General features: G+C 37.7%; 2 protein-coding genes across 5 annotated transcripts; both read right to left on the bottom strand.

Annotated features, from left to right (window-relative positions):
* Window positions 1-22,431: 22,431 nt before the first annotated feature.
* Window positions 22,432-461,496, bottom strand: atp8a2 (ATPase phospholipid transporting 8A2). 4 transcript variants are annotated; one of them, XM_039745476.1, is made up of 38 exons: window positions 461,215-461,496; window positions 363,572-363,700; window positions 303,061-303,205; window positions 279,423-279,522; window positions 279,083-279,181; window positions 278,730-278,775; window positions 278,605-278,645; window positions 261,527-261,600; window positions 254,825-254,894; window positions 253,111-253,238; window positions 248,534-248,645; window positions 247,797-247,962; window positions 242,769-242,896; window positions 240,409-240,486; window positions 238,399-238,487; window positions 238,264-238,308; window positions 235,425-235,500; window positions 233,374-233,479; window positions 232,565-232,647; window positions 231,315-231,364; window positions 228,785-228,854; window positions 216,846-216,930; window positions 212,784-212,923; window positions 206,716-206,854; window positions 194,242-194,306; window positions 149,776-149,948; window positions 129,710-129,893; window positions 128,268-128,378; window positions 95,925-95,999; window positions 95,001-95,123; window positions 91,798-91,876; window positions 86,874-86,935; window positions 85,999-86,055; window positions 82,248-82,355; window positions 52,320-52,408; window positions 50,400-50,504; window positions 27,318-27,409; window positions 22,432-22,742 (listed from the first exon to the last, which is right to left on the bottom strand). In XM_039745476.1, exons 1-38 carry the CDS (start codon window positions 461,255-461,257, stop codon window positions 22,645-22,647), a joined length of 3,663 nt encoding a protein of 1,220 aa, XP_039601410.1. In that variant the 5' UTR covers window positions 461,258-461,496; the 3' UTR covers window positions 22,432-22,644. The 4 variants fall into 4 exon arrangements, with proteins under 4 accessions (XP_039601410.1, XP_039601412.1, XP_039601413.1 ...); XM_039745478.1 differs by lacking the exon at window positions 363,572-363,700; XM_039745479.1 differs by lacking the exons at window positions 363,572-363,700; window positions 461,215-461,496 and adding an exon at window positions 303,694-303,730.
* Window positions 461,497-511,292: 49,796 nt separating this feature from the next.
* rnf6 (ring finger protein (C3H2C3 type) 6) lies at window positions 511,293-543,562 on the bottom strand. The gene is made up of 4 exons (XM_039745481.1): window positions 543,490-543,562; window positions 525,045-525,258; window positions 521,290-521,400; window positions 511,293-520,314 (listed from the first exon to the last, which is right to left on the bottom strand). The coding sequence occupies exons 2-4, from the start codon at window positions 525,238-525,240 to the stop codon at window positions 518,531-518,533; spliced, it is 2,091 nt and encodes a 696-aa protein (XP_039601415.1). The 5' UTR covers window positions 525,241-525,258; window positions 543,490-543,562; the 3' UTR covers window positions 511,293-518,530.
* Window positions 543,563-576,716: the final 33,154 nt, after the last annotated feature.

A 576,716-nucleotide genomic window follows, 5' to 3' on the forward strand; every position in this document is an offset into this window, starting at 1 on the left:
GCTCTGCATGAATTTAAGTTGACTTTTTATACACATTTATTAATTCCAATCACAGAGGTTACTGGTGTGGACACTCACCCTTAATTTGAACCTGTGTGTCAGCTTGTGTGTGTCCTATCGGCCCCAGCATTCAAGGGTATGTAAACATTTGATTAGGTCCGTTTTAGGGATTTCAGTTATCGTTATGATTTAAAAAGGGCAAACACAATTATGTGATAATGAATTGCTTTCACTGAGCACACTCCATAATTAAAAGGAAAGATTTTTGCATTATTACGTACTGTATATTTTTCAAACAATGGCCAATATTTCACCAATTCTGCCAGGGTATATAAACATATGAGCACCAACTGTATTTAGGTTTTAAGAGAACATTCTGACATTTACAGAGTGTTTTCACAATCAAAATCCTCTTCATGATCATAAATTAACAGCATTGTTTTCTTTGAAAAATTAAAGCTATGCCTCTGTACACAGTCAAATGTCAAGTGAGAAAAGGCTCTGTTGTATAGCTGCTCCTGACCACAGGCCATGTGTGAGCATTTTTTGCAGTTTGTGCTGCTGGTAGCAGTCAATGCAAGATAAAAACTTGGATCTGTAATGAGGAAGTATATGCGTGGCAATAAAGAAGCTGGTAGAAGTAGTTATTTTATATGGTGTAATACTGTGCTGAGGACAAAAAAAGTCTAACAGGCAGGACCTTTCTTATACTTAAGTACTCAAATATTCATTACTTACATTTGATGTAAAGCCTCCAGCATCTTTGCTTTTAATGGAAAGCCACTGGCCCTATGCTGTTGGCTTTATTTCAGTACATGAGTGCAACATGGGTGAGCTTTAGTTCCTTTGAAAATTTCTTCCCCTTCCTCCATTTATCTGTAGGTGTCCAAGCAAGACTTCTTCATCGAGAAAATGTGGACTTTTAATTCAGATATCCTATAAAAGTATTTTTTTCATTTTCCTTGTAGAATGCAGAAATGGGAACATTGCATTTTTTAATGACATTTATCTAAAAAATAAATATTTGCCTGAACAGTGTATCCAGGAGGAAGACCAAAACCACAGTGAGATCAGTCTGTATTCGCAATGAGCAATAAAAATATCTAAATAAGTAAAACTACATCTGTTGGGAGTCAGTGAACCCCAAAAGTATTGGAGGGTACATGTCTCTCTGCATATTCACTTAGAAATCTCCCGTCTAATGTGATAATCCAGTGAGGCAATCATGGCGACCGTGGCACTGAGATGGCAGTATAAGTCATTAGGCAGGGCCACTGGAGAATCTTTGCCTGAATTCCAGTCAAAACTGGCCCTCAGGATAAAAAGTTGTTCATCCGAGCCCACTGGGTTTGCACTTGCAGGACTTGAACAGCCAGCCTCAACGTTCCCATCATGCCATAGACAGATTGGTCTCTGTTCAGGTGTGTTGCCTTAAACTTCCTCTGAGCGGCAGGTTAAGCATCGCCTGGGAATGAGGCTAGACACTTAAAAACTCAAACTGGCCTTTCACTGAACTCTTGATCCCTTCAAGCAAGTGAAACCTAACATGAGCCAAAGACGGGAGCCAAGAACTGTAGGTCTGCTGTGTAAAGCTGAGTCTGTTTTCTCCAAGGCTACTCTAAATATTCATTTTTACAGAACCCCAGCTTCCTGGCTAAAAGGCACTGTGACATTAATGTTGGAAAAATAAATGTAGTACAAGATGCTATAAAGAAGCGCTGAAAATCAGTTAAGTTTCTCCTGTCCTTTTTATTCATTTATTTTCTGAAAGCAGCCATTACTGCTCTGAAAGCTGTCTGGTATATCTTATCAGAGAGACCTAAGCAGGGTACATGGGCTTCTAAACTTGAAAGCACGAGAAGTCCTTGAAACGTGCCAATTGTGCAGGCGATTTTATGGGGTAAACCATCACCTACGCACAATCTACATTCCATTATGCGTCACCTGATAGTGGGATTTAGTACAAATGATTTATACTACACAGACAAAGCATCGGTTAATGTTCAGTTGAGTGTTTCAATGGGCCAGAAAGTGATCTTAATGACTTTGAACATGAAGTATTTGGTGCTAGGCGTGCCAGTTGTAGTTTTGCCTAGACAATTGGCATCATGAGTTTTCATGTACAGTAGTTCAAGAGTTTACTAAGAATGTTGCAGAAACCAATTATATTGTGGGCTCAAAAGATAATTGTGTGAATATATGTAATGCAAACAGACCGGCCAAACCGGGCAGTCCGCATCCAATTTCAAAGCTAGTATGTAGAGTGTCATCTCAGAATGTGCCCCTTGTTGGACTTTGCCACAGATGGCTACTGGTAGGTACAGAAGCGTTAAAACTGCTTCACAGATTGGGGGGATTGATTGAATGGGGGGATTTTTGCTTGGTCTGATTAATCCAGCTTCCCTTTGCATTATGCCAATTGAAAGATCAGAATTTAGTTCAAGCAACATGAATCGTTTGAGTTTTCCTCTTTGGTGTCAACAATACATGTTTGTGATGATGTGGATAATGTTTTCCTAGCGTAAATTAGGGCCCTGAAACTAATTTACTAACATCAATGGCAAAGTGTGTTTATTCCTTCATGGCTACAGTTCACGTTTGGATAGACACTTCTAGCGCACTAATGCACCATGTCACATGGCACATATTTTCTACTGAATGGTTCTGGCAACATAAAAGGGAGTTTTTATTGTTCCAATGGCTTGCACAGTCCCCACTGTTAAGTGTCTTAAGATTCAAGGGCTGTTTACAAGACTGCGCCAGTTCAATTTGCAGGATCTGTGCAACAAAATCATTTCTGCATGGGGTAACATTTCTGAACAGCGCATCCAGCATCTTGCAGCAATAGAAGAACACAGCATCAAGAGCAAAAAAAGTATTCAAATATAAAGGTGCCTCTTGTTTTGCTCAAACCAAACATACTTTTTGTATCATTTGGATGGATTAGTTTTACTCTGAGTGGCATAGTGAATGCTGGAACCTCACTGCTCCAGAGTCGTGGGTTCACATTCTGCCCTGTGTCTGTATGGAGTGTACAGACAGACAGACAGACAGACAGATAGATAGATACTTTATTAATCCCAAGGTCAAATTCACATACTCCAGCAGCAGCATACTGATAAAAAACAATATTAAATTAAAGAGTGATAAAAATGCAGGTAAAACAGACAATAACTGTGTATAATGTTAACGTTTACCCCGCTGGGTGGAATTAAAGAGTCGCATAGTGTGGGGTCTCCTCAGTCTGTCAGTGGAGCAGCACAGTTACAGCAGTCTGACGCTGAAGCTGCTGCTCTGTCTGGAGATGATGCTGTTCAGTGGATGCAGTGGATTCTCCATGATTGACAGGAGCCTGCTCAGCGCCCATCGCTCTGCCACGGATGTCAAACTGTCCTACAGTACATGTGTTCTTCCCATAATCATATGGGTTTCTTCTAGAGTCTACAAAAAGTATGTACGTTAAGAGTTTTTGGCAACTCTTTATTTTCCCTGAGTGAATGAGTGTTGGTGAGTTTGAAGTTATGCCTGTCACTACACCAGTAGTAATGGCACTGAAAACTCTGCAGTTCATTTTTTATCCTGCTGTGTGAGCCAATGCAAGTTGCTTAACTAGCCTGTGTTCAGTCATAAAAATATATTTGTAAAAAGATCCAAGAGATATTTGTGAGTTTTGGGTCATCTTGGATAGAAATAGGCTATGTACTAAATGCATGAGTTGATTATTTTGAAGCATGAAACCAAGTTTCAGAAAAGCCCCCGTCACACACCTTAATAAGGACACTGAATTTGAAATCTCATGTATGATTTGCCCCGGGCTACCTGTGGGTGATGTCTGCAGTGTGCCCATGTGTCACAGCAGCATTTGTAATTTCCGTTGGCTACATTGGTAATGCATAAAAAGGATAATAGTTTCCATTGTATGAAGGACATGTGTAGCTGCGTTTTTCTATAATTACCAAAGTTCAGCAGCTCTAACTCAAAAAATGGGATTCAACAAAAGCCTGATGCACAGAAATTATTCCACAAACAAAATATCTTCGTTTTTAAAAGTTTAGTGAAATTTCAAAGTAAAAAAAAAAAAATTCTTATTAAGAAAAGTTCTGTTCAAAGTTCACAGTGGGTTCGCTTCCCGTGTCCTCCCTGCGTGGAGTTTGCCTGTTCGCCCCGTGTCTGCGTGGGTTTCCTCCCACAGTCCAAAGACATACGGTTAGGTGGATTGGCGATTCTAAATTTTCCCTAGTGTGTGCTTGGTGTGTGAGTGTGTGTGTGTGTGTGTGTGTGTGTGTGCCCTGTGGTGGGCTCGCACCCTGCCCGGGGTTTGTTTCCTGCCTTGTGCCCTGTGTTGGCTAGGATTGGCTCCAGCAGACCCACATGACCCTGTAGTTAGGATATAGTGGGTTGGATAATGGATGGATGGATTCTTCATTTATGATGGTGTGCGTTAAGTTGTCCGTTTGTGACTAAGTATGGGCATGTGTGCCCTATGTTGGATCGTTATTTCACCTAAGGTTAGTACCTTCCTTCAGGGACTTGTAGTATGGTGTGTCAGAGGTCCACGGCAGGGAGTGATTGTTCTTACAAAAACAGTGCAGCTGAAGATTTGTGGGTGTAGGTGTGTTCCGGTGGAAGCTATGTGGCCACAGGTGCTCAGTAGGGAAATTGGTTGATTGTTTATGGAAAGTACCTGCACCCACAAAGCATAAAGGAAATTGGAGTAGGACAGACAGTAGAAGAAAAGCAAAGGAGAGATAAAACAAGAAGCACAGATGTGGAGAGTACAAAGAGTAGGATCGGGAGATTGCGCTGGAATGGTAGACAGGAGGTGAGGAGGTTGGGTGGCCCCACAGGGAGTGAGGGGAATGGCACTTCAGAGGAAGAGATGCTCTTGTTGAGCTTAATAGGAGCAGGAGTGACTAATGGCTCCAAGGCTTATTTCACATATGCTGAGAATTGGTGGTGGGATGATGGAGCCGAGCGGGTATCGCTGAGGTGGTAGAGACGAAAGCCATTAAGAGATGATGGCACTCACCTGTGTCTCAGTACTACTGAGGAGACCCAGAGGATGTGTAGGGATGATGAGAGAAAGAGACGCACTGGGGCTCAGAAAACAAAAGGAAAAATGGAACCCGATTCTGTCTCTCTGTTTTTAGACTTGATTTTAGCATTCTTCGTATTTATTTATTTGTTTTAATCTCCTGCAAAGACACTTGCTTTTATGAATTATTTCATTATTAAGAATAAATGCATTAAGGCACTTGGACTGCTTCTTGTTGTATATGTCCACGTTGTCCTAGTCCATCCTTGGTTCATGACTAGCAATGTCCTAGGAAACGGAAGATACCAAGGTTGCAGGCACCTAAGGACATCACAGGACTGCTGGGATTGTGCGCTGACTGCACACAGGACACAATGTCAATAGGAAGTAGATATGGACCAAGATAAATATTTATTGTTGAACAAATGCTCTGATGTGAACTATCAGTATTTTCAGTATTTATATTGTCAGTCATTACTGTTTATGAGAGCTGAGAGTCAAACTTTATGACAGTTAAAAGCATGAAATTGTGACAATGAAGATGGCTGCAAAATGCTCCACCAATCACCTAACACCATTACGTTGGAAATTAGAAGATAAGTATAGTTGTAAAAGACACACAAACCACAAAGTCTCAGTTTCAGGTCTGTGTTCTGATTTTGCAGTTTTTCCAAGTTGAATTTTTGATAGCAGTATTTCACACTGGCTTGTTCCCTGCTTTTCCCTGTTTGCTTTTGTCATTTCTGATTAACATCAGGTCAGCATTATGTCCGTATTTTCCCTCAGGATGGAAGGCCTGTTTTATTCACAGATGTCACGGCTATGCTTGTTAGGACTTTTAAGTGCCTAAAGGTGAGTAGGCCTTTGAATTGCCTTATGCTGACATCCAGAATAATAGAGATGTCTGGATGGCCTTAGATACCCATCATGGTGCCACGTTGGATAACACTGCTGCCTTACTGACCCTGAGTGTGAATGCCAGCCCTGTGTGCAGGTCAGCGTAATTGGTGACTTTCAACTGGACCCCTATGATTCAGTCTGGGTATGTGTACGACTGAATCTGGAGGAGGACCCCGACTTCTTAGTTCTCAGCTTGTCCTGGTAGCATTGATAGCACAGCAAAAGCCAACTGCATTATTTCTGTTGGTGTTAATTAGTTGCATTATTCTATGTGTCTTATCAGTTTTGTGTAGTATTTAATTTGTATGTGTCAATGCTTGCGCTGTTATCTTCCATGTATATTGTGGGTAGGGGTGTGTGACATTGGCAAAAAAATGATCTCCTCTCTATATATAAATTCCTAAGCCTAAAAGTGCAACGATTTTATGTGATGTTTTTATGTCGCTTTTTTGTCACGCTTTAAATCAGGCTTATTTTAAAACCTACAAATATATGTGTTTGGTATCATTCTTTTCAGAATTTATCAAACTTTAATGTGATGTTGTTAGATTTTTAGATTCTTATTCCGTTTTTAAATTATAAACTAAAATATCAAGAACTCGCGTCCCGCGAGACAAGAGTTTGTGCCAAGAGATTTAACCACACCTGGGGCCGGAAATAAAAGACAAAGAGTAGACGCCAAAGACAGCTGCTGTACAAGTTTTTAAATGTTCGAAGCGCCGTACGAGATTCAGATCACGTGGCACGGCCTTGGCAGCAAGGCAGCAGCTGAATGAGCAAAGAGGAGGTTAAAAAAAACTATTTGTTTCCCATTGTATCACCGTTTAAGAGGGGGTTTTGGAGGAGAGACCGCATCTCCTTGGAGTGCGTTCAGCCCCCCTCTTCACAACGCGAGCGGCAGAGACGCGAAGTGGCTGGAGCATAGTGCCGGCCGGAGGGGTTGGCGAGTGAAGCGAGCAGGGGGTAAGCCCCTAGTATCTCTATATTTTCTGGGACTTTGAGGATAACGATAATTAGATGATATTTTACATCCTTTAAAAATGTGCTTGTAAAAGTTTTATTGATCTAGCTTGGTCTTGTTAATAGGATATAATTGTAGCTTACTAATGAGAGTAATGGAAACAACGGTTAAAGAAAACGGATCTTATGCACTTACTTAAAACTGAGGTAAAATAAAACAAACACATTAAAATCACCAGTCAAAACATTACTGAGATCAAACAGTGCAAGTTTGAGTAAACCATTTCAAAGTGGCATAAAGGATTTACACAAAAATCCAACCAAACTATTATAATGAGAGCTTTTTAGACAGACACCCTTAATGTAAACAAGATATGAATCCAAAGGGAATAAAATAATAATCATAATTTAACTAGAATGCATGAACATTACAGTCTGGATAAAAAACCAAGTGCTCTGCCTTAAGGTGAATTGTGGAGCATACAAGCAAAAACAAAAATCTGCCCTCCTGTACTACTGACTAAAAATCCAAAGTTCCGTCAGATAGTGCACAGGAAAAACACTATAGCATTTGTAAACAAGTCCTGACATATATTGCCCAAAGATACATAAAAACCAAACCTATAGCATTTGTAAATAAATTACTAACTTCATGTTCTGTCCAATATGGCATAAAGTTATCAGAAAAAAATAAAACAATTCTAAAATTCTACTGAGGAATCTTGAAGTTGTGTGACAGAAACCCCAGTGTGTCCACAGGCTCTGGCCCCAGTGAGAACGACTGCGTGAGGCAGGGATGCACAGGTACTTTTGTTTGCAAGTTTCCCCAATCGGTGGAAATGTACTTGTTGTGTTTTCCGCCACTCATCACTGTCCACCTCAGGTACTTCTTGACCTCTTTTTCAGTGGCAGTGTGCAGAGACTTACTTTCTCTGTGTGTGTTTTTTTATATCTGGTTAAAGACTTTTCTTTCTTTTTTTGCTTCCTCCCTTGTGTCATCACCTTCTCCAAGTTCTGTAGCCATAGGGTGAGCTGAAGCAGTTGAGGGGCCTCAGGAAGGGCTGTCTTCATCTGTCGCCATAGCCATGAGTCCTGTCGTAGCTGCTGTTGTAATCTCTTCGATCCTGTCATCATTATTGTATTGGTTTTTGTTTAAATGAACTGTTAACATGTTGCTACATTATTATAGTTTGTTGGCTTTGAACCAGGTTAACACCTACATGTTAAACAGAAGACAGCAGAATATATAATAACTTAATATTTTGGAGCTTATTTAGCATTTTATGAAGCAATCTGAAGAAGTGCTTTGGCAGCTCGAGTAAATCTCCCCACAGTGGCAAACAGGATGGGATGTGGTAACTAACTCTGAGTCGCCCACGTCTAACAATACAAACACAGCTAACATTACATGGGTGGGTCTGAAATCCTAACCCCGGACCTCTGAGCTCTGCACCCTGCTCCCCGGAGCTCCATCTCCTCCCCACCCTACGACCCGCAGCTGCAGCCAGGAACCTCTCTGCCTGTGTGCTCGCTTTGCTCAAGCGCGGTGGTCTATCCTCTTAGGTTACATGAGACTGTGAATGCGTGGACTCTCAAGGCGTGTTTTTGATTGAGTGAGTGACATACTCAATAATTTCATGTCCAACATTGTTAAAACAACAAGTGATTGTTGTAGATGATACATATTGAACACTCCTGATTGTGGGTGGTTCCCCAAAAAAGCAAGGCCACCTGCCTACTATCCGCTGTATAAAGGCTGAAGAAAGTTCATAGTCCCTTACGGTTCATTGAATGCGCCGCTTTATTTTCGTTGTGATTCTTTTTGTGCTTGTAAGCACTACTGGATTTTTTGACCTCTGTGCTGTTTTTGACTCTTCTTTGGGTTTGAGGATTGGAACTTCAGTTTGCCTTCAGATTGTCTTTGCCTTTTAAGGCAACCCATTTCCTTTGTGCTCCTCAGAGATGATTTGCACTAAGGAGCATTTTTGCAAAAATAAATCTTTATATTTATAAAGATTCTAGAATTGCTTTTTGGTGACTAAGTGACAGATTTCCCACCTCTAGTTGTTGTTTTGAGACATTATTGGGACTGTGGTCTGGAACCCCCCGTTCACTGCACTAACCCTATCTGAGACTCCAGTTTATATCAAGGCACACATGCACATACTTTTCCACTCGGTTGCACTGGGCCACTATATAATAATCAGTAAACTTGGTGTATGGGAGGAGAGTACAGGGTACAAAGAAAAAGCCACTTGGACGTGGAGGAAACCAGCAAATCCTACATAGCAAGTGACCACTGCCAAGGTTGATGTGTTTGGACAACTGAGCCATTTACTCCAAAAAACCAATCCATCCATTATCCAACCCGCTACATCCTAACTACAGGGTCACAGGGGTCAGCTGGAGCCAATCCCAGCCAACACAGGGCGCAAGGCAGGAAATAAACCCCGGGCAGGGTGCCAGCCCACCGCAGGGTGCACACACACACACCAAGCACACACTAGGGACAATTTACAATCACCAATGCACCTAACCTGCATGTCTTTGGACTGTGGGAGGAAACCCATGCAGACACGGGGAGAACATGCAAACTCCACGCAGGGAGGACCCGGGAAGTGAACCTGGGTCTCCTAACTGCGAGGTAGCAGTGCTACCCACTGCGCCACCGTGCCGCCCCAACAACCAATCCATTTATTTTATTTTTATACTCTTTGAATCCAGTTTTGGGTCATGGAGTCCCAGAGGTGCTTATTCCAGTTTTGCTTTATTGCCAAAAACAATTACATAGCTGATCAAACTCCAGCATGACCTTTTTAATTAATGTATTTATTTATAAACATTAATCCTTTCTGACTTTTATGGTGAAAACATGCTATAAATATTGTTGATTTTAAATACCAACCAGGTTTTTCAAAGAAATATCAGGCGTTCTAATTGACAATATTCTGGACATAGTAAATTCGTCATTAGATATGGGGGTCTTTCCAGACTGTCTTAAGACTGCTGTAGTTAAACCCCTTCTTAAGAAACATAATCTTGACCCCTCTGCCTTTGAAAATTTTAGACCCATTTCTAACCTGCCCTTCTTAAGTAAAATTTTAGAGAAGGCAGTCATTATGCAGTTAAATGACCACCTAAATAAACATGCTATTCTTGATACTTTTCAGTCAGGCTTCAGAACAAATCACAGTACAGAAACTGCACTCGTTAAAGTAGTAAATGACTTGCGGGTAAATGCAGACAGAGGCCATTTATCTGTTCTCATCCTCTTAGATCTGAGTGCTGCATTTGACACCATTGATCATAATATTCTTAGAAAGCGCCTTAGTCAATGGGTGGGCCTCTCTGGCAGTGTCTTAAAATGGTTTAATCCTACCTGGCAGGTAGAAAATTCTTTGTGAGTTGTGGTAATCAAATCTCAAAGACACATGATATCCGATATGGTGTTCCACAAGGCTCTATCCTGGGTCCGCTGTTATTCTCAATCTATATGCTTCCGTTAGGTCAGATTATCTCAGGTTACAATGTGAGCTACCACAGCTATGCTGATGACACACAGCTGTACTTATCTATAGCACCTGATGACTCCGACTCTTTCGATACACTAACACAATGTCTTACTGGTATTTCTGAATGGATGAATAGTAATTTTCTCAAACTAAATAAAGAGAAAACTGAAATTTTGGTAATTGGCAATAATGGATTCAGCGAGGTTATCAGAAATAAACTTAATGCACTAGGATTAAAAGTTAAGACGGAAGTAAAAAATTTAGGGGTAACCGTTGACTGTAATCTGAATTTTAAATCGCATATTCATCAGACCACTAGGACAGCATTTTTCATTTAAGAAACATAGCTAAAGTTAGACCTCTTATATCATTGAAAGATGCTGAGAAATTAATTCACGCTTTTGTTTTCAGTAGACTAGATTACTGTAACGCACTCCTCTCAGGACTACCCAAAAAGACATAAATCATTTGCAACGAGTGCAGAATGCAGCTGCTAGAATCCTAACTGGGAAAAGAAAATCCGAACACATTTCTCCAGTTTTGATGTCACTACACTGGTTGCCTGTGTCATTCAGGATTGACTTTAAAATACTGCTTATGGTTTATAAAGCCTTAAATAATCTCGCTCCATCTTATATATCGGAATGCCTGACACGTTATATTCCAAATCGTAACCTTAGATCTTCAAATGAGTGTCTCCTTAGAATTCCAAAAGCTAAACTTAAAAGAAGTGGTGAGGCGGCCTTCTGCTGCTATGCACCTAAAATCTGGAATAGCCTGCCGATAGGAATTCGCCAGGCAAATACAGTGGAGCAATTTAAAACACTGCTGAAAACACATTACTTTAACATGGCCTTTTTATAACTTCACTTTAACATAATCCTGATACTCTGTATGTTCAATTCTTCATAATAACTATTCATGGTGGCTCTAAAATCCGTACTGACCCCTACTCTCTCTTCTGTTTCTTTTCCGGTTTTTTGTGGTGGCGGCCTGCGCCACCACCACCTACTCAAAGCATCATGATGCTCCAACAATGATGGACTGAAAGCCAGAAGTCTACGTGACCATCATCATCAGGTCCTTCCATGAAAATATGATGATTTATGTTAGGTAGAATGCCCAGAGGGGACTGGGCGGTCTCTTGGTCTGGAACCCCTACAGATTTTATTTTTTCTCCAGCTTTTGGAGTTTTTTTTTGTTTTTTCTGTCCACCCTGGCCATCGGACCTTACTCTTATTCTATGTTAATTAATGTTGACTTATGTTTATTTTTTATTGTGTCTTCTATTTTTCTATTCATTTTGTAAAGCACTTTGAGCTACATTTTTTTGTATGAATATGTGCTATATAAATAAATGTTGATTGATTGATTGATTGATATGTTGTGCTTGGGTCGATAATGGAATTTCTGCTTGATAAATGGAAATCTCTTCAGCACCTTCATGTGTACAATGGCAGTGTCATGGAGCTCACATTTTCTTGACGTTCTGCCCTCACTCTTTTGTTCACTTTGTGTAAATTAAACGCAGTAGTAATTGTTTTTTGTCTTTACTTTTTTGATGTACAGTACAGTACCAGACTATAAAGTAAACTGCTTTATATTTAACACACACTCCTTAACAGTGAAGCCAAGACAAGCAGGGAGGACGACTTAAAACCAGAGACCATAACCACAGGTTGATTTGCTTCTTGTAAGTTATCCAAGATTCCTAAACAGGGACTTTAACCAGAGTTGAAAAATATTAGCGGTGTCTCTGGAGAGAAGTGTGGAGATGATCAATGTCTACTGGCAGCCAAGCACCACGTCCTTGACTTTGAAAGCTCAGATGAACCTTTCCTTTAGTGTGAAGAGGCAGTCTGGCATATTTGTTGTGTTCAATGGAGCACTAAGTAAAGGACATTAGGTGGTGAAGGCTGCAGGTTTTAATAATAGAGTAAACACATGAAAGAAACGGCTGCTTTTACGGAATAGCAGGGAAAAAAATGAGATCAGGATGGAATTTCTACCATTATCTGGAATGTTGGCTTCAGGCCTTCCTGAACATTTTGGATTTTGCAGTCAAATTAGGGAGGTCAATAATACTTGGTGAACTGCAGTGACTATTATCTGCCAGCACCATCTTCTTCCCATTAGACCCCAGGCACTCTTGTCATACATGTAACAAGGAAGCATGAAGCAAATGGCTCCAGAATACTGGCACACAAGTCATAAGATTATGAGAGAAAGCAAGAAAAAACACAAAGGCGTATGGAGAACTTTCAGACTACAGGCAATAACCAAGATGAGGTTTGAATCTGTCTAGGTCCCCATTGTTGTGAGACAGCACCATCAGTCACTGAGCCACCCTACAAGTAGCATAGCACTAATTACACTCTACGTTTGGAAAGAAATTGCTGAAAGGCTTCTGAATTCTCTTTTCACTATGCTGATTGTTTGAATCCAATGTGTGTGTATATAAATATTGTCACACACGAGCGCATGAGAGGCAGCTAAAGGGCTTGAGTGACGGCAGTTCTGAGGCATGCCGGGATGTGGCAGAGTGCACCGACTCTTTTTCTCCCTTTCCTGTAGACCATTCCCGGGAGATTCCACCTGGCTCTCTTGACATCACTTCTGGGACCAAGCCAATGGAAGTAGACCTTACCAGCTCCGGCCCCTCTGATGTCACGTCCGGGTGTGATCCAATGATTGAAGAACACGTGCCCGATCTTTATGACCTCACTTCCTGTCTTCCCCTTTAAAAGCCTGCCCCTTTTCCCTTTTCCCTCAGTCTTGTTTTGGACTCGTTTGTATGCGCATCAGTGCTGTGTATTTCTATAAAAGAACGACTTTGCAGCCAGGATACCAGATTATACGGGTGGCTGCCCCAAATCTTTATCTGAGTATGCCTCATTCTTGTGACAATATACAGTATGTATGTATGTGTGTGTGTGTGTATATATATATATATATATAGATAAAAAAATGAAATAATTACATATATATATATATATACATATATATATATACTGTATATATGTATGTATGTATATATATATATATATATATATATATATGTATGTATATATATATATATATATATATATATATATATATATATATATGTATATGTAATACATAATTAATTCACTGAAGAATCCTCAAATGCTCCATGATATTCTAGAAAGTATTGCTGCAGGTAAAATGTCTTCAATGACACTGTCCCTCTCTTCTGCAGCAATTTGCATTTAAAATAATGTAAGACCTCAGACTGAATTATAATCTGTTGCAGTACAGACACATTTCACTGCCCATCAACCTGTTTTCAGTGTCTGCTTTTCCCCACTTCTGTAATATTTTTACTAGTTGTACCTATAATAAACCAGAGCCTGATAATTTCATTCAAAAGAATAGTAAAACAAAAACAATGGTGTGTTTCATTTTGTTCAGTAAAACAGTGTTGGTGCCACATCACGTTGACTGTTACAAAATGGAAATTTTGAACTTACTGATGTGAGTGGAATAATCCTTTGTGGACTTGTGTTTATTTAATTTATAAGGGGCAAGTTGAAAAGATTCCCAGCAAAGCACAGAATGACTATGTGAAGGAAAGGAAACCCTCATGCTGAGAACAAACATAATGATTCTGTATACCTTATTTTTGCAACAGTTTCAAAGCAAGGGAGGAGACATGGGGACCAAACAGTACTGTATATCATTATAGGGTGGTGATGGAAAACGTCAGGAATCCTCCCATATTAAGGACCTTACCTGGTGTTCTTCTAAATCAGTACTAATCAGTTTTGATTTCATATGCTTACAAACATTTGTTTTACTCACAAAAAATAAAAAAGAATAAATCAAAATGACAGTCAATACAGAGCCTTATTTTGACCTGCCTGTTTGTCCATCTTGTCTGTTGATAATTACAATTCTGTAGCAAATCCTCTGGCATGTGGCCACAGCAGTCAATCCGCATTACTATCATTATTTAAATATGTGTATATTAAACAGTCATATAAGCATCACTAAAGCAGATATTTTGCCGTGTGTCTCAGTTGTGCCTGATTTGGTGAAGTTTCTTAACTTTTACTGGCTTGGGTAATGACGGATCCTAAGCCACTTTATCGTATTTTTACTTACATAACACTGTAGCAGAAGACCGTATTCCACTAATGGTGCTTTTCTGAATTGGTCATCAGCCTTTGGTGTGTTGAATTCTCTACACATCGTTTGGTACTGTAGGTCTTCGGAGACAGACGCCAGTTTGCTGCACTGCTGCCTCTGTCTTTACTCAGCACCTGCTGCTGAATTTCCTCTGTTTCATGCCTGGACTTTTTGCACAGCTATTTCCTCCTCCTCCTGCTTCTTTGATCATTCAAATTCCCACAGCCTTTACGAACTATCCCATTCATCTGTGTAAATCGGAGGTCTCAAAGGTTGCAGGTTTCACTAATAAAAGATGATCTTACCAAATGATTACATTTAATGTTTATACGGTGTGTCAGTGCTCCCATTTTGGCACCACACACTTTTCTGATATTGTAGATTTTCCTTTCTTGAGGATATCATCAAATATTTTGATGAATGGAACAAATTGGTACTTCTCAGATATTTTGTGCTGAGCACATTCAGGTGCAAATAGGCTGTAAGGTTCTTTTGATCTCATTGCTAATTGGCAGCTGGTTAAGTGGAAAAATAAGCAATTAAAGACTGAATGCAGTTATTTAAGAGTAAAAGAAGGAATGGAGGGTTCTGACTCACAACAAAACATCCAGAATTACAGTGGAGTTCACTCCTACCCAAGGAGGGCTACTCCGAAACCAACCCTGGACAGGGCGGACTGCTGTTAGCATCACACAGGGACAACTTCAAATCACCATTTCACCTAACAAAAAACCTCTTTGAGATGGAGTAGGAAAACCTATGAAGTCTTCACACAGACCGTGACTGGCATAGGATTTCAATGCAGGACCCTGGACCCATTAGGCAGTAACACCACCAATGAATAAAGCTTAACTACAGTGTAGTCAAAAGGTACGATGATCCATTTGCAGCAGTAATTAAGAAACTAGTTGAAATGAAAGCCAGCAGCCACTGTGGCTCTCCAGGAAGTCAACCTCACACTCTTGGTATAAACTCTTGAAATATCCGATGCCCTTAGGGTGTGCCCACTTGATTTAAAGCAGATTTGATTTATGATTGACAGGGAGTGGCCAGTTCTGCTTCTGTGGGGTAACTTCTTATTTAGTCGTTGAATTCCCTTCTTGGCATATTTAAAAAGCATATAATTTAACTACATATTTTGCTTTCCATAAACTATGGGCAAAATGAGCCAAATTTTGGGCTGTATGTGATTTGAACTTAAATGACTCTCATTTTATTATAATGATTAGTTTAAAGTAAACTAATTTCTCTGACATGCCATAGGTATAATACTTCTGAGGATCTAGAATCACAATTAGTCATAGATATACTTGGTCCTTGTAAAATGCTTTTTTAACAGGTAACTTATAAATCTGTGTTGAACAAGTAGGCTAAATTAGAAATCTCCATGTTTGTACCAAAACACAACACAATAAAATAATGCATATTGTCCATTTTGATTACCACATTGTCTGGATAAGCAAAGAGTTTAGTTCAATACTGTAATAAGTTGCTCATTTTAAAAAAAAAAATGGTTGTGATGAAAACATTTAATCATTTCAGGACTAAGGTCGAATAAGAACTAATAGTTGGTTAATAAAAGATAAGATAATATAACACTCTAAAACCTGCCTAATCCATTTCAGGGTTGAGAGGGGGCTGGAGCTTACTGAGGCCACATTAAAAGGCTGATAAAATACAGAGTTCAAATTAAAAAATAAAAACGCACCTTCTGCCACTACACCTCCCCAGGACCAGAATTGAGCTTCTCAGATTCAAACAAAATAAAATGAAATCAATGGGTTGATATAGCAGACAGGTTGAGCTTTTGAAGTAAAAACATTACTGAGATTACCTTCCTTCACTGTGTTTTGGCTTTTTAGAAGTAGCCTTGAGTTTTGCCTCCTATTCTATGCAAAGGAGAGGTGGCCGAGGCGCCACATGAGATAATGAAGTCTTCCTTAAGTGCAATGGCTTGTCAGAATGACAAGAGCCATGCTTCAGATGGGCTTGTTCAAGCGGCTCACATGTGGCTTCTGATTTGAGGATGGTCTAGATTGTGTCTTGGGGGTAAAAGATTAATGTTATCAGCACCAGACACAAACAGATAATCATCCAGTGTGATATCATGAAAGCCCTGCCCTTCTCAGCCCAAACTATTTGCTTTGGAAAAGTCAGCCTTTTAAAAAAATAACACAAGCAACAGATATAAAACTAAATTATAAGTTATAAAACTAGAATTAAAAGTTTAATATTAGCACTTTTTTTCCAAAGCAAGATTTTTTTTTTTACTGGATAGCAATATAAACATTTTGCAGGTCATTGTAGAATGATATTTATATTTTTGAATTATTGGAAGCCACTGACTTAATATGAGGGGTGACCATCATGAAAAGGGCTGCGCAGCTACTGATCGTACCTTCTGCTATAGCCCTTTACCTGCAGGGCTCGATTCTTTTCACCTCATCGTCCAACCAACAACAGCACTGATCTGTCTCTGTGTTGTTCCTGGGGAGGTGGCCAGTCTATCAAGTTTCATTAATAAAGAATTCTACGGCCTCCTTAATCTCTTTTACAGGTTAACTAAAATTCCTTGAATTTTACAATCTCATATCATGCAAAAAATGTAATATGAACTTCATTATGAACACAGCAGTTACTGTATCACTACTTACTGGTGTCTAAAGTTTGCGCTTGGCTAAAGTTACTCTGCAATTCTTAGTAGAACAAGCTATTCTGAAAGACAGAAATAAAAGGAACCTCATGACTGACACTGAGAAGACTATACATTTTAAAAACTTTGCAAATGACTGCAAGTTAAATTAGGTTACATTTTTGTGAAACAGTTCACCAGTGCCACTTTTGTTATTGCATTGGACTGGCATCCTGTCTACAGTTGGTTCTTCCTTTACAATCCATGCTGCTACGATGTACTCTGGACTTGTGACCCACAATTGGATAAATGAGTTAGAATATGTATGGATGCATTCTATTAATTGATTTATTCAGTAGTTTCAGCATGCAGGTAGCCAACTTGGCAACAAACAAGTTCAAGGAAAGAACTGAACCTGCAGGGAATGCACGACATCACATACTGCACACAAACCAAGACTATCGCCCTTGTCTAAAGACACTTGATACTACATTAGTTGTGTAATGGAGTCAACCTGCACAATCACAGACAGAGCACTCAGCCTACACAACCAGAGTACTGAAGGGATCCTAGGCCAAAGATATTAAACATTTTGGATAGCACAGAATTAAATGTGATCACTTTTAATAATATAGTGATGGTTACGTTAAATATACATCACATCAAATCAAACAGGATAGAAAGTAGATTTACAAAAATGCAGAGACTAGCTGGAAGTTCAGCGATTTCTTCATGACTGTAATAAGCCTGGTAAAAGACAGTATCTTAAGCGTACATTGGCAGTTTTAAAGTGATTGACCTCTACCCTTTGACCCTCTCCAGCTGTTGACTGGTATCCCATCAGAGCACACACCTGTTAAGTTTCATACTTGATTTATTGCCCACAGTAAAGTAACCTTTCATTTGTGTATATTTCATAACTATTTTTTTCTGGCCCTTTCATTTGAGAACGTGACCTTTAATGTGATTGTGTATGGAAGTTCACAGAACTAGATTAAGTACATTTTGGTTTGTTGTTTTTCTTTTTAAACATCATTTAAAGAATAGTTGACATAGATTTTTACAATTAACAAAATACTTTTTATCACCAAAATTGCAAGAGCTATCTACATTAAACAACTACCCTTCCAGTCTTTGTACTACATAATCCAATTACAAGGAGCTTATCTCAGCAGCAGAGGACACAAAGCAGATATCACTCCTGAACGAGACACCAGGCCGTGGCAGGGCACTCACACCACTGATGGGTTCATTTTGGAGTTTAGAATTAACCTAAGAAACTCATTCTTGTAGTGAGTGAGGCCACCCGAGTATTCAGTGAAATTAACAAATGAACAATGGGAAGAACGTGCATACTGTTCAGAGACAGGGACTGGGTTGTAACTGAAATCATGTTTCTGGAGTTGTGAGGCAGCAGCACTGATAACTGCACTCACAATAAAGCGGCGGTCTTCTGGAGAGTGCTGCATGGTCAACATGCATAGAATTCAAAGTTCAGATTTGTTTGTTGTGGAATTGTTCTCATTTAAAGTATAGTTATAATTTTATTTCTGAATTTTACTGTTCGTAATAAAAAAATCATAGGTCTGTGACACTATTATCTAGTGAAAAGTAGATGCCGCACAGGGCAAAGTAAAATTGGCTCTTTTTTGGCAATTTGGGTGGTTTGCCCCCATAATTATCATAATGCTTAACAACGTACAGTACCTATTGTTCTTTTCCTTTTCTAAAAGCTTACTGTATAAGCTTCTCTCTCCTTGTTCACCGGCACCAATTCTCAGCTTATACTGCTGTTGCAGGTGGGTCTCTAAAAAAGGTTGCCACCTAGGGAAACGTGGACACACAAACTGTAGAAGATGTCACAGATGTCAGTATCCTCCCATGAGCCTACTTCCTGCTCTGCAGACTTTAATAAAGGGATGTTATATCTTGTAATGTAATATAGGAATGTATAAACTAGAACCATTGTGTAATAGTTTATGGTGTTTTTTGACTATTTTATTCAGTGGTAAGCTCATTCTCTCCATATTTCCTTTGTACATTTACAGTTGTAATGCTAAAACCGTATTTTGATATTTTTACTTTTGTTTAATGAGACTCGCAGAAACAAATGAATTTTTCTGGGTCTAATTGCTAAGGTTTTTTTAACACTAGGTTATTAAAGCAGCTGCTTGATGTGAATTGGCAACATCCATTTACGTTACATCGCCATTTGTCCAGGTTCTACTGTTAGCTAATTGTGATCAAAAAAGGAAAGTGTTTGGAAGCACTTAAGAGAAGAAATCTTAAAATGAAATGAAAATATGTACAAAGCATAAAAAGAATCCTGACTACTAAAAACAATAATAATAAGGCATTGTTCAATTTATTTTTCATTGTATCTTTTATAAGGAATTCTTTAAGAAGAAGAAGAATCAGAAGTGGTCTCATGCAAGGGAATTTGGGAACTGTTTGTTTGTGTTTTTGTTTGCTTTCTCCCTTTCTTTATGTTATGCATGACACTTCAATACGCCCAGTTTTGTGTTGTGCGTAACTGTGCTGTGTCATTTAAACCAAATATTGTTGACGGTTCAATACAACAGTAACCTAAACCTTTAGATGTGTAACATATAGGTAAGTCATATTACAGTCGTAGCATGTTGCTTCCAAAGGAATGCCGCAGGCTCTTGTAAGTCTAACTACATAATATTTGCAAGAAAATTCAAAAGATTAGGGTAATGGCTGCGTGAGCAAACTGAAGACTGATTTATATCTCTGATTTGCTGGTATTATAAGAAGTCACAAGTGATTGTTCACTCAATTTAAGTAAAGCTTGTGTTAGTTTATTAATGTTTAAAGTTGGAGGGTGGGTAATGTGAAGCATGGCTCCTTGTAATCAAGTAGTTAACTACTTCATTACAACAAAGTAAATATTACAAAGTGTTCATTTTAGCCCTTAAAGCCTGCTGGGTTTTCTTGCTTGCATCTGGAGCCAAACTGTCACGTTAATGAAATAACTTTGTGTTTTGTAGAAATGTAACGTAAAACATGTAAATAAGAAAAGAAGCCGTATAAAATAACATGTTTTGCAGACCTCCAGATGTCTTACATTTTCCAGTTCATCAAATAATTAAAGTACTTTAGTAACAGAGAGATTAGCTTGAATGAAAACCAGAAGACATGTAAACTCTCCTGCACTGACATCGGCCTGTCCTATTAAATGCAGTCATTTCTTTTGAAATTAAAGAGACAAAAATACATCTCTAAGGAACTCTGGTTGTCAGCATGAAGGACATTGTAGAAGCAGTTCAAATGTGAAGGTCCTGTAAGTACATTACTGTAAGTATACAAATTCAGCAGTGGTAATTGGAAAAAGGGTGAATCCATTTGGAATCAAAAGAACTAACTTGACTTGTTTGAGCTGCTGTACATTTGGAAGTGAAAATCTTCCATTAAAAAGAAATTGAATTCTACAATTTATAAAAAGCAAAAATACTTTGAACACTGCTGATAAAAATGAAATAAGTACTCGTATGAAAAATGTATTTAACACAACAGAGCCCATTTTCAATACATGAAAAGTGCTTAAAAATTCTGAAGTGCTATTTCTTTGGTCTAACACGTGATGTAATTAGAACTTTCAATAACAATAATACTACAGCATTACAAGGAAAGAATCCAATAAAGTTTAAAAGAAAGCAAAATATAGTACAAAACCAAACGCTGTAATCCCATACATAAATAATACATGCAAAAGTCCCCACACAATTTGGTAAGTCCTTCATGCCTCGTAGTCCGTACTTGCAATTTTACTGTTCCCCTGACTTGTTAACAATTTTAATTCAAATACTACTTTTAAAAACATTTTTGCAGGAACATAAGAGACAGTGATAATATGGCTAATATGTAAGTAGCTTTACACAGAGAAACACAGTTTTGCCCAGTTAAATGGAAACTGGATATTTAAATCTGTTGAGCGTGTTAAATGTTTACAACCAGTATGTTCAGTTCAGAGGTTCCCTACTATACAGTACATAACCTTCCTTTGACTGATCCTCTTTCAGAAATTCTTGGCACACTGCAGAAGAGTTTAATGATTCGAACTGTGAGCTTAGGTGCCTGTGCTAGAAATTGATGTCCATAGGAGGCTGGTGAGTACAACTACAGAGCGTCACGCTGTATTAAAGCCAAAGTAAATTGGACGAACATTATTCTTTGTTTACTGTCAATCTGAAAGTCCTTTACAGTTTGGGTCGACTTATATGATTATTACTCTCACATTTCTCTTTCTGCAATACTTTAGTAGCTTTGCTTTTTTTTTTTTTTTTTGCAATCATTAAAGGCCTTCTTATACTTCTTTTTGGTTAGACCTCTAGTAAACAAGAACACATTGAGGAAAAACATCATTTTGAATTTTAGTGGCACTTCATTTATATAAAATTCCAGTCTTTTTCGAGGGTTTATACGACGTGTAATTTCTTTGGTGTTGTTGAAAAACTGAATAAAGCTGGATTTTAAAAACAATCAATGTGACAGCGCTACACAGAAACATGGGGACCACTTTAAAGGTGTTAGGATTATAAGATATGCAATTTGAGCTCGCCCTCTACATTATTCCTATGAATCTTTATGCACCCCACCATTATACTGTGACCTCAATTATACACCAGTCAGCTGGCAGAAACACCAGAAACTGACTCCATACGTCAGTTACTGTCATTTCTAAGGTTACATCATGCCACATAGCAATCAGCGTATCCAAATGTTGACATTCAAAAGCAACCGTTCAAATTACAGGCTGGTAAAAAGACTCTAACATGCTACATTTTAGGGTTTGACTAATTAGTGAGATATCTTCATTATCACTGTTGAATGGCTAACTTTCATCTACTGTGTCTCTACATGGTGTCCCAAGAAACAGGAGACACATCCTCTTTAAGTTGTTGCATGCATACCCAGTGTTTTCATTCTTCTGTGCTGTTAGCATTTTTCTGACCATAAAAATGAAAATTATTTTTAGGTGGTGAGTGTAAATACACAGTTAACCATTGATAACAACAAATAAAAGCAGCACCAGTCAATAAGATTGAATAACATCTTATATGCAGGAATTCATTCATTTCAATAATTTTCACTTTAGCATATTCACTCAAAATAATTAAAGAAATCATTCCTACCAAAAGAATGAACAAATCTTTCTGAAGTAATCACAAGATTAAGCAGGAAACTAAATGTCAATCAATCCAATCACATCAGTAACCAGCTCAGGTTTGAGTCACAAGTTTAATAAAGATTCCATATTTTGGCTAAGGCCACAGAAGTAGGCAATCTAGTCTTTGTTTGGCGTTTATAAGTTTCTAAAATAATAAAAGCCATCATTTATTTCTGTATGCTTTTCTTCTTTCTTGAACATATTTTATTCTAACCATTCAAAATGAACTTGCTGCAGTTCATGCTCGGGTAAGCTTATTGGTTTGTTATTCCATTTCAGATCTCTGTCTGGTTGTGTCATATGATCGGACAACTTGAGACTGCGAAACTACACCGTGCTCCTCTTGGGAAAAGGCATATCCATCTGGAAGGAAACAGACAAAACTATTAGGCCATTGTTAGTGTTAATGAGAGAATAAAACAGCAAGGTATCGTTACTAGCTCTGTCAAACTTTCACATCATCATAGCCAAGCAGGGTTAGACTAATACATTTCATTTGTAAAGTTCTGTGTTCACTAAAGAGGATTATTCAGAGTTCTACACATAAATAATGTGGGTGCATATTACTGACCCAAGTATGTTTATACTTTTCTAAATTATAGTTGTAAACTATTCAAACTGGCATAGTGATATTTGCTTACAGCAGTGATGCAGGAGAAACTGGCCAAGTTATAGTCCAGTGCCAGGGTAAACAGGTAAGAAATATTTACACATGTTGTAGGGCTTGTACCAAGCCTCATAAGCAATTTGTATATTGTATGGATATCAAAAATACAGTATGTTATTTTTCTTTTTATGTTATATTTATTTTGTTGTTTTCTGTACTCTTCAATGTAAGAAATCCTTTCAGTCAGTATTACTGTGCCATACCACGGTATTATGGATTGTTTATTTTTTTAATATTTCATTTTATTAGATTAAGTAAAAGCCCATACCACCAACTCAGACAGCTGCCATTTTATGCCAAATAAAGCATGTTTCCATCTGCCGCAAGCCAACCCAGCTTCCAATAATCATTTAATTTAAGACCAAGCAGTGCAATTGCCAGTTGCCTGGCAGAAGTTGAATTTTATTATGTTCTAAATCCTAAAAAAAGGGTCATAAGAAAAATAAAATAAAACCATGTTGTGGTTTCGCAGTGTTAGTTTAGGTGACCTTTGTGCATATAAGAACTAAAGTTAGAACAAGGGATTGTTCTGCCCTTAAAAAACGACTTATTTAATAGGCCACAACAGTGTCCTATTTATGTGATTACAAAAAATGCTGTCTTACTTAAAATGTATCTCTCCTCAGTTTATTCAATTAACTGCACTCAAACAAATAATAATTAAAAGATTCAAAAATGATAATTAACTAGAAGGGGAAGACGTTTTAGTGTTACTTTACCAAGCAATTATGTAACATAAAATGTAATGCTATGAAAGCATTAAAATAGCTTGTGGGGAAAGATAAGCGGTTTTACATAAAAACATATTTATTGTCTTGTAACTAATGGTGTAGAGAGAGGCTTTGGCCACCCTGACCCAAACAGATGGAAACTTGGGATTGGGAGGACAGAAGGCTCCCTGGGCATCTGTATAGTTTTCTATGGTTTTTTTTTAAATTTTGTTTTGGTTTTCATCAGTTAACTTCCATTATAATTCATAAAGAGATGGGGTACAGGACAGTGCAGGGGGGTACAGTTTCAGTGGAATCCATTGAAAAAAAACTACAGAGCAAAAGAAAACGTTTTGATGAGAACACACTACGTAGTGCAGAATGGCCCGTCGGTGCTGATGTGCATAAAACATCTAAATGAATCCTGATTTAAAGATACCCAAGGTGCTATTTTCAGCTGCACTGCTAGGGAGCTTGATCCACTTATCTAGAGTTATCATTGTGAAAAAATGCTAGTTTGTTATGTGTTTGAAATTATTAGTTGTATAATTTCTGCACATTTTACTTACTTGATTATATACTATGTTACTTTACTGAAATAAAACATGTGGTTTGCAGTAAAAAGTGCTCTTATTAATTTCTGAAAAATAATTACTTTTGTGTTTCCTGTTGACTGGCCTTGAATCCCAGCATTAATCTCTGTTGGAAGGCACATTTGTCATGGCCTAATTTGGAAAAAGACCCCTTCCCCCCCAAACCTATTTATTTTCTGTATTTGTCAACCTAGCATTGAAGTCCGCTCACATCTCTTGTATGTATTAGTCTTTCAAAGGGTACAGCATCTAAAGCTTCTTGAAAGCCAAGCCGTGCAATATCACACATAACATTGCGTCATATTAGAAAAAACAGGATGTAAAACAGACTGGTCATTCTTTCATGCATTTGTGCTACTGGATGACGATCTTTCTATCATTGTCATTTTTTTTTTAATTTTTCATATGCAATTTACATGATAGCACAGCAAATCCATGCTTGTTGAGAAGTTCAAGGGTATTTTTTTGTACATAGACAAAATATTTCTGATATATTATATATATATTATTCATTTCTGGTTCAACAATTTCTGCACTCTAAATTCTAGCTTGACTATCATATAATATCAAGTTGGCCTTTTATTTCTTTGATTTGCACTAAAATGGTAAATAGTTATATCTATTAATCCCAGTTCTTGCTTTCCATTATTTGATTAGATTCAGCCATTAAAAAGAATATTAAAAATACATTGTGGATGAGAAATGTCAGGGAGACCATGCTATGATATTTTCCCAATATTTGGGCTCATAGCAATTGTGTCTCTGCATTTTGGGCAAGTGGGGTAATGCCCCCCTCATTTTCCAATAGATGACGCTAATGTGCACAAATGAAAGAAATAGTAAAATCACCTCAATAATTTAATGTATTGTTTATAAAACACCCAAGTTTTCATCACAATTTATTTTTTTCAAATTTTCCACATAATAGTCAATGCAGTTTTTTCTTAAATAAAATACATTATTTTATAGTGTGTGATATTCTTGTCATGCTTGCACCCGCTTGTTGGTTTCTGCGTTGTTTGAACAAGCCACTGGGACCGGACCGGGCAACAATTCTGGCAAACCTTTGCTCAGGTGGGTGACTGCAGCCAGAACTTTTTAGTCTCCCCTTGGGACTTCAAGCATAAAGCTTCATTGGCTGTTTTTTTTAGTGAGTTTAAAACATGCATGAACATCTTGCTGTTTTGGAGTGTTTAATCATTATCATGAATCACGTTTATTACTTGTGCGGAGTATGATTTAACACTTTAACACTGAACAAAACTGGAAATTTTGGAATTTGTGCTGCAGCTGCTATGGCCCCTCGCTGTTTAAAAGAAGCACGAGTCGGTTGGGCGACAAAGAACAAGAAAAAAGATCGATAAAAAATGAAACGAAAAGGACAGAGGTTACAGGGAGCGAGAGAGGAAGCAGGTCGGTGCGAGAGAGAGAGACACGGAGTGTGTGTTGAGCGAGCGAACGAGCGCTTGTGGGCAGCTGCAAGGAAGCTGGTTGTTAGGCTGACACCCAGGCGTTTGAGTTGACGTCGCTCCCGCTGAGCAACCAGGTAGCGGGAGTGACCAGGGGAAGGCGACTGGCCACAGAAAGCCGGAAAGGCAGCGGGAGTCGCGAGGCTTGGTGGTGGAGTCCCCAACGTGAGCGACCTGGCCGTTGGTGGAAACCAAGTCTTGGGACTGGGATGAGTGCCAGACCGAAGCCAGAGATCGGGAGGTCTCCACTCTCGTGTGTGTGTGTGTGTGTGAGTTGAAGTGGGCAGCTGCAGAGAGTGTCTCGCCTGCTGCTAAGCCCAAGTGGGATAAGCAGGTGAGACGCTAACACAGAAGAAGCACCGGGCTTATTGTTGCTTTTAGAAGACTGCTTCCTGTAAGAAACGTTTTAACCTCTGGTTTTTAAAGGACTGTTTGTATTTTAACCTCCAATTTCTTTATTATTTATTGAACTATTTATTTAATGAAGAATTTGAAGCACTGCACTTTATGAACACTTTGTTTTTGATGGACTGTTTTTAATAAAAGCACTATGCACCTTTTTTGAACCATCCCCTTGCTCAAATGTTGTCTCACTGTTTAGCTCACTTGGTGACATTATCGACGGTGTTGGGTTCAAGGGCTTCCAAATATCAAATGGGAACGTGGAGCTGAACCCACATCGTCACACCCCCCAGTTGCAGTGGGTTGGTCTCGATGGTAATATCTTGCTGTTCTCTTCTCCTCTTGTTGATGGGTCCGTTGTTGTTCAAAGTGATGGACTCCTTCAATTATTGTCTGTCTCCAAAGCACGCGGTCTCCAGCAAGTGTCTCAAGCTGCAAATGTGGAATGGAGCAGGTGTTTAGATCGCGCTTCAGATAATTCTTCCAGCATTTCTTTGGTCCACCTTGAGGTTGGTATCCTTCAGCAAGTTCACCATACAGGACCATCAAGACTTATTCATGTGGTTAACGTGTACAGTCCAGCGGAAGACATGGCTGAGCAGCATTGCCTCAATGCTAGTCGTTGAGAAACATTCTAGAATTTTACTGTGTGGAAACCCTGTCCTCCCAAGTGATGCCCAAGATCTTCTGGAGGCATCAGAAGTGGAATTCTTCTAGTGTACGGATTTGCTTATTCCCATGTTTCATACATATGATTAGACCAATAATCTGCTGTATTCACAATAAATTGTTTGTAGAAGTTATATTTAAGTGTCAGTGACATAAATTGCTTCTCCTTTTCAATCACTCTGCAAACAATTATCAATTACATATCGAAAAAAGTAATAATATATTGTTTTACTGTTTCTTCAACCTATTTATATTATACACTATATACAGTATACATGTTCATGGGTCATTTTAATATGAGAATATATACACTATATACGCAGTAGACAATGTTTTATCAACATTCAAAAATGTCTTTGTTATTTCTGGACAAACACATGCCAACACAGCTATTAATTCCTAGGAAGAAAATGATTTGGTGCACTTACGTGATACCGTCTGCTGGACAGAGTTGGCGCGTGCCAGGTTTGAAGATGTTTTTTTAAACACACGGGTCAGCAGGTGAGCTCGTTCATTGAGGCTAGAAACAAAAAGAATATATAATGTATTGAATTTAACTTTTTTTACTCTTTTTTTAAAGTTTAGGCTGTAGTATATCTTTATATAATTGACCTACACTTTATCTTATGTTTTTCCACAACTTTGAACATATCAACATTTAAACAAATAAAAATGTTTAAAAATGATCCTTTAGTATTTAGAAACTGAATAGCTCACGGCCACTGAACCCATCATACCAGTAAAAGAATGTTATTATGACAACAATTATTGTAATTGAATGTTTGTCAAAACTGAACTATCATTTTTCTAAAAGGCACAGTGAATGTGAAGACATCATGCTAATAAAAGATTCCAAATGTACTAAACACAAGCACTCTTGTGAAAATGTCAGACAAGCAGACAAACTGCTAAGGTTAAATTAGGTTTGGCAACCACATATTCTGACAGATGGCTTTACTTAGTAGCTACTTGGATGTTTCTGACTGTTTGGACCTACCTTGTTTCTGTTGTTCTACATGACTCAGAAAATTAGCTAGAAAGCAGATAGAGCAGATGCTGAATGGCAGGGATTACATAAAGAAATAAAAAAGTAACATCAAGTGTTCTTGTTCTTTGGTTCCTGTATGCCTTTTTTTGCAACTCATTTCAGTCCCCCACAACTTAAATTTATTATGCTTCATTTGGAATATTTTTCTATATTTAGTTTTCTAGAACATTTTTTTATCGTTTAGGTTATTTGTTGTCACTTTCTTTACCATTTTCTTAGATTGTATTACATTTTTGCTTTCTTGATTCTTTCTAATCTTGCCCAATAAGAAAATTGTCCCAATTGATGATTGAAATTAGTATTGATTCCAAAGCCAATCAGAAGTTGGTGTCCACATTAGGAACACAAAGGTTGACAATCAAGGGGTGGCATTCAATCCATTATGCATGTTTGTTTAGATAATGGTTAAACTATCCCACTATCTTATCCAGAATCTTCTTAAAGATTGTCAAGGTTTCTGCTCCAACTACATGTCTCAGTACTGTAGTTTGTTCCACCCTCCTACATGTGATTTGGATTATACATATAGGTAGAACTTTATTTGTCTACTATTATTAGAACGTTAGGACATTAGAACAATCTAGACGAGAACAGGCCATTCAGCCCAACAAAGCTTGCTAGTCCTACCCACTTAATTCTTCTAAAAAAACATCAAGTCGAGTTTTGAAAGTCTCTAAAGTCTTACTGTCTACCCCACTACTTCGTAGCTTATTCCAAGTGTCTATCAATCTCTGTATAAAGAAAACCTTCTAAATGTTTCTATGAAATTTACCCTTAGGTTTCCTGTGTTCCCTATGATCTTGATGAACTCATTTTAAAATTACATTCTCGATCCACTGTACTAATTCCCTTCATAGTTTTCAACACTTCAATCATGTCACCTCTTAATTCTTCTTTTGCTTAAACTGGAAAGGCAAATTATTTTTTAAATATGCACTCTTTTAATCTTTCTTCATAATTCATCCCCTGTAGCCCTGGAATCTGCCTACTTGCTCTTCTCTGGACTTTTTCTAATGCTGTTATGTCCTTTTTGTAGCCCTAAAGACCAAAACTGCATACAGTAGTCCAGATAAGGCCTCCCTAGTACATTATAAAGCTTGAGCAGAACCTCCTTGGTCTTGTACTCCACACATCAAGGCGCTATATAACCTGACATTCTGTTAGCCTTCTTAATGGCTTCTGGAATTTGATATTGTGGAGTCCACTTCAACTCCTAAATCCTTCTCATAAGGTGTACTCTCGATTTTCCGACCTCCCATTTTGTATTCAAACCTAACATTTTTACTTCCTATGTGTAATACTTTACATTTACTGACATTAAATTTCATCTGCCACAAATCTGCCCAAGCCTGTATGCTATTCAAGTCCTTCTGTAATGATATAACGGATTCCAAATTATCTGCTAATCCACCTATCTTGGTATCATCTGCAAACTTAACCAGCTTGTTACTTATATTCCTATCTAAATCATTTATAAATTTTAAAAATAGCAGCGGCCCTAGCACTGACCCCTGTGGAACACCACTCTTAACATCGGCCAGTTCTGATGAGGTTCCTCGCACCATCACCCTCTGCTTCCTGTGTCTGAGCCAATTCTGCACCCATCTAAAACATCACCCTGAACTCCCACTTCCTTTAGTTTGATGCACAACCTCTCATGTGGCACCTTATCAAATGCTTTCTGAAAGTCCAGATAACTAATATCATAAGCTCCACTTTGATCATATCATTTTGTTGCGTCCTCATAGAATTCCAGCATGTTGGTAAAACATGACCTCCCTCTTCTGATCCCATGCTGACTGTTCAGAATAACTCCTCTACTTGCCATGTGCTCCTCAATCTTATCCTTAATAATTCATTTCTTTAATTTTCCTGTGATGCCCATTAAGCTTACTGGCATTTAGCTGCTTGGATCTGCCCTGTCACCCTTTTTATTTTTAACGGGATACTATTTGTAATTTTCCAGTCTTTCGGAATCTCCACATTGCGCAGTGACTTCCTAAAAATATGGATGGATGGATTTATATATGTACTTGCTCCTTAAAATCTCGAGGGTAAATATTATCTGGTAATGGTGATTTGTTTGATTTCAGCCTATTTAATCTGAGCAGCACTTCTCCCTCTACTTTTCCTAAATCATTCAGAACCTCCTTAGCAGTCCCGTTTACCGTTGGAAGGTTATCCACTTCCTCACTTGTGAAGACCTCAGAAAAAGTTGAGAGTCCACTATTTCACTTTGATTTCGCTATTATAATATCCACTCTTACAGAGAAACACAATTTTGTCATTTTCTTGTTTAGTTTTGTAGTATTTCATAAATCTCTAAAGTGCAGCTTTGTTTCATATGCCACTGAATGTTATTTGCTGTAGTGTCAGTAAGTGTGCCTTAAGGAAAAGGTTTGGCTTTCAAAGACTTATATAGGTAGATGCATTTCCCATTTGTCCCATAGCATATGAATGCTAAATTGTTATAGAAGGAATCAAAATATGGACCTTTGATTTCCTGTTCCCCTCTCTGCTACCTCTGAACTGAATGGTGTTTGTTGTCACTCTTCCCAGAGCACATGCTGTGTTGAAAATATGTGTGCAGTAATACCAATGAAAGGCTCATGCCTTTCCTGTAAAAATTTGAGCACTATATTTTGAGGGTCAGTGAGTCCCCAAGTGCAGCAGCACTCTTGACCAACAGTGTTTGAGTATTCACAGATGCCAGAGAGACAAACAACTGCTCTCCTACGTTTAACGGCTGTGATGAAAGAAGTGAGTGCTTATGTCCTTGCTTTTAAAAAAATAAAAAGTTAATATTTCACAACTGAAACTGGCAGTAATGAATAAGAAAAATTATATATATATATATATATATACTGTATATATATTAGAAAGTAGGCATTTGCAAACAGGGTTGCTTGCTATGGGATATTTTTCAGATTAAATGTAGCTACCTGACTGACATATTTATAAGGAAAACCCTTTAATATACAGTACATATAGAAGAATACAAGAATTCTAATGGTTTAAAATACGCATGCTATAGTAACAGTGATAAATAAAGACTAATAATCCTGTAAAGTCAATGAAAAAACTAACAAAAATAGTGAAATAAGTCCATTACTGGGCTGTTTAAATATCATCTTTAAAGACTTTACTAATTGACCTGTAGTCCATCAAAGACCTAAACCTCATGTCAGGGATTAGCTAATTTCTTACTGAACTCAAGCAACATGACATCATGACGTCTTGGTTTGGCAGCAGTTTTACAGCAGTGTGTAATGACAAGCTAAACTGAATGCAATGGTTATAGTCTCAGACAACTGTAATTAATGATCATAAATTCAACTGACTGTGTTTAATGCCTAGACAGCAGTTACTTCAGACATTTTCTGCACTCTTACAGCATACAATAAAGCCTAGTGCTTCTTCATAAATCACAGAGAAACCACGAAGAGCTGACAAATTGCCTCTTAAAATTTAAAGGGCAAAATCCAAAATGTATTATGTGCTAAACACAAGCCGTTTCCAGTAAATACAAGTGCCATATAAATAAATAGCTATAATGACTAGAAACTTAAATGAAGGGGAAAAGGAGATTTTGTACCAAAGTAAACAGTGCTGCCCTAAACTTTAATTAGAGTCTAGTACAATTTTTCTGTAGGCCATATGTATTAAGGTAACCAGATTACTTTATGACTTATGTAGTACAGCAAAATGTCACTGCAGTATTATATGCTGTATTTAATTTCATAAATACAAATATTAGATGAATGACCCTAGACCCACTAGTGGCCACCATAGCTAATACTGCTAATCCTCATCATGGCATATTATCCCGAGCCCTTTTAGCCACTGACTTATTCCAACAAAATGTGCTCAGAAGTACTGCAATGGTTATTTTTTTGCATACAGCGATCAGACTATCCAATGACTCCTATCACTGTTCCCATCTTTAGTTTTCCCAAATATAACAAAACACATTGGCATTGGGGGAGTCTATCCATTTATCTGTTATAAGGGTTATTATGCACACACTTCCAACATCCATCACAGCTATGCAATAGCAAGAGATTTTGTAGTCCTTGGCAGGAAGTTTGCTTCAACTGAAAATACGCCTACATTTGGTATTTTTATTTTTTAAATGGATGACAAACCGCTAAAGCAGATTAAAATAAACCATAATATTCAGTCTCTAGTGTCATAAAATGGTCTAAATGGGTACAAGAAAAAGGGGGAGCAACACCTGTAGATCTTAAAATTCTGAAAGATCCCTCTGGCAATCAAACTATACAGTTGAGTAGTAATGGTCCCAAAGTGTAAACACATATATTCAGGAGAGCAAATAAAAAGCTTTTATGCTAAAATAATTAGTGGTAGTGGCTAATGGTTTGTGCATCTTTTCACTAATATTCAACTCTGACTTTGGTTACATGGAAGGCACACTCAAATATAGCCTGTACTCTTCCAAGATGGAATTCTAGTAATAAATAATAATAGAAACCAACATTAAAAAACAGAATTTCTTTAACACAGAAAAGGAAATCCCCTTTATTACCATTATTTGGACAGCAATCACTTTTTGGGGGAAAACTATCTTTTGAAAGATACTCATTCATTTTAATTTATAGACTTGCATATGTTTTGGCAAATTTAATTATTCTTTGTATACTGAAAGAATTGCTCTTATCCATACTGTATGTATTTTGAGGCACCAAATATAAATCTCCTCATCTCTACATGTACATAGTACACAACAGATGTCATAGTTGGATGATTATAACAGTGTCTACAAAGATTGACTGAATAGGATCTCCAGTCAGATTAGCAATATAAAGGCAGGTTCAAGATATGAATTTGTTTTAGTTTTTCTATCGAAACAACCTTTGTTGTCTGTTATGTCTCTTTCATTTTAACTCATACTCAAATGCTTTTCTAACCAGCTTATCTCTGTTTTTTTCTTCTGGCTCAGAATAGTTTTCAAAGTTTTATTTTTTAATGGAGTACAAGTTTCAAGGTGACTGGTCATATTTTGCTTTACCAATTGATTATTTTCATTTCAAAAAACGTCTTCCTTTCTTTCTTTCTTAAAGTGTTTCTAAATCATATCATGATAAACCCAGCATTTCTGTCTTAAATGACACTCTTCTTAACTTCTGTGTTCATACACTTAGTCGATTGTTGTTCATTTCTATGGAATACAGTCTTGATCATTATGCTTTTAGTCCATTACCTTTTTGGGTAAAATGGAAAAAAGGAAACAATAGCCAACACTGCTTCACCCTATTCCTGTCAAAAATGATATTTAGTTTGTATCCTGGTTTTACATTTCTATATAAATTCTTGCTCACCTTGACCTTTATTTGTCTACAGAGCACAATGCATTTATCAGTCTTTTTAGTACTTGTGTAGGTTTTGCCTGTGTTATATCGTTGTCTATTTCCAACTCTCATTTGTTATATAAAATAAATAATATACCCAGATTCAGTTTTTTGTTTTGTCCTAATCATTGCTGTTTGCTAGCAGTGAGCGTTCTCTCTCCATTAGCACCTGCTTTCCTTCAGATTTAACCACTATACTTTGATAATAAATTCATTTCTTGGTACTTCTTTTCTACCTTCTCATCCATATGTGCTGACGTTAGCCATGAGAGTTTCTATACATACTTTTCTGTATTTGTTAAATATGCAAATCACAAGCTCTTCATTTCTGACTCACCCTTCTGCTTTATATCTATTCATATATCTATATTTTAATTTGCTCTTTTTATTTATTTCATGTACTATCCATCGCTTTTTTCTTTCTTCAGTCAGGTTCCAAAACTAACACATAATTTCTTGCAAGGATTCAGGAAGATGCCTGCTTTGGATGACTTTTTTTCACTTGTATTTTCCCCAAACATTCATTCTTGAGAGGTAGCCAAGGTAGATTACCGGTACCCCTGCTTGCTATTTACCAGTTTCAGTCTTTTGCTGGTTACGCCTGTTGGCTAATTTCCATCTCTTCACAGTATTTCTAGCTTTGACACTAGAAGATAACAGACATCTGTATAGATGGATGTCAACAATGTTTACTGTAGTGACACTAAGGCTGACATAGACATGGAACAAACTACAAAGGAACTTTATATAGACTCTTACGTACAGGTTTTAGAAAAATTAACAATATGCCCATTGAATGTTCAGATTGTATAATTTGTTAGTGGGACTGCATCTAAAATACTGTTTGTATGTTCTGATCATCTTGCTAATAAAAAGTAGCACTAGAAACTATGCAGAGGAGGCCAAGCAAGTGTTTCTGTGGACTAATGAGTGTGTCCTGCCCAGTCTTGAGCAAAAGGACCTGCATTGAGACGTGATCCACGTATTCCAAATCCTAAAAAGCATTCATACAGTTAATCCAGCATAGTTCTTTCAATTAAATAGTGAATCACAAACTTGAGGATGCCGGTCGAAATTAATGGGAAAGTGCACTGAAGATGCATCTCTTCAAGTTAAGGTAATGGGAATGTTGAGCAAACTAGCCTCGACAATTTTTATAATTATCTGGATGAGATGCTGGAACAAATTAGCTAACCAAATACACTTGATGGTTTGAGTACCCCCTTCTTGTTTGTCAAAGTCCTTAAGATCATACGTTCTTATTACTGCATGTACAATAAAAACTGTGTTGTATTTTGTGTCAAATGTGTTTGAGTCAATGTCATTTGCATTAACATACTAATAGAAGGTGCATGAGTGATTCTTCATAACCGTGTTTGCTTAAGCATTGTTCGAATTTCTCTCCCAGTTTTTAATTTATGTCTGAAACAGTTAGGCTAAATAGCCAAAAATCTGAATAAGTACTAAATAGGTTTTAAGTAACACTAAAGGTTGTGGCCTTAATTTGCTGTTAGCTGTCTTTTTAAATTGCCATATGTTATTGCTGTACCTTTTGTATCTCAGATTGGCATGCTAGTGTGACTTGGTTGTTGTTACTTCAGTCCTTACTATTCACTTTGAGAATCTGAGTAAGTCATCTCATCTGCCAGCTTTCCATCTGTAGTATTATGTGAACATCTGTAATAAGCACTTGCTACATTTGAAAAGCATATCTTATAAGCATTAGTGTTGAAGTAGTAGACTTATGAAATTTTCTACCTGCACTGGTAGAGATTAAGGCTTTGGACTTCAAATCCTGAGGTTGGTTGTTCAAATATCACTACTGACATTTTTTGATTAAGAGCGAGTTGCGTGACCTGTCTGTGCCCCAATTGGAAAAAACAAAAGAAATGTAACCAGTTGTACCTCAAATGTTGTAAGCTGCCTTAGATAAAGGCGTCCGCCAAATAAGTACTGTAAACAGAAATAATTGCACACTTAAAAGATCAGTCATAAGCAATACGTTTAACCTGTTGTGATGATGCTTGATTAAACGTTATGCTGAATCTGTACTTCTCTGAAATAATTTCAGTAGGTTTAGTCCATCATTTTTATATTACTAAGCTAATAGCAAAATGTTTTTATCATGTTAAATTCTGTAAACTTAGTGGAGTTTTCTTTTCCTAAACTGAATAAAGTTACTGAATATTATAGATTGCTCTAAGAATATGGGCTTAATAGTGAAAAATGTATACATTCTAAACATTTAATTTTTCAGTACTGTGCTTTGAAATAAAAATGACCAGTAGAAAGAAATATTTATTGATAATATAAATTCATATACTGTATGTAAGAATTTAGGAGTAGTTTCAAGACTAACATTCCTACTCCTTAAGTTGTGATGTCCATTGTAATCCAGGGATCACAATGCTGCTGGAAATGATAAATGTATAAATGAACAATTTATCTTCCACACATGTCTGCCACTACTATGTACAAAAAGTTAAATGAATTAAAAGCTGTTTTGTATTATAAACCCATTAAATAGTACAACATGAACACATGGTGATACCGCAGACTTACAGCTCCAAAGTCCTGGGTTTGAATGGTGATACGACCTCTTTGGAATATGCATGTTTGCCCCATGTCTGTGTGGGGTTTTTCATCAAGATGCCAGCTTCTGACATCCCAAACACAGTTCTGTTAGATTGACTGGCAACTCTAGGGTGACCACAGCATGAGCGTTTGTGAGTGTGTGCATTCCCCAACTTAAGCCCTTTGCTATTTGCTACTTCCTACAATCCTGAAATGGATAAACAGGTTGGAACATAAACGGGTGGATGAATGGATGTGTTGGCTGTAGTGTAATGGATGTGTGCATATTGATTAGAGTGGTAGCAGAAAAATGTTCCTCTGAGCAAAGGCAAATGTTTTCTGTGGGTCACATGCTTCCTTGATACATAGTTATATTTATAGTAGACTAATGACTGAATAAAAAAATACATAGAAAACTTTGTCATTTGTTAGGAAACACAACTTAGAATGTACTTAGAATGTAATCTAAACAGGAAATATTCCTGCAATTCAGTAAACATAAAATTAGTTTAGTACTGAGAAATAATATTAAAGTAGCAATCTTAAACTTGCAACAAGGGTCTCAGTGGATTCAATGTCATGCCTAAAATGATGACAATATTGGGCTTTGTACAAGAAAGAAGTGAAGAATGTGATGCAAGAAGGTACAACTGTAAACAGTCCTTAATGTGACAGTAGAAGAATGTTAAAACCATACATTTAATACTATACAGAAAAGAATAAGAAAGTGAAAAGACTTTAAACTTTCAACCCTAACATAGAAATTTACAGAATGATCACAAAGTTTTGCACTGAAGAAGATATATGGAAATGTTAGTTAAAGCATAATATGGAGAATGTGCTTACATATTTTCTTACGGAGGCTGGCTGTGTAGGAAAGTTAGCTTTCAAAGAATTATAGTCCAGCAATGAGTGGCTGGTTCAGTGGTAGTCCCCCACCACAGTGTGTGCCATCCCCTTTAATATTATTGTGTCTGCCTATAGTTTAAGTACATCCTATGCCATGCACAATATCTGAATGATATACAGTCTTAGACTGTGTGTGCATAACATAATATGAAAAGCATAGAGTATATGGCACGGCAACTGGGGAATCATATCACAGTAACACAAAAATGATGGAACCAATCCTTCTGGTTTCAAGGTCTTAGTGTGGTTAAATGAGTGATGAATGTGTGATTGATTCACTCTGGTCTCTTTATTGATTAAAAAAAAGGTCACTTGGGATGCAAAAAAATGTCTTCTACTGCTTCTGTCGCCTGCAACAATAAAAGCATTCAAGTGGGGTAAGTGCACCATTTCGTAAAATAATCACTGCTTACAGAATATTTATATTTTCCTTTGTGGGAAAAGAACTATCACGTCAACCCTGTCTGCTCCATAAATATTCGCCAAACATCATGCATGGCATTATAATTAAGGTCATCATCTGTATGTGACACCACTCCCAAGTATCTCCACACAGCACACTGAATGCTGAACATGGGTTATGTTGATAATTCAGTCCATCCTAGTGCAGTACCAGATCAACTTTACGTTTTCATTCTGTTAACAGGTCCATTCTTAATTCACCTCCGTGCTAAAGAATGAGACCACCTTCTTCCCTGCATGTATGACCAAAACATTTTCCTATTCAGTCCTATTAATCTTGCACTCTGAAAGGTCCTCACTCTTGCAAACTGTCTATGTAATCTGTGAACATTTAACAGCTGCATTTAGTGGCAAATGATACTGGTGTGGTCTATGGCCGGCTTGTCATCCTGGCCAATACCCCCAGGCCGCCAGATGGAGCCCTCCCTGCAGCATGGAGGTCCCCCGAAGACCAGCAGGGAATCCTGGACAATGGAGTTTTCATCCACAGCCATGCTGGATACCACAGGGGCCACTCGAGGGAGCTGCAAGGGAGGAGCAAAGAGTCATATGTGCCCTATAACCCGGCAGAGCGACAGCAGAAGTGATGAAGAAAAGGACTTTTTATCTGACCCGGAAGTGATAAGGATCACATGAACTGGGGATTGGAATGCTTCCGGGTCAGGGACTATAAAAGGACTGTGACAGCTCCCAGACGGCGAACTGAGCTGGGTGGAAGGGTGGCAACACGTCTGGGAGTGGAGGATTGTTTATTGTATTTCTGATTAGTGAATTTAATGAGTATTGTGGAGAGGAGGGTGCTTTGTGCACTGTGCAGAATTCATAGAGTCTACTTTTGGACTTTTATCTGGTGTCTGGCATATTGGACAAAGGTTCAAGGGAGCGATAGCGCCCCCTATCTGTCACACAGGTTAGTAGTGCTGCTGAAAGATAGAAAAAGTTACAACCAAAAATATATTTTATTGTCAGGTGATAACTCAATACTTCTTTAATGAATGCCTGGATATAAAAGACAACAACCTTTCCTTACTTAATCTGATCCCTCTTGAGTTACACCAATAAAATGAACTGCTTTTCATGCTCTCGCCAGCATTCAAGATTCACTTTTGAACATGTTAGATTGCTGCAATAAATGAAATGTCACCCTGTGGCTGCAGGTAGCGAAATCTAAAATGTTGTGGTGTTCAACTAAGATCGAAGCATGTATTAAATTACTTAGGCATTGTAAATATCAGCTACAAAATATTAACAGTTTAAAATAAAAAATATAATGACATGTTAAAAAGTTAAGATCCTATAAACTACAGTATATGTTCTTTTCCAGCTCTGTTCAAACGACAATATAAAATGGCAACTCAAAATGAATTTCCTGGAAGTATATGTGGAAACACACTTCTAATGTATATTAGAAAGTGCATTGTAAATGACCCATCCCATATTAAAAAAAGAAAACTGAAACCAATAATGTGAAGCTGTGCTCCCTAATGTTTTAGTGACATTGGTGATAAATTACCCTCAATTAAGCAATCCATCAAGAGCTATGATCTAAGTTTCTGGGCATTTAAAAACAACAGCTTATTTTATTACTTGGGACTTCTTAAAACATGCAGTCTGGCAATCAACAGGTTTTTTTTTTCCTGCCATCAAGCAGTCATCAAAGAAAGGAATTAGACTGGTAAGCAGTGTTTTAGATGTTGAGTACTACAACAGACATAACAAAAGGGATTAACGCTGTTCAAAGACACAGCTGCAATTAGGCAGTCATTAGTACAAACTACTTGAAAGTGCAGGGCTGAAAATATGCTAGGGGTATCTTGGCAGAATAAGGACAATACAAAATGTCAGGGTCCTCTCTGGAGGAGGAGGAGGAGATTAAAAAGCCTGTGGAAGCCAATTTGTACAACACCCTAACTTCATGGTAAAAAGAATGCATTTATGAAGCTGAGCCATAAATAAGACCATCATTTTCTGCTCGGATGCTTGCTGGTTTTTGGGAGTCTAGCTGATCTAAAAACATAATTTGCATAAACCATTGTGTTCCAGATGAAAAACAATTCAAATTGGTAGTGTTGAAATAGTGGATCAACAGCACCATAACAGTCCTGATAGTATTTAAAAATGCTTTACTCCTTGTAAAGACAGCATTTTGCCAATTCCATTTTCATTTTGTGACAATTGGTAAATATCTCCAAATATATGATGGTTTACTCTGTTTCTGCTTTAACTTTATTAGAAATTGGCTTGGTACTGCACATGAAGATCTTCCAAAAAAATGTTTAAGTGTATTACTTGTATCTGTGCATTTTACATTTCATTCCACAATCAGTTTATTCCAGCTGAGCTCATGAGGGGGCTGTGTACAATGCAGGAAACACCCCTTGATGAGGAGCCCATCCATCACAGATCCTAGGCATGTGTACATCCACACTCATGGGCAAATTTAGAATCACCAGTTCATCTAACATGCTCATCTTTTTGGGCATGAAGGAGTGAAACTGGAGTACCTGGGGAAAACACCCATTCAGCCATGGGAAGAACTGGCAAGCTATGCACGGACAAAGACAGGGTGACGGATTCAAACTGCGGACGCAATTTTTCATTTGGGCATCAATGCTAACCACTGTGCTTCTTTGTTCCAATTATTATTATTTGAACACACAGTGTATAGTGTAAATAAAAAACTTTGGAAAACAAAAAAGCTCATAAATGTGTGGTTGAACAATAAAAACAACGTGACACGAGTAATATCCCACTGCCATAAACAAATCTCTTATCCATCCAAATTTACCCTAGCTTTATAGTTCAAGCCATTCAGTGTCAGAGTACAGTATACTTAAATCATGTGCTTAGGAAAAAAGTAACACAGACAAGTATAAAAATGCAGATAAAGCCTCTAGTATTGGTAGTTCAAAGTGGGGGAGGGAGGCTCAAATGCTACTACATCCCATTGACTGCCATGTTAAGCTTTTTCACAGGAGCAATAAATGTTTTTAAAGTGATGTCTAAATAAATATTTTAATTTTTCATAGGAGAAAACACATTTTTGAACTATTTTTAGGCACCAGTGATTCCAATTACTATGTACTTTATGTATTCTCATTACAATTTTAATATTTGTTTAGCAATTCTTTAAATTCTGAAAATGTGATGCCTGTATCTTATCTCAGGGAGATTATGTTGTTCTTAAAATTAATCTATGCAAAAACACTCATTATATCAATGCTTGGTCCAAACGTGCAAATCTAAAGCAGATAAAATGAGCATGTTAAAGATACACATGTTTCACTCATCCTTATCTAACTATCAGTGCTGTCACTCTGCTATTGTGATTTGAATGAAAGCAGTGAGGGATGTGTTTCTGAGCATGAAGCCACAACAGCAGTCAGGTCATAGGGGAGGTCATTCCTCTGGATTCCTTATCTGCTTGACTATTTCTAACGGCAGACTATTTAGCTTACATGATTTTTATTATTCTTACAAAAAAATTGTACATGTTAAGTTAACATGATTAATGTAAAAGTAATTTGGTTTATGCATATATACAGTATTGGTAAATGTATGTGTGTGTAACATATACACGCGTGCATAAAACCTCTCAGTTTCTTTTTGACACAGCTAAACATGAAGCAGATGTCACTAATATTGAGAAATAGTACTGTACCTCAAGGACTTTTCTGTCACCGTTTTCGATCATTTTGTGTTTTTTTTGTGCACATGTCACAGAATGTACCCGGTAGCGTGTGCAGTAAGTTCATCATAGGTAGGCAGCTTGATCGGCAATTGGGAGCTTACCTGAAGCAATAGAACCCACCTTTTGTAATACCCTAAATCCTAGGTATGCATCCTAGCTGCAGGAATGGGGCATGACACTCTATGATGTCTCAGCAAAATCAGCACACACACTGTGCAATAAGCTGCTTCACAGGTAAGCAGCTGTCCATTTAGCTGAGTTGTAGATCCTGCAGTTTGCAATTCCAAGTGGCCTAAGTATAAATCCAGCTGCACCTTCTCGGGGAGTACAGCTGCTATGAGGGTTAAGTGACAGTCCTAGTAATGCCTCAGGAAAGACTGCACATCTCTGCTAAGGTATCAAAAGTCAGTTAGGGGCAGTTTTTCATGCCAACATTATGCCCTTTCCAACTCCATGAAGTTGATATTCATTATCAAAAACTGTAGGATGTTTTATCATAAGGTCAGTATATCATTCATAGCTGTTAAGTATAGAATTACTGCTGCACTGAGATTTTACTAAGTTTGCAAAGTTTTTCTGTAAAATAAATAATAAAGCATTAGGCATCTTTGCCACAATTTCCATTTCATTCATAGAAATTTTCAGTTTAAGTTTTTGTTACATAGATTGTGTATATATATATATATATATATATATATATATATATATATACAGTATATATATATATATATATACTGTATATATAATTATGTGTGTATTTATTCAAGATGAACTGTACTTGAATCTAGTTCTTAATCAAACTAATAGATGCATATCAAGTAAATAATTGGATGCCTTTGTAGTGGTAGGACCGGGGAAGAGAGTATGTACAGGGGTACTATCTCCCTTGGATCACTATATTGCAGCCCCTCCGGGTGGCAGCGGTACCTTGTATTCCCACAAGGCATCATGTGACTTGGAGTTTGCCAAATCAGCTTTGTTGGGTCCTGTGGGTGACACTGAGGGATTCTGCAGATACTGCAGAGCCCTACTTTGTTGGCCTTCCATCTCACACGCAAGTGCTAACAGGTACCACAGGTACTCTCGGGTGCAGCATAAAAGAAACCTGCTGTCTTCATTCCAGGAGCCAAAGTCGGGAGAAAGGAGAAAAAGCTTGCTGGGAGGAGTGGAGGCAGAGAGGTAGAAAGAAAAAAGTAGAAGAAAATGGAAAGGGTATTGCTGTGCTTTTATCACTGTACTTTTTGATTTGTGTTTTAGTAGTGGAAAAAAATTGGGAAGAGTTTTCCACAACAAAATAAAAGCCGTGTGTTGTGCTGGACTTGTGCCTGTGTCTGTCTGTGTTGGGGTTGGGGAGCTGGAGTGCTCCTTTCAGGCCATAAGTGGCATAGTCAGCAGGATTCTTGTCTGTTTGCGTGGCAGGGACCTGCATCTTTTAATTTGTTGTTGCAAACTTCAAGTCCCATGATGCCCTATGGGAATCCATGGCACCACTGCCCCTTGTACATACTCTCCCCTGGTCCTTGGCATGTGTGTATGTATATATATATATATATACAGTGGTGTGAAAAACTATTTGCCCCCTTCCTGATTTCTTATTCTTTTGCATGTTTGTCACACAAAATGTTTCTGATCATCAAACACACTGCCCCTTGTTCAAAAATAACCTAACTGTGGTGTATCACACCTGAGTTCAATTTCCGTAGCCACCCCAGGCCTGATTACTGCCACACCTGTTTCAATCAAGACATCCCTTAAATTGTAGACCAACAGCACCTCAAAAGCTAGACATCATGCCAAGATCCAAAGAAATTCAGGAACAAATGAGAACAGAAGTAATTGAGATCTATCAGTCTGGTAAAGGTTATAAAGCTGTTTCTAAAGCTTTGGGACTCCAGTGGCCATTATCCACAAATGGCAAAAACATGGAACAGTGGTGAACCTTCCCAGGAGTGGCCGGCCGACCAAAATTACCCCAAGAGCGAGAAGACTCATCCGAGAGGTCACAAAAGACCCCAGGACAACGTCTAAAGAACTGCAGGCCTCACTTGCCTCAATTAAGGTCAGTGGACTCCACCATAAGAAAGAGCTGGCCATCCACCACAAATATATATGATTGCCAAGACTTTTGGGAAAATACCTTGTGGACTGATGAGACAAAAGTTGAACTTTTGGAAGGCAAATACATAAAAGGAACACAGCATTTCAGAAAAAGAACATCATATATATGGTGGTGGTATGATGGTCTGGGGTTGTTTTGCTGCTTCAGGACCTGGAAGGCTTGCTGTGATAGATGGAACCATGAATTCTACTGTCTACCAAAAATCCTGGAGGGGAATCATCTGGTCAACTCAAGCTGAAGCGATCTTGGGTGCTGCAACAGGACAATGACCCAAAACACACCAGCAAATCCACCTCTGAATGGCTGAAGAAAAACAAAATGAAGACTTTGGAGTGGCCTAGTCAAAGTCCTGACCTGAATCCAATTGAGATGTGTCCCGCATGACCTTAAAAGGCGGTTCATGCTAGAAAACCCTCAAATAAAGCTGAATTACAACAATTCTGCAAAGATGATGGGCCAAAAATGGGTAAAAGATTGGAATGATTGCAGTTATTGCTAAGGGTGGCCCAACCAGTTATTAGGTTCAGGGGCAATTACTTTTTCACACAGGGCCATGTAGGTTTGGATTTTTTCTCCCTAAATAATAAAACCATCACATTTTGTGTTTACTTGTGATTTGACTAATGGTTAAATGTGTTTGATGATCAAAACATTTTGTGTGACAAACATGGGCAAAAGAATAAGAAATCAGGAACAAATAGTTTTTCACACCACTGTATATAAATATTGGCAGTGGCCGACACATCCAGGCTGCTAGATTGCAGCATAGAGGTGTCCCGGATTCCCACAGGGCATAAGGGAGATGGAATTTGGATTCACAACCCTGCTGGGTAGGTGCCACTGTGTGATGCTGCAGGGAGAAGTGGGGAATAAACACATTACAAAATATTGTAATATTGTATTGTACAGGATATGAAATTAATGATGGCAATCAATATTCATTCAATACTCCTTTTATGTTTTGAAGAAAACATCATGAAGGTGATGTCCATTTCTTTGTACACATTCTGACAGCCTGTTGTGGAAATTCTGCATTGCTCGACATAACATGTTAAAAGGAATGCCAGCGATTTCCTCTTCAATCCTCCTTTTTACTTCAGCAATGGTTGCAGGATGTGTGTGGTACACTTGGCTTTTAAGATGTCCCCATAGAAAAAAAAATCAAAAATGGTGGGATCTGGGGATCTCAGAGGCCATGGAATGTCACCATTGCGTGAAATGACGTGCCTTCCAAACAATCGCCATATAGCTGCCATCGATTGTCGGGCAGTATACGAAGTGGCTCCACCTGGGGACTTCTTTTTTAAGGCTGTGAACCCGTTTCTTTGAAATTACGTACCCATGTTGAAATCACATGAGCATACAGGACGTGATCATGATGTCCTAACTAGTAATGATGCAGAAATTCCCTTTACACAGCAGTCACACTATTATCATTCTTATAGAAAGCTTTCACAGTTAACACTCGTTACGCATATATATATGTATATGTATATATTCTACTAAATACTGAGCAAAGGGTCTGAATACTTAGGACCATGTGATATTTCAGTTTTTCTTTTTTAATAAATCTGCAACAATTTCAAAAATTCTTTTTTTTGTCTCTCAATATGGGGTGCTGTGTGTACATTAATGAGGGAATAAATAAATTTAAATGATTTTAGCAAATGGCTGCAATATAACAAAGAGTGAAAAACTGTTCTCGCCGTGTCTGTGTGGGTTTCCTCCGGACGCTCCGGTTTCCTCCCACAATCCAAAGACATGCAAATTAGGTGGATTGGCGATTCTAAATTGGCCCTAGTGTGTGCTTGATGTGTGGGTGTGTTTGTGTGTGTCCTGCGGTGGGTTGGCACCCTGCCCAGGATTGGTTCCTGCCTTGTGCCCTGTGTTGGCTGGGATTGGCTCCAGCAGACCCCCGTGACCCTGTGTTCGGATTCAGCGGGTTAGAAAATGGTTGGTTGGTTGTGTATATATATATATATATATATATATATATATATATATATATATATATATATATATATATATATATATATATATATATATATGTATATGTATATAGTAATATGGAATTCAAGACATATTATATATGATACTTCATTTAATCATTTTGCAAATCACAATTATCGTAAAATACTCCACTAAACAATGTAGAATGATTATAAGCTATTTAGTCTTAGATAACAGTCAAGTTTAACAATAGTTTAGTGAGAATAAAATGAAGCTAAATTTAAACACCACTCTTTCAATAGTTTATACATTAATGGTCTCCAGGTTGATCTTTGCTATCAGTGAAGCATGTCAGTCAATTATACGGATTGTTAGTGTTCCCATTCAGGCACAGCAGTCCTATTTGATGCTCTGGGTTTGCAGCCACAGAGGCGATCATGAGACTGCTTTATCAGTAGGAGCTGACATCTGCTTCTCGGTGCTGCAGTGGTTCTCTCCTATTTCTTTCCATATATTTTATTTCAACAGATGAACACACACAGTGTTTGGTTTCCTTGTCATTTGCATCTCAGGAAAAAGGAAATGCTGGACAGATGTTGAGATTAAAAAAGCAATATGGCATTATACTATCTAGCAAGTAAATAAAGCAAAAGTAATTACAATCCACTAGAAGCAATAATTGGCTTCAAATTAAGAAAACTGACTGAAAAGAAAACCTTCAGTGACTTTGGCCTCCACAACCTCAGTTTGAAATCCCCGTCATATACAGTATGAGTGTATGTCTGCCCTTTGGATATTAGTTATAAAGAAGATCAATTAATGATTGGTGACCTCTTGTTTGCCTGACAAAGAAACTTTATATACTTGACTAATTCCTTAGAGCTCACATACATGTAAAGAAAACATTAAAATGTTAACTAATGGCAGACTTAATAAATACCATATTGTGACCCAAAGAAAAAGTGCCATTGAGCATGTACATTTTTTGTGATTTAGTTTCTAGAGAATTCTAGGAAACTTTGTCAGTGGTGTAATAGATTCTATAAAGCAAATTATATTTACTCTAGAACAACATGTGTAAAAAAACAGGGATTTTATTAGCAGGAATTTGTGTTATATAAGAATCAACTCTGTGACAACACATTAAAAATGTCGCAGACACAGTTTTTAAACAGAGTAATCATCAGAGGTAATAGTTTACAGTTTACTATTATTGACTCAAAAATAAAAACTGTGGTCAGTTTTGTTACAATATAAACATTCATAGCATTTCTTGAATAAATTTAAAAATCATCAAGAAACATTATGTGTCTATGTGTAATGAACTGTTTGGTGCAGACTAATCTGGGATTGTATTCAAGGTTTTAAAATTCTGAAGAGCAGTAGTTAAAAAATAGGAATTTATTTTTATTAATTGCAGCAAAACATGAATTAATGATGACTGGGTGGATTCTAACTAAAGTTTTTCTGCATAGTGGGCTGTAAATGTATGCAGCAGGATTTGCCTTTTACAGTAGGAATCAAGTTGTTGACTTTCAAGGAAAGCATAGCGAGACACCTACATCACTCTGCCATTCACATATGCACATGCTTGAAGAGCCGTACAGCCTTCCCTTTTTGTTTTCATTCTTTTGCTTTTATTGCCAAACGTCATACCTGTACAGATAACACTAGGAGAGAATGTCGGGTCTACTTAAAACTAATGATAACATCAATGTTTTAAGTAAAGAAATGTGTAAGCTGGTACAGATAATGTATTGCAGGTATATTTAAATCCTTAGTTTAAAATTGTTAAATCCATCATTTCTTGGATTAATCTAAGTAATTATCATCTAAATGTAAAAAAAATACATGTTTAAGGAGGAAGACACACACAGATTTTTCAAGAGCCCATGTCTCCAGAGCCAGTGTATAACCTTAGGAGTCACTTTTTTCTTAATTGAAGAATGAAATATATAAAAAAATATTGCACAAACTTCCATATGATAGTGACTGAAAGTAAACTACAGCCGTAAATAAAGCAAAAATACTCCCATTTTTAATTCATACATTTCACTAGCTCTATAAATTAATTGCATTGCAACTAAAAAGTGTTAAAACGCAATGCAAAGAGCAACGCAAGAACATTGTAAGTGATCAGAAACTTAGTCGAAAACTATACCATAGTCCAGTGTTGTAGTGTTCTGCAAATGCTCATTCAACTTAGTGGCTCATGATCTCTTTAACTTGTGGCCTAAGTATACCCGTGATTTTTCATTTTCACAAAGTTCAAATAAAGGTTGAAGACCAACCTTTCAGCTGTTGCTGTACAGAAGTGCCATTTCCACATGCCAGTCTTCTGAAATGGACTTTTCTGTAATTTACTGCTTTAATGCTGTCACTCTAATGTTAATCTAGTGAATGCCAGAGCCAATGAAAGCTCTACTGAGTTGTGTAACTTATCATAATGCATCTTGTATTGTATTTGAACTGATCTGAATTCATTCTGAGCCACATAATGACACTGCGTTTAATAGTCTCCTCACAACTCCAGGAGACTTCACAAACAGGTTGCTGTCTGCATCAAGTCTGCATGTTCTCACCATGTCTGCACTGGTTTTACTCTGGTCACTATTGGTTTTCCTTCTCTACCTCAATTGGTATTTCTAATTAATCTAAATAGGTATGTGTGATAGTGTACTGCAATGGGTTGGTAATCTACCTTTGGCATTCTTAAACCTGGATTAGGCTGCTTTTGATTAAACAATAGTTGGATTTTGTTATTTTATACTTTAACTGCTTCTATCAGTCTATACTGTAATGCTCTCTTTTTAAAAAAAAAGAAAACTTTGTTTTTTTTATTGTTTATACTAATTTCCTTACTGTATTGGGTCTGTACTGTAAATTATGCCTTTTATTTTTATAAAATGTCATCTGTATTATTTTAGAAATGTAGGTACTACAGATGAGAGCTTTCATGTAGCTTTCATATACAATTCAAAATGTCCATTGAACTGAAAAGTCTAGTTTAGTACTTTCACTATTCTAGGTGACCATATTTGTCATGACTGGAGAAAGGGTTCATGTTTTTCAGTTCTACAGCTGTCTGTCCACTTGGCATTGTTTTGACTTGAGTTGCTTGGACATCTTTAAAGAGTAGTCAGAAAAGCACTTAAATTAGATGTTCTTGTTGTGACACAAATAACATCATATTTGTGAGGCCTGACTAAATACTCCCAACCGTGTTACATGGCTATTTAATGACATGGGCTCCCAAAGGAAAGCCTTAGTAAAATCTGTGGATACTCACAGCATACACACACCAAAAAAAATAAATGTACTAGAATATGTTAGAAAACATCACACACCTAGCTAATCTAATCTTAAGTAAAAACACAACCATCTCTAGTGGATGCTAAAGGTACTGGTATACAGTTCACAGATGGACCACCCAGAGAAGCAGGGAATTATAACAAACAAGGACAGGCAGAGAAATGGAGGGTTTGAAAGACAAAATCTGTAATAGCGTTGGTAGGTAGTGAGTAGTCCTTTTTGCAGACATGGGAAGTAATGGGTGTGTTTGAATTACAGAATTCTTACATGATTTCCCAGTCAGTCTGCTTAAAGTTTGTCAGTGAAAAAAAGGGAAAATTTAAAAAGTGCATTAATGTTTTATACTAAAAACACACAAAAATGAAAAGAAAGAAAAGCTAAGTAAACACAGATGGAAGGTTTCACTTCAAATGCCCAGGGCATTTAAAAAACCAAACAGGCATTTTAAAAGCAGTTGATACCTTTACAGTTCTTTCCATGTTGTGCATTTACTTAATTGTTTTATGAAATAGTAGCCACATTGCTGAAAGTATCAAAACAGCAAGAAAAAACAGTTAGTAGATCACTCTAATTTGAAAATGGGCTATTACTTACAGTAAAAGCAAAAACTGTATTACAACATACATCTTACTATAAAAAAACAGGATTCTGGATGTACTGTATTTAGAGCATGCTTTGACTCAAATTCATATTTAAAAACAAATGACTGTACACTAATATAAAGGTAGCTTTAAAAATAACATTTATTTTCTCAGTATCACTATTCACAATTCTTCTACAAGTGACTGACGCTTTTGAATATCGTTATTTCAAAGAAATAAAGCAATGAACATTACCATATGAAACACAAACTGAAATCAGAATATTGAAATGGGACGTCATCAGGGAACAACTAATAAGTTACACCCTACAGATGTTCTGTGGCAACTAAAGTACATGAAGTCTTGCAAGTTGAACAAACAATTTGCACAGGTGTCCCAACTTCTGTTGATTACGTAAAAGCCCTCTGTCTTGTTGTATTCTAAAACTTTTGAACACTACTTTGTGTGTGTATGTGTATATATATATATATATATATATATATACAGTATATATAGTTTATATATATATATATATATATATATATGTTACACAGTGTCTGGCAAATAATAGAAAGAGTACACAACATGTGTTTTGTCCTTATTGGGGCTCATTAGGTGTATACACTTTTGCATCCCATATTACTTAGTATTGCCTAATCTTATTTTTATATTTTTCTTTTTTCTTTCTTCATCTTGTAAATCACTTTGAGCTACATCATCATTTGTATGATAAGTGCTATATAAATGTAGAGTGCATATACCTGACACATATCTAAGATCTGCTTCTCGCAACTGACAGAATGTGGTGACTGTTTGCCAACTACCACTCTAATGGTTTTAAGATTGCCATTATTTGAAAGTGTTACAAAAGACAAAAAAAAAGTAGCTGGATGAAGTTTTAAAAGTAAATTTCTTGTGACAAAAGCTCTCAGGATGAGTGCTCCAGGATACAGTGTTTTACTGAACAAAAAATTAAGACAGGTGCTTACTAACACAGCAATAGTTTTACAAAAGGATGCTCAAAATTCATATACTTCTATCAATGTGAACCTAGTTTTCTCTACAGTTTTAAAGGATGTTATTCTTTTTTAAAAAATATTTCTCCTCTGATTAGTATAAAATTATTAGTGCAAGTTATGGGTATAAATTGTATTATTTATTACATACCATCAAATTACCTAATGAAACTGACTTTGGAAACTATACACACTTTCTGAGTGAGAATAAAAATAATTTGAAAACAATGACAGCAAGATAGTTTGCATTTATGTGTGAATACTGATGTTATCATTAGGGGGATGCAAAAAACAACTCTAGCAGATGGGCACCTGCTGTATTTGCAGGTCATTCAAACAACAAAGGCAACTGTGCATGTCATCTATAAATTCTGAATAAAAATGCACTAGTCGTTTTGCTGTCTGCATTCTTAACACTACTTAATGACCTGATAAAACAATTATATTGGTTACGCTAAGATCACAAGCAAATTCTGTACCTTCTTCCATTGGCATCTCTGAGGACAGCTGCACCTGGATCCACAGCTCTAGCCTCAAGCTCTTGCACTTCTTCAAGCAGAGTTTTCCGGCAGGTATGTCTCCCACTGAAAATGATAAAAATAAAATGACCTGGGAGCACAATTTTGCAGTGAAACAATTTAATCAGGTCTGTAACGCACACCAAATTAACATTTAATTTCCTACAATTGTTTTAGTGTGTCAAACATCACAGTTTTATTCATGGGGATATAATACAAAAATAGTGACAGACTGTCTGGTTGGCACATGGTTTGCAGGAAATGAGGGACAGTGGCAGAGACATGACAGGAAGTGCATCTAGAAGACTGAAGTTTCAAAAGAGGTGCTCACACTGGAAACTGAAGAGAAACTCTACAAGGTACTAGTCAGGGGTTGTAGTTGCTAATTCTTATGCACTATTAAAGCAAAGAGCAACTCCAAGAGCAGTGATAGACTGCCATAACACCCACAATTTCCAGCAATGGGTTTCTTCTAGGAGAATACAAGCCCTAGTGCATATTATGTGTGCCTGGCACTTTAATTAGAAATGAGAGACAAAACAATGCAGGGACATCTGGGGAGAGCGCTGGGAGACACCACTAGTGTTTAATCCTGAGCCTGGAAGTAACTCTAGAGAATGTCCCACAAGTAAGGCTCTTCTCTGACTGTAATTTGTAGCAAATGCTCATAATGAAGGGAGACATGGGTAGTGTGGACAGAGTGAATGTATGAAGAGTTCTTGATGCTTGTGGCACTGTGTTTTGGTTGGTGCCACCACATCTGATAGATTAGGACCTGAACTTGCAGAGCCAGGCTAAATGAGAAAGCTAGGGCTTGATTTGTTTTCTGTTAATTTGAGGTGTTTTTTGTATCTTCCCTGTAATCATCCCCTCTAGTGTGTTGTGTAATAAACAGAATCTTTTGATAAATAGGTTGACCTTGGTTAAGGTAATCCACATCTGTTACAGAATATATGAATCCAATTTTATATATAATATACAGTATATATATATGTATAATATACAGTATATATATATATATATATATATATATATATATATATATATATATATATATTTAGTTTACTGACAAAAAATGGAAAGTATTTAACAGACAAATATGTAAAAGCATCGGTCTAATTGTATTTGGCATTTTGTACTCTGATTTTTCAACCTTATTTTCTTGATTTAGATTTGACACACAATCTTAAGTTTGTGTATTATTAAGATGACTAAATCACTGAAATCCTTATTAAGTAACATTTTGTAAACATGAAATATATTCTATTAGGCAATGTTTGGTAACCTATAAATTTTAATAACTTTTTCAAAGTGTTTGTTTTGGAAAAGAAAAAAAAAACAAAAACTACAGCAACATGTGGTTTTATTTCCTGGGTGGCCAAAATAAACCTGTTGTCATTTTCCGTAGGACTACCCCAGTTATGGTCGACTGAGTGATTTTTTTCTAGCCTGAGAATTACTCAGACAATTAAGTAGCTGCCATACAGATGCATAGTCTCAAAAGGTAGTGAGCTGGAACTGTGAAATTTAAAACCATGACTGTGTGACTTACCCTGACTGAGACTTTAAATAGTTTTGATTAACCATTACAGTGCTTAGAATAGTTCATATGAATAATAAAGTGCAATGTGTTATTAGTTTCAGAAAGTTCACAAATACTCGTATACTGCATTTATGGCCCCGCTGTCTTGTTTCAGTTAGTAAACAATACTTACAGTCAAATACTTACAGACAAAATCAGAATGAATGATAAAGTAAAAGTTAAGGTCACAAACATATATATTATGCAGTACACATACAGTTTTTCTGTTTTTTGGAATGAAACCCAAATGATTAGAAATGTAAAGTCCACAAGTAAGTCAGAATTCTATGCGTACTTACGCGGCCCATGCCAAATCTTTGATTAAGCATGCAGCTGGCACCAGTAATAAGCCGAGCCAGAAGCTCCAGCATCTCATTACCATCCCTGCCTGCAACAGAAGGAACAAATACTTTTTACAGATAAATTCAAAGAGAAGAAATTATGAAGAAATAAATTAAGTCTGTTAAACCATAGAAAGCATAGAGTCCATGGGTTTATACTAGCAATAATGCCTCCCAGTGTCCATTTGGAGTTCTCTTTTGATTAGTAACTTACATTAATGCTATTGTACTGTATATAGTGACAGTGGCAAAGTAAGAGACCACAAAACATTTCTCTTGTGCATCATCTTAATGGGCTAACATGCGGATGTGGTGGAGAATTCATAATCGGCACCAGTGAACTGAGCCTGAGAACAGACACAGCATGCTTTTTCATAGGTTGCAATGAAGATTGTGCTTCTTGTCAGAAGACAAAGTGACATTCAGATTTGATACAGTTTTAGACAGCTTATAGAAAAAGCCACGTACATAACATTTTATTGAAATTATTTTTAAATTAAACAAAAGTTTAGCACAACCCATCTGTGGTGTCTCTGGACTAAAGTCCTTTAAATTAACTGGAACATTTATTATCTACTGTATAATATCTATATACCATTAAAGTCATTAAAAACTACTAACTGCAAATATGAAGGAACATAAAATCCCCCACACTGCTGTACAAATATATATACCATTATGCAAATTTTCAATTTCAATTTTTTGGTTTGTGCTCACTTAAAGTATGTAACTTTTAAGAAAATATTTGGTCACAAGTAGATTAATGGGCACCTTGTCAAATTCATGTTAAGTGCTTTAAGCAGATAAAAAGTTAGTGGAGCTAAAATAAATTTCATAGATTAAAATTAACTAAATTGGGATGTCTCATATACGAAGATGGTTTATAGGATATTGGCAACAACAACATGTGCATAGTCAAGTTCAAAAAATGTTTTTTGCTAGGCTAATTGACTTTAGACATTTAAGCATGAAATGACTGCTTTTATTATTTGCATTTTCACTTAAAGCTATTTCTTTCAGAAGATAGTTTTGCATTGTTTCTAATTCACCTTGTCAATAGCACAGCACATGATAACAAGGGTGCTGAGAGAGGTAGCATTCGTACTGTACTTTGCTAGACATCCTTACCTCAGGGGCTTCTACAAGGCTTCCTTGTGCTTTTAATAAGATGGTCCAAGTGTGACCAAAAAAGTTGAAGATTCATATTCAGAGATAAATATATAGTTAGTAAGTAAGTTCTCAGATATGGGGGCCCAATCAGCACATCTACTAAAATGAATTAAGCCTAGAGATGGATTCTATGTTTTACTGAAAATGTCTGTTTTCTTTTTTGAACTCCTCTATTCTTCCCACCAGTGCTGTGTGTGAGCCACACTCTACAGATACATAAAACCTGGAGTTTAATGCAGCTGTCTGACTTGTTTGGAGGGTGTGCCATAGCTGCTGGAGGGCACCCTATGATGATATGCTTTGTGACAGTTGTCAGTTCCGCCAAGACCATATTTATGCTTGGTTCCATGCTGGAGCCTTTTTTTGTGAAGTCAAGCTGTCTCCTCTTCAGACATTCCTGCTGTGAGGCAGGTGTCCTGGGAAATATAAATCAGTTGTGTTGCATTAAATTACTAAAATTCCTGGCAAAGTGTCAGCCCCATGGTAAACAGTTTATGAACACCCAGAGTGGTGGACAAACATATATTCATTGAGTTCAAATGACTTTGAGATATGGCATTGGCCTTCAAATACAGGGTGGTCCAGATCTAATTATGCTGATTAAGACCGTCTCGATGACTTTGATTTATGCAGGGACGATTCCAGTTCGGCCCGAAGACGATTCTTCATATTGTCAATTTGCACACTTCTTGATGGTCTGGGATTTTTTGGGTGACTTTCTATGTAATAAACTATATCATAATGAAAATTGCATAATTAGATCTGGACCACCCTATAGACAAAGGGCTACATACAATTTGCTTCTGCTAGAAAACACTTATGAAAGTACGTTCTGCAGAGCAAGTTCACTTAGAGCTGCTACAGGATAAGGACACTGACCAGTCCTGCAAACCTCTGTATAGTATATTCATTTATTTAGGGATCACTTCAGAATGGAATACTGTAGAAGAATTGAGTACTTTAATTAGTCATTTTGTTGGGGAAAAAAAAATCTTCGAAGCCAATTGGACAGAAGATCATTCACTTATTCTTCTATAAGAGAAATGCAGTGTATCCATGCTCCAAACTGTCTTTAGATTTTTTTGACACATTTCCATTTTTTTAAGGGCAAACAAAACAAAATGTAATATAAATAAAACATAATAATTCTCTGTAACTTCTGCCATTTATTTAGTAATTTTGTTGTGCTTGTTTGTTACTTCTGATAAAATATAGTATAAGCCATTTCTAAGAGAGGGACTACTAAAAGAATTGAAATGATTTTAGTTTGTTTATCTATGAGAAAGAAAGAAATGCTTTTAGTACATTTATCATTATATAGTTAAGTCATTCTTGAACCTGAATATTTCTAGAGAGTAATTATTTTTTCTATGTTATTAAAACATTATTATTATGTTGATTAAGAGAAATTATGATCAGATAAGATGGCAACATATAGTTTTTAAAAGGCACAGAACTTTCTCATAAATCAACATTGTATATAGACAAACGTCCATGCAACCACAAAACAACCACCATTTTTATTATTACGCTCTTTTATTCAACTTGCCCTCTCTGTTTGTCTGGGTCAAATTTTGCGATCAATTGTTTTTTTTACCCACTTTTATCAAACCAGTTTCCTTCAAACTTTGCATGCATGCTGATCTCTGGTGACAATGCAGTATTTCATCAGTTTTGACCTGGGATCTGTACATTCATTATGTCAAATTTAAATTTCTCATTCCCTTAATACTTTTAGCAAATACAAATATACTGTATACAGTGCTTTTAGCCAACACATTATATATGAATTAGCGGTGTTGCTCAAGTGGTTAGCATGTTTGACTTTTGATCAAATGGTCGAATTTTCAAGACCAATGTAGACAAATTCATTTAAAAAAATTTATATTGATTAATTGATATTGAAGTTTTGTCAAATTACTGTTTGAGTCTTTAGCGTGTTGGACATTCAATCAAGTGGTTGAAAGTTCAAGAGCAATTTACACAAACTAGTTTTTTTTTTAATTTTACCAATTTTTTTATAATTTATATAAAACTTCAGTGAAATACTCTTTTCAGTGATTTGCCGATAGTGGCTGAGTGGATAAGCTGTTGGGCTTTTCTAAGAATGATTGAAAATTCAATCCTCCAATAGATAAAAGCCAAGCAAAATGACACCCCTTCTTCAGGCGAGATGTAATCTTGGGATCTGAGTTGCCTCGAAAGCTTGCATATTGTAATCTTTTTAGTTAGCCAATAAAAGGTGTCATTTAGCTTGGTTTTTCTCTGCATTCATAATGGCTAACACGGTACAACACCCTAGTACTATCCTCCAATAGACAAATGCACATTTCCAGCACTTCACATGTGTAAGGTTTCACTGTGGTTAGGATTTTCTAAAATGGGAAATGAAGATGAATGAATGTTACGATTCACTAAAAGATCGTAGATTTGATTCCACTCTGTCACTAATGTCATTTCTGTCAAATCACCTTTCCACCCATATCAAGGTATTTGGTACGTGCCAAGGACTGTGTGGCATTAGGTTGGCTAAAAATATATAAAAAAAGATTTTTAAGTGACACGATTTTATTCAAAAATACACTAAAAAGTAAAAAAAATATTTTGTTTTTGTGCTAAGATTTTGTTGGTCATATGTGACTAAAAGTAAAATCGTGGGGTACCCATAAAAGAATTTCAATTAAAATGCATAGATTTGTTAAAGTGAAATTTGTAACCAGCTTAACTATGAAAAGAAAATTAAACATCATATAAATTTGATTAAAGTATGCAGGATAATGATTATAATTGGAGAAACGGCTCTGTCGCTAATGTCATTTCTGTCAAATCATCTTCCCACCCAAGTTAAGGTTTTTATAACGTGCCAAGGACTGTATGGCATTAGGCTGGCTAAAAATATACTGTATTAAAAGAGATCTTTAAGTGATATGATTTTATTCAAAAATGCACTAAAAAGTAAAAAAAAATGTTTTTCTTGTAATTTGGTCATATGTGACTAAAAATAAAATTGTGTGGCCCCCATAAAAGAGTTAATTATAGCATTATACCATCATACTACAGTATAAATATACAGTAAAACTTACATCAAAACAAATACACCATTAATACTCAAGTTGTGTGAAACAAAGTAAAAATACAAAAGACTTTATAACAGAATGCATAGAATACTGCTTATATAATGAATTCTTTGGATATAAAAATGCAAGCCTTCCCAAGTCTGTAAAACCTTTTGAAAAAAAATTCAATAAAGTATAGTCACTCTCTTTCAATGTGGCACACTGCTACTGATTACTGAGGCAGTCAATTTTACAAAGCAAAATGTAGCTAAGAATTTTAAGGTGTACAAATGAATAATTGGGAATATCAAAGTAGGTATCCAGAGCAAAAATAGCTATTTTAATATTGTTGTCTAAGAAGGCATTATTCCAGTTATGGTAATCTGTTTAATTGATTCAGACAGCTACATTATACTGAAAGAATTTGTGTTCTTCCAAGTTCAGAACTTTTGGCTTAGTATGCTTTGGCAAAATAGTGGCAGCCTGGCAGTTGTACAGTCCTCCAAATTTACCATGCATAATTTTAAAAGAACATATGAAAATTTGGAGCGGAGGCTGGATATGTGATGTGAGCATGATAAATACTGGGAAATAAATACTTCCTTTATAAGTAAACACTTTCTAGGTGACTGTAAGGCTTCATTCACACTTGATTGATTGTTTCTTAGAATATAAGAAATTTGATAAACAAGAGGAGACTATTCAGTTCATCAAGCCCGTTTGTTTAGTTGATAGTTAAGCTGTCCCAATATCTCATCCAGATTCTCCTTAAAGGTTGTCTGCTTCAACTACATGTCTCGGTAGTTTGTTTCAGTTCCACAACTCTTGGTGTAAAGAAGTGCTTCTTGGCTTCAGTTTTAATTTCCACTGGTGTCCACAAGTACATGATTCTCCCTTAACTCTTTGAGGCCTGAATATTTTTACAAAAAACAGTTTCTGAAAAGCAATGGTTTCACACAGAAATCAAGATTAAACATCTGTTGCTGCATGCTGTGGCTGCCAGTTTGACAAGAATGTGTGGCAGGCTTGCTGCCAAGCTGTCTTCATGTGGCTGAGGCATTGCAATCTAGGTTCTACCTCTTATCATTGTTAAGTGGCACTCCTCCCTGGCAAACATTGCCATAGGCGTATCGGCTACATGAACCATTTTAGCACCATGATTGGCTGGAACCTCACATTCGTTTTTGATCACTTGTATCAAAATCAGAGTCCGACAAGTCATAGTCCAGTTCAGAGATAATAGGCAAAACGTCGTCCACGCAGTAGTTTGCTTTATGCAATCACTTTGATCTCTCGTCAGCTGTCAGTGCCATTTTTGCTGTTGTTTGTACCTTGCTACTCACACGAGCACAAGAAATCTCAGTCAAACCAATGAAGCTCACTTTCCTTCAAGCAACGAGAGACCAACTAAAACATAACAGTTGGTTTTGTCACAATTTTACAGTCGATTACCATCGTCAGCTCCTCCTTTTGACAAAAGTCGACATTAGCCTCGAAAGAGTTAATGTGAAAGAATGTTGCTGGATCTACTTTATTAATGCCTTTGCTCATTTTGAAGACCTCGAGTAGGTCCCCACGCTATCTCCTCTGCTTAATAATTAACAGGTTTAAATCTCAAAGTCAGTCAGAGTAGGACATGTCCTTAAGTCTTGAGATGTGCTTGGTAGCTCCCCACTGCACAGTTACAAGTGCTGCTATGTCTTTCTTGTAAAGTGGAGCTCAGAACTGTAGTAGCATTATGCATTATGTAGTCTGAGCAGAACGTCCCTTGGCTGGAATTCAACAGTTTCTATAATATAACCTAACCATTTATTTGCCTTTTTAATCGCTTCTGTGCATTGCTTACTCAATGAAAATGTTGCATCATATGCCCATAAATCCTTTTCTGTGGTTGCTTCTTGCATTACAGTGTCTTCCATCTTCTTTTTTTTCATTTTATTGAATTTATTAAAATCAAATAACATTCCATACAAGCAAGTTAAGTTTTACAAAACTGGGTTTGAAACAAATCAACCCCCACCTGTGAGAAAGAGAGCTAGGTCAACAGAGTAAAACTTTAATAGCAATAAATAGATAGATAGATAAATAAATAAATAGAATAAAAAAGAGAATCCACTTACTCAATTTAAAAGCTTATTCTAAAATGTCATTGATTAGATCCTGCCAGGTTTTGAAAAAGTTTTGTACAGATCCTCTAAGTGAGAATTACATTTTTTTCCAATTTCAAATAGTATATAACACTAGTTACCCACTGATTTAGAATAAGAGAGTTAGGATTCCTACAGTTGAGCAAGATAAGTCTATGTGCTAATAGTGAAGTAAAGGCAATTACAGTGTCTCCCATCTTGTACTTAGAATTGATGTTCTTTTTGCCCATGTGTAGGACTTTGAATGTTGCTACATTAAACTGCATTTTCCAAGTGTTTGCCCAGTTCTGAAGATTGCCAAGGTTATTTTGAATTCTATTTGTTGCTTCCTCAGTGTCTGCTATCTTTGCAAATTTAGTGTCATCTGCGAATTTAACAAGCTTACTAACTATACCGGAATCATGTCATTAATATAAATCAGAAAAAGCAATGGTCCAAGGATGGACCCCTGAGAGAAGACACTGATGACCTCACTCCACGTGCAGCATTCTCCTCTTATATGTACTCTTTGTTTCCTGACAGTTAAACCAACTAGAGGCCCAGTTTTGTAGGTTACCTCTGATGCCTACAGCTTCTAATTTCAGAATTAATCTTTGGTGTGGGACTGTATCAAATGCTTTTTGAAAGTTTAGGTAAATTAGGTTATATTCTTTGTTTTTATCAACTAGCCCGGTTGCTTCTTCAAGAAAAATGTATAACATTCATTTGACAGAACCTTCCTCTGATAATATGTAATTTATTTCTTATTATAGTTTCCATAATTTTGCATGGCACAGAAGTAAAAACTAATTGGTCTATAATTTCTAGCATCCATGTTGTCTCCCTTCTTGAAGTTAGTGTCACATTTGCAACTTTCCAGTCCTCTTGTGCTTCTCCTTTTGCTAAAATATGCCTGATAAGGGTTTATAGATGACATCTTTTGTTTCTTTCAGTACAATTGATAAAATCCCATCATGTCCAGGGTTTTATTTGTCTTCAGTATATTGAGGTCTTGAAGCACATCTGACTCTTCTATTTTAAAATCTATGAACGCACAGTTTGTTACTACTTCTGCCTGAGACATTCACTTGTTTCTTCCTTTATAAGTACTTGGGTAAAATGCTTGTTCAGTTCATTTGTTAAGATCAAAGGTATAAAACTATGATAAGCATTGCTTGTATTATTTATTAATTATTTAAATAAAAGGGGAAATGAAGCACAACTAGTAAAACATTAAATAATCTAGTGGGTTGAACATTAGTACCAGTCATTTTGAGTTAAGTTGCCATTAAAGTTGTTATTTGCAGGTATATACAGATGAAGTGCTTTTATTATACTGTACAGTCTTGGGGAAGGCAGAGCATTAACTGTAAAGAATTTCAGAATATTAATTTTTTTTAAACAGGGTATAAAGGTGCACCTCTTATTACCCTCTGCATTCCTTCTCTTTCTGTCACAAATAAGTAGCAAACAAATTTAAAAAATAATTAAAACAATATTTACATAATATTAGTAATATTACACACCATTTCATAGGCCACATACAATCCTAAGCGACTGATTAGTTCTGTAATGCTCTCCCTATGAGTACAAGGTCCAGACTCTCCAGAGAGTTGCAGTGTTTGAATACAAGTAGAATGTGGATATAACTGTCAAAATATGAGTAGCAATCAATGCAGGAAAAGCCCACTGACTTTTTAACAATTTCCTGCATGATTGAAAAGAACTTTAAAAAACAGAGCTTTGAGGGATATGACAAGGTAAAGGCATGGAATAGGGGACTCCTGACCTTCCTGTTTATTTTGTGATGTAGTTAGCCTCTAGTGGCTGGGCTTACGCAGAGATCAGAATTCTGTGTTTAACATCTGAAAAGCTTAGAATTTTGCACAAATTTGCAGCTTTTTAACCCCACTGATTTTGTTTTTGAGGCAGACATGCAGTGTTGAAAAAAGAAGAGAATGATCGAGAGAAAGAAAAGCAAATGCTTTACAGTGCTGCTATACTGTAGGTTAAAAAAATTAAAAGCCAAGATTATTCTTGTCTTTTTTTAGGGTAAGTAATATACAATACACTCCAGCAGACCCCCGTGACCCTGTATTCGGATTCAGCGGGTTAGAAAATGGATGTTATAATTGTACAGATTTTTTAAATATTTAAGATGAAAACAAGGAACATTCTGTAATGCTAATCTCTCAAACAAATCCATATTTTGAAATAAATATTTTATAAGCCGGTAGATTTCCCCTGAAAATGCAGAAAGGAATTCCTACCAGTATACCATATTAACTGTGACTTAACCACAGCAGCCATGGCAGAGCTCACCTTTCCAAATGGGCACTGTTTAAAATTTCATTGTATCATAATAAAAAAAATAACTAATTGGAGCAGTTGGGTGCCCTTGTTAATCTCTAAGAGCAGTGAAAGTGTAAATAATACATACTGTACTGAGGAATTGTTTCTGATAGCCAGACCAACAGTGATGAAGAATGGCAGCAATACTATCTGCACATACAGTTCTCTATGCAAAAATGCAAATGGAGTAAGCCATACTTGACCTCTAAACCATTGATTTGTTTGGTGAAAAGGACTTAAGATTTTATCAGTAATTACAAACTAGTACCTGATTTGTATATACAGTACAGTACTGTCGCACTCAACTACAGAAGGTCTTTTCCTTTTAATTAGTTGGCACTATACACAGGCTCTGTCTCTTCAGATTTCTCTGCTCAGCAAAATGTAAGTTAGGAAGAGTTTGCATTGGGGCTTTATGTTCAGATATGAAACAGGTGAGCCCTGTTCACCGGCAATATGTGTTGCTTCCAATTAACACAATAGGGAATAAGTTGAATCTATTTAAAGACAATAAAATTCACTGATATATTGATGGCTAATTTAATTGTTTTTTCTTGTGTTGCCTCATAGGACAGTGCACTACTTAACTAGTGGATGTCCTATCAATTCTATCCAAGTTGGCTTTTGTAATTTTAAACTTGACATAACAACTACAGCTTAAGTGTTCAGATCATCTCAATATATGGTATCTCTATGAATTTATACCGTATGTAGAAAATATGCTGATAAATTAAAATGACCTAGAACTGTGTTTAGAGAAAAACCTTTTGATATACAACCGCACTTTGATAACATGATATTAGAATAGAAAGACTGAAAATGTTCATTTAGAGATAATGAATCTATTTTATCAGAACCATTAGATAGATAGATAGATAGATAGATACTTTATTAATCCCAAGGGGAAATTCACATAATCCAGCAAAATTCACATAATCCAGCAGCAGTATACTGGTAAAAAAACAATATTAAATTAAATAGTAATAAAAATGAAAAATGAAAAAAAATAAATAAATAAAAAAAGCAGACAATAACTTTGATTAATAATTATTACCTATGGTTGAGTTCAGAAACAGAATACATACTGTCTGCAGGCTTCTCTGGGTATATTATTGATTTATATACAATACATTATGTTTTTTTTTTTTTTACTGGTGTTATGTCAAGAATGGTTTTATTTATTACACAGATTCTTTTCTATTGGGGTGCTCAACTCATGTCCTTGAGGCCACTGGGTGTTTAGGTGAATCTAATGTTAGCCCTGTTTTTAATCAAACCTCTTATTTAATTACACCATTTGGTTTGAAACTCGGCTTTCCCAGAATTAATGATGAAATATAGAAAATAAGAAGACCATAAGAACAAAACTTTGATAAACAAGAGGAGACCATTCAGTTTGTCAAGGCCATTTGGTCAGCTGACAGCTAATTTGTCCAAGCATCTTATCCAGATAACTTTTAAAATAAAGTTATCAAAGTGTCCAGCATATCTTGGTAGTCTGTTCCAGATTCCCATGGTTGTTTTGTAAGGAAGTGCTTCCTGCCTTTAGTCTTGAATATGCTTCCTCTTAATTTCTGCCATGTGGTTCACTATTTAATTGAAAAAATTCTACTCATTCAACATTATCACTGCCACTGGGGATTCAGAAAATCTGGATTAGGTCCTTAGCCAGCCTTCCCTGCTCATGACTAAAGGGGATTAATTCCCTTGACCTGTCAAAATCTGACATTTCCTTTAGTCCCAGGATACACTTGATTGCTTGGTTTCTGTTTTTAGTGCTGCCATTTCTCAGCATAATGACTCTTGATTTAAATGCTACAGTATTTAAAATTTAACCTAGCATTCTGTTTAGAAAGAAACTTAACTGCAGCTTTAATTTGACTGTATTTCTTAATTTTTTTTTTGTTTTATTTTATTTCACTTCTTCCCAAGAAGTTTAAGTTATTTATGATACCTTTTTATTAATCTCAAAGTGACTAACCATACATGACAGATAACAAGGAGAGTAGTGCTTCCATCTTCACCTGTATATGTGTTCATTAGTAGCTGGTTTTAATAAAATTCTTCGGAAAAATTAGAAAGAAAAAAGTTGAAAGACCGAGGGGCTCTAATCCTCCACAGTTCACTTCCTTATTTTGATAAAATAGTCTGGAAGTAAATTATAACACAGCAGTGTAATATGAAGTATCTAATCAAATGACCTTCCATGAACAAAATAAATTGTTTTTTAATTCCGAATTTGGTTGTAAGCCTTGTAGAAAAGGAGTTGCACACCTCCGTTTTTTCATTCTGTTACCATAAACTAATAAAATAGATCAAGTTTATTTATAAAGAGATTACTGGACATGTATTTTCATCTCTCTAAATTCTTTCTTTTTGAAACTGAAGTGCTCTAAATAACATCTAGTCTAGTAGCGTCAGGTTACATAATACCTATTCTGTATTTCAGTTTTATGTCATGGGTCATTGAAAATTCCATTTAAAGTTTCATTCCATTTGTTTTAGATGGGGAAATTAAATTGTGAACATTTACTGTAAAAGTTACTAGGTTAAACCGTGTGGCTAGGGTCCAATTTTGGTCTTTGTTTCTGTGAAAGTACAGACTTCTTGTTTTTTCCCTTGTTACATTCGTAACTAAATTATTAACCTGCCACTACTTTTTCCAGGTTACTCTTGAAAATGAGATTCTCACTGTCCATGTTACTTTACCTTGTAGTTTAATAATGAAAGGAATATGATACATGTGAATAAAAGCAGACAGAATGGTACTTGGTTGGGAACAGACCTTGGGATGCCATATGTTTTAAAAACAAGGCGTGGGGGAAGTTTTATATATTGTTCAGTGCTGACATTACATTTAATTAAAAAAACAAGGTAGAGCTAATCTCGAGCAACAAAGAGTGAACAGCATTCATTTTTTGTATTTATATTTCATCATACTACTTTGTGCCATTACAAAAATAAATATTTGCCTCCTGTGTTTGAGATTTCTTTACTCCTAGACAATGTTTATAATGTCATACAGTATATTCACAGATTTTAGTTTTTGGGACCACAAAGGTAAAGGCATATTCAAACTGCAAATTACTGATTCTGAAATTAAAATATATTAGCAAGAACCCCAGCAAACTCCATTAGTATGTGCTCCCATGCATTTCATCAGCTGGCATTATATTACAGGAATAAAGGCTGCATTCTCTTCACAAATGCTATAAGTGATGTGTACATCCCATAATGAATAAAGAATTGAATGCTTCTCCATGATCAATTATTTCAACTTTGTTAAAATCAAAAAGAGACTACACAAAATGAATGGCTGTGCAGTTGCATCACTACATTTAAGATACTAGAGTGTACTGCGTGTACAGTGGAATCTCCTTTGCCTGTGCAGAAACAAGAAAGTGCAGGGTGAGTCTCATGGCAAGGTCAACATCTGGTTACACTGTCACGGACTGCACTGCTAATAAAGCAGAAGAAGGCGTAAAACACTACTTTTTATACACTGCACAGCACAAAGATGATATTACTTCAAGCAGCTAGAGGCAGAGTTTGATCCAGGAAGTGAAAAGTGATGAGCAGTTCTTAAGTATAAAAAATGACTGTTAAATTGAGGATGCTTTAAAAAAATCCATGTATAAACTATGAACTGATAAAACAAATAGTACTAAAGAAATTGTATTTTTAAGCCCTGTTTCTTTAAAATATTGAATTATTTGAAGCAATACAATCCTAAAATTGTTATTTATTTATTTTTGGTAAACAAAGTTCTGCAAGGAAATCCTTACCGAACTTACAGCAAACCAGGCTGAGAACATTAACTTGATAAATGAATTTGTTTTAAGGATATGTCTAAATACTGTAATGATTATATGGCTAATATCACATTGTTTCAGGTAGCTGCTGGTCTTTTTTGAACTGCCTCTGAGGATTACTTCCATTGAATAATGCCTGTAGACAGAAAGCCAGAAGCCTCTCTTGTTCCCTTGGTAATCCCCCACATCTGTTATGTGTCCGGTGCAGGCCAACTGAGGGAATTAGCAAATGCTATGCTGTCAACATTCACACAGATGAGCAGAGAGAAGGAAAGGCTCTCTCTAGGCTCTCTGTGATTTCAGTTGAATGTTATGGACGTGAGGTGAGCTTCAAGCTGTAGCTATTTCTGGTTTGCAGGAAGCACCTGTTTCTCAACTGTCTTCCATTAACGAAAACAACAGTGGCTTTTCTTTTTATTATTATTATTTTTGCTTTGGCTGTTGATTGACAGTGCCAGTCTGGGGAGTCTACTCCTGTGGCAAATGTATTTAAATTAATTCATGGGGCATAACAACTGTACTTTGTTTCTCCATAATTAATAGATACTAACCCTTGGTATGTTTTACATATACAGTATGTAAAGTACCACTATTGTTATTACAGCGTGAAATTAAATCTTTTTCAGTTAATACACACACATTATTCTTGTTCAAACTTTTATTCTTATAATTTATAACTTTTATTCTTAACTTATTTTTTCATAACAAAATAGGGTGACTGAAAATAACATTTAAAAATGGTGTAAGAAATAAGTGCTAGGTATTTATGTACGAATATGTTGAAAACTACAACTAGACAACATGTGAAATGGGTTTAATTGAAAGAAATTCTTTAAATTCACTCTTCCTAACAAAAATGTAAATAGATAAAACTATATGCAAATTGTTTGATTATCCATCCATCCATTATCCAACCCGTTATATCCTAACTACAGGGTCACAGGGGTCTGCTGGAGCCAATCCCAGCCAGCACAGGGCGCAAGGCAGGGTGCCAGCCCACCGCAGCTTGTTTGATTATTCAAAGGTGTAATATTTCTAACTGTTCACAGCTTCATTACTAGACCTTCTAAATTAAAAATTCTACTTTAGTCTGTGATTATTATTACAGAAGCATATCTACTGTATAAAGTATTTGGAACTTTGCATTTGGTTACATGAAGTAAAATATACTTCATACCTTCTTATATTGAACTATTCATTTACGGCTTCGGTAAAAAGTTTAAAGGATGAAAAATAAAGATATTCTACAATTGTGCAATCTCTGTTAAAGCCAATAAGGCCTCCACAGTATTTTGTCCGTTTTTCTCATTCTTCATTGTTAAACTGGAAGACTGCAAACAGTCTCACTGAAAGATTTAATCACTTTTCATTGTGGATTGCCTTCTTCCTTAAACTATTGGGTTTGCTTTAGGTGGTTCTCTTGGACAAAACTGTAGTTCATGTACGGTGCCTCTGCAGATTTCTCCTAAGAAGAACCAGGAAGGATGTAAATAGCTGAATGATTGGAATATCCAGAAATGAACAAATGAAAACTTGAAGTAAAATTAACAAAAGCAAGACATCCAGAATATGAGAAATTTGAAACAATAATAAAGAACTTGGCAAAAAGAAGCCCATTAAATAACATTTTTATTCATTATATTCATTCAGCTAGCAGTGTTGTCAGAGTGCACATCAATTGACTATGAAAATGTGGCTTGCAATACATTGGCAATTTAGAACAATGGTGAAAAGTCGTGAGGCAGTCATGTAATGTATCATCCTTTGCATTGCCCTAGTTGTGTAACTTGACATCCTCAAGGCAACAAGAACCAGCAATTGCAGTTGCTAAAGTTGACATTATCTTGGACTGAAAGTCACATAATGAGCTGCCTTCCTTAAGCATCTTCCTAACAAGGAGCAAGACCAAAGAAACTTACAATATATTAAAAAAGTTATTTTATTTCAACAGAGAGGGATACCCCTGAGGAATGTACAGTATAAACATATTTACTCGGTGTACATATATACATACATAGAGAACATGAAACCTATACAGAATTTTCTCCTGTTTGCTAGGTGGGGTCGCTCATCTACTTGCTCACCTAATAAGCACTGCAAAAAGCTTTCATCTTTTTGTCTGCCTGTCTCTGTTTGGTCTTTTATCCTCAATGCCAGTTAGCCTTCTTTCCAAATCACCATTACAATTTAAGGTTAACTTAGAAAGTGAGTGACCTTTAAACCCCACATTGAGTGCAGACCAATCTTAAGAATCAGTTTCGGCAGTTAAAACAGGAGGTCAGAAGGTTGTAGCTATTTCCATTGGTTCCCAATGTCACTGCACCTCTTGGCCTTGATTTTCCTTAAAGCTCCCCAACATTCTAAATGCCATCTCTCCAGGATAACAATCAAAATCAGCAGCTCTTCATCTGCCAGAATAAATTTCACTGTCATTCTCAGGATCTTATCCCTATCTTGTGTCACCCAGATGCTACAGTATAATAATATGCAGTACTCTATCATAATCATCTTTATTTTCAAATCATTTTTCTGATGAGGATCATGATGGCAATATGCTGAGTTTGACTGAATGCATAATGCAAAACATAACACATTCCAAATGAAGCAAACAAAACTACAATTTATTTTTAAAATAATAAGTGCAATTTACTTCTTAGTTTGCATATGAATTTTAAAACATATTAATGTTTAATGTAAAATATATGCATTTAACATAAAATGCTGTTAAATTTATGGCAAAATCGACATTATTTTGAACCTGACATTTTAACAGATATCAGTCTACTGCTTAGGACCCATACTGTATAAACTGTGATTGCCGCCAGTGCTCAATGATTATTCCATACAGTTATCATCTGCGACTTGACCGATGGTTGGCGGCTGTTTTAGGCAGAAGGCCAGGTATGTAGAGGTGAGCAGCGTTTCATCTGACTGCCATTGTTAATCATAACATACTGATATACAGCATTATGATATAATGTCATATGTAGCATAGTGTCTGAAATCCATCAGATCTAAACAGAAACATGTCAGTATAACATCTCTCCTCAAAGTAAAAGCTATAATACGTATTTTATATTTAAAGTTTGTGGCATTCTATGAAATGGCAATGTTAAACTTTGATCAAATACAGTGCAAGTCTCTCTTTTAAGCAAAAGTGTAATCTGCATGTACGAGCTGAGCAACATTAAAGACTCCACATGCCCATGGTGTCAACATGACTTGATGTTATTTTTGAGAAAATAATTGGATAAGATTGATGAGCTTTGCTGGGCTGAATGTCGTACTCCATACAACTTGAAGTAGTGTTTGTTCTTGGGAACAAATGGCTATTAGGAATCAAAGTATGTATCAATCATTTGAATTTTAAAAAAATAATCTGTTGGAAATTAGATTATATTTGCATATAAGAAATTAACTAAATACTGTAGTAGCAAAGGAGTAAAATAGTGCATGAATGTCTGCACTTGAATGAAGTAATTAATGGAACTTTTAAAATGATCACATTAGAAAAATACTGAATAGTGAGTATCTGACTTATTTTTTTTGTTTCTGCTCTGAAATTTTTAAGCAGTTTGAAATCTGTAGTTAGATCTGTGGAAATTAAAATTTACCATGGAGCAATCATAACATTTTTCCTTTGCTCATCTTTCAACGCAACAGTGCAGCTGCCTGTCTTAATGACTCAAATGACTAGGCAAGCAGTGCTAAAAGCCAGGGATTTCAGAAGACAAATATTAATCTATGTGAAATACTGAAAGATTGACATCACATGTTATAACAAAAACGGAGGTTAAGATATGTAATTCTTTTAGGGTAATGACAAAAAAATGTGTTCTTCATAGTATGCCAATAATTATGCTTGTTCATAACCATGAGAGAACTGGAAATAAATGCTGTATACTGGTTTAAGAAAAAAAGCCATTAAATAAGCAACTAGGCTGAAGATGTTTTTCAATTGTTCATTTTATTTGTATTGTCTTACTATGTTGGTGTGCTTCCAAAAATATTCCATGCATAAAAAGCCATTTATGTGTGATTTGAAATTAATAATTATTCATTATTTTTACTAAATGTAATGAGGTTATGAAGAATAGGCAGCTTAGATGACTTCTTGAAGTGATATTTTTTTAAATTTAAAATAGAAGCTTCATTGAGGTTCTTATGATGCAAGATTTAAACAATTAAAAGAAAATACAAAAAAGAAGTGCTTTAACATAATATTCACCAACCAATTTAATTGAGAATTGCTGGGAGCTAAAGTCTGTTTTGGCCCGAGTCCACCACAGAGTGCACTCGCACACACACACAGAGTCATGGAGACAATTTAGAAATGTCAGTTCACCTAACATACACACAGCTGTATGGAGCTGTAAAAGAGGGTAGAATGTGAAAGCTCAATAAGGACAGAGACTGGGCACAAAACTTAAAATCAGAATATCTGATCTGTAAGGCAGAGATGCTTAAACTGCGGCACCTCTGTTTCCACACATGACTGTAATGCTCCCTAAGTAAGGCAGGCATCCTGCATGCTTGCCAGTTTGCAGTTTTCGTGGTTATCCCAGCCATTTTGTAATAAATGCCAGTTCTTTATAACTTTGCTGTCACATTCAGCATCAATAATACATTTTCTGAACAAGTTGTCCACATTCATTTATAGATTCCTAAATATTCTTATTTAAATTGAATGAAGCATTTGACCTTTTTCTTAAGTTCTAAATAGAAGTGTGATGTGACTAACAAGAAAAAAGCTCACATATGTTTGCTGCAGTGATCTACATTATACCCAAGCTAAAATTAAACTGCTATATGGTGATTAAAACAGTGCTTAAACAGCAACACACTACAGATTCCATAGTCTCAACATTCCCTACATTTCACTTATTTGACAATCCCTGTTCACATGTATTATAAAGGTTATACTGTATGTGAAGTACACAAGTAACTGTTTTCATTTCTGTTTTACTAGGCTGGTCTAATTTCTCCTGATGATGACGTATGCATGGCTGCATGTCTTTTAAGGACTGGTGTACTGAACAGGTCAGGTTTCTGTTTTGCATTTGTTCCTGTAAGCTTTGCAAACTTCTCGAGCAGCTCATAGACGGATGGACACTGTTCAAAGCAATATATGAGGCAGGCTATTCAATCAAATGTCATGTGCACTATTATTACTCAAAAATAAAAAGTGATGATGCACTGAGATGTAAATGAGTCAGAATAAGAATTACAACAACCCAAGTTTTTAAATCTGAATTACTGAGATCAGTTTAAAAAAGGCATTTTTCTTGCTGCTGCACAAAGTAATTTTATAATCCTTAATAAATGTATTCTAATAGTGCAGATTATAATCATTTTACAACATGCATTTTTCAACTTGCATCAAGACAATCTGTATTGAATGTAAAAAACATAAAAATGTAGGCAGGTGGAACAATATTTAAAAGTACGTAGTTAGTTTCTTGGATATAAAGTATAGTTTAATCGCTTTACTCGCAAATATGACAAATCAACATTGTGGTGAATGCCAGACATTTCCATGATGAAAACACATGTGCTTACTGTGCAGTAAAGTGCCTGCTTCTCTGGCGTGCCTTATTCATGTGACTGTTTAAACGCATATACTGGATTGAAATACAGACTTACCGACTGGGCTGCTGAAAATACTTTTAACAATACCTGTAACCTCTAAACTTAGAATCATTACTTATTTAACAGCAGGCTTCTATTGCTGAGGGTCAATTATTCTATTGTCTTGCCTTGCATGATAATTTGTGGTAATAAAAGGAGAGGCCCTTTGCAAGTCCGTCTGCTTTCTGAATGAAACATTAGCGCCTTTGTCGCTTTGGAAAAGCATATTGTTCATGACCAGGCATTGCAATTAGCATCTTTTTTTTTTAATACATTTTTTGCCAGGCTCTTGTCTGCTGGGGCTTGAGACAAGATTGAAAAGGGGTCAGTGAGATGCTAATTTAGATACGATTGTGAGGGGAGTCTTTTTTTTTCTTCCTGAGTGTGCAGCTTCATGGTGCCGAGAGGGTTTAATGAAGCCAACTGCTTGGGTCCCAGCGACCCTGCAGCGATAATTAAAGAAACTGTTCTATTCTGCTATGCTAATGAAGTGAACATAGTTGTGAGGCTCTCCTGAAGAAAAGAAAAAAAAATCTATTTCTAGTGTAAGTGGAAAGAACTGAAACTGGTTTTACTCATATGATAAAGTTGTAATGCACATTTACAGAGAAATACTTTTAAAACTTTTTCTTTCTTTGTTTAGGGAAAACTTAATATTTAGGAAGTCACCGTAATTTTAAGATTTTTTTTTTTCACCCAATATAGACAGATTTAATTATGTAATTCTAGAATTCCGTTAATATCAAAAATCTACACTCACCTGACAAAATTTAAGCTCTTCTTTTCAATAAGATCTTACAACCAACTATATTTAGGTGTAAAACAAAAATAATAATTTTGAGAAAAAAAGAATCAAAAAGTGTGCAACATGGTGATTAGTGTTGTTTCTTCACAGATCCAATGTTCTAGGTTAGAGTCTTGTACTTGGTTGCTGTCTTGGTGGAGTTCTTTCTATGTCTACTTTACTTTTGTGCACTCCCATGTATTTTGGGAGACTGTAAGTTAAATGTATTTTTTGGTGTTGAGTTTATTTTGTGCTAATATAATGATAGAGAGTAAATGGTGCTGAAACCTATTATTCTCTTATTAGAATAATCAATATATTCATCCATCCATCCATCCATTATGCAACCCACTATATCCTAACTACAGGGTCACAGGGGTCTGCAGAAGTCAGTCCTAGCCAACACAGCGCACAAGGCAGGAAACAAACCCCGGGAAGGGTGCCAGCCCACCGTATCAATATATTCAATGCTTTTCAATTCTTTGCTTTCAAAATTAGTTTTTTTTTTATTGGTGACTTGTAAAAATAAGAGTAGATCTGTGTTGCACTGCAATTGACAGTGACCTGAATAACTCGAAACAAGAATGTGCAAAGCTAGAAGGTAAAACAAAGGCAGAATTATTATAGTACAATTGTTTAAAACTTTTTGTCAACGATGTGTTCCCAGATTGTAGACATTATATCCAGAACACTGATTGTTTTAAGCATAGTCTGGAACATGAATAGAATTCTAGGCCTACAGTATATTATGATATGAATGTTGGCAGAATGTGCCTTCCCTTTTGAGTACAGTATTAAATTAGAACAATGGGTACAAATATAATCTCTAACACTGTACTAACACTAGTAAATGGACTCTCTTTTTGGGCAGTATGTTACTTATGCTGAAAAAGATACTGAAGGTCCACCAGGCAGCACCAAATTCTTAGTAAAATAGATCTACAAAAATCTTGAGCTATCTGTGTGTGCCTTTAGATACGCAAACATATGACAAAGCCATTTTTCATACTGTGAATCAAAAATCCCTACATTAAGTCTAGGCCTGTAATAGATGGGCTAATGTTAATCCCCAGGGTTATAATTCATCAATATATACATAAGGATAAATGGCACAGTTGTTCCTTCTTTCAATTCAAATGTGTCCTTGGTCATACAAACTGCTCACCTTTCACTCAAGCTATTTTTCCATTTACTCAATTCCCAAACTCAAAGTCAGAGAGAAATAGCATTGAGTGGCCCAGTTTACGATAGTGCTGTAAAGTTGAAGAGTAATATCAGAAGAGCTGAAGTAGCAATGCCACTTAAGTCCACTTTGTTACCCCTAAATCAAGTGGACACCTACCCTGGGTCCCCTTTTCAGATTAGAATACACCATCGTTCATTTTGAATGGAAGGAATTTCCATTTCGAATGCTTTAGGGAGCTCAGCTGCTTACCAGTCCTTGAAACTTTCTGCTGACTTCTGATTCCTCATATCTTAACCATGTTAACAGCCAAACTTCCATATATTTTTCAAAGTGCATTTTTGCATCCCAGATTCAAAGTGAACCAGAAGCAGGTTTCTGCAGCATCTGGCTGGTCTGAAACATATTCATTGAATTAAATGTACCAGTAAATTAAATAGCAGCGACTAATGCCATTCTATCAGTAAACAATCAATACTCGTTACAGGGAGGTAGAATTTTATGTGAAAACACTTAAGTTAATTTGAGAGGGTAGAAGAGATTGGCTATAATTATTCAAGCTAACAGAAAGGCTATAGATACTTAAATAGCAACTCTTTACTACAGTGGTGTGTAGAAGGCCATATTTGAATGCACAAGGCATCCAACATTAAAACAGATAGGTTACAGCAACAGAAGACAATGCCTGGAAGATGAGGTTAAAGTGGGCACATTATCATCCAAAGTTGATGATTAAAATTTGGAAAAATTCTGATAAATCACAATTTCTGCTTGAACATACAGAGAGTGAGGTCTGAAGTTGGTTTAAGCACCATCAATTCTCAAAGATCCACCCTGCCCTGCATTAAAGGTACAGGTTGGTGATGGTAGTGTAAAGGCACACAATAAAGGCACACAATAGGTGCCTTAATAACAACTGAGTGTCATCTGAATGCTACAATGTTCCTAAGCTTTCTTTCTGACTACATGCACCCCTTTAAGTTCACAGTCCACCCTTTCTTCAGTGAATATTGCACAGTGTCAAAAAGCACACATCATTTCAGATTCATTCCACAAAATCACACTGTCTTCAGTTTACTCCAGTGGCCCACACATCATCCAGAAATAAATCCAATAGAGCAGCTTTGGAATTACATAAAAATTCACAGCATAAGTATGTGGCTGAAATAGCTGCTGCAATTATGAGTCGCCTTTGAGTCACAATCAACCAAAATTCCTAAGGAATGTTTCCAGTACCTTGCTGAATCCATGACTCAAAGAATTCAAGCTGTTCTGGAGGCCAAAGTAGGCGCAACCCCATACTAGACAGATGTACCTAATTAGAATCCAGAGTGAATATGGTGAGTACATTTGCGGTTATTTGCTGTGTCAGTAGTTATTGGCCATAAAGTGAAATCAATTTTGTTACTGAATGCTCGAAAGAAGTTTATCTGAACAAGGAAATTAAATCCAGGCAGCTCTAACTGTTCTCCTTCTTCAGGTGCAATGCACAGGTTGCATTAGTTATGGTTCTTATTCACCAAACCCTCCCCCACCCATTATGGTTCTTATTCACCCCCCACCCCGTTAAACTGAACAGTGATGAAATCTCTGCAGACACTCTCTAGCAGTGGCTTTTGTGGTGGAAGGATGGGGTAGTGGATCTGGGGTTTTAGCCCCAGATCTTCAAGAGCTCTTCTTCCTCCAATTCTGTGTTCTAAGATGCATGGACAACTGTGCAAAAACTCCATAAAAAAAAAAAGATTTGTCCAAGGAACATGTTTGTTGAAGTAAATACTTTAGAGGATGCTAAGCCCATAATATGTGCTGTGATACTAGTGATGCTTCTATAGACCCTTAGCCCTGGTTCCCTGGAATCAATGCAAGGAGTGTGTGTGTGTGTGTATACTGAGGGTGAGAGCAACATTCATGAACTTGCATTTCTTCAGACACATGAATAATATATATATAATATTAATTAATAATTAATATATAAAAGCGGAGTCGTTGTGTGTATGTATGTATGTTTGTTTTTTGTCCGCCATACAAATCTGCACCGGGCGTCCGGTCGGCACCAAACTGGGGATGGAGCTCCTTTGTGACCAGGAGAAGGTCATGGGGTATGTTTGGTTGGGAAAAATGTTCATGGTGAAATGCAGGGCACCTTTTCACCTTCGGCACACATCCCCATACTTATCATTGACAAGATGGCTGCACGTTGCAAAAAACCTTCATGGCGGCGCCATCTAGCGGCACGTTTGCTCCCTGTGCGTCGCTCTTTACCCATGTTTCGTGAATTGCCAAGCGATGGCGCAAGTGTCCAAGTATGAGAAGGCCGACTGCTTTGATCAGGTGAAGCGGGACTTCCGTATAGATATAAAACATGAATGACCCAGTGCGCGTGACCGGCTCACACACCCGCGATTCCGTGGGTCACACTCCCACACGCACTGATAGTGCTGTATTTCATTCAAAAATGTCCTTTATATGGCAGCACGTTTGAACAGAGACTCGCCTTAAAAAGACAGCATCCTTCCCCCGCCATTTTCCCCACACGCAGCACCGGTTGTATGTCACTTCTCTCTGTAGTTACCATCACCAACATCCATTAGATACCAGCGCACTTCAACACAAATGTTCCTTAGAAACAGACCACCCCTCCTCGCCATTTTTCCCAGTACAGTTTCAGTGCTACTCTTTCTCACTGGCTTTCCGTATTGGTGCTATTTGCTCGCTTTCCGACTCACAGTACGATTTCAGTGTTGCTCTTTCTTACTGACTGGAGCTATTTGTTTGCTTCCTGATGTATTGTAAATAAGGTAAATTCATCTCACTGTGGTGCGTATTCCGTATGTAATACCATGTAACACATTATAATTGTCCTGCTTCTCGCGAATATACCCATACCACTAAAAAAAAGATGTACAATTCGATGGTCCACTTCAGATGCCAGAAAAAAGTCTATTTCAAGGGTGTCTCAAATGCCACAGCAGACACAATCCAAAGTGGATGAACTTACAATAAAATGTGAATCAGAAAACTGTTTGTTCTATTTCTATGTTCTGTTTCTTTCATTTGGGAAATTCACCGGTTATAGATTCCCGGGCAATGTCAGGTACTCCTGCTAGTTATAGTATAGTAGTGCTAGTATATAAAATTGAAATGTAACATTAAAAAGCATGGATTTATAAAATTAAGTATTATTGGAATGTCTTTGTTTAAAATTAAACTAGTAACTGGCATAACTCAGCCTTGCAGCACTTACACATTTAGGCACAGGTTTATAGAAAAATTCTTTAGAAACCTGATATTACATTTTTTAGCAGATCACCTTACTGTCTATGACATTTTTAAGACCATTCCTTATCTCTCTTTTGTCATTTTCTGTACAGTGGTAAGCTGTTTCTTGTTTCCAGGAAAAAGTAAGTGCATTTGATGCAATACTAACATTTAATAACTTCAGAAAACTTTGGTTTGTAATCAATTTGGAGAGATAATATTTATTTTCACTCTTGGTTGAAGTATATTTAGACACTTTTTGTCTGTTATAACTGATCATAGACCACCCAGAGGTTTATTTTCTCAAAAGATGTTGCAGACTGAAGTTTTTGTTTTCCTCTCCTCTGTTGTCCACTGCCCATATCTCCGTTATAATATAACTATAACATAAATGGTCTTATATTGTCACGACTCATTTATGTTAATCAAAGCGAAATTGTTCCATTCTTCTGAGAGTTCAACTTAACTTGTTTGTTCATGTATGTACTGTAACTGATGTACGTATTAATTATTTCTGTTTTGGCTTTTCAACTCATTACTTGCGCAAGTGCTCGGAACCTATACCCACTAAAGATTTCTAAACAAAAATAAGATGTAATTTTACCTTTCTCTCCTAGATTAAAGATGCACATGAAGTGAGATTTAACAATCAAGATGGAATGGGGCATTACAAACACGCATTATACTCAAAGTGCTCTTGTCACAGAGAGACTACTTAGGATTGACTCCCATTAATCAAGCCTAAAAGTTTTCTTGCAAAAATGTATACCCTTTGCATTTGCAAGCGTAAACAGAACGGCTTTTTAGTCCATCTGTTTTATCTCATATGTTTTTTTTTTCTTTAAACCTATTCCTAAACAGAAGGTTAACTCACACCAAGGCCTACAGTACATCTGCCAGGAGTTAAGGTTAATCGATGGGTCACAAACAATATCTATAACTTTTCAGAAATTTCTTCAAAAAAAAAGTCCTAAATGCCATTTTAAGCTTGAAATAGTATTTATATCATATAACCTAAAATACGGCCAGGCTTAATGTTTTTGGCGTGAATGTAGATTTCAGACTTGTCAGGGGGTACATGCCTCCGTCCTTCCATCCATTTTCTTAACTTATCCATCCAGGGCAGCTGCAGTCTTTATCAGTAATTATTGAGAGCAAGGCAGGAGCAATGCCTGGACAGAATTAACACACACAGACTTACAAACTAGACCCAGTTTAGCAATGCCAATTCACATAACCTGCATGTCTTTGTACGTACTATGGGAAACCACAGCATCTGGAGAAAGCCCATACAGACACAGGGAGAACACTTTAAACTCCATGCATGCAAACCCCAGTCTTCTTATTGCCTGTCTTTTGAAATGAAGCCCTGTTTTTTGAGATTTGAGGAGCTTACACCAAGCTTACACCAGTTACTGATTGACCATCCCCTGCTACTTATATTATCCAGTAGCAGTTAGATGCACCTTTTTATAAGCTGCCAGTGCTACATCAGGTATGAAGTATGGTGAATGATTAATGCAGCTATGATGAATCCAGTAAATCATATGACTTCTCTGTAGATCACCAAGAAACTTTTCCTCAGTAAAGAGATCTACAGAATGGTGTCTTGTATTCAACATAAGAATCACCAGGGTTTCTAACTATTCTTTCTGGAGTTACTATGCCTGAATTTAACACTGACATTTTGAAATTTCTGTCCAAACCAACGCTGAACCTGTTTACATATTTCAGGGTATTATAACATACTGCAAATGTTTTAACATTTATTTTAATCTTTAAGTATGTATTACACCTTAAGTCAGAATGTGGCCAAATTTCTAACCCCAAACTGTATATACACCAACACATAAACACAAACATAATATCTTCAGTTTACAGTATATAGCCATCTGTTGTACCTTTTACAATCTGTAAGATTTAGAAAAATGAGAAGGTTTTCTGCCGGCTGGCCCCTTCATTCCTTTCAAAGCCCCATAGAAATGAGAGCCACAGCAGCTGCCAGCGTTTGTTTACACACATTCCTGACACAAATTGAATTAATGAGAGTAATTGATTCGGCCCTTGCTGTCCACTAGTCCAGTGAAGTGAAGGTGGCAGCTTCTCACTTCCGCCAGTCTTTCTGACCAGACACCAAGTCGGCCATCTGCCCAAATGACTTGAAGAGCAATTACAAGCTTACTGCCAGGAGCTTTGGTGGCCATCAAATCGGGAAACAAAATAAATCAAACTAGACAAGGTTGCATTCACAGGAGGAAAAATATGTGTGATTGCCAAGCATGTATAGCTTTTTGAAAATCTCACATTAAGCTAAACGTATACATTTGGGTAAAGAAAAACAACAAAAAAGAACTCCAAAAAAAAAAAAACAATTGTATTTCCTTGCACAAGAAAATTATTATACAGAAATGAATGCAACAGTCTCTCAGAAAAGTTACATGCTTTTAAAAACTCATCTCTTACTTAAAATTGTTGTTATGTTGTTTAATGCTTGTTTTGGAATTACAGATTTATTTTGTAGATGCATTTATGTGTAAAAAGAGAAAAAATGTTTTATGTAGGATTAAACAAATGGCAAAGGCTAACAGGGTCTCCATTCTCCTTTATCACACGGCATAAATATGGTCAGTTTTAATAAGCAGAACAAACAAGTGTCAGGAAAGACTAATGGCCATGCTACAGTGGTTAGATCCACTTCCATGGGTTGCTCAAGGGACACAGTTGTTTTCTCTGCCAGTTTGTCGACTAGCACTAGGGCTCCTTATTCTGAATGTAGCTTGTCAGCACCTGCTCTAAGGCCCACCCCATGTGGTTCATCTCAAGTTACGCCCACCCATCCCTGAGGCACCACCAAGGAATAAACTCACAAGAACACTTCACCTTCTGCTGCTTCTTAATTGCCTTCTGCATGCATATGCATGGGGGAGGACAGGCTGCTTCTTACTGTACATTTCTACTCATATAGCCTCAACTTCACACTGCAAAAATTTAATTGCTGAATGCTTTGCAATTCATTGAAGCTTAGGCTTGAGGATACAGGTCTGTTGGGGAATAGTACCATCTTGAACTGGCTAAGTAAAAATAGAGAAAATTAGCAATGCCTTTAGCTGTGGCTTAAATAACTTGAAAATGTATTTTACCTTAACAAGCTTAATTAATTAATATTTGCCTCCCGTACCAGTGTGTGATATTTAAATTAAATCATTTTCAATGTACAGGAATCTAAGATCTCTATATAAAGTTTCCATAATAGTTTTTTTTATGTCTGCTTTTTCTTTTATTTAAGACTGTTAAGAAGTTGATATTTTCTAACATAGAAGAACAGACTTTGTACTGGAATAAAAAAGTAACATATTCTTCTCAAACCCACCAAATCTGATCCAGGCTTGAGGTTTATCCTGGTAGCACCTAGTGCAAGGCTGAAACAAGTTCTGGAGAGACCGAGAGTTCATCACAGGGAATGCTCATGCATATATACACACTAACGCGAGTCCAGTTTTTAATCACTGATTAACAGAACATGCACATCTTTGGGAATGTAGAAGGAAAAGTCTCACAGACATGGAGAGAAGGAGCACACTATGCCCAGATTGCAGCCAGATTTAGCCCAATATTTAGTCTAATCCACTAGCACAGTGATCTGTCCATTAAAATGTCTGATTAGCTAATACCTGACTTGAACTGCACAGCCATGTAAGAATTTGTTTTTATTTCATTCAAGCAGCAAGGCATGTGTTGCTGACAACCACAAAAACTTTGTATTACTGTCTCTCATCTCTCGTGGTATAAACCAAACTCTGTCAAATTCCACATAGCAAAGCAGTCACACCCACATCCCCTCTAAAGCTCACCATATTGATTTTGTGCAGTTTGTTTGAATCTTTTCTCATCTTCACCCAGCTAGCATGCTCTAGGTTATGTATAAAATCTTGTCAGCTGACCTCACACCACTGCGCAAAGCAGTCATTTAAAGTTCCAGCCTCTCAATATACTACATTTATTTACAAATTTTGCATTAATTTTTGAACCATAGCTATAGTTACTGTAACTAGATTAATGCTAACTACACTGGGAATATTCTAGATGCACAAAGGATTACTCAGTCTAAGATTACCTGGTAGGGACCAAACTGGGGCAAGTGCATTGATGGCCTTCAATCAGTAGTGAACAATTACTAAAATACAAGAGATTAAGACTGTACCACTTGTTTGTGAAAAAATGGCATCTTTCAACTAAGCTAACAACTTGAATAGTCTCCCAATCGATTGATTATCCTAGTGGAGGAACATCATCAGTGTTCATTAGTCCAGTATAAAAAGACCATTGGGTTTTTACTGAGCCTTCTGGAAGTTATCTGTTGTTGTTATCTGCAGTTTAATGAGTGGTAACAGGTTTTGTGCACTTTTAACATCTAGAGTTTCTAAATGCTGCATTGTTCATAGGCTGCAGTCAAACAGATAGTTTTACCTTTCATCATATAAAACATAGCCTTATATTTTAATAGTTAAGTGAAAGGTGGTAACACTTTCAGTATTTAAAATAATGAACAGTAGCCCATGAAGATGTTTAGCATAGGAGAACTCCGTGCATCAGGCCCAGCAACTTCAATATAGCACCATGCTATCCATCCATTTACACATTTTTTAACTTGCTTATGTAGTTTAGGGCTTTTTCTTTCCTTAACTTATATATTTTTAAAATGGATTGAATAAATAAACTGAGAGGACAGTCATCCCACATTCTACTGGTGTTTGTTTTTCCTAAAAACCTACACAAATATTAGCAAACTAAAATTTTGAAAACATATTTGTTCCCATCAGTTTCTTTTCAGATATTTTTTGGGTTAAATGGCAGCCCAGCTCAACCACCATAAAGGCACACACTAAGACACTTAATAACGTGCTAATGATTCTATGTGTCTTCCAGCAGAAACCTGCGAAACTGGGGACAGAAACATTCTTTACACAAATCAACTAGCACAATAGAAACCTACACATTTTTGCAATTGTCTTTTCCCATAATCGAGACACATTCACACTCACGCTCACTCGCACAGGGTCAACACAGAGATATGAGAGGATGTAAGAAGAAGCCCGAGTGTCTGAATAAAGCCACATAGGGACAGGAGTTGAACTCAGGTTAATACAGCAGAGATGCTGCAGTACTAAATTTTACTTAACAGTGACAATAACTGCAGGATTACTTATTTTCTTGTAAAATATAATAAAAGAATGTTGTATCTCTTTAATATACTTTTATATGTTTCTAGGTTTTGATGCAATAAGAAGGGTCTCATTGACAAATAACTACAGAAGTACATAAATATTCTTCCTTCATTAGCTCTATATTAATTTATAATGAGGATAGGAGATGCAATTAATTGTAAAGTCGCCTGGTGGCTTGCTTTCCTTGAGTCTTTTAACAGGTGATTGCCTCCTTACAGCTGGTGTTCTCTTTTATTTTCTGTTAAAACAAATCATGAGGGAAAGCCAATGCACAGCTAATACCTTACAGCAAAGACAGCTTTCTGCTTGGACAAAAAAACAGATGGGTAAATAAGTAGGCTGCAGCTGTAAAGTAACAGACGTCCATTTGGCTAAAGCAAGTCTGACATATTTTCTTCCCAGACACTAACCTATACATAGCATCACTGTGGAAGAACAACACTCTGTGATATTTTGTGATCAGGGGGAAAACAGTAACTATGATGTTAAGCTGTACTTAAACAATGATTTGTTCTCATCATGCAATTGTAAATGTCAGCACGTCTAAGGTGATTAACTAACAAAGGCAATGAAATGTTAACTGATCTTTCGTAGGCTGACTGATATGTACTGTATGTTACTGTAGTCTGGAATTGCACTCAAACATTTTAGGCAGTTAATTACTTGTTCCTGGTCAACGGACAATAACATTTGCAAATATATGTAATTTAGTCTTTTTAACCATGCTCTAGTAACAAAAACAGCTTCCACTGGATTTACTCCATATTCAAAGCCTACCGTTGTTGCTTTGATCTCTTTCATTTTTCTGGTCTCTTAATCACTGTGTAACGCTCAACTCAAGATGTTCAGTAGGATAAAGATTACATTTTTCTCAGTAGGCAAAGCTGACCCCAAGCGATTAAATGTATATAAAACACATAATAAAAATGTAAATAATCAAAATATATTATTTTAGCTAAACTGTGAAATAAGCTAAGCTGTATAAAATAAATATCAATTAATGGAAAGTTACTCCCTATAAAAATATAAACATGTTAAATTCTTGGTATATAGCTACTTTCTCATTTGTCTCGCTCAATGTGTTGTGCACATTTGCAGATAATGAATACAATAAAGTACAAACCTCCATGTAGACATTAGCATTTATTGTACTGCACTTCCTATGTGAAAAGTGTGAAATTTCACATTAATTTCCACCAGTATATACATGATCAATAATTGCTCTTTTCACTTCACATACTTTTGGTCTTTCCAAATAATTTTGATTATTATTTTTTAAATTTAGTACAAACCTGTCCAAGCATATCTGGTGCAATTGGAATTGTGGGCCAAATGGCAGAATAGACTCCAAAGAATACGATCCACAGAGTCATGCTTCCCCATACTGCCAAGTGGCTATACTGCAAATAAATGAAAACAAAACATAAGCTAATACATTGACATTTACAGTACAAGATAAATATACTATATGTACTTTATAAAAATGTTAATCTCACGAGGCCAAGACGTTACTATACTGGGAAAGCCTGCAAAAGCTAAAAGGTAAGTCTTTATTTTCAGAAGTGGTGCTGCACAAAGAACCTCGGCCATTAAGATGACAGTAGGTGATCCATCTAAACATTTAGTTAAGGGATTGTAATAGTGAAAGCATAAAGTGCCTAATTGGATGGTGTGCAGGATACCAGTGCTACACGGCAATCTGTACGGAGAAGACTAAACACAGTGAATGCATTGAAGCAGTTTAGATTAAATATTGCCACCATATTTCTTTAGAATAAATATATTTGTTGATCCTAATACATGGCCTTAACGAAACTGTACTGAATGCTACACTGAAGGAGTTCATCTTTGTAATATTTAAGTGAACAAAAAGATTGTTTAAATCAGTTCATGTATGCAAAGTAAACTTGGCATAATGTCAAGTGAAAGGGAGTGGAGTATAATCCATTTTTGTTATTAGGGAGCTATTTTGATGTCATAAGCTTGTTGAATGGAAAGTGAACTATAAAAGTAAGAACTGAATTGAAATAAATTATAGAGGAGATCTTAACAAGATTCCTTACCTACATGCAGAACTCAGGTATTAAATGGCATGTTTCACACTAGTAGTGAACCATGCTCAAGAGATGAAGTGCCTGTTCTGTGCCTGGCACTGCCTACATTTTGGTCTGCTTACTGAACTGCAGACTACATATTTTAATGTGTGTAGTTGGCTCAATTAATTTTCCCTCAAGGGGGAAGACACACATCATTGAGATTCATCATTCTTGGCTCATACTGCAACCTGCCTGTCAGGTCCAGAAATGCTTTAAACCACTGGAATGTTGCATTAATTCTGGGGAGGATTTTAAATCAACTTTTAGGTACCATTCTGAGTAATTTTTTAATATTATTTGTGACAACAAATTAAAAGAAGAATAGCTGGCAAAACTAGTTTTACTTTATACAGCCACTGACCCACAACGAAAGGCTACCTGTTTTTTTTTTTTTAAATGTTCATACTATTTTCTTTAATGACAAAAAAGATACACCATATTATGTTACAATAGGTGGTTTTGCTAATTTCCAGCAGCTAGGACCACTTTCTTTTTAGGCTGAGTCTTCAATGAGTTTGCTCAGGATCAGCTTACCTTATAATGAGAGACAATCGTGGGTTATATAAGAGATGGAGAGGTGTAGAAATACAGAGATCAGGTGAGACCTGTTGTACGCTCATGTTAAGGAAGCATACAGTTCTAATGTAAACTCATAATGCAATACTACTAGGTCTCATACATGAAAAATATTTTAAACCTGTCATGCACTGGTGAGAAAATAAATTGGTGTATTACTCTTTACTATTTTATGCACCTAGTGAGCCCATTTTTCCCAGTTCATTAGAGGTTCTTAACTCTTTTAATCTGAGGGCCCAAATAAGAAAATCCTCGTATCCAAGGAAAGGATTATTACCATAAGGACTGCTAGGTCATATTTAAAAATATATTTAAAGTCATATAATTAAAAAAAAAAACAGTAGTCTTTGTTTTTACTCAAGTATATTTTTCTAGTAAATACAACTAAAATAGAACAGTGAGAAGCAAATGTATTGCAGTAAAACAAACATTATTTAAAATAGGGTAGCGATTCCTGAGGTATATCACTGCCTACGTAAATGTTTAGTATAGGTTTAGCCTTATGTTAGAGAAATAAATTGTGTGCTCTTCCTTGATGAGATGTTTGCTGAAACGATGGTATGAATAGTCACTTAACTTAGTCACTTGATTCATTGTGCTGGAGAATGGCAACATTTTACATGTTTTAACTTGCTGATATTTTCGTTGTGTTAAGTAAGGAAAGAAACAGTCAAAAATTAATTAATCAATGGAGTTTATCACCTTGTCTTAAACATCAATTACTTTTTAAAGTAATATTTTTCAAATAAGATCCAACATTAACAACATATTTTTCTAACACTGTTTGAAAATTGTTCAGCAGAAACAAAATGTCATAAGTTTGATTCCAGCTGTTATTTTGGTTTTGACATTTTCATTTACCACTGTGGTCCCTTCTCCTCACAAGCTTGTTTGTGTCATTCTCTCCTCTCTTTGCCATTCTTATTGCTGTCAGTCGTCTCAGTTTGATTGTTTTACAGGTTGTTAGAAGGGGGTTGCGGTGTTGTGGGGAATGATTATTAAGTTTTCATGCCATAGAAATGGAAGCTCTGTGCTTCTTGTTTATAGGCTACAGATTGCATACTAAATAGACAGAGGTATATCACTTACCACAGAATTTGCACTTGGATGGTTAACTTTACTACACAATCATGTAGCAACCCATCCCAGACATATCTCCGACCTAGTTTGGGTTGTAACCCCTAGTTTAAGAAATACCGCAATTCATGATTTTGAGAAACCACAGCTAATGCTAGCTGTTCTGGAAACAAGGTATGGACATAGCCCTGGGCAGGACACTAGTCGGTCACAAGCGATCCAAAGGTACATAGCCACAGTGAACTGAACCTGCTTACTCTTGGGATGTGGGAAGAAACCTGAGTTCCTTGAAAAAAACCTACATGAACGTATGCAGACCCCAGAAAGTGCATCTGACCTAATCACTGCACCACTATGCCTTTCCATATGAGTTTCCAAAAGTGACTTAATCCAATTCTTATCGTTTTTTAAAAGATACCATATATTTGTTCTGAAAATATAATTTCTATACAGTAGTATGAAATTTCAAATGGGACCAAAAGACCAGCGAGTTTGTATTTTACCAGTGTTCTTCATTTATAACTTCTGTCTGGCAGATTATTTTACTGATTTGCAGTAAGGCTTATTTGGGGTAAAGTTTGAGTTTACTGAAGAACCTTGTGAGAAGGCTAATTAAGGCTGAATAATTAGTTATTTGTTTTTCATTTGTTGTTTAAACACAAAATATCTTACAACAGTTTGAGCTATCACAAACTTCCATAACATGAAGTAAGATGATAAATATTCCTATAAACACTAAATCTAAACTTTTTTGATCTTTTCTTAAACTGAGTTTGGAAAACAATGTGATTTTTGGAAATGTGTTCTTCAGCTATGGATAGCCTTGCAGCATTGCCAGAAGATGACATACTGTTTGGGGTCAAAGTGATGAAAGAAGGCATACAGTGCGGTTCAGGAAGTTTTAGGGGAAAAAAATGGCATACTTTAGAACTAACATTTAAGCATTGCATTCTGGAACACATATTAGGTGGATTAAAACTTAAAAGAAAAAAAAAAATCCGGTTATATACTTGACCAAAACGTTCGCTCAATAAACCAAATATTCCAAAGCCTTTTATGTAGTTTAAACATAAATCCTTGCACAATTACAACAGTAGAGTTCTGCTACTTGAATTCCTATTAAAGAAAAAAAAGTAAAAAAAAAAAAGTTTGAATGGAAGCTTCAAAACATTCCATTTAACTCTGGAATGCATTTTAGCATTTGTAAGTTGCTGGGAAATGGATAGCTTAAAATGTGGGATCCTCTTGTTCAGCAGGCTCAGCGTTTAGTCAGACATATTGACTGAATGCTCACCCTTGTCCACGCTGTTGTTTCTAAGCCAGCTTTCAAGCAGACCGTCACTACAACGTACTGTGAATAGAAGGACAAATAATGGGTTACTGTTTTCATCACGTTGAGAAAGTGCAGCCTCTTTTAAATTCAGATTTCAATTCAGACAGCCCTCTTGCCTTTTAATTACGAGTCATGTTTTTATCTTAGCTCTTCCAATTCTTATGTCAGCAAGTTAATTTTCCTAATGAAAGGCTAATGGATTTTAGCATAAGTAAGCACTGCAATTCAAAACAGTCAATGAGTAAAAGAAAAAGTGTTAGAAAAGTGAAGAGATTATATGAGGTCAGAATATTTATAATGTATAATAATTAAAAATAGCATTTGTGCAGCTCATATGCATATTTTCTTGTCATTAAAGATGAGAATCTAAGGGATGACCATTGCTTTGTTTAAATGGTGATATTTATTTGTAACCAATTAGACTTTAATGCCTGAAAACTTCATTTTTTGCACATCTTGCTTATTATGAAATTGTGGCCCACAAAAACCTGACACATACCTATAGTACTTACAGCTTTCATCTAACGGTAGGCATGGGTGATATAAATAATTCATTGTATGAAATCATACCTAAAAAGTCTAGCTGTAATGTTCAGTCTAAAGAGTGTATAACAATTGCAGGCCATCTGTGGCTGAGACAAAGTTTCCATTGTATTTTTCAGTTAGTGACTTGTAATTTTAAATAGCTCATTATACAGACTTTTGTAAGCACTTGGTACTCTGGAATGCTCATTACATTTCTTATCCTGATGATAATTATCCCTAAATGCAAATATGTGGTAAAGGTGTTACATACAAAACGGAAAAGTTTAAAAAAATGAATCACTGAAACTTACTGTATAGACTATATTTCCAACAAATAAATAATCTGTTGCATGGCCATTATCAAACACTGCATCTAAAAGAAAAGTAAAAAAAAAAAACAGAATTTGATTATTGCTATGGTATATACACTCAAGCTTTTTAAAGAATGTCTTTAGAAGGAAATCCTGATTGTTTTGTGTGCTGAAATAATCCTTTGGAAAACACAAATATATTAAAACCTTGTCCTCTGTGCTAGTAATAGTGAGGGATACTTGTAATTACTTTACTACCAGTCAGCATGCATTTTTATTGAGTCTGTCACAGGTTACATGATGTTATACAGTGTAATACCATATTTTAGAAAACTGAAAAGAAGTTAATTCAAAATAAAAAAAGACAAAATAATACTGCATTTGGTCAACTCTCTTAATGGCGTCAGTGAATGAAGACACCATGATATAGTGCCTTTCTCTGTTTGTGTAGTGTGTAAAGTTATCCAGCTTGCTGTGGAACATATAAATAATGCTCCCATTGTTGACTCAATCCAGTTACAGTGCTATCCCAAACATGATAATTAGCTACAATGTAACTTCATACTCTGTCGGTCTACTACAGTACCCACCTACGGTCCTTTTGGCTGACTAAATTAGTATTTTTGCTAATAAAGTCTGATGGGCTACAATTCTGGTTCTAGGTATTCTGTGATATCATGCACCTCATTTTTAAGTTCATGATAAAATTGATAATGTAATAAACTTTCCAACATGGCCTCAAAAAGCAGGTGCCCCTGTGCAAATCAGCAAACTTAAACCAATCTGCCAAGTATGCACAAACCTGTGCTTATTTACTGGCATCATCACTTGAGCCTAAGAAAAGACTAGACCACTAGATAGAGGGACTGTTTGTATCCTCAGATCATAAGGCTGACTAACAGCTACTCATTATGTCTGTAACTGTATCGGCAACTGCATAAACGTAACTGCTGCATGTTTGTGTGGTTTTTTTTTTAATAAATGCAGCATTCTCATACCTGCTTTATCCAATTCATACAGTGCGATACCTTACATGTGATTTTGTATTGAAAATGAGATGATGTTTTAATTGTCTGCTGTTGGTATTACACTACTGCAAGTGAGAAGGTCATTCTACAGTGTAGTTTATATTGGCAATGTGTTGCATTGTTGGACATGCAAATAAGTAATTTCCTGTACTGTACTTTGTAGCACTACTACTTGATAATGATCTTGACCAGCGGGCAAGCAGGACACCACCTGTCAGAATGAAGACTGGTCAGTCTTGGTAAATGGAGCAATCATATGGAAAAAAAAAAGTCACAGTTCAATGGTGACTTCCAGTGCAAGGGCAGCTGCCTTGTTTTCATGAATAGCCAGAGCACCAAACCTCTCCTGCTGCCTACTCAAACTGTCTTCTCCATTAAGCTGTAAAAGGAATGCTATTTACTCTCCTGTCCGTTCACTGCCAATTAGTTTTTGTGAGTCTTCCTAAAAATAAATAAAACCATAAAATGAAGTAAATAAGCCACAACCATGGCTCCCTCCAGCACAGAGCAGATAAAGGACTTCAGATCACTTTCTCCTTTCATTCGAGAGCAAACAAGACTACAATACAGTTTTAGATGGACCTCAAAAAAGGACTGAGTTCTATTGTAACTTTTGTACAAGTGTCAAAAATAATGCAGTATTAACTAACACTTCAAACAGCTTGGAAAGGATTTGGCATAAGGAATAATGAACAATGCCATACCAAAAAAATGTCAGTTATCTATTATCTGCAAAGTAGGAGTCCTTTCGATTTAAACATAACATTTCTATAGAAATTTAAAAATACCTCATTTACAAAACTGTTAACACAGATCATTGCTTTTGGGAAAATGGTATTAGCTTGACAGTCTCACAGGCTGGATCAAATCTGGAAACAGTTTATACCTAATTTGTGGGAGGTCTTTGTGGTGCAATGTCCTCTCTGGAGACCAAGTGTCAAGAAGGTCTTCCTGTATGTGTCAAAGTAAGCTGGGTGTCCATGATTTTTCATTGCAATGTTTTAAAATCATTAAAGGCCAGAATAAAAAACAATGACTGAAAGATGCTAGATTTGGCCATACTCTTAGGAAGATTGTTCTGATAAAGCAGGGACATTATACAAGGATGCTTAGTAGTGTCTACCAACTGTTATTTCAGTTAAGCCATAAAGCTGCAGTTGGCCTCCTTATTTACATAAAATGTACTGCCTCATTTCTCTTAGTCGGACTTTATGTGTCCAAATCAACGTGTGACCTACGCTAGCCTTCCTGGATATGATAAGGCCATATAGCCAAAACATTAAAGGTTTAGCCATTTTTTATATTTTCAGTGTGGAAATCATCTTTACATAGTTTATTAGTACATTTCTTCTGTTTGGTTGATTAGATTTGTGCTAACAGGGAGCTTTATATTATCTGCCCCTATTTTCATTTTGTAACATCTGTGATTTTTAATAATAATAATTCATTACATTTATATAGCGCTTTTCTCAGTACTCAAAGCGCTATCCACACAGGGAGGAACTGGGAAGCGAACCCACACTCTTCCACAGCCTCCTTACTGCAAAGCAGCAGCACTACCACTGCGCCACCTGTTGAAGAACAGAAGAACAGAATAAAAAAGGAACAGTGTCTTAAAAATCAAAATAATTCAAATGATCTTATATGGGTAAGAAAAACTGCTGAAAGCCATTCCTAAATTTATATAATAAAAAGCAAAAATATAAAATCTAGCAAGAGATTCCATCGTGCAAGGTGTTCATCTAAAAGCAGAGGTCAAATTTCTTCGGCTTTTCAGTAATGGAATTTCCTACCATTGCAACAAAAACCATTCATCCATATGTCATGGTCGTTTCACAGAAGATAACTCTGCTTTTCAGGGCTGGTTCTGTGCTAGTTTTTCTTTGCATGGAATTCGAGTGGACTTCCTGTGTTTAAAGTGTTTTCTCTGTTGAATCCTACGTTTGCTGCTATTTTGAAAACATTCTGTTTGGATATTTGACAACTCTAAACTGCCCTGCTGTGTTTGCACCTCCTGTTCAATGCACCCTGTAATTGAGTGGCATCTCCGTCAATGCTGCATCATTTACTTTCCTAATAGGCTCATGCATCCCAAAAGTTGAAAGAAAGAATAGATCAGCAGGCACAGACAGAAATATGGTGAAAGGTACTTTGTAAGTCACGTGCCATGTAGAAGATAACAGTGTGTTAAGTCACTAAACAGTCCAAAACAAATGTTAAAAATGGCTCCTCAAAATTACCACCTTTTAATGAACAAACAGCACACTAATGCTGAAAAACCTTCACGCTAAATATGTACTGTACCTTCATCCTTTTCTGCTACTGTAAAAATGGAACTAACTGTACCTTCAGTCAAAACCTGTCCAAATGAAGATGAACAAGAGAAAAGTGGAAGAGCCAGAGCCAGAATTGAAGTAGCATATAACTGGCAAGTGCTGTAAATGCATCAATAGTTTGGACCACAGCAACTTGACTTTTAATGAATGAAGTGAAATCGTGCTAAATCTAACGATCCAATCCTCCTGTCTTTTTCTCGTCTGTTGAGTAATGGGCACAGGATGCAGGGTCTAAGCCGGCACCACTTCAAAGTCAAGGGCTATAAGTAAAAGCAGGTGATCATGAGAACCCACCGACACACCTGCTAGTCTCAGAGTGGCCAGCGCACAATAAAGAGAAGGCAGCTGACACATTATCCAAAATATTCAGTGCAAATAAAAGCTTTTGTTCAACGGTTGTTCATCACTTACTTTGTTTTACTATAATAAGAAACAGTGTGCTATTTACAAAGGAGAGAAAAGGTGGCTTGTTAGATCTGTTAATATACATCCAATATCATCAATACACTGAAACAATCTCCTTTAAATCATGATAAGCACATGTGACTATACTTCACAAGATCAGACTTTTTAACATCCAAAACAAGTCAGATATTTTACTAAAACTGTATGCATTTATAACATATTAAGAAAGCATAAAAATGTGGAAGGTATACTGTACTTTGAAGCCTCAGTGAGATTATTTATACAGTATGTGCGACACTTACCATTTATTTACATTAAATTTCATCGGCTACATTATCTGTCAAAGGCTAAATTCTGTTTAAGTCTATATGTAACATTTTATCTGACTCAAAGTTCATTCTATTTTATTTGAAGAGTGACCTTCCTATGTTGCCACCAAAATATCTGACATCCACAGATAAATTGCTGATGTTGTTTTTCTCTGATTCTTTTTATTTTTCACTTTAGCAAGTAACATATCAAGGTAGGAATACATCCACTGATCTACTTAGTCATTTCTGCACTCCTAATCAATTACTCCATGAAAAGAGATTCCCTGTGAATGCACTTTTTGACTATCAGGGTGATCAGAACTCTTCAGAGGGTTACAGTTTTGTTTTCTGTTATTCTTCCATTTCCTAAACCTTCATCCTAAAACCCTATCAGCTGAACATGATTTCTCCTCAGGGTTTCACACTTCCAGCAAGGCAACCAACATTACCACATTACCTCACATAAAAATGTAATTAGAATATAATTTGCAAAATTAAGTTTGCCCGTTCCTCAGTTGACTTATAGATCTATTGATCCCTTATTTTAAGCTTTTTTTTAAACACAAGAAGACTTTCACATTGTGTGCAGTATATGAGTGACATATTTAGTAACACCATGCAAGCAAACAGACTTTCTACCAATTGTCTAATGCAAAGTACAAATAATTCAAAACCTTTTTTTAATATGCATTTAGTCGGCAGTTCACACTGTAAGAAGAAATACAAAAGGCTAGATGACTGCTTATTGACAAAGATGTCCATTATTTTCCAGCTTCATGTCACAGATTTGAATATAACTTTGTGTTGACTTATTGATTTCACAAAAATTTTTTGGAGCAATTACCGTGTTCCAGGGCTTTTAGTGGAAACCAGAAGAGAATGATGGAGTGGATCAAGGCATTGATGCAATGACCCCAGAAAACCTGAGGGAAAACAAATTGGGAGAGTCAGGAAGCCGCCAACATATACAAGGCAAATCCTCTCTTATAACAAGTCCTGCACTGTTTCCCTGCCACAGCTGAACTCCCTTTGCAAAATCTTGAGCGTACAGGCGTCTCTTAAATGAATGATTTCCTTATTCTCTCTCACTGAATCTCATTATTATCATCATCGTTGCCCAGAGGTTGGATTTCACAGTGAATATTATTTGCTAAGGTGGATTGTTTGAAGGCTGGAGGTTTTATGTATAAAACAGATACATACATTGCATTGGGCTTTTTAGCTAAAGTGCATTTTATTAAACTAATCTGTAAGCACTGGGCATCTGTTGAAATGTTGGTTTTTTTTTTCTAATGCGGTTCAAACAAAAACAGTTCCTACACATGAATTTCATTAATTAAAATATAATTCAAAATACAAGTTGCAGTTAATAGGTACACAGTTAATATGTAACTGTGCTCAATACTGTGTAATGAAGTGTCCGGCCCTTGATGGACTGATAATCCATTCAGAGGTTCTCGTTCCCTGTGACATGTTTGTTGAGAAATGGATGAGTAAAATAACAGCCATTCTGATCAGCATTACTGTAGTTTAGCACAGAGAAATACTTGCATTTCCTACTGTATACTAGAAATCTTTCTAAATAGTTAAAATAAAGTGTAATTATACTAATTATTAAGTAAGTATAATTGTAAGTAATAATTTGTATTATTTATTTCACAGACTCTGCACTTCTATAAAACAGTGTTTAAAAATGTAATTAAAATATAACAAATTAGAGAATGCCATTGAACATGGACTATACAAACAGAAAAGCACTCGAGTGCAGTTGTTACAGAATGGTGCTCCAATAAGGCCTGAGATGCTTTTTGCTTTGCGTCTACCTCATCCCATTTACGCTTTTGTAACACTGAGTTGCATTAGGGAGAGTGCGTTCTAATCATTGTGTGTTTGCAGAAAGCTTATAGAATGCCTGAACAGTATTGTGACACATTTTCAAGTGAGCTGAAGTTCATATTTATTTATTTATTAAACTTTACTGTATATTTCTAATATTTCCATCATGGTATGGTAGCATGCACAGTGGTCACAGATCTAGCATCCTAGGCCTGAATTCCACTCTAGGCCGCCTTTGTGGAGTTCACACATTCTCCCTGTCTGTGTGTAAGGGTCCCTTTGGGCCCTGTAGTTTTCTTCCTGCATCACCATCAACATGCAAGTCAGGTAAACTGTTGACTCAGAATTTGTGTCTGTTTGTGTGCAGATGTGTCTGGGAGTGAGGGGTCCTGGGATGGACTACTGCTCTTGTCCAGGGCTATCTGGATAGGCCCAGGCCCCCCATGATCCTAAACTGGATTAAAGTTTGAGAATGTAGAATAACTTACTGTATGTTATGGTAACATTTTCTTCATACAGCCAAAGTGAAAAAAGATTATTTCTAATTTTTTACTCTTGGAAAGTATAGCTGAAACTGAGAAAATAAGATAAATGTGCTAGTTGTAATTTGCACTGTGAATTTATGTAATATGTAAAATCATGTACAAAAACTACTTTTATAATGATCTTAACTAAACTTCCCTTTCTTAATATCCTAGCAGTATGGCTAGAATGTGTATCACTAATAAATAAGGAGGCTGCACCAGTTCATTCTCCATTTGTTAACAGTCTGAGATGACAGGCACAGGTCCCTAAATGAGCAGTTGCAGGCTAATTTAGTGCCACTAATGAATTTTCTATTAACATTTTGACAGGATCACCATGTTAACTTGGGGAGAACATGGAAACTCCACACTGTAATCAGACAGACAGGGATTTGAACCCAGGTTGCTTGAGCTGTAAGGCAGAAACATTACCTACTGTATCACAGTGCCACCGCTGTGCCACCCCTTCAATTTATAATGGTATTATATAGCAGGTGAGTGTTTTTAATATGTCAGCATCTTGAAGTTGATGCATTTTCAAACCTGCCTATACTGTGTAATTTTCAATATCCAGAGACAGTCATATTTTGTAGAAAAACTAAATATCATTATACTGACACCTTTATCCAAGGTGACTTACAAACGTTTAGTTACAACTGCTTACATTTGTTTTGCTTTTCCAACTGGAGCACAGGCAGGTGAAGTGACTTGCTCAGGGTCACAGTGTCAGTAGCAGGATTTGAACTCACTACCTCAGGGTCTGACGTTCAAAGCCTTAACCACTATGCCACATTTTCTTAAAAAGAGATTAACAGTTCTGTCAGAGGTCAGAGATGACTTATCTTTTAACTAATCTTATACTGTAGCTCACTTCATCCAGATTGGGCTGTAGCAATGAACTATTTTATCATGTAAACTTGGTAGGAACCCATGCTGAAAACAGTAAATTAATATTCTGTTGTTACAGTAGGTACACACAAAACAAATTGGATCTTTAGCAAAACAAAGTACAAATTTGAGCAACATTAAGTAGTAACTGCATGGTTATGTACCATTATAGAAACTACACCTGTTTATTAAAGGCCTCTGAATAGAGTTTTGTAGGTCACACTGAACGTTGTTTCATACAATAAATGAAAGTGTCCCAGTAAATTCACAGTCCAAGTCCAACATTTTGTTTGTTTTATTAAATCAACATTCCCTGTCTTTGGGTTTCTTTTCATTATTGTCTTTGTCATTTGAAAGATGAACATCCATCCATTATCCAACCTGCTATATTCTAACTACAGGGTCACTCAGGTCTGCTGGAGCCAATCCCAGCCAACACAGGGCGCAAGGCAAGAAACAAACCCCGGGCAGGGCGCCAGCCCACCGCAGGACACATACACACACACACACCAAGCACACACTTGGGACAATTCAGAATCGCCAATGCACCTAACCTGCATGTCTTTGGACTGTGGGAAGAAACCGGAGTAAATCCACGCAGACACGGGGAGAACATGCAAACTCCATGCAGGGAGGACCCGGGAAGCGAACGCAGGTCTCCTAACTGCGAGGCAGCAGCGCTACCACTGCACCGCCGTGCCGCCAAAAGATGAACATGCAATAGCTAAATATGCACATTTACTTTAAAGCAAATTCTCTTATCATCATCAACTCTGCTTTAAAGGGTAGGATCACTCACCTTTGTGTTGAATCCATCGGCATTCTGGGTAATTTTGTACAGTTGTGGAAACCTGAGCATACTCTTCTGACTACATGGTCGATCAAAAATACCCAAAGTGAATGGTGGCAAGGCAGTGAAAATCTGATGAAATGAAAATTAATATTTAATAACTTTGGTCACCCACTTGTAACTGTTTTATTTTCTTCCCTCTAAAAATAGATATGATGTGAAATAGTGAAGTTCATTTTACAAATTCAAATGTGTCTACAGTAGTATTGCTTAGATCTGTAATAAAACATTTACCAAAGTTTCTGCCAATGTTACTTAAAATACTTACAAAAAAATTTTTACTTTTTGGAAAAATCTTTCCAATCAAGTGCATTGTGACAGATGTGAGATGTCTATTAAATATCACACATCAGTGACGGGGTCAAGCAACACTAATGACTTTTTTATATCTGTACTGATACTGATTTTATAATACTTCTGTTCAGTTTAATATTGTTTTTGACAACACCTATAATACATTTATAAATATTTGAATATTACTATTAATGTTTTCTAGTCATGTACCTAGTGAAGGTGACCTTTTATCTATAAGGAAACAATGAGCATATCTAGACATAAAACACACACTGTAAATGTGAGGCATTAGAATGTTTAACAGCACCCTGAAATATTCATAAGATTGTGATGGGAAGAACATATTTACTATACAATGATTCATTTCCTTTCTACAGTCATATTTATATTTGATATATACAATGCTGAATCTGTATCTGTTAGCCAAAGCAGTCTGAATATATGTGCATCTCTCACAAATAATTTAAAGGATTATTGCTGTCACATGTATTTATTCAGATTGTAAATGTGATAAAATGTACAGCATAAACAGCAAATGAACTCCTTAACAGTTCTGTATGCTACTACAAAGTTGCTTACCACGTTGTACAGCCCTATGCACCATCTTTCAAACAGAATCTGGCCAGAAAATCCATTAACAAATGCAAACCAAAGCTGTATAAGAATTAAAGAGATATAAATAAATTAGAGATGAATAATGATAAAAGAATATTCATACTTGTACAATACTGATGTTAAACAGAACATACACATCCTATTTAATCTAAAAGCAATTATTTACTGTTGAGCTGGACCTATTTGTGAGCCCTTTATATTATTAACAGCAAATGAATTGTCCCTGTTTACTGGATGAGAGTTTATTAAAGAAATATTTCAAGATAAACAAAATGTAACTATAAACATATCTGAGACTCAAAGCATAGAGCCTCAAGTAGCAACCTACAGATGCACAGACACTTTTAAATGTCAAAAACAGCAAATATTTTAACACTGAGTACATTTTTGTTTACTTGACAACACTGACAATCTTTAGGAAACACATCAGCACAAAACAAATTTGTTATTTTTAAATCAGAATATGACCAGTGTTTTTGAAACATGGGATGAATTGGCACATAAAGACATTGCTTTGTTAACTTTTAACAAAATTAGCATACTACAATACAAATGAGTGTAATGTTGTAAGATTTTATATAGCAAATAAACTCGTGCAATCCACTGTCTTTTGTCTTTTTTTTTGCTAATGTAATTCAAACAAAATATTTCTACACGTTAATTCTTGAATCAAAATATAATTCAAAATATACGTTGCAGTTAATATGTACACAGCATGATAGCTGTGCTCAATACTGTGTAATGAAGTCTCCGGCCCTTGATGGACTGATAATCCATTCAGAGGTTCTCGTTCCCTGTGAGATGTTTGTTGAGAAAATGGATGAGTAAAATAACAGCCATTCTGATCAGCATTACTGCAATTTAGCACAGAAGAGGACTTACAATACCTCCTCTATACTAGATATTTTTCTAAATAGATAAAATAAAGTATCATTAAAGTAGACTCTCAGCAATACAACTGACTAAAAATAAGTAATAATTCAGCTTATTCCACATTATTTAGTAGATGGACTGTGCGCTTCTTATAACACACCATTTAAAAATATAATTAAAATATAACAGAGTAGGGAACGCCATTAAACTTGGACTGTACAAACAAAAAAGCACTTGAGTGCAGTTGTTACAGAATGGTGCTTCAATCAGGCCTGAGATGCTTTTTGCTTTGCGTCTACCGCGTCCCATTTAGGCTTTTGTAACACTGAGCTGCATTAGGGAGAGTGCGTTCTAACCATTGTGTGTTGGCAGAAAGCTTATAGAATGCCTGAACAGTATTGTGACACATTTTCAAGTGAGCTGAAGTATTTATTTATGAAATTTTATATTTCCAACATTTTCATCATGGCATTGAAATGTTTAAATAACAGTTTTAAAACCTAAAAAACAGCAAACATTTTAGCACTGAGTACACTCTTTATTGAATTGACAACGCTGACAGTCTTTAGCCAACACATCAACACAAAACAAATTAGTTATTTTTAAATCAGGATATGACCAGTTTTTTTGAAACATGGGAAGAATTGGCACATAAAGACATTGCTTTGTTAACTTTTAACAAAATTAGCATGCTACACAATACAAATGAGTGTATTGTTGTAAGATACAAATGAATGTAATGTTGTAAGATCCTATATAGTCAATAAACTCGTACAATCCAGTGTTTTTTTTTTTTTTGCTAATGTAATTCAAACAAAAAGTTTCTACATGTTAATTCCTGAATTAGAATATAATTCAAAATACAAATTGCAATTAAATTGTACACAGCATGATAACTGCGCTATTTTTAAATCAGAATATGATGAGATTTTTGAGACATGTTAAGAATTGGCACATAAAGACATTACTGAGTTAAATATACATTTAGTACACTACAATACATTTAATGTAATGTTGTAAGATCCTATATAGTAAGTAAACTCTTAAAATCCAAGAACGACCCTAACATGAGGCAATAGAACTATTCATTTGTCTAGTGCTGTAGATGCCAATTGTCTATCACAGCAATGCAATGCACAAAGCACAATCGAGTCATAGATGGGACACGTTGCAGGGCACACTCATACATATTACCACACTGACATTTATAATGATATTCATTAAATATTGTAATGTATTATATTATATTATGCATTCTTACTTTGAAGTGCTCACTTGAATTCAGCTGTTATTTTGAAATGTACTGTGTGTGAGGCACATAATGCGTACTCCCAGGTTGCTGTATAAAGATATTTGTGTGCTGCGTAAGTTGGCTTTCAGTATTGTGAGGTAATCCAGTAAAGGAGAAGGACCCGTTTTGTGGGTTCTACTCCTGCTTTTGGCTGTATTATTGAATACAGATACCACAGAAGTATAATTTTTTTTAAAGATGTTATACAGTACACCCAGAACATAATTCTTGAAAGATATAACTCATGGAACACATTTTTCAATGTTTCATTTAAGGTCAACATCAAGATGAAGTTCAGCCTTATTATCTTTGACTGGATAATTATTTATCTTATCTTTTATTATTCTTTCTTAGTTCACGTATATCACAATAAAGTATCTTTGAACGAAAGAAAGCCTACACTAGAATAGGAAAAAAACCAATGTGTACTGTACATAACCAAAGCATACTTTAAATCCTTATTTTTTTCAATATTAAATGGACTAAATGCTGAGGATATAATTGATCTCTTTTATTGAGCTATTTTTAATCTGCCTTGTGAGATTCTGACACTCTGACTGTTAAAATGGAATTTTGAGTGTGGAGGAGCAGCACATTTTTTTAAGGATGAAGTTCTTTTAGGGTAAGGTAATTGCACACATGTTTCGGCAACCCTAATGACCCGTTTTACTGCTTTAATCATGAATTGTTATTTTAACTTTACCTTTTCCAAAACATTCATCACATGAAAGGACAGAACACTTTTCACGCAACATTTCTAATACATATTCCAAATCTTTTGCCATTTTTAGCAATTAAAGGGCATTCTGTGGTGAACCAAATACAAGCATGCCAAAAGAAAAGATGTGTCTCTTATTAACAATTCCCATTTTGACACAAAGTCAATTATTTATTAACTGAAGACAGCCTGCTTTCTGGTGTTGTCTGGCAGAAAGCAGCCTCTCCATCACGGTGCACATGTGCTTGGGTACTGACATTCAGTTCCTCACAGATGCTGATGAGCTCTGCTGCCTGCATGTCTTTGGGATTTGAGATACTTGGAGCAATCCTAGAAAAAAAACGAGTTGCCTGACACAGGAAGATAAGCAGACCTCAAGTAGATTTCAGTTATTCCACAGTGGCTGACCAAGGTGTTACAAAATACAAGCTGATAATTTTTTGAATTTGGCTTGAAATATAAAAAAATACCTACTGGTAATGTTCGGCATTTGGATTTAAATGTTATGTGATATGTGTTGACGGTATTTTTCATTTGGTTTATTATTATAAAATACACATTGATAATGATCTGTTAGTAACAGTGTTGTTGAATGGCTAAGGGGCTCATTATTGCAACTCGGGCCCTGACATGTGAAATGGTGCCACTGCTCAGGGCCCACTGAACTGAACATATCTGTTGGGCCCATTTAGTATTGGGTGCTTCCCCCCCACCAGTGTACCACTATAGCACAGGTTGTACACAGGATTACTTTTAAAGTATAAATAAAGAGAGAGATGATGTGTAACCTTTAAATGCAGGAATAAATATGTCATGATCTGGGAATTTCCAGGTTCCATAATGTGAGTTATGCCCTCAGAAAGGCACCTCTTTGTGCTCACTTGTTTTATGAATTGAGATTCAGGGAGTGGAATTCTGGGGCTTGACAGCAAATGAGGCCCTTGGTTGCTCAATGGCAGTCACTTTTCTTTTGGGCCTCATCCCTCTAAACTCACACACAAGTTTGCCCATTTTCTGCTACTTTGATTTAATGATCTATAATTTTATCGTACTTTACTCGATATTTATTTTCCAGACATTTCTCTTCCAGAATTTTTACATCTGGATAAATAATTATGTTATGAAAATACATTACAGGACAAAACGTTAACAAAATTCAACTTCAGTTTTACCAAAAAGTGTAACATCTTATTGTCATAGATTTTGGAATAAACCCTCAGACATCAGAAAAGTAATATAGAATACGTTATGAACACCTAAAAACACATTTTATCAAATGCCAGAACTGTTTTGAAGTAATAAAAGTAAAAGAGGATTCATTTCTCTGATTTAAAAGTTGTCAGATAAGTAACCACAATATATAGCATTGTCCTGTATGTCATGTTTCAGTCAGGGTTTAGATAGATTTCCATTTTTATTATTTCTGTTATTTGTGAACTATTATTTGTTTGCTTTTACAATTGAAAGTCTGTTTGAAGAGTTTAGGGCCTGGCTGCCTGGGACGAAGCCTATATTGGGGTCAGACTATGTGCAATCCTGGCCTGACTATAAAGGTATTTGGAGGCCTGCTCACCCTCACTACCATTTAATGTGCTGCAGATCACAAAACTGTATAAGTAAAAGCCAGACATTGCTCTTTCAGAAAATATACATTGATTTAGTGAATTCATTAGTGCATAGATATACAGTTCAGTAAGTTGCAATGTCTGAACCAAACAAAATATATTTGTAAAATAACAACATAAAATTAAAATGATTTACAATTTCTCTTAACGTAGAATAATCCAAAGAACAGTAGAAATGACAAATACGTTCAAAGAAAAGGAAAAATAACATCAGACTTTACTTAAAGGTAAATAGGCCAAAGCAGCTCTGTAAATGTACAGTATAACACAGTTGTGGAAAACAGAATTATTTATAATTTTTTCTTACGAAATAGAAACAAACAAAAACCCAACTGTACAGCTCTTTTAAAAGTTTGTAATTAATAAAGTACAAAGGATATTTTTTGTTACATCTATATGTAAAAATAAAGTATCTCTGATTTATATTGATGTAAAAATTGTCAAAATTACTTGACGTATACCAAGTAATATTCCATTGTTTTAAAAACAACACCTGAAGTCCCACAGAGCCAGAAACGCTGTGATAGCTTTTATATTTGTGTAGCTTGTTGTTTATTTGTTTGTTGTTTACTTTCTCCAGTGTAACCTAAACATTTCTTTAGAAAACTGGGAGATTTCAGTTATTTTACTAAATAATTATCTGTTAGTGACGTTAAAACATGGGGTCAGATCAGCGAGAAGCACAGGCTGACGTGCATTTATTGACAAAGAAAGTATTCTATCATACAAACCCCAGGATTTATGGAGCTAAGAATACAAAGTTCTGTTGGCTTTCAATAGTCAAGTTTACATGCAATCAAAAGCTAAACCACCTCTGTTTTATAAATGTTAATCTTAGTTATCGCGTGACAGCCTAACACCCAAGTCTGCTGTTAACAGCAACCATTGTGGCAGTCAGTGAAGACAATGGAGAGCCCTACAAAAGGATGGAATATGGCATTTAATGGGAAAAGATTGAAGTTAACGTGTAACAGTAAGTAAACAAATTAATTTTTGCATTTTCTTATGTATTCCCCATATTGTTAATGGTTGTCCATGGGACCAAATGAATGGGAGCAAGGCAGAAAAGGCATCAGCCCACTCCTACAGACTGACTGGCACTGCCACCTCATCACACTCATTTTAGCTGTGAATATGTTAAAAGAGCTCATTTTCTCCAGACTGCTGCTGTTGTCTGCTACACCCTTGTTCACCATGAAATGAGAACTGGATGCTCTGAATACACTTGGTCTCACAATAAACACCGGATACACTTTTAATGGACTATCTGCTGTAAGGTATTCACCTTATTTGGCATTTTAATAATACTTTAAATTAAAGAATCACATAACACTGAAGCAGGTTATCATTATGTGTCTAATAAGTAAAACAGTGGAAACATATAGAAATATGTGAATTGTTCTTTTAAAACTCATAATCTGGCTGTCATGCAGTGAAAACAACATCAGAGAGTACCTTTGACCTGTGCAAGTAAATGGCATGTCACGCTGGCTGTGCGTACTGCTACTTCACCTTCACCTTCATTTCGTACTGCAAGCTAATGGCTTACAGTGTTAACCTTCCTGAATTTTGCAAGTAATGAAAGAAGGCTGAGCACTTTGTGTTTACAGGAAAAAATAGGTAAATAAACAAAAAAGGCAAAAGGAAACCTTAGTGTTTTAAAAAAGAAGAACAATATCTGAAGCAGAATAAAAATTCTAAGAAAACTTTTCGTTCTCCCAATTTTGTTAACAAAATGCTGCCACTTTCTTCTCCCCTTCAAGTACTGGTCTGATGTTAGTCCATTTCCATCCGATTTCTTATGGAACAAAAAGACCTGCTATTAAACACGCCATGCTGATTCACAGCAAAGTTGAAGGTGATGGCGGGCTAAAGTATACCACCGGGCCAAACGCTGCCTTTGGTCTAGCAATGGATGTCACCTGTCACAGACTCCAGTTGCTGCTGATGGAATTAAATAGTGTAACCCCAGGATCACCTCCCACTCTCCCCTTTAAGCTTTTAAACTCCGGTCCTGATCCTCAAACTTTGGTCCTCTAAATTCTTATTCTTTAGGCATACGGTGTAAGGTGAAGAGGCACTTTGGTCCTGGCCCACTGTGGCATACTTTTACCCTTGTTTTCCACAACCTGGCCCTATACATTTCAGATAATCTCATACCTTTCCACCCTTGGCTTATATTCATATATTGAGTGATATATTAGATGGTTCTAGACTTCATACATTCCGCTCACTACAGTTTTGCTTTGCTGTCTCGTCTTCCTTTAACTCTAACTGTTTTTAAAGCAAGCAGAGTTCCTGTTTCATCCACTTTTACTTACTCTATCCCCTTTACCGTATATACGTTGTCATGAAAGGTAAATTAACACCAGTTACTGATTACGGAAATGTAGCAAGATTTCTCATTGTATTTGATAGTATTTATTTTTAAAAAGTATGTATTTGGTGTCCAAAAACCCAAATTATCCAAAAATTCAATTCAAGTTTGTTTGTAGTTTTTATGTCATTGCATGTATGCAATTTTCCCTGAGGTTTGATCTCTTACCCTGGCTATCATTTCAGGCCCAGTTTTAAAATGTGTTTTGGAATTGCTCTTCGGTTTGTAGTTTTTTGCCTGGTGTGTCTAATTTTCTGCCTTCAATTGTGTGTATTAATATTCCTCTTCTTCATATTTTACTTCTAGACTTTGCTTGCCTCAGCAATTTTTGTTCATTATTGGGTAATTAGTCTTATGTTGCTCTTCACTTGCAATGATTCATTTTGTTCTATAACTGTTGTTTTCATATAACTGTTGTTTTCAAAGCGGATGTTACTCGATTATATTTGACTTTTTTTGTAAGTAATTTTGGATGAAAGCATCTGCTAAGTCAGTAAATGTAAATATAAATGTCATCAGAAGCTATTTTCTACACGGACGACGACTATTGCTGTTGAAAAATCTCAGATTTTTACTTTGTACGTTGCTATATAAAGTTAGTCAAGAATGATTGATATGTAAAGTACTATTTTTTTTCCCACTGTGTCAGAGGCTGTTTTTCAAAAATAACATAACTCACACAAATGTGTATTGTTGGTGTTTTGTTTTTTGTTTTAACTTTTGCTGGTTAACATTCTGTCTTAAAATCCTTCACATAGTCTCAAACTATATTTGTACTGCATAGAAAATAAACATGAGCTTTTTACATATTAGTCTGGATCTCACCTCTTTACTCCCCTTTTCTCATGCATTTCATTTGAGGCTGTTTTCAAAAAGGGGTCATGTGAAAAGACAAGTTCTCCTCTGGGATCAACAATATCAAATTTAAAGAAAAAAAATGAAGTATACTAACATTGTATTGTCTTACACTTTTACTGTAGAGTTGGTTATAAAGGACCTTAAAGGTAAGTCTGTACAGATACGGTCAAAGTCCAATTTATCTGGTCACAGGTGTTAGAGAACCAGTACAAGAAGGAACACTGGCATATTAATCTGTACATCCATACACTCACCCATTCTGGACTAATTTAAAGTTAACACTATGACATCCACATTTTAGGGACATGGCTTTGAGATAATAGTACCTAGAAACAATCCATTCAAACAAACTAAGAACATGAAAACTTTAGAGTGACAGTGACTTGGTATGAAACAAATATCATTCTCTGTAACTAATGGTAGCAGTGTTAACTATCATTCAACATTCCCCAATCAATAAACTATTATTTGATTTTGCCTTGCATCATGCACTAGACACATTTCAAAGTTAGAATGACATGATACTAAGCAGCAAGACAGACTGCAAGATAACTCAAATACAAGATTAATGAGAAAGAAATGCTAAGACATTGGTGCCTGACCCTTTAAATGTACATGGCAGTTAGAAATGCAGTGATGACAGGGACAATATGCAGTCTTTAGCAATCTGAAACCTATGTGACTAATCCCTTACTACTGAAGTAAGGCTGTGGATTGGTTAAAATTTGCTACCCTTTCACGTGTTACAGAAATCTGCATCTGGAGCTGGAAAAATGTATGGCTTGCTGACTACTAGAAGGAGGAGATTTGGCAAGCATCTAGTAGGGCTGCCCACTCTAGAAATAGCCTCTGCAATATTATGCCCCAAATTTGCATCCAGACTTGACTGTACTGTACATTGTAATGCTGTTAATTAATTTACACTCCCCCTGTCACATGCCCTCCTGTAAATAAAGCTAAAGCTGTCTTCTATCATTAATGTCTTTGCCAGTTGTTCTACTGTAGGTTCAGTGTAGTAAGAAGATCTGTCCCCATCAGATATTCTTTTGGGTCTTCTTCACTGAGTCATCGGTAGACAAATCAAAGATAACCAGAAGCATCAGTTTCTCATAAAAAGCACATTCGTTTAATGTGTGGAAATCCTGTCATTTTGCCAGGTCAAGGATCACATACTTGGCTATGGAACTGAACTTACAGTAAAGATAGACTGGCATTCTCACATTTCATTTGCTTCCATATAATCTTACTGAATATATTGCTTACTTTAACCTGACTACGCCAAACAAACTAAATATAACTGTGTGACATTCCCTGTCCTTATGACATACAGTATGGCTGTCAGAAAATACCTCTCGCAGTCAGCTGTCATCGTGTGTGAAAATTCTAATGAAATAATAACAAAGTCATTATCCAAACTGACACAGATAAACTGAAGAAAAAAAACCTCACTATATATATATATATATATATATATATATATATATATATATATATATATTGTCGAGGATGCCAGGGGCCACGACCGGCCGGACGCTTGGAGGACCAGAAGTGGGCGTGTGCCCATCTGGGATCACGTGGGGGCCGCCTTCCTGGTTGCTTTGGGGGCCATGGATTCAGGGCATGTAAGCCCCACCCTGTAGGGGCCCGTGGTCACCGCCAGGAGGCGCCCCAATGCCTTAGGGACCCTGGACCTCAGCACTTCCGCCACACCAGAAAGTGCAGAGGGGAAGAGAAGCAGGGACACCCGGAGAGCTTCCGGGAGAACAACCGCCACTTTCGCCACACTGGGGCGTGTCAGCGGGAGATTGCCGGGGAGCACCTGGAGCTCATCCGGGTGCGGATAAAAGGGGCCGCCTCACTTCATTCAGGGTGAGAGTCGGGAGCGGAGAGGACTGAGCTGGAGAAGGCAAGGAGGCGCCCTGAAGAAAGGAAGGCATTGTGTGGCCAGGACTTTGGGGACTTTGGGGTTTTGTGGTGCACTTATTAGTGTAAATATTGTAAATGAACGTGTTTGTGGGTGCCTGTCTGTGTCCGGGTCAACTTCCACAATTTATATATATATATACAGACACACATATATATATAATATTATTTTTATGTTTTACAAGGTAAACTGAACTAATATACATCAGGAATCCTTTTTTTAACACTTGCAAAAATTATGCTTTTAAAGTATTTACATCTTCATTATATTAGTTTATAGCAAACACACCACTCAGAAATCTCAGATACTTGAAAAGATGTAGAAAAGAATGTTTTCGCTAGAGCAGATCAAATTAAATTATAGAAAGTATGAAAGGCTTATAATATACAGTACACAGAAATCTAAGGCCATTAGCATACATGGAGATATTTTTGATAATTCAGAGCATAGAATGTTCCAGTCACTGCAATCAAGGCTCTCTATTGCTCACTTTTTTCTTTTACCTCCAGCTGAAGTTAGAGGAGGAGGAGGCCCTCCCATCTACAAATATTCTGGAATATACCACACAACTACATGATAGATTTGCAAAGATTTAGCCCATTTTAAAAGAGAATATGGAAAAGGCCCAATCAGCGCAGGCCAGGTGCTGTAACCACAGAATTTCATTAACAACAACATTTATTTATATAGCACATTTTCATACAAAAAGTAGCTCAAAGTGCTTTACATACTGAAGAAAAGAAAAATAAAAGACAAAATAAGAAACTAAAATAAGACAACATTAGTTAACATAGAAAAGGAGTAAGGTCCAATGGCCAGGGTGGACAGAAAAAACAGAAAAAAAACTCCAGGCGGCTGGAGAAAAAAAAAAAAATCTGCAGGGGTTCCAGGCCACGGGACCGTCCAGTCCCCTCTGGGCATTCTACCGAACATAAATGAAATAGTCCTCCTTGTAGTTAGGGTTCTTGAGTCACTTGATGTTGATAGTCATACAGACTTCTGGCTTTTAATCCATCCATCATTGTTGGAACATCGCGGTGCTTTGAGTAGATGGTGGTGGCGCAAGCTTAATTAAGGAATTAAGACCCGGCGACTGCGTCATGGTGCTTCGTTCCTACCTCTCTTTCTAAACTGTTGGCACATTGGCAGGGCCCGTACAAGGTTAAGGAGCAAAAATTTCTTGTTGACTATTTAGTTAAATGTCCTAATCATCAACTGACCAAGCGGGTATATCATGTCAACCTCCTGAAACCAAGGAAGGAAAGGGAGGTCGACCCTGTTCCTACTCAGCCCCGCTCTCTATATTCGCACATAAACTATCACTTAACTTCAGTCTCAATTTGCCCCCGTGCAGAAGCAAGAGCTGGAATCAGTCATCCTGTCAGTTCCGGAGGTAGGTAGTGAAGCACCAGGCTGGACCTCGCTGATTAGGCCGGGGTGATAGTCAGGGAATGCCCCTATCGACTTATGGAAGCGAAAAAAGCTGGAGTGGAACTTGAAATCAAGAGGATGTTGGAACTAGGTGTAATAGAGGTGAGCCATAGTCCCTGGTCCAGCCAAATAGTCTTGGTCCCTAAGGCTGACAGGAGATGGAAGTTCTGCAATGACTTCCTTCGGCTCACTCAAATGTCCCAATACGACGCCTATCCCATGCCTTATGTGGATGACCTCCTTGAGAGTCTGGGAGGGGCGAAATACTTGACCACCCTTGACATGACGAAAGGGTACTGAGAAATTCTTTAACAGAATCCGCAAAGGCTAAAACCGTGTTTAGTATCCCTATTGGAGACTGACAATATTGTGTTCTTCCATTTGGTTTATATGGGGCCTTGCCACCGCTGTCCACCAGCATCTGGTGGAAAAAGTTCTATGGCCCCACAATTTCAACAGTGCTGCCTACCTGGATGATGTTATCATCTATTCCGGCACATGGAAGAAACACCTAGAGCAGGTTCAAACTGTGCTGGCCTTCAGGTTAATCCTAAGAAATGCTTCTTTGGATTCATCAAGGCCAAGTATTTAGGTTACCTGATGGGCAGAGGTACCGTGCAACCACAGTGTTCCAAAGTGGAAGCAATCTTAAGTTGGCTCCTTCTCGGGTTAGCACAGTACTACCACCGGTTTATGCCCCACTTCTCAGAGAGAGCGATGTCCTTGACCAATATGACAAAGAAAAGGGCTCCTTATACAGTGGTATGGGATGAGAACGCAGACTGCATTTCGTGACCTAAAGCAGGCCCTAACGTTGGCACCTGTATTAATTACTTCTAATTTTTCTCTACCTATTATTCTCCAGACCGACGCTTCAGACACAGGTCTTGGTGCCGCATTGAGCCAAAGTGTCTCTGGCCCTAAGAGAACATATATTGAAACACACTCCTCAAGTGTTCGACACCTGTCTGAGAAGGATGGGACTACCTGGAGAAGCCAAAATAAAAGCAGCTTTTTGCAGTCACAGCATTTAAAGTGCACTGTATCAGCCAGAAGACGTGTTGGGGGTCCAGCTGCCAGGGTGTGAGTTTGCCAGCAATCCTCGCAGAGCTGAGGGACAGTGGGCATACGAGTTGGTCACTAAGTGATGTGCCTATGAGCACCAATTTCCATGGTGTGCCTTGGGATTTTTTGAGTTACAAAAAGTGTGCCACCATAGAAAGAAAGATTAGGAAACACTGCTCTACCTATACCTTTGCTTCTGGCACACAAAAAGTTCTCTGTAGCAGCGATCTTGCCTACAAACTGACACTGTGCATTACATGGATGGTTATGTTTCATTCTTTGCATAAATTTGTGAAGATACTGCAAACTAGCATAATGGGTAGGGGTAATCATTATACTTCTATTATGTAGAATTTGTAGAATTTTGTCATTATATTAAGGCAGTCAGGCACTGCAAGCTAACTCACAGACTGGCAAGTGAAATACAGAGGTACTAGACTGGTTTTAGTGCCATTCAAAGATAATTTATTTTGCACTTAAGTGATATGCCATTGAATCAATCTTCTTTCAGAAACGTGAAAAAAGCACAATTTTTATCGTAACTTTTTTCTTCCATAACCCTTGTCTCCCCCCTTTCCTCCCACTCCCCTGCATCTACAGTATGTTGGTATGTATCAAGAAAATGAACACCAGTATGAGGCACTCACTTCACTGCCTGCCCTAGATGTTGCAGTATTTTTAAATTGGCCACATTAATCATAAAACTTAATGGGTTAACCTTCCCAGGCCTAATATATAAATTCAGCAGCCATTTTATTAGGTATACCTTACTAGTAAAGGTGGACTCCCTTTATCCTTTAGAACTTCCTTCATGGCACAGATTCAACAGGGTGCTGAAAACATTCCTCAGGGATTTTGGTCCATAGTGACATGATAGTATCACACAGCTGCTGCAGATCTGTCTGCTGCACATCCATGATGCTAATTTCCTCTTCCACCACATTCTAAAGGTGCTTTATTGAATTGAGATCTGGTGACTTTGGAGGCCATTTGAGAACAGTGAACTAGTTTGTCATGTTCAAGAAACCAGTCTGAGATGATTTGAGCTCTGTGACATGGCACAGTATCCTGATGGAAGTAGCTATCACAAGATGGGTACACTGCGGTCATAAAAGGATGGACATAGTCACAACAATACTCAGGTAGGGTGTGGCATTTAAATGATGCTCAGTTGGTACTAAGGGGCCCAAAATATGCCAAGAAAACCCCCCACACCATTATACCACCACCAGCAGCGTGAACTGTTGATACAAGTCAGGATGGATCCATGCTTTCATGTTGTTGATGCCACATTCTGACCCTGCCATCCAAATGTCAGAGCAGAAATCAAGACTCATCAAACCAGGCAACATTTTTACAATCTTCTATTGTCCAGCTTAGTTAAGCCTGTACGAACTGTAGCCTCAGATGACTGTTCATAGCTGATAAGAGTGGCACCCGGTGTGGTCTCCTGCTGCTGCAGCCCATCTGCTACAAGGTTTGACATGTTGTGCATTCAGAGATGTTCTTCTGTATACCTCAGTTGTAATGAGTGGCTATTTGAGTTACTGTTGCCGCTCTATCAGCTTGTACCAGTCTGGCCATTCTCCTCTGACCTCTGACATCAACAAGGCATCTTCGCCCAGAGAACTGCAGCTCACTGGATATTTTCCCTTTTTCAGACCATTCTCAGTAAACGCTAGAGATGGTAAAAATCCCACTAGATCAGTGGTTTTTGAAATACTCAGGCCAGCCCATCTGGCACTAACAATCATGCCACGTTCAAAGTCACTTAAATCACCTTTCTTCCCCATTCTGATGATCGGTTTGAACTTAAGCAGGTCGTCTTCACAATGTCTACATGCCTTAATGCATTGAGTTCTTGCCCCGTGGTTGGCTGATTAGATATCTGTGTTAACAAGCAGTTGAGCAGGTGTACCTAATAAAGTGGCCGGTGTGTGTGTTTGTATGTATGTGTGTGTATGTATGTATGTATGTATGTATTGTGGAGCTGGACCCGGACACAGACAGACGGACATCGTTGTTCACCCAACACACGTTTATTTACAATGATAATATTTACAAGAAAGTTCAGTGCATGTCCCAGTGCCTCCAGCACCGATCCCCCAAAGTCCAGGCCTCACAGTCCAAATGCCTTTCCTTCTGGCCACCTCCACTCCTCTCTCGAGCTCCGTCCTCTTCCACCCGACTCTAGCTACTTAATGAAGGGAGGCGGCCCCTTATATAGGAACTCGGATGGGCTCCAGCTGCTTCCCGGCAATATTCTGCAGACACACCCCCGTGTGGCGGAAGTGCCGGCTGCTCACCCGGAAGCCCTCCGGGTGTCCCTGCTCCTCTTCCCCCCAGCACTTCCTGGTGAGGCGGAAGTGCTGAGGTCCAGGGTTGTTCAGGCACAGGGGCGCCGCCTGGCGGTGGCCACAAGCCCCTACAGGGTTGGGCTTCCAAGCCCTCTACCCGTGGCACCCAACACAACCAGGGTGGTCGCCCCCTCGTGGTCTGGAGGAGGCACAAGCCCTCCTCCGGTCCTCCTGAGTGTCCCGGCTGGGCTCCACCCCCAGCCGCATGCGACAGTGCCCCACTGCCAGCAAAGACACATCGTTCTAAGCGACACATCCCGAGAGGGCAGTTCATCCCCGGAGTGGGTCCTACTACATATCCAGGGTCCACCACAGCACCCTGGAACGCACCACATCGGCAACCCTTCCGAGGGCGTCACGCCCCTCCGGTCTGTACCACTCTCGCCTCCATAGTCCTCGCCAGCCAGGGCACCATCTGATCACCGGTGGAGAGTCCTCCTGTGGAGCAGCCCGTTCCAGGAGGGCAGGTTCCCAGTGGGGCAGGTCCTACTGCTCGTCGGGGCTTCGGTCCTATAAAGAGACAAAAGGGAGGGCCAGAAGCACTGCGTGGACACCCGCACCGGGCGTCCCTCAGATCCCTGTACCGGCAGTGCTCTCCCCCCCTACTGGCAGCCCGCGACTTGCCTGTTCGGCACCTCCGCCGCATGCGACAGTATGTATGTATGCATGTATGTATGTGTGTGTGTATGTGTGTGTGTATGTATATTACCTAAGCAGTTACGACGCATGCATATACTGTCTCATGCAGCGTTCTCAAGAATGCAAAGCCTGGAGACAGCATTATATCCACAGCCATGGAAACAGCTTTAAAAAAGGAAGAGTACAATACTACAAAATGCACTGAAGGGAAGTCTGACATTTGGCAGTCATTTTCAATCATTCCCGATGGCGATGGCAACTAAGCGCTGTTTGCTTACTGCAGTAAATGTGCTAACTAACAGTGGATACAAGTCATGCACCTCAGGTTTAAAGCGCCACGCGTGTGCAGTAGCGAAGGGTCAAACTAAATGACATTCTTGCCAAGCCTGTCAATGGTAACAACTAATGCTAAAAGCGAAGCACTGGATAAATGTACAGATTTTGCTTGCAAGGACATACGATATTATATGGCTTTACGACACATTGTCTGGCGAGGGCTATATTCAACTTGAGCTGTACCTTTTTTTAAGATTTTATTAAATAAAGAAAAAATGACAGGATATGATCAATAAACAGACATAACATACAAAGGAATCCAAACCACCCTCTCCCACCCAGTCTAGGCCGAGGGGTGAAAAAACAATTCAAGGAGTTACAAGCCAAAAATTACTCAGTTAAACTGCAGGAGACCAGGTTTTGAGTCCATTACTGGAAGCACCTTTAATCTGAGTGTGGACAACTCCAAATAAATAAGTAATAGGAGGAGGACTGCCAGTTGTCAACAGTAACGCATTCAGGTGTCTCCCAGCGTGAGGCATGGCAGCCAAAATTGTACCATGGCACATGGTAGAAAAATCCCAAAAAACCAAGAAAGGCCGTTGTGTGTGACATGCTTGAGACCATTAATAACTGTGGGTGTGCTGTCACTGATATTTGGATTGAACGCTTTGACAAAACTTCTTTTATATCTTCTGCCATTCATCATATTAACAAGAAACACGATCTCTTGTTAAAGGTGCTCTTGGTGACCATGTTTAAAGCAAGCACAACTAAAACGGGTGAAAACATTTGCGCTTCACTGTTTGAAGAGTTCTCTGAATTGACTGTTACTGACAGAGAAGCAAACACGATTGCTGCCTTGCGTCGCTACACCACATTAATCTGTAGAGGCCCCATTCTTATCACGATACTATCAAGTGCTTTTACACCAGCAGTAATGGAGAAAAACACCCGAGGTTGCAGAAATGCTGGCTAATATAAAAAAGTTAGTCAGGTATTTGAAACATACTGGACAACAAGGCATGCATACGAGGTCACTCAGACAGTGTGGAGACAAGGTGGGACTTTAATTTCGATACGCTGGACTCAGTGCTGCAGCAATCTGACAATTGGCCGTAGCAACAAAAAGATATGCACAGCTGAGGTCTCGTTTCTGAAACCGTTCAAAGATGCAACGACTGATTTAGAATCAGATATTACTATGTGTGACAGAACCTGCCAACAAACTGTTTACCACCAATTCCTACGCACATGCTGTACAATGTAGCAACATTTCTCAGCCCAAAGCTTCTGTTTCTATATCGTTTATTTAAAGGCACAGAAACGAGAACAGATTTGTAATAATTTGTGATAACTGCATTTTAATGAAGTTGCACTAAATCAAGTTCACTGGTGAAGTTCACTGGACAGCTGCTAGTAATGCCCCTCTTTTTTCACTGAGCGAGGTGACGACAGTGCTGTGCTTCGTTACAGTGTGCAAAAAGTACTCTGAGCTGTAAAAAAAAAAACAAAAAAACAAAAAACTCTTTATTTTATAAAGCTCCAAAACTTTTTGAAACTGGGAAATGTTTGTCAACAGTAATATGGCGACTACAAAAGTTTAAGCAAAACGTATGTCCGACTTGCCGTTCCACATTTTTGCGGAATGAATAACAATTATTAACACATCATACTTTATTTCAATATAGAATAGTAAACTATTTACAAAGCTTTAACAAGGCACGTTGCTTACACTGCTGTTTTTTGCTCCTTTTTGTTTCTTTCTATGAAAAAGATGTGCAAGCTTATGCTTAGAAATTATTTAAATCTCATCGCAAGATCTGTATTAAATATTGATGAAGCAGAATCATCACAAAAAAAGTGAAAACGCCATCTGGGCCAAAAAGGGGAAAGCTTCAGCCCTCTCCTTGTGTGTTAAACAGGCTTATCAACTATACAGTACATGCCCTTTTTCCTTATTGGAAGCAATGTGTTTTCTGCGGGCGGGCGCAGGTTTAAAAAAATCAGTCCTGCGCAGACCTCTGACTTACGCCATTTTAAATTTTCAGCATATCAACTTTTTATTCACATAAAATCCTCATTTACAAACCTATGTCACAGCATGAAGTTTGTAGATCCTTCATATTTGTAATTCTTCAAATGTTTTACTTCCTATATGTTTTACTTTTATACAGTATACTAGCAAAATACCTGTGCTTTGCAGTGGAGAAGTAGTGTGTTAAAGAAGTAATGAAAAAGAAAAGGAAACATTTTAAAAATAACGTAACAAGATTGTCAATGTAATTGTTTTGTCACTGTTATGAGTGTTGCTGTCACACACACACATATATATATATATATATATATATATATATATATATATATATATATATATATATATATATATATATACTAATAAAAGGCAAAGCCCTCACTCACTCACTCACTCACTGACTAACTGACTCATCACTAATTCTCCAACTTCCCGTGTAGGTAGAAGGCTGAAATTTGGCAGGCTCATTCCTTACAGCTTACTTACAAAAGTTGGGCAGGTTTCATTTCGAAATTCTACGCCTAATGGTCATAACTGGAAGGTATTTTTCTCCATTAACTGTAATGGAGTTGAGCTGGAAAGACGTGGGGGGGCGGAGTTTCGTGTGACATCATCACGCCTCCCACGTAATCACGTGAACTGACTGTCAACGCAGTGCATAGAAAACCAGGAAGACCTCCAAAAGCACTTAAGAAAACATGCATTATATAATTGAGAAGGCAGCGAAACAATAAGAAGCGAAAGTGACATATACTACCATATTCATGAGTGCTGCTACCTCGGAAAGAAAGCAAGGTGTAAACCTAAACTTTAAATTAAGTTCATAGACAGGCTACGCTGGCGTTTCACATGCCCACAGGTAATGCGGGATACAAGTTTAATGAGAGGACGAGGATATAAACGAGTTTTGATCACTTTGTAACTAAGTTAAAATTGTAGGTGAAGGGTGTGCTTATGCAAATTCGAGAGACTGTGTTTGTGGGGATTGACAGTTAAGGCGGGTGGGGAGTCACGCCATCATCTCCCTCCCATTCATCTCATTTCGCTCTGAGCTGAGCTCATGCTAACGCCGTCTTCGAAGCAACCGTCACACTGCCACCAAATACTCACAGAAAAATCCACAAGTTAATACACACGCTGTCTCTAGAGTTTCTCCACACTGAATCCTCCAGGCACTACTTACAAAAGGTCACATTGACAATCGTGTTACGTTATTTTTAAAATCTTTCCTTTTCTTAGCACAAGCACAGCTGAGAAGCTTGATGCATGTGCTCCATAAACGTTAAAAATAATGCATTTAATCACACTTTGCATTACAAGCAAAGGGAGCTTTTGTCAATGCATGATTTCCTGGTACACGATTACATTGATCAGCGCATCCCGATTCATTTTACCCTCGCACCACCTTAGTTTGAGAAGAAGTATGAAAAAATATGAGGTTAACACAGAAAAACAGATCACCAATTCAAGCTTTATGAATAATCGATTCGCCATCAATAATTGTTTTGGTAAAGCCATCCTCCTTCCATTTTATAATTTTTTCACCACTAGCCATGATTAAATGAACGGTAAAAAGTAAGAGCAAAGCGAGGGTGACTTATTTAGGCAGGCATATATATGGCAGCAACACTCATGACAATGTCAATCATGTTACGTTATTATTAAAATGTTTCCTTTTCTTTTTCATTACTTCTTTAACACACTACTTCTCCGCTGTGAGGCGCAGGTATTTTGCTATATATATATATGAATGACCTCCAAAGAGCGCTGAGACTTTTGATATCATGAACGTGTCTGCAAAAACTGTGGTCTCCTGCCCAGCAAAAGTCGAGCAGCCAGCGCGCGCGCATAGCTGTGCCGCCCTTTGAGACGCTGACTGTGCTTCTGCCTTAAGTCAAAGTGAGCACTTTTAATTTTTTTCATCCTCCCCCTGCGCTATAGCCCAGACAAGTGCAAACATGGGACCCCTTTTCTACACCACGGCAAAATAATATTAAGGCGATTCACACTTTCTTTTGCACGTATACGATTATGAGGTCCTCAGCTCGGATTATGAAGACACGCACAGGAGTGGAGGACTGACAGTGCCAATCACAGCCGATTAATGGCAGGGACGTCTCACCAGTCTACACAAGACCCACCGCGACTGTCCCCAAAAGGCGATCATAACGCCAGCGAACACATCTCTCTATACTATATAAAAGAAAAAGGCAACTTTCCTTTCTTTACACCTTTTTCCTTTTATCCCAAACCAAAGCCTTTCTCTCTTAACACTGCAGAGGACACAAAAATAATTTTCTTTAATTGCCGGTAAGGCACAAATTTGAACGTTCACTTAGAAAATGTAATTTCTATACCACAGCCGTCGTGTAGCACCTTTCATAAGGGATCTACTACCGAGAGATGATCCATATACATTTTAGCTACTATTAGTTACTTACCTGTTGTGTTACACAGTCTTTAAAATGTAGTTTACCCAACCACTCCAGTAGTGCTCAATGTACCTGTACTTCTTAAAAAGTTAATGTTTTACTGTTTAATAACTTATAGACTATATTTTATTATTTTTCCCTTGCACTCAGTGACCAAAGATATACACACACATAGACACATACAAACAAACACACAAGTAAATGTATGTGTATATATATGTATGTATGTGTATATATATATATATATATATACACACACACACACATATATAATTTGTGTGTGTGTATGTATGTATGTGTGTGTATATATATGATGTAGATAGGTATGTATATATATATATATATATATATATATATATATATATATATATATATATATGTGTGTATATGTAGATATCTATTCTCCGCTGCGAAGCGCGGGTATTCTGCTAGTATATATATATAAACACACACACACATAAACAGATATATATATACATATACACATATATAAATATATATATACATATACATACATATCTACATATATACATATACACACACATATATATATATATATACACACATACATCCACATATATATACATACTAGCAAAATACCCGCGCTTCGCAGCAGAGAAATAGTGTGTTAAAGAAGTTATGAAAAAGAAAAGGGAACATTTTAAAAATAATGTAACATGATTGTCAATGTAATTGTTTTGTGACTGTTATGAGTGTTGCTGTCATCAAGGATTTGATTATCATTATTTCTTTCAATCAGATTCGTATTTGTAGGATGTGTTGTGTTCAAGTTACATTCCGTGTTTGTCAACTGTTGTAAAGATAAGAGGTTTCATTCATCGATTCCTTTCTTACTGCCTCAATAAACAGCTCGTCTTCCTCTTTATCTGAGACATCACACACTGCATGCACTGTTTTTTTTTACACTGTCTTCTTTTAGCTGGACACTGACTTTTTCTACCGTGTGCTTTGTTTCCGCAGTAGCTGCACTTATGAATATGCTTGTATGCGTCACTCGCTTCATATTCTTTTGCTGCCTTCTCAATTGTGTAATGCATTTTTTCTTCAGCGCTCTTTCGAGCTCTTCCTTGTTCTCTGCGTACTGCGTTCACAGTCAGTTCACGTGAGCCGCTCTCTTGTGTGATCTTGCGAATGTTTACCTTATATGGGCAGGCACTCGATTACGTGGGAGGCGTAATGATGCGGAATGCAACTCCGCCTCACACGGCGACCGAGCTGCAGGCTATGGCTGTATATATGGTTGAAAGTAGGTTCCAGTTATGACCGTCACGCGTAGAATTTCGAAATGAAACCTGCCTAACTTTTGTAAGTAAGCTGTAAGGAATGAGCCTGCCAAATTTCAGCCTTCCACCTGCACAGAAAGTTGGAGAATTAGTGATAAGTGAGTCAGTGAGTGAGTGAGGGCTTTGCCTTTTATTAGCATAGATGATATTTTTGTTAAACTCTACTTATGCTGCTGTAAAATGTGGCACAAATTACAAAGATGGAAAAACATGGGACAGTCCAGAGAAGTAGCAGTAGCCAATAGCCCTTTGTTATTTGTATATATCTATTGTTTTCATTAAAGTGAGACTGCTCCACATCATATAAACTCTTTTTTGAAGTTCCCAAAGGTTACGGCCAAGGAGAACAACTGTAAAACAAAAACTATGAGCTTTGTATCTAATGCTAGGTGCTGCTTCTGTAGCATCTCCAGAGATATAAAATAATTTAGTATGAATTAATTATGTTATTATATTATTTATATAATTACTGAAATACTCACAATGTTATCAATGATCTGATAAATAAGTGAAGATTTTATTTCAATAATATCTGACACTGCTAATACAAGTGCCTCTGTGAAGTAAGTGTCTGGTGGTATCACTCACAGTTAGGGTTCTAAGCCATATGTATTCTGGGTAATCTGAGAAGACAAAGATGTCTGTCACATACAGTTCTGAGCTGAGTGGGATCATATTTTACACAAAATGAGGAAATGTGTAATTTGACAAGGTTTGTCTTCCATTATTATCTGAAAATCTAACTCAGAGGTCCCATTCCCAACACTGTCAAAAATTATTAGACAGGGAGCTACCAGATGGCCAGAGTTTCTTTTTATTTATTCCATTTAAAACATGTTGAAATTGTTCATTTCCTACATTTATTCGAAAACAAAAAATCAATGCAAGGATTTATCTACTTAAAGTAGTTAGGCAAATGCTGAATTTTTTTTTGTTTTTCTCCAATCTTTGTATATCTTATAATGCTACAACACTAATTTTTAATTGATAACGTATTCATACTTTAAGTTAGCATAAATTATTTTCGTTAATATATTTGATTCACTACTGAGAGGCTACCAAAACTGAAAATAGTTCAAAAACACAATAAAAACACTTTATTTGTTTTCAAACTGTGCACCTATCATGGCTTTTTAGAAGATCACTAAAAAATTACCCTTTAGAAAAGACAACCTTTTATTTCCTTTCTGTAATGGTTTAATGTATAAATATTCATCATTAACTCTGTTCATTGGCTGCATGTGTATTAACATCCATATTTGTTGTTTTAGCTGAAATACGCATACAATTATACATTTGTAAGACTACAAACAGTTACAGATCTTTTCTTTTTCTATATAAGTATGAAGGATTTCAAAATAGAAAAATATCTGAAAAGTGACTCTTTGTATCAGTGTAGCCAAATATAAGGTGGCACAGTCAGGAACTGCCATGCATGTTAAAGGTTGAAAATATCAAATACCTTTTTAACTAATCTGGATTACTGTCTTGCATTTCACAGACCATAATATAATAAACTAAAATCTCATTAGGCATTTAATTTAGAGATAACAATGGTCTCTCTGTTTATGGTGGCACAGTTTTCCCACAGAGCAAGACTTTGCAGTATTCCATACTTGATTAAAGGATTATATGGACTTTAGTTTAAACAGGAAAGGAAAAAAAGGAATTAGAACTTCAATTCTTATTTATAAATTTAGCAAGGGTTTACTCAAAGGCCGGATGTTACTATTTCACAGTGGGAAGGTTACACCAAAACATAAGGGTCAATATATCAGCAGAATCAGTAATTCTAGAAATGCCTTTTCTAATGTCGTAACGTAAGTAAAAAGAAGATGCTGTATGTTTTAAAATTTTTCATACTCTTTTGACAGTTTTTTCCTGAAATCAATGTGTTCCATAAGCAATATACAGCTAATGGCAAGAAACAATAATACAGATAATGAAGTTTCTTTTTTTTCTGTTTTGGAGACTGGGTTGGTACTCAAAGCAAAATAAAGCCAAATGGAAAGAAAATAAAACAGATCAGTCACTACAGTTGGTTTAGAAAAGCTTGACACTTTTCTTTAATAGCACGTTATAGCATAACAGAAACAAAGAATGACCTGGTGAATATAATCCTGTTGAGTATGCTGCTTGTATCGTGTGTTGTGACAGATACACAGTACTAAGGCGAAACATGTGCTCTTTATAGGCGGCAAGTTTAATGTCACTAACATAACATAGCATTCGCAAGCATAGTGACTTTCAATTCAATGTAGTCCTAGCAGCATCATATACAAGGGAGGAACTAATGGACCAGTCGCGGATGAACTCGTGCCTATGCTCTGCCTAGAATCACCACTCATGTCTTCGAAATGTGAGACAGAAACCGGTGTACCCTGAAGAGGTTCTCATAAACACAGGGAGAACACCCAAAATCCACACAGAAATCGGCCAATTTGATTATTTCGTACATCATTTTCACAACATGGTGGGCAAGAATTAAAATGAAATAGAGGCTAAGGGAAGGTTTGTTTATTGGATGGTATATCCATTCATCCATCCATCCTCTTCCGCTTATCTGGGGTTGGGTCGCGGGGGCAGCAGCTTAAGCAGAGAGGCCCAGACATCCCTCTCCTCGGCCACTTCTTCCAGCTCTCCCGGGAGAATCCCAAGGTGTTCCCAGGCTAGCCGGGAGACATAGTCCCTCCAGCGTGTCCTGGGTCTTCCCCGGGGCCTCCTCCCGGTTGGACGTGCCTGGAACACCTCACCAGGGAGGCGTCCAGGAGGCATCCTGATCAGATGCCCGAGCCACCTCATTTGACTCCTCTCGATGCGGAGGAGTAGCGGCTCTACTCTGAGCCCCTCCCGGATGACTGAGCTTCTCAACCTATCTTTAAGGGAAAGCCCAGACACCCTGCGGAGGAAACTCATTTCAGCCGCTTGTATTCGCGATCTCGTTCTTTCGGTCACTACCCATAGCTCATTACCATAGGTGAGGGTATTGAGGTTTGCCTTACAGCTCAGCTCTTTTTCCACCATGACAGACCGATGCAGAGCCCACATCACTGCGGATGTCGCACCGATCCGCTTGTCGATCTCACGCTCCATTCTTCCCTCACTCGTGAACAAGACCCCGAGATACTTGAACTCCTCCACTTGGGGCAGGATCTCTCTCCCAAACCTGAGAGGGCACTCCACCCTTTTCCGGCTGAGGACCATGGTCTCGGATTTGGAGGTGCTGATTCTCATCCCAGCCGCTTCACACTCAGATGCGAACTGTTCCAGATAGAGCTGAAGATTACAGCCTGATGAAGCAAACAAAACAACATCATCTGCAAAAAGCAGTGACCCAATCCTGAGTCCACCAAACCGGACCCCTTCAACACCCTGGCTGCTCCTAGAAATTCTGTCCATAAAAGTTATGAACAGAATTGGTGACAAAGGGCAGCCCTGGCGGAGTCCAACTCTTACTGGAAACGGGCTCGACTTACTGCCGGCAATGCGGACCAAGCTCTGACGCCGGTTGTACAGGGACCGAACAGCTCTTATCAGGGGGTCCGGTACCCCATACTCCTGGAGCACCCCTCACAGGATTCCCAGAGGGACATGGTCGAACGCCTTTTCCAAGTCCACAAAACACATGTAGACTGGTTGGGCAATCTCCCATGCACCCTCCAGGATTCTGCTAAGGGTGTAGAGCTGGTCCACTATTCCGCGACCAGGACGAAAACCACACTGTTCCTACTGAATCCGAGGTTCGACTATCCGACGGACCCTCCTCTCCAGAACCCCCGAATAGACTTTTCCAGGGAGGTTGAGGAGTGTGATCCCTCTGTAGTTGGAACACACCCTCCGGTCCCCCTTTTTAAAGAGGGGGACCACCACCCTGGTCTGCCAATCCAGAGGCACTGTCCCCGATGTCCATGCGATGTTGCAGAGACGTGTCAACCAAGACAGTCCTTCAATATCCAGAGCCTTGAGGAACTCCAGGCGTATCTCATCCACCCCCGGGGCCCTGCCATCAAGGAGTGGATAGTATATCATATCTTGATAAAAAAAATAATTATCAAGTATTTGTTGAAAATAGAGAGTTGGTCAACATGAAGGGAACTCCATTAAGCAGAACAAACTCTGGATAAATCTTGGATGCAAATCTTTCAGAGGAGAATAGCACATGGCCTACCTAAAAGAATATTATATCACAGAACTTCGAACAAAAGGAGAATTCTAGCATCTCAGGAAGCAGCCAAAATATCACTGGGGTTAGAAGTGCATGCTGTATGCTGAGTTCGCCATCCCATTGGTAGTTACCTGGCTGTTTATGGTCAATTAACTAACAATCCCATATCAGAAGAAGTTGGGATAGTATGGAAAATGCAAATAAAAAAAAAACTGGAATAGGTGTCCCTAGACTTTCTCGTGTATTCAGATATGGGGATGGATATCTGAGGAGTAAATCGCAAGACAGTGATTATATTTTTATATTATGTACTTTAAAGAACCATCAACAACAAATCAATTCAAATGTAATAATATATTGAACAATTATTATAAAAGTAAAGTTGAATAAATTGGACTCTGCAGCTGCATGAATAAAAAAAAAAATCAAGTATGTGTTCAGGTAAAGTACCACTTCCGGTTAGCGGAAATAGCCCAAAAGTTGATGGAAATCAATATTTTTTACCTAATACTTATATGCAAAAATTGGTTGACTGAAGTGAAAGTGTATTCAAGTTATTGTGTTTATACACACACACACACACAGACATAATTCCAAAAATGGTATTTGTGATCTAAAACACAGAGATTCGGCAAAATCTCGACATTTAATTTTTGGATTTTATCTCATTGCAGACAGTATGAGCCCAAGATATTTCATGTTTTGTCTGATCAACTTCATTTCTTTTGTTAATATTGAGGTTGGAACTTCCTACAGCCGTGGCCAAAAGTTTTTAGAATGACACAAATGTTGATTTTCACAAAGACTGCTGCTTCAGTGTTTTTAGATCTTTTTGTCAGACATTTTTATGGTATACTGACGTATAATTACAAGTATTTCATAAGTTTCAAAGGCTTTTATTGACAATTACATTAAGTTTATGCAAAGAGTCAATATTTGCAGTGTTGGCCCATCATTTTCAAGACCTCTGCAATTTCCCCTGGGCATGCTATCAGTCAACCTTTGGGCCAAATCCTAACTGATGGGAGCCCCTTTCTCGCATAATCAATGCTTGGAGTTTGTCAGAATTTGTGGAGTTTTGTTTGTCCACTCACCTCTTGAGGATTGACCACAAGTTCTCAGTGGAATTAAGGTCTGGGGAGTTTCCTGGCAATGGACCCAAAACTTCAATGATTTGTTCCCCAAGCCAATTAGTTATCAGTTTTGCCTTATGGCACGGTGCTCCATGATGCTGGAAAAGGTATTGCTGGTCACCAAAGTGTTCTTGGATGGTTGGGAGAAGTTTTGGTACCATTCTTTATTCATGGCTGTGTTCTTAGGCAAAATTGTGAGTGAGCCCACTCCCTTGGCTGAGAAGCAACCCCACACATGAATGGTTTCAGGATACTTTACTGTTGGCATGACGCAGGACTGATGGTAGCGCTCAGCTTTTCTTCTCTGGACAATCTTTTTTCTGGATGCCCCAAACAATTGGAAAGGGGATTCATCAGAGAAAATTATTTAACCTAAGCCCCCAGCAGTCCAATCCCTGTACCTTTTGCAGAATATCAGTCTGTCCCTGATGTTTTTCTTGGAGAGAAATGGCTTCTTTGCTGCCCTTCTTGACACCAGGCTATCCTCCAAACTTCACTTCACTGTGCGCGCCGATGCACTCACACTTGCCTGCTGCCATTTCCGAGGAAGCTCTGCACTGGTGGTGCCTAAGAACACAGCCATGAATAAAGAATGGTACCAAAACATCCTCTGAGAGCAAGTTCTCCCAGCCATTCAAGAACAGTTTGGTGACCAGCAATGCCTTTTCCAGCATGATGAAGCACCGTGCTATAAGGCAAAAGTGATAATTAAGTGGCTCGGTGAACAAAACATCTAAATTTTGGATACATGGCCAGAAAACTCCCCAGACCTTAATCCCATTGAGAACTTGTGGTCAGTCCTCAAGAGGTGGGTGGACAAACAAAAAACCCACAAATTCTTACAAACTGATTATGCGAGAATGGACTGCCATGAGTCAGGATTTGGCCCAGAAGTTGACTGACAGCATGCCAGGGCGAATTGCAGAGGTCTTGAAAAAGAAGGGCCAACACTGCAAATATTGACTCTTTGCTTAAACTTAATGTAATTGTCAATAAAAGCCTTTGAAACTTATGAAATACTTGTAATTATACGTCAGTATACCATAGAAACATCTGACAAAAAGATCTAAAAACACTGAAGCAGCAAACTTTGTGAAAATTAATATTTGTATCATTCTCAAAACTTTTTGCCATGGCTGTACATTTACTCTGTACCATGAAGCACTCCAAAAAGCAGTAAATGCAAAAATAGCAGCTGCTTTCTTTATAGTCTACAATACTACATAAGGCAAGTTTGTAACAAACAACACTCCTTCAGAACACATCATACTATCCCTGGTTTTCCTTTCCTTCTTGATTAGGTAAAGTTGCCACTGCTAAGCTTTTTTTTTTTGCATGTAACCAATTTTCCAGTGTGCTTTTAAGTGGAATGTGCCAATTTAGCTAATCATGCAAGTAAATAATAATTATATGTCTGAGATTTCTAGTTCACATTCTGACTCCACTATAGTGCTGAAGGAGCTCCCTCGTGAAATATGAGAAAGCACATGACTGTGCTTGTATTTCTCAATCTGCCAGCTTTTTTCAAAGCACTGAGTATAACATAAGAAAATAATAATGTTTACAAATGAGAGAAAGCCATTTAGTCTGCTTAGTTGCTAGCATGTAATTGATCTAATTATTTAATTTAGTCTTTTGTCAGACGACAGCAGCAGAACAGCTTTAATATGACTAGGTATTTCCTTCCAAGCTCTTACCACCCACTGTGCTTTTAGTATTTCTTCTTCTTAAAAGCCCTTCCCCTATACAGGTGTCATTCAGTCACTTTTCTCTGCCATAAGTAAGGTTCTTAAACCTGCTAATATTTTTTCTCTGACTGCCTCTTCTGAGCTCTGTCAAGAATTCCTGTCCTTTTTCAACAACAAGATACATTTGATCTATTCAGAAGTTCGTCCAGCTGTTCAGTTAGAACCCATTTCCTCCCTTACCTTAACTGCTAGTTGCTTATCTAGTTGTACATTTTTGGATAATCCCATAGTCAATAAACTTAACATGACCACTGGACCTCATGCCCTCCTTTCTGGTTGAAGCTACTCTGTTATCATTAACACATCCCTTCATACTGGATTAGTTCAGCTTTAAGATGGCTACTATTACAACCATCCTCAAAAATACAGGCCTTAACCCAGAGGACTTCAAAACCTATCATCCTATTTCTAACCTCCTGTTTTTCAACAAAATCTCGGAACATGCTGTTGCTGGTCATTTGAAAGACCATCTTGCTTCTAATGATCTGTTGGAGAAAATCACATTTGGGTTCAAGGCCAATCACAGTACAGAGACTGCACTTGTCAGGGTGATTAATGATCTGATGGCAGCCGATCATAGTCTGTTAATACTTATGATCTTTCTAGACATTAGTGCTGCCTTTGATACTGTGCATCATGATATTCTTCTGCCTAGACTTGAGCATGAATTAAACATCACTGGTAGTGCTCTTGCATGGTTTAAATCTTACTTACAGACAGAGAGCAATTTGTTACTGTCAGTATGTTTAGGCCTGAGCCGTCCTATTTGTCTCATGGTACTCCTCAGGGATCAGTTCTTGACACTTTACTCCTTGTTATTTATATGCTTCTACATGGTGCCATCATCAGATGGTACAGTTCGCAGTTTCATTGCTGTGCTGATGATATTCAGGTCTGTCAACATACTGGATGCATGCAAACCTTACCAAACTCTGCACTGGTTACCTGTCTGGCTGATGTAAAATAATGGTTGACTGACAATTTTCTTAGATTCAATACTAAAAAACCAGAAGCCAATGTGTTTTAAGGAAAAATGGGCAATCTTTCTTTGACAGTCTCAGGTTTTATTACATCTTTGTCTACACAAGTCAAAAATCTTGGTGTCATTCTTGACCTTGCATTCTCTTTTGAACCACATATCAATAACATCACTAATGTACCTTTTTTCCATCTTAAGCAAATTGCAAGGTTGCACGCTTCCCTCTCGCCAATATCACAACCAAGACCCTTATTCATGCTTTTGTCACCTTGTGACTTGATTACTGCAATGTGGTCTTATTTGGCATTTCTGCTCAGAGCTTAAACAGATTATAATATGTGCAAAATTCAGCAGCAAAGGTCCTTAAACTTTAAAAATCCTGGGAACATTTTAGTGCAACCCTGCAACAATTACACTGGCCCATTTTTACATACACTATGAACCCCTCCTTTTAGTTTATAAGGCCCTTCATGGTCTGCACCCATCTTTTTCTGTTTTCCGTAGTAAAATTATACACCCCATTCACTTCACTCCTCTGACACCATATTGTTAAATGTCCCAATGTACAGGCTTCACACCATGTGCGACAGAGCCTTAGTGTAGCGAAGGCCTACTTTTATGAAATGCCGTGCCTCAGCTGCTCGATGTGTGCACAACACTCTGTTTGTAAATTGTAACTTAAAGCCCATTTTCTTAATGTAGCACTTTGTTAGCTTCTGCTAACAAAGTTCTGTTTTATTCTTTGCTGTCTTTTTTGAAAGGCACTTTAAAATAAAATGTATTAGAATTATTGTTATTATTATTATTATTAAAAGTTTGACTTTTGATTCAAAAGAAATCTGCAGGGTCCACTTTGGAGTGATCTTACATAAATTCTCTTTTGTGACATTCTTACATTTTTTTTAATCCTGTAGTTTTGCCTTTCAGAATATAACTAACAATCATCTATTCCATAATGAGTCCTAAGATCTGACAGGCTGACAAACAGTAGACAACAGTTTTACTTCTAACTCAGCCCATCTGAGTGTGAGTGGGTAACTGTATTGACACACAGTCTGCCCAGATTTGATTTCTGCTTGGTGCTCGAGGCTGCCAAAGTGGGATCCTGCCCCATATAACTGTGAATTAGAAAAGATGAATTTGAGAATGTAAGTTGCCTAACCAAAATAAACCAATATGGAGAAACTACATGTCAAAAAAGATCCGCATCCCATTATTCAGCTAGCAGAACCAACTTTAACAGTAATACTTGAGGTAATCATTTTCTGCATGAGCTCATAAGTAACTTATTTTATCATCTGCTGTATTGTATATGACAAAAATCCAAACGTAACTCAGAAAGCATTAACTCCTATCAGATATTGTTTAGGATATGCTCACTGGCCTTCCCTCCAAACAAGGTGTGTCTCTGACCATGACAACTTTGTTGCATTCCTAAGCAACACTTACCACAGCCACTTATGTGATAGAGCAGGAAGGGAGTAAAAAGGGAGTACCGCTTATAAAAGGAGTACAGCAGAAGGTTAAGCATGCTACCCTGTGGGGTGTCTGAGTTGAAGGTCAGTGTAGAGGATGTTATTCTGCCTGTCCACACATGCTGGACACTGTCCGTTTGGAAGTCCAAAATGTAACTGCACAATGTGGCATGAAGTCCCAAGTCTATGAGTTTGGTAATCAGTTTGATGATACAATATCAGTATTATATGCTAGTCTAGAAATTGTACTCTGGCACAGCAGATTTTATTATTTAGCTGTCAGTCAGAATGTCATGGAAAGGATATGGCATTCTCTGTGGACTGACTTTGGTGATATGCAAACTGGAGGTCATCTTCCTGGAATATTCCATTTAATTTGTCACATCAAAGTATTCTGTGACAAAGGAAAATATTTACTAGGGATTCTTAGGTATAGTTCAGAGTTTTTTCCTCAAGGCATGATCTAGAAATGAAAGTTCTAGGGAATGTTCCTGAGTTGCATGCTCAAGGGAAATTCCTGGGAGTATTTTCGAGTTGATGCTTCAATTTTATTGTTGCTGCTAGTTTTAGTACCTAAGGAATTTAGCTTGGTTTCTAGGTGTGCAGAGCAATCTAAAGTTGCTGGTAGGTTGTGGAGTCGTACTTCTTTTGGAGACTGTTTTTAATGGTGGGAAGACTTGGATTTGGTTACAATACTGATATTGCTGATGTCATGGTTTGACTGAACCAAGATGGACTCCACATTTTTTCATGTTATGCTTTGTTAAAGTTTGTAATAGGGCCAATTTAGAATGGTTAGTTCATCTAAGGTGCAAGCCATTAAGGATGTGGGAGGAAAACCATAATACTCAGAGTAAAGCTCACATAGAAATGGAGAAAATGTGCAAATTCCACATAAACAACAGCCAGCTGAGGGATTTGAACCCAACACACAGGATCTGTGACTTGGAAGCAGTACCCAATGCACCACCATAACAATTCCAGAAAACAATTTAGTTTTTAAAATAATGCTGTAAAGACCACAGAAATAGCAAACACAACCAAACAATTGTTTAGTCGACATTACATCTTTGTGGAATTCCCTGCTCTAGAATCTTTTAAAGACTGAACCGCTTAGACAGAAAGCTCTGAAGCTAACATTTTAACTATAACTTATGTCCCTTAGTCTCTAGCTAGTGGTTTCGCTGTTGACGTCTTCTTAAGTACATAGCATATAGCAGTGTTCTGCTTGCTTTACAGTGCTGTAGGAGCTAACAGTTTTTGATATGCGATAAACATATGAAGGATCAGTTAATTTTTGATTACTTTCAGCTTTGAGTGAAATCCAATCACTTTTTGATAGTGCTCAGTATGCTCAGCCCCATCATGCTAATACCAATATAATCACGACACTGTATCAGAATAGAGAGTTAAAGTCTGATATTATCTTATTCTAAATAACTGAATAACTATAATCATAATGCCTCAAAACATGTCCTATGTTTCAGTTGTTTATGGTTTCTGAATCGTCTTTTACCCTGTATAATGATTCTGAAAAAAAAAACAACTAAAAACTGCGTTAAAGACAGTGAAGAAATCTGCAAAAATACATATAATTCTTACCTCAATAATGTAGAGAACCACATTTTTGTAGAAACAGTATAGAATGCACTTGGTGACACGGTTGTAGCTCCACGCCCCATGAACTAATAATAGTTTTTCTAGATAGGAAAACTAAAAGAAAAATCCTTTAGATGTACACATAGGCTTGGCACACAGTTATTACAAACAGCATTGTGGTTGTTGCCTTCAGAATGAAACAGCACTGAATGGAAAATAACAATAGAGACATGAAAATAAAGGCTCATATGCTATAGATACCTTTTACATATCATACTCAACTGGTAAAATGTAAAGCAATGAATGCTAATTGAATATTTAATGTTTTGGTCTAATTATCCCAGTTATTCACTCACAGCTACTAAGCAATAGGAACACAAACGTATGAAACACTATGAAACTTTTTCGGCTTAAGTCTGCATAGGATTTTGTCAGTTAATTTTTTTGAAAGGAAAAGAGCTGCCTTAGCCTTATAATATTAAAGTGGTATCTCGTCCTGTTGTCAGTACAGTTTTGTTGTGATGGCATTCTTCATGTAATTAGTTCATTCAGAGGTACCGTGTGAGTTTTAGTATGTGACAGCGTTCACCTTCATACATGGAGGAAGTAAACTAGTCTCTTTCTAAAGCTGCTTCACGAAGAGCCATTCATCCACCTATCCATTATCTAAACCTGCTTATCCAGATCAGGGTTGTGAGGAAACTGGAGCCTGTCCCAGTAAGCACTGGCCACAAGGCTGGAACAACACTTGGACAAGACACCAGCCCGACCTTTATAACAGCATTTATCATAATTTGTGTTCTTCATTTAATTCATTTTTTGTGTGATTATATAGGAAAAACATATCACTGGATCACAGCACAAGCACATTTCTTAATATTCAGTTAAAATGAGAAGTTCTCTATGCTGAAAACATGGATTGCTTTAAGTAAATAATATGCAAACATTTTAATTATACCCATTATAACAATTGCATTGTTTCACTTCATTATACTAGAATTTTAAACTTTTAAAGTTTATTTTTATGCCTACCATAACATCCATATCTATGTTCAAATAGAATTAATTATTTGTCCTAGGTACATTGGCATTCATACTCATTTTCGAGCTGTTTTATTAAGTATATGTTTTTGGTTCTATTAACTAACTTTGAGGGCATAGAGGTTTCATGTGCCACTTTGGGTTGGGTCATACAATTTGTTAAAAAGAGAATTCTTATAATATTAAAACCTCACCAAAATATGGCAAAACTCTTAAACATACTGTATGCAAGTGTGATTTGTTTGTAGATTGTCAAAATAATTTTATGAATGTAAGCATTTCATAATACAGTAATTATAGCAAAGCAAGCAAACATGTTTTAAACAGTATTACGGACATAGACACACTTTATGATTTTTCACTGAAAGTACTGTACATATTGCAGACATCTGTAGGTTTCTAACCTGTGCTATGGAGTAGTCTGAGGAATTTGTTGCCTGCATGCCTTCATTTCCACTGATTCCCACACCCACATGAGCAGTCTGGATCATGCCCACATCATTGGCACCATCTCCAATTGCCAGTGTGATGGCATTAACATGCTTCTTCACCATTTCCACAATCTCAGACTTCTGCAGAGGTGACACCCTGCAAATGGAAGAGATAACATACTTGCTGACATACCTCACATACACAAGGCAGCTGAATTCTACATTTAGCTCACATGGAGTCTACTGTGCAGGGACCAAAGGCAGGAGTATGTGTTGCTAACATTTGGGAGCAACTCTAAACTCTGTACTCTGTTTTAGGAAAACAAGTCATGACAGAGTAACAAGAAAGTCTGAAAATGTCTGACACTGTCTAAGGTATTTTTAATACATTAAATTTCTCTTTATTCTCCTGAGTTGAAAAAGCTTGTCATTAAATGAAAAATAAATTGCAAACGTATTTAGTGGTATGAATTAACTCGGGCTAAAGTAAACAGACTATAATCCATGACCCAAAACATTATTTAGTAAGCATAAAGGTGTTAGATTAATCGGCCATTTCAGATTGGTCTCCGTGTGAGTATACTGGTAAACCCTGCGATAGACTGGTGTCTAGTCCATGGCCGGTTCATTTCTTGTGCTCAAAAGTGCTGCCAGAATAATCTCTGGTCCCTTGCAACCCTCAATTGAAGTAAGCCATTATGAAAATATTAACTTATGTGAAAAATCACCATAACACACAGGATCCGTGTGTCATTTTAACACCGTATTTTGCCCTACCTTCAAAAAGGATATTAATATTTTAAATGTAATTAATACTTGCATATCATGTAATCAAATCATTTCAGTATGCTCATATTCTTCTGTCTTGTTTACATTGGTGACGTGTTTTTCAATTTGTAATACAAAGGACTCCTGAACCTGCGTACAGGCGCACAGTGCACATAGTGGAGTTAGTGAATGATGAATACTTCGCAGCAGAAAGTTGTGTCTCTAACATCTTTTCTCTTTTATTTCAGCATAGGAGTAACTGATAACATTTTTTTCCTATATACTTTATACACACTAAATATACTATTATCAATATATATATATATTTTGCCCACTGACTATGCACATCTATGTAAAGCCACATATGAAGGAAAAATGCATCAAAGAAAATGTTTGAGTTCAGACCGCATAGTGTTTTAGTCAAACTACTGTTACTGCTGTTAATAACACCACACCATCCATATCAAAACTTTATTATCAGGGAAATGAAGCTTTTGATGGTAGGATATTTAAAGAATCCCAAAAAATAAGAACAATGTGCAGTAATCTGTTTAAAATATGTATAAATCTAAAATTCTAATGGTCAGTGAGCTAATCTTATTTTTCAGGACCACTTAGGCTAGTAAAATAGCTTATGTTGTAAGTTACAATTACACTGATATTTTTAGTCTTATGCAATGGTGATCACATAATGTCTACTTGCACTATTTTAGTAAATATTTTTGGACTGTATTCATTTATTTCATTATTGGATGAAGCATAAAGAAGTAGATGAAGGTTTTACCAAATTTAGAGTGTTATTACTAAGGAAGTAGACTTAAAGTTCTGTTGGAATTGTATTCAAGCATTCATACAGGTAGTAAACATTCAATGACTGCACACTTCTCTAAAATCCATTCTGTGGCCACTGCCCATTATCAGCAACAATAATATCAAAATGTTTGTGTAACAAATTGTTTCGAAGTGAGCATTGAGATGACATTAAAATTACACTTTAATTTCTAAATAATATATATTTATTATATATAAATATTGTCACTATGTCAGTACTGAAATATAAATTTGTTAGTTAGTTGAGGACTTTTGTGTTTACTTGCACCCGGGTCCATGTATGGGTTGCGCCAGCACAGATAGTAGCTCACACTGTCTGAGACAATGCCAGCCACATTAATAACATGCTTTTCAAGTGCACTTAAATGTTTCACATGCTCTCTACTACAGATTAGTAATTCATGAAAATAAATATTTTTTTAATATATTTTGTTTACTAAAATGGTTTTCACATCCTCTTAATTATTTATGTTTGCAAAACAAAAAATGTATTCATCTACCCATCTATTTTCTGAACGGGGGGATACTCTGACATCATAAAGGCACAAGACAGAAACTAGCTGTGGATGTGATGCCAGTCTAATGAAGGGTACACTCATGTAAACATTGCCACCTGTTCACACCATAAATTTAGCTTTTCCAATTAACTATGAATGTGCCAGGATGGACTATAGCCCACCATAACACAGAAAGGGTTTAGAGAGTGTTAAAATATGTTAGGTTATTTACAGACTAGTCAGCAGACTGAAGTAACAACACATTATTAATTATTGCAACATGCATTATACACTTGCTGAGGGAAAATATTTATGCTATTTAACATCTAAATTACATTTTAAGAATGTTATATAATTCTATTTCTCCCACTATTTTCTTTATTTTGATATTGCCTTTCATTATAGAAGCATACTAACGGAGACCCTTACCTTGCCAAAAGGGTTAGGTTTTGCCATACTCCTATTGATATAAACTCAATTCAAAATTATGATTTCTCCTAATCTATAAATAACCTCAAAATTACACATACAAAAAGCAAAATATTAGTTGGATTAATGAATTTAGGTCAACTGTTATTTTTCAAATGTTATGGACAACTAAGAGAATTCTCAAAATATGTATAGGAATTTCCTGTATTAATGGTGCTGCTCTTTCTCATTGTTAAGTCTCACAATTACTGCACTTATTTTTAATAACTCCAAAACATTTTTAAATGTGAACTGGACGGCCAAGCTTTTTTATGTACAGTATGTCACATTTTCAACTGACAAAACTACCTGCCACAATCAGTCACGAAAAACCGGAATGAAACAGCCGTCTTTGTTAAGTAGCCAGTTCACTGTGTGCTTAACTCTGCTGGTGCGTCAATCAGGTTTGTATCCAGTCAGCCAATGAAGCAAGAAGTCATATGGATTAGGAAGTTATTCGGAGTTGCTTTTAACACAAATACTTATTACAAAGTCAACCTCAGATTTTTATGTACTTATATTATTAACGGGGCGGCACGGTGGCGCAGTGGTAGCGCTGCTGCCTCACAGTTAGGAGACCCGGGTTCGCATGTTTGCATGTTCTCCTCGTGTCTGCGTGGGTTTCCTCCCACAATCCAAAGACATGCAGGTTAGGTGGATTGGCGATTCTAAATTGGCCCTAGTGTGTGCTTGGTGTGTGGGTGTGTTTGTGTGTGTCCTGCGGTGGGTTGGCACCCTGCCCGGGATTGGTTCCTGCCTTGTGCCCTGTGTTGGCTGGGATTGGCTCCAGCAGACCCCCGTGACCCTGTGTTCGGATTCAGCAGGTTAGAAAATGGATGGATGGATGGATATATTATTAACAGGTTTAATTATCTTCCACTTAATTGTAATAAATGTGGAACTAAAATTATTTAGTGTAAAAAAATCTTGAAAATAATTAATTCACATAATGCAGAATGTTAATAAAGAATTAGTTTTGTCACTAAGAGGCTCTCGATACTCTGTGCTAATCTGCTCATGAACAGACTCAGAGCCTTGCAAGATCTTGAGTTATTTTGGGAAAAAAAGGCAGTGGGAAGTCTTCTGACTTGGGACTCCTTTACTTTGTGTATAGGTTTGCCGTTCTGCAGATCACCTGTCTCTGTTTATGGTAGTCATGAAGCGCCTGGGGCCACCAGGGCAAGCTACGGGTACATAAGTCCATGGCTCCATTGTGGCATTTGGGAAGTGATTTCTAGATTTCCAGGTTACAGAAAAGTAGTTGATCTTTTCTGGACAAAATGTAGTTCAGTTTGGAATTGTCAGATGAAATGTGTGGCAGGGGCTCAGAAACCAGAGGGTGGATGAATGCTAGTGACAGGACATTATGCAGAGAGTTTTTAATATGTGTGCGAGAGAATGAGTCATGTCCCCATGTAGTACGCAGGGGCCACCATATGTAGAGCCAGATCCATTGGTTCAATAGGCTTTGTTATTTTCCTGTTTCCTTTGTAATTTGGTTTTCTCCCAGTGATACCTTTCTTTCTTTCTAATAAAACCTTTTCTGCTTTTATATTTTTGGATATACAATAATTGTAATATTTTGGGTTTTGGGATTACTCAGAAGTGTCCCTTTATTTTGAATAAAATATCAGGACTAACTCTAAAGTCTTAAACAGCTAAAATGAGTTTGTTTATGAAAGTGAATCAAATGCTGCCTTTGTGATTATATATATTTGAATATACTAAATGGTAACAAAACTTTATAGCTTAAAATTGGCAGCAAACTTACAGTTCCTATACTCAAGGGATAGATGTCAATCTTCCCTGTCATTGCCTTACTACTTTATTATTTTTTTCATCCAGTACAACCGAGATCCATGAAAACTAACTGGCAATAGGGAGGAAAACAAAGTAGTTCCCATATAGAAACTTGAGATGAACAGGAATTTCCATGAAAGAATGCATTAAGCCCTTCGTGGCCATGAAGAAAATGAAGTCATATATCACTGTCATTAAAGTCTGGGGGAAAAACTGTCAACTAATCCCTCCACAGAGAAGAAACCAGATCATGTACTTCACCTGAACTGTTTAAGTTCCTGCAATATTCAGCACAATGGACACAAGAAAACAGCACAGGGTAGCAGTGTTTAATTTAAAGCTGAAACATTTTAACACTTTTTTAACATTTAACTGATAAACAATATGCATCTTTTGTATAGTACAGTTTTTATCTCCTTGACAAAACAGAAAATGACAAAATGTGTACTTGAGTGTCATTCAATATAAATTGTAAATGAGTCCAGTAAAAAATATAATTTACATCTGTTAAGACACAGTTACTGTGACATCCTTAAAGAATGCTTCATACAAGATTTTTATGGTCTAGTTTGTACAACAGCTGCAGCATATGCACATTACCACTACAAACGTCTGTTGCACATTATTCATGTTTAAATTTGCTGAAGTTTCATAATGATTTATCATTAATTCTTTTATCAAAGCACATAATAATGCAATAAAAACATAAAAATGAATATTACAAACTTTCATGAAAAGTAATTTGGTCTCATCTCTTCAGGTTAATTTATTTTCACAGTTAAAAGAAACAATTTAAGCATTTAACAGTGAATTGGACAGTTGTAATTTATTTAGTAAGTAAAAAATGATAAAACATAGGAAATGGTATAAACTGAAAAACTGGCACACCCCTCAAGAACTTCCAGTTGTCTGAGACACAACCCACACTGTTTTGTCAGGCAGTGAAATTACTTGGAGAATCTCAAACTGTTACTATGCAATAAATGTTTATTTTCATACAAAACACTAAAACTTGTCTCTGACATAAAAGTTCTGATTAAATGTTTTCTCAGAAAACAAAGGTAAGAAAACTGGAAAGGTATTCATTCTAAACGCCCATCAATTTCTCACCTCTAAAACTTTCATCCTTGCTGTTTCCAGTCTTCTCAAATGGACTTCACATCTGAGATCTCATAATCTCTGCATTTTCAGTAAACCCAAAAATGAGTTAACTGGCTACTTTTGCTGTTGGGAGACATCTATCATTTATGAATACGAGATCTGATGCTTCTACGTTGTGTTTTTCCACTTTACAGTGTCAGTGCTGTTTTTTGGTCATTTTTTCAATGTTTTTGTTTTGTACACTTTCTTTGGCTTTGTTTAGATTTTGATGCTCACTGCGTTTTGAACTGATAACAATATTAGGTTCATGTAATGAGCTATTCACTTTAAAAATTCATTCCTAGTAAAATGCATGTTTCTAATCAAAAGTATTCATGGGAATATGGGTTTCTATTACTCTAGAACATTTCTGTGTAGTTATCTTGCATTATAATATTTTTAGAACACAGTGATTATTTATTTTGTGGTACCACAGCATTATTTTAACTATGGGAGCTATCATGTTGCGATTCCCGTTACCAGGATGTTGCTCCTTGTTGCCATGGAACAAGGTTTTGGACATTGCCGCATAGTCTACTGGCACGATAGTTTGTTCATTATCTGTGATTTGGATGTAAACAAAAACAAACCGAGTGTGCATTTCTCTCCTGAATTTCTGGCTTCCGATCTTTATGTTTTCCTTTTGACTTTGATTACTGGTTAGCAGTTAGGCTTTGGTGCAAACATTTCTTTTTCTACGTTTTGACTTTTTTCTCGTTTTGACTGTGCTTCATCTCATGGTCCTTTTCCAGCCTTTGGGCAGAATAATGCAGACAGCGTATTGGTAATGTATGTCGCAGGTATCATTCTACTAGAGTACATACACATACTTTCCATCCGGGGTGCTGTTTTATATAAACTACAGTGCATCCGGAAAGTATTCACAGCGCATCATTTTTTCCACATTTTGTTATGTTACAGCCTTATTCCAAAATGGATTAAATTAATTTTTTCCTCAGAATTCTACACACAACACCCCATAATGACAACGTGAAAAAAGTAATAAAAAAATAAAAAAATTGAGAAAGCACATGTACATAAGTATTCACAGCCTTTGCCATGAAGCTCAAAATTGAGCTCAGGTGCATCCTGTTTCCCCTGATCATCCTTGAGATGTTTCTGCAGCTTAATTGGAGTCCACCTGTGGTAAATTCAGTTGATTGGACATGATTTGGAAAGGCACACACCTGTCTATATAAGGTCCCACAGTTGACAGTTCATGTCAGAGCACAAACCAAGCATGAAGTCAAAGGAATTGTCTGTAGACCTCCGAGACAGGATTGTCTCGAGGCACAAATCTGGGGAAGTTTACAGAAAAATTTCAGCTGCTTTGAAGGTCCCAATGAGCACAGTGGCCTCCGTCATCCGTAAGTGGAAGAAGTTCGAAACCACCAGGACTCTTCCTAGAGCTGGCCAGTCATCTAAACTAAGCGATCAGGGGAGAAGGGCCTTAGTCAGGGAGGTGACCAAGAACCCGATGGTCACTCTGTCAGAGCTCCAGAGGTCCTCTGTGGAGAGAGGAGAACCTTCCAGAAGGACAACCATCTCTGCAGCAATCCACCAATCAGGCCTGTATGGTAGAGTGGCCAGACGGAAGCCACTCCTTAGTAAAAGGCACACGGCAGCCTGCCTGGAGTTTGCCAAAAGGCACCTGAAGGACTCTCAGACCATGAGAAACAAAATTCTCAAGTCTGATGAGACACAGATTGAACTCTTTGGTGTGAATGCCAGGCGTCACGTTTGGAGGAAACCAGGCACCGCTCATCACCAGGCCAATACTATCCCTACAGTGAAGCATGGTGGTGGCAGCATCGTGCTGTGGGGATGTTTTTCAGCGGCAGGAACTGGGAGACTAGTCAGGATAAAGGGAAAGATGACTGCAGCAATGAGACATCCTGGATGAAAACCTGCTCCAGAGCGCTCTTGACCTCAGACTGGGGCGACGGTTCATCTTTCAGCAGGACAACGACCCTAAGCACACAGCCAAGATATCAAAGGAGTGGCTTCAGGACAACTCTGTGAATGTCTTTGAGTGGCCCAGCCAGAGCCCAGACTTGAATCCGATTGAACATCCCTGGAGAGATCTTAAAATGGCTGTGCACCGACGCTTCCCATCCAACCCGATGGAGCTTGAGAGGTGCTGCAAAGAGGAATTGGTGAAACTGGCCAAGGATAGGTGTGCCAAGCTTGTGGCATCATATTCAAAAAGACTTGAGGCTGTAATTGCTGCCAAAGGTGCATCGACAAAGTATTGAGCAAAGGCTGTGAATACTTATGTACATGTGATTTCTCAGTTTTTTTATTTTTAATAAATTTGCAAAAATCTCAAGTAAACCTTTTCATGTTGTCATTATGGGGTGTTGTGTGTAGAATTCTGAGGAAAAAAATGAATTTAATCCATTTTGGAATAAGGCTGTAACATAACAGGAAAAAGTGATGCGCTGTGAATACTTTCCGGATGCACTGTATATAGCAAAATGAGGTCTCTCATCTTAACATTCCCAAAATAAACAAGTCATTTTGTCCATGGGACAATCTTTAGCATATGCAAGATATTTTAAATCTAGCAACTCATAAGAAAAAAACCTGTTTTTGGTGGGTACATTTACTATGGGCATTTACATTGCCCATACCTCTATTCTAGGTTTCCAGCTTTAACCCATAATTGTGTCAGAATTCTTTTTCCCTCCAAACAAATATTTATGTGTATGTTTTTCTAGCTATGACCTCTGTTTTGTTTTCAGCTCTGATTTTTTCCCCCATTTCTAGGTAGTTGACCCTTGCCACTCATATATAACTCCAATCATTCACTGGGCTTCTGTTGTTTATGTTTCTTTTTTGTCTGCACAACTGGTTCATGACATTTGCCTCAAGAATGCTGTAAGCATAAAGGCATTCTTCTGTCTGACATGCAAAGAGCTGCATTAAGCATGTTCAGGCACTTAGAATGGTGTGGGGGAACCTTAACAAGTAGATCAGTTACAGGAGTTGGGATGTAGGCCTTTGCATAAAATATCTGAATACAGCAGAACCTGCAAATAAGATTGTAGCAATAGTAAAAATGAATTAAATTGTTCCACATATCAAATTTTTTTAATATGCACTTTTTTCCTGTTAAGGTCAGCATGGTATTGATCAAACCACAGACAAAATGCAATGCTGTTATAGTGCACAGATAAAGAAATGATATTTAACAAACCTACCATCTTATTTTTTAATTCCACAAATACAGTATACCATGAGAAGACAGCAGAGTCACACACAAGCATATTGAGGCAAATTAACCTGCATTTTTTCAAACACCACAGCAGTAATACCATGAGGAAACATAACTATTATGTTATAGTGTTCTAAAGATTAACCAACTTCATTACATCTCCAAAACTATATCCTCATTCCTTTTGAATAAAACTAGTACTGAACAGTGCTGACTTACCTCCATTTTCCAATAAATATTGAAAAAATGACTCTTGTCAAATTCAGAGCTCTCTACATTAAACATACATTATATCCATCCTTTATCAGCCACACTGTATAAAATTCAGGGCCGCAGAGCCTATTGCCACAGCAGTTGGTGAATGGCAGGAACCATCGATGGACAGTTCAACAGAGCGCCAAGGAGCGCACTCGTGCACACACCCTCCCACTGGGCCAAATTAGTTACCAATGAATCTTACCTGCATTTCTTTGGGGTGTTTGTCAGAAACTGTGCTTTCAGTGTCATTCCTTTTAAAAAAGATGAAGTTCTTTTATAGAGAATTTCACACTTTCAGGTTGTAGTTTGCAAAAACATCAGTAAACATTATTTCTCTGAGGAGCCAGGGGCAGTTTCACAGTGCACAATGAGTTTTAGTGATAGTTTAAGCATGTAAATATTACTGTGCCTTATTTAAATTAACAATTTAAACTTAAACAAATTTAGTTTGTATTCTAAAACTAACTTGTATAAATGTCTTGAAACTGAAGTACAGCATATCTTGCAGAGGACATATTGGAAATAGTTACAACCTGAGCTAGTAAAAAGTCACTGAAGTATATACAGTATTACTTTCAGGTATAATTAGCATAAAGGCTTGAAAAAATATGAGAACAGTTTAGTTTCTTTGTTTCTTTTAGTGAACTTTCTTTCAGAGTTATCACTGGCATAAACAAATTATCAGAATTGATCAGTAATTGTTATTAATACATTTCTTAGTAAAAGTCAATCATTCCTAATACTAAAGCTATTGAAATCAAATCAAACATGTGCTTTGACAAAACATGAGCAAAGAGAAAAGAAAATTAAACTGCACTCAAGGGAGAAGCAAATAAAGTAAAGTGCTGTGTACATTTTTCATCAAGAAAATACTGTTTTTACCTTATGACACAAATTAGTAACATTTCGATACATTATACCTGTATATGTCCAAGACATTTTAGCAATTCTGTTTATTCTGCTGGTTTCTAGAATGTGTTTTATATAATATACCATTGTTTCATAGGCACTTGCTTTAATGGCATAACCCTCTAATTCTACTGTTTATTGCTAATACTGGTCGTTTGTTGCATGGGTATGGATCATAACCTCTATAAAGGCCAACACCACATAATATTCGCTTTGAGACTGACATTGTTAAGACAGCTGCATTGGCTTGTCAGGCTTCTAAAGAGGCCAAAAGACAGGTGCATCTGTGTCTAAGACTGCAGAAATCACTCAGGTTACATAATACGTAGCCTCAGGTGACAAGAGAAGCAACATAAAACATTAAACTGTTGTTAAAGCAAGTCAATCATAAGCGACTAAAAACTAAAAAAAAAAAATCCTTCAAAAACTTAAAAATGCTCACATATTTAAATTATATCAGCGGACTATTTGAGGATAGTAGGTAAACTTGTCTGATTAACTATATTCTGCAGAAAGCTGCACAAAAATAGTTCTACTGAAACAATCCAATGGTTTAAATATTCCAAAGTACATCAAAATCAAAGGTTCACATAACCATCTTTCTAAAAGCATGGAAGACATAGCAAGTTTTATTGAATAATCTGAAAAATGCCTTAAATCTTCTGAACCAAAATCTGCAAGAGTCAAATCAACTATACTATGTTGAAAATACTGTGTAATAGGATACATAATTTCTAATAAAAACTGTCACATACATGTACATGAAAAGGAATACAATATACTGTATGTCTGACAACAAAAGAAAATATATAATCAAGTACATTGCAACAATACAAGATCAACTGTATTGGCATCAGAAAATACAACAACAAATCTAATAGTTGTATCTAAAAAGGATTTACTTATAATGCAAGAATACAATAGCAGTAACTGATCAAGATAACAAATACACACAGTAACATACTAACAAACAATATAGAATAAATAATACATTATTATAGCAGAGAAGGCAAATGCCATGAAAAAGATTAAAGACAATACATGTGAATGTACAGCTGTAAGCACTACTGTATATATACGTACCACAAAATTAATAACACTGACAGGTGAAGTGAGTAACACTGATTATCTCATTACAGTGGCACTTGTCAAGGGATGGGATAAATTAGGTAGCAAGTAAACAGTCAGTTCTAGAAGATGATTTGTTATAAACAGGAAAAATGGGCAAGTGTAAGGATCTGAGCGACTCTGACAAGGGCCAACTTGTGATGGCTAGACAACTGGGTTAGATCATCTCCAAAATGGCATGTCTTGTGGGTTATTCCCAGTATGTAGTGGTTAGTACCTATCAAAAGTGGTCCTGAGAAGGACAACAGGCAAACTGAAAACAGGGTCACGGGTGTCCAAGGCTTACTGATGCACACAGAAAGTGAAGGTTAGCACGTCTGGACTGATTCCATAAAAGTGCTACTGTAGAAGAATGCTGATGAGAAACTTAATGCTGGCTATGAGAAAAAGATGTCAGGTCACACAGTGCATCGCAGCTTGCTGTGTATGGGGCTGCATAGTTGCAGACCTGTCAGAGGGCCTATGCTGACCCCTATCCACCACCAAAAGCTCCTACAGTGGGCATGTGAGTGTCAGAAATGGACCATCAAGCAGTGGAAGAAGGTGGCCTGTTCTGATTAATCACTTTTTGTTTTAGATAATGTGAATAGTCAGATGTATGAGCATCATTTACCAGAGGAAGAGATGGCAGCAGGATGCACTATGAGAAAAAGGCAAGCTGGTGGTGACAGTGTGATGCTCTGGGCAAAGTTCTTCTGGGAAACCTTGGGTCCTGGCATTCATTTGGATGTTACTTTGATGTGTACCACCTACCTAAAGATTCTTACACCCCTTCATATTAATAATGTTCCCTGATGGCAGTGACGTCCTTTAGCAGGATAACATGCCGTACCACACTGCAAAAAGTGTTCAGGAATGGTTTGACGAACATGACAAAGAGTTCAAGGTTTTGACTTGGCCTGCAAATTCCCTAGAAAAATGTTAAAGGATCTGCTCCTAACCTTTTGATGTCAGATGGCACAAGGACTCTTTCAGAGGTCTCATGTTATACACATACATGATAACAAGACACATAGAAATGTACAAAAGACACAAACATGAGAAAATACTCCTTGCGTTAAAAAAATGCTTTTTATATTTTTTGAATTTTATGTTATTAATATTATCAATAATCTTCATTATAATACAGTTAACCATGCATTTCACTACTTCTTTGTTAGAATAGATTTGATTACATATTTTCTTTTATTGTCAGATACAGAACATATTGTTTTCCTTCTGATGTACTTTCCCACAGTTATAACTGAATAGATTTCTTTTGTGACTTTAAATTTTAAGCAACCTGCCATAGTTTCTTTAATAAAAGCACATTTCTATTGTAAAATCAAACTTTTTAAAGGATTACTGGAAGGGTACTTAGAATAACTGGGGGAGTCATTGTTACTATAGTTTCAACAATTTTCTAGTCTAAAACTTTTGTTTGTTTGCCTCTACCATTACTGTATCAAAAACCCATATTTTGCACTTTCAAATGTTTGGAGGCACATTTTTGTTTTATGTATTTAAATAATTAGATAGCTTTATGAATTTCACTTTTTAAAATATTAAACCCATTGGGTTTTTTGGACAATATTTTTACAACAGACACTTGGCGATATGCACACCAACAAACTTATTGTTATCTGCACCAGTGTATTCTTTCTGTTAACATTTGCCTTAATTGTACAGTACATATATGCACACACCCACATTCATACACTGTATACTTAACACCTAAACACATATATTTACATATTTAGTTATGTATAGAACTATAGAACTCCTCACTAGGGAGGAGAGGAATGAAGGTGAGTAGGAATAAGACAGAATACATGTGTGTAAATGAGAGTGAGGTCAATGGAATGGTGAGGATGCAGGGAGTAGAGCTGGCGAAGGTGGATGAGTTTCAATGCTTGGGATCAACAGTACAGAGTAACAGGGATTGTGGAAGAGAGGTGAAGAAGAGAGTGCAGGCAGGGTGGATTGGGTGAAGAGTGTACCAGGAGTAATTTGTGACAGACGGTTATCAGCAAAAGTAAAAGGGAAGGTCTACAGGATGGTAGTGAGACCAGCTATGTTTATATGGGTTGGAGACGGTGGCACTGATCAAAAAACAGGAGACAGAGCTGGAGTAAGATTTGCATTGGGTGTGACTAGGATGGGCATGATTAGAAATGAGTACATTAGAGGGTCAGCTCAGATTGGAAGGTTAGGAGACAAAGTCAGAGAGGCGAGATTGCGTTGGTTTGGACATGTGCAGAGGAGAGAAGCTGGGTATATTGGGAAAAGGATGTTAAGGATGGAGCTGCCAGGTAAGAGGAAAGGAAAAAGGCCTAATTGTAGCTTTATGGATGTGGTGAGAGAGGATATGCAGGTGATAGATGTAACAAGCAAGATGCAGATATAGAAAAAAATGATCCGCTGTGGCGACCCCTAATGGGAACAGCCGAAATTAGAAGAAAATTTAAATATGGTAAAGCAAGGCAGGTGTCTTATAGTCTGTTTCTTCCAGCCTATTTTAAAATTCATTACACTTTTCATTTTTTGAGATTAAAACCTATTTATTATAGCCCCTATTTTGTTCCTGCTTGTTCTTCTCCAGTTAATGTGGATGTCTCTAAAAATCATGAAATTGAGTTTATTCTAGACTAGCAAAATACCCGCGCTTCGCAGCGGAGAAGTAGTGTGTTGAAGTAAAGAAAAAGAAAAGGAAACATTTTGAAAATAACGTAACATGATTGTCAATGTAATTGTTTTGTCACTGTTATGAGTGTTCCTGTCATCTATACTAATAAAAGGCAAAGCCCTCACTCACTCACTCACTCACTCACTCACTCACTCACTCATCACTAATTCTCCAACTTCCCGTGTGGGTGGAAGGCTGAAATTTGGCAGGTTCATTCCTTACAGCTTCCTTACAAAAGTTGGGCAGGTTTTATATCGAAATTCTACGCGTAATGGTCATAACTGGAAGCTGTTTTTCTCCATTTACTGTAATGGAGATGAGCTTGAACGCCGTGGGGGCGGAGTTTCGTGTGACATCATCACGCCTCCCACGTAATCACGCAGTACATAGAAAACCAGGAAGACCTCCAAAAAGCGCTGAAGAAAACATGCATTTTATAATTGAGAAGGCAGTGAAACAATAAGAAGCGAGCGAGTGACATATACAACCATGTTCATGAGTTCTGCTACTTCGGAAACAAAGCATGATGTAAACCTACACTTTAAATTAAGTTCATAGACAGGCTGCCGCTGGCGTTTGTAATTTAGTGCCTGCCCATATAAGGCCGTCCGTCAGCGGCAATCCAATACCAAACTCCCACTAAATATTCACGGGTGAAGGACTGTGTTTATGGAGAGGAAGATGAGATGGTCATTACCAGCAATTAAAGAAAATAATTTTTGTGTCCTCTGCAGTGTTAAGAGAGAAAGGTTTTGGTTTGGGATAATAGGAAAAAAGGTGTAAAGAAAGGAAACTTGCCTTTTTCTTTAATATAGTGCAGAGAGAGGGCGCACGGTGGCGCAGTGGTAGCGCTGCTGCCTCGCAGTTAGGAGACCGGGTTCGCTTCCGGTCCTCCCTGCGTGGAGTTTGCATGTTCTCCCGTGTCTGCGTGGGTTTCCTCCGGCGCTCGGTTTCCTCCCACAGTCCAAAGACATGCCGGTTAGGTGGATTGGCGATTCTAAATTGGCCCTAGTGTGTGCTTGATGTGTGGGTGTGTTTGTGTGTGTCCTGCGGTGGGTTGGCACCCTGCCCGGGATTGGTTCCTGCCTTGTGCCCTGTGTTGGCTGGGATTGGCTCCAGCAGACCCCGTGACCCTATTCGATTCAGCGGGTTAGAAAATGGATGGATGGATAGTGCAGAGAGAGGTCTTCGCTGACAATATGAGCGTCACGGTGGGTCTTGTGTAGACTGGTGAGACGTCCCTGCCATTAACTGTCCGGGATGGCACTGTCGGTCCTCCACTCCTGTGTGTGTCTTCATAATCTGACCTGACGACCTCATAATCGTATACGTGTAAAAGAAAGTGCGAAGCGCCTTAATATTAGTTTGCCGTGGTCTAGAAATGGGATCCCCTGTTTACAGTTGTCTGGACTATAGCTCATGGGAAGGGGGAAAAAAATTAAAAGTGTTTACTTTCACTTAAGGCAGAAGTGCAGTCAGCGTCTCAAAGGCCGGCACAGCTATGCACGTGCGCCCGGCTACCCGACTTTTGTAGTATTTTTGCAGTGCAGGAAACGCCACTTTTTGCAGACACGTTTACTTTCACTTAAGGCAGAAGTGCAGTCAGCGTCTCAAAGGCCGGCACAGCTACGCACGTGCACACCAGTTGCCCGACTTTTGTAGTATTTTTGCAGTGCAGGAAACGCCACTTTTTGCAGACACGTTCACGTGAGCAAAACTCTCCACGCTCTTTAGAGGTCTTGCTTTCTCTGCGTTCATAGTCAGTTCACGTGAGCCACTTGGAGTACATGCATCGAAGCTTCTGAGCTGTGCCTGTGCTATCTCGTGCGATCTTGCGATGTCCACGGCGTTATTTAATGTTAGCTAAGACCCGGCACTTAAAAGTTTGTCACTACAGCAATTTTAACTCCGTTACAAAGTGATCCAAAGTCTCGTTTATACCTCGTGTCTTCTCATTAAACTTGTATCTCGCGAATAAAGTATTCAGCGTTTTTCTTCAGCGCTCTTTGGGGGCTCTTCCTTCTTTTCTACATACTGCGGTCACAGTCAGTTCACGTGATTATGTGGGAGGCGTGATGATGTCACACGTAGCTCAGCCCCCCACGGCCATCGGGCTAACGTCCATTACAGTATATGGAGCAAAATAGGTTCCAGTTATGACCATTACACGTAGAATTTCGAAATGAAACCTGCCCAACTTTTGTAAGTAAGCTGTAAGGAATGAGCCTGCCAAATTTCAGCCTTCTACCTACACGGGAAGTTGGAGAATTAGTGATGAGTCAGTCAGTCAGTCAGTGAGTGAGTGAGTCAGTCAGTGAGGGCTTTGCCTTTTATTAGTATAGATTCTCACTGTTATGGGTCTATCTAGTAAAATATTTAATAACTTGGAAAGGTTGTGGACACTAGAATCGCTCATGAGTTCACTATACAAATGTTCATGCCCCTCATTTGTTGGAACATGTTTTAACCAAATTTCCTGGCAGACCAGATGGGCATAGAAGGGGTCATGTTATAATTTGCTTTGTTTTTAATATTTTTCTTATTATTTTATTTTGGGGCTTAGTATGTTACTTCATGCATTTCGGTTGCTCTGCACATCATTGTTTATTATTTCTTTTTTTTTGCATCTATTTGATGCTATTCTGTTTTATTATGTTTTTCACACTGAGTACTGAAGTGTTGTTTATCAGTTGTTGTGGTAACAAATGCACCATGCATGGTGCTGATTTTTTGACTGCAATTCTAGATTCTGGTATTTTGCCATTTTTAGAAACATATGACAGACTCCAACTTACAGAATAGGCTTGGCAAAAGACTTATATTGCATCTGCTGGTTGCTATTTAAAATTTTCGCATTGTCTCCTGCCAGACATCACAACAGTGGTGAACAGTTGTTCAGTGTTGCTGGACTCATTTCTCTAGTCATTATTTAAAAGAAGCTTACCAGCACTAAAGAAAGTTTACAGTGATGCCTGACCTAAATATACTACTATAATTATACTATTACTACTATATTTACAGTGGTGTGAAAAACTATTTGCCCCCTTCCTGATTTCTTATTCTTTTGCATGTTTGTCACACAAAATGTTTCTGATCATCAAACACATTTAATCATTAGTCAAATATAACACAAGTAAACACAAAATACAGTTTTTAAATGATGGTTTTTATTATTTAGGGAGAAAAAAAATCCAATCCTACATGGCCCTGTGTGAAAAAGCAATTGCCCCCTGAACCTAATAACTGGTTGGGCCACCCTTAGCAGCAATAACTGCAATCAAGCGTTTGCGATAACTTGCAGTGAGTCTTTTACAGCGCTCTGGAGGAATTTTGGCCAACTCATCTTTGCAGAATTGTTATAATTCAGCTTTATTTGAGGGTTTTCTAGCATGAACCGCCTTTTTAAGGTCATGCCATAGCATCTCAATCGGATTCGGGTCAGGACTTTGACTAGGCCACTCCAAAGTCTTCATTTTGTTTTTCTTCAGCCATTCAGAGGTGGATTTGCTGGTGTGTTTTGGGTCATTGTCCTGTTGCAGCACCCAAGATCGCTTCAGCTTGAGTTGACGAACAGATGGCCGGACATTCTTCTTCAGGATTTTTTGGTAGACAGTAGAATTCATGGTTCCATCTATCACAGCAAGCCTTTCAGGTCCTGAAGCAGCAAAACAACCCCAGACCATCACACTACCACCACCATATTTTACTGTTGGTATGATGTTCTGAAATGCTGTGTTCATTTTACGCCAGATGTAACGGGACATTTGCCTTCCAAAAAGCTTTTGTCTCATCAGTCCACAAGGTATTTTCCCAAAAGTCTTGGCAATCATTGAGATGTTTCTTAGCAAAATTGAGACGAGCCCTAATGTTCTTTTGCTTAACAGTGGTTTGCGCCTTGGAAATCTGCCATGCAGGCCGTTTTGCCCAGTCTCTTTCTTATGGTGGAGTCATGAACACTGACCTTAATTGAGGCAAGTGAGGCCTGCAGTTCTTTAGACGTTGTCCTGGGGTCTTTTGTGACCTCTCGAATGAGTCGCCTCAGCTCTTGGGGTAATTTTGGTCGGCCGGCCACTCCTGGGAAGGTTCACCACTGTTCCATGTTTTTGCCATTTGTGGATAATGGCTCTCACTGTGGTTTGCTGGAGTCCCAACGCTTTAGAAATGGCTTTATAACCTTTACCAGACTGATAGATCTCAATGACTTCTGTTCTCATTTGTTCCTGAATTTCTTTGGATCTTGGCATGATGTCTAGCTTTTGAGGTGCTTTTGGTCTACTTCTTTGTGTCAGGCAGCTCCTATTTAAGTGATTTCTTGATTGAAACAGGTGTGGCAGTAATCAGGCCTGGGGGTGGCTACGGAAATTGAACTCAGGTGTGATACACCACAGTTAGGTTATTTTTTAACAAGGGGGCAATTACTTTTTCACACAGGGCCATGTAGGTTTGGATTTGTTTTCTCCCTAAATAATAAAAACCATCATTTAAAAGCTGCATTTTGTGTTTACTTGTGTTATATTTGACTAATGGTTACATGTGTTTGATGATCAGAAACATTTTGTGTGACAAACATGCAAAAGAATAAGAAATCAGGAAGGGGGCAAATAGTTTTTCACACCACTGTATATAGTTAATATATATAACTATATATTCCCCATTTCATTTGATTCAGTTTTTCAATAAGCATCCTGGTAGCTCATATTCATTAAAAAAGCTATAACTTTAGCTATCATTAAATTATTGCAACACATCCTGATTACTTGAATAATTATCTTGCACTATCCTGATCATCAGAAATGTGAATAAAAAAATTCAATGATATATGAGTGGTAAGAAGAGATTAGAAACAATATTTCCTGACAGCTGAAATATTATCTGCATCAGTGGGATAGGTACAAGCCACAGCAAACACAGACGCTCTCCTCACCCACCTGTCGTCATATAAAACTGCTAGAAATACAAATGAACTCTGTCTTAATGAGCCTCCAGCAGAAGAGAAGAAGATAATTACTTAGTACTTGCTCTTTGAATTCTGCCAGGTACTATACATTCATTGACTCTTCTGATAAGCCTTGGAGTTATCCTTGACAGTAGCCATTTATTTAAAGAAATCATTAGGAAACATTTAAGATTCAGATATAATCAGCCACTGTAAAACAGAAACACTGTGTTATGCATTCATTTTGTCCTTTTCATGCTATTGTTTGTGATGCTATTCATTCATATCATGCTAATATTTGGCCATGTATAAACTTTAATACTTGCTACCCAAATAGTTCTACTTAAAATATTGTTCATCTTTATAGCCTTCATCAAAGTACCAAAATGAGTTAATTGAACCTGTACTTTAAACTCCAAAAAAAAAACAAAAAACTTTTTTTCTGATTGTTCTGAATTGAATCATCCAGTTCATTCATCTTATTTTAAAGTCATATAATATTTAAGAATATAGAATTTTGCAGACAAATTACAGTGTACAGCTGTTTGCAATGCAGGAGAAAGGCACTGAAAGCAATAAAAATAGCAGAAATAATCATGGATATATATGTTAAAAATGGTCATTCAAAACTGGCCAACAAGGAATGCATTGCTTTTTAAGTTTCTTATATTTCTGTGCTTGTCAAGAAGTGGAAGTAATTTACAAGCTATCCACAGGGGATGTGTTCAGAAGCATCAGAAACTCGTGAGTAGTTTATGTGGCTGAGGACAATGCATTTCTCGACAAGTTAACAGCTTCAGGGTTTGGGTCATAGATTATATATTGTTAGGTTGTCTTGATTACATAACTTGTTTCAAGATGAATAGAAGAAAGTGTCAATGCCACCCTCAACTGTTCTCTCTGTGCTCAATGAGCAGTGGCTAGAGTTGAGATATAAAGAAATCTTGTGAGAATTCCCTCTAGTTGTGTCCATGGGAGGTGTACTGTTCATGGTCCATTGACATAGTTTAAATATAATGATTGTCACAAAAACATTGTTTTTCTATTGCTGAAAGCAACTTACCAGTTTTAGTGAATGTGTAGTCTGCAAAAGCAGTCTTTTCAATAGTAACACCTAATATTTTTTAATTGTCATAGGAGTCACTTAAAACCAATATTTGCTTATTACAAATACATACCCTACAGATCCACTCTTTGAATAAAGCTTAAAAAAAATCACATGTTGGCGTTACCCAAAGTACTTTACACTTTCCAATTATAAACTGGAATAAATAAATCATTATTTATTATTTAAAAGCATTATGTATCAAGTTTTAAATTAGACGGCGTATGTAAACTATGATTTAATTTTGACACTATAAAATAATGTATGCTTGATAGTTTGAATAACCGTAAAAGAAGTTTTAATAGTGTTCATCTTACCTGCAACAGATCACCGCTTTACAAGACAGTGCTAAGTCAAGGAAAGACTGGCGGACTTCAAAAGAAAGGGCATATTTCAGGGTCTGTCCATCTATGATGAGTGCCAGCTCATTCTCTTTACCCAGGGAATCCCCCAGAGAAGCACAGTGGTGTGTTAAAGTTGCTCTTGTAGCCTTTAATAAAATATAAAAAGATTTGTTAGGTTTCATTTTAGTATTCACTTCATTCACTCATTAGTTTCCATTTACATATTGTCACACACATCTGCTTGGGAGAGAACTTGAGAGCTCATCTAACGGTAATTCTACCCCAAGCAAAGGAGTGGCACTGTTGCCTAATGCTTCTCCTCCTTTCTCTTCTACAGATCGGACAACTGCTAGTCCCAGTGGCATCACTTCCAGGTCACCGTTTCCTGGCCCATACCCTTAAGGTCCAGCTTTCTCTTAGGGGGCAGCATTGCCATCTTTGTGTTATTTGATAACTTGACTCCTGTCTGAAAAGGCCTCTTAACATATTTTTTTGCATTTTTCCCATCAATTATACATCATCTGCCTTCGAGTTGCCTCAACTCTTTATCTTCATCTTTATCTTTTGTATTTCTTACAATACATACATAGTGGAAATACTGATTGTAAACAGGTGCATTTAAAGGAAGTTATTTTCCAAAATGAATAATATTACATCGCCATATACAGATACTGTTGTTGAATTATTCATAAACAGTCTGAAACAAAAACAGTAAGTTAAGATAAGAAAATGAGTAAAGCTTACGCTATTTTGGTGCATTTTACAAATGCAAGACCAAGCACAATGTACAGTATATGTGAATCACTGCACACAAGGAGTGCTTTTTAGAAACATCATGCTTCAGTGCTGTGGTCCAGCATGAAGGACAGATTTCTGACCAATACAAATGACATTATAGTACAACGTTCTTTAGGGAAAAATACAGTACATGAATTGTTCAGAAATTATTATGTTTTTTATTCTGTGACAGCTCCATGATTCACTTCATTGCTCATAAGGCACAAGTCCCAAACAGTAGAAACTAACATATGACATGTACTTTCAGTTGTTACATTTTGATAGCAAGCTGTAATCATGTCAACCCCATGTAGCACCTTGTGATGATGCTCTGCCTTCCATACTTCCTGGGACCCAATAAATCTGATATGACACGTGAGCAGAGTAATGTGATTATGAAGTGGGCAGACCAGTAAGGTGCTGATTGTCATATGCTACTGTGAAACTCTAGTAGCCACATTTACATGGTCTTAAATTGAAAACTGTGCTTTACGTCACTAAAATGATTGACCAAACAATACGTATAACCCTTGTGTGGAAGTACAGTATCTGAGAAAGCAGTTAACAAAATCAATTCCAATAACAATTATAGCCAATACATTTGAAGTAAGATTACTGTAGCCCTAGAAATAACATCAGATCCTGTCAGCCACTAATAAATGTACCATATAATGTAAATATCTGAAATATTGAAGGAGCATTGGAGTACACCATGTACAGTGAAAATGTCCAAACTCCACAGTCCACTTTAGAACTCAGTCTCGTGGATGCATAATGCAGCAAGGGTAACCTTTCTGAGAAGTTGCTCACTAAATATTTATTAATTAAAAACAAAGTAACTTTGGCAAACAACATTACAATATGTGCAATGACTGATCTTGTTTACTTACTGCAGAATGATTCGATACATTATCTAATTTTCCTTCATTCAATTCCACTCAGGATATTTTCTCTTTCTTTCATGAAACACAAAATAATCTATCAAGATGATGGCCGAGACTGATATTTGATGATGAACTGCATATTATTTAAAAAATGCTAGGTTGTTTTATAACCTTTAAGGTGCTATATTATATATTAAGATAGAACTATCTCAAATTCTATTAATTTACAAACTGCTGTGGTCTCCTTATTTCAAATTCAGTAACCTTTAATTTAATCTAGCTAAAAATTATAATTAACATCAACCAAATGACTTTAATGTTCACAAAAATATGGAATTGGACATGCTTAACAAGTATTTTTTTTTAAAAATACCACGGCATAGTGGGTAGTATCACTGCCTCACATGTTCTAGATTCAATTCCTCTGCCTGGACCTTGTCCACGTGGAGTTCTCAATGTGTCTCAAGTGTGTTTTCCTCCAGGTACCATTTTTTTTTTCATCCCACATACACAAAGATTGCATGGGTTAAGTTAATTGGCGATTGGCTGTATAAATGGTAGAACCTTTCCTGGCAATCCTGAGCACAAGGCTGGAAACAACCATGGACATGGAGCTTGTCCATCTCAGGGCAATTACCCACCCACTGCTGCACTCATTCACACTGGGGCCAATTATAGACTCCACAATTAAACTAAACTACACCTTTGGCGATGTGGGAGGAAAAACAGATTACACAGGGATACCCCATGTAGACATGACTATTGGATAGCAATATATCACCTGATACAGGCTTTCAATATGATACCTGCAGATTAGGTGGTGGTCCAGCACTTGAGAAGGACAGTGTGCCATGCATGTCTATTTACAGTAAAAGTGAGGTTTTGTTTAACTTTTGTTGACAGCAAAAATGCTTGTAGTTGCAACACTTGTGGTCTCATATTGGCTCTGCTGTTTTGACGTTTCTGATGCATAGTGTCACTTTATTTTAAAATTGTATTTGAGACTTGAATTACACCATGCAAAGAAAAGGAAAATAGTTGTAACAGAAGAAACACTACTCTTCACTTAGACAAAAAACTGGGATAATGGTGGTTGATGACATTTTACACATCTTGCCACCCATTTACTTGGGGCTATGATACATGAATTCTATTTACCTGAGAATTTACTGGGTCAGCCTAGTATCTGTGATAGAGAAATATAAGTTTACAAGATGCCTAAGTATAGGAATATCTGTTTCTACAAATAAAAAGACTATAGAGTGAGAGAATTAACATGTACAAGAAAGGTTTTTGTAAGACTAACTGTAAAAAAAAAAGAATTAAAAGAGAAAAAACTGTCATGTATTATTTAAAATAATGGCCAATTTGACACATGACAAATTCTAAATACCTTGTGAAATATCTTCCAACATTAAACACCTGGATTTTATTAATTTTGTAAATGTAAATGGCTTGATGAATCAAACTGAAAAAAAATCTAAGTATTGTTCAGTCAAGCTGTGTCACTCTTTATATGCAATGCCTGGCCCAGGAATAAAACAACAGAGCGTTTCAAATTCTTTGACATCCAGTGTGACAGAAACAGCACCAGGTCATTGTACAATTATGCTAGTAAGTAGCATACCATACAATATGATGCCTAGGAGGTGAGTAGTTGAACAACAGCAAACAGAACAAAACAACTTATTTTTATTGCTCTATTGATACAGTATTCACTTGCTGCCCTTAAAAAGACTACATTGTTGCATACTTTTTTTTTATATATGCATATTTAGTGCTCACCTTTATCTAGAGAAGAGCAACGTATGCAGCAAGTATAAATTAAACTGAATACTTTGTGAATATATAACTAATACAAAATCATAATTAAATCACCATAGTCTAATCCACTTTCCACAATTATCAAAGAAGGTCATTTAGAAGTTTATTTTTGAGGAACTGTATCTAATTTGCTCCAGCAGGAACCTAAAAAAAAACATGATTCGCGGTGCCACCCCCTACTGTTCAGAATAGCTTGCCATATGCTCTCTGCCTGTAGTCCATTTGTTATCCAATCTAAACCCCAATAACTTTTACAAAGCGTACTTAACCTCAACCTCCCTGCCGTCAAAGATTATCTTTCATGCCTCAGCAGGCTTAAGACATGCCAAATGAACCTGAGACAAATTACTGTCACCATTTGCAGGTTTAACCATTGGCACAGGAAATCCTGTTACAATTTGGATCAGTCAACCAGTAGGATCATTGAATGGAATGATTAGTACAAATTAAAATTGTTTACTGCAAATTAACCTGAAATGTTCAAACTTGTACATGAATGCTAAAAAAAAACGCTTCTTGGCATAATAAGTTACTTTTAGATGTATCCACCTTACAATGAATTTAGGATGATTTTGTAAAATGAATGCAGAGCTGAGGAGGGACATCTGAGTGGCTCTGAATTAGACTGAAGATATATAAAAATTAATAAATGTCTAAACAAGCAGTGTTTGTCTGCACTGTAAATTTACATTTGAATCCACTATAGATGCAGCAAGAGATTTCAGAAGTAAGCTATAATGACAGAAGTATTTTTATAGTAAAATACCAAGAGTCAAAATAAATCATATTTACTAACTGGCTTATAGTATATTGGGTTGGTCGTATTGTTGTTTAATCTGTAATATCTAGAGATTTTTAGTCTTTAAGTTGATCCTGCAATAAGAATGGTATTGGTAGGTCATTTGTATCTTTAGGACCAGGACTGAGCCCACTCCCAGTCTACACATTACATGGACACTCTGCTGTACCCTCTAACTTTTAACTGAGAAAATGGGGGTGGGTTACGGAGTCTTTAGGTTATCATGACAGGTTTATTTTTCATTGTTCCAATATATTAGCAGTGAGTATCACAAAATAACCTCTACTAAATCAAGTTGCTTTCAGTATTTGAAGCAATGCTAAATATCATAATTGTTTATTTATTACTGATAAGTGTTACGTCCGGGGAAGCATAACTTTTAAAAGAGCATGATACTATTGCAGTATTGATGTTCAATAACATAGCTGAGCTACGTCTCATAAAATATTCATAGATAGGATATTAGGTTGACTGACTAGTAATAACATTTAAGCCTTTTCTTAGTCTCTCCAGGACACCCTAGCTCCAACTGTACCTTCAGACAAGTGACTTATTAAGGTCTTGGGGTGTTAACAGATGGCTGTCATCATATAGTGACATAGTATCAAAATAACTTTCATACGGCAACCCTGAAAGCATATACCCTCAGGTAGTGAATTAAAAAACTGCAAATAGATCAAGTTAGAAAGTCAAGCTGGCATTATATTCCCAGAAGGCTTTCCTTTTATTAGGGATAGGCACCCTCAAAACATATTTTCCCAAAAAATATCATTACACTGAAGACCTTATTTCTGGTCTTCCATTACTACTTCACATTGAAAAGCTGGAAGCTAAGCTACATCAGAATTCCTTTTAGATAGATAGATAGATAGATAGATAGATAGATAGATAGATAGATAGATAGATAGATAGATAGATAGATACTTTATTAATCCCAAGGGGAGAGTAATTAATGAAGTAGGACAGTAAACAATGTCCTTACTGTACATTTTAAATTGTGTGAAAAAAAAAGATCAGCTTTAATTATTTACATTTGTTAGAAAATGTTCTATTGAGAACATTATGTACAGTATATCTAACCAGAACATTTTCCTTTGTATATACAGCTGTTTTCGAGCATATCTTTATTGGTTGAAGAATACAATGGGGTAAGCTATTTTATTTGAAAAAATGAAAACTTATTCAGTACTCCTTTTGCCCCAATATCATTCATCTGAATAAATGCTTTCAAGGCAAATCATGTATTAATTTAAATGATACAGCTTTTTAGCATTATTTCTATGTCCCTTGGTAAAAATAATCTTAGAGTTGATTAAGGATAGCTCTAGATAGCATAACAGTGTTTTAATAAAGCACAGTACCCTATTTTCTCCTGTAGTTATTGCTAGTAAAATACAAGCATCAGTCCCTTTTTAATGTCCTGCATTTCTAAGGTCAGTACAGCGGGGCGCCATGCTGAGAGTAGCAGACTCATAGCTGTAACAGATTTAGTTTGCGTCTCGGCACAGTCAAATGCTTGCAATTCTCCCTGTGTTAGCAGGGATTTCCTTCCACATTCCAGTGTCTAACTACCCAGAATTCATTCTTGCTCAGTGCAAAGATGCTTATGAGTCCTACTATAAGACAGTCATGTTGTAGAAATGATCATTATTGGGCTAATCACTGAAGAGGCAATACAATTACAAATTCTGTGCGTTCCAGTCCTAGTACTTGTCACATATAGAGTTCAACTGCTAAATAACTGTAAATATTTTAGGTTTTCTAAATTTCTTTCACAGTGGGGTTAAATAGTAGGCATCAATGCTTTCCTTCAGCAGATTTGAGCCAAAAAAACCTGTCGCTAGTTTGTGGAATCTTAAAATGAAGATCTGTCAATGCAATAATCTCCAACATTAATCAGGATATCAGGCCTTTCATTCTGTGTTCATTTATTTTATTAACTGATCACATATAAACATTTTCATTAAATTTGACAAGCAAAACAAACCACCCATTGCATGTTTATTAATACTTTATAAATTGTATACATTGAAAAAAACATGTACTACTTTTTACTATAAATTTAAAGTCCTGCTGAAATTGTAAAATGCTGCATATTTAACCTCTTATTAGTAACATTTGAGGCATAATGTACTAAAGTTACTCAGCCATTTTACTAATTAAGGTTTATTTTTGCATGACTGCATTTCAGTTCATTAAAATCCTTTAAGATGAAAAATTTACAGTACATGCCTATAGTAAAATTCTATATATTGCACATAAGAGTTTAACTATCTCACTAACACACCAAATTATAGAAGTTGGGAGTAAAGCATGTTTGACAAAAACATGTTAAATTTGCAGCAACTGAGACTGCAGTTGTCAATGTCAGTCTCCAAATAATAAACATGGATATGCCTTGGCTGTTATCCTCACCCTCATTCTTTATACATTCTTGCTCTCATTTCCAGGCACACAAATTACGCTTTGCCTAACATGGATTCTGCAACTTACAATCAACCCTCCTATCCTATTTTCGCACACATTTTTTGTGTACATGACAGACTGCTGGATTTCAGTAACCCACAACCTACAGTACTACGTTAAGCTACATTCACCTCTATTTCAGCATTTTTAAGGTCAGTTATGTGAAGAAAAAGGTTAAAGAGTTTAAATCCTTTTAGTACTGAGCAAATTAAATTGCCCCAAAACAGCAGTGTGGCATTAAAGAGGGTGGCATTAAACTTGCCATTGACATTCGCAGTACAGTTCATTGCTACACGGCTAATATTTCCTTACCTCAAATAGCAGTACTCTAAAGTTAATTTAATATAAGATCTTAATAAAAATACATAAATACAATCAAATAAATATGTATTGTAAAGAATAAGGTACTAGAAATTCCATACAAATAGAACACTGCCCCTCAGTTGTACCCTGTCTTAAGTGAATTATTAGGAAAGTTGTTTTCCAAGGAAAACTGAACTGAAATTTATAATGCTGATTTGATAAGGATTTGTGATTTGACAGCTTATATCCTTGCAGATGACCAGTATATATGAGTATTAATATAAAACACAGTATACAAACGTCAAATAATGTATTAAATGTATTTCTTTTAAACATTATACTTTAAAGAATAGGCCCTAACATGTGAACCACTGCATGCACAGGACAAATACAATTTTTTAGTATCAGTTTGAGATGGACAGCTACATACAGCCTGTTTAAAAGATTTAAATTGATAATATCACTGTTTTATACAGCATACCGGCTTTCCTTGATTTTCCCTTATAATTTTATTTTTTTTAGTTCATTACACCATTTAGTTCAAACAACGGAAAAAAACTGTAAATATAAACTACAGTGCATTCTAGAAATAATTTGTAATTGAGTCTATAATTGTGTTGCTTTACAATTTACTGCATAATAGTGTCAGCACTGATTACATTTTTTGCACTGATACTAATATAGATTTGTCTAGCTAATTTTCAGCTTTTCTCTTTTTCTGTCTGTAAAAAATAAATTACATGTTCTTTATTTCATATTTTTAACATTATTAGAATAAACTGTAGCCTCGTTTAGAAGCCCTCACAACTATCATTGGGTATCGCCCTGTTTGCCATTCTCACATTACTCTCTTTTATTTATGCCATGTGCCATGCTCCTGAAAATCTCAAACTTTACTTCAGTTATATAAACTCTTAAAAATGACATGTTAAAAAGATTAACGTGTTCATTATGAAAAAAGCAGAATAAAATTTTAATTCAACTGTTTATTCCTATTTCAGTATTAAAATTCATTTTTAATGACAATTTAATTGATGCCTAATTAGACCAACCATTTATATGAAAGCAGATGATTAATTATTTCATTTTAATACACTACTGTTTACTGCCTTGGAGACTTTTCAATTATCTGGTGACATTCTTATCATGAGCAGCATGACTAAGCCCTGAGACACCAGAAAACCCAGAGTAATCCCTAGAAGGCACACATATGGGTGAGATTAGGTAAATCACGTGTTATGGACGTCAAGGTTAGGGAGTAACTCGCCCCTTGCTGAGGAGCACTGTGTCAAAGCTTCCACTCCTGTCCACAGTAAATGTCTCTAAGGTGCTCCACACTTTATAACTTTGTCACCATGTTCTTGATACTTCCTTAATGAATTTAAGAATGTTCAGTACTTAATTTTAAGTGCATTGTATAGCTTCCTTAACTTAAAACTGCACATGCTATATAAAGTAAAATCATATTGGCCTTTGTAATTACTTGTGTACACCGTGTGGTTTAGAACAATGATGGCTTCACAGGGAACCCTTATTTGTTTTTATCTCCAAACCTACATTGTGTAGTCAAATAAAATAATGTTACTTTGTATGTGCAAGATTTTACATTCATTTACATTAATCTGTATCTGCTGCATATCTCTCAATATCTGAACTTTATACAGGTCCTTCACTAGAGATTTAACTGATTCTAGAATATTTGCCACTTAACTTAATTTAGTATGAAAAGCAAATTTAAATAACTTGTAGTTATATTCTTTTATCAATATCATTTATATAAGTTAGAAATAAGTGGCTCCAGCACTGAAGCCTTTAAAATCTAATATGTTCCTTCTAGCACAATAAAGTTCCTGTGCTTAAGCCGTCTGCACACTACGCCACCCCCGTTCTACTTTCATGGATAGGTTTTCAAGGAAAAACGTATCCAGAGTGTTTTTGAATGATTTTCTAATTTCCACTATAATCAGATGCTTTTGTTGCTTCCTCCTGAGACCCCACTATTATAGAGTAATACAATCTGCTCCATCTATCTGAAGCACAGACCTTCCACCTGGGCTAATATTATCCAAGTCCTGCAGAATGATTTATTTTTAGCTTTATTAACTCTAGTGGCTTTTATCTTTTTACAGCCTCCAAATTATTTAGTATTTCTTTAATATTTTGTATATCCAGATGGCAGGTTACTAACCTGCATACTGTAAAAACATGCCACTACTGAAAGAAAGATTTCAGGTGTTGCATATTATGATCCAGTAGTATAGACTTATGACAATATTTTCTCGACAATGTCTATACCATCAAATCTTACATCAACCTCACCTGTTCCTTGTGAAACACTCTTAGTGTGAGCTTTCTTTGTCTCTGAAGTACACTGAAAAAAAGTATAACATGGATGTTGTTCATTCAACGTAAATTTTCTCTTTCAAGCAACTTAAGATTAGTCATTTAGTGTTGCACCTTGAAATATTTGGTTTCAGATCTCAATTAAAGTAAAACAATTTGTTTGCACCAAATTAAGTTATGGCGGAGGTAATAAATGTAAAAATCCTATTTCATTTAACTTAATATTTTAGGTTGTTCATGTGCTGTGTTTGAGGGGCCGTTTGTATATTCTTTCGGTCGAACTTTCCAGTGTGATGGCTTTCCAACTGCCAAAAAAGAAGAACAACTTAAAAAACAGATTTGCTTCAGTAAAAAAAAACAATTGAATTGCACCCAATCACTGTAAATGATTTGTCTCAACTTAAAAATTGTGGGATCAATAAGCTAAAAAGAATTATATTGGTTCAGATTGAAAATATTAAGTGTGAATCATCACATTTTATTTTCAGTGTACATGGCAAATGTGCTAAAACACACACCTCTTGTCTAAAGGTAATGAAATGTTATTTTTAATATATGCCAGGAAAAATCAGGGGCAAAAAAGTCTTGAAATTTTAAAATAATCACCCTAAGTATCTTAGAGACTATTTTAAAATATTTACTGATTAACTAATTTAGGGCTTATGCCTGTATTTGGATGCTCTTGTTTTTAATGTACTTTGCATTGCCCATTTACTCAAGTGTAGTTACATTTTTTGGTTAACCAATGCATACATATATATGTAGATAAGTAAACAACAATCTAGCAACACATTTAATTTACTTTCATATTTTAATTTACACCCTAGCATACTTGATTAAAGTGTAGAGTGTATTACAGTATGCATTTAATAGCTGGGTGAATTAGAATAATTTAGCAACTGGCTGATTCTGTATGATTCCACCTACACACTTTCAATACCAAACAGTATGTGTATAGTCAACAAAATCTCTTTCTTTAGAAGAATTTGTTTTGGCACTGAAATTCTCTCCTTGAAAGTTAATACAGCAAAAGTGCAATAGCATTTCCACACTTCAATCATCATTTCTTGAAGTCCTTTCTCTAGTTCTCAAAACGTTACAGCTCAACTGTAAAAAGTGCCCAAGGGGAAAAGAAACTGCATGGTTTATATTTCAAGACATTTATACTACATTTTATTTAATCGCCTCTTTCCTATGGGAAAGTACTCTAATGTTCTTTGTTCTCTTTAAAACATGTTTTAACAATCTAATTCTGTTCAAAAGTAAAATAGCTAATAAGAAAAGCAACTACACTGACTAAAAATAACCGATTTTCAAAATACTATAGCATGATATTCTTATAGTCAGAATTCAACTGAATAAATATTGTAGTTCATATTAATGAGATATATTATGATGAATCCAGATTGACTGTTAAAACCAATAACTGGAGATCTTGATACAGATCCACAGTTTGTCATTGATTAACTAACTGATCCACACCAACTTACTTCACCTACATGATATGCATTGCACTATCAACGCCGAACAGTGTGGAACATTAACAAAGATAAAACTGTGCAGTAGTGGCATTTGTCAGAGGCGAAAATGAAGGCTGGTCTTGATTAATGAACAAACAAGCAAAGAGATGAAGATTTATTGGCATTGTACCATAAAATATAAAGCACATTTGCATTCTACTGTAAAGTCAAAGTATTATATCTACAGAAGAGCCAAAGCATTTTTTTTCAGCCAGAAAACAATTTTTAATACTGTCAGTATTGTTAGCTATAAGGTTTTAATAAAGGTGAAAAAAGTCTGATGTGATCTGTCCTAATTTCACCTTAAACATCACAAAAAGGTAAAACTAACTTCAATAAGGGAGTCTAGTGTTTTGTGAGGTGCTGTGTATAATCAGTTACAAGACTGGTCTTTAATATGATGTTAACTGAAGTGAAGACACTAATGTGGCATCATGGTTAAGTTGTCACCTTACACCTTTAAAGAAAAAAAGGTATTGAGTTACTAAAGCTGACTATGCAGTAGCTGCCTATGGCTAAGACAGAACCTATGACAGCAGTAGCAAGTTTTAGAAAGACCTATACAGTTTTTAAAATGTCATTGCACTTTCTTATACACTAAATGTATATATTAATTTTTTTTTTTCAAACTCAATTTCCAATCCAAGAGTCAGAACCAGAAGGACTAATAGTTAAGCAAGCAGTGCTCAGGACGTGCTTTATCAATTGTACTCAGGAAATAGTGCTGGACAATTTGGTAACCAAAAAAATGAGCACATACTAGGGTCAAAATCGTAAACTGTAGTCAAAAAGCAGGTAAAAAACACTTACAACCAGGAAATCAAAAACAACAATGGATATATACAAAGGTCTTTAAAGAGAATCCAATTAAGGACAAACAAGAAGTGTGCAATGCAGTCTTTATACTCCTGACCCAGAAATGTTATGCATCACACATGTCCAGTTAACCCTGACTAGCAATGGCCTGGTAACTGTTCACAAATACTTCTCAAAATGGTGGTGCCCATAAGGAAAATGAAAGTTATTTTCACTATTGCTAAAAATACATCAAGCACCAAAATAGATTTTACCATGTGATTCCTTGGCCTCTAAAAACCTTAAACAAGATCAAAATAATTTTTAGAGGTCAAATAGAACTTATAAAAAATGAACAACAAAAAAACTGATCATGGTAGGGTGGTTTCTGAGTTAACTGTCTGTACTAAGGGGAGCGCTTCCTTGGTATCCCTCTTCAAAATATAAGCTAGCCCTGGCCTAGCAGCATATACAAGCTGGCAAATAAAAGACTCTCTCATCCGGAAGGCCACTGAACTTGGAGCCAGGAAGAAAGTTGGAAAAATGTTAAACCTATTGAATGAAGAGAGGACACCATTTTGGAAGGACACAGATACAGAAAGTGGATAATGAAATGTTTTCTGACTGTACAGTGTGGGTAACTGCAAAAGCCATCACACTTGGAAGACAGAGGACCAAAGCTTGTTATCCAGGGCCATAAAAGGGCAGCAAGGTTACAATGTATTTTTTTTTATTTGCTTTGTACTTTGCGTTCTTCACTTCCTATTACTGTTTTTTGATTGTAAATAACCTTTTCATATATTCCTTTGCAATAGTTTCCATTATTTGGGGATCTACTCAGGCAGTAGGCAGAAATCCTCCTGTCATAACTGGTGGTGGCATAAAAAACAAAAATGCTTTATAGATAGCATTACCAAAAAACAACCTTACAAATGACAGCAGAATAACAGAAATCACATTAGATTGATTATTCAGTAGGAAAACACACATCAATCATTTGCTTGACTGAGGAACACAACTAAAGCAGTGAGTTACAGTATAACAAAAAGGGTAGAATGCAACCCAGATATGCTCAAATACTTAAATAAATAAATGATGAAAGACTGGAATCCATGAAAAAGGACACAATGCAGAGTTCAGGCTGAACAAATCATGTGTCTTCTGTTTGTTTGTTTGTTTTTTTAATGTGGAAGATAAGAGAGATATATGTATTTTAATTTATTGCTGCAACTGTTACATTTATAGTAATTGTGAGTTGAGCCAAATTTCTTGGCATACTAAATATATGAAACCACTGACATAAACCTGCCATTCTTAGATTTCTGTAATTGTAAGATACTTTAAGTAAGGCTTCATCCAAAAGAGACTGATGGATTGTTTTGAATTGTCAGTAGGCGTAGATGTTGATTCAAGTTTTGATTCTACATTGTAATGTCATATATTAATGTCCTGAAGATGATGATTACACGAATGTGGGATGGCATATTTTGAAACAGTAAGGGAGAGAGAGAGAGAGAGAGATGAGCTTCAAGTGAATTGCCACACTACGCTTTTTGTTTAATTTGGATAATAACTATTTAATAATAATAATTTAGTAAAAAAAAAGTTTCTGTTCCTCTGTTACTTCAGTAATACATATGAGACTCCATCATGTGACACCATTTTTAGAAAAGGTTTCTATAATACTTCTCATTGGCAACCCTACATACACATTCAGATCCTATTGAATGTTTAAGAGATTGTTACTTTTAGTAGTCTTAACCAGACTATCCTCTGCTTATCTCATTTATAATCACAGCCTGTTTAATCCTACTTTAACGGAAAAATTGCAACAGTTGCCATATACCACTGTATTACTTGGTTACATATTTTTGCCATTCATACTTTATCTATTATTTTTAAACTATTTAAAAATTATTTTTTCTCACTACAGGTGAGGTTGGTAAAAGAGCAGGGTTAAAACAATCAGACCAATACAAGCGCCACTCATCTGGTCGAATTAATCTTGCATTTGTATCTTTGAATGTAGAAAATAAAAGAAAATTTGATTGCATTCATGAGGTTTTTGCAGTTTTCATCAGATACCTGCAGTTTTGTAAGAGCCTCCAACATCTGCCCACAAGGATGTGATCGATCTTCTTCACCACACCAAAAGTATTGGACTACCAAGTCCAACAATGCAACTCAGGGCGCTGGAACCAGTATCCAGCAATCCACAGTCCCTGACCCTTTCCAATAAATGGTGTATCCACCTACAGAGATCTGCCCAGTCACAGGTCTGCACACTTCAGAGAGCGCCTCCACTGAAATTCAGAGGTTGCAAAGCTTCTCCGAGAGCAGACAAAGATGATCATCATGCCCTAGAGACAAGACGGGTGTGTTCTTGCTCCTACTCTTTTCAGTGCTTCCATGGATTGGATGCTGTGCAGGTTAGTGGGGTCCAGTGGCTGTGTTGGCATTTGTTGGTAAAAAAAGATTCACTGATCTTGACTTTGCTGTGATGTTCGCGGAGACAATGAAGGTTCTAATTGGGATTCTCAACAGACTGTACAAAGAATCTCAGTGTCTGGGCTTGTGAATGTCCTGGATAAAAACCAAGATCCATGCCTTTAATGACCTCTTGGGCACACCCATCAGCAGTGTGTCTGTCTGTGGAGAGAGTGTTGACCTTGTCAAGAGCTTTACTTACCTCAGCAGTGACATTCATGTCTCTGGTGACTCTTCCTATGAAGCCAGTAGACGGCCAGTAGAGGCCATGAGGTCACAGGAAAGTAGTGAGTAGTGCTTCCGATAATCTTTGCAAAAGGACAAAGGTCCAAGTCTTTAGATTCCTGGTGCTTCCTGTTTTGGTATTATGGTTGCGAGACATGGATGCTATCCAGTGACATGAGATGAAGACTGGACTCCTTTGTCATTGTGTCTCTTTGGAGAACCCTTGGGTACCACTGGTTTGACTTTGTGTCAAATCAGCGGTTGTTCATGGAGTCCCGAATGAGGCATATTTACCTGCATTGTGAGATAGTGTCAATTACAGAACTATAGCCATGTGGCGTGATTCCCCAAGGGTGATCCAGCTTGCAGGATTCTCATTGTTGAGGACCCAAGCAGCTGGACCAGTCCAAGGGAATGCCCATATAACATCTGCCTGCGGCATATAGTCGTTTTCGGAAGGTGGGACCGGACGTGTGTCATCCTGAAGGGTTGCCAACCAGGATCCTGAGCTGTTTTTATTGTGTGCGCCAACGTGCTGTACCATTAAACAGTCCCCAGCCAGACCTAACCTAAATCAGTTACTTGTCTAAAATTTCACCTAGAGTAATGCACCAATAATTTACAATGTCAACAGTAGAAACGACGAGTGTGAGGTGTTTAAGAGTGATCCTTTAATAAAATGGCACCCCCTCCAATCCAGGGTTGGTTCCAACCTTGCCTGCAGTGCTACTGGGATGTGACATTATGTAGTAGAAGGGAATTCCACATTTTTCCTGTGTGGGCTGTAAAGTCATTATATAATGGAAATGGTGTCTCACATTTATCTACCAGTGTCAGTCTTAGGAAGATTGAATCAGGGATGAAAGGGAAGCTAACTTAAGTCTGAAATTGCTCTGGTGCCTAGGTTCAAAAGTTAGCATAGTAATTGTCTTTATGCATGTTTCAAATCCTCTCTGTGTCTCTGCCTATTTTTCCTGGCTATTCTGGTTTCCTTTTCATAATCTAAAAATGAGCATGTTAACCAACAACTCTAACTCTGCCCACCCTGAATTAGTTTCAGCATGCATTGCAATGGGCTGGTGCATGCTTCTGCCAGGATAGGTAGGCTCTGTGACTGTGAACTGGATAAACAGAATTAAAAAAAAATATGGAGAGTTTAAAATGTTATTCTTCTGGACAAATTTGTCATGGACCACTTTCATTAGCATGATTGATAAAGCGATACAAATGATATTTTTAACACATTGCATCTTTTCCCTAATAATTAGCACTTTCTACACATAAAATCCTTCATAAATTCTCCAATCTTTAACGTGTATTATTTTAGTATTTTAAAATATTATCTGTAATAGGTACATGCATATTTATTGAAATATATCTGAACGGTTATGTTTTTAATGTACTTGTTAAATTTTCTTGCCGCTGTTATGAACTTCGTCTCTTTTTGTCTGCAGTTAGAAGCTCACTGACCAGTTCCTGCTTCTTTCGTGAGGCTCCACCCATTCTGTGGTGCCAATATAAAAATGGAAAGGAAACCAGAAGAGGCCATTCAATAGGAAACCTGATATACTGTATATATATTGTACACTGGATTCAGAAAATATTCACACAAATTCAGTTTCTGCACACTTTACAATGTTGTAGATTTAATTTTATATGGATAAATTTGTCATTTTTGCCCATCAGTCTACTCTCAAACGTTCCATAATGACAAAAGCGAAAACATGCTTTCAGAAAGGATTGTAAATTTATTAAAAATCATAAACTGAACATCCTCATTTATATAAGTGCAGCTGATCCTCAACTTTTGCAGCTTCAAGGATTTGCGTAATTTTATTAGTAACCACATTTTTACTTTTGAGATGCCAACCACGCACATTTATGGACCTCACAGCTTTATACAGTAGAGAAAAGAATGAGAGGTGTGATGCATGCAATTTGGGGAACAGCTAGTATCCTACTAGGCACTTCACCCATGTTCACCCCACTGTTTTAGAGTAAAGAGCTCCATGTGCATTTGTTGCATATTTTAATTGTTTTGCTTAAAAAAAGTTTTATGTTGCAATTATGCCCTCAAAGTGTACACCTTTGGGATGTAAGTGTATAAAGTTAGTGATGAGAAGAAGGGGGCTTCTACAAAGTACTGAATTAAGGGTCAAAATATTTATATGAATGAGAGGTTACAGTTTTTTATATTTAATAAATTTGCAGATCCATATAAAATAAATACCTAAACACTATAAAGATAATGTTTTAATTTCTGTGACCATTGAAGGTAAAATTATTAGCTTTTTAGTTATACTATATATATAACTGTTATACTTATTATTGTGATTACAATAACTAAACTGTCAATTTTCAGGTGTCATCAAAAATGACTTTCGGTAAGAGAAAAGATGAAATATGTGTAACAAAATAAACAACTTTTAAACACCTTATATTTCATTATCTTGGGTATTTTGTCTCATTTAATTTTTCCAACTTTCATTGTCTCTTTTTATATGAATTTACATTTGATTTTTCAGCTTCTGTTTTCAGGGGTATGTCCTCTAAGGCTGTGAACCATCAACCACAATGTGCTGGGATAAGAGTTGGCTGCAAGGACATATCCACATCTAAGTTCATGGATTTAAACAACACGCCCTTGTTATTATATGCAGTAACAATCTGATGGCTAAATACCTTTGTTTTTTTATTTTTTCTACTCTGATTCTTGTTTCATGCTCTGGTTTTGATTACTGTAATTCTTGATCTTTCAGTATTTGAACCATTTCTGTATTTTAACCACATCTTTTCTCCTGGTTGCCTTTTAAATTCCTTTGTGCTTTCTCGCAAAGCACAACCCACCGACTGTGGCTAAGCCTCTGATAGGAATTATTTTGGAGCGGATTCTGAAACTGAGAGTGGAAATCATTGAGGTCAAGACAACAATTTGTGCCTTGCTTATTCTAATGATACTTGCCTCAATGGAATTTCAAAATGGACCTTGACCATAGACAAGATCAGCCCTACCTTGGTGATATCAAAGGATTTTTACAACTTTGTGTAACTAAATACTGTAAAAATGAAAGGTGGTGACTAGTACAAGTATGTGAAAACACAATATATATTTTCAAACCTACTTAATCCAATTAAGCATCATGGAAACAAAGCAAGAAACAGCCCTTTAAAAGTTGGCAGGCCCACACAGAAATAAAAATACACAAACCCTTTCAAAGTTCGTTATAATTTATACCTTACCCAACTTACTATTCATTTATTTACTTTGTTTAAGATACCTGTGACAGTAGTTTTGTCTTTCAAATTTTTTCTTTCTTTAGCATGTAAGACAGACTGGAACCATATGTTTATGTATCATCTAATCCAGCAAGGCTTTCAAATTTCGAAAGGTTCTGAATACTTTTGCAGTGCACTGCATTTCTTTTGGAAACTCAAGTAATTGGTGGGAGCTGGTCTTTGTAAATATTTTTACAAGCTGAGTAATCCACACATAAAGATGAATTAAGCAGTGTATAAAAACAGGGTGGAAAGAAGAACTTGACAGAGAATCATTAACATTAAACAATTATTTTCTTACCTAACTAGGCAAACCAAGAGGTATTCCAGATACCTGAGAACAAGAAGCTTTAATTATAGTACATATGTCCAAATAGCCTATTTATTACAGCAGAAAAACTGTAATCTAATTTGGGCAGTTCAATTTCAGAGTATGAAAAACATACCATTTTGTTAACCGAACAGTGTTCAAGTAAAAGTTTCAGTTTAATTCTAGTTTGTGTCTGAAGAACTTTGTTCCTACTTTGTTTAATTACTTACAGTAAATCCTGCCACTGAAGATGTTTACAGTAACACTAAATAAATATTTTTCATTCATCTTGAAATGTTAACATAATGGATGTCTGTGGCCTCTTGTGATGCATAGTGGTTGCTACAAATATTGAATCACATCACATCTATGCAATATGTGTAAATCTCTGGTACGCGGATTATACTAATCCAACTACTGCTTATTCTAACTCAGACTCAGACTTACCGTGTTGTACATAGCTGTAGGTTGTGCTAGTGGCACTAGGTGAAAAACAGCCTTTGTATGGGATAAAAACTTAGTACAGAGCACACTTACACTGACACTCACTATAGCTGTAGCTATACAACTGTACGTTTACGACATTTGAGAGTTTATTGTTCAAACCAGCAAGGAATATTCTATATGTCCTTGGTGACAAACTTTGTATAATATGGCACAATCATATTACAAGGCTGAAAAATAACTTCTAGAATTTTGTTTTTGTGTTCCTATAATCTTATGAAATATACTGTATTGAATTTCTAATACATTGTTGATAACTACTCAGTTTTACTAGAAATGCATTTTGGATATCTCAATTTGAAATGCACTACTAATGCCTTTCAACATATAGCTTCTTGTCCATTTTGAGATACCGGTATGTGTTATTGATCACGATACCTCAAAATAACGTATTTTTTATTAAAGGATATCTCATTTGGGGTGGCACGGTGGCGCAGTGGGTAGCGCTGCTGCCTCGCAGTTAGGAGACCTGAGTTTGCTTCCCAGGTCCTCCCTGCTTGGAGTTTGCATGTTCTCCCCGTGCCTGTGTGGGTTTCCTCCGGGTACTCCCGTTTCCTCCTGCAGTCCAAAGACATGCAGGTTAAGTGTATTGACGATCCTAAATTGTCATGTGTGCACCCTACAGTGGGCTGGCACCCATTCCCAGGGTTTGTTTTCCTGCCTTGCACCCTGTGTTGGCTGGGATTGGCTCCAGTAGACCCTCGTGACCCTGTAGTTAGGATATAGCGGGCTGGATAATGGATGGATATCGCATTTTGAAATATCTTAAAATAAGCTGGAAGTCCTGCTGATTAAAACAGGACATTTTACAGGAGGTGATTTGCAGGGATCTCAAAATAAATTTCTGATGTCTTAAAAAGAATTCAAGATACCTCAAAATGTATTGCAGATATGATAAGATATAGGAAAACTTATTTAATGCTAACTTGAAATAAGCCTTAGATATCTGAAAAGCAGAACTGAATTTTTGGTGTCTGAAAGTAATTTTGAGATAGCTCAAATATCTCTGAATGTTAATTTGGCCTGATGTATATATGTATATTTATATATTCAGCCAAAATGGATGATCACTCAGAGGCACACGATGGCACAGTGGTATCACAGTAAGGAGACCAGGGTTCATGTGCCAGGTCCTCCCTGTGTGGAGTTTGCATGTTCTCCCCATGTCTGTGTGGGTTTTCTCCAGGTGTTCAGGATTTGTTCTTTGCCTTGTGACCTATGCTTGCTGGGATAGGCTTCAGCAGACACCTGCGACTCTGTTCAGAACTAAGAAAATCACTGACTGCCTGGACAACTACTCCTCATTTGAAAAATCTTATAAAATGTGTGCAAAATTGAATGCACTATGGAAACAGTCTCTGATCTCAGATAATATTTTAAACATTATTATTAGTAAAAATACTCTTAGATTAAAGTAGTTAACATCAGTCTATCCCTACATGGTCAAAATGCTTAATTCAAATCAGTGTCAATGGGAGGTGAAGATAGTTCTGGGGGCATTAGGGAGAAGATTGGAACCACGTCTAGATGGGAGTGTCTTTGCATTCTAGAGAACATTCGATCCCACACCCACAGTCACTCATAATGGGCCACTTTTTATGTTTCAAGTTAATGTAGGATTCACATCTTTGTGATGACAAAAGGCTAACATATTTTGAAAAATCAGAAGAAACTAAAATATGATTCAAAATATTAATTCATGAGAATTTTAATAACTTACACTGTAGATTAAGTCTCATATTTTGCACTCTAATTTTAGATGATAAATCGAAAATGCAGCTCTTCATATAAGCATGTATTTTATTATTATTTAATGCTATCATTCTTTTTCATTGTTATTTTCTTAAATTTCACTTGCACACTGTACTTCTTTCAGTAGTTAACAAACCCTTGAAAATGTTCATTATACTGAGACACAAAATCTCTCAGATTATGCCTAATGGTGCCCCCTCCATTTATCTTCTGGCTTATCTCTTCAACCATCACAAGCTGCAAATGGAAACCTCATTATCAATCTTTCAACTGTTGTGTTAGCCAAGACAGATTACAGCAGGTCGCATACATTCACAGGCAGTTCGGTTTATTTGTGCTTTGGTTAGAAGCTAAGATAAGTCTTTTATCTTTGCTGTAAGACACAATTAGAAGTGCATTACAAGGAGTCAATTGCATTCACTTGTGTGCAATATTTTATCACATTGTGTGGACAAAAGACAATATATTAACATTATTAATAATGTAAAGGAAAATTCTCAATATTCAGTACTGTACATTTCTAAGTAATTACTACATTTTACCAGTTAAAAAAAAGAATATAAACCTTAGGAATTTCAAGAAAGTATTTTAAAATACATTTTTAAAGGTTTCATTAGTGGGTGACATGGTGGTTAGCACTGCTGTCTTGCATATCTGTAAACCTTGGTTAAATATCCAGTACAGTGTTTGAATTGTCTTTAAGTGTAGTAATTTATGTACTTTGACAGCTTTAAAGAAATAAACAGTAAATGAATCTGACACAAATATTACCTGGGTTGTATATGTTGCTACAGTTTTGCTCTGTTTCATCACGGGAAAACAAGGTGGGAACACAGAAGAAGTCATTTTGAAGGAGTCTGAGCACTCCAGGTCCATTTGAGCCTGTTCTGTGTTTTAAAGAAGGGTCCAGAAGTGCATACAAAGAGGGCAGGCAGAATACACCAGGGAGCAAGAGTGGTCCAGAAAGGTCAAAAGTGGGGTGAGACATCAACTACCTGTATTTGACATGACTGCTAAGCCATCTCATTTTTAAATTCTTGCAGTTGGGAACTTCTTTGAGCAGTTAATATTTTTGTAAAAATAAAAGGAACCAGCGTGGTTAGGTTTAGTATACTATTCAGTGGTCTTACCTTCTGGTGCACTGTGCACCAGTATTGGTCACAATGGGTTTGTGAGTAAGCAATTGGTAGTTTTAGTTTAGTCCAGGACTGCTTGCTGCCTTGTGCCCAGTGTGCCCGGGTAGGCAGCACTGAACTAGATTAATCGGGTTTCAGAATGTTAAGTTATTTTACATGTGACCGTTTCACGGGTATATCCACTTGGTGTTTCTTTGCTAGTTCTACCTAATTTGGATCTCTGGGGACAACACATGTAAAATGTTGGTGGAGGAGCAATGATCTCATCTACACGGAATGGGTCACCTATTGAAACGTAGATTTTCAGATGTTTGTTATAACTGAGATCAGCTGGGAGAGATAAACCAAAGCACACAGGAGGCTTTGTTCTAGTATTAAAATGGATCCTACACATTTGTTATGAATAAAAGCCAGAAATAGGCGACTGTAAAAGCAGTTAGAGTGACCACATATTGCTTAAACTGCACATCATTAATATTGCTTTTCCATTTCTGGCTAAGCTTTCTGCATCTGTAGACTCAAAAGACTAATTCTGCATTAATGGTCAACTTTTCCTGGCATATGAAAAATTGTTAAATTATTTGTAACCCATATTATTTGTATATAACAAATATATTGCTTTACCCTACGGATACAAACATTGGGAGATTATAGTGAAATTTTATCCCAAAACCTTCAGAAGCTATAAAGTCTTGCACAATACATCAAATATTCAATATTTTTTTTAGAAATCGCAATGACCTCTAACTCAAGATGCTTCTGCCTAACATTAATGTCGTATTCCAAACGTGGCTGTTAAATATCACAGGAAATACAGGTCCTTTCATGTATGTCTAAACATTTTACAGATTCCTTTTAATAGTCTCTATCTGCACTTGTCATCAAGCACAGCCTGTACACCAGAGCTTAGTCTCTGCACTCTGTTATTCAGTTCCCTCCTACTCACTCACATCTTAGCTAAGACACATTCCAGATTTTTTGCTTGCTATCAAGATCACCTCTTACCCTGACTGGCACTCCAGGAGACCATTCCTCCGTGTGATGCTCTTCTCATTAACACGGGCAGAAAAATAACTTGTCAGCTGTTGCTATATGTATACTATTAATGGTTCATGGCCTTACATGCAATAGGTTACTGAGCACATCTTTTAAAAACACAGGTTTAAGACAAAACCCAGGTAATGAAATAAAATGCTACAGTTCTACATATTTGGATGGCACAATCTTTAACTCTAGCAAGGAAAAGTAAACAATAATGTTTTTACAAATGACAAATGTGTTACTTTGACTAACACGTTTGCAAAATTCACCAGGGTAAACTCTTCTAAAAAGTCATTTTGCTTATCTTCACTATCCCACATTCTTTCTCAAATGCATCATGAAAAGTAGCATCATTTTTAGAGTTTGTTTCAAAATCTGTAGGAACAGAATGTTAACGAGATGTGTCATCCTAAAAAATTCTCATAAAAAGCAGATTACAGTGAGAATTGTGCCTTCTGAGCAGTGCACTGGAGGAGTGTGTGCTAAAAGGGTGAAAGTACAACACAACATCATCAATGAACAGCTTAATGGCTAGTATCCGTGCTTACCTGGTTTGGATAAAAAAGTGAAGTAATAGCGGACATATATTAATAGTAAGAAACTGTTTTATCAGTGGATCAAGACTTTTTCATTTTAGCCATTTTAAAATGTACAGTGGATTTGGAAAATATTCAGACCTCTTCACTTTCTGCAAACTTTGTGTGTTGTAGATTTATTTTTAAACTGATAAATGTTCTACTTTTTTCCATCAATCTACACTCAATTACCTATAATGACAAAGTGAAAACATGTTTTCACAAATGTTTGCAAATTTATTAAATATCAAAAAGTGATATTACTAATTTATATAAATACCCGGGCTCTTTGCTATGGTACTCCAAAGTCTGGTTTGGTACTTTTTTTTTGGCTTTAATTTTGGCAAATGATAAATTCATCCCTTTAAAATTAAATGTACAACACAATAAAGTGTATAGAAAGTGAAGAGGTTTAAATAATTTCTGGATCCAGTGAATATTTTTGTACCCTTTTCCTTCAGGCGAAAAAAAGACAAGATTTTCTTCTTCATTGCGCATTACTCCCAGACACCTTTGAACAGGATTGAGACAATAAAAAAAAAAAAGCTGGATAATTGTCCTTTACATGAATGAAGAATCATAACAGGCTCAGAAAATGAATGAAGTGAGGATATGAGAGCACAGTTACTTCTACTAATCCCTGTGCATAATGCCCCATGCTTTTTTTTTAATTGAAGGTAGTGGTGACTAGTAGTACAGTATGAGCTGTAAATGCAATAAGAAACACTTGGTTCTCAAAAAAAATCACTCCTGTGAAAGCAGAAATAGGTTGTTTTCTCCATTTTCAGAATGGGAGTCTGAAGAAGATTAAAGTTTTGGGCTATTTTGGGGTTGAGTGAGGTCCAACATAATGAAGAACACGATTCTACTAAAATGCTGAAGCATTGTGCCAAACTCATCTGGCTGTCTGGGTTACTGATAACTGCCTTCTCTCGAGTGGCATCACAGAACACATCATTTGGGGATGTGCATCCATCCATCCAGTATAGACAACCAACCAAGGGATCAAAGCAGGAGGCATTAGAGTTCATTGACATGCTGTTTTCTAATTTTCTCCCACTATGTCCTTATATTACAGAAGAGTTTATTCTGTAAACTGACACCTCACAGTATGGTCTATGAGAAATGCTCTCACATGTTTTTGATGGTGAGATACTTCTGAATTGAATGTTATTACCTATGGGTATGCTTCCTGATTAGGTGGAAGACTGATGCCCTGTGGCACTATCACGGGGGCTATGGTCATGCTTACAGTGGCTGATCACAACACAGATGCAGTAACTGAACAGACATGTGAATAAACTATGTCTGCTACAAGAAACTGCTAATACTGGGAATAAGAAATTCTCAAGTGTTTGTTTTGTAGTTAAATTACTAGTTATTTGTAAACAATATCCAGTCTTTAAGAATAATTTGTGACTCTTATGGAAGTAAAATATAGTAATTGTCTCTGCTCCTGCATAAACAATTAGGGGCCGTAAATGTAAGAGACAAAAGTTATAGTTAATGTTAAATTCACATAAGTGCTTGCTAATTTCAATAGAAAATCATTTTCTCATAGTTACTTAGATTATGGTATAATCTTTTACCCCATATGAGTTAGCATGAAACAGACTTTTCTTAACTATTCCTGTAAAAACAAAGTGTTAGTTAAGCTAGTTAGGAAATAGTCTCACTGCCAGAAGCACGGACTGTTGGATTAGTTTACAGATATAAGACTGGCATACAGTTTTCTGAACATTCTGATTACATGTTGAAAATGCTGACCATTCTGATCATCTCCTAATTTTTTTACAACCTTTAAAGAACATATAAACATTTGAAAGTATTTCTGTATGACCAAACATGGAGAGAAATGAAACAAGATAAGTAAGCCTTAAAAAGAACCTTCTTTTAACAAGAACTTTGCTTTTCCTCCTTTTTCCTCTATTTTTGTGTGAACTTTTTGCTTTTGAATTGTACTAAAATTTTTTAAAGCGAAGATATTTGGATTGTGGAATTATTTGAACACACGTCACACAAAGATAGAATTGGTTTTCTATAAAAGGCAATCATACAAACAGATTTTCATCTGTCTTTCAGTTGCCTCTAGACCCTAAATGGTGCATTTGTTAGCTGTAGGTGATGAAGCAAACTCAAAAAATGATTCCTTATTTCAGGTGTACTGATCTGAGTGCAACTGAAAAACTGAGGTGAAATAAAACAGAGACAAGTGATTCTGTCTGTGAGTGAACAGCCATTTATTTTACTCTGACTGTCTGACTGCTCTGAATTGCAGGATTACTAAGGCCTAAAATGACACGATTCTTCTTTTTTAAATATTATTTAAATTATTTTTATGAAGTGCCACTCTGACAATTTAATTTTCCTTTAGGTTATAGGTGTAATTCAATTAAGTTCACTTGATCTGCAGTTTTTTGTTTCCTTTATTAAACACCAAAAAGCCATATCCATGACAATCAAATAACTGCAGGAGGGCAGAGCTACAATATACAGTATGTTATTTTTACTAATTAGACTGCATCTCTTATTGCATTAAGTATTACATTTCGGCCTGGTACAAAATGGTATTGGAGTCTTGCCATGTATCAAATACCGTGACCTCATCTATATTCCCAAGTTTCCTGCCTTTTCAGAAATATCTTCAGGACATCAGTATACAATTAGGCAACTGAGAATTAGACTTTAAACATCTTCTCCTATATTTTTATTGTCCAATTTAATTCTGGCTCTTTATATTGTCTCATTTTGGACCTATGTGTTATCATTTTCTACTTAATAAGAAATTGTTATTATTTTTTAATTTGTTTGGCATACCAGTAGTCTCAAGGCATTAAATAAATTCTGCGTAACAATATATAATGCCTTTGTTCAATTTCTAAAGATTTCATTAACTTGGTAAATACATTTAAAAATAATTCTTAAATGTGCAAAACATAATAAGCAATTCACACACCTGTTAGGATCATTCAAAAGTACTTGCATTCTTTACCAAGCATGAAGGTAATATTATAAATGGTAAGATTTATAATCTCAGTTTTATATATGGTTTAATGTAAAAATTGAACTATAGCAATCTGTTCATTGATTCGTTTTTGCTCTCTATTACAAAGATAATTTTCAGTACTTTAAAATTCAAAGGACAGAAGTTAGTTAAAAGTAGAAATGTACTTTATCATAAAACGTTAAGCTTCATTACCTCATCGAGATCTTAAAAAAGTTTAAGAGTTCTTTGTTTGGTAAACATGTGTGGTGATCGAAATTACTCAGAACCTTAGAAACTTACAAGCAAATATAAGCACAGACTAAAGTGTGGGCCTGCTGCCATTAGTAATTTTAGACAGAAATCTAACTCTCTGCCAGAACAAAAAAGCTTTGCTTTAAAAACAAGTGCATTTTATTTCTAATTTCATTTGGACAAATTTCTTTAATTGCTGATGTATATCTAATTAACGCTGTGAATGGGTGCATTTATTCATGGGGGTGGGGTTGACAAAAGAAAGGATTTCCCTTCAATTTACAGCTCCTCTCATGTTTCACCTGCCTAATGAAAGTGTCTCCTTGACTGAAAGAGAAGTAGACAGGTGTCCAGGATTTTCATCTAGATCATGGTACAGAGTTGCCCTCCTGGGTTATCTGCAAATATTTGTTCTTTTTACATAAACCAGAATTACTAAAACTTGGCATTAAGTATGTTAAAAGGTAAAACAAATATTCCATTTAAAAACATTAACAGTCTTGAAAAATGAATCACAGCTAAGCAGTTGCATTTTTGTCAGACTTGCTCAGTCCAGTTCAGGTTCAGCGGGCACAGGAGCTTATCCTGGCAGCATCTGACACAAGAGAGGAACTAGCCAATTGCAACGTGCCAGTTCAGTGCAGAACATACACATGTGCACTCCCACGTTTACTAAATGCATGATGACCACAAGAAACATACTAGAACATGATGATGCAGTGGGTATAAGTTACAGCCTCATACCTCCAGAATTATATGTTGAAATCTCACATTATGTAGAGTTTGCATGTTTTCTCTGTGAGGGCGAGGCTTTCTTTAGACTACTCCTGTTTTTTTCCCACATCTCAAATGTTTGTGCTAGTTACTCAAAACTCACCCGGTATGAGTGTGTTGGGTTAATAAATGAGAGTGTCCTAATTAAGCAGGTTAAAAAATGGATTTATTTAGTTTATTATTCAAATGACTCTAATGACATTCACATATCCTCCTCTAAAACATTACATTTATGAAGCAGTAAATATAATAGTTAATTAAATATGTAAATATTTGCTTTGGTAAATGTATTATTTTCTCATTATATTGATATTTAATTTGGATATTTTATTTTAAAAAAATAAACAAAAATGAACAGGTAATTGCCTTCTGGATTATTAAAAAGCAGTATGAATGCATATGTGAACTTTCACCAAATTAGATAGATAGATACTTTATTAATCCCAAGGGGAAATCCAGTACTGTTTTCATTTTAATTTAATATTCTCATCTAATCTCTTGAAAATTCATAATAAAAAAATGGCATATTTTTATATATCAAAGTATTTAAAATAGTTCCTGAATTTCCCTGCATTCATTAAATTTTATAAAAGTTTTGTTTTTCTACTATCCAAAACAGTTTTGTTCTGCTTTAGCAAGTACATTATTGAAAAATAGTGTCTACAGACATCAGACAGAAAAATAAATCAATAACATAACCCTATTTCTGGTTTAAAAGACATGCTAAAGAGAGGATTTAGTAAGCAATATGCTGAATGTACTGTGGACAAAGCTCTTTTATAAATAATTAACAATAATTAACAAGCAAGTTTAGTTAACATTTGGATTATCAATAATTAAGATTTTGGCTACAACAACAACAACAACATTTATTTATATAGCACATTTTCATACAAACAGTAGCTCAAAGTGCTTTACATATTAAAGAATAGAAAAATGAAAGACACAATTTATAAAATAAAATAAATCAACATTAATTAACATCGAATAAGAGTAAGGTTCAATGGCCAGGGGGGACAGAAAAAACAAAAAAACTCCAGACGGCTGGAGAAAAAATAAAATCTGTAGGGATTCCAGACCATGAGACCGCCCAGTCCCCTCTATATAATAACAGAATTTAACAGAATTAATATTAACTATTACTAATAACAGAAACCGCAGGCACAGTAACCCTGCAAGATCATAATGATTAGCTGTAATTGTGCTCATAAAATGATGCCACCATATTCTAATGATTTATTTTACATTTACAAAGAAGATTTAAAAATATGCCAACGGTCATTTAAATGATTTCTGCCATCCTGTACTTAATTGAATAAGGAGCGAAAGAGGTCACGATAAAGGCAATAATTTCATAGCCGATCTTATGGATGTTGACTAAGTAACCTCGTCTGCATTCTAATTTTACATTTGCATTATATTTTTACTACGGTGGGCTTGCCTGCCCTGGGGTTTGTTTCCTGCCTTGCGCCCTGTGTTGGCTGGGACTGGCTCCAGCAGACCCCCCCGTGACCCTGTAGTTAGAATATAGTGGGTAGGATAATGGATGGATTATACTTTTAGACAATTCTGCAGGCTCAAAACACAAGAAATCCAATGAATAAATCAGCAAACAGTGAGAGAATAGAGCTATTTTAACAGCATTATTCTGAGCTTTGAATATTTATTTCACAAAAGTGTGGTAATTATTGTGTTATTCAGTGTAAGGGAATTGTTACGCAACAGATCAACCTGTAAAGAAAGGTATTTTGCACTTGGATGACCTTGTTATCTGAAAATAAATTTCAAAGAAAATTGTGTTTACATTCTTACAAAACATATTGTCCACTATTATTTACCAGAACATCTAAGCTTTCACTAAACACAGTACACGTGTGGTCCTATCCTCTATGAAGCTCTGATCCTTATCAGAAGATGCCATGCTTTACCCGAGATACAGTAAATAGAAAATTAAAAGTTTTGCACCTACACTGTATGTATTTGATATAGTTAAAATTCTATTATGAACTATTTTTAGAGGTCATATTGTAAAAAATATCTTTATATTGTTATGAAAAAAAAACTCTTTAAAAGCAAAATTATTTTGAAATTATTCCAAAAATGCCAGCTATTTCACCTGCTTGTTCATTATCCAGCTTTGCATTTTATTAATTATCTAAAACATTGTCTAATGTTACTTATACATCTCAAGTGCACTGTACACTTATGTAGTATGTTTAAAAACCTGGAGTACCAGTTGATTAAGTTATTCGATCACTGTGGCACTGTGCATACGTGGTTGATCATGAACTACCAGACTTGTGTTTAAATTCCAAGGCTGAATTGCTTGCCAACACTACATTGTAAATTAAAAGCAAAGCAAAAGTGAGAAAAGAAACAACTAGCAGCAAACACTGCATACATTCCAAAGACACTAGCTTGGAAGCAACTTTAGATATAAATATTGTGCTGTGCAGCAAAAACTGTGCTTTGTTTGAAAAACTTAGAATTAAAACTAATTCTGTTAACTTGATATATCAAGTTAAAAAGATTTTTAAAAAAAAAGATGACAATTGTATAGCAAAATTAATTGCATTTATATGGCAATTATGTTTGTTACGCCAAAAAATATATTAAAAAGATGTATAACACTTTGTAATTAACAGCACGTTCATTGATAAATCTACAACAGAATTTCTTTGCAAATCATATTAATTGTATCAATACTGAATGTTTAAATTATATTTATTTCCTTATTCATTTTACTTGTAACATTTCATCTTTTCTGGTTGCTGCCATATAAATACTAGTAGCCTTTGAGCTGAAGGCATACAGTCAGTATTAGTAATATTAATAATGCTCACGATGCATTACATTTATACATTTACAATCTCCATGAAGGACTGACGCCCCGTCTAGGATTGGTTTCTACTTTGTGCCCAAAGCTGACAGATTAGTGTCCAGCCATTGTGAATTTAATTAGGACAAAGTATGTATAAAATGATACTTATGTTATATTAGGTAAATATTTATTTTAGTGTATTTTCAATTTTGCCAATATTCTAATGATTTCTGCTTTGCCATGTTTACTAAAAGTATTTCATTGTACTGCCCTCTGTTTTCTTGAAAATTGTTATAAAATTTTAAGTTAGCATTTTCAGTGGTTTCTGAGTTATTGATGCCACAAAAACTCAAATCATCTACAGTACTTTATTTATAAGACAATATACTGGCCAGTCATAACATTCTCAATTCAAGATGCAGCAGGTGGACACTGGTGTGACATTTAAACCACATAAAATATTCAGGCATATGAACAGTACAGCAGGAACATTGCAGTATACTGCGCTGATACTAAACAATGTTTCCTGACAATAAAAATCACCTTTAAATGTAAGAGCTAACATTGCTGGAACCACCCCGGATATATAATACTGATCATTTTTTATTATAGACTCTGTGGGAAAAGTTACCTGTGCATGTAGCCAAATGTGCACATCCATATAAGAGAAGGAGGCACACGCCTTATGCATGCATAATAATTAGCCATGTGCGTCACACGACAAGAGTGAAAACAAACCCTGAAGGAGCCGGACAAGTAAAAATAACAATAAAGATGTATTACTATTTACATGACGTTTCAATCTCTTTGATAGAAGAAAAAGTGCAAAGCATCAACACAGACAGTTTGGAGAGCCTTCAGCGTGACTTCAAAAAACAGAACAAACCAGCGGCTTCAATCACGACACGCCACTTTGAATTTTCTGCCTTTAAAAGACCGACATATTATTTCTGATTTCTGACTATAATTTTACCATTTCCACTTTGTTTTGAAGAAATATATGTTTGCACATCTCTGACTGCGTTCTTTCTTTTTTGATCTCACAGAGCCATGGTGGTGCAGTGGTTAGCACTGCTACCGCACAGCTCAGGTCACCTTTTTCACCACAATAATCGGTCCAGTATATTTGGCAGACGTTTCCCTAGCCCTCAGGGACATCTTATAGATGATTGCACCATTATAATCCTGTCAAATCTAGTTCAGTTAGTCCTTCCCCACTGACTTCAGTGCGTTTCACAGAGTTTGACAATATTCACGTTTGATTTCTTCAAACTTGATGTGAAGCAAACACCATGGAGTCTGCTCAGCACTAACTATGACAATGACAGTGACAGTGACAGAGCTCCTTGGTTTAATAATTGTAGGCTGCAAGTAATGAGCATGCAGGCTGCAATAGGAAGTCAGCAGTTTCAAAGGAATAGGTATGACATTTTTATGCATTATCTCTGTGGATATATTTGGTTTGTGTACAAAAAAGACAAACTATTAACAATAATATAATAATCTGACTGATCTTGGCAAACCTATGTAGGGTATTACCTGAGCATTACACGTGGCATTACATGACAAATTCAAATGTACTCTGTACTCAGTTTAAATCACTCGTGTGACTAGATCTGTACCTTCAACAATGAGTACGGTACATCACTTGTTTTCCCCTAGTTAAATTGCAGGCCTATAGTGCCCAGTTGTATATGGACCCAAGCCCTATAGGGAATCCACAGAGATGAACATTTGACAGTTTGACTTATTTTAAAGACATGCAGTATGAGAAAAAAAAACAATTTCTTGGTACAACACGGGTAGTGGCAATTCTGATAAAAAAAATGCAAAAACATTACATACTACAAGAACACACCAAAATAACAAAAGTGGCTAGTGAGAAATCACACCGGCAAAAGTATACTGTTCTATATAATAACATCAGAAGTCATGACCTCTCAAAACCCCAAGAAACTTCTCATTGTGTCCCGACAACAATCGCTCAAAAACTGAAGTATGGATCCAAAAAAAAAAAACCCAAAATGAATACATCAGTTGAAAGTAAAGGAATAATCTCCACAATCTAGGGATTAAGGAGGAAATGACCTTCTTTATAATAAAAAAGCACTAACCAAGAAAAGAATTTATAATTGAGTCTCAGCTTCATGACAGAACCCCCTTTCTATGACAAGGGGTGGCATGAATGAAATTGGTTTAGTAATAAATAAGCATCGCCAATGTCATATTATATCCAAGATCATTCTACCGGACCATAAACCTCCTCTGACAAAACCACCTGCACTCGTAGAGCTGCTTCTAATTAACAGTAAAACTGTTCAAAGGTTTTGAGCTAAAAAGTATTCTGTCTGCATTTGAGTACATTTTTAGTCAGTCTGGGCAGTTCCCACTGAGTTGTCTGATGCAAAGTTAAAAGTTTATGTGCACTTATTTGTATTATTCATTATTTTTGGACTGTATTTGCAGAAAGTATAACACTGGTCTGAAAAAACAGCTGATTTGATGAAAGGCAAGCAAAGAACTATAACTAGCAAAAACATAATTCTGCATGAGAAAATGTAAGTGATACAACATTCTCACTTCACAAATGAATTATGCCTGGATGAAGCTGACAGTGAAGATGCAGAGCAGCTGCTAAACTGTCACAGACAGAATTTTAGAAAATGGAACTTTGAAGTGACGTTCAGCCACCATGTTCTGGAGGACCATGACAATGCAAGTCTAGAAAACTGACCTTCTAGTAAACAGGACAAGAATCCAATGTGTGTAGCATTATGGTTCCAACATGGTGTTTGGGAGATATTAGCTCAGATAATTCTATGGATTGCTATCCCTTCCCAGACTTGTGTATCTGTGACTATGGATTTGCACCATGTCTATACTTTTGTGAAAGTGTTTATTTCATATTTGTATTTCAGGCTTTGCACGTTATGCATTTCATGTCTGCATTGGTTACTAGAACATGGAAAACGTTTCTGTGTTGGCGACGTTTTTACATGGATTGTTGATGACACCGAACACGCATGGAATGTATGCATTCCAAGTGATGATGTATTATTTTACTCTTAAAGGCTCCAACACTTCACTCGAAGATAGACACTAAGCATTGAGAAACTTCTTTGCGAAATGAACTGCAATGGGGGGATGGGATACCGGGCTGCTTTCATTTACGGGATGGGGGACTCTGACGGAGAGGTGGGGATGGATTTGGGGTGGGCCGGATTTATGAGCTTTCTCTTGGGCTCTGGTAATTCTAGTGTTAATAGGTTGGAAGTATGAAAATAAGACATCTGCCTATTGCAAAAGATAACTTGACGATGTTTTGATATTTTCTTGTGGAAGGGGTTTAAAGGTGCAGCAGCTTCCTTGTTCTTTGTGTGTTGAAGATTTTTTGACCCACTCAACAGGGCATTAAACTTTCTCAAATCTAATCTAATTTTTGTTGTTACTTATTCTTTAATATTATTGCTTAATCTTAATTGTTTTTCTTTTCTTGTAACTTTCTCTTTGTCATCTTGTAAAGCACTTTGAGCTACATTGTTGTATGAAAATGTGCTATATAAATAAATGTTGTTGTTGTTGTTGTATACTGCTCAGAAGCACGTTTTAGAACATTCTGCATTAGAAACAAACAGAATGTGGTAAACCCTTGCTTACTTCAGACTGTTTCAAGAAACTTTCAGTTAAGAATCACCTACGGTGCAGTGCATAGATAGATAGATAGATAGATAGATAGATAGATAGATAGATAGATAGATAGATACTTTATTAATGCTAATTAATTTTAAAAGATCTAAGCTGAATGACTAACACAAAAAGGACTTGATTCCTTGGTTATAAAAGTCTTTGCAAAAGGAAACTGTAGTCTTGTACTTTTCTGAGCATTATTAGCAAAGCTGCACAATATGTGATAATCAATTACTCTTATTTTTAAGTGCATGTGTATAAATGTCCACAGTTCTTTTTTGCACTAGGCAAACACAGACAATTTTGAAATAAAAGGGTGCCATCCACTCTTCTATTCTAGTAAGAAGGCCTCATAAACCAGAACTATTGGTAACTTACTCTTGCTGAAACGTATGGCATTCAGAATGCCATCTTCTACGAAACATAAAATATATCACTGTCTTGGTGGTCTTTCAGATAATTATACCCTGCAATAAAACACTTTGTCAGGAAATTTAACTCCCTGCTGCTCACTGTTTTGATAGACACAGGAGGATGCCATTGATGCTAAATGCTACGGCAATTCAGCCATTGTTTACAGCAGTTGTCAGCGTACTGCAGTCATGTCCCAATAAATTCAGTCAGCTATTTCCTTTACCTGATCTGGAAGTTTTAAACGCATCTAGACAATGTGTTGCTAAAATGAGTGTGTAAACAAACAAAGTAGCTACTACCAAGTAATTTGACAACACCAGACTGTGAGAATAGCAGTGAAAAGCAGAAGCATTTGGTTCCCACAGTAAATGAGCACTAGACAGAAATGAAGACTCATTTTAAATTCCACATCAATAAACATGGCTACTTCAGAACAAGTAAACATTCAGTTATTAAAATAAAGGCCAAAGTTACATACAAATAAGTCAACACCAAAACCTCACATGCAATTTTAGTCATATTTACAAAACAAGAGTAAATCATCAAATTTAAGCATACAGACTAGCCTTGATATTATAAATCACACTTGAGGAAGAGTGATATGTATGCACAGTTTTCAGTTTAATTCACATAAAAATATGCCCTAGATATGTAATTTACGTTCAGGTGACACCATCAGAATGACCAAACTGCACAATATCTTTCCCAAGAAAAACAGTTAAGGACAAATAAAAATATGATGCACAGGCAAAATTAGCAATATATTTAGGTACAATGAAAAACAGCAATTTGGTGATAAGAACCGCTTTGTGTCCACAAAGTTTTGATATTTTAAACGAGCTCTTGCTATACATAAGAGACAATATTTTGTATACAGTAGTATTTAAATTCCATCATGACAGCAATAAATAAAATTAAAGTACATTAGTTTAATATACCACTCAACCATTGTTTATTTATTTACAGTATATTTCATATATTATACTAAAATGTTAAGAGGTGCAAATTTAAATTCTGAGTTTGTCTACTTAAACTCAATTAGAGTCCAAAATACTATTATAAAATATAATATACAATATACTAAAAACTGATGATCTGAACCCATGCAGAAGATTATCAGAATTTGAGTTGCATTAATATTAACTTAATTAATAAAGTAACAATAAACTGCACCTGCGGTGGGTTGGCACCCTGCCCAGGATTGGTTCCTGCCTTGTGCCCTGTGTTGGCTGGGATTGGCTCCGGCAGACCCCCGTGACCCTGTATTCGGATTCAGCGGGTTTGAAAATGGATGGATGGATAAACTGCACACAGGGCATTTTTGTAACATTAGCCCTCCACTAATCAGTGGCTGTGAAAATGATATTACATAAAAAAAGCTTGACTGTGAGGCAATGTCAGAACCAGGAAACATTTAGCAGGAGACACTAAATTTTCAAGGGGTTCTGATGTGTGATTTAATACAAATAAAGTCAACATTATTTTTGATTCACAACAAATATACCTGAGAGTGCATAAGGAATGAATTACAGTAAACAGAATTTCATTCTTCACAATGAAATGCCACAGGATTTGGAAAACAAGTGAAACACATTTTTGATTTGACTCCCTCTATTGAAGGAGTCTTTAAGTGGTACAATCAGCACCAAATAGTCTCATGCCTTGCATTTTGAGTTGCCTTGACTTGCCTTATCTGTGATGATTTTGGACAAAACTCAACTTGTGATACTGAAGAGACTGTAGATTATATTTTCATTATCAACATGGTCAGCAAGCATGTGTAAGAGACCAACAGAGATTAAAGTTATGTTGAAAAATAAAGCTAAAATAAAAGTAAATGTAAGGCTTTGAGAGTTAGGTGTGTGAAAAAGCAAATACAATATAAATTCAATATTATTTTTTATTCAACAGTGTGGAGCTAACTTCCACTTATTATTAACTCATATAATGTAAACATTTACTTTCTTAAGCTAAAACAGGCAGATAAATGATGCCTACACAACGCTCTTGTTTTTCTTGGTTCTAATAAATTATGTATAAATCTATTATAGTCGGACATCCCAACTAAAACTGCACACTAAGAGCAATTTTGTTAGCATATAAAATTTATTGAAGAGTCTGATTTTGCTGTTTTTTCCAGTCACCTTCAAAAGATTAATCTTTCCAATCAGTACTAGACTACATTTTTAAAGACAATTATTCAAAGCATTCTTTTCAATATTTTGGTTTAGAAATGTGTCTTTACTACTTTAAAATTACAAAGTGCAGCAAGCTGTTTGGACATCAGATAAGACTGAAAGTCAGATAAGACCTGAAACTGAACTACATTTGGAATCTACTCTGCACTTATCTTGGGTCAGGAAACAGGCAAACAGTACTTATAGTTAAAGATAATGCTCATCTGCGCACCCACCTGTTTCAGTTACAATGTAAAGGGGTCATTGAAAACAACAATCACTCATCATGTTGGAATTTTCATCTGTACAGCAGTCACACTTGTCAATCTCAAGGGTTCATATACCCTTGCATGCTCTACTGTTCCAACACCCACCACCACCACCACACCTACTTAATTTTATAAGGACCGACATAGGCATAAGATTTAATAAAACAAGTTTACCCAGGTTTTATACAGATTACAGAATTTATTTATTTTGTAATTTGCAGTAAAACAACAGTACTTCATAGTGTTTCTTGTTGTTGTTCCATGTGTTAGTGATGACAAGTATTGTAGACTGCTCAGAAAAGTTAAGGGAATACTTAAATCACACATCGGATCCTGATAAACGAAACATTCAAGTAAGAAAATCTTTACTGAGTAATATTGTATAATTCATTGACAACAAAATGATGTAACAACAATCAATGGAAACCAAAATCACCAACTGATTGAAAAGTCAAAGTCAAAATTTGAAATCACAGGCTGATCCAACTTGTGACTTAGTAGTGTGTATGGCTCCCACGTGCCTGTATGTACTCTCAACAACATCTAGGCATGCTCCTGATGAGGCGCTGGATGGTGTTCTAGGCAAATTCCTCCCAGACCTGGATCAGGCCATCATTGAGCTCCTGGACAGTCTGTGGCGCTACTTGTCGGCATAGGGTGCACAGATACATAATGTCCCAGAGGGTCTGAATTGGATTCAGGTCTGGGGAACATCTGGGCCAGTCAATGGTATGAATGCCTTCATCGTCCAGGAACTGCCAACACACTCTGGCCACATGAGACCAGGCATTGTTCTGCACCAGTAGGAACCCAGGGTTCACTGCAATTGCATAAGGTCTGACAATGGCTCTGAGTATTTCATCCTGGAACCTAACAGCAGTCAGGGTGCCATAGCCTAATATGTGAAGGACAGTGTGACCTTCCAAGGATATGCCTCCCCATGCCATCACTGACCCTCCACCAAACTGGTCATACTGGATGATGTTGCAGGCTGCATAATGCTCACCACAGCATCACCAGACTCTTTCACATGTTTCACATGTTCTCAGTGAATCTGCTATCTTCTGTGAAGATAATGGGGCAACAATGGCGGAGATGCCAATTAAAGATATTTTCTGGCAAATGCCAATCAAGCTGCACGGTGATGGGCTGTAAGGTCCCACTAGATGAGGGGTCCCCAACTCCGGTCCTGGAGGGCCCCTGTGGCCTCAGGTTTTCATTCTAACCCTCTTCTTAATTAGTGACCTTTTTATGCTACTAATTACCTTCTTTTGAATTAATTTTAATTGATTTGTTTTTTAAGGTTTGTTCTCCTGAATTTCTTCTTCGTTCCTCTGAATCCCTTCATTTCTTTCCTTAAGTGGCACCCAAACAGAAATGAAATGTGAAGAAGTGAGTGAGCCAACAGAAGACCAACTAATTCAGAGCCTCAAACTCCAACCAATTTCACTTCAACTAGTTGCTTAATTATGTGCTGATTCTTATTGTTCATTAAACCCATTCTTTAATTCCATGGCTTGTTGCTGCTCTCATCGTGCAATAGCATACATCTCTGAAATTGTTTATTTTCTCTTTTCTAAGAGTTCTGTTAAAATATTTTGGAGACCTGAGCAGATCAACATCCCTGAGACTTTCTTTATTTTCAGACGTGGTATGATGGACACAGTTTGCTGGTCATGTTTTGGTTCATTTTGTAACTCATTATTGTTTGGCTGATAATTAAGGAAAAAGGAACAAATAAGAGGTCTGAGTGTGCAAGAGCAAGTTAAATAAAATGAATTCAAAAGAAGTTAATTAAGAGCAGAAACAGGTCACTAATTAAGAAAAGCGATAGAATGAAAACCTGCAACCACTGGGGCCCTCCAAGACCGGGGTTGGAGACCCCTGCACTAGAGGACATCAGGCCCTCATGCCACCCTCATGGAGTCTGTTCAGAAACATGCACACCAGGAGCCAGCTGGAGGTCATATGCAGGGCTCTGGCGGTTCTCCTCCTGTTCCTCCTCTCACAAAGAACCAAATACCAGTCCTGCTGCTGGGCTGATGCCATTTTACGGCCTGGAGGAGCTGGACTACCTGTGCAACCTGAGACAGCTGCAGGTACCCCAGTAATGACAAGGACACCAGTAAAATGCAAAACTAGAGAAGAATCGGCCAGGAAGGATAAGGAGAGAGCAATTGTCTGTAGCCACCATCTGCAGAACCATTACTTTTTTGGGGGTTGTCTTGCTGTTGCCTCTCCTGTTAACACTTTCATTTGCATCAAAGCAGGTGAAGTTGATTCACAACCATCTATGATCTTTAAGTGGACAGACTGATATATCTGAAGCTTAACTGACTTGGCTTCAAGACTGTGATGGTTAAGACTGTGATGATTAGGCATTCCCTTAATTTTTGAGCAGTGTATATTGTGCTCACTGTTTTATAGTATTATTATTACATTTATTGCTGTAAAACTAAGACACTTGGTAAGTTACATTTTACCATTTTAACACTTTTAATTATATTTTTTCAGTTTTGCTGAAAACAAATGAAATATTCTGTAACATGCAGTGATGTTCTTTGACTTTTTTGGAGAATTTGGAAGTTGATATTTATTTGACGGAGATAAGTGAAGGTGAGATTTTATTTATTTTCCTCTGTCTTGCAAATTTTTATTTTCACCACTCCATTACTTGAGTTTATATTTGCAAGTGCAAAGAAACTAGGAAGAAACCAGTGCTTCATATAATTAAAACAAAATATACAGAGATAATTTTATGAAAAAGGCATTATATTGATCATGTACAACAAAGTAATTTAAAGTCCAGCAACTAGTTTTGTCGTGCAGAGCTGTTTGAAAAAGGCATGCACAGTTGTGTTTTGGTCCTCCATACCGACATAAGGAGGTGACAATATGCTGAGAAATGACTATACAGTATTTAAAAGGGAAAGCTATCAGAAACATGTATCAGTTAGTTTAATGACTTTCAGCCATTGCTATATTTGACAATATTAAAATTAAAATGAAATTAAGCTCATACAAGAGCAATTATGCAATATGTTGCCTGTAATCTTTACATAAATATGAAACATTTATTGTATACAAATGAGGTACTCTATAATCTATTTCTTTGCTTAATACCTTACAAACAGGAATTATTCCCACAATAGCAGCACTTTTCTGACTGACTCCAAAAATACTATTAGGATTGGTTAAATTATTGGATATGTTATCATGCATTTCTGTTCCAGTGATCTCATCATTCCTTCATGTTATGATAAACTGGCAAGAATAACTGATTATATACTTAGGCAAAAAATATGTAATTTCTATAAAGTGTACATACACCAATGATTTTACCATACTATTTTAACTATACTTTTCCACTATAAAAAAGTGGTAAAAGGCTTGGTAGTGTGCCTATAAACAACAAAACAACTGGATTATCTCAAATTCTAGGACAGGATGAACTACACGAGTACTATACAGTACCTGGAATGGTCATGCTTTTTTAGTTTTCTTTAAGTTTTGATTTTTATTGTTATGCAGTATGTCACAAAACAACAGAATTCTTATTTACACTTGCCTTCTGTGATATTAAAATGAAAAACAATACAAGTTCTGAGTCTCATTTATTATTTCTGTTAAGACTAAAAACTCCATGTTATGATTGCTGACACTCAAAAATAACATAAAGAGGAATGCAGACCTCAGAAAATCACAAGCCAGACCAGGACTTCGCCCAGTACTGGTTCAACATAGTAGGACAAACCCCTGGCTGCCTAGCCCTAAACTCAAACATTAGGCTTTTATCCTGCACAGGTCCAAAAATATGTCGACAAAAGGAGGACAGAAAAAATGTATAATTTAAGGTCAAACAAAACCAAACTTCCTTTATATTTAAAGTATATTTATTTAAAGATCCAAAAAAAGAATCAAAAAGGCAAGGCAATTCAAAAAAGCAAAAACTAGGCAAATAAAACCAAAGAATCACAAAACCAAAGGATATTACCTTAATATAAGAGCCTGGGGTCAAAACCAGTGGATCCAAATATTGCCAAAAAATACAAAATAAAATAGAAATGGAAAGTGAGATCTAAAACACAATGCTGAAGATGCAGTTTCAAAAGTACTGCTGGAAGTGGTCTTAGAGCTGCAACATTAGGAGACCCCACTCCTTGAAGCCCCACATAAAGAGGGCAGAAAGAGCAAACAAAAACTAACATATCTTAACAGAATCTTAACATACAACAAAACTGATAAGTTATTAATAAATAACCAAATATTAAATACACAAAATACAGCAAGAACAAAACTGAGGACAGAATTAATTACACAATATATACAATTATATTAAATACCAGAAACATTAAATAAAAAAATAAACTTGAACCAGGGGAACTCTCCTGGCTGAAACATGACACACTGTGGTCAGAAAAACCCGGACTTGTGAGGTAGAGGTAATAAATAGTATTTTACCTGACACACAAATTAGCGAGCCTGCTGAGAAGGCATGTCAAAGTCTTCCAATGCCATGTCTGGGATAAGTGGTTGGTAATGTTTCACAGCTGGAAAGGAGAAACAGCTGCTAACAGCCATTAATATCAAGGCCAACTGTAACTGTCTCCTCTGGTTTCATTGAATGAACACTGTATAAGTATAAAGGTGTAGCATCACAGTTACATCCAAGTAATTATGCATCTTCTCAGATGGTTAATGAATACAGTAAATGTAATAAATGTGTACTGAGACTTATGGGGAAAAAAGTATTTATCCTTCTATTGCCAACACAAATAGGAACACGGAATGAAAAAAAGACTCAGATATTTTGTTCTGCTGCAATCTAAATGGAGTTTTATTGAGTGTTTATTTGCCATGTGTAAGACCTGAGCATGCATGCATAAAAGTGCTCACAAACTCCCAAATAAATCACAATAAAATGAGCTTTAAAGTTAATAAGACCACATTATGACTAGAATCAACTCTTATAAGAAGTTGCAAGAGTACTTTAAAATACTGTATATCCTTAAACATGCAGGGAGATTTCACAATCACATTCGATTGAAACATTCTTATGGCAACAAAAGAATTACATTCTGATGTTCCAGGAAATATGAATCTTTCCAGCTGTAGACATGTACATTTACTAGCTCTAAAAACATCAGAAATATATTTGGCATTGACTGCTGTGTTCTGCCTCAAAATTATACCAATGCTTTTATTAGAATGATCTGGTGGCAGGGGTGAGTTTCTTTATAGCTATCCAAGTTAAACATCTTGGCACCTAGAGAAACTGATTAGTTCAGATTTTGAAATCTTTGAGAACTTGTTACATTCTTTGTTTATTTTGTAGTTATCGTGGTGAAAACATTAAGTTAAAATCTTAGATGGGTTTTCACCATGATCACCATAGTAATGTGGTGTTTTCTTATGGACACAGCCATGTAGTTTATAGCAAAAATGCCTGTTGGTAACTACATATTTGAACTTGTCACAGCAAGTGACATCATTATGTCTACTAAAAATGATGCAGAGAAGTACTGTATTATATGAGGATTGGGTAAATTCTAAAAAAAAAACATAGAAAATGTTAAAAAGGATTTGGGGTAGAATAGAATACAAATTAGGATCTTTTGCTTGTTTATTTGACTTTGACTTTTGTTTTGCATTGTCAGCTTGGACCATTGATTTTGGTTTCCTTCTTACACTTTCCTGAGCTTGATCTGTTAAAAGAGCACATATTGTATGTCCATGTCCTGGTCATCATTTTGGTGATTGGGTCACTAAAAACTATTTTGAACACCTTACTCTGCCTGCTGTTTACAACTAAGGGCAGAGTGGTGGCTCTGAGGCTAAGGATCTGTGCTGGTATTCCAAAGGTTGCTGGTTCGAATCCCTGTCACTATCCTACTCTGCTGGGCCCTTGAGTAAGGCCCTAAACCTGCAATTGCTCCAGGGTTGCTCTACAATGGGTGACCCTGCACCCTGACCCCAAGGGGTATGCGAAAACTAACAAATTCCTAATACAAGAAATTGTATAATGCAAAATAAAGAACAAACAAAACTATGTCATTTATATGGCTTTTGAGACAGAATGTAACCCAAGAATGGGGCATAAAGCTCTTTGCTATTATAACACTAGAGCTGGGAAATTAACGTGTTAAGAGCTCAATACTCATTAAGTAAGAAGGAGGCAAACTGTTGATAATGTGGGCAAGCCATCTCTCCAGAAAATGCAGGAAGAGCATAGGGAGGGCTAGGTCACCTAGAGCAGAAGGTCTTACCTGCAACAATTTTGACTTTCTCCATGTGCTCATCCTTTTATTGTTATTTTATTTAATAAATCCACCAATTTTGCTATTATATGCCCTTGAGAACTTTTTTTGCCTAGTGGGATAACTATCTAGGTGGTATTTCTCTTATCTCAAATGGTTTGCCTAAGGGCACAGAAGATTGATTTTAATGAGCTTAATGACAGTGGGTTGATTACACACATCTCTTGCCTCAGCCAGAGGACTACAGTTTTTCCTGAGATACTTTAATGATCTGACTGCATCTTACTGTGCAAATAACCTTTCAGGCCAAGTTGTACCGAGTTTCTTACGAGCCAAACTCCCCAGCTTTTTGTGACCATAGCTAACATCTTCCAACGCAAATATATGTACATTTTCCACGTAAACACACATAAGAAAAAAGCAAAATAAATACAACACAAATGCACAGTTGTGTCTAGACCCTTCTTTGGCTATTGATGTGGCTTCCCCAATTTTACATTTCTTGATACCATAACCATCTCCTTCTCTTTCTTTCTCTCACTCTCACTCTCTCCCCCCACCATCATCTGACATCTATTCCTCCCTGTTCATGAGCTGCTGGTCAGACCTGCACCCTAACTCCAGATTCAATGAAGCAAAAGCTGACGTTTAAGAACAATACTGGGATTATATTTGGATACTTTTTTCAATTATTTCTGGGGGTCAGAAGTTGGTTTATACATTTTCCGGACCCTCTGGTGACTCCCAATTCTGCTGTACATTAAAAGAGCTAGGGCTATAATACAGTAGGTCCTTAGCTTTCTGTCCTTTTAAAAGTACAAAAGAACCTTCACTGTATTGTTAACACATAAACACACATCCTAAAATCTGGCTGTGCTGCCTTTTGCCAACTAGCCAAGACCAACATAGGTCTGACTGCTCCCTGGGGCTGAGGTTTCCCTGTACAGTACACAGAGATGAGCTCTAATAACCAATGAAAGCCTTTCATTCTCTGCATGAGCCTGTCAGCCACTTCTTCTGCCCTACATGATATCTGTGCCATCTGTGCACCTCATAATTCCTTGGCAACTGGGTGACTTTCCATACGTTAATACTGAGAAGGAATATAAAATACTGAAGAAGACCACTTTATGAATATACTCAAAATGTATGTAAAATTGTCAGGCATTAATCAGTAGAACTATAGTAGGAATAAATAAACAAAACATAATAATATACAATGTAAAAAAAAATCTAACAATCATAACCAAATGAACATGCATCATAACACCTTATAAACGCAATCACATCTACACATAAAATAATTAGTGGATTTACAGAAAGTTTGAATTTTCATGACAAGGAACACTAAAATGCAAACCGCATTACCTTACTACAGGGCAATTGCCCCTATAGTTTGAAAAGATGGGAGAAATTGACGCTGGTGGATGGACTGTATATCTAATGACAAGAAGTGCTGAGGTCATATATGGTGTTCTTTAGTCATGTAAAGAATCAATGCAATACAAAGGGAATGTATGTATATTTTGTAGTACTAAAAAATACATATTTTATTCACACATGGATTTCAGTCCTCAATGTAAACTACTGTATTTCCTGCAGAATAACCTGGCTGCTTCCAACTGGTATCTGACATAAGAGTTTTATTGTTCTAAATAATTCTAAATTTCACAGGAACGGCTGCCAGATTTTTTAATTGTCCAAAAAGGCCCGGAAATAAGAAAGGGTTAACCAATAAATTAATAAATCAAATCAGCTCATATGAAATTTTTCAAACAGACTTACGTCTAAGGAATCCTCATTGATGATTACCAGAGACATACCATGAGATACCAGTCTGCAGGAATACCCTGTACAGGAGGAAAAATAACATACTTAAATTAATCCAATATATGTTATCTCATATAATGCATTTATGAATGTGTAGCAACATGAATGTTATGTTGTGTAGGACTTACAGTAATACAATGATTTTATATATGTAGGATGAAGTTTACAATAAGAACAGACATTCATTAATTTAAAAAACTCTGATGCCACCATAATGGAGCACTTATCATTACTACGTGTATCGTTTACATTATTAATAAGATATATATCAAGAAATGATTGGATAAAATCATTTTATATATGAGGTAGTTAAAACTCTACATGGCCTGAATGCCTTCCTCTTGAGGGTAAAGTTAAACTTATAAACAACCTCTCAAATGTCCTCATGATGTCTCATATAAGGGCCAATTGTCTATAGTCATTAGGTGAAGAGTTGCCTGCCTTGTTGTAACTGGAACAATACAACAGCAGTGCCTTTAAGGCCATCAGAGACAGATAGCAAAGGATACCACAGTGTTCGTCAGCATAAGCCTTAAATACTCAAAGTCTAACTATATCTGGTCACATTGCTTCTCCACTGTGCAGCCTCCTCACTTGTCTCTTTATTTTGTCATCTGTTATGGATAGCTGATACTGATGGTCTGTGGTGGACTCATCATTGTCTATACCAGTTTAAGTATTAGGAGTAATACAAATACAAGGTGTTGTTCATGTGGTAGGGATGGTGTGTGTGGACTGGACAAAGAAAGAAGATAGAGGTGGGAGGGAAGCCTATTAAAAAACTTGGTTCAGGATGTAAGTTTTGTCCATGTTCCTTTACTGAGGCCTCATGCATAATGCCATGCGTAGAATTTGCACTATAACATGACGTAAGCACAAAAGCGAAAATGTGCTTATGCACAAAAAAATCCAGATGCATAAATCTGTGCGAACGGCAGTTTCCACATTCTTCCGCTACATAAATCTTGGTCAGCGTGAAAATTAACGCAAGTGCACGCACCTGCTTCCCCACCCCAACTCCTCCCAGAATTACGCTTCTTTGAATATGCAAATCAATATCAATAGCCCTTAAGCTCAGTGTCCTGTGAAAAGGCAATGGCAAAAGCACGAGGGAAAATAGAATTTCAGCGAATACCAAGTGGAGGCAAAGAAAAACGTACTATTTGTTGGTTTAAACAGTGGTATAAACAACAAAAGGGAGCTGATCAAGTGACATAGCATGTCAGAGAAACTCGAAAGCTCATGTTCACAAAGTCGCACAGTGCCTGAAATAAAAAAGAAGTTGTCAGATATCAAAGTCGCCGTAAAAAGGCGAGTCGTAGCCCACCATCTGAGTTTAATATGAAAGCTTAGTAGGGTACAGAGAAAAAAAAGGCACACAGTAGGAAAAAAGCATGAAATGTCAACTTTAATCACATAGTTTATTTTGTCATTAAAGTAGAACATCATAAACTTCATCTTAAAATTGTTTCATTTACTAGTTACTCAAATCCCATCGTAAATAAAGTAGCACGATAAATGCTTTATTTTGTATTTGATCTTCTATGTACTCTATGTGTGTGAATCACTATGGGCTTCTGGGCTTTCTCTTCCTCCAACAGGACACAGAATCTATTACATTCATGATATTAAAGCTCTCTGAATAATTAAAATACTGAGATGTATATTTGATATCATTTTCATGATGATAGGAGTTAAAGCTTGTTATTAAACATGGGAACACGGTGGTGCAGTGATTGTTCATGTCTCTCACAAGATGCTTGCTTCGATGAAATAATTTATTGTAGCAGTCTCTTTCAAACGTACTAACCTCCAATTCCTGTCCTTACTTTTCTTTCTCCAAATACCCAATCACCATACAATCAGCTCTGTAATAGATGTTAAGCCATCTGTAAGCTTAAAATGCTGATTCTTCAAAACTTTTAAGGAACATTGAAATATCTTCGTAGTATGTGTTTAATTATTCTATCCATCTATCCTTCCAGTGTTGTGCCAGTCCCAGCAAACATACAGAGCAAGGCAGGAAAAATCCGTGAATAGAGCACCAGTGCCTCACTAGCGCTGCAGCACAGTGTCCTCACATGTTTAATTATTAACAATATAGATTATTTAAATGAAGTTAAAGTTTTATCTGTATAACATAAACATATTTTGCTGCATTTCATCTTAAAAATGATATTGTCATCATATGTAAATAGTGCATTATAAGGTGGCTCAGGTTGTGCAATATTATAACTGTATCACAAGTTTACAGTGAGGTAATTGTACTAACAAGTACAAACAGTTCTACAAAGAGCACTTGATGGACTGATTGAGTACTTTTATAGTTCTTGGGATGAAACTATTTCTGAACCGCGAGGAAAGGCTCTTAAGCGTTTGCCGTGTGAGAGCATTTCAATAGACAGTATGGCTGAGGCAGCATGTGCTTGATGCTGTATACCGATAATTCTCTTTCCGATCAGCTGCTGTATAGCTGTGATTCACACTTAGATACAGTGATATAAATACTTTGAGTGGTGCAGTGAGAGTAATATGGAAAAAGATGATCCGATGTGGCTACCCCTAACGGGAGCAGCTGAAAGAAGAAGGTGGTGCAGTGAGAGTAACAATGATAAAGCAGTTATGGTATTTGGAATAGTTTGACCATTCTGTGGACCATTATATTGTTACAGGTTAATTACAATCAGATGCATTAAACTAATAGACAATATGACAGTTAATTTCAGTGTATTTATAAAGCCGCGTCAGGGATCTAGATCTAAAAAAGAAAGGGTAACCACACAGAATCAGTAGCACTGCTTTGATGCTGGGTGCCACCAGTCTGCAAAACTGAGCTCAGAACTTGCGTACAAAAGGGTATGAGCTACCGTGGAAATGTGCGTGGCTTTACGCCAAGTTTAGGTTTTATACATCGCGGTTTGAACATGGAAACGTTCTTATGAAACATTTTTGTGCGTACGCACTGTTTATACATGAGACCCCAGAAGTTGACACCTGGATTATCTCATTTCTCTGCGGCATGGGCTCCAATAGATTTTAACCAAATCAGATGTGCTGTCCACATACATATGACATGTTGAGGACAAACTCGATACTCATCACGAGTGTTGATTTCTGAAACCTGCGAAAGCGTTTTTTGCAGTGAATATGCTATATTCTCTGGAGATCTTGTTTACTGAATATTTTCATGGAAATCTGAAGTACAGATGGCATAGACCAACATTACCAAGTGCCTCATGAGGCTTTGCAAGGGCAGTGTGATCTCAGAGAGCTGTACCAGCTATGCATAGAAATTTAACATGTACTTGACGCAAGGCCGCTGTCTGAACTGCTTCAGGCATGCCCCCCTATACTAACACAGGTAAGATTCCCTACATCTAGCTATCCAGGTTATTTGCACGTGCAAGTGTTTAAAAAAAACACTTGAGGGGTACATAATGACTATATTGTTGGCCCAGAACTGCACCCAAAGCTCCAACTTCAAATAATGGAACAAGACAGTCCCACCACGCCACCATTTCATGGCATGGTCAATGTATGCTCCAAGACTAGAACTCTTATGAGTGCAATGATATATATAATTTTTTACTTATTGCTAGTTTTTGGCCATTTGTTGTACTTTGTTGTTATCCTTTTGTCTGCGTCTATTGTTGTTTGAGGCATGGTGGTGCAGTGATCAGCACTGCTGGCTTACAGTTCAGATAATATTTTTGGCTGCAATAATCATTCTAGCTTAGTTGGCAGACACATCCCTAGCCCTCAGTCACATTTAAAACACCATTTCACCATAATAATCCACTCAAAACTAGACTCTACGGAGACATATGAAAATACTAGGGCAATAGCTAGACACAACCCTGTTTCAGTTGAAGTACAAGGAAAATGTGCCTTTCAACATCAATTAAACACATTCACACTAAGGATCCTTGTGACCAGAATCAGGCTTGCACTTTAACGCACATCATGGCTCACCCCTAGCTCTTTTGCCATGGCATAGACACACAAAACGATCTATCCAACAACAAGTATAATAATTTCAATTTTATTATTAAAGCACTGTTTTCTTATAAATGTAAGGTTTCTGGAGTTATCAAAACAAAATCCAAGTGCTTAAGTACAATGATTTCAGTCTTTTCACAACCTTTAACTTAATTATGTAACAAATTATGAGTATATAAAATTATAATATAAAATAGCCTCTCAATTATTGATATACAGTGAAACCTCGTTTATCACGGTTAATCCGTTCCAGACTCTACTGTGATAAATGAATTTTTGCAAAGTAGGATTCTTTATTTATAAATCGAATATTTTCAAAGTTAGAGTATAGAAAACCTGTTTACGACCTTCTAAATACGTTTTTTAACATTATTAGAGCCCTCTACACATGAAATAACACCCTTTAGTCACCATTACACTCGTATTACCCAATATATTAGACAAAATAAGAGAAAATAAGACATATTAGACGTTACAAATATCATATTACTAGGCGCACTCACCTTTTAAGGCGACCGACTTTTATCCTCAATGTGTACATCAGGCATGTAAGTGTAAGGAATGAGAACATCAAAGTGACCATTCATAACATCTCCCGAAAACCTAAGTTTATTTTTATCCCCTCAAGTGCCTGTCCAAAGTCGTACAATGTCAGCCTGAATCTGTACCGCTAAAGACGGAGTTTCATGCACTAAAGAAGCTATAGATGAGGATAAGCAAGCACCATCTCCCTTGATATTTACTACGCGGTGAGGCATTTGTACTCCATCAACATTAATTATTTCCAGAGACATAATTTTGTCTATTTTTCCAGCGCATCGCACAAAAGCAAGGGAACGATGAGAGCACCAGAACTCTGCTCACATCACGTCGCTCATACCTCAAGCCGCAAGTAGTAAGTCTGTAATAAGCGGAATACCGCTACGCTTTGCACTCACGGGACGGAAGGACAATCCCGAACGCATTTATATAGTAGATTATTGTACTGTACATTTAATTGCACACAACCACTAACCTATGAAGGCACGCCCTCAGTAGGAGAGTCTTCAGTGGTGGTGCAGTATCTTCAGCAGGTGCGTTGTTGTCTTCAGTGAAGAAGTACTAGGAGTAGGTGTCTGGGTGCGTGGCTGAAGAACATCTTGATAGGCAGTTGCTGGCGCTGTCTTTTCATATGCATGAGGAGGCTTTTGTAGGGTATTGCCATCTTTAATCATATCCAAGAGTTTCACCTTCTCCTGGATAGTAAGCATCTTCCTCCGGCGCTTAGTTTTATTGTCAGAAGGCTTAGAAAAAGCAGCACGTTTAGGAGCCATCGTAGGGTTTAGATAAAAGTTCTCAGAAAGCGCATGTGTAGTGACGTAAGCGTGTATGAGAAAAAAATCATGATAGAGTGAAGCCGCGAAAGTCGAAGCGTGATATAGCGAGGGATCACTATACTCATGTACCGGGACACCAACTACATTAAATTCTCATTTCAGTAATTAATATATCTGATCACTCTTAAGCAAAATAAAGTAAATAAGGTAGTGTAGTTAAAATTTATTATGCAAAAATACCCCTCAGACAGCTTAGTTCAGTCTAGCTGAAACCAGGTAGTTGACTGTTACACTATAGCTAAATACATAGGCCAAGAATCAAAATACCAGCCAAATGCATACCCCCTTATAGTGATTTCTTACTACCTAGTGCACGCAAATAATTTAGAATATTCATCCACAAATTCGACACCAGGGACACCGGCATTGGCTGGCTAAGTGATGATGTCACACAATGTAACTTCTTGTTGTTAAATGGTAGCTACAACAATATGGTCACCATCAGGAAAAAAATACCCAAAATAGCAGTGCCAATTAAAAAAGGCAGTGTTAAAATAGTTAAAATGACAAAGAAAATGTATCAAATGTACAAAATTAAATTGTAAAACAAAAACCAAGTTCAAAACATTTCAAAACCTTGAGATCCTAGTGGGCTTTCTGTACTTTTTCTAATGCATGACAATGGAATTTTGAGGGAAAAAATTAAATATCAATCACCCAAACATACTAAAGATGTGCACATTGCATATCAGATGAGTTGTGGACTCCAAATTGGCCCCATGTAATTGTGTGAGTAACTGTATTTTTATGAATGATTAGGCAGAGGAATCAAATGAAAATAATCACAATAAGCAGCAGAGAGTCAAACAAAAAATGAATGCATCAAAAGAAACCATCCAGATTAATCCAAAAATAACAAGAACTACAGGACGAACAATTGAAACACACAAGTTAAGGACAAAATGTCTCCTATTTCGAGCTACTGGAATGTTTTTTTTTTAATGAAACTGCTGGAATTTTGGAATCACTCTTTTTTTTGTTCTATATTTAACCTTATTCAATGTCTTGTATTAGGAATTTGTTTGTTTTCACATACCCCTTGGGGTCAGAGCGCAGGGTCAGCCATTGTACAGCGCCCCTGGAGCAATTAAAGGTTAAGGGCCTTGCTCAAGGGCCCAGCAGAGTAGGACCTCTTTTGGCAGTGATGGGGATTTGAACTGGCAGCCTTCAGGATACCAGTGCAGATCCTTAGCCTCAGAGCCACCACTCTGCCCTAACTCTTACTGTCATATGAAGTAATACTCAGACTTCTTTTCTCATCAGCCTTTTCTTTATATTAAATCACATGTATACTTCTATTGCAAAAATAAAAAAGACACAATGAAAAACATTTTAAATGTATTTAGATCAAAGTTTTGTGTTAATTCCAATTTAAGCAAAGATGTCATCAGGAAAGAGTATTCTGCCTCCCTTCTAAATCTTATACTCTTTCTCAGCGACGTAGCTGCATACAAGCAGAAGCAATATACCTTTTGAAGCAGAGAAGGCGAAATTTTCATATATTCTATTAAGTGACACACATCTCTCTTTTATTGATGGCCAAGCAAGAAAATAATCACCGATACGCTCCCTTCTTGCTTGTATAAAATGCTGCATCCAGGATCACAATACCACAGTAAGGAGGTTTGCATCTTAAAAGTAATGATCTACACTTTCTCTTGGACACAAAATTCCATATACAGGGATTGGTAAAAGTATGCACAAAAAGTGTTTGTGATACTGGTATTTGTCCACATTTGATTTAATAATGAGTCCTAAAAATGTGTGCCTAACATTATGTGAATGGCATGGATCTGATGCTACTGTATATGCACTTACGTGTTAAGTATTATTTTTTGCAATTTGTTATATATTCATATTGTGTACTCTCCCATTTTTAGGACATTTACAGTGAGGCAGAGTGCAAAGGGCTAAACTGGTTTGAAAAATGCATCACTTTCATAATAAAGTTTTTCCCTCAACACCAGAAGAGAAACTTCCAGCAAATATTGTTATATAATCTATGTACAGTATCTTACCTGAAATTAGAACAGTGTCCAGGGTTCAAGGTTCTTTCATTTTTAACTCACATATCAACTGTTCATAAGGAGATTTATTACCACATCTCTTTAATTTTACATTCAGTAAAATATCTAGAATCTGATTGGTGACATGCAATATGGTGACCAAACATCATGCAGGTATGGTTCTGCTCTCAGTAGAGTTTGTAAGAAACTCATACATTTCACTTCATGCCCTTTGTACAAATGCATTTCATTTTGGTGTTCTAGTAATATCTATTGTATCTATGGATTTCAAAACTAGGGTGCGAAGAGGTTATCAGTAGTGTAAGAAAAGAAAAAGACAAAGAGATATCCATGTGGACAGGGAGATCATTGATTTAAAAGTTGATTTTTCAGGCCACACATTTTAAAATAAAATTATGGACACATAAATTTTGTTTTTACTGTCAGTCTCCGTGGCATACTGTTATGAGTATTTCTCACAATAAATATAAAAGGGATACAATGTCCCAGTTTTTAAATTACTTCAGACTCCAGGCATCTTTATTTGTAGCCCAGCCCATCACAATATATTGCTTTCTACATCTATATATTTTCTGCATGCCCTGAAGTATATGCTCTAGAAGATTATATTTCCATTTCAGTCTATGGAAAACAAAGGAAACATTTGAGAAGATTTTCTTAGAAGAGTACAGAGATCATAAAAGACACCACAAAAATTACACCTCGAAGGCTGCAAAGAAATCATACCATACTGACATAAATTTATCAACAATAGATTTTGTGTTTAACCCATTCCTGTGTCAAAGGTAAACTTTCCTGTAATCGTGACAGCCAGTGTGTCTTCATATTTGGACAGAAAAGCAAAATGTTGCAAATTTAAACTCCATTACTGCTTATGATCACACTCTAAACAAGTATGTAGTCTTATTGCATTAAAACATGCTCTATTGCTTAAATGTTTTGGGGTTATGGTCAGTGTAAAAGTGGTGTATTAAGTTTCTTTACAATATATTATTTCATTCACTAAATCAGAAGCTAAATTAATTTTTGCACAAACAGCAAAAGGAAAAGGACTATACTATATTGTTTTGCAATGGAAAGCATGGTTGGCCCTTTATATAAATGTTCTAAAGGTAATCAGGACCTACCATTTGAGAGTTTACTAACCCAAATGAATGTTCAAACATACTGTATTACTGGGTACTGTCTTTGGGATATGGTAGGAAAACTAGAACAGCCAGAGAAAACCCCATGTGGTTATGGGGAGTACATGCCGACTTGACCCACAATATGCTCAGGCCAGGATTCAAGCAGAGTGTCTTAAAGTTGTGAGGCTAAAGCACTAATCACTGCTCCATTATGCTACCATATAATAATTATGTATAAAATAAATGTATTACAAACAATGCACATACTCCTTTTGTGTGCCTTTTGCTTCTGCAAAGGCACTGAAGATTCAGATTCTGGATTAACAAGACAACTACTAAAATATACAGTAAGCCTGTTGAAGGTACAGTTGTAATTTTATCGGAACACAATAAGTTACTTATAGTATTTATATAAGAATTCTTCAATTTACTTTTAAACAAAGAGTAGGCAAGAACCAACACAATGACATTTTAGAGGAATTGTTATGTTTTTATTGTGGTTTAAATTTCCAAGTATTTTTCATGATTATTTGGATTCTGTATATTTTACTAATTGTTTTCCTTTATGAGAGTATTGTTATCATAATGCTATTCTGAGACTCTTAATGTCTAAGTTGCCATTTTATGATGTTTCCTAATGGCATCAAGAATATTATGACTGATGACATATAATCTCTTCACTGATTGACTATTTCAGGCAGCTGTCCAGCATACATGTTATACTAGTCTTGTGATACAAATTTACAAACTAACTGTATGGCTTCATTTTTTTCTTTCATCAGTTTTGCTCCAGAATTTATATTATTCGATTACAATTCACTCTTACTTCTAAAAAGTTTGTTTGGTGTGTGAGATATGGCCGGCCGTTCATCCCGGCCAATACCCCCACACCGCTAGATGGAGCCCTTCCGGCAGCATGAAGGTGCCCCAAATTCCAGCAGGGCATCATGGATATTGGAGTTTTCCTTCACAGCCCTGCTGGATACCATGAGGGCCGTAAGGGGACGCTGCAGGGAGGCTCAGAGACTTTTATGTGACCAATAACCCGAAAGTACATCCTGGTCATAGGGACAGAGGAAATGACGTACTTCCGGGTTGAGAAAAGAAGAGTTTTGATCTGACCCATAAGTGTTAAAAATCACATGGACTGAGGGATCAGAAGCACTTCCAGGTCTAGGACTTTAAAAGGACGATGGGAAACCCCAGCAGATTGAGCTGAGCTGGGAGGAAGAGTGGCAACGTGTCTGGGAGAGTGGAGGATTTATTGATTATTGTGGATTATTGTATGAGTATTGTGGAGTGGAGGGTGCTTTGTGCACATTATTGTCCTAATAAAGAAAATATTTGGACTTTTATCTGGTGTCTGGTGTCTGATCCGAGGGGTCAAGGGCACGACAGCGCCCCCTGTCTGTCACAGGTGTTTAAATCGTCTTTCTTGTTCTGAACTTCTGGTTGTGCCAGCTCTGAGCCTTTATTCAACGTATAGTCATTTCATCTCAAAAATAATTTTTGGTTTATTCCCTCACAGTCTGTTCCTAAAAACATGCTAAACTGAAATCAATAAAAAAAGTAAGATTTAAATTTATTCATATTAGCAATTGAACACAAATTCCAACAGCTGCACTATCAGTAGGTTATTATAGTAATTGACTGGCTGGCTGCATGGTTGTCCAAAAATTACAACTTAAAAAAAATAAAAGAATCAAACTATTACATAATACAAAAAGCTACTATCAATAAGTTTACATCGACCTTATGGTTCTATGAGAAACAATCAGATTCAATCAAAATACAAGATAATGCTTATGCAGATTTGAACATATATTTTACACCTAAAAAAAGCCTTCAGGCCAGCTATATAATGTGGAATGTGTCCGTCTGGAGTCAAACCAGATGCCTAAAGGCCATTTATAGATTCATAATTTCAAATGAAAACAATGAGTTGCTTAAGAATTGTGCCAAATTCTTTAAACCAGCATCTCGTTTTCTACTAAAAGTCCAGTAAACTACATGACTAAAACAGATGTGGTTTACACTGTGAACTGCAAAGCACACACATTATAAAGCAGGTCAGACAGAAGTGTCCTAAATGACAACTACAGTATATGCCAGCTGAGTGAGATAAATATGGTTTATCCTAGTACTTCAATCCTAAGCCAAATAATTATTATAAATAATTATTTTACAGTTGCCTTATTCTCATATTAAACAAACTGTTGGTTGGTCTATAGTATTTAGAAGCTTCTCTCATAAAATAATATATTTTAAATATTAGTCTGAATGTCCGATTATTAGTCTTGTTATAAAACAATGCATTTTCATTAATCTTCAGCTTTGAGTGAAATAAAGAAATTAAGCAAGAATATATAGCCAACCTCTAAGAGGCTACAGGCACGACTTTTCTGAGAGAATACCGTACTATATATAAGCATTTGTTCATACTTTAGCATTATTTGAGAAGATCTGACATAGCAAAATTGAGTAAATATATTAAACCTGCTAATTCCATAACCAGTTTCAACAAATGCCTTATTGTACAGAAGCTACATCTTTTATGTAAGAGCTATCAAGGCAGCATCCAAATGTGAAATGGAAATAAAGTGAACCAAAAAAAGATACCATATAAACATGAAATTGCCTCACAGACATATTCATTAAATTCGTAAATACATCGAAATAGGATGTTATTAATCAGTATACAAAACCATTCATTATTGCTTGCTGCCTTATGTTAACTGTATAATGATTTTTATACTACATATGCTAAAACACAGGGGAACCTTTTCCGATTTCCACTTCACTGACCATCAGTAAATTGAATATGCTTTTTCACAGTTGCACAGAGTTGCATGCCAGTCAATATCAGCTGATGAAAACTACTGGCTGTTTCATGTTCCCACAGTTAAATATCACCAGCAACTTGTGCAAATAACTGAGACATTACTAGCTGTGTTTTATTTGGTGAGCTGTATTTTGCATTATTAATCAACATGTAGGGCGGCACGGTGGCGCAGTGGTAGCGCTGCTGCCTCGCAGTTAGGAGACCCGGGTTCGCTTCCCAGGTCCTCCCTGCGTGGAGTTTGCATGTTCTCCCCGTGTCTGCGTGGGTTTCCTCCGGGCACTCCGGTTTCCTCCCACGATCCAAAGACGTGCGGGTTAGGTGGATTGGCGATTCTAAATTGGCCCTGGTGTGTTTCTGTGTGTCCTGTGGTGGGTTGGCACCCTGCCCGGGATTGGTTCCTGCCTTGTGCCCTGTGTTGGCTGGGATTGGCTCCAGCAGACCCCCGTGACCCTGTATTCAGATTCAGCGGGTTAGAGAATGGGTGGATGGAATCAACATGTATATGTGAGAATGCCCTTTTTTCAATGCTTCATACTGTATATTCAGTGATTTTTTTTCAAAGAACATTTATCCCAACTCACCGTGTGACTCCGCTCTAAATGAGCTAATGGCTAAGGGACACATTTTAACCCCACACAGGGGTTATGTCCTGGAAAATTACTGGAAATTACTTCTGGGGCTGAAGGACCACTCTGACAGTTCTGGATCCAGTATCCTAGGCATCAGTTCCTATTTAAAGAGTTCCAGTGTCAGGGCTATTTTGCTAAAACCTACTTGCCAAGGTTACTTTGCCTCAATCTATTGTCTGCCCCACTTTCCAGTTTTTATTTCAGTGTCCAATGAGTAAATAGTTCCAGGGTGCTTTCTTCATAAACAGCAAGTACAACTTCAGATGCTGGAGACCAGTGTCTGCTCTCCTGACAGTTTTTTTCCCCCACCCTTTTGCTATTGGATATTATCTTTTGGATTTCTCTTTATTCTCTCACTGTCTGGTGCCCTCAGGTAAATTATGCCAACTGGAACCACTAAACAATACTAATATCCAATCTTATTCTTACCTATATTAATGGCAGTTTCTTGTTTGTCACCAGTCAAAATCCAGATCTTTATGTCAGCCCTCATTAGTGTTGCTACAGTTTCTGGAACACCAGACTGAAGACGATCCTCAATAGCCGTAGCTCCAAGAAGGAAAAGATTCTGTACAAAAATAAATACATAAATGAATGAATACATTTAGAAAATGTATGCACAGTATATTCTATAACCCAAGAATGACAAAAAGAACCAGGCATGCTGTATTACAGCATTATAACAAGGGACCAAATTCTGTCTTTAACTAGGCATGTAGTTTTCTTGTATATAGTTATATGTCCAGAAAATAAAATCACAATGTTGATTGTTTGTCTATGGAATTGTTTTCAAAATATATTTATACTTTATTCATAGGAATTTATAAGTTTCGACTCACTTGTTATTACATTGCTTTACAGTTGCAAGAGAACTTTTAACAGCATGTCTTTAAATGCAGCTTTAAATTCACATAACTACTGGTTAAATTCCCACCTTTTACTTATTGCATGACCATGAACAAGTCACTTCACTTGCTTATAGTGTGAATGAAAACAATTGGGCAATAGCATAGCTCTAAATATGCTAAAGAGGAACACTGTAATTGTGAATAATTGAATTAAGGGTACCAGCAAAAAATACATGGAGAAGTTGTTGAGTGAGGAGAACAAATGGGATAATGACATTTGTGTTAAGAAAAATTAAACATTAAAACAATTTTCATGAGAACAGGCAATTTAGTTCAACAAGCATTCCAACAGTATTCACCTAGATTTCCCATAATAATATTGAGTCGACAACCTTAAAATCCCACTCTCTGACACACTTAGTAATTTATTATATATGTCTTTGGTTGTTTGTATAAAGAAAAGATTTTTATGAAATGTTCCCATTAACAAGTTTCACACTGGAACACCGGCGCATAGTTTGAGTATTTATTAAAACTACAACAGGGATACACTACACCCATTTCCTTTAGAATTTTAAACAATTTAATAATGTCATCTTTTAATGTTTGTTTGTTTGTTTAAACTGGAAAGGTTCAGCTCCTTCAGTCTTTCTTCATAACTCACACCTCTAAATCTCGGAATCAGCCTAGCCATTTTTCTCTGGACTTTCCCCAGCTCTGCTATGTCTTTTTTGTAATATGAAGACCAAAAGTGTGTACGGTATTCCAGATAAGGCTTCACTAATACATTATATAAGTTAAGCATGATGTCCCTTGATGCTGTCTGGATGTACAGTAGATAGCGATGAGTCCACTATGACTCTCATGTCCTTCTCATAAGGTGTGCTTTCATGTTTCAAACCTCCCATAGTGTAATAAAACCTAACATTGTAATATCTTATACTTACACACATTAAATTTCACCCAATACAAATCTGCCCACACCTATATATTTGTATGCTGCCCAGGTCCCTCTGTCAAATTCAGTTAATTCTACATTATTTGCCCTTCAACCTACTTAAGTATTGTCTGCAGAGTTGACCAGCTTGTTGTTTATATTCTTATCAGGATCACTTATGTATATTAAAAAGAGCAGCAGCCCATGCATTGATTTCTGAAAGTCACCACTTTCACACCACCTAATTCTAAGAAAGTTTCTTGACCTACGTACCTCACCCTGAATATCCACTTCTTTTAGTTTGATTACTAGCCCTTCATTTGGTACCTTATCAAAAGCCTTTTGAAAATCAAAGTAGATAATATGCACCTCTCTGATCATCAGCTTTTCATGATATCCATGATATATCATGATATTTTCCTTAACAATTGCTTCAACCTTTAATTTACCAATCATCCTTTTTGTAAAATGAGATATTATTTGCAAGCTTCCAGTCCATAGGAATTTCCCAGAATGCGGAGATTTTCAGAAAAAAACACGTTAAAGGTTTATACACTGTACATATTCACTAACATCCTTATGTTCCCCTGCATAAATGTTTTTGATCCTAGTGATTTGTTAGATTTCTGCCAATTTAATTTAGGCAGGACTCTAAAATTTCCAAATCACTAAGTACCTCCTGTCTGAATATAAATAGTGATGAGTCCATTATGACTCCTTAGTACTCGTTTTTAGTTTGGGAGGTTATTGACCTTTTCACAAGTGCAAACCTCAGAAAAATGCAAGTTCAGAGCATTCACTATTTTACTGTTGGCATATTTAGTTTGCACTTACAATTCCTAACACGCTTCCTCCCTGACCATTCTTTTACTTGTAAAATACTGATAGAATATCTTTGGGTCGTCTTTTACCTTTTCTACTATGTTTCTCTCCTTATGCCTTTTACTGTAGTTTTCCTAATATCTTTTATAACCGTTACTGCCATGCTCTCATAAGCACAACTCTTAGGGCTGGATTTGGAGGTCTCAATTGCCTACAGCTGTTTTTTTTCCTAAGCAACATCTTAGCTCTTTATTAATCAACTGCTTTTTCTGAGTTTTCTTCAATTCCCAATTGCTTCTAAATTTTTGAATAATTTTCCTCTGTTTTCATATACAACGTTTTTAAACATGTCCATCATCTCGTCAGCTGTCTTGACTTGTAAAAGCCTATCTCAATTCATATTTTTAGGAATTACCTCATCTCCTCCAAATTTAACCAGCTAAAAAATGTAAGTTTTATTGTTTGAATATGCACCCTGCCACCATACTGTGAAATGTAGTACATTATAGTGATTAGATCATAATGTTTCAAACATGTCTTTTCGTTGAATCCTATCTTGATTATTACACAACACTAAATCTAAATAGTCTTCTCCAGCTGTTGGTTCTATAACAAGGTGTAGCAAAAAGCAATCAATGATTATGTCCATAAACTCTTTTCTTTTTCTCAACTATTTATAAGGTTACCCTACTTGATATTTGGGAAATTAAAGTCAACCATGATTATAATATCCCCCTCTAAACCTGCCCTTTTAATATTATTAAAAAAGATGTATACATAAACTACTATCTGCTTTAGTAAGTCCACACTTCTAATATATGGCTGCTATCCCTAATGCTTCCTAGTTAAATCCAGATATACTCATTAAGACATAGCTACACATCTATTTAAAGAAGATTTGAAGGACCAAGCTGTAAGTTTTTGAAAGAGGAACTCACAAAAGTGCTGAAGAAGGCAAAGTTAGGTAAAGCAGCAGGCTCAACTGGAGTGGTGTTGGAAATGTTGAAGGCAGTGGAAGGTGACTGGAGCTGAATGATTGACAGACCTTTGCAACATGATGCTGTGTTAAGGAAGGATTCCTGAAGACTGGAAAAGAAGGGTGCTCATTCAAATCTACAAATCCAAGGTTCATCCATGTTCTTGCATATATACTGCAGATTGCATATAATTACATTTTGTGTTGCCCGCAGTTTGCATAACCTCCTTGCTAACAGTTAATCAGCTCGCTTCCACACTGAATGCCCAGCAGCCACGCATAACTCCACAGGTATGCACACCCAATTTTAGGGTTGCTAATTAATATTTTTTTTACAATGTAACCGAAAAAAACAACAAAAAAAAAAAAATTCAGACATGGAGACAGCCCCCACAGCCACTGATTGAACGAGATCTGATTCCAGTTTCCACAGTTGTGATGTGGCACCACTAACCACTGTACCATTGTGTAAATTCCCTAAATATTCCCAAAATATCCAATTATGGTAGATATTTTCCATACTGGAAGCAGTGTATGGTAAGTTAAAATAGTGAAGTAATCATAGGTGTCACTTGTTCTGAAAGCACCTTTTTGTGCACATAGTGGTATATGATCAATTCTGATAAAGCGAACCAGATGACAGTAACTGGCACACTTGTGTTATACTGGGCAGCTTTACTCGAATTTTATTTGTGGGCAATTGTCACATGAGTGCTGGAGATTAGCATTGACACTAATTACTTACTCAAATTTACTCAATGTTGGTTTTGGTTTAAACTGTCAATAACAAGGAGAAAATAATGTGAGTGTTAATAGCTATCACTGGCTTAAATATTGACTTAGTAAATAAGTGTAAAAAACAAAAGAATGAAAACAAACTTCTAACAGCTAACTTAAGAATATAATAAGGCTTTCTAGGTAAAAAGGGAAACTCAGAAACCAATAAATTAGTTTCTCGAGCCAACAACACAACAGGAATTCAGTAGTAATGCCACAGAAAAAAATATATCAAATTAAACTGTTCATAATGGATACAAATTCTTATCTTAAAAATGAAACATGCTTAAGTATTGATGCTCTCATAAATAGTATATTTAGAACAGAGGTGAAAAAATGTAATCTCAAAAAACCTGATATATTTTTGCACTTTAGTTATTTTGAACAATTTAATATTATTTGTCAATTTTTATCGAAACTACAGGCAGTTAGGATTCTTAGAGCAAGAGAAACATATCCACATATTGATATACAATATACAAGTTCATATTAACGCCAACAACAGGGTTTTAATAAGCATAAAAAAGGTGAGTATGAAATTATTATTTCAGGAAAACATAATGTAAAGCATTTATCTCAGCAAATATCCCACATAAGTAAATTTCTACAAATAAATGTATTATTATAAATTGTATAATCTACTGTATCTATAAAAGTTTTCTACTTTCTAGTAATGACTTATGTTAACAATCATTCTGTAAATTACCAAATGAAAATTTTGCAGTAAACAAATCTTCAGGTAGAATCCCACCAAGGAGAAACCAGTCCAATTGATCTGTCAGCTGGTTGCATGAAATTAAAAAGTACATTCTACACTGCCCTCTTCTGGTAGATTGCTGTGCAAAACATCAGTAACAAACATTGATGTGCTATTGACTCCACAGAAATAATCACACTTTTCTCGGCATAGTAGAAGGCAGAATAAGACTTATTCTTTACTAAATTTACATTGTATAGTACATGATTATAACTCAGGTGTTTAGTCTTCAAAGTTTTCCAATGGCCTTACAGAAGGCCAACCGTGGGAGTACATGAAAACACAGACAGGCATAGGGAAATGAGCGGAATCTGTACAGACAACAGTTAGACATGGGATTCAAACCCTGGATGATGGATCAGTGAGGCAGCACCCACCATTGTGCTACCCTTGATAGGAATCATTCTGTAAGTTATAAAACTACAAATTTCCCTAGAAAAACCCCAAATTAGTATGCCTTGTAAGAATCCAGACTCAGTCAGTTGATTCTTTCATTAGCATTAGGAATATGAGTAGTAGTACACTGACACATGTCTGGGTGGCTAAGGTAGTCTGCAGTTGAACCAGTAAGATTCTTTGTATAATTTGTATGCATACTGAATATACAGTATAATATAGTCAGAGCTCAGTCAGAGATCGGGATCACGTAGTAAGTCAATGGTAGAAATTAAAATTTCATCCTCATGGTTTGAATTCTTGAGCTGCTACAACATAATTTTTTACATTCAGGACAAATGTAAGCCCACTGACAAAACAAATTACTGTACACTGACATAGGGAGCACACAAAAACTATTCAACAGTTTCCAGGCAGGAGTTAAACTGAGCACCAACCACTATTTGATCATGCTACCATGAATATAATACATGATTTATAAACACTGATTTGTTTCTTTTAAGGAATTTAAACATTCAGAATTATTTACCATTTAAAGTTCAAGAAAAAGGACATCAACAAAGTGCAGCTTTACGTCAATTTGGAAAAACAACCCCAAAATATAGCTTTTAAATACATATTCGGTAATTTCTGTAACTCTATGTTGAAGAACTGTGACCACACCTTAAGTGCATATCATGGGGCCTCTTTAGGATGCATGAATGCTTCGAAGATTTTCAACAACATTTTTAGAACACATACAGCCTTTGGGATACATTAGGACTTAATTCAAAGGAGTTTCAAGTATATCTTACAAAAAAACTTAATTAATTAGATTGTGCTTTCAAAGTGATTCAAAAATGTAACATTAACAATAAGACAGTGGGATAATCAGAATCTTGCCATACCAATTTACAGTACAATATTTTACAATATTTTAAAGTTTGGAATAAGAATGTCTACAACAGCAAATACATTTCAATATTGTGATACTAGTGCACATACCTTTTCAATGAGCTCATAGCATTCTTCCAGTTTCTGAGCTCTCTCTTTTAAAACAGTGCTTGCTGTATTGTATTCATCTAACCAGTTTTGATAGTCAGTCTCATTAAGATCGACATATGCAAAACACAATGTTCTTAGACCTGAAATACAAATAAAGTATACAACTGTACTTAAGGACTGCAAATAATAAATGAGAATAATTTATGAACATTTCTATCACAGTCTTTTCAAAATGTCCATCTATCAGTATTCTTACCTCTGCCTATTCAACTTATGGTCCAAGGTAACTATCCTGGCAGTAATGAAGACATACTGCAACTCAATGTAACTCTGAACTAATGTAGGTATTATTTAACCTATCAACGCACTTTTGTGTTGCAGGAAGAGGCTATGAACAAAATCCACATGGAGTCGATGCATACATTTAATGCAGGGAGCGACAACCCAGAAGTCAAAGAGAATCTCAGTACTGTGGGGCAGCAAAAATACCTTTTGCAACATTTATGTGTATATTTTTTGCTAGCTAAAGAGCAGTATTTTTGTATTTAATGTATTTTAGTAATGTTCATTGGTGCTTTTAAAAATTAATTCTTAAAATGATTATGGTGATATCTTCCTAGCATGCAAGTGGTGCAATGTGTATTCAGATTTCAAAAAAAAGTCAAAGATTACACTAACGCTATGGATATGTTATTTGTCCGTGACTATGACCTTCTGCACTTGTGGTTGAAGTCAACCAGTTTTAGAGCTTTTGGGTCTCTTTTCTCCGGGCTGCTCCTTCTTCTTTGATTAGTCATTGGCGTTTCATCTAGAACATACGGTCCTTATACGCTTTATATGTGCTGAGAGCACAGGATCTGTGCGTGCTGCATGCCTTTACACGACTGAGTGCTCTTATTTGATATTGTTTGCATCTCGTGGGTCTTTTAAGTGTCTTCCGAGAACTACCGAGAAAATCACGTCTCATCACCCTGCTTTTCCTTTCCAGGATTTTTTTTTATAATAGAAAGATATTTTTTATTACTATAACCTGGTCAAATAAAATTTTCCTCTCATTACAAAGATATACAATGCAAAATTTAATGTATAAAAGCGTTAACAATTGTACTATAATATGCAAGTAATGGCAGTTCGTGGTCTACAGAATGACAATAAAGTGGCTCAATTTATATAAGTCCAGCTCATAAACTGGAGATTTATAAATGACAAATGTAAAAATATTATTTCATGAATAGGAGTATATGACATAAATTTCACATTATTGGGAATCTTGCTTTCAAAGAATCACATAAAAATAGTGATAACAACAATAACAATAATCATAATAATAGGAATTTATTACCAGGCAAAAAGTAACAGTTCAACACAGACCTTTAAAACAGAAATAAATTAATAAACATGTTAGGATCATTGCCTGTTTAAAATACATAATGTTTAAGGGTAGAGACAGTCTCTGTTCATAGATAATTTTTTTACTGTATTCTAATAAACAAAAATCAACAACAACAGGCATGACCACCTAATAATACATCTCCATACACAACTGGAATAGGACCAGTAATCACTGGTATGAGTTACGAGTTTTTAAAGTCATCTGATTTAGAGATGATCTTTCAGAGGCCAAGGTAAAGAGGTGTTAAAGACTGGAGGATCCCTGCATACAAGGCCAGCCTTACTCTTCTTTTCATACACAAGACAGTGTGGGCTAATGTTGAAGAAGCATGAAGTGTTCTCCAAAGGAAATTCTAGATGCAGACAGACTAAGATGACTGATCCATTTAATAGAGTATTCTAGGGAAGTACATATGCTTCTGGAGTATCATTACTGATATGAATACAGTGTATGAAAAGGAACAAAGTATAAGTGTCTGCCTATTATTATGATCCAAAAGTCAAAAGAGTTTAGAAATATTAATAAACTTATTTACATAAAATTAACAACTTTTGTAAATTCTTCTGAAATCTAAAACACACCATGTTAAGATTAAAATGGGAAAAATGAGAATATGAGAAGCTATCTAAATAAATAAATACTGGAGATAAAAAAAAATTGATTTGAAACATTTTATCTACAATATGTTTTCTAAAGGATCTGGTATACTCTTGTGAATTTCATGGTTCAGTTGGTCCCTGTGCATATTTAGAAGGGAATACTTCCAGTAGTGCAATGATGATATAGTGGTGGCTGATTGACATGAGCAATTATCAAATAGATGGAAAAATTGTGATTGAAAAATTGTTGCTTATTCTGACTTTTTAAAACATTTGCTTTAGGTGTTTAAATTGATTAGGATTTGAGCAATACCACTTTTTTGGAAAATGGTGACATAAGTGCATGGGACCACAGACCAAATTAAACTATTTAGTGGGGTTTGGGATGATGACAGTGTTCAATTTGCCTTGAAAACTTTGATATGTACCAAGAAAGTATTTTGGTGAATATCAAGTAAGCTGGGCGGCACAGTGACGCAGTGGTTGCACTGCTGCCTTGCAGTTAGGAGACCCGGGTTCACTTCCCGGGTCCTCCCTGCATGGAGTTTGCATGTTCTCCAGGTACTCCGGTTTCCTCCCACAGTCCAAAGACATGCAGGTTAGGTGCATTGGCGATTCTAAATTGTCCTTGGTGTGTGTGTGTGTGCCCTGCGGTGGGCTGGCGCCCTGTTCGGGGTTTGTTTCCTGCCTTGCGCCCTGTATTGGCTGGGATTGGCTCCAGCAGACCCCCATGACCCTGTAGTTAGGATATAGTGGGTTGGATAATGGATGGATGGATCAAGTAAGTCTCAAAGACACATGATATCCGATATGGTGTTCCACAAGGCTCTATCCTGGGTCCGCTGCTTTTCTCGGAATCTATATGCTTCCGTTAGGTCAGATTATCTCAGGTTACAACGCGAGTTACCACAGCTATGCTGATGACACACAGCTGTACTTATCTATAGCACCTGATGACTCCGACTCTTTCGATACACTAACACAATGTCTTACTGGTATTTCTGAATGGATGAATAGTAATTTTCTCAAACTAAATAAAGAGAAAACTGAAATTTTAGTAATTGACAATAATGGATTCAGTGAGGTTATCAGAAATAAACTTGATGCACTAGGATTAAAAGTTAAGACGGAAGTAAAAAATTTAGGGGTAACCGTTGACTGTAATCTGAATTTTAAATCGCATATTCATCAGACCACTAGAACAGCATTTTTTCACTTAAGAAACATAGCAAAAGTTAGACCTCTTATATCATTGAAAGATGCGGAGAAATTAATTCACGCTTTTGTTTTCAGTAGACTAGATTACTGTAACGCACTCCTCTCAGGACTACCCAAAAAAGACATAAATCACTTGCAACGAGTGCAGAATGCAGCTGCTAGAATCCTAACTGGGAAAAGAAAATCCGAACACATTTCTCCAGTTTTGATGTCACTACACTGGTTGCCTGTGTCATTCAGGATTGACTTTAAAATACTGCTTATGGTTTATAAAGCCTTAAATAATTTCGCTCCATCTTATATATCGGAATGCCTGACACGTTATATTCCAAATCGTAACCTTAGATCTTCAAATGAGTGTCTCCTTAGAATTCCAAAAGCTAAACTTAAAAGAAGTGGTGAGGCGGCCTTCTGCTGTTATGCACCTAAAATCTGGAATTTTTCTATTCATTTTGTAAAGCACTTTGAGCTACATTTTTTTGTATGAATATGTGCTATATAAATAAATGTTGATTGATTGATTGAAGTAAGCTAAAAAATGGGTGACATTAACGATAAAACAGTGTTGGAGAAAAAAATAGTTTAAAAAAACCTGCAATGCAAATTTATAGTACTACAATGGGTGTGAAATATTTCTGGCTTATGTTTGGTGCAATTCAGGTATAAGTAATGCATAATTTAGATTTCTTTTCTTAGGCTGCTCCCTTGAGTTAGAGAAAAAACAAACTTGTCATAATGCCTTTTCTATAATTAGATAAAGCCACCGTTTTGCTGTCTATATTATCTGAAAATAAAGTCTTGCAAAGCAGATTTTTGAAAGAAGATGGCAAAAAAGTTATAACATTTTCCTACCTTCTGTAGCAAATTGCTCAAGGTGGTTTATAGTTTCATCTTTAAACTGGCAATTTTCAGCAAGCCGTTCCATTATAACATTATCCTATAAACAAATAAAAAACATTCTGAATAAGCAAATGCTAAATAAATGAATAGTTATGTTTATATTAATAATAGCTCATCCCTTAAAGGTCTAAGTTCTGAATTCAGAAAGGTAAAATGCTACTGTACAGTAATACTGAGAAACTGTTTACTGGTACATTACAAACCCTAATGAAATTAAGTGCATAAAATTAATACCCAAGTTAAATAATAAATGAAAATTTGCTTTAGTTCTTCTATGCTTTAGTCAGCTTGTGGTTCAGCACAATACACATATGATAACCAGTTGATTTGGTTGTAGACTTACTTTTAGGTTACATCTCAAAATGCTAGACAATTTATTACATGAAACTGTGCTCTCCTGGCATATATGTTTACTTGGGAGGATGGTGGCCAAAAATATACCTACATTACCCATCTATACTAAAAAAATACAGGAATTTAAGAGAAAAAGCAAAGTGCAAATTAAAGGGGATGATAAAAACAAACCTTGCTGCCTCTCTCTCACTCTCTTTCAGATATGACTGGTGGGTTCTAACCCCAACATGCCAGCTAATTCTAACATCAGTCTTCCTCTGGCTCATATCCTCTCTATGCACCTTCTTCTGGCAGCACTCCTTAACACCAGGCTCAGTTCTACATTTGTAACTTTGCCAGACGCTTTCCTTAACAAAGTTGAATTCCTTGCCTGGTGGTCTTACAAAGGCTCAGTTCCACTCTCTTTCACTAATTTTCTCTTTCTTTCTCTGTAGAGGGTCAGGCAATCTCTGGCACCTGCTGGGTTCCTTCCCATCTTATATTTAGGAAAACATTACATCCACATTTACTTATTTGGCTGATGCCTTTATCCAAGGTTATAGACAACATGTCAGATACAATTCATTACATTTCTTTAGTTTGTGAGAAACAAAGCAATTCAGTAATCCAAACAGGTGAAAACATCCTTTCTAAAATAAAGGATGAGGCAGCTTCCATGTGGCAGATAACAGAAAGAGATGTGAAATGGTTGAAAAGTATCTTCTTCAATTTACTGGCCAGATCAATGTAACCCTGCACATTGTTTTAGAATATTATAGCATACGTTTATTGCTGCCTGCATACATAATATTTTCCCAGTGTATTACTGATTTAAACATTTATACTGCTATTGTAATATAATACATTTTAACACAAAGGTTAAGAAAGAGTTCTTGGACTCATGAAACCTCACAGGTTCATAACCTGAGAAGGGGCCACCTCTATGCATTAGGCTTAAAGTGTGAAAACGGGTCAAGATATTCTTTGTCTGTGTTTGGCAGACGCCTGCCATTAGCCTTTGAAGTCAGCTACCAGACAAAAGTCATGAATGAGCTAAATAGTAGATTGCAAATTCTCAGGCGTTCCTACAGGTGCTGCACTTCTGCATTGAGCCATTGATACAGTAAAGTATTTTTGCACTTGAGTATTTAGAGGATTTCTTTAAACCTTAAATATTGCAGGTCTACATGGACACTAATTTTGTCCATTTGAAAATGCTCTTCTTAGAAGATGTTTGAGTTTTTTCTAAGGTTATGTATTTTAAGTGTTAATCTGATTTTTTTTATTAATTTAAATTAAAAGCAAATAAGAAATCATACAAACAAATCAGACTTAACAAAAGCGAAATTCAACCCCCACTCAAAAGAGAGGAAAGCCAGCCAACAAAGCAAATCTTTGAAGCAACAAGGAAGTCAGAGTATCCTTTTCCACGATATACAAGATTATTCTAAAATGTTATTGACTAGATCCTGTCATATTTTTAAAAAGTTTTGAAGAGACCCTATGAGCGAGATTTCGATTTTTTTTCCAATTTCAGATAGTATAGGACATCAATTACCCACTGACTTAAAGGTGCTGGGCGGGGATTCTTCCAGTTGAGCAAGATAAGTCTATGTGTTAGTAGTGAGGTAAAGGCAGTTACAGTTTGTTTGTCTTTCTCCACTTTAAGCTCATCTGGGAGTACACCAAACAAAGCTGTTAATTGTTTAGGAAAGATTGTGACACCAAGGCTATTTGATAGGCATTCAAAGGTTTTTGTCCAAAACGATGTTAATTTGTTGCACACCCAAAACATGTGGCCCAGTGAGGCTGGAGCTAGACTGAAACATTTACAAGTTGAATCTTACCCTGGTAACATTTTGGAGAGTTTTATTCAAGATAAATGTGCTTGACAGAAAATGTTAAGTTGAATAATTGAGTGCTTTGCACATATGGAGGTAGAGTGTATTATGTGAATGGCTGCCTTCCACTCCTTTTCTAAAATGTTAAGTGAAAGATCATTTCTCTATTGTGTCCTGGGATCTTTGAAAGGAAGGGACCTTTAAAACATTTTTATAAATTGTGAATATGCTATTTTTTGTGAGTTTTCAAGACTGATCAATATTTCCTCTGGAACAGAAATAGGCAAAATGTGAGGAAAATTGTGCAGGTTCAGTTTAGGAAAGGTTATAGCTTGAAAATAGTGAAAAAATGTGTTGATGAGAAGTTAAATTTTAAGCTTAATTGCTCATAGGATGCAAAAACATAATCGATGTACAAGTCTCTAAATGTTTTAATCACAGACATTTTCCAAGCATTAAATACTGTATATATTTGAGAGGGTGGAAAAGAGTGGTTATCATGTAGAAGTGCAGCATATAAGCGCTTCTCTGTCTTAAAGTGCTTCCTACATTGGTTCCATATTTTGAGCGAATGAAGGGAAATAGGATTATTAGTGAATTGACGATAATTTGTGTTTGCTGGAGCACAGAGGGAATATAAAGAAGTACTGAAAGGTTTTAACTCTATTGTAAACCAGGCTTGTGTATATTCATTGATTTCTGTTGATGTCCAGATCTTTATGGCCTGTATATTTGCCACCCAGTAATAAAACTGAAAGGTAGTGCCATGCTCCCTTCCACTTCTGGTTGCTGCAGAGTCACCCTCTGGATGCGTGGATGTTTAAAATTCTAAATAAATGAGGTTACTATTCAATCTAATTTCTTAAAAAATGATTTGTTAATGTATATGAGGATTGATTGAAATAGGAAAAGAAGCTTGGGAAGAATGTTCGTCTTAACTGTCTTGATTCTCCCTGGTAATGTGAGATGGACGGTAGGCTATTCACAACTTGTTTAATTTTTTCCATGCAGACAGCAATATTTTGTTGAAAAAGAGCTTTATATTTACTTGTGATGTTTATCCCTAGATATTTAAACTGATTTGCAAAGATAAAAAGGAAGGTGTCCAGTCTAGTTTTTTGTGTTAGAGTTCACTGGAAAAAGCACACTTTCAAATTAACTTTGAGTCCAGATATTTTTTGAAAATCTGCTAGTGCTTTTAGGACTGCTGGCAAGGAATTTTGTTGGTCAGATATATGCAGTACAATATCCTCTGCATATAATGATATTTTCTGGTGAAGTCCTTCTCTGAAAATCCCCTTTATCTCTGATGCATTTCGAAAGTAAACAGCCAATGGCTCAAGAGTGACTACAAAAAGCAATGGTGATAAGGGCTATCCTTGTCAAGTACTGCGCTCTAGTTTGAAGTAGTCCGAAATAATGCTGTCAATATGAACTATGGACTAGTATAGAGTATCCATGCATATATGTTTGGGCTGAACTCAAATTTCTGCAATGTGGTGAATGGGTAGTCTCGTTCATCCATATCAAATGCTTTTTCTGCATCCAAAGATAGTAATATCTCTGAGGTGTTAGATTTAATGGGTGAATATATTATGTTAAACAAATGTCAAAGATTAGAAGCTAAGTGTCGGTTTGGTTTTGATATTATAGAAGGAAGCACTTTCTCAATCCTTCTAGCTAGAACTTTGAAGAAAACTTCATGTCATTATTCAGGGTAGGAAATTGGTCTGTATGATGCACATTGTAGTAAGGCCCCATGTTTCTTACAAAATATGGAAATGAATGCTTGGTGAAAAGTTTGAGGTAGAATTTTGTTGTCTTTAGCTACTGTAAACATTGCTAATAATAGTGGAGCTAACTTGTTTAATTTTTTTTATAAAGTTCCACTGGGTAGCCATCAGGGCCGGCTACTTTCCCAATTGAAGTGAGCTTATAACATCTAGTAATTCTGAGAGTGCCATGGGTTTACCAGTTCCACAGCACTAAGAGTCAAATAACTCATTAGATTGTGTCTTATCTAATTTAGACTGAGTGGAATATAAGGACCTATAGTACTCTCTAAATGTGTGGGTTATATTTTTATGGTCTATAACTTTATCTCTGTCTATGCTGGTAATTGCTGTTATTACATTGCAGACTTCCTGTTTGTTGATTTGTTCAGCTAAAATCTTATTGGCCTTCTCTCCATGTTCATAATAATTTAAAGATGAGCTGTTCCATTTCTTTAGTAGTCAAGAGGTTAAATTCTGATTGAAAAAACTCTCTTTTCCTATGAAGTGCCTCATTTGGAGACTTGCCGTATTCTGGATCTATTCTGGTAATTTTGCTGATTAACTCAGATGCCTTCTTGGTTTCAAATTTATTTTTGTGAGAAACATAAGAAATAATCTGTCGTCTTAAAAATGCTTTCAGAGTTTCCCAGAGTAGAGACCTCTGGGGAGGCATATGTCTCCAGAAAATAGTCAATTTGTTTGGATATGAATACTGTACAGTGCTCATCGGCTAATAACAGGGGGTTAAGACACCAGCTCTGAGACGAGTCTGTAAGACATAGTAATTTAAGCTCCATGATCAGGGGGGTGTAGTTAAAAATAACAATAGCTTTGTATTGAAACTATTTGATAATGGTCAACAAATTATTGTCTATGAAGAAATAATCAATTCTTGAGTAACAATGATGAACTTGTGAGAGGAAGGAATATGCTCTAAGGTTAGGATTTAAAAACATCCATGTGTCTGATAAGTTCTGATCCATTACAAACTGTAATTATTTTTGCAGTATTAGATGTTATTGCAGGTGTAGCTGAAGTCCTATCCAGGGGCCTCATGCATAATGCCATGCGTAGAATTCCCATTATAACATGACGTAAGCAGAGAAGCCGAAATGTGCTTACGCACAGAAAAACCCAAATGCAGAAATCTGTGTTCGCCAACTTCCGTGTTCTTCCGCTACATAAATCCCAGTCAGCGTGAAAAGTAACGCCCGTGCATGTGCGTGCTGTCCCGCCCCAACTCCTCCCAGAATTACACCTCTTTGAATATGCAAATCAATATAAATAGCCCTTAAGCTCAGCATTCTGTAAAAAGACAATGGGAAAAGCATGGGGGAAAATACAGTATAAGAATTTCAGCAAATACCAAGAAGAGGCAAAGGAAAAACATACTATTTGTTGATTTAAACAGTGGTATAATCAACAAAAGGAAGTTGATCGAGAGACATAATGTGTCGGAGAAACTCGAAAGCTCAAGTTCACAAAGTCGCACAGTGCCAAAATAAAAAAGAAGTCACATATCAAAGTCACTGTGAAAAGGCGAGTCGTAGCCCACCATCTGAGTGTCATATGAAAGCTTATTAGGGTACAGACAAAAAAATAGGCACACCGTGGGAAAAAAGCACGAAATGTCAACTTTAATCTCGAAATTTCCACTTTAATCACGTAGTTTATTTGTTATTAAAGTAGAACATCATAAATTTCATCTTAAAATCATTCAATTTACTAGTTTCTCAAATCCCATCGTAACTAAAGTAGCATGTTAAATGCTTTGTTTTGTATTTGATCTTTAATGTGCCCTATGTGTGTGAATCACTACGTGCTTCCGTTCTTTCTCTTTCTCCGACAGGACACAGAATCCATTACGTTCGTGATATTACAGCTCTCTGAATAATTAAAATACTGAGATGTATACTTGATATCATTTTCATGATGATTGGAATGAAAGCATGTTATTAAACATGTGAACACAAAGGCGCAATGATTGTTCATGTCTCACACAAGATGCTGCTGTGCCATGTGCGACCTTCGATGAAATAATTTATTGTAGCAGTACTGTCTCTTTCAAACGTACTAACCTCCAATTTCTGTCATTACTTTTCTTTCCCCAAATACCCGATTGCCACACAATCAGCTCTGTAATAGACGTTAAGCCATCTGTAAGCTTACAACGACGATTCTTCAAAACTTTTAAGGAACATTGAAATATCTTCATAGTACTTCCTTCTATACTTCCAGTGTTGGGCCAGCCTCAGTAAATATACAGGCAGGAACAATACGTAAACTTGCTAGCTCTGCGGCACTGTGTCCTGACATGTTTAATTATTAACAATACAGATTATTTAAATAAAGTTAAAGTTTTTTCTGTATAATATAATCAACATATTTTGCTGCATTTCACCTTAAAAATGATATTGTCATCATATGTAAATATGCATTTTATAAAGTGGCGCAGGTTATGCAATATTATATAGTGCAAGTTTACAGTGGGGTAATTGTACTTGTAAGTACAAACAGTTCTACAAGGAGAAATTGATTGAGTGCATTTATAGTTCTTGGGATGAAACTGTTTCTGAACCGCGAGGTCCGTACAGGAAAGGCTTTGAAACGTTTTGCCGTGGCTGAGGCAGCGTGTGCTTGATACTGTATACCGATAATTCTCTTTCCGATCAGCTGCTGCTGTGATTTCCCACTCAGATACAGTGATAAAAATACTCTGAGTGGTGCAGTGAGAGTAATATGGAAAAAGATGATCCGCTGTGGCAACCCCTAATGGGAGCAGCTGAAAGAAGAAGAAGAAGAAGGTTTAGTGAGAGTAACAATGCTAAAGCAGTTATGGTATTTGGAATACTATGGCTATTCCCTGGACCATTATATTGGTACAAGTTAATTGCAATCAGAAGCATTACACTAATAAACAATATGCGGTTAATTTCAGTGTATTTATAAAGCCGCTTTAGGAAAAGAAAGAATAACCACACAGGAACAGTAGCACTGCTTTGACGCTGGGTACTGCCAGTCTGCAAAACCGAGCAGTGAACTTGCTTACGATAGGGTATGAGGTACAATGGAAATGTGCGTGGCTTTATGCCAAGTGTAGGTTTTATACATCGCGATTTGAACATGAAAACGTTCTTACGCAACATTTCTGTGTGTACGCACCATTTATACATGAGGCCCCAGGTCGGGATTTAAAATACAATTAAAGTCTCCGGCCATTATAATTTTATGAATGTTCACATTAGGAATGGACGCAAATACATTTTGGATGAAATCTCTATCATCCATGTTAGGTGCATAAATATTTATCACAATCACTTTAGTATTAAATAAATTGCCCATCACCATGATATATCACCCTTCAGGATCACATTACGTCTGACACTACAAATGGGATAGTTCTGTGTATTAAGATTTCCACACCCCTCATTTTCTTTGTAAAGCCGGAGTGAAAAATTTGGCCAATCCAACCCTTTTACAACCAAAACTGGTCCTTACTTATAATATGACTCCTGTAAGAATACTATTTTGGTATTTAAACCTATTAAGTAAGTGAATATTTAATTCATGACTGAGACCTTTAACATTCTAGCTCCCAAAGTCCCTTTTGGTCATAAAAATATTACTTCTGAACTTTTTTGGTGGCCACTGAAGAAAATAATGTGATGCAAAATATACTTAACTAGCAAAATACCCGCGCTTCGCAGTGGAGAAGTAGTGTGTTAAAGAAGTTATGAAAAAGAAAAGGACACATTTTAAAAATAACATAACCTGATTGTCAATGTAATTGTTTTGTGACTGTTATGAGTGTTGCTGTCATCAAGGCTTTGATTATCATTATTTCTTTCAATCAAGTTCGTATTTGGAGGACGTGTTGTGTTCAAGTTACATTCCATGTTTGTCAACCGTTGTAAAGATAACAGGTTTCATTATATATACATATATATGTGTGTGTATATATACATATATATGTGTGTGTATATAGAGTGAGCCTGATATGGCCGTGCAATATGTAACACAGAGAATGGAAAAGGCAGGTGCCATCTCTGGGCATGGAAACCACTCGGTAAGTAATAGTTCTTTGATCGATGGTGATCATCTCGATAGACATGTTAATGGGGGTAAACGCTAAAGGAAATGGGTACCTGAACAATGTAAAGTAAGTCTAAACTAATCTACACAATAACTACAATCATAATAAACGAACAATAAAACAGCAAAGAAGCCGTGGATTAAATAAAAAGACTGTAGTTATCAGCAGGGAGACGTGAATCCCGTGGCGAAGCAAGGAAGGGAATGTAGAGACCGGAGCGACGGATGGCCTTATATAGGCAGGCAGCCAACAACGTGGGAGGCGTTGGGATGGGGGACCCAACACCGCCTCACACGGTGACCGAGCTGCAGGCTATGGACGTATATATGTACGTAAGTAGGATTCAGTTAGCGTTGGGAACCCGCATACCAAATTTCTTGAAGATGGGCCCATAAGTAACAAAGATCATTGGAAAGTTCAATATGGCGGCTGACAGTGGCGTCATACCACCGAAATAAGTACGTGCATTGGTTTCGGTTAGCGCAGGGAAACCGCCTACCAAATTTTGTGAAGATGGGGCTATAAGTAAGAAAGTTCAACATGGTGGACGTTGTCAACCGTTATGGCCGTTACGCGTAGAATTTCGAAATTAAACCTGCTTAACTTTTGTAAGTAAGCTGAAAGGAATGAGCCTGCCAAATTTCAGCCTTCTACCTACACGGGAAGTTGGAGAATTAGTGATAAGTGAGTGAGTGAGTGAGTGAGTGAGTCAGTCAGTCAGTCAGTCAGTCTGTCAGTCTGTCAGTGAGGGCTTTGCCTTTTACTAGTATAGATTTTCGAACCAAGTTACAGGGACCCTGCAGCAGGCTGTCTCAAAGAAACAGTCTGTTTTGAAATTTCCATACTCGGGCAGTCTCAGCGAGAATGTAGGCACGACTTTATACAAATAGTGAAATGCTAGTAGTGTAGTGTGTAATGGTTGCTGTACTTTTCTAGTTTCATGGTGGTTCTCAAAGTTTTCTTTCAGATGAACAAAAAAAAGTGAGAAACTCTGAAAGAAAAATCAACAATACCGGAAAAAGTTGATTCTGTAGTAAAGAAAAATGACATGGTGAAAGCATTCAAAATTGTGCCTTCAATGCTGTCAACAATTTTGAAGGGTTGAAAAAAAACAGAAGACAAAGTTAAAGATTGGGCGTTGGGAACTGAATGAAAAAAAATTAGGTGCATTTGTATTTCTATAAAAAAAAAGTTGCATCTAAGGTCTCATCTTATATATAAAATATTTTTTGCCATTTAAGAAAAACTCTGGTTTTTTTTATACAGATATTTTCAGACTTGGGTCACAGAGTTGCACGAGAAACACAAAGGCAAGTCCAGGTTTCCAAGGAAAATACAGGTACTTTATTACTGTGTAGAGAAGGCAGGTACAGTCTCAAGACTTCATTGAAAATCATCCTGCTTTAGCTCCCACTTTCAAGTGAGAAGAATACCAGCGGCTCGGGATCCCCCTGTGGCAGATGTAGTCTGGAGAAGACAGATTAGGAGAGTGGGAGGAAGAGCAGATCAAAGCCTGGTGTTAAATGTTCTAAACATCGTGTGACAAGCACATTATGTAGTAAGCCGGATTCTGCAAAGGAGAACAAATTATTTTCCCTTTGGTTTACTGTTTACCAAACGCAGCAGTGCAGCTACGGAACTGTTCTTGCTTTGCTGCCGTTAGGGATGGCACATCACTTGTGACCCAGTCACAATTGTATACATTGTATACGTATTCCACCTGTATATATTTGTAATTGTATGCATAAAGGATTTCTCACAAAAGAGTCACAGTTTGAGTTTTATTTAAGTATTACTGATTTTCTGTGCAAGTGTGTGTTTGGGTGTGTCTGTGTGTGTGTGATATGTGGTCTGTGCCATCAGGTAAATTTTAAATAAATAATCGTGCCCCAAGAAGGTGCAGGCACCAAATGGGTGCGGGTGTGCACAAGTGAATTTCGCTCCATGGTTAATTGAGGAGCTGACTGGCCATGCCGCATATACGTCCAGAGCCGGCCAGATCAGTCAGGTACATCTGTGATGCTGTGGAGGGTGCAGTTTATTGCATGTGTGCTCATTTAGGCAGCAGAGTACAAAAGGAGCCAGCACGGAAAAGGGGGATGAATGATTGGAAAAGAGACACAGAAAAAAAGGAGGTTAATGGAAGGAGAGAGAAGAGAGAAGCATGCAGAAACTGAGATTTTTACAGAAGATCGCGGCCATGTTTAACCTTATTTTTATGGATTTGTTAATTGGATTATAACCTTCATATTCACTGTAATTTTATCTAATTACTAGGTAAAGTAGGATTTCACCACACTGTTGGACACTGTTTGTTATTGTTTGTTTTAAATAAAAGTGTCAATTTTGCACCTACCCCTTGTCTGGCTGCATGTGTCCACATCTGCCTGGCTCAGCTCGGTAATGTTATCGATAGTGGTGGGTTCAAGAGGCTCCCATTAGGACTTTATGCTAATGAACAAAATTATCAAACACCAGCTCACTCTGTCAGTAATTGTCCTATAGTTAAATCAACCTATCTAAAAGAACAGCTTAAGAACAATTAGAGTAAGCTGAATGAATAGTGCTAATTTTATTACAACTAGCTGTGTTAACCACACCTAGTTTGATGCCTACCGTCAAAAACAAAGTACTACTGCAAATATTCAACAAGCACATAAAGCCACAATCAAATTAAATTCTTGAAGAGATCAGAAAGAAGACGTTGAGCTTTATTGTAATGTATTATATGAGGCACCTATTGTTTTGAAATGTACTGTGTGAAACACAATGTTTTCTATTATGCTGCTATACAAAGATATGTGAGTGCTGGTTAGCTTAGTAGCATGTTTTTGGAGATAATCCAATAAAAAAGAAGAACTTTCTTTGCATTCTCTGTTGTTGGCAGTGTTATGAAACATGGATACTGTAATAGTATCATACTGTTTTTACTTAATGGCAACCAGGGCAAACTATAATATTTATCTGCATAAAAATATTTACAATGCCATTTTTAAGCCTCTGTTTCTCTATAAAATCACAGTGAAATCTCCAACTCAACAAGAGCATCACACCAACAGTCAGACATGGTTGTGATAGTGTAAAAATGTGAGGATGCTTTGCTGGCTCAGGACCTGGACAACTTGTCAGAATCAAGAAAATCATGAATTCTGCTTCATATCAGAAACTTCTTCATGGTAAGATCTGGTCATCCATTTACAAGATAAAGGTGAAGTGTGGTTTGGTCATTGAGCAAGACAACGTTCCAAAACAGAAAGGCAAGTCCATATCAGAATGACTAAAAACAGGAAAATTAAAGCTTTAGACTGGCCTAGCTGATGTCCAGATGTAAGCCTAATCAAGACACTTTACCAGGTCCTGACAATGGTATGAAAGCATACCAGTGTTTCTGAATGGAAGCAGTTCTGCAAGGAACAGTGGAACTATATCCCTCCACAGCACTGAGAAAGACTGATATTGACTTAAAGATAGCAGTTAGTTGCAATTTTGTACCTAAAGGAGGCGTAAGGTGTTACTGAGTTTAAGGAAGCTATTAGTTTTTTACACAGTGAAATTTAGCATAAGATAAGTTTGTTTATTCAATTAATGACATAATTTAAAGAAAGTATTTTTTATTTACTTGGGTGTTTTTTATCCAAAAAATGAGAGTCAGGAAAGGGAAAATACACTGTACATGAAATACTTGATTCAATTAGTGAACAATATTTCCACAGTCTACATTTTGACCTGATGTTAATGAACAGTAGACTTCTGTCCAAGCATTAGATGTAGTCTGTTAAATAAGTAATTCTGGATAAATCTTGTTTTTTATTTACTAAAAAATACATTAAAAATGACAAATGTACTTACAGCTCCCTTACAATAAAGGCGCAGCTTTCCCGTTGGTGTTCTGACAATAACAGACATTCTTTTGCGGTTGCTGTTTAAAATAAAAAAGTGACAGGGTGCAACACTTAAAAACTAGTGTAAACAAATTATGTTTGGGTGCTCTTGTAGCATCCCTAACCCAAAATAACACCAAGAGACCCAAAACACAGAAACTCCTTTACTATAGAAATCAAAAAGGAGAACTTAAACTACAAAGTAATCAGAAAACAATAAATTCTGTAGTATCTGTGGACCATTTCTAAAAATTCTTACTCTGTATTTACCATACAGTTTGGCACCCAAAAGTACAACAAAGCACTCTGATGATTCACCACCCACCTCTCTCTCTCTCTCTCTTTCTCTCTGTAATGTAAAAATGTAAAAATTGGCTTTTTTAAATTATAACTATCAATTCCAAGATATAAAGATTAAATGTTTTGGGAGAGAGAAAACATAATAAAAGGTTTAGCAGAATCCACAAATGTCTTTTACAACCAAGCAACAAAACTAAAAATGATATTCAAAATTTGAAGTCAAAATAATGAAATCAAATGATCATAACTGCAACTATAGATTCCTTTCCCCATCTACACTAAATTTCACAAGAACTTTGATTTTGCTTCATCCAAAAATTTGTACACCTGACAATGTGTGCTGCTATCTTAAATATGCTTTGCATGATGACATCACATGTAATTTCAGCATCAGATCAGTTGCTTAACAATAGTCACCACTACCCTAAACAAAGGATCACAGCCAGGAAACACACAAAATGGTGGCAATCATACTAAAACAAGATAGCACTGTGTAAGAAACAAAACATAGCAGTAAAAATGAATAATAATGATAACATAATGAATACTGTAACACGGCCTTCTCATAACCTCACTGTAATTTAATCCTGATACTCTGCATATGCAATTCATTATAATAACTATTCATGGTGGCTCTAAAATCTGTACTAACCCCTACTCTCTGTTTCTTTTTTCCGGTGTCTTTTTGGTGGTGGCTTTGCCCGCACCATCTATTCAAAGCACCATGATGTTCTAACAGTGATGGATTAAAAGCCAGAAGTCTGCATGACCATCATCATCAAGAGCGTCCGTGAGAACCCTAAATACAAAGAGAACTATTTCATTTATGTTAGGTAGAATGCCCAGAGGGGACTGGGTGGTCTCGTGGCCTGGAACCTCTGCAGATTTAATTTTTTTTCTCCAGCTGTCTGGAGTTTTTTTTTGTTTTTTCTGTCCTCCCTGGACATCGGACCTTACTCTTATTCTATGTTAATTAATGTTGTCTTATTTTAATTTCTTATTTTGTCTTTTATTTTTCTTTTCTTCATTATGTAAAGCACTTCTTTTTTGTATAAAAATGTGCTATATAAATAATTGTTGTTATACAGTATATCGAAAGACACCATTCATGACACTCTCTCTCTATGTACTTTACTTTGTTGTTTACAAGGTGTTTTACTCTCTTTCCAACATTTCAACTTTTTCGCTGTCTCATTCCAAGCACAGTGCTAGAGAATTGTTGAGTTATCTGCCCTCTACCATCCTAGGAGAATATAGTCTGCTTCGGCCAAGGCAACATCTCCTTCTCTTTTTCTCTCGGTGCTCATACCTATTGCCCTTCCAGGGTAAACAGCACCCATATGAGATGTGCCACTCCTGAACGTACCCTCTTTCCTATTCGACCAATGCATAGTTCATGCTTTCCTCACTCTCTTTCTCTCTCTCTAAGGGAAGAAAATGTTTATTGGCATAAAAATTGAAATAAAAAAAAAATATTTACAGAAATCTCATCATAATGCAAAAGGCAGCTATTGTAAGTGAGAAGTCATTGATGTACAAATAATCTTTTTAATCAATATAGAAAATCCTTATACTGTATTGGTGGCATATGGAGTAGTGGGGCCATCTCACAATTCTTACATTATGTTGACTAACATCTTTAAATTAGCACAGTATACAGGAATGTTTAGGGATATGCATGCACATCCATGAATAATTCTTGCCTTGTAAGTGTTGCTGCAAGTATAGATTGTATCTCCCTGTGTCTCTCTGTATTGGGAAATGGATTTTAAAATTGGATAAATTAACAGATGTATGATGATCTATGAAAAAATATGACGCTACAATTTTCAGCTAACTGACTTAACTTGCTATTAGTTTCAGTTGTTCTAAGTTATGCTTCCTGATTCAAAATGTAGTGAAAAGAACATTGATTGAAAAAGCAAATGCCCATGAGAATATTAGATCAACAATTCTCTATGTCAATGGATTCTAATTTCAAATTTGGTTAAGCTAAAAAATACCCTTAAAAGACAAAACATTTAATTTTTATTGTGTATTCCATAAATCTTTACTGCTAGCTCCTCATTGTGGCTCTTGGCATGATGCAATCATATCTGTAAAATAGTGTATATTACTGATGTTTATTTTAAATGATTGAAGAATTATACTCTGGAACAGACAGAAACAGATCATGTAAGGGTATGCAGACTCAGTACCTTGAAAATTCCAGCACATTAAGTAGTTCAAAGCTCTTTTCTCCTCCTCTCTGAAAAACAAAGAAATACATTTTTGAAAAATATGATAACATGTACACATAGATATATTATATACACACAATATTAATATTTTCCTATTAGTCAACATGTCTCATATTCTTTTAGATATTCCTTTTGACAAGAAATCATTCTTTTCAACCACTCCCCCAATATGTGAGAAGTTTAGAAGCAAACAGAACAACAAAATGTGTAAAATCTCAGAGGGTACTCTGTGGATTAAAAATGATGTATTGACTTGATCCAAGAATGATTATCAAGTTTTGTAGGTAGATCCACATAGAGCAAATCTGACTTGTGCCAATTTAAAATACTACAACACATCAATAAGCTGGTGTGAAATGTAATGTAATGGAAAATTCTTGCCTGCGGAGCAAAGTTAGGCAGTGAGGTAGCAAAGTAACAAATATAGCCAAATTAAACTGATCATTGAGGATCTGTGTGCTCCACCACAGAATAGTCCATAGAGGAAAGCAAGTTTCTTTGTGTTATTACAAATGTCACAAATTCCTTACAAAAAGGTATAAATAAATATCCCAAAAAGTCTAATAACAAAGTCAAAAGATGTGGTCAAAGAATGCCAGCGCCTGGCTATATCTTGTCTAAATTATAATTAATCCTGTGAACATTTTAACCAGAACTTGGAGGAATGCATGTGGTGTATAATTTTAGACTCTGACCAGGATGACAGGTTTATGAAATGTATATAGTGTAGGATATTATTTCAAAACAATATCATCAGCAAATAATGATGCTGCAGAAACATAAACCCACAAAGATGAACATTACACTAACAATATTCAGATTTTTAAAGTTTTTGGCAGTTATATGTTGGATATTAATACAATACACCCAACCTATTTTACAAATGAAATAATTATAAGTAAAAAAAAATAACTGATATATTTTGTAAATTAAAATATTCTTCCATCATGCTACTGTAGTCCTCATTCTTGGCCCTTGGAGAACACTGCAACAGCTGGTTTCCATTTCGGGCAATTTCCTTATTTGAGGCCAGTTTCTTAGATCAAAATATCCTTTGTGGCCATCCGAGTGCAACACCTGGTAAAATCACTAAGCAGCTAGATGGAAATATAATCCTTTTAAAAAATACACTGTTAGATTTTTTATGCACTGTCATATTTTTCATAAAAACTACACAAATATTATGCTCTCAACCATTTCTAACTTACCGCATCAATAATAACAGAATGAGGAGTTCGTCCAGTGAATACAAAACCAAGCCCCTTTGCTCCTTTAACTAAAGCACCTTCATCTGAAAAAAAATCCACATGTATGAAAATAATGTTTTATTAACCAAAAACATACAAAATAAGCACAAATATGCTAAAAAAAACCAAAGTATCATGTCAGTAAGGTAAGGGAAAAGCAAACCTCAGCTGTAGGCCCTACACAACATGCTACCATTTTTTAATCTAATAGAGTAAATCTGGTTTACTACCATTCCTTCATGATTTCTTTTTCACCTTTAGCCGCAGTTACTTCTGGGGTACCGATTACACAAATAAGACATGCCATTCCCAGCAGCTCCTCTTTTCTCAAACCTGCACATGTAGACACTCTCTGGTTACCAATTTAAAAATGCAAAACCTTAATACACTTTATGTCAAGTGTCATATTCAGTTCGTTCATGGAAAGTCCTTTGCCTATTGGAAAGCCTTTTACATGTGATTCTGAATTTTCTTCTCTTAATTGTTTATGAATAGCTGAACAGCTAATTATAATTTGGAATTTATAGAAAGTGTAGTGACGATCGACATCATACACATCCAATTGCATAAAAAATACTCACTAGACATTGACTTTTATTTTCACTATAAAAAAAATGCACCTCAAAAAACAAGAAAATAACCAGACAGAGAATGTATAAGCAAGCATTAGTCCAGGCTCAATGTTACAGTAGATTAAAAAAAAACAGATGTCTAATAACAAAACAAAGACATTAACCACCCTATAGGGTTAGAAATAAATTGTATCACACCTGGAGAAGAAGCTTGATAGATGATTTGATCCCCGTCTTTCTCAGGTACTACTGTGTGACACACAGCCATCATTGTGAGAAATTCCCATATCTGAGGTGCTGTAGGCTAAGGAATAGGGTCACAGTGACTCAGGTATATTTCATGATTATGCTGTCAACGAATTAGATACTGTGGCAATATTTTTAAATAAAGATCAAAAAATTATGTGCCATTTTTCTGGCATCCTATCTCTTGTTAATCTCTTTTCAGGCAGGCAACCTCATTTTGGGATAAACCCAACAGAAATGGGGCATGGAATGAGCAACTAATCTTAGAAATCCTTTACATGTTTTTAGTGTCATGCTTTACGATATTTTGGCATCCTACCCACGGTTAGTTTGTGTGTTGCACAAGATGCTGTCAGGATAGCTTCTGGCACCCTGCATCTCTAACATATTGTAAAGAGTTTCAAAATTGATGGTTTGCCAATTTGAAACATACTATCAGGAAAAATACAAAATGTTTTTACCATTAGTTTCTACTTTTGTAGCTAAAGGATAGTGAAAATATGTTTTTTTCACCTGTGGACACTAAATCATTTAGGCTTATGAAATGAATGAAATATGCATTTAAGCATTGATTCAGGTTCTTATAATAATTTATAAGGGCTTAATTGAATATCTAATACAATTCAATGTCCATAATATATAGGGTGGCCCACAAAAAAGTGGCCTGCCTCCAATCAATCCCATGACGTTGCAAAGATTGTACATGAACATGCTGAAATGGGCACAGAGATGTATTGACGCACAAGGAGATCACTTTCCGCATCTTCTGTAAATGTGAGTACCAAATTTGATCATTTGTCTCTTCACCACGTAATGCAGTCGTCTTGGTGGAGGTGGGCCACTTTTCGTGGGCCATGCTGTACAACAGTTCATAAAAAATGTGACAGTATATGGATACTGTCACACCGAATAAACTGGATATATAAAAAATAAACACAAGCAGGAATGGAAACAAACAAAGCTCTAATCAAGGCAGAGAGTGAGAGATAGGGTTAGGAGCACGCACTGATACAGTGCATTGCCGCACCCACCACACAACAAACCAACTCAGGATCCAGATTAGGACCTGAGTGCAGCCATGCAACGGGTGATACCTCAGCACCACACTAGTTCAGATGGAGTGGAAAAGTGTGAGGTTTTTTTATGGTGGCTGGAGTGCCAATTCTGCCACCAACCCCCAAGTTTTTTCCCTGCAGGTTGGAGGGCCTACATGCAGGAATGGATGCAGATTAACGTCATACCCAGGACGGAGCAATTGTAGGTTAAGGGTCTTGCCTAAGGGCCCAACAGAGCAGAGACCCTTTTGGCATTTTACGGAATTCGAACTGGCAACCTTCCGATTGCCATCCGATTGCTAATCAAATTAGGAGAACCTGTATATTGGTAAAAACATTTAAAATGCTACTAACAATGGTCTAATAAGTCTCCCAATAGACACATTTACCCAAAGTGGAAGTAATACTAAATTATCTAGTATATGTATATACCAATTAACAATACTTTATAATCAAAAGACAATCAAAACCTGTAACTTTAATAATAAATCAACAGTACAGTAAATAATAAGTGGTATGCTATCATGAAATATCATATGAAACTCCATCTTTTACCTGCTTTCCTGATTAAAATGATAAAAAGCCATCTATCCATCCATTATCCAACCCACTATATCCTAACTACAAGGTCATGGGGGTCTGCTGGAGCCAATCCCAGCCAACACAGGGCACAAGGCAGGGTGCCAGCCCACCACAGGGTGCACACACACACACACACAGCCATACACCAAGCACACACTAGGGACAATTTAGGATTGCCAATGCACCCAACCTGCATGTCTTTGGACTGTGGGAGGAAACCGGAACACCCGGAGGAAACCCACGCAGACACAGGGAGAACATACAAACTCCACGCAGGGAGGACCTGGGAAGCGAACCCGAGTCTCCTAACTGCGTGGCATGATAAACAGCCAGAATATTTAAATGTTACAGAAGAAAACCACTTACATGATTTGACTCAATATTTTCAATTAGTGATGAATCTTCAAATTCAGAAGAAATGTGACTGCTGGATGGAAGATTGCTGCAAGGAAATATATATACATTTTAGTATGGTTTGTGTAATTCTTCTGATTAATATTATTTAACGCAACTAAAGCAATGCTTTAAGAAAAGGAAGAATTTTTGTTGTGAAACTAGCAAAGGAAACAGTAGTGCTCACTAGCTTAAATACTGACAGTCATATAATGTAATTTTTTAAGTGGTAGTCATAAAAATGCAGAACTTTGTTTTCATGATATGACTACAGTTCCTTAAGAAATTAATCTAGACCTAAAGAAATCAATCTGGATATTCCTTAAGATTACAAAAAAATTACAATCATGAACTTTTCAACTAAAAATATCATGAAGGTTTATTTTTACAGATTTTATGTAAAGATCTGTGTGGCAATCTGTAAACATTTACATATTTACCTTACAATAAAGTTAATTTCATCAACTTTTCTAGCACCCTAGAACTTGTCATTGTGTTAGATGGGGAGAGTGTATAAGGTTCCCTATAATGTACTGCTAGGTCAACCAAGGCTTGCTTTTGATTTGCACCATACAGTGGGATGCAAAAGTTTGGGCAACCTTGTTAATAGTCATTATTTTCCTGTATAAATCGTTGGTTGTTACAATAAAAAATGTCAGTTAAATATATCATATAGGAGACACACACAGTGATATTTGAGAAGTGAAATGAAGTTTATTGGATTTACAGAAAGTGTGCAATAATTGTTCAAGCAAAATCAGGCAGGTGCATAAATTTGGGCACCACAAAAAAGAAATGAAATCAATATTTAGTAGATCCGCCTTTTGCAGAAATTACAGCCTCTAAACGCTTCCTGTAGGTTCCAATGAGAGTCTGGATTGTGGTTGAAGGTATTTTGGACCATTCCTCTTTACAAAACATCTCTAGTTCATTCAGGTTTCATGGCTTCCGAGCATGGACAGCTCTCTTTAGCTCACACCACAGATTTTCAATTATATTCAGATCTGGGGACTGAGATGGCCATTCCAGAAAGTTGTACTTGTTCCTCTGCATGAATGCTTTAGTGGATTTTGAGCAGTGTTTCGGGTCGTTGTCTTGTTGAAAGATCCAGCCCCGGCGCAGCTTCAGCTTTGTCACTGATTCCTGGACATTGGTCTCCAGAATATGCTGATACTGAGTGGAATCCATGCGTCCCTAAACTTTGACAAGATTCCCAGTCTCAGCACTGGCCACACAGCCCCACAGCATGATGGAACCACCACCATATTTTACTGTAGGTAGCAGGTATTTTTCTTGGAATGCTGTGTTCTTTTTCCTCCATGCATAACACCCCTTGTCATGCCCAAATAACTCAATTTTAGTTTCATCAGTCCACAGCACCTTATTCCAAAATGAAGCTGGCTTGTTCAAATGTGCTTGAGCATACCTCAAGCGGCTCTGTTTGTGCTGTGGGCGGAGAAAAGGCTTCCTCTGCATCACTCTCGCATACAGCATCTCCTTGTGTAAAGTGCGAATGGTTGAACGATGCACAGTGACTCCATCTGCTGCAAGATGATGTTGTAGGTCTTTGGTGCTGGTCTGTGGGTTGACTCTGACTGTTCTCACCATTCGTCGCTTCTGTCTATCCGAAATCTTTCTTGGTCTGCCACTTTGAGCCTTAACTTGAACTGAGCCTGTGGTCTTCCATTTCCTCAATATGTTCCTAACTGTGGAAACAGACAGCTTAAATCTCTGGGACAGCTTTCTGTATCCTTCCCCTAAACCATGATGGTGAACAATCTTTGTCTTCCGGTCATTTGAGAGTTGCTTTGTGACCCTCATGTTGCTACTCTTCAGAGAAAATTAAAGGAGGAGGGAAACTTACAATTGACCCCCTTAAATACTCTTTCTCATTATAGGATTCACCTGTGTATGTAGGTCAGGCATCACTGAGCTTACCAAGCCAATTTGAGTTCCAATAATTAGTTCTAAAAGTTTTGGAATCAATAAAATGACAACGGTGCCCAAATTTATGCACCTGCCTGATTTTGTTTGAACAATTATTGGACACTTTCTGTAAATCCAATAAACTTCCTTTCACTTCTCAAATATCACTGTGTGTGTCTCCTATATAATATATTTAACTGACATTTTTTATCGTAACAACCAACAATTTATACAGGAAAATAATGACTATTAACAAGGTTGCCCAAACTTTTGCATCCCACTGTATGCTGCCAGGGTACGCTTTAACTTTACATCCCTACGAACACAATCAAAAAGGAGTAAGGAAACTAATAAATGCGTGGAAATGTTTAAGGTAACCTGCTCTGCCTTTGCTCAGCAGTAAAGGACATATTGTGCATAACAGCCTTCTCAGTTCTATAACATTTTTACTATACAGCAAGTCTAATGTAACAGGATCACCACTGAAAACAATCTTTGGGGGCCCAATTCTTCTAGTTTTAATTCAGATTAAGTTATCAAATGGTCAATTACATCTGAAGGATTGTAGAATGAAACTATTAACAGTTTTAATTATAATAATAACGCACTCCTGTATTCATGACCTACCTGTATATGCTGTATTTGTTCAGAACAATCAATTGAAGTGTATTTTAAGAAGACAATTTTACCAAATTTAGCATAGATTATATCTACAAATAAACCCACAGGAAAGTCAAACACTATTTGTAGTTATTTTTGAACAGCCATTAAACGGCCATTTATTTTAATTAACTTACAAAACTGACTTAAAATGTGGTTTCACTTTAATTAAAAAGAGATATGGGATTTCTTTTCTCAACTGAATTGTAGAATTATTGAGGTTTACCTGAAATCATCCATTGAGCGCTCAGATTCTAGATCTGGGAAATGGCTAAACAAAAAATTATAGAGTTAAGTTTTAGTAAAAATTCAAATGCATTGGTACAGTTTCATTATCAATAATATTTTCAATAACCCTTACCCATAAGCAATTCCTGAGATGGTGCATTTCTTAAAATGCATAACATTACATGTAAGGGTACCAGTTTTATCAGAAAACAGATACTTCACCTAAAACATAAAACATTGTCTTGTTAAAAAAAGAATCAACAGAAAATGGCAAATATTCTATACATGAAAACAGACCATGTCTTGATTATAATGATAATAGTATAAAAAGATAAAACACAGAAGTATATTTAATATTAAAGAGCCAATCACAAAAAAAAGTGTAAGTTGTTACTTTGAAATTGATCATACAAGTTAAATTCAAGAGCTACAGCTGAGTAAAGCATTAAGACTTCAAAACATTATCAATGCAAACTATTGCTGCCAGTGTCACATCCTTATTTGGCATTTGACATATTCAGCTTTCTAAGTGTAGAACGTAATAAATTTAGAATGCATTAGTCCATTTATGTTTGCACTTGGCACAAACTGAACAGATTAAAATGGAAAAAGATGGCACAAAAATGGCATTGAGCAGGGGACACTCCCAAAAGAACATTCCTGAGGGGAATCTAGCTTATACATAAGTTGTCACAGCTTATATATATATATATATAAATAAATGAATGTATCAAACAGTTATATGGGAATAATGTATTTTTTTTCTTTTTAACAATATTTTCATCTCAATTTTCATTGTACTTTTCTAGGCGTTCTGATTGTTTAATTAATCCATTATTTACTAATTAGTGGGTCTGATGCTACAGTACTTGCAGCTCTTGATTATTCAGTGTTGTTTGCCAGCGTGTCTGCTCTGCTCGTTTTAAGTTGTCATTAATAAGATACAACGAAGGGGAAAAACTGCACAGAGAAAGGGCAAAATATAATGAAATCAACAAAAGAGTTAAGCATTTAAATCTATAGAAAAAGCAGAAATATTTCTAAATGTCTTATAAATGTAAAAATCATGCTGCAGTGCTTTGAATGTATAATAAAAGAAAAATAATACCAGCTAATTAAATGAGATCAGTGCTGTCAGGTGTTGTTACTGATTAGGAATCTGGTTGGAACAAAAACCTGCAGTCACAGGGGGTCCCCAGGACCGAGGTTGGGAAACACTGCTGTAGACAAAGAATGAAGTCAAGAAGGTTCAGCAAGAGAGCAGCACAGGTCTTTCAAGCTGAGAGGTGACAGCATACATCTCTAGAATGCAACACATGATCCCACTCCGCCAATTAGAAAGAGCAGGAATTCCAGAATGTACCTTAGAAGCTTGGCCATTTTAATGTTGTTTAAAAGAGGAGAGACATTTTGGTAGGCTGCGACTAAAGGGATACCTCTGACTACTTTCTGGTGCTCAGTCTGGGACTAGTGCCCAAGTCAGTCCAGACACAAGATTTAAGTTCAGCAACTGCTCAGGTTTTTAAGAAAAAGATGTTACAACCCAGTGGGATGGGAAGTTCAGGGTGTGGTGGGAATGAGGCATAATTAGACTTCTGCTTTATGGTGCTTTATAGCATTTCTGAAGTGTGTGAGTGTATATGCCACCAAAGAGTCAGCACTCAAGAAGCCATTTCAGAAAGAACCAGTAAGGCAACAAGTTTTCCTTTACTTTATCATTTGTTCTTATACTTAGTATTCTCCCAATAATTATTCATCCTTGTTCATCTTGGATTGAATACAACAATTATTTAGGTAAATGAGACCATCTTAACATTATTTGGTTTTAGAGAAACACCAGGGGACACCATCTGATTACACTGTGAAAAGTAAACTTTAAATGGTGTGTCTCAATACATTAAATATGATGTTCTCTTTTCAGTCTTCATCACTACGGTAAAAGTGAAGTAGGTGATTTTCTTTAGTTATGATCTATTGTATTTATAGGGATTATATCTATTAAAATGGTGTCTTATTTTCATCCTTTAATCATCTTATTAGACATTAGAATTACATTTACAACTATTACACTTAAATGCACAATTTTAGGTCTTAGCTATTTTTATTTCTACAGATTTCCATGCCACAGTTGATTTTGTCCCACCTGCCCAAGTTCTTCATTTAGATTTGATGTCCGGGCCATAGCTGGAGTGTCTGTTTCGGAAAAGTACATTTCTGTATCCTAAAAGAGAGTCAAGGGGAAAAAAAAAAAAACATTTTTTTTAAACTTTATTTTGATATTCCAGGATGCTATTATTCTATATTATTTTCAGGTATTGTTGTACAGTAAATGCACATATGGCAGTAACAACTCAAAAATGAAGATAAAATGTCAAAAAGGTGCTACCTAATATTACTTTATACTAATAATTAGATATCTGTACTATGACCAAAATAGTAAGTCCATCCACCAATTCATTTTTTGTCAGTTTATCTAAGTAAAGAGAAGTTTAGAGATTTCCCAGAAAATGCATGTATCTGACAGTAGGAGGAATACCTCTGCAATTAATAAACCTGGGTCGGCTTCACTTAGGTTCTGCAGTGTCTTAAACAAACCACTGAGGCAAAATGCCACAGGAAAATAACAGTACATAAAGTGAAATACATACAGTACAACAATATAAATGTAATATAAATTATCATGTACTGGCATACTGATGTTATAAGAACCTTACAAACTGTATTATTCTTCTTGTTAATATGACTAGATACATCATATTTTTGGCTACAATGAATTTACTCTAGTCCTTGTGACACAAAATAAACAATAATTCATTGCATGGAAAAAGCATCTTAAAATTTTGTTAAGTACTTAACAAGATAAACTTCAGTTCAGTTTTCTGTTGTATTTAAAGTAGTCTAATTAATTTCAAAAAGTGACCTATAGCACAACATGGAATCTTATCATTTTAGTACATGAATCAGATTGATATTTTCCATCCTTTTTTAAGTATATATTGTGAGGGGGTAGCTGGCAGGCAACAGGTTGCCAGGAGCAAGGACCTCACAAAAAATGCAAAGGGCAAGTCCCACAGACAACCTATGGGTACAAAATAGAGTCACCCTGGCAGTAGTAGAGGTTCTGCAAATACCACTGTAGAAACAAAGAGGTTAGAGGTGGTGGTATGTCCTGTATGTGTACTGCATGCCTGGGAAGTGTAGAAAGAGAGAGAGAGAGAGAGACAGAGGCATCCAGGAGGGTCAGCTTGTAATGTCCTCGTAGGAAGCTTAATCCTCTTATTGTAGATAGAGTGAAGCCAAAGATCAGCTGCAACATAGTTGATTTATTTTCTGTAGAATAAAATTACTCAGAAAACTTTTTAAGAGGTTGTTTTAAGAAGAGAGATTATCATGGGTGAAGATGCCACATACATTCAGATTTCACAGGACAGGTGACAGTCCCAAAAGAGACATCCTTGAAAGCCACATTGATTGTGGCTAAGTTAAAAAATAAAGTTTTCAAGGACTGGCAATAGGCCAGTGCAATTCTTCCATATGGGCAAATAACTGATACCCACTAGTGCCTTTGCAGATGATAACCTTTTGGAAACTAGGCATTCTCTCAAAATATTGCGTGTGGAAACTTACAAACATCACTTCAAACATCACTCTTAAAAGTTCTACCTACAAATCATTTACTTCCATGCTGGTAGAATGTTTGTAAAGCAATCCGAATGTTAAAAACATTTGCGCCAAAGATGGCTGGAGCATAGCTCCAGGACCCCATGACTCTGGGACCTCCAAAATCATTCTGGAATCTCCAAAAGCACTCCAGTACCCCAAAGCCTATATGAAATAATTTGGTTTTATTTTTTTGCAAGGTTTGAATTATCTCGGTTTATTACTAATACTTTATTTAAATTTTACAAATATAACCTACTTAATGTTACATCCATCTGTGTTTTGATTGGTTGATATCAAAAAGGACAAAAAGTGTGCCACAGTGGATAGAGATGCTGGTATAGAGGTTAAGAGATAAAAGGAACAAGAGTGAGACAACTGAGACAAAAATGCATTAGATGAAGTCGAGGAAAGAGAAAAACGCCAATATGAATGTACTGTAAAGTGTTTGGACAGCAGAACAGTTTATGATTGCAAAGTGAAATTTTAATTAATGCATGCAAGCATAAACATAAACAGGACTGACTTCATGTATTTATTAGGCCGATGATGTAATTCAGCGTTAGCAGCGTTGAGCTCTGGTACCCAAATTGCAATTGTAGGCACACCCTCCTTCCATCCTTGGCCAGTTCAAAAAGCTCCAGCCTCACATATTTATAAATTAGGTACTGATCAAAGGTGTTTTTGTCTAAATTCTGCGTATAACATTGTTATTATTTTAAATATTGTGTTAGCATTTTACATTTCATATTTAAGTATTTATTTATTTAAATATTTACTTTAAAAAGTTTATAATATGAAATAACATCTTGAAAAATACAACTTCCAAAGGAATCTACATACCCAATTAATGAAAAGAGCCTGAGTAAACCGCACAACTTCCAAAGTCACTAATAAGCTGATGGGAATCAAGTTGTTGTACAGAATAATGAATGTCAATAGGTTGTACCAAAAGTTGTTGGAGATATCAGCTAAAGAAGAAAATATAACATTAAAGTTAAATATCATGCAAATATATCATGATAACATCTATCATCTCAAAGCAAACCCTTAAAAAAACATACCAGTCAATTGTGAACGGCATAGGCAAGCATTTCCTGAACTTCATAGGCAAAGAATGCATTTTACCAAGCACTCTGAGAGTACAATTGTCTCAATAAAGAATAAAAATGCTTACTGTTATAAATTTTTGCTCCTTTCCTCATTAATACATGAACATTATTTTCTTCACTTGGGCTTTATAAGTGAGTAGCAGAATATTTATTTTCTTAACAATACATTGTAAATGATATTCTGAGAGGAGTGTATCAGCCTCTACAAAAGGACCCAGATGATCAAAGCATAGCTAAGAATCTTAAAATCAACATAGCAAGCACATCTGGATTTTAACCTAATCCCTGTTGTCTATTGGTTTAATTAGCTTCTCACAGTAGTTATCACCACATAATACTGAATCTAAAAACAGGACAAAGATGGTATAGATCACACCTTAGATGTTTATATTATAGTTTATATTATTTTTAATTAGTTGAGCAAAAGTGAAACAATTATATTGGTATTATAACAAAACAATGGAATATTTAGCACAAGGGTAAAACTTTAACATACTGTATACTGTATACACAAACCTAAACCTGAACATATGAGTCAGATATGGAAGAAAATTAACTTGCTTTCAAACCCACTGAAATTATCACAGAGAATCATTGAATACATTTAACATCTACCTTCATTGTTTAAATATTCTGTTCATTATACAAATTTCATTACAACTTATTAAGCACATATCAGTAACAAAAACTATATTACACCTTAGTCAAATGAGAGCAGGAATCCTCTTCCCATATATAAAGATTGTGTTTATTTAAGTCTGAGCAGGGAACATTCCCAAAACTTGTGACCAACTAAAGCAGGTGAGTGACAACATCATTCATAATTACGGTCTTGTTCAGGATACATTTTAGATAGTATGAGTCAAGAAAGATGTGTACAGTTATGAACTAAGATCATGTTTCACACAGACAGAAAAACTGTATTTTATATAGGTGTATTTTAGCTAGTGGTATCTTCAAAATGTTATCTGAAAATTTACTGTACAGGTCCAACTCCTAGATGTGTCTGATTAGGTACAAGGTGACTGCTTTTAAGGACATTGGTATAGTTTGGAGACTCTACCAATATCTTTATTGCAACTAGGTAGTGTAATTTCTACAGTAGATAGTAAGACAATGTCAGGAGTGTTTATAAGGATTTTTCTGTTTTGCGTGTCATAAACAAATTTTTTTTTTTAAAGTGGGATAAGTAAGGCACATTAGTAGTAGTAATAGTAGTAGTAGTAGTAATTAACAACAATATTTCCCTCTTTTACATGAGATCTTTGTATTCCAATGAACAAAGTCTGCATTTTTTAAACAAGAATTCTTAGTATATTGTATATGAGAATGCACTGCAATAGTGAAAAACTTTGGAAGATACCCATTTTAAAGCTATAAATTATCCCACTTAATGTGAGATAAAAAACATAACCAGTTGACAAGGTCTTGGTTAACATATTCCATCAAGTTACATTTAAATTTGAAATCTTTGCGTAGCTAAGGTCCAAGGTATGTAAACTGCTGTGATACAGTTAAAGAGAATAGATAAATTTTAAATGACATGTAATAGTACTTCCAGGAGATGAAAGATTATGAAAATCAGTCTTTACCCTGAAAATTGTGCAGGATACATCTGGTATATATGGAAGTGATTCTGTAAGAATCTCTCAGTAATATAAAGCAGCATGCTATCTGCATCTGCATATTTTTGTTTAGAGTCCACTCGTAGTAGTTATTAGAACGTTTAATTGTTTATGTATGTAGATTAAAAATCATCACAAAGGATAACACATCTAGTTTCATGCTCCAAGATGAAATAATTAATATTACTTAAAGAAGCTGAAGTTTGTCAGTTAGAATCTAATAGCTTAATCTATGCACAAATATTGTGTCCAAATTTAATTTTTAGAATTAAGTGATTAAGAATGTTTTTGCAATAAACAATTTATCTGTGTTTATTAGGTCTGTTTAAATAAAATGCAGCAAGCACTTATTATTGGTGTCACGTTTCCTTGGCTGTCTGTCTTGGAAATTTTAAATATTTGATATTGAACATGCTGTACATATTTTTTTATTTGAAAACACTCCCATTTAAAAGGCATTGGCAAACCTACAAAATTGTCTCTTTTAAAACAGACGAGCATTTTCAGTAACTTCAGTAAGTCATCCATTTACTGCTTCATGTTTACCTTGAGCCAGGGTATTTCACTCACCTGACAGCAAAAAGATCCACAATACAAAATAGTGAAACACCAGCAGAGTTGTGCATATGTGGGCAGAAACTTGCTGTCACGTCAGTAGCTTATGTGAACTACTACAATACTAATAATAAGTCACTTCTACTGCTGTCTGAGGTTGTGTGAGGTAAATTAAATCATTTTAGTAACAATAAAATTGAAACATGCAAGCAAAGATATCAACCTTCAGTGGTTTTACGTTTATTTTCCTCAGTCATTTCAGTATATTTACATTCTCCAGTAAATCAGGGTCTAAAAAGCATAAAAAATTTTATAATTTCCCTTATTCAAGTTGTATTTCTAATTTAACCTGAAAAATTTCTTACATGGAATAATAATCTTAGTATGTATTTTTTTGGCCGTTTCCATAAGTTTATTTTCAATCTTTGCAGGTCAGAGTGAAGCATACGTCTGACTAGGTATTGTGGTCCTTAAACATTTTCTCAAAATGAAATAAGATAAAACGTTTTGTGCTCTTGATGTTTCACATTATTATGTAGAATTAGCATTTGTTCCATTTGACCGGTGAGCATGTTCGATCAGGTGGTCTACAGACCACCATACAGTATATAATAGTATATAACAGTATATTAATTGACATATACCCTCTGCATGTTCACTGAATTTCAATGCAAAGAATTATATGGTAAATGCAAACATCCTCTTGGTTGCTTCTAATTCACCAGTGGAAATTTTCAAACAATTTATCAATCTCTAATTTGGAAAGGAATGTTTATTTTCATGAAGTTCGGAATTGTGAACAAGGCAAGAGACAGAGTGTATTAAGTGCGACCTTATGATCTTCGTTAAATTGTTGTCAGTGGGCATGTAATTGGTGGCTGCTTTTACTGCTCCAAAATGTGTACCTACAGTAAATTTTACAAACACATGGGTTAATTGCAAGGGATTGTTAAATGATATGATTTGACTTCTTATTAATAAAGAAAATGATCTGCATAAATTTATTTTGTGCCTCTCGAACACTTTTTGTCCCAGGTATTTTTGACTTATTAATGATGGTCAGAACTAGGAATCACATATTTATTGCTCAGTCAGGATTCATTTAAAGATGCTTGTTGTTTCTTTAACTTATAAAGAAAAATCGGGTTTCTAAAGAAAAACTTGCATACATAAGGAAGGTTAAGAATTAAGCCTTTTGACTAGTTTTTTCCATTTATTTATGTTTCTGTTTATTAATAATAAAACCTTACCAAATATCATTTTTTTCATTGAACGTCAGTTTTATTTCTTACTTTTGTGTTTAAGATTTTAATAAATCATCTACTTTGGTTTATTGTAATGTTCGACTTCAATCTTTGAGCGTTCAACAAAACAAGTAACTTCAATGTCACCAATTGACTCCAAGTTTATAGATGGAATGAACAGAAAAAGCTTTTAAGCTATACCAGTGAACTACTCCAAAGGACATTCCTCAAAAACCTCCAGGACCAGAAATCCCTTGTGGAACTTCTGAGACCGTCCACCTAAGAGTTTGCCTAGTGATCCCATGTGTCCCTGCAGTCCTAAGCTCCAGCTCTGGTTATAAGGATAAGGCAATCTAGGGTATGATGACTAGAAAAATATCAATCAACTGGACAAGTATTGAGTAATGGGCCTCCCAGCTGCCAGTCATCAGACTGGGAGCTTATGAATTTAATGTTCCCAATTGCACTGTTACTATTTTTGATTTTATTCCCTTAGAGGATTTAATTTCAAGGAATCCCTTAAACTAGTTTAGTGCTGTTTACTCTTTGACACAGGGTCATCCCTGCACTAGAAACCTGAGGGAACATATTATATCAGTTACTTCCCTTCACCATCAACTGTGCACCTTCCTGTAGCCTTTCCAATGCAACCAATTTGGTTCTGTGAATACTTGCTTTACAACCCTATGATGGCAACTCATATTGTATATGACTCGTCTACAACTCACTTATAAGAGACTTGAAGGGCTCTGTCCATGCCATGCGGTGAGCCCAGTTGCCTGCTCTGTTGTTTTCCACATGACATTCATTTATAACAAACTACAATAAATTGTTATCTTACAAAAATGTGTAAAATTCAATCTCAGGATAAATGTCAAAACAATTTTTAAATTATAATGAGAAAAAACTTCAGGTCTACATTTGATCACTTGGCTTTTGGAGAAGTATTTATCATACACCAGCAGGTTCTAAAAATAAATCAAAGAATAACATATTGCCATCATTATCACATTAAATACCATGTTGCAAACTTAATTTATTTTGTACTGTATGCAAAATACTTCTAAGCTTATGTACATATTAATGCATTTATTATTAATTTGATCATCTTCAGAAATCAATGCTAGTTATAAAAGAAAACTAAAGGAAATACTGTATTCTGAACTGAAATGGACAAAATTTAGTATGGATGTAAACAATATATTTTTTAAGATTATTGTAAAACAGATATTTGAAAAGGCAACAGTATTTCTGCATTTATTCCTAAAATGCATGGTAGTTTTGCATAATCAACTAGAGATTTTATAGCTAATTGTAAGAAATATACAACATTACCAGCTCTGGAAAGGTACCAGTCCACTTCTGTGTGCTCTCTGTTCCAGATGGCTGCTCCCACAGAGCTGACAAGTGCCATGACAAGAAGAATACAGAATAAGACCAGGATCTGCATGTTAGTTACTCTCTCGACATTTGACCGCTTTAATGGTGCTTTAGTTGAGTTCTGTTTAAAATGAAAATAAAAAAATTACTAAGATTTCAAATTTTTATTTTACTTTATTTCAGAAAATCATCAGGTAAAACAAAAGTGGTAAAATGATGCCATACAGCAAGCAGATTACTGTAAAAAAGCCTTCAAGCCAAAAAAACACATGCTACATATACTCTATCCTGTGTTGGTCAGAATAACTTGTACAAAAGCTGAAAAAATAGTTTGAAAGAAATTTTTAAACAATTTGCTTCTAAGTCAACCACTAACATAGCCACATTCATTTTTAAATTTAATTCCTTCAAATTGTAAGCTTCTTTTTAACTAGAATTAAAACAATTCAATCTTAAGAATATCTTTGACAGTACAGGAATTTGTCAGCTTCCAGGAAACTGAATTCATGTTTCTGAATTAATGCACTTCTGAAACATTATGTAAGCATTTCCAAAATTAGGGCACACCATCCAAAACATCCCCAATATATAATTCAGCAAATTAGATAACTCAATTAAACTGTCATAGACTGCTTTTCCTAAATTATCTAAATGTTATTGACTTGAGAACACTGCATCATAATGCAAGTTACCTGCATGAGTTTAGTGTCATGTCCTGTGTAAACAACAGCTCCAAGTACCCACTGAGTATTCCTTAGTTGAGCACCTCGAAGTAACACTTGGTCAGGCCCAAGTGCGACAGGACTAAAAAATAAAAGGAATAAATATCTTTTAAAATCAATACATTGTATACTTCTTAAGAACTATGGTTATTAAAAATGTACATACTGTTTATATGGGCGTGTGTGTGAATGGCCCCTTTAACAATTGCACTGGCCCTTACCAAAAACTGACTCTTAAATCCGATACCATCAGGCAATTCTTCTATAAGTCAATAAGTAGTTTCCAGCATAACACATGTATGTCCAGTTTAGTTCAAGTACCTGAGTAAAATTTTAATTGCTTTAAATGTAGCATGGTAGCGATATGAATGCAATGGGAAAGCATTCACTATCAAAGAAAAAATAAACAAACATTCAGCCAATTGTGGTCCTGTAATTGAAAAAATCCCCATTGATAAAAGTAGCTGACAGCAAATGACGCAGCTTATACTGGGTAACCAACAGCTCAGCACAACAGCAGTAGTACAGATATACTCCATCCAAACAGTAGCCATTCTCTCAATTTAAATGTTAATTGATTATAATTTGAGTTAAGTCTTGATTCTAAAGGTTTAATAGAAATTATTAGAAAGCCTTTTATTACCAATTGTATTACATTTTTATTCTTAATCACAAAATCAATGTGTGTGGAGCTGGTTGATCTATACTTACAATGAACTGATATAATTCAATATTATAATTCCATACTTTATAGTACAATGAAAAGCATTTGTTGCTAGTCCCCATATTTATTCATTCTTGGATGATGCCATATCTGTGTGATGTTTATATTATGTGTACTTTCTTTAAACAAATTCATTCATGCGATAATAAAAATACATCTACTGTACGTACATACTTATGTATCTAGTTAATTAAACTTTTCATACAGTATCTTGTCACTGATGAAGTATGGTAGTATCCCATTTTAGTGGGCTAATAAATAAAACAATAGTTACAAGATAACAGGCTGATCTTGGTCTCGAATGCTTATTTCTAAAAGTTCATGACTGCACTCGTCTATTGTGCTGACCAAAAAACAATGAAGATGAATGGTGGCCTGCATGTCTTTGGACTGTGGGAGGAAACCAGAGTGCCCGGAGGAAACCCACGCAGACACGGGGAGAACATGCAAACTCCACGCAGGGAGGACCTGGGAAGCGCACCCGGGTCTCCTAACTGCGAGGCAGCAGCGCTACCACTGCGCCACCGTGCCGCCCTTACAAGATATATAAAGGCATTAAATAGAATAAATGACAAGAAACCGGAGTAAAATACTAGATTCAATACTAAATGAAAGCCTAACAAATAACATCATTTGTGATATAACACACACACAAATTATACTGAGCATCTGGACAGAGAGGAAGACTAAAAGAGGAGGAAGAATGACAAGTTAAAAGCCTTCCTGAACAGATGAGTTTTAAGTTGTTTTTCAAAAGAATGAATGGAGTCAGCTGATCTAATTAATTTAGAGAGGTCATTCCAAAGTGGAGGCAAAGCAGGATGGGTGTTATGTGCTTGCCGTTACTGGTTTGTGTAAGGACTCTAGCAGCAGAGTTTTGAATCAGCTGAAGCTATGGTACAAGATTAAAAGCAGCTCCTGCCAGTAGAAAGTTACAATAATCAATGCGGGATGTGATAAAAGTATGGGCAAATTTCTCAGCATTACAGAAGGAGAGAAATGAGCGAACACAGAATATGTTATGGAGGTGAAAGTTGGAAAGCTTCTTAATATTGTTTATGTTGGTGGAATAAGACAGGGAGGAATCAAAAATGACACCAAGACTCTTGCATTGGAAGAGTCACAAGAGTGACTGAAAAAGAGCTAATTTTCTTAAGTTGAACTTTAGTGCTAATTTGTAGCAGTTCAGTTTTGTTGTGATTTAATTTTAAAAAGTTCTGCTCCATCCAGGTTTTAACTTCACTGAAGCAAGTTGTGAGCTGAGAAAGACCTGATGAAGTTTCACTTTTAACATTGAAATAGAGTTGATTATCATTTGCATAAAAATAACAACCCGGTCCATAGCTACAAATGATATGGCCATGGGGAAGTACATAGATCCAATAGAGCAGAGGGCCAAGGACAGAACCCTGAGGAACCACTTCAAGGAAAACTCAAAATCAGAATACAGGTTAAAAATCCAGGATATCACAGTAAGCACAAAACACAGCAAAACACAAGTAAAACGTCCCTACCTAGCGCATTCGAAATGAACATCCAGGAACTATGGGAACTCTCTAGCTTTATTGAGAGATGATTGGCAGGTGGTCCTAACACTTGGTGGACCACCCACAAAACATGTGGGACATAACCAAGACAACAGACAAGAAACACTATTTTGAGCCCCAGCCTGGGGAGAAATGCTAGCTGAAAAATGACACAATATAATTAATTTGGATTTTTGAAGAGCTTTTGGGGTAGGTACCATGCAGAATGGTGCAAAACTGATGAAGAAAGCAATGGTTACAAAAATAGGTAATCTCCAAATAATGTGACATCAAAAAAGGTGCCAGACTACTGCTGGGGCTGCTTCTCTTTTTCATTCATATAAATGATCTAGATTAAAAAGCAACTAATAAGATGGCTATATTAGCTGATTAAAGTACACATAGATTGTCAGTATAATCATTACAGATGCACCTGGCCAGAAGTTAAGCTTGGGCAGATACAGTATGAGGAAGATAACATTTAATATTAATAAATGTAAAGTTTTATACATATAATCAGTTTTTAGGCTTTTACAGGTTAGCTAGTTGCCCCCATAACATTTTTCTCCACCTTCTACAGTCCTATGCATTTTTTTCAAATCATCTAACACTTACCTTAAACAAATCTTCTTTAGCCTCACTATCTTGTCCTCATTCCCTGCACCTCCACCTTGTTGTACTTCTTTACTCAGTCATTCTATGCATTTCATTCCACATGCCCAAATCAACTTATTCTCCTTTTTTCACTGCATAACACCTACTGTTTACACACCAGGTCTTCTTAAGTCAGCATTTGTAGTGAACTTACACCATGACACTCCAGTCAAACCAATCACTCTCATCACTATTATTTTCAGCTTTGCTTCAGGTTTCACTTTCATCTGCAATGTCTTACTCTGGTAGAGAATCCCGCTCCTCATACAGAATAAACATTACCCTTCAATGCCAGAACACAGAATGGAGGATAATTTCCAGAATTTCTTCTATGTACCTCTCCAACTTTCCTATTACTGCTGTGTCCGCACATCCGTCTGTGTTAAAAAAATGTTAAATGACTATTAAAACTTCCCTACTTTTTCTAAAATAACTTCACTGCTGATATCTAAATTTACACTTACATATGAGCATTCTGCAACACTCGTATACATTTTCTACAAATAACAGTCACAGTTGCCACCTGATGACCACCTTTCACAATACTGCATCTTTTAAGCACCCACTTCATACAAAGCATCCATTCGAATTGAGTTTCTCACAACATTACGCACACCGCATGGCTATGCAAAAACCTTTTCTAACAATTCCACTCCTTCACCTCCAACAAGTAAAGTCATTTTAATGCAATGATTTCCCTATTCATTGGGTATTGATCTGGTCAAGAATGTCCCACTTGAGATGGAACAACTTACTGAAAATACATATCGAACAACAACTAATTTGCAAAACCTAAGAGACACAATGGGATAAGAATGGGCAAGCATTACTGTGCTATATTTTCTCACACCTTCCTGAGCCCATGCCCTCATAAAACAGCAATATATTTCAGATCAAACATAGATGATGAGCATTATCTTAGCATATGTACTGTATGCTGTATTTTATAAATGCTACCTTTATCCATAAAAGCAGAACATTATATTTACAGTTCACTTTATTCACAAAGTATGGTGTTTAATAAAAACCACATTATGAATTTTTATAGCTACTTTAAAAAAATAGTTCTAAGAAACAACATGCATCAAAAATGTCCTGCTACATGATAGACTTACTAATTTACTAATATTTTTATTTAGAATAATTGCTAAGTCAAAACCCTTAATGTATATTTACAGTACATTTTTGAACAATTAGCTTTTTACAAGCTGTACAAGCTTCATGAATGACATTTTTATGGTCTTATAATTAGATAGTAAGCATTAACAGCTAACAATATAATGAAAGATGTTTACCCATTTTGAAATTTTGATAAATGCTGTTGATTAATTTACAGTATTTCAACTATTGCAATGCATTTGAATTCTTAGTTTTAACCTTATATTAGTAAAGAGTGTTAGTATAGGTACCAGATGAAGTACTGGATCTATCTTGAGATAAATAAAGTGACAGTAACATCAGTACAATGCAGTATTTTCCTCCTGATTAAAATTCAGCATTGAAGAGTCTGAAATCAACTAATTAACTATGGCATACATCTCTAGGAAGATACTAAATCACAGTTATTATAAAAAAATATACCAAAAAGAAGATAATAAGAATTCAAATAATAATAATTGTCTTTACTATGAAAATCAAAGTACCTATGATTATCTAAGTGCAGTGTCCCAGTAAAATCATACAGATGCCGATTGGGGCCTTCACATTCAAGTTTCCCAGTGAGAGTCATTAGGTCTTCAGCTGACAGAAAATTTGCAGTTAAAGATAAACCCTTTAAAAGAAATAAACAAAAGACTAACTTACTATACATGAATCTCAGAAAGAATTAGCATTCTTTAGAGCAAAACCTATTCTACCACCATGTTGAGGGGTTAGTCTTAAATGAAGTACATTTCAACAGCTCAACATTCATTCATTCTATGAACAAGGCTACAGGGAAGATAAACATTTTGTTTAATTTCATACTCAGAATTATTGAACATGTTTTAACATTTTTCAACAACCACACATTACAAAAGCACAGAAGCAAAATCTTAAAATAATCTTACAATATTAATTTGTAGAATGTTTTGGCATGTAATGTTATTATAACTCTTACACATTGTGATGGATGTCCAGCAAGAGTTGCCGGCCCTCAACCCCAGGCCGCCAGGAGGAGCTCTCCAGACAGCATGGACGTGCCCCGAGTTCCAGCAGGGCCTCATGGACTTTGTAGTTTTTACACACAGCCCTGCTGGATACCTTGGGGACCACAAGGAGTCGCTATAGGAGTCTACGAGCCTCGCTATGTGCCTTATAACCTGGAAGTGCGTCCTGGTCACGTGAATGGGAGGAATGACGTACTTCCAGGTTGAAGAAAAGAGAAGTTTTAACTGACCCGGAAGTGATAGAAAGTCACGTGGACTGAGGGACAAACACTTCTGGGTCAAGGAGTATAAAGGACTATGGGAAATCCCAGACGGACGAGCTGAGTTGGGAGGCAGGGTGGCTAAGCGTCTGGGAGAGTCGAGGATTATTATTATTATTATTATTATTGTTGTTATTGTTATTGGAGTATTTGGGAGTGGAGGGTGCTTAGTGCACATTATTGATATAATAAATATCATTAGTGGACTTTTACCTAGTGTCTGACGTGGTGTCTGAGGGTGCAAGGGTGCGAGCAAGCATTTATTCTATTACAACATGAATCAATTTTCTGCAGGATTGTAAGAAATATGTTGCACAAAACAAGGGAAAATTTTAAAAATCTTACCACATCTTTTTTAACAAACATTTTTGAGCAATTAGAAATATTTTATATCTGATATACTTGTTTATGGGATAATAGTGTCCTTGTTAATACTACATAGCTTAGTACAGTATATATATATCATGAGATAGTGACCAATTCGCTAAGTAGTGCCTGGCATAAAAAAACCCTTTTAAAGGGAAGAAGAAGTTGGACTGGTGGTACAGAATAAAACAGTAATTAAATGAGAAACATTTTCTCATGGTCATTACAGACAGTAAGAAACTAGTGGAAATTAGAATTCATGGGGAGTCAGAATATGATGATTTTCAGTTTTTTATGCCTTAAACAATGTTTATGTTTATTCCTCAAGTATAATAGTGTGACTTGAGAGAATTAAGAAAAAACAAAGAAACATCAGAGTCTTGATTCAAGAATTAAGGGGTTATTGCTCCTAATCCTTCAGTAAGGTAATATACATTAGTTAGGCTATATTTCTGATTCTCTGTATTTATATTTTTGGATGTCAATCCTCAAATTGGGTGACTCATGTTGTATCTTATTAAGATTGATATATAACAGAAAATGTCAGCAATGTTTAGTAATGTGATTTAACTGTAAGATTTTACCTGACGTATTTTTAGATTTGTTTCCCCATCTAGATTTGATGTCTCTATATAGCACATTGCTTGTGGCTCACTGTTAAAAGAAATATAAAATAAATTAGGACATTTCAATTTGCATGCGTGTTTCCAGGTCTAGCTATTGTTTATTATGAATTTCTATTACAGAAAATGCCAGTTGCAATGGCTGAATTCTGAGTTAAAAAGAGTGTGATTATTAATACTGAAAAAATGTTAAAAGTCACCATTTATTCAGATATTTTTTTATTTTATATTGTATTTCACAAAGAAAACAAGAGTATGAATCATATTAACAAGATATAAAAAAAATCATTCAATGCAAAATAAAATACAAGCAAACAAACTTCTATGTACAGTATCTGCATAAGTGAAGAATCAGAATCAGTACATTTGATACAGAAGACTTATATCAAAGAACATAGTGACATATGCAAGAGAGAAAATATGACTTGTCTATTATAAAGTCATATTCTTTTAACCACACTGCAACCTGATTTAATCAGTAACTTAAAGCAGTGACTTGTGGGATATATTACTAGTGTAAGAATTATTGAACGAGAAATGATTAGAAATGAAACATAAGTGAATCTTTATAATGACAAGATGGCAGTGTCCTAAAGACCATGTACTGTAATAATATAATATAATATTATTTGATTACCAAGTGAAGTTTAAAGTCGTTTTTATTCAGGTTATACAAAATAAAACATCTTGAGGCAACGCTAAACAAAATGATGCAACAGAGAAAAAAATAAAACTTTGTGCCTAAATGTTTAAGACAACGCATATGATAAACCATGGACATTTTTTTAATTATGATTACTGTTTTCAGATAGTGTGAACTATACACAGTGTCATGTGGTACAGATACTATTTTCAAAATATTATGGAAGTTTTTTAAGAAGTAGTAGTAGTAACTCAAGTCCCATCTTTTGACACTGCTCCGGATTTCAAAAATTTGCAGTGCATAAAATATAGGGTGTTTATTATAAGCACAGAAAAGTCTCATAAAGGAGGAAACTATTATACAAAATAATATTAGCTACTGTACCTATACCAGAAACAATATATCATGGCAGCCCTTGAAGGTCTGTGAATTCTTTCATAAAAACTGATGCAAAGTCCTTTGCTGGTGATAATTTTGACACAAAAATGTACTAAGACTAGGACAGTGATGGGATAATGTAAAGAGATCAAATCTGTTGTTTTAACAAGCATCAACATATTTCTGATTTTAATTTATGACTGGCCAACAGAAATTACATTTCAGTGTGACTAACCAGCAGGTAGCCATTTTGAATCGAATTGTATCCCCACTCTAATACTTTATTAAAAAGTGAATCTGCAACAATCATTAACACTAGAATCCCTGAAGCCTACGAAAAATATTTCTTCGCACCTCTCCTCATAAGTGCCTTTTGTTTTGCAAATGTGTCATTCAGCACAAGCAGCAAGCAGCCTGCTATCCCATTCCCCCCAAGCGGAGCTTAAGTCAGTCACAAATTTTTCCCAGCTCAAGTCTCCTTATCGTGGGGTGAGGTGCCTGAAGTTCACCCATCCATCCATCCATCCATCCATCCATCCATCCATTATCCAACCTGCTATATCCTAACTACAGGGTCAAAGGGGGTCTGTTGGAGCCAACCCCAGCCAACACAGGGCACAAGGCAGAAAACAAACCCTGGGCAGGGCACCAGAGCACCGCAGGTGCCTGAAGTTGTATAGGGTAAATAATATATCATTATTTGGAATACATACATTTCATGTGTGTTCCGTGTCTACAACTATCTGTAGGTTGAAAGGAAATGCAAGGCCAGAAATGCTGAACACATACAGTACCTAAAACATAAACTTTTTCCATGTTATACTAATAATGACATGAAGTGTATAATGTGTGAAGACTTTAGTCCAAGTTCCAGGTTCGAGTCTGTGTTTTGAGCAGTGAGCTGCTATTATTATTACTATAATATAATAAAAACATACATTTTATTGGAGTCCGTAACACCCGGTGTAAATTTCATGGTACAACAAACTTGCCTCCCCCTCTCTGAGTTGATGATATTTATCTTGATTCTTTTCACAAGAGCAGCAATGACCACAGTTGGTGATGTGGTTGATGCCTGCTCAGAACTTGTACCGGCAATCAAAGATATGAGGTCCCGTGACCGCTATCAGACTGGACAAAGGTAGAACCGTAACAACACACAACTTCTTCACAGAGCTTTCGCTGGCTAATAGAGTCCTGCACTGCAACACAACTTTGCTTGGCACCATAAAGTAAATTGAGACTTCAACCTGCAGTTAAAGTCACTTTAGTACAAAAGCAACTTTCCATGCTAGTGTTTAGATCTGGCAGTGCCACGCTAAAGCTTTGAGAGCAACATGTAAGTTGAATGATTTTTTTTTTTACTTTGGTTATATTCGTGAACTAGCAAAATACCCACGCTTCGCAGCGGCGAAGTACTGCCTTAAAATTTTATTAAGAAGAAAATTAAACCTTTTAAACTGAGGCAAAATATACCAATAATTATTTGTTAAGGATCTCTTTGTATACCACATTGTGAGTTCGGCCCTCCGGTTGTAATATGACCAAGCTGTGTGCCGAGCTTACTCTTGAGCATGCAACGTATAGTTGGCCATGTGAAAAATAATCTTGTTTCAAATCTCACAGCTTGGATTGCTGCTGTCATAATCGGTTTGAGTTTCATGGTTTGTTTCAATTACGACAGTTTTTGTAGTACTTGTGTTGAAGAGACATTCGGCATCTGTCAAGCGTTGTAAGTATACAACCGATTTCATCGATAACTTCACATCCAGCTTTTGAGAGTTTAAACATTCATAAACATCAAAGTGTCCACTACTGAAATCATCACCTGTGAATTTAAGATGTTTAAGAGGCATTGGCGGTTGTCGAAAGGTGTAAAATACTTGGCCATTTCGGTACACTTGAAAGCGACAACCGAACAATTCAGCAGCAGCCATCAGCTCACATGCAGATGCATAGGTGAAGGGCTTAAGCATTTCACTCTTATAGTGCTCCTGTGTAGTATAATTATCTCCTGTACCGTTATCAGTCCACACCTTGAACCTGTCCCAGTTATTCAATACATAAGACACAATGTTCCTCCGGATATCAAGAGTGAGCCTGATATGGCCGTGCTATATGTAACAAAGAGAATGGAAAAGGCAGGTGCCATCTCCGGGCATGGAAACAACTCGGTAAGTGACAGTTCTTTAATCGATGGTGATCACCTCTATATACATGTTAATGCGGGTACAATTGGAATGATAAAGTAAATGGGTACCTGAACAATGTAAAGTAAGTCTAAAATACCTACACAATAACTATAATCGTAATAAATGAACAATAAAACAGCAGCAAAGCCGTGGATTCAATTAAAAGGCTGTAGTTATCAGCAGGGAGACGTGAATCCCGTGGCGTAGCAAGGAAGGGAATGTAGAGACTGGAGCGACAGACGGCCTTATATAGGCAGGCAGCCAACAACATGGGAGGTGTTGGGATGGGGGACCCAACGCCGCCTCACGCGGTGACCGAGCTGCAGTCTATGGACGTATATATGTACGCAAGTAGGATTCAGTTAGCGTTGGGAACCCGCGTACCAAATTTCTTGAAGATGGGCCTATAAGTAACAAAGACCGTTGAAAAGTTCAATATGGTGGCCGACAGTGGCATCATACCACCGAAATAAGTACGTACATTGGTTTCGGTTAGCGCAGGGAAGCTGCCTACCAAATTTCGTGAAGATGGGGCCATAAATAAGAAAGTTCAACATGGCGGACTTTGTCGACCGTTATGACCGTTACGTGTAGAATTTCGAAATGAAACCTGCTTAACTTTTGTAAGTAAGCTGTAAGGAATGAGCCTGCCAAATTTCAGCCTTCTACCTACACGGGAAGTTGGAGAATTAGTGATGAGTGAGTCAGTGAGTGAGTGAGTGAGGGCTTTGCCTTTTATTATTATAGATAAAAGAGCATGTGTTTATTTGATATTTGGACTACAGTCTTCACACATTATACATTTCGCGTCATTATTAGTATGACATGGAAAAAGGTTCTGCTTTAGGTATGTGTTCAGCATTTCTTGCCTCGCTTTTCCTTTCATCCTACACTTATGTTTTGTTACACAAATCACTGTCCAGCTGCATGCCTACAATAGAGCCTTCCATCCTCACCAGTTTGTCCAGGTGTGAGGTGTCCTCCTTCTTTATGCTGCCTCCCCAGCACACCACCACGTAGAAATGGGTGCTTGCCACAACCGTATGATAGAACATCTGCAGCATCTTATTGCAGATGTTGAAAGACGCCAGCCTTCTAAGGACGTATAGTCGGCTCTGTCCTCTCTTGCACAGAGCATCAGCATTGGCAGTCCAGTTCAATTTATCATCCAGCTGCATTCCCAGGTATTTATAGGTCTGCACCCTCTGCACACAATCACCTCTGATGATCACTGGGTCCGTGAGGGGCCTGGTCCTCCTAAAATCTACCACCAGCTCATTGGTTTTGCTGGTGTTCAGTTGTAGGTGGTTTGAGTCGCACCATTTAACTTAGTCCTTGATTAGGTTCCCTATACTCCTCCTCCTGCCCACTCCTGATGCAGCCCACAATAGCAGTGTCATGCATGTGTTCCAAATAACAATATATTATTTACCCTATACAACACCAGGCACCTCACACACAGATAAACAGCCTTGAGCTGGAAGAACTTTTTGCCCAATTTAAGCTCCGTCAGTTGGGATGGAGGGAATGGTGTCAACACATTTACAAAACAGAAAACGCTGATCGAGCGTTTCGAAGGAAATTAAAGTGGCCTGGGATTACGAGTTTTTTCGTAAGCGTCAGGGATTCTAGTGTTAAAACATTATAACTATTCTGGGTTGAAATTGTTATTTCTATAATATCTGGGCAAAAAATGTACTGACAGTATTTTTTTTTTGTAACACATAATTCAGGTTCTGGACTATAATCATCCTTTTCAAACTAAAACCAAATATCATCTGAATTTTGAAGCAGTGGTCAAAATAACATTGCCAAGGTACCTAACTAATGAAGAGGTTCTTAAAAAAAGTAAATATCCCAAAACATAAGTTGTTGTGATGTCATTTTAAGAAGGAACACCAATTAGTGATGTCAAGCAAAGCAAATTTAAAACTACGTAAAAAATAAAATCACATAAATACTCATCACACACAATTTCATAGTTTCATAATGGCATAATCCCTTTGGTAAAACACCCTTCCCTCTAGCAAGTTACTAGGATCATCTTTTCTTGGTCAGACACAAGTTTCTTGTTCTGTGGAATCTCTTCTTGTCAAAATTGGAAACTTGTCCCCTTGGTTTCAGTTACGCTATTTGGTTATATTACCCAAAAAACAATTTCATATATCAAAAATAAAAAAAATTGTAAGGAATAAATTAAGTCTCATGGTGTAACTATGTCTAATTTACAGAGCTCATTAGCCCCACCAATTATGACTGCAGAGTAAACACTTAATTAGGAAAGACATTTTCCTTCACATAGTTATAATACATACTGTACAAGTGGTATTTATCAGGAATACTAAAAAGCTGTGCTCCCAAGGCTATTGTTTAATTTTCTCTTTTGAAGGAACACTGTGATACGAAAAGGACCCTCTGTTAATAATGCAACTACATAACCAGATAGGTTGGCAATATATACTGTATTTAGATAAGAAAAATGGGATGCTTTCTGGGAAGACATTATTGTTTGATTAATATCAAAGGACATTTACTGTGTTTGCATTATCAGACATAGTGGCATTTGAGTGTATGTTGATCTCACCATTTCAATGTATGCTCTTTGTCATTAATTTACATTCCAACTATCCCATATTACTGTGAATAACAGAATAATGACTTTTAATTCATGTCTATACAATGTACTAAAAGCATCATTTCCTAAAATAATTTTACATAACAAAGAAATATTATCATTCATACAGCAGCATTACCGACAGATGTTTAAATGATTTGTTTACAAGATGTACTAAAATGTCAGTGTGTTAAGGCTGCTTGGTGTTTGCTAAATGTAATTATTTCCTGTATAATTCCTTATAATTAATGTTTTCTACTGCCATTGAGAAAATATAACTCAAATTTTAAAATATTAAAACCATTACAGTATTATTATACAAGCATTCATTCTCTAAAACTGCTTACTCCAAGTGAGTGTTATGGGGACCAAGAGTCTGTCTAAGCAATGCAAAAAAGGAACCAACCCTGGATAAATTATCAGTCCATCACTGTCCAAATACAAACCTAAACACACTCACACTGGAGCAATATAGAGTCACCAATCAAACTAACAGTCATGTCTTTTTTAAGATGGATGGAAACTGGAGTACTCAATAACAGAGAGAACATGCAAACAACACAGAAAATGACCAGGTCAGGATTCAAACCACTACAATATACTAATATCAATGGTTATAAGATTTTAGGTTTTACTGAAGTAACATTTCTATGGAGATTATTTCTGATCATGCAAAACAAAAAGGCAATCATGCTCAATAGCAGAATATTCTATAAACGTTTGGAAAAAAAAAAATAAAAGAACAAATGCATTTAATTAATAAATAAAAAAAAACACTGAGAATACTTTTTAATTTATGAGAAAGATGCACACAATCACAGATAACAGTATCTGACCTGGAGGATATAATGACCATGTCAGCTGGAAGATGCTGCCCATTGGTGACCTTCACAATGTCTCCAACCGCAACCTATGTTATTAGGGGCGGCAATGTGACAGCATGGAAGACGAGAAAAGAAAGAACAGAGTACAAGCAGATTCAAAGTTAGGAAATATACTTGTTAATAGTACAGCAGATTATGACCAATGGATGATTCAATGTATTACCAAGTAACTAAAATAACTGAGATGTAATTAATGTACTCATGGTGTCTTTCATTTCCCCACACAATTTGCAACACAACACTGACTTGTGAATAATGCAGTGAAAAGCCATTGGGACAGGATCAACGACAGCTAGCCTTCTTACCAGACTGATGTTGTCCACTGATGGAGCTCTGTCAGTGATAACATGCAAAATTTTGCCCATGTCCAAGCTTTTTTTTCAAAGAACTGAATCAGTTAAAAAATGATTTTGACAGTTGTGCACCCAATGTATTAAGAGGAAACAAAATAGTTCTTCCTGAAAAGCCTTCACATTATAAATCTTACAGACACAGCCAACTATACTTTGTCACTCTTGCCATAAGACAACTCAATGGGAGTATGCCGCTCTCTGCCAAAACCGCTGCAATTCTCATTTCATGATGGTCTCACAATGGTACTTGCCTCAATAGCTCCATGACTGTTTTCTTTGTTTTTTTATCATTACTTAAAGCTACATCTGTCATGATAGGTGTGCACATTTGGACCTATTCATCATCTGTGTGATTTTTTTTTAGCTTTTGCTAAGTTCCAGAAAACAGGTAGAGATACCAAGGTTGCCTTCTCTTATGCAGAAATAGCTTTACCAATGGTGGTAACAGAATAAATGTATGCCATTATCAAATATACAATATAATGTTTGCAAATGTCCAATAATGCTTGTGTGGCATGCTTGTAAGTGTTGCTTTATATTAGCCACCTTGCTGTCAGTCACAGTCTGAGAACATGACACAAAAGTAATCTCAGCATTTATATCGTACAAAAAAATAAGTCAAAATAAGTTTGTCCAGTCAGAATGGCACTTTTTAGCTCCAGCCATGGTTTTTATGCAAGCAAAAGTTATATGTACTGTGCTTGTTTATTTGCAATAGCCCAGCTGCAGTAGTGAAATAAAAGTAGGCAACCTACGCTTTTTCACATTTGGTGGCATATAGGATTAGCTAATGTGAGCACATACTTATCTAGTTCTTTATGTTGGAAGTGAGCAAATGGTTTAATAGAGCCCATGGGCCACCCGTGGGGAGAATACTATTCTGCGTCTGCATTTGATTAAAGTTTTCTATGGGACTGTCTCTCACATGAAATCATGTGACTGATATAGCTAAATATTCGATTTTACGGTGTTTTACTTCAGTGTTTATGAAATAATATCTGTGGCCAGATGTTTATGAAAGGGCTTCTGTTGCAGTAAGATCATTGAATAACTGCCTGCTACTGAACAATCAGAAGACTTTTACTGAACTGCATTATACTTGTGCTGTTCATATGAAAAACATTAACACAACTTTGATGAGAACATGTCATTTACATCTATATAGATATAGATTGTCAATTTCTAATCATCTACCCTCATCCAGTTGAGTTTTGAAAGTTCCCAAAATGCTGTTGTTCAACTCACTATTGGGTAATTTATTCCACATATCTATGCTCTTTATTTTCTAGTATATATGAAAATGTTACCCTTAACCAATTTTCATCTGTGCTTGTTGTAGTTCTAATTGCTAAACTAATTATAAAGTAAAACCTGGAATCCACTGTAATAATTCCCATCATACACAGAACACTTCTGTTCTGTCTCATTTTAGACTCTGCTTAAACTGAAATGATTAATCCATCCATCCATCCATTTTCTAGCCCGCTGAATCCGAATACAGGGTCACGGGGGTCTGCTGGAGCCAATCCCAGCCAACACAGGAACCAATCCTGGGCAGGGTGCCAACCCACCGCAGGACACACACAAACACACCCACACACCAAGCACACACTAGGGCCAATTTAGAATCGCCAATCCACCTAACCTGCATGTCTTTGGATTGTGGGAGGAAACCGGAGCGCCCAGAGGAAACCCACGCAGACACGGGGAGAACATGCAAACTTCATGCGGGGAGGACCCGGGAAGCGAACCCAGGTCTCCTAACTGCGAGGCAGCAGCGCTACCACTGCGCCACCGTGGAAATGATTAATCTCTCTACATTTTTCCCCATAGCTTATGTAGCTGCTATTCTCTGGGCCATCATTAGTGTTGCTATAACAAAACAAGAAGGCTTCAGCTGGGTGTTGTATTTTAAGAATAGTTTCCTGATTTGCACTTGACATATTGTGCTATGGTAACCTAATAACCTAATAGCCTTACTAATTGTTTTGTACGCTGCTTGTATTTGGACAGAGTGGAGTCCATCCCATAAAGTGTATTTTCAAGTTTCATAATTATTTTATATTCAACTGATTATTTTAAAAGCTACATGCAAAACATTACATTTGTTTACACTTGATTTAATCCTTTACATTTCTGCTTAAGTCTGAATTCTACCCAATCTGTCTGTAATGATTTTGATGACTCTAGATTATCTGCTACTCCATCTTGTTTCATGTCATCTGCAGACTTAACCAGGTTTTAATTTATATTTTACAAAGATCATTCACTGTATACAAATAAGCTTTGGCCACAGCACTTAGGCACAGCATTTTTAACACTGATTAGTTAAGTTCCTTTGAACATAATTCTTTGCTTCCATGTTTGCACGAATTTTCCAGCAATTTACACACTGTGTCTTGAAATCCCACTTTTTAGTTTAACCTCTAACCTCTCATGCAGTACTTTATCAAAAACGTTTTGAAAGATAAAATAAATAAATAATACATGTTTTAATCAAGTGCCTGTATTTTATTTCTGCACTTTTTACATGCTTATTTAGTGTTGATGCATCTGTCAAAATCTTTTATTATATTTATTAGGATGGTTTACTTTTTCTGTGGGTACTGCCATCTTGTGCTTGTTTTGGCGCGGCCATGGCCATGGTGTTGGTATCTATGACAGCCATTGTTTTTCACATGATCAGACATCACTGTAGTGTGTGACATTTTTTTTTGTATTCCCTATTTAAAATGGTGGCATGGAAAAAAAATAATAATTTGTGTATTGCATTCTCTCCAAAAAACCTTATTCATAATAATGCTGGTTAGGGCTAGTTAGGGTTAGTAAGGATTTCAGTCGCTGTTAGCACGTGCTGTCTGTTTCTTTGGTTTTGACACCAAATCGCTTTCTTTTTTTTGGTATTCTGACCTTTTGTGTTATGCCAGAATTGATCAGTTAGACTGCAGCAGGGACCTCAACCACCAACTGTTTTAAGTCCCATAAATCCTTCTGAATAGTCTGCTGGTGAGGTGGAAAGTGATAAGCCACCAGTGCTCTTTTGCTCTAGAAACTATAGCAACTGTCAGAGAAAGCAGTAAAAACTATTGTCAAAGCCAAAATACTAAGTTGTGAATGAAATCAAAAGACGGATAGCCATAACTCAACAACCAAAAGATGTACTGTAATTAAAAACAAGATGCAGAACTATTAACACAGTCAAAAGGGGAACTGCTATAAGTCAGTAAGATGTTCACCACTGAAAGCACATAATGAAATTGTTTAAGATTTTGATCCATAATTTTAGACCCTCCAATAAATGCAGCTTGGGACTATAAAGGACAGGATGAGTAACATACTGCATCATGCTTTCTGAGAGTAAAGCCCTAACAAACGTGCATCACTCCCTCAAAACACAGCCACAAAATGTTGAAGCTTACAAAAAACAAAACTTGATGCTGCAAACTCAAAAAAGATAATACACTTCTATTGAGTTATAGTTAAATAATTTATACATATTACCTATGTACTAAAATTCCCTGATGTTTAAAGCCTTCAAGAACAACAGAGCTGCAAAAAAAACTGTACTCATGTCCTCACACTTCTACTTTTCCTTCTGTAATTTTTCCAAAGTCCTTATTCTTCCATTGAGGACTCTTTTCAAATTTTCTAATATATCTACATTTTGGAGTGTGCTTGTTTTGAACTACTGTATGTGTAAAATGCCCTTATATCTACTGTACTTTGCTGGGTTTAACTGCACTCCTTATGTTAAGGTTTGTCCTGGTAAGACACTTTCAGGCTTAACCACATTTGCTCAGGATCTGCCCTACAAAAATTTAATACATTTTTTTCAGGTTTTATATACATACTCTGTCAAAACACTTTCAAAACTATGCTCAATAAACCTTAATGGCTGGATTAACTTACTGAATGCTATCCTGATTATTATAGAATAAAATATCAAGACAGGTTTCTCTTCTTGCTGTTTTAACACAGTGAGTTGAAAACATGTACAAATATGTGGAAATGTAATCCTGCAATTGTTGTTTATGTATTATTTGTTTAATGTGGTATTGTTTATAAATTATTGTCTTGATTTTGGTAATGAATGTATATTTGCTAATTATTTTTATGAATGTAATTGTTTTTCATTAAGTTATATAATTTTTGTTTATTATTTAGTAATCTCCTTTGCTTGTTTTTATTTATTTTAAATATGTTGAGAACCAGTAGATGGGGTTCCTGACATTGCAGCTTGGATTTAAAGAGTTTGGATGAATCAGACCAGAGAAAAAATGTAAATGTTTAAAGGACCGGGAGGTGAAAAACATAGTCAGAAGACAGTAAACTGTGAGATCAAAGGAGTCTTTCACCAAAACCAAGATGCTAACCAAGATCATAGTCTAACGTTATTACAAGAAGATTTTATTCTAAACTTTGTTTAACTAGATGACCAGGGAGTATATGACATTGATAATTACAATGTTGTGACAATGACATCATGTGTTGTACACTTCATTTGGTCACAGTATAGCAATCTTGTTAACAACCAGAAGCAGATAGTCAAACAATGGCAGCACCCACAGAAAACAAAATGGTGCTACATAAAAACAAAAAATAAATGAACAAAACAATAACTTTGTTAAAACTAAACCAAAAATAAAAGATCATAGACTATAACACTTGGGTTGTGTTCAGTTTTACTATAGACTGGTTATGCCCATCAGAGTCAAACCTGAATCCACTTTGCTTTGCATAGCTGATTGTTTCTTAAAACTCAGAAGTGAAGACATCTGTGGCTCAGGTGATACTGTCATGAGCCAACACTCTTGAAATAGTATTTTACAAAGGAAGAGTGTTCAGATCATATAATAACAGATGAGATGTGATGCACTGGGAGTTTTGTAAGTCTTACACATTCATAAAAAATACAGCATTCTAAAACAGAGGTTATTGTCAAGCTTAAAAGAACTTACATACATTTATACAACCAGATCTACAAAGACTGAAAATGGCTACCTGGCTATTATAAATTGGCTATGTGAGCAAAACAAAAAAGGCAAGTCAAAACCATAAAAAGCATACTAAAACAATATGCACATGCACCATAATAGGGAGTGGCAAGTTAAAAGCATACTACTTATAAAAAGCAATAGAAACTAAAGTGAAGAAAAAAAAATTATTATTCAATAAAATGACATACATAAGTCTTTAAACAAAAGCCGAACCATTAGCAATTTGCTCTGGTATTAATGTTCTTATTTATTCTATCCACACAAGATACAAAACTAATTCTGAAATAAGCATTTTCCCAAGAGTATATATAAACAGGCAACACCATGATGTTTTCTGAAGTGAACCTAAAGAAGACAAAGAAGCAAAAAAAAGTATGGTGCTGTGAGAGTTAAACTCATAAGGTACTTGCAATGGCAGAATCTTTTATCTGTCAAAAGAATTTAACTCTTGTAAGTGTTTTAATTCTACCATAATTAAAAGCTATAAATAATAATGTAAAAAAAAATTCCTGAGGATGTACGTAAATGAATATCAAGACATCCTTGTAATTTATTTATTGGACTTTAACCCTGCTAATCTGAGGTACAAGGTACAGAAATAGGGCCTGACTGATAATATCAGGGCAGTGATATATATCAGCCGATATTTAAGCCCAAGCCCCACCAAACATCTCCCCCCACCCCGTATCAGGATTGGTATAATCTTCCACCAATACTACTTCTACTGTGATGTTGAAACTCTTCAAAGCAAAGTATAATTATTAGGTTACTTTCTTAGAACAGACTGCCACAGTTTGAAACCCCACTTCTTGACTGATATGCACAATGACAGTAATGTAAATTGTGAATAATAGCCAAGTTAGGTAGGTTGTTGAGAAATTATATTTACTGAAAATCACCATTTCTAACACTCTGTTATGGAAGGTCAACACTTTCATCAAGGTTAAGACACTTCACCAGATGTTGTTTTTTCAGAGAAAATATAAAATTTCACAAAATCACAGGAAACAATGATTTTCCTAGACGTCTGCTACTGAAAGTATTTTTGATTCCATTTTCGCATGAGACATGGCAATATTTCTGCAATATCTTCATATCTCTCCTAAGAACAAGGCACAGCCACAGAAATTGCAAGCATAGGTTTTACAGTCATAGGATGCTTATAACTAAGATGATTCACTGTATTTTTCCAAACCAAAATGTAAACCTATCATGCCAAGCTGACAAGTGACAAGTCAAAAGGAATATTTTTACTAAATGCATTTCAGACAGAGAATGAAAGCTTGCTTAAGTATACTAAAAGAGCTGTCAATATACAGAGTTGGCAGCCACAAAATTACATAGTATTTTCAAAATTCCAAGCAGAAACTCATTAGTTGAATGAGCAAAGCCTAAAATCCTAAACTGTCTAAACAGCCTTTACCTCACTATTTACAAAAATTATGTTTTCTAACCTTATACAAAGCTTTGACAACTACCTCTGTATGCTTACATGTTTTATAATGACAGTGTGATGACATCACATGCTGTTATACCAGTAATATGTGTAGCTGCTTACAACAATATGATGACACCCACCAAAATAATAATTTAAAATTTACCCATAAAAAAGGAAGAAAATAACTGTGAAACCATGCATGAGTAAATGAACTGGAAAATAATTATCATTTATTATTACCTATTATTGAGGAGGTGCCTAAATCCAAGGCAACTAGCAAAACTTGAGATACCATTAGTTACATTTCTTTTGTTTTTTCAAGTGAAGCACAGTCAGCTGAAATGACTTGATCATAGTTACACAGTCTGAAATGAAGGATTTGAATCCACAACCTCAGAGTTTGAACTCCAAAGTCCTAACCACTATGACACACTACCTGCCGAGCAGTAATTGATTTCACAATGGTGGTCATAACTTCTCATATCATTATTAATTATAATTTGGCTGACATCTCTATCTAAGGCAACTTGAAAAATTCAAGACATGCGATTTGTTACAATTCTTTTTTTGTTTTTCCAACTGGAGCACAGTTAGGCAAAGTGCTCACAAACTGTCATTGTCAATAAAACCAACAGTTCAGAAAATAACACAGGATTAACGAGGATTTAAAACATGATTGTGATAAAACTCTTAAAGAGCTTGTCTGACCCATTACACTTTTTTCCATCCTCTGGTTGTATTCATTCCATCTACAATGCAAGTTGAGAATATCATGAATAGGACTAATACTGTTAGTTTTATAGTAATAGTTAATTGTGAGGTACATAGGCTCATTATATTAATCATAGAGCTTTTTCACTAATTTGATTACTGTATGTAATTGTGTTGTTAAATCTGATCGTTGAAGCTGTTAGGAGAATAGTTATTATAGCTTTTTTATTTTGAACAATTGAAACGAAAATATTGATGTTTTTATGGTTCAAAACATTTCTGCCTAGGGTTTGAGATTGGACACATGCATGTAATATAAAAATACATTAATGTCTGTTTATCGCCATTTTTAAGTCACACTAAGGTTATTAAGCTTCTGCTAAAGCAGGGATCTCAGACTCTGGCGGGCCACAGTGGCTGAAGTTTTTCATTCTAACTCCTTTCTTAATTAGTGATCTGTTTTTGCTGCTAATTAACTTCTTTGGGATTAATTTTAATTGACTTGCTCTTGAAGACTAAGACCCAATAATTGTTTCTTTTTCCTTAATTAGCAGCCAAACAACAATAAGATACAAAATGACCCAAAACATGACCAGCAAACTGTGACCATCATACAATATCTGAAAATATAAAGGGTGGAAGTCTCAGGAATGTTGATTTGCTGAGGTCCTCAAAACATTTTAACAGTGCTCTTAGAGAAGTAAAGAAAAAATATCAACAATTTTGAAAATATATACTATTGCACAATGAGAGCAACAACAAGCCATGGAATTAAAGTACGGTTTTAATTAACAACAAGACGCTGCGCCTAATTACGCAATTGGTTGGAGTGAAATTCGTTGGAGTTTGAGGACCTGACTTAGTTGGTCTTCTGGTGGCTCATTCACTTCACATTTTATTTCTGTTTATGGAAATAAATGAAGCAATTCACAGGAACGATGAAGAAATTCCAGAGAACAAATATTAAAAAATAAGTCAATTAAAATGAATTCAAAAGAAGTTAATTGGCAGCAAAAACAGGTCACTAATTAAGAAAAGGGTTAGAATGACAACCTGCAGCCACTGCGGCCCTCCAGGACTGGAATTTGAGATCCCTGAGCTAAAGACAGCAATTTAGTATTTTGCATTTATGTGGCATTTGAAATTTCGGATGCTCATGGTCATTACAGTATCTGTAGTTTTAAAAAAACAAAGAAGCACTACAAGGTTCGGTGATCATCCAAAATATAAATATAAAGTAAAATCATGCCATATCACTAAAAACTCTATTAAACAGAAGCAAACAATGTACAGTATTGTTCAATGGGTACTATAATCAAAACATACTTAAAAGTATACATAAATAAGGTTAGTATTTTATATATATATATATATATATATATATATATATATATATATATATATATATATATATATATACACAGTATATATATATATATATATATATATAGTCTATATATATAAAATCTTAAGCCTAAAAGTGCAACGATTTTGTGCAACGATTTTATGTGACTTTTTTGTCACACTTTAAATCGGGCTTATTTTAAAACCTACATATACATGTTTGGTATCATTCTTTTCAGAATTTATCAAACTTTAATGTGATGTTGTTAGATTTTCAGATTCTTACTCTGTTTTTAAATTATAAACTAAAAAATATCAAAAACTCACATCCAAAAGATTTAACCACTCCCAAGGCTAGAAATAAAAGACAAAGCGTAGGACAGCTGATGTACAGGCTTTTAAATGTTCGAAGTGCCAAGCAAGATGCAGATCACATGGCACAGCAGCAGCCACAAGCCAGCAGCTGATCGAGTAAAGAGGAGGTTAAAAAAAAAACTATTTGTTTCCCATTGTATCACCGTTTAAGAGGGGGTTTCAGAGAAGCGACCACATCTCCTTGGGGTGCATTCAGCCCCCCTCTTCACACCGCGAGTGGCAGAGATGAGAAGTGGCTGGCACATAGCGCAGGCCGGGGGGCTTGACAAGCAAAGTTAGCAAGGGGGAAGCCCCTAGTATATACACATATATATATATATATATATATATATATATATATATATATATATATATATATATATAATATATATATATATAGTATATATATATATATATAAAAATGACAATAAATTGAGATAACAAGGCAAAATTGTAGGCAAGGAAAGTAATATAATAACACATAATTATAAAGTAGAATTAGATAAATGAATACATGAATGTATATCTGAATGAGATAAAAAATGCAGGTACAGTTAAATGTTACTGAGAAATCAAAACCACAATCACATAAAGAACAATATACTGTATAATTATTACTTGAATGCAGTGATGGTGGCCATCATTGAAGTAAATGCTGGGGAAATGATAATGAATGACTAGGGTAACATAGTGATACATTGTATTGATCGAGGTAAAAAATACTGGCCTACATTATTTAAACTTCAGTAAAAGCATAAATATATTGCATGTTTCATGTAGGAGAAAAGATCAGCTTTCTTTAATTGCAAGGTTTTATAGACTGTATTTAGTTTAAGGCTGACTAAAGCCATGTCAAGACAGTTAAATAAAAGTAAGAAATGCATTTTGGGACTGATATTGCTAAAGTGCTTACACAGTAGTCTGCTAAGAAAAGAACATTGCTGATAGCCTGGGTAACTCTAAGCAAGTTACTTCCTCATTTTTACTAGAACATTTATCAGTAATTTCTAGGCTGCAGAGATTGATTTAGAGAAGTTACTTTTCATTAATCTCCATGAACCCTCATAAAAGAAACTGCCCTTTATTAATTGATGAGGACTGCTTGTCAGCTTGACATGGCTCCTTGATGCTTTTTGCCAATAAAGCTGCTGTTATATAAAGCTCTATATTCTGATACTGACTTTGTTTCGTTAAGAAAAGTGAATTGCCTCTACATTCAGCATAATTATAAAAGGTACACTCTTATACTAGCCTAAGCATTTCAAACACTAGTTCTAGATCAGGGCCTTGAACACTGTAGAACAAAAAACTCAAATAACTATTTATTTAACTATTTATAATTAAAACACATAAACTTCATTGGCTCACTAAAATAGTGTCTAAATTGATTTGATTCTAATTGTACAATTCTATAAATAATTGAAGCCAAAATAATTAAATATTCAAATGGTAAAAAGTTGAAGTGGTAAATATGCATAAATGTAAACTATATTTTTATATAAAACATGTTTATGATTTGGGATGGTGAATACACATACTTTTTCAGATTTGACATTTTGATATTATTTCAATCCAAACTTGTCGCCTACTCTTAATCATGGTAAGAATGCCATTCCCTTTTACATATTTTTGAATACATATTAAATAAACTTTATTTTGAAAATTTCACAGACAGAAATACTGTACTTTATTGCAAGCCTATAGCTTTCACCCTAGAATTCTTACTAATAATTTATCAGTGTCACACTTTTTCAGGCTACTGCATATTTGTTCCAATGAAAACAATTTGTCTGACAAAATAAAATAAAATAAATAAAAAAAAAAAAATAATAAAATAAAATGATAAAATGCCTTATTTTTGCACTTACTTTTGTGTCATTGTCCATTGCTGTATTTTCTTGATGTTTTAATACTGTTTGAAACTATTAAGTTAAAAAGATAGACATTCAACACCTCAACATTCTACCTGTTAGCTTTTTATGGAATAAACATTCCATTGGGGACACATGGACCTGGGCCAGAGAGATGCCATCAGAAGGGATGGAGTCACCCCGAGAGCCCTGCAGAAGATATGTGTCTGCTTGTACGAGTGCGCACTTAAAGGGCAGTACTAGCAGGAGGTCCTCCCCTGTTTGAATCCATTGGCCTGTGTAAGTGAATGCTGGTGACTTCGATTGGCTGATGGAGTTGGGGGAGGTGACAGCAGATGGTGTTGCCTCTAACTCCAAATGAGTGCTGTGAGGCAGAGTAGGCAGCATGAATGGCTAGGCAATGGATTGGGCAAAGAAAAAATGATCTGAGATGCATGGATGGAGTTAGAAGGTCAGAAAGGAGGCAGTGGCACTGGATATCAAATATTCAACACTAAAAGCAGAAACACAAATAGTCACATATTTCCAATGTTACGTTCACTGGGCAAAGTGCTAAATTACACTTCAATAATCCACTTGATGCATATTAATGATGACAACTACATCAAAATAGTGAGAGGTGCAAATTCATGCACATTTTTAGATGAGTCATGAAAAAAAATCCATCAATATTTTGCTTAAAATGCTTTTAGCTTTCAAGCTCCAAGGTGATACTGAAAATTCCAGGCTGTACAAATGAATAAAGTTATGCCTTAAACGCTGCAGGGTCAAAGGGCCTGTCCAGACAACCTGGAAACAGGCCAGCAGTGCCAGACAGAATAACATTTTCACATGCTCCAAAAGGTAAGATTTCTCTAGATAAAAAATTACATTAAACATATCATAGAAAATTGGAAAAATTGGCTATGAAGAATAAGTTGGGCTTGTTATAAACATTTAAACAATATGTTAAACCACTGAGTTTATCCATCCATTCATCCATTAAACAACCTGCTAAATTTATATCCTAACTACAGGGTCACAGGGGGTCTGCTAGAGCCAATCCCAGCCAACACAGGGTGCAAGGCAGGAAACAAACCCTGGGCAGGGCGCCAGCCCAGCGCAGGTGCCTGAAGTTGTATAGGGTAAATAATATATCATTATTTGGAATACATACATTTCATGTGTGTTCCGTGTCTACAACTATCTGTAGGATGAAAGGAAATGTAAGGCAAGAAATGCTGAACACATACAGTACCTAAAACATTAATGTTTTCCATGTTATACTAATAATGACGTGAAGTGTATAATGTTTATTGATTATTAAATTTTTGCACAAGAGCACCATCTGTTAATGCAAAGACGCCACTAAAACCAACTTTTCCTATTGTAATTGTCACCCACACCGAGGTTACTTATGCAGATTATTGCTTTTGAATCTTTTGAGGTAAATAACATTGTCTTGTTTTTCTAAAACAGTTTACTTTAATGTTACTTTAATCTTTCTCTACTCTCTGGTCTAATGCTACTTCTGCTTTACACTCATTCATGTCATAATAAACTGCTGTTTCATTTTTTAGTTTGTTCTTCATTAATTCATACTTTCTAAATAGTGTGGTACTAATGTTTCTGCACTATTCTTATAGATTATTTACACAACAAAACTGTGATATTATAAATGTGGCTTGTTGACCAAGTAATTAAACTTATTAGAGGGATGATATATATTTACCCTAATAGATTTACACTTATGCTTGTCTGCTGTTTTCATTTTTTAATCAATTTAATATTTAACTGCAGGTAGTTCTCTTCCTTTAGTTATAGGATGTGAGAAATAAAACCAAATCAATCTAGATGATTTTTATTCAATTACACACTGAATATATTGCTTATGCATTATTACAGTTTTCTTGCCTAAACTCTGCTGTTGTTTCACTTTATTATTTCGCCACTTTTCTGCCTTTTTCATTAATGTTATTACTATTAGTTTTCTTTTGTTTCCGTACATTTTATATGTAGTTATTGTACTAACTCCTAGCTTTCCAGACAGCAGGATGCAACTCAGCTTGAGGAGTGTCGTGAAAGTAATGCTCCAGTTTGTTTTAAATTTTCAGTTCTTAGTTCAGCTTTCAATATCGAACAACCAAACCTGCAGTATGCCTGTAAAATTAGCCAAACATTAAGATTTGAATACTCATATTAAAAATAAGTCAGTCAGTCAGCTTCCAACCCACTATATCCTAACAGAGGGTCACGGGAGTCTCCTGTAGACAATCCCAGCCAGCACAGGATGCAAGGCAGGAATAAATCCTAGGCCGGGTGCCAGCCCACCGCAGGACACACACACACACACACACAAACACACACCAAGCACACACTAGGGACAATTTACAGTGCATCCAGAAAGTATTCACAGCGCAACACTTTTTCCACATTTTCTTATGTTACAGCCTTATTCCAAAATGGATTAAATTCATTTTTTTGCTCAGAATTCTACACACAACACCCCATAATGACAACGTGAAAAAAGTTTACTTGAGGTTTTTGCAAATTTATTAAAAATAAAAAAACTGAGAAATCACATGTACATAAGTATTCACAGCCTTTGCTCAATACTTTGTCGATGCACCTTTGGCAGCAATTACAGTCTCAAGTCTTTTTGAATATGATGCCACAAGCTTGGCACACCTATCCTTGGCCAGTTTCACCCATTCCTCTTTGCAGCACCTCTCAAGCTCCATCAGTTTGGATGGGAAGCATTGGTGCACAACCATTTTAAGATCTCTCCAGAGATGTTCAATCGGATTTAAGTCTTGGCTCTGGCTGGGCCACTCAAGGACATTCACAGAGTTGTCCTGAAGCCACTCCTTTGATATCTTGGCTGTGTGCTTAGGGTCGTTGTCCTGCAGAAAGATGAACCATCACCCCAGTCTGAGGTCAAGAGTACTCTGGAGTAGGTTTTCATCCAGGATGTCTCTGTACATTGCTGCAGTCATCTTTCTCTTTATCCTGACTAGTCTCCCAGTTCCTGACGCTGAAAAACATCTCCACAGCATGATGAGGCCACCACCATGCTTCATTGTAGGGATGGTATTGGCCTGGTGATGAGCGGTGCCTGGTTTCCTCCAAATGTGACGCCTGGCATTCACACCAAAGAGTTCAATCTTTGTCTCATCAGACCACAGAATTTTGTTTCTCATGGTTTGAGAGTCCTTCAGGTGCCTTTTGGCAAACTCCAGCCGGGCCGCCATGTGCCGTTTACTAAGGAGTGGCTTCCGTCTGGCCACTCTACCATACAGGCCTGATTGGTGAATTGCTGCAGAGATGGTTGTCCTTCTAGAAGGTTCTACTCTCTCCACAGAGGACCTCTGGAGCTCTGACAGAGTGACCATCGGGTTCTTGGTCACCTCCCTGACTAAGGCCCTTCTCCCCCGAACGCTCAGTTTAGATGGGAGCCCAGCTCTAGGAAGAGTCCTGGTGGTTTCAAACTTCTTCCACTTATGGATGATGGAGGCCACTGTGCTCATTGGGACCTTCAAAGCAGCAAAAATTTTTCCTGTACCCTTTCCCAGATTTGTGCCTCGAGACAATCCTGTTTTGGAGGTCTACAGACAATTCCTTTGACTTCATGCTTGGTTTGTGCTCTGACATGAACTGTTAACTGTGGGACCTTATATAGACAGGTGTGTGCCTTTCCAAATCATGTCCAATCAACTGAATTTACCACAGGTGGACTCCAATTAAGCTGCAGAAACATCTCAAGGATGATCAGGGGAAACCAGATGCACCTGAGCTCAATTCTGAGCTTCATGGCAAAGGCTGTGAATACTTATGTACATGTGCTTTCTCAGTTTTTTTATTTTAAAAAAATTTGCAAAAACCTCAAGTAAACTTTTTTCACGTTGTCATTATGGGGTGTTGTGTGTAGAATTCTGAGGAAAAAAATTAATTTAATCAATTTTGTAATAAGGCTGTAACATAACAAATGTGGAAAAAGTGATGTGCTGTGAATACTTTCCGGATGCACTGTAGGTTCGCCAATGCATCTAACCTGCATGTCTTTGGACTGTGGGAGGAAACTGGAGCTAAAAAAAAACAAGTATATATTAGAAAATAGTTTAAATATTCTGGGTGTTGCTTTGAACTGTGTGTGCTTTTTTACATTTCTTATTAATATTTTTACGTTTTGCCCGTAAATGCATCTGCCCTGTTGTTTCAAATTAAAAGGTGAACAACTACAGCTGTTAAACAGATTTGACTGTTGAAAACTCAGCCAGTCAAAACATAAGTAACATGATCAAAGAGGGAATGAAATAGAGCACCGTTCATACACAAATAAAACTGACAAATTTGCTTGTGATTTTTGTACAATAAAAAATGCAGCTGTTAGACAACAGAATAGGTTTGTGAGACCCAACCCAATTTCTATTCAATAATTCTCAGAATGGAGTACCAGTTCAGGACTGCAGGCAGGATGCAGGGGCCAGTGAATAAAATATGGAACTAAACTAAACTCAATTTTTCTTTCTTCTCTTTAATGGTTCATATGGTTCTGCATACAAACGATAAAAGGAAGAATATTTACAAATGCTTGAAGAAGAAATACAAGTTAGCATGTCTCACATTTGACCTAACATCAAAGAAATTTATAAAGCTAACCAGTCATATGTGAATCAATAACTGTAAAAAATGATTCAGATTTTCTGCAAATATAAATATGACTTTTTTTTCTCTACTCACATTCTAAAATCTAACTATGCTTGTAAATACCCAGGCCAATGCAGGGTGTTGAGCAGAAATCGGGAAGAGCTTGAGGTGTCATCAGGGACAAAATTGGAAAGCACTATAGTAACCTGTTATATACTGTATATTTTAGAAAATGCTTTTTTTGCATTAGGATTTATTGAAATTTTATTGAAAGGTAAACAGATGTAAAGGTTCTTTACCTTATTTTTATTTGTTCGCAGTGAAATTAATTTTAACCTACTTTGTCTTTTTGCATATACAGTACTGTACATGCTTTTGCAGCCCTTCTCCAACTTTGCCAAACTTATACACTACTGTATAAGTGATATATAATTATATGTTGCCATTATGAATTAAACAGCAAAAATGACATAAATTTCACACCCAATAAATTTGAAGACTGTATAGTTTAATTTTAATTTTTTCAAAAAATACTTTTATCTGCATAATTTTATTTTATTTCCTCAAAAATGCATTTGAAATTGAATTCCATGAGTATAATACTTAGAATTGGCTTACCACTACCATACCTTGCACATATCACTTTGCATACTCAAATACATTTAAACTTTCGCCGTACAGAATTTTATTCCAAACACCATAACATATCAGACCAAAACCCTGTACTCAAACTTATATAAATGTGTATTTTAAGTATTGTTTCTTGTTCTTTCTATAAATTGCAGATTTTCTCCTTAATGACTTAAAAGTAGAACTAAAAAATAATTTGATTGTTAAAGTCTTTAATCAACTTGAAGGTGTTTATTTCCAATGTCTAAGCCAAGGAACAAGAAAATTAAGATGATTTTAGATGTAATGTATTATGATGGAAAATAGTAGAATTATTCAGACTTTGATATCTTTTTAAGTGAATACTTAGTCATGTCATATTTTATCAATACAAATACATACAAGTAAGATGGAAAACTAAGACATTTAATAAATGCTCCGATTTTATATTCAATAATAATAATAACTTGTTAATTTGTTATCATTTGCATTGTGCTATTTATATTTCAAACTTGATCATTTACTTACAGATTGCTTTTTACAAACAATTTTGCCCACATCATACACACAATCAAGATTTAATGTGTTATTCTTTCGTTAGTATTACTTAATTTCTTACTCTTCACTGTCAGCATTATTACTTTATTTATGTGTCATTTCAAACAGTATTTTAGAGAATGGTTATTGGCTAATCAAATTTCTAAAAAATGCAAATGAAAATATTTACCTGCTTCCATATAATGTTTTGCCAAACACCATTTCTTAAAACTGAAAAAAATAAATAAGTGTTACCACCACTGCAATTAACACCAAATACTTTTAAAAATTCTACTTTTCTGCCATAGCACATACCTGTTGTTTTCTTTTTATTGACTGTATTATCTGCTTTGTGTCTTTTCTAAAGCAAAAAAAAAAAACATAGCATCAAACACTTGTTTAATTAAATGAATTTTAGTTTAAAGCATCCTTCTTTATATTTATTCAGCATTAAAAATCTTCAACATTAAAATCATCATTTGTAATTAAATATTTATATGTGCCATGTATTCCCATTTCCCATTACTTTTAATATTTACAAAGACATTTTAATCTGTGCCCTTGGCAGCATAAAATAATCATTAAAACAGGGTCTTTGGCAAAATAATCTCATAATAAGTGAAACTTTCAAAATTATCATTTAATCAATTTTCTTGGAAAAAACTTACATAGTCTTCAATTATTTCTTTGATCCCTGCTATTGTAAGGATAAAGAGCAATGGCACCAAGGTTGTATACCTTCCTGTAGGAGACACATCTGGAATTTGCTGATAATTAAGAAACAAATGTGTTAAATCTTGTTAAACATAGTTATAAATAACAATTTAATCACTGATTCAATGATCAGACCATCAATTATAAGAAATTACCGTAATCAGACCTCTTTACACTATATGTGAATAACTTTCTCAGTTTAACCAGTTCAATTGTAATTTTTAATTTTTCTATTCAAAAAATGTTGGTGTGATAGGCATGTTTTTATATTATCCAAAAGCAAAAGAAGCATACCTGTAATAAGGCAATAAAGAGGAAAAAAGCATTGGCAGCCCTTCTGATCTGTTCGTATAGAAAGCGTGGGAAGAAAGTGAGGACTCCATACTTGGCAGTACTGTGAAGGAGAAACAGATATCCTGATCAATAAATATTTGCAGACCATTAACTGACATCAAGCTTTAATAGAACCCTGACAATAATTTAATCAAAACTGATTAACAATAAATGGATGCACTATTTCAAGAATGAAGGATTAGTGGAAAACAATTAACTATAGAGGTTACAGATGATAATAACCTGCTATTTTCAACAAATGATTATTATGTGACCATGTTAACTCGCTGGGACATTTTTTTATAATCTATAGTGTAATGTTTAGTACTTTACAGAAAAATAACATTCAGTTTACAGTATAAGGCAAAATTGACTTAAACAGCAACTAAAATATTATTCTTTGTTTTGTTTTGTAATTTTCTACTGAATGTTTGATGTGTAATTATTATTTTCCCCATTAGTAGACTATAGTCTTCCATTCTGTCACATTAAAGTAAACATGACACATTGGCCAGACAAGCATCCCTTGGTGGCCTTTGTAATGTTCTTTGTGGTTCTTAAACTATGGAATTCATACTCAAATACTATAGTCCTTTCTTTTTATCAATGTAATACCATCACTATCGACAATTAACATACTAACTGCTAGCCTTGAAAGAGCTACCCATAATTCATTATTTTTAACTATTCTGTTGCTTTGTACACTGCTTTATGGTAAAATAGTGCACTTTGTTGTCGCCTAGTGCTCTTCAAAACATTGGCTGAGTGACAACTACTTGTCTTTTATAAAATAAAAATAGAAATTTTATAAACTTGTAGGAATCCACACCCAGTAACAACTCATATTATCCATCCATTTTCTAACCCGCTGAATCCAAATACAGGGTCACGGGGGTCTGCTGGAGCCAATCCCAGCCAACACAGGGCACAAGGCAGGAACCAATCCTGGGCAGGGTGCCAACCCACCGAAGGACACACACAAACACATCCACACACTAGGGCCAATTTAGAATCGCCAATCCACCTAACCTGCATGTCTTTGGATTGTGGGAGGAAACCGGAGCGCCCGGAGGAAACCCACGCAGACAACATGCAAACTCCACGCAGGGAGGACCCGGGAAGCGAACCCAGGTCTCCTAACTACGAGGCAGCAGCGCTACCACTGCGCCACCGTGCCGCCCACAACTCATATTATGCATATACAAATTTACTTTACATTAGGTGTATTGCTATGTACTAATTAAAGTTAATTTCAGATTTACTGTTTATGTTAGCTTGTATGTTTATGTATATAAACACTGCCTGGTTTTGTACTTTACTGCTGCTGTGTAATCTCTGTAGTTAGGATTTAGTGGGTTGGATGATGGATGGATGAAGTACCCAGCGTTGTCTGGGTATATTTGTATATTGGGTTAAGGTAAGAAAGCAAATTTATCTGTCCTTTAAATGTTAACCTATTTATCATTGCTGCCTAAAATCCCAGTGTCATATTCATTATCTACACTTTGTCCCTATCAGTTTCTCTGGTCATTTGAGTCAACAATGTACATGATTGGATTCTGTAATTGCCAAAAATACTTGCTGGGTTGGAACCATGAATGCTACTTCTTTGTATTTCCAGGTTTACTATGATTTGCCATATAGATGTTTAATTATACATTAATAAACTGAATGGCTTGTTGAATGATTAAATAGTATAAACTGGGTTAGACTACTGGTTTTTGTGGTACTGTATTCCCTCTTTGGAACTCCTATTCACAGTGATACTTTTGAATCTCTATACACTCTATTTTAAGTTGGGTTAACTGTAACATGCATGCAATATTTCATGAACACTTACTTAGCTGTTTTGGAGTAATGCGTGTTTTATGAGGTACTAGCTCTTCCATTGCAAATTCCAAATGAAATTCTTGAAACACAATGAAGACTGTATTTTAAATTGCATTAATAACAATTTAAACACAAAAATTAGGTGAAAAAAACCATAGCCATTTTTGAGTTGAGTGATGCATGATTTTTGTGTAGCTCCATCACACCACAAACCAACCCCATGAAATAATAGGCTAATTTCATTACCATTGGCTAGACTGTTATGACGTAATAACACAGTTTTGAATCCTGTCCCCATTTCAGCAGTGTTTCTTTATAGAACTTACAGTTTAGATTTTCAGTTGTATCAAAAGTATACAGTATATGTATTACAAATTTCACTAACTTTGACTCGTATTGAAGCAACGTATTTTTGTCCTCAAATTACAAACACCCATCTCAAAGAAAGTTTTAAAACGCCAGCCTGGATTTTAATCTGGTTCATCTTCCGTTAAACTCAAATTAGACATTTTGGAATAATGTAGCTTTTTGGTTGCCCTCTGCATTACAACTCCTCTCCCAGATTAAACATTCAGAACGCCATATAGCTTATATTTCAAGTTATATCAATGGCATCCTAGACGCAACACTGAATTAAAATCATTTTAGCCATTTTTATGAGAATGGTTAACAAACAAACAGACATATACACAAACAAGAAGTAGTCTGAGGCTTGAAATGAGGTCCTAGTGTGCAAAATCAGTAAATTACATCAAACAAAGCCAAAAAAACTCAAAAAACAGGAAGAAAATATTTATATACAATAGATATTTTACAACTCCTTTTGATTCTTATCTTTAAAATCTGCTAACTATAATTCCAGGATGATTCTTATATTGTATCTGTCAACGTGCTTTTGTTTTACATTTGCTGTGCTACTTAGCTATTATATTTGAATCTATATTACACTGTAAAGAATCATGTGATGGTACATATAGTCAATGGCAGGAGATATCTTCATGAGGTCATTATTATGGCACAAAAGCTGTTATTGGAAGTTATGCCCCGCATATGTGCTCTGAGCCATGAACAGGAATTGGGCAGGGGACCGGCAAGAGTGTAAAAGGATTGGTTGGATGGAGGTATGAATGGATCCCTCAGGATGGCCATTTTACTAGATCAACAGTGAGATGAGGAACAAGACATCAGTTGTGGTAATATGTCCTTGCTAGTACAAGCAAAACGATGCCAGAAGGAAATGTATAAGACCTTTCTATTTTTCTAACAAAGCAAGCAGAATAGAGGTTTCCTGGAAAACCTTACTGTTTAAGGTATATGGATGGTTCAGGGTACAGTGAAATGATGGGCCACTACAGAGTTCTAGCCTAGACATAGGTTGGAGAGTGTAACAGTGTGACAAATAGGAAGTGACAATGGAGGTGTTTTAATGCAATACTGTGGCAGGCAAGTCATTGAGCTATCTGACAGTTGGGAACAGAGGGTCGGCAGGTTTGTTATTTTATTTCTCTTTATTTGTGCTTAACTGTTTTCTTAGCAGCACTAGGCTCAAAGCAGGAACCAGCCCACTACAACACACACTCACATGCCGGGCAGGGAGTAATAAATTCAACTAATACTAACATCTCTGGGATATGGAAGGAAAAACGGAGCATGCAGATAAAACTCCACACAGACAGTGCATAGGCCATAATTCAAACCCAAGTGTTTTAGAGATGTGAGACAGCAGCACTAAACATATAGTCCTATATTATTATTACAGCAAAACAGTGAAGCACTGCCCGAAGGATTGGATTCTATTTTGTTTCTGGCCTCTGTCACCACATGATTATCCAACGGCTAGTTCTGTCTAGCAATAAAGTTCGAAGGCTAGTTTCAGTGGCATATGAAAGCAGTGGTGAGGGTTAAGTGCCCACAGACGTGTATAAAACCTTATGACACAAAGCACAGACACTTGTATCACCATCCATAATAAGATGCACCCAATGAAAAATCAATCCTAGATGTAGCCCAAGTTAAGTTCAATATTCTGTTACTTGCATTATTTTTGGAATAATTTCCCACACTAATTTTACTTGATGTACTGTACACTGGTTTTAATGCAAATATAACCATAGCTACTGGATATATAATATATAGTATAGTAATTTACATATATTAAATTTTTAACACACTGTTCTATTGAATTACTCTAGAAGAAACTAACAAATTTAAATAATCTTACAAGGGGTTTGCCTGATTATTACTCCTACAACAACAACAACAACATTTATTTATATAGCACATTTTCATACAAACAGTAGCTCAAAGTGCTTTACATATTAAAGAATAGAAAAATGAAAGACACAATTATAAAACAAAATAAATCAACATTAACATCGAATAAGAGTAAGGTTCAATGGCCAGGGGGGACAGAAAAAACAAAAAAAAAACTCCAGACGGCTGGAGAAAAAATAACATCTGTAGGGATTCCAGACCATGAGACCGCCCAGTCCCCTCTCCTATCAAGCAGCAGAAAATTACTGCACAAACTTTCATTATGCACGTACATGTATTTAATTTATTTCCATCCTTTTGGTTGGTCGATTATCAATGTTATCTGTATATATAAAAGTCAATGTGTGTATGTATGTATGTTCCAGCATCACGTCCGAATGGCTGGAGCGATTTTCATGAAACTTGGTACACATGTTTCTCATTGTTTGACTAAAAATACTGTAGGGTGAAATCAGCCCTAAACCAGCCCCCTTCTGGGTAGGGTAGTGGGGTGATCTTGCATTCTTGTATGCATGTTATCATCCAGTTGACACTCAGAACAACCACCAGAGGGCGAACTGGAGGTGACTGCCAGCATTCTTTATGTTTGAGCACCACTGCGCCCTTGTTGCTTTTGAAATTAAATAGAGTTGGCCGGTTCCGAGCATCAACTGGATGAAAACATACATACAAGACCACAAGACAAACACATTAGTAAGTCTTCATTGTTTGTTAATTTATTTTTATTTTTAAAGTTGTGTTTTTTTTAATTATATTTTTCTCCAACAATAAAAAAAAAACAAAACAAAAACTTTATTTTCCTCCCAGGCAACGCTGGGTATTCCAGCTAGTTTTTAATAAATCTAGCAATACTCATACAAAAGTCAATATACATTATTTTATATAGCAAGACAGTAAGTTTGAAAATTTCATTGATCTTTAAATAGCATATTTGGCTTTTAGTAAGGAACATCAGTACTTTGCATTATAAGCACCTGCTTGAAGATTTTTTTCTATAGAATTATTCAATAGATGTGACTAAACATGGCACTGATTACCTAGCTAATGTACCCAAGGGATCTAGGTCAACAGACTATTGATAGCTTCAGTTAACTAAATGTACACATAATCAATTTCTATGTACTATGCTAATAACTAAATAAGCAAAATTTGGCAAAAGCAGACTGATACATATATCATTTTTAATTTATTGATGCTTCCCAAGTTAAAATATGCATGTTGTTTTTGCTTTCAGAGGTTTCTACAAATATATTTAATAATGGATAGCATTTTGAGCAGTTTTCAATTATGGTATCAGCTAAAATTTTATATATTTATTGTTAATTTATATAAAAGCAGGTACGATTTTTTTTAATTTTCAGCTGAAAATACAATGTAAAACAGTGTTTATATAACTTTTTAATTTCCAAAATTTCTCAGGCAATGTGCTTTTAAAAACAAAGTAAAAAAGACGAGAAAATAAGTGAAAGTTTTAAAAAGATAATATATTGTGTTTTCCATTGTGAACAGGTTAATATTATTGATTGAAATTTAAGTGGAGTTACATGCTTATGTTTGCTTCAAACTCAATAATAACAAAACTTGCCTTTATAAATCATAAAATTATGTACAGATGCACAGAGGAAACTTTATATGTTGGTAGAATATACTGTATATGCCTGTTGACCAAAATATTATTTATAGTGGAACAGTATTTTACAAATATGGTTTAATGGTTATTAAATCAGGTACACATCTGAAATATCCATTCATCCACTGAGTAAGTCAAGGCTGTGGAGATAAAGCCTACCCCAGTAGTATCAGATACAAAGCAGACTCCATCTTGGACACAGTGCTCATGCATCACAGAGTACACTCACATACATAACCCTATTCACTCACAACAGAATTATTTAGAGTTACATCTAATATGCATATGTTTGCCACATGGGAGAAACAGTCAAATAAACCAACAAAAAGAAGGGTAGAACATGCAAACTCCCCACACTTGGTAATTAGGCAGGGACTCAAACTGAGCACTACATTTTGTGCTACCATGACACCCACAAAGAAATATGACGTATCTGAATCATAAAATGATAATTTGATATTTAACTTTAATAAAGTTATTTTTTTGTATGTATTAATCTCATTGCTTAACTGTGGAGTGATGATGTGAATATATTTACTGTTAAAAGATAGTTTAATGCATAATTTGCAAATAATAATGTAATAAGGAAAACATTACTGTCTATATACATACAGGACATACTTAAAGCAGCATCACAATATAAGCTGATAAATAATACAATGCCCTTCAGCATCCCATCCCACCCACAGTTGTGTCTGTTAATTCTGTCCAAATAAGCCGGCAGATATTTTTGTGTGAAGAATAAAAAGCAATGTAAAAGAAAATCCAGGGACAATGCTATTAGTGTGGTTATTTTTTTATTAATTGTAATTTGCAAATGCAGCTAATACTGGAAATAGTAATATCAGCAAAAATATAAATAGACAACCTCACAATCAAAACTACTCACATCCAGCCAATTAGCTAGTTAACAAATCACCTCCCACCCATTCTAACATCCATACCCACCAATGACCAGACTTTGGAGCAACCGCTGCATGACTCAGGATTATGAGAAGAAACTGTAAAGGTAAACAATGTCAAAAGACAAAAATAAATATAAGTAACCCCACCTCCATCATAAGGTACAACAGTAATCAAAAATATGGAAGATCCTGACGCCTTGGCTAGCTTCAGCCATGGTTTGATAAATGTAATGGATGTGCTATTGATTCTGGCTTTGGAGAGCTCCAAGCAAACTAAATTATACAAAGATAGCTGCCAAGGCTGTATAATCATTGATTTTGGTGATTTTCATCTTAATGCAAGTGTAAGTGTGGCTGCCAAGTATCCCAACAGGAAAAACTATTTTTGGAAAAATAAGTAAATAAATAAAACAAATGAAATTGATAAGCATGTGCAGAATAAAATGAATATTGGGCATGCACAGAGTGGAGTGAAAATGACAGAATAGGAAACTTATAAAGTTGAAACCAAAACACACCAAACAGAGCAGCAGTCTCTAAGTGATGCTATCTTCAGGCCAATATCAAGGTGAGTATCAGATATGACCCTTAATAACTATTTCAGGATTGTGGCAGTATGTCACATTTTGCCTCAATCCTGGCACATGTCTTATGGTGCTGTTAAGTATCTCTATGATATGTAGTTACAAGAATAATTTCAGCAATAAAACATATGAACAGATCATATTCCTTGAGGACCAAATAATAGAAATTAGGATCTATTTTCTTCTAAATCATAGATTGTTTTTAGATTTTGAAATCCAAACAAGCACAAAAATGGATTTTTATGACTAGTAAACTAGTAAAAAGCACACAACATTCAGCACAACTACCACAGTATTTCCTCATGTATTTTATACAACTGGAGCTCAGGCAGATTAAGTGCCTTACTCAGTGTTACAAAATACAGTTGGTATGGGGATTAAACTCACATCCTAGTGATTTAGATCTCATTGCCTTAGCCACTAGGTCACCTTCTCAGTTATTTTAGGCAGTTATTTTATGGATGAACCATTTATATTCTTAATTAAATCTATTTTGAAACGTATACCACAGACAAATCTAGGCATTATACTCAAGTCTAATAATGTCTTGAATTATCTATTACTTTGAGGAAAATGACTTGGAGAAACAATTGCACACTAAATCCAAGTCTACTTCAGTTGTGTGATGCTGACTTATAAGTTCCAACCTAGACACCCACAAGCCGAAGGAAATTAATAATGCACTTCTTAGCTTACTTCATTGTGAGCCCTCTGTTATGATCAACTGCTCATTTTGGCTGAATCTTGGTAACTGCAATTGACCTGTAGCTGAACGTGAAACTAAGTTATGTATATATGCTAGATACTCATATTGAGCTGAAACATTTAGCACCAGCCCACCCTAAATCAATGTGCCTTATGACATCCAATGGATGAGAAACAGAAAAGAAAATGATGAATATATTGGTGAGCCCTGTTATGAGCTGCTGCAGCAGCTTAGCATTTGTACCGTGCCTGCACAGTAAGCAGCTTGCTCTCAGACAAGATCACGTAAAGACTCATAGAACACGAGCAACACTGTATGTACTATTTCCACTACTTGAAAAGAAGTGAGGACCAAAACCAAAAAATATTTGGTCGACTGAAAAGACCTCAAACCAAACTACTCAGTTTTATCTTTCCTGCCAGCTGTCACAAAGAGTCAAAATATAGGATACTACAGGGACTATCTAGGCTTGGATGTAAAGTATCTTTCATTATGGATAAGTTTAATAGAGGTCAAGCAGCCTTCCATTTATAGCCATCCAGTATTATTTTTTTGGTCATTTTAATTAGATTGTAAGGCCTAAAAAGCCCAGGAGTATTTTGTTAAGTTTTATTTAAGTAGGAAACAGAGCCATTGAACAACTGAGAAGTAGTTAACAATAACACCCCTGCCATGTAAATGTACCTTCCTAAGAGATAATGGGTGCACTCTCAGTAAGGGTTATTATTTTGTTTTCTTATAGAATTTCATTTTTGATTTAATAATAATTATTGTTTAAATAATGCAAGTGAGACCCTGTACATATTTTCTATTGGAGGCAGTAATGTGCCAATCGATTGACCACCAATCTAAATTGTTTGATTTTCACTGCAAAATATTCACTCAGTGACTGGTAAATTGGCTGATTACAAAAAACAATTATTTAGCATCCGCTTTTCTGGAATTTACAGTAATATAGTTGTAGTGCCCTTTTACACAAGGTATTTCAGTAGCTGAGCTAGCGCACATCTTTTTTTTCTGTGGATTAGAAATAAATAGATTTTACCAGAGAGTGAGAAGACTAGAATGTTAGTCTTTACATTAATGAAAGTGGAATAATAAAATGAATCACAGGATTCTCCCTGAACAGTTACATAAATGGCAAGAAAAGCTACTTTAATGAATTCTTTTAATTTTGTCCTTTAATTAAAATGAGCAATTCTCAACGGTAAGTGAGTACAGCAGCTCACATTTTCAATTAGAAACAGAACATATGAAGAATTTGAAATTGTTGCTTAGTAAATAATAGGCTTGTTAACTTAACAGCAAAATTTGTCTGCTTCACTTGTAAACTTGTTAAGCATGTTAGGCTTACATCTTCTTGATAAACATCTTATGAGCATTTGATAGATTTGCAGCTTTTCTTAAAGGTTTGAACTATGTTTATTATTTGTTTGTGTGTGTCATACAGTATATGCTTTGGTAAGAAACAAATACTGCATAATTACAATGGTAATGCATATCCATAATTACACTTCAAAAATTACGAATGTCCAGCTGGTACACTAGACAAAAAAAACAAACAAACAAATATAGTAAATGTATACTACTACAGTGAAAAACTGTGATTAAAAACTATAAGTGCAAGTATATTTACATTTCAGCAGTGTTTAACTGCTGATATCAACTAATTGAATCAATGTTTGAGAATATATGTGTATTTAATAGACAAATAAGTACATTGCAGAATAAATTAAATAATATGACAACTGGTAATTATAAAGTATCATTATAATGTATTTAATGCCTTATGTATTATGGATAAATGCTTTCTCTACATATTCTTTTAGCTAAAAAAGTATGTATTTTAAATATATATTTGCACTGCATTTTTTAGCTTACAGTAGAGAGTTTGAAACAAGAGTGTTTAAACAAGCAGGCAGGAATATGTTTCACTTTAAACATCTGAATTGTTTTTAATGTCTATTATAAAGCTAATCTTTTATTATTTTTTTTGTACATTGTTCAGTGAATACACTGTATTGTAAAGCCTGTATACCAATACATAATACATGTGAATTAATAGTACCGTCTTATGCCTAGTCAGGATAAATCTCAGGTTATGTTTGTGTGTGGGTTGGGCAGGGATTCGGGGTTGGCAGATAACAGACATTTACAGTCAAGATAACATGCTGTAGCTTCTTACTGTATGTTTTCTGTCAATGATATTAGAAAACATGCAGATTTTGGCAGATATTAAGCACTTACTGGTAAAAATTGCTGTCAATGATTAAGAACAGACAACACAGAGACTAAAATGATTGGTACAAATGGCTTAGTGTAGCATTGTGTTCCCACAAAATCCAAAAATGAAAAGAAAAAGAAACCTTGTTGCAACTAAGGTACTAAAGTTGTTCTTACACTACCATCCCTTCGTTTATAATGACTTTATAAACTTGAATCTATTCCAGGTATTAACTATAGCACAAAACAAATTTTCAAATCTCACTTTGGGTAAATGCCAAAAGAAGAGTGACAGCAAATGAGGAGAAGGCAAAAGGTGTACCATACTGTATATGCTAGTAACAAGCCACACATTGTTTCAGATATTATAAATGTCAGACAATTATTGTGAAAGATGTTTTATGAGACAAGCCAAAGTTCTGCACCAGAAACACATTCAGAACTAAACATCAGAAACACCAGGGCAAAGATAATAATAAAGATTATCACAAAGTCAAAGGCAGAACTGAGGAAAAAATCAAAAGAAGAAACCTAATGCTGCCATCAAGGGGTTGTCACACATGTGTGCATGGGAGGCAGTTAAAGGGCTCAAATGCGGGGAATTCCATGCCGGACCAGCGAAGGGTGGAGTGCATTAACCCTTTTTCTCTTTCTCTTGCAAACCAGTCACGGGAAGTCCCACCTGGCCCTGATTATGTCACTTTTGATTCCGGCTCTAACAACGTCACTTTCCACTTCCAGCCCTGATGACCTCACTTCCTCTGTTCAGCTTTATAACTGCCATTTTGTCACCTCTGCCACAGTCCCATTTTGAACTCAAAAACACTTGTTTCTTTGCCTTGTCAGAACAACCTAAAATATATGAGGTGGCTACCCCATACCTTTTATGACTCTTTTCCTTTGTTGGTGTGAGATTGGTGTAGTCGGCAGGATGTTTGGTTCCCAGAAGTCCCAGAAGCAGAACTAGGAATTCTACATCGAAGGACCAACATCCATAAACAATCAGGTGAGAAAGTATCATACCCGAGTTGCCAAGGGTAAGAAGTGTGCTACAGTTCAGAAAGACAAGGTGCAAGCCCTGTCCCCAAGGGTTTTAACTTCACAATTAGATCCCAAGGGAAGAATGCGGAAAGGGCCCAAGGAATTGGGCTGGTCCATACAGAGAAGACCCAGGGGACTCATTATGGCGTCTCAGAGGAGAGTGCCGCCCTCCACACCAAGACAGAGCCCCTGCCTAAATGTGGGGGTGCCTCAGACCAGCAGGTGAGATAAATAAAATGGTGGAGATTTGACCTAAAGTGCCCAACCTACCCACAGGTATTTTCCTTATGGGCCAAGATGGGAGACTGGCTAAGGCCAGAAGAAAACAACTCCCAGCAAATAGTGGAACGGGTCTCCTACTATATGTTCCTGAATGGCCTGCCTGGGCATTTCACCCAGCCAGTCTGGTGACAATGCTATACAAACATGATCGAGCTAATGAAGCTCATCAAAATTCTTCACAATCTGAAAGGATAGAACCATCCCTTAGTCAAACCTGGATGAACAAATTATTGGCCTGACCGTCTCCACCTCGAGCAAGCACCTAAGTCTCCAGATTTTCAGGCGCATTTGCTTCTTGGTAACGAAGGGGAATGCAGGGAGATCGGGGAGGAAAGGTGTTGTGCATTTATGAATCCCCTGGCCTCTCCAGATGAAGGAGTGGTAATAATCAGTGGCCACAAAACCACCGCCTTGTTTGATTCCGGCAGCAACATTTCCATTGTTGCGCATTGATTCGTGTTACCAAGACAGTGGATTGAAGGCAAGACCAGTTTGACCTGTGTTCATGGGGAAACCAGCTGGTACAGGTCTGCCTCATTTTTCAACAGCTATGAAGGATCGCTAAAAACTATGACGGTAGCAGTCCTTCCAAATCCTCCATACCCAGTGATCCTGGGGTGGGACTGGTCTAAAAGTAAAAGTGGTGTAACACCTTCCACTCCGAAACCTATTTTGGGCCTAGTAATAGACGGAGAAAGCATGTCCCCAGCTGCCTCCAAGCCATGTAAGCAGCTGGTGGAGAAAGAAGATGCAGCCACTCAGTATGACGTGGAGAACACCGCACTGTTGCGTGATGAAACGTCATTATCAGCCACAGCGGTGGTGTGGGATGAAACCACGTCCCTTGAGGTCGGCCTAGATCCTCTTGTCCAGTTACATTTTTAGATTTGAGAAACCATGCACTCCCCTCCATAAATATATTAGAATATATAACACAATTACGTGATAGAATCAGAAAAATCCGTCCCATTTTAAAAAGTCACATGGAAGAGGCACAATCAGCACAGGCCCAGTATTATGATTGGAGTACGTCTCTGTGGGAGTTCCACCTGGGGGATTATGTCATGGTCCTTGTCCATACCTCACACTCCAAATTGCTGGCCCATTGGCAAGGCCCTTGTGAAGTTAAGGAGAGAAAAGCGGTCATTAATTATTTGGTGAAACAACCCAATCGTTGACTGAGCGAGTGGGTGTATCATATGAATCTGGTGAAACTGTGGAAGGACAGGGAACCCAATCCCTCCTCCGGTCAGCCCCGCTCATTCTTTGCTCACAAAAGTAATCTTAATTTTGGACCAGATTTGATCCCCAAACAGCGACAGGAGCTGGAATCAGTTATCCTGTCTGTCCCAGAGGTACTGAGTGAAAAACATGGAAAGACCTTTTTGATTGCACACGATATTGTGACAGGACCATCGCAGGGTTATAGTTCGAGAACGCCCATATCGTCTTCCCAAGGCAAAAAGAGTCAAAGTGGAACTTTAGTTTAAACGCATGCTGGAACTAGGAGTAACAGAGGAAAGTCATAGTCCCTGGTCCAGCCCTATCATCTTGGTCGCTAAGCCTGATGTGAGTGGGAGGTTTTGCAATGACTTCCGTCAACTTAATGAAGTCTCACAATTTCATGCCTAGCCAATGCCACGAGTGGATGTCCTCCTCAATAGGCTAAGATAGGCTGAATATTTGACCACACTTGACACAACAAAAGGGTACTGGCAGGTTCCTTTAACGGACTCTGCAAAGGTTAAGACTGCATTTAGCACCCCTAACATTCACTAACAGTACCGTTTCCTTCCATTTAGGTTACATGGGGCACCAGCAACCTTCCAGCGTCTGGTGGATAAAGTGCTCCGTCCTTATTACTCATATAGTGCAGCCTACTTGGATGACATGGTTATCTATTCCAGCACATGGGAGGAACACCTACAGCAGATCCAAGCAGTATTACGGGCACTTGGTAAGGCCAGACTTAGGACTGAATGAAGCCAAATATTTCGGGTACTTTGTGGCCCGTGGTACTATAAGGCCACAGTGTTCCAAAGTTGATGCCAGATTGAAATAGCCCCGTCCGAAGCCTTTCTCGACTTAGCAAACTACTACCGCTGCTTCGTACCCAGTTTTCTGAGAAAGCGACACCCTTGACTAATTTTACAAAGAAGAGGGCCCCAAACAATGTGTTATGGAATGATAAGGCAGAAGCTGCATTTAGTAACTTAAAACAGGCCTTTACATCAGCACCTGTCTTGAAAGCTCCTACCTTTTCTTTAACTTTCATACTCAGGACGGATGCTTCAGACACAGGTCTTGGTGCTGTGCTGAGCCATAGCAACAATCGGTTTGAACATCCTGTCATGTTCCTGAGCTGGAAACTGCTGGAACAGGAAAACAGGCATGCGGCGGTGGAACGGGAAGCCTTGGCAATCAAATTTGAAATTACACAGCTGAGGTACTACCTCTTGGGCCGTGAGTTCACCCTTGTTACAGATCATGCACCTTTACAGTGGATGGCCTTATACAAGAAATCAAAGCCAAGGCGGTTTCTTGACCTACAGTCTTATAAATTACTGCTTATTCATCAACAAGGCTCTTTCCACGGCAACTCCGATGCTCTTTCTCAGGCTCATGACCTCTCAGTCAGCAATGCCCGACTCAACGGGTCTGGACTAAGGAGGGGTGTGGGAGAGGTTTGGGGGCTGTGTCACACATGTGCACATGGGAGAAAGCTAAAGAGCTCAAATGTGGGTAATTCCATGTTGAACCAGGGGAGAGCGGAGTGCATTAATCATTTTTCTCTTCTTCCTACAGACTAGTCAAGGGAAATCCCACCTGGCCCCAATGACATCACTTCCAGTTCCAGGCCCTGATGATAACACTTCCGGTTCCAGACCGGATGATATCACTTCCGGTTCTGACCCTGATGACCTCATTTGCTCTGCTTAGCTTTATACCACTATTTTGTTACCTTTACAACAGTTCTGTTTTGAAGTCAAAAAGACTCGTTTTTTTGTCTTGCCAGAACAACCTGCAATATATGGGGTGGCTTTTCCTTTGTTGGTGTGACAGGCTATATTCATGAATATCTGCTCTGCAGGTAAAAAAGACTCTCTCCACTCTACAAACAAACCTTTGTTCTTTTCAAAACCCAAATCCATGCAGTTATCAACAGAAAATGTGTATGCTATCAAAATGAATGGGACTTAAGTGTCACTTCAAGAGAGCAGCAGAGATGTATGCTAATGCCTGTCTGCAATACCAGGAGCACTTCAATTTAGGACCAACTTTTCCATTAATGATGTGGAGAAAAACAGCAATGGAAGGAGTGGGGAAAAATGTCAATTTTGTGAAACTACTCCCAAATGGTATCTCCCGACTCAATGTCCCAAAAGCAGTGGCTCAAGAATTGGACTCATTGCTCATCTAACTACATGCAGATAATCTTGATTGGTATCATACTCATCTCATGTAATGCTCTATCAGGTCTATTTACTTATGTCACTCAAGGGTGTCATAATTGTAAAAATAACAAGATCTGTAAACTATTTTTGAGCAGTCCATTTCACATACTTCATCTTAAACTGTACCCAAAAGTGCGCCAATTAGCTGTAAGTTTTAGATGCCAAAATAAAACCATACTCAACTCCTGTTGTAAGCCTTTTCTGATATTAAAAATGGGTTATACAGTATTTACTTTCATTGCAACAAAAATACAAAACAATTTTATACACACAGCCTTTTACAAGCAAAAGTATAATTAATTAAATTCTTAATACAAATTAGAAAACTATAGGTAATGCTTTAGATCCCCAAAAAAATAGAGATGTAACCTAATACTTGAAATACAAGATGTACAGTATGCTAGTACTTGAAAAGCAAAAAATCATCTTGTCAATGATATCAACTTTAGGTATATATTAGACTTTCAACCAGTATTATTATTCAACTAGTTTATTACAAACAGGTTTAAAGTATCATCATTGTCAGGAGTGCAGAATACAGTGAAATTCTTATTGCATGTACTGATCAACATGCAACATGTCTCCACTCTCCTGCCCCAAAAATATGAGTACTTCCTTTCTTACAATCACTAGCAATAAACTAACTTAAAATACAGTAAATAAATGAAAATAAAATTTACAGTATTATAAAAATGAATATGCTTTTGTGAAAAAATCATTAATGGTGAGAAACCATGAAAACCATTCTTCTTGAAAAAATACATAAGCTTTAAACTACTTTACATGCCAAATACTGAAAAATGTTTAACTGGCCCAAAAGCAATGCCTCTAATTGTTCTTACATACATTTTGGAATAGCATATGTTAATGACATTTTCCATGTCTAAGCAGCTCTTAACCCTGAGGACAGGTTTACACGCAAAGCTAAGATCCTTCTCATTCCCGTGTCAAAATAAATCAGATGTATTACTAATATTCTTTAGACAATCATTCAACATTTTTTACGATATCTGAACTTTAAAATGCTTTTTAGTAATCTGAGACATCACAGGATTCAGTCAGCATTATTAAGCATTCATCACTACAGCTTACTGTGTCAGTGTGGCTTAGTGTAACAAGTTTAAATATGTGTTAAATACTTAATGTAATTAATGTCAGTGGAGCTGTAACAATAAGAAAATCACAAATAGGATAAGAAGAATAACTCTTTACTATAATTGCAAAGTGATCATGTTAACATTAGAACAATCTAGACGAGAACAGGCCATTTAGCCCAACAAAGCTCGCCAGTCCTATCCACTTATTTCTTCCAAAAAAACATCAAGTTGAGTTTTGAAAGTCCCTAAAGTCTTACTGCCTACCACACTACATGGTAGCTTATTCCAAGTGTCTATCATTCTTTGTGTAAAGAAAAACTTCCTAATGTTTGTGTGAAATTTACCCTTAACAAGTTTCCAACTGTGTCCCCGTGTTCTTGATGAACTCATTTTAAAATAACAGTCTTGATCCACTGTACTGATTCCCTTCATAATTTTCATGTCACCTCTTAATCTTCTTTTGCTAAAACTGTAAAGGCTCAGCTCTTTTAATCTTTCCTCGTAATTTAACCCCTGTAGCCCTGGAATCAGCCTAGTCGCTCTTCTCTGGACCTTTTCTAGTGCTGCTATGTCCTTTTTGTAGCCTGGAGACCAAAACTGCACACAGTACTCAAGATGAGGCCTCATCAGTACATTATAATGGTTCAGCATAACCTCCTTGGACTTGTACTCCACACATCAAGGCGCTATATAACCTGAAATTCTGTTAGCCTTCTTAATGGCTTCTGAACACTGTCGAGAAATCAATAGCTTAGAGTCCACTATGACTCCTAAATCCTCCACATAAGGTGTACTCTCGATTTTACGATCGCCCATTGTGTATTCAAACCTAACATTTTTACTTCGCTTTGTGTAATACTTTACAAATACTGACATTAAATTTCATCTGCCACACATCTGCCCAAGCCTGTATGCTATCCAAGTCCTTCTGTAATGATATAACAGATTCCAAATTGTCTGCTAATCCACCTATCTTGGTATTTTCTGCAAACTTAACCAGCTTGTTACTTATACAGTATTCCTATCTAAATCATTTATATATATATATTAAAAATAGCAGCGGCCCTAGCACTGACCCCTGTGGAACACCACTCTTAACATCGGCCAATCCTGAAGAGGTTCCTCGCACCATCACCATTGTCTGAGCCAATTCTGCACCCATCTAAAAACATCACCCTGAACTCCCACTTCTTTTAATTTGATGCCCAACCTCTCATGTGGCACCTTATCCAATGCTTTCTGAAAGTCCAGATAACTAATATCATTTTCTCCACTTTAATTGTATCCTTTTGTTGGCTCCTCATAGAATTCCAGCATGTTAGTAAAACACGACCTCCCTCTTCTGAATCCATGCTGACTGTTCAGAATAACTCCTGTCCTTGCCAGGTGTTGCTTAATCTTATCCTTAATAGTTCCTTCTATTAATTTTCCTGTGATGCCTATAGTTGCTTGGATCTGCCCTGTCACCCTTATTATATAATGGGATGATATTTGCCATTTTCCAGTCCTTCAGAATCTCTCCAGTGCACAGTGACTTCCTAAAAATGTGTGTCAAGGGTTTATATATGTACTCACTAGCCTCCTTAAGAACACGAGGATAAATATTATCTGGTCCTATTGATTTGTTTGATTTCAGCTTATTTAAGCTGAGTAGCACTTCTCCCTCTACAATTTCCAAATCCCTCAGTACCTCCTTAGTAGTCACGTTTACCTCTGGGAGGTTATCCACTTGCTCACTTGTGAACACCTCAGAAAAATGTAAGTTTAGGGCATCCGCTATTTCATTGTCTGTATCTTTTAATTCCCCTTTACTATTTCTGATGCATTTCACTTCCATCCATCCATCCATTATCCAACCCGCTATATCCTAACTACAGGGTCACGGGGGTCTGCTGGAGCCAACCCCAGCCAACAAAGGGTGCAAGGTAGGAAACAAACCCCAGGCAGAGTGCCAGCCCACCGTAGCATTTCACCTCCTCCTTGACTGTTCTTTTACTACTTAAATACTGAAAGAATCTCTTAGGGTCTTCTTTTGCCTTATCTGCTATATTCCTCTCCAACTGCCTTTTAGCCTCCCTGATATCCTTCTTAATGGTTGCCCTCATGTTCTCATACGCTCTACGATTCACTTTGCAGTCATTAGTCTTATATGCCTTATAAAGCAGTTTTTTCCTTTGCAACTTCTTTTTTAAATTTTTATTAATCCACTGTGGAGTTTTTTTTTAATTTCTTATTAATTCCAAATTTAGGTATGTATCTGTCCTACATTACATGTAAAACATTTTTAAACCTGCTCCACTGCTCCTCAACTGTCCCCACACTTTAAAGCTTATCTCAGTCTATCCTACTTAGACATTGTCGCACCTGGTTAAAATTAGTCCTACCAAAGTTCAACTTAACAATTTTAGTCTTTGCATCTGTACTCTTACAAAATACTGAGAATTTTATTACCTTATGGTCACTTGAACCTAGTGGTTCAATCACCTCTACACCCTCAATTCTATCCTGATTATTACAAAATACTACATCCAGACAGGCTTCACCCCGTGTTGGTGCTTTAATATGCTGTGTTTGCTGTGTTAAAAAACAGTCGCTGATTACTTCTAAAAACTCCTCCATCTGCAAGGTTATCCCAGTTATTATTTGGACAATTAAAGTCCCCCATGACTATAATATCCCCCTGTAAACTTGCCTTTTTGATATTACTAAAAAGATGTGTGTTGAAATTACTTTCTGAATTGGGTGGTCTATAACACACTCCTAAAATAAGACCTCTTTCCCTAATATTTTCCAGGTGAAGCCACATGTCCTCACTAAGATGGGGCTCATCATCCAACTGAAGTGGACTTACATTTAAATTCTGTTTGGCATAAAAAAGCAACCTCACCTGCCCCACATCTGGACATTGTTTCTGTTCTGCTACTGATGTTTTTTTAATAAGAGCATTTATTCATAAATGATGTCATAGTGTGTTTTAAAAAAAAACCCACTTAAGTATTGGTAAAGACTGCATACTAATTCTGTTAATGTAAGGGTATCTAAGTATATGCCCACCAATTTTATTCAATACTATAAAAGACATTTTAATAAAATTATGTGAGAATAAAAGGGAATTTTGAGTTTTCCATTTTCTTCTATATGGATGGATGATAGTTGAAATAAGCCTTGTCACTGTAGTAAAGTTCTACAAAATGAACACATTTCTTACAAGCTCACGTTGTTCTTTTTGATGAAATGATAAAAAAAAACTGTAGAGATACATTGGTGGAAAGTCAAAAATCAGTAATATTTACAGTAGCTCACATACGTCAAGCAATAATCTTCTGGGGAAATAACAGCTGAAAAAGTAACAGTATCTAATTAGTTCTTTTGTATTCCATAATATTAAAAACTGAAATACATTTTACTTACTACGGTAAGCACTGATATATGTGCTAACAGAATACTTAACCAAATGCATAATATAAATATTTAAAATGAGAATATTGACTTTATGATACACCTACAAGAAAAAAATGAATTGTGTAAATTGCAGATTTACACTTAAAGTGCATAAAATTCAAATGTAATTCAGTTGGTTTCATTTTGATAGAACTTAAGGACTTCTATAAATAATGAGAAATTTTAATATTCTTTTACAAACTTTGACAGGTGCCAGGGTCCAAAACAGTTTTTAAAATGACTTGTTCCTATGCAAAAGTATCTTTTCCTCAAACAAATATTTTTAATTATGAATTGTAATATATTGCACATTTACCGTATATAACAAAGGATGAAACATTTGCTAAGCATTATAAAAAAGGTGTAAACAAGCTACATTCAAAAACAATGAATACCAATTTTCCCTTTTTTCTCTACTGAGAAATTCACTGAGGGTGTTGTTGCTCCTCCCAGCCTACATGCTCCTTGAGACAGTAACAGAGGGAATAAAATATAAATTACAGGAATTTCCTGCAGAAAATTCTGTTGATCTCTGTTTAGACCAGTATTAGAACTTAACTGCTTGTAATTCCACCAATCCATGTTTATATCTCAGTGCTAATATCTCAGAGAGGAACGAAAGACAGAGTGAGTTCCTCAGCAGAGACAGTGCTGTGACCCAGTTTTACTCAGGTGACTTATGAGTGTTAACCAGAGGAATGTGCACCACGAAGCTGAGACAGCCACAGCGGCACAAGAATCTCCTCTGCAGCTGGAAGTCAGTTCGACCACAGGACTTTGGAAAATGCAAACTCTAATCGCACTCTGATTTGTTTGTGCTTATTATGTGGCTCTCCCTTGATTGGCTTATTACACATCTCATTCTCTGAATGGTCAGCCTTCACTAAAAAGGCTACATTCAACATAGTGGACACTGAAGGGCTGTTTTAAATGGCACTTGTGTTGCTTACCTGTATAAATCTAAATTGCATTTCATACAGCCTGAGTGCTTCATACAGTATGTGCACAAAAGGCAAATCATTTAGCAACCCAAGGTTGCTTCTGTTAGGTTAGATAATTTTGGGGCATAACATGAGCTACTATAGCTATGCTGATGACACACAACTGTACTTATCAATAGTGCCTGACGACCCCAACTCTCTTGATTCACTGACACAATGTCTTATTTGTGTTTCTGAATGGATGAGTAGTATTTTTCCCAAACTAAATAAAGAGAAAAACAGAAATTTTCGTGATTGGAAATAATGGATATAATGAGATTATTACAAATAAACTTGATGCATTAGGATTAAAAGTCAAGACGGAGGTAAAGAATTTAGGGGTAACTATTGACTCTGACCTGAATTTTAAATCACGTATTAATCAGATCACTAGGACAGCATTTTTCCACTTAAGAAATATAGCAAAAGTTAGACATATTATAACATTGCAAGATGCTGAGAAATTAGTTCACGCTTTTGTTTTCAGTCGGCTAGATTACTGTAACGCACTCCTCTCAAGACTACCCAGAAAAGACATAAATCAATTGCAACTAGTGCAGAATGCAGCTGCTAGAATCTTAACTAGGAAAAGAAAATCTGAGCACATTTCTCCAGTTTTGATGTCACTACACTGGTTACCTGTGTCATTCAGAATTGACTTTAAAATCCTGCTTATAGTTTACAAAGCCTTAAATAATCTCGCCCCATCTTATATTTCGGAGTGTCTGACATCTTATATTCCAAATCGTAACCTCAGATCCTCAAATGAGTGTCTGCTTAGAATTCCAAGAGCTAAACTTAAAAGAAGTGGTGAGGCGGCCTTCTGCTGTTATGCACCTAAAATCTGGAATAGCCTGCCAGTAGGAATTCACCAGGCTGATACAGTGGAGCAATTTAAAAAACTGCTGAAAACACATTACTTTAACATGGGGTTCTCATAACTTCATCTTAGTTAAATCCTGATGCTCTGCATATTCAATTAATTATCATTATTATTCATGGCATTCATATTCAAAATCCATACTAACCCCTACTTTCTCTTCTGTTCTTTTTTGGGTTTTCTGGGGAGGTAACCTGCGGCACCACCACCTGATCAAAGCACTGTGATGTCCCTACATTGATGGATTAAAGGCCGGAAGTCCACATGATCGTCATCCTCAAGTTCTTCCATGAGAACCCTGAATACCATGAGGACTGATTGAGGTCATTGATGTTAGGTAAAATGCCTAGAGGGGGCTGGGCAGTCTCGTGGCCTGGAACCCCTGCAGATTTTATTTTTTTCTCCAGCCGTCTGGAGTTTTTTTTTTTGTTTCTTCTGTCCTCCCCGGCCATCGGACCTTACTTTTATTCTATGTTAATTAGTGTTCCCTTATTTTAATTCTTCTTCATTTTGTTTTTTTTTTCTTTTTCTTCATCATGTAAAGCTCTTTGAGCTGCATTATTTGTATGAAAATGTGCTATATAAATAAATGTTGTTGTTGTTGTTGTCTTCTGAAGTATGCAGGCCCAATGTAAGCAAAAGCCTAAGTGATATGTGTTTTCAGTCCTTTTAGTGTGGTTGGAGATGCCTTTGGAAATGTGAAAACACTTGTGTGTTTAAAAACTCAGTTTTTAAATGAAAATCTTTTGTTGACATAGCCTACGTCTAAAGCAAGATGGTTCTAGAAGAGGTCTATAAAGAGCCAGAGGCAATCCTCACAGTAACAGTCACAACATTCTGCATCCACGGCAGAAGGAATGTCAGGCCCTCATAGACTGCCAGGTCAGTTTGCAGTTGACAAGACATCTCTACATAACATGCAGGGACTTGACCCCTTGGAAGGAAACCTATTCAAACATGCAACGACATTCAGACTCCAAACAGAAAGTACTCCAACCAGGATCTAAACCAGGTTTATGCCCTGTAAGCAGGGAGTGATACTGCTATAGTACATCACTTTTCAGTCCACAAGAATAAACTGGTAAATTATTCATACAATGGTTACTCTGTAATCTGTAATTACACATTTTGTTTTGTTACCAAAGTACAAGAAGAGTAACAATCAAAATAACAGAAGGTGAAAGCTTTAAACATGCTAATTTTCAGATTCTCAACAGCCAAAATATTCAGAGTGAGAATGGTCGGACACAGTCAAGACAAATGCTACAATCAAAAAATTCACATACACAATCCAGTCCCAAACACTTGCAGCACATGTGAAGCTGTGTTGGGATACTAAATCTGAACTATGCATAATGATGACATTATTCAAACTACAACCACCATGTACAGGAGTATTATATATTATTTTACACTTTGCATTTAACTACAATTTTTAACATGTGAAATACAGACAATTATGCTGTATCTTTTAGTAACTTGGCACCAGTTTGGATATGTAAATATAAATAGTCAAACCCAATTAATCCAATGAATAGACATTAGGGGCTGAAGCACATCCTGGTAGTAGTGGATGCATGGCACCAGTCCACTGCCAAACATCCACTCTCTAATTGTAAATCTAACCAACATACAGTATATTTGGGGATGTGGAGGAATACTTATACAAACATGGGGAGAACATGCAAACTCCACACAGACATCTCTGGATTATATTTGAACCCAGGATGTTGGATTCATGACACGTCAGCGCTAACTGTGCAGCCCATATTTTTAAGTATTGGACTATAATTCTCTATGTTGCTAAATTCAATTTTGTGTTGTTGTTGTTAAGGGGCTGATCTGGTTCAGTCTCAACCACTGACTGATTCTGGACAGTGCATTGTATCAGCCTGCTATCCCTCCAAATGTAAAAATATTTAAATCACTTTAATTTGTAAATTGCTTTGAAAACAAAACGCCAGCTGTTGAACAAATATACATTAAGAAATATTACACACTAACAAATACCACACTGGCTTCTTTAAAGTGAAATACTGCATGCAATTCAAGTGTCTCTGTCCAGTGCTGAAATATCCCTATTGCATAAATGAAAACAAATTGTCATAAAGTTATATTGAAAAATACACTTAATTTGTTACAGTAATAAATACACATATTTTAGCAGCAGTTTTTTAAAAGAACAATTCACCGACAATTACGTTTAATTCAAAGGACCCTCGGTAGCAAAAAGTTGTTCAAAGAAAATGACAGCAGCTCAGTTTGGCTTACCTGACGTGGTTATCGCAGAACTTTGTCTGCTGGGCATGATTCAGGTAAATAGTTCGTGCAGCTGCGTCGGTCAGGTCTGCTTGGGACGTGGTACCGGACATCTCATCCTCCGCCTTCTCGTAGCCCGTGGACGAACAAGTTGGCCCTACGAAGAGGACAGAGTGCGAGAGAGTGTGAGAGAAGGCCGGCGCGGGAGTCCCGCCCACTGCCAGGTGCGCGGCGTACATGTGCGCGCACACAAGTGGAGCGCGCTTCGCTCTTTGCACGCTTCTGAACAAACACACCCGCGCTTACAGAACAAGAGAGAGGAATAACGGAAGCTGCTGAAAGAAACACACCAAAGTGGGCGAAAGATTAACGAAAGCGACTTTCCCACGAGTTGCCTATGTGATGCTGCTCAGGGATCCCGTTGCGTTGCTGCTTTTTAAAATGCATACAATTAAAAAAAAATGATGTTTGCTTTACAAAAAAGACGTTTTTTCCTATTTAGGGGTGGAATAATTAATTGAAGCTCAACAATAAGCAATGAAGAGAAAAAGAGCGCGACAGAAGCCTGGATTTTCTAAACATTGTGCTGAGAGGATGCTGACAGAAAGAAAGCAACACAAAAAAAATACAAACGGGACTACATACGGTGTGTGTAAACAGACGAATGGACGCCCGGCGAGTGCTTGCTTTACAATTATTGACTTGCCTTTGAAATCGAGAAAGCGCCTAGCAGCACATCATTTGCCGGTTGATTCCCAGCGGGATGCCACGGCCGGCACCCTTTTAAAGGGACAGTAACGTTTTAATAAGAGTAAGGCAGAGTTGTCAGGTTTTCAAAAAATTGAAAACACGATGAAAGTCAATCGCACTATGCCCTGATGTTTCTTCAGAATTTGCTACATATAATATTTTGCTGCTACAAGTAGCGACCTTTTCTTCCCACAATGTATTATTGCCTAAAGTCCCCAATAAGGTGAAGCTAAACAAAATCAGTAGCTAGCCAAAGGTGGATGTGGATCGGCGATCACCCACCCACTCAGAGCCTTCGCCCACATAATCAGTTTTCAAATTTAATATATATATATATATATATATATATATATATATATATATATATATATATATATATATATATATATATATATATATATATATATATATTTTGTAAGACATTAATATTTATTTTGGTGGTATTAGATTTTTATTTTAACGGCTGGATGTTTGAATTTGTGTGCGGCCGTCTTCAAACGTTGTGTGCATTACTGAGCAGGGTTTTATGTGTGGATCCCCCTCGTTCGGCTGCTGATGGTCAAATTATCTGGGTGAAAATTTATATGCCACCCTAGTTTCATATATGACCACCCACCAAGAAATTTCTGGCTACACTACTTATTTGCATTGAAAATATATTTATTTTTCTGTCTCAATGGCATGACAAGCCTATTCCTGCCCATTTTATGCTGTAACATAGTACAGGGTTACTAGTCGAAAAAGGTACATTCTCTGTTCTAGCCAACAAAGTGAGGGAAAACAGACTGTGAAAATTAATTCTAATCAAAACTGTCTGAGATTAGTAGTAGATGTGGAGCTTACCAAGATAAACTAAAGTTAATTCAGCAGAGACAATGTAAGCAATATTTTGGACAGACTTTGACTGTTTTTTTTTGGCAGTGCTAATTCCATTAAGGTGGCTCCAATGCTTGATGACACCTTGCATCCGAAATGTTGTAATGTTTAACCGTGAAGAAGAAGTGACATATTCAGTATCTGCAGATGTAAAATGATGACATTCCATGTCTGGAATTCTTCATTTTGTGCACAGTTCTGTTGAAATGAGTAGTAATACCTCTCTTTGGGGATTTTGGCAATTTTCCTGCTTCTTTATTAATTCTCTCTATGGTTGGCTAATTTACTGAAAACCGCCAAATTACTGAATGTTGTCGTTCAAAGATTAGTTCCTAAATGACTAAATTAGTCTGAAACACATGGAGTGTTAGATAGCAACCATTTTAAAAAGTAACAGAATTTTATTTAAAAGTTGTTTTTTTATATACAAGGACAACATCGAGAAAAGTACACAAAAATGACATTTAAAACTGCACACGAGGACACAAAGGGTGTAAAATGGACTGGTGGTAACCTTAATATAGGGAATAACTAATACAGATTGAATTTTGAGTTGCTTTCAGTCGTGGAGTCCATAAGTTGCCACCCAGGTGCAGGACACAACGCCACCCAGTATGTGGTACCCATCAATCACAGGGAACACGAATCCAGACTTTAAAAAGTTTAAAAATTGTCATTTAACCTTTGGGAATTGGGAAGAAAAACAGGAGTGCCAGAACAAAAAACCTCCCCAGACACAGGGAGAACATATAAACTACAATCCGATAGTATGTATGTCTTTAATTCAAACCCATGTTTCTGAAGCTTTAAGTTAACATTCTCAAAATTAAAAACAGGTTATTGAAGATATTCACTGACATTACAAAAGAATATGCAATGCACAATATACATTCAAATGGCATATGCTGTACACATTTATTTGTACAGAGATATATTGATAAATGTCAAATTTTGATGCCAGTTAAGGTACCTGGGAAACCCAAATTTTTAGTTGATTGAAACTTTTATAAAAGTTAGGGATGAGTTAATGAGAGCTAGAGCAAAAACAAACTAAATAACTAAGACTAGGCAAAAGAGGCTGTAGGGAAAAAATTAAGAAAGAAAAATACACAGAGTGAAGATAAAATATCCAGAAAAACAACATATGTGTATTCTTGTCAATCAGTGGAGAGGTCTAGTAGTAAAATAAACTGAGTCAAGAATAGATTATTTAAAAAAATATATTTGGATTAAAGAATAAGTTTGGTATTTTTCAAGGTGAAGTTATTTATTCACAAAAATATACTGTATATGCATTTGCCTCACAAAATTTGTTCTAAAATTAAGTCTTTTCTGTAAATTTAAAGAAATACTTACAATAGGGGCTACGGGGCATGGGAGAAAAGCTTAAAAACTTTCAAATATGTCAGTTGTTCAAGCCAAGACAGTTGGTGAGTATTGATCCATGTTTTGTGGCTCCACAAACATTTTAAAATACTTCATACATGTTATTTTTAACAAAAAATACCAATATTATGAGATTCAGCAATTTTAACAGTACTGTAATGTGGTTTCCTCTCGATAGACCAAATCAAAGTAAACCTTTCATGCTACATGACTGGTTTTGTTTTCTTTTATCTCCATATTTATGTGAGAATTCACAGAAGTGAATAGCAAATATTCTAGAATACCAGGAATATGCAATAAAGCAATTTTGTTGTCACAAAGATGCATCAGAAACATGTTAGGCATAAAGTAAGTTTTTAAGCCTTTTTCTTTCTGGTGGTGTTCCGTGCCCCACAGCCTCCACTGTAAGCACCACTGCAGCCATCATCATTTTTTTAATGCTCAAGTTTAAACCACAGTTTTGTATGCCAAATGCATATATACAGTGTAAGTGAAGAAATAACTTGGACTTGAAAAATCCTGAATTTATCCTTTAGGATTTCAGTCCCAAAAATGATTTGTTGGTGCTGTACACTGACAAAGATTCAAAGAGAAGGAGATAAGGCAGGCAGTGGGCTCCATGATGCATTTATATCCCAAAACTATATCTGAGGTATCCAGCTACCCTCCAGGGCAAGACAGTAGAAATGCTGGCCTGTGCTTTGATATAGCAGGGTCTGTTCAATACAGAACATTTAAAGATAATGCGCAAAAAACAAAATAGCACACTAGCCAAACAGACAAATCACAGCTGCATTGTAAAAAAGTAAATAAAAAATCTGAAAAGAATTCAAATGAATGGAAAGATAAACAGGTTCTATAAACACTAAAATAGACATTTAAATAAAAGGGTGAGAAATGACACAGACAGGTCAAATTGGAGGAGCAGGTTGCATACGGTTGTTTATCAATAGGACTGGTAATTTCACATTTTCAGTTATTAAAAGAAGAAGGCATCAGAGGTCTAGAAATCTTCTTTGCATAATGGAAGAGGCTAACATTTCCACATAAAAGGTTGATGTGACTTTTCTGAGTGCTGAAGTAATAAATCTCAGACTGACAATGATAAAGTTAGAAAATGCTGCAACAGACACTTAAATGAAAAGGTCCAATATTATATTTATCATCCAAAATCCTTCCCAGAGACCAAGACCTTTTCCCAGTATAAAGATATTATGGTATTACAGACTCTGATGAACTGGCCATTAAGTGAACTTTGGCCAGGCTATCATAAAACAGAATTGAATAAAATGTATTCTAGTAACCATTATTGTACTAGCAACCTAGATAGCCGGCATTAGGGAGTCTCCACTAGGAATCTTCCACACAACCACATTTTTCCAATTTGTACTAAGGTGTCATTAGAAACTTTACTGTTGCCATCTTTTTTTAAAAACTACAGCATCTTTCAATAGCATTTGCTTGTTCAAAGCTTGCTTCCTTTTACTGGACAAAACAAGCATATTGTAAATTCAAATTAGCTGCTATATGGTTTTTGTGACATTAGGTATTACAGGGCCATTATTGTTACATGTACAGAGTACAGTAAAATTCATACTTGCATGTAAGCCACATGCCACTTTTGGTTTTATTGGCATCTCTTACCAAAATCAGCCTTTGGTGTTTGCTGAGCATGATGTTCTTTTAATTAAAATAAGTTTAAAGTCAACTTTCATTTCCATGTAGAAGGTAGCATCACAATCTTATAGCACTAGGTTCTTTGTCCACTTGTTGGTTGAAGATTATTCTATGCGTATTTTACAGTAGATAATTTGCTCTTTTGGGTGTGCTGGATAATTTCTATCTCCAATTGTTAACTGCTTTATTGAACATACAGTAGATATTGAGAAAGTATCACCCATCCATCCATTATCCAACCCATTATATCCTAACTACAGGGTCACAGGGGTCTGCTGGAGCCAATCCCAGCTAGCACAGGGCGCAAGACAGGAAACAAACCCTGAGCAGGGTGCCAGCCCACCGCAGGGCACACACACACCCACACACCAAGCACACACTAGGGACAGTATCATTCTCTTTTTTAAATGTTATTGCATCTAGGACATGGCAGTATCCAAAGTACCAATATACTAGTACATGATTTTCCATTAATATTCAACTTTATGACATGACATAGTGTGCCAGGTCTCATTGTCCCATTATGGACTACTACAGGGGTCCTCAATCACAGTCCTGGAGGGCAGCAGTGGCTGCAGGTTTTTGTTCTAACTCGGTTACTTAATTAGAAAGCAATTCTTGCCAATAATTTGATTTCATGGCTTGTAAGTGCTTTAACTCTGTTATGTCAGGTCATTCTCATATCCTAGATTTTCTTCCCCTTTCTAAGGATATCATCCAAATGATTTGAAGGCTAAAATGGAGGAGTACTTCTCAGTCCTTCACTTTTTTCTCTTCACTTTCCTTCCAAGTATTTAATTAAACCCAATAGTGCATGATAAATACACACAGAGGTGTAAATGGTAACCAGCTGAAAGGAGAAATTACTGGTGTCTCTTGTCATTTGCATGTTATTGCTAATTAGGAACAATTAAAAACCAAGAATACAGCTGTTTAAGGCTAAAATAAGCAATAAGGGTTAAAATTGTAATGAGCGAGACACCTAAAGTGAAGTAGAAGTGTTACTTGAGCAATAAGTGCTTCTAAAGGCGCTTTTCCACTGCATAGTACGGCACAGCACGGTTCAGTACAGCTCACCTTGGTTCGGTTCGGTTTGCGTTTCGACTGCAGTTTAGTACCGCTTTAGAGTGGGCGGGATCATTCACGTGTAGTTATAGTTGCGCCGCCTCTACTGCTCGCTCTTCATTTTTTTTAACTTGTCCCTACACTGTTTGTAAGTCCGATGGTAGCCATGTGCGCCCAAGAGCTTAGCGACCTCCTGAAAAACTTTTTCATTCCGCGTCGCCCCATCCAGCTCTCACTGGATCCGCTCCTCGGCTACCAACAAGAGGAACGTCTGTACTTCCTCAATAGACCACGAAACAGCCATTTTTGGTTAAAACAAAATGGTGCGTCCGAACCTTCGCTGGCTGTGCTAAAAATCTAGCGGGTCTCTTGTGTCTCGTGTCGCAAGTTCAGTGACGCAGTAATGACGATTTTCTCCGGCCAATCAGTGACCAGCAGAGTTTACACGCCACGCTTTGGTAACGGTTCGGCACGCTTGGAACCTCGGCTGAGGTGGTACTAAAAAAAGGACCAGGTACCAGGTACTGTTCCCAGTGGAAAACCCCGCAAAAGTGAGCTGAACTGAACTGTGTCGTGCCGTACTATGCAGTGGAAAAGCGCCTTTATTAAGCAACTGGGTTGAAGCAAAAATCTGAAGCCACTAAGGCCCTCCAGGACCGTGATTGAGGACCCCTGGTCTACTAGTAAATGCAATTTGGGTGAAATACAATAATTAAGTGTTTCCTTGTGAATACATTAGACAGTACCATACCATGCCATTTCTAAGCCCTTTTAATCCTAGGCAGGGTGGCATGGGGCTCGAGCCAAGCCTAGGCCGAAAAGCAAGAACAATCCCCAGGCAGGATGCCAGTCCATTGCAGCTCACACACATGCACACACAGACTAGGGCCTGCCATGAAACGCAAAGAATCTGACAAATAACACCACTGATCACTAGGAATTTCACATTCAAGTTCAGATTCATTGCAGTGTGCCTCAAGTGCCCAGAAAATCCTGCTCACAAGATTTATCATTTAAAGAAAAAAATTAAACTGTAAATAGCTTAACCATTTCTGTTGCTGTAAACATGTGCAGGCTATGCAAACATTTAAATACATTAAATAATAGCAATAATAATGTATTGTCGGGCATGAAATACTAGGATAACACACAAGATTTAATATAACAAATCTTAGTCTAAACAGAAAATGTAAATTTCAATAGTGCAGTTGTGTCTAAATCAATTTGTATCTTAATGCTAAAAGACTGAAGGGTTATGAATAGTGAATGACAGCATATAGTATAATATTGACATTGCCTTTTCCATCCCATGAAATAAATGGAGGTGAGAGAACGCTAGATGTGGCTTAGGCTTAACCATTTTCTCATACAACTCATTTAGAGACTCGCCTTCTCATTAATTACAGCAATTAAATAATTATTGATCCTTCTCTTGGTAATTGTTGATTTTAAGATTACACTTGAAACTACAGTAGTTTCTTGCCTGCTAGTTTTCTGTACCATGGCTCGTTTTAGTATAGCTTTATCATTAACAATTTTCTGAGCCTCAGCCAGTAGTTCTGCCCAGCATAATTAAGTCCAGAGACCTGAAAGCCAAGTGCAGATCACAGTCACTTAATTAACCCTCTTTGCTCCATTTGTGAAAGATGTATAGAAATAACTGTAATGCATACTGGTCTTGTAAGTTGGTATATGCCAAATATGCAACAATAATAGTAATCCATAGAGTCAGCAGAATGATATCACAACAGAACAGTGACACCTAATTGCTTTAGTAAATTAATTAAAAAAGTATATTCACTCAAGTATAAGGGAAGGCAATTTTCATTTGGTTTCAGAAATTGCTGAAAAACAGCTAGCAATTACAAATTCATATTCTAGAAATACCTGAGTCAAAACGCACTTTAAAAAAATGCTTGCTTATTTTTGAGTTCTAGATGCCTTTAATTTACAATAAGAGAATAAATTAGGTCTACAGTATTTTGTCCAGTTAAATACAGACACCAGCAAATGCAATTTGGTCATTCAATTACTAGCTCTTTTTAAAACAGTTTAATGAAGATGAATCTGAGGAAAACATATTAAATTTCACACAAGAATATTCGATGTATGTACAACCTCTGACTTTCTTGGAAAAGCCTTCACGACTAGTTGGTTTGACATGAAAATTTTACATATTTATTGAGATCTGATGGTTTAATAATTATAAATCTAACTCACCATCTGGCAGCATATTACATACTGAGGTATTTTTAATTACTTTGTCCTCTCCCTTGGAGTTGGCCTGAGCAACACTGAGAAACTGAACAAACTGAGAAGCATATCAGCATCTTCACGGTGGTAAATTAAGTTGAGACTTCTCCATAAACTGAATGAAATGGATATTATGTTTGTGACCCTTGACTTTTGTGGAAATGGTAAGCTGTTCCTGTATTACTGACCATGGAAATTTATGTAACCATGTAGAATATAATGCCATTTATTTGCAATTGTGATTTCAAAATGCACACAGACTTTAATTACATGTGTATGTGATGGTAGTTAACAGCATATGGATTATAACCATCCAGCTATATTCATAATTGGTAGGTATGGAATGTGTAATACCAACAATATCTGCTAAAGTTGAGAAAAGTACATCTTTATAACATAACATTGATGTGAGAATAATATCTAAAAAGCCAAACATCATGTGCGACATAATAAAACATTCTCAATATCAGAAGAAAAAAACATTTAAAACCTGATTCTCTTTAAACTGTATCTTTTCTGCTATGCCATTACAAATTTCCATTTTTTCTACTGGAAAAAATTGTGAGTGGTTGCTGGGGATCACTGGAGAGTAATGAAGTCTTGTGAGTAGTGGTGGCTGCACTAGTAGGATGCTGCATTCTAAAATGACTGTTGCATGTTTTCTTGTATTGATGTGTTCCTAAAGACAAGAAGAGACTATTGCATTCACACCAGCGGCACCACTGTTTTTAGGGCAAGTGAGGTACTGCCCTCCCATCTCCTAGCAGATTGTGGTGTTGTTTCAAAAATTTTAAAACTGGTAAATTCACCTAAATAATTTCACATATTGCTAAAATATTTATTGCAAAATCAGATTAGCCATTAGTAGTTGCGATTTCTTAATTAATAATAAATAATTCTTTATTTTATTTGTCACATACATAGTTATATAGGACAACACACAGTGAAATGCATCTTTTCGTATACCCCTTGGGGTCATGGAGCAGGGTCAGCCATTGTACTCCTCCCCTGGAGCAATTGAAGGTTAAGGGCCCAGCAGAGTAGCATTTCTTTTGGTTGTGACGGGGATTTGAACCAGCAACCTTTGGGATGCCAGCGCAGCCTCAGAGCCACCACTCCGCCCCAAATGGTAAATTTGGGAAGCAGCTGACTTGTCTAGAAGAATATTCCATTTTGGAGTGTATGAAAGTTTCTTTGTGCCTGACACAACTAACCTGTTTTTGGGTTGCCTGGGTATGCCCTTCCACCTTGCAATGTTCTTGGTGTACCTTTGCTAAGGTGTGCGCAGGTATAGCCTAAACATTTCAGTCCTCCTTGTGGGGTATGAATGAGTCCTTTTAAGTGAGCCACTGGTTGATTTTTTTTGTCACGCAATTTATATGACGTCTACTACTTCCACTTCTACCCCATAAATTGCCTTAGAAAGGTGCCTGGCTTAACTGTGTGGATCTGCTTAACTACTTAACTTAAAGCCAATAAGAATCCCTGTTTTTTCTAAAATACAGAATGCGCTACAATTTTTACATTTAAACAAATAAATACATCTTAAATTATAAATACATTTAAGTCTCACAAAGTAAAAAACGCAACAAAATACAAAAAATGAAAGACTGCATGCCAATCTTCCAAAATAATTATGGTTAACCCCTCTTTTTGTGACAGCCAATGATGTGCTGCCTGATGGAGCCCATGCTGTATAAAGGGTTAACATCAACATCGAGTAAAGCCATAGACTCTTCCCATTTTTCTTTTTTCCATTCTGTCGTAGTACGTAAAACATGAGCTATTCAGAAAAACGAGGCTCTCTTGTGTTTGCAAAGTCCAAAATCCCCTTTGGTTCCTTGTTGCTGCATTATATGCATTGTACTTCCAGATGACCATTCATTGTTTGTCAGCTCTCATGCACACAGAGCCAGCCCCTATGATTAAAGACAAATGGGTTTGCTTTTGTCAGAGTGAGTCGTGGACTAGTTGGAGTGAATTGCTGGGCATGTCACATTATGCAACTGCTTCATGGGAGTGCACTGCCAACTGCCTCTGAATCACTAAGATTATGTACATAAAGACAATGACTGGAGATCACTAGAAAAGCTGCATCATGTGACATGGCCTTAAGCAAACTCGTTTCCTTCAACTCTGACAGCATTTCAGTCATGATGTACAGCATTACTCTAATAATATAACATCTGTGCATGTGACAGTGCAACAAATGCTTTTGTAATCAGTTACAGTTAAAAGCACTACATTGCACAAACAGAATTACCTCTATAAAAGTTAATGGACTTGTACAAAGTAAGATATAGAGTATAAAATAAAATGACTCCAGAGGAAAAAAAACAATCTCCTTATGTTTTCTCCTTTTGTCTTCCCTTATCTGTTCTCCATTCCTGCAGATTGTTTCTGTAAATTAATACCTCCATCCATCCATTTGCTGTAGCTGTTTTTTTAGGATTGCAGGGAGTCTGTCTGAAAGGAGCCAAGTGCAGGTGCCAACCTTAGATGAGACACCAGTTTTCACACATAGACACACATCCATGTTTATGCACATCAAACAATTTGTTTGGACTGTGGAAGAGAACTATAAACTCACAGAGAACATGAAGACTCTATACAGATGGCAACCAAGTGTTCTGAGCTGACGTATTATAAATACAGTAAGCACTGTCTATTAAAATAATAACACAAATTCAGCGGAAATGTCATGTATTGTTAATTCAGACATACTGTATACACTTAATCAAATAATGCTAAAAGACCAGAAAAAAAGAAGTTGCACTACAGCATTAAAACAGATGTTTTATATTTAGCAGTTAATGTGTAACACAAAAACAGAAGGCAATAACTTCTATAGTGAGAAAGCCTCATGGTTTAATACAGGTGTGTGACTTAACAGCAGTGTCTGAAGACAATAAGGTCATCTTATTCTAAGTCTGACCTTGAATCTTGGATCATTCTCGGAGTGGATCATGTTGAGTATTGAGTTACAGTACATTTAATTAAATCAACCAAGAATTCTTGAAAGGACCTATAATTTATTCATTACTTGGTACTGCTTGTTTTGTTTCGTTTTTGTATGTTAATTCAGAAGGACCCTGTATAACATGTCCTGCCAGATATTGTAAATTGATTCCTAATACGTACAACATGCTTACATGAAACTGATGATGGTACAAGTTGAAAGAATCGGGTGATAATATCTGTAGTGTGCAGTAAGTATTGTGGTCATTGGTAACAGCTTTAGTCTGGCAAACCTCGACACCCTCAGCCATTTCACTGCAGTCATAAAGTCATTTGGATAACTGATGCTTTATGTACTGTATGACAAGAGAGGGGCATGTGTGAGAGAGATAACTGGAAGTATTCTAAACTCTCCCTACTGCAGGTGAAATCACTCATATTTGAATTAAAACAACAATTGTTTGGCATGATGATGCCATTTATTTATGCATTAGGGACAAAACTGAGAAGAATAATAGATAAACAGAAAATACATGATTGATTTCAGGAGTGCTTAGAATGCAGTGTAAAGAGAATAGTATGTTAGTTGCTTAACAATTTTTCTGTAAGATTTTGATACTCTGGAATCAGACAGTTTGCCTGGGTTTATATCTATCATTACATTACTGCATGCTGAATGAATCCATAACTGTTTTCCGAAAGATTTTTAGTGCATGTGTTTCTTTTTCTATCAGATTTGAGATTTAGACTATGAAAACCACAAAACAAATCTCCTTACTTAAGCCTTTACTTACATGAAGTGTTTACGAAACTTGTATAAAGTTTCACAAATCCACTTCCTTCTTCTGTCCCCCTGATGAATAATGTATAGTACACAAAGACACATTTCTATTTTAATTCAGGTACACCGTTCATCGAATGAGAATTCTTCCTGGTGATTATACAGGGTGCAGCAGAAATAACTCCCACATTTCGAAAAATCACTGTGGGGTCCCCAAAGCAGGTAGAGGGGTGTGGTCCGTTCCGTTAGGTATGGTACATAATAGTTTAGTCGTCACCATGCCGTGGTCGGGTGAGCATCGAGGCTTTGTAGTGGAGGGTTTTTTCAAAAATGGCGAATCTGTATCTGCGACGCAGAGGGTGTTTCGCATGTGGTTCGGTTTACGTGCTAATGAAAATGTTCCAGACCGGAAAACGATTTTGCTCTGGGTTCAAAGAGTAAGGGCAACAGGAGGTTTTCAAACATCGTCCTCATTCCTTGGACCAACTAAAGGAGGCTATTCAAGAAGAAACTGAAGGAATTTCGCCCGACATGCTAGTGAAAGTGATGGAAAACTTCCAAGAACGGCTCCAAATGTGTATCAGCTGTCAAGGCCACCATTTGGACAATATAATTTTTAAAACTTAAAGTAAAAAAACTTTTTTATATCTACATTTGGGAAATAAAAAGTTTTTTCGTAGCATTTTTTTTCAATCCCTCTTTGAAATGTGGGAGTTATTTCTGCCGCACCCTGCAGAGTATGAGGGTGAAGTGCATTGAATGAGATGCAGTGATGTCCTATGTCTGCTATGCAACTATTCTTTTCATTTTTTATGCTTGTAGAGGAAAACTATACATTCTTTGCAGTCACATGTTATAAGCTAATATTGGAAAATTTGATTGCCTCGTGTGTGATTGTTGGGATGGCAATCATTATCGTATCCAATGGGAACATGAAAGACCACTGAATAAGGAAACTACTGTATTTTGGAGACACAACTTTTTTCTAGAAATTTTAGAGTAACATATGACATATTCTGTAGTATTTTATGAAGCTATTTGGTCATTTTGATCAAATGGAAAAATACGAGGCCACATTCTACTGCATGACACATGGCCAGCTAGTAAAGAATTTGTAGCAGTCATGTGATAATAAATGTGGGGGACTTGAAGGGAGAGCACATGGCATGCTTTAGACTGTGTAAAACCAGACTCTTGCTATAATAGCTTGCACACTGCTGCTTGGGTTTGAGGATCATACTGTAAACCAGCATTAAAGTATCAAGCTGTGTCAGGACTGGAAAATGTCTATTTGCTGAATGCATGGGGCAGCGGCAGAATTTAGTTAAACGCAGAGAGACATAATCAGTAAATCATAAAACAAATAACCAAAACTCAATAAATATAAAAAATATTGTAGTGAAGTACAGAGAGCAAAAATTCAAAAACCAATAAACACACATGTAACCAGGACAAAAACACTAATCTTACATGGTAGTCAAAAAGCACAGCCAAAATTCATTAACAAAACGTTTTTCAAAACAACAATGGAATAATAATTTTAAGGTTTGAGTTGAATTTAATCCAAGACCACTAGGAAGTTAATGGGTGGGAAGATATGATATGATATGTAGCATACATTTCTGCCTGTCCTTCCCTAACAAAGTCATAGCAATCATCAACAAAAACTCCTCAAAATGGTGGAGCTCATAAGAAATGCAAAATAGAGTTGGAGAAGATTGTTAGATTCCTTGATCTCTAAATAAAACAAAGTCTAAATAATGTTTTGAGGTCGAGAACTATTTCTACAAAATTGAAAACAAACGCCTGATCATGAAGGTCTGTTACTATGCAACATTCTTCATACTACAGGCACATGAAGGGAGATGCAAGAGGGGGCTAATAGGAGTCTGACTTTCTGAAATCAACTAGTAGTTCTCCCACCGATTTGGGATTTTTACTTTATAGTGTTTGTCATATTTTTATAGATTAAAAGTCTATTGACTGACTCGTGCCTGTTTTTTCAATTTTCTTTCAGTCTCTCATCTCTTCCATTCATGACACCTTTTACCAAATTGATGTTATTTAAACTATGTAACATACCGTATTTGCTGGTCACCCTAGGTGAATTTCCCTTTTCCTTTCCTTTTAACATCTTCAGGGTGTATGAGAGAGGTTGGCTTTCTCAGCAATCACGATTAAATTTACACATTTCTAAGTAGTATGACTAAACGTATTTCATTTCAAGATTTTTAGGGAATGTTTTCATATTTAGTGGTATCATTAGTAAAATTTGCACAATATGTCTCCGCACAATATTAGGAAATCCTGACAATGTGAAATGCTTTTCTGTGAAGATTAAGAGCAGGGAACTCGAGACTACAAGGCCAACTATCACACCATCCCAAGTAAATATTTGACCACATGACAAGTTAATCACATCTCTAATCAGCAGCAGCACAATCAGTCTGTTTAAAGTCAAGATTTACAAGACTGAACAAACAAGGAGTGAACAAAAACTGGCCATACTCTCAGGAACCTTGCACAAAAACATCAACAAGGATGCCATTCATGTACTTACCATATGCTAAATATAAAAAATGCTCTCATGAATGAATTATGAATTATAAGTTTATGTTTTTTTTACAACTAAAATAAACTCCTTTTCTTTTTTTGCATTATAGACACAATATAATCATTCTTTTTGCTGCCAACATTAGGTATATTCTGAACAGGTTTCCTCTATGTAACACTGATTTTGTTTGTTTCTTTTGCATCATTCAGGTCAGGTCAGGTCTGGTCAGGCTGGGGAGCATGCACTGGTACAGCATGTTGCCGCACCAACCACATGACAAAACAGCTTGGGATCCTAGTTGGCAACACCCCAGGCAGATACATGGTCCAGTCCCACCCTCCGGAAATGACCCTCTATCTGTCACAGTCAGGTGTTATGTGGGTGTCCCCTTGGCCTGGTCCAGCCACTGCGGTCCTCAAAAATGATGATCCTACAACCCGGATCACTCTCAAGGAATTGCGCCACATGGCCATAGTATCATTTCGGGCCTCCTTGTGATATAGGAGGTCCGTGGCTCGAAATGGATGGTTTGATATGATGATAGATTTTAAATAAATAATCACCTCACTTGCAGCTGAATGACGGGGCATGGCAGTGTGGCTGGAAAGGTTCCCGGGTGTGATACGGGCATGGGAATTTTCGCCCTGAAGTACACATGATGTGAGACCGCCCATGTCCGTAATTGATGCAAGGGGCTGCTAATCGCTGCACATGTGCCATGTCCACAGTATAAATAGGAGGATCATGAGTGCGAAGGGGAGAGAGAAAGAAAGAAGAAAAGAGAGGGCGGAGGTTAAGAGTGAGAGAAGAAGGCAGGAGTTGAAGGAGCCGGTGTGCGAGTGAGCAAGTGAGAGAGAGCATGCTCACTGTAGCAATGGCAGCCGGGAAGTGAGACATGGCGGGGTGTTTGGCCGGCACTCAGGGGCGGATGGATTGGGTCACTCCTGCTGAGTTTTTCAGAGGAGCAGGAGTGACCAGGATTGAAGACGGCTCACAGCAAAAGGGAGCAGGTATAGTGGAGGCTTGGGAGGGAGAGTCCCAACGTGAGCGCCCTGGTCTTTGGGGAACTCAAGCCTTGGTCTGGCATGACAGCTTTACGTAGCCAGGGGAGGAAGGCTAATGGACCAGTTTTTAAGGCAGCTGTATCTGCTGAGAGGAGTGACTCTCCTGCTGCCAGGCCTGAGAGGGATAAGCAGAGGAGCCTTCACAGGAAAGGAGAAGGCACTGGGATTTTAAAAGGGGACTACTTCCAGCCATTGTTTTTAACCTCATTTTAATTAACCTCCACTTTTGTTCACCTTGTTTTTATGGATTATTTAGTTATTGATGTTTTGAGTATAGCACTGTTTTGAACACATTTTGGTTTTGACTGTTTTCAATAAAAGCACTTGCACCTTTTTCCACCACCCCCTTGCTCATTTTGATTTGTACCCATCTACCACTTCATCTGGTTACATTACCACTGGTGTTGGGTTCAAGAGGCTCCCTAAAGGGAAGAGGGAGCATGAAGCAGGACCTGCATCGTCACAGTGGTACTCAAGGATTTTCTGAAGAGACACAGTACCGAAGGATTCCAGTCTTCATCTCAGGTCACAGGATAGCGTCCATATCTCGCAACCATATAGCAAGACAGGAAGCACCAGGACTCTAAAGACTTGTACCTTCGTCCATGTGCATAGATATCGGGAGTGCCACACATCCCTTTCCAGTGACCTCATGACCCCCCATGCTCTCCCAATTTGTCTACTGACTTCATAGGAAGGGTCATCAGAGACATGAATGTCACTGCCAAGGTAAGTAAACCTCTCAACAAGGTGAACACTCTCTCTGCAAACAGACACACTGCTGATGGCTGTGAACAAGAGGTCATTAAAGGCCTGGATCTTGGTTTTTATCCAGGACACTCGCAAGCCCACACACTCAGACTCCTCGCTCATTGTCTCGAGCGCAGCAATCACAGCCTCCATTTACTCAGTGAAGATCACAGCATTGTCAGAATAGTCAAGATCAGTGAATCATTCTTCACCAACAGATGCCACACATCTGCTGGAACCCACAACCTTGCCCAACACCCAGTCCATATAAGCATTGAACACAGTAGGAGCAAGAACACACCCCTGACAATCCCCAGAATAAACTGGGGAAAACGCAGAGATTCTGCCTCCACTCAGCACAGCACTCACAATGCCAGTGTACAGGCCAGCCATGATATCCAGCAACCGTAAGGGGATTCTGCAAAGTCTCAGGATGTTGCAAAGGGCAGCTTGATCAACTGAGCTGAATGCTTTTCAAAAATCAACAAAGGCTGCAAAGAAACTCTGCTAATATTCGTGTTTGCACTTCATGAGAACCCTCAGTGCCAGGATGCAGTCGATGGTAGACGTCTTACACATAAAACATCATTCCTCACATTTAATGCGGAACCTTTCCACAAATCAATAGGGTTTTGCCTTTTCTTCTGAGAGCACATTTCTGGTGGGAAAAGTATGTAAGTCTACAGTACATACTGTATATAAGGGCTTTTGTGGTAGCAAAACAATTACAATCAAATAAAATTTTATTTGTTAGTACAAATTATACATACCGTACAATATGTAGTGAAATGCTTAACTTGTAATGAAATATAATACGAGTAATTACTGTGCAGTGTGTAGAGACAGCGAAAGTGTTACAACACTGCCAAGACAAAACCAGACAGAGACAGCAAGAGCATAGAAATAGAAACATACAAAAAGAAACAATAATAGGCATTTAAAGCAGCCAAAATAAACAAAAACAGACAGCAAATACTGTACTCTGAAGTGCCCCTAAATCCACAAAGGTATGTTAAGACTATGATAATCACCTAAGATGACATAGTGCAATGTGATGGCATAGTTTTGTAATGTAGAACCTAAAACAGTTCATATTCTTATGTACTATAACTTTAAGATGCAACATCTTAACTGGCTTTTGTGTAGTCAGCTGGGTTTTTCATTATTTTTTCTTAGAGAGATGGCAAAAATAAAAGTACACTAGAAAAGTAAATGTGTGTTTTACAGAAATAGGACACTAAAAATGTGTGTTTTTCACTAATATAGTGAATTTTATACTGACTTAATTTTAAGGATGTCACAATGGCATCCATAAAACCCAAATCCATCCAGTAGTTTATCAAGTGTATATCTATGTAATAGTTTATACCTACTGTATATACACTCACCTAAAGGATTATTAGGAACACCATACTAATACGGTGTTTGACCCCCTTTCGCCTTCAGAACTGCCTTAATTCTACGTGGCATTGATTCAACAAGGTGCTGAAAGCATTCTTTAGAAATGTTGGCCCATATTGATAGGATAGCATCTTGCAGTTGATGGAGATTTGTGGGATGCACATCCAGGGCACGGCTCCGTTCCACCACATCCCAAAGATGCTCTATTGGGTTGAGATCTGGTGACTGTGGGGGCCATTTTAGTACAGTGAACTCATTGTCATGTTCAAGAAACCAATTTGAAATGATTCGAACTTTGTGACATGGTGCATTATCCTGCTGGAAGTAGCCATCAGAGGATGGGTACATGGTGGTCATGAAGGGATGGACATGGTCAGAAACAATGCTCAGGTAGCCCGTGGCATTTAAACGATGCCCAATTGGCACTAAGGGGCCTAAAGTGTGCCAAGAAAACATCCCCCAAACCATTACACCACCACCACCAGCCTGCACAGTGGTAACAAGGCATGATGGATCCATGTTCTCATTCTGTTTACGCCAAATTCTGACTCTACCATTTGAAGGTCTCAACAGAAATTGAGACTCATCAGACCAGGCAACATTTTTCCAGTCTTCAACTGTCCAATTTTGGTGAGCTTGTGCAAATTGTAGCCTCTTTTTCCTATTTGTAGTGGAGATGAGTGGTACCCGGTGGGGTCTTCTGCTGTTGTAGCCCATCCGCCTCAAGGTTGTGCGTGTTGTGGCTTCACAAATGCTTTGCTGCATACCTCGGTTGTAACGAGTGGTTATTTAGTTCAAAGTTGCTCTTCTATCAGCTTGAATCAGTCGGCCCATTCTCCTCTGACCTCTAGCATCAACAAGGCATTTTCGCCCACAGGACTGCCGCATACTGGATGTTTTTCCATTTTCAGACCATTCTTTGTAAACCCTAGAAATGGTTGTGCGTGAAAATCCCAGTAACTGAGCAGATTGTGAAATACTCAGACCGGCCCGTCTGGCACCAACAACCATGCCACCCTCAAAATTGCTTAAATCACCTTTCTTTCCCATTCTGACATTCAGTTTGGAGTTCAGGAGATTGTCTTGACCAGGACCACACCCCTAAATGCATTGAAGCAACTGCCATGTGATTAGTTGATTAGATAATTGCATTAATGAGAGACTTAACAGGTGTTCCTAATAATCCTTTAGGTGAGTGTATACCTATGTTTGTTATAAAAGGAATTATTAAAGGCTTATATCTCTCTATTATAAAAAAAAAATCTTGGAAGGAGACGAGACGTGATTTTCTCTGAGATTCATTTACAGTGCATCCGGAAAGTATTCACAGCGCATTACTTTTTACACATTTTATTATATTACAGCCTTATTCCAAAATGGATTAAATTAATTTTTTTCCTCAGAATTCTACACACAACACCCCATAATGACAATGTGAAAATGTTTACTTGAGATTTTTGCAAATTTATTAAAAATAAAAAACTGAGAAAGCACATGTACATAAGTATTCACAGCCTTTGTCAGGAAGCTCAGAATTGAGCTCAGGTGCATCCGGTTTCCCCTGATCATCCTTGAGATCTTTCTGCAGCTTAAATGGAGCCCACCTGTGGTAAATTCAGTTGATTGGACATGATTTGGAAAGGCACACACCTGTCTATCTAAGGTCCCACAGTTGACAGTTCATGTCAGAGCACAAACCAAGCATGAAGTCAAAGGAATTGTCTGTAGACCTCCGAGACAGGATTGTCTCGAGGTACAAATCTGGGGAAGGTTACAGAAAAATTTCTGCTGCTTTGAAGGTCCCAATGAGCACAGTGGCCTCCATCATCCGTAAGTGGAAGAAGTTCGAAACCACCAGGACTCTTCCTAGAGATGGCTGGCCATCTAAACTGAGCGATTGGGGGAGAAGGGCCTTAGTCAAGGAGGTGATCAAGAACCCGATGGTCACTCTGTCAGAGCTCCAGAGGTCCTCTGTGGAGAGAGGAGAACCTTCCAGAAGGACAACCATCTCTGCAGCAATTCACCAATCAGGCCTGTATGGTAGAATGGCCAGACGGAAGCCATTACTTAGTAAAAGGCACATGGCAGCCCGCCTGGAGTTTGCCAAAAGGCATCTGAAGAACTCTCAGACCATGAGAAACAAAATTCTCTGGTCTGATGAGACAAAGATTGAATTCTTTGGTGTGAATGCCAGGAGTCACGTTTGGAGGAAACAAGGCACCGCTCATCACCAGGCCAATACCATCCCTACAGTGAAGCATGGTGGTGAGCGGAGAGAGAGCGGATCAGCGAGCGGAAGCAGAGAGCGGATCAGCGAGCGGAAGCAGAGAGCGGATCAGCGAGCGGAAGCAGAGAGCGGCGGCGTCTCCCACAGGCACGTAGCCCCTTGAAAGCACACGAGCAAGTTCACCTGAGATAAAGCCGGCAGCTGACCAGTAGAAATAACCGGCAGTGAGAAATTAAAGTCGATCGCTTAGCGGGTGGTGGAAACTTAAAGCGGCGGTGATTCAGCTCAACACGGAAAGCGAGAAGCACCTAAAAAACGGCAAAGATGACTTCAACATTTAATGTAAGTTCTATCTGCTCTCTGCCCATCGAGGGCACGTTTATATGTTGTGTGTCCTGCAGTATGTACAGCTCAGGTTTTCCGGCCGACAGTGCAGATAGCTTCACCTGCCAAAAATGTTTAGTTAATTTAGAGTTGGTCGGGAAAATACGCGAATTGGAGGACCGCGTTAGGAATCTGATAGCGATTAGGCAAACCGAAAATTGGATCGACTCGGTTTGTTTAGACAATTCGGCTACATCTGATTCGCTTCAGTCTCTCCAGGTCCCACTGTAGTCAGTGCGAGGCCGAAATCAGCAGCACCAATTCAGCCACAGGGCGAGTGGGTAACAGTAAGACGGGGTCTAAGAATCCAAAATTTAGTCCCCCAGCACCCAGGTCACCAATTCGGACCCAGAACAGGTTCTCAGCTCTCTGCAGCGCCTGTGGAAACTGAGAATAATAAAGTGCTCATAATTGGCGATTCCATAGTGCGGAATGTTAGAATTCCAAACTATGTTAAACCAGCAGTTAATGTTAAGTGCCTCGCAGGGGCCAAGATTTCTGGCATAAAGGCGCGATTGGACCGTGTTGCCGACGATGAAGTATCTACCTTATTGCTGCATGTCGGCACTAATGATATTTATTTACAGCAATCTGAGGTATTAAAGCGAACTTCATCTCTATGCACCAAAGCTAAAACAAAATGTCGGAATTTAATTGTATCTGGTCCCTTACCAAGATTGTATAGAGGGGATGTGATTTATAGCAGATTGCATTCCTTTCACTGCTGGCTAGAAACCTGGTGTGCAAATAAAAGCATAGCATTTGTGAACAATTGGGATGATTTTTGGGAAAGGCCTGGATTTTTCAGAAGAGATGGTCTTCATCCTAACTGGAGGGATCTTATGTATTATCCCAAAATATGGCAGCAAAACTGCCTGGTTGACTGATTAGAGCACCATCCAGGCCGCAGTCATGTGATCTTAAATCACAGGCTGTTCTTTATCCCACCTGTTATTTTCCTGAAGCTGTTACCCATAATCCCTGTTGTGGGGCATCCAGTAAATTTAGTCTTGAAACAAACCATAAATTAATTGATAACCAAAAATAAGGTGTATAATTAGACCAAGGGATAAAACCAGACACTCCACCAGGGGCATCTGTAATAGAAATTTAATTCAAATTAAAACAAAAATATATCAGCAGTTCAGAAAGAACCATGCAGTTTTAAATGCTGTTTATTGAACATTCGCTCTCTTGGCACTAAAGCTGTTTTGGTAAATGATATAATATTAAGTACAAAATCTGATCTGTGTCTTCTTACTGAAACCTGGCTTAGTAAATGTGACACTGTTCCCTAGCTGAGGCGTCACCAGATGGATACTCGTTCCTTCATAAGTCTAGAGATTCTGGTCGAGGAGGAGGCCTTGGAATAATTCATTGTAACAAAATGCAAATCACTCCTAAAAATTTAGGCAACTTTACATCCTTTGAGGCATTCATTTTAAATATTAAAACAGATTCCAACACAATTATAGTGCTAGTCTACAGACCACCAGGGCCATATTCATTGTTCATGACTGAATTTAGCAACCTTCTGTCTGATTTGGCTATAAATTATGATCACGTAGTTCTGATGGGGGATTTTAATGTACACATCGATGTGGAAACTGACACTTTTAGCAAATGTTTTACTTATTTGTTAAATTCAGTAGGATTTTGTCAGATTGTCAAAGGTCCAACTCATAATCATAACCATACATTAGATTTAATTATAACTTACAAAGTTGAAATTCAAAATTTAAATATTACTCCATTAAATGTAGTTATTTCCGATCACTTCTTAATTACGTTTGATTTAGTTCTGCCCATGCCAGCACTCGCAGATTAAAACAAAGACAGTGCGACATCTAGATTGTAATTCTGCTTCAAAATTTATAGATACCTTGAGTAAGTCGAGTGTAATTGTGGAAAACCATTTAGATCAGTTAACATCAAATGTAAACGTGGAAAACAATTTAGATCAGCTAACATCACATTATAATGTGACCTTGAGAGATGCTCTGGACACAGTGGCTCCCCTAAAACAAAAGTGATCAAAGCACATAGAAACTCTCCCTGGTTTAATGAAAACACTCGAGCTCTTAAATTAGAGTGTCGAAAACTGGAGCGCAGATGGAGAACAACAAAGCTACATGTCTTTCAAATTGCATGGACAGAGAGTGTTAATAAATATAAAAGGCCCTCTTTAAAGCTCGCTCAGAATACTATTCTACATTAATAGATAGCAATAATAAAAATCCTAGGGTACTTTTTAGAGCAGTGGCTAAATTAACAAATGGGAATTCAGATCAACAGTGCAAAATACCAACAGATATTAGCAGTACAGACTTTATGAACTTCTTCAATGAGAAAATTAAAAATATAAGATCCCAGATCTCAGCATCACAGTACAAACCAAATACTAGCTTAGCAGACCCTGCTCACATTGCATTCAGCACTTTAATAATTTTAATCCTGTAACTGAGCAGGAAGTCTTAACTTTAATTACTAAAATGAAGCCCACTACTTGTTCCCTAGATCCAGTGCCAACAAAACTAGTAAAAGTGCAATGGATGTTCTTGTAGCACCAATTCTAAACATTATCAATAGTTCATTATTGCATGGCACAGTACCTGATGCACTAAAAGTGTCAGTCATTAAACCTTTACTTAAAAAGTCAGACCTAGACCCACACATACTAAATAACTATAGGCCTATTTCAAATTTACCATTTCTCTCTAAAATACTAGAGAAAGTAGTCGCCAGTAAGCTTCAGTCACACCATACGCATTACAATTTATTTGAGAAATTCCAGTCTGGCTTTCGACTGGTCATAGTACAGAAACGGCACTAACACGGGTTGTAAATGACATTCTGATATCCTCTGATGAAGGAAATTCCACTGTAATTATGTTGTTGGACTTAAGTGCAGCATTTGACACCATTGACCATTCTATTTTACTGCACAGGCTAGAAAACGATGTTGGGCTTACAGGCCCGTGCTCGCTTGGTTCAGTTCTTATTTATCAAATCAATTCCAGTATGTACAGAAATGTGCTGACAGGACTCCATCATTATACACAGAAGTTCAATATGGTGTCCGCAGGGCTCAGTACTGGGACCTTTACTGTTTTCACTTTACATGCTTCCACTGGGATCTCTCATTAGGAAACATAATGTTAATTTTCACTCGTATGCAGATGACACCCAGTTATACCTTTCATTTAAATCAAATGAAGTTTCTCCGATGTTGTCTTTAATTAGTTGTGTTAGTGAATTAAAGGAATGGATGAATGAGAACTACTTGTCTTTAAATACAGATAAAACAGAGATGTTAATTGTTGGAGGGAATGACGCTGATCACAGCAATATTTTGTCGTCATTTAACTCAGTTGGAATCCCAATTAATTTTACTGAATCAGCCCGCAATCTAGAGTTATCTTTGACTCTAGCATGTCATTTAAAGCGCATATTACAAAGTCGTCCAAAACATGTGTTTTCCATCTTAAAAATATTAGGAAATTAAGGCGCTTTCTAAATAAACAGGATTGTGAGAAATTAATTCATGCATTTATCTCTAGTAGGATTGACTACTGCAATGCGGTGTTCACTGGCTGTTCAAACTGTTCTCTATACAGCCTCCAGTTAATCCAAAATGCGCTGCAAGAATTATTACAAGAACAAGAAAATATGAACACATAACCCCAGTTCTTAAATCTTTACACTGGCTCCCAGTTAAATTTAGGGCAGATTTCAAAATCCTCCTTTTAACATATAAAGCATTAAATGGCCAAGGTCCGCTTACTTGTCTGAACTTATCATGACTTACAAACCTGAGCGCACATTAAGATCTCAAGATGCCGGTCTGCTTAGGATTCCAAGGATTAATAAAATAACAGTGGGAGGTCGAGCTTTTAGTTACAGGGCCCCTAAACTGTGGAATGGTCTTCCTGCTTCCATAAGAGATGCCCCCTCGGTCTCAGCCTTTAAATCCCGGCTGAAGACTCACTACTTCAGTTTAGCATATCCTGACTAGAGCTGCTGATTAACTGTACATACTGCATCTCTGTTGTTAGTCATTAGCACTATAACATAAGTAACATGATAATTATATTTGAATACTAACCCTCACCTATTCTGTTTCTTTTCTCGGTACCCAAATGTGGCCATTGGTGCCACGGCCCACCTGCCAAGTTGTTTGCCTGCCTATGGTAAAGTCATCCCTGATGGAGGATCACAGGAATCATGGGAAAGAGAGGTCCTTTCATCGGAGCAATGTTTCAGCCGTGGCATGGCCAAATGGAGATGCAGCTAGATGGATGAGGTCTCCAGGACTCTAAAAATATCCAAACCTAATTATGTCATATCATCTACTGTTAAACCGTAATTCTAAAATTTTTATTATGCTGTCTTAAGGAATTGTTCTGTTGTGTATATTGTATTGTATTGACCCCCTACTTTTGACACCTACTGCACGCCCAACCTACCTGGAAAGGGGTCTCTCTTTGAACTGCCTTTCCCGAGGTTTCTTCCATTTTTCCCTACAAGGTTTTATTGGGAGTTTTTCCTTGTCTTCTCAGAGAGTCAAGGCTGGGGGGCTGTCAAAAGGCAGGGCCTGTTAAAGCCCATTGCGGCACTTCCTGTGTGATTTTGGGCTATACAAAAATAAACTGTATTATTGTATTATTGTATTGGTGGCAGGATTGTGCTGTGGGGATGTTTTTCAGTGGCAGGAACTGGGAGACTAGTCAGGATAAAGGGAAAGATGACTGCAGCAATGTACAGAGACATCCTGGATGAAAACCTGCTCCAAAGCACTCTTGACCTCAGACTGGGGCGACGGTTCATTTTTCAGCAGGACAACGACCCTAATCACACAGCCAAGATATCAAAGGAGTGGCTTCAGAACAACTCTGTGAATGTCCGTGAGTGGCCCAGCCAGAGCCCAGACTTGAATCCGATTGAACATCTCTGGAGATATCTTAAAAAGGCTGTGAACCGACGCTTCCCATCCAACCTGATAGAGCTTGAGAGGGGCTGCAAAGAGGAATGGACAAAACTAGCCAAGGATAGGTGTGCCAAGCTTGTGGCATCAAAGACTTGAGGCTGTAATTGCTGCCAAAGGTGCATCGACAAAGTATTGAGCAAAGGCTGTGAATACTTATGTACATGGGATTTCTCAGTGTTTTTATTTTTAATAAATTTGCAAAAACCTCAAGTAAACTTTTTTCATGTTGTCATTATCGGGTATTGTGTGTAGATTTCTGAGGAAAAAAATTAATTTAATCCATTTTGAAATAAGGCTGTGACATAACAAAATGTGGAAAAAGTGATGCGTTGTGAATACTTTCCGGATGCACTGTATACAGTACGTCCAGCGAGAAAGAGATTTAACCACGCCTGGGACTGGAAATAAAGGACAAAGAGTAGATGACAAAGTAGAACGTTGTAAAGAATTCAAAACGTTGGTGCGGTACACATACAGAGTAGGTTAGAGATAATGGAAGTACGAAAATTCGAAAGTCTCAAAAAAAAAGGATTGCATTAGCACAAACAAACAGAAATTATTACTCGGTGAAATAATGGAACAGTGAAAAGAGATCAAATATATTGGTTAGATTTAAACAGAGACTTGTAGATCCTCTAATTCGTGGTGCCAGCGAGAATTAAAAGGTTCTAAAAACGTTGGCGCAGTATGAAGTCCCGTGAGACGGAGACTTTTGACATGAGATTCTTTTAAGTCACCCCCTACTTACAACTATTTTTCAAAAAAGACCACAGTCAATTAACCTTCATTCGTGTGAATGCTTTTGTCAGATACACTTCCTGCGCTCTCTCTATAAATTTTATCAGGACAAAAATTTTATACGTTCTAGATGACACGTCAAAGACAAAGCGCAGAAGAAAGAACATGGACAAACATTCGATAAAGTCGTTTATTTATTAGAGAGAAAGAAGTGATATTCACTCACAGGCAGTTATACGCTGTGTTGTCACGATGTAAGTCCAAGCACGGAATCAAAATTCAATGCGATCTTGAAGAAAAGTTCATTCCAAATACTGTTTTTACTAAAGTTTGAAAGAAATAAGACATATGTTACAATTCCCATGAAAGTAACAATCTCTTTAAATTGTATATCCGGTAAACCAAAGCCGGGGGGTGTGTGAGTGAAGTGAGCAGGGGGCAGAGCCCCCTAGTGTATATATATATATACATACATATGTATATAGATATATATGGTTAATATATATATATATATATATATATATATCTATGTGTGTGTGTGTTTGGATAACATTGCAATGGAGTGATCAGTGCTGTCTCAGCATCCTCTCTTTGAATACCATCCCAAGTCATTATCGATGTGGAGTTTTCACGTTCTCCCTGTGTCTGGACGAGTTTTGCTCCAGGTATTCCAGTATTGGTTACATTAGTTTGCTATTCCAAATTGGCCCCTATGGTGTGTGTGTGTGTGTGTGTAAGAAAGAGTGAGTGAGTCCTGTGATAGACTGGCACCCTGCTCAGGGGCTGTTTCCTACCATGCAACATGTTTCCAGGATATTATCTACATACCCATAGCACTAAATTGGATGAAATGGGGCTGAGAATGCTATGATATATCAGTTGTTATTGCTATGCATCTAACCCTGCCAAGATAACTTCTATTTGTCTGCAGCTGTAAAGTGCAAATAGCAAGTTCAAGAAATTTAATTAGTTGTTTGATTTTGCCTAGGACTCTACCTGAGAAAATACAGTACTGAGATTAGTATGAAAGTTTAAATTTTTTTTTCAGCAAACCACCATTAAATATTCATCACCCTTTATACTGGAAAGATTCTGTTGTCATAACATATCCTTCCATGTGGAATAATGGAAGCATTTTGTTTAGGAAAAGAAATATATTCTATATAGCATCATTAAACAATGAAAATTTGTTAATTAATGTACTTGTTAAATAACACTGGTGAGGTTTATAAATAAAATAATGTGGCTTGATAAAATGCGATTTGGACCTTAACATTGAGAAAACTCAGGAGATGATCATAGATTTCAGGAGACAGTCACCTGCTCACCTAACACTTGCCATAAATGGCTCAGTCGTTGGGATGACAGAATCATTTAAGCTTCTGGGCACTGTGCTGTCACAACACTTTAAGTGAGACAATAACATCACATGCATTATTAAGAAAGACCATCAGAGAATGTTCTTTTTGTTTCAGCTGAAGAAATTTAATCTCCCACAAGCAACATTGGTCCAATTCTACACAGCTATCATTGAGTCCATTCTGACCTCATCTATAACTGTCTTCTGGTTTGGTGCCTCTCTGTTCAGGCTAAGGCCAATCTGCAGCACACCATCAGACACTGTGAAGAGATCACAGGCTGTATCTTATCGCACATTGAATTCTATATTAGTTCAGGGTAAGGAAGCCGGTCACAAAGATCATTGGCATCACCAGTGGGCATAAACTGTTCCAAACGTCTTTGTGCAGTGAAACAACATGTCACCTAAACAGCTTTTTTCCTTGTGCAGTTATTCTTATTAATCAGGTCTGAGCTCCTACTCAGCATCTGTGGATACCTGCACACTGGACTGCCAGGTCATTTTTATCCGACTATTTCATTATTTTTTTATTTGCCCTTGTATGTTGCATCATATTTGACCATTTTACATTTTATCTTCTTACATTTATCTTTTGTATTCTGTGTTGTCCTCGGTGCACCAATACTATCAAGACAAACTCCTAGTACACATTAGTGTACCTGGCCAATAAAGTGAATTCCAATTCTGATTCTGATTATATATATACAATAAACAGGTTAAAACTAATCTTGCTTTGCTTTTTTCCCTACTTTGTGTTTCTATTTTTTCTTTGTTTTCTCTGTATTGACTTTGAAGTAAATAGTTGTATCTGTTTTATTGTTATTTGTGGCATGTCACTGTAATGTCCTGCTTTTTGAAAACAATATTAAAAGAACAAATAAAAACAAACGTATTATAATAAATCTAAATTAATGATGGTTAACTTTGGTATCATTATTTGAGGAAGCAAGCCTCAAATGAAGCATATTTAATAAAGGCCTGTTAAATTGAGAGGAAATTAACTCTAACTTTTGTGAAAATTGTATATAATAATGTATTAAATACAATGGGAAATACAGAAGGCATAGTTTAGCAGTATATTCTCAGTTACTGAGAGTTTTCACTTGACTCTTAAAGTGAAAAATTAATAAGTTGTATTTAACTTCATATACAGTATTAGGGTTTTACACATTAAATTTAGATGAACTATTTCCAGATTTCAGGATGCAAGGTAGTGTTCTAATTGCAGATAAATCAGAAATGCTAAATTAAACTGACTCGTTTCAGAACACTACCCAACCTACACAAACATTTTGTTGATTTAGTATTTTAAAAAACACTTATTGTACAGCTTTTGCTTAAGTAGTCCAAATGTCAACAATGGTTGTATACATAGCTGTAAATTAAATTTAAATTTTGATAAAAACAATGACACAAAATGAATCACGGAAGTGAATACATTGCAGATTACTTAAAAAATAAAAGTAATTTCAATGTAAAGAAAGCACTTGTGCCGTAAACCACTCACTCCATTTCCATCTGTGTCTTCTTCTGCTTGTCCTGGTAAAAGTCACAGTGACAACACTCACACTTTCCTTCGCTGCAGTGTATCAGCACTTCTGGGATATTTCTAGGCACTACCAGACAGGCTGGGAGATAAAATCTATTCAGTCTATCACGGGTCTGCCTGGTACACCTCCATTTGGACACAGCCAGGAGGAACTTGAAAGTTTGCCAGATGTGAAAGGCTAAACACATCTGAAAACTTGGGTAAAGTGCGGAAGCAATTAAACAGCAAATAAAATGTTAGGTTATATGTTAAAAACTGTTGAATATAAATTGAGGGACGTTATGCTTAGTCTATATGATGCACCAGTGATACCACATGTGGATTTCTGTGTGCAGTTCTGCTCACCATACTAAAAGAAAGACATAGCAGCACTTGAAGCTGTGCAGTAGAGAGCAACCAATTGCATCCCAGGACATAAGGACAAGTCGTACTCTGACAGAATCAGAGAATTAAACCCATTTAGTCTAACAAGGAGGCTGTGTGGGAATCTAATTCAGGTGTTTTAACTTCTCAAAGGCATTAATGAAGTAAATCCAAAAGTAAATTAATAGTGAATCGCATACTCAAGAACGCCGGTGGAGATTAAGGGGAAGTGCATTTAAGGCCAGTAAGCCCTTCTTTATGCAAGGAGTTGAGGGAATCTGAAACAAAGTGTCGAGACATGTAGTTGAAGTAGAAACCTTAACAAGTTTAAAGAAATATGTGCATGAGATTTTGGAACAGCTTAGCTATTAGCTAAACAACCAAGGTTGATGGACTGAATGATCTCCTCTTGTTTGTCAACTTTATTGTGTTCCTATGTTCTAATCCCCACTCTCTGCCTAAACCACCTCAGGTGCCTCTTCTCAGTCCAGAGAATTAGTGCTTCCCTGCAAATCTTTCTCGGCGCTGTCAGTCATTCAAAAAATCTTCAGTTACGTCATCCTTTCAATAGCTTTGTGCACTCCTGCTATAAAAAGAAGGAGACAGATGAAGAACAATCTAAAAGTTGACTCCTCACAATGATTCTAACAAAAACAAAGACCTGGAATAAGAATAATGAGACCCACTCCCTCAACCAGATGTGTTTGCTGGCAAACCAGGTAGTCCATGTGGCCCCAGTCATGCTGGGTCTGAAAAAACTTGATGGAGTCATCATTTTGGCTTATTTCAACCCACAGGGCACAGTGTCGAGGTCAATTGAGGTGGTTTGAAGATAATATAATCCATCTAAACATTAACATTCAATCCTATTGAACGTTATAAGGGGCCAGTGGCTATTTCAGCAACAAAGCGCACAAAGCAGGAAAAAATTGGATGAGGTATCAATTCTGAACTTATCATGACTTACAAACCTGAGCGCACATTAAGATCTCAAGATGCCGGTCTGCTTAGATCTCCAAGGGTTAATAAAATAACAGTGGGAGGTCGAGCTTTTAGTTACAGGGCCCCTAAACTGTGTAATGGTCTTCCTGCTTCCATAAGAGATGCCCCTTCAGTCTCAGCCTTTAAATCCCGGCTGAAGACTCACTACTTCAGTTTAGCATATCCTGACTAGAGCTCTTGATTAACTGTACAGACTGCATCTCTGTTGTTAGTCATTAGCACTATAACATAAGTAACATGATAATTATATTTGAATACTAACCCTCACCTATTCTGTTTCTTTTCTCGGTACCCAAATGTGGCCATTGGTGCCACGGTCCACCTGCCAAGCTGTTTGCCTGCCTATGGTAAAGTCATCCCTGATGGAGGATCACAGGAATCATGGGAAAGAGGGGTCCTTTCATCGGAGCAACGTTTCAGCCGTGGCATGGCCAAATGGGGAGGCAGCTAGATGGATGAGGTCTCCAGGATTCTAAAAATATCCAAACCTGATTATGTCATATCATCTACTGTTAAACCGTACTTCTAAAATTTGTATTATTATGCTGTCTTAAGGAATTGTTCTGTTCTGTGTATTGTATTGTATTGACCCCCTACTTTTGACACCCACTGCACGCCCAACCTACCTGAAAAGGGGTCTCTCTTTGAACTGCCTTTCCCGAGGTTTCTTCCATTTTCCCTACAAGGTTTTATTGGGAGTTTTTCCTTGTCTTCTCAGAGAGTCAAGGCTGGGGGGCTGTCAAAAGGCAGGGCCTGTTAAAGCCCATTGCGGCACTTCCTGTGTGATTTTGGGCTATACAAAAATAAACTGTATTGTATTGTAAACTGTATCAATCTATAGCAGGGCAGACTCGCAGACAGACAAACTCATTCAACTGGACCCATTCAGGGGAATTATTATAAAATGTATGATGAAGGAAATAAGGAGAACCTGAAAAAAGCCGAATTAGGAATAGTGAGAATGTACAGATTACACATGGAAGAGTGGCCTGGCCACCAATATGTGGTGCACAACACCTTCACCAGAGTACAACCAATCTGTCTCTAATTCCCTGTGTGGCCTTGAGCAAGTTCAACTGCCAGTGCTGCTGTTGTCACAAATACACAGTACAGTATATCCTGTACTTGTGCAAGTGCCCAGTAGAAAGAAATTATGTAATGTTTGCTAGTAAAAGTTCAGTGTGCACAATCCTGCATTCTGGCTACATGTTTAGTAATAACTTGATGTCCCATGCATTACTCAGTTGATAAAACTTGAAAGACACTTTTAAAACAACTTAAAAGTTTCTTTTAGCTTGTATATATACTGTATATTGAGGTGGGCTAGCGCCCTGCCCGGGGTTTGTTTCCTGGCTTGCGCCCTGTGTTGGCTGGGATTGGCTCCAGCAGACCCCCGTGACCCTGTAGTTAGGATATAGCGGGTTGGATAATGGATGGATATACTGTATAACTGCATGAAATTCATTGCCTTTAATTACCAACATATGTATTTCTGCATACATACTGTAAATGTTTCACATTCTCATTGGTTGAATGGATGGATGGCCAACTAGTAACTGATGCTTATGATAATCCTGTGACTCAGTTTTATCCATTGCTTCTAACATATTGTTAGATTAGTTTATAAGCCATGACCAAGTAGCTTGACATATAGATACTGTATTTGGTTGGACCACCAAACGGTGTGCTTGTTTTATATACATAGGACAATAAAGTGTTTAATCATTATTGAACGATTTTACAAGAGTAAGTTCAGCTACAGGAAAAAGCCACTTTAGAAAATAAATTTCCTATAATATTCATCTGAGGCCATGGCATGGATATAGTGCAAGTGATTATTTTATTAATAACCTTCTACTGTGCTGTAAATAGGATTAAAGATGAAGAGTTCCTGTTGTATATACTGCAGTGCTTAAAGTAAGAAATACTATACTGTACTGTACTTAAACAATTACATCCTGCAATGTAATTTTTTAAGTTTAAACTATTCTCCCCATTTCAGAATCCATGCCTTTCTCAGTTAAAGAATTTGATTATTTTTTCTGTGCCTGGAAAAGTTAACATGTTCATTTTTGCGATTAATGTGGCCAGTTTAACATGTTAAAAATATTGTCGCATCCAGGACAGGCAACAAGGCAATTGCCTCATAGTGGTGTTCATTTTCTTGATTTATACATACCGACATAGATGCAGGGGAGTGTAACGAAAAAGGGAACGCAGGAGGCATTTATGGCAGTCCTGGTTAAGTGCTAAAGAAAAGACACGAAATATAAAAACTGCTCTATGTTTTGTGCTAAATAAGTTATCTTTGGCACTAAAACCAAATCAACTCTCTAGTACCTCTGTATTTAACTCGCCAGTCTGTCAGGTAGCTTGCAGTGTTGATTGCCCTAATATAATGACAAAATTCTAAAAAATAGAAGTGTAATGATTATCCCGACCCATTATTCCTGTTTGCAGTATCTTCACTAATTTATACAATGAACGCAACATAACCAGCCAAGTAATGCCTGGTGTCAGTTTTAGGTGAAAGAGCTGCTACAGAGATTTTTTTTGCGTACAAGAAGTAATGGTATACAACACTGTTTTCCACCCTTTTCTGTAGTGATTTTTTGTAACCTAAAAAATCCCAAGGCACAACATTATTCTATCAACTACAAAAGCATTAAATGTCATACACGTCCTAAACAGTCCAAAGGGTCTTGATTACCAGAGACACCTTTAAAAAAAAATTCAGTTTGGAGACTGGCGCGCACAGACACAGCACTTAGTGAGCACTCATATGCCCACTGTCCCTCAGCTCTGCAAGAGTCGCTGGCGGACACACACCCTGGCAGCTGGACCCGTCTCTAAGTGCCGTGACTACAAAATGACTGATTTTATGTTGGCTTCTCCAGTTAGTCCTGTCCACCTGAGGAGTGGGTTTCTTTTGGGTCAGCACTCAGGGACACTACACTATTATTTCCACAGCGCACAGGTTGAAAAACACATGTATAGAGTATAATTATCAAGTTGTTGATGATGGTATTTGTGGAGTTTTAACACAATTTAAATGTATGCCCATTTAAGAGATGCACATACTTCAATTAAATCAGTCTTTAGCAGTTTGCGTTCAAAATCAACTGTCATTTCGATCGTTTAGTTTTACTTTGACACGTCTGTGTTTTATATACTATGCCAAATTGAGAATTAACACAATATTTTTTGTTGTTATTTTTGTAGGTGTTTATAATATATAGGCTTCATTTTCTTATTGCCTTCTTTTCATCTTGCCTTTTGGGAAGGTGTTCAAATTCAGGTTGTACTTGCTCAAGTAGTATTAGTATTAGAGTTTAAGCTATGCCATTAATTTTTTTTAATTCCTTTGTGTTGATTCTATATTATATTTGTGATTCAGTGTGTAATTACTTCATGATTTAAGTACTTATTTTATGATTACATGTTTTAATGATGGATGCGATTAATTACATACAATGATGCAATTAATTAGTTCATATTTTTTAATTGATTACCTGCCCTAATTTTTTAAGTAACATTGAATGGAAAATATCAGTGGATCAAACGGAGAAATGAAGATTTTTTTTAGCTAGCCAATAGAAATTTTACTACATAAAAATGACAACCGTATATACTCACGTAGATGTCGGGTCTTGAAACCCATAAAATCAGACCCCAACTTATACGCCCGTTCAAAAATGTGACACTTAATTTTTTAAATTATTTTTACATTTTCTTGCCTCCTCCAATCTCGCATCAGTTTCTTAGACACATCGAATTTTGTTGCAGCAGCGCAGTTACCAATTTCTTTCTCTACTTCAACAACGTTTAATTTAAAACCAGCTTCATATTTTTTTCTGAATGAACGCTCCATCGTAGATAAGGGATGCTCTTACAATAAAGGTGTATGAGGGTTTGAGATACAAAAAACACAAATCAGTGCAAACGTCACTTCAGAATAGTTTGGGTATTGCCGTGTGGTCACGTTGGCACAATAGAGAGAGAGAGAGAGAGAGGGGTTAGAAGCACCCGCTGATACCGCGCATTGTCGCACCCACATAGAAAAAAAGGCAGTGTGCTCCGTGGTTACTCTCTCAAGTGGGTGTTAGCATATCATAATCCCTTGTACCAATAGTGTGAGTTTTCCGCATTCGACTTATACGACCAACATTATAAAATACCAGAAATTATACTGTAAAATCAAGTCCCGACTTATCCGTGGGAGAACTTATCCGCAAGTATATACGGTAAATTAATTTAAAAACAAAAGAACATCACCATCTTCTTCCCTATTTATGATGAAGTGCTACTTCTTTTGTTCTTAAGAATTTACTTCACTTTTCCTTAAGAAAGCCTGTGGAGACAGTGGTGATAACATCAGATAATCTGGTGGATAGGGAAATGCCAGCAACTCACTTTTTGCCGAGCTAAAAGAGTAAACACAGAACAGGTTAAAACATAGGTTCAAACAGAAATAGGCAAAAACCATAAAAAACAGCTAAGCAAAATTGTAGCCAACAGCAACAGGCCTTAAACAAAAAGGAGAGAAATACTGTCACTTTTGAGTACTAAGGAATGAGAGATGACCTAATCAGTGCCCAGGAATCTACTTAAATACTTAAACAGACCTCAGATGAGAGCACAGTATTATAATTTCCAATTTGTATTACTTTTTTGTGTAAATTCCTGTGCAGTTCCTGTCAATCTCTGTATGGATTACAAGGTTTTGAGAGTTTAATTTTGGCTAGATTACAGCAGATTAGATTAGATAAACTTTGTCACTCACAGGATAGATAATACAGTACTGTATATTTAATCACCCAAAATAAACTTAACGAGTGCATCTCATGAAAGCATTGAATTGCCTGATAGCAGTGAGCAGAAAAGACCCCTAGAGTTGCTTCTTAGAACACCATGGTGGCATGAAGCTGTGGCTAAAAGTGCTAAAAGAGCACCTCCTGGATGGTATGGAGGGGATTTTTCATGATGGCATCCAATTTTGTTAGAATCTATCTAGAATCCATTCTGAAAAGGTCATTGACTAATCACAATATATCACAGAACCAACTTCGACATCATTGTGTTGGGTTTCTGCTTCTGCCATCTCCATGGAGATCTTTCCCATAATTCCCTGGGGTGTGCTCATTTTTGACATCAACTTTACAAGGATACAAAGAACACCCACAGCGCATCCGTGCTTGACAGATAAACCTTGTCTTACTGCATTATTAGATCTTTATTTAATCTCTCCTGTTTTTTTGAATCCCTGTTATTGTTTTTGACTGGCTTTGACAAAAGATTTCTTTGTCTCCTGGTTTTGGCCTGTGGCCTGTTTTTCAATTCTCCTGGTCATTTTCATTTCCTTTTTCCTGTCTCTTGTGACTCAATATAGCATGAAGCAGACATTGAAAGGTAAAGACGAGACTGGGAATTGGATGAAAAAAGAAATGAAAACAAGGATGGCAAAAACTAAGTGCACAAAGCCAAAATGTCATTCAGGAATCAATGTCAACCTTGCATAACTTGCATAACATTCATTGTTGAAAAACCAATACTACTGGCTACTATTTAGCAAAGATTCCTTCCAAAAACTTGGACTGTAACAATACTGATTTGCCAGTTTAAAAAGCGTCGCATTCAATGATCTCAAACTGACCAATTTTCTGTATCTGCTCCTAGTACCATGTTGCCGCATCTCTACAACCAAAACATTAAATGGTAGCGCGCATCTAAAAACCAAGATGACATGAGGGGCAGAATGATAAATAATAAATCTTTAAATATTACATGCTTGATACATAAAGCATAAATTAAACAAATGTAAAATAGTAATCTACATAATAGAACATTTAATCAGTCACTGGAATAATTTATTGAGGGAAGACAAAAATTTAAAGTAACTTGCAGAAAAAACCCAGAGGAGGAATTACAAAACACTAGGACTCAAAAGCTGTAAGTTGGCAACCTAGCTCAAAAAAACATTTCATCAAATGATTTTGAACTGACTACTCCAGCTACAGGTCATGCTAGAACAATTCATTCTAAGGTAGGATTAATAGCCATTGCTCACGGGACATCTCAAAAAGGAAAGGATTTTCCATTCGTCAATTTTCAGAACCGTTTACTTCTATATAAAACATATTTCATGGTCATGGCTTGGGGAAGTGGAGCTATTTTTGGGTAGCATGAGGTGCAAGGCTGGTACCAATCCCGTCCCACAAAATTTGCATTATCTATCCATTATCCAACCCACTATATCCTAACTACAGGGTCACGGGGAGCCAATCCTAGGGCACAAGGCAGGAAACAAACCCACCGCAGGGCACACACTAGGGACAATTTAGAATCACCAATGCACCTAACCTGCATGTCTTTGGACAGTGGGAGGAAACCGGAGTACCCGAGGAAACCCACACAGACATGAGGAGAACATGCAAACTCCACGCAGGGAGTACCCGGGAAGCGAACCCTTGCCTCCTAACTGCGAGGCGGCATCGCTACCCACTGTGCCACCGTGCCGCCCTGCATTATCTATATATTAGAAAATTAAATTGTTCTTGAAATGTGGAATTTGTGACCACTGCTTTCCCTTTTTGTTAAGGGCAGGTTCTTTTCCAGTAACCACAAAAATCCTGCAAAGTCTTTTTATCAATTTCAGTAAAAAACTTTTAGTTGGAATGCTAATAAATCCCATTTATTATTGAATCTGGCAGTCTACTTCAGGATCGAGGGATACTAATTATTTTATTTTATTTTTTATAGTCATACAATATGCACAAGTGATATTTTGTAGTTGTCACACAGTATCTGTGCTTTAGGATCATAAAAATAATCACACTATATTTTACAGAGACCAAACACACCCTTCCATTCTTACTCACAATAACCAAAGTCCTCCACTTCATCAGAGATGCAGCTTCGCTTTTATCTCTGTGACAGCCAAACAGACAGCATTGTAAGTGCAATGGTGCGTCAACAATTTCAAAACTTTGATGTGTGATCAAAGCTCGCCAATGTAATACCAGAGGGACCAGGTTGCTGTAAGGTAGCTTTTAAAAACTTTGTCATGACATTTGCTTAAAGCGTTTAAAATGTACAAAGTCAAATATTTCAAACATTAAAGTTCCCACCGAGTGCATGAGAAATTAAATTGCAAGGGAAATAAAAACGCAGCTGATATTAAACTAAAAGTCTACCACTGTATTGGAATGGATACGACTTTTGAAGAATATAACTTTATGAACTATTCATTTTTCATAGTGTCAAGTGACATCTTCAATTTTGTAGACATTATTAACCTTTCAGCCACGCATGCTGAGGTAGAACGGTGGGTTCAAATCCTGACTTGGTTGCAGTCTGTGTGGAGTCTGCACATTCTCCATGTGTGTGGTGGGATAGTGCTCTGGTTATCTTTCCACACCCCAAAGATGTCCTTGTTAGGTTAACCGATGCCTGAAATTTAAGGCATGAAAAGGTGTCCCTGAGAGTTAGATCCATATAGGATAAGCTCTGGAAATGGAGCAATGAATGGAACCTATCAGTCATAAAATAAATTCTAATACTGCAACACTGCAACATTATCACTATGGGTCCTGACTGTAGCCACTTTTAATTCTGCAACCACAAGGGTTAGCACGTATACACATGTATTTGCCGCTCCACCATACCAGATATAATACAGTGACATCTAAACAAACATTTAATTTTATATAGCACCTTTCTATAGAGGACAGTCGCTCAAAACACTTTATAAACAGAATGATATCAGAACTATTTGTATTTATTTTGAAGAATCATAGTGCATGCAGGGTCACACATTGCTTCATGGGTAAGGATTCAGTTAGCAACCATACAACCTACAGTCCAGCTCTTTAAACTTTAGGCTACACCTTTCCATAGTGTACACCCATCCAAGGTGATTTACAGGCACAGAACAATATCAAAATAGTTTAAATATAATTTGTATTATCAGAGTACAGGAAGGTTAACTAATTAGCTGATTAAACGTTGAGTTGGACACAAGCAGCCTTGCTGATTAAAGGCCTTTGCCTTATTTCTTAAGCCACACTGTCTTTCTTATGGAAGGCAAAAACATAAGAAACAAATCACTTTTACCTTAACATAGAACCTTTTCTACAGTGTTCAAACAGTGTTCAACACAGAAAGGTTAAGTGGCTCACACAAGGATTTCCAATGATTCATATGCATGGACTGAACTGGCAGCCCTGTTATTTAAAGTCCAGGGCCTTGGCCACCAGGTCATACGGTCTGCTGAGGCAGATGGCAACCTTGGTGTACTTTTGCCAGTATCTGATACTCCGTCGTCATTACTTCAGTCAACAGAACTACTCCCAAGTGAGCCACTGCTCTCTGTGACGTTACTGCATGCCTCCAGTTTCTAATGCCAATGTAACATTTAAAAAATGAAATGGAGCAATGCCAGAAGAGCCATAAAGATGGTCTACTCTCAAACTCAGAGACTTCACACTTCCAGGAAACAAGTTCATGAGTTCACCAAGGTAATGGAAGATTATTCTAGATCAAGAAAACAACACGTGATATTGTTTATTCAGCAGATTACTTAGCCTACACAATATTATTCACTGCATATTCAGCTAATGGACAGTGCTAACCAAAGGTAAGTTTCCAACTATGTTTTTAAAGATCACTAAGGTCTCATTAAAGTAGTGAGACATTAAAAAAATTATAGATTTGTATTGCTACTGCTTTATGTACTCAGGCTCACACAACCTGACTTTGCCATGAAGCTATTAGACTTGAAACAATGCTTAAAATATTTGTAAATTAAATATAAAAATTGAAAACAAAGAGACTCCATCCTTCATCCACAGTTAAGCTGACCTCACTCAGCTCTTTATGAATTTCTACGTCTGTTAAACATCTGCATCTACATGCAGTCTGCAGAGCTACCATATGTACAGCCCAGCCAAGCCAAGCTTCGTGACACACATTCAGCCAAGCTGGAGGGCGGTTAGTCCTGTGAAGAAGAAAAACAACAAAACAAAGCAAGCACACTAAAGTGTTCTTGTAAATGGATGGCAGCAAAGAAGGCTGACACCACTGGATGTTACCAGGCCAGGATGGCCACCAAGGCTGATTGCACAATTAACAATCAGCTTTACTGGTCTCCTCCAATTGTTAATGTATATATGAGAGGATTTATACTGCTATATTTATATATAGTTTTTTTTTTGTGTTGTTGCCCAGTTTCTACAAATGGGCTTTATCACAAACACACTTCCGTTTTCATATTGTATATTCTGTTAATGTTTTGTGGAAAGTCAGTTGTGTCATGTTGCTTACTTTACAAGAGTAAAATACTATGTAGCATATTATAATAACAGGCAAATATTTATTTTTAATGTACTACAGTTATACTAAGAATTTCCAACTCCAATCCAATTCAAACCAATATTTTTTGTCCTAAATGTGGTTCATAATCTTTCCTAAACATGCACACATTTCAATTGTTCTGGTGTACAGTACAATTCCTCTTACCTCTCAAGTACTCGTAAACACAAAATGAAGCAGCTGCTATTCACATTTATTCAGTATCAGACGTATCATACCGTACTGCACAGGCAGTAGCTGTCTATTTCCCTGTGAGAAAACCTAACTACTTAAGCAGCACTGCAGGATTTAGACCGGCTGTGCCAGGGAGTCTCTGATTGTCTCTTTTCCATGCAAACTTTTAAAATACCTGCATCTTTTATAACCCTTTCCCCACATTAAGTCAGCAATGTAATTACCTATGGAGACGCATCGTTTCCAGCGGTTGCACAGCAGAGGCATGTTGCTATTTTAAGAGTCCGTCAAAGAGAGGAAGAAACGCAGCTCTTGTCCTTTGTTTTAGCCAGTCCTCAAGTACAAATCTGATTACCGCCTCTCACAGTCCTAATCCATCAAATGTATGTTAGGTACTTCTCTAGTTAATCCGGTAAAAACAGGTAGGATAAGAGAAAAAAAAAAACTATCCATGACTAAAGGTTCAGTGTGAAAATGTGCTAAGCTTTTCATCTGGAAAATGAGCCAGTTGTCCAACAGTTGATAGTACCAAGCACCAAGCACCTCAAGGTTTAAGAATTAGGATTATATACTGGTTATTCCAAAGGAAGAAATCGCTGTTAGGTATGATCTCTGTTAATGAGAAACATTTGAGAACGGTGGAACCACCTTTTATAGTAGGCAACTTTATTTACTGCAACGACTGTAATTTATGAAATGTAGATTTACTTTTATTAGGAATCATCAGCCTAACAGAAATAATAATAATAATAGGATGCACAATGGTGAACACCACTGCCTCCCATATCTAGAGATCAGGTCCTGGCCTGGTCACTGCCTCTGTGTTCCCTGCAATTTTTCCCATGACTACATACTTCTGCACCCCGAAGAAGGGCATGTTTGGTTGAAAGGTGTCTCTAAATCGCCTGGGTGTGAGAATGTCTGGATTTCTGCACAACTGTGAATGATGTATTATTTGTCACCAAATCAAATTCCATGCAACTGACCTAGTTACTTGCAATAAAATATTTACTTTATGATGGACTGGCACTCCATCTGGGGTTGGTTCCTGCCTTGCTCCATTGACCTCTAGTTGGACAAAGCAGGTATAGAAAATGCATGGATATTATTACAGGTAAAATTCCGATACAACGAGCTCCCAGGGACCTAAAAAATAATTTGTTGTAATGAGATTCTGTATCTGTTACTATAGTGCTTTCTTTAACTTGCGCTTGCAATCATTTCAATGGCTTCTTTTGCGTTAATTTTAATCTCCTCCAGCCTACAAGTTATGCTGATGAGAATTTTTCTCAGCATTTCCTTGCAATAATACACTTTCAGGGTGCGAATGATGCCCAAATCCAATGGCTAAAGCACTGCCGTGCAATTGGGTGGGAGGAATTCAACGCAAACATATTCTTCTTCATATTGTGAGTTTTCTGAACTCTTTTGAGACACCCCTGCAGTGAAGCGAGACAGAAGCAAATCATAAAAGATCAGGGTTGCGCTATAAGTCCCTGTCTTGCACCCCAAAACACGAGGCTGAGTCTCAGTACTTTAGCAAAACCAGCTTTATTCAGCTTGAAACAGGAACGGCACACTTATTTATTGTAGTGGGATCTGCCGCTCAGACACAGCAAACAGGCAGGGTCGCGGCCAGGTCAGTGATCAAGTAATCCTGTTACCTACATTTAACAATGTACCTTGCACCACCCATCAACATCTTTTCTGTTTGCTTTGCTGGAGAGACGCAGCATAGCTGTGAGCCAGCTACTGCCCCAGCAACAGATAAACAGTCTTCCATAGACGCGGAGATCGGACTTCAGGACGCTCTTCGGTGTGCTGTCTAGTTATGAGAGGTCCCAAGAGAGTTTACAAACCTCACATTTTCTTGAATGAGTGCCGCATTAATAGAAATGTTTCTTGAATGAGCATCACTGAACCACATAAAAACTGCTTTTTCAACGTCTTCAAATGCAGCAGTTCACATACGTTTGCAACCCAAGATTTTTCTTCTTTTTTTGCTCGGTCTTTCAAGAAAGTTGACAGCGTTGATGGCAAAATTTCCGAATTCACTGGCAGTATCTTTTTTCTTTTTGCTGCAATCAAGAGCTGCAAAAATGTAAAGTTTTTTTTTTTTATGAACTGTTATCGTTTTTTCGTGTTTGCCATTTGTATAGGAGGGTGACAATGAGTTACATTTCAATAGATATTTTTCAAATTTTGACGAGCAATAAGCAAAAGGTATCACTGAAAACCACAAAAAACAATAGCACAAAAACAATATGAGGAAAGTTCGAAGAAAGAAAAAAAAATTTGCAATGTTTCTCTTTGGGGATCGTTGTGCACAACTGAGCTGCAGCCACAGAACTAGCTGCTCTATGGATGATTCATTCAGGCATTTCAAGGTCTTTTGGGCACTTCATTGTAATGAAAATATCTGCTGAATGTGCTTCGTAGTAACAAGATTTCTATAGACTCGTGTCATATGGGGAAGCTGTCTGGACCATAAAAATACTTTGTTGTAATGAAAATTTCATTGTAAAGATATTCGTTGTAATGGAATTTAATTCTTTCTTGCATTACTAATTTTAAGAACTAAAAGAAATACACTTGATTATGGTGTGAAAGCAAAATTTTTGGCTCATAAAAATGTGTTTAGACTTTGAGGATCAAAGTCCAACCTGTCCTATTAACAACATGTTGACTGCAATTTAGTGGTTAACATTTAATGCAGGTTATAATTCAGCTATCCAATATCGACTTGTCAGTTGCCTCTTCACTAATGTAATTCCGACTGTGCTCCTCAAAGATATAATGAGCTTGTATTTTGCCCTGCAGACAGCAGATTTAAGCAATAGTCGAAATATTCATATCAGAAAAGAGAACAGACACTTATGTTAACCTCTTTACTTCCTCCAGAGCTGTATGCTCAAATAATGTAAACTTTTTTCATTGTTCATATATTAAATGCAGACAAGATGAAACTATTTGCCTTGTCATTATCTGCTGGGTCTACCAGAAGTTTTGTACCTTACCCAGTACCACTTGATGACAGCAGCACAGGAGTGGTGATCAGTCACTGCTTTCACGTAGCGACCACACTTGCAAAACTCATCTGTATCAGAGACAGCATGATGTTCTTTCTATGGCCTATATTTTTCTTGGACCACAGATTTTTTTTCTTTGCCACAGATCCCCAGCTTTCCTAATATTCTCCAAAGAGAGGGAAAGCAGGCTGCTGCATAATAGGGACCCTTCTAGTTAGCAGCCGACTGGCTATTGGCTGACAGCGTTCTCTTTTGTAAAGCAGCAGAAAAAAAAACAGCTATGTAATGCCGCTGCTGCCATCTCGAGAGGATGTGAGGCCTGAGGGTGGTGTCTCCATGGGCAAATTCCTGACCTAAATGTCAACTTAACTTACTTTGTTTTCTTTTTATCCTGGGATTATAATAGGATAAATGCAAGTTTAACACAGTATTAATATATTTGTTCAAATGAGAACAGTGGTTGATTTGGCTGTATGTGCTCATATCTCACATTTAATAAATATGCTTTCATCAAGTTAAGTTTATTTTAATCTTGTCTAATCATCATGGATATGTTTTTTGACAGATTACACCTCATTCTTGCATTGAATGGTACAGTTAAGACAGGACAAGATGAGTGTCTTCTGAAATCCGTGAACAGTTAAATAGAAATACACATTAAGATTTAAGTCCATAGGACAGAACTGCAATTAATCAAGTCCACCATGAGTGACTGGGATCACCGAATGGCATGATTTCCATAATTAATAACAGCCCACCGGTTCTGCAGGAGACCATAGCTCGTAGGGTCTGGCTGTAGATGACACAAATTTAAGGCAGCAGAAGAAGGAATAAAAAGAATAAAGTAGCAGGCGCCTTTGACAAGTGACTAGCGCTGATGCAACTGATGAGGAAACCTGAACAATTTGACCACAAAAAATATGCCCTCAGTTCCAAAATAATTGAATGGGGGCAACATTTACAAACAGAGCAAAATAAAGAAAATTATCTTTTTGTGATAGAAATTAACTGCAGAAGTGTGCCATTGTATAAATGCATTTGTTCATAGAAATCAGGCAACTATAGAGGTAATATCATGACTTGAATGAAATTCAATAAAAACAAATTAAAGTTAGAGAACAGGACATGAATTAACAGAAGCTGTGGAAAAAACAAAGTCTTTTAACAGACAGGGATCAAACACTGATGGAAAGAAACAAAGACAACCAGCACAATTCATGAGTTATAGAAGGAAGCCACGATCTGTTAAGATCAGAGCTACGACATGTAAGAACATCTAAGCCAAGACTTGCTATAAGTAATCAGATATTATAAATCTACTTATTATAAAATTATTTAACAGAGATGGTGTCCCTAACTCAGTCTGAGGGCGAGTGCTTTTCCCTGTTTTGTTGTTAAGAACATTTAGCAATTACACATCTTGAACTTACAATTTAATAAAATATAAATCAGATGTCAATGGAAATTAGATGTCAATAAACTACTATTTATATATAAAACATGCTTTAGGCAAAGCTGTCCTTTAGGTCCAATTCCATGTAGTTTTAAAAAAACTCAATTGCAATTGTTGATATGGTATGCAATTAATAAATCATCATAAAATGGAATCGTCTCTGATTCCTTCAAAGCAGCTCTTCTTAGACATTTATTACTTAAATTTGAATATTCTTAAGAAATATGGAGCATTTTTGAGTTTTAAAAAATCTTAAAATCTGAAAGCTATCTTAAAAAATACCTCTTTTCAGTTTCTAGGGAGAGAAAGTTTTATCTATTGTGAACGAGCCCCGGACACAGACAGGCAGACATGTTGCAATTCCACCACCACACGTTTATTTACAATATTTACAGTTATTAAAGTGCACACAAACCCCCACAAGCCCCCAAAGTCCAGCCCTCTCACACTCTCGGCCTTTCTTCGGGCCGCCTCCACTCTCGCTTCTCCTGCTTTGTCCTCTCCTCACCCGATTCCAGCCTTGAATGAAGGGAGGTGGCCCCTTTTATCCACACCCAGATGTTCTCCAGGTGCTCCCCGGCAACCACCCGCTGACACGCCCCAGTGTGGCGGAAGTGCCGGCTGTACTCCCGGAACCACTCCGGGTGTCCCTGCTTCTCTTCCCCCCAACACTTCCTGGTGTGGCGGAAGTGCTGAGGTCCAGGGCTCCCAAGGCATTGGGACGCCCCCTGGCGGTGACCACGGGCCCCTACAGGTTTGGGCTTCCAAGCTCTCTACCCATGGCCCCCATCACAACCAGGGCGGTCGCCCCCTCATGGTCTGGAGGAGGCGCGAGCCACACTATCCTGCTCTATCGTCCTCCTCGCCAAAAAGCAGTTTACATGAACAGATGAATATCCGTCACGCTTGGGTACCACCCCCAGCTGTCTGCCACACTATCTACTGTATCTATCTATCTATTATATTTTTGATGATCTCAGATTTATTCTATCGCCAAAAAAAGCAGTTTACATGAACAGATGAATATCCATATCCATTTAGGAGTATCTACAATTAGTCAGTTATTAAATCTAAGATATTATATTCTGCCATTCATCCTGGTCATTGTAAAGAAACTGGCCTAAATTGTGGTACTGTATATTTCAATATCCACCAATTCAGGATGTATCACCATTGTTATACTTGTAGATTCAATACTTCTTTTGATATTGTTAGCACAAACCACTCAACTACACAGGCTTGACAATTTAGAGGGCCCATCAGTCCCTGGTATTATTCAGTTTTCATCGTATTTATTAAACCATTGTTAGTATGTGCAGAAGACTGAAGACAGTGAACTGTATTTCCTGCCCACAGTTACAAATGGTGCCCTTTGGGTTTGGTGCTGGACCCAATTTTTTTTCCCTTGTACATGTACAAAACCATTAGTAGATGTAACTCAAAAACCTATTTTTCCCTTTCATTTCCATTCTGGGTACACACCAGCTGTATTCATTATTTAAAGCTTCAATTAACATCAATAATTAACTGTAAAACAATAGGTGAATGATAACCAATTGTATTTAAATGAATCATCCATCCATCTATCCAATTTTCTGCCACTTTTTAAGTCCAGGTCAGGGTGGGGGTAGAAGTCTGAGCAACGATGCCCTTTTTTAAACCACCTCCTCCAATTCCTCTGCAGGGATACCAAGGCATTCCTAGGCCAGCTGAGACATATGGTCTCTCCAGCATGTCCTGGGTCTGCCTTGAGGCCTCCTCCCTGTTGGACATGCAAGGTGTTCAGGAGGTATTCTAATCAGATGCCCAAACCATCTTAACTGGCTCCTTTCGATGAGAAGCAGTGGCGCTCCTCTTCCTATTTCCCAGATAGCAAAGGAAGCTCATTTCTGTATCTTGTATCCGCAATGTAGTTCTTTCGGTCACTACCCAAAGCTCATGACTGCTGAGGCTGCTCTGATCTGCCACTCGATCTCCTGCTCTCTTCTTTTATCACTTCTGTGAACACCAAAATAATTAAACACCTCAGCTTGGATTTCACCCTAGTTGCAGAACTCTGGGCCAGCTTTTCATACTCACAAGGATTCTAGGTTCTTGGGAGTATGACCAACGAGTCTGCATGTATTTTGTGGACTTAGAAAAGGAATATGACCACCTTGGGGTGTTTTGTGGGGGATGCTTTAGGAGTATGGGTACTGGGCATGCTGTTGAATGCTATTCAGTACTTGTACAACCAGAGCAAAAGCTTGGGTTGCACTGCTGGCAGTAAATGAGGGGAAGTGTGAGACTTCAACAGGGCTGCCCTGTGTCACAGATTCCGCTCAGGATTTTTATGGACAGAATTTCTATGTGCAGCCAACGCGTGAAGGATGTCCAGTTCAGTCACATCAGCATTGCATTTCTGCTTTTTGTGGATGATTTGGTACTGCTGGCTTCATTGGGCTGTGACCCTAGACATGCACTGAGGTGGTTTCCTTCCGAGTGTGAAGCGGCCAGGATCGGGATCAGAACCTCCAAGTCTGAGGTCATGGTTCTCATCCGAAAAAGGACAGAGTGCTCTCTCCAGGTTAGGCATGAGGTGCTGCCTCAAGCAGATTAGCGTAATTTTAAAAAAGTGGGTGTAAATCTATGTTCACATTACGAGCTTCATTGTTCAATTCCAACTTTTTGCGCAGATTGGATTTGCCTGTCTTGACAGTTTACATTCACAAGTATAGGTGACCTGTATCTAACTGTAATGTGAACATGTCTGCCCTATGAAGCAGCACGCATGTGCAAATTGAGACATTTGTGCACAAGTCATCTGTTTCACCAGCAACAAAAACATCAGAATTAAGAGAAGACTCCTGATATTATAGCCAACAAAATGGACACGCTAGTAGCTAGTGTATGCATCGCATTTTGCTCTGGAGAACAGCAAACGGTTCGTCAGCTGTACATAATTAGGTTGAGAAGGTGAAAAAACAGTCAGGCGGCTAGCTTTTGCAGTTTTCATGGCTACTGCTGGGACTGCTGCACCAAGAGATGTGTGGGTAAAAGAAAGATGCCAGCAATGGTGGAACCATGACTGTTGTCAAAGCTGTAGCTCTCCTCCATTGTTGTTTATCACACTGCCGGTGCTGGCTGATGATGACAACAGAGCTCAACCCAGGCGTACAGGCAAAAGAAACACATGAATTCCAACCTGACTGTTCTCATTCAAATCTCATGGTTATGAATCCTATACATATGTGATCTAGCACCACATACAGTGCACCCATTTTGTTATATTACAGCCTTATTCCAGAATGGATTAAATTCATTTTTTCCTCAGAATTCTACACACAACACTGACAACGTGAAAAAGGTTTACTTGAAGTTTTTGCAAATTTATTAAAAATAAAAAAATTCAGAAATCACATGTACATAAGTATTCAAAGCCTTTGCCATGAAACTCAAAATTGAGCTCAGGTGCATCCTGTTTCCCCTGATCATCCTTGAGATGTTTCTGCAGTTTAATTGGAGTCCACCTGTGGTAAATTAAGTTGATTGGACATGATTTGGAAAGGCACACACCTGTCTATATAAGGTCCAACAGTTGACAGTTCATGTCAGAGCACAAACCAAGCATGAAGTCAAAGGGATTGTCTGTACACCTTCGAGACAGGATTGCACAGGAGGCACAAATCTGGGGAAGGTTACAGAAAAATTTCTGATGCTTTGAAGGTCCCAATGAGCACAGTGGCCTCCATCATCCGTAAGTGGAAGAAGTTTGAAACCACCAGGACTCTTCCTAGAGCTGGGCTCCCATCTAAACTGAGGGATCGGGGGAGAAGGGCCTTAGTCAGGAAGGTGACCAAGAACCCGATGGTCACTCTGTCAGAGCTCCAGAGGTCCTCTGTGGAGAGAGGAGAACCTTCCAGAAGGACAACCATCTCTGCAGCAATCCACCAATCAGGCCTGTATGGTAGAGTGGCCAGACGGAAGCCACTCCTTAGTAAAAGGCACATGGCAGCCCGCCTGGACTTTACCAAAAGGCACCTGAAGGACTCTCAGACCATGAGAAACATACTTCTCTGTCTGATGAGACAAATATTGAACACTCTGGTGTGAATGCCAGGCGTCACGTTTGGAGGAAACCAGGCACCGCTCATCACCAGGCCAATACCATCCCTACAGTGAAGCATGGTGGTGGCAGCATCGTGCTGTGGGGATGTTTTTCAGCGGCAGGAACTGGGAGACTAGTCAGGATAAAGGGAAAGATGACTGCAGCAATGTACAGAGACATCCTGGATGAAAACCTGCTCCAAAGCACTCTTGACCTCAGACTGGGGCGACGGTTCATCTTTCAGCAGGACAGTGACCCTAAGCACACCGCCAAGATATTAAAGTAGTGGCTTCAGGACAACTCTGTGAATGTCCTTGAGTGGCCCAGCCAGAGCCCAGACTTGAATCCGATTGAACATCTCTGGAGAGATCTTAAAATGGCTGTGCACCGACGCTTCCCATCCAACCTGATGGAGCTCGAGAGGTGCTGCAAAGAGGAATGGGTGAAACTGGCCAAGGATAGGTGTGCCAAGCTTGTGGCATCATATTCAAAAAGACTTGAGGCTGTAATTGCTGCCAAAGGTGCATCGACAAAGTATTGAGCAAAGGCTGTGAATACTTATGTACATGTGATTTCTCAGTTTTTTTATTTTTAATAAATTTGCAAAAACCTCAAGTAAACTTTTTTCACATCATTATGGGGTGTTGTGTGTAGAATTATGAGGAAAAAAATGAATTTAATCCATTTTGGAATAAGGCTGTAACATAACAGGAAAAAGTGATGCGCTGTGAATACTTTCCGGATGCACTGTATGAAAGTGGTACAAACCCAATTTGAAAAGATTGGATTTCTGTATCAATACAGCCCTGAAAACATCAGACTAGAGACACATTAAGGAAAACAATCAGATTTGATTCACTTCAGGCTGGTAATGTGAATGTAGCCTAACTGTCTCAACTGAAAATGCTTGAATCCACCAGAAATTTAGATGTTATCATTAGCACAGACTTAATTTGTTAGATTTCTACTCTTTCTAAAAGCCTGCTTTCTCCAACTTAGAAATAATGCAAAATTAAAATGCTCTCCTAAGCTGCAGGACTTTTAAAAGCTTCTTCATTCACATGACCCATGCTGAATTGACAATTGTAATGTTTTAGGTTAGGCTGTTGAAAGTACATTCAATTTAAAACACAACATCAGAGACTGGTAATAGAATTAAGTAGTTTGACCTTATACAGTAAGTCCAAATAAGTTGAGAGCTGATTTTAAAATTCTCTTCCTCACATATAAAAATCGAAATGCTTTAGATCTTTCTTACCCTAGACAAATATTCAGTGCCTTTACTCCAGGGTCTTGAGCTGTATAGCATCCAAAATCTGTAATGTTTTATCCCTAAATATTAGAGAGGCACCAGTTGTCCTAGCGTTTTCAGCAGAGCCCACTCTTGCTAGAGCTACTGCTGAGGCTGTCCAAATTGCTTACTCATATTTTTAAAATGAAGTACCTTTTTGCTTCTACTTCAATTAAGTCTTTCACATTTTCTTTCTCTTTTCAGCGACTGTGGTGGGACCTGATCTGCTTTTGATTGAGTATATAGCCAAAAGAAGTGGATGTTGTTTCAAATATCTTGTATTCCACTGAAATTTGTGTAACTTGAAAAGAGTGCACTTGGAGTAAGGAAGAGGGAAAAACAGGCTTGTCTGTCTTAATTTTTAGATAAATACAGGAAAGAATCAGATTCAGTACAGAGTGGATTAGCTAAACTAAAGGGCTACATAAGCCATTATTCAAAAAGTTAAATGAAAAGTCAAGGCACCAATAAAGAAATCACAAATCTGAATAGAGAAAAAGGCAAAATAAATTTCAGCGCAATGTTCGCGATTCGCAGAAAAGGATTCACAAAATGGCATGGAAGATGACTTACTGACAAGAAGGTAAATAAGCAAATAAATAAAAATGAGACAAATCTACATGAATATGAACATAAAACAAACAAGATAAAGTTACTTAATGACAAAGCCATTGTCATTTGCATGTAAAGTGAGCCACTTCAGAATGCAGCTAATGCAGGACAGTTGAAAACTGTATTTAAAAAAATGCTTTAATAATAATAATAATAATACGGCACTTCACAGAAATTTCAAATGAACCACAAGGAAAAGGCAGAAAAATGATTAAATACATAACATTGGATACTCTGTGGTGTACTGACTCCCTGCCTGGGGTTTGTTTCCTGCCTTGCGCCCTGTGTTGGCTGAGATTGGCTCCAGCAGACCCCCGCGACCCTGTGTTAGGATACAGCGAGTTGGACAATGACTGACTGACTGACTATCATTGGATACAAAATAGTATGACCATAAACACAAATAAAACATAACATAAAATTTTGAATTAAAATAAGAAACAATAAACTAGAACAAAAATATATAATACTACAATGAAACCCTGAATAAACAACATAATTTTTGATACCAACACATATCATCTTGAGCACCTGGACACAGAGGTTAAACTGAAAGAAGGCACAGAATGTCAGGGTAAGTTAATTGCCTTCCTGAACTAATGAGTTTTAAGTTGTTGTTTTTTTTAAGAATGAATTGAGTTTGCTGATCTTATTAATTTAGGGGGGTTGTTCCAAAGTCTGGGTGCAACTGAGTCACAGGTTAGTTTGGGGCACAACATGACTACCAGAATCAGTGGGTGTTTATGGGCGAGCAAAATGATGGAGGACGTTACTGATGTAGTCCGATGCAAAGCCATTTAAACATTTATAGGTTAGTAATAGAATTTTATATTCAGTCCTGTTAAGACACAAGGAGCCAGTGAAGGAGAAGCAGGATGGGTGTTATGTGCCTGTTGTTTTGGGCCTGTGTGAGTCTTGCAGCAGAGTTTTGAGCCAACTAGAGGTGTGAGAAAAATTAGAAAGGGCAACTGCCAGTTGGGAGTTACGATAATCGATTTGGGATGTGATAAATGCATGATCACGTTTCTCAGCAACAGAAAAGAAGAGAAATAAGGGAACATGGGACATGTATTGTGGTTTACCTGGGTTTTTGACTTCCTGAAAATGCAGATGCCAGTCATCGAGGATTGGCAAAAATAACTCCTCCATGCTGTTCCCCAACCCTGGCATTCTGCAAAATGCTGCCTCAGCCCACTGTTATATAGCCTGTTCACCTATGACTGCATTGCAAAACATGAAGGCAACTAGCATCATTAAGTTCGCGGAACAACACCATGTGATTGGCCTCATCAGTGACCATGATGAAGTTCCCTACAGGAGGGAGGTAAAAGACCTAACTGTATGGTGCCATAACAACAACCTCTCTGTAAATGTTAACAAAACAAAGAAGATCAAAGTTGACTTCAGAAAGGACAAAGGCAGTCACCCTTCACTCCACATCAATGGCTTCCATGTGCAGACAGCTAGCAGCTTTAGGTTCTTGGGTGTCCACATCATTGATTGCTGTTCGTGGTCTGTTAACACCACCTGAATACTCAAAAGAGCTCAGCAAAAGTTATTTTCCTGGAGAGGTTAAAGAGCTTCAGGGTGAGAGCCAAAACATTAGTGAACCCTGACTGCTGCACTATTTAAAGTACCCTGGCTGGGTGCATCACAATATGGTATAGTAACCCCATTTGCCAGAATTGCAAACTCTTCCAGACAGCTTCTAAAATAAATGGGGTTGACCTTCCACAGCTTCATACCATCTACTCAACCAGATGTCCGAGGAGATCTGAAATCATCATTTCTGAAAACAGCCACCCAGTGTTCCTCCCATGTTTTCACTTCCACCTTCAGGGAATCACTACCAGAGCCTCCCCACTCACTCTACCTACTACAGGGACAGGTGTGTCCCCCAGGCCAAAAGGCCACTGAACTTCAAGTAACCTGCTCCTACCTGCCCTGCACTGTGTACTGTACCTACCTACTCGTTTATACTGTATGTAATTGTACCGTACACTATATTGTTTTCATATTTATTTACAGTATTTATTTAACAATTCAGGATGGCATGGTGGTGCATTGGTAGTGCCGCTGTCTCACAGTAAGGAGACCAGGGTTTGTGTCCAAGGTCCTCCGTGTGGAGTTTTTATATTCTCCCTGTGTCTGAGTAGGTTTTCTCCGTGTGCTTCATTTCAATATCCAAACTGGCAACGCTAACTTGGCCAGGTGCCGGTCTGTGTGTGTGGCCTCCCTGCGATGGCCTGGCACCTTGTCCAGGGTTTGTTCCTGGATAAAAATTTGGAAAAGAAGCAGTTCCAAAATATTTAATGAAAATATAGGTAGTTATCAACTTACAACCTATGCATCTTAACGATCATTCGACTTATGAACACTGCCATATCTCATGGGCAAACAATAGTTTTCTCCACGCCAGTTCTGTATGCTGTGACTCATTCATCTCGATCTTAGTTTATCAGTCTTACAGTTACAAGAAAAAAAGACAATTAATCTCGACACAAAAATGAAGGGTGGTCAGATCAGGCAATATGAGGGAGGAAAGAAAACAAATGCGATCTCATGTGACTTTAAGTTGTCCCATTGTAATGGGTGTTCGCTGCAGCGCTGCACACGCTGCACTGCTGCGCTCTGGCTTTGAATTCAGTTAACCTCTGAAATTTCTGGGTTGTGACTCATGATGTGCAGCTTTGTGCGACCTACCATAAAGGGGTAATGAAACCACACTGAACTCCTTTATCTGTTAAGGTTTATTATTAACAGGCTGAAATGTTAAAACAGAAAACACATGCATGCTCAAACTCTGCCGGTACTGGGAGAGGCTCACACTGATGACATAACATAACACAGACAAAGAAAGAATTTGTAAAGCTTTTAAAGGTTCGGCACCCATGCAAGCTACAGTAATAATCAAGCAAAATATTAAAATAAAAAATAATTTACAAAAAAAAGATAGAAAATCTACACAATGTGCAACGAATGATGATAAAAAAGGATATACTGTAAAGCAAACAATATGACTTGAATACCGGTGCGTCCGTCTTACGTCCAGATTGACTTATGACCAGTCTGTTGGAACAGAACATGGTCAAAAGTCAATGACTTTTCTGGTTTCAAAAAATGCCTAAACACAAGTAAATTGGATGCCGTTTGAACAGATAAAGGGAGATCATCCCACAGCTTTGGAGCGAGAACACAGTGGCATTGTCCAGAGTAGCACTGGTACGTCTGGTAAGAGGAGAGACATTCAGCAGACAGGCAGAGGCAGATCAGAATTTTCTTCAGGGGACACAAGGAGAGACCAAGTACTGGAGATTCTAAGGAGCAGAACCGTTCAGATAACTGCAGGTCAAGACAAGAGTTTTGAACTGGATTGTGTGAATAATATTATCGGCAGTATTATTGTAAAGAAACAACATTATCAATCTGCAGTTAGATGGTGTCTAAATGAATTAACACTATTTTAACAGATATAAACACAGGACAGGTTTAAAAGTAGACAGTGATGTCAGGAGGTGGGAGGCTTCAGTGGCTTAAGCCCCTGATCTCTGGTGCCCAGATACTGATTTTTCAGTCTCAGATATACACAAACAACACTCCAAGGCCCTGATCTTCTTGCCCACAATTTGAATTCACATTATACAATAAATCAATTTCCAAGTTCTTACTTATTTATATAATTTTAATGAATTACTGTATTTTAGCTAATATTAATAGCTAGATGGGGAACTTATTTCAGTTCCTTTTCTCTTTTCTTTGGGTAATATTGATGCTGATTTTATGCAAGTATTGGTCATTTGGTATTAAATATTTTTCAAATACTAATTACTGGATGCTACACAATTGGGTACACTTTCAAAAATATTTTGCATAAGAAAATTGAACAACAGTTAATCACAGACCCTCCACCACTAACACACATCAATCGCTGCCATTTATAAATCAGCTGAATTGCATTCTGCTGTGTATGAAGACTATTGAGCCACCATAAACCTCTTTGTGCTCCATTTTAAACTCCATTGTAAAGTTCAGTTAAAAAAAACTTATTTAATGTAGTCTACAATCACATATAACTGCATTCTATTATCATTGTTAATTTTGAATATTGTTACAAAATGATTTCATGACTAAAATGTAATAATTGACTCTTTAATAAGTAAATACAAATGTACTTAGTCTAAGTTGTTCAGTAATGGCTTACTCCCATCAGAGCTGTTAAAAGCTACATTTAAGGAATGAGACTACACTTCCAAATAGTCAGTCTGGATTTTATGAAAGTAATAAAAGCAATTCTTTACAAATTGTTATATCTAATGTAAAAGTAAACGTATTTTTATTTAAAAACACTTTGGCATAAGACCTTGAATGAAAGAAAAACTTTTACTGAAAATGTGTCCTCCGCATTGTGTCTCTTAAACAAAAGGGAAGCTTTAACTGCACTAGATAAATTTTCTCCTCCTTCATCTGCCCTTTACTTCTCTCAGTTTTCCCCCAACATCTCATCCACACAACACCCTTGAAGCCATAAGGAAGGGGTCTGACAGCCTTGATCCACACCTGGGTCATCAGTCCCTGCCAAGTGGGTTTTTGTCATTAAAAATAACTCCTGGTAGGACTGGCCAAATGGATGAATTAAGTAGCAGGCACATGTCAATAAATGTTGTCCACAGGAGCTCATTATGTCATACATAAACAATTGCTTGTCAAAATGCTGTCTGTCTAACTACAACAGCACACCATGCCATATTGCAACACACATTCCAGGCATGCACTCCCATAGTCATGCATTAGTCAGGATCCCATGGCGCTTGTCAGGCTCCCCAGAGCAAGAGCAGCATGCTGTGCTCTCTAATCCGCAAACCCACTTCAGTTTAAGACAGAGGTATGGTTTTCTTTTGGTGGGATCTGAGGTCAATCAATTGTAGTAAGACATACTGTATGGAACAGTGAATACTGAAGATTAGATGTGCTAACACAAGAATGGCAGAATTCTTACCAATATTTGGGTTGAATGAACCTGCTTCAAAACCACGACTGCTGAGGCTGCTGGAACTTGGCCTTCTAGTATGGGGAATACTGCTGTAAGTTTTTTACTATGTAAATTAGCTCATAATAAATTTTGATAAAGCATAATCCCATCCGTGTACTCAGTTGGCACTTTGGGTTCATGCCATGACACAAGTGAAGGGTGGGTAAGAGTATACTCATGTCCAAATTGGGTAAGGGTGTTATTGAGTAGTATAAAAGGGATTCACGAAAGGCAAAAACATGTACATTTTAATGTGTAAAATTTAAATTATACAGTACCTTTAATGAGGAATGCTTTTATACAGTAACTAATATTATAAGTAAAGGTGAACAAAAATACAGTAGAACCTCTGGTCATGAATGTTTCTGAACACGTACAAATCGGGTTACAATCAAAACGTTCGCCACACTTTTGCATCTGCTCACGACCACACGATCTGGTGGTGAACAAAAACACTGGCAGCCAGTTTCCCTTGCGGTTCGTACGCACCAATGATTTCCGCACGTGTTCAGTCTCTCCCCGTACATCGTTCTCGGTCAGACGTGCGTGCATTCGCTGTGAACTCTTTGTGCTCTATTTCGTGTGCTTTTGCATTAATTTTGCAATTAACCATGGCTTCTAAGCAAGTGAAGAATGGTAGTATTGGTGAGAAGATAGGTTCAAGTAAAACTGAAATCCAATTAAAGAAAGAAATAACTGAAAAGTATGAGCGTGGTGTTCATGTTACCGATCTTGCCGCCGATTACAAGAAGTCGAAATTTACTAGAAATCTATTGATTTCTAAATCGAAATCTTCCTTCACGGAGCTGGACTCTCCCTCAAAACTTTAACCTCCTCTCCACCCAGCTTCCTCCTCACTTCCTTCACGCCAGAACTCAACTCATGCAAGGTTAGTTTTCTCGGTTGTTTATGGTTAGTTTTTGTATAAATTAAGGATTTTTCAAACTTTCATTTTTTTCCCTGCACTTAAAACTCAGAAAAAAAAGTGTTTACAGCGAGTGGTTCGCAAGAGTGTAGCACGAACTCTTGCAGTGTTAGTTTTCTCTGTTGTTCAAGGTTTTCTCAGTGTTATTCAATGTGTTTTACATTTAGTTTACTATTACAATGTTGATTCTATGGTATAATTAACTATAAAAAAATATTTATATACAGTTTGTATAGGCTGGAACGGATTAATTGTACAGTATTTACATACAATCTTATGGGGAAATTATGTTCGGGTCAGAGGTACCACTGTAATCTATTTAGTAAACTTTACTATAGAAATTTATTATTAATAGTAGTATGAAAAAACAATAAATGAATGCGGTAAAGATTGCTTTTTAAATAAAGTGGGGAAGACCAATCAAAGAAGATGATAACCTTGAACTAATATCAGTTTTGGAATGTAATAATGAAGAGAACTCATCTACAGGTTGAATCGGAATGAGCACTGTCATGCCTGATGCCAGTCACAAATGAGGATGAGGATATAAAGTATCTACATAAGCCCAATGTCTTTTTAGTGGTGCCCCACATTTTTGGTATCTAGAGTAAGTAAACAAACACAAAATGCTAAAACAGACAATGAGTTTACTAGACTGTTTTTTTACCAGGCAGTGTGCTCATCAGCTACCAAGGGAAAATAATGCACTACTTAGCCGTGGTACAAAAGTGGTCATGAGGGATTGGCACAGGGCTTAGATAAGTCACCTAGACAGACAGGTGGCAGTAAGGTGTTTTTGCTATCAACACACAGGTTCCAGCTTTATATTTTAGCTGGCACACAGCATAGTACCTAGTGCTATAATTAGAAATTGGGGCTTACAGATGCAGGGATATCTGGGACCGCGAAAGGGAGGTCTGGTGGAATGGCCTAAGGATCTCTCACAGACAATTCCTAATCCAGAAGTTATTGTGGGATTTGACGAAGAATTGGGCTAGGAAGGAGAGTTTGGTGCACGGATTAAGGTAGCTTACTTGCAGTGATCCAGTGAACTTTGTGCCAAGAGGTAATCTGGGGCAACAACTTAACTGGCAAGGAAGCAACATGGCAAGAGATAAGACAGACAGTCACCCGGAAATCTAATCATACTGTATTTGATACTTAAAATGAACCAGGACATATTATTATTATTATTTGGTCAATATTTGTACTCTGCTCTCTTGTATTTTGGGTATATTATCTACAACACATAAATAAATATATAACCATTTCACTTGCTTGTTCTGGTACTCTGTCCTGTCTTGTTGACTAGGGATATAAAATGGAAAAAAATGGGGGAAGTGTTGAATTACAGTAGCAGTCAATCCTGACAGAGTGGAAACAGTATGGGAATTTGGCCATTCTTTTAAGGTCTATGTAATAAAGAGTAAAAAGCGGAACAGGGTCACCCTAGGACCCTACCATGACAAAACAAGGGCATAGTGTTTGGGTGGCAGTGGTAAGGTAATGTACCATGTTAGCCATTATGAATTCAATGGGAAGTCAAGCAAAATTACACCACTTATTGGTTAACTGAACAGATTACAATATGCTTATCGTAATCTGTTCAGTTACCCAATAAAAGGCGTCATTTTGCTTGACTTCTCGGTGTTTTGGCGAGTAAGTATACAGAAAAGCCACCCTACCTGAAAGTCAGAGATCAGAACCTTAAACAGCCATTCCTGGTGAAGCAGCTAAGGTTTGTGTTATCTTCTGTCTTATTTGATACTTTAGATTGCACCTCAGACTATTCCTTTCCTGCATGTTTTAGTTAACATGTCCACCATTATTGATAAAGAAATAGAATTTGGAACTGTTTGTACCAGGGTTAGGGTGATACAAAAATATTAAAGAAAGCTGGGGTAACTCTTGCATGGTCACACTTCTGATTCCTAAATCAAACACTAGAGGCCCACACTTTAAAACAAGACTCTGCTAGGATCTTCTTCTTCTTTCGGCTGCTCCTGTTAGGGGTTGCCACAGGGGATAATCTTTTTCCATATCTTCCTGTCCTCTTCATCTTGCTTCGTCACACTCATCACCTGCAAGTCCTCTCTTACCACATCCATAAACATTCTCTTAGGCCTTCCTCTTTTTCTCTTGTCTGGCAGCTCTATCATTAGCATCCTTCTCCAAAAATACCCAGCATCTCTCCTCTGCACATGTCCAAACCAACGCAATCTCGCCTCTCTGACTTTGTCTCTCAACTGTCTAATTTAAGCTGAACCTCTAATGTACTCATTTCTAATCCTGTTCATCCTCGTCACACCCAATGTAAATCTTAGCATCTTTAACTCTGCCACCTCCAGTTCTGTCTCCTGCTTTCTGGTCAGTGTCACCGTCTCCAACCCATTTAACATAGTTGGTCTCACTACCATCCTGTAGACCTTCCCTTCACTCTTGCTGATATCCGTCTGTCACAAATTACTCCCAACACTCTTTCTCCACCCATTCCACCCTGCCTGCACTCTCTTTTTCACCTCTCTTCTACAATCCTCATTACTCTGTACTGTTGATCCCAAGTATTTAAACTCATCCACCTTCACTAACCCTGCATCCTCACCATTCCACTGACCTCCCTCTCAATCACACACATGTATTCTGTCTTGTTCCTACTGACCTTCATTCCTCTCCTCTCTAGAGCATATCTCCACCTTTCCAGGGTCTCCTCAACCTGCTCCCTACTATCGCTACAGATCACAATGTCATCAGCAAACATCATAGTCCACAGGGACTCCTGTCTACTCTCGTCTGTCATGACCAAATGAACACTGACAAATGAGGGTTTGGGTCAGTACGGTACAAGGAACTCAAATGGTGTGAGACAGCAGTAGTCTAGAGGTTAGTAGGACTGCCTCACAGCTCCAAGAACCTGGATTCAGTTCCCAAGAAAGTCCCTTCCTTTATTGTTTGCACATTCTTCCCGTCTGTGGGTCTTCTCTTGGTTCTCCTGCTTCCTTCCACATTCTAAACAAGCACCTGAAGCTGACTCATGTCTTCACACTGGCCTGATGAGAGTGAGCATGGCTGTGTGCATAAGTTATGGTGCCAAGATGAAATGGCATGTTACCCAGGGTTCGTTCCTAAGGGTACACTCCAGTTCTCAATGAACTTGCAATGGAGAAAAGAAGTTCAGAAAATAGATGGATGTGTGTTCAGCCCTGGCTCCAAACCAAAATATTAAGAGGGTATTTAAAATACTAGGGGGACAAGATGTGATAAAGTCCCAAATATCCAACATGTAACATTATAGCCGACAACGTGGTGGGTGTTATTGGGGGTGAAGAGTTATAACATGATATTTGGGGGTGCTTAGCCCAGCCAAATGACCCCCTGGACTCAGGCCTGTGTGTGTTGACCTTACACAGAATTAAATATATTAAATGACATTTGTGACATTGTTCATTTTGCTTTTGTACGTATGAATATGAGTGTGTGCAGATGATGTGTTTAGATTGGTTTTGTTGCTGAAAGTGAAACTTGTGTAGGAAACCAGATCTACTGTATGATGATAAACTAAACTTTAGAGTTTTACCTAAGACTTTTATAATAGCAAAAATGTTATATTTGTGTTAAAATATCTTTTACAGTTTCTGTTAATGATGAACAGTGAATTATTTCCATCCATATATCATTTCAATGAAGTATCACAAGGAGCATAACCTTAAAAAATATCATGTTAGAAGTAAAACAAAGGTGCCAGAACTTGCTTTTATTACAAGGGTGCATCCTTATATAGACAGTCCAGCCTTGTACTACAATTGCCAAAAGGAAACTGAGGTTGAGGGTTATCACGGTACAGTAAAGACTGTACTTCATGGACTGTATGTTACCAAAGTGTCCCTGGGCCCTAAAGGAAAGCGTTCATCACCATAAGAGACAGCCGTATGCATTTTCAGGCTACAGCTTGTACAAAGTGTCATTCACGTTATGCCAGTAGCCCATGAGTACAGTTCAGTTACAGTGTGCCAAAATGATAAGGATTCAAAGCAGTAGACAAATATAGAAAATACTGCAACTCAGGCTGAGTTTATTGTACTTCCAGGCCTTATCAAATGCCCCCTTCCCCAAGTCTCGTGACAGACTGAGCCCAGGAGGCTAGCACTTAAATGTCTGCACAGGCCGTGACTACACTCTAACCAACTTGTAAGTTGTCTTCTATTAGCCAAGTTGGCTAGTTATTTGAGTGAGGAATAAAATATGTAGAAACTTAGCTGGAATCCATAACAAAGATGCTCCTTTGTAATGCACAGTCGTGCCCCAGTTCACCTCATGCAATCTACAGCAGACATCAGTGAAGGGGAGCATGCACTAAGAGTTTTTCCCCCTTCAAAGAGAATAGAGCTTTCACCAAACCCTTGCCAGTGACAGGCCTGCCAAAGCAACTCACTTATATTACACGTCCTGGGAATGCGCTTATTTGATCTCCTTGAGCATATCCCGGCTCCCATACCCTCTTCTTCACTTTTGGGGGAGAGACAAGTAGCATCTTGGCTAATTGGGACCAAAACTAATTGCTCTGAAAGGAAAATGAGTCCATGAGGACAAGCAGAGTTAGAGAAATCAATATTCAGTCATTTACTGCAATTCCAGGACAAGATAAAGGTCACAAATTAATCAATACCTGAATCAATCGTACCTTTTGGAGACATTAGCAAATACATCACTAATTTATTTGATCCTTCATACAATAAGCAATCACATATTCTTCAGATGAAACTTTTAAGTACACTTTATGTTCTTATTGCCAGTCATTGGGTACGTCTACCAGACAGGTGCTACTATTATGATGAAAAGATCCATAACACTTGTGTCTGTGGGGTTACATTTGGTGATCAAAAATATGAAGCACACACTATGAACTACTGAGATACATTGACTGTAATTCAAAAAGAATGTCATATTTCTTAGAAAAACTGAGTGTGTTTAATGCCAATAACTGGACTCTATGGATTGCTGTTTCACAATTAAACCTACTCTTTTAATTTAGTTTAGCTCAATGTAGTATTATTAATGTACTTCCAATCAAAGGTTATATGCACCATACAAAAATGCACTATAAAACATGCATCATAAAAGTAATAAATTCATTAATAATCTTAAAAGGAGGCAAATCAGTCAAGCATTAACAGTTTTCATTTCTTATTTACAGCAAGCTATATTATTTCAATGCACTTTACTAAACAAACACACATTAAATTTAAAATAAGTATCTTATAAATAACAAGAGGTCCAGTTTTTGTTACTTATGATCATGGATACTTACAGACAGTTGATAAGAACTTCCAAAAAAGACACGAAATTCATTACAGTGCATACAACATACTGTACAGTAGCTCCTGTCACACATTACATGATCCAAAATAACAGCACATTGTATCCTGGACTGTTAAACTAGAAGGCCACCCAGACATGGGCTCTGTCTTCTTCTGGTTTATCGTATTCTGTGCTGTTAGATTTTAACTAAACTATGAGGTGTGATTTGCATTGCTGGACAGTGGCATGTATTACAAGCTGACCAAAGACACAGATAAGAATTTAATTTTATTCTGTATATGTGACAATAAATCCAAAATGAAATGATCACATTAAATTCCATTTTTTTGTCAAATCAAAAATTTTAATTATTGAACAAGTCAGCACTGTTGGCCACCTGCTTGTCATTGCTATGTTCGCAAAACCAATCAATATTATGTGCTTTGTGTGGAGTGGTGTGCGCACACATGACAAGAAACATACTGAGAAAATAGAAGAAACACATACTAAGTGGCGCATGTGACCTGTGAGGAAACAGTAGGACATGACAAAAAAGAATCACCAAATTGTTTATACTGCATGTTTAGTCACTGGTAGATAAATAGAGAATGATTAAGGATGTTGTGATTAAGTCAGTAAAACTAATTAGTAACTTTTACTATTTCTTGAATATAAACTTTTATTCATCTCCATAATGTGATGAGCCAATTCTGCTTTTAGATACTGATGCCTGTAACAATTTTCAATGAGATAGATAGATAGATAGATAGATAGATAGATAGATAGATAGATAGATAGATGGGAACTGTATTAATCACAAAAAAAAACTGCATGGATATAGCAGCATACATAAAGAGGCATAATAACAAGAAGGTCATAGCCTTAATTATGTTAATAAGGTACAAATACACATACTGTATACAGTAAGAAGAATTATCTATAAGTATACCGACAAGGTGTAATCATTTACAAAGTGTAAAATGACTGGAACTGCACACACTTATCAGTTACAGTATTTTTCACATAGCATCATTTTCTGTTAAGGTGTCTGCTAGACCACCTCAATACTATTCAGCACACAGAGAACAATACTACCTCAGGTGTGGAGTGACTCCAAATAGAACCTGGTGGATGACAGCAACAACTAGCTCAGATAATGCCCCACGAAGGAAAGCAGTTGTCTTAATCTGTTACTAAATGTGCTCCCCTGTTAGGCCGAGACCTCATACAGAGGGTGACAGTCACTGTACATGATAGTAAGCAGCTTCCTAGGGGACCTCTGTTTCTTCACATTCTCCTGTGAGTTCAGCCTGACTCCTAAGTCTGAACCAGACGTTTTAATCAGTTTATTTAGTCTGCTGGAGTCAGTTGCACTAATGCCATTTCCCCAGCACTCTACCATATAGAAAATTACCTTAGCTACTACAGAGAGCTAGAAAACATGCAACAGTGGCCTACACACACCAAACAACCTCAACTTCCTCAGGTAATAGAGGTTATCCTGACCCTCCTTGTATACAGCCTCTGTGGTGTTACTCCACTCAAGCTTTTTGCTCAAATGCATACTAAGGTACTTATTATATCCTCACCATCTCCACATCTTCACCATCAACAAGAATCATAGATAGAGTGGGCTAGACACTCCTGAGGCCTACGATTTTGTCTTATTGGTGTTACGCTGCAGGTGATTTATTTTGTACCATTCAACAAAGTTTTTTACTAGTGCACTTTATTCATTTCTTTGTCCACCACTGATAGTCATCTTTAAAATATTACTGAATACTGATTGCAAGCTTTCAGTGTTGCCTTCTTTAGTAGCATGTACTGCAAATCCTCTTTACAAGTGGCCACCACTGCGCTGTTTCTCACCCTATCAACCTCCTTTCCTTGGTCCATGCATTGTACTATAGTAACCTAAAAGCTTGTGTTTCCTAGTCTACCTATTCATGAAACATTTGTTGTCCATTTAATACCAGTTATTCCTATGACACATTGTCCCCCCATCCAAGATTTCTCCCAGTGCTATCTGTGGTGAAGTGAGTCAAGGGTACATGGCAGTGTGTATGTTTTTTGTTTTTAAAATAAAGGCAGTGCAACTCTGTGGGTATGTGTGCAGCGGAGAGGTGTTCAGTGTGGAGGAAAGAGGATGGCAAGGTATGGTGACCAGGATGGGAGTCAATCGTGGGGCTCCTAGGAATCCAATAGATGCCATGGCATAGAGAAGATGGACTGAACGCATCATGGCAGACGCCAAGGGATGGTCTTAGAGGAATGCTTTCACCAGGGTCTTGACCCCACTGAGCAGACATGGAAATAGGGTCAGCTGGGCAAGACGAGAGTGAGAAGCACCACTGGATAAAGATAAGAGTTTATCCATGACTTAACTGATTTTTTTTTTACTTTATTCTTTTGATTCTTTTTACTTCCACACAATTAACTGGGTTTTATGGATTATTTTATTTTTTGATTTGAAAAGACTGCACCACATATTATTTATTTTTTAGATAGCTTCGCCCGCATAGAAGTGAAATAAGACAGCGAGGAGGGCCCTGCCGGCTCCCCACTCCTGATGTCATGCTTCCCCCTCCCCTTGGCCCGCAGCCTCTGTATCGGATTAATGCGAATATATCGCTCTTTCAAGTGAACTATGATTCTTAGCACAAAGAGAGAAGTCGCAAAATCAACCAGAATGTTCAAGCAAATTACAGAAAAAAGCCCAATCTAAATCCGTTAAGAAGTTCTCTTGTTTGCTAGCTAAGCGAATGTAAGATACGCCCCAAGGCTGGCACGTGCGTGACAACATTGGCCCAGTGTGTCTCTCTCGGATTTGCGCAAATAAATCGGTACCACAAGCGACCTATGATCCTCGAGAGGCGATGAAATTATAAAAAAAAAAAACAATCTAAATCCAATAAGTAGTTTTCTTGTGAAAAGCAAGCAAACAAACAGACAGACAGAAAGACGTTGAATTATAAATATACCAGTAACAGCGTACTGCACGATAACGTGCAGTGAATACACTTGACTTATAGTTTTCATCCTCTTTCTCTGTACATTTACCATTCATTTGCTCAGTGGTTGATGCGCTTCCTGCTTCCTGAGCAGCTTTTCTTTTCTCCACCCTAGCGACCCACTGCTTCTCTTCTTTTGTCGGCATCTTTTTGAGTTAAAACTGATTAAGTCAGTGTTTGTATTGCAATTACTTAGTATGTTTTCTTTAATTTTTCACTTAAGCTGGCACTTAAGTCTTCAATCTGCCTCAAGAATGATTAGCGAAGGTGGTAAGGAATGAGAATGGCGCCCATACGCAAGCGCCGTACGGCCGCCCTGCTGTGCGCTGCAGAGAGTTAATTCTACAATACAATAAAATAAAAATAAAAAGAGTAATACAAATTGTCACTTCGAAAGCGGACAGTAGACGTCACATAGTTTATGTGTACCAAATTTCAAGTCAATAGGTGAAACGGTTTGCAAGCTACAGGTGATTTAAAATCCTGGACAGACAAACGAACAGCTACGGTAGCGTATTATATTAGAAGATATAAAGAGATTTCCTTTTCATTGTAATAAGAAGTATAAATCACTTTGCACCAACTCTTGCTGTGTTATGTGTCCTCATTGACCAGCCCATCCTTGGTACATGACTATCAATGTCCTCGGTTCTATAGGAGTATGCCAGCTGTGGGCAATCCAGGCATCACAAATGGTGGTAGAGGTGGGATTTAATCCTATGTGGCTGTCGTATGCACAGATCAACTTGATTATGACACTGATGAACTGCTTTGTGACTTCACTCCATGTAGAGCATTCCTCTTTAATCTGTACTTTTTTGTGCTGATCAATCAGTTAACAGTTTAATAACAAAACTTATTGCAAATTACGTATGGAACATGAATCACATTCAGCTTCAGCTTGATTTTAAGTAAGTTATTCTTAATTCTTGTCTATTATACAGTATAGTGTGTTTTCAAAAAATCTAGTAAAATTGTTTTGATCAAATCATTATCTTCTATGTCTTTTGTTTACAATAATATTTTTATACAGTAAGCAGATTTCCTCCCATCTAACTCAGCTATTATGCCATTTCCTGCACATACAACCTGACAAAAATAAAAAAATAATCTTCCAAGAACCACAGTAACAGTCAGTGAATTCACTCAGTTTGGTATATTATTCAGTAAGAAGGCACTCTGTTGCAAATGTAAACCAGCAGACATTACAAGTTCTATAAATCTAGATTTAGAAAGGGTGCTCTACACATACAGTGAAGTATAACTATAGTCTTGTAGTATATGTGGGATTTGAATTGTTTGATTAACCTACAAAGAGAAAGCTAAATAGAAAACAATTTTGTGGGGTATACTTTATTTACACCCTGCGGTGGGCTGGTACCCTGCCCGGTATTTGTTTCCTGCCTTGTGCCCTGTGTTGGCTGGGATTGGCTCCAGCAGACCCCATGACCCTGTAGTTAGGATATAGTGGGTGGGATAATGGATGGATATATTATTTAGTCTTGTAATGCTTTTTGGTCATGTTGGAATCGTTCACTAACAACTCTATAGTTCATTCAAAATTTGGAAGCAATGATTGTAACCGGACCTAAGAAAGATGACTATTTTACTTCAGGTTTTAAATCATTTAATTTGCCTCAAGTTAAGTTTAGAGATGATTTAAAACCCTCTTTCTTACATACAGTATACTATAGATCTATAAATGGTTACAAAACTTATCAGTGCCATCACTCCAGGATGCAGCAGTCCTCTAAATCCTCAGAATAATTAACACAAGTGTAGGAGGTAGAACATTCAGCTATATGATATACAGACTCTGGAGAATTTAAATCAAGGCTTGCTGAGGACTAATAAATATCAGAAGAGCAAATGCTTGTTACAGTTTCTGCTGAAGTTGTTTTACATTTCTCTTAAATTGCTTTTTAATTCATTCATGTAACTGTATTTATTTTGCCACTTCCACCTCTTTGAAGTTGGCCTGCAGTAGAGCTGATGTATTTTCACATGTGGTGCACTCGTTTCCAGATGTCTTCTGTTCAAGTGAAACTGCTGCTATTTGCTTACAGAATGATCCTCTCTAAAACGGAGCTGATGTGGGAATCCTGATTTAAAATCACTCTTTAGGTTTGCATGCATTGTATATGGATATTTTGTGTATATTGTGTAGAATGATATGCTGGACCATGCCTTTGTATCTATTTGAACATTGTGTTTTGCATTTCATATTATATTTCTGAATACAGCATAGTGCACTTGGCTTACAATATAACTGGAAGAGTACTAAAGGCCAGGTTTATACTTCACGCAACGTGATGCATGCTCCAGTGGATGCTCCTGCTATGCAAGCGTTTTAATGTTTATACTTGCACGTGTACTTTACGTAAATCTGGAGGAATCCAGCAGGTGGCAGTGCGAGATATCACGGTGAGAGCAGGTTCGGCTTCACTGTGTTGTGAATTGCCTGAAACATCCATTAAATTCCAATGACACCTTACCGCAATATCCCTGAAAAGGATGTTTAATGATTAAATCTATCAATCCAAGGATGTGTCCATTCCAGCAAGCATTGGGCATGAGGCAGAAACAATCCTTAGACGGGGCATCCGCTCATCGCAAGGTGAATACAAGCACACACATACACTGGAGTCATTTAGCTCCACCAAATCCCCAAATATGCATATCTTTGGAAGGAAACCAGAGCTCACTGTGGAAACCCAGCAGGAAAACATGTAAACTCCAGGCAGGGAATACCAGCAACGCGACTCCCTGAGAGACAGCAGTGCTACCCCTCCGCCACCGTGTCACCCCCATGTGTGTAATTATCAACAGTATTAATTATTTAAATGAAATTCACGATTTATCTGTAAAATGTAACATACATACTTTAATGGATTTCATCATGAAAGTGATAATGTTGAAGTCTAAGGATTCTAAATGTGCAGGGAGTTGGAATATCATACATTTAATATGTTCTGTGTGGTGATCTATTGCTGTTTGCCGCTACTGTCAGGTCGGGAGGAAGCCCCAGAAAAAAAAGACGGCACAGAAGATGGTATGTGAGACTTTTAAAATGTATCATGTCATTACAATCGGTAATATGAGACGCTTGAATATAAAAGCACCACGAATGCATCTGTATGTCGGCATTTTGCTTCACCTCATCAATCCCGTAGGATCCGCATAGAGGCTTTCTGTCACATGTAGAGATAGTAAACAGAGACTCTGCTATCACGTTACGACTTTTATCACACTGCTCCCCCCACTTTTTGCTGGTACTGCAACTTGTGCACGCGTCACGTTCATTTTTGATGAAATGAACACTGGGAACGCGTGGCAGCCATGATGCATACGCAGCCACGTTCTGAGCTTGAAGTATAAATGAGCCCAAATAACCACAATAAAATGAACTAAACAGAGCTGCATTGAAAATGCTGTATTATTTAAGTTGTTAAATACAATTGTAGGCACGAGCCAAAGTACATGGTGTTCCTGAGGTATATTTGTAGGATGGCTTAAGGAAAGAAAGCAAAGGTTTCTGTGTTTTTTAAGTGATAACCCTGTTGTTACTGCTAGCTGTTCCATCCATCACCCACACTGCCTCTCCATCAACATCTGTGCTCTAGTGATTCGAGAAGTTGTTCTTTACAGATTCCAGAATTGTGGTAACTCCTTAGTGGTTGTTACCCTGAACGCTTCCATGTCTAACCTGAACATGTAGTTGAATGTGGACAGCTGGTAGTGCTTAAATTATAAAGAAAAGACAAAGCAGGAGCTAAACAGCAACCCTTTGATTCTTTGTTGTGTGGCGCTGTACTTCCTCTCTCAAAGAAGTTCACCCAACACCCCCTGCAAAAGCACATGATGCTCCTTTTTATATTACAGTAGATGGAAGCAGCATGCAGTGTTGCTCAGGTAAGTAATGTTAAGCTCTGGTCGTTTGTCTGCTAGTCTGAGTTGAATTTGTTCGGATGTTTCACTTGCTCTGAGCCAGCAGGTGGCACTGGTGTGCAAACTGAAGAACACAGGACAGAAAAAAAAAACACTGGGACCCCCAGGGTCAACATTTTGGGTTCCAAAGTACTCTGTCTTGTTTGTATGGTCAACAGGTGTACAACTGTACATACATACCAACAGACAGACATTCTGATTTATAAATTTAGATTAAACTACATTAATTTCATTATTTACTCTTGTATGCATTAATATTTTATCTTTTTTAGCCACAAAAAAGGTTAGCAAACTAATCAAGTAGGGGCTCATATCTACTTGTTTGTATTTTTGGCTTATTGAAGACACATTTCATTCCCTGACCTTTGACCAGTAATTATTATATTTTACGTCAATTCATCTCCTGGTCTCATTTGAAGGCAGCACTTTCTGCACTTTTCGATCCAGTGGCAGCATGGCAAAGTGTTTCATCTTTCAATACAAATCTCTTTAAAACATTTGAAAATAACAAAAAGCTTTTGGATGTTCAGAAATATCCCAGTTATTTTCGGATGTATGGGATGGTGAGTGTTCAGTCATTTTCAGGAGGTGTACTTCAGCTCTGAATGAAGTTTCCTGTTACAATGCCTGCAGTTCTATTCCTTCTATTAATATGATGGTAACAATGAAATATTAATAAGACTAACATGTGCATGCTGCTTGTTAGGGGATTATGCTTCTTATTAAAATTGAAGCTGAGCTGCATGTTAACATTTAAACGAGCCAAGAGAAAGCAGACTGAACAAAATGAGTTCCTCCTCTTAAAGCCCCCTAAATCATTCAGTATAAGGGCTATCAAATGGAGGTAAGCAGCAGAAGCAGAATCTGTGGAGCTCCTGGCGACTCTGCTAGCTCTATTTGTTTACTTCTTTTAAAATATTAGAAAGAAACTTAACAACTTTGTTTGTTATACTACTGTATACGCAATTTGAGGTGAGAACGTATTCTAGAATTGCTGGAAGCGCTGCAACATACCATTGCTCTCTACTGTCAAAAGACTGGAGACTACAATATACCCGGGCAGGCAGGGATGACATGACTGGTATTCTGCAGTTCTCTGGAACTGCATGCATCAGTAGGGGCTGAACAGTTGGATAATGCTTGACTTTATTTTATTATCTCTCTGTTGCCTTTACCTTTTGTTTGCATTTCTTTTGTGTTCCCAAGTGGAGTATAGGCAGGTGAAGAGACTTGCTCATGCTCCCACAGTGTCAGTAGCACGATGTGAACCCACAATCTCTGTGTTTGAAAGCCAAAGGCTTAACCACTATGCTACACTGCCTGCCATTTATTCTGTTTACATGGAAAGTAAAGCATTTGTACCATTCTCAAGAGAAAATCATTTTTATTCAATTTATATTATTCAATAAATGTTCATACAACCATTATAAGGTGCTTAATATTGAGGTGTGGAAGATATAGGAGCACTGATAGAACAATCGGCACAGACACATGGAAAATATAAATATGATGGTGCAGGTCGGCTCTACTCTACTGACTGCATCCCAAAAGCATCTTGAACCTACTACCAACGATAACGTACCCGAGGGATAAGCCAGAGGATGAGGGAACAACACAAAGCAAGGCTGCATAAAAGTGCAAAAGTGCTTTTATTAAAAGCACTGGAAGGCTTTTGTACCAACCCCTTGCTTTGTGTGTTGTGACCTCATCTGCTAGGCTCATCCCTCGGATACGTTACAGGCAATGCAGGTTCAAGAGGCTCGTGGGTTGCAATTGCTAGTGAGAAGCCGACCCGCTCCATCACAAAGACCTTGTAGGTGTTCATCACCAGTGTCACTGTGCTGCTGCAGCACTTACCAGTACTTTTAATAACTGTAATTATAATTAACCATCAACTTATTTTCATACCACATTTATATTGCTGCATGGTGTCAGACTTCTATTCTTTCAGCATTGACCACAAGGCCACATACAGTGGAGTGGGCCATTGCTTGGCACACACAAGGCCAGTTGTTAATTAACTTAACCTGCACATTTAGGATAACTGCAGGGTCATACATTTTCATAAAGGGCTTACCAGGAAGAAAACTTTTTAAATACATTTTATTTTTAAATTATTTTTTGGAAATATATCAGATACAATTTTGGAAACTTGCTTGGAAAATATTTAACTATACTTAGAAACATACTAAGTATAATTTTTAATACTGTAGATTTATCTTGTCAAAAGGGATACTGTACTTTTTTGCTATTTACATGTGTTAATTAGATATGGACATATATTCACATAATTTACTCTTTCATCTTGACTGTCTTTTGGTTGGATTGTGAGTGTTGGCGGCTATAATGCTGTCATTTTCTCCTGGGATCAAAAACACTATAAGTTATCCATCTATTAAATTGATAACATGAGTTCCAGGCATTAGTAAATCATTTCCCCGGGGTGGCCATTAATCTCTAGACGCCTATATCCACAGACATTGGCAAGCGGGTCTCACTGTCTAGATGGGCAAAGCACAGGCAGATTGTTTGTGTGTGGAAGTCAAGCTTTATCACTTATTCCATGTGTGAAAATCAAAATCCTTCCTCTTATACACATATGGCATTACTTACGTAAAGCCATTTTTTCCAGGTTTTATATAACTTAATGAAGTGACAACTTAAAAATATTTATTTTGAGGAGTCCAACATATGATCCCTGGCCCCGCTGGAAACCAAGGGGGCTGCCCACTGTCGGTCCAGGAGAAAAACATCCCTAGAAACACTCTCTCCCCCAGTCCTTCAATAATCAGGGCATCCTGGCCAGGAAAGGGCCTCAGCCATCTACCACTATATATATCCATCCATCATCCAACCCACTATATCCTAACTATAGGGTCAAGGGGTTCTGCTGGAGCCAATCCCAGCCAACACAGGGCACAAGGCAGGAAACAAACCCTGGGCAGTGTGCCAGCTCACCGCAGGGCACACACACACACCAAGCACACATTAGGGACAATTTAGGATCACAAACGCACTTAAACCTGCATGTCTTTGGACTGTGGGAGGAAACCCACGCAGACACGGGGAGAATATGCAAGCTCTACGCAGGGAGGACCTGGGAAGCTAACCCAGGTTTTCTAACTGCGAGGCAGCAGTGCTACCCACTGCGCTACCGTGCTGCCCACTATATATATATATATATATATATATATTATATACATATACAGTATATATACAGTATATATCTATACTAATAAAAGGCAAAGCCCTCACTGACTGACTCACTCACTCATCACTAATTCTCCAACTTCCCATGTAGGTAGAAGACTGAAATTTGGCAGGCTCATTCCTTACAGCTTACTTACAAAAGGTAAGCAGGTTTCATTTTGAAATTCTACGCCTAACGGTCATTACCGAATCCTACTTACGTACATATATACGGCCATAGCCAGCAGCTCGGTCGCCGTGTGAGGCGGAGTTGCGTTCCCCATCACCACGCCTCCCATTTATTTGGCTGCCTGCCTAAACTGCCTCCCCCATACCCACGCCTCCCACGTAATTGAGTGCCTGCCCATATAAGGCCGTCCGTCAGCAGCAATCCAATAGACACGCTGCCGCTAAATATTCGCAGGCAAATCAAAAAGTAAATACCGGAAATGCCTGTTAAACATCTTAGATTCACGAGTAGCGATTTGGGTGGTGAGATGTCTATCGAGGTGATCACTGTAATATTTATATGTCATTGAAATGTATTATTTTCAGGCATGGTTTAGGCACCTATGTCATTAGGAAGGCACCAGAAAAAGGTTACTATTATGGAAATTAATTTAGAGCACGGATCCCGTGAATGTAAGAGCTGTAATAAATAAAGTTCCCCTGCATACTTTAAAAGAAAGTCTCGCATCATTTCATTTTTCACAATTTATGAAAACAAGACATGGTGTCAGAATAGAGGACAGTCATGGATTTTGTTGGAGTTCCCTCAACATGAATTGACTGGGATTCTCTTAACCTGCCGGACGTATGGAAAAAGTTCCGACAGCACGTGGAGCTGATGTTTTCTGGCCTGCTAAAAGGCAAAGACAAAAGTGAGAAATGCAGCTACCAGCTCCTGTGGGAAAGGGAAGAGACATTTTTAACACATGGACTCTAACCCAGGAGGAAGCCAAGGTACTGAAAACTTATTATGACCATTTTCAGGCGTTTGTCATGCCTAAGACAAATACAATATTTGCGAGATACAAGTTTAATGAGAAGACGCAGGGTATAAATGAGACTTTTGATCACTTTGTAACAGAGTTGAAATTTCTGGTCAAGGACTGTGCTTATGCAAACGAAGATGAGATGGTCAGGGACGGAATAGTGTTTGGCACAAACTCAGCAAAAGTGCGACAGAAACTTTTAAGTGCCGGGTCTAAGCTAACATTAAATAAAGCCGTGGACATTGCAAGATCGCACGAGATAGCACAAGCACAGCTGAGAACCTTCGATGCATGTACTCCGAGCGGCTCACGTGAACTGACTGTGAACGCAGTATGCAGACAACAACAAAGAGCTCTAAAGAGCACTGAACAAAAAACGCATTACACAATTGAGAAGGCAGCAAAAGAATATGAAGCGAGTGACGCATACAAGCATATTCATAAGTTCAGCTACTGTGGAAACAAAGCACACGGTGGAAAAAGTCAATGTCCAGCTAAAGGAAGACAGTTTAAAAAATGTGGTTAATTGAACCACTTCGCTAAAGTTTGCAGGACTGGGAAATGTAAACCCGTGCATGCAGTGTGTGATGTCTCAGATAAAGAGGAAGACGAGCTGTTTATTGATGCAGTAAGAGAGGAACAACCCACTGAAGCTGAACAAGCCTTTGTAGACATATCAATAGGAAAGCACGGTGTAAAGCTTAAGCTTAAATTACGTTCATAGACACGCTTCCGCTAAATATTCACAGGCAAATCCACAAGTTAATACTGGGAATGCCTGTTAAACATCTTAGATTCACGAGTACCGATTTGGGTAGTGAACACTTCGAAGAATGAAACCTGTTATCTTTACAACGGTTGACAAACACGGAATATAACTTCAAAACAACACGTCCTCCAAATACGAACCTGATTGAAAGAAATAATGATAATCAAATCCTTTATGACAGCAACACTCATAACAGTCACAAAACAATTACATTGACAATAATGTTAAGTTTTTTTTAAAATGTTTCCTTTTCTTTTTCATAATTTCTTTAACACACTACTTCTCCGCTGCGAAGCGCAGGTATTTTGCTAGTATATACTGTATATATATATACTGTATATATATATATATATATATATATATATATATATATACTCAGCAAAAAAGAAACGTCCTCTGACTTTCAACTGTTTTTACTTTCAGTAAACTTAATGTGTAAATATTTGTATGAACACTAAAAGAGTCAACACCATAAGACATAACCTAAAAATGTTTCACAATGTGTCCCTGAACGAAGGGAGGCTCAAAATCAAAAGTATCAGTCAGTATCTGGTGTGGACACCAGCTGCTTGAAGTACTGCAGTGCATCTCCTCCTCATGGACTGGACCAGATTTTGTCAGTTCTTGCTGTGAGATGTTACCCCACTCTTCCACCAAGGCACCTGCAAGTTCCTGGACATTTCTGGGGGGAATGGCCCTAGCCCTCACCCTGCGATCCAACAGGTCCCAGAAGTGCTCAATGGGATTGAGATCCGGGCTCTTCCACTGCGAGGATGATCAGCTGTCCTTCCTGTCTCCCTGTAGCGCTGTCTTAGGCGTCTCACAGTGCGGACATGGCAGTTTATTGCCCTAGCCACATCAGCAGTCCTCATGCCTCCCTGCAGAATGCCTAATGCACGTTCACGCAGATGAGCAGGGACCCTGGGCATCTTTCTTTGGGTGTTTTTCACAGTTGGTAGACAAGTCTCTTTAGTGTCCTGCGTTTTTAGAACTGTGACCTTAAATGCCTACTTTCTGTAAGCTGTTAAGGTCTTAACGACCATTCCACAGGTGCATGTTAATTAATTGATTATGGTTAATTGAACATTCATGGAAAACATTGTTTAAACCCTTTACAATGAAGATCTGTGAAATTATTTGGATTTTTAAAACATTATTGTTGAAATACACAGTCCTGAAAAATAGGTGCTGCATATTTTCACTAAAACTGAATGTAAGTGTACACAGGGGAAGGATTTGGATTTGACACGGCCCCTTTTCCTTTGCCATTTTCATATAAAAGACCATGACTAGGACGTGGAGTAGTAACCTGTCTTCATATTTTGTCTCAAGTCTAAATTCTTCTGGCCTGATAGTAAAACAGGAATGTGCATCGATGTTGCCCGACTCAGCAACATCCTATTTGTTGTTCTTTTTTACCCCAAACAATCATTTCAGGCACCCTAACTTTTCTCATGTATTTGTGTCGGCTTTTTTTACATATCAAAGAATTTTATTTAAAGGCATAAAAGCTACATAACCAAAATTTTGGTTTGGCTAATTAATACGGAAACTAACAAACCTTCACAACTGGAAAAGTCCACCTCTAAACTTTCAATGCAAACAATGTTTCCTGATTAGCATGATCCAACCATGCAGGAATGCCTAGGTAAGTAATTTGTAAGACTCTGTAAGATGGAGCAAAAAGCAGAGATTTTGGATTCAAATACATTAAAATACAGGATTCTACTTCCTCAAAAATTCATTGCTTTTGCAACAGAGGAAGGACAGTGTGAGAGGATTAGTGTCATATAAAGCAGACATTAGTAATCACAAGTATTATCGTTGATAGTCTTGACAATTGTAGTGTAACTTCACATTTGTGATTAACACTCCAAGAATGACAGATAATTTTATATGGCCTAAATTTTGGCACCAATACTTGATGCAGTATGTATGAAAACCCTCAGCAGGAGTGTGATGTTTTATTTGGATGAGCTGCAGGCACAGAATGAAGTCAGTGTTGGTTGCATTTCAACTCAAGGCTCTGCTGAAGAGTAATATGATATTTAAGAAAAAATCCAGACAATCAAAATCTGATGCTGTTATCCTCAACAATAAGGTTCTGACTTATGAAGGCGACTGATGAATGTGCTGAATTGTTTGATAAAGTATTAAATTCCTGCACCCTTGGCAAAATAATTGTACATGATTAACCGTTCCTGGTCATTCTATAACATCACAGTTACATGCTGAAGAACATCACTGGTGTCACTTGCCATAGTAGTTTGGCAATGCAGCAGTGGGCACAGCAGGATACTAAGAAGAGAAACAATAAAAGGCAGAGGTCACTAACAGTTCATAATGAATCACCAAGCTTTGATTTTTAATTTGATGACCAACTAACAGAGTTACAATGTGGACAGTCTATTCAGCAGCTCTAGTCAGGGTATGCCAGACTAAAAGAGCAAGTCATTAATCTGGATTTGAATGTGGAGACCAATGGGGCATCTCTAGCACAATCAGAAAGATCATTACTTCTAGTAGTGATTTATGCAGGAGCATTGTAAATTAAGTGACATCTGCAAATAGAATGGCTGTGACTGCCTAAGAATATTTCATTTTAGTAGGCACTTCTACCAGAAATAAATGTGTGAATTATCTTCTTGGTGTACTGCATACTAAGAAAACTGTAGACAATAGTGAAAATGAATCAATATTTAGCATGTCAGCTGTTAACTTTGTATTTAATAAGCTTTGAATTCATATAAATTACTGCTTATGAAGCATTCTTTCATATACTATATACTGTATCTACTTATTATTACTATGTTACATTGCCTTTTCTTCTTATTATACATTATAGCTTTTGTTTTGTTTTGTTCTGATTTGTGCTTAATCAGTCTGTAAGAAAGTATTTCTAGGACCCTATCAAGAGAACGTTGTTTGCTTCTTAATATTTCAGATTAAAGGGGGACAAAGCTCCTGTTTTGACACTGATAGGTTTATTACATCTTAGAATTACAAAAAAAGTGATCTTACACCCCAGCAGTGGAGAATCACACAACCACTAGACTAAGGACATGCTGGAGCACCACAACCACTAATCTGATGACCCTGGGGACTTCCAAAGTATGGCCTGCTATAACTTTCCATTCTGCAAACTTCTCTGTACTCTCTAACTTGGACATGACAGCAGCCGGGACTCCAAAACACCCCAGTTAACAGGAACAGAGGCAGAGAGAGGAAGGGATTGTCATGACTTCTACAGAGACATTCACCCTGCTGATACTGAATGGGTGTCTCTCAACAGATCCTGCTCTGGGCTGTATGCTGAAAAATCCATTAAAAAAAGATAGGTTTGAAATTAGTTTTTGTGTCAGGGTTGATTTTTGATGTTGTTGTTCTGTGTATTTGCTCGCTTTTGTACCTTTGAGGTGGCATCGTAAATAGAATAACTTTTCCACAATGAATCTCACAGCATTGAACCAGATTTATTTGAGGTGCTAATGTGCTATGAGGGACACAAAATTATCTTATTTTTCACATATTTTTAGCTGGAAAAAGCAGGCTTTAGATAGTATTGTAATGTGTGTGGTAAAAGATGGGGTCAAAGATAATTCCTAAATTGAAGGCCTACTGACTTAACGTTCTTGCTGCTGTGTGTATTATCCCCATCAATTAACAACTTTTGATTTTTATGTTTACAAAGGCAAATACTTATAGCTCACCCCATGTTTTAACTCACTGATATAATCACAGTAATTATGAACAGACATCATTTAATCTGAAAGCTAATATAGCTGAGTATCATTTGCATACAAATGAAAGTCAATACCATATGCATCTAATTATATCTCTCAAGATTAGCATTTAAAGAGTGAAAGCCCCAGTACAGAGTCCTGTGGGACACAATTTCTAAGTTCAGAATGCAATGACACAGTATGATTGTCACATTTTTGCATTTTTACTAAAACTGACTTTGTTAAGTTAGTGTAACGGAATAGAGCAGTCAATAATGATGAAAAAGATTAGGAAACATTAGACTATTATAATATATGCTTATAAATGATATCGACATTACCAGGAACATGGGCACGGACCTGAAAATATGGGGAAGGTTTTAGGTGAGACATCACTAACCTCTTTTTTGTTTCCTTTAGAATGGAGGAGAACTTTCTGAAGGACTAATGACATCACTCCTGTTTCTGCCCTCAATGGCTCTGCCTCGTCTGCCTCGTCTGCCTCTATAAATACACCTGAAGTCACTGTTCACTCTGGAACCAGCTCTCAAAGAAGACACATCTCTTCACAGAGGAGAAGAACATCTACCTTAATAGCATAAGGAGCTCTACTTACTTTCATTTCAAAACCATTTTTTCATTTCTTGCATTTTCAACATGGGCATTAATTGGGGTTCCCCTGCAGCCCCATACAGTATCATTTTCTTTTATAACTCTCTTTTGTTCACAACATACATTACTATCAGCATAAATGGTCTACATTTACATTAACATCCCTGTCCTCACCGATAGTCGTGAACTATGGATAATAACCAAAAGAATGAAATTGTGAATACAAGCAGCATAAATGAGGTTTCTTTGCTGGGTGGATGGTATGACACTACTAAGAAGCAGGAGACCCTCAGAGTAGAGTTGCTGCTAATCCGACTCAAGAAGAGCTAGTTCAGGTGGTTTAGGCATTGTTGTGACTAGAGGTCCAAAAGCATTTAAGTCCCTGAAGCATTTTCAAAAATGCCCATAAGAGGGGGAAATTCTGTCAAAAACCACAGCTTGACAAAAAAGGGCCTTGTATAATCTTTATAAAATAAACGTTTATTATCTCTGTGCTCTGTGGAGCTCAAAGGCAAAAAGATTTGTCCTAAACAAAAACAAAATTCAAGGAATCCAATACAGAAAGCCAAAAACAATGTCAAAAGCAGAGCATGAAGTTTAAAAAAATCCAGAGAATCAAAAAGCAAAGTAGAACACAAAGATTAAGACTTCACCACCCCCTAATACATTCAAAATGAAGTGCAGGGAACTGTGGGACACCATATAGATTTATAGGGCAGAGGGCAGTTCCTGGCAGGGATTGGCTGGTGGATCTGCCACTTTGGAGATCACTCAAAAAACACATGCAATATAATACAGGCACAGAAAGTAAAGCAGACCATACATCAATGACTCAAAGTTGAACACAAAAAATATATAAAAGAAAACTCTGAACCCCCTGACTGACATATAATAGGCATATGGAAGAATGCCACCCAGGAAGAACACCCTAGAGACATGTCCTACTGGGCAGAGATCCTGTGACATGCCCAGCACATACTGAAGTTATAACATCTCTCAGCTGGTTTGGGAATGCCTGGGGATTTCCCACGAAAAGCTGGAATCTTTAGCTGGGGACAGGAAAGTGAGGTTTATCCTGCTTGGCCTTCACCCACTGCCACCCTCACCAAGAAAAGCAAATAAGAAGATGAGATGAGGAGAAATGATATGGAGAAATAAAAGGTCTATAGACCCTGCAAACCTATTTATCTTCAGAATTAAACAATTTTCCTACCTATATTGGAATAATCACACACCCTTGACCTTGTTATTTGGTTTAGGTTCCCTCTTTTCACACCAAACCTTACTCTATAGTCTGTACTTGTTTATTTCTTATTTCTTCATGTTTGTGTGTCAGAGTTCCCATACTGGTTGTTCCCGTATGGTCCACAAAGCACTCTGCATTGGTCCTCAATAAGAGTTCTATATTACACAGAAGTTAATAGCTGTTACATATACTGCACACATGATTTAGACAAAGGCAATATAAACTACAAGAAAGAATATGAAGGATCAGCGTAGAGTACACCTTCAATTAACCAGTAGGTACAACAGTGACAAGGTCCTTTATAATTCATTAGACTGCCTGAAGCGAGGATTTGCATTTCTCTTAATGTGTTGCTGTTCTAGTCATTACCATTGTGCTTGACTGGAAAGGACATTGCAGGCTATTATTTTTACACCACCAGAGCAGCACTTAACAGAACACACTTCTGAAAATTTGCACCTAATCCAAAATTTCAAAGTACAATTTGTTAAGGAAGCTTATAAAAATATGCATAATTTATTGACATCAGGTTTCAGATTTCAGGATTACAAGATGCAGAAAGCAGTACAAATGTAATGAATAATTATTAATGTATAACAATATTGTGTAACTTTAGTGCCACATAGCTATGAATTTGGCATAATTTTTTTTCCCATATAACCAGAACTTAATAATAGGATTAGAATGGTGCCTCGTTCCTTTCCGTGTCTTCTCTGCCAATGATTTCCTTTACAATTCAGCCTGTAAGGTAGGCCTTCATTTACACTGATTAGTACTGCCGTGTCCTGGATTCAAACACTGAAATTGTGTCGTATCTTATAGATTCTTCACATTTTCCCAGTGGCTACATGAGTTTTCCACTCACATTTCCAAAGGTGTTCAGGTTATGTTAACAGGCAATTTTAAATTGGCCCCAGTGTGGCTAAGTATTCTGCTATAAATGGCCTTTCCATGTCATTTCCCATTTTGTACCTAGTGCTGCTGGATAGACTCCTGCCCTCAGTAACCCCAAAGGCATTAAGTGGGTTTGAAAATGTATGTACAGTAAGTACCAACCCAATACTAATTGAAAGCACTATACTGTATTTAACTCATTGGATGTTTACTGCTCAGTATCCTGATTAGCTGGATAGAAATCACTGCTTAATGAAGAAGGCCATGGCTTGAAGAAAGCTAGCTTACAGATGCTCCTTAATTCCAATGTTAGCCATAACCTAGCCACCTTTCAGGCCCATAGTATATGAACATTTGAAATGCATTCCTAGGCATTCAATTCCAGACACTGACCCCCATTCTTGAACCACTGCCCTATGGTAGCCGTCCGTGTAGCTCAGATACCTGGGCTCACACTTCTCTGACCATTAATATGTCAGTGTAGAATGCACATCTTGGCAGTTCTCTCTTTGTTTAAGGACAGTGTCACGCAAGTGCATCAGAGAACCTCCTCACAGGCTCTGTCAAGGTATGAAATAACCCGCCTGGATGAAAGGGGTCACTATTGCCAACACTATCATCTCTTTCCCCATAGTGCCAAGAAACTGCCCAGTTAGGGCAACTGACCCTGCACCTTCCAGTTCAGCATCCATAAAAACTAAAGCCTCCCAGAAGGAGGTGTCATTACTGACACTAGCGACTCACCGGATGCAGCTCTGCTACCACTGTGATACTGGCTAACCAAATCAACAAGTCCTACCTGTTAATTTTGATATCCTGCCTAACAAGAAGTACATGCTGACGAGCAGTCGTTTTTTGCTATGTGCCCTCGCCCACCATAACTTATTGTCTGTGTGGGAGGAGAGAAAGCTTTAGATTGGTCAAAAATTTCGATTTCTGGTTTTCAATAGATCTCAACGTTTTAGGGTCCCCTGATACCGAAAACACAGAGATCTCAATGATGGGTGTATGTGTCTGTGTGTCACAGTTTCTTGAGGACAGTCTAGAGCTAAAATGTCTGGATGGAAAAATACTAAACTCAAAACTTAAGCCTGTTATGAGATGATGATGTGCTGATTAGTTTTTGAGCCAAATCGTGCAAGAGAAAGAGGCACTCTAGGGGAACCCTCAAATACTGTAATTCTGCAATTAATTATGAATTCTGCTCATCAATGTAAAGAACGGAAGTTAGGCACCTATTGCAGTAATTTAATGCAGTATGCTCCTGAGAATGAGTACCCAACAGAAGAAAAACACTGGTTGGCATATCTGTTTATGTATCCTTTCTACTGAGAAGCACAGATTATTGGTAAAATATTTCTTTTGAAGGGAGCTGTTCTTATATAACCACCTACACAGTACTAAAATCTAAATGACACTTTGTGTCCTGAGGGAGAAATTCAGCCTGCGCCTGTTCAGAATGCTTTTGAGCATCATAAGGCTGCCATAAATGTCACCTGAAACCACCTACCACTTGGTCACAGCACATTATTATATTACAATAATAAATATTACTTAAACTCGCAGTGTTGACATATAAATATATCAATTTTTATTTTCATGGTTCGCAGCACACGTAATTGTAGTCTTTGGTAATTTGGTATAATTTATACTACTCAATGCATCACTTTAGCTTCTGGGGATATATCAACCCGATAAAAAAATAAAAAACATTATGCACTTTCAGAGCCTGACATCAGTGTCTGATGGTGCTTGACTTCCTTTGCTAGATGAGAAAGCCCCTGAAATGTGACACTTGATGGCAGTATTTCAATGACTCAGTTATGGCTGGCATGTGACAGAACATCTACAGGTTCTCTAATGTCAATCCCTAAACAAAAGGCTGCTAAAAATCAATAATTCATGGGCTGCTTATTTGGAGAATCATTTCTGGAAACCTTCTATTTCATTTTAAAGACTGAATAAACAGATGCAAAGTAAGTGAAGATGACTAGCCTTAAGTTTATGTACAGAATGCTTTGCAGGAAGACACAAAGATGAGAACATTAAAGCGTCTGGGATGCAGAAGTGCTCTCAAGTCCAACTGGGAGTTGCTTCTCTCTGCTTCTTCAGCACCTTCTGTTGTTTAGTAATGACATGCCTTTTGCAATCAGCAAACCACAATTAGCAAGGCTCGTCTGATGATTTGCAGTTTTCTTGAATTTTCTTGCACCTTTCCTAAGGTGTTTTCTGAATATATATCAATCAATCAATCAATCAACATTTATTTATATAGCACATATTCATACAAAAAAAAATGTAGCTCAAAGTGCTTTACAAAATGAATAGAGTAATAGAAGACACAATAAAAGATAAACATAAGTCAACATTAATTAACATAGAATAAGAGTAAGGTCCGATGGCCAGGGTGGACAGAAAAAACAAAAAAAACTCCAAAAGCTGGAGAAAAAAATAAAATCTGTAGGGGTTCCAGACCAAGAGACCGCCCAGTCCCCTCTGGGCATTCTACCTAACATAAATCATATTTTCATGGAAGGACCTGATGATGATGGTCACGTAGACTTCTGGCTTTCAGTCCATATATATGTGTGTGTGTGTGGTCATGTACATGTGCTTAGGAGACAGTTTGAAGGCTCTGGTGATGGTAATTCTCTGCCGCTTCAGGTGGTGGCACTACATGATAACACGTTCTCTGTTTCTCCCTCTTCAGGCCAGAACATTGACGGCTTTTATAGCACCAATGTTGCTTTCGGTCTCTGTCCACCTGGACCCATGCCTTACTACTGGAAACCATCACATCTTCAAGTCAGTTCAATTTGAGATATCCGTCTAAAAAGGACATTACCTTAATGCTCCTGATCCACATTTTATTTATTTTTGAGATTCAGTTATACAGGATTTGGCCATGGGTGCCCCAACCCTTCTTATTGTATACTCTTATTATTGCAGAGTATAGTTAGGAATATCTTATCCCAAGAATTCTGAATTTGACTTTAGTCTGCATCCAGAAAGCATTGTTAAAAATATGAATTCATTTACTGTCTGTGACACCATTTTGTGTTTAGCAACATTGCTAAGTAATGAAGCTTGAAATGCATGGCTGATGACATCCTTTGGAGGCATGTGTGTAGGGGTGTGTGTCTATTTTGTTCCTGATGAAACGACCTCTGCTCTACGTATTTTCAGCAACAATTTTAGGTTTTAATTTTTGGCTTGAAGATGGTGTATACTTGACATCCTGGTTACAAATCTTGCTTGTCTTTTAGCTCAAGTTTTGTCTTCTAATCCCTTATTTAAAACTTGGAAGGTTGACTTTAAACTGCATGGATACTGTTTGATTCCCTTAATCAGTTTGGTCACTGATTTTTAATCAAATACAGCAGGGGTCCCCGACTCTGATCCTGGAGGGCCCCAGTGGCTATAGGTTTTCATTCTAACCCTTTTCTTAACTAGTGCACTGTTTATGCTGCTAATTAACTTCTTTTGAATTAATTTTAATTGACTTGCATTTTAAGATTTGTTCCCCTGAATTTCTTCATCGTTCCTCTGAATTGCTTCATTTCTTTCTTTAAAAGGCACCCAAACAGAAATGAAACGTGAAGTGAGTGAGCCAACAGAAGACCAACTAAGTCAGGGCCTCCAACTCCAGTCAATTTTACTCCAACCAGTTGCTTAATTAGGCGCCGAGTCTTGCTGTTAATTAAACCCGTTCTTTAATTCCATTGTGTGTTTCTGTTCTCATTATGCATTAGAAGACATTTACAAAATTGTTGCTTTTCTCTTTTCTAAGAACACTGTTAAAATGTTTCAGGGACCTGAGCAGATCAACATTCCTGAGACTTTAACCTTTCTTTATTTTCAATTATTGTATGATGGACACAGTTTGCTGGTCATGTTTTGGCACATTTTGTGTCTCATTATTGTTTAGCTGCTAATTAAGGAAAAAGAAATAATTAAGGGGTCTGAGGCTTGAAGAGCAAGTCAGTTAGAATTCATTTAAAAAGTTATATGGACTCTATTCTAAGGTGCAGCTAATTGGTAATTTCTGAGGCTGGTGATCCTAAAAAACATATCCTCTGCAGCAGAGGTAACTGTTGGTCTGCCTTTCTTTCCTGTGGCGGTCCCCATAGCACAGTAGGTGGCCAGTTTCATCATGGCAGTTGATGGTTTTTGTGAATGCCCTTGAAGAAACTTCCAAACTTGAAGCTTCTTGGATTGCCTGACCATGATGAACTGGCATTTCCCTTTGTTAAGGTGACCTGAAGTTTTAAATAAAAATGACTTGCTTGGAGAGGTGTCTCAAATTTATTTTTTTAAACTGAAATTTATGTTTTTGGAAGAAGTTCATACATAGGCTTCAAACTCACTATTAACTTCAAACATTTCAGCATAAACCTGTCTTTAAAATTATGAAAAGCATACAGTCAGGAGAGACCAAACATTTGACAGGTTCTGTAAATACATATATAAATATACAGTAATTTGAACCTGCGAGAGTTTCTCACTGCAACAATCTTTTCAGTATCACAATACCTGTAGCTGAGGTTTGCCCAATAACTATGGCTTCAGAAAGCAACTCAAGATGCAACCCAAGACAGTGGCTGTGCCTGTTAGGAACTCATTCAATAAAAGGAATAAACAATTACAAATGAATTTGTAACAAATATTCAACAAGCAAAAACTACTGGTGTCACCTTGCATGTATTTGACCGATACAACCTGCGTTTGGCTTGCTACTGTTATATTTCAGCCAGGGTTCCTCACCTGGCTGGGGTTTAAATCCTTGTTTATGTTTTATTTTGACGTTTTTTGCCTTGGTTTTGAATTCACTTTCAGGAGGGGCTCATTAATAATAGTTTGCGTGAAAATATTACGTGTATGCCTAAAAAACAGGAAAACGTGAATGCAAAAAAAAAAATCTGATTCATAACAGGCACATTTCTAAGCAATTTTAAGCATTTATAAATCACAATCACCTTGTAAATGTACTGTACATATGTGAATGCGCTTTGAATGCTGCTCTGAAACATTCACATATGGAGTATGCTAATCAACCTCATACATATGCAATCACAATGCCACAGAACTTCATTGGCTGGTAGAGCCGCCTGCCACCTGACACGTTGAATACAGCGTATTCAAGAGTATTCAAGAGTATCAGGCTCCGCTCTGCAACTGAGAGCACAAGATCGTGTGCGGCATTACAGCGCCTTTGCTCTGTGTTCTGGGAATCAGGGAAAGGCATTGGCACATGCTATGATGTGATTGCTGTTATAATGAACAGTACAGGCCAAATGAAACACTGAGGGTTCAGCCATAAGCCAGGCGCCATGTTCATCTACCAAATCTGCTTCGTCTCAAAATAAAAGAATCTTGGGCTGAGCCAAGCCACTGAGACACTATGTTTTTCAGTCTTATATTGGCATCACATATGACTTGTGCGTTAATAGAATGGGACAGCTTACAGTTAACAAAAGCAGCTTCATCCTTGCTACGTGCTCTAATTGCAATATGAGTGCTCCGATTACGTAAGGAGAACCAGTGGTGCAAATTGCCTTTTTATGTTGGCAAAAACATGTTATGTTTCATACATGTGCACTCACACAATACAAAAACTGAATGTGGAGTCTCACCGGTTGGTAAATGGCTTCCAGCACAGCAGGCACGATGGAGTGAAGTTTGGCTTAGATATTCCTGACCTGTCAGCCAGTTCCCTGAGAATTGTCGATATAAACTAACAAAAAATCAAAGAAGTTCTTCAGTGCAAATATACAGCATTTGTCCTTTTGAAAATACTGTTTGTACGTCATAATTATCACTTTTGAGGTGGAACGTTTGTAAAGTCAATGCACATTATAATGACGGCTCAGTGATATGAATTATTATTAACAGGGAACCTGTTAAATATTCATGTTTGACATTTATTTTGGGGTGGTTGGGTACTAAATTTGTTTAATTTTTTTTCAATTTGTATTATTCTTCTGTTTACATTATTTTGTCATTGTGTGAATTTGCTTTTTCATACACTAGGGGGCGCTTCGCTCGCTCACCCTCGGGTTTGGTTTACCGAATATAAAACTTAAAGAGATTGTTATTTTCATGGGAATTGTTACATATGCATTATTTTCACTTTTATTTTAAAGCTTTTGTAAAAACAATACTTGTCCTTTATTTCCAGCCCCGGGTGCAGTTACATCTTTCTTGCAGGTCGTATAATGCTGCTCGTGCTGTGAAGGTGGGGTGGCTGAACGCACGCTAAGGAGATGCCGTCGGATCATCTGCTGTCTTTCTGCTGCTGCTGCTGGTGAGCTGCATGTTGTTTTTTGTCACGCTGCATGGCAATCATTCAAAAAACTTGTACAGCAGCTGTCTTTTTTCCACTTCGCGTCTCTGCCGCTCGCGTTGTGAAGGGGGGGCGGGGGTGTACGGGGAAGGACGGACTTCTGAATGCATGCTAAGGAAAAGCAGTCGGATCATCTGCTGGCCTCCTGCTGCTGCTGGCAAGCTGCATGTTCTTCTTGTCGTTGTTTGTTGTTTTTAGAGCTGGGAGAACATGATGTTTGTCTGTCAAAGGCATTCCAACAACTGCTTGGTTGGATGTCTTTGAACTTATTTTAAATGTGGTCTCACTGCCTTGTCTCATGCGGACATCAAATTGTCTTCCGAGAAGATCACGTCTCGTCTCCCTAGTCTCCCTCCCAGGATTTTTTCTTTATAATAGAGGGATAACACCATTTTGTGTGCTTGTTTTCATGAGTGGATTAAGGGGGGTGTGGGCCCTAGGCAGGAGACATTTTTGGACCCCTACTTACATAAAATACTATGAGTGCTACAGACGTCAAGGTGTCAGCGTCACACAAGGTAAAGTAAATGACAACTACCAAATCTTAGATTTAAAGTGAATGGCAAACATATGAAGAACAGAATAATTATGGGTGTATTCTCTGAAAGTATGAGTGACAATGTATGCTGTATCACAGCTGATATCTTTAATAAGCCATTGCCACAAAAATGACAAGTAACCGAGACTCCATCCACAGAACTTTATTGCAAATGTCTACACAAGCAGGAATATCAAATACTACATAGGCCATTCTGTATATTAACACAGACCAATGCTTGCTTTTTTTTTGCAAAGTCCTTGATGATATCACTAAAATCCAGTTTCACATCACTCCCAATGGACATCCAAGTCAAACCATTCAGTCTTTCCTCTCCCATTGTGGATTTGAGCCTATTCTTCACTCACCATTTGCATTTACGACAGGCAATGTCAGGTAAAGCATACAAGCTATGTCTACATTTACACACACACACACCTCTACTGCAAAAAATAAAATTACATTTGCAAAATTTATATCTCTCTCTCCCTCTGAGCTCCTGCTATTAACAGCCTGAAAGCAAGGGATCAAATCAAATTAAATCTTCAGTCTTTGTTTGTAGCTTTCTTGGATGTATTTTCAATAACTATTAGGGATGTCAGAACAAACATCACTAATTGGATTAATAAAGTATCTATCTATCTATCTATCTATCTATCTATCTATCTATCTATCTATCTATCTATCTATCTATCTATCTATCTATCTATCTATCTAATTGAATATAATTTAAATTAAGAATCCACTCAAGAAATCTTTTTGAAAACATGGAAATCTTTCAGGAATTATATCAGGTACTGACCAAGCAATTATCAGCCTCAAGTTCAGTTTTGCTGATCTCAGATCTTCAGGCTTTCAATTCTTACTTCAGTCTGACTACTCTTTTCAGCTTATCACTCAGACGTCCCGTCTGTCCAAAAAAGTCTATTGCTAGCTCACAGATCAATGGGGAAGAAGAAATGTGGGGACATTTAAAGAAAATTAGAAATGTTAAAAGGACAGGCTGACACTCTTTAGCCGAGTGTTAAGATGGATAAATCCTCAGATTATACTCTTCTATCAAGTTTTATTTTAACTACTTTCTGATTTTTTCTCATTTTTTTCTCAATTGCTTTCAAGAACTAATATTCGCATTCATTCATTTTCTGGATCTGCCATATGCATATCCAAGTCTTTTACTCTTTCTTCATGGCTGTACACTGCTGGTAGTTTTTGCCACTTTAGAATGGCTATGTAATCTATTGACTGGACTTTAAGTGATCTTTGAAAACTGCTTTGTTCATATACTCTCTGGCCAAGATACTTGTACTTCAATATATAAAATAAGCATTGGCTGATTGGATTTGGTGATTCAGCAGTCATTGTGAAATGTACTGCTGTCACAGGAAAAATACTACACAGCATTGTATCCATTATTACAAGATATTTAAGCCAAACTCTGAGTCATAGTGAGCTGGGATCAATCTCAGAACAGCGTTAAAATACTTTGATGGCAGCAGGATATCAGCTCAACACAGCTTGCCAGTGCTATGACCTCTTAACTGTTATGAGTTAATCTCAAGTGACCAAAAGTAGAGTGAAGCCTTCCAAAACACCCAGAGAAACAGACCTGAATTCTACCAGCGAATCTTTAAAGGCAGCCTTTTCTACTGGAGTGGTTTCCTTTGGACTACATCTGGCAAAAATGAGGTTCACTCTCAAAATTCAAAAAAACATATATACTGCAAATCCCAAAAATACTCTCAAAAGAGAGAAGGAATATTTGCCAACCACGGGAGAAAAAATCTTTAGCAATACAGAATTATAGGAAATAAGAACATACAATAAAAAGATCACAAGAACAAATAAATTAATAAATAAATAAAAAGAACATGAAGACAAACATGATACAGATTGAAATCATTAAACAGCAGCAAAAAATCTAAGAAAATCACAATACTCATGAGAGACACCTAAATCTACCAAAACATATTCTAATGAACCGCACTGGACTTCAATTCGTACCTTGTCTTTATAGGGCTGGGGACAGTCCCTTAATGGAGATGGACAGGTGGTCCAAATTCTGAGGAATCCACCCACAAATACAAGGAACATGAGAGAATTGCAAGACGCACATAGATACTAAATAATGACCAAACTGAATAAAAATAACAGATAATTAAACAGATTATACAAAACAATGAAACATAATTAAAAAAAAACAAAGAAGATAAAAAGAAGTGCTTTAAATATGAGAGATCACAGGAGTTGTTTTTCTTTAGAACATTAGAACAAAGAGACCATTCAGCCCAAAAAATCTTGCCATTCCTATCCACTAAATTCTTCTAAAATAACATCAAGTCAAGTTTTGAAAATCCCTAAAGTCTTACTTTCTACCACTCTACATGGTAGCTTATTCCAAGTGTCTATGGTTCTCTGTGTGAAGAAAAAATTCCTAATGTTTGTGTTATATTTACCCTTAACAAATTTCCAACTGTGCCCCCTTGTTCTCAATGAACTCACTTTAAAATAACAGTCTTGATCCACTGCACTAATTCTCTTCATAATTATTTCGATCATTTCTCCTCTTAATCTTCTTCTGCTTAAACTGAAAAAGTTCAGCTCTTTTAATGTTTCCTCATAATTCATCCCCTGTAGTCCTAGAATGAGTCGCCCTTCTCTGAACTTTTACTGGCGTTGCAATGTCCTTTTGTAATGTGGAAACCAAACTTGTACACAGAACTCTGAATGAGGCCTTACCAGTGTGTTATAAAGCTTGAGCATAACCTCCTTGGACTTGCACTCCACACATCGTGTTATATAACCTGACATTCTGTTAGCCATCTTAATGGCTTCTGAACACTGTCTGGAAGTTGATAGTGTAGAGTCCACTATGACTACTAAAACCTTCTCATAAGGTGCACTCCCATTGTTTATTCAAACCTAAGATTTTTACTTGCTACATGTAATACTTTACATTTACTGACAATAAATTCCATCTGCCACAAATCTGTCCAAGCCTGTATGCTGTCCAAGTCTCTCTGTAAAGATTCAATGGATCCTAGATTATCTACCAATCCCTCTAGCTTGGTATCATCTGCAAACGTAACCAGCTTGTTACTTATATTTCTATCCAAATCATTTATATACAGTGCATCCGGAAAGTATTCACAGCGCATCACTTTTTCCACATTTTGTTATGTTACAGCCTTATTCCAAAATTGATTAAATTAATCTTTTTCCTCAGAATTCTACACACAACACCCTATAATGACAACGTGGAAAAAGTTTACTTGAGGTTTTTGCAAATTTATTAAAAATAAAAAAACTGAGAAATCACATGTACATAAGTATTCACAGCCTTTGCTCAATACTTTGTCGATGCACCTTTGGCAGCAATTATAGCCTCAAGTCTTTTTGAATATGATGCCACAAGCTTGGCACACCTATCCTTGGCCAGTTTCGCCCATTCCTCTTTGCAGCACCTCTCGAGCTCCATCAGGTTGGATGGGAAGCGTCGGTGCACAGCCATTTTAAGATCTCTCCAGAGATGTTCAATCGGATTCAAGTCTGGGCTCTGGCTGGGCCACTCGAGGACATTCACAGAGTTGTCCTGAAGCCACTCCTTTGATATCTTGGCTGTGTGCTTAGGGTCGTTGACCTGCTGAAAGATGAACCGTCGCTCCAGTCTGAGGTCAAGAGCGCTCTGGAGCAGGTTTTCATCCAGGATGTCTCTGTACATTGCTGCAGTCATCTTTCCCTTTATCCTGACTAGTCTCCCAGTTCCTGCCGCTGAAAAACATCCCCACAGCATGATGCTGCCACCACCATGCTTCACTGTAGGGATGGTATTGGCCTGGTGATGAGCGGTGCCTGGTTTCCTCCAAACGTGACACCTGGCATTCACACCAAAAAGTTCAATCTTTGTTTCATCAGACCAGAAAATTTTGTTTCTCATGGTCTGAGAGTCCTTCAGGTGCCTTTTGGCAAACTCCAGGCAGGCTGCCATGTGCCTTTTACTAAGGAGTGGCTTGCGTCTGGCCACTACACCATACAAGCCTGATCGGTGGATTGCTGCAGAGATGGTTGTCCTTCTGGAAGGTTTTCCTCTCTCCACAGAGAACCTCTGGAGCTCTGACAGAGTGACCACTGGGTTCTTGGTCACCTCCCTGACTAAGGCCCTTCTCCCCCGATCGCTTAGTTTAGATGACTGGCCAGCTCTAGGAAGAGTCCTGGTGGTTTCGAACTTCTTCCACTTACGGATGATGGAGGCCACTGTGCTCACCTTCAAAGCAGCAGAAATTTTTCTACAACCTTCCCCAGATTTGTGCCTCGAGACAATCCTGTCACGGAGGTCTACAGACAATTCCTTTGACTTCATGCTTGGTTTGTGCTCTGACATGAACTGTCAACTGTGGGACCTTATATAGACAGGTGTGTGCCTTTCCAAATCATGTCCAATCAACTGAGTTTACCACAGGTGGACTCCAATTAAGCTGCAGAAACATCTCAAGTATGATCAGGGGAAACAGGATGCACCTGAGCTCAATTTTGAGCTTCATGGCAAAGGCTGTTAATACTTATGTACACGTGCTTTCTCAATTTTTTTATTTTTAATAAATTTGCAAAAACCTCAAGTAAACTTTTTTCACATTGTCATTATGGGGTGTTGTGTGTAGAATTCTGAGGTAAAACATGAATTTAATCCATTTTGGAATAAGGCTGTAACATAACAAAATGTGGAAAAAGTGATGCGCTGTGAATACTTTCCAGATGCACTGTATGTTAAAAATTGCAGAGGTCCTAGCACTGACCCCTGTGGAACACCACTCTTAACATCGGCCAGTTCTGATGAGGTTCCTTGCACCATCACCCTCTGCTTCCTGTGACTGAGCCAATTCTGCACCCTTCTACAAACATCACCCTGTACTCACACTTCTTTTAGTTTGATGCCTAACCTCTCATGTGGCACCTTATCAAATGCATTCTGAAAGTCCAGATTAATAATATCATATTATACTTTGATCATATCCTTTTGTTGCTTCCTGATATAATTCCAGCATGTTCGTAAAACACAACCTCCCTATTCTGAACCCATGCTGAATGTTCAGGAAAACTCCTCTGCTTGCCATGTGCTCCTCAATCTTATCTTTAATAATTCCTTTTATTAATTTTGCTGTGATGGACGTTAAGCTGACGGTGATCCGGCTCATAAGATCCTCATTGTTGGGGACCTGAGTGGCTGGACCAGGCCAAGGGGTCGCCCACGTAACACCTGGCTGCAGCAGATAGAGGGTCATTTCCAGAAGGTGGGACTGGACCGCGCATCTGCCTGGGGGGTTGCAAACCAGGATTCAGAGTTGTCTCATCGTGTTGTGGGTGTGGCAACGCACTATACCAGTGCATGCTCCACAACTTGACTTGATGTGACGTTAAGTTTACTGGCCTATAGTTGCTTGGATCTGCCCGGTCAACCTTTTTATATAACGGGATACTATTTGCCATTTTCTAGTCCTTTGGAATTTCCCCAGTGTGCAAAGTCTTCCTAAAAATATGTGTAAAGGGCTTATATATGTACTCGCTAACATCCTTATGAACTCGAGGGTAAGTATTATCTGGTGATTTGTTTGATTTCAGCATATTTCATCTGAGAAGTATGTCTCCTTTTCAATTTCCAAATTACTAAGCACCTCCTTAGTAGTCCCTGTTACTGCTGGGAAGTTATCCACTTCTTCACAGGTGCACTTCACCTCCTCCTCGACTGTTCTTTTGCTACTAAAATAAAGAAAGAATCTCTTTTGGCTGTCCTTTGCCTTACATGCTATACTTCTGTCTGACTGACTTTTTGCTTTAAGTTATTTAAATACCTGTCCTGCAATAAATATATTTAAACCTGTTCAACTGCTCTTCAACTGTCATCAACTGTCTCCAAACTTAAAAGTTCATCTCAGTTCATCCTCCTGCCATGTTTGCTCAAAATTTGCCCTACAAAAATTAATCTTAACCATTTTAGTCATAACAGTTGTACTCTTCCAAAACACTGAGAACTGTATTATATTATGGTCAAAATACTAACACTAGAATTCCTGAAGCCTATGAAAAAACTCATAATCCTGGCCCAACTTAAATCTCTTTGCACCTCTACCATCAGCGTCTTTTGTTTTGTAAATGTGTCGATCAGCACAAGCAGCAAGCAGCCTGCTATCCCATCACACCCCTTGATGGAGCTCAACTCAGGCAAAAAGGTCTCCCAGCTTAAGCCAAGGCTCCTTATCTGTGTGTGAGGTGCCTGGAGCTGTACAGGGTAAATAATACAATTCATTTCATGTGTGTTCCATATCTACAAAGATCTGGGTACGTGTAGGATGAAAGGAAATGCGTGGCAGGAAATGCTGAACACATACCTAAAGCAGACACTTTTCCCATGTTATACTAATAATGACATGAAGTGTATAATGTGTGAAGACCAATATCAAATAAACACGTGCGCTTTTATTCAAGAATATAAAGTAAAAAAAAACAAAAAACATTAAATTTACATGTTGCTGTCAATGAGTTACAAACCCAAGCTCAATCGACAAAAAGCTAATGTGTATTCCTGGATGGTGCAGAGGTCTGAGTTGCTGCTTTATAACTGAAAGGCTGCTGGTTCCGAGACCAGGCGCTCTGCGTTTTGCGTAATGAACTGCTATTATTATTACTACTAGCCAACCCGCGGCGTACCATACGCCGCATAATCAGGCCGGTTTTTTTAATGATTTTAAGCACAGGGAGAAAATTAACATTTGAAAAATCGGTAATGTAATAAATCAGCAAGAAAAGCAACATTGTAACAATGCACAGAACAAACCAAAACACAATCGTCCGTGACTGAATTTCGCGTTCAGTATGCACTGCCTGCTCATGTGCCCACCTCCAACTGGGCATTTGAGTCGTTGTCGTCTTTGCACAGTCCAGATGCACCTGTGACTCACATAGACTTTTCATTGCTCGGTGCAGTTTTGGCTGCCTTTCTATATATAATCAACCAAGACACCCAACCACGGTAGTAGCGAGGTGGGGCTTTGTTGTTCCTTTCGCATGGTGGAAGTGGTCGGGTGTCGAAACCGAAAAGAATAATGAAAAGTCAATGTGGCTCAGACGTGCATGTGGACTCCTAGCACAGACGAAAGGGACTAAATGGGTGGTCGGTGAGTTTTTGCGTCCAGGCACATGGGCAGGCAGTGTGAATGCCTAGAACGCGAGGGTAGACACGGGCCGGTGAAAAAGGAGTGTTGGTGTGCAGGGAAACGTCTTTCATGTTCCTGCAGGAGCATCTAAGAAGACTCATGTTTGTTGCGAATGCAAATAGCTGTATGTAGCGTGTAAAACAGTTTGCTATCTTGCACGCGGTCGTGCGTCGTAACCAAAAACTCGGTTTTTAAAGACTGCTTACTTCATTGTGTTTTAACCGCAGTTGTAAAGGATTGTTTTAAGAATCCCATGGGATACCCCTCGCAAAACGTTTTACACGCTGCATATGGCGATTCACCTCCGCGAGAAACATGCCTCTATGAACAGTCAACGTGGCTCAGAGTTGCATGTGGGCTCTACGACAGACAAAAATAAATGACGAGTTGGTGGGCATGGCTCCTTCCTGCGTGAAAATAGGTGTCTTACTTGTTGGCAGCTTAGTGAATCCACGCCCCTTCCGGCATGCTTTCCATGGGTGTCTTGCCTTAGTGAATTATATATATATATATAGATAATATAATAAAAACATACATTTGATTTGAGTCTGTAACACCCGGTGTAAATTTTGGCTCCTTGTAAAAGTTAGCACTTTTTTTTATCATTCAGTTTTATTCTCTCCCTCTCTGAGTTGATGCCGTTTATCTCTATTCTTTTCACAAGAGCAGCGATGACCACAGTTGGTACTGTGGTTGATGCCTACTCAGAACTATTTGTTGTACCAGCAATCAAAGATATGATGTCCCGTGACCGCTATCAGACTGGACAAAGGCAGGACCGTAACAAAAGACATCTTCTCTACAGAGCTTTCGCTGGCTAATAGACTGCTGCACTACAACACAACTCTGCTTGGCACCATAAAATAAAATGGGACTTCCACCTGCAGCTCAAGTCACTTCAATACGTGAGCAATTTGCCACTCTAGAGTTTAGATCTGGCAGTGTCATACTGATGGTGTATGTGCCCAAAAAGAAGAAGTCTGTCTGCATTTTCAGTAGCATGCACCATAACACAGAGTACAGTCAAGATCAAAAAAAAAAATAAAAAACATATTCAAATGACAAGTCATGTTCACATGGTATAGCGTTTTCAAATAGTGACATTTTCATGTATGAATGTGTGTGTGCATTACACTGTCTGTAAACAGACTTGAGTTAATAGTACCAGATGAACTAACCAAACCAAACACTGAAACAAAACACAAAATAACGTGATAACATCAAAAACTATACAACATGATGTCATAAGCCACGGCCATGTAACCAGCAACAGACATTGCTGTCATAAACAACCTAGCCATGGCTATCTGAAAGCACCAAATAATGCTTATGAAGAAAAGCATCTAAAACGGTTCATAAAATTAATGAAATAAACAAATTAAAAAATCATATGCTCTAGTCTTATTTCGTGTCTTGGTGTACCGCCAAGTTTTTCATGGGTGCCCCCATTTTGGTCATTGTTTGTGTACTGTTGCTAGTGGTGTTGCTACCGTGAGATAACCTGCAGTTGTGACATGTCCCGTCACTGTTGTCATGGTATAAATGTTGATGTTGCATATTCCAGGTTGTCCAATATTCTGGACCAGTAACGGTGCAATGCACGATAACGTGCAGTGAAAACACTTGACTTGAGCATTCCTAGTTTCCATCCTCTTTCTCTGTCTCTGTTTAGCATTCATTTGCTCAAAGGTTGATGCGCTTGCTGCTTCCTGAGCAGCTCTTCTTTTCTCCGCCCTAGCGGCCCGCTTCTTTTCTTCTTTCGCCAGCATCTTTTCGCATTAAAACTGATTAAGTCAGTGTTTGTGTTGCAATTAATTAGTACGTTTTCCTTAATTTTTCACTTAAGCTGGCACTGAAGTCTTCAATCTGCCTTAAGAATGATTTAAGATATGAAGAAGTGACGGCAAAGTTGGTAGGGATGACAATGACACCCGTACGCATGCGCCACACGGCCGCCCTGCTGAGAGTCGATTCTACATTAAAATAAAAGAGAGGAATAACCTTGGAGGTCAATCATCACCCCGAAAGCGGATAGTAGGCATCACATAGTATATGTGTACCAAATTTCAGGTCAATAGGTCAAACAGTTTGCGAGCTAAGGGTGATTTAAAATCCTGGACAGACAAACGAACAGACATGGTAGCGTATTATAGAAGAAGATAATAAACAAACAATTGTGTTGTTAGTGGTGTGTGCTCTGATTAAACAGTTTACAAAATTTTGCATGTTTTTTGAACAGAATTCTGTTATTGTATGCTGGAGTTGCTTTTCTTTGATATTTGTGACTCTGGTAGAAAACTAGTTTTGCTAGTTATTTTCACTTTAGTTTTTGGATCATTCATCTCTTGGTCCTTGTATACATTCTGTCATTCTCTCATGTTTTTAATCCTGGGCAGTACCAGCAAACCTGTGTAGTTATGACAATAAAAATATCACGGCCATTTCTTCTCTTTATCCTGATTATTTTCTATTCTTTTGCAATTCCATCTGTGTTGCTTCATTTGTAACCCAAATGCAGAATGAAGATCACCTTAAGTTGACTAAAACAGGTGACATATTGGATTCTCTGGTCTCTTTATATGTGACCTCAAATAGTAGGCTGTGAGGATCCTCAAGCTTTGTAATATGAACAGTTTTCAGAAAAAATGTTGGTAGCTCTACTGCCTGGTCTAGTTCTTGCTTTTTTTTCCTGGTGTTACGAGACACTTAGGTTAAGAGAAACTACATATTGGAAAGACAAAGTAAAAAAAAGTGAATGGAACTCAAGGCACACCACAAGAGCAACAACAGCAGAATCAGATGCTTAGGCTATCTAAGTATGTAAAATAAACAGAGGGCACAATATTCCAAGAATATGTCAAAGGCTTCCATTAAGCTGCTGGCTGGTGCTGATTACAACATGGGTGAACGCCAGCGCAGGGGCAGGGCCTTGTTACTGGAGGACAGCTGCTTTATACTGCCTTCTTTAACAGGCACCCTCACTCAGTAAACAGTTCCCTTTCTGCACCAGCCTCCCCCTCCATTCTGCTTCATGTCAACAAAGATTTGTCTGTGTGAATGCTAAAAACAACGCAACCGCTGGATTTATTTGAAAGGCGAGCCAAGTTAAACCCTGTTTAGCAACCCTACAAAAGCACAAACCAACAAACACTAAATGATATAGCTGGTCACACTGACTATTTGCTAAGGATAGAATGCACAGTACAATATGGACAAGGCTTCCTACAATGGTGGAGTGACTCCCTAAAAATGACTAAAAAGATTTTTTCGTAAAGAGCACCTTTAACATTCTGTTGGATTATTGAGCATTAAGCCATTAAGGAAGCATTATAGCTTCTAGATTTAGATATAGATTTCTTTATTAATTATTTTTAAATTAATATATTTTGCTTTGGGGCAGTATTGTCTATTGTTACCATTGTTATTGCTAGTCACATAACTAGTGATGTCATACACTGCCACTTACACTGGTCAACAAGCATTTTGCTACTGGGATTCTTTCATCTGTACTTTAACAAATTTCACTTGCTGACTCCAAATCTGAAAACCGTTTTCATCCAGCACGTCCCATTTTTTAGTTATGATGTTCCTGGTCTTGGACAACTAGGGTGACTGGACAGTAAAGTCGATGCATTTCAGGATTTAAGACATAAGTTTGATCTCGAGAAAAGTGAAGCCAAAATTTAGGAAGGTGTTTTTGTTGGCCCTGAAATCCGTGAACTGATGCTTGACGATGAGTTCAAAAGGAAACTGAAGCCAACTGAATCAGCACCCTCATTTGTGCAGGTTGTCCAGAATTTTCTTGACAGTCACTTATACTAAGCTTATGGAGAATATGCTGAAAGTATATTAGCTTACGGGAGACAGAATGTCACTGAAGACGCATTTCTTACATTCTCATCTCGACTTTTTTTTCCCACCAAATCTAAGCGATGTCAGTCAGAGATGAGCATGGGGAAAGATTTCATCAAGATGTAAAGGTGATGGAAAACTGATGTCGGGGAAAATTCACTCCAAGCATGATGGGTGACTACTGTTGGTTCTTGCAAAGAGAGACGGAGGTGCAGTATAAGCGCAAAAGCAAGTGCCTCCAACATTTTTGGGCACGCTGATCTTACTTTTATATTGAGGTAAATTGACATAAATATGCTTTAACGTGTCTCTGGTATCGTCTTCTGGTTTGGTTTCAGAATAAACAAATCAAAACAATTTTGGTGGGACATAGTTCAAACTCCAGATATCGTGTTGACATATTATATTGATATTCAAAAGTGTCACAACGTCAATGATGTGTATTTCAAAAACCTGACGTGCTAGCTTAATTTCGATTTCATATATGGAATCAATGTAAAAAACTTAACAAAAAGCTGCTCTGAAGTTCCCAAAAGCAAACAAAAAATATTTCTTTGTAGACCAGTGTTATTAAACATGGTGGACTGCTGTTTCCAGTGCCTAATGTTTTGGATCTAATCTAAAGTTGACGTCACATTGTACGACTTTTAGTTGTGGGGTATGTCAGACTTAAGGACTGCATTTATGGATCTGTTTCCAGGGTCATTTCAATTTAAATGACTGAAAATTGCTGAGCATGTCACATTTAGCCACTTTATGCCGACCTTCTAGAACAGTCACGCTCGTCCCTCTATGCGACAGCCAATAACTGATGGAGCACGGTGAAGTACAATAGGGTAATAGGTATGACGGGTTCAAATGCGATCTCTGCCCTTTTTTTTTTCTTTTTCCATTCGTGGTATGTAAAACATGAGACATCAGATAAATAATTTCTGTTCTGTTTTGCAGTCTAAAACACACATGTTTCTTATCCCTCATCACCAAATATGGTATATGATCTGTACTTATGAGGAACAGTCCTGTCTTCTTTCTGCGTATGCCTCTGATTATACGGTCATGACATTTGCAGAAATTCTCAGATGATTCTCTACTTTTGGGGTGTATTGATAAAGTGGATGAGCCAGAGTATAGTAGGAGTCAGGTGGAGAACTTTGTTACTTGGTTCAAAGAGAACTGTCTGCATCTTAACATCAGCAAAACCAAAGAACTGCTTATTGACTTTCACTGCACCAAAGAGCCTCTCTGTCTGGTCACTATTCAGGGAGTGGACGTAGAGGTGGTCGACTTCTGTAAGTACTTGGGGTTCAAATTAATCAGAGGTTGGACTGGTCTCAGCACACAGATGAACTATATAAGAAAGGGAGGAGCTGGCTCTTTTTCCTTTCCTAAAGTAATGTGGGAAGTGACATCTTCTACAACTCTGTGATGGCCAGTATGAATTTCCATGCTATGGTGTGATTGGCTGGTAACATCACTTTAAGAGAGGCCCACCGAATCAACAAGCTAATTAAAAGGGCAAGCTCAGTTATAGGATGTACTCTAGACACCCTGACAGTCATAGTGAAGGAAAGAATTAAAACAAAACTGAGTGCCATTATGAACATGCTGCACATCTTCTCTCTGACACACAAATACTGAGGAATTTCACCCAACAAATTATTTAAGAAATACGACTGGGGCTCCTTTAAACCAACAGCAAAACATAACTGCATGATGCCTCACTGTGACAGCCAAGTCAGAAGTTTTCTTTTAAATTATCTTGCTTTATAGTCATTCCGGTGTGTGTTCAGACCAAAGTGTGTTTGTATATTAATTTACCTACCGAAGAGCTTCTGTAAAAAGCCAACTTTCCCCCTGGGAACAAATAAAGTTATATCAAAAAGATGAGCAATCATTGGTTGTCAGCTTTCATGCACACAGAGTCTACATGTTTGATTTTATCGGAGCGAGACAGACACACACACACACAGGCGCGCGCTTAAGAGAGACACACACACACGCGAGAGACACACACACACACACGCAGGCCCGCGAGAGAGACACACACACACACGCAGGCCCGCGAGAGAGACACACACACACACTATGGAGGAATATTTCGGACAAAATGAAATAAATAAATAAATGCGTAAATAAATAAAAGTACTGTGAAATGTGAGCATAAATAAATAAATGTGTCATGAAATGACAGCCTTAATAAATAAATATGTCATGAAATGAGAGCATAAATAAATAAATGTGTCACGAAATATGTTTTTCGTTGCTTATTTATTTATTTCATTTTGTCCGTAACATTCCTGCAAACCGTCATGAAATACGGCTTGAAATAAAACTGGTCACTTTCACTCGTCAAAGTTGAGAGGGTGGGCTCTAACACGCCCTCTAGTTACTGATTGGTGAATCGATAGCACAAGAATTAATTAGAAAAATGCTTACTACTGCAGATGAAATGGATTCTGCCGAAGATATTACGTATTTCAGAGAGAGAATTGAAGATTTATCGGAAAAAATTACAATGTTGGCGGCCCTTTTAGACTCCGATATAGATGAAACTGTTTTTGAAATTATCGAAGAACAGGTGGAACGGACTCTACTACACTCCAGTTCAGGTGACAAAGTTCCCTGCTCTGGACGTCCATCCTTTGACATTCCAGCTGAGTTAATAGAACACCTTCTGTTATGCGGTTTAAAAGTACAACAGATTGCAGATCTGTATGATGTATCAGAGAAGACGATCACAAGGCGAATGAGCCAGTCTGATATACGGTAAGCTGTAGTGGCTGTATTAGTTTAGGTACTTTGACATGGAATGCCCAAAGCAGCTCCAACTAATATTTTGAACTGAACAACTTTACCACTGATCAGAGCTGTACAGTTGTTTGAAAAGTAGCTGCGAATATGCAACTGACTTTCTACTGTAAAACAAGGGTCAAATACTCAGTTCTAAAAGGGCCGCCAACATTGTAATTTCTTCCGATAAATCTTCAATTCTCTCTCTGAAATACGTAATATCTTCGGCAGAATCCATTTATTCGGCAGTAGTAAGCATTTTTCTAATTAATTCTTGTGCTATCGATTCACCAATCAGTAACTAGAGGGCGTCTTAGAGCCCACCCTCTCAACTTTGATGAGTGAAACTGACAGTTTTATTTCAAGCCGTATTTCATGACGGTTTGCAGGAATGTTACGGACAAAATGAAATAAATAAATAAGCAACGAAAAACATATTTCGTGACACATTTATTTATTTATGCTCTCATTTCATGACATATTTATTTACTAAGGCTGTCATTTCATGACACATTTATTTATTTATGCTCACATTTCACAGTACTTTTATTTATTTACGCATTTATTTATTTATTTCATTTTGTCCGAAATATTCCTCCATAACACACAGGCACGCGCGTGAATTGTTGCAATGTTACTTTTGTTGGTTGTTTATTGAATTACGGATTTTTCAAATGTTAATTTTTTTTCCCTGTGCTTAAAACTCATTAAAAAAAGTGTTTTTAGCGAACAGGTCGTAAGGCTATAGCACAAACTCTTGGAGTGTTAGTTTTCTCTGTTGTTCAAGGTTTTCTCAGTGTTATTCAATGTTTTTACATTTAGTTTACTATTACGCTGTGCATTCAATGGTATAATTAACTATATTTGTGCTTAAAAACTTAAAAAAGTATATATTTACATACAGTTCATACGACCTGGAATGGATAAATTGTATTTACATACAATCCTATGGGGGAAATTACTTCGGTTCAGGACCAAATCGGGTTACAACCAGAGTTTTGGAACGAATTATGGTCATGAACCGAGGTTCCACTTTATTAGTGTCAGACAAAATTACAGGCATTTTACGGAAATACAAACCAATATAACTGAGAGAGAAAATTAAAGGCACACAATACAGTGACACATATTACAGCCACATACAAGGTCATTTAATATAGACTGTTCCTACTTTGTTTATGCACTACTGTTCTAGCGCCCGTTATTGTAACGCGCTTAATGTCTAGTATTTATATATATACACACATATATCTATACTAATAAAAGGCAAAGCCCTCACTCACTCACTCACTCACTGACTCACTCACTCACTCATTCATTCACTGACTCATCACTAATTCTCCAACTTCCCGTGTGGGTGGAAGGCTGAAATTTGGCAGGTTCATTCCTTACAGCTTCCTTACAAAAGTTGGGCAGGTTTTATATCGAAATTCTACGTAATGGTCATAACTGGAAGCTGTTTTTCTCCATTTACTGTAATGGAGATGAGCTTGAACGCCGTGGGGGCGGAGTTTCGTGTGACATCATCACGCCTCCCACGTAATCACGCAGTACATAGAAAACCAGGAAGAGGCCCAAAAAGTGCTGAAGAAAACATGCATTATATAATTGAGAAGGCAGCAAAACAATAAGAAGCGAGCGAGTGACATACACAACCATATTCATGAGTTCTGCTACTTGAAACAAAGCACGATGTAAACCTACACTTTAAATTAAGTTCATAGACAGGCTGCGCTGGCGTTTGTAATTTAGTGCCTGCCCATATAAGGCCGTCCGTCAGCGGCAATCCAATAGCAAACTCCACTAAATATTCACGGGTGAAGGACTGTGCTTATGCAGAGGAAGATGAGATGGTCAGGGTGGTGTTTGACACAAACTCAGCGAAACTGCGAGAGAAAGTTTTAAGTGCCAGGACTAAGGTAACATTAAATACAGCCATGGACATAGCACGAGATGGCACCAGCACAGCTGGGAACCTTCGATGCATGTACACCGAGCGGCTCACGTGAACTGACGCAGTGCACAGATAAAAACAACAGTTCCAAAGAGCTGAACAAAACCGAATTACACAATTGAAAAGGCAGCAAAAAATATGAAGCGTCTGATACAAGCATATTCATAAATCCAGCTACTGCGGAAACAAAGCACACGGTGGAAAAAGTCAATGTCCGCTAAAGGAAGACAGTGTAAAAAACCCGTGCATGCAGTGTGTCAGGTCTCAGATAAAGAAGAAGACGAGCTGTTTATTGATGCAGTAAGAAACGAATCGATGAATGAAACCTGTCATCTTTACAACGATTGACAAACACGGAATGTAACTTGAACACAACACATCCTACAAATACGAACCTGATTGAAAGAAATAATGATAATCAAATCCTTGATGACAGCAACACTCAGTAACACTCACAAAACAAATACTGTATATTGACAGTCATGTTACGTTATTTTTAAAATGTTCCCTTTTCTTTTCTAGCTTTTTAACACACTACTTCTCGCTGCGATACGCGGGTATATATATATGTATATATATATAACCCGATCTACATACTCGAATAATGGATACTTTATTAGCCATCAATGATTGTTTTGGTAAAGCCATACTCAGTGTATTCATTAGATGAACGGTAAAAAGTAAGGCGAGGGAGGATGACTTATTGAGGCATGCAGGCTGTAGTGCGCGTCAACTCTATCTGAATTGCGCGATCACATTTAAAAAGATATATCTTTTCAAGTTCTATTTAGTCCATATGTGTCAAACTCAAGGGCGCGGGCCACATCCGCCCGGCGTGTAATTATATCCGCCCCGAGATCATTTTATATACTGTATTATTGTTATTAAAGCCCGGTATATGAAGCGCTGGTAACACAATAAACTACAGATCCCATAATGCAGCGCTTCAGCTGCCTTGCCAACACTTACGCGTTAATCAAGTCTACCTTATGATGCTGCAAGTTATTGCGAAGCTAGCTCACACGATGCTGAAGAGAAAAGTTGATTCTGAAAATAGAGCCTTTAAAACCGATGGGAGGCTGAGTATATGTTTACTGAACCCGTGTGTCTCATTTGTGGAGCTAATGTGGCTGTAATTACAGAATTTAATCTAAGACGGCACTATGAGACAAAACATCAGGGTAACCTGAAAGACCTGAATGCAATGCAGAAGATACAGAAAGCAGAAGAATTAAATAAGAATCTGACACTTCAGCGGACGTTTTACCGTGCACAATCACAAAGTGATTTCAAGTGAAGCTGCTTTTATGGGAGACACAACCACTTGCCCCACTTTCCCTGTTGCCAAGTAATGTTAAACCAAGTCGTCACTACGGTGTTCCCAAATACGCACTTTGCTGATAAACTGAGCGCACTGAGTTTGCACGGCGCTTTGGTGACTTTGAAGAACAAAAAAAGTCCGTCTACATGCGGCTCGAACCTTGTGCATGTTTGGTAGCACATATCTGTGTGAGAAGCTCTTCTCAGTGATAAAGACTAACAAAACAGCACACAGGAGTCACCTCACTGATGAGCACCTGCAATCCATCCTGAGAATCTCCACAACACAGAACCTCACACAAACAGAAACGAACCTGTGCCAAAAAGATGCCAGGCGTCCAGCTCTAAAATGACATATGAGCAAAGACAACTGAATGATTTGATTTGTTATTGCTGAAAGGAACACATTTTATTTATATTTCCAGGTTTTGTTATGCAGCATGTTCATATTTGAATTTGTATAATTTTGACAGGATATATTTTTATGGAGAGCAAAATCTTTTGGGATATTTAAAATCTAAGTTTATTTTTATATAAAATTACATAAGAGTAAAGAAATTTGAATGTTTGTTCTTTTAACGTTTACTTTATTTCTAACTTGTATAATTTAGACAGGATATATTTTTATGGAGAGCAAAATATTATAAGTTGTTTAAGGTTTGAGTTGATTTATTCACGAATAATATTCCTGTCTGTTTTTACCATTCCTACCAAAGATATTTCTGTCGACTAAATAAAAATTCCTTCTATTTAAAATTTAAATAGAACTTGAACAAATCGATAGTTCATAATATCCACGCAGACTTGCACGTAAGAGCGGAGTTATCCGTTTTAACAAGCAGCGTATTGCACTGATCTGAAATAGCTGTGTGTGTATATATGTAGATATGTATGTATATGTATATATATGTTTATATATGTGTGTGTGTATGTATATATATATATATATTTGTGTGTATATATGTGTGTGTATGTATATATATATATATGTGTGTGTATGTATGTATGTGTGTATGTATATGTATGTGTATATATGTAGATATATATATGTATGTATATATGTGTATATGTATATATACAGTATATATATATATATATATATATATATATATATATATATGACAGCAACACTCATCACTCACAACAGTGACAAAACAATTACATTGACAATCATGTTACGTTATTTTCAAAATGTTTCCTTTTCTTTTCATTGCTTCTTTAACACACTACTTCTCCGCATATAAGCTGGTATTTTTTAGTGTATATGTATATATATATATATATATATATATATATATATATATATATATATATATATATATATATATATATATATATATACACATATATACAGTCTTTGGGGTGCAAGCAACTGTTGCTGGGGGTGCCAGAATCCATGAAGGAAGAAAAATGAAAAACATTATTTGTACAAAATCTTAATTTATTTATCCATTCCTAAATAATTAAATGGGCAGGCTATTTCGTATCAGTGCAATACGCTGCTTGTTAAAACGGATGACTCCCGCTCTTACGTGCAAGTCTGCGTGGATATTATAAACTATCGTTTCTGTTCAAGTTCTATTTAAATTTTAAATAGAAGGAATTTTTATTTAGTCGACAGAATATTATTTCAGAATAAATCAACTTAAACCTTAAATAACTTATAATATTTTGCTCCCCATAAAAATATATCCTGTCTAAATTATACAAGTTAGAAATAAAGTAAACGTTAAAAGAACAAACATTAAAATTTCTTTACTCTTATGTAATTTTATATAAAAAATAAACTTAAATTTTAAATATCCCAAAACATTTTGCTCTCCATAAAAATATATCCTGTCAAAATTATACAAATTCAAATATGAACATGGTGCATAACAAAACCTGGAAATATAAATAAAATTTGTTCTTTTCAGCAATAACAAATCAAATCATTCAGTTGTCTTTGCTCTTATGTCATTTTAGAGCTGGACGCCTGGCATCTTTTTTTGGCCACAGGTTCGTTTCTGTTTGGTGTGAGGTTCTGTGTTGTGGAGATTCTCAGGATGGACTGCAGGTGCTCATCAGTGAGGTGACTCCTGTGTGCTGTTTTGTTAGTCTTTATCACTGAGAAGAGCTTCTCACACAGATATGTGCTACCAAACATACACAAGGTTCGAGCCGCATGTAGACGGAGCTGGAGCATTTGTGCGGGAATGGAGTGAATAAACTGTGCGGGCCGTGCAGTATCGTACTTTGCCTTCAGTGCGCCATTACACTGCAGCTCAATCACCTCCATCTGAATCTGCACAGGTGCAGTTTCCACATCGACGGCAAATGGGATGCGAAACAACTCAAAATCCTTTTTTTGTTCTTCAAAGTCAACAAAGCGGCGTGCGAACTCAGTGCGCAGTGCGCTCAGTTTATCAGAAAAATGCGTATTTTGGGAACATTGTTGTGCCGACTTGGTTCAACATTACTTGGCAACAGGGAAAGTGGGGCAAGTTGCACTGGTGCATTTGTGTCTCCCATAAAAGTATCTTCACTTGAAATCACTTTGTGATTGTGCACGGGTACAAACATCTGCTGAAGTGTCAGATTCTTCTTTAACTCTTCTGCTTTCTGTATCTTGTGCATTGCATTCAGGTCTTTCAGGTTATCTTGATGTTTTGTCTCATAGTGCCGTCTTAGATTAAATTCTGTAATTACAGCCACATTAGCTCCACAAATGAGACACACGGGTTTACCGGCAATGTCAGTAAACATACTGTATACTCAGCCTCCCATCGGTTTTTAAAGGCTCTATGTTCAGAATCACCTTTTCTCTTTGGCATCGTGTGGGCTAGCTTCGCAATAACTTGCAGCATCATAAGCTAGACTTGATTAACGCGATAAGTGTTCGGCAAGGCAGCTGAAGCGCTGCATTATGGGATCTGTAGTTTATTGTGTTACCAGCGCTTCATATGTGTCTGTGTCTCTCGCTCTCTCTCTCTCTTTCTCTCTCTCTCTCTCTCTGAGGGCAATCGCCTCCAATTCTCCGTCTGAGTCTGCATGCCTCACTCATATAGTCAACAGCCGTACTAGCGTATACTGTTTACTACAGCATTGTGACTGTGTGTGTGTGTGTGTGTGTGCGCGCGCGCACGTGTGTGCTGTGAAGTGCGAGTCCCCATCTTGCGCCCCAAAACACGAAGCTGAGTCTCAGTACTTTAACAACACCAGCCGCCTTCAGCTTGAAACAGCAACAGTGCGGTTATTTATTGTAGCAGGATCTTTATAATGTTCCTTGTATCATTGACGGCAGGCACTTACAGCATGTTTGCGATCTTTTTGGATACACTTATACGGCGAACTGCTACAGCGCTTGGAGACTGCGATTGCTTTGGGACACTCTTCTGGTGTCCTTCCGTTGGGTGGAATCCCACAAGAGTTTAGAAACTCACTCACACCAGCCATGATTCTATTCAAAGGTAAAGTGCAGTTTAATTTATGTATTTTTACTTTATATTTTGTATTAATCATTTTTATATGAATAGTTTTGGGTTGTGGAACGAATCATCTGAGTTTCCATTATTTCTTATGAGGAAATTCACTTTGATATACAAGTGCTTTGGACTGCGAGCACGTTTCCAGAACGAATTATGCTCGCAAACCAAGGTACCACTGTGTGTATGTACAGTATATATATATGCAATTTTCATTACGCTACAACTTATTAAGTTTATTACATAGAAAATCACACGAAAAATCCAGGACCATCGAGAAGTATGAGAACTAATGACATGAAGAATCATCTTCGTGCTGAACTGGAGTCATCCCTGCAAAAATCAAAGTCATCCAGATGATCTGGATCTGCATATTTAGATCTGGACCACCCTGTATATCAGGGGTCCCCAACTCTGGTCCAGGAGGGCCCCAGTGGTTGCAGGTTTTCATTCTAACCCTTTTTCTTAATTAGTGACCCGTTTTTGCTCCTAATTAACTTCTTCTGAATTCATTTTAATCAACTTGCTCTCGAAGAATTAGACCCCTTAATTGTTTCGTTTTCCTTAATTAGTTGCCAAACAATAATGAGATACAAAATGAGCCAAAACATGACCAACAAAGTGTGTCCATCATACAATATCTGAAAATAAAGAATGATGAAGGTCTCAAGGATGTTGATCTGCTCAGGTCCCCAAAACATTTTAACAGTGCTCTTAGAAAAAAGAAAATCAACAATTTTAGAAATGTATGCCATTGCATAATGAGAGCAGCAACAAGCCATGGAATTAAAAAACAGGTTTAATTAACAACAAGAATCCGCACCTAATTGAGCAACCGGTAGGCGTGAAATTGGTTGGTGTTTGAGGCCCAGACTTAGTTGGCTCACTCACTTCACATTTCATTTCTATTTAAGGAAAGAAATAAAGCAATTCAGAGGAACAATGAAGAAATTCAGGGGAAAAGATCTTAGAAAAACAAGTCAATTGAAATTGATTCAAAAGAAGTTAATTAGCAGCAAAAACAGTGCACTAATTAAGAAAAGGGTTAGAATGAAAACCTGCAGACACTGGGGCCCTCCAGGATCGGAGTTAGGGACCCCTGCTATATATATATATATATATATATATATATATATATATATATATATATATATATATTTTTAAATGTATCTGAAACGTTTATCTGCCATTTCGCTGACAGTTGTTGGGGATGTCACATTAAGCGACTGACTTCATGGGAGAGTGCTGCCAGCTGCCTCCAACTCACTAATATTATGTAAATAAAGGCTACACATGAAAATCACTGGAAAAGCCATCTAATGTCAAACGGCCTTAAACAATCTGTGTGGTTCCTTTTCCTTTTTAATCTCTTGTTTTGTCACTTAAGTATTGACTATTTAAACTAACATTTTTTACTTTGTTTTTAGTTACTGTTATGGTTACAAGTTATTTTTTGGCTCTTTCATAACAAATTTGCTTGTATTTGGTCTATGTAGAGAACACCGTTATTAATAATATTAATAGCACCTCTGTGGTCTGTATATTTAATAAGCTTTCCACTCAGATAAATAGTATGCTTGTGAAATATGATTCTTTCAAATAAAATATATAATACAGATATATATATTTTTTCTTATTTCAGCCTATTATTATTATTATGTTAGTGCTTGCCTTTCTTTTTTGTCATGTATTGTTTCCCTTTGTTTTTGTTCTTGTGCTGTATAAATCTGCGAAAAGGCTTGTATTTGACCTTGCCAAGAGAAACATTAAGAAGGTTCCTTGTGTCTCAGAGATTTCCAGAAATGAGAAGGTTATGCTCATATTGACACGGATTGTTTTTTTATACCAAAACAAATGTTATCCTAAAACTACAAAATGTGTTTCCACATCCTGGCATTTTGAGACCCTTAACACCGCTGGGCCTTAGACATGCTGGAACACCTGGCACAGCTGACTTTTCCACACACTCTACAGTAAATGCACCCAGACAAGACATCAGCCTGGGCATCAGAAGCACCTCAACTAACAGAAGAGGAGAGAAGGATAGCGTCCCAGCCACTACATGAACATCCACCCCACTGTAATTCGTATGGTGTTTTCCCTCCAAGCAGAGCAGTAATGAATGTTTTGAATCGGACTGGGAGCCAGAAAAAAAGTCAAAAACCAAGACATCAAGGCCAAAATGCTAACCAAAGTCAAAAAGAAATAGCAATAGAATTCAAGACCAGAAAAAGCTTTAAGGAATTGCACAAAATATTTTGGTTTATCTACAATGAAGAGAGATTTGCTGCACCAGTATTTAAAGTGTCAGCGACATCAGATGCCACAATCTCTTAAACTGCAGCCTAACTTGGGGGTCGTGTATTGACAAAAGGACAAAAATAGTGACAACCATATACAAAACATAATGATGTCACACTAATGCTAAATAATAACAGTCAGAAAACATATTTTAGTCCTGATGCCATAAATACTTAAAACATAGCCAGATATATTTTCTAACACTCAAGACCCCCAAATCCATGTCATAAGTTCCACTCCATAATAAATTTTTAATGTTATCTGACTCGTAACACAACCTTGCATTGCCTGACCTGGATTGTACACTGAAAAGAAAACCCTTGACACAAGCTAAGTAAAAAATGAACATTTGTATCATTGTTATTCTGTTGCTGTAATGAATGAACTTTCCACAGTGTGACTGCCAGCTTTAAACCTGGCCCATTAGAAGTGCTACAGCTCCCCATTGAGCAGTCCCCTGGTCCAACTTTAACTGTGTCTTTTAGGACAAGCCTGGCATTTTTCTGTTCAGACAGTGTAAACATAACAAACATAAAACAACATAATGTGTTTCTACCCTGAATGTTTTTCTCAGACATCACTTTAAAACAATGTTTCACTTTTCTAGGGCTTCCAGCCAGACTGCATGCTGATAAATGGTGTCAGGCTTTTTCGAAGGCAGTTTGTCCTGTAATCAGCACAACGAACAATAAGAGCAGACAGAAGGCTCCAGCACTGTTAGACAATATGAGCCATAAATAGAATCAACAATAGAGGGTAAGCAAGCATCCTGTCATAAAGACCATCCTTACAAAGCAAACAATAACTGCATGTAAAACAACACAGGATAACAAAGTAGACAACAATGTTAACAAGCAAAGACTATTGATTTGGCTGATGCCTTTATCAAAGGTGACGTACAACATTTGAGATACAACTGGCTATGTTTCTTTTTGTTTTCCCAATTGGGGCACAGCCAGGTGAAGTGACTTGCTCATGGTCACACAGTAGCAGGATTTGAACCCACAACCTTCGCTTTTGAATTCCAAAGCCCTAACCATTACACCACAATGCCTATCTGCTACTTTAAAACAGGAATTCACTTTTACGAGGAAATCATTAAGATGTCCTATGAACAAGCTAGAGTGTAAATTAATGAACCGCAGTCAACTCAACACAGTCATTCTGTTTGGTCAACCTACTGTTACCCGAAACATTGTTAGCACATTGGGTCCACTTTTCCAGAACTTAAAGCTAGGCGCTAAAAATCTTGGGGTGATCTTGGATTCAAATTTGTAATTTGGCAAACAGATAAATGCTGTGGTAAAGAGTAGTTTTTTTCTACTTCAGGGCGATCAAGAAAGCCAAGTCGTTTTTGTCACTCATCGACCTACAAAAAGTTCATACATGCTTTTGTTATGCTTCGTTTGGATTATTGGAATAGGTCGGGATGTCCTGTACGACACTGTCCTGGCTGCAAATGGTGCAGAATGCAGCTGCTAGAGTTTCAACCAGCAGAAAATAAACGGAGCCCATCTCTTTGGTGTTGGCCTCTCTTAGTTGGCTCCCTATTAGTTACAGGGTGAATTTTAAGATTGTAGTGTTTGTTTTTGAAGCCCTTCATGGGTTGATGGGTTGGCTCCACCATTTGGCCATTTGGCTGATCTTATTGTTCCATATTTGTCAGCTGTCTTCAGATCAGCCATTGCTCACTGTCCCACGCACGCGGGTGAAGCTGAGGGGTGACTGCGCTTTTGCGATGGCTGGTCCTAAATTGTGGAACAGTCTGCCCCTCTTAATAAGGTCAGCTCCCACACTTCATAGTTTTAAGTTTTTGCTAAAAAACACTTTTATTCACTCGTTTTTTAGCTTGTGAGTTTCTGTGGTTAATTCTTTCTTTTTAAATTTTTTTACTACTGAGCTCATCTTATGTATGTATTTTTATTTTGCATAATTTTATATTGCTCTTTATGTTTGTGTGTTGGTACATGTGTGTTCATGTATGTATATGGATGTATGTTTATAATTCATTATCTGGCTTTTATTTCATTATCTTACCTTTTATTCTATGCAGACAGACAGACAGACAGACAGATAGACAGATAGATAGATAGATAGATAGATAGACAAATAGATACATAGACAGATAGATAGATAAATAGATAGACAGATAGATAGATAGATAGATAGATACTTTATTAATCCCAAGGGGAAATTCACATACTCCAGCAGTACTGTAAAGCACTTTGGTCAATTTCTGGTTGTTTTAAATGTGCTGTATAAATAAATAAAACTTAGAAACTCTTCTTACACTAGTGCTCACAACAGCCACAGTGATAAGAGATCTACAGTAGAGTACAAGGGCAGCAAAGCTGGGCCGGATTGGCTTGGAGACTGAGGAAAGGCTGGCATCAGAACAGAGTGAAGAGTATGCTGGAATATGAGTGTGAGATTAAAATAAACAATTGGAGAGGTGCTTCATGACATGAAGTCATTCACCAGATCCTGCATGCTGTGAATGCCTGTCCTTAACACATAGCAGACTTGTTAGAGAATATATCCCAGATAGAGACAGCGGAAAGAGTGAACTGTCTGAATTTCCAAAATATTACCAATATATTACCAGTATGGTTAGTGGGCTGCTTCAGAATTCTACTTTTTACAGGGGTGTCCACACTAATGACATGGAGGCACAGCAACCACGTTGTATCAGGACTGCTAAATATTGACTGTTAATTTGTTGTGTGCTGTGGCCATGCTAAGCTATTATATATGAAGAAGCATTAACACTGCCAGAAGCTTAGAGTTTAAGCATTAAGTTTTTAAGTTGTAGCCCACACTTGACCACGGAGTCTCAAGTTCCTGTAGTTTAGGTTGCACCTGTGTGCACCCCTACTTGCACATTACCGGACAACTATAACTGGACTCCAATTCTTCAAAGAGCACATAAAGTCACGAGAGAGTGCTTTATACCTGTAAATGGCACCTTTCTTTGCTTCAGATATCTCACACTCCGCCACTAAACTATTTGCAGTTGTGACAGATTAAGGGTTTGCTCGCACCCTTGTACCCTCGGACCACACGTCAGACACCAGATAAAAAGTTCAATTATTATTTATTATAATAATAAGGTGCACAAAGCACGCTCCTCTCCACAATACTCAATAAACAATCACAAATAAACCAATCCTCCACTCCCAGACGCTTAGCCACCCTGCCTCCCAACTCAGCTCGTCTGTCTGGGATCTCCCACAGTCCTTTATACTCCTTGACCCGGAAGTGTTTGTCCCTCAGTCCATGTAACTTTCTATCACTCAGGTCAGGTAAAAACTTCTCTTTTTCTTCATCCCGGAAGCACGTCATTTCTTCTGTCCATGTGAGTGGGACGTACTTCCGGAGTGTAGGGAAAATAGTCCCTGGGCCTCCCTGCAGCAACTCCTGGCGGCCCCCATGGTATCCAGTAGGGCTGTGCATTTAAAGACCACTGTCCATAATTTCCTGCTGGCATTCGGGGCACCTCTACGCTGCAAGGAGGGCTCCATCTGGCGGCCTGGAGGTATTGGCTGGGGTACATGGCCGGCCATATCTTACACCCTTTTACATCCTGCCAGTTCCACTTTCATAGCACTTGAAGCCAGCAGACTTGCAATCAGTTCTGTCAGTAAACTGTCAGTAAACTTGATTTAAACCAGGAGATACTTTGAAAAAACAAAACAAAAAGGTAAAATGTGGAATGAAACTAAAGCCCAATATGAGAGACAATAACCGTGATCGAGAAAACAAGAGGGTCAAAACTGTGAGAAAAGAGCACAATGATCCATTTCGAGTATTTTACAGTTTTGGTGTCTGCAGATTTGAATTCATAGCCATCTTTTTATTCTGTTGGATCGATTGTGCAAAGGTCACAACCCCAGAGACCACACCCCTAGCAATGCTAGAAACGGACCTAACGACGGAATTAAACAATGGTGACGTTTTTGGACCCAAAATCTTACCAAATAATGACACAATCATTTTTTTTACCCTACAAAAGACCGTTTGACATCTATATGATATACAGTAAAGTCACTTGTGACCAAACACTCCACTCTATAAGGACCCACATTGCCGATCATTCTGCTGGTCAGTTACTAGGATTACCTGTTTGTTACTCATATTTATTTATATTGTGTCCTTAGGAGTGTGTACTCTTGAGAGACTTGTGATGGATGACACGGATGAATTGATGTCACACCCAGGAAGAACATTCCTTTATCCAGCTGGGCTGCCTTCATCACTGATAACATAATGGAAGGACAGAGAGAGAAATATGCCTCCTGAGGCTGTGAGCTTCCCCTGTATGCCAGGTGGTGATACCCTTCGATCGGGTATCTCATGTGTAGAACCACAGAGCTGCCTGGAACATGCAGTCCCAGTAGGCAGGGTTGTTGGCATACCTGGGTGCTGACAGAGGGAGCTGCCAATAGGGCACTTTCCTACTTTATGGAGGTTCCACTTGTCCCAGAAGTGCTTACTTGGTGCAGAGTTGTAGCACCAGACTTATTCCCCAATCGAGTGTAAAATGAGCTGCTTTATCTCACCTGGGGAGTCAGTACAGAGGGAGGATGAAGCTCACCTAGGACAAGTGAAAGAGAAGAAGAGGCTGATTTGTGTATTGCAACAGGAAGATGCCTGTAAATTGTATAAATAAAAAGTTATTTGTTGGGCAATTATGTCTGAGGTTTAGGGGTCTGCGATGCCCACTAGGTCACAGACTCCAATCCCAAATAAAACCAAGAAGGCCAAAAGTATATATGATAAAGGGTTTTATTACAAGAAGCACACAATAAAGCAGAAGGATGCAGGGTCTTGGGGGCAGGACACAAATAAAAGAGAAAACAGTTCAAGGTCTAACTAAACAGGGATTGATGCCCTGTTAGTTTGGTAAGATGACTTTCCTACTTGTCTACCTTTTGTTTCCTATAACACAAAATTCATTTGACTTACTGTATGGCCAGGAGGACATTTAAGCCCCTGCATGAAACTGCTTCTGGGGGAAGCCCAACTACCACTTGCAGTGTCAAGAAAACAGCAAGGAAATCCCCTGAAATCCTAGACCCCTAACCTTCTATTAATGAGTTTTTTATCTCCAGATTGAATTTAGGCACTTTCCCAATGGGAAATTATAAAAAGAAACAGATCGAGTGATAAGTAACATTACCAAGGTCCAAGACAAAAGGATACTCAAAATTGCAGGCAATGATTGGTAACCAGAAAGACTTTAACTTCAGGTTCCAAGATCAAAATATGAAGAAGACCAAACTGTTGGTCAGAACTGACACTTGAAGTAGAATTTAGCTGCTTTAACACTTTTAAGTTAAATAAATTTGGCAATGCAAACTGTATGCCTCCATCTTAAATAGTGGCAGGAACTGAAGTAACCAGGTTGCCTCATCGCCATCACACAGTAGCTTGCAGTATTAGTCACTTTTATACATGTATTTTTGTCTGTTTTGTTCTTTTTTTCATGTGAAGATTTCATTTCTAATGTTTATTCAGTGTTTGAAATTGAATTTACAAAGTTGTTTTTTTTAACGTCTTATTTACTACATTCATGCAACAGCATCTTGAATTTGCTTATATACTGTAAGGTTATGGGGTGATATGCTGGTGTCGGCACACTGCTTTATCTCCCAAGTAGACCGTAGTGGTGGGATTTTGTGTTTTTGGCAACAACCTCCATTTGCCTTTGACTTAAGATTTTATCTTTTCCTTTCGGTTTCTGGTTATCTGGTTTTATTTTGCTCCGCCAGTATTCCGAACAATGCTTCTCCTGTCCAGGGCTATTTTCTGTTTTACTTCCCAAAGTTTATTTGTGCTCACAATAATCCTTGGGGTGGTAGCACTGCTGCCTCGCAGTTAGGAGACCCGGGTTCACTTCCCGTGTCCTCCTTGCGTGGAGCTTGCATGTTCTCCCCGTGTCTGCGTGGGTTTCCTCCAGGCGCTCCGGTTTCCTCCCACAGTCCAAAGACATGCAAGTTAGGTGGATTGGCAATTCTAAATTGGCCCTAGTGTGTGCTTGGTGTGTGGGTGTGTTTGTGTGTGTCCTGCGGTGGGTTGGCACCCTGCCCAGGATTGGTTCCTGCCTTGTGCCCTGTGTTGGCTGGGATTGGCTTAATCAGAGCCCCGTGACCCTGTGTTCGGATTCAACGGGTTGGAAAATGGATGGATGGATAATCCTTGGGCATTATGTGTATCCTTAACATAGTGATAAAATCCTAGAAATAAGGCAATGTATAATAATAGTGATCTTAGAAAAAAAAATCATCAGTTTTTTAAAATGTCTCTTGTGGCAGAAGAAGCCATAAAAAGCACTAAGATGCCATAGAATTACATGGGTTAATTAACAGCAATAATTGGCTTTTAATTAACAAAAAACAGAAACAACATAAAATGGTGGCCCTTCAGGAACTGAGATTGAGACCTCCTAGTAAAATGGTCTTATGTTGGTTCACTTTGCATCTCACTAGTTTTTATGCCCCTTTTAATCCAAATGGGCACATCTCCACACCCGGTATGATAAATTTATAAATCAATGAATGTGCCTCATGATGCTGTTTAACAACCACATGTCACATTTTCTTGTGTTGTTCCATAATTGTTTGCACACAAGGTCAGCACGTAGATTGGAAAGCCAAATGCTGCTGCCTCAGAGCCCATTAAAATACACTTACCGTAAACAGGCACCATTTTAGAAACATCAAGGCTTCCCATCGTATTTATAGTCCGCTAAACTTCTCAGAAAGCATAATTGGACTAGCCAATGTGCTGAGAAGATAAACACTTTAGGACGGATTAGCAATTAGCCACTCACAGCCCAGTAGAAGGGAGACGCAGTGCCCTCACATGGGAGTTAATGTCCTGGCATGAGCCAAATTTGTTTATGTGCAGTGTATACAATGCACCGTAAGGCAAAAGACCAAGACGAATTCAAGATGTGTAGTACCCGATTTTGAAACAAATTTGACAATCCGAAAACACCAGTCTCTTGAATTTCACATTTTGATATGTTGCTAACTCCACATACAGTAAGTTTAATTGGACAGTTGCTTTCCGTATTATCAATCTAACTAATCAGTTTTCATGCTAAGTTAAGTCAATTAGTACAACAAAACAAACACCATAATTGGACTCCTTCACCTCAAACAGTCCTAGAAACTCAACACCATATAGACTTGAAGTGGCTTTAAACCTGCTCCACAGATCAGTTGAGGACAGCATTGGCACTGGTGTCTAAGAGTCTCTGGTGTCAGCACATCCTCCATGTTCTCATGAGTTTTCTCCCAGTACTTCGGCTTCCTCTAAGCTGAGTGAATGTGAGGGTGTACAACAGGAGTGGTGGCTCCGAGGCCAAGGATCTTTGGTGATATCTGGAAGCGGAGCGGTTCAAATCCTGTTACTGTAAGAAGGGATCCTTCTCCATTGGGCCCTTAACCAACTAAATTACCGGGAAGCTCAGAAAAGCAGATTTTGAAAAAATTGTTTTTTGGTGATCAGCACATTTACCGATCATTGAGTGTTTTGTAATGGATCAGAGCATCACTAATCCAGGGTTAGAGTTCTGTCTCCAGGACTTTCTTCTCATGTCTACATGGGTTTTCATTTCACTTGCCCAAAAATGTGCTTTCAAATGGTCATGGTGTGAGAGTGAGCCCTGCAATGGACCAGTGGCCTGGCCATGACTCGATTCTCCCTTACACTTGATGCTGCCAAGATACGCACCAGGCCCTGTTTTTCTTCTGTCCATTCTGTCATGGTATGTAAAACAAGAGTCGTCAGGCAGCCAAGCATCTCTTCTGTTTGTGTGGTTAAAAACCCCTGTGTCCCTTATTCCTTGTAACTGCATTTTATGTATTGTACTTCCATTCATTCATACTGTAGGAACCCATTCCTTTAACTAAATAAAAATCAAATCAAATAAGGTGATTCGTGGACTAGTTAGATTGAGTCACTGAACATGTCACAGTACGTAGATAGCTTCACAGTAGTGTGCTGACAACTGCCTCCGACTCCCTAAGGTTATGAAAATAAAGGCTACGACTGAAAATCGTTGGAAGAGTCGCACAATGTGATATTGCCTTACATGTCAGGTAAGGATGCAACATGTTAGATTTAAATAAACAATTAGAGGATTGAAAGCTGAAAGAGAAGGACCTAAGAGCTATAGTGGACTCTTCACTATCTACATACACACACATAAACACACAATGTACAGAATGTACACTGTATGTATGCATTGTATGTTGTCACACACGTGTGCATGGGGGGCAGCTGAAGGGCTTAGAAAATACTGATTATACATCTGCCCAGGGGGAGCGGGGTACGCTGACGCCTTTTCTGAGTTCTCTGCAGGTCTTACCCGGGAAATCCCACCAGGAGCCGCCATTTCCAGGAAGGACACACCACTTCCGGTTCCGGCCCCCCAAGGACAAGGTCACTTCCGGTTCCGGCCCCAAGGATGATGTCACTTCCAGTTCCGGCCCAGAGGACGACATCACTTCCGCCCTCTGTACTATAAAGCCCACTGCCTTTGCTCTGGCAGGCAGTTCTGTTTTGGACTCTGTTGTGTAAACTGTTATACAATGCCTCAAATACATGCAGCCAGGATACCGCATTAAAAGGGTGGCTGCCCCAAACCTTTCCACACCTCAAGTCTCTACTTATTACAATGTATTCAATGTATCCTCCATTAGGAAGGTTAACAAAATGTTATGTGAGTGGAGAACAAGTCAAAGGAGGATATATTTAAGTGATATAACACACTCGTGAGGCCTCATCTGGAGTGCTGTACAGTTTTAGTGTCCATACCTCAAAAAGACATAACAGTGCTGAAGAAAGACCAAAGGAGAGCAACTACGCTGATAGCCATGAGGAAAGATTGGCTGAACTGTGTCTTTTCACTTTAAGCAATTAAGAGATGAAATGATTGAAGAGTTTAAAATTAGGAAAGAAATCGCTTGGACAGCTCCATTCTCAAAGTATCTCGTATGAATGCTTCCCTTTTAAAAAAACACATCCATTACACTAACAAAGACAAAGGCACCCCTGTTAGGAACAACACAAAGATAACATTGTGCACCCCATTACAGACATAACTGGTAAGACATAAACTGCTTATTTTAGGAATCAAGACTACTATCCATCAAAATTCAAGTAATGACATAAACTCTCAAAAAAGCCAAAATCTTTTTTCTCATATTGTTTGGCATGAGAACAGTAAATCAGTTTATGATATAAAAAAAATATAAAAAATATTAGCTTTTTTTGTGTGCATGCAATGGGAAATGTAAAAAATTCAAGCATCCCAGTGGGAAATTTCACATAAATGCGGTACAATATGAAGATACCTTTCTTATCAAAACTTGTGATATAGTGTTGGCTATTCACTACATTTTAATAAATAAAATTAAAAAATGTACTCCGCTCAGCTTCAAAAGCCATGCGGTGGTCCCATGGCAGTGAGAGCCGATTTATCCATGTTCTCCTTTGCCTGTCTCATTGGCGTTTGCATCCTCTCCAGGACTGTCTCCTTTGACTTGTAAAGCAAGCCCTAATGTCTGTCCATTCACGCCAGGCGGGTGAGGTGTTTGGATTCAAGACATTCTCAACATGTGGGACAGGACAGCACAAACAGGGGTGCTGGAGGAACAAACAGCTGCTTAAGGGGCACAAGCCGAAAATAAAAAAGATTTTGATATGATTAATTGGGTTCCATAATTGTTAGCAATTCTTATGATTTAGTGTTGGATATAAAGTAAGACAGTGGAGCATTCCAAACCACCTAACTCAAAAAAGTAACTAAGTTAAACTTATTTTTTTAACTAAGCAATGAACAATTAAACATGACTAGAAAACAAAAATATCACCAGAAAGAAAAGTGGTTAGTAGTGATGAGTGAACTTCACTGAATTTGCCTTGCCTTTAATTCAGCGAAAATTCAGAAATCTTTGCTGAACTCAACAAATACACTAAAATAAGTGAGAACGGGGATACTGAGTGGATTATAATGGTGCAATGGTTGTTTAAGTGTCCCTGTCAGCTAGGTAAGAACATGCCAACTACGCTGGAATGACTGTTGTAGCCAAATAGTGACCCGAGTTTGGAGGAAGATGTGCTAACCACTGCACCAGCATGCCTCCCTGAGATAAAATTAATAGCAATAAAAATCAGAACAGTGACAGGCAGGAAGGATGAATTCACTAAGGCTTCTACAGTTTGTTTTTCTTTCTGATGATTTTGATAGTTCACTACTACTAAATAAGTGCAACACTACTTCCTGTTTGAATCAACTGCATAGTACTCTGGGTAATAATAATAAAGGGTTAGGCTTTAGGGATGGCATGGTGGCGCAGTGGGTAGCGCTGCTGCCTCGCAGTAAGGAGTCCTGGGTTCGCGTCCCGTTTCCTTCCTGCGTGGAGTTTGCATGTTCTCCCCATGTCTGTGTGGGTTTCCTCCGGGTGCTCCGGTTTCCTCCCACAGTCCAAAGACATGCAGGTTAGGTGTATTGGCAATTCTAAATTGTCTGTGTGTGTGCGTGCCCTGCAGTGGGCTGGCGCCCGGCCCTGGGTTTGTTTCCTGCATTGCGCCCTGTGCTGGCTGTGGTTAGCTCCAGCAGACCCCCGTGACCCTGTAGTTAGGATATAGGGGGTTGGATAATGGATGGATGGATGGATGGTTAGGCTTTAAATATATACAATGCATACAAACCCATACAAAAAGACTTTACCTTTAAAACACAAATACACCAACACATTTCCAGTTTCCTTCTGCATACACATTTTGTTGTGAAATGTATTCTCAGGTTTCACTAAATTTTAGCATACCAGTTAAACACTTCTTATTAAATTTATGCTGAAAGTAAATGATGATCCAGTTGATCCAGCATACCACTCATTATTAAGATCAACTTGATATACAGTGGTGTGAAAAACTATTTGCCCCCTTCCTGATTTCTTATTCTTTTGCATGTTTGTCACACAAAATGTTTCTGATCATCAAACACATTTAACCATTAGTCAAATATAACACAAGTAAACACAAAATGCAGTTTTTAAATGATGGTTTTTATTATTTAGGAAGAAAAAAAAATCCAAACCTACATGGCCCTGTGTGAAAAAGTAATTGCCCCCTGAACCTAATAACTGGTTGGGCCACCCTTAGCAGCAATAACTGCAATCAAGCGTTTGCGATAACTTGCAATGAGTCTATTACAGCTCTGGAGGAATTTTGGCCCACTCATCTTTGCAGAATTGTTGTAATTCAGCTTTATTTGAGGGTTTTCTAGCATGAACCACCTTTTTAAGGTCATGCAATAGCATCTCAATTGGATTCAGGTCAGGACTTTGACTAAGCCACTCCAAAGTCTTCATTTTGTTTTTCTTCAACCATTCAGAATTGGATTTGCTGGTGTGTTTTGGGTCATTGTCCTGTTGCAGCACCCAAGATCGCTTCAGCTTGAGTTGACGAACAAATGGCCGGACATTCTCCTTCAGGATTTTTTGGTAGACAGTAGAATTCATGGTTCCATCTATCACAGCAAGCCTTCCAGGTCCTGAAGTAGCAATACAACCCCAGACCATCACACTACCACCACCATATTTTACTGGTGGTATGATGTTCTTTTTCTGAAATGCTGTGTTCCTTTTACGCCAGATGTAACGGGACATTTGCCTTCCAAAAAGTTCAACTTTTGTCTCATCAGTCCACAAGGTATTTTCCCAAATGTCTTGGCAATCATTGAGATGTTTCTTAGCAAAATTGAGACGAGCCCTAATGTTCTTTTTGCTTAACAGTGGTTTGTGTCTTGGAAATCTGCCATGCAGGCCGTTTTTGCCCAGTCTCTTTCTTATGGTGGAGTCGTGAACATTGACCTTAATTGAGGCAAGTGAGGCCTGCAGTTCTTTAGGCGTTGTCCTGGGGTCTTTTGTGACCTCTCGGATGAGTCGTCTCTGCGCTCTTGGAGTAATTTTGGTCGGCCGGCCACTCCTGGGAAGGTTCACCACTGTTCCATGTTTTTGCCATTTGTGGATAATGGCTCTCACTGTGGTTTGCTGGAGTCCCAAAGCTTTAGAAATGTCTTTATAACCTTTACCAGACTGATAGATCTCAATTACTTCTGTTCTCATTTGTTCCTGAATTTCTTTGGATCTTGGCATGATGTCTAGCTTTGAGGTGCTTTTGGTCTACTTCTCTGTGTCAGGCAGCTCCTATTTAAGTGATTTCTTGATTGAAACAGGTGTGGCAGTAATCAGGCCTGGGGGTGGCTACGGAAATTGAACTCAGGTGTGATACACCACAGTTAGGTTATTTTTAACAAGGGGCAATTACTTTTTCACACAGGGCCATGTAGGTTTGGATTTTTTCTCCCTAAATAATAAAACCATCATTTAAAAACTGCATTTTGTGTTTACTTTTGTTATATTTGACTAATGGTTAAATGTGTTTGATGATCAGAAACATTTTGTGCGACAAACATGCAAAAGAATAAGAAATCAGGAAGGGGGCAAATAGTTTTTCACACCACTGTATACTCAGGGGGCTGTCCCAGCCAACAAGGGATACTACAGCTATGTAAAGTCACGCTGGCCTTTCAAAGCATCATGGGATTCTGTGAAAAAAAATGAGCTGCCTGAAGAATTTTCAATAAAATATTTGGCAAACAAGGTCACCAGTGAGCCTACTACAGGAAATCCACTACAAAAATGATTTTGCAAATTTCACCGAATAACAATAGTGGTGAGTTCTTAATAGAAAACAAACAACTGAATGAAAAACCAAAATAACAGAAACTGAATATACTTCAGGCATATAATAATAACACTACAAATAACAAATAAAGTCAAAGGAAGAAATCTACTTATCTTACTATAATCTGCTGAATTTCCCCTTGAGGACAAATAAAGCACTATCTATCTATCTATCTTTCTATCATTAAAAATATTCTGTAATCAAATATATTAAGGGGAAGAACTGTAAAACTAAACACAAAAACATTCTAAATCAAAAAACAAAATTTCTGTGACTAAATGCTATTTACATTTACATGCCAAAAGTGGAGGAATTTTTCCCAAAAAAAGACAACCAGATTTTCAAAAAGCTAAAAAGTCAGAACAAGGATTTACTCCAAAATAGATGACCCAGATGCCTGTCCTAATGGCAGCACCCCTGGGCTCCATATCCCATGTGTTATATTTCAGACAAGGTTCCTCCCCTGGCTGGGGTTCAGATACCATTTACTGTATATGTGTTTCTTGATCAATTTTGATTACTTTGTTTATGTTAATATTGTTGATTATTAAATTCCTTTATATTTAAACATCTTCCACTTTGTGCCATGTGCTTTGTGGGTGGTCCCCCAAGAGTCAGGGTCACCTATACTCATCACCATCAAGGGCTTGCCCTCTGCCCTTTTATGACTGAGGATAACTGGAAGTCCCTTGCGGTTCATTGTAAATGCGCATGTGCTATGGTGAGTTTTCTCTGGTGTTTATTCTGTAGTTTTGAAACTGTGCTTTGTTTTTTGACTTCACCGCTTCGATTTCATATTTCTGACTGTGTTTGCTTTTGAGATTGACTATTTTGCAGGCATTGTCTTATATGCATCTTTGTCTGAGCTTATTTTGTTACAGAGCATTTTTGTGAATAATAAACTTTTTATTTATAAATATGCTTTATTGCTGTTTTTGGTTACTCACCGGAGTATGATGGTTTTCACCTTTAATTAGGGTTAGGCTTAGGGTAGGGGTTCTTGAGACCTCTCAAGGTCATAACACACAAATACAGATAGAATATACTTAAACAAAATTAAATAATTACAAAACAAGGAGAAGCTATTTTAAAGAATGAAGTAAAATAAAGACAATTACTAATAAAAAATGAAAGTCTTTAAAAGAAATATACTCAAACACAAAGACAAAAGCATATAAACTAAAAGAAAACAAAAGTCAAGGATGGAGCCGCAGTGTAATTACTTGTGCAGCAGGCTGTAATTATTTAATTGTGTGTATCTGCAGCATATACTTATGTGTTGGGGGAGAGGAGCTTCATAATCGAGTTGTTGCTGTAACTCTACTGTATCCAGCACTTTAGAAATGAACAGGACAGAAAAACACAGGGTCAGCTAGAATCATACAAAATCCAGACAATCAGCCTCAGTTCATTGTGTAGCCCACAGTTACAGCACAACAGTGGGCCGGCCATGAGTCAGACAGAAAGCCGCACAAAAGAAATATAACTTGAAACTGCACAATGGAAGAACCAGATGTCTTTTCGTAGGCAGGAATTGAACTGAGCAAATGAGGAACATAAAGCATTCCAGGGATAGAAGATCAAAATGGACCAAAGTAGTAGTCACAATCCTCTAGATCAGCATCTTGTACGTTTTTATGATGTTTTTCCATTTGGACTTTGGCAACCAGCCACAGTTTCCATTACAACTGATGTCTTGTCACAGTATCTCCCTACTGAGACTTAGCATTTGTTCCTGTCTAAATTCTACCCTGTTGTCAATCAATACATCCGTCCATCCACTTTCTGAGTCTGCTTTTACCTTGATGTTGTTGTGGAGAGAAGGAGCCTTTTCTTCCAGCACTGAGAACACAATGTCCACTGAGTCAGAGCCAGCCAATGTAGTTAATGATTAACCAACAATGGGGAAGAAAGGAGAATATGCAAACTCTACAGGGACACGGATCAGATATTATAATGCATGTGACCTTCAATAAAACAGTATAATGCACAGATTTTAAACTTAAGTCAAAAAAGCTGTGTACGAAAGACCCACAAATAAGCCAAACTGATGGAAAAAACGTCATGGGTTACAGAAGGTCAATATAGCACAGCAAAACTGTGAGAAGAAGCACAAGTCTGAATTCCAGATTTCAGGCTACACTCACACTTTATATTTGACCAATGCCTTGTTCATACTTAAGATTTGACAAGAAAACACATTTCTCTGTGCAGTCCATCCACCCTAGTACTGCTATAAATGGAAAGATACAACAACTTCTACCACATCAACTAGACGGTCCAGTGACAAGTCTGGCCATCAGTATGGGCTGTCAATAACAAAAGACCAAAAAAGGAGACAACTGAGGAAGCAACATGCAGGAAAAACCATGGGATCAGATGGAATCAGTCCTCAGTTTCTTAAGGCCCGTGCTGACCAAATATGTGGTGTCCTCTGTCAACTGTTCAGTCTTCCCTAAGGCTTCAGAAAGTGCTGCTGCTCTGGAAAACCTCCTGCATGGTTCCGGTTCCAAAGGAGGCAGGCACCTCTTCACCTAATGAACACAGACTAGTGGAACTTGTGTCTCACGTCATAAGGACCTTTGAGAGACTGGTCCTGGACTATATGAGTCCTCTTGTGGTAGACCATGTGGACCTACCGCAGTCTGAATATCAGACAAAACTGGAGTGAAGGATGCAATTACCTATCTACTCCACGAGGCTTATTCTCACCTGGACAAATGTGGCAGCACCGTGAGGAGTATGGCTTTTGATTTTTTTAAGCGCCTTCAGAAGCATCCAGGCTTCCCTGCTTAGGGGTAAACTCATGGATATGCAGGTGGAGGAACCTATGGTGTCCTGATAACAGACTATCTGTCTGGCAGACCACAGTTTGTGAGACTGGAGGATTGTGTTTCTGATGTGAGCAACACTAGAGCACCATACAGAAGAGTCCTGTCTCCATTTCTCTTCACTCTGTACACCTTCGACTATAAATATAACACCAGGTCAGGTCAGTTACAGAAATTCTAAGATGGTTTGGCACTTATGGGGTGTATTGATTCAGGGAATGAGACAGTGTAAAAGAGTCAGGTTTGAAAAGTTTGTTTCATGGTGCAAAAAGATAATTGTCTGAATCATAACATCAGCAAAACCAAGAAAGCGATTATTGACTTTTGCTGCACCGAAGAGCCTCCACATCCAGTCACTATGCAGGGAGTGGATGTAGTGGTCGTCCATTCCTGAAGTACTTGGGGTCCACATTAATGACAGGTTGAACAGGTCTTGAAACACAGAGGATCTATATAAGGCTATTTTTTCTTAGGTGACTGCATTCATTTATTGTGGGAATCCTTCACATCTTTTATAATTCTGTGTTGACCACTGCAATTTTCTATTCTGGGATATGCTGGGCTGGTAACGTCACTTCAAGCTAATTAAAAGGGTAGGCTCAAGTTATAGGACCCCGTGGAGGTCCTAGTGAAGGACAGAATTAAAACAAAACTGAGTGCCATTATGAACAATGCTGCATGTCCTCTCTCTAACACACTAACACTGAGGACTTTCAGCCAACAAATTATTCAGCACAAGTATGTCTAGAAACACTGCAGGGGCTGCTTTATACCAATAGTAATACACCTGCATAATGCCTCACTGGGACTGAGACTGTCAAGTCAGAAGATTTCTTTTCTTTCTTACTAAATATTTCTTCCTTTTTGGTCATTCTGGTGGTGTTAAGATCATAATTGTGTGTATATTTATCTATCTACTTATGTATATATTTATTTATTTCAAGAGCTTCTCTAAAAAGCCAAATTACCCCCTGGGGACAAATAAGTTCTGTCTATATGGTCACCATTGTCACATGTGCAGTGTACAGTGAGATTCTTACCTACACGTGCTAATCAACATGAAACATATTGTCACTCTTAACTCATAACAGCTACATGTAGCAACCTTACCTTAAAAGTTCTCTTTTTCTTATTTTAAATCACATTTGTTATAACCTCGGAGCACCTTACTATTACCAAACAACAAATTATAGACCAGATATGGTGTTACAAAAACACTTTTCCTTGTTTCAATTGAGTCTGCCTGTTTCTATGGTTTTTGAAGTAGATGTTTATGTCTACCTAAAAGTGGCCGTAATATTTTATCTTTAAATCACTGCCATTTACACAGTTCTTGGTATTGATTTAATACTGTCTAAAATCAGATTATGTTGTACAAAGATTATTCATCATTAACCAAACCCTTACATGTACAGTATAATCCAAAGAGTGAAACCCAGGCAGCTTGTGTGACTTAGTCAGGCTCTGCCAGAGCGCCGTGTTTGTATAAACTTGAATTTTCTTCCCCTCTCATTGTATTACGCTGAGACATATTAGCCCCTTTTTATCTTTACTGTGTTAAAGTGATGGCTGGGCAGGAAAGGTTCTGCTCGCTCATCACAATTCAGACATTTAATAGTCTCAAGGGATCAGCCTCATAGGCCAGTGGTTCTCAGCCTTTCTTCCTCCAAGGCCTCTCGATGTTTGAGGGCCCACTTACACAGGCCGTGATATTTACCTTTTTATACTGTCATTTTGCAGCAATCTTTTCTTATGCCTCATAAAATGTCCCAGACATGTCTGGATAATTGTGCAGTTTTGTTTTTAAATGTCAGATCAGCTTAAAATGTCTCATAGGCTTATTGCAAAATACTCGGGAACAGACTGCTTGCCTTATCCAAGGTAAACCTTTGCATTTGTAAAACAAAAGAAAGCCATAGTTTAAAGTAACCGTTGTTGTATTTTCCACATTTTGTCTGTCCAGCATTAGCTGAGTATTTATACCTTCAGTAGCTAATTGTGGGGGCTTCACCATCCCCTGGAATCAACACTGTAGTGTTTACATCTGCAATGACATGCTAAGTGACAGCTTTTGGTTGCTTTAGATTGGAGAAATGCTGTTTTAGCGGATGAATTGAACTTTTAACTATTTTGTTTTACATAACATTGCCAGAATTATGTGTCCTGGAGGCATTTGTGAGTCATGCAGAAATCCTAATTTTTCATCTGAGTTAGAATATGATGTGATGCTAAAAACAGTTAGGCCCATAAGTATGTGGACAGTGACACAATTTTCATCATTTTGGCTCTATACACCACCACAATTGGTTTGAAATGAAAAAATAACTACATGATTGAAGTGTAGGCGTTCAGCATTAATTCAAAGAGTTTAACAGAAATAGCTTATAAGCCGTCTAGGAATGACGGCCATTTTTCTGCATAGCCCCCCACTTTCCAGGGGCTCAAAAGTATTTGACTGCCATAGCAAGGTGTGAGCGGTTCCCTCATTACTTTATTAACTGTTATGCAGGTAAAAAGTCTGGAGTTGATTCCAAGTGTGGTATTTGCATTTGGAAGCTGTCACTGTAAACTCTCATTATGAGGTGCAAAGAGCTGGCCGTGCAAGTAAAACCAGGCCATCATTAGGCTGAGAAGGCAAAACAAATCCTTTAAAGAGAGAAACACGAGGGGTGGTCATATCAACTATCTGGTATGTTCTTATAAAGAAGGAACACACTGGTAAGCTCAACAACATCAGAAGGTCTGGAAAACCACAGAAGACAACTGTGCTGGATGATTGTAGAATTCTGTCCTTGGCGAAGAAGAAGCCCTTCACATTTAGCCAAACCAAGAGCACTCTCCGGGAGGTAGACCTCTCATTGCCAAAGTCTACAATCAAGAGAAGACTTCATGGCAGTAGAGGCTGAGGGTTTTCCAGAAGGCATCAACCACTGGTAAGCCTCAAGCATAGGAAGGACAGATTAGACTGTTAAAAAATATTTTTAAAAGCCTGTCCAGTTCTGGAGCAATTTTCTTTGGACAAAGAAAACTAAGATCAATATACATCAGAATGTTGGAAAGAAAAGAGCAAATCACTCATGATCCAATGAATGCCATATCACCTGTGAAACATGGTGGAGGCAGTTTTATGGCATGATCATGTGTGGCTGTGAATGGAAGTCAGTCAGTAGTGTATAATGATGATATGACTGCTGGCAGAAGTAGCAGGATGAATTCTGAAGAGTACAGGGTTATACAATACAATACAATACAATACATTAAAGTTTATTTTTATATAGCCCAAAATAACACAAGAAGTGCCACAACTGGCTTTAACAGGCACTGCCTTCTGACAGCTCCCCAGCCTTGACTCTCTAAGAAGACAAGGAAAACTCCCAAAAAAACCCTTGTAGGGAAAAAATGAAAAAAATGGAAGAAACCTTGGGAAAGGCAGTTCAAAGAGAGACCCCTTCCAGGTAGGTTGGGCGTGCAGTGGGTGTCAAAAAAAAAGGGGTAAATACAATACAATACAATACAATATACAGAAGAGAACACAAGTAACCCTCAATACAATATTACAAGTACAGAGCAGAATTCAACACTACATGATATCACATAATCCGATTTGGGCTATAGTGTATCAACTCAGATTCAGCCAAATGCTGCAAGACTGAGCCAAAACTTACTGTGAAAATAAATCAAGTGCTTTTCAATGCAAAGTAGCGGAATATTCTTCAATGGCCAAGTCAATCTGACAACTGATATCAACCCAACTGGTCATACATTTCACTTGCTGAAGACAAAACTGATAGCAGAAAGTCCAATGAACAACCAGCACCTGAAGACCGCTGCAGTAAAAACCTGGCAAAGCATCAGTAGGGTGGAAACCCAGCACTTGGAGAAGGCCATGGGCTCCAGACTTCGGGCAGTCATTGACTGCATGGGATTTTCAACCAAATACTGAAAATGATCATTATATTTATGATTATGTTAGTTTGTCCAAATACCTTTGACCCCTGAAAATGGGGGGACCATGTATAAAAATGTCTCTCTTTTCTAAACAGCTCATACAATATTTCTGTTAAACCCTTTGAATTAATTCATAAATTCTACATTTTAATCATGTAATTATATCTTTATTTCAAATCTATTGTGGTGGTGCAGTGAGCCAAAATTATGAAAAAGTGTATCACTCTCCTAATACTTATGGACCTGACTGTACTTGTTTAAAATGCTTTTATTATAATCATTCATACTCTTACACATTTTTGCTTCTCTCTTTATGAACTGTACCTTGATTTTTAGTAATTTAAGCTTTCTACTAATATTGTGTTCATAAGAATTACTAAAGAACACTTTGAAATCACTCATTTTTTGTGTTTATTTTTTTTTGTGTGTCACCTCCTGATTCACCAGTATGAGAAAGCTCTCACATATGGTTAAACATTCAGCTCATCTTGATGTCTAGTTATGTAAGAGGTTGAGCTTTTTTCCCCCATCTATTTTTTCGACCCTCTAGACCAGTGGTGGCGAACCTATGGCACGCGTGCCAAAGGGGGCACTCAGAGCCCTCTCAGTGGGCACGCGCGCCGTCGCCCGAGCACAGAGTTCGTTACTATAAAGCCAGAGGAATGCGGGCCGGGCTGCTCCCTCACCGCTCCCCTCTTCACGCGCCGGAGGACGTTTTACATCACCGCCCCTCTGCCCAGCAGCCCAATGGGAGCGCTTCCTTCCTCTCCTGTCTGGGGTAAGGCGGGCGGCACACATGCTGCTTGAGGGTGCGGCACGGACTGCAGCCTTTTGAGTCTGTGATTCCCGTGGTGGGGTTGGAGGGGATGTGGTATAGCGGGTCCACAGCTCAAAACTGAAAAGGCCAGTTTTAACAGATAACTGCCGCACTCGCGGCTTAAAGGGGGTTATGGTAGAGTGGCCGGAGCGGTTTCCGGGAGCTTTGTGATGCGGGCAGTCCTCGCTTAGGCGCACAGGTGAGGAGTCATCCGAATCTGTAATTATTGCTGGGAGTTGCTAATCGCCACACCTGATCCACGACCCCGTAATATATAATGTAAGCTTTGGGGGCGGAGCTTAATAGGGAAGACCTGCGTGAAACACTTGAGAGGATCGAAGGGATGACAAAGGACAGCACAGTTAGTTATGAAAATGAAATCCTTAAAATGTGGAATTCTCTGCCAAATAATCTTAAGTCAATGAAGGCACTTGAGATTGCTTTCCTTACTTTGTTTGGAACATCTTATGCTTGTGCAGCTGTTTTCAGCTTTGAATTAAATCAAATCTGACACCAGAAACAGACTAACAGATGACCTGAGTGCTGCATGTGTTGCTCTCAAACTTACAAAGTATGAGCCAAGGTTAGACAAATTATCAGTATGCATACAACAGCAAAAAGCACATTAATTGTTCAAAAGCATACCGAAATGCAAATTTAACCTTTCAACAAAAAGTTGTTTGTATCATTGAAAGCTCTGTTATTATGTTTTTCTTTTAAGACAAAAGATGTTAATGTATGAGTTGCTTTTCTAAACTAAAAGCTCAGTAGATAGACAGACAGACAGAGCATCAGTATTGGCAGTTCATTCCAATTTACCATCCAGCTGCACCCCCAGGTATTTATAGGTCTGTACCCTCTGCACACACTCACCTCTGATGATCACGGGGTCCATGAGGGGCCTGGTCCTCCTAAAATCCACCACCAGCTCCTTGGTTATGCTGGTGTTCAGTTATAGGTGGTATTCAGGTTAAATTGCCATGTTGGCACTTTGCGATAAATAAGTGGGTTTTGGATTGCAGTTTGGGCACTTGGTTTCTAAATGGTTCACCATCACTGCTCTAGACCCAAAAAATTTAATTTTAGGAACTTTTTGGACCATATCTTGTGCAGGACTTTATACCTTCATGATGAAGAGTAAACCAATAGGTGTCTTCATTGAAAATAAACAGAAGGACCTGAAGCTGTGCATGATACATCAACACGCTGAACGTGGGCCTGTGCACGGAGTGTGCTTTTTAATAGACTGGCAACACATCAAGGATTGAGTTTTGTCCATTGCCTTCCAAATAAGCTCTGTTTCTATCAGTTGTGATTGAAGGGCTCACAAAACTCAAAAAAGGCTTCAAACCACAAAGCAGACCTGGTCTTGAAACCCAAATATAGGCTTATGTCCTGCACCCTCAAAATGATGGCCATGTCTATACTCTTCAACAACAGAAAGAGCGACCATAAAAACCCTTGATCGAAGTAACAAAGTAGTGCTTATAATAATAATAATAATCTTTCTATTATAAAAAACAATTGCGACAAGATGAGACTTTCTTCCTGCAACAAGACAACTCTTTCACGTCCCGCGATACAGTAAAGTCACTTTTAGAAGCAAGTCCCGGTGATACACATGCAGAGCAGGTTAGAGATAATGGAAGTAGGAAAATTTGAAAGTCTCAAAAAAAGAAGAGTAAAAGATCGTATTAGCACAAATAAACGGAAAATATTACTCAGTGAAATAACGGAACACCGAAAAGAGATCGAATAGTGCTTGAGGATGTCTGGGGGAGAAGAGAGACGAAGCAGTGAGACAAAAGGACAGCTGCTGTACAGGCTTTTAAACGTTCGAAGCACCGCACGAAATGCAGATCACGTGGCACGGCAGCAGCAGCAAGCCAGCAGCTGATCGAGCAAAGAGGAGGTAAAAAAAAAACAACTGTTATTTGTTTCTCAATGTATCACCGTTTATTCAGAAAGGATATCAAATAAAAATCTGGAGAATTCAGAAATAGACAAAGGAGAAATAAAAAGGCCACTTCAAAGAAATAACTCAAACATAAACAACCACCATATCCGCAATCCAAAATTTAAATCTAATGATAAGAATAAGAAAAGTAAAAAACCAAACAAAGAGCAAACTGGAATCCAAGAATGACAGCCAAACACCAGGAGCAGTACAGTAGGTGATGCCTCAGTGGCGGACCTCGCAGCTGCTACACAGACAAGGGAAATAAACAGAACTGACATGAAATAGCAGAAGTTTAACAGATGACACAACACTAATTAGAGACTTATACGGGGTGGTCCAGATTTAATTATGCAGATCCAGATCATCTGGATGACTTTGATCTATGCGGGGACAATTCCATTTCGGCACAAAGACGATTCTTCATGTCATCAGTTCGCACACTTCTCAAAGGTCCGGGATTTTTTGGGTGATTTTCTATGTAATAAACTTAATAAGTTACAGCGCAATGAAAATTGCATAATTAGATCTGGAACACCCTATACAATACAAAAAAGAAAGAAAACAAAAACTATTTCAGGAACACAAAACACAAAAGAACTCATAAAAAGCAACAATACGCATGAATAAACAGTAAAGAAAGTCAAGTTAGAGATGGTGCCTGGGTCGCACAATGACACACTTAAATAAGTTCTGGTGCTCCATAAGCTCTGAAAACTGGGAAACACTGAGCTTCTAGTTGCTTTTGACAAATGAATTTAACTCTTTATTGTATTTTTGATTAGGATCATTTTTTAGTTGTAGCAACAAGGGTTTGAGTGTTTGGTGTATTATAATTTTTCTAATGCAATGCATATGTTGGGAAATAAATAAAAATTTGTTTAAAAAATAAATGTGAGAATTACACAAATGCCTAAGGAGTAAAATCCTTGTGCGACTGGCACTGCACTCGTTCAGGAGCTGCCCGTGGTGCACAACTGTTGATTATAATGCAGAAAGAGAAAGAAAGGAAGGATGGATCAGGAACAGAGCGACTGAACGCGATGTAGAGAGACAAAGCATGAAGTCGTAACCGGGAGATCAAACAGAGAGAAGCTTCTAATCCCAATATGCAAACCGAAAGAAGAAATCCAAGGACACACGAGAAGGAAAACCAAAAAGATATTTAAAGCAAGAGAAATGTGTTGCAGTTTTGTTTTCAATACGTCAGATGATTGCATTTCCTGAATAGGGAGTTTAAATATGGTGTCACCTCCAGTGCGTGTCCCCAGTACTCGCGTCTTAGTAACCTGATCAGAAAACAACAGTTGCTATCAGGTACCAGAATGGTGTGGCGGTAAAAATAATAAATAACAAGCAATTAAGCTAATATAAAACTTCACTTACTCATAAAATTAAAGTAAAAAAAAAACACAAAAATTCTTCAACTGAGGAATAACGTAATAAATGTATGTTCACCCATGACACTGTTTTACCTGAAGGTGAGAAAAGGCACACTTGTCAAACCATGAATGAGCTGAAACCATAAAGACCAAATCCTAAACACGAGACCTAACTGTAAACCAGTAATCAAAGTCAGAAACAAAAACGGTAGAATCAGAAACCAGAAAGTAGAAAAAGAATATAATTAAATTTGGGGGATTTTTCAAATAGTACTAGGGTGTTGTACCGTTTTAGCCATTATGAATGTAGAGAAAAGCCAAGCAAAATGACACCTTTTATTGGCTAACTAAAAAGATCACAATATGCAAGCTTTCGAGGCAACTCAGATCCCAAGATTGCATCTCGCCTGCATATTGTAATCTTTTTAGTTAGCCAATAAAAGGTGTCATTTTGCGTGGATTTTTTAACAAATGAATATTTTTGTGATGGATCATTGAAGCTTGTAATGTTACTACTCACAAAGCATGAGACATGTTCTGTCCAATCTGTGAGGCTCACAGACTCCTGATGGGCACTATCAACATGAGCTCGTCAAGAGTGAGATGGTTAGGATGCAACGTATGGTGTTGTGCAGTGTAATTGCCAGGGCTGCCAGGAGCTGCGTGCCAGTAACAGGAATAACAAGCTGGAGGTGCGCAGTTGATAAACAAAATAATACTGTAGCTCCGTGAATAATTAATCATTACATTCAGGAAATGTAGAACTGCAAAGAACCTGCACAGGAGGTGCTGGAGAAAAAGCAGCCTAAATTCTCACATGAAATATTGTTCTAAAAAATATTTTAAGAGAGTAGAAAAAACATTAAAAAAGCGAAAAGTTCAAAACAGACACAGAGTTTGTTGCGTTGCTTGTAAATTTTGTCAGTATACTTTTCAGCATAAAAAAAAAATAATATTAGCAAACAGCTGGTATGGTTATGTGTACATTGTGCGGTTAGAACTTTATTCTATCCCTATGTAACATTAAATCACAGTTTATATCAATCAAGCCACTTCAAATCAGTAAATGGTCAAATAAATTCTATGCCAAAAATTGCATGTTTTGCTAAATTCCCAATTAGTTAAGTTTAAAAAGTTTAAAAAGAATGTGCCAGAATGTCTTTTAACTTGGAAAACAGAATGAAATGAATGATATTTAACAAGCAATGTCAGCTCTACTTGAGCAAACTTAAACATTAAGGCAATCCGTTCTTGGTAAAGTTTCAAGTACCTAGCAGACAAGCTGTCACTGCTTCATTAATCATTGCCTGCTACTGTACCTGTCACTGTCACCCAAGAACTACATCAAGGCTCCCTTTTTGGAGTTTTGTACCAGTCAGCAGCACCTAACATCTACACTACAATAACTTCTTATATTTTGAGTCACATTTAACAGCAAACATATATGAAGGGGATGTGCTAGGCTTGATTTACTTCGGAAGAAAACGTATAAATTCTAACATTTATTTAGACTTCTCCTTTATTATCATTGATTGACACTGTTTTATTTATTAAAATAGTTTCACATTATAAACATACATGTTCTTTAATGCAGATAACAGATACAAACAGAGTATGCCAGGAATACGCCAGTAAATTACCCAGTTAAGTTTGAGCAAACCAGGTAAAGTATCCCAAAAACCCAAGCTACCAATTTCTCAGGTCAAAGGCTTGTACTGTATATTTATTGGGTTCTAACTGTGCTGCCCGTCTAAGACGAGTTCAAATCTAAGTAATCAATGTACACCTCAGGCTTAACGTTTGCTGTGCCCCCTGCAATGTATATGTCTCTGTTATGTGCCATTTGGTATGCGATTTGTAACAGCAGTGTTAATGTTTGTGATGCACCATCAGGCAGTGTGATGTAGTGGATAAGGCTTTGAACTTCAAACCCTGAATTTTATGGGTTCAGTTCCTGCTACTGACAGTGTGTGACCACGAGCAACTCACTTGACCTGACAGTGCTCTAAATAGAAAACCAAAAAGACATATAACCAATTGCATTAAAAATATTGTAAGGTGTCAGCCAAATAAGTTTAATCTATTAGAATCATAAATGCAATGCATTTTATTACTCAAAATGTTTGTGATGTTCCATCTGTTGGAATGACAGGCATAGCAGCCGCGCAGACACACAGATACAGAGATACTAATCCTTTTATACAAGTGGAATAGCTGCGCTACCCATCAAAGATGGGATAAAAAATCTAAGTAATCAACGTAGACCTCAGCATTAGCATTTGTAGTCCACCATGCAATGCATAGGTCTCAGTTATATGCTATTGGGTATGGGTTTCATAAAAGCAGTGTTAATGTTTGTGATACACCATTTATTAGAATGACAAATGCAATGTATTTTATTACTACAAATGTTTGGGATGCTCCAAAATGACAAACATAGCAACTGGGTGGACACACAGATATCCAGACACTTATGCTTTTATTAAGGTGGAATAGCTAGGCTACCTGTCTAAGACCGGTTAAAAATCTAAATAATTTATGTAGACCTCAGCTTTAGCGTTTGCAGTCCATCATGCAATGCTATGTTATATTCTATTGGGTATGGGATTCATAAAAGCAGTGTTAATATTTGTGATGCACCATCTATTGCAAAGCACAAATGCAATGCATAGTATTACTATAAATGTTTATGATGCACCATCTTTACATAGCAATAGGATGGACACACAGACTCTTATCCCTTTATTAAGGTGGATTTATCAGTTAGCAAATATGTGATAATTTTCTGGCAGGTCAAGCTTTTATATGTACTGTATTATTTATCCATGAATCCCTATAAGATCAATGTTACGATTTGAATGGTTTTGGGTGAAAGGGAGTTAAATGTGGCAAAAGTGGTTTTGAGGCCTCCACAAAAGAGCATAATGCAAGGGAGAACCTTCACAGACCAGCCCAGATGAGACACATACAGAACAGTTTGCCCCTGGCCACTGCCTACTGGCTTCCAGCATAGCAGGCCCAAAAAATGGAAGCTGGCTTTGAAAGTTCAAAAAGACTATAAACTTCCAAAATACACAAAAATGCCTTACTAGTAAGAGAAATCGTGAAAACTCTTGACTAGTAGAGACAAGTCCAAGAATCATTGTAAAGGCAAATATTTATTACAAAAATAGAAAACTGTAAAAGAATGCTTAAAAGAGCAAAAAGTGTTCAAAAGGATTTCCCTAAAGCAAAGCTAGATAAATGAGTCCTAATAGCAAATCCATAAGCAAAATCCAATAACAGAAGCAAAAATCAAGAATCAGAAACTGTGAAAAGAAAACAGTACTTACAAATCCCCCCCACCAAACAGCTCTCAATGACCCACTGGCTGGTCTCTCACTCTGGCCTCCACATAAAGGCAGGGGGAGGACCCAGCAGCATTGACATCAGAGTGGCCACACCTCCCAAAACTCCACCCACAAGGTGCACAGAATGGAAACACATTTAAAGACAGAGCACATCCATATTAGCTCCCTGTATTCCTCACATACTTTATCATGAATGAGGCGCCTCCTCTTGGGGTCACTCATACTAATTATCCTGCCATTCTTGTAATTCGCTAGCTTTATTGTAGAAGATAGCAAACTATTTGAAATAATGACCATGATAAAAGACATAGTCAAAACCAGAAAAAGAATCAAGAATCAAAAAGTCACCAAAGCCAAAATGCCAGACAAAAACCAAAGTTGAACAAATATGAAAAAAGATCAAAGAACGGGAGAATTCAAAAAGCACTAGACAAAAAGGTTTGTTTTCGAATTTGCTCGGATAAGTTACCCCAATGAGTAATTAGACAAGGAACAAGACCTCAGAAGAGTTGTTCCTAGAGAGGCAAAAGCAGCCCTGGAAACCAGAGCACCAAACGGAGCTGGTTATACCTACACAATATAGTGCCAATAACAATAAAAATAAAAATAACAAAAACAAAATTAAGGCTTAGTTACAAAAAGTAATTGTAGATTCATAATCTGCAGCCTTCAAAACTCCCAATAAAGGTGTAAAAAGTTACCACTTGAAATGGAAAAGACAGAATAGGATCAGGGTCCTCACCCCCAGACTTGATGTACAAAATACACAAAATAAATAAATATATAATTAACATGACAATAGCATAAGAAAATAAAAAACAAAACAATATTAATAAAAAGAAAAGTACAACATATTTACAAAATAATATTGAAAAGAGAACAAAATGATTAAATACAATGAATCCTCAGCATCCGTGGACTCCATTCCCGCGGATTTCCTTTTTTGCTGTTATAAAAGTGTAATCCATTTCACGGCATGTGCGGACTACTCATGCCTACTCATGCCCATGTGGTGTAGGGAAAAATACTTGGTGGTCTATCGAGCAACACTGTCATGTAAAACTAAGCAACAACAGATGTGTAATGCCCTTAGATGTCTGGGACTGCATACATATTACACTGAATGGATCAATGAGTGTCTGCTTAGCACCAAGAAGAGGCTGTTGAACTCCATTTGTGATGCGGACTAGAGCTTGCAGTTGATCCCTACAAACATGGAATTCCCAGAAAGTGTGGGTCATAAGCTCACATTGATCAACTCCCTGCACTTTATACACACCAACCATCTACTAGCAATTGGATGATTCAGTGAAGTCCTTGGATCAGGATCGCTTGTGGCCTCTGGCGGAGCACCAAGAAGGTGATCAAACTTTACTACGTATTGGAAGCAAGGTTTCCACAGGGGAACCTAAGGAAGGGTCATTACCAATCCTTGTAGATGAGAGAGGTGAGCCGGTGCACCTGCACGGGACAAGACACATTATGATGAGCTTAGCTGCTTTTAGGTACACAAAATTATATGTTTTTGGTAACAGGTAGCAAAAATGTATTGTGAATAGAATCCGTTAGAACCTAACCCTATGTTTCCCATATGATCAATGCTTCAACATCTGAGGTTTTCATTTCCACAGGGTTTTTCAGGAATGTAACCCATTCACATAATGAGAATTATAAAAAGAAAATAGGATTAAACCAGGGGTGAAACACTGGCTATAACATGGAAACACTATTTTTTTTTTATTTATAATTGAAGCACAGAGGGCTTACGTGATTTACTTTGGCATACAAAGGGAGGCTGAGGCAGGAATTCAGTCAGAAAGCTTGCGGGCCCACACTGCCTTCTACTTGTCAAAATACTGTAATGGTCATACATTAGGAACACTGATGTCAAGCTTAATGGACCAATACGAAGAAAATGGAAAGTGGATTGACACTGAAATAAGGAGGTAAGTCTCCATCCAAGCTAAGGAGTTTTGATCAGTACTACCACACGTAGCCATGTGTAACAGCAGTGCTCACCCAGCATTATAGTAGCATAAAACGCCCTTCACATGGCACTTTTCCAGTGAATACTGTAACTTTTTTAGATCTTTGTTGCTTATTATAGGTGTATACAGTATATATATATATATATATGTATAGCCTTCAAACAAAACAGGTGCTCCCTTAAGTTGATATTGTGAAGAAGTTCTTGCTATAAAGGCCTGGGCTGTCTGCTTTGTCTCTACGCACCTGCAAGATACAAAGGCACTGGGTAAACAGACTCATTTGAGTTACATGAGAAAACAAAAGCAGGTTAGCAGGGTTCCCCAGGGAATTTCCATTCCCTTTTGTACGTCTGTATGGGTGGGTATGCATGTGCAGTGTAAGGCTTTTGCTGTATTAGTGTTAATGAGTCATTTAGGATTAGGCTCTGGCAAAAACCTCCTCCCCCAAAAGAACGTGGGATAAGCACCGTAGGTTCAGCGCCTAGTGAGACATTAATCATTTATCCATCCATCCATTATCCAACCTGCTATATTCTAACTACAGGGTCACGGAGGTCTACTGGAGCCAATCCCAACCAACACAGGGCGCAAGGCAGGAAACAAACCCCGGGCAGGGCGCCAGCCCACCACAGATTAATCATTTAGCCACGCAAAATCATTCACTTTTAAAGTGAAGTGGAGTGAGGAGAAGTCCAAAATTAGAACCTAAAGGAGAAATATAACAGATTTTGACTTCAGGATGGCTGCAGGCTCCACAGTTTTCCTTGGGTCTGACCTGTCTTGCTTTGCTTTCTATTCTAAACTTGTCATATGTGGGTGCTCTCTGTGATCAAAGCTTGATAAAATAAAGACAAGAGGGATCGTCGGAGGGGCAGAAGGGTGGCACAGAGGTTAGTTTTTCTATCTCAGGTCTACAGGAGCTTGAGTTGTTTTTGCTATCTGTATGATGTTGCTATGTTCTCCTCATATCTGTGGAGGCTTTTCTCTTTGCATTCTAGATTAGCTGGAATCTCTAAACTGGCTCTGTGTGAGTGAGCAAACCTTCAGATAGATGAGACCCATTCAGGGCTTATTCCTAACTTGTCTTTGGACCCCTGAATAAAATGGGATTGGAAAACGGATAGATGGATGGATAAATAACTGCCAGCTCAAAGCCTTTCATAACATTAACTTCATTAGTTTATCCAAATCTGTTATCTAAAGTAATGCAGAATGAAAGGTCAATTTTAATTGATTTACATGCTTTTACTGTTTTGACACTATGAAGGGTCACACAGGCAACAAATCATATGCTTTTGTGTGTAATCTATTGGTTTACAAGTGAACACTACTGGTTTAACAACATTGTATTGTATTTGTATACTGCTTGTTTGAACAACAGAACAATATAGATGAGAGCAGGCCGTTCAGCCTAACAAAGCTCGCCAGTCTTATCCAATTAATTCTGCTAAAAAACATCAAGTCGAGTTTTGAAAGTCCCTAATGTCTTACTGTCTACCACACTACTTGGTAGCTTATTCCAAGTGTCTATCATTCTTTGTGTAAAGAAAACTTCCTAATGTTTGTGTGAAATTTACCCTTAACAAGTTTCCAACTGTGTCCCCGTGTTCTTGATGAACTCATTTTAAAATACAAGTCTTGATCCACTGGACTAATTCCCTTCATAATTTTAAACACTTCAATCATGTCACCTCTTAATCTTCTTTTGCTTAAACTGTAAAGGCTCAGCTCTTTTAATCTTTCCTCATAATTCAAACCCTGTAGACCTGGAATCAGCCTAGTCGCTCTTCTCTGGACCTTTTCTAGTGCTGCTATGTCCTTTTGTAGCCTGGAGACCAAAACTGCACCCAGTACTCAAGATGAGGCCTCACCAGTGCATTATAAAGGTTGAGCATAACCTCCTTGGACTTGTACTCCACACATCAAGGCGCTATATAACCTAACATTCTGTTAGCCTTCTTAATGGCTTCTGAACACTGTTGGGAAGTTGATAGCTTAGAGTCCACTATGACTCCTAAATCCTTCTCATAAGGTGTACTCTTGATTTTCCGACCGCCCATTGTGTATTCAAACCTAACATTTTTACTTCCTACATGTAATACATATGAACTATATTGATTTGCACATGTATATCATTAGTTCCAGTACATTTGTTATTGGTTTGTGAGTAAACTGCATTGGTTTACGCTCGTATGCTCTCGGTTTGCATATGAACTACGGTATATTGGCTTGCGTTCATATACTACTGGTGTGCTGGTCTAACATGGTGGTTTTATGTGTGTTTTGCGTACGATACACACTGGTTTTACATATCCACTCTGTCGCAGATTTGTATGTGTATTCTATTGGTTCCATGTGTGAATATGTTAGTCATTCACGTGATCTTTAGTGGCAATATGACGAGCATGAGAAAGGAACTTGAGGGCTTCTTGTCATTTCAAAGGCATGAAGGCGAGCTGGTAGGAGACAAAGTTACACATTGAAACAGCTCAATATTTACTTTTTCACACAATTTGTTTGTGAAAGGACTTACTGGTAATGATTTTTAATAGTATTTTCCCTTAAGTCTGAAATGATCATTAGGCACACATTCAGCTGTCTGTTTTTTCGCTGCCCCCTTCACTTGCAGTCAGCTACTATTATATTTCACACAGCTTTTACAAATCATATTCAGCTCCCTAACAGTTTGGCAACACCTTGCAACTCCTATACATTTTTCAGAAAAAGGTTCCAGATGAAAAAAAGGGGGAAAAGCGTATTTTGGAAATGTGACAAGGCCAATAAAATTTTTAGGCATCACGGTTAGCTATTGACATGTTTTGGTGACTGTTAATGGGGAGGTCTGAGTGATAGGAAAAAATAGCATGCGGTGACCTGCACAAATTATAGATGATGGAAAAGCTAAAACTCTAAGCTGAGCTTTACCATTGCGGCCACACTAACCTAATTGTTTAGACACCAGAAAACATTTTCACATGGTTTTAAACATGGAGAAAAAAAAACCTGCAGTTATGGTAAACATATGTAAGGAGGAAGGTTTTTATATACTAAGGTAAGTCAATTTATACACACTTTTGTGATAACATTATTTGAGTTGGCTGTACAGCTTTCCCCACGCAGTTGTAGTGCGTCTGTACAGGGTGGTCCAGATCTAATTATGCAGATCCAGATCGTCTGGATGACTTTGATTTATGTGGGGACGATTCCAGTTCGGTGCAAAGATGATTCTTCATGTCGTCAGTTCACACACTTCTCGATGGTCCGGGAATAAACTTAATAACTTACGTAATAAACTTAATAAGTTATAGTGTAATGAAAATTGCATAATTAGATCTGGACCACCCTATAGTCAGAGTGGTAAAGTTTTGAACTGCTATATTTCTAGTAGCAAACATGGCCGCTCCACTCTGCATTTGCACCAAAAAACAGCAGTGAGCAGTGATCTGCTTTTTATGTGCTGAAGGAGTACCGGGAGCCAAATTCATTTTTGGTTTGCACTGAATCATGATACAGACTTGCTCAATGTTGTCATCTATAGTGAACACGCAGCAGCGTCGCAGCGTCTTTCTCCTTCTTTGTGCGTAACACTATTCTGACCATATTTGAACTGCTCAATCCATTTCTCAACACTCCACAGCCATAAAACGACGTCACTATACCGTGCAGAAAGCCTTCTATGGATTTCACTTTCATGCACTACTCTAATTTTCCGCAAGTATTCATTCAACAGTATTTTGATAAATACACATGTAATTTGGATGCAGTGAGAATATGACTGAATAACTGCCATGTGGATTATGTAACACCAGTAACGTGAAATATTTTCAAGGAAGCTTTAATAATGTTTGTTGTTTTTCCGCATTTGCCCCTGCTAGTCCATTTCAAAGCTCCTTTTATCAGAAAATTTGTAATTTCCACTGTTCATGAAAATATGAGATTAAAAATGTTTTCTTAGCCATCACTACAAACAACTTCAGGTAAGTAACATATAAATATTTATCATTTTTGGTGGAGCATTCCTGTAGCCCCCTACTGTTATGTTTTTTTTTGCAACATGATGTTATTTGATCCACAAGACCAGGGATCTCAAACTCCAGTCCTGGAGGGCCCCAGTAGGCTACAGGTTTTTCATTCTAACCCTTTTCTTAATTAGTGATGTTTTTGCTGCTAATTAACTTATTTTGAATTCATTTTAATCAACTTGCTCTTGAAGACTCAGACCTAATAATTGTTTTTTTTCCTTAATTAGCAGCCAAACAATAATGTGATACAAAATGAACCAAAACATGACCAGCAAACTGTGACCATCATACAATATCTCATAATAAAAAGGATGGAGGTCTCAGGAATGTGGATCTGCTCAGGTCCACAAAACAGTGTTCTTACAAAGGTAAAGAAAAAATCAACAATTTTGAAAATGTATGCTATTGCACAATAAGAGCAGCAACAAGCCATGGAATTAAAGAACAGGTTTAATTAGTAACAAGACTCAGTGCCTAATTAATCAACTGGTTGGAGTGAAATTGGAGTTCAAGGAAAGAAGTGAAGCAATTCAGAGGAACGATGCAGAAATTCCAGGGAACAAATCTTAAAAAACAAGTCAGTTAAAATGAACTCAAAAGAAGTTAATTAGCAGCAAAAACAGATCACTAATTTAAAAAGAGGGTTAGAATATAGCAGGTTGGATAATGGATGGATGGATGAGTTAGATTAAAAACCTGCAGCCACTGCGGCCCTCCAGGACTGCAGTCTGAGATCCCTGCACTAGATGGTACAAGAATACTGTCCTGAGTGTTATTTGGGTTTAAAACTGCAAATCTGTTCCTTAAACGTCACTCCGAATCTGACTTGTGGTTAACTGTAATTACACAGAATTCCAAGTCACGTTTGGGGTAAAAGTAGGTAAAAGAAAAAAGCCAAAAACTACATTTCAAAAACACTGACATTAACTTAGCATGTGAACCACAAAACTTGTTCTTCTTACTTGGATGACTGTCATTGACAGCACATCTGTGGTCCGCGGTCCAAACTGATAAACAGAAATAGCCAACAGAAATAAACACGGCATTACAATCCATCAAGTCTGCCAAGCGATTATGAATGGGATATCGCCAAATGGATGTGTCAGTTGTTGTCTGTGGTGCTCCAAACCAGGTACAAGTGTCAAAAAAATGTTTCAGAAAATATTTCTGATATTAGTATGTCTACCTGCTTTCATTTGAACTGTCTCTCTATTATATAAAAAAATCTTGGGACAAGACGAGACTTTTTCAGAGAGACGAGATGAGACATTTTCAGAGAGATAATTCCAAGTCCCGCGAGACAGTTACTTTGTGAAATAACAGCGTAAAGAGATCAAATATATGGAAATAGGTGATATCACAGAAGTATGTAGATATTGTTTCACTTTAAAGTTTAAGTCAGAGACTTGTAGATCGTCTAATTTGTATTGCCATCAGGGAAGAGTAGTGTTTCTTCCCAATGAAGAGTCGTATCCGTGAGAAATAAAAGATTTGTTATTTGGTGAAAGTGAAATCCACAAACACTACAGGCAAAAAATCCGAATCTACAATAATCTGTTCGCATTCGCATCATTCAATGCTCAAAAGATTTAGATTTACACGATTCAGAACAATACTCCCGGAACAATTAAAGCTGCTACAAGTTTAAATTCAAAGAAGCCACAATTCGGTCAGATTTATATTTATGATCAGACATATTAGAAATTCTACAGCCAATAATAGATACAAATCCATACATCCAAAAGTATCGCACTTTACATGAAATTTATCTGAAAAACACGAACAAAGAAGTTTTCTTGGATTTCTATATTAATCCTAATGATCAGGCTCACATATATAATAAACCAACATGTGACGAATTGTCAGTGACAATAGTATCAAAGACAGAGTTGATATTTGTGTTCATCCACAACACAGCATGATTTGTCACAAGCAGCAGATCCGGGAAATGACTGGCGTGTAGGACCTGCACAGGGATTGGCAAGTGAAGCGAGCAGGGGGCGGAGTCCCCTAGTTTTTCCAAATGCAAAAGAAGAAAGAAATGGCAGAAAGACAGCAGATCAGAAATCAAAGCTAACATTAAAAATGGCATTGAACCAAATTTATGGAAGTTTTACATTTCCACTAAGCTTTATATGTAATATTTTCTTGAAAATAAGTGTGTACCAAAATCAGCTTCCATTGCTAGAAATCTGGACTTGTGCACTCAAAATAGGTGGTAATAGGTGCGTTGAAAACAGTGTGTATTGTGAGATTTTTGAGACTCTGACAACCCTCAAACTGCACTGTGCAGTGAAACTCTGCTAACTCAGGCTGGGGATTGGCCTGCAAGTTCACAGCTCCCTACGTAACGCATCTGTCGCCCAATGGTAGATGTGAGGAACATTTAAAACTGACTTCTGACCTGGTCTTATGCTCACTTTCTGTCTTCTCTTTTGTGCAGGAAGGCTATCTGTTCTTATGATCTGTGAAAGTGTTGGCCGTAAGTCTGCGCCCCTATTACTTGCCCAGAGAGTTTGGACACGTGATTGTTGTTATTGTTTACATCCCCCCTCAAGCGAACACGGAGATAGCGAGTGACATCATCCATTCCGCAGTTGCTAAGTTACAAACGCAGCACCCTGAGGCACTTGTGCTAATCGCTGGAGACTTTAACCATGTAACGCTGGACAAAACATTACCTGCCTTCTCCCAGTATGTGGATTGTAACACCCGGGGAAACAGGACTATCGACCTACTGTATGCAAGCGTTAAAGGCGCATACAGCGCCACCCCGCTGCCTGCGCTTGGGAAAGCAGATCACAACCTGGTTCTGCTTCAGCCTCAATACAAACCAAGAGTGAGGGTGCTACCTACAACTACACGCTCATTCAGGAAGTGGTCCCCTGAGGCAGAGCAGGCTCTGAGAGACTGCTTTGGAACTACAGACTGGGATATATTGCTTGGGTCACATAGTGAGAACATTGAAGAGGCTGTTGAATGCACAACTGATTACATCAACTTCTGTATGGACATTGTAGTTCCAGTAAGAACAGTATGCTGCTATGCTAACAACAAGCCATGGGTTACAAGTGACATCAAGGGCCTTTTGAACCAGAAGAAAAGGGCTTTTAAAGGTGGTGATCAGCATGAGCTCAAGTGCGTGCAGAAGGAACTCCGAGTCCAGCTCAGGGGGCGAAAGAGCAGTACAGGAGAAAGCTGGAGCAGAAGTTGCAGAACAACAGCATGAAGGAAGTGTGGGATGGGATGAAGATTATCACTGGCTGCAGCTCGAAGCGGGGTGCCGCCATCGAGACAGGTGTGGAGAGAGCAAACCAAATGAACAACTTCTTTAATAGGTTTGATCACAGTAACCCACTCTCACCTCGGAGTACTGCATCCTCCAACCATCCTTCTGCTGATACCAGCATAGGTGAGACATCCCCACCCACAATTACAGCAGCCCATGTGAGCAGAGAGCTGAAAAGACTTTGTGCCAGCAAAGCAGCGGGTCCAGATGGTGTATCGCCACACTGCTGAAGGCCTGTGTGTTGGAACTGGGAGTCCTCTACAGCGCATCTTCAACCTGAGCCTGGAACAGAGGAGAGTCCCAAGGCTTTGGAAAACATCTTGTATCACCCCTGTCCCAAAGGTATCACGTCCTAGTGAGCTGAATGACTTGTTGCTCTGATGTCACATCTGATGAAGACCATGGAGCGGCTGCTGCTTCACCACCTGAGGCCACAGGTCCGCACGCCCTCGACCCTCTGCAGTTGCATACCAGGAGAAGGTGGGAGCGGAGGATGCCATCATCTATATGCTACACGATCCCTCTCCCACCTGGACAGAGGCAGTGGTGCTGTAAGAATTATGTTTTGGACTTCTCTAGCCCTTCAACACCATCCAACCTCTGCTCCTTAGAGACAAGCTGACTGAGATGGGAGTAGACTCACACCTGGTGGCATGGATTGTGGACTATCTTACAGACAGACCTCAATATGTGCGTCTTGGGAACTGCAGGTCTGACATTGTGTTCAGCAATACAGGGCGCCGCGGGACTGTACTTTCTCGGTCCTGTTCAATCTATATACATCAGACTTCCAATATGACTCGAGTCCTGCCACGTGCAAAAGTTCGCTGATGACACTGCTATTGTGGGCTGCATCAGGTGTGGGCAGGAGGAGGAGTACAGAAAGTTAATCAAAGACTTTGTTAAATGGTGCGACTCAAACCACTTACACCTTAACACCAGCAAGACCAAGGAGCTGGTGGTGGATTTTAGGAGGCCCAGGCCCCTCATGGACCCTGTGATCATCAGAGGTGACTGTGTGCAGTGGGTGCAGACCTTTAAATATCTGGGAGTGCAGCTGGATGACAAATTGGACTGGACTGCCAATACTGATGCTCTATGTAAGAAAGGTCAGAGCAGACTATACTTTCTGAGAAGGTTGGCATCCTTCAACATCTGCAGTAAGATGCTGCAGATGTTCTACCAGACGGTTGTGGCGAGTGCCCTCTTCTACGCGGTGGTGTGCTGGGGTGGCAGCATAAAGATGAAAGACGCCTCACGCCTGGACAAACTTGTTAAGAAGGCAGGCTCTATTGTAGGATTAAAGTTGGACAGTTTAACATCTGTGGCAGAGCGACGGGCACTAAGCAAACTCCTGTCAATCATGAAGAATCCACTGCATCCACTGAACAGTGTCATCTCCAGACAGAGGAGTAGCTTCAGTGACAGACTTTTGTCACTGTCCTGCTCCACTGACAGACTGAGGAGATCGTTCCTCCCCACACTATGCGACTCTTCAATTCCACCGGGAGTAAATGCTAACATTAATTTTATTTTAATTTTTTCATTTTTTCATTTTATTACTATTTAATTTAATATTGTTTCTTTGTATCAGTATACTGCTGCTGCAGGAAAACATCATCGTCACTGCTTGCATGCTGCATGTGTTTGAGTGATAGCTCCTGTTTAAATAAATGCATGAGTTTGAGATGATTTGAGCTTTGTGAAATAGTGCATTATCCTGGTGGATGTAGCCATCAGAAGATGGGTACACTGTGATTATAAAGGGATGGACATCGTCAGCAACAATACTCAGGTAGGCTGTGGCATTTAAAAAATACTCAATTGGTACTATTAGGCCCAAAGTGTGCCAAGAAAATATCCACACCACACCATTACACCACCACTTCCAGCCTGAACTGTTGATACAATGCAAGATGGATTTATGCTTTCATGTTATTGACACCAAATTCTAACCCTACCATCCGAATCTTGCAGCAGAAATAGAGACTCATCAGATGAGGCAACATTTTTTTTCCAATCTCTTTTTATCCAATTTTGGTGAGTCCTTGCGAATTGTAATTACCTGTTCTTAACTGATAGGACTGGCACCTGGTATGGTCTCCTGCTGCTGTAGCCCATCTGCTTTAAAGTGATGCTCTTCTGTATACCTTGGTTATAATGAGTGCTTGTTTGAGTTAATGTTGCCTTTCTATCAGCTCAAACCAGTCTGGCCATAATCCTCTGACCTCTGGCATTAACAAGGCATTTTTGCCCAGAGAACTGACGCTCACTGGGTATTTTCCCTTTTCAGACCATTCTTTGTAAACTTTAGAAATGGCTGTGTGTGAAAAATCCCAGAAGATCAACGGTTTCTGAAATACTCATGCCAGCCTGTCTGGCACCAATAACCATGCCACGTTCAAAATCACTTAAATCACCTTTCTTCCCCATTCTTATACTTGATTTGAAATTCAGCAGGTCATCTTGACAATGTCTACATGGTGAAATGCATTGCGTTTCTGCCATGTGATTGGCTGATTAGATATTTGCATTAACAAACAGTTGAACAGGTGTACCTAGTAAAGTGGCTGGTGAGTGTGTGTGTATGCATATATACTATATATATATATATATATATATATATAGTGGCAGGCAGCTGGCGTCCATGCCCAGCCAGGACGCCCCTGCACTCTATATTCAGGGGGAGCAGCCCAGGACAATGCAATACCTCCCGCTGGATGCTAGATAGCCGCAATTTGGGGTGGAGTAGTGCCTCGGTTTCCCACAGGTCTCCCTGGGAATGGAGTTGGGTGCAGCCCTGTTGGGTCCCGCAGGCACCTCCAGGGGGTGCTGTGTTTGGGACTCCTGAGCCCGTGTGGGCAGCATATTCATCACAACCGGAAGTACAGCTGGAACCCGGTGATCAAGCACCTGGAGCACCTCTGGGTGAACTATAAAAGGAGTCAGCAACCACCACTCAGCGGCCAGAGTCAGGTGGAGGAGGACAAGGTTGGTTGGGAGGAGTGGTGGTGCTGAGAGGAAGAGAAAAGTGCTTTTGTGCTTTGTTACTTGTGTGTTTGGGACTGTGTTGGGTCTGTGGGTATGGGGAAGGTGTAGCCTACAGATAAAGAAAAATAAAAGTCTATTTATTTTACACGTGCCTCCCATGTCCAGTCTGCGTCAGGTCGGGCGCTATATAGCTTCCATCTTACAATATATATGAATATATATATATATATACATATGCAAACATACACACACACACAGACAGTTTTAAGTACTGAATGACAGAATGGCATTCGGCTCTGGCCACTGCAAGAGTGCAGGTAACATGGTTCCTAGGCATGAGCAGGAGTGATGTCTTCCTTCTGTTCATAGGTAAGTACTAATGCCCACTGCAGTTGCCAGAGCTTTAAACTTTTCTCAGGTTCCAAAAGAAGAACTTCCAGTTGTCAAATATAGGCTGCAATCTTTGGCTGGCATAACTGAAATAGAAATAGCATACAGTAACTGTTGATCATAAACTCATCGTCACACCACAGGGTACAGTTACTCTCTTTTAATGGCCTGCCAAAGTTGTCTCCACTTCCTATTTCCCTGTCAGGTTGCTTACATGGCAGTTATATTTCCTCCCTGTCCGCTGGTTTGCATAGTTTATAGAGTTTTTCAGCTGAGTCAATTTATAGCCTTAGTTTCCTGTTTTAATTAACATAATGCACTGTGGAATAAACCTCACAGATCAGATAGCCGAGAGTAATTTTGATCTTATATTTTCTTGGATAAAGGTGATAACAATGTTCCTGTAAAGGGCTTCAATAAGGGCTTAGCTCAAAGAAAAAACCATCAAAACATCCAAGACAAATTTTCTAATTATTTGTGTTGCATAATCCAAATGTCACATTTGGACAACATCCCCAACATATGTACTGTATTTCTGATAAAATAATGTTAGAATCTCTCGGGCACGACAGTGAAGCATATTTATATAAACTTGAACTTTCCAATTGAAATCCCACCTAACTCCTCGCTCATTGGTTGTCACATTGACATTCAACGCCATATTTGCAAGTTTTTCAAAAGCAGTTTGTGAAGCTGCACTGGTGAATTGACTGACTTTTGGCTTGCTGATGCACTTCAGATAAGCACAAATATGTGACACACTCTACTTGATGTCCTCGCTCATTTCTTTGTAACTTTTAATCTCTAACTGTACACCTCTCTCAGACTGTGCTCTGCGATGTTCATATCACGTGAAGCACCATGGCAGCCAACGAATGAGCTGTTAGTGACAGGACTACTGACCAATGAATGACAGGTGAGGTGGGTCTTCAGATGGAAAAGCTCAATGTCATTTCAGTCTGCTTCGCTGTCACACAAGACACAACTTTCCAGAGATATTTTTTTAACAGAACTTGGATACCTGACATTTAGATTATGCAATGTGAAAGATCAGAGATTTTTTTTCTTGAACGTTTTGGTATTGTTTGCTGTTGTTCAAGACAGGACTTCTTGAAGTCGGTTGTATCAAGAATTTTATTATCTCTGTGAAAACATAATATATCAACATTTTCTTTGTTTATCACTACAAACAGCACAAGGTGAGTAGTAGATACAAAAATGATCATTTTGGCTGATAATATTATTTTATTGAGAGAGATCTGCCACCTAATGCAATTGATGCAGAGATGAGAGTTGTGATGGGGTCTGACAGTTAGAATATTTTCAGGTGACAGGCATTAAACATTTAGAAAACATTCATTGGAGAGCCAGTTTTAGTGCATAATAATTAAAGAATCACGACAGTTTTAAAAGCAGAGGCTTCTCCCACTTACACTCATACCAGACACCTGACGGACAGTGAGAGTGTGAGCCTGTGTGTGCCAGGACTGGTGTGAATCCATCTGCTTGTGCTTTATGTGGATCTGCTCGTCCCATTCTCCAACTTTATTGCTATGTATGCTCCCCAATTCCAGCCAAATAAAACTCCACAACAAACTGAAGATGGCATCAGACATGGTTTTAAAAAATCTGCAGTGTGTAGCAGATAAAAAACTGTACTCGTTAGTAGATAAAAGGCAGCAAAAAGGATATTGACATTTTCCTTTCAAAATAATTATGATACAAATGTGCTGCACACTCTGAAATCAATGTCAGATAGCAGCTTAATCAATATTTTTGTACTCATTACTTATAAGCTAGGAACTGTTTTAGGGCCAAACAGAAGCAGATCCCCGTCAGGTTATATCGCTAAAATGTCTTAAATGAAACCAGCGATGAAAGAAACTGATGAGCAATCAGAAGATGAAATGCAGCACCTTCAAAAGCAGCCCTGATCAAGACAATTACAAATAAATCCAAAAATAAGTGGTTTTAGAAAGCTAATTACATTGTTAATTGTTAATAATTACTGGAAGCGTTAAGGAACTGTCCTCTAATTTGATATGCTTTAATTATAAATATGGGAGTAATGAAGATGAGCTGAGGCGCACAGATAACTGTGAAGCCGATGTCACATTACGCAACTTTTATTGTGGGGTATGTCTGGGGTTGCCAGATGTCCCTTAAATACAGGACATGTCCCATATTTGATCATTTTGTCCCCTGTTCCGTACTGACCTTTCAGGGACACCCAAATGTCCCGTATTTAGTTCATTTTCAAATTTCGTAGTAAAAATATATTTTTACTACTTTCTTACAGTACTTAGTTGTAACTTTATAAGTAATAATACTTTCTTTTATCAGATTCTCTTGATGAAAATAACCCAAATGTAACAAGGAAACTAGTGTTTGCTGCCGGTTTGCAACTTGTTCAGTTGCTATGGTCGGCTGAGGACAGCGACACTCTTACCGTTTTGCTCTCCAGCCGCTCTGCTGTGCAGGTCTGTGTCAGCATTGCAACATACAGTGACTGTCAACAAAGAGTGTTGTTACTACTTGCCATGGCCCACTTTGTTCTAACTTAAAAACTAATCCATCCCAAGATGCCAAAACGTAAGTGTAAATTTCGTGATGAATATTCCAGCGAATGGACAGAAGCTGTTTCGAAGCAAACTGTGATTTATGCAATTGCACTTTCAATATTGAACATGGCGGGAAGTCTCATATCAAGCAACACGTAGAATCTGCCAAGCACAAGCGTTGTATTGCCTCTACTACAAAAGAAGCTGGTAAAATAACAAACTTCTTGATCAAGAAAAACACAGATGAGGAAAGTAAAATAATAGCCGCAGAAGTTGCAATGGCCTTCCATACTGTCTGTCATCATCAGTCATTCAGTTCAAATGACTGTACGAACGTATTACTGCCAACAGTATTTCCTGATTCTAAAATTGCAAGCAAATTTTCAAGTGTTAGGACTAAATGTGCTGAAATAATAAAAAATGTCATGGCTCCAAAAACTATTGCAGAGATTGTTAAAGATATAAATAACTCATCTTTTTATGGCATAACTACAGATGCAAGTAATCACAAGGCTGAGAAAATATTCCCATTGATTGTGCAATATTTTTCACGTGAAAAGGTTTTGCTTATAAAGTTATTGTGAATAGGATCCCTAAATTTATATATACAGGTAGTCCCCAGGTTACGAACATCTGAACTACGACATACGAACGGGGCCATAGCTGTGACGCATGCGCCTCAGTAACTGCTGCTCCATCATCTTCAGCCTGGGTACGCTGCAAGCGGTGGCTGGACGGAGGCTGGAGGGGGGCGATTTCGCTGCTCGTGCAGTGTAGTGTCCCTCAGGTGGCTCCCGGCGGCAAGCGGTTTCACTGCCTGCCCACCACACACAGCTGTCCCATTCGTTTTCGGTGGGCGGCTGGTAATGCTGCAAGAGGTGGCTGGAAGGGGGTGACTTCACTGCTTGAGCAATGTAGTGTCCCTCTGGGCAGCTCCCGGAGGCAAGCGATTTCACTGCCCGCCCACCAGACATGGCTGCCCCGTTCGTTCTCGGTGGGCGGCTGGTAATGCTGCAACTGGTAACCCGGTTGTGGCTGAACGGAGGCCATCGAGGGTGAACGGGGCGGTGGGGGATAGCATTGTAGTGTGCATCGGATGGCTGCCTATTGAATGGGGGCCGCCTTTGGCAGCACCGTGTTCGTTTTCGGTGGGGACACTGTAGGCAGCATACTGTAGTGGCTGTGACTATGAGGTGGGCTGGTAATGAACCCCCCCCTCGCCGCCCCCCGTCATTCTCAATAGCAAGCCTGATTATACTGTTACGCAGGAAGTTGTCTCTTGTCAGTATATCAGACGTGTTGACGACGGGTGCCTTCCTGCTGTGATAGCGTGTACAGTGCTGTGCAGAAGAGCTCATCTTAACCTTTTGTCTTCACCCTTCAACAATGTCTCTGAAACACAAATCTGATGCAAGTGCTGGTGATACAGTAAAGAAGAGAAAAACCATCACCATTGAAAATAAAGTAGAAATAATAAAAAGGTCAGAGAGAGGTGCAACTCCGTCATTCATTGGCACAGCACTTGGTTACAGTCGGTCAACAATAACATTTATTAAAGTAATGTACCTGTTCCGACTTACACACAAATTCAACTTAAGTACAAACCTACAGTCCCTATCTCGTACGTAACCTGGGGACTGCCTGTATAGTAATATAGAGAGATTTTAAGAGTGTCCCATATTTCAAATTTTCTAATCTGGCAACCCTAGGTATGTCAGATTTACCGATCTCAGTCGCTGATCTCTTCGCTGCATCATGTTAAATCACTTGACTGAAAATCACAGCCCATGTCACGTTTATTGATCAAGCACCGATGTTCCAACACACTCATGTTCCCCCCTTTGTCTGACAGCCAATAGCGGCTGCCCGATAGACACGACCTTGTTTGTAGGGTTAACAGCTACAGAAATTCAGCAACAGTGTCTGTGCTTTATTTCTTTACTCCATTCTGCTATGGTACGTCAGACTCGACAGACTGTAACGTTTCTGTCCTGTTTGTGAGGCCCATAGCCCCTTGTGCTGCCTGACAGAGCCAACACTGAATCAGCTCTGTGTGAAGGGTTAATAGCTGTGGAGTATTCTGTCGCAGTTTCAGCCCTTTGTTTTCCCTTTTTCATTCTGTTTTAGTACATAAAGCACGAGACATCAGACAGAGGAGCTTCTCTTCTATTTGTGCGATCCAAAACCTGTGTGTTCCTTATTTCTCGTAGATACATTCTCTGCATTGTGCTTCTGACAGAAAGCTCATTGACTCTCAATTCTTGCACACAAAGGGTTCACCCCTCTGACCAAAGACAAAATCAAACATTTTTGATTTTATCCTAGCCAGACACAGACTAGTTAGTCTCAGTCATTAGATATGTCACATTTGGCGATCGGCTTCACAGGCCGACTGGCTAGGATTATATAAATGAAGGCTATGACTGAAAATCGCTGGGAAAAGTCGTCTAATGTGACATGGGCTTAAGTCAGCAGCCAGGGCACAAAAGGGGTAAGACTGTGTGGCAAAACAGGAATATAACTCACTTAATCCAATTCAGCATCACACAGGGACAGAGTCTACTGCAGCAGACAGGATACTAAATCATCACAGGGTCCACTCCTGCATAATCCAAAAGGGAGATGTGGGGGGAAAAACCATGACAGACATAGGGAGAACATGCAACTCCCACCAGCACTGGGCATGGAGTTTGAAAAAAGGAGGCTGGGCCTGGGAGATAGCAGTCCCAAACACAGAGCCATAATGCTGTACGGGACACTTTATTAACAATCTACAGAGGAGTATGTTAAGTTTATGGTGGTCACAAGTAGCTTAAGTAATTCAATAATTAAATACCACATTAAGACGTCACATCACTATTGGAAAAAAGAAATAGGCCAGAGAGAATTCCCTAAGAACACATACATTGCAATGTCATTTAAAACAACCCGTATTTTGTTGTTTTGGTTGAATCAAACTGAGTTAAAATGATATTGAATTAATTTATGTGGAGAGACCTAAAAATAAATTGATAATAAAAATATCCATCAATCCATTATCCAAAACGCTATATCCTAACTACAGGGTCACAAGGGTTCGCTGGAGCCAATCCCAGCCAACACAGGGCACAAGGCACAAAACAAACCCCGGGCAGGGCGCCAACCCACCGCAGGGCACACACTAACACACCAAGCACACACTTGGGTCAAATTAGAATCGCCAGTCCACATAACCTGCATGTCTTTGGACTGTGGGAGGAAACCAGAGCACCCAGAGGAAACCCACGCAGACACAGGGAGAACATGCAAACTCCACGCAAGGAGGACCCGGGAAACGAACCTGGGTCTCCTTATTGCGAGGCAGCAACGATACCCACTGCGCCACTGTGCCAACCCTTAATAAAAATATTATTATTATTATTATAATTATTATTATTACTGTACCAAAGTATTGTACTGTATTAAAGCTCCGCCATCAATGAGACAGCTAATGCAAAAGAGGAATCCAAAGTTCAGCGGTGATAGTAACACTTACGGCCTTCTCAAGGTGATGCTAACTAGCCACACGAGTATGAAGAAGGGCCATCCAATGGTCTCAGCCATACTGCCCATAGTTTCACCTCTGCAGAAAGAATTCCTGTTGATATTTTGCAGTAAATGAGCAAAATCGGACTTTACTCATTGACTCTAATATAAGGCCCCTTTGCAAGTTGGTCCTGATGCAACTAGGAATGTATAAAGGCACATAAAGTACATAAGGCTAAGTAATAATTATCCACACTTTAGCATCAATGTCAAGAAAACCAAGGAAATGATTGTGAATTTTTGGTGGACTCGCACTCTCCCTTAACATCAATGGAGGAGAGGTTGAAATTGTCACCTGCTTCAAATACCTGGGTGTGCTTATTAAAAATAACCTCTCATGGAGCTACAACACAGCCTGACTGGTTAAGAAAGCCCACCAGCGTCTCTACTTCTTGAGCAGGCTGAAGCAGGCCGGTCTGTGCCCCCCTATTCTGACCTTTTTTTACAGGTGTGTGGTAGAGAGCATCCTCACCTCCTGTATTACGGTGTGGTACAGCAGCTGCAGACGGGACGGCACTGCAATGGGGGGTTAGGTCTGTATAGTGGGATGTCGGCAGCAGCCTACCCAGTATCGGGACATTTACACCAACAGGTACAGAAGTAAAGTCACCTCCATTATGGAAGACGTTACTCATCCTGCACAGGGACTGTTTGCTCCCCTCCCATCGGGCAGGAACATCTTCTTCTTGGACGCTATGAGACTTATGAATAAATCATCACTAAATCTGACTGTGCACTCTGTGCAACTTCTACTACACTTTACATTTTGTTTCAGTAGTCTCATGTACTAACCTATTGCTACTACCTTTTTACTTTCTGCTAATTACAGAGCATACTGCAATAATATTTATTTTAACCGTGGTAATCTTACTATATTCATCTATTAATGTTATTTTGTTCCATTTATCGTTTATCTGTGCTACCCTTATCACAAAGCTTATGCGGTTATGGGAAAACTTTTTATTATGTATTTTTTTTATGCTGTTATCATGTGCACTGTTTAATTACTGGGACCTGAATACCGAAATTTCTTTTCTGCACATGTAATGAGAAGTCAAACAAAATGACACCTTTTATTGGCTAACTAAAAAAATTACAATATGGCTATGGATATACAGTACAATATGGATGACAATAAAAGATTATTGATCCTTGACTTCTGTGATCATTTTGTTTGGGTTGGCTGTACAGTTTTCCCCACACACATGTGGAAACATGGTGAGTCTGTGGTCACAGTGGTAAAGTTCTGTCGATGATCAGTCAAATTCTCGTTATTTTTTAGGAGTAAACGTGGCCTCTGTGGTCTCCATGTGCACCAAAGAAGAGTAGCAAGCAGTAATCTACTTTTGATGGACTGAAGGTGTACCAGAGTCAAAAATCATTGTTGGTTTGTCAGAATCATGGTACGGATTTCCTCAGTGTTGTTGTCGCTAGTGGATGTGGACAGATGCCCTACTCTTCATTCGTGCTTACCATTTGTCCAATGATTTTTTAAACTTCTCAATTCTCTCATAAGCACTCCACCATGGTAAAACACTTTCTCCATAATGTGCAGAAAGCCTTCTACGAATTTTGTCCCCTGCTACACCTTCAGCCCATAATAAGCGGATCACTGCTCTTCTTTGGTGCAAACTGACTGATCAGGGTCAAAACTTTACTACTGTGAGCTCAGACACATCACGTTTGCACATTTGCGCTGGAAGAGCTGCACAGCCAACCGAAATAAAATTATCAAAAAAGTGCCAATAATTATTGAAATACAGTATCTTCGCAAATATATGTTAGCAAATGTACAAGTCCCAACAAGCTCTGCTGTCTCAGCCAAAAAACTCAGCAGGACCGACGGATAATGCTGAGGACGTTCATGATTGAATGTCAATCCCACCCTGGCACCACAGTCCAGCACCTCCCCTTATATGCTTTAACTGTCACCGTGACATTCAGAGCTGTAACTGAAGTGTGAAGAGCTCATATCCCCATCAGAGAGCTTTCAGAGCCGACCTTGCCATACAAAACCTGCCGGGCGGTGGGCCAGCCTCTTAGCTCAGAACGTCTGGCACTCGGTCCCACACTGCGGTGGTGGCGACAGCCTGCGCACCACTAGGGGCTGGCAGTGCACTTGTGGGTGTCTCGCTGTGAGAGTGCCATCTTACATCCGTTCGTCTTGTCAAATGGTGACAATATACAGTATGTAAACAACACCGACAGGCACTAATAGAAATGCTTTGAAACGCTGTGTTTATTTAGGAAGGTGGAAGCACCTGCAAACTTTACATGAAGACGTTTCTGACTTGACCGCCTGAGGTTATTATGGGCTGAGAAGGATGCACAGGAGGAGAAGAAGCTCACAAAACACTCACTGACTGCTTCGGCAACTCTGGTGAAAGATGCACGGACATTATTCCAACTCGAAATGAGAAAGTGCTGACATAAACACGAGTATTTGCTTATTTTACCGACCGTACACCATAAGGTGATGTCCCCAAGTGCGGACAGCGGCTGGGGACTCCGATGATGCGTTGCGTATTCATCCTCAGCGGCTGCCGCAACGACTCCGCATCCAATCACATTACAAACTGGATTTGTTATGTGGGCGACGTGATTTTAGTAGGAAATCCGTGAGCTGTACACCACAGGCACACGCACGCACGCACACACACACGCGTCCCCAGTCTGTCATGTCAGCTGCACATGGCGCTGCCTCCCGCTCGTGCTGACCGGACAGCCGAACATCGCAATCTGTCCTCCGGCCGCTCCTCTACTCACCTCCTTCCGTGTGGATCTTCTTCGATTTCCGTGTAAAATGCATGTTAGAAGGCTGGCGGGTGAGCGCAGGCGTTCAGAACGAGCTGGCATTCCTCTCCTTCATGGAAACGGAGTCACGCTGAGCGTGCGGATGCGGGCGGCCGGTAACTGAAACAGACGAGGATGACAAAGGCACGCCATGATGAGCGCTAGCCAGACAGCCGTCGCATCATTAAGCCGAGGCAGCGCGATTCGCGCGGATGGCTCCGCGGGATGCTGCTGGAGTGTGGCGCAGGGATTGCGTTAATTAGCCCCCACAAAGGGAGGGGGATGTTGGTGTGTGTGTGTGTGTGTGTGTTAGGGGGGTGAGTGTCGGAAGAATTGGGGCCCTTCGCCAGTAAAACGACACTAAAGGACTTGTTGACTGAGCGCTGGTCTCATTTTGAACGTTTTGTTTAAGGCGAATTCGTTATGTTAATAAGTCAGCGCACTTGTTGCAGACAAAGCTGTTATTGTTTTAGATCAAGTATTTATTAGTCTAATTTACTATTTACATTTAAAGTATTTATTAGCCAGAAATAAAATCCACAGACCGCACGTGAGCACATTTTATTGTTTTCCTTTCCGTGTTAGAAGTGGCAGACAGCAGAGAAGGCAATAGTCTGCCTCAGCTACTGCAGTTTTTCTCTCACTGTGTGGGTGACACTGTAGCCCCCTTATGTGAGCATGTGTATCTTGAGATGGTCTGGTGTCCCGTCCAAGATTGTAACTGCCACCAAAAGGCATCCAGACAGCACTGCACAGTTTTTGGTCTCTGTCTAGGCCTGCACTACAGTATGTTTAGCCCCCAAAATCCAAATCCTTCTTTTGCCTTGAACAGGTTACATCATTAAATTTAAGTTAATTGGTTAATGCATGAATGAATTAAATTTCTGCTTAAATGTAATTAATTTGTGCATTACTTTATTTATTCTAACCTTCTTCCAGCAGTATGAGGTGCAAGGTTGGTGCCCACCCTGTCTAGTCCAGACACTAACAGTGGGCCACTAGTTGCTTAAATACCAGGTTAGGTGAGGTCAGGGAGCATGCGCTGGTGCACCGCACGACACAAATGAAACAGTTTGGTCTCCCCTAGGCAGACATGCAGTCCTTTCCCAACCCCCAGAAATGACCATCTATCTGTTGCGGCCAGATGTTATATGGTTAACCCCTTGGCCTGGTCCTGCCACTTGGGTCATCAACAAGGAGGATATTGTGAGTAGGATCACCCTTAAGGAGTCGCGGCACATGACCATAGTGCCATAATTGACAATCCCTCACAATGGAGGTAATGTGCCTTACTTGGGGCTCTGTGAGCAACTGCTCATTCAACACAAAGTCAAACCAGCGGTACCCAAGGATTCTACGAAGAGACACAGTACCAAAGGAGTCCAGTCTTCAAATCAAGTTAGTGGATAGCGCCCATGTCTCGCAAACATATAGCAAGACAGAAAGCACCAGGACTCTAAAGACTTGGATCTTTGTCCTTTTGCACAGATATTGGGAGCGCCACACACCCCTTTCCAGCGACCTCATGGCCCCCCATGCTCTCCCAATCTGTCTACTGACTTCATAGGAAGAGTCACCAGAAATATGAATGTCACTGCTGAGGCAAGTAAACCTCTCAACAAGGTCGACACTCTCTCTTCAGACAGACACACCGCTGATAGCTGTGCCCAAGAGGTCATTAAAGGCCTGGATCTACGTTTTTATCCAAGACACTCACAAGCCCAGACACTCAGACTCCTCGCTCAATCTCTTGAGAGCCCCAATCTGAGCCTCCATTGACTCCACGAAGATCACGGCATTGTCAGCAAAGTCAAGATCAGTGAATCTTTCTTCAACAACAGATTCCCCAAAGTTGCTGGACCCCATGACCCTGCCCAACACCCAGTTCATGCACGCATTGAACAGAGTAAGAGAAAGAACACATCCCTGACGAACACCAGAATCAACTGGGAAAAACTCCAATTAAGTACCAACACTACAAATCTACAACATCACCTTTACAATTTATTCTGCATTATGTTGCATTTATGTTGCACCAATTTATTATTGTTTAACTTGATGTTTAAAATGCATTTGACTTTGTTAATTTGGGAATTACATCTCTCTATTATAAAAGGAAATCCTGAGACGAGACTTTCTTGGAGATAATTTCAACTCCCTTGAGAGATAATTTGAGATCCTGCGAGACAAGACTTTTTGCCGAGAGATTTTGACAAGTCCCGCCCTCCTCTTAAACATTTACAACCACGCTAATACTCCAGTCACTTCTCATTCATCTGAATGCTATTGTCAAACACAGTTCCTGTGCTCTTAGCTCCAACCGAGGTCGGAAATAAAAGACAAAGAGTAGAAGACAAAGTAGAACGTTGTAAAGAGGTTCAAAAACGTTGGAGTGATACACATGCAGAGCAGGTTAGAGATTATGAAAGTACTAAAATTCGAAAGTCTCAAAAACTGATAGTAAAGATCGCATTAGTACTAACAAATGGAAATTATTACTCGGTGAAATAATGGAACAGCGAAAAGAGGTCGAATATATGGACATAGGTGATATGACAGAAGTATGTAGATATTGTTTGGCTAAGTCGGAGACTTGTAGATCGTCTAATTCGTGTTGCCATCAAGGAAAGGTAGTGTTTCGTCCCAATAAAGAGGCGTATCCGCAAGAATTAAAAGATTTATTGTTTGGTGAAAGTGAAATCCACATAAGCGAGTAGCAGAGACATGAAGTGGCTGGTGCATAGTGCCCGCCCAGGGTTGGCGAGCAATGTGAGCAGGGGGCAGAACCCCCTAGTTTAAAAAAACATTCCATTTCGCTCTCCTGTTCCTTGTAATGTTGCAGGCAGTTTAGAGTTTCATGTTAATGTTTTGTCTGTTGTTACAGTTTTTCTTAAATGGTGGAACACAATTCCAGAAAGATAGTTCACATTCTCAGAACAGTTAATACAAACCACACAACACGATTTCAGTTTGCAAAATAATACACATCATAACAGAATGCCGTGAGATGCTCAAAATAAATGTTCCAAAAATGCTGAGATGCTTAAAATACTGAAATGCATTTGCAAAAGCAAATAACTGCATGAAAACAGATTTCATCGAAATAGGAGGCTTTCTTTGACATTCCTTAAACATTGGCAATTAAAATTGGACCTACACACCAGTAAAAAGAAATGTTCAGTTGAAAGGTTCATTTGTTTTATGATCCATTTGAGGCTTGGTGTGATATGATACAGTAGTTTGAATGTACATTTTTATATGCAGTCCTGTTTAGATCTATTTTCCTTATCCTTGCTCAATTTCAATCAAGTTGTACACGCAAAAAAGAACATATACACTGAAAGACTAACAATTCATGACACCAAAAATTTTGTTCAGTGTTTTCAAGATATTTATTCACATGAAAGTGTGATAAAAATGTCGATACATTATGAACAGCAACAAAAACCCTATGCTGACGTTACGTAAAAAATACAAAAAATACACAAAACGTTTATTCATTCTCTCTATCTCCTGTGGATCAGGCCATAAGTTTTCATAAACATCGCATCTTCTACTTTCTCTTGCAAAGAGGGCAGATCTGACTAGTTGACTAGATTTTTACCACTGTGTTTATTTGTGAATGTGGGTATATTTTATAAATACACATGCATATCAGTATACATGCATTTCACTTTTTTCAATTGCTGATAAGCATTTTTCAATGCTGAAGTTACATTTTCAAAACCCTTCGCACAGTTATTATATCATTACAGCAGTTTATGTGGTCCAAGCTGTGGTTCTGTTCTCTTTACATTCACACAAAATGCATTCATTGTTCACATGCTACGAAATTAACTGCTCTGCTACGGGTAACAAATGATTTCCTTATGGCAGCAGACTCTGGACAAACCAGCATATTAATTCTGTTAGACCTCAGTGCAGCATTTGACACTTTCAGACATGACACTCTACTGTCCAGAATGGAGAACATGCTGGGTATCTCTGGCACTGCCCTCCAGCGGTTCAAGTCCTATCTGACTGATAGGCAAGAGTTTGTTGGTCTTGGCAACAGCAGATCCAACTCAGCGCCAGTCACACAAGGAGTTCTGGTATTGATGCTGACAATCTTAACAATTTCTGGCCTATTTTCCACTTACCTTTCCTGTCAAAAGCTCTTGAGCGTGTTGTAGCCTCCCAGCTCACCAATTACTTAACGTCTAATAATTTGATGGAACCCTTTCAGTCTGGTTTCAGGGTGCAGCACAGCTGTGAAACTGCTCTGCTACGGGTAACCAATGATGTGCTTATGGCAGCAGACTCTGGACAAACCAGCATATTAATTCTGTTAGACCTCAGTGCAGCATTTGACACTGTCAGACATGACATTCTACTGTCTAGAATGGAAAACATGCTGGGTATCTCTGCCACTGCCCTCCAGTGGTTCAAGTCCTATCTGACTGATAGGCAAGAGTTTCTTAGTCTTGGCAACAGCAGATCCAGCTCAGCGTCAGTCACACAAGGAGTTCCACAGGGCTCTGTCCTCGGCCCTCTTCTCTTCTGTATTTATAAGCTTCCCCTTGGCCATATTATTCGTAGCTATGGACTGGGTTATCATTTTTATGCAGATGATACTCAACTCTACTTCAATGTTAAAAGTGGGACTTCATTAGAGCTTTCTCAGCTAACAACCTGCCTTAGTGAAATTAAAACCTGGATGGAGGAGAACTCTTTAAAATTAAACTGCAACAAAACTGAACTCCTGTAAATTGGGACTAAAATGCAACTTAATAAAATGAGCTCCTTCCCAGTCCATCTTGGTGGTGATCTCATCAGACCTGCCTCTACTGCAAAGAATCTTAGTGTCATTTTTGATTCCTCCCTCTCTTATTCCACCCACATAAACCACATTAAGAAACTTTCTTACTTTCACATCTGTAACATATCCCGTGTTCGCTCCTTCCTCTCCTTCTCTAATGCTGAGAAACTTGTCCATGCTTTTATCACATCCCGCATAGATTATTGTAACTCGCTGTTGGCAGGTGCCCCTTCTAATCTTATATCACATCTCCAGTTTATTCAAAACTCAGCTGCAAGAGTCCCTACTCGAACCAGCAGCAGCGAGCACATCACACCGAATCCTGCTCCGTCTTCATTGGCTCCCTGTGTCTTACAGAATCGAATATAAAATCCTACTAATAACCTACAAAGCCTTAAACGACCTTGCGCCAAACTACATCAGTAGTTACACAGTGATGTGCCTGCCTGCCCACTAAGGTCCTGTGATTCTGACAATCTTGTTGTGCCCCACACTAATCTACACTCCATGGGTGACAGCAGGGCCTTCAGCTGTATAGCGCCCAGACTCTGGAATGACCTACCGAAATTAATCAGGTCAGCTGACTCCATGAATTCTTTTAAAAAACAACTCAAAACTCATCTGTTCAGGAAGGCTTTTAGCTCTACTTGACTTTATTACCCTTCTCTTAGTTTACCTCTCTGTCAAGATGCTCATGTAACCTGTATGTGTGTGTGCTAGACCATTAATTGTGTTGTCTGTTAGGCTTTTTTTCTCTGAATTCACTATCTTAATCTTCTATATTTATTTATTTGGTTTGTACAATGCTATATACTGTATACCCTGTCATTCTTTCTTATATTCTGTAAGTGCCTTGAGCATGGGAAAGGCGCTATATAAATAAAATGTATTATTATTTTATTATTATTATTATTATTATTATTATTAAAATTCATGGATTCTTTCTCGCTCAAAATCCACCACCAACATAACCTCATGTATTTTAAGGCCATTTTGCACAGGCATACACACTGTTTTCTAAACTGTTAACAATACATTCAAAATGGAAGTTCTACAGTTGGTTATATCAAAATAAAATAAATGTATAATACTGTAAAGTAAAAAGAAAAAATTGACCAAACATGGTTGATTCCCATTTCAACCAATTACCCAGCCAAGTGTTCTGAAGTCAGCAAAATACCATCGACATTTAAAGAGGCCATCTTTGAAATTGCCTGCTCTGTAAACATCAACATCATACAGTTTAGAAGTCTTGCAGTGAGCGGGAGAGGTTAAAAGCCAAGGAATTTGTGGTCGAAGGAGAGGAAGACCAAAGAGAGTGGTCTCTAATGAAGTAAAAACTACAATTATTGACCATGTTATCAATCATGGACTCTCCTTCAGAGAGGCAGGCTTACTATAATAATGAAATGGTTATGGAGGTGGAAACAATGACAATATCTCAAATAGTAATCTTTGAGGATGAAGTTCAGTTTATTGTGGTAAAAATACACTAGTGAGAAAGAAATATGTCCTAGGCCAGATAGGGTCCAACATTGTAATATGTGTGGCAAAATCAAATGATGGTGCAGTGTTGTGTAAACAAGTCATTGGATTGTACAACACCAAGTGCCTCATCTCATTCCTAAATAAACAGGATACTTGTATCAGAGGATGATGAAGAGCAAGTGAGGACAAATGCTCCAATATTTGTTGTGGTACGGGATGATGTGGCCTTCCGCCACTCCACTGCATTCACAGAGTGGTTTTACAGCAGGACATCCCTTTTCTTTCCCTATTCTTACATCCCATAATGGAATTCTGTTTTGCATGGAGATGGAAGGTTTACAACCAACATCTACATGACCAAATATCCTTATTGGATGCCATGGATGCCAGATGTCAAGATCCTTCTCCTGAGCACTGCTAAGGTTGGATTAGGCATGTTTGAAGATACTTCCCAGATGTATTGCTGCAGTGGCTACTAGATGGATGATAACCTGTGTCCATATCCAGAGGAGAGGCATGGTGAACCTTTTGGGGGATTACACATTCACAACTATTCAAAATAAAGACCATTGAGGTATACTGCCACATGGTTTATTCATTCTTAGACATTTTACAGAGTGAAAAGGTGTTTGTATTTTCTAATAGAGTGTTGTTGTAGACAAAAGATCAAAGTTACTTGCCAGACAATGATGATCTATACTATAGTGTTGGTAATGCTGAATGTCATTACTGTTTATTAGGTTATTATTTTGTGTGTGACAGAAGTGGAAATGTGCTAAGCTTTCAGTGACATGAGTCTCTTTTGAGACATAGATTATCTCTTTGGTGGTTGTAATGCATTTTTCCAGGTGGGATTACCTGTTTGGTGTCACTGTGTTTTGGGTGCGCAGATTCTCATTCACAAAACCCATTTAGTAGTGCGGTGCATCTTGACACAGAATAGGACACAAAGGCCACAAAGGAGAAACACAACTAACACAGTGTTGTCATCGTTAACACATCACACCGCATGTGCCCAATCAGTGATGTGTTGCAACCAATCAGTGAACAGGATATAAGCCAGTTCAAATGCAAGAGGCATGAGTGAGCTGAACTGTGATTTCAAGAGTGGAGCACAGGAGTGGAAGAGGAAGAGGAGTGCGTGTCAGAGGTGGAATGTGGGGGAGGGGAGGAAGAGCAGGAGGAAGACGAAGACCAAGAGAAAGGGCAGTGATGCCACATGACATTGGAGCAACAATTATACAGATCATGTATTGGGTCAGGGCATGGCTATGAGGGAAGCTGGACAACATGTAAAACTGAATCTAAGCAGATTCTCAGTGGCCTCTGTAGTCACGACATTCAGTGAAGAAAACGGGTAATATGTCTCTTTAGTTTGTGAACGTTGCAGTACAGTACAGTAAACATATAAAGTAGGATGTCTCTACCAAAACTCAAGAAAGGGGACAGGAAACAGTTGTTCTTACAGTGCTATATTTTATCTGTATTGTACGGTATTACAGGAATCTTATCAATACAGTATTACAGAATGGACACTTCTAACAAAATGATCTGCTTTTGTAGGATTGAAAGATGAGAGTGGAAGGACACGTACTCTATGTCCTCTCCACAACAGAAGACTCTCATTGTTCATATGGTGCTTCAAAATAATGCAATTCGACTGTGTGAAATACAACTGTGGGTAATTGAAGGCAAGAGTTATATTTTGAAGAAATCAACAGCATGAGCCTTAGCACAATTGACCAAATCCTGCAACCAGACACAGATTAAATAAGCCTACTGAGTACCATTTGAGCACAAGAACAGCGAAATCAGTATGTGCAAATAAGTGTATATTCAAACTTAACTGTACTATTATATACTGCACTATTCTTTAAGTAAAGCAGGACATGTATACAGAAACATGAAGTCTGTCATGTTGTAGGACTTCTGAACTGCATTCCATGGAGGGGCCTCATTAATGCATCTTCGTGGATGAAGCTGGGTTTAGCCTGATGAAAAGGAGAAGGAGAGGTCGCAACATAGCTGGTGAATGTGCCATTATCAAAGTGCCAGGTTAGTGTGGTGGTCATCTCACTGAAAATATATATATTGTGGCGGATGCCCGGGACCCATGCCCGACTGGGACACCCCTTTGACACTGAAAGCACTGAGAGCAGCCATGGGAGGCTTATTTCTTCCCCCAGAACACTTGGTGGCAGCCCCCTGGGTTGCATCGGGACCACAATTCTGGAACACCGGAGCTCATCCCTGTTGGGCTCCACGGCAACCTCCAGGGGAAGCTGCAGGGGGGCTTCCTGAGCCTGTGTGGGCAGTAATGCAGCCACACCCGGAAGTAGGTTAATTATCACCTGAAGTATAAGAGGAGCCTGCAGCAACTATTCGAGGCGCCTGAGTCAGTAGGAGGAGGACAACGCTGCCTGGGAAGAGTGGAGGAAGAAGAGTGTGTAGGGCCTATTGGGACACGTGCCTCGCTGTCAGTCTGTGTTGGGTCGACGGCAACAGAGCGCTTTTGCCACAATATATACAGTACATAATATATACGTCTGGAGATAACTATGAGTGAATTTTCCTTAAAACTGGGTGGGAATAATTAGTCAGTTCATTAAGTATCACATTTCTAAACCAATCTAACGTCTCACGAAGGCAGCGCTCAAAGTAGGGGCAGTGATTTTGAACTGCAGAGAGCAGAGGTGCTCCCATTAACCCATTAAGCATTAACCAACAGAAAGCAAGCTTCTGATTACAATGAACCATCTACTGTCAAAAAGTCCCCTAAAACACCCCTACTAGACATAGACTAGCGAGCACATTGCATGTTTTAAAAATAAGCATAAACTGTTCTAAAAATAAACATAACCCGATGCAAGGGAAAAACCTTTCTGTAGCATCAGATTATACACTGGCTGTTAACGGCATTCATCAACGAATGGTAAACTTGACTGATATGTGGTGGTGCTGTGAATGTTCTCTGTTTTCAGCGTTATGATGACAGTGTAGGAGTTGAAGCAAACTTGAAAGAAATGGCAGCTATATTCATAAAAATATGAACTGCAAAATATACATTTGAAGTAAAAGGTGCTTCACACCCCGTCAAAAACAGCCGATAAGAGAGCTGATAATGAACAGCCACAGGAGATGCAAACATGCTATGACAAAATAGCCGCAGCATTTCAACACGTTGTGTATCCATAGACCACAATTCTTATCTAAACTCTGTTTGCTGTTTTTATGACATATTGCTATGCAACAGTTAAAATGGCAGAAAGATACTGTAGCAGATAGAGGAACTTCCTAAATGCATGGTGGTGAGCAATGTGTGTGTGTGCATCTATCTCATTACAACATGCAAATTAATTATTAAGCTTTAGTTACCTTGTGCTACTTAGCTTCTGAACGGATAACAGAAATTTTTGCTTTTCATTTTCTCTCTTTTGTTCAGCATCTTTTGTTCTCGCCTTCAAAACCCCAACAGCAGTTTAAAACTCACAGACTGGATGGCTGTTTCAGGAAAAAGCCCTAAGCATGCAGACTTTGCAGAGAAGGATTCTACCATTATTCACTACACACTTTTTAACAGGTTGTCCTCAGACGTTTATTTTCTTTTGAGAATCATGTCTGGCCCCGTGTGACTAGCGTAGCAGCAATGTAACACTATGTGCAGCCATTAGCCATGTTACTTTAGGGCCATAAAACACTGAGCATCTCCTGACATTCCTGGATCATGAGCAGGCAGAGCGTCCTGTGTATGTTGTTATTTGGGAGAATGTGGGCTTTCACTGTGGTAAGCAAATACTTAAATGTCTCTTAATAACCAGTGTTTTATAAATTATTACCTTCTAACATACTCTCCTTTCCTAAACCCTATTCAAGAATTTTTCACAGCATGGCGGTGGAAAATATACGACCGAGACCATATACCTAGGAAACTCTACTCTAGTCAATGCATGCGGCATGTGATGATATAGGAGTGAAGTCTGTTCAAGGCTGGATTCAGCATGCCAAAGTATAATTTCCCCATTGCCTGTGATGTAGATGAACTCCTGCAACCTTAACCAGTCCAGAGACATAATGTTAAGACATTGACCTGCTCTCGCACTTACCTTCTCTTCTTTACTTCCTTTCATAGCACCGTGAAGACAGGCAGTGGGGGCAAATGAATCCACTCCTTCCAGCTTCCCACCTATTACAGTTTATTTGATTGCTTCAGCCCTACTATAAGCACATTGTTAGCCTCACACTTTTTACAAAACACTACATGCAATAATTTACAAAATACTAAACATACTTGTATGCATTACACAGAGAAATATATCATGATGTCACTGCCTGGCCATTTTAAAGCACTGGCTTTCAAATGACCACACCTATGAACCCATTGGTTAAACACAACCACCAGGTGTGCAGCTTAATTGTAAAAACACCAATCAGGTTTAAGCTCTATAAAAAAGGTAACAGGTGAGTCAACAAAAATGGAAGACACCAGAGGAAGAAGGAGAGTGAGGATGAGAGGGGAGTCTGTGGAGGGCGACCTGGAAGAGGGGAGGAGATGTGCAAAGAAGAGGACCAAAATTATCAAATGGAATTCATGCTACACTAGTTGACTATGTGATAAACTATGGACTGACAATGAGGGAGGCCGGACAGAGAGTTCAGCCAAATCTCAGTAGATACACAGTGGCATCTGTAATTCTGACATTTTGTCAAGAACACAGATGAAATACATATCTTCTGTCTACAGTAAATCAGTAGCTTATTGTATGCAGTAAATTGGCACTTTTTGGTATTTGACAGTAGACTACGTGTATTTTGTTTGATCTACATAGGATTGAGGGTCGAGAATGCCAAGGAGGCACGGTCCCCATATTCTCACAAAAACAAGAACAAGAGAGAGTGATCATAAATATGGTTTTGGCAATTAATGCAACACTTATAGATATTCAAATGAACATGGTCAATGACCACACGGTTTTTAATAACGTCCAACAGGTCTCAATGTCAACGCAGGCTCGAATCCTTGAAAAAAACATCACTTTCAAAGAAATAACTTTATCGAGTGCCATTTAAAAGAAAAGAGTATGTTGAGGTAAGTACTGTTCACTTTACCGAAGTATTGTGCACTGCACACATAACTTTTTATACTTAAATACATTGCACCAGTAACAGCACACCATAATGTGCAGTGAATACACTTGACTTGAGCATCCTAGTTTTCAGACTCTTTCTCTGTACGTTTAGCATTCGTGTGCTCAGAGGTTGATGTGCTTGCTGCTTCCTGAGCAGCTCTTCTTTTGTCCACTCTAGCAGCCCGCTTCTTCTATTCTTTTGTTGGCATCCTTTTGTGTTAAAACTGATTAAGTCAGTGTTTGTGTTGCAATTACTTGAAACGTTTTCTTTAATTTTTCCCTCAAGCTGACACTTAAGTCTTCAATTTGCCTCAAGAATGATTTAACATATGAAGAGGTAGGGAAGTGACGGCGAAGGTGGTAGGGATGAGAATGGCGCCCATACACATGCGTTGCACGGCCACCCTGCTGGCCGCTATCGAGAGTTGATTCTACAATAAAATAAAACAAAAATAAAAAAAGGAATAACCTTGGAGGTCAATCATCGCCCCGAAAGCGGACAGTAGACGTAACATAATACTGTATATGTGTACCAAATTTCAGGTCAATCGGTCAAACGGTTTGCAAGCTACAGGTGATTTAAAATCCTGGACAGACAAACGAACAGCCATGGTAGTAGTGTATAATATATTTCTCTATAGTAGACCAATATTGAACTACACAATGTTGTCTCTTACTGTATTTCAGAGCATTTTGCAAAAGGAGGAAATCCCACATGATTTATATACATTGATGAGGCAGGGTTTAATTTAACGACTTCATCTTCAAGTGTAATATTACTTTTGTAGGTGGTGCAAACATAAACCAAACATTCTCTGGGGGTGCAGGGCAATGAAAAAGTTGGGAAACACTGGACTAGAGGAATAAAAATTCATTATTTAACAATAATGTTTGTTACAACTCTAAACAAATTACCATAATCAGTAAACAATATATGCCTTTGAAGTACTCTGCACACCTAAAATGTCACTGTAAAAAACAAAGAACAAAGAGGAAAAAAAATCCAAATCCAGTTAAATGTTGCCAATTTCAAAATCAAGGAAAAATAACTCGGTATCATGTCTCAGGCCAGAGGACTTCATTTACAACACAGGCCATGTTTTCCCTTGTAAGGTAACGGGTAGAATCTTCTGGTGGACCGACTCCACCCTTGACAAGACACCACATTAATGTCCTCACCAGCCAAGTCCATTGCCTCAAGGAGATTTTTCTAGGATGTAGGGGTTTCTCTTATACACTTTCCACTACCATGCTGAGAAAAACTCTTCTGTGGGATTTAGGAAGGGGAATCTGGAGGAAAGAAACGATTTACAAGACGCTAGTTATTGTTGAACCACTCAGATATCTGTCTGTCCACTGCATGAAGAGCATCCATCATGTGTGAACAATTTTGAGCTGTTTGTGTGTAGATCATGAAAACTGTGTTCTAGTTGTGCGTAGTGGCCAGTGCTTTCCATTTTCCATCACACTGCATATGAGGCCATGGTTCTCTTTTGGAAAAGAGTGGATTGCTTTGCCAGTGAAGGTAGAACAATTACCTTCAGTGAAGGAGTTCAAGTATATCAGGATCTTGTTCATGAATGACAGAAAAACGGAGTATGATATTGATTAGCGGACTGAAGCGGTGGAAGCTGTTCTATAGGCACTGTACAGGTCCATGGTGGCAAATCGGAGGTCGAGTCTAAAGACACAACAGTTTACTGGCTCAATCTACGTCCCTGTCCTTACCTATGGTTATGAGCTGTGGATATTGACCAAAAGAATGAGACCACAAGTGGCAGAAATTCGTTTTATTTTCTGTGGGTTGGCTGGTCTGATAGGATGAGAAGCTCAGCCATTCTGGAGAGCCTCAGAGTGTAGTGTCACTGTTCCTCCAGATCACAAGGATGTTTGTGCATATTACTGTATCTTGGAAAAATTGGACAGATAGGATGGGCCTGTTCTTGGCAAAATTATTCTAATGTTTCCCTCCAAGTTACCAGGATATGCCAATAACATTTTATTAACTTGTGATGAAGGATCTGCTACAAATGTTGTTTGATTTAGGCACTTAAGCTTTAGACACCACTGGCCACAGTATTCTGTTAGACAGGTTTAACTATCATGCACCTTGTGTCGTTTAGTTTGAATACAGAAATGTGATGACGGTGCTCCGCCATTATATTCTGGAGCTAGAAATAAAGACTTTCAGGGCTCAGTATTCAGACTGTTACTGTTTTCACTTGACATGTTGACCCTAGGAGATATCGTTAGAAAATAGAACATTCACCCTCATGCAAAGGCAGATGGTACTCAGCTATATCTGTCCTTCAGACACAATTACGTTTCTCCAATTGTGTCAGCACCAGGGGAGTGATAACCACTCTTTTGACTAGAGAAAATGGAGAAATGTTATTCATTTGTGGAAGTCAAGGCTCTGTCGCTTTTCAACAAAGTAGGCTTTAACTTAGTTTATTGAATAAGCATGAAAGTCAGGTGCTACCGTTGACACCATTCTGTTTCACTATTTAAAACTTGGGCCTTTAAAAGTAGCTACAGGACCAAGAAGTTATGGATGATCTTCCAGTTCACTTCTCGGGTCCTCCCTGCGTGGAGTTTGCATGTTCTCCCCGTGTCTGTGTGGGTTTCCTCCAGGTGCTCCGGTTTCCTCCCACAGTCCAAAGACATGCAGGTTAGATGCATTGGCGATTCTAAATTGTCCGTAGTGTGTGCTTTGGTGTGTGTGTGTGTGTGCCCTGCGGTGTTCTGGCGCCCTGTCCGGGGTTTGTTTCCTGCCTGTGTTGCACTGTGTTGGCTGGGATTGTCTCTAGCAGACCCCCATGACCTTGTAGGTAGGATATAGCGGTTTGGATAATGGATGGATGGATGGATGATCTTCCAGCCTGTGTAAGAGACAATCCTTCAGTCTCAGCATTTAAGTCTGGACTGAAGACCCCTTATTTTTGTCATTTCTGTATTAAGGACCAGCTAGGCATGGCCTTGCCAGAAGTTATGCAAAATAAGCAGCAATTTCTCTCTGTAATTTATTATGAAAATTTTTATAACAATCCTAAACTTTTACTTTTACTTTTTCCCAGTAAAGGCTATGCAGCACAAGCCAGTGAAGAAAAACAAAACGCCCAGTACCATTTACTCCCTTAACAGATAGCCACAATAACATGGAAAAAAAAACCAAAACGAATAAGGAATACATCGAGCCCAAGACATTATGGTGATCAGAATGAGGCTGAGAAGGACCACCTGATATCGTAAAATTAAAAAAAAAGACACCAAGGAAGTGTATATGGCTCCTTCTATTTTGTGGAAAGAAAAGTCTGCATTGTGATACCCCTGTTACAAAGTGTAGAGTCCTGGGGTCTCATTTATAAGTCTTTGTGTGGATATGAGTGTGAAAATTTGTACACTTCAAAAAGCAGTAAAATGCAGCAAAAAAAAAGAATCATTCGATTTATAAAACCTGGCATGCGCACATTTCTATGCAATTCATCTCTACAAATCGCAAGCATCTTGTTAATGTGCATATGTGAATATGCCTTTATCCTCACCCAGTTGCCAACCTGAAGCAACCATACATGGACTATGCTAATCAACCAGGTACGTATGCAATCACAATGCTGCAGATCTTCATTGGCCAGTAGAGCAGCCTCAAATCTGACGCATTCGGACACCGCAAATTGCATTTCAGGAGTCCTCTGGTGCTTACTGCATGGCTTTGAAATGCCTCTCATCTTCTCTCTGTGGTCAGGGAAACGTGTAAGGCACCATTGTCTGAACAAGTAGCCAATATGACCTAGCACTTGTAATGAAGTGCTTGATGTTACAATGAATAGTATGGGCCATATAAAAAACTGACGTTCTGGCCAGTTACCTTACCAATAAACAATCCACCATATACAGCGCCATCTGCAAGTTGCCTACAATTATCACTTTGCCTCCAAGATAAATAAACCATGGGGCTGGCCTAGGCCACCAAGCCTTGATGTTTGTTGGTATCATCTCTGCATCACAGATGACTCGTGCATTAATAAAATGTCACTGCTTATGGTTAACAAAAAGCAACGTCACTCTTGCTAGGTGCCCTTATTGCAACATGAGTGCTGTCAGTTGCCACAGTTACTTTAGGAAAGCTGGATACTGCTGCTTTTGATGTTGGCATGTAGTGTATAACTAAACCATATGGAAACTGAATGTAGCACCTTGTCAGTCATCAATGGTTTTCAGCACAACAGGAATGATGGAGCTGAAGACATTCCTGACCTGTCAGCCTGTTAGCTCTGGTATATGCCTGGTGCCATGATGCCAACCGTTGTTAAAAAGCAACAAGTGGAGAGTGATTTCATTACCTTATCATTACCTGCCTGTACCACTGACACAAGGTAGGATGGATCCCCTGTTTCAAGTTCTGGATACCAAATTCTGACCCTAACATCTGCATGTCACTGCAGAAACAGATTCATCAGAGCAGATGACATTTTTACAAACTTTGTTTGTTCAGTTGTAGTGATTTTGTACCTTCTGTCCACTCATTTAGCTATTCTTAGCTGAACCCAGGACAGTCTTCTGTTGCTGTGGCCGATTTTCTCCATGGTCCAATGTGCTGTTCATTCACAGACCCCCTTCTGCACACATCTGTTTTAAAGAGCTGTTATGTGAGTCAACCTGACCTTTCCATAAGCTTGAACAAGTCGCCCATTCTTCTGTGCCCTCTCATTAATAAGCTATTTTTGACCTTAGACCTGCTGCTCACTGGGAGTGTTTGACTATTGTCTCATTCTCAATAAACTGTAGAAACTGTAAACTGAAAATCCCAAGACGACAACTATTTCTGAAATAATGGAGCCATCACATCAGTCAGAATTACACTGCGGTCAAAGTCGTTTCCATTCTATTATTTTGTCGAACAACCTCTGGGCCATGTCTGTATGCTATATATACTCAGTAATAGCCAAGATTGGCTGTTTGAGGTAAAGTGGAGGTGACCACCAAGTGTATGTCCAATAAGGAAGGCCGCAGCTATCTCCAGTATATGAGGCTCTAATCAAAGCTTAGCATTATGGGTAGCAGGGAGCATGCAAGTACACTTTCACTGCTATGTCATCTCAAGTTTCCTGCAGTTCTTGAAAGTTTCCATAGTTTGCGCAAAGACGGGGTCTTGAGTGAAGTGAGTTAGCAACATTAATCCTATCTCTTAAAACAAGTAAAGTTATGAAAACTAATTATAAGCCAAACGCAGGAACCAACCCATGTAAACATCAATGCACACAATCAAGCTTACGCACTTTCAGTACACAATGATGAGCTGGTAATTACATACTACTTTGTGTTTAGGAAAATGGACTGGCTCGAGAAAAGCCACACCAACACAGTGAACTGGCTAAACGTGACACATAGTGAAAGATCCAAAATCAAATTTCTTGTTAATTTCTTATTATTCTGTGGAATGAGAGTTTTCTGAATGTATCCGTGTGGTCGCTTTCCTTGTACAAATTAGAGCCTCAGTATGGAGTCACTCCAAGTTTCATTCTGTGGCACACAACGGGTTTTACTTTGCCCAGGGTGTCCTGCTGTATCAGTGACATTTGCAGTGAAGGCGTTTTTGTTTTAATTGACCAGCACAGGCAGCTGTTTCTTTACAATATATTCACAAGTGTATGTCCTTCTATTATAAAAATAAATCTTGGGGAGGCAGACTAAGGAGATGAGACGTGATCTTCTCAGAAGACAATTTGAAGTCCTGCGAGAGACACTTTAACTTGCTCTCAGCTCTTAAAACAATGACAAGCGACAAGCAAAACACGCAGCTCACAGCAGATGATCCGACCACTTCTCCTTGCGTGCGTTCAGCCACCCTAAACCCCCCACTTCTTCACAGAGTGAGCAGTAGAAACATGAAGTGGCAAAAAGGACAGCAGCTATACAGGCTTTAAAATAATCGACGGGCAGCACAACAGCAGCTGCCCCCCCTTCACAACGCAAGCAGTGTTATACGTCCTGTGAGAAAGAAATTTAACCACGCCCGGGGCAGGAAATAAAGGACAAGTATTGTTTTTACAACATCACGCGAGACAAGGCAGTGAGCCATCATTTAAAACAAGTCCACGGACATCTAACCTGGCAGTTGTTGGATTGCTTTCGGCAGACACGCATCATGTGCTCCCAGCTTTTAAAACAACGACATGCGACAAGCAGATCAGGCAGCTCACCAGCAGCAGAAAGACAGCAGATGATCCGACGGCATCTCCTTAGCGTGCATTCAGCTGTCCCCCTTCACAACGCGAGCACAGTTATATATCCTGGGAGAAAGAGATGTAACCCTACACCTGGGGCCGGAAATAAAGGACAAGTATTGTTTTTACAAAAGTTTTTAAAGTAGAAGTGAAAGTAATAGATATGTAACAATTCTCATGAAAATAGCAATCTCGTTAAATTGTATATCCGGTAAACCAAACACAGGGGTGGGCAAGCGAAGTGAGCAGGGGTGAAGCCCCCTAGTGTTATTAAATACTCGAGGGTTCTGCCATCAGAAGGTGCCCCTTTAACATTTGTATAATAATGAGCGTGATGGAAGAGAAGATTAATGCAGATATATGTTGATCAAGGCAAAATAATGTCACATCCTCTTCACTGCGGGGAGTTTTAAGAATCCTGAAAATAACAGGAAAAAGATACAGGTTGCCTCAAGATGAAGCAACAGGCTTGACGTGTTAACTGTAATAAATGGCCTGCAGGTGCAGGGAGGAATGGAATGTAACCCTAAAGATCCAAACAAAACAGCATCAACAAAGGAAAAACAATGTCTTGATTTATATCAGATGATTACAGAACGGTGTGAACAATTCATCATTCTCATGCCACAGACTAAATAATGGTACACAGCTGAAAAAAAATCATGACATATGGGAAACAATAAAAAGAGGGCAATTAGGAAGACTTTGTGGTTAAATAGGATAAAGTGGGCGTCATGATGCACACATTACATCAAAATGTGCATTCCGATGAGAATATCCAAAGAAAGAGCAGAAAAGAAGAAGGAAAATGTGGGCAGCAGCGACCTGCAATCTGCATTACGTACGTCACTGTGGTCTGCGTATTTAATAAGCTTCGCAGTAATATACAAGAGCATATTATTCTTTATATACAATATTGTTTCTATTTATTATGATTATTACATTTCTTACTTTTCATTTTGTGTCATACATTCTTGCTTTAGTTTTCATTAGTATCTGTGTTACTCTGTGAGAAAGTACAGTATGTCTTGAGCCCTGCCTGGAGAAACGCTAAAAGTCCTTTTGTTTCTAGATATTTCCAGCAAAAGAACGTCAAGTTTCTAGTTAGACACCAATTTTTTGTACCAAAACAACATTATCTGAAACTTCTCACCAGACATGTTAGAGCATCACAGCCGCTGATCTGCTCAACCCTCAACCAGCCAACCTTCCAGTCTGACAACATCTGGACAAGACAACAACTGGAGAGCTGAGAGCATGTCAGCTAATTGTGAGAGACAAACGGCATTCTAACGGCTATAGCAACATTCACACTGCTAATATTTAACAGGGGTCTCCTGGTAGAGCTTGATATTTGATTATTATTTGTGTCGTGATTTGCTTTTGTTGTGGTTATCTTGCTTTGAAGCCATACTGCCTTTCCACAATATGTTTTCCAGCACTGAACTTGGTTTTGTTTGTGGACATAATACTTCCTGCTCTGCACAGAAATCTTCAGATTTGAAACACATTTGTTGATTTCAAGAGTACATAATTAACAGCCTGCATTCTGCTCTTACCTGTCTTACTCATGACCTCCCTTTCAGTAAAATGTGCCGGTACTATAAAATAGGAAAAATGTCACCTTTCCCTTATTTTACTGCTAGTGGCAAGAGTTCTAAAGGAAATACAAATTCTTTCTCTAAATTGCCTCACGGAGTCACAATGTCTATACAGAATTACAGAATTAAGTGAAGCTGTCCACCTAGACCTATTGAGTAAGAGTGGTGAGAGAAGAGCAGTAGTAATTGAAATAGCAGTGTCACGTTTACAGAGTGGAATTCTCACTTGCCATGTCCAAGTAAGATCGTGATGTTTTATTCTTATAACTGTTGCACATATGGAGAATGTACTGGTGCAAATCAAACTATGTAAATGACAAAAGCAGCTGTTTCCAAAATGACTGACTGCCATCTGCGATCTGCCCACCACACTAAGTATTGAAACAGGAGTAAGGAGTAACACGGGTAAGATGCTTTGTGCTGTCTATTAAACAAAATGATGTTATGTATTTTAGTAGATTCTTGTTTATCATGGTATCACGATCTTACTTGGACATGGCAAGTGAGAATTCCACTCTGTAAACGTGACACTGCTATTTCAATTACTACTGCTCTTCTCTCACCACTCTTACTCAATAGGTCTAGGTGGACAGCTTCACTTAATTCTGTAATTCTGTATAGACATTGTGACTCCGTGAGGCAATTTAGAGAAAGAATTTGTATTTCCTTTAGAACTCTTGCCACTAGCAGTAAAATAAGGGAAAGGTGACATTTTTCCTATTTTATAGTACCGGCACATTTTACTGAAAGGGAGGTCATGAGTAAGACAGGTAAGAGCAGAATGCAGGCTGTTAATTATGTACTCTTGAAATCAACAAATGTGTTTCAAATCTGAAGATTTCTGTGCAGAGCAGGAAGTATTATGTCCACAAACAAAACCAAGTTCAGTGCTGGAAAACATATTGTGGAAAGGCAGTATGGCTTCAAAGCAAGATAACCACAACAAAAGCAAATCACGACACAAATAATAATCAAATATCAAGCTCTACCAGGAGACCCCTGTTAAATATTAGCAGTGTGAATGTTGCTATAGCCGTTAGAATGCCGTTTGTCTCTCACAATTAGCTGACATGCTCTCAGCTCTCCAGTTGTTGTCTTGTCCAGATGTTGTCAGACTGGAAGGTTGGCTGGTTGAGGGTTGAGCAGATCAGCGGCTGTGATGCTCTAACATGTCTGGTGAGAAGTTTCAGATAATGTTGTTTTGGTACAAAAAATTGGTGTCTAACTAGAAACTTGACGTTCTTTTGCTGGAAATATCTAGAAACAAAAGGACTTTTAGCGTTTCTCCAGGCAGGGCTCAAGACATACTGTACTTTCTCACAGAGTAACACAGATACTAATGAAAACTAAAGCAAGAATGTATGACACAAAATGAAAAGTAAGAAATGTAATAATCATAAAAATAGAAACAATATTGTATATAAAGAATAATATGCTCTTGTATATTACTGCGAAGCTGAACTATATACTGAACGAGAAATCAGCAGACTAGCATGACGGAGGGAGCGGAGTGGATGTCCTTCTCCTCTCCTCCCATTCCACCCTGAGCGCCGCACGGACGACTGTGTGTTGGTTCGTTCCGTGCATTGGTTAAAACCCAATGAAGGAAGCAGTCTTTAAAAACCAATAATCCCTGTGCCTCTGTTTCATTACCGTCTCACCTGCTTCACCAATGCAGGCCCTGCAACAAGCGATCCGGCGGTGTCATTCCCATGACCTGCTGGGCAGCCAACCGGGTAACCAAAGCTAAAACTTAAAGGAATTGACAGAAGGGCACCACCAGGTGTGGAGCCTTTCGCTTCATTTCACTCAACACAGGAAACCTCACCCGGCCCGGACACGGACAGGATTGACAGATTGATAGCTCTTTCTCGATTCTGTGGGTGGTGGTGCATGACAGGTCTTAGATGGTGGAGCGATTTGGCTGGTTATTTCCGAAAACGAACGAGACTCCCGCCTGCTAAATAGTTATACGACTCAACAGCGGTCAGCGTCCAAATTCTTAGAGGGACAAGTGGCTTTCAGCCACATGAGATTGAGCATTAACAGGTCTGTGATGCACTTGTATGTCCGGTACTGCACGCGCGCTACACTGAATGGATCAACGTGTGTCTACCTGGCGCGGGGAGGCGTGAGTAAGCTGTTGAACCCCATTCATGATGGAGACCGTGGCTTCCAATTGTTCCCCACGAACGAGAAATTCCCAGTACACTCGCACTGATTACGTCCCTGCCCTTTGTAAAGCCCCCCATGGTCGGGTGACTTGGTGGATTATATATAAAAAAAAAGCAGCCTGGAAAAGCAAAGAACAAAGAACATTGTTCTTTGGCAGCAAAGAACAATGAAAAATCAGCGTGGAAACCGACTGAGGCGGTGTTTGGAAAATTAACAGTCAACGTGACTCACAGGTGCGTGTGGACTGTACACAGACGAAAACGACTCAGGTAGGGAGTTGGGGGCGGGCACATAAGCGGGCAGTGCGTACTGAACGAGCGCCGTTCAACCCCGTCCTTCACTTTGGAAGGAGAAAGCGCGACGGCGCTCCTCCGGTTTTCAGTCACGGACAATTGTATGTTGGTTCGTAGCGTGCATTGTTGCAATGTTACTTTTCTTGGTGGTTTATTAAATTACGGATTTTTCAAATGTTTATTTTTTCCTCTGTGCTTAAAAATCATTTAAAAAGCGGCCTGATTATGCGGCGTATGCTACGCCGCGGGTTGGCTAGTAATAATAACTTTACATTTATATAGTGCTGTTCTCACTTGTCTAAGCACTTAGAGTTTTGCATTTTTTAGTATAAGATGGGAAAAACTGAATAAGGTAGATCAGAAAGTTTATAGAAAATACAACAGGAAAGAAAATAAATATTACAAAATTTTCATTTTGCAAACAATATTTTTTACAAATGTTCAGTGTTTTAGTAAACAACCATTTAAATTTATGGCAATACAAAAACGATCCATTACATATTTTTGCACTTTCAAATTATTGGTACTAGCAGCTAAAACACTGTTTAAAATTCAAAAGTATATGCATTTTTTAAAAATTTATATCCTTAATTGTACAACATTTTTTAATGTTAAATATACAATTAATTTTTTACAGTGTACTAACTAGTCATTTCTAATACCTACCTGAGATGCAATTATAAAAATTAATAAAAAATTATGGATATGCAGTGCTTGTTTCTCAGATACCTAAAACTCTACCATACACCACACTTACAAACAGCTGGTATTCAGACTGTCGACTGCTTTGTCCAAAGTCACATTTTGTAGTGTGGGGCACTCGACAGCTAGGACTGCTCAACCTGATGAATGTTGGTGAGTTATAGAGGAATGTGAGAAGTTTTTAACTCTTTTACTGTAAGTCCACTAAATGCCCTTTCTAATAATGGTGTGATAAGCCATCTTGTCTTTTTCTGTCACTGTTACAACTGACCAATGCACCTTTTGTTTCTGTTCATATAAATCCACCTCTAGTTTGGCAAACAGAATTTTCCTGCAGTACCTTTCAAATACCAACAACTATGATTTTTTATCATTTATGCTGTATTATTCTAAACACCATTCTAGTTTTAAAAAAATCAATGGACTTCCATGTGTTTTATTACACTTGAGAAAGAGTTTGCATATGTACAACTCCGCACATGGAGCTCACACATCATAATAAAGCTGCTTTGTTTTTTGTCTGTGAGAGCGGACAGCTAGACTAAGTGTGACCAGGGATGTCGAGTCTCTCTTTTAAAAAGAGTGCTGCCTCCCTACTGAGTGCTTTCCACCATATCCGACATCGTGCAGGTATCTCCACATGCAGAAAACGTAAAGTCACTGCAGATGAGGGTCTTTCATAACGCACACTCAGTTGTTGGCCAGTTAGAACATTATAACTTTAGAACACTCTAGATGAGAACAGGCCATTCAGCCCAACAAAGCTTGCCAGTCCTATCCACTTATTTCTTCTGAAAAAACATTAACTTGAGTTTTCAAAGTCTCGATCCACTGTACTAATTATCATCAGAATTTTAAAAAGTTCAATCATGTCACCTCTTAATCTTCTTTTGCTCATCTCCTGTAGCCCTGGAATCAGCCTAGTCGCTCTTCTCTGGACCTTTTCTAGTGCTGCTATGTCCTTTTTGTAGCCTGGAGACCAAAACTGCACACAGTACTCAAGATGAGGCCTCATCAGTACATTATAAAGGTTGAGCATAACCTCCTTGGACTTGTACTCCACAGATCGTGCTATATAACCTAACATTCTGTTAGCCTTCTTAATGGCTTCTGAACACTGTTGGGAAGTTGATAGCTTGGAGTCCACTATGACTCCTAAATCCTTCTCATAAGGTGTACTCTTGATTTTCCAACCATCCATTGTGTATTCAAACCTAATATTTTTACTTTCTTTGTGTAATACTTTACATTTACTGACATTAAATTTCATCTGCCACAAATCTGCCCAAGCCTGTATGTTATCCAAGTCCTTCTGTAATGATATAACGGATTCCAAATTATCTGCCAATCCACCTATTTTGGTATCATCTGCAAACTTAAGCTTGTTACTTATATTCCTATCTAAATCATTTATATATATTAAAAATAGCAGCGGCCCTAGCACGGACCCCTGTGGAACACCACTCTTAACATCGGCCAGTTCTGATGAGGTTCCTCGCACCATCACCCTCTGCTTCCTGTGTCTGAGCCAATTCTGCACCCATCTAAAAACATCACCCTGAACTCCCACTTCTTTTAATTTGATGCCCAACCTCTCATGTGGCACCTTATCAAATGCTTTCTGAAAGTCAGGATAAATAATATCATAAGCTCCACTTTGATCGTATGCTTTTGTTGCAACCTGTTAGTAAAACCCGACCTCCCTCTTCTGAGCCCATGCTGACTGTTCAAAATATCTCCTGTCCTTGCCATGTGTTGCTCAATCTTATCCTTAATAATTCCTTCCATTAATTTTGATGCATGTTAAGCTTACTGGCCTATAGTTGCTTGGATTTGCCCTGTCACCCTTTTTATATAATGGGATTATATTTGCCATTTTCCCGTCCTTAGGAATCTCTCCAGTGCTCAGTGACTTCCTAAAAATGTGTGTCAAGGGTTTATATATGTACTCACTAGCCTCCTTAAGAACACGAGGATAAATATTATCTGATCCTGGTGATTTGTTTGATTTCAGCTTATTTAAGCTAAATAGCACTTCTCCCTCTACAATTTCCAAATCCCTCAGTACCTCCTTAGTAGTCGCGCTTACCTCTGGGAGGTTATAAACACCTCAGAAAAATGTAAGTTTAGGGCATCCGCTATTTCATTGTCTGTATCTTTCAATTCCCCTTTACTATTCCTGATGCATTTCACCTCCAGCCATCCATCCATCATCCTATATCCTAACTACAGGGTCACGGGGGTCTGCTGGAGCCAACCCCAGCCAACAAAGGGTGCAAAGTAGGAAACAAACCCCAGGCAGAGTGCCAGCCCACCGTAGCATTTCACCTCCTCCTTGACTGTTCTTTTACTACTTAAATACTGAAAGAATCTCTTAGGGTCTTCTTTTGCCTTATCTGCTATATTCCTCTCCAACTGTCTTTTAGCCTCCCTGATATCCTTCTTAATGGTTGCCCTCATGTTCTCATACGCTCTACGATTCACTTTGCAGTCATTAGTCTTATATGCCTTATAAAGCAGGTCTTTGGGTTGTGATATAGTGAGATGTATCTGCTTATACAGCACGGCCATCACAGCACTTGACACTCCAAAATCATCACCTATAACCCCCATAATGTTTACATGCAGTCTTATTTTAACTGCTCATTGTAAACTTCTCATTTTGGATATCAATCAATTGTATTTCACGTTTCAAAAATAATGTATATTCATTACTGTATAAATATACTTAATTATACAGTAATTATTTAAAAGTACAAATCCCTACCTAATCTACTCAAGTATGGTAATGAAAGTAAATGTTATGACTTTACACAACTAGTGATGGGTTAGCATCTCATCCAGGGTAGGATTCAGGTTACAGGACCACTATCATGGGTGTGAAGAGGCCTTTAAAGTGCACTGTCTGTGTTCAGTGGCCACAAGGACACGTCTTTGCCAAGGGCCTGGCCTCCTCTGCCTGTATGCTCTTGCCTGCCAGGCTGGTGATATCACCTCACTAACATCTCACTTACACATCTGAGCTGCTTATTCAGAGAAAGGTCTTTTTTCTTCATCTTTTGATAACAAATCTCCAGTGGCACCAAAGCCATTATACCTGATCTCTGCTGAAAGAATAGTGTAGGCACATAAATGCCTAAATGAATTATTTCCATTTGTTGGCAAAGGTAGCTTATCTGCCTTTGTCTTGGGTTATTATTGCTGGAACTTGATTTATGTTTATGGGAGCAGAATGGAGGACAAGGGAGGCATATTATAGCTTGAAGATATCTCACTACAGCATTCAGCAGAAACAAACATGAAAGCCTGCTGAGTGGCTCTGCCTGAAAGTCTGCTGATAACAAATGAACTCACCAGGAAAATGGCAGCTTATGAATACTTGTCATGACTGGCTGATTTACTAGATGGCTGAAAGACTGTTGTACTTTGAACATTTTGGTTGTTTTCTTATTATAATTAACCATCCTGTGCAAAAGCAACAAATTTGGCATCTGCATTGATTCCCCCTAGAGAAAGCATCCATTAAAAGAAAAAGGAAAAATAATAGCTCATCAGCGGCCTGTCATAGTGTGTATAATAATAATAATAATACATTTTATTTATATAGAGCCTTTCCCATGCTCAAGGCACTTACAGAATATAAGAAAGAACGGCAGGGTATACAGCGTATAGCATTGTACAAACCAAATAAATAAATAAAGAAGATTAAGACAGTAAATTCAGAGAAAGCCTAATAGACAACATAATTGATGGTCTAGCACACACACACACAGGTTACATGAGCATCTTGACAGAGAGGTAAACTGAGAGAAGGGTAATAAAGTCAAGTAGAGCTAAAAGCCTTCCTGAACAGATGAGTTTTGAGTTGTTTTTTAAAAGAATTCATGGAGTCAGCTGATCTGATTAATTTCGGTAGGTCTTTCCAGAGTCTGGGCGCTATACAGCTGAAGGCCCTGTCACCCATGGAGTGTAGATTAGTGTGGGGCACAACAAGATTACCAGAATCAGAGGACCTTAGTGGGCAGACAGGCACATAGTGATGGAGAAGGTCACTGATGTAGTTTGGCGTGAGGTTATTTAAGGCTTTGTAGGTTATTAGTAGGATTTTATATTCGATTCTGTAAGACACAGGGAGCCAGTGAAGATGGAGCAGGATGGGTGTGATGTGCTCGCTGCTGCTGGTTCGAGTGGGGACTCTTGCAGCTGAGTTTTGAATAAGCTGGAGCTGTGATATAAGATTAGAAGGGGCACCTGCCAGCAGCGAGTTACAATAATCTATGCGGGATGTGATAAAAGCATGGACAAGTTTCTTTGCATTAGAAAAGGAGAGGAAGGAGCGAACATGGGATATGTTACAGAGGTGAAAGTAAGAAAGTTTCTTAATGTGGTTTATGTGGGTGGAATAAGAGAGGGAGGAATCAAAAATGACACCAAGATTCTTTGCAGTAGAGGCAGGTCTGATGAGATCACCACCAAGATGGACTGGGAAGGAGCTCATTTTATTAAGTTGCATTTTAGTCCCAATTTGCAGGAGTTCAGTTTTGTTGCAATGTATGATATTCTAAACAGAAATTCTGTTTGTAATCAGAGACTTCCTAAAAATTGTAGTGTCAAATTACCAATATGTTCATCCATCCAGTTTCCACAGTTATAATTTTAATGACAAGACCAAAGGGTGCTTCAGAGCTCCACAGCTGCTAATCACCAGACGTGCTGGACCACCGCAACCACTGATCTGCTCCACCCCGAGACTTCTGCATCGCCAATCCCCATAACCTTCCAGTCGGTAAACTTCTAAGTGCTCTGACAACATCTGGACAAGATAACAGCTGGAGCACTGAGAGCACCTCAGCCAACAGAGAGAAACAGAGGGGGCGCATCATATACAGTCAGTATTAGTGGGGGTCTCCTGGTAGAGCTTGATGTGCAGCATACACTGAATGATTCCTTAATACAAACTAAAAACTTTAAAATTATTAATTGTGTAGGGGTTTGTTTTTGTTCTACAGTATATAACGTATTTCAAAAGCATCAAGCACAATGGAGAGACCACCCTGGATGGAATGGCAGTCTACTTCATGGCTTACTCAGTTATATCAGGTTAATATATAACCCCCTCGCTACCTAAACTAGGTGTGTTAGGGATGTGAGGAGAAGTAAACCAGAGTGCTAAGAAGAAATGCAAACATCAGGAGAGCATGAAAACCTCACACGGACAGAGACCTGGTTAAGATTCAAACCCATGCTTCTCATGCACATCAAAAATTTACACTATGAGTTCAGTCTTGGGTGTGGGAATTGAGATGGCATTTATTTGTTACTTGACTTTGAAGACTGTGAGGGATGGATGGAAACGTTACCCAGCCCAGATGCCCTCAGAATAGAAGGACTGGGGCAGATAACATGCATAGGGCATTGTTTCCCCCAAATGACTAAATGGCAGCCCCCCTGGGTTGTGGCAGCACCCTGGATCCAAACAGACCATCATAGGAACTGGAGTTCTTTGGCTCAGCCCTGTTTGGTCGCAAGGGCACTGCCAGGGGGCACACATAGGACTAGTGAGCCCAACTTTGTAGGGCTCCAGCCTTACCCAGAAGTGCTCCCAGGCCAAGCCTTTGGAACACCAGGAGTGCTTCCGGGCATTACATAAAAAGAGCTGCCTGCCTCACCTCCAGGAGCCAGAGTTGGGAGGAGGTGAACAAAGCTTGCTAGGGGAGTGGAGGAAGAGGCAAAGAGAGAGAGAGAGAAAGAGAGAAAGAGAAGAAGACAGTGTTGTTGTTCAGTTTGTATTGTCATTTTGGCGTGGGAAATATTTACAGGAAGGGTTTTCCACAATAAAAAAACTATTCGTTCTTGCAGAACTTGTGTCTGAGCCTGTGTGCCGGGTGTTTTGGGGAGCTGGAGTGCACTCTTGTGGTCACAAGACACATTCTGAAATGTGTCCCTGCACACTGATCCCTTGGACCATTGATATCTCCTTAACTGGAGCAAAATATGTCAACCAGATGATGGTATCAGCACCTCTAAGCAACTTCTTCTGACTATTTTTAGAGACTTAGTTTTGCAAGTTATTCCAAGACAAAATGAAAAGCATACACGCATAGTAGTACACTCTTAAGTAGTATAATGCCGTCTATGGTACAATATGCCACTCTACAAAATGCTCTGCACAGAAATACAATACGTTAACTGAAGTGGAATTTTTGAGCATTATGGAAGGAAAGCAGTACTAAGAAGTGAAAGTCAGAAATGGCGAAGATCTCCTGGGCAAGGCTGAGCAGTCTGCATGTGGACAACAAGGTATTAAGATTAGGTAAGATAAACCAAGAACGTGTAAGAAGATTGTAGGGTATGCTCTCAAACACACAAACACACACAAAAGGACAATATTGTGTTGTTTACTCCCAACATAAGGTAGGTAATGTTTTATGTTTTTAAGGAATAAGGTTAAAGTGTCAGGGGTCTGTGTTATACTTGTTGAAAACGGCAAGTGATTTTTCATGAAAGGACTGACCAGGAGCAGAGCCACAGATACTATATCAAGCTAAAGTCTAAACCCTAAATCAGCGCTGTTTTTCACCAAAACCCCAATGTTATACAAAAATCATGGTCAGAGTAATTAAGTTCTAAGATGTCTCTTATTTAAAGTCTTAAAAGAAGCAAAACACACACCAACAAGCTATGCTCTTATCTACAACCTTGGATAACCAAGAAATGTGTGACACTGACCTTTAAACTGTTGACTCGATGACATCAAAGAATCTACAAAATGGCAGCACACTTAAAAAACAAAATGACATTGGAAAAGACACAAATTATTTTCAACCTGTTAGGACCTTGTCGCACAAAATTGTCAAAAAGAGTGGTAAAGGTTTCAAACTCAAAAAACAGCAACCCAGACCAGAACTGACCCCAAAAGAGAAGGCCTCACCATTGGCAGCCAGGCCCTGTGATGAGAGGTCCGTGGTGAAACGAAGATTTAAATAAATAATCAGGACCCTGTGAGTGCAGGCTCTGAGCGGGTGTAGCTGAACACCAGCATGCGTCTCTCCGGTGTTGATTGGGGTGCTTTTCTGATCGCGCACTCATGTGATGTGCGAATGCAAGTGGATCAGTCAGGTGCCTCATTCACACCATATAAAAGCCATATAAATGGAGCTTGCTTGGCAGACAGAGGTGGGACAGAAAGGAAAGGAGATTAAAAAAAAGGAATGGAGGTTAACAAGGAGAGAAGGGCAGGAACGGAACGGTGGATGGTGCAATTGTGAAGGGTAGCAGGCGGATTGGAAACTGAGCCCCGGTGAGGAGTGCAAGGCCAGACGCTCAAGAAGGGGGCTGAGGGGCCATTCCTGCTGAGCATTAATTGGGCAGGAGCGACCAAATGCTCAGGGAGGCTCTCACAAAAGCCTGATGGACTGCAGCGTGGAGGGAGCAAGCAGCAAAGCTTGGCGTGGTGCCCTATACACACCAACAGACTGGCAACAGGGGCGTGAGCTGGATTAAGGGATGTCTGCACCTCCTGGTGGATGCCTCCTCATGCTGAGGAATGCGGCTGAGTGGAGTGTTTGCTTTCCTCTCCGCTGTTGTTAATTGACCATCACTCAATGATAATACTAAAAGAATATATATTGGTAGGTTCGGTTTATGTCATACAGATTGAAAACACTTTCCTTATACGGTGAGTTTCAGTTAATCTACAGTATAGTGTGTGTGTTATGTAATTAGTAGTTGGTATATTTGTAATTGCATTTAAATTCTGAGTGAAGAGTGTTATACAAACATGAACTAAACTGAATTGTTGTGGCAGCATAATAATAATAATTCATTATATTTATATATCATTTTTCTCACTACTGAAAGTTCTACCACACATGGAGGACCCAGGGCGCAAACCCACAATCTCCTTACTACAAGGCAGTTGTGTCACCACTGCACAGGAGCAAAGGTTGATGCCACAGAGGGGACACACCGCAGGCAAATTGTAATAATTTATTTATCTAGACATTTTCCTATCCAAGAATTTCTTGTAGGTGTTGCTCCTGTACAGACAGAATCTAAATTTAAAGCATCAAATGACCATGCAGGAGGAATTAAATTTGGAAACTGCGCTATTATGATGGGGTTTGCAACAGCACAGTTACGCACTCAGTTGAAGTGGCCTAATAGCTCATCTGCAGACTGCACCGAGAAACAATCCATATGACAACATGGAGAACATGCAAAGCACGTGCAGCAGAAAGCACAGCCAGAAGGCAAACTAGCTGCCAGCTGCCCGAGCGTAGTAAACACTCCTTTGGGATTTATTCTACAGAGTTCTTTTTGCTGCGATCTGGACTATGGTCATGTTGTAGGCTCACACAGAAAAAGCTGGTCCATCCAATGGTGTTCTTGTTGTGAGGAAAGGACTGTTAATGAAACTTGTCAAGAGAGGCTATCACGACTGGGGTACAGTAGAAGGTGGGCTACAGCCAGTCAGTTAACTACAGAATACAACAGTAGTGGCAAATCACGCATGTTAGAATACTGTACCTTGTCACCAATGTGGTATGGCAGCCAATGTCTCAGCCAGGCAGCCGTGAAAACTGAAAAAAGAAAACTGGATAAAGGAACAGAAGCACAGGAGGTAGCGGGACTCGACAAATTCTGTCTGGTATAATAAATGACATTTGTTCACTATTTTCCACTGTGAGGAGGATTAGTATCTGGTGACATAATTTTATGTGGAAAGTTTTTATAGCCAGCATTGGGATTTGCGGAGAGCAATGTTTATTACCATTAAGCATCTGAGAATGGTAGCCGATGAAGGCCTCGTCTTGCAAACTAGCAAATGACCATTTGGAGAAAGAAGAAAACCTTTTAACATGAGGTGTTCTCCATCTTCAGAGTCAGGTCAACTGTAGCTTGACCCAACTCTCTAAACACATCTGCATCCTAAGCCTGATAACCTGAGAAAAACAAGAAAGAGCAAACAGAAAAATTAATAAAAGGCAATGACTGATATTGCAGGATTTGTTTGAATGCAACAGCTGGAGTTGATCTGAATCTCTCGATGAGAGGAAATGGACAGGACCTCGGCGAACACAAAGGCTGTCTGTCACAGCGTTGCAATTACTTCCCTCTTTTAGTGCAGCAGCAGAGCTGTGAGAATTCATTATTTTACCTGCCGGCCATTAAATGATTTCATTCCTGGTTAAGGCACCCTTCACCTTTTTCTTCAGCAGTTATAGTACGTACATTATAAATATGAAAAGCAGCCAAGACTCATAATTATAATAAATAATTTAATTTTGAAAAACTATTCTATGAAAAAGTGAAGATGGTTAATGTAATATTTACATTACTAGCTATGCTACCCATCTACGGAGGCCTCAGTGTTAACGTTTGCAGTGCACCATACAACGCACATCTTATCTAGTATGGGATTCATAAAAGCAGTGTTAATGTCTGTGATGCGCCATCTGTTAGAATGACAAATGCAATGAATTTTAGTACTAAAAATGTTTGTGATGTCCCATATTTTGGAATGACATACATAAGCAACTGAATGGACAGGCAGACACACAAACACTTACCCGTTATTAAGGTTTCCTTTATTAAGGAAAATGTTTGTGATGTGCCTTCTTTTGGAATGATAGCGATATTGCAAATGGACAGACACACAGACACTTATCCTTTTAGTAAGGTGGATTTTCTGGCAAGGTATAAAAAACTCTTTCTTCAAATATGTAATATGAAACTTTACATTTTACAGCCCATTTTGGGCAGCATGGTGCCTCCTGTCTGTGACTGCGAGTAGCCGCCACTGCCTTCTTATCAGTTAAGGTTGAACAAATTGGGGGCAGCTTTTCTATGTGCACTTCCTGCTTTAAATATCAAGCCTGCTGCCGCTACTCAAAGTTCTTGATCTGCCTTAACTTTTTCCAGACTCTGGAATAAAATGTATTTTTCAGTTAGCAGATATCAGCAAACAGAAGACATCACCTTGGATTTTATTTTATTCTAAGAAAACCCTTCTGTAGGCTTGTTAACCAGTCAAAATTCATTTCAGCATTGCTACAGTATATAAATAATTTCTGCAACAAAATGTTTAAATGAAGACTTTTTAAACATGACATATTTAAAATTGTATTTGTGAGTGAATGAGATGAAATATAAATGAACTGTTGACGTAACACAGCAGTGGTGTAGCCTTTGGAAGAGACGTGAAGCAAATTGGAGAAGTCAGAGTCGGCTGTCGATCCAGATCAGACACGGCCAAGGAGAAAACGAGCCCAAAAACAGCTTTATTAGGGCCGTTAATCTTGTACTTGTCTTGGCTTCCATCTGTGTCATATTAAGCCCATTTATCCTCCGAGGAAACTATATTCCATCTGAAGGAGAACGTGGATGGTTTTGATTTATGAAGAAAGGACAGGGATTTCTAAACAGGTTTGAGCTTGACAAGTAACACTAGCAAGACTTACAAAATGGAGAGGTGGAATGTGGTCTGCTTCAGGGGAGGTTTGTGCCTGGAAAAGCCATTCAAGACCCTTTGTTATACCTGTAACAGAAGATGTGAAATATGGCGGGGGGGGGGTTGTGCAAATGATTTATTACATAAAAATGAAATTAATACCAAGTTAGTGACCACTTGTTAAACCAAGTTGCTGTTTTAACGGTGGTCTGTTCATTTATACTGTTACAATTTGGCATGGAGGGGACTTTAACAAGCCAGAAAATCAAGAAAAACGAGGGACTTACATGATAAAGCTGGGAGCACTGGGCGCAGAATGTGGAAATCTATGTCTGTTATGGAGGAGTCACCAGGCCGTACTCTGCCGGGACTCTCCATCCCCATCATCTTCATTCTGAGGGTGGCTTCACTTTGAAGGTTTCAGGCTCACATCATGTTGTTACCACCGTGTTTGGGGGGAAAAAGAAATTGGAAAGTGTTGAGATGCTGAGTGGAGTACCCAATCCCTTCCCACAACACTTTAATGCTGACAGTTATGTCAACCACATGAAAGTATGCAGGCCTCGTCCAATGCAGCTGCCATGTATAGCACAGCACAAGCGGATAAGTCCTGTCATTTTCTAACCCGCCTAATCGATGCCAGGGTTGTGAGGGGTGCTGTCCCCGATCCCAGCCAGCATAGGGCACAAGGCAGGAACAAGCCCTGGACAGCAGCGCTACCTCTGCGCCCCCATGTCACCCACAAGCAGTACATTATAATTAAAATCCACATTTGCTTAAGTCTGAAGAATTTCATTGAGAAAGCAACTAATTAACTTACATGGTGTACTGCGGTCAGGAAGTAAACAAAAACTGGCAAATAGTTGGGTACCATCCGGGTCACCCTGTTTAGCTGAAACGAAAAAGGTGTCCATTAGGGCCCAAATAAATAAAAAAATAAATAAAGGTAAATAAGGGCCTTTTTTTAAAAAAATAAAATAAGGTCAGAGCTCTGTCCTTCTTGATAGTCAGGTCAGAATAGAAAGCCACCTTTCAGGAGCAGCTCCTCTTCATATCACCGGGACTGGAAGGGGTGTGGCCTTCTCAAGACTTTGTGGGCGTGGACAGGCGTCCCGATTGGGTGGTTTGTTCAGTGCTGTAGAGAGAGGAGAAGAGTCTGTGCCCCCTCTCGTCCCAGAGTGGTACTGCTTATCTTCTCAGAGCCTAGCAGGTGGACCCCATGTGTGACACTAGGAATGACTGAAAAAGCCCAACGTCACAAGTTGGATGGTCAAAAAAAAATAGAGTTGAATATAAACTGTGAATAAAAAGTGTAGAGGGGCATGCCAGCCAGCCGCCCATAATGACACAGACAGACGCAGGAGGCTCACTGGTAAAACACAAATGTTTTTATTTTTTCTTCATATTGTGGGAAATGCCTACCCCGTTTCCCACAGGTACAACCCAGTCCCACTAAGCACAAACAGCACCTTAACCACACTGCTGTTTTCTTTCTCTTTTTGTTCTCCTCCCTCTTCCCGACTCTGGCTCCACGAGTAGTGTCTGCCGGCTCCTTTTATACGGAACTCAGAAGTGCTCCAGGTGCTTGATTACTCGTTTCCGGCAACACTTCCGGGTGCGGCGGAAGAACTGCTCAAAAGGGCTTAGCAGATCCTGCTGCAGCACCCCCTGGCAGCGCCCGCGGATCCCAACAGGGCTACACCAAACTCCATCTCCCATGAAGCCCTGCTGAACCTGACACAGACAAGTGTGGGACACATGTTCAAGGAACACACTGACTTTTTATTTTCTTTTTACCTCGTGGGAAACGCCTTACTCCGTTTCCCACAAGTACAACACAGTCTCAAAACACAAACACAAACACAAAACTATTCTTTTACTTCTCTCTTCCTTTTCTCCTCCACTACTCCGGTCGAGCTTTGTCCTCCTCCTCCTGACTCTGGCTCCTTTTATATGGCACCCAGAGGTGCCCCAGGTGCTTGATGACCTAGTGTCTGGTAGCAATTGTAGGTGCGGTGGAAGAACTGCCCAAAAGGGGCTCAGCAGATCCTGTTGCAGCACCCCCTGGTGGCGCCCGCGGATCCCAACAGGGCTGCACCAAACTCCAACTCCCACAAAGCTCTGCGGCAATCCAAGACACCGCCGCAACCCAGGAGGGCTGCCATCTAGCATCCCGGAGGAGGTAACGCTTCTTTCAGCATGGAGACGTCCAGCCGGGCACTCTACAAAACATCATCAACGCAATAACAGAGATAAAGAATGAAAACCCACTAATAAATAAAGGATAAATATCAGATATTGGAAATCAGAATACCATGAAGCACTTTTATATAAAAGAGGATGAGACGGAGTATAGGAGTCAGGTGGAGAACTTTGTTTGTTGGTGTAAAGAGAATTGTGTGCTTCTTCACATCAGCAAAATGAAGAAGCTGCTTATTGACTGTCACTGCACCAAAGAGTCTCTATGTCCGGCGACAAGTAGTGGATGTAGTGGTGGTCCACTCCTACATATATTTGGTGGTCCACATTGGTTGGTCTGTGGACTGGTCTCAAAGCACAAAGGAACTTTATAAGAAAGAGCAGAGTAGGCTGTTTTTCCTACGGAGACTGTGTTCCTTTAATGTTTAAAGTGACATCCTTCACGGGGTTTCTTACAGGGTCCTACAACTCTGTAATGGCCAGAGCCTTTTTCATCAGCAAACATCATAGTCCACGGGGACTCTTGTCTAATCTCGTCTGTCGGCTCAGAGCCGATCTGTGATGTAATCCCACCTCCAACTTGAAAGGATCCGTCACTCCTACCGCAGACCTCACCACTGTCACACTTCCCTCGTACATATCCTGTACAACTCTTACGTACTTCTCTGCCACTCCCGACTTCCTCATACAATACCACAGCTCCTCCCGTGGCACCCTGTCATATGCTTTCTCAAGGTCCACAAAGACTTCCTCGGAGCAAACATTGCATCTGTGGTGCTCTTTCTTGCCATGAAACCATACAGCTGCTCACCAATCATCACCTCACTTCTTAACATAGCTTCCACTACTCTTTCCCATAACTTCATGCCGTGGCTCATCAATTTTATTCCCCTGTAGTTACTGCAGTCATGCACATCCCCCTTATTCTTAAATATCGGCACCATTACACTTCTTCTCAGGCATCCTCTCACTTTCCAAGATTCCATTAAACAATCTGGTTAAAAACTCCACTGCCATCTCTCCTACACACCTCTATGCTTCCACAGGTATGTCATCTATCTATCTATCATATAGTACCTTTCAAATCCATCTATCTATCTGCCTATTTATCTATCTATCTATAATATAGTGCCTTTCCTATCTCCTTCTTTATCTACCTATTTATCTACAGTACCAAATGCAAACATTGCATGTGTGTTAAGTGTATTCTCGCTTTCATGACCTTAACTGTAGACTCCATGCAGAACGTTTGCAGAATTGTTGCAAAGATCATTCCAGATTGACTGCTTACTTGCCAGAAGTCATTTAGAGGGAAGCACTATTGCAAGAACGAAAACAATGTTAATTATGTTTACTGGTCAATCTTGAGAACTGCAGGTTAATTATAATCAATCTGCATGTTTTCTTTACATGCATGGCAGTAGCCAAAGTTGTTTGTAAGACTATGTTGCTTTTTACACTTATTACACATATTTGAGGAAAAGATGAGAACGTTGTCTTAAATTGTCAATGAGTAAAAACCAAAGGGAGCCTATTAAAATTGTAAAAGTCATCTTGATAAGCGCTCAGGTGATCTGCACATGACATTCAGATGTGTTCTTCTAAGGCATGAAGATCGTACACTTCCTTTGTTAGAAAACACACACCGCAGTTCCACAGTCCTCAAGTAGATGTCACCTGCACTGATGAGTAGTGATGTTCAAAATGGTTCATTTTAGTGATTCGATTCATTTCATTCAGTTCACCAAAATTATTTGAATCACTGATTCGTTCACTTTAAAAACAACAACAAGCTATCTTCTAGTTTAAAATTTTGAATAGTATAACAGTGTAACAACTTTAACCACCAAACCATATCAAAAGCAAGCAACAAAATAAGTAGCAAAAATAATACCAACAGTAATTCTGAATTCTGACAATAAATAAAATTTCATCAATAAGCAAAAAAAAAAAAACCACAATTATACAATTAAAACCTTAGAATAGGGCACACATCACAATAAAACTCTCCGATGCAATCTCCCATACTGAGCTGAGATTCAATGTACTGCGAGTCTCTTGTCTGCAGTTTGTGAACTTGCAATGCTTCTCCAGATCAGTAGGGGGCATACTGGTTCATTCATTCAGTCAGTCAGTGTACTGAGACAGTCATAGTCACTCAGCCAATGGGAGGTGCTTGGTGTCATCTGTCATTGGCTAGCTGTCGTCGTGACCGTTTTGCTGACGCAGTTTACTGATAGGCTAGTTCCTGGAGACAGTGAAGTTAAGATGATAGCTCCAGACTGTGGCGAAATGCAATATAAAACGTAGCAGGCGCTGTGCATGCCTTGAAAAGACTTGTTCTTTAATGTCACTGTACCAGTACATACATTCAGAGACCAAATCAAGTTCATTGTACATCACCCCCAATGATTATACTGCATCATTTATTCATTTTGGTTTATTCTTCATTCTCGCTGCTCTAATAAAACACTGCATACATGACAAGTGTGACCATGACACAAGAAGTAAATGGTAGAGGCATTGATGGAAAAAGTGACATGCTCTTTATCTTGCTGTTCTACAGATAGAAATTAATGTGCTTTCTTTTACTTATTTTTATTTTACTTATTTTATTTAGTTCTTTTACTGGCCAAGAAAAAAAAAAACAATCGAGTTAAAAGATTATAAATTGCTATCTGAAGAAGCACTAAAGGATATGAGAAAAACAAACTTCTGCCTGCTGAAGTAGAATATCGACTACCACCCTCCAGCACTACCAGACGAAGCAGGAGCCCTGCAAAGAAGCCTTTTGGAATAGAAATGTTATTTTGAACATTGATGGTGGATTAAACTGAAACTGAAAAGATTATTTTCAGACATATTAGATGAATTACGGAAATAAACCTTAAATTCGCCTTATTTAATGTGGTTGCATCTACTCGAAGGATTATATAGTTCACGAGCGTTACAGTCCAGAGATGATGCACTGAACTGAGCTACTGTGCCTGCTCCCCGGACTCTAATCAGTCGATTATATCCATCCACCTATTTCTAAATCTGTTGATGCAGTCTGAGGCTCAGAGAGCAGGCACAGTGTCAACAAGGTAGGGACCAGCCCTGGACAAGCCACCGGTGTACTTGAAGGCCCCTCTGTGCACATACAGTGCCTATGAAAAGTATTCACCCCCTTTCATTGTTATGCAATATTGAATCACAGATGGTTTCATTTGGCTTTTTTTAACACTGATCAACAGAAAAAGACTCTTTAACGTCTCAGCAAAGTAACACAAAATAATTGATCCCATAAGAATTCCCTCCCTTTAATAAGACACAGCTAAATCTGCACTGGCACAGTCAATTAGTTTTAGAATTTACAGTACTAGATCAATGGAGATTACCTGTGTGGGCTTTCAGTTCATTGAAGTACACACTCAAAAAATTAAAGGAACACTTTGAAAACACATCAGTTCTCAATGGGGAAAAAATCCTGCTGGATATCTATACTGATATGGACAGGGTGATGCGTTAGGAACAAAAGGATGCCACATCGTTTGATGGAAATGAAAATGATCAACCTACAGAGGGAAGAATTCAAAGACACCCTGAAAATCAAAGTGAAAAAATGATGCAGCAGGCTTAGTCCATTTTGCCAAAATTTCATCGCAGCAACTTAAAATCGTACTCAGTAGTTTGTATGGCCCCCACGTGCTTGTATGCATGCCTGACAACGTCAGGGGGTTCATGCTCCTAATGAGACAATGGATAGTGTCCTGGGGGATCTCCTCCCAGATCTGGACCAGGGCATCACTGAGCTCCTGGGCAGTCTGAGGTACAACCTGGTGGCATTGGATGGACTGAAACATAATGTCCCAGAGGTGTTCTATTGGATTTAGGTCAAGCGAGCGTCGGGGCCAGTCAATGGTATCAATTCCTTCACCCTCCAGGAACTGCCTGCATACTCTCGCCACATGAGGCCGAGCATTGTTGTGCACCAGGAGGAACTCAAGACCCACTGCACCAACACAGGTTCTGACAATGTGTCCAAGGATTTCATCCTGATACCTAATGGCAGTAAAGGTGCCGTTGTCTAGCCTGCAGAGGTCTGTGCATCCCTCCATGGATAATCCTTCCCAGACCATCACTGACCCACCACCACACTGGTCATGCTGAACGATGTTACAGGCAGCATAATGTTCTCCATGGCTTCTCCAGACCCTTTCATGTCTGTCACATGTGCTCAGGGTGAATCTGCTGTCATCTGTGAAAAGCACAGGGCACCAGTGGTGGACCTGCCAATTCTGGTATTCTATGGCAAATGTCAATCGAGCTACAAAGTGCCGAGCAGTGAGCACAGGGCCCACAAGAGGACGTCGGGCCCTCAGGCCACCTTCATGATTTCTGTTTCTGATTGTTTGGTCATAGACATTCACACCAGTGGCCTGCTGGAGGTCATTTTGTAGGGCTCTGGCAGTGCTCATCCTGTTCCTCCTTGCCCAAAGGAGCAGATACTGGTCCTGCTGATGGGTTATGGACCTTCTATGGCCCTCTCCAGCTCTCCTAGAGTAACTGCTTGTCTCCTAGAATCTCCTCCATGCCCTTGAGACTGTGCAGGGAGACACAGCAAACCTTCTGGCAATGACACATATTGATGTGCCATCCTGGAGAAGTTGGACTACCTGTGCAACCTCTGTAGGGTCCAGGTATCGCCTCATGCTACCAGTAGTGACACTGACTGTAGCCAAATGCAAAACTAGTGAAGAAACAGTCAGAAAAGATGAGGAGGGAAAAATGTCAGTGGCCTCCACCTGTTAAACCATTCCTGTTTTGGGGGTCATCTCATTGTTGCCCCTCTAGTGCATCTGTTGTTAATGTCATTAACACCACAGCAGCTGAAACTGATTAACAACCCCCTCTGCTACTTAACTGACCAGATCAATAGCCCAGAAGTTTCATTGACTTGATGCCATACTCTTAAAATGTGTTCCTTTCATTTTTTTGAGCAGTATATAAATGCACCTGATCTGGAAGGAACAACTTGTGGTGGCCTAACCGACACAACGAGGACAAAAGAACACTCCAAGCAACTCTGTGAAAAGATAATTGCAAAGGAGAAGTCTGGGGGTGGACACGAAAAAATTCCTTGAATATTCCGTGGAGTCCAGTTTAATCAGTCATTAAGAAATGGAAATCTGGAAACAGCTGTGAATTTGATGTCCACAAAAATATGGAAGAGGAAGACTAGTGAGGGAGGCCACCAACAAACTGGAATGAACTCTGAAGGAGTTACAAGCTGCAGTGGATGGGATTGGATTGGAGAGAACAACTGTTGACTAAGTGCTTCTCCAGTCACAGCTTCATGGGAGAGTGGAAAAGAGAAAGCCACTGATGTATTAAAAAAAGAATTAACATGGAAAACTCTGAAGTCAGCTGGAAGAAGGTTCAGGCCCCTCCTTATTTCATTAACTATTTAAGCAGGTAGAAGGTCTGCAGTTTATTCCAAGTGTGGAATTTGCATTTGGAAGCTGTCGCTGTGAACTCTCAATATGAGGTCCAAAGAGCTGCCCATTGCAAGTAAAAACAGGCCATCATTAGGCAGAGAAAACAAACCAAACCCTTTAAAGAGACAGCAGAAGCACAAGGAGCGGTCAAATCAACCAATGTGGTACATCCTTAAAGAGAAGGAACACACTGGTGAGCCCAGCAACACCAGAAGGCCTGAAGAACCACGGAAGACAACTGTGCTGGATGACTGCAGAATTCTTTCGTTGGTGAATAAAAACCAATTCATGACATTTAGCCAAACCAAGAACACTCTCTAGTAGGTATGTCTATCATTGCCAAAGTTGACAAGACTTCACAAAAGTAAGTTCAGAGGGTTTACCACAAGGTGCAAACCACTGGTATTCCTCAAGCACAGGAAGGACAGACTAGACTTTGCCAGAAAAAAAAAACTCAAATTTTGGAACAGTTTTCTTTGGAGAAATAAAAGTAAGATCTACATATAGACAGAGTAGACAGAGAAGAGTATGGAGAAAAGAAGGAACAGCTCATGATCTGTAGCATACCACATCATCTGTGAAAAATGGGCATGCATGACTGCCAATGGAAGACATTCAGGGGTGGTTAATGATGATATGACTACTAACGAAATTTGCAGCAGGATTTCTGACGTGTACAGGGTCATACTGTCCGCTTTGATTCAGACAAATTCTGCAAAACCAATAAGAGAATTCTTCACAGTACCAATGGACAATGAGCCAAAACATACTGTGACAGCAAATCAAGTGCTTTTCAAGGCAAAGAAGTGGAATATTCAATGACCAAATCAATCAATTGATGTCAACCCAAATGGAGATACATTTCACTTGATGAATACAAAACTGAATGCAGAAAGTCCAACAAACAAGCAGCACCTGAAGACAGCTGCAGCAAAGCCTTGGCAAAGCAACACTAAAGTGGAAAGCCAGCACTTGGAGAAGGCCTCGGGTCCCGGACTTCAGCCAGTCATTGACTGCAAAGGATTTTTGTCCAAATATTGAAAGTGGGGTGGCACAATGGGTAGCACTGCTGCCTCGCAGTTAGGAGACCCGGGTTCGCTTCCAAGGGCCTCACTGCGTGGAGTTTGCATGTTCTCCCTGTATCTGCATGTGTTTCCTCCCACAGTCCAAAGACATGCAGGTTAGGTGCATTGGCGATCCGAAATTGTTCCTAGTGTGTGAATATGTGTGTTCCCTGCAGTGGGCTGGCGCCCTGCCCAGGGATTTTGTTCCTGCCTTGCACTCTGTGTTGGCTGGGATTGGCTCCAGCAGACCCCCGTGACCCTTTGGTTAGGATAGAGCGGGTTGGATGATGGATGGATATATTGAAAGTGATCTTTATATTCATGATTATGTTAGTTTGTCCAACTACTGTAGAGCCCATGAAAATGGGGGAGAAGGTCTATGGCTGTCTTTTCTAAACAGCTCACAAAATGTTTTTTTTGTTAAACACCTTAAATTAAAACTGAAAATCTACACATCTTGATTGTTTCATTTCAAATCCCCTGTGGTGGCACACAGTGCCAAAATGATGAAAACTGTATCTGTCCAAATATTTAAGGACCTAACTGAAGCCAGATTATATAGAGATTTATATATGGATAGATATATTGATACACAGTATACACTCCCTGGCCATTTTATTAGGTACACCTTGCTAATACTGTGTTGGACCACCGTTTGCCTTCAGAACTGCCGTAATTCTTCATGGTGTGGATTTAACAAGTTGCTAGAAACATTTCTTTAGGATTTTGGTCAAAATGGACAGGATAGTATCACACTGTTGCTGCAGATTTGTTGGCTGCACATCCATCATATGAATCTTCTGCTCCACCACATCCCAAAGGTGGATTGAGATCTGGTAACTTTGGAGGTCATTTGAGAACAGTGAACTCATTGTCATGTTCAAGAAGCCACTTTGAGATGATTTGAGCTTTGTGGCACATTATCCTGCTGGAAGTGGTCATTAAAAGATGGGTACGCTGGGGTAATAAAGGGATGGACATGGTCAGCAACAATACTCTGGTAGGCTGTGGCATTTAAAAGATACTTAGTACTAAGAGGCCCAAGGTGTGCCAAGAAAACATCACCCACACCATTACACCACCACCACCACCACGCTTCCATGTTGTTGATGCCACTTTCTGACCCTACCATCCACATGCTGCAGAAGAAATCGAGACTCATCAGACCAGGCAATATTTTTCCAATCTTCTATTGTCCAATTTTGTTGAACCCGTGGAAATTGCAGCCTCAGTTGCCTGTTCTTAACTAACAGGAGTGGCACCTGGTGTGGGCTCTTTCCGCTGTAGCTCATCTGCATGAAGGTTCGACGTGTTGTGTGTTCAGAGATGCTTTTCTGCATACTTTGGTTTTAATGAGTGGTTATTTGAGTTACTGTTGCCTTTCTATCAGCTCGAACCAGTCTGGTAATTCTCCTCTGATCTCTGGCATCAACCAGGCATTTTCACCCAGAGAACTGACGCTCACTGAATATTTTCCCTTTCTCAGATCATTCTCAGTAAACCCTAGAGAGGTTATGTGCAAAAATCCCAATAGATCAGCAGTTTCTGAAATACTCAGACCAGCCCATCTGGCACCAACACCCATGCCATGTTCAGAGTCACTTAATTCACCTTTCTTCACCAATCTGATGCTTGGTTTGAAGTTCAGTCGTTCATCTTGACAATGTCTACATGCCTTAATGCATTGAAGTGCTACCAGGTTATTGGTTGATTAGATATTTGTGTTAATAAGCATTTGAACAGGTGTACCTAATAAACTGTCCGCACGCACAGACAGTTTTAAGTACTGAATGGCCCAAGTTAGTAGAGCATGTCATTCTAGCTCAGCCAGCATACAGCTCCAGAAGGAGTTACTGCTGGTTTGGAATGGAATTGTTTTCCTGTGTTTTCATGGATTGTACAGTTTTCCTTTTAAATTCAAGAAATGTGTAATCTGGATGACTGCAGTTTAGCAGATGAGGGAGAGGGTGGATATGAATGGGTGTACTCTGTGAAGGACTGGCATCTCATCCAGTGTTCAGCTCTAATAACAGCCCAATTTTACAGAGACTGAATCCTATTCCTATCAAAAAAAAGTCATCAACCATTCATTTAGGTAGGTTTTGAAAATGTATACATGAATAAAATATGCTTCAGTTTAATGTGGTTATTGCTTCATTGTTACAAGGTATATCTGAATGGTGGACTATTTAAGACAAAAATAAATGCAGCTTGTCCTATAAAATACACTGAAATTAATACTTATTTATGTAGCACACCTAATTTTGTGACATAACTACTAAGATATTAATGAAATGATTGATTGCTTTTCAAAACCGCATGCACTGGAGTGTAGCCATGTGTTAATCACGCCATAAGTCAATCAAATCAAATGACCTATCATGAGTCAAGAGGAGTGAATGTAATCAACTTACAAATTAGCATCAAGAGGCGGAGCAAGGGGTGTCGACAGTAGGGGTAAGAGGCATTCCATTCATCACTGTAAGTCCTCAATTAGATAGATAGATAGATTATCTATCTATCTATCTATCTAATTGAGGACTTACAGTGATGAATGGAATGCCTCTTACCCCTACTGTCGACACCCCTTGCTCCGCCTCTCTTAGTGCTGTAAGTTAATATTCTCTCTTAATCCTTATGGCATTATTAGAACCACTAACTCGTGAACATGTGAGACCACTGACTCCACTAGTAGACATGCCAGCTGCTGGCTACATTTGCTTCTCGGTGCTCTCCATGCCGCTCAAGAGCAGCTACTTTACATGATCAACATAAAACATCTGGGGAAACGTGCAGCACAATGCAGATGATATGGAAAAAAAAAAAAAAGAAAGAGATGCAGATCATATATTTGGCTATCAAAACAGTGAGAATAAAAAACACATTAAAAACCCAAGTTTGTTGATCACGTTAAAGCAGAATTTGCCTAAGTTAGGTATTTAGAAAGTTCAAACATACAGTGGTGCTTGAAAATTTGTGAACCCTTTAGAACTTTCTATATTTCTGCATAAATATGACCTAAAACATCCTCAGATTTTCACTCAAGTCCTAAAAGTAGATAAAGAAAAACTAGGTAAACAAATGAGACAAGAATATTATACTCGGTCATTTATTTATTGAGGAAAATGATTGAATATTACATATTTGTGAGTGGCAAAAGTATGTGAACCTCTAGGATTAGCAGTTAGTTTGAAGGTGAAATTAGTCAGGTGTTTTCAATCAATGGGATGACAATCAGGTGTGAGTGGGCAACCTGTGTTATTTAAAGAACAGGGATCTATCAAAGTCTGCTTTTCACAACACATGTTTGAAGGAAGTGTATCATGGCACGAACAAAGGAGATTTCTGAGGACCTCAGGAAAAGAGTTGTTGATGCTCATCAGGCTGGAAAAGGTTACACAACCATCTCTAAAGAGTTTGGACTCCACCAATCCACAGTCAGACAGATTGTATACAAATGGAGGAAATTCAAGACCATTTTTACCCTCCCCAGGAGTGGTCGACCAACAAAGAGCACTCCAAGAGCAAGGTGTGTAATAGTCGGCGAGGTCACAAAGGACCCCAGGGTAACTTCTAAGCAACTGAAGGCTCTCTCACATTGGCTAATGTTCATGTTCATTAGTCCACCATCAGGAGAACACTGAACACAATTGGTGTGCATGGCAAGGTTGCAAGGAGAAAGCCACTACTCTCCAAAAAAACATTGCTGCTCGTCTGCAGTTTGCTAAAGATCACGTGGACAAACCGGAAGGCTATTGGAAGAATGATTTTTGTGGACGGATGAGACCAAAATAGAACTTTTTGGTTTAAATGAAAAGCGTTATGTTTGGAGAAAGGAAAACACTGCATTCCAGCATAAGAACCTTATCCCATCTGTGAAACATGGTGGTGGTAGTATCATGGTTTGAGCCGGTTTTGCTGCATCTGGGCCAGGACGGCTTGCCTTCATTGATGGAACAATGAATTCTGAATTATATCAGAAAATTCAAAGGAAAATGTCAGGACATCTGCTCATGAACTGAATCTCAAGAGAAGGTGGGTCATGCAGCAAGACAACGACCCTAAGCACACACGTCGTTCTACCAAAGAATGGTTAAAGAAGAATAAAGTTAATTTTTTCAGAATGGCCAAGTCAAAGTCCTGACCTTAATCCAATTGAAATGTGAGGAAACCCACCAACATCCCAGAGTTGAAGCTGTTCTGTTCTGAGGAATGGGCTAAAATTCCTCCAAAGCCGGTGTGCAGGAATGATCAAAAGTTACTGGAAACGTTTAGTTGCTGTTATTGCTGCAAAGGGGGTCACACCAGATACTGAAAGCAAAGGTTCACATACTTTTGCCACTCAGAAATATGTAATATTCAATCATTCTCCTTAATAAATAAATGACCAAGTATAATATTTTTGTCTCATTTGTTTAACTGGTTTCTCTTTATCTACTTTTAGGACTTGAGTGAAAATCTGATGATGTTTTAAGTCATATTTATGCAGAAATATAGAAAATTCTAAAGGGTTCACAAACTTTCAAGCACCACTGTAACTAACCACAACTTGAAAGTTTAACCACATTGCTAATTAGCAACAAACAAGTTTTCACTACTGCTTGGCAAAAAAGTAAACTTTTACAATGAAACCAGAATTACAACTCTCAACATTTGGTTGTGATGCCTCTTGTTCCTAGTGTGGACACTGAGAGGTCATTTGATTTTATTTACTTCTGGCTTGATCAATATATGAACGTGGAAAGAAATAAAAAGTAGTGCAAGCCGACTCTTAGTATTTCATGAGTTTCTTTTTTTTTTTGGTTAAGGCACATTAAGTGCACAATCTAACTGACATGAATTAAACTCTTACAAGCCTTTGTATCACATTTCAAATTGGCATGAATTTTGGATGTTACATTGAAAACCAATGAATCATAACACAGACTTATTTTAGACTGTGACATAAATAGTGCCAAAATTAAGTGCACAACACAAATATGCATTATATTTAAGTACATGGAGACCCAGGTTCACTTCCCGGGTTCTCCCCGTGTCTTTGTGGGTTTCCTCCCACAGTCCAAAGACATGCAGGTTAGGTGCATTGGTGATTCTAAATTGTCCCGTGTGTGTGTGCCCTGCGGTGGGCTGGAGCTCTGCCCGGGATTTGTTTCCTGCCTTGTGTCCTGTGTTGGCTGGGATTGGCTCCGGCAGACCACCATGACCCTATTTGGATTCAGCGGGTTAGACAATGAATGGATGGATGGATGGATGATGGATGGATGGATGGATGTACCGTATATATTGGATTGCATTTAATTTTGCCAAGGATATTCCTTAATACTATACATTCATGTCAAATAATCTTATTGTTGGTATCAAACAGTCTATTTTTATTCCCCTCATTTTCAGCTCAAGCACTTCCATCCACTAGACACTAATAAACCAGCAAATGCCCGATGATTAGACTACAGAGTGAAACACAGCAATGTGCACTTATCAGGAGTGAGCTGGCTGTATCATACACTGTCAAAACCAAAGTGAATAAATCCACTTCTGTGATCACAAACACAATACAAACCAAACCTATAATGGAGAAAGTCACAACACGCCTGAAGAAGGCAAGACAACAGAGTCACTAGTAATCGTTGGACTGGCCCATTCAGACTAAGTTATCCAAATCCTGTCAGTCGCTGTCTAAAAATGGAACTACGGTAACAACTAATATCGCATCATAAGTGCACAAATAGCATCATTAGGCATTTCTGATGCTCTTTCTTCACAATGACTGCCTGCTGTCGCTTTCTCCAAATACATGCTTTATTAAAGGTGTATTTAATAGCTTTATAGTCACCTTAAACAGATTACAATTGCAGCTAACAGGGCAGTAGACCAAATATGACACAATGGCCTTAAAACTTACCGATTCCCAAATTATCTTCAATAAAGGTACATCTTCCACTTTCAAAAACATGCCTTCTGCATTCCTGAGCTGAGACAACCAAATAAGGTTAAAAATAATTTTAAGGCAAATTTTCTGCTCTGTACTTTCCAAAGATATAATTAAGTTTCCTTCTCAGTTTGTAGCACAGATGGCTTTTTAACATAAGCATACAGTAAATAATCTGAAAGACGCAATGGAGTCAGATGGAGCTGCAACATATTTAAAAAGAGCAAACAAGAAAATGTCACTATGGTTAGCACTGTATTAAAATGTGCATACTTAAGATATGAATTTTTAAAATTTAATGCACATGTCCTAACATCACGTTGACTACTTTAATAATCCTGACATTTTAAAGCTATGGCTAGCAGCACTTAGATCAGCCCTGAAGTTAATATTTTAATAAAGTGAAACCACTGACAGTTAACTAAGCAGGTAATCACACTGCAGCTTCATTAAATAAATAATCAATTGTAGTTTTAATGAGGTTGTCTTCTTGGTTCTGAACTTTCAAGCTTTTTTTTTTTTTTATCTAGAGACCTACATGCCTGAAAACTTCTTAGTGAAACAGACTGTGGGATTCTGCCCAATAAATTCCATATTTTTTGGACTAGCTGCAGAAGTAAGCTAGGTGTGTTTTAAGTCATTTGTTTCACTTTGTATTCACTCAAGATTATTCTGCAAGCCATTCAAGTTTTGTTTTTTTAAATATAGTTTTACATACAGCAAGTGACTGAAATAACAGCTAGCAACGTGTAATTATGGAAAAAAGTTAACTTCAAAAATACAGGTACTTACAGATGTGGACAGATTTGTTAGAACCCTTACAGCTCGCTGAAAAAGTGCAGCATGCCTTGTGAAAAGTGATTAAATGACAAGTAACTGTCCCAATCTATGCCTTCAAATGTGATCAAATAAAGCAAAGCAAGAGTGAAATAGACATAACGTGTTACTTGTGCTATGTTTAAGGTCTATGGGGCTGTGGCCAACCTCCCTGGACGCAGCAGTAAGAGGAAAATCGACCCCAGAATAGGCAGACAGACAGTGAGAATGGTAGACAAAAAGTCAAGGACAGCTTCCAAAGAGAAACAAGCTGAACTCCAGCATCAAGGTCCATCACTGTCTGATTGCACCCTCCATTGCTTTCTGAACGATAATGGACTCAATGGAAGAAGACCCAGGAGGACTCCACTGTTGGAAGAGAAACATAAAAAAGCCAGACAGCAGTTTGCTAAAAGACATATTGACAAGGTACAATGCTTCTGGGAGAATGTCCTTTGAACAGATGAGACAAAATTGGAGCATTTTGTTAAGTCACATCAGCTCTGTCCACTGAAGACAAAATGAAACTGCCAAAGAAATGAACTCCATGCTTACTGTGAAACATGGAGAAGGCTCCATTATGTTTTGGGGCTGCTTTGCTGCATCTGGCACAGGGTGCCTTGAGTCTGTACAGGGTACAACAAAATTCCAAGACTATCAAGACACCCTGGAGTGAAATGTACTGCCCAATGTCAGAAAGCTCTGACCCAAAACGCACAGCTAAAAGTACCCATTAATAGCTAGAAACAAAACATTTGGCTATTCCGAAGTGGCCTTCTGTAAGCCTGGTTTTGAATCCTATGGCACGTCTACAGAAAGAAGTGAAGCATGCAGTCTGGAGAAGACACCCTTCAAACCTAACACAGTTGGAGCAGTTTGGTCAGGATAAGTGGGTCAAACTACCTGTTAGCACTGAGAGCTACAGGAATCGCTTATTTGTCTAAATGTTGTGCAACAAAATATTAGGTCTCCATCATTTATATCCATGCCATTTGCATTTGTGTTATTATTTGAAATATTCTGTCGAGTCAAAACTCAATTGGCGATCCTGGTGTGTGTGTGCCCTGCCTGGGGTGTTTTTCCTGCCTTGCACCCTGTGTTGGCTGGGATTTGCTCCAGCAGACCCCCGTGACCCTGTACTTCGGATATAGCGGGTTGGATAATGGATGGATGGAATAACCAATGATGGATACCAATTACTTATGTCAGCAATTTTTTTTATACAATTGTGTTTCTTTTTTTGAGGAGGGGTACCAACAAATTTGTCCACGTCCTTAAGAAACACAATCAAGAATAAATGTCTCAGTTCCACAACCATATAAACATGCTTGAAGAGTATTTAAATATAAACCTAAATAGTTCAAGTTGCTTCTACAGTCAATAATAAAATGAAAACTTCAAAAATGAAAAACAAACAAAAAAAAAAAATCTGTTGGATGCTCTTTGTCCTGGTGATAGTGGCACGGACATGGAGCCTATTCCTGCAGAAGCCAGCCATAAAGGGGACATCAGTCAAACAAAAAGAGTTTTTAAGTAGTATGAAGATATGGTATTTACTAGTATGTTTCAAGAATGAAATCAATACATTTGAAATTCCATCTTTAACTTAAGCATCTAACAACCTTCTATTTCAGGATACCAATTTTATAACAGCAGGCATAAGTAACATTAACAAAATAAAGGCTAACACGCAACCAGAGGAGGTTTAATAATGTAATGAGCACTGAAGCAAAAGAGCCACAACAGGCAATCAAAATAGCATATATTCTTTTTTAAAAGAACAAGAGAATCCATACAGAACATTTTACATGTGTATCTCCTTAAATTAGCATTTGATACATGTCCCAAAGTTTCAAAGTAACACATCTTATTCATGTTGAGGAATAACCCGATTTACAAAATGTTCAGATATTGACTTGGACAGAGCTTCAGCATTTCCCTGATTTTTTTTACTCCTCACAATTAATTAATTAATTACAGAATTATATGATTGATGCAGAACAATTCAAATTTCTTTTGATTGAATACAGTGAAAGCAGTTTGTTTATATTGACAAATACAGTGAAAGTTTATTTTAAACATAAATAAATAATCCCAAACAAACGCCATTTTAAACAGTTAAAATGTAAATGGAATTAAACAGGCCTTATTTATAATAAAAAAAAAAATAAAAAATCTACTGCCTCCTTACATTACTCTTCATGCGAATGGAGATGCTTACTGACATAATGCAGGTACTGACTGCCATCTTGTGGCACTTCATTAACACTAAGAAAGAATAGGAACAAAAATCTCAAGTGGGAATGTGCAGCAATAGGCTTTGAACACAGGGGATCACTTTAGGCTTTTGATCCAAAACCAATTACTTACTCAGAATCAAAAATACTACAAAATTAAAAAGTGATTAAAGGAAATTTGAGATGGATACTTTGTTCATAGATCACATCCGCTTTATTCATTATTTTAGTTTCTGAAGTCAGATTTTTCTGCCTTAATTAGAACAGTTAATATCACAGAACAGCTAAATAAGTGACAACATTAACCTCTGCATTTTTCCCCCCCAAGTGGCTGACTAAAAATATTCTGAAAGAATTCACTATTAGTTTGATTCTTTGAGGAAGACAATTATTTATAGCAAAAAAAAAAAAGCCGCAAAAAGTCCTCATTTACTTAGAATTGTGGCAACATCGGGAGGATGAAGAATATAAATATGCTGGCTAATTAAACAAACACAAATGCTTCCTTTACAAGGCTGTAATTAAAATACAGAAATAAGGTGTTGTAACACTAAGTAATTATCTGAAATTCAAAAATAAGCAGTTAAATAACCCAAGAGCATCTATAAAAGCCCTTCTGTAAAAATATACACAGTACATATTTTCAAAATGAAACATGCATGTAACAAGGCAATAGACAAAATATTCTAAAACTGATAAAACAAATGGACATTGTCAGAAACTAACCATAAAAATATTTATGGACAGAAAAAAAAGGTTCATGGGATAAGAAAATGAGAAAGAATTGTACTGGAAGAACAGAAATATATCAGTCTTGACATTCTAACAACAAAATGTTACAATACTCTGAGCCCTAAAAATTGTCAATGAAAACATTAGCAGTAATTAATATAATAATTCCAGGAAGTGAGCATTCAAACCTTTCCCTTTGTGTGTCAAAATCCAATAAACGGTTCAGGAATCCGTACACCAGAAACCTAACATTAAACACACTCACACATATTCATTTTCCCCACTGCTTCAATCCAAACTGTAAACAGATTGTAAAAATAGCCTAAAAAACAGAAATCATTTTTGCTGAACAGTTGTGTCAACATCCATTTTAAAATTGATCACTTGCTGCTTTGAAGCTCCGTTAAAAAAGAAAATGTGAGTTTCTTTTAAAGCCAGTATTTTATTTAGGATACAAACAATTGGTGCATTTCTATTGTACTTAACTATACTATAAATATAGATTTTTTTAAATGTTTCTAACGTTTAATACATCAGCTCTCTCATTGCATTAACATTTGATTCACTTGAATGTGCAGATATTGTAGCTTTTAATTAAACACCTAATCACATTTTTTCAACACATACTGCAAAGCAACCTCAACACTCATAACCAGCGGGGAGATCAAATGTACATTAGAGCTGCTCAGACTAGATTATTTCACAAAATGTATTCCTGTTACTTTCACCGCTTATAAAAATGTCAGTTTCCTCACACTGAACTTCACCTGTATCACCCTAATGTGGCACTTCCAAAAGGAAATGTAGGTAGGAAAGGTGGAAGAGAGACCACAGTCTTCACTTCACACCTTCTTGTGAAAGTTTCAATTGTTCTTCTGCAAAGATTAATTTTGCAATCTTTTATTCATTCTTCCAGTTCTACTTGCTAAGTCTATAAGTTATAAAAATGCAAATCTAGTCTTCTAAGCCAAATTTCAGTACACTTTGATACATGTGCCAATTTGTATGTTAAATTAGGATTATTAGGAAAGTATATTCAACAGACAGTGGAATATTTTACCAGAGAAAGGCAAAAGGATTTTGGAACGAACTGTTGACAATTATTAGTACCGGAGCGTCTACAGGATGGTTTTGGACTGTTTTATTTAGTGTATCGGTACAAGAGATAGCACACATCACAGCACTGAACTTCGCACATTTTGTGTGATACATCTACTGGTTCAATTCCACAGACTGCTACCAGTGCTAGAATTACAGAAATGGCATTTTATGTGTTCTTAAAACATATGTTTTTACTTTGGTAGAAAAATGTATCTGTTACTTTAAATCTATCATTTTAAGTACAAACCTGTAACTAAAAAAAAAAAACCACAATGGTGTTGCACAACAGCTGGGGTTTGACAAACTTACACATTCGATAAGGCAGTTGGCACAAGGCTCTGAAATGATGCAGATGAGAAATTTATTTTCAAGTCTTCGATAAGTTTGGTCATTACTACATTTTTGTTGGATGTTCTCTGTGTTACAAAATGATAGCCAGACAGTTTTAGCCTACTAGATTTAGCAGTTTACGAACGCTGCTTGTGCACCTCTGTGATGTGCACCACTTGTCCAATTTTAGCTGTGCTGTTGCACTGACTGTGAAACTTTCTACAGGACTCGTTGTGCAGTTTGTACTTAGCAGTTATTGTGAAGGCCAATAACATTAATCAACATCGTTTTAGGTTTTCCCAGGTATTTTCGTTGCTGTTTTGGTGTTCAGGATGTCCTCCAAATCCCAACGCTATTTGTTTATGCTAAACTAGCACTTTTATATTTGCATTCACATGCATGCAGTTTGGTTTACACCTGCTGCATTCCGCCCAGCAAATGTTCAGTAAAAAACATCAGCAATATTAAATTTAAAAGATGCAAGCAGTGATAGATAAGTTACATTTAACTACTGAGAGGTTATTAATAAATAAGAACTGGACAGACCCTGCTGAAAGATTTTACCCCAACACTACAATGTATTTTATTTGTGACAAGCTACCCTTTTTATTCATAAATAAATTTGATTATGTACTGTATTTAGCCAAAAGAACTTTTTCCCCAAAAAAAAGGAAGTACAGCAACAAAAAAATGTCCAGATTGGATTTCTTTTAGTTCTAGCAATGGGAAACATACCATACAACAAATCCATTTTGTCAGAGCAGCTTTTTAAAAAAATATTTAGCAAGTAAAGACTACAAACCCTTGACACTGGGCTTGAGTGTGTATTGCATTTCCACTATCAAGGGCTTCAGGCCAGAAATACTACCAGTGTGACAAAAAGTACATTATGTTATTAGAGCACTTTAAAAACTGTCATTGTCACAGTTTATCCCCCTCATCTTCCAAAACCACCTATAACCCACTTCATGCTGTAAGGTGCATAGACATTCCCCAGTGCCAGCAGTTACAATCTGACAAAAAAAGAAATATAGTGTTAAAAGTTTTGGGGAAACATGTTTTAGAAACATCAAGCAAGGGTCTTGAAGCATGAGATATTCAGATTTAAACATTGTGATTAACATGAAGTTGGGAGCAGCAAATGAAAAATAAACTTTCACTCATTTATCTTAACCCGCCTATCCCCTGTTGTAACTGATGAAAACAAAGAAGCTATGGCATGAGCATGGCAGGAACCTGCATGGGGCGACAAGAGGAAATCCATGACATGTGACACACAGTGAAAGATATCAGAAAAGAGAAACAGAATCAACCAGAGATTTGTACAATGAATGTAATGTGAATGACACTATGTACATTGAACAAAAAAGCTGACATCCAAAAACAGTATGAATTAAATATTAACATGGACTTTTAGTTGATCTGTTTAAACCAAACCTTTATTTCCTGTTTTGTGGATGGTTTCATTAGTAAATGTCAGTTTCATTTATTGGTGGCTTATAACAAGGTTCACATAGTGAAGAAAAAGTTACTACAAAAGTAACCAAAGATATCATGAAACTTCCTATTTCATCCAAATCATCTCTCATTGTTTCCATGTAAAATAATAAGGTGGCTGTATTACAAACAAACTTTAAGTTAACAAGGTAAAGGAAAAATGATACTGTATTAATGCCTAATAGCCTGCCATATACAGATTTTATTTGGATTTAAAGACTTACCCTATATAAACAACCCTACAGCAATGATGATTTTTGAAATGAATTACCAAAAACCAATGAAACAAAATAATTAACATGAAACAAAACAATGAAATTTTTAAAATCAATTTATATCAGATCAAAAGAATTGAATTAAATTGCAAGGGAAAGCTTGAACTGCATTAGTTTTGATGTTATTAAAATAAACGAAGGGACTTGAACTGCTTTAGATGACTGCTTTAAAACAATTAAAAAGGGACTTGTGTTGAGATTATAATTATCAAAGAGAAAGGCCTAAAATACTTAAAATCCAAATATAAATACAGTGCCTATATAAAGTACTCATGCCCTTAACTTTTTTGCATTTTATTGTTTTGAAACAGGGGTTCTTAAACTTTTTTGTTCCAATCCAATCATGCTCTTCTTCATGTCTTCAAGACCCATTAATTCCTTGATGGATGTCAGAAAAGGCAGAGGTCCCCCTTGGAAATTCACAGACAACCATCAAAGCAAGCTGGGGTTTACTTCCCCCTTGGCAAATCTCTGCCAATTGGCAGATCTGTGGGATGGACAGTTGGGAGAATCTCTGATCATCAGAGTGTGGATAAAGGAAGAACATCAGAGCAATGTTGACTGTATAATCAAAATGCACCAAACCAGTGTAACCCAATTCTCAAAACATAAATAAGCAAACTATTCACATTAAATATAACAGTAACTTGCAACCCACAACGCATAATTTAAGAAACTCTTTTACACAACAATGAACCACTGTGGAATGAATTTAGCTTTTTTTCCACACTAATCAACAGAAAAAGGTGTGGTGTAAATCAGTTATGAATATGATCCTGTACGTATTCACCCTTTGAATATGACACACCTAAATCATCACTAGTGTAGCTAAAAGGATTTATAAGTCACTTATAAGTTCAATAGAATTTCACTGCCTGATTGTAGTATAAATACACCTTATCTGGAAAGTCCAACTTGGGGCAAGTCAGTATCATGGACTTACTTACACAATGAAGACAAAGGAACACTCCAAGCAATTCTTTGAAAGAGTGATTGAAAAGTATAAATCAGGATGGGTACATGAAAATATCCAAGTCACTGAATATCTCTTGGAATCTAGTTACATCATCTTTATGAAAGAAAGAAAAAAAAAAAAAAGGAGTGTGGCATAGCTGTAAATCTGAATAGAGCAATTTGTATACAAAAATAAATGATGGTGCAAAAAGACGACTATTGAGAGATGCCACAAGAGACCTAAGATAACTCTGAAGGACAAGCTACAGTGGCTCTTATTGGAAAGACAGTGCAGACAACAGCTGTTGCCCAAGTGCTTTACCAGTCACAGCTTTATGATGTCTCGGCTAGAATTTCCTAGAAGGCACATGGGAGATTCTGAAGTCAGATGGAAGAAGGTTCTATGGCATGATAAGACAAAAATTGAGCTTTTTGGACAGAAGGCTAAATGGCAATATTGGCGCAAGCTTAACACCGCACATAATCAAAAACAAACAAAGCTTAAGGGACGCATCACTTGATCAAGTTTGTAACTTTGTCCTGTAACACTTGTCTCAAAATAGGATGATGTTTATTTGATTATGTTGACCTCTTTTGTAGGTTGCTTTGCATATAAGTGTCTTACCATCCCCCCCATGAAGCATATTGGTAGTGGCAGCATCATGCTGTGGGGATGATTCTCTGCAGCTTGGGAAGGCTTGCGAGGGTCAAGGGTAAAATAAATGCAGCAAAACACAAAAGAAAAAAATGCCAGAGGATAGCATGGTACAGTCTGCAAAAAAACTGCACCTTGGGAGGAGATTTTCCAGCAATACAACAATCCAAAGCCTAAAGCCACTGATCTGATGCAGGTGAATACTGATGCGATTAATTATTTTGTAGTTTATATTTATAATTACTTTGAACATCTTGCAGAAATCTGTTTTCACTATGACATAAGATTACTTTTCTGTTAATCAATCTCAAAATGGCCATATTAAATTCTCTGGGATTCAATGTTGAACAATAATAAAATGGGAAAATGTCCAAGGGATGAATACTATTTATAGGCACTGTGATGACTAACTGCCTGCCATATACAGAAATTTTTAATTTCTAACTTACCCAAAATTATAGAAAACAACCCAATAACAATAATGGTTTCTGAAAAGAAACTAATCTCCAAGAACTAATGAAACAAAACAACAATTAACATGAAACTAAACAAAATGAGAAAAAACCAAAACAACTGGAAGTAGTAACATCAATTTGATAATTATCATATTAAAAGAAATAAGTTAAATTGCAAAGAAAAGCTTTGACCTGCATTAGTTCTGATGTTATTAAAACAACTAATTACACAAGGGACTTAAACTGCTTTAGATTACCTTAAAACAATTAAAAACTGATTTAGTGAGAGGTTATAGTTGTCAAAGGGAAAGGCCTTACATATTTAAATTCCTACTATAGAGTATGTGTCTTTATAACAATGATGAACAGGAGTTAATAACAATAACAGATAACTTGGCTTCTCCTCAGGATAAATTTGTCAACAAGATTTATGTGCAAGCTTCCCGTTTCTTTGGGAAAGAACTCAATACTGCAAAAATGCATTTTTACTTATTGTACAATGATGCCTCTATCAAGAAAGTGCTTAACAAAAAGGAAAACACACCAAAGCAAGAAAAAAAAAATGTCTAAAAAAATATAGCTTTAGTTACTTATTTGGTTCTACGGTCCGCACATAACAATGATTTTATACTGTATTTAAAACATTAAAGCTTATTTACAAAACGTTAGATTCTTCAAGGGAAACAGTTTGCTTATTTACATTCAGGTTTGGCGAGAACCAAGCACAGGCTGGCGACAAATGGGGCACGTGGAATTCTCGGACAACCACCGGTCAATACAGTGAATGTGAAACTCATGGGCACAAGGCAAGCGTCTCAGTTTGTTCCCTGCTGCATATTCATTAATGCAAACACTGCATGTTTTGCTGAGTTCAGCTTCCATATTTCCTTCCCCATAGTTTCTGGTTGATAAGTTGTCAATTTGCTCTTTGGTTAACCCCCTTGGGTGTTCATCATCGTCCTCATCATTGAGCAAAAAGAAATGGGCAAGGCGAAGGATGGGTAATGTACCATTTTCAACAAGATTGTTTGTATCTCTGCTAGACTGTCTGTTCTCTCTGTTTTCAGAGTTATGTCCCACCGACTGTAAACCTCGACTGATTCTATGTGGCTCTTCAACGTCTTCATTTGTCTGCCTACTTTCTAGAGACACACTAGATGCATTACTGACATTAGAGTGGATCTGAAATGATGCGGCTTCAGGACTGTTTCCCAATGACAGAGTACTGGAATTGACATCTGAATCTGCTTCTGTCTCCATCAGAGAGCTAAGTTCTCCAAAACCTGTCATTATTTGACGAAGAATGGACCTTAGAGCCACTGAGGATGGCTCCCCTAACCCAGTCTCAGATATGCGACGTAAAGGTATACGAATGGTGCTGACATAGGTTCGTATTCCTGCTCGCTCTGACCGGGAAATGGTACGGCGGAAACCACCACTGTCACTCTCAAAGGTCACAGTGTTTTCAGCCATGCGGACCCTTGATCTTGTTCTGTTAGCAATGCTATCCCTATCTCGGTTTTCTCCAGGACGGATGCGTCTAACTTGAAGATCCAGCATTATGGTTGGATGTCTCCTTACACTGCCAGCAGAGGAGCTATTTATTTCAGCTTCCTCCGAAACAACCTCTGAGGCAACTCCAGAAGAGGCTGTTCGCAAAACAGAGCTTCCATTTGCCTGTTCTCTCTCTTCATTCACAGTTTCAGTTCTATCCAATCTGTTAGGTATCATTTCAGACAGTGCATCCATTTCCACATCACCTTGGACAGCATAAGATGTCTCACTGCCTGATCTGCGGAGAGGGGAACGGCTTCTTCTGGATGCAGAGGTTCGTGATTGCCTGCGTGGGGCTGGATTTTCTCCTACAGACGTTGCATTAATCCTTGTTCTGTTTCTACTTCTGTTACTCCTATCTTCTGATGTCAGAGAAGTATCTCCTTGATGATCATCTTGTGTGACAACGGGACATTCTTGTCTTCTTGGCTGCTCTTCAGTCCTCTGAGCAGTGTTTAGGTACAAGGCACTCCTGTTTCTACCTCTTCTACTATTCCTTGGTATTCGCTGCTCAGTAGCAGAGGGTGCATTCTCTGATGATGTTCTGTTTGTACTCCTCATTCTTACATTAGAGCCTGTTGCCTGCGGACCTGGACTGAGCCTGGAGACACTGTTCCTTGTGCGCCTTGAGGAATTAACTATTGACCTTTGTGATCTTCTGCTCTCAGTTCCTCGACGGGCAGAGCCCAGCAAAGTGGCTCTTTCAGTTGCCTGTTCACTACCAGAATCATAGCTGTGGTCCTGCTGGTCATGATTAATATTGATCTCCAAGCTAAAGCGAAACTCTCCACTATTAGGGTTTGTTCTGCTTACAGCCCGCCAGGTCTGATTTCCACTTTGTCCACTACGAGTAGCGTTTCCTGTGCGTCGAAATGTGTTCAGCCACTCTAGCAATGAATCTCCATTGGAATTTTCACCAGAAACATCTGAACCTGGAAATGGAAGAAAAAAAAAATAAGTGTCAAGTAAAATCAAAATGTGCTTCCTGATTGCTATCTCCATGTGTTTCATTGACAAATGATGTCTTTATAGATCAATGCTGACAACAGTCCATTTAAAATGATTTATTTGACTACTCTTTATATATAAAATGTAGATTCTAATTAGTGCTTTCCGAACAGTTAAACCTGCAGTAGTTATAGGGTATAGAATCCTGTAAATATTTTGAAATTTGAATGTCACAAAAATCAAAATTAGCACAAAAACAGATGCAGCTAAGGAAGGAAATGGTTTCCCAGGCATAAAGAATCAGAAAAGATACACGCCAACTAAAGGTTCCACCCCAAAACCTGCTTCTCCACATTCCAGGCACATGCATCTTATGCAAGAGTGCCTTTGGCATATGATTAAAGTAATAAAAATAAAAAAAAAAACCTTTATTAAAAGGGGGCTATACATGTAGTGTAACCACAGGAGTTAAACTTAACCCTACATTTCAAATACCACATCCACAATGTCTTTTGTACACTAAATAACAGGAGTCTTTTTTTGAGGAAATTGCCTTCATAAACAAATCCTTAGATCCGCATAAATAGTAATTCAATAAGAGCAAAGTACGCATTATATCATAAAACTATGTATTAAAAAATCAATACATGTATTTTCTAATTAAATAAATTCCTAGCATTTGAGTGTTGTACCTAGTGAAAAGCAACATAAATACAGTTCTATTAAGTTTTATTTAAATTGAATACTGGGAAAAATCTATATTAAAAGTATTACGGCTTGGATAAAACATAGCTCATGGGTCACTTTTCTTGACCATTCACAAATAGGTCTGGCCCTTCTGAATTATTTAAGAACACGAATAATTACAGTCCAAATGTAACCAATTCTAGCCAATTTAAAAGCCTTTAAATATAGTGCATCCTTTGAGAGATGATTAAAGGACTGTTAAAATGCCTCACCCCTATTCAAATTTTCTTCTAATGTTTCATTACTTTCGATACCAGGCTGGGAGGACAGGCGCTCCTTTGCACCATCTAGTCGTTGCCGCAGCTCCTCTGCTGTAATTTCCCCTGTGTAAATAAAAGACAAAGGTAAGCCCAATTTAAAAAGTGTGTTGTGACAAAAGAAGCTTTAGAGTTTTTGTAAATGTTGATTAATGCAACCCATTAATGCAAGTGTCCTGAATGATCCTATCATTTTCTAATTTGTGAATAAATAAACACTTATATTGTTATTTAAACAATATAAAAATTATAACTGTTTATGTAATGCTTGATGTGAAAGATTATTTAGGTGCAAGAGACTACATTTTTCCAAAAAGGGATGCATGTTTTCAAAAAGAGGGACACCTTGTCCAATACATTACAATTTTGAAATGCTTATGGGATAGGGCATCTAAACTTGGTACAATGACAGCTAACAGATTGGGACACAAAAGACATTTGATTGCAGGATTGTACAATATCAAATAACTGGTTAAGTACTGAAAAATTCCTAAATCACAAAATTTCTTTTCGTGTTTCAGGGCTTCAGACTGAATAAAATGGTTGGAATTGCGACCAAAAATTGTTTTTGGCTACTATCTCTTGCACTTAGATTGCCAGTGGCAAATTAAAATAACTGAAACTTTAAACTAATTATATTGTAACAGTTGCAAAGGCCATTTTTTAAAAATTTTTTGTTTTTGAGTGGATGTGCTATTAAAATATTAGTACATTTTGTCCTCTTTGGAGATCCTTGAGCCACATTCCACTGAAGGCTGGTTTACACTGGACTTGTCCATGCGTGCGCGGCAAAAATTACGTCAGACCTGGAGATATTTCTGACTTTGCAGTCGCGTATTCCAAATGGTAAATTTCAAGGAGAGGCTGGTTAGGCTTGTTCCAGATAATGTATGAAGGGATCAAAATGATGGAAAGGTCATCAAAACGCAAGGAAGACATGCAAAACATTTGACATTCATCTGCTCCTCATGCAAATCCCCAGTTATGAAGATATCTGTGCCCCATTGAATTCACTTGTTCGGTCTGACGTGACGCACGCATACTAAGGTGCGATTTTCATGGATCTCCTTGTGTTTGTGCATCTTTGCGTGACGTTTTCCTTTTGATTTAATGCATGCTGTGCGCAAAATGCCAGCCTGTCCATCAGTAAATATGCATACACAGCAGCTGTTTCCTCTCGGCACAGCAATGTCATGGTCTGCATTTTAAAGTTGCAGGTATATTACATGTTATTGTTGTTTTATTGGGGTGCTCTGTGTTTGATGGCGGATGGTAAACTTTTTTAAAATGGTACTGATAAATGGCACTTTGTTAGTTGTTACTTCAGTTGTTTTGGTGTGGTCAGTATATGTTCTGTGACCAATAAATTCTTCAACAGGAGCTCATTAACAAAGAAACATGGAAAATAAGATTTAGTAAAATATGATTAAAACCATGTAAATGAAATAGCCAAAAAAACTCCATGACTTTCATGACCACCTCTTTAAATTAGGGATCTTATTTTCCCAGAGGGTCTCATTATCCTATCGTAAAAAAAAAAACTTGTAGAAAGCATTCAATGATCAATCATTATCTGCCGTGCTCCCTTGCAAAATGAGCAATGAGTAGTGTCACACATGTTCGCTTAGGACACAGCCAAAGGGTCCAATATGTGGTTTTAAAACATCAGAAAAATGGTTGCTGATGAGTATTAAGGCCTTTTCTTTCTCCCTACAGACCCACAGATGAATAAGTAAAGCTTTCTCGCTACCATCCCATCCTGATGACCTCACCCTACTTCCTGCCGCCTTAATATAAAACCAATCTCATTCAATTTCAATGGTTGTTTCTGTTGTTTTACACTTAGAAAGACAAGTGTCAGTCCTTTGTGACTACTCTCCACAATATGCGGGGTGACTTCCCAAATCTTTATTTAGTCTGCCTCTAATTGTATTTTACAGCATTAAAATAGTGCGTAATGTCTTTAATATGCCTTTCAGGCAGTCTTTTATAGAACGTTCATATCTACGGTGCACCTCCATCCCTTTCCACAGAGGGGACAATTATTTCCACAACCGAGCCTTTGCTGTAGAAATGCATGCCCCTGTAAGTTGCTTGCAAAATGAATCTAAATTTTAAAAGAATGCAGACAGTCTTCTATATCAATTTTATATTTAATGTGCCTCTCCATCCCATCTGCTTCTCATTTCCCCAGATGTAGCAGAGCTTCTGTCAGATGCTTACAAAATGAACACAGGACAGATACAATTCTTCACAATGTATTTCAACGGGTTGCTGGGTCATTCAAACAAGAGGAAATCAAGACCCAAATACAATGGATTACCCCTCTGAAAATGACATTCAGTGACACAGACTTGGGTCCTGAATAAAATACATTGTTCTTAATGACTGTACATTATGTGAAAGTTATTATGACATTCAGCCACAAAACTCGTCAAGGCTAACACAAAAGTACAAGATGCATTGCACAGAAGGAAAAGAATTAAGCATATATCCATGGAGGTTAGAAAGGCAGGAGACTGAAAGATAAATCTTTACACATTTGATTATTTGGCACCTAAATCAAAACTATTGGCTCCAAGGTTTTTTCCTTTAGAAGCCACTAGCTCCATGAGGTGATGTGTGTCTGGAGCCCTGTGTTTCATTTAGTGGATACTAGTGTTTACAAACACAACCATATACTTTCTTTAAAAAATCTGGAGTGTTATACTCACTACTACTCACTCACACTAATTGGAGAGCTGGCACGTCCTCTGTCATGTTCACCTTAATATTAACTGATAGCTTGGTAAGAAAACAGGCAACAATTAAAACCATAGTGTGGCTTTTTAACATTAAAATAGGCAATTAAGAGTTTTAAATTGCAACAAATGTATTAGCTAAAACTAAGTCCAAAAAGACATACTGCAATAGTAATAAATAAAATAATTCTAATTAAAAATTTAGTTAAAGCAAAAACCAAACTCAGTCTGTGCTCTGCTTTACAGATTTTCTGATGAGCTATTACAGTAAATTTGAAACACTGCACATGTAAATCATTAAGATCTGTTAAAGGATGATGCAGATAAGACTGCAGTGTAAATATTCATCCATCCATTTTCCAACCTGTTGAATCCGAACACAGGGTCACAAGGGTCTGCTAGAGCCAATACAGCCACACCCACACACTAAGCACACATTAGGGACAATTTAGAATCACCAGTCCACCTAACCTGCATGTCTTTGGACTGTGGGAGGAAACCGGAGTACCCGAGGAAACCCACGCAGACACGGGGAGAACATGCAAACTCCATGCGGGGAGGACCCGGGAAGTGAACCGGGGTCTCCTAAATGCGAGGCAGCAGCGCTACCACTGTGCCACCCGCAGCGTAAATATAAGTATAAAAGTGAATTAAAACAACATCCACCTGCAAAAGTTTTTGCATGCTAAAAAAAGCATAAATCTTTGCAACAGAAAATAGATTTATGTATATTTATGAAGAACACAACATTGCTAAAACTGATTAGACAAAGACGTCATTATGTATAATCCACAGAACCTTAGGTGATGGTGCTTCTGCAAGTATAAGAAACAGTATTTAAGATTAATTTACATCAATTAACCAGACATCTAACACAGTCAAATGCTTGTTCTTGTGATTAATGTAAAGTTGGGTATGCTAAAGAGTGAAAAATTGCCAATTCAAACCAATTTTTTGTCGAAGTCCTACCTGGAGTGCCAAGCAAGTTACTGTCTCTCATAAGTCTGTAGTCTTCTTCACTTAATCCATTGATAAATTGGTAATAGGCTTCTTCCCTGTTCAAACGTTCCTGTTGTCTCTGGCGCTCATCCTCTCCTTGAATATGCTCCAATATGGGAGAATAGCCACTTTCTGCTCTTTCGGGAGAAGGGCTGGGAGGATCCATGTTGACTGGATGCTTCACCTGTTGCAAACATATTGCAGAAAGCAAGAATAATAGGGAACTTTATTCTGATGAGTTTAATGTAATATGACGTAAACAACGAAAATGGAAAAAGTATACTTCACTAAATAGACCTAATAATGATGTGATTACAGTAGATAATTGAAAACATCATAATATTAACATCAAAACTGCGCAACTTTTTTTCTCTGAAGTGAAGGTGACTTAATATCAATGCTTTCTATAGAGAAGAATCCATAAATAAACAATCGTCTGTCAAACACAGTTTATTTGTACAATTCCTAATAACCAATACACTGTGGGTCAGCTACAAACTACGCCTATTTATTTTGGTATAAGCACAGTAATTAAATGCAAACAGAATGAAAGAAAACAATATATATTTATAAGGTACTACGTACTGATTAAGACACACACTACACCTTATACTGAAACACACATTACAGGTTCCTTATTTCAAATATTTGAAGTTAGATATGTTTTGGAATTTAAATGTTTTCAGATTCTGTTATAATAGTACAAACCTGGAATTTGGTACACACCTTGTAGATATGCACAGGAAGATGCCCACATACCAAAATGTCTTTATGGAAAAAAGTCCAAATGATTTCACTGGGACTTCCTTTGTTTTCCTTATTTTAAGATACCTTGAAATACATCTGAGGTACAGGAATTTATTGTATGATATCCCTTACAGTTATCTGAAAATGGTCTAGGTGTTATTCTAAGGTATGTTGAAATATAATCAAGATGTCTTAAATGCATTTCAGATATCCTGACATTCACGATTGTCTGAGGTACCAAAATAGTTTTTCAGAAATCTCATTATAAACAGGAGAAAATGTTACATTTTCTCTTAAAATTTATACAAGTACAATATGCTAAAAATACACTGAGACATCTTAAAATGTATTGCAGATAGCGATCGCTCTTATTGATTGGCCACCAATCTAAATCAGCTTTTACTCCAAATTACTTGATCAATGATCTGTAAAATGGCTGATTTCAAAACCTTGATTGTAATGGAGTCATAACACTCTTTGATGTGAAGTATTGGGGTACAACTGACTGTGCTGTTTTCTTACCAGTTCTGTAAAGGCTGTCAGGCAAACTTTTTCGGGAGAGGGACTGAAACATCAATTTTTACATTAAAGAAAGTGAAGTAATAAAATAAGAAGGAAACAGATAAGAATTCCTATACATGAAGAACTACAGACATATACGTTGTCTAGCTAAACTTGGAGTGCCCTGTTGGCAGAAATTTGTGTTGAAAATTGTTGTTTGCCCGTGAGACGTGGTTGCAGTCATAAGGCAAATGGTTATAAGTCACATGAGTAGTTAGTTGTCAACTATCAGTATCTATAAATCATTTTAAGATATTTAAATGGAAAAGTAAAAAGAAAACATCTCAGTTGTAATGTGCCAGCTTTGGATTTCAGTACTGCAATCCTTTGTATGCACTTAATAAAGCTTCTGAAGAAGTCTATTTAACAGTTTATTTAAAAAAAAAAAAAAAAATTGTGAAAAAAATTTCAAACATAAATAGCCACCATCATTTACTTTTAATGACTGTCTACAGTTAAACTAATTCATAGGAAAATTGCAGATTCAATTAGTTTTGATTAATATCACTTACCAGTTTCTAAGGAAGCGGTCAGCTGGATGCTTCCTAATAAACCATGCATTTTTACTTTGTCATAAACACAAATAAAAGAGACTCTTGCAGCTCCAGAAAACATTTAACCAAGAGAATGTGAGGGATGCAGTTTTACTGGATGTTAGGTGATATTCATTGTGATGACAAACCACAGAGCCACAGAGAACTGCAAACTTTGAAACAGAAGGATAATTTGACATGATAAGAGGAATTCATGGTATAAATATGGAATCTCCTTTATCTCATTCAATTAAAATCAAGAACTTGATAAGATTCTAGAGAAGCATTTTCACTTTCAATCGTGTCCCATTTGACAATTTTAGAGGGCTTACATTCTGTAAGTGGTTGATTGTGAACTTCAGCTATTAGTGCAATTAAATGTGCAGGAAGTCCAAAAGCAGTGGTAGGTCGGAAGTGTACCAAAATGTTAAATCATACTGTAGTATTTTATGACACTCTTGCGAAATCATCCTCCAAAGCACTGAGACACCATAACACTCATGATGTAAGTTGGAGAGTGCCTAACTTATCTTTAAATTTTCATGAAAATTTGTGCAGCCATTTTTATATGATATTGGAAAAAAACATACAAACCAACAAACAGAAACCAATTCAACATTATTTATAGAGAAAGATGAACACACGTTGGCTGTTAAATGTTAACAGGAATTTTTTTCAAATATTTATTAAGTAGAAAGCACTCGGCTAAAAAAGACAGATTTTTTAACAAAACCATTCAGACCGTTCCAGAAAAAATATCTGTACATGTTAAACATTTTACAGAGTGGTTGATCGTTTTCAACTCAGGAGGGATGCAACTAACAACCGCTTGGCTAAACAATTATGCTGAACAAGTTCCATTTTGATGAATCAATATTTCGGTAAAAGGGCAAGCATTCTATTCAAAAATAAGTTTTATTCCATGCACAATGCTCTCCTTCATAAAATAGTACAATTAAACTCTGAAATTTAATTTTCAAAAAAATGTACATAACAACGAGTCTTATTACTGACTTAAAGATCAAACGCAATACTTTTAAGGCTGTTGTTAACATCAAGGAACCAAAGAGCAGAAACCATTGTTAAATGTTAATATAAACTGCCTAGGCTTTATTGTTTGAGTTTATGTGCTACATGGAAGCGAGCATCATTCACATTTTAGGATACTGAATGAATGAAAAAAGAAAAAAGTAGGTGTTCCACTTTGGTACTTGTTTGTTTTCTTCCCCCAGGGAATACTCTTGTATTGGATTGCAAAGCAAGGATTGATTATATTATCATAAAGTGGTTTATGTCCTCTGGTTGTGCACAAATTCAGCTTCCCAGACATGTCTGGTACTATTCAAAATTACAATATAATACATTATAAAATTATATAATACAATGCAGAAATAGTGTGCAAAGGGAAAATAAATACAAAAATGGAAACAGGTTCAGATTTTAATTTTATGCAAAATGAGTAGACACACACAAACCTCTATTGATAGAATATGTTTATAGCTTTACATAAAATTCATGTCTAATATCCTAAATCACAGCACACAGAAAGACCGACTCATCAGGCAGAATGCGCTCATAATCTTGCAATATTTTGGCAAGCTCTATATATATATATATATATATATATATATATATATTATATATATATATTCTTTACAAATAGGTGTGTTAAGTGGTCCACTACAGAGTGCTAATTTTAAATAAATAATTACACCCTGTTAGGTGCGATCAGGCGCAGGTGTGTGTGAATGTGCTTCAACCCTGGGATGGTTGGGGTGCTTGGCTGATTACATGTTCACATGTAAATGAGAGCGTCAGTCAGGTGTCTCATTATTGCCTCAGAGGGAGCTGCACCTCACACCTGCAACCCATTGGAAGGCCATGTATAAGAGGAGCCTGCATGGCAGAGAGAGGATGGAGAAAGAAAGAACAGTTTAAGAAGACAAACATGGAGGTTAAAGGATGGGTGAAGAATGCAAGAGCTGGCCAGAAAGAGAGGAGGCGGAGAGCCTGGAGAAGAGTCCCTTAGGGAAATGGGGGGTTGAGCTGGAGTGATACGAGGCACAAGGCTTGCTCCCATGTAAGGCCAGGGAAGGAGCAGGAGTTGACAGAGCAAACGGCGGTTCTGTGCAGCGCCCTGCTGGGATACCATGGACAGAACTGACCCCAGCCTGGCAGCAGGAACTGGAGGTGCAAGGGGAGGCTTGGCGCAGCACCCTGCTAGGGAGCAATGAACAGCAGACACCCAAGCCTGAAAAAGAAAGTTGGATGTACCGGTCAGTTGGGAATCCACTCTTCCACACAATCCAATGCAGGGTAAGCAGAGGTTTTAAAGAGGCACCAAGGTCATGAGTTTTTGAACAGACTGTTCTGCCTAGGGATTTTAACATTGATTTTAATTAACTCTTTATGGGATTCTAAACTTCATGACCACTTGTTTTTATGGATTACTTATTTATTGAAAATTTGACAAACTGCAATATTTGTCTGAATACCACTTGATTTCAATAAAAGCACTGATTCACTCTGATGTATGCTCATTTGCCCAGCTCATCTCGGTTATGACTATTGACGATCAGGGTTCAAGAGACTCCCTGGTTGTAATGGGTAGCATGGACCTGACACAGTCTGTCACAACAGGAACAAATTATAAAATTGGTATAAAGCAAGAAGCATACAAACACACACTAAAACTATGCATATTATCTGGAAACTACAGAGCCACGTATAACACGTTGCAGCAAACAGCACACGGTACATTCTTTATTATAGATTTATTTCAATGATTTGGTCCTGAAACACACACACACAAAAAAAAAAAAAAACACTTGTAAGGAATTTATATTAAATATAACCAAAAAATGGATGACAAACGCTAATTTGAGAATGTCACACTTCAAATGTGCTGGAAGGTAACTACAGTACAAGCACTGTAATGCCAGGTTCAATGTCACTACAATATTTGAATATAAATTGAATACGTATTAAAAATCTTATGCAGAGGGAAAAACTGACTCAGTTGCAAACTCATGGTTGTTTGTTTTCCATTTTCATGTCGTGTTATTAAAAATTTCATTTTTAAAACGCAACTTTCAGGGCTAGGTTTGCACATTTTCTAGGCTGACTAGATTATGTTTCCACTCAATTATCAAAAAATGTATGCTGTTAAATTTGTGGAGAAGGATTAAAACATCTTTATATGCAGTGATTTCCATAAGTTGTCACCCAAGTCTGTCACCCTGATCTTCTGCTCTCACTAAATTTGTGAAGCAGTATTCCATTTTTGACAATCTAGGCATTCTATCTATTGGTGAAACTATAATTTCAAACAACAGCTTGCAGGCTAGGCAGGAGACACTACATTTAGCCCACAATACTATTCATACTGCAATTGAAGCTCCACAATACAATATTCCCATAATATGAAATTTTCATAAGAAAACTTTAGTGTTAAATAGTATCACACATTCTTAACAAAAAAAACCACTGGAAAATAAAGTCAAATCAACGCACAAATAAGCAAATTAAACTAAGTTTGTGTAATTTTTTACTTAAAACAATCTTAAATATTAATGTAAAACAGTTTCATTGCAGTAACACAATACATGTTTTGTATGTTGATAAACACAATTTCACTGAACTATGTACATTTGAGAACAATAACACCAGAAACCTAAAATATAAAGTTACGGCAGTGCAAATCCATTCAAATTTAAATGTATTGTTTTCTGTATGAAACATTCCTCCAACAATGGTTGTCCTCTTATCTTCTGCTTGAATGCCTTAGTGACCCATTGGGTCCTGATTGGATCTTAAATGTTTTACTTCCTTTCAAGAAAAAAAGGAGAATATTGATACTCTGCAATAGGCTGAGACCTCTTCACTGTGATAATATTTCATAGAGCTGAATTGGTTGCCTTCTTTGTCTGTCTGTCTCTCTCTCCCCCCAACCAATGCTAGAGAACTACTGTTGAGAGCAATGCAAGATCCTAATGTGTAATTCCTCCTTGCTGTAATCTGTCTCCATTTCCGATCAGTACCAGTGAAAGGTATATTGATGTCTTGAGCATGAGAGGTGCAGTACCTGCAGCCTACTGCTCCCAGTAGTGTTTGCCATGCTCCAATACAATGATAAGCTTGTGCTTTGGTTGTCTCAGTTGGTTTGAAAATAAGCCTGTGGATGCAGTTGTGTCTCTATGAAGCATGTTACTTTCTGTTGTATTCATGTAAAGACACAACTCACTAAATTAAGCTTGTTCAATTTAGTGCAGCTGCAGACAAATTTCACATATAATGATGTCCATATTTTGTGCTGAAAACTTTCACCTTCACATCATTACACAAATGGCAAATAATGGGTTCGGTCAAAGAGTAGTCAATAATACCCGATTTCCAGTTTCTCTGTCAGATCTTTAAATTCCCTGCTTTTGACGAATGGCTTTTTTATTTTGTGTTTCATTACAGTCATATGGTAATGTCATGCAATATGTGATACAATTTTGCATTGTGGAATTTTGCCCCATGCCTAATGCAGACAATTCTGGCTTATGAAAATCATGGATGGAATAATCATATCAGGGAAATGTGAAATTAGCATTACGTTGTGGTGACTTCATATATTTCATATGGTACATGTTTGTTAAAGAAGTCCATATTATCTTTTTGTGGTGGTTACAGATCATAAGGGCTGCTGTGTGTGGCAAAGCAGTCATATTTAAAAAATTAAAAAAAAAAAAAAAATCACAAAAACATACAAAACCTGACATTAGCTACTAATTTACTCAGATACAGAATGAAACAAAGGTTTAATCAGTCATATTCAGTGCTGGGGAATGTTACTTTTAAAAGTAAATTGGTTACATTACTCATTACTTACTAGACAAAAAATGTTACTTAAATGGGTTATATAGTTCCTTATTCTAAAATGTAATGTGTTATAAACAGTGTATCACTTCTATGTTACTTTTTCTTTCTTTGTAGTAACAACTGCATATTTCAATGGTCAGTATCTGTTATTGAATCCTAAGCCAATGCATGAACCTTCATGAAAATGACGAGAAACACAGCTAAATTTGATCATTCACATGCTGTGAAATAAAAAATATCCATTACTCTTCACTATTCCCAACACAAGCCCCCAATATTTTGCGGTATGAACATTGGCTACTGTAACACCTGGTCACACTGTTTCAAAATGTCTATAGCAAATAATTGGATTAAAACTAAACTGATTCTTACTATATAGGTTTCTGTTACTGTACTGCATGCAGCACATTCTTTTCTGCTTAGTTGTGTGACTGAAGCCTGCAAAGGAACAGCATACTGTCTACCATATTTACTTCTTTCTTTACACCCAGTGGTGCTACGATAATCACCAAAACTAAAATGGGCGGACTCAGTTTATCCTTCAGCACATGCAAGATTAAATGTATAGTTCTTACTGTTGTTCAGATCTTTTCTCTTGGCTATAATATGCACGTGCTTAAACTCTTCTTAGTGGTCAGCAGATGGCCAAAGTGCCCAGCAATGTTACAATGGCAGTAGCAGGCGACATCTTTGCAAATAAAGGCAACAAACTGCAAAATAAACCCAATATTTACTTTTAGCACATTATGCGTAACATTGGTCATATCTTCTTCCTTCTGTGTCCAAAAAAAAAAAAAAAAAAATCACCATCCAAAATTCTAAGAAGTAGCTCAACAACAGACTCCCTACTGTGAAAAAGGGTTCACTGTCAGGTATGCATGGGCGGCTGTTTGTAGCATATCCAGGTAATGCCCAGTTATAAAGAATCAGTATGTTACTGCGATGCAGGGTTTATATGGCTTCACAGAGAAATAATGTTGTCTGTTTTTGCTATGTTTACATATACATTTAGCACAAATACAAAAGCATTTCACTTTTTCTGGATATTTCGTTTTATATAGGTTGTGAGACAAGGCAACTTTTAAGTGTAAATATGAAAATATATCATTCTGAACACAATGCGTAACATTACATTAAAAATGCAAATTCTGATCAAATTTCATATCAATTGTTGAGCACTTTTGATTAACAACTGTAAATGGTAAATGGCAGCTGTTCTGCTAAAGAATATAATATTTTTTCTAATGTATGCAATATATCTCAGTTTCTTTTAGCATAGATGAAAAGACATCAGAAAGTCTACGTGCACACTGCAAGAATTCTTAAGTTTTTCATCAATTAGTGACACAGATGTTTTTAGAAAACTGTGGGAAAAAAAGCAGAAGTAAATATCACTTTCATATACTAAATCAAATACTGAAATACTTGAATATGACCTGGGTTTTAATGTTTGCCATTTAAATTTTCTGGAAATTTACAATTCAACTAATTTTATGCCAGTTTTCATAAAACTTTTGTTATTTACTTCCACATTACAAGATTACAGTGCCATCTCAAATTGCTTGGTGGCAGGCTTAATAAGCCTCTGGGGCAACTTTTGCCAGCCAATACAACCCATCTGCAATATGTTTTCTGCTGGAAATGGCAATGGCAATCTGAAATTGTTAAAGTACTGTTTTGTATCAAATGCCTCCACATCTTGCTCCCATCAGTCCTGGCAGCGAACTGAAACTGAGTCACCTTGAGCTACAGTGTGTGAATATAGCCAAAGTATCTTATAAGACTACTGAATGGCATTTAATGCATCTTTGTCAAGGAAAAGAAGCATGTCAGTATGCTTGGGAGTAAGTTGCATGAACAAACTTTTGGTTGTTATAGGACTGAAGCTCTGCATATGCTCCGATAGCTTTTTGTCATATTTGTGGTATAAATTAAATCCATCAAACTACAAGCATGTTGCAAAGGTCCAGAGGAATGTGTTATTCTGATATAGGTTTATTGCTTTCTTCCCAAAGCTCTTTGCCATCACCCACACAAATCAGTAACATGTCTTGATGTAACATTTTACAAACCCCCTGTGCAACTTCCTCTGTCTACTGGTTAGCACAAGTTCCTTGTTAGTGTTGCTGATATGGTAGATTGCCACAGTCTGGCCTAACATGTAGCATACTTATTTTGCATGTGGTAATTCATTGCAGATGTACTGTTTTGTATTATAGCACACGATTACATAGTTTGCAGTGAACCGGAGTAAAATTTTGGTAAAAATACTCTCAAACTAAGTTATATTTAGCACGCTGCATTTTCACTGATTGTTTTATATTCATAAGCAGAATAGGCACAATCAGACAGCTGACATACTACCACTTTTGTATATTAAAATACAAGTCTCAAAGTAAATACATATTTGAAGTTACAATGAAGCAGGCTAATTAAATTTCCCATTGCAGATGTAATCATAGGATTTATAATTGGTTTAAATTCTTATCTTAATTAATCAACAGTTAATTGTTAATATCCCTGTTCTGTAAAGCCAACTCTTGCCTGAAAGTTCTGGACAGAGGTTAACAGGAACATGTAAGGGCATTTAAGAAACTGTGTCATTTAACATTATCAATATTGGAAACACTGCGGTGGGCTGGCACGCTGCCCAGGGTTTGTTTCCTGCCTTGTGCCCTGTGTTGGCTAGGATTGGCTCCAGCAGACCCCCCGTGACCCTGTAGTTAGGATATAGCAGGTTGGATAATGGATGGAAGGATGGATATTGGAAACAACATTTCAATGACCCTGCACTTTGACCTCCAACGGTCATGCGAAAAGACAATTTCCTCTTGGGGATTAACACAGTGTTCCAAATACAAATTGATAAGATGATAAAAAGCTAACATGTATTACTGCTGGTTGTCTGTCCCAGTGGCTTAACATCCAAATTGTTTATTGTTAAATTTCATCAAGCCATTCAGCCTTTTGAACCTTTTCTCTGAACAAAGGCACAGCTGAATAGACACAAAGTCACCAACAGAAAAGAAAATGGCCCAAGCTACTGTTTCTTATTTTTAGTACCAAGACTTTTGCTCTGATGAGGCACAGTTATTTGTTCATGTGCTATTTTTCTCCAACACCCTAATATTTTGTCCTTTGGTCACCTATTATAAGATGTATGTGTTTCAATGGCCTTGTAATTGGAAATGAAATAAAACAGAATATTTTTATGGTGCCTGGATGTCTGTAAATAATTCTGCTTGACAGTATGAGAATCTGCAAATATCTTGATTCCTGTCAGTTGATGACTTACATTAATACTTGGTTGTTTTGATCATTTTTATACTACTACTTTTCTAAATGTAGATATCACTGTCCTGTGCTGCTGAGATGCTTAATACTGATGTTCATTATAAATATATATCCATTTCAAATATGAATTCAAGAAAAATAAAAGAATTTTCAATAACTGTAATAATTACAAGCTGCATTCAGTAGGTGAAACACAGCAAAATTCAAAACAACAAATGGCAAACTTCTCCCATCTCAGGACTTAAAACGGAGTCTATACTGAAAAACGAGATTTTACAAAGAAAAAGGTCTTCTCTGATACAAGATAGAATAAGTGGTTTATAATTTTCTAAATACAATTTACAATTATTTCTGGTGTAATATAGTACGTTTGTGACAATTTGCAGAAATTTTTTTGACTGTTTTGTTTTGAGCCGATTTTATCACAACCTACAATATCTCATGAGGGGGTGAAAGCTGCAAGACTGTTATGTGAATTGCCTGTTTAGTGTTGTTTTGCTACCTCAACAGCTGATTTATTTCTTTGATAAATTAACATTTTGCCCACAAGGTTATAATTACTACATTGTAAGCTAGCTGTCTACACCAATATATTACAACAGCAAGTATTATAAAGTAAAACAACTAAAAGGCACTATCCCATGCAAATGTATAGAATAGGGATATGCATATGCCAAGCCAACAACACACAAAGAGCCTATTATTTTCAAAATACCTGTCAAATTGGTTTTGACATTTCCTGGGCTGACTAGGTTATATTTTGTGTATAACCTTTTATGTATGTCATTTAGTTTATGAAGAAGGACCAAATAATTCATGGTATCTTTACAGGAAGTGCTGCCATTTCCAAACGTTTTCACTATAGTTTGTCAGCTTGGATTTGAGCTTACTAGACAATCTACTCTTATTGAATTTGTGCAGCTGTGCACCACTTTTGACTAGCTAGCTCCTAGATTTTACCTTTCTGTTTACTAACACAATAAATTAAAATGCAATGACATGGAGAAGGCTTCCTTTGTGTATATCCTGAATGAAGCAATCATACTAGTTAATGTGTGTATCAATTTCATGTTTCAGTGACTTCACATGTTTCATGAGATACCCAGTAGCTAATGTTGTCTGCTTGGTGAAACAAGTCTACATGAAAAGACTGTCAAGCAAGTGTGGGCTACTTGGTTGGCAACCAAACCATAACTTCAAGGGAGAGTTTGTCTGTGGACTCTGACGGACGCAAAACATCCTCTACACTGTACTTAACAACTAGACACCATCATTTCTTTATAAACTACTGGAACATGTGGATTTTCGGTCCAAAAATAAAAGGAAAGTGAAGACATATGCGCCCTGTCCTTGGGGATATTGAATAGAGACTTCCATTAACAAGGAGCTGATGATACCACTTATGTGTTCTAAACAGTTTCTTCTTAAAGTTCCTGTTGAAAGTTATGTCTTTTATTGGTTCTGGTGGTTCACATAGAACAACATGTACATTTCAATAAAGGACACACAATTTTTTGTTTTCAGTATGAACAAACACCATGGCACAGTGTACACCAGTCGATATAACGGTTGTAAGTAGTGCTCTTTAACCAAACACTGATGTAAGGAGTAAAAGCAATGTTTGCATATGGGCATTAGTGAGTGTTTGATTTCTTCACTTGTTGGCAAACATTTTTCTATTGTTGTCGTTCTTACATTCTGTATTGTAGAGCGTGTGTGGCAAGCTGATTAGCCACAGTACTAGCCAGCTACTTAGTGGCTCTATATTCAGGCTCGTGGTTGGATTGACCACTGCTGACAAAGTTTGTTTTTGCGCCACCTTGGTATTTAGCACTGTATTTTGCCATCATAAGGATCACTATCGTGTGAGGACAGCTACTGCAGTTCCTTTTGCGCTGCCAACGTGTGTATCACTGCATTGTGGGATCTCATAAGGATCATTTTCATGTGAGGGCAGAAGCACAAGTCAGTTTGCAAAGGCATTATACCCGTCTTTATTGCACATACATTCAGTATCCTGTACTTGATGCTCATCAGATCAAGTTGCTGTTCTTCTTCTTCCTATGAATCCCCTCAGCTATGCGCTTCATGCCTAACAGACATTGCCACAGGTCTTTTCCATTCTGCCAAGACACCTTCTGCAGAAGCTTGCTATAAAAAAGGTACAAATCCTGATGACTTCTCAGAGGCTCTCACCAGGGTTGCCACAAGAACCAATAATTCTGAAAATATAAATGGTACCAGCTTTTTTACAGAAGTACCAAGAAAATCGCTAATTCACTCTTGACGCATGACTGCAATTAGGTGAATTACACCAAAAGGCACAATTAATACATTATAAAAATGTGAGTAAAAACTACTTATAAAAATGGTGCTCAGTGGTGAGGCTACAGCAATCATGTCTTAAAATGCTTTGTGTTCATGCAGAACAATTTCAACACACAAGTACAGTGTATAAAAGCAAAACATGGAGGCTTTGCATTCATTTTCTGATTGTAAAGAGCACCTCTACATATGTTAATCAGTCCAAGCATCTACCCATTTTCTACCTGACATATACAGTTCGCTTCACAGGGAGGACCTCACATACATTGACACCTACACATAAAGGACTGTGAGATGTGTGAGGACTGCTAGCACAAACAACAGTTGTAGCAAGAAAAAACTGAGGCAAGATTCAAATGAATCAGCTATCTGACTGGTAAACACTATTGTTTGCCTCATTTATTAATACCAAAATAAAAAGAATTTTGTGTTTCTGCACTTTGACGGACAAGGTACACCTCACTATTAATATGATGTGTACCGTGGTAAAAGAGCCCCGTAACTGAAACACACAGTTAGGACAAGTGAAACACGCAGTTAGGACAAGCAAAATATAAAATTGCTAAATATGAATCTGCAAACACTGAATTTGTGAAATTGGCTTGCATTTTGAAGTCAAACTGCTGTTCATTATATAACCATTATATATCCTATATATATACAAGAATGCACAGGTCATATTTTTGAATGGTACATTGAAGAATGTAATTCTGTCTCACAGTTAGAAATTTCTCCAGTATAGGCAACAACAGCCCAAGCAATTCTGCAATTCTGGATTTGTACACAGAAACTATGAAGTGTGATCACTCATATAGTAAATACTGAAAACAGCAAAACAAAGGCTGGTATACAGGAGTTCGGAAAGAAATGGTTTATGTAAAACTGACACACTGATTTCACACAGAAAGCTTTGAGTTGGGGCAAATGTTTATTAAAAAAAAAAAAAAAGAGGAATAGATTTTGAAAATTAAAGTGCTATGCACTTCTGTGGCATTTCAAAATTGAATTAATTGGCCTAATAAAACTCTTTAGGAATAGTTTTTAACCAGCTACTGATGCAAATACACATTTTAAAATAGAAAATGTTACAAACCTAACAGATTGGTTCAATGACAAACCAGACTTTAAAAGCAAGTTGTTATAAAGAGTGGGTTTAAATTAAAGTATCCCAAACTATTTTCATTTAACAGTACAAATAACAATGTTTGAATTTTTATATTGAGAATTGGTTTTAAGCAGTATTTTTCAGTTACAGGTCAGAGAATAAATTTATAATGTGCTAAGATAAATCACGTAGTTTGTGATATATCATTCTTTATAACCCCTATGCCTTAATCCCCTCAAGACAACAAATTATATATTTATTGTTACACTGAATTGTGGGGATCCCATCATTGCCATACATTAAAATTCCAGCTGGGCATTGTATTTGTATATTTATGAATGCCAAAACTTGTGTCCTTAAATGACAGTTGGGTAACTGCTTAATGGATATACAGTGGTGTTAGAAACTATTTGCCCCCTTCCTGATTTCTTATTCTTTTGCATTTTTGTCACACAAAATGTTTCTGATCATCAAACACATTTAACCATTAGTCAAATATAACGCAAGTAAACACAAAATGCAGTTTTTAAATGATGGTTTTTATTTTTTAGGGAGAAAAAATCCAAACCTAGATGGCCCTGTGTGAAAAAGTAATTGCCCCCTGAACCTAATAACTGGTTGGGCAAGCCTTAGCAGCAATAACTGCAATCAAGCGTTTGCGATAACTTGCAATGAGTCTTTTACAGCACTCTGGAGGAATTTTGGCCCACTCATCTTTGCAGAATTGTTGTAATTCAGCTATATTTGAGGGTTTTCTACCATGAACCGCCTTTTTAAGGTCATGCCATAGCATCTCAATTGGATTCAGGTCAGGACTTTGACTAGGCCACTCCAAAGTCTTCATTTTGTTTTTCTTCAGCCATTCAGAAGGATGGCTTTGCTGGTGTGTTTTGGGTCATTGTCCTGTTGCAGCACCCAAGATCGCTTCAGCTTGAGTTGACGAACAGATGGCCGGACATTCTCCTTCAGGATTTTTTGGTAGACAGTAGAATTCATGGTTCCATCTATCACAGCAAGCCTTCCAGGTCCTGAAGCAGCAAACAACCCCAGACCATCACACTACCACCACCATATTTTACTGTTGGTATGATGTTCTTTTTCTGAAATGCTGTGTTCCTTTTACGCCAGATGTAACGGACATTTGCCTTCCAAAAAGTTCAACTTTTGTCTCATCAGTCCACAAGGTATTTTCCCAAAAGTCTTGGCAAATATTGAGATGTTTCTTAGCAAAATTGAGACGAGCCCTAATGTTCTTTTTGCTTAACAGTGGTTTGCGTCTTGGAAATCTGCCATGCAGGTCGTTTTTGCCCAGTCTCTTTCTTATGGTGGAGTCGTGAACACTGACCTTAATTGAGGCAAGTGAGGCCTGCAGTTCTTTAGACGTTGTCCTGGGGTCTTTTGTGACCTCTCGGATGAGTCGCCTCTGCGCCTTGGGGTAATTTTGGTCGGCCGGCCACTCCTGGGAAGGTTCACCACTGTTCCATGTTTTTTGCCATTTACGGATAATGGCTCTCACTGTGGTTCGCTGGAGTCCCAAAGCTTTAGAAATGGCTTTATAACCTCTACCAGACTGATAGATCTCAATTACTTCTGTTCTCATTTGTTCCTGAATTTCTTTGGATCTTGGCATGATGTCTAGCTTTTGAGGTGCTTTTGGTCTACTTCTCTGTGTCAGGCAGCTCCTATTTAAGTGATTTCTTGATTGAAACAGGTGTGGCAGTAATCAGGCCTGGGGCTGGCTACGGAAATTGAACTCAGGTGTGATACACCACAGTTAGGTTATTTTTTAACAAGGGGGCAATTACTTTTTCACACAGGGCCATGTAGGTTTGGATTTTTTCTCCTAAATAATAAAACCATCATTTAAAAACTGCATTTTGTGTTTACTTGTGTTATATTTGACGAATGGTTAAATGTGTTTGATGATCAGAAACATTTTGTGTGACAAAAATGCAAAAGAATAAGAAATCAGGAAGGGGGCAAATAGTTTTTCACACCACTGTATATACCAGAGTTTTAAAGCTGTTGTTACCGTTAGTGATTATATATTTTATATTGTATTTCAGAAAAACGCACAGTATTGCTCACTTCAATAATGGAGGTATTTTAATAAAAAGTCATTGAACGGGACTTCTGTTTTTGGCATGGTATTGAAAGCTATCGTGAACCATAAAATTTCACTGGTATTGGTATCAAATACAAAAATTCTGGTATTATGACACTGTGATGGTGTGGGCTGGCAACATGCTCCCACTTTTATTTGGGAGCCTCTTGAACCTGCCACTGTCAATAGTCATAACCAAGATGAGCCAGACAAATGAGGACATGCGCTTACAGCAAGGGGTAGGTGTGAAAGTATTCAGTGCTTTTATTAAAACAATTCCAAAACTCAAAGTGTCCAAATAAAAAGTGCAGTGCATCAAATCCATTAAATAAATAATTCATAAAAATGGTGAAGCTGTGGTGGTTAAAACAATCCAAACATATATCCTTAAAAAATGAGGTTAAAAATCCTGTTGCAAGAGGCGATTCTTAATAACCCTTTTCTAAAACCGACATCTCTCTCTTTCTCTCTGTCTTTTAACCTCCCTCCCTCCATCCTTCTCTACTCTGTTCTTTTCCTGTCAATCCTCTCCCTTCTGCTGTGCAGGCTCCTCTTATCTTGACCTACCTAATTGGGTGCAGGTGCGAGGTAAAAACGAGGCATCCGACTGTTATTTGCATTCACACGTGTGTGCAGACATGATCAGCCCGGCATGCCAACCAACCCCGGAGCAGAATACACTTTTGCACACCCACAAACCCAATTGGAGCCTGAACATTACTATAACCTGATATTTAAAATCTGCCCAATGCCACGGACCACTTATCACAGATACCCTTAGTTGCCAGCGACCAAACTTTGTTGCTTTAGTACATTATGTATCATGTTCGGTTAAGACCAAGATCAAGGTTCTAGCCTTGGTGGTTTGTGAAAGACAAACAAAACGGTTTCATTTTTTAAATTATATTTACTTGACTAGAACCTTTCCGCCGGCACGGTGGCGCAGTGGTAGCACTGCTGCCTCGCAGTTAGGAGACCCGGGTTCGCTTCCCGGGTCCTCCCTGCGTGGAGTTTGCATGTTCTCCCGTGTCTGCGTGGGTTTCCTCCGGGCACTCCGGTTTCCTCCCACAATCCAAAGACATGCAGGTTAGGTGGATTGGCAATTCTGAATTGGCCCTAGTGTGTGATTGGTGTGTGGGTGTGTTTGTGTGTGTCCTGCGGTAGGTTGGGATTGGCTCCGGCAGACCCCCGTGACCCTATTCGGATTCAGCGGGTTAGAAAATGGATGGATGGATAGAACCTTTCCTCTAATCACTATAAAAGCAATCAATGATGTAAGTCTGATCGTTTATGAGATACAAGATGATATACGTTAAAAAAAAAAAAAAGTATTAAAAATCCGCACACTAAATCAAAGTCAGTAAGCCTATGCTGCTGCGCCACTCTCTGTGAAAGCTTATTTAGCTCGACAGAAATCAATTCCATCTCTCCGTCTAGTCAAGAGTGCTCCAAGGAGTGCCAAATGAAAACCTGGACTAAAAGTCTTATTTTCCCATTGCATTCTTTATCATAAATACAAACATTTCTGGCTTTAAGTCATTTTCACATTTTTAATATTTTGATTTGGTTTTACTATACTGTATACGCAGAAAAGTAGTTTGTATCCCATGCTTAAGTATTTATAAATCTTCCTTGTACTGCTATGTGCATCATCATGCATGTTATGAAAAACAAAATAAACCACTTTTAAATTAACATTATTTCATATTTCACCTTAAACATTTGTGGCATTTTGCTGTTACAGAAGCATGCAACTTCTCACATAAAATTATCAGTATGTTATTAATTTTCAGCTACTTGATTTAAAAATGTTATTTTTAGTATGTGACCTTTTTTGCCTGAAACATATGATTGTTTAAAAAAATGCATCAATTGTCTGTGTTTCAAACCAAAAAAATGGAGACAGTCTTAAATGTATTGTAAAAGGTAGAATTCAAAATTTAAAGCTTTTAGATAAAATAGGCGAACATATGAAGAATAGTACCACTTTTGAGTCTCTCATAGCAGAAAGCTTACACACTGTATTTACAGATCTCGGGCACGTTCTAGCACTTTACCTAACGTATAAAAATCGTGGCTATTTTTCACTTTAATAACTTTACCCATTTTTTCCATGAGCATTCAATTTACCACACTTTACTTCTAAACATTAGAAGTATTTTATTTGGCATTAATTTTGTATACTGATTCCGGACTTATTTGGCTTTAGTTACTGTTTATCGGAAAAAAGAAAGCCTTGTAAACCTTCCCCACTTAAAATAAATGACCCTTTTTGTTTTAATAAATGGCAAAATGTTCCGTATTTAGATGTCATTAGGACGGGCAAAATGGAAGAAAAAGAATCTTTTAATTCCATTACATCAGGCTTTGAATCTTCCATTTTCTGAACCATCGTTCTTAGGCCCCACGGAAGCAACACTAAACGCATCAAGTGAATGCTGAAAAACAGTTCGCTTGACCAACCATAAAAGAGAAAATGCGATCTGACAGCTCAGCGAGCCAATCCACTGAGGAAGGAGGCAGGACAAACAACAGAGAAAGTCGGCCTCTTTCGCCCTGGTTTTCATCAGACAAAAAATGACAGCGTGTGCTAACCAACGTGAACCCTTTAAATAAATGTGTAGGAGCGTAAATATTGACGTTATAGAGATATTACAATTAAACCCCATATTTAAACACCAAATAGTATATGAATAAAATAGCATTTACAATAAACAACGCACTTGTCATGGTAGTTGTCGATTACATGCAGTTTACACGTTTCAACATTCAAAATCGGTCAACTATCCCATATTTTCGACCGCTGCACACGGCTAACAATAAACGATTGGTCAATCAATACAAACGGCCCGGCATTTCGACTTGAGACCGCATTTTTACCTGAAACAGCAGCTATTGAATATGGGTGATTCCTCTCTCCTTTCTGAGGTCTGGGATACAATGTTAAGATGGGAACAGTGTGCCGCAACTATTACTGTCCGTGTTCCCTTCAGCAAGTAGCTCAAACGTTCCGGAGTGACGTAACAGTGAAAAAACTCATTGTCAACATTACTGATTACTGTGTTATTAATGTTACACAAAGGCAAATTAGACAACTACGAATATCTCTCCAAAAATTATTTCATAGTTTAATTTTCGTTCATTCCGTGTAAACGTTTCATATTTGGTACTTTTTAACTGTTTAAATCTAGACTTATCTCCACAAATTGAAATTAAATAGATGTACCGAATGTAGTTTGAAAGTACCAAATGTACACGTCACAAATATAATTTTTCAATTGTAAAAGAACTGACTTTAAATATCCTTCTAATTCTTCAGTGAGTCTAACAGGTGAGACTTTCCATTTAAGGTGCAAATCCCAGATATTCATTAAGATATTGTTTACCTTATTTTAATTTCTAAAGTAGTGCATTCAGGTAAATTAGTGGCATTATTCTACAGGTTGTTTCTTCAGATTTTTCAAAATCCACCAGTGTAAAAAAAATAAATCTGTCTATTTTCATAACTGCTTTTTCCATTTCAGTACTGGCAAGAACTGACATTTGCTTAATGAATTACCTAATCCAATTTTATGGTGTCTATAAAATTCTGGCCAGGGGTCCAGTGCATATAAAAGGCATTGCCAAGAGATTGGAAGGCCTCCTGCTGTGCTGAGTGTCCAAGAAGAGATTTACCTAGGAGTGTTAAGAGTGTGAGAGAGAAGTCATGGAGGCTTTGTAGAAGGTCACAAGATATCCAGGCTGCTGGATGGCAGTACCTGCCTTCTAATGAGTAAAGCTTTAATTAGACCATACTACAAAGGTGAAATAAAAGTGAGACTGAGAGCAAGCCATTTCATTACATAGAAGTATGCACCCTTTAAATGGGAGGAGTGGGACCATACTCTTTATTTAAGGCATTCCTTCCAAAAACTGCCTGGGAGACATGGCACTATAATGTCCACACAAAGCCTCAGGGATACAAAGACATTGCAGACCACTAGAGCAGTCCCAGAAATTTTTATGAATCTTGGTTTTAATGTCCTTACAGTGAGAATTATTCATTTCTGAACTCATAGTCTTTTTTACTTGTTTGTCATTTTTATCATCATTCTGGCAACACCATTTTGTTTTTTGGCTTTTGTGTGTGTGCTATGGCCGTCTTAACATATGGGCACAATGGGCACTGGCAGGGGGTCCCAAGAGCATAAGGGCCCATGATGTTTCTGATGCCTCTATATGTTTCTGTTTTGCTATCAAAGCAGGGGCACCAGTGCATTACTTAGCTGCTAAGATGGCCCTGGGTATGCCACCATTTTACAGTATGTCTTTCCTTGCATGACTGTGGCCATTTTGTTTACTGTTGCTATTATGGCTGACAGGTCACAAATATGTCATCACTCACTGCACTATTTAAGGTAGCACAATGCAGCTTCAGTCATCCAGACTTCACATTCAATACTAAATAACAATTACTTCTGGTTAGAGAGAGGGCTAAAGATTTTGAAACTGAGTAAGGACTTGTTTTTTGAATGTATTTTTTAACTACACATTTGGTGTAATGTTTTGGCTTTGACAATCAACTTTGACCTCAACAACTTTAATGATTATGATTTTTGCCTGGCTCCTTTTGTGTCTTCAAGGTCCTGGTCACTTTTTTGCACTTCCGGTTCCTCTAGGACACCTCCACTTGATAAGACGTTCATAATAGAAATGATCCCAGGAACTGGGATACCACTGCATACAAGTGATTTAATTATTCCAGAATTGGAATATGAGTTGGGGTTTAGGTTCACTAGAAAGAGGAAGAGAAACAGGAATTGTGTGCATGAAAGAAAGAAAGAAAGAAAGAAAGAAAGAAAGAAAGAAAGAAAGAAAGATGAAAAAAGTTTTTGCAATAACTTAAAAAAGTGGGTGAGCCACCTCACTGGATGCTCAGGTACAAAACCTAAACAGTGCATTTGTATTCAGTACTGTTACTCTAGTTTTCTTTGCACATAATTCTATGGTTTAACAATACTGTATTTGAAATAGTGTATAGGGTGGTGGACTTACTGTAAAGTGAAAGTGAAATTAATGAGAATTCAATTAAATTGATGTGAATCTTAAGTATGGTGACAACAGTGGTTACTAATAATTTTTGAGTTTTTGGGCTTTCTGGTAAGTGTTTTCAGGTTGGTTTCTTTTATGCATTGCTATAGTCGTTTGTGCTAAGCTATTATAAAGGCTTTTTTAGTGTATGTCTTTCCTCAAGAACTTCCTTGATGAGCAGCATGGACTGCTGTCTTCCCTCCCAGATGACTGTAGCCCACTTCTCACCATCAGGGACCTGAATATGGATGGTCCTTCTGCCACAGACTTTCTCACTCTTCTTTCCTCCTTCAATATACCACAGCTCCACACCCCACTAACACACAAGGCTGTGCTAGACCTTTTTCTCTCACAGAACTGCAGTTCCACAAATGTAACTCTCAGTCCCCTACACATATTATACCACTTTTTCATTCAGTTCTGTCTTACCTCTTCTCATTCTTCTACTCCCCCCAACCCCTGCTGTATCATCCCACTGCTCATCTGCTTCCTCTCTCCCATTTGTTTCTTTTCCCTAGTATCCTCTGCTCTCCCTCCTCTCCTCATACCAGTGCTTCTACAGACAGCCTATGCTCAACTCTTTTATCCTGTCTTGACCATGTCTGTCCTTTATCTTTCAGGCCTGCACGTGAAAGACCCTTCTGTTCCTGGTTTTTATAGTCAACGGACTGAGCTTAGGACATCTGAAAGTCAAAGGTTCAGAAAGACCTGTGTATCAGTCCCTTCTATTATCCTTCTCTTCTGCCACCACCATCATTAAGATAAGTTTCTATCAGGACAGGATTAACAGCACCACTGACACACACACACATTCTCTGGTCTCTGCTTTCACCTCCCTTTGTAACCTTCCTCGACTTTCTCCTCCTATCTCTTTGACTGCTGATGACTTTACTATCTTTTTCTAGTAAATGGTGGCTATTATCAGCAATCACTTCTCATCATCACTGCAAGCCATTATGCCTCCTCTCAAGCATCATCCAATATTCTCCACATTCTCACTACTTTCTGCCAGTGGGGTTTCCAATTTCCTCTCCAATCACACCTGTCCACTCTACCCCATCCCCTCACATCTCCTTCAGGCTATTCCTGCCTCACTCATTTCTGCAATTACACACATCATTAACACCTCACTCAGCTCAGGTACCTTTTCTACCATGTTTAAACATACTTCTATAATCCCACTCTTCAAAAAATCAGTACTTGATCCATCTTAAATTAATAATTATAGGCCTGTTGCTCTTCTTTTCTTTGTTTCCAAAACACTTGATTACACTGTGACTAACCAAGTTTCTTCTTTTGTTGTACAGAAGTAATTGCTTGATCCCTGATAGTCCAGCTTCTGAGGGAACAACTCTAATGAGACAGCTCTACTGACTTTGGTTGACCACCTAATTTGCCTTTGATACAGTCAACCGTGATATCCTTCCTGTCACCCTTTCTGACCTTGGCATTACCAGGATTGCTCTCCGATTGTATGAGTCCTACATCTTGTCCTTGCAAGGAGAGATGTCAATGTCAATGTCAAATTTATTTAAATAGCACATTTAAAACAACATAGGAATGCTGTGGCCAAAGTGCTTTACAATAATAAAATAAAAGAAAAACATACAATTAACATGAATAACATAAATAGAACATAAATAAAATAAATAATAAATAGAAGTAATGCTACATAATCACAATGAGGAAACCATCAGTATTACTGAAGGTCACGGAATGCAAGTGAATAGAAATGAGTCTTTACTCTTGTTTTGAACAGTTCAATTGTAGACGACTCCTTTATATGATGAGGTAAAGAGTTCCACAGGCGAGGAGCAGCAGCTGCAAAAGCCCTGTCCCCCTTAGTTTTACACTTGGTACAAGGGATAACAAGAGACAACTGACCAGAAGAAGATCTAAGCACTCTAGATGGCTGGTGTAAAGCACACAATTCAGATAAATAGGCAGGAGCAAGCCTATGTAAAGATTTAAAAACTAGCTGCAAGATTTTAAAATTAATTCAAAAACTGACAGGCAGCCAGTGTAAAGAAGCTAATATTGGAGAAACAGAATCAGACTTTCTTCCCCAACCAGAAAGCGAGCGGCAGCATTCTGGACCAACTGTAACCTGTGGATCAGGGATTTGCTAATCCCAGAATACAGCGAGTTGCAGTAATCAAAGCAAGAAAAGATAAAAGCATGAGTAGCTTTCTCAAGATCCCTAGAAGATAAAAAAGGCTTGATCTTACCTAATAGACAAAACTGGAAAAAGCAACTCTTGAGTACAGAATTAACTTGTTTCTCAAAAGAGAGGTTACTGTCAAAGATAACACCAAGATTGCGGACTTGAGGTTTGCAAAAGACAGAGAAAGAGCCACGAAGTCCAAGACCAATTTGGGCTTTAGCTGATGGACCCACTATAAGCACCTCCGTTTTATTTTGATTCAGATCAAGAAAATTATTAGCTATCCAGGATCTTAGTTCAGAAAGACAGTTGTGCAGTTGATTCATTGCAGAGTTGCAGACGGGAAAATAAACCCGTGTGTCATCAGCATAGCAGTGAAAAAAAATGTTAAATTTCCTAAAAATAGCTCCAAATGTCAAGGGTGCATCAGACATGTTTCAAATTCCATGACCAGTCATTGTGTTCTCCTCCTCCAGTTGGTGTAGATATCATCTCCTTCTCACCCTTAGAATGTTAAGTTGTGAACTGAACCTGTAAGGTCAAGGCCCAGAATGCCAGCAGGATTGTGGGCATTATAATCATCACTTGCACATTATATTTGATTGAACATTAATTGACAGACATTATGGCATATCTTAGTGTATGTAGTCATGGAAATGGCTAGGATGTCTACAATATTAATCAGAATACTTGGGCCACAGTACAATAGTATTGCAATTTTATTTTTTCATATTTCACTGTACTGCAATTCAATGCTGGAATAGTTTGCCACTAATTATTCTCTTTTTATTTCACTGGAATTTACAAATAATATTGACATAAGCATTTGAATTTCATATGCATGTTATAAATCAGTGTATAAAAATAAATAATTAACAAAGGAAGAATTTTAATTAATCCATTACAGTATATATTTCAACCATTCAATTACAACGAATTAGGAATTAACCAAGTCCTTATCAACAACACTGAAGAGGCAGATGGTTTATTGTTGCACTGTCACAATATACTGCTAAAAGCTTGCAGTAGACACAGCAATTCACATTGAGCCTACCTTACACATTGCAGACTCTGACTGAAATTATAGCCCAGTAGGCAAAAATGTGTCAATCTCCTATACCTAAAAAGAAAAACTCTTGACACATTTTCAAGTGGTTCGACTTCAAACTTCACTAATTCTGGAAGTGTGTTTCAAGAATCTTAGCAGTCACCACATTAAAATCAGATGTATTCATATTAAACCTGTTTCAATATATACAAATGTTGTAAAAGAGGACAACACAAAGATAAAGAGTTGGTGCAACACCAAAACTATAATATAAGGCAAAAATAAATGGAGCTTTTCTGCAAAAAGAAATGTCACTAAGGATGTGAGTCTTAGAATAAGCTACCCAAAAAGGCAATATTTACGGTTAAATGCCAGCCAGAAAGGAAGAGGCGAGTCTGGGGGACTCTGCACCAGAAGTGATGTCAGAAGCGGTGAGGTTGTCGTTCAGAAGACATAAAGGCATTAGAATACAGTGCCACCCTTTGGATTGGAGAGGAATTACCACCACCAGAGCCTTTAAGTTGCCCCCAAGGTGCAAGTGTGTGATGATTTACTTTTAAAACTCTTAGGGCTAGTACTGTATGTTCCTCATGAGGTCCAAGTAGATTATTAACATGCTATTTTCACAACCAATTACTTGTAAATGGAAGAAAATAAGCAAAGCTTATTTCTACTTTAAAAAACAGAAAAGGTAAAAAGGCATATTTTTATGCTTAACATGTCCAATAAAGGCTACACAGTTCAAACATTACATCTTTAACATTCTTTTCATATTTTTACCAATTTTTTCCAAATGCATGCTGATGTAGCACTTCACCAAATTTATTACACTTTTATATATAAGGAAAAACGTGTTGAACACTATTTAATACTTAAATACTGGTAACAATTGCATGTTAAATAAACATTAAAGAAAAACATCCTATGTTGTTTTTTTATTAAATGGGCATTTTTTAATCTTTCTTTTCTTTTTCTTACAGAGCATCTTTGTAGCTCATGCCAGATTTACAGGTTATGTAGAGATGAGTTTTGACCAATCTTTACAGGAGCAAATTAAGAGTCCAAAGTTTGCGACAAGAAATTCAACTCTCGTTTCTTTCTTCCTGGCATTTTCTTAAATCAGTTTTTCACTTTTAAATTATAGCAATCATTACACTTCTAGCAGTCCTGTCATTTGTTGTTGGAGTGAAAGTCGTAGCCTATAGTGTGTCGGAGTACTTGATTTTAATGTGAGAATGCTTGCAAATTGAATGATTCATATTAATGGGATAGGATCCAGCTGCCCCGCAGTCCTGCCCTGGATAAACATATTAGGAAAATGGATGGATGTTTGGATATTAAATTCTTGTTTTGATAGATAGATAGATAGATAGATAGATAGATAGATAGATAGATAGATAGATAGATAGATAGATAGATAGATAGATAGATAGATAGATAGATAGATAGATCCAAGGGGAAATTCACAAAAGGGGAAATTCTATATATATTCTATAAATATATATAATGTTATAACATTGTGAAAATAAACCCAGTTCCTTACCTTAAACTTGGACAGAACATTTGATAATGGAATTTCTGCAGTAGTGCTAATGTTTAATGTGCACGATCTGAGGGAATGTCATTCAAGTACCAAGTAATAATTGAAATGTGCACAAAATTTGCTAAATAAAATATTGATATTTGTCTTTGATGCATTGATGATTGATATGAAAGTTAGTGTAATACTCAGCTGTCTTTTTGAAGGTGGATTCCTCTAACCTTGAATTCAGGAGACAGAGCACCCTCTAGAAAGTGACAATTCACAGTGTCATATCCATGAGTGCTGCTTTTCATAACTGAAGGAAGTATGCTGACCTCTTAGCAGCTGCCTGTCATATTTCCATAGTCAGGTGTAAATCTATCCATCCATTATCCAACCCACTATATCCTAACTACAGGGTCACGGGGGTCTGTTCGAGCCGATCCCAACCAACACAGGGCGCAAGGCAGAAAACAAACTCTGGGCAGGGCACACACACACACACCCACACCAAGCACACACTAGAGACAATTTAGAATCACCAATGCACCTCACCTGCATGTCTTTGGAATGTGGGAGGAAACCGGAGTACCCAGAGGAAGCCCACGCAGACACGGGGAGAACATGCAAACTCCACGCAGTTAGGACCCGGGAAGCGAACCCGGGTCTCCTAACTGTGAGGCAGCAGCACTACCACAGCGCCACCATGGGTGTAAATCTAATTAACTACAATATGGATCACTCCAGGTTCATCACCTGTTACCTCTTTTTAAACCAGCACTCTTGTCAGCCCAACAGCCTTCCACAAATTAAAAAATCAATCACTATTGGGTGTTCAGAGTGCCTCTCTATCTGCCATTTCAGTTATTGGAGATATTCCTAATAAAATAAGGTGTTGTTTTAAAGGTTTTAGACCATTTAGTTCTAAATGTCAAGAAATTTCAATTTTCTTTTGTCAAACAAACTTTTAATTTTCTTCTATTTAAAACAAGGTTAAACACCTATTACTTTAGCATGGTACATTCTTGTTACAATTTGATGCTGCAGCTGTTCATTTTGCATTATTACTTGCCAGCTTGTGTTTTGTCTAGGCACACACTAGCCATCTGTTGCTAACATTCCCATACTCATATTTTTGTTACTGTTCAATTCACTGCTACTTAAAGCCAGTACGTCCTCCTCATCTAGGAACAGGTTGTCATTTCAGAGGATGGGAGAGGTGGCCACATTAGTGATGGACCCCAGTATCACACAATTATGTTACAAATTTGATACTGCAGAGTCACAATTACGTTCAAAATAACATGAGGCCTCATAGAAAAACACATTTGTCTATCACAAGAAAAATATGCAATGTATAGTTAAGATTCCTATATTCATCTACTACTACTACTACCACTATTAATAATAATAATAATAATATATCCATCCATTTTCCAACCCATTGAATCCGAACACAGGGTCACAGGGCTCTACTGGAGCCAATCCCAGGGCACAAGGCAGGAAACAAACTCTGGGCAGGGCACACACACACACCAAGCACACACTAGAGACAATTTAGAATCGCCAATCCACCTAACCTGCATGTCTTTGGACTGTGGGAGGAAACTGGAGCACCCGGAGGAAACCCACGCAGACACGGGGAGAACATACAAACTCCACGCAGGGAGGACCCAGGAAGCGAACCCAGGTCTCCTAACTGCGAGGCAGCAGTACCACCGTGCCGCCCAATAATAATATATAATTTATTTGAATATATTTTAATATGTTTGTTCATCTATCTATCTATCTATCTATCTATCTATCTATCTATCTATCTATCTATCTATCTATCTATCTGCTCTAATTTTTGCATTTCTATTTTATTCATCTGGATTCTATTCTAAATATAAAAGCTTATGTGCCTGAAATAATTTATTAAGATATCAGATTCCTGGCAACAACCTTTTAGATTTACTAAGATTTTGAAATTAATTCAAGCAGACACATTTTTCATGATTTAGCAGTACTGTGTTTATGAAGGCACCCATTGATTCACTTGAACCTTGCCAGTTGGCACTTAAACCACACCACAATATAATTTCCTGAATTAAAAAAGGAAATTTGTAAAAGTTATATATTATCATTTTGAAAAAAGTTATTAGGTTTAGTTCCTTATCGGATAATTCTTTGAAAGAAAGAATATTTCTTTGGAATCACTAATAAGTAGAACAATTCATAATTATTAAAAGTGACAATTGAATACAAAAAGTAATATTTTGGCTGCAAAATATAAAATATTTGTGATGGAGGATCAAAATAGAACATATTTTTTGTTTTGTTGACCCAGAACATTAGAAATGTATTGATGTCTCATTGTAACTCATTATTTCTTATTAGCATTAGCGGAATGTGATCTGAAGGTCTCAAAGGTCCTGCTTTCACTACTTGGTAACTTCTTCCACATATCTGATTTTCTCTGTATGAAGAATTTCTTTTTAATATATATTTGAAAGTTACACTGAACCCACTTCTATTGTGGCCCCCATGTTGTTGTTGAAGAACTCATTTTAAAGTGACAGATGGCATTCATCCTACTAACTCTCTTCATAATTTTAAACATTTAAATCAAACACCCTTCTTTCAATTACTATCTATCTTCTATGACGAATAGCTATACTTTAGACTTTCTGTAATGTTGCTATAGATATCTTATAATAAAAAGCTAAACTGTATACAGCATTACAGATCTTGTATCACTTGTTGTATTATACAGGTGCTCATGACATTGCTTAATTTGAACAATGCATCATGTGCTATAAAACCTTTATAGGCCTTTAACAGATACCGTACCCTGTCTGGTTTGGGACAGTGATTAATCCTCTAGGACATCCAAGTACATTTCATAACTTGTAATTTCCAGCTCTAAATTCCAATTATATAAATGACAGTCATTTTTTAACCTTCTTAGTCCTGAACAGTGTTACAGGGGCCTGCTGAAGCCCATCCCAGCTAGCATTGGACACAAGTCAGGAACAAACCCCGGGTGACACACACATCCACACACACACAAAAACCACACACTAGGGCCAATTTAGGATAGTCAGTTCACCTAATGACTCTTTGGACTGTGGGAGGAAACCAGAGCACCTGGAGGAAACCCACAAAGACACGAGAAGAGCATGGAAAATCTATGAAGGGAGGACACAGGACGTGAACCCTGGTCTCCTTACAGTGAAGCAGTAGCACTACCACTTGCCTCCTTGCCACCCAATTGTATAAATATATTTAATATTATTAGATTAGATCAGATTAGATTAGATTAGAATAGATTAGATTAGATTAACTTTACTAATGCCATGCAGCAGCAGAAACATAAAAAAGAAGGATGGAGACTCACACAACAGATACTACAGCCAATCAATCAATTAATCAATATGTAAATAAATTCATATAAACTTAATGAGTACATTAGGTGGAAGAATTTAATTTTCTACTTTGTCTGTTTTTATGATCATTTAGATTATTTTTTTTCTTATTTCTTTGTTACTCAATCTTTAATATTATTACCTAATCTTATTTGTTTTTTCTTTTCTTGCACCCTTCTCTTTGACATCTTGTAAAGTACTTTGAGCTACACTGTTTGTATGAAAATGTGCAATCTTCTTAGATAGATAGATAGATAGATAGATAGATAGATAGATAGATAGATAGATAGATAGATAGATAGATAGATAGATAGACCACCAGGGGTGGACCAGGCCCCCAAGATCCGACACAACAGACACAAGTCCAGCACATACAAGGCTTTTATTAAAGAGTGTGTAAAGTTTACCTTTTTGGTTTCCCACCCATGCACAGTATAATAATAAGCACCAATAAATCACACCATGTTGTCTCTTCTCTCCATTACAGCCTCCTCCACTCCTCCTCAGGCAAGTGTTGTCCTCTCCCTCACAACTCTGGCTCATTAGAGTGATGTGGCTACTTTTATAGAGCACTGAGAAGTGTTCCATATGCCCCTTGATCTCCTTCAGCACTTCTGGGTGTGGTGGCATTTCTGCCATTAAGGGATCTGCCATTCTCCATGAGCTCCTTGGCAGTGACCGCGGACCCCAACAGGGCTGAGGGCTAACCCATGGCACTGTCCTAAAACCAGGAGGACTGCCCTCTGCTATTTCAAAGGAGGCAATGCCCTGTGCAAGCTCTCTCTGCTGGTCCTGCCTTTATGTAGGTGTCCCAGCCGATAGATAGATAGATAGATAGATAGATAGATAGATAGATAGATAGATAGATAGATAGATAGATAGATAGATAGATAGATAGATAGATAGATAGATAGATAGATAGAAAAACCAAAGAAAGATAATAGCCACAATTTCTGGGTTTCAAAATGGCCTCCATAACATCACTTCTGGCCACTCCATTTTTCATCACCTCTGCCTGTCACCATGGACATCATTTCCTGTTCCTGCCAACCAGTTCCTGTTACCATAATGCATTTCTCTATAAAAACGCCATCTTGCCATATCCACTTTGTCATTTGTTACTGTATTCCAGTACTTTGGATCAATTTTGCTTCTATTTGTCTACAGGACAATATACGGGGATGGTTTTCTTTATTGAATAATTCTCCACAATAGATAGATAGATAGATAGATAGATAGATAGATAGATAGATAGATAGATAGATAGATAGATAGATAGATAGATAGATAGATAGATAAAGGGGAAATTAAGACTTTACAAAAGCTCAAGAAAGATATAAATTTATAGCAAACAACCCCCAAATCAGACAGAAGACCTCCTAATCTGAATAATGATAAAAGAACTGTTACCATCTAATAATAGGCTTTTAATTGGCAGTAAGATGTATCAGACTGTGGTCAGATCTGCCCAGTCGTGCCTCAAGTTTACATTTAAAGACATCATTTGAATAAAGCAGGTCCATCTTTATCCAGTCACAAAAGTAAATATTGGAGTATGGAATTGGTGACAGAATTCAAGGAGGGGTAACGCATATGCTTTGGCAAAAAGAGCTAAAAGACTGACTTTTGCTCTAAAGCTGGTGTGTTGAGTGTAAACGTTCAAATAAGAATCACATGCTAGCAACAGAGAAAGACAGAGCAACATAACCTGACTAAAGTATCCTGACAAATGTTCAGTTTGCAGAAAACCACTGCTGATGACTAAGGCTTGGTCTGTTGTGCCACATAATGACATACTTGTGCAGAGATCTCATTGAGCCTAATGCAGCCAATCGTAAGGGAGCACAGATGACTGTTTGTCAACTACTATAAATGACTTTCATACTTTCCAGACTGATTAGCACATATCACTTGTAATGTATTGAAAGAGCAAGAAAATGCCTACTTGAGTAAAATATTCACTTATACCAAAAATATCTTGCCATTATCATTAGCTATGCATATTTCATTTACATCTTTCCTAATAGATAAATGGAATACATGTATCTAAGCAACCATTACTGCCGTGTACTACGAGGAGTATGAAGTGGGTGTTCTTGCAATTAAATACAATACCAGGTAGAGGACAGCAACAAATTACTTTATAAAGTTCTTAAACCAGGGACTTGTACAGAAAAATTGATTAGCACCATCTTTTGCACACAATCCATTAGCAACATGGGAAGTGCTCCTTTTTACAGCAAATAGAAGGCAGAATTTGATAGGTAAGCGTCTGGTTTGGATTACAGTTGGCATACCTCTTTCTTCCTGTTATTTTACAGTCAACTTTGTTTCCCGACTTATGTATATTTCCCTTTGTCTGTTTTTTTATTTTAAAGTATTATTTTCCATGTCCCTATTGTAATTATCTAATTTATTAATATTGTTGTATGTATTTATTATTTAGTGTCAATGTATTGTGCTTCTGTGTTCTCTTGTGCTTTGTCATGTGGAAACCCCGTGATGTCACCACAGAGAGTCCACCCTTAGTCTTTATATTCTGAACTAGCTGAATACCCGTGCTTCGCAGCGGAGAAGTACTGTGTTAAAGAAGTTATGAAAAAGAAAAGGAAAAATTTAAAAAATAACGTAACTTGATTGTTAATGTAATTGTTTTGTCATTGATATGAGTGTTGCTGTCATATCTATCTATATATATATCTATATATATATATATAGCAAAATACCCGCGCTTGGCAGCGGAGAAGTAAAAAGAAAAGGAAACATTTTAATAATAACGTAACATGATCGACAATGTAATTGTTTTATCATTGTCATGAGTTTTGCTGGCATATATATATATATATTTCTTATTCTTTTGCATGTTTGTCACACAAAATGTTTCTGATCATCAAACACATTTAACCATTAGTCAAATATAACTCAAGTAAACACAAAATGCAGTTTTTAAATGATGGTTTTAATTATTTAGGGAGAAAATAAATCCAAACCTACATGGCCCTGTGTGAAAAAGTAATTGCCCCCTGAACCTAATAACTGGTTGGGCCACCCTTAGCAGCAATAACTGCAATCAAGCGTTTGCGATAACTTGCAATGAGTCTTTTACAGCGCTCTGGAGGAATTTTGGCCCACTCATCTTTGCAGAATTGTTGTAATTCAGCTTTATTTGAGGGTTTTTTAGCATGAACCGCCTTTTTAAGGTCATGCCATAGCATCTCAATTGGATTCAGGTCAGGACTTTGACTAGGCCACTCCAAAGTCTTCATTTTGTTTTTCTTCAGCCATAAGTGATTTCTTGATTGAAACAGGTGTGGCAGTAATCAGGCCTGGGGGTGGCTACGGAAATTGAACTCAGGTGTGATACACCACAGTTAGGTTATTTTTAACAAGGGGCAATTACTTTTCACACAGGGCCATGTAGGTTTGGATTTTTTCTCCCTAAATAATAAAACCATCATTTAAAACTGCATTTTGTTTTTACTTGTGTTATATTTGACTAATGGTTAAATGTGTTTGATGATCAGAAACATTTTGTGTGACAAACATGCAAAAGAATAAGAAATCAGGAAGGGGGCAAATAATTTTTCACACCACTGTATATACATACACACACACACACACACACACAACTATCGTATATGTTGAAGTTATATTTAAATTTTAAATAGAAGGAATTTTTGTTTAGTCGACAGAATATTATTCTGGAATAAATCAACTCAAACCTTAAATAACTTATAATATTTTGCTCTCCATAAAAATATATCCTGTCTAAATTATACAAGTTAGAAATAAAGTAAATGTTAAAAGAACAAACATTCAAATTTCTTTACTCTTATGTAATTTTATATAAAAAATAAACTTAAATTTTAAATATCCCAAAAGATTTTGCTCTCCATAAAAATATATCCTGTCAAAATTATACAAATTCAAATATGAACATGGTGCATAACAAAACCTGGAAATATAAATAAAATTTGTTCTTTTCAGCAATAACAAATCAAATCATTCAGTTGTCTTTGCTCTTATGTCATTTCATCAGAGCTGGACGCCTGGCATCTTTTTTTGGCAACAAGTTTGTTTCTGTTGTGGCAGTAGGGGGCAGTAGTGCACCCTTGAACCCTCAGGTACAACTCCGGAGACCAGGTAACAGTCCAAGACTCTTTTATTTTCTTTCAGTGCACCAAGCACCTTCCACACTCCTCACAAATCTCTTCAAATACACACAATAACCTCTCCTCCTCGCCCAGACACTTTGCTCCTCTCCCACCCAGCACAGCTCAGTGTCTGGACTGAGGCACCGTCCTTTTATAGGCCCCGACCCGGAGGTGTTCCTGTCCCAGCAGTCTGTTATTCCTTCCGGGTCAGGGCAATCAGTCTATTACTTCAACCCGGGAGCACGCCATACCTTCCTGTCACGTGACCGTGACGTACTCCCGGGTCATAAGGCACAACAGAGCCCATAAGTCCCCCCACAGCGACTCCTGGTGGCCCCCAAGGTATCCAGCAGGGCTGTGTATAAACACCACAGAGTCCATAAGGCCCTGCTGGACCTCGGGGCACGATCCCGCTGTCGGGAGAGCTCCTCCTGTCGGCCTGGGGGTGCGGACCGGCCTGGGAAGCCGGCAGTCTTCCACACTGTTTGGTGTGAGGTTCTGTGTTGTGGAGATTCTCAGGATGGACTGCAGGTGCTCATCAGTGAGGCGACTCCTGTGTGCTGTTTTGTTAGTCTTCATGACTGAGAAGAGCTTCTCACACAGATATGTGCTACCAAACATACACAAGGTTCGAGCCGCATGTAGACGGAGCTGGAGCATTTGTGCGGGAATGGAGTGAATAAACTGTGCGGGCCGTGCAGTATCGTACTTTGCCTTTAATGTGCCATTACACTGCAGCTCAATTACCTCCATCTGAATCTGCACAGGTGCAGTTTCCACATCGACAGCAAATGGGTTGCGAAACAACTCAAAATCCTTTTTTTGTTCTTTAAAGTCACCAAAGCGCCATGCGAACTCAGTGCGCAGTGCGCTCAGTTTATCAGCAAAATGCGTATTTGTGAACACCGTAGTGTCCGACTTGGTTCAACATTACTTGGCAACAGGGAAAGTAGGGCAAGTTGCACTGGTGCATTTGTGTCTCCCATAAAAGTAGCTTCACTTGAAATCACTTTGTGATTGTGCACGGGTAAAAACGTCTGCTGAAGTGTCAGATTCTTCTTTAACTCTTCTACTTTCTGTATCTTGTGCATTGCATTCAGGTCTTTCAGGTTATCTTGATGTTTTGTCTCATAGTGCCGTCTTAGATTAAATTCTGTAATTACAGCCACATTAGCTCCACAAATGAGACACACGGGTTTACCGGCAATGTCAGTAAACATATACTCAGCCTCCCATCGGTTTTTAAAGGCTCTATTTTCAGAATCACCTTTTCTCTTTGGCATTGTGTGAGCTAGCTTCGCAATAACTTGCAGCATCATAAGCTAGACTTGACTAACGCGGTAAGTGTTCGGCAAGGAAGCTGAAGCGCTGCATTATGGGATCTGTAGTTTATTGTGTTACCAGCGCTTCATATCCCCGGGCCATTAATAACAATAATATAGTATATAAAATGATCTCGCGGTCCGGATATAATTACACGCCGGGCGGATGTGGCCTCGGCCTTGAGTTTGACACATATGGACTAGATAGAACTTGAAAAGATATATTTTTTCAAATGTGATCGCGCAATTCGGATAGAGTTGACGCGCACTACAGTACATCGAGCCCGCGTGCTATTGTGGTTCTGCCTGCGTGCCTCAATAAGTCATCCTCCCCTCGCTCTTACTTTTTTACCGTTCATCTAATGAATACACTGAGTATGGCTTTACCAAAACAATCACTGATCGCGAATAAAGTATCCATTATTCATAAAGCTTCAATTGGTGATCTGTCTTTCTGCGTTAACCGCATATTTTTTCATACGTCTCAAACCAAGGGGATGCGAAGGTAAAATGTATCGGGAAGCGCGTGTACATACTTTTTGCATCCCCTCTCGGGAATCGAACCCATGAAGCCGGCGCTCGCCTCTACTATTGCGTCACGGCGTGTGGTTTGTGTATTTAAGCGTAGCAGTGTAATTCGGTTTTTGTTCAGCACTCTTTGGAATTGTTGCTTTTTGTCTGCGCACTGCGTCAGTTCACGTGAGCCGCTGAATATGGTTTTATATGTCACTCGCTCGCTTCTAATTGTTTCGCTGCCTTCTTAATTATATAATGTATGTTTTCTTCAGCGGTTTTTGGAGCTCTTCCTGGTTTTCTACGTACTGCGTGATTACGTGGGAGGCGTGATAATGTCACACGAAACTCCGCCCCCCACGACTTTCGAGCTCAACTCCATTACAGTAAATGGAGAAAAATAGCTTCTAGTTATGACCATTACGCATACAATTTTGAAATGAAACCTGCCCAACTTTTGTAAGCAAGCTGTAAGGAACGAGCCTGCCAAATTTCAGCCTTCTACCTACACGGGAAGTTGGAGAATTAGTGATGAGTCAGTCAGTCAGTCAGTCAGTGAGGGCTTTGCCTTTTATTAGTATAGATCTGGGAGTGGAAGTTTAGAAAGGGCTGCTCTATTATGAATGTTGTTTTGTTTAGATTCTGGATTCTGGCTTCTGTTCTTTGGTTTCAGTTTAGGATTTAATTTTGGCACTTGTTCACCTTGGATTGTCCTTTTGTCCTTTTAGTCAAGTTCTTCTACCTTATTTTTGCCTTTTTGCCATTTTTTGTTTTTCTTTTGTTTATAAAAACAAATTCTTCTTTTATAAAGGTGCTTTGTGAACTTCTTTCTCATGCCAAAGGTTTTTAATGGTTTTTCATTCCTTTGGGAGGCCTTCTGATATATACTGTATTGGGAGCCTGTTCCCCATTTGTGGGGCCTAGAGAGGCTGAAGCCTGCCTGTGGAGAGGAGATGTCAGGCCTCACTCCGTTTTTTGTGTGTTGTTCCTTTGCAACATTTACCTCCTGTTCCTTTTTCTTGAAACCTCTGGCTTTTTTTCTATTACCAGATCAATCATCTTCATGACTTGCCAAATCCACGAACAGGCATTGAGCAGGGAGGTAACCTTGGATCCAGGTCCTCACTAGTATGCAACAATGATTCACATATGTTTAAAATGACTTACTTATTGTCCAGAGAACCTCTTTTAAATTGTTTTGCTGTTCTACTTCTCTGCTCCCAAATATTTACTTCCATAGTTCCATAGTATTCCCATCCTCTTTGGTACTTCATGATTTTGACGTATGCAGCAAGCTGCTGGAAATGTTCTACCAGTCCATAGTATCCAGTGTGGTGTTCTACTCTGTGGTGTCCTGGGGAAGCAACCTGAGCACAAAAAAAGCACAATGCCTGAATAAACTGATCAAGAAAGCCTGCAAACCCTGGACACACTAGAAAGTGTTGCGGAAAGAGGATGGTAGCAAAATTGGATGCCATCATGAAAAATCCTCTCCAGGAGGCAATCTCTTGGGGCACTTTAAGCCACAGACTAATTCTCTGGACATCTTTTCTGCCCAATGCAATCAGACAATTCAATGTTTCCTCCCGGTGTACCACCAGGGTTCATTGTAGTTCATTAAGTTCATTGTAGAATTTCTGAAAAATAAGCATTTATTTATTTATTGATTTCCCCTTGGGATTAATAAAGTTTATCAAATCTAATGCAATGATAACACCTGTCTTCCCTGCTAGGGCTCATTTTCTTCCTACTGTTGTTGTTGAGTCCTGCTTTGCTTCTTGTCCTATGAATACCTGCCCAAAAATTCCTATTAAGCAATTCACTACACTGAGCAATTTAAGTTAGTTTTTACAATCTATGCGTAACCAAATAGAAATGAGCATACATTTTCTGCAGCTCTTTTCTGAGATTTTTGCTAAACATTTTTTCAGCGTTCCAAAAAAAAAAAAAATCAGCCTTTAAGGCTTTCAAAAGACCTGTGGATTAATTGAGTGCTTTGTCTTACCTTTTTATTTAACATTAGCGGTTTTTAAAAGCTCCTTGAAGCAGAAGAGTAATTATTGATTAGCATCAGCTAGAAACGTTTCCTTCAAAGTAATTAAATAAGTATGTGTTAATGGATTTTTTTCACCCTTGTGCTAAAAATCACTTGGACTTCGGTATGGAAGCATAATTATTGTTTCATATGAAAATGAGTGCAATGTGCCCTTGCCACCGCATTCTTTTATCTAAATGTGTAGAGTTCTGCAATGGCAAAGTAGAACATTTAATGGATGAGAAAAAATGTTGCCATCATGAAGGCAAGCTCTGAACTCATGGGAGCCCAGCATGCTAATGGAGCTGAGGAAGCACCCCCAGTATCCATTTATGATATGTTAAGATAGGTGATAAATTCAACTCCTTTCAGTTTATTTATTTTTGTATAGAGCACAGGGTACATTCCAGCGATAAAGCTACAAACATGGTCAAATGTTAAACAAACACTCAAGTAACAAGTAAGCTACAATTTGTACTAATTATAATAAAAAATAATCATAAATATATCAAAATGGCCACAATAAAGCCATTTTTGCATCTATCAAGTACAACTCAAATTGCAGCCTTAAATTTTTAATGTAACTAAATAAAAACACAAAATAAAATCTACCTTTTGGTTCACATTCCAAACCTGATTGTTGCCTGTGTGCAGTTTAAGGGAAAATTTGTTGCTGTGATAGCTGATGTGATTCCAAATATAAAAGGTTTATATGTACTGTACACCCTTAACACAATCTTAATAATGAAGGTTTACAATAAGAGAAACCATCATCATCAACAGGTGTCATCCTCTAGCAGAGTGTTAACTGTCATGGTTCTCCATCTACCTCAATTTTCAGCGAAACTCTATAACATTCCACATGCACTTCCAGAACATGTCATCCACCTGAAGCTAAGCATGTTCAAGCCCGGCCAGTATTTGAATGGGAGACCATCCAGGATAAAGTTTGGGTTGGGCCAGCAGGAGGTGCTTAACCTGTGCTCTGAATGTAGATCGCAGTGACAGGGATACTGTGCTGTAAAAATTGTCATCCTTTGGATAAGATGTATATTTGAGGTCCTGACTCTCTGTGGTCATTAAAAATCCCTGATTATTCTTGGTAAAGTGTAAGGTGTATCCTGAATTGCCTACCAAATAAAGGTCATACTTGACCTCCAATCATCCGCAGTCCCTAATTGGCTAACTATCTCTCAACCTTTCACCACTTTACAGCTAATGTGTGGGGAGTGCAGTGGTGCAAAATGATTGCCATCACATCACTCACTGTGTAAAGTACTGAGAAATGCCATATATAAACATAAATTATTATTATCTAACCAGGTTTTACTTGATCTTACTTTGGATTTTTACTGACTATGCTTCCCTCTAAGGTGTTTAAGGCCGGACGTCCAGCTCATGCCCTCATTACATGCCCAGCACACTTTGTCATTCTTTGTTTTAAATCTATCGTAGATGTTTCTTTGCTTTGATTCTGAGCGATACCTCTTTGTTAGTTACCTTGTTTTTCCAGTTTATTTGCAGTACTAGGTTGTTGTACCGTGTTAGCCATTATGAATGTAGAGAAAAGCCAAGCAAAATGACACCTTTTATTGGCTAACTAAAAAGATTACAATATGCAAGCTTTCAAAGCAACTTAGACCCCAAGATTACATCTTGCCTGAAGAAGGGGCCTGAGTTGCCTCGAAAGCTTGCATATTGTAATCTTTTTAGTTAGCCAATAAAAGGTGTCATTTTGCTTGGCTTTTCTCTACAGTTTATTTGCAGAATCCTTCTTTAGCACCATAGTTCAAAACCATCTATATTCCTTTTCAGATCTTTACTCAGTATACACGTTTAGCCCAGAATTGAGAAAATGTAAGCAATTTCTTTTTCAGATCAAATTTTAAACATCCTTTCACTGGTTGTTTATGTATCCTAAAAGCATCTTTGGCCATTCCCACTCATGTTCTTACATTTTTTGTACATTTCCCAGTTTCTGTTATCCAACATCTCAACTATTTGTATTCTGACCTGCTCCAGTGTCAATCCTTTGGCCAGCATCTCACATGTTTGTTCCTGTAGTCTTTGAGATTGTCATTACGCTGGTCTTGTTTATATTTAACTCCATTTCATATCTCTTTCCTTTTTCAATTATATTGTTGATTTGTTACTGTAAGACTAATTTGTTCTCTGCAATCAGTACTGTCTCATCTGCATATCTCCTATTGTTTAGTGTGTGTCCCCCAGTGTTTATTCTGAAAGGGGTCAACAGCTGTTTGAGATATATTGGTGGCAGATGATTGTAGCTATAGCGACAAAGGCATGCCATCATAGAGGGTCAGTACTCATCATTCATGAGGAAAAAGTTTTTACAGCTCATGGTAGTGGTTATTAGGGCCCAATGCCATTATTGGCCCCTTAATAACCCCTTAATATAGTTAAGGACAATTGTATAAACGAAGAAAAAATTAGACAGATAATAGCAGATCTGCCCTGCAATAAAGTAAAAGGAGCTGGCCAAATACTAGCAGAATTCTTGAAGCAACTAAATGAAAAAGGGATGGAATTAGTAACAGAACTAATGAATAAAATATACAATACAGGGATCATTTCAGAAATCTTTTTAAAATATATATTTAGTCTAAGCCAACAATTGTGATGACTTTCAAATGATTATCTTAATTTTGCATGCATCTAAAATCCTGCCTAACCTGATAAAGAAAGAAACTGAATAAACTATAGAACAAATCTTTCAGAGAATCAGGTAGTTTTCAAAAAGAGAAAAGGAACAACAGATGAGGTTTTTCAAATAAGAATGATCTGTACAAGAGCTTTACAAACAAGTAAAATCTTATCTTTATGGTATATCAATTATAGAAAAGCATTTGATAAAATAAAACATATTACTTGAAAATATGCAACAGGGTAGTATACCATAAATTGAAAGAAAATCAACCAAGGCTATATATTGGAATGAGAAGGCTTGCATTAAAGCTTCAAATAGAAACTCAAGATACTTCACAATGAAAAAAGGAGTAAGGTAGTGATGTATTTTATTTTATTGATTTTATATCACCTATATTGTTTAATTCATAACATGAGCATTTAATAATCCACCGGAAGAGGATAAAGGAATAAATATTGAGAGGAACCATGGATGCAAAATTTGCTTTGCATATCCTAATGTAGAAATACAAAGGAAGTTTTTATGGACTTAAACAAAAAATTGATTGACTGCCAAGAAAAGAGATGTGGTGGAGCCTGAGAGGCAAACAATTACTGAGCAGTGAATGAGTCTCATCAAAAATATGTATGCTGAAGTGAGTATGGCAGTCATGTATGAAGCCAGAACAATAGAAGAATATGAAGCGAGACTGGGATTACATCAGGGTTTGGCATTGAGCCCATAACACGTACTTATTTATACAAATATTAGATGAGATCAGCAGTGAAGTGAAGGAAAGGCCTCCATGGTCAATGCTTTTTACAGATGATCTTATGTTATGTGAACATACAAAGAAGGAACTGAAAATGGAATTAGGAAAGTGGAGAAATACATTAGAGGGCAATGGATGAAGATGAGAACTTCAAAAATTGAATATAGTTTTTGCAATTATAGTAAGAAGAGAAAAGTGAAATTGAGAGCAGATGAGTTAGAAGAAGTGAAGTCCTTTTTGTACTTTGGACCAATAATCAAAAAGACAGAGTTGTAAATGCAGAAATTCGACACAGAAGTAGTATGGGAATGTAAAATCGGGTAAAATGTAACAAAATCATCCTGTCTGTTCTTGTCTTTTGTTTTGTGCATTCATTCTGAGTTTGGATTAATTGGTTTTGTTCTCCTTGCCTTAAGGTACTGTTTCAGGAGTTTGAACTTTAGATTTGTATGCTTTTAGATTTGCCTTTGTGGCAAACCTATTTTGTTTCTATTTTTGTGCCTTCCTTTATTTTTGTACAATTCATTTTGAATCCTTCAATATATACAGTAATTAAGTATTAAAGAAGCTTTGTTTGGTTTTCTTGGGGCAGAGTTGTTTCATGGTCTTGCTCTCTCTCCTTTTAAAGTCATGTTTAGTTTTTAAACCTTTGTCTCAATGTGGCACTGTGCAGGCTATAAGCCTTACTCTTGATTTTGGGACCAGGCTACTTGAGGTGGTGAGGTCCCGCTTTTTGGGTTATGGCCTGTGAGAAGGACAAGTGTGGGAGGATCACAACAACATATATAAAAAAGAAGTAAATATATACAAAGTTCAGCTAATAGCAAAAGTTTCCCAGCAGCAGAGATCTTGCTATTTCTTTTTGTCATACTATAATGCATACCCTTCTTATGTTTTCTTGCATAGCTACATAAAGCGGGGACATTACTTAGTGATCAATTATCATGCAGACTAATGTATGCCTAAATCGTACTGCTGCATTTAGTATGGCCTCGATTGCAGCAAGAGGGCACTTGACCAACACTGACATCTGGTGTGTATATGAATGGTTTTGATAACCCAGAGTTGCATTTTTTCAGGGCTTTTTTGTATTATTGACCACTCTTTGGAAAAATGATTCCTTCTCAAGTACAATGTCTCCCTTAAGTGAAGAATTGGCAAACTCTTATTTCATCCTTTAAGATTGTGCAAGCTCATCAGCACTTCATTGTCTTTAGAGGGGGAGTCTTTGATGATAAGGTTCTGACACCCACTGAGTTCTCATCCATCCTTAATGGTGCCCCTGGTGCTTCTAGAGCAATTTAGAAGAGGAGGAGGAACAAAATATGACATCCTATTTAGGCCTAGTAGCTAAGCAGTTAACCTAAAAGCTATGAGTCCTAGGGAAACATTTTATCACTGGACTACTCTATGCTGCTTTTATGTTTTAAATCTGTATCACTTGTAAAAGATGATGAGTAACTAGAGACATAGGTTCTTCCTCCTGTAACCTTCATAAGCTACTGTCCATTAAAGTCCAGCCTACTGACAAGGCTTAGTCTCATTTGCAACATATTCAAAGTTTCAAAGGAAGGTTCATATTAGAGAGACTGACAACAGAGGAAAAGAGTGGGACAGCCAACTCAAAGCATGCTCTGATCAGAAGATCATTATAAAACTGCAAGGCAAAATGGTCCAAACCACAAGAAGATAAATATAAATGACTTGGGATTAGATGACAAAGAGCACCACCAATCGCCAACAATTACTGTGCTGTATTTAGTTAAATTACTAATGAGTTTTGGGGTGGAGATCTGACATTGGCATTAGGGGAAACAGTTGGCACAGCAAAGGGCACAGACTGCTGCATCTTGTAACCATATTACTATATTAGTATAACATTTATAAACCACTTCGGAGTGATGTTCTGAATTAAAGATGAAAAAAAAAAACATTTCTTCCAACCGCATAGTCTAATTCAGGGTCACGGGGAGCCAAAGCCAATCCTATCAACAATGGGCACAACGAAGGAAATAGATGGCCAAGTATGCAAAAGGAAATAACATAGACTACATAAAAAATAAACTGATATATTTCAGCTTTGGTTTGTGGCAGTGCACTATAAGTAGGGTATTATTATACCAGTAACGTTCATGGCAATTTCCAGCCATGAAACAATGAATACACAATTACAGTTACAGCTATTTAGTGATTTAAGATTTCATGCTATGTTCTTTGTCACTCTACACTAGATGTCAGTGTTATGTCAGACATCTAACTAGGAGATATCTACTACTATACTTTTAAGGCTTTCTGCATATAATCAATGACTTTAAGTGTTTAGTGAGGCATCCTTCTCAAGTATAGACCCAAATTTGACCTATTCTTCACTGAAAAATATATCTGCCTACGAGACAACACATACAGAAAGTCTTTTTCAAACACAATAGATATGTTTATGAATAAAAGAGGAACTACAGATATTTCACAATTATTCGATAATTTGTTTTTATTAACTTTCTAGAAATCAAACATAAAAATTGGAAAATGGCAAAAGAAAAAAATATGAAGTATACTGCTATGAAATAGCCAGGGGGTTTTGTTGTCCTTTGAATATTATTTTGTTCTTGAATATATTTTTGTTTTCTGTTTTATAATAATTATTATTATTATTATTGTAATTATTATTATTATTTTCACTTGTGCATGCTGAGCCCAAGGAGTGGGGGCTTCCTGACTTCACAGTTGTCGCCAGCCTTAACTAACAAACTGGTAAGCCACAAGTGGGCTATTACTATATGTCCTTATCTCTCTGATTTTTTAGAATTCATTTCCTATAAATGCACATGTGATTTTCTGGTGTTTTTCATTGTTGCTTTCATGTTTGTGATAATTAGATTGCAGATTGGATTTTCCTTGTAGGCAATTATTTTTTTGCTTCTTGTTTTTCTTAAACCTTGGTGAAATATTTTTTTTAAATAAAAGGAGCTTTGTTTTTATATTTCAGACCTGGGTTTCCTTCATTTTGAGCTTCTGAAGTTTGTAAGCCTTGACCCATCTTCTGGCTGCAAGACATGATTAGAGTTTCCTTATTACCAAAATAGGTGAGGCCTCCAAGATTAAGCCAAAAAGTAGGCCAGGAGTTTTACTGATCTGTCCATGAGAGACGCTATAGAAATCCAACCTCCAACTCGGTCACATAAAGGGTAACAAAGAATATTTATAAATAAATGATTTAATACAAAAAAAGTAAATAAAGCATAAAGCTTGGAAGACCCAAATGAGGCACAAAGGAATTACCTAAAAGGCATTTCATAGTAATCAAGTCCCAATGCATTACAAATAAATCACAATTCTTAAACAGAGCCACAAAAATGTTAAAAAGCCAGGAAATTCAAAGAAATGATAATCATCGAGTAAAGAGGAGATCTCACGAACACCAAGTGCTATAGTGCACCGCAAGGGACTGCATTTCCCATCAGCCTTTATAGGACTGGAAGCAGTTCCTTTAACGGTGATAGACGCAGAACACAAAAATGACAAGGCAAAACAAATTCTCATACATAGAAACTAAATAATGTTTAGAACTGATACAAAATATATAATTATACAAATAATAAACACAAATGACAATATAAACATAAAAATGTTAAAACATAATACAAAAAAAACACAAAGAAGGAATTTGAACATAAACCATATCCTGTTTCTTGAGTTTGGCCTAAGACTCACTTTGTTACTTGGTCTAATTGGAGCTTTACATTGTACAGGGTGGGTCATTTATATGGATACACCTGAATAAAATGGGAATGGTTGGTGATATTAACTTCCTGTTTAGACTTTTATCTTTGGGGTCATCTGAAGGCAATTGTCTATGCTGTGAAGATACAAGATGTGCAGCACCTGAAACTACGGATACTGGAAGCCTGTGCTAGCATTTCTCCTGCGGTGTTGCTATCAGTGTGTGAAGAGTGGGAGAAGAGGGTTGCATTGACAATCCAACACAATGGGCAGCACATTGAACACATTTTATAAGTGGTCAGAAACTTTAAAACCAAGCACACCATTGTTTTTCTTGTGAAATTCCCAATAAGTTTGATGTGTCACATGACCCTCTTCCTATTGAAAAAACAAAAGTTGGATCCAAAATGGCCGACTTCAAAATGGCCACCATGGTCACCACCCATCTTGAAAAGTTTCCCCCATCACATACTAATGTGCCACAAACAGGAAGTTAATATCACCAACCATTCCCATTTTATTAAGGTGTATCCATATAAATGGCCCACCCTGTAGATCTGGAGGAATAGCCTCATTTTTAGTTTTGTGAAGCCCAGCATATCCTAACATTTACAGGTTAAACTTCAGATGTGAATGGTCCAGAAACCACTTTACACTATTTCACAAAGAGGAATAAGTGACAATCCCTAAGGTGTATAAATATTAAGAAATAGTGTGTGTGATCAAGCACAGTACATCATAATGAAGTCATATTCAGGAAAGACCAATTTAAAAGAGCCATAGAAAACATAATGCAATAAAAATAAAGACAAAAACTCAAGTTAAAACCCGCAGCAGACCATGACAGTCTTTAAAAAGTTTCCTTCTTTAGTCCTTTAGGCACTTGGCCAAGCTCTCCCGGGAAGAGTGCTGTATGTGTTGGGTTCACATGCAGTGATAGGATATACAAAGGCAGATGAGAGTAAGGGATAATGAAAGCTATTAAAACAAGCAAATTATCAATTATTAAATATAGCGGGGGATTGAAAGATCCATCCATACACAGAACCCCAAAAAACAACCAGCTTAAAATATTTTCCACTTGAGAAGTAGATTGAGCTAATAACTTAAAGAAATGCAGTGAGCCTGTATTGATGACTGAAGCTGTGACCATATGGTTTGTTGTAACTCTTTAATCCTCCATGCAGCCTGAGTAAATATCCATCCATCCATTATCCAACCTGCTATATCCTAACTACAGGGTCATGGGGGTCTGCTGGAGCCAATCCCAGCCAACACAGGGCACAAGGCAGGAAACAAACCTTGGGCAGGGCGCCAGCCCACTGCAGGGTGTGCAAACACACACACCCACACACACCAGGGACAATTTAGAATCACAAATGCACCTAACCTGTATGTCTTTGGATTGTGGGAGGAAACCGGAGTACCCGGAGGAAACCCACGCAGACACAGGGGGAACATGCAAACTCCACGCAGGGAGTCTCCTAACTGTGAGGCAGCAGCGCTACCCACTGCATCACCGTGCCACCCCCTGCGTAAATATGAAAAAAGTAATAACCTTTGAATCAGTTAACCACAGTAGCACTGAGCAGAAATAGAGGAAAAGTCAATGTTGCAACACTTTATTGAAAGATCAAGAAGCTATCTAGTGAGTTTATAACCAATGCTTTCTCCCTCTGTAGCAGAGACAAGGTCACTAGTGTGCATACATTTTGACAATGAACTGGTGTCAGTGTTTGATGTGGCTTTTTGTTTGGATCTAAATCTTCAAGTAAGGAAAGATGCAACAGGGAGACATTTTGCAAAGTCTGTGTTAAATGGGCATATCTGGTAAATCAAGCTGAATTTTCTGTAATTTTCAGAAAAAGTCTGTCTTTTAATTAACATAATTATTGTAAAGAATCGTAGCTGAATTTGTTGAAAAATTACTGCAATTTCATGCAATTAAACATTACTTCAGTATTTTCCAAAACTGGCAGCTGCTTCTCTTCATGAGAGTATTTAGCAAATAATTAAAAAAAAGTGTTTAAGTACTTTCACATCAGGGTCTGTTTATAGTGTAAAAAAGCTTAAATATGTTACATAATAAAGGACAGAAAATCTAGCTTGACAAAAAAAAATATTTAGGGATGGATGTTATGCAACACTTGGTCAAATGCAATGAAGGAAACAGAGCATGTATTTTATTATATAATGCAAAGGGTTTTTTTAATGAATAACAATACATAGAAATTATAGCAGAAATATAAAAAAAGAGGTTGTGGAATGGCAGCTTGTTCTTGAAAACATCTATAGTTAGGCTCAGCTGGAAGACTGGAAGAAGCTCAGGCGCACTTTGATTTTCAATTTGCTGAAATGAGGGAGTGTCAAAACCTGTTCTTTGTTCCAATCATTGTCAACTACAAAGCATTCTTCACTTCAAAGACATAAGACTAAGAGTGAATGTAAATCAGCATGCCAAATCAGTTGTAAAGAACAGGCTCCAATACATTTTTATGAGTATTTTTGTAAATGTTGGTTTCTAAATAAATATGGAAGGCACTCTTCTTTTAATGCGAATCACTGTCAAGGTGAGCACAACTCCAGCTGCTCATGAGGAAAGTGACAATGGACTGAATTCTCGATCTATCAATGTGTGTTTGCCTCCAGACAAGTCTGATACTGTAGTGCCAAATCTGATTGAAACGTTATTTGCAGACTAATCAAGTGGTGGCCATTTAACACAATAGCTGATGATGTTGAAGAAACCATTAACACTAAAAGGCTGGGTTACTAATCAAGAAAATTGTCTTATACAACAAAAATAGCTTTTATTAAGTGCTTTGCACATTATTATCTACGTTAGAGAAAAGGTCAAAAAAGGAAGCAAAATAAAAGGACAAAATCTTCATAATTACAGTGAAGGGAAAAATAAAATTACTGTTGATAGTAAAACCTTTACTTACAGGACTCTGTGTTTTGGAATGATATTCTCTCATTCGTATATGAAAGACTGAGTGTCCTAAAAGAGCCAAGCCATAATGATTAAGATCTGAGAAATTCTTATATTTATTTTTTCAACTAATATATCTACTATTATATCTATTATATTGTATCTCCAAAATTGCTTAGACCTCTTCTTCTGAGTGCACATTTCAGCCTATCACATCCCTGTTCTTGCCTCATCCCTAGCTTTACAAAATTTCTCCTTTCTTGTCCTTGTGTGGTAAAAATTAATCTGGAAATATACTAAAGAAAGAAATCTTGCCCTGAACTAGGACCTCTTTGAGTCACTAACAAGGCAGGAAGAGATTTGTTCATTGTATAATTTCTTTCTCTCCAGTAAATGCTCAGCATCCAGTTACAGCAATCTACCAAGGGACAGTGCCCTGGACAGAGGTTGTCAGCAAATGGCCAATGAACAGGGACAGACAGACACATTTAGAGACACTTGAATTTGCATAGCAGAGCTGAATTAATGCTTACACAACCTCTGACATTTACTCTGATTGGTTCATTAACTTACAACCCAAATATGTTCCACCAATAAAAGTCTTATTTCACTACATTCATTCTTATCTTTCCCAATACTTTCTAATACTTTTGAATTCAACTCTTACTCTTTTATGGAGGTTTCTGTGTTTGTGACACCTGTCAAATCTTATTGGGTCGATGACAGTCAGCCACTTTTTAAACCATCACTCAGAACCTTGTTCACTTAACTTTTATCTGGTTTTCAGCATATGTTTGAATAAGTTTCTGAAATTTATTGACCCTTTATGCTACTTCTAAGATAGATGCTATATATGAAAAGCATACCAAAACACATCATATATAATGGCAGCATAAAGATGAAAGACGCCTCACGCCTGGACAAACTTGTTAAGAAGGCAGGCTCTATTGTAGGATTAAAGTTGGACAGTTTAACATCTGTGGCAGAGCGACGGGCATAAAGCAAATTCCTGTCAATAATGAAGAATCCACTGCATCCACTGAACAGTGTCATCTCCAGGCAGAGGAGTAGCTTCAGTGACAGACTTTTGTCACTGTCCTGCTCCACTGACAGACTGAGGAGATTGTTCCTCCCTCACACTATGCGACTCTTCAATTCCACCCAGGGGAGTAAATGCTAACATTAATTTTATTTTAATTTTTTTCATTTTTATTACTATTTAATTTAATATTGTTTCTTTGTATCAGTATACTGCTGCTGGATTATGTGAATTTCCCCTTGGGATTAATAAAGTATCTATCTATCTATCTATCTATCTATCTATCTATCTATCTATCTCTATCTATCTATCTATCTATAACTATGTAACCCTTAAGTGTAATTTTTCGTCCATACTTTTCAGATGCATTCACATAAAATATAAAAACACTGTTCTTGTCATGATTTTCTTGTATTCCTGTCTGTCCCTCTACACTACAAACATCAGCTATTGATGGACAGTTTTGTTGATATCTGGTACATTTATTCTTTAAACAAAACTAGTCTGAAAAATTACATTTTTGTAAATATCACAAATGGAATATTCTGTACAGGTCTTTTTTTAATTTGAAAAAAAAAAAGAATTGGCTAATTTTCAAAACAATCTATTTTTAAACAGAGAAACATTATGTGCAACTGCAATACTGTTCAAATTTACCATGTTTATTTTCCTCTTTTTTCACATCTGATATCAACTGCTGATGGCATAAAAATCTGCAATAAAAGTTATTAAAATGCCAGCACACCATCAAATCAGCTGCTTGTGTAAACCTCTACCACACCATCTCATTTACCTCAGCTGCTTGAAGTCAAACCCAGTAAGTTAAAGGATTATGTTGGTATTGTTAAATTGGAAGTTTTGTTTTCACCATCAAGGTATATATTTCCCACATGAAATTGTATTCAAAAGTGAAACATCTTATATATAAACGTCTATGAGTGGAAGTGTGTGTGTCTGTCTGGCCTGGAAGTGACAGATATAGTCAGGGTAAGGGCTCCACCTCTGAGGAAATAGAAGACTCGTTTAGCCGCTATTAACACAAGTGGGGCAAGCACGTCAGCAAAATAAAACCTCAGAAAAAAGACAAAGCCGCTTAGCTGCTAACATCAGCAAAATGGTATCTCTTTTACTTTTCCTCCTGCCGCTAATACAGAAGTGATGCAAGTACGTCAGCAAAACGAATCCTCCTAGGAGAGAGACGCCCAGAGTAGTTGCTTTCAATTACCTGACATCTCTACATTTCAGTTTTTTTTCTGACAACTTCAATAGTTTCTAGGACAATTGGCTTTTTACAACACGGGCTTACACAGCTAATTTTTTATAAATTTAAAAACATAAATAACTTTCTCTTGCCTTTTATAATAGAAGTGAAGTGTACCGGGGTACCAACATGAAAACAAAAGCATTTAATTTTACCTAATACATCAATTTCCATCCATCCATCATCCAACCCGCTATATCCTAACTACAGGGTCATGGGGGTCTGCTGGAGCCAATCTCAGCCAACACAGGGCGCAAGGCAGGAAACAAACCTCAGGCAGGGCGGCAGCCCACCGCAGGGCACACACACACACACCAAGCACACACTAGGGACAATTTAGAATCGCTAATGCACCTAAACTGCATGTCTTTGGACTTTGGGAGGAAACCGGAGTACCCGGAGGAAACCCATGCAGACACGGGGAGAACATGCAAACTGCACGCAGGGAGGACCCGGGAAGTGAACCCAGGCCTCCTAACTGCGAGGCAGCAGCACTAATACATCAATTTTTCAAGCCTAAAGTATTATGAAGTGTCATTCAGGGGTATCCGTCAATAAGGGTGCATAAATAAAGGCGAGCTTCAAAAGGGCGTCCTCAATTGGGCGCAGAGAATAAAGGCAAACGCAACAAAATTATTACAGAAAATTTATTAGATAAAGGTAATGATTGAATGTATAAAAAGGCGAAAGCAAGAATATTAAAACATCCAATTAATTAATGCATGAACTTCTAACGATCTATTTCTAAAGGTCTCCATATTTCATTGTTTTCTCCTCTTACTCATTGTTGTGTTACACTTGAAGCTGTAGATTATGTGCAATGTGTAGCCTTCGACTACGAGTAGATCTGCACCTTTGTTGCTCTTCACATATTCCAGAGCCATTTGAACTAAATTATCTACGAACGCCTTTATTCACCATGCTCAATTGAGGTCGCCCTTTTGAAGCTCGCCTTTTTGTGCACGCCCTTATTGAATAGAGCCTCATTCATGTCTTGAGATTCTACACATATTGCAGAACAGTGTATCCATGTCATTTTAGGAAGGAAAAAAAGAAAAAAACAGATCATTGTTGTGAAATTCAGCAGTTTTAAAAAGAGACCAGTCATATTCCTTCATGGCAACCTTTCAGGCCTAGGGACATGGATTCCTCCAGCATATACTTTTGACCTCAAAAACTTGCCTCCAAGCTATGTTATGACATTTTTCAATATTGATACCCAGATATCAACTATATCAACTGAAAAAAGTCACATGATCACAGTCCTTCACTATATGGAAGCTTATTTAATTATTTTACCAAAATATTGCCTGCTTCCACCTGGTATTATTATACCTGCTAGTGCCCTGGTGGTCAAGCAACAGAAAGTATGCAATCAAGTGACAAGAACTGAACCTTAAATTATACATTTAGTTTTAATCATGTTCGAGTTTAGTAACTTTAGTGCAGATGTTTTAGCATAGACAGCGTGGTAACACAGAGCGTCATTCCCGGCTCATAATGTTAGTTTGTATGTACTTCCCACATATTCATGGTTTTGATTAGTTTCAGTGAGTATCACTGAGTTTACTCATTTAAAAAATGTTGTTCTCAGTTATTTTACCATATCTTTAGCAAGAGTGATTCACCACACACTATAAAATTTGATAAACGGTTTGTGGAGCTTCCATCTGTATTAATGAGGTTTGGCTCCATCACACACTCTGCCTTTCTCACCCCTCAGCATTTATTTATCATGCATACACACGACACACCGTGTATGTATGTTTTTAATGCTGAGCGTTGATTGGTTCTATGAATCTAATACCAGTGTACAGGATACTTGACTCCATAAAAATATAATGCATTGTGATTAGTTCATTTCAGATTTATTGTTATGTGTAGAAACTGCAATGAAACTCTTATGTGCAACTCTTCACCACGAGTGACATTGTCGAATCAATGACCATAATCATGTGACCCATCTCTCCAGTTGCATGTACAAAAGACAAATAAAAAAAAATAAAAATAAACTTTATCAAAATAATAAAAAAAATAATTCTTAACATTAAACAACCCATAAATCAATCAAATAGCAATGTTTTTTATGACATCATGAATTCCTGTTTACTTTTGTTGTCACAAGCTTACCTCAGAAACACAGAAGGCACACTTACTTAAATCAAAAACTTTGCTGTGGACTTATTCTGTAAGTTTGAAGGCACTTGTTTTCAGATTGGGGCCTTGGTGCCCTTTACCTCCAGTATAAATGCCTAGTGTAGAATTTTTTTTTTTTAATTTATCAAAAATACTTCATTTTAGAATTCAATTTCATATAGTAAATTAATACCTGTATATATCATGATTGTTGAAGAAATAACTTCTTAAGGAATTTTTGTAACAATAAAATTAAAAGATGTTAGCAGGAAAACAACTGCATTGTCTATAAACTTTAATGATTCAATATTTTATTGACACCACAATGACCTGCTGTCCATGATGGTCAACACTGTTGCACCTAA

This window comes from Polypterus senegalus, chromosome 2 (assembly GCF_016835505.1).
Source record: "Polypterus senegalus isolate Bchr_013 chromosome 2, ASM1683550v1, whole genome shotgun sequence".
Taxonomy (NCBI): Eukaryota; Metazoa; Chordata; class Cladistia; order Polypteriformes; family Polypteridae; genus Polypterus; species Polypterus senegalus.

Excerpts from the sequence above, each read along its gene's own strand:
- rnf6 (XM_039745481.1), bottom strand. The coding sequence starts at position 525,240 with ATGGATCCTCCCAGCCCTTCTCCCGAAAGAGCAGAAAGTGGCTATTCT. Across the intron at positions 521,401-525,044 it reads TAACTTGCTTGGCACTCCAG|GGGAAATTACAGCAGAGGAG; the intron begins GTAGGACTTCGA and ends TTATTTACACAG. Across the intron at positions 520,315-521,289 it reads AGAAGAAAATTTGAATAGGG|GTTCAGATGTTTCTGGTGAA; the intron begins GTGAGGCATTTT and ends TTCCATTTCCAG.
- atp8a2 (XM_039745476.1), bottom strand. The coding sequence starts at position 461,257 with ATGCATTTTACACGGAAATCGAAGAAGATCCACACGGAAGGAG. Across the intron at positions 128,379-129,709 it reads CAGACTACTCCATAGCACAG|TTTTCCTATCTAGAAAAACT; the intron begins GTTAGAAACCTA and ends TTTTTCTTTTAG. Across the intron at positions 27,410-50,399 it reads AGAGATGCCAATGGAAGAAG|CCTCAATGAACGAGCTCACC; the intron begins GTACAGAATTTG and ends TTTTGTTTCTAG.